Here is a 576716-nt window from a genome sequence, read left to right on the forward strand (position 1 = left end):
TTGGCTTATTCTTGCTACCAACTAATGCAGACTTAACAGTTGAAACTCAAAGCTAAAACCAAGAGTTCCCATTCTGAGTGATGTACTCTTTAAATCAATCAAGGACACACCTGGGGAACAAAACCCACCTGTCGGTCACATGTCCCTTTACTTTGGCTCACCTTAAAGATTGGGTGGTCTGCTACAAACGGTGCCATCTTCTAGATTGTTTAACACATAAATAATAAAACCTGAAATTCGGAACTCTCATCTCATATTCATCTTTTGATTTCAAACCCAAATATCTTCAGTGTACAGCAAAAACAAATGAATTGGACTTGCCGTTCTAATACTAATGGAGGGGACTGCGTTTATATTTCTTGTCACTCTCCCAAACCCCAAAATGCACCCAGTCTGTTTAAGTGTGTTAAAAAAACTAGGTAGATGGTGCTTTTTGTTGTAAAGCCTAGCACAGAGTAAATCTGGGAAAAACAAAAATCTTTATTTTACACAGCTGATTTCCATTGTAAACAAAATCTATCCAAACAGCATTACACTTTTTAACAAATGGAAGAAACTGAAACAAGAATCAACTGACCTTTAATCCTTCTTTTATTTTGTATTCAGAAAAATGCAGTAGTGTGATTTACATTCTGTGGGGTTTGTTCTCTTAATTCTAATATCTAAACTAGTGAAACACGCAGACATGTGATTATGTCAGGTCAATCACACTATATAAGGACAGATATAAACAACAGCAAACTCTCCGCCAGTTGTTTGCAAACGTAAGAACTTACACTTGATTATGAATTCTGAACATGGATTGTGTTCTGGAGGATTATCTATAGATGGGCTTGCGAAGACTGTACTTTAATTACAATACACTTGTCTGCCACCATATTGCAGCTATCTAAAGTATTTTTTCCATTTTCAGAACATATCAGGTGTGAACCCAGCCACAGGGGATGCACAAGCCAGTGTGTTTCTTTGTGCCGGGATAAATGGGGAGGGTTACTTCAGGAAATGCATCCGATGTAAAATTTTGGCAAATCAATATGTGGACAACAATACAAATTTCCATACCGGATCGGCCGAGCCCCAGGTTAACAATGACCGCCACCAATACTGTTAGCCAACAGGATGCTGGCAGAAATTGGGCTAATGTTGGCTGAAGAAGAAGGAGAAGAAGATGGGGGAGACGTGTCCAGAGGCAGGAGAAGAGGAGGAAAGTAAAGAGAGTGGAACTGAAGGTAGGAACTTTGAATACTTGGGATTAACAGTACAGAGTAATGGGGATTGTGGAAGAGAGGTGAAAAAGAGAGTGCAGGCAGGGTGGAATGGGTGGAGAAGAGTGTCAGGAGTAATTTGTGACAGACAGGTATCAGCAAGAGTGAAAGGGAAGGTCTACAGGACAGCAGTGAGATCAGCTATGTTATATGGGTTGGAGACGGTGGCACTGACCAGAAAGCAGGAGACAGAGCTGGAGGTAGCAGAGTTAAAGATGCTAAGATTTGCACTGGGTGTGATGAGGACGGATAGGATTAGAAATGAGTACATTAGAGGGTTAGCTCAAGTTGGACGGTTGGGAGACAAAGTCAGAGAAGCGAGATTGCGTTGGTTTGGACATGTGCAGAGGAGAGATGCTGGGTACAGTATATTGGGAGAAGGATGCTAAGGATAGAGCTGCCAGGGAAGAGGAAAAGAGGAAGACCTAAGCGAAGGCTTATGGATGTGGTGACATGCAGGTGATGGGTGTAACAGAACAAGATGAAGAGGACAGAAAGATATGGAAGAAGATGATCCGCTGTGGCAACCCCTGAGGGGAGCAGCCAAAAGAAGAAGAAGATCAGATGTGAATGCTAGGGGTCATTGTTGCCCCTTAAACCCAACAGACAGACACTCAGGACACCAGGTAAAAGCACCAAGAAGATATTTTAATTATTTTCTTCATTAACAGTGCCCTTCAAGCACCACAGACACAATACACAGGCAAATAACAGCAAGCTTCGTCCACCTCCACCCAACTTTGGCTCCGATGCTGGGTCTTCAGCAGTCCTATATATACTTCTTGACCTGGAAGTACTTCTGTTCTATCTCCCACGTGATTTGCCAGCACTTCCAGGTTAGACAGAGAATTCAGGTTTTTAATCACGGAAGTACTTCAGGGCTTCCATTATCCTAATCCATTAGTAATTCCGGGCTAGGTAAGAATTTATTCTCCCACCATCTTCTCCCACCTACAGCAAAATTGTGAATTTCCCCTTGGGATTAATAAAGTATCTATCTATCTATCTATCTATCTATCTATCTATCTATCTATCTATCTATCTATCTATCTATCTATCTATCTATCTATCTATCTATCTATCTATCTATCATCCCCTGGCGGCACCCATGGTACCCAGCAAGGCTGTGTTGCTGAACTCCATGTCCTATAGTGTCCTGCGGGAATCAGGGGCGCTGCTGCAGTCCAGGGAAGCTGCCATCTAGCGCTTTGGGGAAGGCAGTGTCCTTGAAAAGCTACCTTCCCCCATCTTTAGATTAAGAGCAAGATCAAAGCTTTAGTTCACAAGTATTTGCATGACAGACAGTAGCATTTTACATATACAGTAGAAGATACTGACAATTAATGACAAGTAGAGCAGATGCCAGGATGAATGGTGTATCTGGCTGGTTGTGGTGGGCCGAGCTGGACAAAACTCAGTGGCCAAGTTTTCATTCCAGTCCATGTCAGTTGATGGATAATGTATTTTGTAAACAAATCAAACTTTTTTTTATATACAGTTACTTCTGTATTGTGAACATACTGCGATTTAGGGTACTTTAGTAGCCATTTAAAAACTCACAGAAGATGAATCATGCACATCAAATATAGTACAAAAAGGGTGAACACAGCTTGTAGGTGAAATAAACATTCGAGTTTAATGTTATGTAATTAACAGTATGCATTAATGATATGACACAGGATTTCAGCAGTCATTAAAGGATTAAATGGAATAAAATAATATTTCTGTTTAGCTCAAGTTGAACACAGCTTGCTGGGAAGATGACTACGGAGTTAGTCTATTTTATAGTGTCTTTCATAATGAACACTATTACATAACAGTAGTTTAGGAGGTGTCTTTATAAAGCACATTAAATTAATCTATTTAAAAAATTCTCATTATTGTCTTAGGACCACATCGCCAGTGTCTCCCTTCTATATTCGTGTAAACGGACCCCGCGAACCTAAACGCTCCAAATTGCGTGCACAAAACCCAAGACATCCAGCAGCATACGTCACCTGACGGTGATCTCTCGCGATAGTTGACGAGCGAGAGTTGGGTGATCCTCAGAGGTTGCGTTCAGCTCTGAGTTGGAAGAGCGTAGCTGTGTTACGTTTCGCATTCAGATGACTTCACACCCAATTCCCTTGTCGTTTGAGCCGTAAGAGTCACTCGCCTGTGGGAGAGATAGATTGAAACAACGCGATGGAGCCGAAGACGAGCGGGCGGTCGCCGAGGGAAGAGGGAGAGCTGGAAGACGGCGAGATAAGTGATGATGAGAACGATGACAAGCCGCCGATTTTTTTGGACCAGAGGCCTAACCGTGGCGCCCGGGGCGGCAGTGGCTCTGGTCGCCGCGGCCAGGCCTTTAAACCTTCATCCTGGCCCCCTCACGAATACCGCATGAAAATGCCCTTCAATAGAGGGCAGCCGCTACTCCCTCTCCCCCACCTCCAGGGGGGCTACAGGCAGGACTGTGGGCCCGTTGGACCGGAAAGGCACAGTTCGGGCCCGCCATGCGAGCCCAGTCCCCGCTCGAGCTTTTGGGAGAGGAGCCACAGCGCATTGGGCCGTTTCAATCACCGAGGCAGGCCCTTCCGAGGACGCTTTAGAGGCCGGGATGACTGGGGAGATCGAGGATTAGGGAAGCCTCCCCTGGGCCGACCTCCTTTCCAGGGAGGTGGCAGCAAAAAGGAATCTCCTTCCAGAAAACGTATCCTTTTCAGACTAGCTATTCATATGCCATTTTCTTTTAGGGAGTTTTTGTTTTGATTCAGTATATTCTTACACGACGTCCAGGTGAGCGAACGCACCCTGCTGCGATCTCCATTGTTTTATTAATGGAGTTTTAACAGTGAGTCATTTTTAATGTTTCAGTACCTAGTCAAATAATACAGGAAATAATAATAATACATTTTATTTGTATAGCGCCTTTCCTGTGCTCAAGGCGTGTCATTAAAGATCTGCCAAAGACAAAGAAATGAAGTTTCGTTCGAGAAGGGATATTTTAAAATGTCTTTGTTAGTACATTAGTTGTGCCCCATGTTTGTTGTATATACTGTATGTGTGCGTGTCTGTATGTATGTAGTATAATGGCTGCAGTTACTTTATGATAGGGCCCCATTTAACACTAGACCTGATGGTTTCCAATAACCATACATCACTGCTCGTGATTTTATATAGCGCATCATAGTGAGCACTATACTGGATTTTGTGAAGGAGGGTTGCACTATATAACTTGAATAGGCAGTTTATTGGGAAACCCTAGTGTGCTGATCGCAGTTATCAATGTTAAAGGGGGATTAATATGCCAAATGTGTTAATATTATTGCATCTCAAGAAGTTAATAATACTGTTTCAGTTTTATGTTAAACATGTATCTGCAACACGCATAATATTAATATGTAAGAAAAACATTCTCAATTCTGCTTAATTTAGGAAAGGATTATTTAGGGCTGGAGTCTTTTAAGTTAGGATCCAAACCTGGACAATATACCAGATTATTAATCTCGGGGCCATGAGTGTTCACACCCATAATACATTTCTCAGGTTAATTAACCTGACATGCATGCCTTTGGAATGTAGTCATCCTGCTCTCAAAAAAGTATATTTACCAGTTAACCTCCTTTTTTTTCATAGATACATGTTGTTTTTTTTTTTTTTATTCCTAATAACTTGCTCTGACGGTGCAATGTAATAAGGAGTCCAATGGTTCATGTTCAACTTTAGGCCTCCAATTGCAAGAATGGTATAGTTATAAACATCAAGACCCTCTTTAAGTCACATTTTACACTGCTTATATTTAATCATCTGATCAGAAAATTGTACTTCTCTGGTCATCTGACAAAGGTATAGTATATGACAACTAATAATTAAAGTAGTACAGGGCTATTGTATTCTAAATAGTAGAACATTAACAATTTTAACAAATCTCTTAGCTGTTTAACACACAAAGACTTCATTTAATAAAGCAGAATTTTTTGTGGTCACTTCATGTTTATTTTTACATTCTTTGGTAGTAGCATTGTCAATATTCATTTGAGAATGTGAGGTACAGTAGTTGCTAAGGAATGGGACTATAAACCTCAAAATAAGAGGTTTATTCCACCCTCTGCCTCACCATGTGACTTGAGCAAGTCACCTAACTTGAATTTTCTGTGTAAATTTAAAAAAAAAAAAAGTTATGCAAAGGTGTACTTTGTCTTGATCTTGTATGTTGCTATGGCTAAGTAGATCTAATATGGTAGTATCCTTGTCAGTGCTTGTAGCATGAAGCATTACCTGCAGCCGATTCAGTTTGCACAGGTAGTCCAACTCCTCCAGGATGGCACATACGTACATGCCAATGAAAGAAAGTTTGCTTTGTTTTCGCGCATAGTCTCAAGACCATGGAGGAGAAAACAGGAAAACAGCCTGTTAACACGAAGAGAGCTGAGAGGGCCATAGAAGGGCATCAACCCAGCAACAGCAGGACCAGTATCTGTCTCCTTTGTGCAAGGAGGAAAAGGAAGAGCACTACCAGAGCCCTACAAATTGACCTCCAGCTGGCTACTGGTATGCATGTTTCTGACCAAACTGTCAGAATCAGACTCCATGAGGGTCCAACGTCCTCTAGTGGGACCTATGCTCACAGCCTGGCACTGTTCAGCTTGATTTAACGAGAAAGCCACAACTGGCAACACGCTCCACCGTTGGCGCCCTGTTTTCCTCACAGATGAGAGCAAGTTCACATCGAGATGTGAAAGAGTCTGGACACGCCATGGTGAACGTTGTACATCTTGCAGTATCATTCAGCATGACCTGTTTGGCAGTGGGTCTGTGATGGTCTGGGGAGACATACCTTGGAGGGTCGCACAGTCCTCCTTGAGGCAACAGGCAACAGTACCCTGACTGCTGTTAGGTACTGGGATGAAATCCTCGGAGGCACTGTCAGACCTATGCTGGTGCAGGACATTGCCCAGCCTCATGCAGTCAGAGTGTGTAGGCACTTACTGGATAACAAAAACATTGATGATCTTAACTGGCCTGCATTGCCCCCAGCTCTTCTTGTGTAACGGCCTGGCTCCAGGTTCCTCCTCTATGCTCCTGAGACTGCTTGGAGACATACTGATACTAGTAGTGACAAGGACACTAACAAAATGTTAAATTAGAAAAGAATCAGTCAGAAAGCAGTTGTCTGTGGCTACCACCTACAAAACCATTCCCTTTTTGGATTTGTCTTGCTGTTGCCTCTCCAGTGCACCCGTTGTCACTTTCATTTCCATCAAAGCGTGTGAAGTTGATTTGTAATTGCTTATGCTTCCTAACTGGACAGACTGATATCCCTGAAGCTTAATTGACTTGGTGTTAGACTGATAATAAAGTGTTCTCCAAAATTTTCTGAGCCGTATGTAACATTTAAGAATAACTGTACCCATACTTCAGCACTTGTGTGCTTTCCCTAATATTATGTAATCATGCTCTTCTGATTTATAGGTTGTTGCATGTCTTCTGAAATGAATGGTTATGCATATTAATTTAACAGTTGTACTCAGTTATAACTGTAAAGATCACTGCCAGCTTTGTGCCTTATAATTCATAGCCTTCGTTCTTGGGCCACACTTCTTGCTAAAGCTAAAGTGTTATTGTTTAAAATTTTGGTGTTAAAGTATGGGTTTAAAAAATAAATGTGCTAGATATTAAAGATTTATGTATAATAAAAGGTTTATGTATTATACTGGGTTTGCTTCCTTAACTGTTTCAGCAAAAATAAGGACATTGGTGAGGTACACAACGGTGAAAGCTGAAAATGGAATCCAAGAAACATTTGAGGACCTGCTGAGGAAATACAAGCAAATTCAGGATAAGCTGGAATGCATTAATAAGGAGGAACGAATAGCACAAGCCTCCAAGGAAGAGCTGCCACCGGCTTTGAAGGAATTGCCAGCAGCTACCCAACAGGTTTTGCCATTAGATAACCGTGTTCAAGAAAAGGAGGGGGAAGCTGCTACTGCTGGCAGCCCTCAAGAGCTCGTACCTGAAAAGCGACAAGTAAAGGCGTTTCAGGCTTTTAATCTGAAACCACTTAGACAGAAGCTTTTGACTCCTGCCGAAAGGGATGAAAGAAACAAAGCAACTATATTGGAGGAACCTTCTGAGGAGAGTCCAGCTGCTTCATCTGAGCCTTCCTGCACTGCTAAAGGTGGAAAAATATTTCCATTTATTTCAACCTTGTTTAAAGTTAGGACTGCCAAGCTGACCCACCACTGTTTATCAGATCCTTTATGTTTGACTAGCTGATAATTTTAACGTGGGCACTTTTTTTGGGTATAGATGAACTGGTAGTTGATAAGTTGTCATAGATGTCTTCATTCTACTTAAAGCATTCAAACACAATGAGATCTGGATTTTTTTTTTATAGACCAGATAAGCTCTGACATCTAGAAAGCATTTCTGTGAACAGGGCTAGAAACTTAAATAACTTATCACATTGCTAAACCATTGCTAAAAATCTTTGGGGTGAGTTTTTTTTTTAAATAGTAATATATGAGTATATATATGTTATAAAACTGGTTGTGTGTGTTTTATATAGACATGCCATATATATAAAAATGTACTTAATTTTTACACTATCAATAAGTGTGTTTTATTTTTCTTGATTGTTAATTTTTAGATTTTGGCTATTGTCAAGGTCTCATGTTTTATGTAATAAAGTAATTTATTTAAAGTAATGTTTTTAGTTTTCATTTTTAACTGTTCTTATTTTTAAGGTGAGGAAGAAAATCAGAATATTTCAGTTGCAAGCAGCAAAGACTCGGATGATATTCCCGAAAAGGTAATTGATAGTCCCTAGTGGACTAAAACAAAGCTGTTTTTAATAAGAGGAGCACATCTCTGCCTATTAACTGTGATAGGGAGCCTAATGGGTCCTGTTGCTGTTTTGTAGTGTGCATAATTAGCCTAGGGAATATTAAGAGGTTTTTTTATAAACCACAAAATCATGAATTTATCAGATACATTGCTTAGCATGTGTCTAATCCAAGGTTTTGTTTATAAAGCCAGTTTCCCTACACCCAGTTTTAGTTTTTTTTTTTTTCTCTCCTGATCAAGATTCACTGTTGGTTAAACAGTTAAGACACCTAGCAAACAGAAAGGCCTGATAAGAAAAGAGTAGAGAGGAGGAAATGTGAGGTAAAGAGGCGCTAGCACTAGATTAGACAAGAATGTCATGATTTTTGAGTGTGTTGTGAAGGACAAGTTCCTTCCTTGAACCCAATGCTTGCAGGAATAGGCTCCAGTAGTTGTCCCATGCCCCTGTTTAGAATAAGTGGGCTTGGAAAATGGATAGTGTTGTTTTAACAATACTTTTATTTTAAAAAAACTTTTTTTTATGTAGCCATCGTTTTAGATAGATAGATAGATCTCGTTATGACTCATGTCTGTGATAAAAAATAATCCTCTTCTTTGGTTCCAGTATCATACTGATTTTATAGCTTGGGTCGTCAGATTAAAAAGTTCAAGCACCCCTGAATTTGCACATTAAGATTTCCAAAACAATGTCTGATGTGGAAATTTGCCACATTATAATTAGTAATCCATTTTTTTTGTTTCATATCTTCTGCTTAAATGGAACTCTTGTTTAAACAAAGCACGACAATATAATTTCCTATGAAGGAGAAAATCCCCATGAGTTGTCCATAATGAAGAACAATTTATTTGAAAATTTTAGTTTTCATTGTTTAAGCTGTGTGGTTTGGTGTTGCACGTTATTGATTGTAGACGGTAGCCATGATTGCTAAGGTTACATTTATTTAAGGGACTTAAATAAAAATCCACTCCTTATCAGGTTAATTGGCATTATTGCAAATAAGGTCTTAGAACTGGAACTTTAATATTTATAGAGGCTATCAGAATTGTTGTTCAGTGGAGTCATGAAGCAGTAGATAGCAGTGCTGCCTCACATCTCCAGGGTTCTGTTTGAGAATCCTGTCTTACATGGCCTTTATTTTTTGTTTGCCCTTTCTAACCTGTATGTGTGGGTAGACATGCATGTTAGATTGTTTGGCTAATTTGGGTGTGTCTGTGTGTAGGGGTGTGTCATGCAGTGGAGTAGCACCCCATCTGAAGGTGGTTCTTGCCTTGCACCCAGTGTTGCCAGATAGATACGGGCTTCACTGCCCTTGAAATGGATATGAATTAGAAGGTGAATTTATGGAACATGGTAGTTTACAGATTCTAACCCATCTTGTTTTATTCTTGTCTGTGATTCTGCTTAGCACTCAAGTTCTAATTTCTGCAATAAATAAATTGGCAAAACTGATTTGGACATAGTATCAAAATATAACCAAAAGTGCATCCACAGGTCACCAAAGAGGATGACGATGAACTCTCAGAGTTGCAGCTACGTTTACTCGCCTTGCAGTCTGCCAGCAAGAAGTGGCAGCAAAAGGAACAACAAGTTTTGAAAGAGAGCAAAGAGAAGCTGACCAAATCTAGACCTGTTCAGCAAAAGAGCAAAACTGTCAGCAAAAGCACTCAGAGTAAGAAGAGCAACAGTACTGGTAAGAAGAGGAAGCCCTTGTCTTACTTTTTAATCTCTCATTGGCAGCTTTGAACCCAAATTATTGCAGACATTTTAAATATCTTAATCTGTTTATATTGTGTTTTTTTGATTGATATTTTGTTGTGTGAGTTAAGGGTATGGGTTTAAGTGAGTACTGATAGCATCTATACCCAAACCTGAAAAAGGCATCAGCCCTTTGCCGTGTCTTGTAGTTTATCACATGTTACACTAAAGTCTTTCTCAGGCCCTGAATTGTCAATCAAATGTGCACTTGCATGTCATCGAAGCATGTGGATAGTTTTCTTTTTAAATAAGGACAGTGTAGTAAAATCACAATTGCCGTTTCATTTATGAAGTTTCAGTTGACTTACCTGATTGTTTAGTAGTCCAACAGTAGTAGTTTTACTTTTTTTTTCTAAGCATCATGTGCATGTTGAGGTTCTCTTTTTCAGTAAGTAATCAAAAGTAAATTAATTAATTAAAAATTCATTTGAAACTATTGAAAATACACTCTGTGTGCTCTTTAACTGTGTTATCTCCTGACCCTGCCAAAACCTTCCCAACCACGAATACTCATTTTTATTTTGCTCTGTCAGATACTCGGCGCTACATATGACTATAATGCACATCTGTAGTGTTTACTTGATGTCTCTTCCACCTGCATTGCTTTTTCTCTGCACACTTTGTAAATAATTTTGATTGACAGATGTAACATAATTGGTTAGTGTTGCACTATAAATGCTCTAATTCTTTGTTGGAGTTAACATGCATTAAGATGGTGTGCAGCATCACCTCTTTGAACTCTGCTGAGGCTTTTGAGTTCAATTTGTTGCTGCATAAGCATGATTTAAGAATATTACTTATGAAGATGAAATTTACAAATCAAGCCCATTCTGTCTGAGTAATATACAAATAGTGTATTCTACTTTATTCATACTTCAATTAGAGTATTACAATTTTAAGAAACAGTTTTGTCTAACGCATGTCAAAATATAGTAACTCTTAGTTGTGATTTTTAGTTAGTGCAGCTTATCACTTGTACGATTTATTATCCTAAGTCATGGATACTAGAGTTGGAATGGTTCTTAAAATGTTTTGGCGACTAAAGAGCTTTAACGTTGTTTTATTGTAATGGTAGAAACAATTGATTGTTTTTTTTCTTTTAGGAAGCTTTATGTATGTTCTTCTTTTGAGCTCATTTTTAGAAGGGTTGGTTTGGTTTCAGAGACTGCTAGACATTTCTTAGCCAAGAAGTAATTGTGTCAATCTTTTTGCTGTTGAATTTTGTATGTATAAATTTACATTGTAGTAATTAAATTATACAGTTGCAGTTGAAGAATTTTAAATTTAAATGTCTATCTGTGAAGTGCATTTTTTTTGTTTGTTTTTAAGTTCTGAATTATTTGATGGAAGGAGAATATAGTTACTACCTGGCTCACAAGACAAATAGGCTAGCTATAAGATAACTATTCTGCCCACCTGTTTGATAAGCCAACAATTTACTAAATGCAGATTTTATTTGTTCTTTCATTTCTGGTAATAAATTAACTTAGGTTGTGTGTCAAAGCAAGCGCGGAGGAAGCAGCAGGTCCGCACGTGGAAACTGCAGCAGCAGAAGGAGCAAGAGAGGTGCCAGTGTGAAGCAGAGGAGAAAAGACGTACTGAAGAAGAAGAGCGTAGGAAGCGAGAAGATGAGATCAGAAAAATCAGAGATCTATCTAATCAAGATGAGCAGTACAACCGCTTCATGAAACTAGTTGGAGTGAAAAGGAGGTCTAGGAGTAAGGTCAGTAATTCCCATTTGTACTGGGCTTATATACAAGCATGTAGTGTTTGCGTATGCTTTCCTTATTTGGGCATTTGTTGGAATTTTAATGGTAAAGTCCTTTCATTTATTAAAAATTTAGTTTTTTTCTTTTAGATTTGGATAGCAACGTTGTGGTATACCCATTCTATGTACAGTATCTTGTTTCTATTTTTGTCTGTCACCTTTTGAAATTTTAGCAGTTGTGTCTGTATGTCTATATATATCTATATATATGTATGTATGTATGTATGTGTATATAATCTATTTATATATAATACCTCTTGACGGAGCTTGCTTACAATTGTGTTGTTATTCAGTAGGTGGTAAGGTTTTTTTGTGTTGCTGCAGCTTAGATGAAATTTACAGTTTCACTAATGAACCAAGTTGCAAGTCCCAAAGGCATGAGGTATTGGTAAACACCTACTGTTCATACTGTTTCCCTGGGAGATCTTTGCAGCTATTGTTCTCAACATCATTTGTTCCGTTAATGCAAAGCCAATTAATATTTTTTGAATGCACAACAGTCGGTCATAATTGCTGTAGTTTCTCAGCATTATTGACCAATTAATAATGGATGTTAGATTTTTTCTGAGGTATTCTTTATCTTCCCAGTCTTTAGATGCAGAATACAGAAAGCCTCTGAATAAACAAGGCACTGACATTTCTGGAAACCTTTACCAATATGATAACTACGATGAGGTTGCAATGGAAACTGACAGTGAAAACAATTCACCAGGTAAGTGTTATGCAGTAGTATTTGCATTTAAAACCTCTTTCTTTAATGTTTTTCATCGAGGGGGTCGTTTTAAAAATGTGTTTTTTACCTTACAGCAAGAATTAGTCTGAGTTTTCTATTCTACTGTCTTGGTCAAGTTTAAATGCTGTTCTATCACTGCTTCATTTATTTGTACGTTTAGAAAGATGAAATGAGAAGTTAAACTGTTCATTGTAGCTTTATAAGAAAATGAGACAAGCTTAAAGTAAGTCTGTCTCAAGTGCTGTATTCTTGAGCAGACACCCTTCAGTCATCAAGTCACATGTACAAAGTGGAAGAGTTTTTTTTTTTTTTTTTTTTTTAAACATTGTACTGATAGTGTGTTTGGTGGAACAAAAACAATTGGAAGTAGAAAATATAATTAGCTTCCAGATTGTCTTTATACACAATAAGTATCATTTTTGCAGAAATATTCTATTTATTCCTGTTACACATTTTATCAGTACTAGCCAACCCGCGGGGTTTCATACGCCGCATAATTATGTATTGATGGGTGAACACTTCCTGAACGACACAGTTGTCCAAATGGGGTGGGTTTGTGGATACCACTGTGAGTGAATGAAAAGATAGACCTCTGGAGAGAGCAACATATAATTGTTTGTGACTGAAAGCGGGATTGTCTGTGACAAAGAAGGCCACGCTGGTGAAAGTTACTTCATCGGTAGGGATAAGTGTCAGTACTTGTAGATTAAGGTGTAGCGAGTCTTCGTTGTTGACGCTTAATATAGCTTGTGTACTGAGATGATCCGGAGTCACAGTTGAGAAACACTTTTTTAATGTCTTTTAAGCACAGGGGAAAAAATGAACATGTGAAACATTCGTAATGTAATAAGCCACCAACAATGCTATCTACGACCCGATCTCTATAAACAGAAGTGAAAACAAAATCGAGCCCAGTGTATTCTTTAACTGCCTTGTGGCGCTGTAGTAGTGCTGCTGCTTTGCAGTAAGGAGACTGTGGAAGATTGTGGTTTCGCTTCCCGGTTCCTCCCTGTGTGGATAGCGCTTTGAATACTGAGAACACCGCTATATCAATGTAACGTAGTATTAACAGGAAATTGTCTTCGTGTAATAGTAAAAGGCAAATTATCCGCGACAAACAAACTGTTTTACACGCTGCATACCAACCCGCGGCGTAGTATACGCCGCATAATCACGCCGCTTTTTAAATGTTTTTTAAGCAGAGGGAAAAAAAATGAACATTTGCAAAATCCGTAACGCTGCTTTCAGTAAGTACAATGCACATGCGTTTAATTTGTCGGCCACTTTTTGCCAGCCGTCTTTTCTGGTTTGGGCTGCTTTTGCAGTGTTACCGCTTGTGCATATTAAATCTTGAAATCCTTCGAGTAACTAATTAACTAACTAACACCCACCCACCCACACACACAGCTTGTATGAAAGAAATGCGCCCGTACTTTCATAATTTTGTTGCAGCCTATAGTGGAGTCAGGCACAGAGAAGGTCAGCTGCTGAGAGAGCGTCTCGAATGTTGCAGGGCCTGCATCGGTGAAGCAGGTGAGACGCTAATGAAACAGAGGCACAGGGCTTATTGGTTTTTAAAGACTGCTTCCTTCATTGTGTTTTAACCTCAGTTTTAAAGGATTGTTTTAAGGATCCCATGGGATACCCCTCGCAAACTGTTTTAGACGCTGCATTCAGCAATTCACATCCGCGACAAACATGCCTCTTCTTACATGGTCCTGCTGCGTCCACCCCCGTTCTCAAAGCATTCACACTGCCTGGTCATGTGCCCGCTCGCAAGAGCAACTCACGGAGACCCGCCCACCAACTCTAAGACCATGGCGTGTAAAACAGTTTGTGATGGTGGTGCGTGCGTCATAACCGAAAACAATAATGAAAAGTCAACGTGGCTCAGAGGTGCATGTGGACTCCTAGCACAGATGAAAGCGACTTACGGGGTGGTCGGTGAGTTGTTGCATCCGGGCACGTGAGCAGGCAGTGGGAATGCCGAGAGAGTGAGGGTGGACGCGGGCCGGGGAATAAGGAGTGTTGTTGGGTGGGGAAACGTTTTCCGTGTTCCTGCAGGACCATCTAAGAAGACGCATGTTTGTCGCGGCTGCGAATTGCTGTATGTAGTGTGTAAAACAGTTTGCGATGTTGCACGCGGTCGTGCGTCGTAACCGAAATGTCAACGTGGCTCAGAGCTGCATGTGGACTGTAGCACAGATGTAAGTGCTGTCGGCCTAGAAGGGAACATAAAAAAACCTGGCTCCTACCTGGCTCGCCAAAATCTGTAGCGGTCCAGTGCCGCTAAGATTCACACTGTCAAGATGACGGTGATTTATTTATTTTTTATAGAGGATCCCAGGGACGCTCCCAGCCTTAGCCCGCCCGCAAACACTCAAAAACAGAGACAAAATACAGCACACTGGAGAATAACAACAATTAAAGAATGTAATGAAATTAAATAGTATAATTAATACCACCCCTCTACCCCTACGGCGATATTACAATAAACATATAAACACAAACGCCACACCGGATGTAATGAGAAATGATGAGAGTAAGTCCAGAGATCTGTATGTTTTAAGGGAATGAAAAACAGTCCTACTGGTAGACACTGTACGGGTGAAGACGGATGGATGGTTCAGGAGCGCTCCTTTACTTGCGGAAAAGCCGTGAATCCACAAACAGTCCTCAGCACACAGGTAGACAGACGATCCAGACCCCAACAACGAATACAATCCAGGAAACAGCGATTAAATATGGCTTAACAGAAGGCAGTTCGACAGGTAACGAAACACAAAATACAACAACAAAAAACACACTTTCTTTCCCTTGGACACCTGCCCTCCTTTTAAACCCCTCTGACCACCTTTGACCCCAACAGCCCCTGCAGGGACTGCTGGGAGATGCAGTTCTAACTCATAGTAGCACTGCTACAAGATCATTACTTCAGTGATGCTTGATGACTGTTCTTGTGAAGAAAGCTTATCTGTATTTCGGCTGCAAAATTGGTGATTAAGACAAGGAATGGGCCCCTTACATTTGCTGTGTGACATGTGCTGTCAGTCTGAGAGCCTGGCTCAGAGGCAGTTCAAAGACAATGCCGTTTGCTGTTCCGATGATATGGCGAGAACAGAAAGACCATGTGACGGACTGTTTGACTAATGTGTCTGGTTTCTCTGCCAAAAACAAGTCAATTGAATATCCTAATCTGCCTTCAGCAATGAGACCCGTGCCACATGATGACAGTCTTCCAATTCCGAAACCACCAGAGGATTGGACCTTAGACGAACCAGATGAAGAAACTGCAATGCAGGGTACTGACAGTGACATTGACCCAGATTTTGAATCGTGCTCATCAGGCGATCCACATCTGATAACAGTCAAAATTGAACGATTTGGTCAGAGATTTGGGTCTATCAAAAGCAAAAGCCGAGCTGCTGGGTTCGAGACTGCAGGAATGGTGTTTGCTGTCACCAGGTACAAAAATTTGTGTGTTTTGAGGCCGACATCATGATATAAGCAATTTTTTTGCACAAGTCGACAGTCTCTTTCTGTTGTGACATTGAAGGATTGTTCTCGGCCTTGGGTTGTGATCACATCCCGGAAAAGAGTGACGTCTCTTCATTTATTCATCAATGTCTGAAAGCTGTTCTGTTACACAATGGCAATGTTTATCCTTCAGTACCTGTTGGCTATGCAGCACACATGAAAGAAACTTATGAGAATATGGAACTGTTTCTGAAGCACGTCCAGTATAGCAGGTACAACTGGAAAATCTGTGGAGATCTTAAAGTCGTTGCTCTGTTACTAGGACTGTAGCTCGGCTATACAAAGTACTGTTGTTTCATCTGTGAATGGGACAGCCATGCCAAAGAGTCACACTATTCTTGACAGAACTGGCCACTCCGTAAAAAGTTAGTTCCAGGACAGAAAAATGTGGCACATGAATCACTTGTCAACCCGGCAAAGATATTTTTGCCTCCTCCTCACATAAAACTAATAAAGAATTTTGTGAAAGCACTGAACAAGGAAGGTGAAGGTTTTCGTTATTTAAGACAGATGTTCCCAAGAATAACTGACGCCATGATCAGAGAGGGCATTTTTGTTGGCCCCCAGATCAGACATGTTATAAGTGACAAGCAGTTTGAAGATCTGTTAGTTGGGCTGGAAAAAATTGCCTGGAAAGCCTTCAAAGACGTTGACAATTTTCTGGGCAATTACAGAGCCCCAAACTACATTCAGCTGGTAGACAAATTTTTCAAAGCATACAAGACAATGAAGTGCAACATGTCACTCAAGATTAATTTCCTCCACTCACATTTGGACTTCTTCCTCGCAAATCTCTGTGCTGTCAGTGACCAACACGGTGAAAGGTTTCACCAGGACATTGCTACGATGGAGAAACGATACCAAGGCAACTGGAATCCGTCAATGCTTGCTGACAACTGTTCGACACTGCAACGTGATGCACCAGACATTGAATACAAAAGAAAATCAGGAACAAAACACTTTTAATTCTGTTGAATTTAATAGCTTATGTGAAACATAAATGTGACTAAATACATTATTGTCAGTAAACATATAAATGTCTATTTCTCAGAGTTTCTACGTGATGCAGTAAAGCCAAGACTTATAAAAAAAAAAAAAAAAAAAAAAAAATTGTTGTGCAGTGTAATTCAATGATTGTACCATATAACCCATATTTGCTAAAAAGATTAGATTGTCATATTAATGTCGAGTATTAAAAGTGTGTATCCGGAAAAGCAAACGCAGGGGTTGACAAGCAAAGAGAGCAGGGGGGCGAAGCACCCTAGTATTTATATAATTTACAGTATATGGTATGTGCAAAATCTGATCTCTCATTCTCCCACTATATCACAATTCCGGGGAACTTTTTGACTGCCCCTCATGTGTGTGTGTGTGTGTCTTTACAGTATACAATATATAATATATATGCATTTACTTGTGTGTGTATGTGTGTGTGTGTGTGTGTGTGTATATATATATATATATATATATATATATATATATATATATATATTTCTTTATGAAATGGCTTACTCTGTCCTGTAAGGTAATCTACCATACTTTTAAAATTGCAGCATCTTCACCAGCGCACATGCACCCTGTTGACCTGCCTTACTTTCTTCAATTGTCACATTATCCTTCTGGATTTCATCAAAATAATATGGTAAGTTTTGTCAACTGTAAAATCTGTCAATGTTAATGTTCAAGTATTTCCATTAAGGTTTCAATCACCATATGGCAATAGGTGTGCTGTTACTTGTTTTAGACCAGGTAGACAGTTCCTTCTAGTTTTAGACTTTTTTTAAACCAAAAACAGTGGTTTTCAACCAGGAGAACTCAGTCAAGTTCTGCAAGATGTCAGAAAACAATTCTAAAATTGCAGCAAAATACTCAAACACTAAAAATCAAACTACATCGGGGTATCATACTTTTTAAAGTGGACTGCTCCATTGTTGTTCAAAATATATCACAGGCAATGTGCAATGACTGTCAGTTGTCCCAAAGACTCCATTTAATGTTTGTTTCCTAAATTGGATCCATATATAACTGAGAGAAAACATTTTTACACCTGTCAATTTTACGCACCTGAAGCATGTTTAGGCAATGGTTATTTAATTTCAAAAATACTTCTTTATTTTTGAGATTCCCTTTGTAAGCAATGAGGTAACAGCACACATATAAAATAATATATTTTCTGATGCTATTTGTCGTCTTCACATTTACAAACTTTGAAAGTGATTTTTTCCTTCCTTTACATATTTTTTGAGATACTGTTGTCGCTACTTGAACTGTTAATAACAATAATAGCAGAAACAGATTAAAGTTTTTCCTTGTGTATACTGCATTTCTACAAACATACAATTTACATTAAATACTGAAAATCTGTTATAGCACATTTCAAATCATTCACATAATAAGCAATATGCAAAACCTGGGTAGCAGGTTTTAGGCTCCCTGTTAGCCTAAAATTAATTACACTATCGATTTAATATGACGTTTGTTGCAGAGTGGTGCAACATTAAAAGCTACAGTGTTTAAAATTGTTAAAAATGACAAGAATTGATAATATCAGATTTAATTTATTATGCCATTCATCACTATTGATGATTTTGTTAGTGAAACAAAACAGGAAAAGAGATTTCTGTATTATACTAAAGTTTTCCATTGTGTCTGTGTTGTTCAGCCTTAACCACTCCCCTCCACACTGCTTGCCCCAATCATTACTCTTACTGCACGCATCCTTTCTCCGTTACACCCCGTGACACTCGTCAGTGCTAACTCGCCCTTCAATGCAGTCAGTTATAATGGCAAGGTAGAAAAGCAAATTTTCTATTCAAGAATGTTAACATTTTAGATTGCAATAGAAAAAGAGCATGAAGAACTGATTATGTATGTCGAAAAAAGAAAATTAACTAAAAAGAGCTGCATATAATAATCGAGAACAAAGATTTGTCCAATAAACTAAAAATTGAAAAATATCCCGAACGATATGTGAACAGAAATGCAAAAAAGCATTGTTTATAGAATGTAAGTTAGAGGATAAAGTAATTCATAATATTGTAACAAGTCTGGAAAAGAAACTGCCACCGAGGCAGTGTGTCCTAAAAAGCCATACAATTGGGGTTGCTAATAGTGCTGTAGAGAAGGGCGAACAGAGGAGCCACATCTGGCACTCTTTAATAAAGCAGCCATTGGGATTCTGAGGGGTAGGAAATTGTTAAGGAAGTTCCATAAGTTTGCAAAAAAAAAAACCAAAGGTGTAGAGGGGGTAAAAAACAGTTTGAGAGGTGTTTGACACGTGGTTATCTTTCTTACTTTTTACTATGTTTTATTATTCATTGGTATTTAAAATAGACATTTGGAGTGAAATACTTGAGTAACTGAGTTTCTCTCTATAATAACTAAGGACCAAACAATCTTCACCCCTTGCCACACATACTCTTTTTATATACCATCTCTTTAAATACAACCACCACCCTTTGAGCCAGTCAGCTGCGAGATAACGGGCGCCTAGGGGGTTGGTGAGTGAAGCAAGCGGGGGCAGAGTCCCCTAGTAGTAGTAGTAGTAAAAATTTAAAAGGCACGTTCCATAATGTTAAAATCGTCAGTTATAAAAAGTACCAATTCTAACTCTGTATACCTCTAACCTTAAAATAGTGCTGAGTGTAACGTACATGTAAAAGTGCCACATTTAAAGACCTTCTAGGATCAACCATGGTGTGCTCCTGTCGTCACATATTGTGTAGAGCTTTTACACTACCAGCACAAATAAGGATTATTAATAAGGAAGGGCATTATTTATGATGCAGTCATGACCATATTTGTATATACGAGGGCAATCCCAAAAGTAAGGTCTCCTATTTTTTTAGAAATACAAACAACCGTTTATTTTCTATAATGTTTACATCATTTTAAAGGTTAAAGACTTATTTATTTTTCTACATAATCGCCATTTCGGTCGATGTATTTTTGTAGACGCTGTGGTAGTTTTAGAATGCCCATGTCATACCAGCTCGCCACCATGTCCTTCAGGAAGTGTTGAACCTCATCTTTCACCTCTTCGTCGGAGCAGAATCGCCTTCCGGACAAATGTTCTTTCAACTTAAGGAACAGGTGGTAGTCACTGGGTGCCAAGTCCGGACTATAGGGTGGGTGGGTGATGAAGTTCCAACCGCCAATCTTTACGCATGTTTTCCTTAACCTTCGCGACTGTCTCGTCGGAAATTGACGATCTCATGCGCGAACTTCGCACTTGGCGGTAGCGTTCAACGGGAACTCCATTTTCAAGGGCTGCCAAGCCAAGATTGAGCATCCCAGCGAAGCCGCACATGCTTGTTTGGGAGTGGAGGAAGCAACAATCACAACAGTGTGGCCAACAGCTGTACGAACAGTTTCTCTACATCCCCACCGCTTTGGAGACCTTACTTTTGTGATTGCCCTCATACTTTGAAAATTAATAGAGTAGCATAAATAGACTCAAGTTATTAATTTATAATAGTACATATTGTATTTTTCCAAACTAGTAAAACATTAAAATTACAACATTTTCTGGAATTCAGGATATTCCAGTAAATTACACAATATAAAAATTTCTGAGGTCTGGTCCACATGATGATGATTTTCACACAAGTATTGTAGTTTCATTCAATGCCTAAAAAGTCCCTGTGCGATCATTCCATGACTTGTCTGTTCCTTGAAAATCCGATGAATGAAGGAGCATGGATCGTCTCTAACAAAGAGTTAAAGAACAGCACAGACTCCTTGGCATTTCCTGACAATTATAAAATTGTAAAACCAGCTTTATGTGCAATTAGTCGAAGCCGTACATTGCAAAGTCATCTTGCCGCAGCAAATATCAGACAACTGTGCAAAACATTAGCACATTTGGGTGAGTCTATGTGAAATGCATGTATCCAAAGCAGTATCAGTGACAGTAGATAATATTATTTAAAATGTCCGTTCATCATAGGTACAATAGGACAATGCTTCAATCTAATATCAATAAACTGGAAGTTTTTCGAAAGCAGTGCTAACATTCAGTGACTGCATCCTTAATGACTGTATCTAAATTTGATGCGAGCAACAGCCCACAATCAAAAAAGAAATTCAGAGATACAGACTGCAATGGGTCAGACACATATGCAAGATGGCTGATGGCAGGCTTCCACGCAGGCTGCTTAGGCAGCAATGACTATCACAGTAGAAAATTCAAAAGGCAGCACCAAAAAAGACCTGGATCAAAGAAATTGAAGCTGACCTCAAAAATTGCCGAATCAACATCATGAAGCTAAGGACCTCACACTCAACCGAGAGTAGAAGAAACTCATCATGAAAGAAATTCGGGACCCAGTGACACCCACAAGCAGCATACTGGCACTGAGGTCACCCTCGTCCAGCTATTTGCTAGAGACAGAAGAAGACGACTACCACACTCGTGCGAATAACAACACTGCAAAGCTAATGAGACTAAATATGAACATGGCCTAAATGTGGGTGTTATCAGCAAGTGCAAATTTGTCAAATGGCAACTTATTACTTACTGCCACCTGAATGGGATTGCATTATTTTCTAATCTTGAGTGATAACAGGTAGTTGAGATATAGATATATATTGAGGAAAGCTAGAGTACTACAAGTTCTTCCTTGCAAATACATGGCGTTGTCTCTCCTGAATGTTAATTCAAATAGTCTGTACATTGTATTCATCACTTTTGAGGTTTATTAGACTTGTTACATATATATGAATTATGTGCATGAGTCCTCGTGTATCCGATTTGGCTGTAATTCCCTACTTAATTGAGGGTTTCATCATTTCCCGCTTTTTCCAAAATATTACATGTATGGGTTATAGTCATTGTAAATAAACACACATTCTCCTGCCAAGTCTTCTTTTATCTATCCAGATTTTTGTGTTCAGGCCTCTCTTTGTACATATGCATGTTTTATAAATCTGAACCCAGGTCTGATATTTGAGTTTTATTTGGTTTGAAAAAATCAACAAAGTCTAAACAGTCCAGCAGGGATAGGAATTCATTTACCAACTTAAATGTGGGAATGTCAGTATATTTAAAATTATCTTCAAGAATGACAGTCTGGAAAAATGAAGTTATTTCAGTCGGATCACAAAATCCAATGTATTTTAGGTTAACAAGAAATTTTACAATGTAGCTATAAATATCACGGATGCCCACAAGCTCCTAAGCTATGTCAATGTCACTTTGACAGAAGGAGAGTTTGCTTACCGCATTGAGTTGAAAACCTTTTTAGTTATGGAGGTTTACAGTACTTTTGTAATGCCATTTAAAAAATTGAATGTTTTTATTGTGCTTTGTGTTTCACAGGTCATGCAATCAATTAGCCATGGCTACTTAGACTCCTTGACTATTTCTTCTGAAATTCCACCACCATTGCCGCCTCTTCCTCCTGATGAGCCAGAGCAACCTCCCAAACCTCCATTTGCAGATGAAGAGGAGGAAGAGGAAATGCTGCTCCGTGAAGAACTGCTCAAGTCTCTTGCTAATAAACGAGCAGTCAAACCAGAGGTATAGTTAATATAGTTATTTGCATTGTTGATCCACAGAAGTATGGTGTACAAATGTAGAATGTTTTCAAAAACTGCAACATAGTTTACTGTAAGTACAATTTTGTTATTAAATGTAATGCCTGTTTACTATGCAGACTTGATGGGTGAAAAGCTTTGGTTCACTGAATCCTCTTAAGATAGTATTCTTTAGAGGAATTTGAAGTTTATATTGCTTTCATGCTGGGGTTCAGTTGTAGTGGTTCATAATTATTTCAGATAGTCTGGTTCAGACACGGAAAGGGCACAGTAGGGGTATAAATGGTTTAATCAATATGTGTGTATGTATGTATGTATGTATGTACAGGGTAGGATTCAAAAGTAATGAGCCTTTGTTCAAAAAGACAAATTTATTGAGCAAATCGGTACAACTAATTAATAGTCTTCAAAATAGGCACCTCCTGCATCAATACACTTTTGTAGGCGGCTTTTCCATGACTCGAAGGCGTCCACGTAGGCCTGTTCCGGGATGGCTGCAAGGGCTGCCTTGACATTTGCTTGGATGTCCTCGATCGAGTCGAAGCGTTTTCCTTTCAGCGCTGATTTTAAGCACGGAAACAAGAAGAAGTCAGAAGGCGACACGTCCGGACTGGGGGACCACCGGAACGTTCACCCGGGCCAGGTAGGCGCTCACGATGAAGGCGATGTGGCTGGGTGCGTTATCGTGGTGAAGCTTCCAGCTGTCCTTGATGTCCCTTTGCTTGCGTGTGACGCTTCTTTTCAGCCTTTTCAGGACTTCCAAGTAGTAAGCAGCATTCACGGTCTGTCCTTGCGGGACAAACTCGTAGTGGATGATCCCCTTCAATCCGAAGAAGGCAATGAGCATGGTCTTCGTCTTCAACGCGTACTGTTGCTCTAACGAACTTTCCATTCCGCCGTGTAACGCACTACCGCACAGGGGTTCCCGTCAAGGCCGATCCTACCGCTCCGAAAGCTCGGAGAGGTAGGAGCTCCGTTGCGTTGTGAAGCCAACACCCACCGTCGCCGTCGCTGGTAAGTGGGGCGCGCGGCGAGGTACGTTCGCATCAGAACAAAATGAGGCTCATTACTTTTGAATCCTACCCTGTATGTAGTATGCACCGCATGATGTGTGTTCTGGCAGCATCTGACCTCATATACATTTGTGGTCCCATAGAATTGTAATACAGTTCAGAAATCCTGATCCGAGAGAACTGGATGTAATGAAAGCAACAGCTTTCTGCACACTACACATGTATAAATTAGATGCAAAGCAAATGGAGAAAGGTACATATATAACTTAAATAAATGTGTTTTGATAGTCATAATAAAAAACATTACTGTTCTTTCTATTAGGAATGTCAAATTAGCTTAATTTTAATTTGAATATTCAAACCTTTTTTTGGCTAATATTGAAACTTGCTTTAACAATTCAGGAAGTTATATGCATGTTTGTAAGTGCTTTTTTTAATACTTTATTTTTATGGCAGTGACCATCAGCAAAAAAAAAAAAAAAAAAGAATCCTAACAGTATTAGGGCAACTGTTAAATTATAAGACCCATCAAAATCAAGAGCGTCTGCACCACCGTGCAGCTGTTTTTCAACCAGGTACTCCACGAATGTAAATATCAAGGAGTGTTACTTCTTAGTTAATAATACATTTTATTTGTAAATGCCTTTTATGGGAATTGTGAACACTGTACATAAATAAGGTAAAACAAAAGTATAGAAAACCCAAACCGATAAAAATATAATAGAAAATAAATCTTCCATGAGATAAAAGTACCTAAAATCCTGCTTTAGTTTTAAAACCAGTGATTATATTTTTGTGAATTTTACAGAGCTAGGGAATTCCACAACCTAGCAGTTCTAAGAGCCCATTCAGACTTCAGTGCTCTAAATTTTGTGTGTGCATTTTTTAAACTTCTTAATGGCTTTTTGCAAGCATTTTTCAGTAATTTTTCCAGTGTTTTCAGTGTAGAGAGAAAATGAAGCAGAAAAAATATGATTGACATCTTTTCCATTTTGTTGTTGTGAAGTTATTGTTGTGTCTCCAGAATGTTTTCATGATATTTTTTCTTTTAATACTCGCAATTACAGACCTGGGGCCTCATGTATAACGCCGTGCGTAGAAATCACACTATAACATGGCGTAAGCACAAAAGTGGGATTGTGCGTACGCACAGAAAAATCCAGATGCAGGAATCTGTACGTACGCAAAATTTCACGTTCTTCCACTACATAAATCCCGATCAGCGTGAAAAGTAACGCACGTGCATGCGCCTTCTGTCCCGCCCCAACTCCTCCCAGAATTTCGCCTCTTTGAATATGCAAATCAATACAAATAGCCTTCTGAGAAAAGACAATGGGAAAAGCACAGGGGAAAATATAAGAATTTCAGCGAATACCAAGTGGAGGCAAAGGAAAAACCTACTATTTGTTGGTTTAAACAGTGGTATAATCAACAAAAGGAAGTTGATCGAGTGACAGAGTGTCGGAGAAACTCGAAGGCTCAACTTCACAAAGTCGCACAGTGCCCGAAATAAAAAAGAAATCACATATCAAAGTCGCCGTGAAAAAGCGAGTCGTAGCCCACCGTCTGAGTGTCATATGAAAGCTTATTAGGGTACAGACAAAAAAAAGGCACACAGTGGGGGAAAAAAGCACGAAATGTCAACTTTAATCTCGAAATTTCCACTTTAATCATGTAGTTTATTTTGCCATTAAAGTAGAACATCATAAACTTCATCTTAAAATCGTTTAATTTACTAGTTTCTCAAATCCCATTGTAACTAAAGTGGCATGTTAAATGCTTTGTTCTGTATTTGATCTTCTATGTGCTCTATGTGTATGAATCACTACCTGCTTTTTAAACGGGCTTTCTCTTTCTCCGACAGGACACATAATCCATTACATTCGTGATATTACAGCTCTCTGAATAATTAAAATACTGAGATGTAAACGTGATATCTTTTTCATGATGATAGGAATGAAAGCATGTTATTAAACATGGGAACACGGTGGCGCAGTGCTTGTTCATGTCTCACGCAAGAGGCTTGCTGCGCCATGCGCGACCTTCAATGAAATAATTTATCACAGCAGTACTGTCTCTTTCAAACGTACTAACCTCCAATTCCTGTCCTTACTTTTCTTTCTCCAAAAACTCAATCACCACACAATAAGCTATGTAATAGACGTGAAGCCATCTGTAAGCTTAGAACTTTGATTCTTCAAAACTTTTAAGGAACATTGAAATATCTTAGTAGTCCGTGTTTAATTATTATATCCGTCTATCTTTCCAGTGTCGCGTCAGCACCAGCAAGAATACAACGCAAGGCAGGAACAGTTACTGAACTAGCTAGCGCTGCGGCACCGTGTCCTCACATGTTTAATTGTTAACAATACAGATTATTTAAATGAAGTTAAAGTTTTATCTGTATAATATAATCAACATGTTTTGCTGCATTTCGTCCTAGAAATGAATACCGTCATCATATGTAAATACGCGCTTTATAAAGTGGCGCAGGTTGTGCAATATTATAACTGTAGTGCAAGTTTACAGTGGGGTAATTGTACTTATAAGTACAAATAGTTCTAAAAGGAGCACTTGATGGACTGATTGAGTGCGTTTAGAGTTCTTGGGATGAAACTGTTTCTAAACCGCGAAGTCCGTACAGGGACTAAAGCGTTTTGCTGTGGCTCAGGCAGCATTTGCTTCATGCTGTGTACCGATAATTCTCTTTCCGATCAGCTGCTGCTGTGATTTCCCACTCAGATACAGTGATATAAATACTCCGAGTGGTGTAGTGAGAGTAAAGTGGAAAAGGATGATCTGCTGTGGCAACCCTTAACGGGATCAGCTGAAAGAAGATGCAGTGAGAGTTACAACGCTAAAGCAGTTATGGTATTTGGAATACTATGGCTATTCCCTGGACCATTATATTGCTACAGGTTAATTACATCAGATGCATTACACTAATAAACAATATGCAGTTAATTTCAGTGTATTTATAAAGCCGCATCAGGAATGTGGATCTAAGAAAGAAAGGGTGACCACACAGGACCAGTAGCACTGCTTTGACGCTGGGTGCCGCCAGTCTGCAAAACCGGGCGGATACATTGCGTACGCCAAGGAATGAGTTACCGTGGAAATGTGCGTGGCTTTACGCCAAGTTTAGGTTTTATACATCGCGATTTGAGCGTGGAAAGGTTCGTACGCAACATTTCTGTGCGTACGCACCGTTTATACATGAGGCCCCTGAAGAGCAGGTTTTATCAGTGCTGTTGCGGCATATGTTGGGTTCATTCTGTTCTGCAGCAAAAGGAGTCAAGAGGACAGTTCTGGACTCTCTCTGAAGCAGGCAGCTTCCTGAAAAATTTCAGGATTACACCCTGTGTTGATAAGTATGTAAATAGTGATATGTGGAGAAAAAAAGTGTTTTTTCTCAATAAAAAGCATGCTGCTGTTTGTGCAGCTTGTAAGCAAGTGATCCAGCTCTCTAATGACTGCTAATGAGGGAAATGGTTTATCATGCTCAGTGATAATCAACTGAAAAGAACTGAACATATATTGTATTCATATAAATTCTGAATAATCTGAGGGGTAATTTTATGCCACCCAGTTTAGGGCCACTGGGAGCCAGTGATAAAGTCATAAGTTGTGTGGATGAATAGAAAAGACGTTTTGCCTTTGTAACCGTGAGGTTCACCGCACATACCGTAGCACTGTTCTGTTTATTATTAGTCTTAATTTATTCAGATCTTTTCTCGTTCATTTTTACACTCAAGAATATTAGTTAGGTGAACACATAATATGGCCAAATAAATCTCCATCTTACATACTTAACAACTATCCTTGAACAACTATGCATGCTTGTCACCATATTAAATGACTTTTCCACTTTGCAAGGCACTACATGTAATATTATAGTAATACTAGTGGCTTATCAAATTCAAAGAAATATAAGTTTACTTTGGCAAGTCCAAATACATGTGAAAAAGTGGTTGAAAACAACTGGAGTCTGATTTTGTGCTTTCATTTTGATTGCATTAACTTTGAGAAAGTTCAGTGCCATTCAGGCGTGCTTGGTTTGAGTGATGGTGGTGGTGTCTCATCAGAGTCTTGTGTTGTTGTTGTATGTATTGCGATGCGAGCCACTGGCCCACTTTGTTCTTGAACTGCTTCTGTACCATTAGAAGTAATTTATTGTCTGTGTTAATAAAATGTCCACAAACTATGAAACACCTGTATGTACAGTCCAACAGAAAAGCTTCTGAATAATATAAAACATCTAAAACACTAGTTACTTACTTGTTTAACACTTGATAGTGTTCATGTTTAGTTGTAGTACAAAAGTTAACAATTTTTATTCCATTTCAGAAACCGATTGTTTCTTTCTCCACTGGAATCGACATGTACTGTGATATAAACAAACATTTAAAGCATGCCCTCCCTGCAGGCATTTGTGTGGTTTCATGAAAAACCAATGTGGAATAAGATTTCAGGTAGTTTAGGAATGTTCTGGTCTATCTCTAAACTACAAAATTGCTTAGGTTTGATTGGGCACTAAACGTTTGGTCCACCACACTAAACAAAAGTAATTCTTCATTAGATGACTGCAAATTGACAGGTTATGTAATAATTTAACATGACAAACAAAGATGATAGATAGGACCAATGTCACAAAGAGCTTTTATATGTTTCTAAAAGACATTTGTTAGATGAACAATATTTAACAGACAGCCAGTGAAAAGACATAACTGCTCTATGTGTATTTTATCATGGTTTATTGTAGGTTAAAATTCTACTCGCAGGTAGACTGTAATTGCTATCTGCCAGGCAGATTGAAATGTTACAACCCTTTCAGAGAGCACTGTGAACATAGAGCAGTTGAAATTCAACTGCACAATGAGTTAAAGCTGGAGTACATTTCTGATTTGGTTGTAATTTGACTTTGTTTTGGGGTTTTATTACTGTGCTTCTATGTGGCACTGCACTTATGTGAGAACCTTGTGAATTAAGATACCTTTTTCTCAATAATTATCATTCCTTTGTTTTTCTTAATGCAGGAAACTGCTGGCAACAGTGTCCCTCCTTCCCCACCAATGACTGTTGCAACACAGATGATGCAAAGAAGCAATTTATCAGCTGTTAGCATAAACACAGTTCCTCAGTCACGTCTCTCCCATAACAAGTTTCCCAGAGGACCTGCAGCACCAAGGCAGTTGCTAATGGTAAGATATGTTGTCATGTGCTTTTAGTGTGTTGTATTGTGAATGGCGTGCTGAGCCTTTCAACTTAAGTAATTTTGTACTGAAGGTGCCAACAATTGGTACCTATTGGTTTGACAGACAGAAAGCATCAATGTCAAGCCCTCTTGCTCACAATGCACAACTTGACCCTTACCTTCCTTTCCTTTCCTTGAATTAATTTACAGCAAAACATTTCTAATCTTCTTAAAATGCACATTTAATTTTTTTCTGGGTTTGGTGTACTCAGTGATACATTTGTGTCCTAGTTAAGGTTGACTTCTTTCTTGCACATAATGCTGCTGGAATAGTTTTTGTCCCAATAACTCATAACCCTGAATTCAAAACCATCTTTCAAAATGGCAAAATAGGTTACTTTAAAAAGTCCTGTTTTGCTTTTAAATTTTGTGATTTAATCCTGAAAGATTAAACAAAATTAAAAATTACATTGAATACAAATTGGAAACTGATCAAAATGACGTAGAATATTAAACTTAATTATTGCTATTAAGCTTATTTACTACATATGTATTTGTATGTAAATTTGCATTTCATGAACATTATTTTTTTTTTTGAAAACCTTGAATTCCAGTAATCCACAACACAAATTATTGAAAACACTATCTTTTTGTATTTGTATCTATTAAGCCAATCATAGAGCATTCATTTACCACATTTGAGACGACACAATTTAACAGACATTTAGCAAATAATCAGTCCTGAGTTTGAGAGTTTGTTGTCACTTCTGAAATGTGAAGAACACAGATGTGAGGTAAAACTTTTCTCATATTTGTTCAGGTTATATGTGAGTAAAAGTGTTCAATAAATTAATTGAAATAAAGCACAGAACAGATATAAAACCTTTTTATTTGACTTGATATTTTACAGCGTGGCAATGACACTGAACTCAAAAACATAGTTCAATCCCTACCACTTGTGCACTGTATAAGCCTGAGACTCTCATTTGACTTGATTGTGATCAGTTTAACTCTTTTTAGGGCTAATTTTTTTTTTGTTTCTTTTCTCCCAGGGCTGAATATTTTAACAAAAACTAACTTTTTTTTAAAAACAGAACACAAAGCAATTGAAATCAACAAAAACTATTTACTTTTGACAAATGTTACTGTCTTGCATGTTGTATGAGCCTGCATACTCTATGATTTCACATACATATCACATACATTTTACACAGCAAAGTCCTGCAAAGTCTGATCTCACTCAAAGCAGCCAATTTCAGTCATTGCCGCATTGCACTCCTTACAATATGTGTTGCTTTGGTGCCTACTTTTCAATTGTCTGTTGCTGCACTTTCTCACATATATTGTTAGTGTGTACTGTAGAGAGACAAGTCACCCATTTGCCATCGTGCCATGCCACTGCCACCAAGTTATCCGCCCGCATAAAAACCATATTGTCACCTCTTTTCATCTTCAGCCTGTCTGGCTTCAACTGTGAAGCCATGAGTATCCTGTTCACCCTCACTGTGCCACAAGCTCCAATTCCTCTGCTCTGTAGCTCCATGAACAATTCTGGGCATGTATAAAAATTGTCCATGTACACAACATGACCCAAATGTTCATAGCCCTAAAGCAGCTACAGCACAACCTGACTTGTCAAGGGACAGTTCTCTCTTTGAAAAAAATACTTTCTTGTATATGTAATTACTTTCAGGCAGAAACCAGTGTTTGCTTCTGCCAGTAGCATATCCTTTATGCCATACTTTGTGGGCTTGTCTGGCATATATTTGCAGAAAAAAGGTGTCCCTTTTATTTTATCATAGGTTCATGCACAGACAAATCACAGCCAGTCTGATAAAATTGTTTCTATGTTGGTTCCACAATGTCAAGCAGGGGCTGAACTTTATGCATGACGTTATAGCCTGGCTCACCCCATGGGATTTGCTTCTGTTTATTACAGAAGTGAATAAAACTTTGCAGCATCACGTACCTATCATCACACTGCATAACCTGTCCAAAGCCACCAGGGGACAAAGCATGTTTGGACCAATGCTCCCTGAAGTTATATCACCAGTTCTGTCCCATCTCTATTTGTAATGCCACAGCGTGCTTCATCTCATCTTTTGTTGTTGGTTTCCACTTTGAAAAACGAGAATGCGATGCAAGCGCAGTCCGCGATTCAAAAAATTTCTCTGCCTACCTGTTTGTCTCGTCTGACAGTAGCTGAAAAGCAGCATCAGGAGAGAGCAGCCTGAAGTAGTTCAGCAGCTGGTGATCTGTCGTGTCCAACAGTAAGCCATGCCGTCTTGTGAAGTCCGGTAGCTAGTTCGTCTCCCACGGATCAATGTCTGTGTATTCCTCCCACGCGAACCTTGCCGTAGATGCATCAGCTGCGCGACTGCGCTCAGCTGGCAGCGGATCAACTGGCGCGGCATCAGCAGGTGTCCGATCAGCTGATGCCGGCTTCTCACTCTCTTGTTCGATCTCCTGATCACTGTCAATAAAATCCGATTCTGAAAAATCAGAGTCCGACTCCGCGATAATGCGCAAAACATTGTCTGCCGAGTATTTTCTTTTCTGCACTCGCTTCGCTCCCTTGTGACATGTCAATGCCATCTTGCCATTGTTTACATTTCGCAACTCACGCACACACAAGGATTAGTTGCCGAGTCAACGAGTCTAGCATTCCTCCAAGCACAGAGGGAATGCCTGCGACGTGACAGTGAGTTTTTGTCGCCATTAACAGCTGATTGTCGCCCTATATCCCTGGATGTCGACTTTTGTCGACATTTGCCCTCAACCCCTCCTGTCGACAAAAGTCGACATCCGCCCTAAAAGTAATAAAATTGCACATGTGACAGTTGTGCTGTATTCTGAACTGTAAAATGACTTTGGTAAACAGACTAGCACTGCACTTGCAATGATCTTTAGCTATGCTAGTTAAACTTAAAACTTTTTACAGGTGGGGGGCACAGTTGGAATTGTACACTGTAAATATTACAATATTAAAGAAATACTAAAACTGGTACTTATACAAAATCTGGTATACTTGTACATGACTTTGACCTCATTTTACATCACAGTCAATTGTAATTCCTTTATGTAAAATGATCTTTAGCTGGGAGACCTGACAGCTGCAATGATCTGTGAATCAGTAACTTTGATAAGAGATATTATTGCACATTATCTTGCAATAGCTTCTTTGTTAATATCAGTTATTTTCTGGTCCCTCTTTAAAGTAATGTTTTGTTACACAGCTTCCCAGACATAAAACAGTGGTTGTACAATTAAATGATTCAGATGACAGTGAATCGGATGGTGAGAACTCAAACACTAAGCAATCAGTATTTGGAGGACTGGAATCCATGATAAAAGAAGCAAGAAGGACAGTTGAAGTAGGTGTCGTTTTATTTGTCTTTCTGGGTATTATGTAATACTTCTGTAATGTGATTCAGCATCTATTTTGCTCATGCACTTGTAATCATCAGAATTAGTTAAAAGGTTGCAATCGTGTGTGTGTGTGTGTATATATATATATATATATATATATATATATATATATATATATATATATATATATATATATATATATATATATATATATATATACAGTGGTGTGAAAAACTATTTGCCCCCTTCCTGATTTCTTATTCTTTTGCATGTTTGTCACACAAAATGTTTCTGATCATCAAACACATTTAACCATTAGTCAAATATAACACAAGTAAACACAAAATGCAGTTTTTAAATGATGGTGTTTATTATTTAGGGAGAAAAAAAATCCAAACCTACATGGCCCTGTGTGAAAAAGTAATTGCCCCTTTGTTAAAAAATAACCTAACTGTGGTGTATCACACCTGAGTTCAATTTCCGTAGCCACCCCCATGCCTGATTACTGCCACACCTGTTTCAATCAAGAAATCACTTAAATAGGAGCTGCCTGACACAGAGAAGTAGACCAAAAGCACCTCAAAAGCTAGACATCATGCCAAGATCCAAAGAAATTCAGGAACAAATGAGAACAGAAGTAATTGAGATCTATCAGTCTGGTAAAGGTTATAAAGCCATTTCTAAAGCTTTGGGACTCCAGCAAACCACAGTGAGAGCCATTATCCACAAATGGCAAAAACATGGAACAGTGGTGAACCTTCCCAGGAGTGGCCGGCTGACCAAAATTACCCCAAGAGCGCAGAGACGACTCATCCGAGAGGTCACAAAAGACCCCAGGACAACGTCTAAAGAACTGCAGGCCTCACTTGCCTCAATTAAGGTCAGTGTTCACGCCTCCACCATAAGAAAGAGACTGGGCAAAAACGGCCTGCATGGCAGATTTCCAAGACGCAAACCACTGTTAAGCAAAAAGAACATTAGGGCTCGTCTCAATTTTGCTAAGAAACATCTCAATGATTGCCAAGACTTTTGGGAAAATACCTTGTGGACTGATGAGACAAAAGTTGAACTTTTTGGAAGGCAAATGTCCCATTACATCTGGCGTAAAAGGAACACAGCATTTCAGAAAAAGAACATCATACCAACAGTAAAATATGGTGGTGGTAGTGTGATGGTCTGGGGTTGTTTTGCTGCTTCAGGACCTGGAAGGCTTGCTGTGATAGATGGAACCATGAATTCTACTGTCTACCAAAAAATCCTGAAGGAGAATGTCCGGCCATCTGTTCGTCAACTCAAGCTGAAGCGATCTTGGGTGATGCAACAGAACAATGACCCAAAACACACCAGCAAATCCACCTCTGAATGGCTGAAGAAAAACAAAATGAAGACTTTGGAGTGGCCTAGTCAAAGTCCTGACCTGAATCCAATTGAGATGCTATGGCATGACCTTAAAAAGGCGGTTCATGCTAGAAAACCCTCAAATAAAGCTGAATTACAACAATTTTGCAAAGATGAGTGGGCCAAAATTCCTCCAGAGCGCTGTAAAAGACTCATTGCAAGTTATCGCAAACGCTTGATTGCAGTTATTGCTGCTAAGGGTGGCCCAACCAGTTATTAGGTTCAGGGGGCAATTACTTTTTCACACAGAGCCATGTAGGTTTGGATTTTTTTTTCTCCCTAAATAATAAAAACCACCATTTACAAACTGCATTTTGTGTTTACTTGTGTTATATTTGACTAATGGTTAAATGTGTTTGATGATCAGAAACATTTTGTGTGACAAACATGCAAAAGAATAAGAAATCAGGAAGGGGGCAAATAGTTTTTCACACCACTGTATATATATATGTGTGTATATATATATATATATATATATATATATATATATATATATATATATATATATATATATATATATATATATATAATGTGTGTGTATATATATATATATATATATATAATGTGTGTGTATATATATATATATATATATATGTGTGTGTATATATATATATATATATATATATATATATATATGTGTGTATATATATATGTGTGTGTATATATACACACATATATATATATATATATATATACACACACATATATATATATATATATATATATATATATACACACATATATATATATATATATATATATATATACATACACACATATATATATATATATATATATATATATATATATACACACATATATATATATATATATATATATATATATATATATACACACATATATATATATATATATATATATATATATATACACACATATATATATATATATATATATATATATATACACACATATATATATATATATATATATATATATACACACATATATATATATATATACATATATATATATATATACACACATATATATATATATATATATATATATATATATATACACACATATATATATACACACATATATATATATATATATATATATATATATATATATATATATATATATATATATACACACATATATATATATATATATATATATATATATATATATATATATATACACACATATGTGTATTTGTGTGTGTATGTATGTGTATATATATATGTACATGTACATGTATGTGTATGTATGTATATACAGTGGGGCAAAAAAGTATTTAATCAGCCACCAATTGTGCAAGTTCTCCCACTTAAAAAGATGAGAGAGGCCTGTAATTTTCATCATAGGTATACCTCAACTATGAGAGACAAAATGAGAAAAAAAAAATCCAGAAAATCACATTGTCTGGTTTTTGAAGAATTTATTTGCAAATTATGGTGGGAAAAAAAGTATTTGGTCAATAACAAAAGTTCATCTCAATACTTTGTTATATACCCTTTGTTGGCAATGACAGAGGTCAAACGTTCTCTGTAAGTCTTCACAAGGTTTTCACACACTGTTGCTGGTATTTTGGTCCATTCCTCCATGCAGATCTCCTCTAGAGCAGTGATGTTTTGGGGCTGTCGCTGGGCAACATGGACTTTCAACTCCCTCTAAAGATTTTCTATGGGGTTAAGATCTGGAGACTGGCTAAGCCACTCCAGGACCTTGAAATGCTTCTTACGAAGCCACTCCTTCGTTAACCGGGCGGTGTGTTTGGGACCATTGTCATGCTGAAAGACCCAGCCATGTTTCATCTTCAATGCCCTTGCTGATGAAAGGAGGTTTTCACTCAAAATCTGACGATACATGGCCCCATTCATTCTTTCCTTTACACGGATCAGTCGTCCTGGTCCCTTTGCAGAAAAACAGCCCCAAAGCAAGATGTTTCCACCCCCATGCTTTACGTAGGTATGGTGTTCTTTGGATGCAACTCAGCATTCTTTCTCCTCCAAACACGACGAGTAGAGTTTTTACCAGAAAGTTCTATTTTGGTTTCTTCTGACCATATGACATTCTCCCAATCCTCTTCTGGATCATCCAGATGCTCTCTAGCAAACTTCAGACAGGCCTCCACATGTACTGGCTTAAGCAGGGGGACACGTCTGGCACTGCAGGATTTGAGTCCCTAGCGGCGTAGTGTGTTACTGATGGTAGCCTTTATTACTTTGGTCCCAGCTCTCTGCAGGTCATTCACTAGGTCCCCCCGTGTGGTTCTGGGATTTTTGCTCACCGTTCTTGTGATCATTTTGACCCCATGGGGTGAGATCTTGCGTGGAGCCCCAGATCGAGGGAGATTATCAGTGGTCTTGTATGTCTTCCATTTTCAAATAATTGCTCCCACAGTTGATTTCTTCACACCAAGATGCTTACCTATTGCAGATTCGGTCTTCCCAGCCTGGTGCAGGTCTACAATTTTGTTTCTGGTGTCCTTTGACAGCTCTTTGGTCTTGGCCATAGTGGAGTTTGGAGTGTGACTGTTTGAGGTTATGGACAGGTGTCTTTTATATTTATAACGAGTTCAAACAGGTGCCATTAATACAGGTAACGAGTGGAGGACAGAGGAGCCTCTTACAGAACAAGTTACAGGTCTGTGAGAGCCAGAAATCTTGCTTGTTTGTAGGTGACCAAATACTTATTTTCCACCATAATTTGCAAATAAATTCTTTAAAATCAGACAATGTGATTTTCTGGATTTTTTTTTTCATTTTGTCTCTCATAGTTGAGGTATACCTATGATGAAAATTACAGGCCTCTCTCATCTTTTTAAGTGGGAGAACTTGCACAATTGGTGGCTGACTAAATAATAAATCATTAAAAACTGATGCTTTATCTCACAGTAAAACACTTATGTCATCCAATTAGCAGTGTAGTTAGTTTTACTATTTTTGCATATATTAACCCCACTATATCATTGATGAGATCAAGAGTGTGCCATTTATCAAAGAAAAGATTTTGTGAATAGAGTTGTATGTGTACTTTGGAATGTGGAAAAGAGCATTGTCAAATTTTGTATTTGAGACGTATGGAGCCTGTGTAAGCTACAGTACCACTTAGTAATTAGCAGTGATTCAGGTTGCTAAACTAGTGTTACGTTACTGATGTGATGAAAAAAGAAAAAAAATATTTTCATGTAACTTTAATACAGCTTTGTTTTTGAGAGCTGGCTGAGGAAAAATTTGATGACTGACCTATAGATTCTTCTAAATTGAGATTCTTTTTTCCCCTGAATATACATCTGTTTACAGAGAAGTAAAATAGTAGTAAACAATTAAGTCAATAATCTAAATTAGTCCTGCTGTTTTCCTTTTTGAAATGGATTTTTTAACAAGTATTAAGAAAAAGAAACCAGACTATAGTAACAGGATATAAAATATTGATTGCACACGAACATAATATCAATTAAAGGAGACCTCGCCTGGTATGTTTTGAACTGCTTTGGAATTTTTTGTTTCTTGTTTTTTGTCAAGCATTGGCAAAGTTGTCACTACCTGTAATGTATATCTTTCACAGAATAATTTTTGACACTACTTTCCTAAAGCCTTTAAATTATATGGCTCTTAAGTCATTAGAAGCGTATTTAAGTATGCTGGGCAAACATTTTTGCATTATGTGTAAGAACTTTGGGGTAAAGTGTACATATAACTTTTATGTATCAAATGTGTCTTACACCTAATGTGTCAATTTATGTACTTCTTTGTTAAAGATCATTTAATCATTTAATGGTATTTTTCAGTAGATGGTGATTGTATTTTATTCTTTTTTTTTTCTTATTTGTAGGCTTCCAAACCAAAAGCTCCTTCCAAGTCTGAGAAAGAGAACAACTCAGTCAAGACTCCGGAGATCCTGCCAGATGACAAGAAAAATGAATACAGGTTGTTGAAAGAGGAACTTGCCAGGTAACAATTATTATAGCTTGGTGAAATTCAGGCTATTTCCATGGGTTCTTAAGACGTTAATCTTAATAATAATAGAATTAGAGAAATGATAAACAGTTAAGATAGTGTTTAATCTCATGTTATTATAATGATTGATTTAAGTGAATTACATCTTTCAAAGAAAGTAATACCCATTACCCAGTTTTTGACTGTACTTTCCTTTTTGGTTTGCGTATTACTTATTTATGTACCAGCATTGTAAATTGATTCATGTGCCTGAAAAATATTTGCAGTAAAAGTATATACTTTCATAAATTATAGTAGCCAATGGTGAAATGTTTAACTTTTGGTTTGGACTTTTATCCAGACTCTAAAAATGCTATAAATGCAAATTATGGTCATAATTTATGGGTGGCTCTGAGGCTAAGGAGCTGTGCTGGTATCCAGAAGGTTGCCAGTTCAAATCCCCATCACTGCCAAAAGAGATCCTACACTGCCGGGCCCTTGACCAAGACCCTTAATCTGTAATTGCTCCAGGGGCGCTGTACAATGGCTGACCCTGCGCTCTGACCCCAAGGGGTATGCGAAAACTAACAAATTCTAATACAAGAAATTGTATAAGACGAAATAAAGAACGAACAAAAAAAAAATTTGTCTGGTCCTGATTGTGATAATTCAATACAAATACTGAAGGGTTAAAAAAAATGTATTTACAAATTAATAAATCTTATGATTTGCATAATTTCTGTGAAATAACATTTATACTAATAGTTATGTTATACTGGCAATTGTGCCTTATTTAATAATAAGCAATTGATCTTGTTTGAGAAGTCATATTTTTGAAACTTTGGACATTTCAGGGAAGTTGTAGATTTAGGCTTCTTTTCCCATTCTAAAATTTTCAACTAAGTTTGACTAGGTCTTATATTTAATCAGCGTTTTCCACAGCCTTAGGTTATAGAAGGTATGTAGCATCGTTGTAGAAAGCACCCAAGCATATATGCAGAGCTGGTTGATTGGATGCCTTTTAAAATGCCATTTTAGAAGCAATTTTTAAATCATCTCAAGAAAAATAGTCACTACTGAGAAGATTTAGCCACCAAGACTTGAGTTTTTGATTTGTGGACATAAGTGGCCTTTTTGTTGTGATTGGTACCCCGAAAAAAAAAGGTTTGGAGGTATAGTTTGGTCAGCAAAGCAAATTTGCCATTGTCATATGTCAGCTTGTCTCCTCATATAAAAGTGCACTGGAGTCTTATTATTTGCGTTTCAAATATTTAGGAAGGCAGTTCCAATACTGGTGTTATGAAAATGATGCATAGTTTCTCTGCAGTCACCACTGAAGTAAGCTCAGGTTGCAAGATGCTAATGTTAGTTATGAAAGCACCTGACCAACTGTATTCACATTTATGAATGGATATCTTTCACACTATTACTTGTGAGCTTGCAGTCAAGTGCTGCTGCTCTTATCTCCATAAATATATCCAGCATGGATCAGTTCACCCCTATTCTAGGCTGAAATGTACTATTATTGGGGCCCTCCTGAGTAAATCATTAGAGTGCTTCCTCATGGCAAGAACATTTAATGACCAATATCAGTGCAAGTATTTGCATCAGTCCTTCATCTTGCCTGAAGAAGGGGCCTGAGTTGCCTCGAAAGCTTGCATATTATAAGTTTTTTTTACATAAGGTTTTAGTTAGCCAATAAAAGGTGTCATTTTGCTTGGCTTTTCTCTACATTCATAATGGCTAACACAGTACAATACCCTAGTACTACAGATAAGTCCTAAACAAATTGGAATGAATTCCATGAAGAAGAAAGATTTAGACCATTTACTTGGGTAGACTTTGGACACAGAATTTCAGGTTCATATTTCATCTATATACTCAACTCTTAATTAGAGCTGCTTTCCTGATTTTATTCCTTGTTCAACCAGTCTTGCTCTATTTGACCTAAACTCACAGCATAGAGCTGTTGTACAGCCTTTAGCCAAAGTGCACATTTTATTGTAATGTTCCAATTTCTTAGACATTAAACTTTGGCTAAATATACAGTATTATCAAGGGTAACCAGATCAAGTATTAGTTACCCTGGGGCCTTGTCTGATTTACATAAATACTACTTTTTACATCAGATTTATTGTAAGTTAGTTTTCATTCTATTAACTTAGACAAATCTAATTGAAGTTTTTACTAATGACCTCCATTATTCTTAAAGGCTTTTCAAAGGAAATTGAAAATGGAGCACTTTGCTAATTAGCATAAAGGCAGTTACAGATTAAGGTTGTGTGTTTGATTTGTTTTAAGTTATCTTCTAAAAATAATTAAAGGAATATTTTATTTCTCAGTTGTTAATGTATGTGAAACTGATGGCTTGATGTCTTGCAAGATTGTATATTGAGCAGATGTCTTTTGAGTATCTGGTCCAGAAACTATTAGGATTTAAGTTATTTATTGTCTAATTTTATGTAACTTTCTTTTATCTTGTCCCAACTTTCAAAGTCGAGAGAAACAGCGTGTATTGAAGTCAGAACAGTCTAAAGGTAATTCATCACCTGCAAGTTCAGATGCAGAAGCAGAAATGGTTGGACGCAGAGTGGCGTTTGCTAGCAAATATGTAGCTGAAGTTCAGAGCAAGTTGGAAAAACACAGGTAAGTGTATACTTTGGATTATCTGGCAACTCAATAACTGACTAGATCTAATACATTTCTTTATATCTGTTGGATGTTTCTGCAACAGGTACAATATGTCTATTATACATAATCATTTTAAAAATTTTTCTTTTGTTTTTTGTATAATATGGTTAAAAGCTAACTTTTTTCTAGGCATCTAGCCCTGTTTGTCTTTGAGCATAATGACTGATTTAGGGCCGTATGGAATCAGTTTTATTTTTACTTGATTTGGATTTTGGGTTTTTTTTTTTTTTTACTGTAAGTAGCAACAGCTACAACAAAACCAACAATAATTTAATGGCACTTTACATTCATTTTTAATGAAACAGCACACTAGCTGAACTGAACCTTATTTTGCAGTTCCATTCATCAGGTAGGAGCCCAGATCATCCTTGATGCTGTATGCTGAAACTGCATTAGGACAGTGAGTGGCCTCCAGAATTGTAAGAGCTGTTACTAGTTTGATGCATCCTTCTGAGACGAAGGTTAACTTCACTTTTAGGGTCTAGGATAATTGATACAGCCTGAGCTGATGTGTTCTCAGCCAGAAAGAACTTTTTGTATTTGTAGAGGTGAATATGTTCAGCGAGGTACCCTACTGATTCAAACCAGCTATTCCACCTGGTGTTTCCTGCCTTGGGGGTTCTTGAAGAAGGCAGGCTTTACCCACATTACTAGTGATGCAGCCTCACTAAAGTATTTATAGTGCTGCCAGGTCTCTGCCACCAAACTGATGACATGACACAAGCAGGTTGAATGTACACTGTTGGGTATAACCCCTTTTAAATCTTCCTGGTATGCTTTCAGACAGTATGATGCATTGTTTGTAACCACTGCTAAAGTGTCATTAAGATTCAGCTGGTTGTTGTGAAGTTGCAGCACTCCATAAAGATAACATCTACCAAAATGTATTGGTCTTCAGTACCTGTAATTGTAATTATGTAAATTATTTCTAATGATTCTTAAACCTTAAATGTTTACAGATTGAAAACATGCATCATTACATCTGTAGCTTCAACTACTGCATATCTTAAAATAATTACAAAACAAAAGCAAATTAACCTGCAAGACTCTAAATCTGGGAATTAAACAGAAAAAAAGAGAGACCCACTTTTATGGGCTTGTTGCATCTGAGGAGAAGCCTGCTGTTCTGCCCAGGTTTGTAGGTGCCGAGTTTATAACGGAAGAATCAAATGTGGGCATTGCGTGCCTCGTCACCGCAAGGCAAAACATTTATTAAATCCAGAAACATCTTTGTTAATCTTTAAAAGGGAACCCATTAACAACAAGTGCCGTTCACTAATAACATTTTCCTACGGGAAAGACTGTTAATACTGGGTAAATATAATTTCCTGTACAATTAGAACTGCCTATATAAAATAATTTCCATACAGCCAAATGTTTACTCACCTATCACTATGTTGTGAACTATGCGGTCTCGGCTATCAGTGGTTTCATCAAGTACAACATAAATTTTTTTGCCACAAGTCTTTCGAAGAACGGTGCCCATATGTTGTTCAGATAAACGGGGCAAATGATTTTGATGAAGACTGCTCTTTTTCTGGCAGCGCGCTTCCTTGTTTACAATGCTTAATAAAGAAGGACGCATCTTCGTCATTTTTTCTAGCGGTATGTCTGACTCACATGGCCATAAAGTCCTCCAAAACTGGCATCTTGCATCTGTAGATTTTGTTAATTCCTCTATTACCTGAAGGGGGACACTTTTTGATCTTAATTTCTGCTTGTTTTTGAGATGGGTTTTAGATTTGATGTGGTCATTGCAAGTATCGTGTCCAGTCTGTGGTATGCTGGCAAAACTTCCAGAAAAGTTGCTGTCCAGATTTGTAAAAGTTCCTGTGATATTGTTGTGCTCTCAATTTTGCAGTTATGTTTGTGTTTTAGTTTTTTGTACATAGTTAGGGCATCTGGTACTACTTGCTTCAACATTACTGTCTTCTGCAGGTAGCTAATTAATGTGCCTTTAACAAGAAAGCATACAGGAAACGGGCACAAACAGAGACACGACTGAATTTCTATGAAGAATTGCATTTGCTTGAAAAACAAGAAGTTAGAAGTAGTATCGGAATGATATAACTACAGATTATTCTATAGTTTAATTTATTGGGAAGTTTTGTAACAGTCACCCTCTTAGTCTCTAAATTCCACACATTTCCATTTTTAAATCTAAAATCCATTTTTATGTGTTTATTCCCTGATTCTGTCGGTGTTTTCCGCATCACAGAAATCATAGGGCCCTACTAATTATAATTACAAAATCAATTCTCCACTGTAGTCTTCATCTGTTTACATAATTCTGGGTATTCTTACTCTTGGATGCCTTCTATGGAATATGGTACAAATGACGATGTACTGTGGTTACAAACAGCATGCCAATCTATCTCTAAGAATTCTTTAATTCAAGTTAATTAACATTTCAGGGATGGGAAGAAACTAAAGTGTCTAAGGAAGGTCTCTCAAGGAGAATGGGCAAATTCTTACTAGATGGTACCCTATTTAGGATTTAAATCCTGCTATGAGACAGCAGTGTCTGACCAAGCAAGCTGCCCATAATTTATCCATCCATCCATTTTCCAACCCGCTGAATCCGAACACAGGGTCACGGGGGTCTGCTGGAGCCAATCCCAGCCAACACAGGGCACAAGGCAGGGAACCAATCCTGGGCAGGGTGCCAACCCACCGCACCCATAATTTATACAAACATTTTTTTTTCTAGTTTTGTTTTAAAATTCGGCTGCATTTGGTCTGGAAATTAATAGGCATTTTGAAACGTTTGTTACTGATACTGTATAAGATTGCACAACACTTTTATTTGCATTGATGTACTTTTTTGCAACAGCCCAAAAAAAGATTTTTGGAAGCCAGATAAATCCAAAATGAAACTGTGCTGTACATTTTTATGTGATGTGTTAAATTGCAAGATAGTTAAAATCTAAATCACAAATTTTGTTCTAGTCTGGACCACCTTTTTTTATTCATGTTTTTAAAATGCTATATATGCAAATCCTAAAACCTCAAATTAAATGTCTATTGTGCTTGTTTAAATTCTAGGAATCTGTTACTAAAAGATGAATTAGTTCTTAAGAATCTGATTCAGCAGGAGCTGAAGAAAAAGGAGTCACTTAAAGTATCTGAGGCTAAATCAGCCAAGCTGAAGGAGCAATTGCTAGCAAATGAAAAGATCGTCAATGCAAATAGAATACTTTTAAAGAAGCTTCAAGAACAGGTTTGTACCATTATATACAGATCACTTCACTTTATTCTTAGTTATATGTTAAATGATGGAACAGGTCCGACGTGGGCATCACACTGTTTTGCCTTTCTTCATTCTGTGAATCAGTATACAATAACTAGCAAAATATTTTTTCTTAAAACATAAGTGATGGTTTAGAGTTTGAGATAAAATAAAGATGTTGTTAACACTAGAATTACCAGAGCCTACGAAAAAACTCGTAGATCCGTCCCACCTTAAATCGCTTCATAAATCCGTTCACACCTCTCTGCCAGCGTCCTTTGTCCTCTAAATGTGCAGATAAAGACAAGCTGCAAACAGCAGAGTATTCCATCCCCCCACCAACTTAGAACGTTCACGAACTTCTCCCAGCTCAGGCCTTGTTTGATTATCTGGGAGTGAAGTGGAGTTTTAGAGTGGAAATAATAGATCGTTATTTGGAACACATGCATTTCATGTGTGTTCCGTTTTCTACAGTAATCTGTGTTCAGCCTGTCAGTGCTCAGACCATACACTGCACACTGCATCAAATTGGTCTGCATGGCTGTCTTCCCAGAAGGAAGCCTCTTCTAAAGATGATGCACAAGAAAGCCCACAAACAGTTTGCTGAAGACAAGCAGACTAGGGACATGGATTACTGGAACCATGCCCTGTGGTCTGATGAGACCAAGATAAACTTATTTGGTTCAGATGGTGTCAAGCGTGTGTGGCGGCAACCAGTTGAGGAGTACAAAGACAAGTGTATCTTGCCTACAGTCAAGCATTGTGGTGGGAATGTCATGGTTTGGGGCTGCATGAGTGCTACCGGCACTGGGGAGCTACAGTTCATTGAGGGAACCATGAATGCCAACATGTACTGACACATACTGAAGCAAAGCATGATCCCCTCCCTTTGGAAACTGGGCCGCAGGGCAGTATTCCAACATAACGACCCCAAACACACCTCCAAGACGACCACTGCTTTGCTAAAGAAACTGAGGGTAAAGGTACTGGACTGGCCAAGCATGTCTCCAGACCTAAACCCTATTGAGCATCTGTGGGGCATCCTCAAACAGAAGGTGGAGGAGCGCAAGGTCTCTAACATCCACCAGCTCCATGATGTCGTCATGGAGGAGTGGAAGAGGATTCCAGTGGCAACCTGTGAAGCTCTAGTGAACTCCATGCCCAAGAGAGTTAAGGCAGTGCTGGAAAATAATGGTGGCCACACAAAATATTGACACTTTGGGCACAATTTGGACATTTTTCACTTAGGGGTGTACTCACTTTTGTTGCCAGCGGTTTAGACATTAATGGCTGTGTATAGAGTTATTTTGAGAGGACAGCAAATTTACACTGTTATACAAGCTGTACACTGACTACTTCACATTGTATCAAAGTGTCATATCTTTAGTGTTGTCCCATGAAAAGATATAATAAATTAATTTACAAAAATGTGAGTGAATTACTCACTTTTGTGATATACTGTAACAGTAAACTCCACACTGAAATAAACAACAAATAAACATGGTTTCTGTATAGCCACATGAGAGGAACATAACCCTACCATTCTACCAAAATTAGTAGACTAAAGAGTCGACATTTCCACATTGTTGGTCAGGCCACCCAACTTCACATCAGCTACATTACAGCATTAGAGGCAAATGAACAGCAGCAGGAGGAGGAGGAGGAGACAGAGGAACAGCTCTGAAACAGTTGGAGAATACTGCTGTGACAGTTGTGGAAACCTTCACATTTCTGGGATCTATAATCTCCCAGGACTTAAAATGGGAGTCCAGTGTAGGATCCATCATAAAAAAGGGAAAACAGTGTATGGACTTCTTGCAACAGCTGAGGAAGTTGAACTTTCCACAGCAGCTGCTGATTCAGTTCTACACAGCAGTCATTGAGTCTGTTCCCAGCTCATCCATTAACAGTTGTGGTTTGGATCAGTGGCTAAACATGATATAAACAAGCTACAACGAATAGTCAAGTCTGCCGAGAATATCGATTGTGGTAGTCTACCCACATTACAGAACCTGTATTATTTCTGAGTCATGAAATGCGATTAATATATGCCCAAATAAGCAGTTGTTATAACAGTTTTTTTCCCCACAGGCAGTCAAACTTACAAGTGCTTAATTCAGCTTAAACAGGCTGGGTGCCTCACCCCAACCCCTCCAGGTCTTACAATGCTGTTTAAATATTGTTAATACTTGTTGTTTTTTCAATGTTTATATCACCATATATATTTACTTTTTTTTAATCAGAGTTAATAGTTGAGTGAATGTCGATTATGTAACTTGTACTTTGACCATGGTTTTGGTAACTCTCTAATTCCTTGTATGCATGCCTACTTGGCCAATAAATCTGATTCTGATGATACCCCCAAAAGTACTAATACCCAAATAATCCCTAGTGGTTTGTTGTATAAAAATACCAATTCAGAAGAGTGTTCAGGCATCTTACCCGGATGCCATATTCAAAATGAAATCATGGAGAAGTAGACCATAGCTATATAGTTGAATTTTTCTTTGTGTGGTGAGGTGCAAGAGAGGCAGTTGAGAGACACAATTTTAATATAATTGAATAGGTACGATAGAGGTGGTTTACCAGGAGGGTCAGTTCTTCTCCAGAGAATACACCCAATGTCATGTCTAGTACAGATGCTCCCTCCCTACCCAACATCTGACCTGTGTTGATTTAGGGTGGCATTTTTAATAGAAGGTCTTTTGGAATTCTAGATCTTATTTGAAGTTAGTATTTTACTGTGTGGAAAGAGATGCATGGACCTGAAAAAATTAGAGGGTATCATATTTATTATAATTGTAATCAGATGAGCATTGTAAGAGATTACCGATCATGCATATCACTTGTAAGTGGCGGTAATAGTGATGAGTTTAATTTCATCAGCATAGTTTAAGTGAAAATTGAAAAGTTGAAGATACAGTAAATGTACTTTCTTGTTTCCATGTCATCCCTTTACACAGGTTTTTATGCTACCCCAGTGATATAAACATGTTATGTTATATTCAGTGTTTTGCTCATTTCTTCCTACTAGCCATTATAAAGCACTTCCACTTGAACTATAGAAATCAGAGATAGAAACTAGGTATTTATAGACAAAACGTAGCAGCTATAAAGCACTGTATTATTTTGTAGAATTGACGTTTTCTTTTTACTTTATCCTTTTCTAGATCCAAAAAGTGCAGCATAGAGTATCAGTAAAGAAAAATCATGCTGTAAAATTGGCAAAGGACCTTGCTCAGGCTAAAGCAGCAGCTGGGCAAAAGCAAGGAAAACGTAAAAATGAAATTAATTCCATTTCGGTGAGTTTCTTTTCATTTAAGCTGTACATATAGTGTTTTTATTGGTGAGACTTTACAGTAAAGTTTGCCTAAATATTTTCTCTGTTTACCACAAAATTGATGTTAGCTGTCCGTCCTGTATTTTGCAGTTACTTGCAGACTGAGAGGATCTTATGAACTTAATATAAAGTCTTCAATCCAGACAGCAGCAAAAATTGTAAAATATTCCTTTTTCTCAAGAGGAAAAAAATAATTTTAATGATTTTGTCAAAGGTTTTGTGATTTGGAGTGAGGTGCAGTCAAAGTAATGAGAAGTGTTTCAAAAGACCTGTATTTTAGCAGTACACCCCAAGTTTTTAAAGGTGTTTGGAATCAGTAAATGGCTGGAATTCAGGGCTCTACAGTTCCATTAATTTTTATGAGCACTTGCACTCCCAAGTTAAAAATTTAGGGGCACAGGTAAAATGCAGTTTTTTGTAGTACTGTAATGTGAATGCATCACAGAATATTAAATATTCTGTGCCTATGTTCAAATTATCATAAGAAACTGATTTAACAAATTAATACAATTATACAGAATTCAGAAAGAATTGCTTAACAGCTTATAGTAAGTACAGAAGAAAGGGAAGCAAGCACTAGACATACCAATGTATAGAATATTTTTCCTAGTTTATTTTCCGGGCTCTTGACAAGTTACCCAAAAGAGCAATGGCACCAAATTTTAACATAGTCATGTAAAAAAAGTAAGTACACCCAATGGAAATTTTAAATGTTTTCAACATATTTGAACAGGCAAAGAATAGATCTTTGTGGAAATGGTGCCTACAGATAAAGCTGACATATTTCAATAAAAGCACAAGGGGAATTAGCATTTTCAATCATTTATTCAACAATATCATCAATGGATGAAATGGTGTCTACTGGGGAAGGAAAGTTCACCCATAGCTTCAGAAGCTGGTATTGCAGAAATAATGTCTTGTAGGCTTTTTGCCTAACTGCCAACCAGTCTCGGATATCAACTGGATGAAATTTTTGACCACTCCTCCATGCAAAACATCTGTGAGGTTTCTTGCATGTACTGCCTATTTCAAACTGCCTAAACCAACAACATTTCAGTAGGATTCATTTTAGGACTTTGACTTGGCCTATCCATAACTCTCCCATTTTTGTTTATGAGCCATTCTTTGGTGGATTTGCTAGTGTGCTTTGGAGTGAAAACTTGGGGCTTAGTGGCAGGATTGGCACTCCAGCCACCGTTTTTAAAACAAAAAAAAAAAAAACTCGCACTGTTCCAGTGTGGTGCTGATGTGTCACCCACTGCACTTGGGGCCCAATCCAGGTAGTTTGTCATCTGGTTCATGCGGCAATGCGTTTTCCCAGCCTCTCTCTCTCTCTCTCTACGCAGATCATTATCATGTTCAAAGGTCCATTTCTGGTTCAACTTCCACTTTCTGGCAAATGGCCTGACAAGTCTTCTTTAGCACTCTGTGATATGATGCAGAAAGCTGCCCAAGCCATGAGGTGGCAAAGATTCCCAAAACCATAACATTTCCACTTCCTTGCTTCACATTTAGAATGAGGATCTCCTCCAGAAATATTGTCTTCGCTTTGCACCACACAGGTCTGTTACCGAGGCTAAACAACTTAACTTTGATTCATCTGTCCAGAGCATACTGTTCCAGAAAGTGTGGTATTTGTCTATATGTTCAGTGGCAATATATAGTCTTGCTCTAAGGGCTCATTTATACTTCACGCTCAGAATGCGTACGTGCTCGCATCATGGCCACCACGCGTTCTGAGCGTTCGTTTGATGCGTCCTCTGAGCAGGTCCTCAGAAATTAACGCGACGCGTGCGCGAGTTGCAGTACTGGCAAAAAGTCAGGGGGCGCAGTGTGCTAAAAGTTGGAATGTGACGTCAGAGTCTCTGTTTACTATCTACATGTGACAGAAAGCCGCTTTGCGGATCCTACGAGATCGGTGTGTGCGCTTCGATATTTGATGAATGGTTTGAAGTGGTGAAGCAAAATGCTGACATATAGATGTATTCGTGGTGCTTTTATATTCAAGCGTCGCATATTCCCGATCGTAATGACACGATACGTTTTAAAATTCTCACATACTGTGCCTTCTTTTTTTTCTAGGGCTTCCTCTGCTCCTGACAGCAGCGAATCACCAGCAATAGATTGTCACTCCATGCACATTAAATGTATGATATTCCAACTCTCTGCACATTTAGAATCCTTAGATTTATACTTGATATCACTTTCATGATGTAAAGCATTAAAGTATGTATATTACATTTTACAGATAAATTGGTAATTTCGTTTAAATAATGAATGATGTTAATAGGACGGAGTGGTGGCTCTGAGGCTAGGGATATGCACTGGCAATCGGATGGTTGCCGGTTTGAATCCTGTAAATGCCAAAAGGGACTCTGCTCTGTTGGGCCCTTCAGCAAGGCCCTTAACCTGCAATTGCTGAGCGCTTTGAGTAGTGAGAAAAGCACAATATAAATGCAAAGAATTATTTTTATTATAATTACACACATGGGGTGACACAGTGGCGGAGTGTTAGCGCTGCTGTCTTGCAGGGTGTCACGTCGCTGGTATTCCCTACCTGGAGTTTACACGTTTTCCTGCTTGGTTTCCTCAGTGTGCTCCAGTTTCCTTCCAAAGATATGCAGATTTGGGGATTCTGTGCCGCTAAGATGACGCTAGTGTATGTGTGTGCTTGTATTCACCTTACGATGAGCCGAGGCATCGTCCAGGTATTATTTCTCACTCGTGCCCGATGCTTGTTGGAATGGACATATCCCTGGATTTAATCAATAAACATCCTTTTTAGAGATATTGCGGTAAGGTGTCATCGGAATTTAATGGGTGTTCACAACACAGAGAAGCCGAACATGTTCTCACCGTGATAATATCTCGCACTGCCACCTGGCGGATTCCTCCAGATTTACGTAAAGTACGCACGCAAGTATAAACACTTCAACGCTTGCATAGCAGGAGCGTCCGCTGCAGCATGCGTCACATCGCGTGAAGTATAACTCTGGCCTAACACTCCTTTTGGACAGCGAAGGCTTTTTTTCTGACACACCTTAAATGCAGATCATATTTGCACAATCTCCTTCTGATTGTAGATGCATGCATTTTGGCACCAACTGTTACACGAGTTACCTGCAGATTTATTTATTTATTTATTTTTTGTAAGTTTACTTTTAGTATCCAGTGGTCAACTCTTAGGCTGAATTTGCTGGGCTGGCCAATCCTGAACAAATTGACTCATTTGAAACTTATGCCACTTGTAGATGATTTCCTTACAGTAGAAAGATTGATGCTGAGTAATTTGATGTTTTTAAATCCTTTGCCAGACTCATACCGCTTTCTTTCTGACCGCCTTACCAAGTTCTCTTGATTTTTGTCTTGATGACACCACCCCTGTCAGTAGCTAAGAAAACACCAGACCTTAGATATCTGTTGTTTAAACAAGGTACATTCCACCTGCATATTCCCCAAAAAGGTTCTAATCATTGGTACCTATTCTTGAACACCTGATTTTAATCTTATGGATTTTATGTGGTCATAAATGTAGGGTGTACTTTCTTTTCCCATGTGACAAATCTTGATTATTGTTAATTTAGATTATGAGAATAAATATACCACAACAGTTTTATGTGTAGCTTGTTCTGGCACTTTCATCTGTCACTTTTATATCACTTTTATCTGTAAGCATTGTTTGCATGAAGATCTAATATTTGCCTTTTTGAACATGTTGATGGATTGAACAATTGTCATCGGGTGTACTTATTTACATGTCTGTGTATCAGATGTCTGAAAAGCAATACTAATTCATTTGGCTCTTGAATATTGGGAACACAATGTTTTTGTACATTTACTCAAAATTAATAGACAACAATAAATTATTAATAGATTATTTACTGTGTCATAGGTACAAGCACACCCATTACAATTCCCTGTACAACAGTGATTTACTCTGTTGTTTATTGTTATTATTATTATTATTAATTTAATGGGGTGTTCTGAAATACTTGGTTAAAGAAATATGGCTCTCTGCACACTTGTTGAAATAAACATTCTAGATACAGCTTTTCTAAGCTGATTCAGATTTGGTCATTTTTGGTAGACAGTGCTTTCAGTAGAGTGCTTGATGTCATTCTGCAGTGAGGAAGCAATGCAACACTTGTTTTTTTTTTTTGTCAATGGTCTCTTTGGTTGTGACCTGTATTTGCCAGTATTTAGCGGACTGTAGATAGAGAGAGGTAGATACTTTATTAATCCCAAAGGGAAATTCATATACTCCAGCAGCACCTTACTAATACAAAAAACAATATTAAATTAAAGATTGATAATAATGCAGGTAAAAACAGACAATAACTTTATATAATGTTAACGTTTCCCCCCCCCCGGGTGGAATTGAAGAGTCGCATAGTTTGGGGGAGGAACGATCTTCTCAGTCTGTCAGTGGAGCAGGACAGTGATAGCAGTCTGTCGCTGAAGCTGCTCTTCTGTCTGGAGATGACACTGTTCAGTGGATGCAGTGGATTCTGCATAACTGATAGGAGCCTGCTGAGCGCCCGTCGCTCTGCCACAGATGTCAAACTGTCTAGCTCCATGCCAACAATAGAGCCTGCCTTCCTCACCAGTTTGTCCAGGCGTGAGGCGTCTTTCTTCTTAATGCTGCCTCCCCAGCACACCACCGCGTAGAAGAGGACGCTCGCCACAACTGTCTGATAGAACATCTGCAGCATCTTATTGCAGATGTTGAAGGATGCCAGCCTTCTAAGGAAGTATATCCCGGCTCTGTCCTTTCTTACACAGAGCATCAGTATTGGCAGTCCAGTCTAATTTATCATCCAGCTGCACTCCCAGGTATTTATAGGTTTGTACACAGTCACCTCTGATGATCATGGGGTCCATGAGGGGTCTGGGCCTCCTAAAATCCACCACCAGCTCCTTGGTTTTGCTGGTGTTCAGGTGTAGGTGGTTTGAGTCGCACCATTTAACAAAGTCATTGATTAGGTCCCTATACTCCTCCTCCTGCCCACTCCTGATGCAGCCCACGATAGCAGTGTCATCAGCGAACTTTAGCACGTGGCAGGACTCAGAGTTGTGTTGGAAGTCCAATGTATATAGGCTGAACAGGATCGGAGAAAGTACAGTCCCTTGTGGCGCTCCCGAGTTGCTGACCACAATGTCAGACGTGCAGTTCCCAAGACGCACATATTGAGGTCTGTCTTTAAGATAGTCCACGATCCATGCCACCAGGTATGAATCTACTTCCGTCTCTGTCAGCTTGTCCCTAAGGAGCAGAGGTTGGATTGTGTTGAAGGCGCTAGAGAAGTCTAGAAACATAATTCTTACAGCACCACTGCCTCTGTCCAAGTGAGAGAGGGATCGATGTAGCATGTAGATGATGGCATCCTCCGCTCCCACCTTCTCCTGATATGCAAACTGCAGAGGGTCGAGGGCGTGTTGAACCTGTGGCCTCAGGTGGTGAAGCAGCAGCCTCTCCATGGTCTTCATCACATGTGATGTCAGAGCAACAGGCCGGAAGTCATTCAGCTCACTAGGACGTGATACCTTTGGGACTGGGGTGATGCAAGATGTTTTCCAAAGCCTCGGGACTCTCCCCTGTTCCAGGCTCAGGTTGAAGATGCGCTGTAGAGGACCCCCCAGCTCCAATGCACAGACCTTCAGCAGTGGTGGCGATACTCCATCTGGACCCGCTGCTTTGCTGGCACGAAGTCTCCTTAGCTCTCTGATCACTTGCACTGTTGTAATTATGGGTGGGGATGTCTCTCCTATGCTGGTATCAGCAGAAGGATGTGTGGAGGGTGCAGTATACTCCGAGGTGAGAGTGTGTTAGGGTGGTCAAATCTGTTAAAAAAGTTGTTCATTTGGTTTGCTCTCTTCACATCTCTCTCGATGGTGGCACCCCGCTTCGAGCTGCAGCCAGTGATGATTTTCATCCCATCCCACACTTCCTTCATGCTGTTATTCTGCAACTTCTGCTCCAGCTTTCTCCTGTACTGCTCCTTCGCCGCCCTGAGCTGGACTCGGAGTTCCATCTGCACGCGCTTGAGCTCATGCTGATCACCGCCTTTAAAAGCCCTTTTCTTCTGGTTCAAAAGGCCCTTGATGTCACTTGTAATCCATGGCTTGTTGTTAGCATAGCAGCGTACAGTTCTTACTGGAACTACAATGTCCATACAGAAGTTGATGTAGTCAGTAGTGCAGTCAACAACTTCCTCAATGTTCTCACTATGTGATCCCTGCAGGATATCCCAGTAAATCAATAGTCTTATTTCCCCGGGTGTTACAGTCCACATACTGGGAGAAGGCAGGTAATGTTTTGTCCAGCGTCACATGGTTAAAGTCTCCAGCGATTAGCGCAAGCACCTCAGGGTGCTGCGTTTGTAACTTAGCAATAGCAGAATGGATGATGTCACTCGCTGTCTCCACGTCTGCCCGAGGAGGGATGTACACAATGACAATAATGACGTGTCCAAACTCTCTGGGCAAGTAATAGGGACGCAAACTTATGGCCAACAGTTCGATGTCCCTGCAGCAAGTGGAGACTTTAACGTTAACATGTCCAGAGTTACACCACCGTGTATTTACATAGAGTGCGAGTCCTCCTCCTTTGTGCTTCCCACAGGTACTTGCGTCTCTGTCTGCTCTAACTGTGCTAAACCCGGGTAGCTCCACGTTAGCATCTGGGATGGTGGTAGTTTCGCAAAAACACAACAAACTGCATTCTCTGTAGGTTCTGACATTTTTCACCAGCGCAGCCAGTTCGTCGATCTTATTTGAGATTGAGTTCACATTCCCCAGAATCACAGAAGGCACCAAAGGCTTAAAACGTCACTTTCTCGCAAGCCGCATCATTTTTAGCTTAGTGCCAGCTCTGCTGCCATGATACCGCCTTCTTACCTTGTCAGGTAAATAGGGAACCACACCGAAACTGGCATTTGTTCTCAGTGCTCGAAGTTGAGTACTTGCATAGACGAGTCTCGGCGTGTAAAAATCCATGCCCACGTTGTAAAAGTGTGTCCAGGGAACAAATCCATATAAAATAAAGTGATAGGAGTGATCAATAAATAAAAATAGGAAAATAAAAGTAGAAAGTACACATACGCATACAGTCATACATGGAGCTGCTGAAAAGGCTGCCACTCTTGGCGGCGCCGGAACTGACTGACTGTATGTTCTACGATAACCATATTTTGGTCTTCAATAAAGAGGACAGTGTGGTGATAGAAGATTGGTTGGTAGATAGATAGATAGATAGATAGATAGATAGATAGATAGATAGATACTTTATTAATCCCAAGGGGAAATTCACTTACTCCAGCAGCACCGTACTGATACAAAAAAAAAAAATTAACGATTGATAATAATGCAGGTAAAAACAGACAATAACTTTGTATAATGTTAAATGTTAACGTTTCCCCCCGAGTGGAATTGAAGAGTCGCATAGTTTGGGGGAGGAACGATCTCCTCAGTCTGTCAGTGGAGCAGGACGGTGACAGCAGTCTGTCGCTGAAGCTGCTCCTCTGTCTGGAGATGATCCTGTTCAGTAGATGCGGTGGATTGTCCATGATTGACAGGAGTCTGCTCAGCGCCCGTCTCTCTGCCACGGATGTCAAACTGTCCAGCTCCATGCCAACAATAGAGCCTGCCTTCCTCACCAGTTTGTCCAGGCGTGAGGCGTCTTTCTTCTTAATGCTGTTTAATGGTGGCATGTATTCTATAAACTCCCAAAGTAATGAATGTTTGCTACTTTTTCTAATCAAAAAGTTGATTTAATTAATGTTACGTGGTTGCTATTTCTTATCCATAATGGTTCAAAAAGGAAAAAAAATTAACCCTCGTTTACTCTTCTTTTTTTCCTTTTAAAAACAACAGAAGTCTTAATGTCCAAGAGAAAAATGAAGGCTGTGCATTTATCATCATGTAGGATCCCTCACTGGTTGCAAAATGATCAGTTTTAATGAAACAGTTTGAAACATAAGAGAACCAGTTAAACATTATTTCTCATGGCTATAAAGACCACCACACACAGTCTGACTGCTGTGCACACATTTACATGTGCAGTCAGTCAATGTTTAACTACTGTGACGCTTAACCATATGAAATGCCAAAACACTCTCTAGAGCAGTTGCAGCATCTTCTCATTTTCCTTGTCTGTAACTTTGCTACTGAGTTCTCTGCCTTAACAGTAGTTTTGTGGTTTGCAGAGTGAACATGTGTTTTCAAGACGCTAGCAACTTCTTCTTGATATGGGTGGAGGGGACTCAACTTCGTTTGATTCATTTGAGGATTTAAAAGTATGCTTTGCATGTCTGCATTTTTTTCACATGTTCTAAAATATTGCAGTACTAGAAGAATATTGGCCACTTATAGTGGTAAATCATTTTACTGCTGTCGTGTGTGGATGGTTAGTGCCTTTGGAGGATGAGTAGTTTTTATTGTGAGGATATACAATCAGTCATCAGTCACTCACGCTGGTATGTCAGTATAATTTTTGACATTGGCACACTCGAAATTTCACTCTGAAAAGCTGTGAAAGAATCACATTGTAGAGCCCTGAAGTACAATCCAAGTAAAAAGTGCTTTATGCATATATCTTAAAACTCAGTGCTTTTAAGTAAATTGGCAAATGAGGAGAAGTAAATGAACTGAGGGTTGATTTTAATCCCCTGCAATCTTTATTTATACAGCCTAATAAAGTTCTCCGGTTGGACAACTCTCTTACTGGAAGTCCAAGAAAGCAGTATTCACAGCTGATTGCCCAAGAAAAACGAAGGCTGCAGCAACTGGAACTAGAGTATGCCTTGAAAATACAGCAGCTGAAGGAGGCCCAAATGCTTCGAAACAAGGAAGTACTTGAGAATGTAACCACTGTAGTAGAGGAATCTCTCCAAGAATACCCCTCATTTCATGAACTGCCTCAGCCTTCTCTCCATGATCTTACTCAAGACAAGCTGACTCTAGACAGTGAAGAGAATGAAGTTGAAGATGAAGTATTATCTCCCTCTGTGAGGGAGAGGCGGCGTTCATTTAGGGAGTCCAGCAGCTTCACAAAACCTAACCTTAAACATCCAGAGACACCAGCAAGTAAAGACAGCTTAAACAAACCAGCCAAAAAGGCAGTGGAGGAGCCAGAGCTTTTCCTTGGTTTGAATATTGAAGATCTCCAGAAGCTTTATAAAGAAGCAGATTGTGTGAAAGAACTCTTTGAGAAGACCACAGCAATGATGCTAGGCCCTGCTAAAGGTTCTGTCTCTGGCCAGGTATGTGCCATTACTCTAAAGTGAGAAAACTACTTCTGACTGGTAGTGGTTCATTTCTTTTCACTATAAATTTGTGTCTATATAGGAGATACAAGTGGATTTGGATGCAGCATCTCAACAGGCACCTCGCAGTGAATTGAAGCCATCACCATTTGGACAATATCATAGCCCTCTTTTGGCATTTAAGTCTTACAGGTAGGTCCTACTGTGACCTAGAAAACAAAAACACTGAAGTATTTTGATATCGGATATTCCAGTAGCACAGTGCATATTTTAGGGCTCTAGGGGAATGGAAGACAAATTACATTTAAAACAGAAACCTTGTAGTACCCATTTACACAAAAGGTTGTTGGATTCTGTAAGAAACCTTAGAAAACACTATCTGGATGAGATAATGAGAGAAACTGTTTAATGTAAAAAAAAACGTGCACTGTGTGGTTTCCTCCAACTCTGAAAATTTATCTTCTGAAGAAAATTACCAATTAAAAAATCCTGTATTTTAATTTTTTTTTTTCATTTCTTGTGAATTCTAATAAAATGTAAAACATTATGAAAAGTAACTTAATCTGGAATACATTTGAATTTGGATTACTAGGTTATTGAATTATAAAGACACTTGTTTATTAAGTGATGTTTCCTGTTTTTTTTTTTTTTTTTTTTTAATCTCAGTAACCTGGTTTACAGTATTTTCTTCATTTTCTGTCTCTCCCTATTTTTCTTTAGATTCAGTCCATATTTCCGGACGAAGGAGAAGCTATATCTAAGTTCTGTTTCTTATAGCAATATAATTGAGCCAAAAAAGTGCTTTTGCAGATTTGACCTTACAGGCACATGTAATGCAGATGACTGTCAGTGGTGAGTGTTGAAGATGAGTGAACTTTGTGTTTTTTGACAGCATATTGAATATCCTATTTTATTTAAAATTTTCATGTAATATTTAAAAATCACTGTGCTAAACATGATAAAGAGGGGACAGCAAATGATGTGTTTGCGAGGGTATTTTTGTTTTTGTAAAAAAAAGAAAAAAAAAAGAAAAACAAAAAATAAATCCTTACGCTATTAAAAATAAATAACCCATTCATTGACTTAAATGTGTGCGTTTTTTGGTTGCCATGAGCTGTAAAAAGTTGTCAGCTTTTTATTTAAAACTTTTGAGTAGCATTCTACTAATAAATTAAGCTTCCCCTCTGTGTTGTGAACATTTTTAGATAAATTAATTTTTAATAGAAACAAATGAAAAATTGATTGTTCTTTTTACTGTATGTTTGGGTCATATTGTTGCAAACTTGTTAGTTTTGTTTTTCCTTTAACAGGCAGCACATGAGAGATTGCACCTTAAGTCGAAACACTTTGTTTCAAGATATCCTTTCTTATAATTTATCATTAATTGGATGTTCAGTGTCCACATCTAGAGAGGAAATCAGTATTGCAACAGGTAATTGATGGATCTATTGTGCGGATTAGTCTAACCCTTTCTGCAATAAAATGTGTTCTTTGTAAAATTATTAGGGAAGCTTTTCTTGGTTGTGGATTTGCTGATTTTGTGCAAGCATTTGTTTTAAGAAATCTTGAAATTTGAATTGTTTGGTTTCTGTAAATATGATCTTCTTGCTTTGTGCAACTATACTAACAAGAATTTAGAATTGTTTCATTGTTTTATTTTATCCTGAAAACAACTAAATATAAAAGTAGCAAAGCAATCTCTGAGTTAAAGATTCTTTTAAAACTTCAAAATTGTAATGTGCATGTGCCATTGTTATTGGGAAATAAAAGCTTTTTCAAGATAAGGTGCATTAATATGAACATTGTATTCTGCTAGGGATGAGTTTAGCTTAAATTTTGATTTCAGTTTTTATGTTCTCCATTGACAGTAACTCAAAGGTCAATCCTCTGTGAAACATTTGTGTTGTTGGTCAGGAAGGGGAATTGCTGTTTGCCCTGTGGGTACATAGCTAGCACCTCTGAAAATGCTTGTTGTCTGAGGCACTTTTTGGTTTAACTGTTATCCATAAAATCCTAGTTTTTTCCTGTGACCCTAAACCTTTAGTCAGATATTTAAAACTTACAAGAGGCTTTTAAATGTGACATTAACAAAGAAATTACTACTTTTTTTATATATATATTTTTTCCCAGAAAAATATATCGACAAGCTGTTTGGTGTAAATAAGGACAGAATGTCAACAGACCAGATGGCTGTACTACTTGTAAGCAAAGTAAATGAAAGTAAAAGCCACGGTACGTTTTGAGATGTTTCTGTGTTTTATTTTTGGTTCAGCATGGAGGCAGTAAACTGTTCTATGGCTTGGGACTAAAACTTTAAAGTAGTGGGTGGATGTCCCCAATTAGATTTTATTACTGTAGTTGGGAGTGAACAGTTAGTGCAGATGAACCTCTGAGAAAAATCAGTATAATATATACTGTATAGTATATATGTTGTTTTACTTTTTTTTTTTGTTTATAATTGTAGCACTAGGGTTGATTACATCTTGCCTGAAGAAGGGGCCTGAGTTGCCTCGAAAGCTTGCATACTGTAATCTTTTTAGTTAGCCAATAAAAGGTGTCATTTTGCTTGGCTTTTTTTATAATTTATATTATAATCAATATAATAAATTTATAATTTATATTATAATAATAATAATTATATGGTGTCTTTTCTTTCCCCCCCTCCCCCTTTGCATCTGTATTGACTTACCTTCTTGTGGACAGGGTCAGTGGCATGTACTGTGCTAGGGGTAATGGGCTGGGTCACATCTTTTCTTGTGTATATTTTAAATTCTTGTAATAGATGTGCAGATGCCTAAACAGGCATATCTGTTTATTAGGATAAGCAAATTTTGTTTGTCAAAAAATAGGACCAGAGCAGAGAGATGATTGAAACTTGACATATGCCTTAATATGTATTGGATCTTTATTAATTTTTGTAAACAATTTGATCCTTGAACAACACATTTATGAGATTCAGTATATAGCCAAAATATTATTCCTCCTGGGTGGGACTGCCACGATATTTTTGTGTCTGTGGGAAATTAATCCCATACAGCCAAAGGTGCAATAGTGACATCAGGTACTGGTGAGAAGACGTGGCTTACACTAGGCATTCAGAATTTTTGAGGTCAGAATTCTGTGCAAGCCACTCAGGTTCCTTCACACCACACTCATCAGACCATACCTTTATGGATCTGGCTTTGTGCACAGTGGCACCATCATGGTGAAACAGAAAACTGCTTTCCCTTACACTTTTGCCACAAGTTTGAAGCACACAATTATCTGAAATGTTTCTGTACAGTATACTGAACCAAGGGTTCTAGCCCAAACCCTAAAAATCAACCCCACACCATTATCTCTAATGCACCAAACTTTACAGTAGGCACTATATTGTCTGGAAGGTAGTGTTTTCCTAGCTTTCACCAAACTCTGATTCATCCATCAGACTGTTTTGAGTAATGTAGTTTGATTCACGACTCTAGAGGACTTGGTCCACTGATCCAAATTCTGCTGGCAGTGTACTTTACACCACGTCAAGCAAAGCTTTGCATTACAAGTAGTGTTCTTATGCTTGTGAGCAGCTGCTTGGTTATGGAACCTCACTTCATGAAGCTCCTGACCAGTTATTGGTCTGATATTGCTTCCAGAGGCAGTTAGGGACTCTGTTGTGAGTGATACAACAGAGGATAGGTGATTTTTACGCTATACTCTTCAGCACTCTGTGGACCTACTCTTTGAGTTTGTGTGGCCTACCACTTTTGTGACTGAGCTGTTATTGCTTCTGACTGTTTCCACTTCTCAATAATAATTACACTTGCAGTTGACTGGGGCAGGTTTATCAGAACAGAAATTTTGCATACTGATTTGTGGTAAAGTTGGTTCTTATGACATTGCCACGTTTTAAAATCATTGAGCTCTTCACTACGATCCATGCTACTGCAAAAATATGCCTTTGGAGATTGCATGGCTATTTTCTTGATTTTATACACCTATCAACAATGGGTGCAGCCAGGGCCGGTCTTAGGCCACTGCAACCTATGCGGCCGCAGTGGGCCCCGCACTTTCATAGGCCCCGCGCTAATTCTAGGTGTAAATTATTAAATTAAACCATTATAACTTATAATCATGTATAGGTCAGCGTGTTTATTCTGTTTTTATATTTTTACAGTGTTTTTTATCTATTACGTCGTTGTTTCAAGTGATTACGACAAGTAAATAAAATTGAAAAAAAATTGTAGCTGCTCGGGTGCTTTATCTCTAAACTCGTCATTTAGGGGAACTTGGGGTAAGATGAAACAGACACCGTTCTTAACCTTATGATGGCTCAGCTCAGTGAAACCAATCAAATAGGAGGAGCTATTTATGGAGATGATGTTATCGATTTTTTGGATGAATAGTTTGAAATTTACCGTGAAATTTACCGGCAGTGGTTTAAATTTTCTCTTTTCTGCCAGACGAAGATTTTTTCACCGGTGAGTAAAGCTTGTTCCTCAGAAACAAGCGTTGTATAAAATTCGAAGATCCTGTACATTGATAACCCACCCTATGTTAACAGTCAGCCATAGAATCATCGGCACGTCAACTTGTATCTTTATACAATTTGTTTTATGAATAGTCTCTCATTTCAAATGTTTAAGATAGTTTTACAAAATAAAATAATGTGATTCGTCTACCCAAACGATTGTTTCACCTTACCCGTAGTAGGGGTAAGATAAAAAAAATTTTTTTCACAAACACTTGCTCAAAACGTACCGATTCATCCCTAACCGACAAGCGCATGCATATGCAGATCATTAACAATAATTTGACTGAAAATTACTGGTAAAAAGCAAAAAATGTGGATTTGACAAGGAATGTTAAAAAGTGGTTCATCTTACCTCAAGTTCCCCTAAATTGGTAGACTTAAGGTATTTTTTAAAATTTTATTTACTCGTAATCAAATGCAAACGTGAAATAATCAAATGCAAATTGTCGTTCAAACGTTAAATCACGTAATCAAATGCAATAACGACGTAATAAATCAGTAAATACTTTATTTTGTTCATTTTTCATTTTTTTAACTGTGGCATCTGGTGAAAGAAGCTTCTCGCGCCTCAAACTAATCAAGAATTACTTGAGGTCAACAATTCACGAAGATAGATTGAACAATTTGGCAATTCTTGCTATTGAGCGTGATCTATGTAGGAAACAAAAATTTGCTGATACAGTAATCCCTCCTCCATCGCGGGGGTTGCGTTCCAGAGCCACCCGCGAAATAGGAAAATCCGCGAAGTAGAAACCATATGTTTATATGGTTATTTTTAGAATGTCATGCTTGGGTCACAGATTTGCGCAGAAACACAGGAGGTTGTAGAGAGACAGGAACGTTATTCAAACACTGCAAACAAACATTTGTCTCTTTTTCAAAAGTTTAAACTGTGCTCCATGACAAGACAGAGATGACAGTTCTGTCTCACAATTAAAAGAATGCAAACATATCTTCCTTTTCAAAGGAGTGCAAAGCAAGCAGTCAAAAAAAAAATCAATTGGGCTTTTTGGCTTTTAAGTATGCGAAGCACCGCCGGTACAAAGCTGTTGAAGGCGGCAGCTCACACCCCCTCTGTCAGGAGCAGGAAGAGAGAGAGAGAGCCACAGAAAAACAAAGTCAAAAATCAATACGTGCCCTTTGAGCTTTAAAGTATGCGAAGCACCGTGCAGCATGTCCTTCAGGAAGCAGCTGCACACAGCCCCCCTACTCACACCCCCCTACGTCAGCGCGAGAGAGAGAGAAAGTAAGCTGGGTAGCTTCTCAGCCATCTGCCAATAGCGTCCTTTGTATGAAATCAACTGGGCAAACCAACTGAGGAAGCATGTACCAGAAATTAAAAGACCCATTGTCCGCAGAAACCCGCGAAGCAGCGAAAAATCCGCGATATATATTTAAATATGCTTACATATAAAATCCGCGATGGAGTGAAGCCGCGAAAGGCGAAGCGCGATATAGTGAGGGATCACTGTATACTGTATGACTTCGCTACACGCAAGGCTCGTAAAGTAAAGTTAATTTGATCGTGATTTTGTACTTAGTAAAGAATGAATAAAATGCAAAGACGAATTTATTTTCTAATACAAAATCTTAATTTTCACTTATTATACTTATCCCTACCCCGACTGGGCCCCGCGCAATCCGTTTCGCATAGGGCCCCGCAATTGTTAGGGCCGGCCCTGGGTGCAGCTGAAACACCAAGCATTGGAAACAGAGTTATACAGGTAATCCTGCTAAAACGAAAACCCTATCAGTACTGTATATCTTCTAAATTGGAGGTTTAATTTATATAGCTTCCTATGTGTGAACCTTTCTACTTTTTAAAGTTTGTTACAACCTTGTTTTCTTTGAATGTATTCAGTAGTTTTCATTAGTAGCTAAACATGCTTTTTCCGTAAAACATACAACTCAGGAAGTAGTTCACTCATCATTTTCATGCTAGATATTCTACTTAAGTTTACAAGTTTATTTAAACAGACAAACTAGCTTTTAGTGTGGGGTCGCCTGGGTTGAACTGTAAAATATGGAAGAATAAGTCAACCTGGTTACAGAGGCAAGAACAAAGTGGTCAATTTCACATGCCAAGTTTTCTGTGCATTCAAAGCTTTTGTCATCTAATTAGCTCATACTCCACACATTTCTTGGACTTCAGTATTATCTTACATACTTCAGCTCATACATAAGCTTTAAGTATGATCTTTTGGACTGAACTGCTTAATGTCCTATACCAAAGCCATTCAATGATTCTTGATGCTTTTAAAATTATAGGATAGACTTCAGACCAGTTCAAATTTACCAGCAGTCGTATTTGTCAATTTTATTGTGATGTATTATTATCTACGTGTTTCTGCTTGAAGAAAATAGTTTATTTTAGCTTAGTAATGTTTTGGTAACTGTTTTGGATACCAGATTTTGAAGTCTGATTTGTTTTTTCAGTTCCTCCTTTTACAACTTTTAAAGAGATACGCAACTGGAGACCTAGGCAACAAAAGTCTCATGTTGATGATGGCAGCAGCAGCGATGAAGAAAGCCCAGAACTGGTTAATTATGGTAAGAGAATAGTAATCAGAACGTAGGCTGCTTAATATTGTCTGGTTTGAAACCTGTGCCTCTTTGTTTTCAGCATTGTAGTATATATAGTTTCCAAAGAACTGAAGAAACACAAAAGCTCCCCAAGACACTTAGCTGAAGAACAAGTGGAAAATCTATGTTCTAGATTCATGCTAGTAATAATAAAATTACATTCAATGTTAGAAGTAGAGTAGGTCCTGCATATGCACCTTTCTATAAAAAAACACCATTTGTTTAGTTTCTGTTTTTAAAATACAACTTGCTCATGTTTCTTGGGTTATACTTCTGACCACACACTTACACTTGGCACAGTGTAACTTTATAGCTGCTTTTCAGTCAAAAACCGTGTTACACTGTATATATGGAATGAATGCAAGTATGTTTAAGTTCACTGATTGATCGCCACCTATGAAGTGTATATTTTTTTTCGCAGTTGTCATGATTTGTCAATTAAATAAATCATTTTACTGTAAGAAACATGAAATATGTAAAGATGCCCTTTAGATTAGATTCATTTGTGGTTTTTGAAGTTTAGAAAGAATGTTATTTCAGAAAAAAAGGAAAGGGTGATTATTTGGGTTAATTTTTCATTCATCTTAGGTGCCAAGGGAAATAAGTTTTGTTAGCTCCTGGTAATCTAATTAATAAACTACAATCTTCAAACCAACCTTTCTGATTGATTCAACCTATTCTTATTCCACAGGATATATTTGGAGTCATTATTGAATCATGTTTACTTGAAGTAAAACCTATGAAGAACTAAAAGCAGTAGCATTCTATTTTTGACTCAGTAATTGTATTGTATTAAGTATGTTCTTGGTGCCGTTTAAGTGGCTTCATTTCATTTGGCATAGATCGTTGTTTGGACCGTCACTGGAAAAATAGCTCCTTGTTGGATGCATTTGTGACTCCTGATGATGTGCGATACTTCACAAGTGAAACTGATGACATTGCCAATTTGGAAGTTAGTGTCTCTGAAAGTTCAAGAGATGTTCAGCTCTGGATCAAGTTGGCATACAAATACTTGAATCAGAAAGAGAGGTATGAAATATGTTTACATGTTAATATAGTGTATTGTATGGAGTATATCGACTGTTTAAGTGGCGCCTTAATGTGGTTTTACACTCCTTGTTTCTAGCAGAGCTTAATTTGGTACAAATTCATGAATGCTTGTGTTCACATAAAACATCCAAATCTCTGAATGTGTCAGTTTCCTTATGCTTCACATATAATGGCCTTTTTTTGCACTTGATATTTGCAGATTTATTTTTCAAGTTTTGCTTTTCTTTCTTCAATTTAATATTACAGTTTTGAAAATGTTGCATCACGTATGAGGTATTCATGCACCAAAATAGCATAGTATATGTTCTGTATTACATTTTTATGGTGGGTTAGCCTACACAAATATTAATAAAAGTAGTTTGGCTGAGGATGTGTTAGGCAGTTTTGGTGGAGCAGGTAATGGGAGTCAGAGGGCATAGCTTAAGCACAGCTTTGAATATTGGAAGATAACTGAGTAATTTATATTTGAATTATACCTTTCACCAAGTTCATCTTCATAACATTTTAGAATTTTTTTAGCTAATAGAAACTGCCATCATCAAGTGCACATGGGTTTAAAAGTTAGTTCCAGTGTCCATAAAATAAGTCGCATTACAAGTTAAGTAAGGAAAAGGTGGAAGATATGCTAAATCATATTAGAAGAAACAGTCTCACCTCTGAAGATGTGAAAAACTGAGAATTTGTAAAAGAATTTTGGCAACAGCTGAAGCAGTTGTTATATACTACACCCATTATATAAAGAGGGCGATCAGGCAGACAGAAGCAACTATAGACCAAGTAAGCCTAACGTGCATCTTTATTAATGGAAGGAATTCATCAGGGAAAAGATTGAGCAAAATATGGCAAGAACAGGAGTTTTACTGAGCAGTCAAAATGGGTTCAGATGGTTGGTTTAAGTGCGACACGCATTCTTTCTCTGATGTAAAACCCTTGCTATCATCTGAGTTCACCTCTGTTGTAGCACGTCTTTATGTGAAAACAGCAGTGACAGATCAGGTGGAGCATGAACGTGACTGAGAGAATAAAACTGAATTAAAAATAAAACAAAGCTAACCTTTACAAGTACCATAAATTTACACCGGCTGTTAGACTGAAATTAAATGTATGTTTTTATTCTAAAATAATAAGAATAAAAGCAGCTCACATTTCAAAGTGCAGTCGTCCGGGATCAAACTCTTGACCTTTAGATTACCAGTCACCAATTCTCTTACCGTTATGCCACCAAAGTGGTCATACTAAAAGCGTGTCAATGTCGCACCCTAATGCGGGTTCTTTTTCTGCAGTTATATTCTTGAATAAAAGTGTATGTCTTCTGCTGTTCTTGTACCTTCTGTGAAAGTGTTTATTTGATATTTGTACTTCAGGCTTCACACACTATATGCTTCATGTCTACACTTTGTCAATTACTACTAAAACATGAAAAACGTTTGTTTTAACAATGTGTTTACATAGCTTGTTGTTGACACGGAACACACATGGAATGCATGTGGGATAATTCCTAATTATGTCCTTTGTAGGCCCAGGTCATCAAATGGGGACAAATTTTTTCAGTGCAAATACTCTTTTGGTCAGGTCACATCATAACAAAGACCCCAACATTCCCAATCCCCTAAACACTTTAGAAGTCATACTCTTTCAGTCACTCAGAAGTCAGGTCAAACCTTCAAATTTATATCCACACAAGATAAGTAATCATCAAGAATGAGTTTCTCTGAATCTGTTCTTGTGTTACTGTTCCATATGAGCAAGCTCAATCAGTTATATTTATATTTTTTTATCATGAAAAAATCCAAATTGGTTGTACCCAATCATCAGGTAGCTTACAAAAATGTCTCTGTCAAAATGTTTAATTGGTAAAGCAAATTATTTCAGTGAAGAGTGGACCAAAAATTAGATTATTTAATCTTTATCCCAGTGGGAGATGTAGATGCATACAACAGCAGGAAAATAAAGATAAAGAAGACTTGCAGAATAAATAATACATTCAGTCTATAAATAATTGTGCAGAAATTGGAAAATTAACTTAAGAGGATACATATTTAGAACATTTAGTTTGGAACATTGGGAAGAAGCATTAAATTGACTGATAGCGGTGAACAGAAAAGATCCCCAGTGGTGCTGTGTCGGCCTTTCTTTTACTGCGCCATTGTGGTGTCAAAATCATTGTAGTTTGCTGTTTATGTGAACCCCCAGGTACTTCTAGCTTTGAACCACTTTCATGTCCTTCCCCTGTATGGTGACTGGTCTCAGAGACTGTTTGGCACGCCAGAGGTCCAACATCAGCTGTTTTACCTTGCTGATGTTGAGTTGCAGGTGGCTATCCATGCACCACAAGTCTAAGTTCTCCACAAGCCTCCTGTACTACAACTTGTCTATTATTATTGCAGCCTAAGAACGAGTCAAACCTGATGAAAAACTGGTTCAGTTCTTTATCTCTGTTACAGTGCATCCGGAAAGTATTTACAGCGCATCACTTTTTCCACATAACATTTTGTTATGTTACAGCCTTATTCCAAAATGGATTAAATTCATTTTATTCCTCAGAATTCTACACACAACATCCCATAATGGCAATGTGAAAAAAGTTTACTTGAGGTTTTTGCAAATTTATTAATAAAAAAAACTGAGAAATCACATGTACATAAGTATTCACAGCCTTTGCTCGATGCACCTTTGGCAGCAATTACAGCCTCAAGTCTTTTTGAATATGATGCCACAAGCTTGGCACACCTATCCTTGGCCAGTTTCGCCCATTCCTCTTTACAGCACCTCTCAAGCTCCATCAGGTTGGATGGGAAGCGTCGGTGCACAGCCATTTTAAGATCTCTCCAGAGATGTTCAATCGGATTCAAGTCTGGGCTCTGGCTGGGCCACTCAAGGACATTCACAGAGATGTCCTGAAGCCACTCCTTTGATATCTTGGCTGTGCGCTTAGGGTCGTTGTCCTGCTGAAAGATGAACCGTCGCCCCAGTCTGAGGTCAAGAGCGCTCTGGAGCAGGTTTTCATCCAGGATGTCTCTGTACATTGCTGCAGTCATCTTTCCCTTTATCCTGACTAGTCTCCCAGTCCCTGCTGCTGAAAAACATCCCCACAGCGTGATGCCACCATGCTTCACTGTAGGGATGGTATTGACCTGGTGATGAGCGGTGCCTGGTTTCCTTCAAACTTGACGCCTGGCATTCACACCAGAGAGTTCAATCTTTGTCTCATCAGACCAGAGAATTTTCTTTCTGATGGTCTGAGAGTCCTTCAGGTGCCTTTTGGCAAACTCCAGGCGGGCTGCCATGTGCCTTTTACTAAGGAGTGGCTTCCGTCTGGCCACTCTACCATACATGCCTGATTGGTGGATTGCTGCAGAGATGGTTGTCCTTCTGGAAGGTTCCCCTCTCTCCACAGAGGACCTCTGGAGCTCTGACAGAGTGACCATCGGGTTTTTGGTCACCTCCCTGACTAAGGCCCTTCTCCCCTGATCGCTCAGTTTAGATGGCCGGCCAGCTCCAGGAAGAGTCTTGGTGGTTTCGAACTTCTTCCAGTTACGGAAGATGGAGGCCACTGTGCTCATTGGGACCTTCAAAGCTGCAGAAAGTTTTTTGTAACCTTCCCCAGATTTGTGCCTCGAGACAATCCTGTCTCGGAGGTCTACAGACAATTCCTTTGACTTCATGCTTGGTTTGTGCTCTGACATGAATCTTTCAACTGTGGGACCTTATATAGACAGGTGTGTGCCTTTCCAAATCATGTCCAATCAACTGAATTTACCACAGGTGGACTGCAATTAAGCTGCAGAAACATCTCAAGGATGATCAGTGAAACAGGATGCACCTGAGCTCAATTTTGAGCTTCATGACAATGGCTGTGAATACTTATGTACATGTGCTTTCTCACTTTTTTTATTTTTAATAAATTTGCAAAAACCAAGTAAACTTTTTTCACGTTGTCATTATGGGGTGTTGTGTGTAGAATTCTGAGGAAAAAAATGAATTTAATCCATTTTGGAATAAGGCTGTAACATAACAAAATGTGGAAAAAGTGATGCACTGTATTGCTGTTTTCCCCTACATGTTTTACAGCCTGCTTGTAGCCAGTAATAGTCCTCTTCCAATTCCACACTTTCTTTATATTGTTCCGCTGTACATGTACCTTGTGCTCTAGTTTTTCTGTAGTGGGTTTTCCCACACATAAACCCACTTCCTCAATTCTGACTGCATCTGCTTGATTACCTTCTTATCACCAGACCAGCTGCATCTCGTCAGTAGGGCTCTCTGGCCTTTTGTGATCTGATTTTTGCTGCTGGGGAAAAAGTCCACTGTCTTGTTTGGAACTGTGTTATCCACACAAAACTGGATGTAGTCTGTGATACAGTGACTGAGTCTTTAATTGTTAAAGGCATCCTACAGAGCCTCCTCAGTTTCTGTTGTTCATTCCTGCTTGAGTTTGATTGTTTATATCCAGGTATTAGCTGCACCAAATTATGGTTCGATCTTCCCAAAGGTAACAAAGAAGCAGGGTTATATGCCCCTTTAATTTTGACATATAACAAGTCTGTGGTCCCGTTTTCCCTTGTTGTACAGTTCAAAAACTGGTGAGGGAGGAGGAAAGTGAAACATTAAGTCCCCAGAAATCGAAATGAAAGTGCTGGGATGGTCAATTGTGAATTTGTCTACCATAGAATATACTGTGTCTTTTGTGATTACTATGTATGCTGGAGGGGCATAAACTGCCAGCTTAATACCATGTGAAAAGTCCCTCAGCATATAATAGTCATAAGTCCACTACGAGCAGTTAAACATTTTGATTGCACACCCATGCTTTAATGATAATGCATGCAGAAGACACCATTCTATATTCACAAAAACAGCAAGTCTTTTTCCTAGCGCTTTCGCTCCTGTTTCTGTCTGCCCCCATGATTTTAAATCCATCCAGTGCAGCTGCAGTGTCAAATGTTTTAACTTAAGCCACGTCTCCATGAAGCATATCAAACAGCTGAGTTTGTTTCCCTTTGGCTCCTGATCTGCTGTAACTTCTCTAATTGTGGAACAAGTCTCCTGCTGACTTTCCTCAGGGACTAACTTTGGCACATTGGGAGACAAAGGGCACAGGTACAGCAGTTGATGTCGTATATAAGTGAGTGCAAGATCTTCCTTACAACTTTTAGTTATCCATATTATCCCAAAAAAAAAAGACAAACAATGAAGACGAACATAGAGCTGCTGTATCAGGCAGCTTACTCATGGCAGCACCAGAAGAGAATAATCTGTGTGATGTTTGAAAAATTCAGCTGACTTGTCTGACTTTTAGTAAACGGTCATTGTCCTAAAACAGTCCAAAATGAGGTGCATAACATTTGCAATGAATCTTTCAATAAAACCTTACCATATATTGAGCATTACTGTGAGGATGAAGTATTCACCACAAGATTTCTGGAAGACAGATGTACCTCAATCAAATGAAATTCCATAGCAGATAAGGAAAGAAGCTGTTGGAAATTACCAATCAGGAAAGGATTATTTTGAAGACTCTCGGAGTCCAACAGATTCAAGGGAAATCCTTTATCTCTAAAACAGAACATTCAGAAGAGTTGTGTATCCTCCTAGAAAAGTTCAGACAGCCAAAATGACTCCAAGGGCACAGTGACAACTCATTCAAGTAGTTACCCAAAGAACTGTGACCTCAGTAGCCTCAGCTCTGAGAGTTCATGATCTCAAAATAAGAAAGCGAAGAATAAAAGTGGCAAAGATGTAACCCCTTTTGGCCAAGAAGTAACATTAAGGTCCATCTTGCATTTGCAAAGGAACTCCAAAACAATCCCCAGGCTTTGTAGAATAACATTTTCTGTGCATAGTTGAGTCAAAAGTACAACTCTTTCAACAACACAGACGCAGTTATCTGGAGTAAAGCCAGAACAGAGCTGCACAGTGAGGATGTTATACCTACAATAAAATGTTGGGGTGATAGTGTAGGAAGGCTTTGCTGCCATTATTGACGGAACCATGAATTTTGTACTTGACCAGACATGATATGAAGTTGAAATGTTTATTGTATATTAGGACAGTGATACAAAACACAAATCAGTCGACAGAAAATTGAAGCAAAATTCAAGTTTTCAGAGTGGCCTAGTCAAAGTTCCAACTTGAAAGCAAGAGATGCTGTGGCAGTACATGAAACGAGTATTTCCCAAACACAAACCTACCAGTGCGACAACAAGGCAAAGCATTTTAGAATCTGAGACTGCCACATCCTATACAGCTTCAGTGATGCACATTTTCTGATGGAAATGGTGTTGTTCAAACAGATTTTTTGGACCAATTCGTCTTTCGGACAGACGTTTTTCATAAGCATTGAAACTCTCACTCCCTTGGTATTCTAAAATAGTGAAGCCCATATTTGTCATCCAAACCCCTCCGCATTTTACTCCCACCAGTCCTGACTCTTCTGTCGTGTCCATATCTATGCACAGATACAGCAGTAATAACTGACTCAAAGTAAGAGCTACCATTGTTTGTTTCCTGCATCTTCCTTGCCCCCACAGGCTGATTTATTCACAAATGTTCTGCTGTGAAAACATTGAGAAGTAGAGCAGTAGCCAAAATGTTAGTATTCATGGTAGTTTTTGTGCATATTTGAACATCCTAAGGATGGAAATCTGTTAACACTCATATTGGATTTTGTATCACTTGAAAAACAGTCAATCAAAAAAATTGCATATGAGCAAAAAATGTGTTGACTCACTTTATAGCTGCAATATGAACAAGGGCTTGGTATTAAATTTGCATAGGCTTTGATACAAGCTGATGTTTTACTATACCTAGCAAGTCAGTTATTCACATGACTGAATTACGATTTTATAATGTCATTATTGAATTTTCTAGTACTTTAGTAATTTGTGTCTACCAATGAATTATTTTATGCATTTGATTGGCCTCTTTTATGCAATGTTTTGTCCTTTTGAATATTGTAACAGAGGTGATCAAATTGTGTCAACATTAAATTTGAATCAGAACTTGTTTAAAAAGCAGTGTTTTTCATTGTTTACGGACAAGAAATTGTAGTAGCTAAGAGGTAACTTCCTTTATTTTGTTTTCTAGTACCCCATCAGAATGCTTGGATTCTGCATTAAACACTTTGGCCCGAGCACTTGAAGACAATAGAGAAAATTGTGAAGTGTGGTGCCACTACCTCAGCTTGTTTGCCAAACGAGGTACAAAGGAAGAGGTGCAGGAAATGTGCGAGACAGCTGTGGAGTATGCCCCTGACTATAAAGTGTGGTGGAAGGTAAGCAACATCTTGATTCCCTTGCCTTCATAATACACCCCTGGGGATGTCACATTACATGACCAGACTCCTAGAAGTGTGCTGGCAAAGGTACAACTGAAAGTCTCAGGAAAAGTTGTGTAAGGTGATATAGCCTACTTGAGAATAATTGAGTGTAATATTTTATTGAAGTATCCTTTATAGACATACAAACCCCCGTAGTGATAGAGAATGCTATTAATTCCATTATGTAAAAGTACAAACCAGTTGTCACATTTTACATAGGTAACTCAGAGTCCGGAAGGGATTTACCTGATACATTGCTTTTCATTATGTTTGTCATTATTGTGCCCTTTTTCCATACATTATAATTCAATTTTTAGTTAGGAAGCAACTTTCTCAGTAGACCAGTTCAGAATTTCACATACTTTGGAGCCTTGTGGTTCAAGTGACTTGCTAAAGATATATTGCTATGACACTGTCAGAATACTGCCCTTTTATATTGAGAATTCATTAGTGAGCATTACTCATCCAGCATTGTTGTATCTAGTAGCTTTGATAGTGACCTTCAGAATCAATTTTACGCAAATAGTATAATAATGAGTGTGAACCACAATGGATGTCACTTCAAAGCAATTTTTATGCAACAAGTAAATGTTTCTGGTTTTATATTAACACATTGTGAGCAGTGGCAGGTGAAGTGGGGAACTTGGGATGACAGGAATTTTACTCTCCAAACCCTCCTCACTAATTGACTATGCCTATATGAAAGAATACCTCTGTTCTGTTTAGTGTTAATTTTATCTGTTGTTCACCAATATTTAAATCCCACTTCTAATGACTTATTCAGTTTTAAGTTGATCACATTTTTTTCTCCCTACTTATAGTTCTTAAACCTGGAATCTTCTTTTGATGGAAAGGACTATGTTTGTGGAAGGGTGCTGCAATATCTCCTTGGTACAGTAGGGGGAGACAACAAATCAGAGGTGTTGTCTTTTCAACTATTAGAGTGCCTGCTGTATCGTGTGCAGCTTAGTCTGTTCACTGGTCGACAGCTGCATGCTCTGGCTATACTACAGGTGTGTAGGTCCTTATTCCTTTTAACCTTTTATTATTTAACTTAAATAATGTGCAAATAAAATGTGCATTATTGTCAGAGGTAAAATAATTATAGCATTCTGTATGTTTTCTCTGCTAGACTGAAATATTTTATTGGCTGAAGGTTTATATTTTGATAATGTTTTTTCTTTTACAATAGTTATAACTGTGACGTCAAAGAACAAGCTTTTTATTACAATCTGCTTTATATTTGAATATTTTTATTAGGAGGTCAAATATAAATTCTGCAATTCAGCCATGTAGGAAATATCCTTTAAACTCTCCTTAATTCAGTTGAGACAATGAAAGCTACTATTGTTGGTACTGTAATAGAATTTTGTGGTGTTTGCCACAGTTACGTCCCTTCATATACATTGATTTTCAACCTCATTTGTTCAGCTCAGCAGCAGATTGGTCATAGTAGTAACCCACTGTGGTGAGGTGTGCTTTCCAGTTACACCCAGCATGCATCATGTGAAATGCTGTACAAAGACAGTTTGCTTTCTTCAGAATGTTTTATGTGAATGAAAGTGTTTGTTAATGAAAATGTCTTTATTATTTGTAACATAAAACAGTTGAAAACTAAATTTGACATTGAGCTGATATTCACACTTTATAAATTTGCTTTTACTGAAGAAATAAAACAAATGAAGCCGATAATGAAAGCAGTCGTTTGGGGTCCATTCCAAAACACTGAGGAACATGAATCGCTGTATTTCAAAGCAGACTAATGATAGAAAAGAAAGTTTTTGCTTCTTTTGAATTGGTGTTGTTTTCACATTTGCGAAAACTCTTTTTGTAGGAGTAAATTTGAATTAATTTCTAGCATGCAGTGCACATATTTAGAATTACTGCTTTGACTTGATTCAGGAACATTTATAAGCTTTTAAAGAAATGTCTGAGCAGAATTCTTAAATCTGAGCTATTGGGTAACCTAACAACCTTGTTGGTGTAAACGGTCTTGTATTGTTGGTTATATTTTTGATGTTTATTTACCCCTGCATCCTGTGCCCAGTCTTTCTGTCTTGTCCATATAAAGAGGGATTGAATAAAAATTCCCTTGAGGCTCTTTGCAGTGGTTTCTTGGCCCTTCCCATGCATTCCGATGTCACCCTTACCTGAACGGGCAATTGGCTTCCATCTGTTTAGGGTTAGCGAGACGCCATCTGGCGTCTCCTGTGCAGCTCTGTGAACACAGACGGAACGGATGAGTTTCCAACAATAACGCAAGGTCAGCGATACCCTGGAGCTGAGGAAGGGCAGAGTCGCAACATTTTAACAAGTGCTTATCTTATGTTTTCTTTTTTTTTTTTCTTAGCACACAAGGCTCTATCCCATCTGCAAGTTTGTATTTTGGTAGATACTGAATTTTTATTTTTTATAGCCTGCCAGATATTGTCAAGAATTGGCAGCTTTTTTAATGTAAACAGCAGATAGAAAATTGGAAATAGCATCGCAGTATGAATTACTTTAAAGTTTACATGTTTTGTTTTTTTTGTGTTTAACAAGTTATTCTTCAAGATGAAGTACAAAATGTACCCAATTCCAGTCAAGATCAGCCATTCAAATTTTTTTTCTTTCATTTATTAATTTTGAGCATTAACATGGGTGTGGTTTAAAGTGTTGTTGATGAGAAGTCTGTTTTTCTCCTGGAAAAAATGCTAAATGTATTTTTCTCTAATATTTTTCCTCCACACTTTATAGAAAGCTGTTTTATACTGTCTGAAAATATTATTTATCAGATCTGAAATAGAATAAAGAGCTCAGTTGTAAGATACAGTTCACCACTAAAATATTATCCACAGCATTTTGTGTTACACATATATGTATTTATCTCTTCCTCAGAATGCTTTGAAATCAACAGATGGTGAAAGAAGTATTGCTGAACACCTTCTTATCAGCGACCGCTGCTTGGCTTGGTTGTCTTACATTCACCTCATTGAGTTTGGCTGCCTGCCATATAAACTGTATGATCCAGCAAATAGCAATCCATCACGCATTGTTAACAAGGACCCTTTTTTAATTCCATGGCAATCTGCAAGAGATATCAAAACGGATCAGGATATGCTTTTTGCACTGTTTGAAGGTGAGTCTGACGAGGACCACATGATAGCTCATGTTGGGTTCAAGCAATCCATAATTTTAATCTTAGATTATGAATATGTTGATTGTTGATGAGGCTGGTCACAAATGAAGCAAGCCCTCCCTCCTTTGTGCCTAATACTTGTGAATTAAGTGCATGTACAATATTATATCAGTGATTCATTTTATTTTAATGCTTAGCAACACTGCCAGATTAAACATAGGTTTAACACTGTAAGCATTCAAGAACTTTGCAAATGTTCTGTGTAGCATGGGTGAAAGGAAGCTTACTGTTTTGAGTTTCATGACCTTGGAAGCAACCTCTTTTGAGTATTTTCTCTGGGGTTCGTGTCATTGGTTTGCCTTTACTCTGCAGCTCGATTAATGGTGGCTTAGACTAAGTGTTTTTAACAACCTCAATGTTTGCTAGATGGTGTTTGATTTTAATCAGCATACAGTGGCTACCCATGCACAACCTAAAGGAACAGTGGCAGGGTCTGTCTCCAATGTTACCTGGTGTAATAGTAGCACACTAATTAAAGTTACATTCACATATGTTTTTCAGTTTTTCAGTAATTTCAAAGTGAATCTTTGTAATAATAATAATGTCAGTTTTTAAGGGAATACTGTAGTCATGGGGGACTTTATTTACCCAAATATTAACTGACCTAACCTTGCAAATAGCAGAGTACAAGAGGAGTTTTTAGACATAATCAGTAACAGTATAGTAAAGCACTGTGGCGGGCAGAAACCTATCTAATATATGGTGCAGTGGTCACTATGGTGAAGTGACCATAATATAATACGATTCTTAGTGTTTTCATAGAACACATATGCAAATACTAAAAATTGGTAAATGTAACTTTGAAAGGGCAAATTTTGAACAGATGTGGTAAAGTCAAAAATGAATTAACTGGGATAAGCTTAAGTGTAGACACAGTTGCAGGGCAGTGGAACAGATTTAAGAACATTTTGCATATAATGCACGACAGGTACATTAGGAAATTTTAAAAAAAAACTCTTCATGGATTAATACAGCTTACTGTTAATAATAAATAATAATTCATTACATTTATATAGCGCTTTTCTCAGTACTCAAAGCGCTATCCACACAGGGAGGAACCGGGAAGCGAACCCACAACCTTCCACAGTCTCCTTACTGCAAAGCAGCAGCACTACCACTGCGCCACCTGTGAGGACATGTTCTTCTCCTTTTAATGGGAAAACAGCTATATAAGGTGTATAAGACTAATAACTATAATGCTGACATGAGCATGAGGACAACCATTAAGAAGAATATTAGGGAGGCTAAAAGGCAGTTGGAGAGAAATATTGAAGATAAAGCCAAAGATGACCCAAGGAGATTTTTTCAGTGTTTTAGTAGTAAGAGTCCAGGGGAAGGTGAAGTGTATCAGGAATAGAAAGGGGGAGTTAAAATATACAAACTATGAAATGGCAAATACAGTGATCCCTCGCTATATCGCGCTTCGCCTTTCGCGGCTTCACTCTATCGCGGATTTTATATGTAAGTATATTTAAATATATATCGCGGATTTTTTGCTGGTTCGCGGATTTCTGAGGACAATGGGTCTTTTAATTTCTGGTACATGCTTCCTCAGTTGGTTTGCCCAGTTGATTTCATACAAGGGACGCTATTGGCAGATGGCTGAGAAGCTACCCAACTTACTTTTCTCTTTCTCTCTCTTGCGCTTTCTCTGATCCTGACGTAGGGGGTGTGAGCAGGGGGCTGTTCGCACACCTAGACCATACGGACGCTCGTCTAAAAATGCTGAAAGATTATCTTCACGTTGCTACCTTCTGTGCAGCTGCTTAGTGAAGCGACATGCTGCACTGTGCTTCGCATACTTAAAAGCTCGAAGGGCACGTATTGATTTTTGCATGTTTGTTTTTCTCTGTCTCTCTCTCTCTCTCTCTCTCTCTCTCTCTCTCTCTCTCCCCCCCCCCTGCTCCTGACGGAGGGGGTGTGAGCTGCCGCCTTCAACAGCTTTGTACCGCGGTGCTTCGCATACTTAAAAGCTAAACAGCCCTATTGATTTGTTTGCTTTCTCTGTCTTTATGACAGTCTCTGCTCCTGACACACACTCCTTTGAAGAGGAAGATATGTTTGCATTCTTTTAATTGTGGGACTGAACTGTCATCTCTGTCTTGTCATGGAGCACAGTTTAAACTTTTGAAAAAGAGACAAATGTTTGTTTGCAGTGTTTGAATAACGTTCCTGTCTCTCTACAACCTCCTGTGTTTCTGCGCAAATCTGTGACCCAAGCATGACAATATAAAAATAACCATATAAACATATGGTTTCTACTTCGCGGATTTTCTTATTTCGCGGGTGGCTCTGGAACGCAACCCCCGCGATGGAGGAGGGATTACTGTACTCTAAACTTGCATCTTCTGGGCGTTTTTATGTATGAGAAAGTGGAAAACCTTTCAGCAGTAACAGGGACTACTAAGAAGTTAATGAGACATTTAAAATTGTACAGATCAAGACCAAATCAAGACCAAATAATTTATCTTTGAGTGCTTAGGGAGATAAGCGAGTCCCGCAGAGGTTAATCTTGTGGCCATGGCTATTTTTAATATACATAAATTATCTGGATACAAACAACAAACTGGATAAGTGTGCAGATGATACCAAGATTGATGAATTGGCAGGTAATCTATGATCAGCTGTTTTATAATTTTGAGTGGTCCGCTTGTTATCTTGATCAGTAAAACACATAGACGGACCCCCTTACAATGTTTTTTTTTTATCCCATTACTCTGCACTTTGATCTAGAATATTAAGATCTAGAATAACAAATGGTTATTCTAAACACTTTTTCTGCACCCAAAAAATATTCTTTAACATTTGATTTTTGCCTCATTCACACTTAAACCCGATATCCCTGACTGTTTAATGCTAAGATCTTCTAATTAAAGCAAATGAATAATGACTGTCATACTTTTGATTTTCTTTTTATTACAACCCTTTTAAAAACCCACTTTGAAGTTCCTTGTCAGTCAACATGCTGTGTCCCCATTTAGTCTCCATCTTACATGGTTGCTAGCTTGACGTATAATTCCTAAATCAAAGAAGTGTATTTAAAAATATTCAGGCCATCTATTAAAATATTGCTTCATCTATAAAGGAGGAAAAGTAGACAGATTTTGTAGCTTTTCAGGGTGAGTAAACAGGTAACCACATGCTTTTTTTCTGAATGGTGCAATATAAATGGTACGCTGCTGACCGTTGGATACCTTCTGAATAATAAAACAAGTCTGCCTGCCTCTTATCTGCTTTTACTTTGTTCTCACTACGCTGCCTGTTCTTGTTTGGCATGGAAGTACTATCCCTCATCCTTGTCACTCAAATCTGAGTGCTGCAAACGTGACCCATGCAACATTGTCATAAGCGCCTCTTGATTTTCAGACTCAAGAGTAAAGGAAAAAAAAAAAAAAATAACAATAAAATTAAGGATTTCAGCTCATTTTCATGGCTGCCTTTATGGCTCACTTACTTGAGAAGGACTTGCACTTCCAGCCATCAGTACTTGACTGAAAGCAATATGACAGTGCAGATGCTTGGGATTGTAATGGCTCTTGTATTTAAGTAACAGTTGACTAAGTACCGCTAGGAATTATTTTTTTGTCTGTTGCCATTTGTTCCTGCTGTTTTTCACCACTTCAGCCATTACCATAATAAAGAATAAAAGAAGCACATCAAATGTAAATTTAATGCCTAGAATCGTTAACCAAAGTTTGACTGTATTTAAATATTTAGTTATTTTTAATTGGAATATGCAAACTTTTTTTTTTTGTCTAATTTGATGGCACTTCAATCTGCCATGCACATTTTGGTGTGTGGGATGATTGAAATACTTTGTGAAGCTCTGAGCAAGCACTAGAAGAATGCACCATCTCTAAATAGATAACTGGTTTGTGATCTGAGCTCAGCATTCTGAAACTTTAAGGTAGAAGAGCATCATTCCAATTGCACACAGTGCTACCCAACAGGAGATGTAATACAGTTGTCCCTACATATTTACGCCTTGTATCCCTTCCCTAGTGATAATGATTGGGCTTGAGTGGGCTTCCTTTTTGAGGAGTATTTTTTTTAGGGGAATCTTTAAGTGGGAAAGATTCTCCTGCCCAGCCCGAGATGTATTAACCATGGGATGTGCTCTAACAAATGACAGTGTTTGAATTTTGTTTATCTAGGTTAGTTTTATATATGTAAAATTATGTAGGAATTAGCTCTGTAGATTCCTTTTATTTTATTGCTTTCTCTGACAATTCTGTAAAAATGTTTATTTCCCTCATCCTCTCAAACTGTGCACTTCAGGACAAAATTGGTTTCCAGGGAGCTGACAGTAGCAATTACAGTGGGTATAGAAAAGAATCACCACCTTCGAAATATTCACATTTTTTTTGCTTTAGAAAAATTATAAAAAATCAAAAACAAGACATACATACTGAGATTAATAAAGGATCCCCCCCCCCCCCCATGTCAATATTTTGTTGAACCACCTTTTGCTTTAATGACAGCCTTGAGTCTGTTGGGATACTTCTCTGTCAGCTTTGCACACCTAGATTGAGCTATTAATATTTTCCCACTGTTCTTTACAGAACTGTTCAAGTTCAGTCAAATTGGATGGTGAGCGTTGGTGAACTGCTATCTTCAAATCTTTCCACAGATTTTCAATAGGATTTAGGTCTGGGCTCTAACTGGGCAACACAAGGACATTCACTTTTTTCTCCTTCAGCCACTGTGTAGTCAATTTTGCTGTGTGCTTTGGGTCATTGTCGTGTTGAAAGATGAACATTCTGCCCATCTTCAACCTTCTGGCAGAGGGGTAGCAGGTTTTCCTCAAGAATTTGATGGTATTTTGTCCCATCCATTTTTCCTTCTACCCTAATCAGAGCCCCAGGCCATGCGGCAGAGAAACACTCCCACAACAGGATGCTGCCACCTCCATGCTTTACTGTAGGTATGGTGAGTTGTGGATGGTGAGCTACATTGGATTTCCGCCAGGTTTACTGTTTGGTATTGAGGCCAAATAGTTTGATTTTGGTCTCATCTGACCATAAGACTGTTTTCCACTTGGTATAAGAATCTTCAAGATGCATTCTGGCAAAGCTCAAACGAGCTTTAATGTGGCCTTTCTTGAGAACTGGGTTTTTCCTTGCGACCCTCCCGAACAAGCCACAATTGTGGAGCGCTTGTGAAATTGTTGTCACATGCACACAATGACCACTCTTTGCCATAAAATCCTGTAGCTTCTTCGAAGTGGCCATTGGCCTCTTGGTAGCTTCTCTTACCAGTTTCCTCCTTGCTCTTCCATCCAGTTTGGAGGGATGGCCGGATCCAGGGAGGGTCCTAGTAGTACCAAACACTTGCCACTTCTTTATTATGGACTTTACTGTGCTCCTTGGGATTGATAAAGCCTTTGAGATTTTTTTGTATCCATTTCTTGTCTTATGTCTGTCCACAACTCTAACACTTTTGAAAGTGGCTTGCCACCCATAGTCAGTTGTTTCCTGCCAGTTGCACTACCAAGCAAGGGAATGCTCCAGGAACAGCTGTTTTTATGCTTCATCACACTGATTACAATTGATCACAGGTGGAAGGACGGCAGTAACGGTGGTCTGCAATGGAAATGGTGCTTACTTACACCTGATTGAGTGTAGGAGGGGGTTGATCCTTTATTAATCTCAGTATTTCTTGTTTTTGTATTTTTTTTAATTCTTGTGAACTGTAGCTGTGATACCTTTCACATGGATGTTATAGATTACATTGAGTAAGTAAAGCTGGTTTGTATGTTTTTATTTAAGGCTGTAAAGCAAAAAAGGGGAATATTTCGAAAGGGGTGATTCTTTTCTATACCCACTGTACAAGTAACTGGGACTCTAGTCCTAGTTACCAGTGCATTGGGTAATAACCTGATGGGTGCAGTCAATCTGTAAAGTTTGTAAGGTTTTATTCACCATTGGGAGTGTCTGAAGAAAAAAAAATATTAATGAACTTTTACCAGTTTAAACTCTCTTGTCCTTTGCTTTTTGCATTTTTTAAAATTATTTATAAAAGTTCAAGAATATGTGTTGTAGTGATTGGTGCTCCTGTCTCTCAGACCTAGTATCCTGGGTTGAAATACTGCTCTGGTTTGATAGTTTTCCTCCTACATCTGCAAAAATGTGGTGGTTTCATTGATAGGTGTGTGTGCCAGTAGGCACAGTAATGGACTGGCAGTCCAACTGGGATTGAGTCCATCCCTTGCAAAATATGCTGCGGTATATCACTTTTCTCTTATATCCCCACAAATGCTTTTAAAATTTTTTTTTTTTCTTTATTGTAGACGCTGTGCATGCATGTACGGAGGAACACATTCCTGCTGGAGAGAAGACTGCTGCTTGCCTTCCAATTTACAGGAATATGATTCTCTTAAATCAGCTTTTGGATAGGTAAGTTACGTTTTTAATGTGTGAGGTTTTTGAGACATCGTCTTGCCTCTGTCTCACGCTGCTTCACCTTCTATTTTTTCCAGGTGTGAAGCTGCAATTCAGCTGTGTGAAAAGATCCTAGTTGATTGTCCTGATTCTCAAAGCCTGCTGGAAACACTTGAAAATCTTTATGTAATAAATGGTGAAGGTGATAAAGCAGCAGAGATGTGGCACACAGCTTTCCGAAATTCCCCCCACAGTGGAGCAATATTTTATTCTGCTTGCAAGTTCCTTGTATCACAGGTAAGCCACACTTCTTGTTTTGTGATACAAGCCACCATTACCCTTGTTGATTTCAGCATTCTAGCCTGGTTGTTTCCACTAGTATTCTGCCGGGCATCCTTCATTTATTTAGATGATGCTCTTATGTAAAGTGAATTCCAAATGAAATATATAATGACCTTTTTACACATTTAAGGTTAAATTAAAAAAATGTTTTCTTCTGTCACTCCCATTTTTGTTTTTTTTTTTTGGTCTTTTTCTTTAGGGAAAATCCAGTGCTGTCTCAGAACTGCTTCAAGAGTTTGTCATGGCTTTCTGTGAAAGTTCAACTGAGAACTCTGTTAATATATTAAGGTGAGATGTAGCACATTTAGAACTCTTGGCCATTGTTGGAATAGTTCCTTTAATGGTAGTTTAGTTTTGTAATAAGAATTAAAGAAGCACCCATCATCATTCAAATAAATAGTGTCAGGGATCAGGAATCCTTGTTGCACTTTGTCTCATCAGGTCATTTCTGGACTTAAAAGTACATACTGCTGCAGATGTTGTGCAATTTTTTTTTCTTGGCAGAGTGCGTTTTCTTTTATATAAACTTCTGGTTTTATTTATTCACTTGAACGGAAAGCATAGCCTGCAGCAATTGAGGATAAAAACCATCCTTGCTTGAACGAACAAAGGTACTTTGTGATGTACATGTAAATGCTGGGTATCTTGTTAACCCAAGCAGATGAGAAGTGACTTGCATCACATTTTGCGTGCACTTCAATTTAATACTTTTAAACTGCGCCAACCCAAAGGTCAAAGCATTTATTGCTTTACAGCTCTGCACAGAGGCCTCTTCAACAAAGCTGTCGTCTTCTTAAAGATAAGGTGGCAGTAAAAGCTGTTGGGCAGGGTGAATACTTCATTGTGTGATTTGGCAAGGGAGATAGTTAATAATGTACACTGTATATATACTTAGACTGTGTCAGTCCTTCAGCTTCACACCCACCAACCCCCACTAATTTACTAATTAATGAATAAAAGGGTGCCTGTTTTCCCCTCTAAGTATCCATTAAGTAAGACCAAGAAAGGCACTGCTCTGACTGTGTGTGTGGAAAAAAAAGGAAAGGTGCAATCCTCCCTTCACTTTGTCTTTAATGACAAAAAGAAACCTTCAGATAATTCTGGGCAGATGTTGGGGCTACTGGAAGATTTGATACCCTTCCTGTCATGTTTGCTGGTATTTTGCCAGTAGTGGTTCATTTTAAACTCTTGATTCCTTGCTGACTCTGAAGTTTTTAACCCTGGGGGAGGGGGAGAGCAATTTTATCAGCTACAACAGTTAGTTTGACTGTTTTATAGGTATTTTTGTGGGGTGGTTATTAATTGCTGGATTGAGGTTGTGCAAGGAAATGAATGTTAAATCCTTATGGAAGGAAAAGCTAAAGTGAAATATTCAAAGGGTGTCAAAAGAACAATCTCACTCAAGCTTTTCAGGTTCTCATGATGGCTGTTTTTTTTTTTGTTTTTTTTTTTTGTATAAAGTGTGACGCATAGTGACTTCCCTTAGTAATTTCTGTATTGCATAGTACTAACTTTATAGAGTTATCATCACATAGAGTATAAACTCTCAATCATTGACAGTGATCAAGCTGATACTGTTGCAAAACATTTTTTTTTTTTTTAGATAAGTTGAAAGTAGAAAAAATATTTCAGTCTGTACAGTTCTTTTAACTATTTCAGAGTGTGTAGTTTCTGGCTTATTTTATACGCTTCGAGACTGATTTTCCTAACTTGGCCTGGGAGAGCGTGCTCCTAGTGGTCCACATGGCTGACTATCTCTTAAGATTCCTCTACACCATGTCTTGTTAGGAATTATCAACAGTGCTTTAACTTTTGAAAATGCTGTGGAAAATCAGTCTATATCTGCACATCCTCAACATTTTTATTTTAAATTTTTATTTTTTAAACTGGCTTTGGTTTGTTTAGTATGTTGTGTCTATGGTGTCATATTTCCAATATATAGCGTTATGTTTCTGCATCAAATGGAGTAGTGACCAGCACGTTTTCTTGTACTTAATGTATAATAGTGACAAAATAAATTGAATCTTTGGGACCATTTTGTTTCTACAAGTTTCTACTTTTTATGCCTTTTTATATTTCACAGTGAAAGTGTTATGACTGCCTTATCTTAAACACATCCTTTAATGCATTTGGATACACTCTTTTGGACAGTAAAGTTTTATGAATACAAAGATGTTTGCAAAAAAATTTCTTTGGTTCAACTTAACATATGTGTTCCGGACATGCTTTCTAGAGATCTTGTTGTGTCTCATTTCATTAAATTCTCTCCTGTTTTTTGTTTAATTGCAGGTATTTTTTAAATGTGCCAGTGCAGTATAACTTCAAAGCTCCATGCATCAAAGAGCCATATAGCAGTGAGCTTCAAGCTCAGGTTCCCTACATGTGGCTTATCTACTGGTAAGTTCTGTAAGGGCATTTTTTAACCTTGTTTTGTATTGGCATCATACAGCAACTTATGAATAAACATCTAATTTTTTTGTGTGGTCATTAGTTTAGCTTAAGTTTGTCAATCGATAGTCAGTCATTTTTCAATTCAAGTGTTTGTTTAGCAGTCTTCACTGAGTGCAGTCTCAGAGCACTGTGTTGACAGGTAATTGCAGTTGATTCATTCCATGTCAAATCAACTGATTTTTCCACTAATTCCATGCATTTCGGTCTCAAAACATTCTGGAAAAATGCTGGGTGTGCCCATGTTATTCAGGAGACATCCTATAAAATTATTTTGATGTAAGATCAGTACTTTCCAAGATACAGCCAATTTTGTGAAAGAGGGGTTTCACAGCTTTATTTTTTCATCGGTTTCTCAAGACCATACCTGATGACCTACACCATTATAGTGACCTGTACCATTATAGTTATAGTATGTAAAGAAATCAAAATATTTGTTCCAGGTGACACCACTTGGTAAGAGCAGACCTTCAAATATAGGAAAAAAATATTTTGCGTCTTTGGCTTTTTCATGTTCAGGCTTTCAGAAAGCATACTTCTAACTGATATAGTCTTTTCCATGTTTAGATACTTACAAAGGGCTTTTCAAAAAGGTTTTAAACAAACAGACTGCATCAGGGTTTGACCAGCAGACCTCTCAAATGTAAAAAAAAAAAAAAAAAAAAAATCATTTTGGGTCTAATTTTCAGACCAGCTTAATGCATGGGAATGTCTTGACATTTTTAAAATTATTTTTTCTGTATCCTACATTGTCCCTTCTTTCTCAAAAAACAGTCTTAACTTTTCTTATGTAAATCTTTAATTTTTATTTTCCATTCTAATCATGGGTTAAATTCACCATTTGTCAGTAATGGTAATCATCAAGTTCTTCATCACTAACTTGGGTATAAGATTAATGGAAAACATAAATAGTCAAAGGTACATTAAGCACAACACATGAACAACAACTGCTTGATTTATCATTAAATATAACACTAATTATAATAGATAGATAGATTGATACTTTATTAATCCCAAGGGGAAATTCACATACTCCAGCAGCAGCATACTGATAAAAAACACTATTAAATTAAATAGTGATAAAAATGCAGGTAAAACGGACAATAACTTTGTATAATGTTAACATTTACCCAAACCCTGTACCAAAGGGTGGAATTGAAAAGTCGGATAGTGTGGGAGACGAACGATCTCCTCAGTCTGTCAGTGGAGCAGGACATTGACAGCAGTGAATGTTAACATCTTGGTATTGCAGAAGCAAGAATGTGACCCATTTCATTTCTGTTTCAATCGAAGTGCAGAGCATAGGGTGTCTTTGTCTTTGAGGTCAAGACGGTACTGCCTCCCACTGACTGTTGTAGGTGCATTAAGCAGTACAATGACACCGCTGTAATGGTACCCAGCAAATATTGTCTCTAGGTGGCCATTGGAATGACTTTGCAGAATAGTTTTGATGCATTAAACATATCAGGCTGTCACCAGACACTCACCAGGTACTCTTGGCCATGGAGAATCGCATTCTCTGTTCAGCAACATGAGAGGGCATCGCGATTTGATATGAAGAAAAGTTGGACATTTTTGATAACTTACTGATTGAAATCTCAGTGATTACCATTATTCATACATGGTGCATTCAACCTATGTTTAGAATGGAAAAGAAACATGAAATATTTGCATAAGAAAAGTAAGGTTTGTGTTTTGAGAAAGAAATGGACAATGAAGAATAAATGTAAAATATTTTTAAAATTATCTACACATTCCAAATGCCGTTAAGATGCTCTGAAAATGAAATACAAAATGATTTTTTGGATTTGAGCGGTGTGCTGTTCAAACCCTGATAGTTACTTTTCTGTTTGCTTTTTCCAAAAGCCTATATAGTTCTTTGATTTTTTTCCTTATTCAGATAACTGTGTTGGTTACAAATTTGTGTTTCTGAGGTCTAAAATAGCTAAAGCAAAAACTCAAATTTGGTCAGTTTTAAGGGGCTATTTTGATCATGCAGGGTCATCTGCACCAAATGTTCTACTTTTATCACGTAATATAACAATTATTGTACCAGTGCAAAGTCTGAGCCTGCTTGGTGGTTTAGTTGTTGAGCTATGGGCTGGATAAAATCAACACCCCCTTCCCCTCGGTAAACTGGGGTATTTTGTAAAGTATTGATCTTTCTTCAAAAAAAATTTACAGGGTGTCTCCTGACTAACATGGGTTCAACTCGTAATTTTTCCAGAATTTTTTTTTGAGTCCAAAGGGCAAAGGCCATTGGTTTATTTAACATGGAGTGACCCAGTTTCAAACTTTTCAAAATACTAATTACAAAATCATACAGAAACACACAGTAAAACAAAGCAGCTACAAACTGATTACCATTGATCCTCATAATGTCTGCCCATTAACACAATAGTTGAACTATGGCCAGTTGACCACATGAAAGAGGATAACAAACCCTAGTTAGTAGAATTTGGTTATAATGGACACCAGCACACAGTCACAATGCTAGAAACTTCAGCAAACTGGCTGCCCAACCATTTCTGGGGATTCTGCAATGGTCTGTTTGGGACAATCTAAAAGATACCACATTATATGACTTTTCCAGCAATTTTCAGGTTGTTGCCTTCATTTACATAGTCTTAGCAAGTGAGAGGCAGTCAGCAGAGTGCTCCCATGTAGACAATCATGTCATGTGACATGCCCATTGACTCACTGCACCTAGTCCATAAGGCCCCCTGATTAAAACAAGCAGGTCTGATTTTGACTTGAGTCATTAGGATGGGCCTTATGTGCGTGGCAGCTGACAATCAATGAACGTTCATCCAGAAGTACACTGCATTTAATGTAGTAGGAAGGAATAAGGAGCTATGGATGTTTTGGACCTCACAAACGGAAGACATTTAGTACTACTTACTAGAATACTTAGATTTTTATAGTCACTTTCTAAATTTAAATGCTGAACCTTGGAAAAAAAAAATATAAATTCTTAACGAAAGGTATGTTGTGGCCTCACTTTCAAACAGTGTCATGGCCATTGAGAAGTCATGTGACATCAGTTGTACTTAATTAAGAACATACGGAATTAGACAAACAAGTGGAGGCCTTCCTGTCTAACACCTAAGCTGTCCCAGTATCTCATCTAGATACTTCTGAAATGTTGTTAAGGTTTCTGCCTCGCATGTCTCGTAGTTTGTTCCAGATTACCCCAAAACTTTGAGTAAAGAAGTGCTTTCTGCTTTAGTTCTAAATGCCCTTCCCTTTAATTTCCCACTGAAGTCCTTGAGTATGAAATTCCCTGTTTAGTGGGAACCAACTTTCAACTTAAGTTAATAAACAAAATACAGCCAAAAAAAATTTATTTCGTCAACATGGTTATCATTACACATTCCATCATTAAAATTGCCCATCCAGAAATTTTGTGCTGTGTGTTCCTATCTGCACTATTTGTCAGAGGTTTACCTTTTTTGGTTGAACATGTGCCAAAGCAGAGCAGGAACATACACCTACTACAGTAAAGCTAAAGTTTTCATTTATTTAACAGTTTTAGTCAATTTACACTTGTCATTCATAATTTAGTTTGTTTGTTTTCACATTAATAATTGAGATTAATTGTTCAAAATTCCTCAGAGAACTTCATTCTGGGAGACTAAACCAAAATCCTGCTTTACAATAGCAAGATCATGCAAAAAAGTGTAATGTAACAGTGTCAGTCCAACCCTGAGTTTAAACAAAGGGTCACCCAATTGGAATCTAACTAATAACAAAATACCTAGTCACCTGGTTTGAAAAGTAAATGCTAAAATTTTTTTTTCCCAGCTTATGGCAATCTGTGCATGCTAGCTTTCCTGAAGCAGCAGATACATTTGAAAGAGCCTTGGGTGTTGTGATGCAGCAAGAAATAGTGCAGAAACTTTGGCTGGAGTAAGTGGAATTCTTGTTATATTTGTTTTTCTTTGTCTGTTTAGAAAGTGTGTTTTTGTTGACATACAGACCCATTCAAAGCCACTCCAGTGTTGTTTTATGTCTCCATTGTACGTGTTTCTTAATAGCTTAGGTTGGAGAGGCGGCGGCTGGATTTTCCATGAAGTTCTCCTACGTGGAGTTTGACACTTTTCTCTCGCAGTCTTTTGATAAAGCATAATGCTCCCTTTGTTCAGGAATGAAACGGGTCTGCTGTACCTCAATTTAAATTACAAGCTTGAAATGTCACTTTATTGTTATGCTTAATCCTTCCTATGCATGTCTTTTAATTTTGTGGCAAATAAGCTGTGTTTGGACTTGCTGGCCCGACATCAATTTTAACGGCTTTGTTTTCTTCTCCAGTTATCTAATTTTTACTAGCAGTAAACTTATTGGATCCAAAAACAAGACCCGAGACTTCAAAATGTTTACAGATCTACTGCATAGGTGTTTGGTGACAGTGCCCACTCGATATACTGTCCCTTTCAGTTCAGCTGAGTATTGGACCAATTTTGAGTTTCATAATAAGGTAAGCACCCTTGCATCATCATTTAAATAATTTTTTGAAACTGTAAGCCATTGGTCTAAGTAAACTGGAATGGAATAGAGAGTTTAGGTGCACTTAAGAGTTTGAACGTATGTCGCATTTAATCTTTGAAAAGTGTACATTTGTGACATGCTTCTTATGTTTCACAGGTGGTATCTTTCTATTTAAGCTGTCTTCCCCAGATGCAACATTCCAAAGCTTTGGAACGGTTCAGATACATCATGCGCACTAATGTTGAACTGGCATTAAGGTATACTAATATAACATAATGTTGTTAGACTGTGAGTCTGTGTGTAATCTTTGTATTTATTTTAGAAATGTTATACATTTTTAGGAGTGATTGATTTGCTTTATGACCCTTTTTATTTGAAAGTAAATTAAACAGATAAAATAGATAATACTTTTTGTAAGAAAGGTGGCTTTAGATTATTTCATAGTGGTGGGCAAACACAGTCTTAGAGAGCTGTTGTGGCTGCAGATTTTGTCATATCCAATTAATTAGGAAATGCCCTGAATCTTCAATTTTCACCTTTTTATGATTCTTCATTTAAAAGAGCTTAATGGTGAAAAGCTGTTTTTTTTTTTTTTTTTCACCAAATATTCCACATTTATTTTGTAAAATCATAGACCTGTACTTAATGTACGACTACTTTTATTTAATAGGCTGGTTACTTCTGAATAGGCATTAGAGTGGATGATGAGTGTCAATTAATACTTTTATTTTTTTGACCGAACCTTGTCACTTCTACTTCCTTGCTCTCAGACAGCTGAAGATGTGCACATACTGTAGATATATTTCACTTTTTAAATGGTTCTCTTATGTACTAGGAATTCTCTATATACTATTTTTTTCTGTCCTCATTTGCCCCCAGTATTTTCTAGCATCTCATAAGAGCACTGTGTTCTTTCCTTTACCCTTATACAAAGTGCCTTGTTTATATTCTCAGGATTCTGCAGTTTCAGAATCAGCATGCCTTTGCCTTACTTGTGCCTCAGCTGGCAACTGTTAGAATGAAGTGAGTTGTGATGAAGAGATTTAAGATGAGACAAGCCTCAACTTGAAAGATGTTAAATGGGAAGTCTGGACCGGCCTTTACTAATTTTACTTTGTAGTGTCTGCTTTTATTAGGGAAAAATAAAAAGGATGCAGAAATTTTGGATAGGCATATTCTGCTTGTTTACTCTCCTTTAGCACGTACCTTTTACAAAATAGTCACTTGTGTTTCCATCTGTGCACTGATGTTTGAACAGAGGACATGCTGTACTGAGTTCTCCAGGAGATTTCCAAATTTACCTCAGTTGTCACTATTGTTTATGCTGTGGAGGCATATGCAAGAATTGCGTGTGCAAGTATCAAAAGGCATTGTAATGTGTACACCTGTGATTCTGTAAATAAGGGATTTGAAAGTGTATTATTCACTATGGGACGCCAAGAAGACTGTCTGAAATGGTTACTGCCTCTCAAGGACATGGCTCATGACATTCGTTTGTGACCCATTACTAGCCTACACATTGCAGCCCTCCCACATCTCCATATGCATCCTTTGTTCTACTTTCCAGGCCACATGCATGGGTCAAGTTTTAGCTGAATCGGTTAGAAAAGACCAAGATAAATACTTACAACAAAGGTGCTAGATCATGTAAGGACAAAGTGGGATCATAAAGCATGAGACAAGTCACGTCTAAGAGCTATGAAGTACAACAATTATGAGCTCAGTACAGAGCCTTTATTATTGAGACCAATATTTTATGTTCATCATTTTATTAGGTCCCTCACAAAGTGAGAACTGAAGAGTCTCAAAAAACGAAATATTCTAAAACCAAAACATTTGACTTAATTAACATCAATAGTCTGTGCTTTTGTTTTTATAAATGTCAACAAAACCAGGCAAAAAAAAAAACAGTTGGCTATAAAGGTTTGTTTACTGTCTTAATTTATGTCCTGTTTGTCAGATTGATTTAAATAAAAACACACATCTGTTGTAGCCTCCAGGACCAAGTTTGCCCATCACCGTTATCAGTGTTTGTTAGCTATGCAAAGGCAGAAAATTTATGTGCATCTTGAGGGTACTATTTTTCCTTAGCTTTTAGATTTAAAATGTTAATTCAATTACTTTCATTATGGAGAACTAATATATTTTTCTTTCAAAAATAAAAACAAATCAGATTTTGTATAACTTTAAAGGTTAAAAAAACAAGAAACATAGGCAACTTGTGTGCAGAGTTGGAAAAGTTGTAGTTTTGCACAATTTTACATGTTTGAGTTTAAGCTAGTTTTGTTTTTATCTGGATTCATGCAGAGAAGAATCAATACTTGAATTTGTTATTGGGGAGAAAACATTTATTCTTTCGATTTAAAAAAAGTAACTGAAATTTAGTGAGTTGGGCAGTTGCAGATTTGTTTGTTTGCAGTTTTCTTGTATATAATATGATAAACAATTTTCAGACAGGACTCAATTTTCCTTTTTTGTTCATATAAATTAGCAAAAACTTGTCAGGATGGTCATCACAGTACTGTTTTTACAGAAGATAAAAATAGTGATAGCAACGTTAGCCTAACGCTACCTCAAAATACAAGCATTGCCACTGCTTCTCATTCATGACTTGAGTCGATGCTTGAATAAACAAGTCCATCAATAGCAGTTTTCCACATCATTGTTCCAGCACAACTAAAGAAGATAACTGTGGTCAGACTACATCTTTGATTTCAAACAGGGTTTGGAGGCCATTGGATGTGTTTTATTGTAGGCTCAGTAAATGGAACAGTGATAATATAATTTAAGCTGAATACTTCTTTAATTAAACTGAAAGATATTTAATTTTAGAGACCCATTTTCAAATCGATGTATTATGAATTTATTTATTAAATGTAGGTTTAGGTGTGTAAATTATAGTTTGAGCTCCAAATCAATGTTTGGTTCCTGTGTCAGTGCTGTGTGTAGCCATGAGTGAGTACAGTGTAACCTACAAGTGCCTTGATGTAAATTATTTTAGGCCGAGACCTATGAGACTGTAGCGGTCAACCCAGCAACAACTTGTTAGCAGGAGCTGCTTACTGTATGCAAGTACTGTATGTTCTCAGTTAAAGGAATGGGTCTTTGTTTTTGGACTGTTTTTTATCCAATCACAATCCTTAGACTTAACCATGGTAAACTGGTGTAACAGGAGCTCATATCTCCAGATAACACCAGTATAATGGTTATGAAGTCTTCATAAGCCACATAACAAGTACCCTGTTTAAACACAGTGTTGTTCATACAGCTGTAGCTTTGGGTAGAGGTTAGAGATCATCTTGCTGGTAAACATTATCTGACCTGAATTGAGTTTTTTTCCTTTGGTGGTGTAAGGAGCACTTTAAGGAACTCATACACTGGATAAATAGCACTTACTGGAGGAAGCAATACCCAGATGTCTTATTTGGGTTTGGTCCAACACAGAATTCACATTCACAGCAGTGATTTGGATATTGTCAAGCTGTTGTGGTCAATGTGCCTCTTTAAAGTTGCATGGAAGTGGGTGGCAGGCAGTAGAAGGCAGTAGACAAATTGGAGGTCAGAAAAGTGTGGCATTTTCCTTGCAGATGTACTGTAATTGTGTGATTGGACACTACATTGCTGCAGTGGTAGCATTTTAAGACATTTCTCTTGGAGTATGTTGTTGAAGCATGACTTAAGTCTGTGAATGAAGCTGTTGATTTACTAGTCGGTCAACATCTGCATCCATTCCCATAATCACAAGCTCTGGGTGGTGACTGAGTGATGGTTACAGTCAGGTTCCTGCACAGGGTTGTTGGGCTCATTCTCACTTGAGAGGATTTTGACCTCAGAATAAAATTCCCGCTCTTCTCTGTCAAGCCCATAAGGTGGTTTGGACATGTAGTTTGGGTGCCCCCTGGACACCTTTTTATAAAGGTGTTCAAGGCATTGCCTACTGGGAGAGCAGTAAAGGACACAACAGACTGACAATAGACACTCTGGAGGGATTAAAGCAATATCTGGATAATGCTGAAGAAGAGCTAGTGGAGTCTTCAGGGGGATAGGTATGCCTCATCAGCTTGATTTCCATATTACAAAATAGATCTAGCTGCACTAGAGAGAGTCTAGGGAAGAGCAACTAAGTTGATTCTGGAACTAAGAAATATGAGCCAGGAGGAGAATTTCAATGAATTCAATCTTTTCATTTTAAGCAAACCTAAAATTATGAAAGGAATTTGTACAGTGGATACAGGCTGTTACTTTAATAATTTTGTAACAAGATCACAGGGACACTTTTGAGACATTTTAAAGGCAGATTTCTCACAAATGTTAGGTTTTCTATTACTTGAAGAACCATAGATTAATGTGATAAATTACCAAATAGTGTGGTAATAGGGTAGAACTTTAGGGACCTTCACATCACAACTTAATGTTATTTTGGACAGTTTATGTGAATAGGAGTAACATGTTTATTCAGCTCAATGGCATGTTCTTTTCAGAATTGTTCCAATGATGCTTATTACTGTGCAGTAGCCTTGGGCACAGGTTCAGCACACAGAGCAGGACTTGCAAAGGCTTTGGTAATGTTCTTTGAGTTGAATAAATGCTAACTGGCAAGTGTGAAGTTAAATGAGAACTGACTACCCACTGCTTATGTCTATAGTGCTCTTTAGTAAGAAGTTAAGTACAATTTTGCCATTATGGATGTAGTGAGAAGTCAACCAAAATGACCCATTTTATTGGCTAACTAAAATAGATTACAATATGCAAGCTTTTGAGACAACTCAGGCCCCTTTGCCTTGCATATTGTAATCTTTTTTAGTTAGCTAATAAAAGGTGTCATTTTACTTGACTTCTCACTGCATTTATAATGGCTAACATGGCACAACATCCTAGTGCTCTTTAGTAGAAAATGTTTTTTTTAACATGGAGGCAATTTAAAATTAGTCCAGCTATCCAAATGTCTCAAACCTTGCTGGTTGTTTTGCCGGATATTCAGTGGCCAAAAAGACTATTTTCTGGTAAGTGGCTAAATGTATAAATTGGCAATGTGAAATATCTGTTGTCATCTAGGTTTCTGCACGAGGAATACACAGAGGGCAATATCCAGCACCTGAGAGTACAAGCTCGAATGTTAACCAGCAGCATCCCTACCTGTCTGACCACCTGGAAAATGTAATAAATCAGATGAGTCTTGATGCTCTTTTCTTTACCCTCCTCGAGGTCTGTCAGTGCTTTTCTGTTATAGGGCAATTGCAGACATACCTTTAATGAAGGAGGATTTGCAGTTTAAGTAGCGATGTTTAAATGGGCATTTTTATTTTTACTCTTCAGTGCCATTGCTGTTGAAAATGAGTTGAAAGGGCGGGCAGAGGTGAGTGTATTTGAAGTGGGGAAGTAAATGTACCTGAGAAAGGTGAGCTTTGTTTTCATTTTGCAACTATCATATCACTTAGCTCTATGTCTTAGTTTTTTCCCCTCTCTCTATGAGAGATTTGACTAATTAGGTAAAGTTTTCTGCATCGTCATATTTTCCATAAAACCAATAGTTACTTTTACTCTAAATATGAAGAGTAATCTTCAGGTATTGCTTTGTTTGCAATTATATTGTGTTCTAATTTAATTTATATTGTTTTATAATTTTGCTGTTTGTAATACAAATATAAGTGTTAGTAAGTAAAATTATTTTCTTTTAGGCACTTACCATTTGCAACAAACACATTTTTAGCAGTGTAACTGCGTAATACATTTGGCATAATAACAATCTATTTAATATAATAAGAATTAGTCCTATTTTCTAAAAAATGGGTTTTTAAAGTTCAGTCCTGTGGGCTGGAGGTTTTCGCCCCAATAGATTTCTTTTTTTAATTTGTCGCCTACTTTTATTAAGCAAATTATTTTCTCCAAATGTTCCAGAAGTATTTTTAAGAACTGGTTGCACAAAATTTTTACTGAAAGGTTAGATGCGTTAATTAAGTATTTTACTTTTTAGTACTTTAAAGAAAAACAATGTTCTGGATATTTAAGTCATTATTTATTAAGAATTACACCACTGGGTAACGCTGAAGTAGCTACCCTTTAGCATCCAGAGTTGCTCGCCTCTTTCCTCTGCTTGTTGCTAATTATTGGTATTTGAATATAATGAAGAAAGCAAACTCCACAGAAAAAGTGAATTAAAAAGACAATGACAAAACAGTTAAGCATGTGCAGATATTGCAGAATAATACACAAATGGCTTACCTAGGTCAGCTAGTTAATGAAATTCAAATAAAAGTAAAAATGTCTGCCAGGTTGTGAAAGTGGCAGGAATGAAAATTTGCAGAAACAGCAGGGACTGAGCTTTAGAACCGTTAATCTAACACTTCAGTAGTTTCACATTTTACTATCCAATGCCAATTCCCTTACTGCACCTTTTTCCACAAGTGATATTCATATGATCAGTCCTCAAAGTAAAGGGTACTGTCCACTGTAGAGCTAGTACACAATTTCAGGTGTTCAATGTATCATTTTATATAATTGTGTGTATATGCCGTTAATGTACATATAATACCTTGTGTGTTATCTATAATGTATGCATATCTATAATGTATGCATATATTACATAGTGTTGGTGTATATTTGTAAATTTTTCAGTTTATATATGAGTGTGCTCTGTTTGTTTGCAAAATATACATAAACGTATATTGGTTTATTATGGATATAAAACACACTAGGACTTAATGTTGAAATAACTATTAAGTCACCAAAGTGATTCCCTAAAATAGCTACAGACACTCAACATTTCGCCAGCAGTTGCCATTTCACTGTAGTGTCTGTTCCTTGCTGTGCATTTCTTTAGAAAGATTGCAGTGATTTGAGTCACACATGGACTGTTAAAGCCCTCTTGATGTTTGTGCTGCTAGCTAAAATGATTAAGATCGCAGATTTTAAGATTATCCTCAATGTTAGTTCTCCCTCTAGGGATCAAATGATGAATGCCAGTCCTCAAGTGCCATTTGTGAATAGACACATCTTGGCTTTTATTCTCTGAGCTCTTGATACTTTTAATATCCACATTGCTACAGCTGTAACTGCAACATGCCTTGAGTAATCTCAAGAGACTGGTTTTGGTCAGTACTGTTAGGAACTGAAGTTTATCATAGAGAAATGGAGGCTGCCTTAGTTTGTTTATAGCATAACTCTTTTGTCATTCTGAATGGCCAGATGTTTTAAAAAAATTAAAGTATTTTGCTATAGTATTGAGTTTTAAATATTAGTTTTTCCACAAATACTGAATCATTCTATCTTGAACATTTTAACTCCATGGACAGATAATAAAAGACGTAAGGTGATTTAGTGTCGCATGGCAGCCATCTACTGATTGAATGTAGTGGTTTGTCTTAACTGTATTTATATATGTATGAGTGTAATAGTTTTAATATTTTGTGGTAATGTGCTATTTGTTTGCAATTCTTCCTTTACACTGATCAGGTTGTAGCCCACCAAGAGTATCAAAGGGTTGTACTGTTTGTAAAGCTTTATTCCCTAGTAGGTTAGAGGTTCTTGAAGGAATGTCTAAGCCGTTGATATGCAAGTTAAGTTTCCACTGTCTAATCGTGAAATAGCTCCATTTGCTCAGTTCACCTGTAAATTTATTAATTTTTACTTTTTAACCTGCCTGTTTTGATACACTATCAAAGAGCCCCCCAAAACATCCAATTAAACAGCGGTGGGCTATACAAGAAATTGCATATAAATGACATAAATTAATTAGTATAATTTAAGAACTGCTCATGGGGAGAAAATAATTTCAATTCTTGAAAGTGAAATGCAGAATCAAAAAAAATGCATTAGCCAAGAAAGCAAGGCTCGTTACTTGGTGTGAGGCAGTGTTTCCAGAGACATGTTTTCTTTCTTTGTTCTCCAGTGATGACAGTCTTCTTTGGTCTTTGTTTTAGAAAGTGCAGAAATAGTTTTCTGCTGCTTTAGATTTTTATTCTGATTTGCCTGTTGTATGCTGACCCGCTTTTTTAAGATAATACTATTTCTCTTCAAAAAGTATTTCAGCAGGTAGAGAACTCCATCGTATATTCTTTAGCATGTGATCCCTTGAATAATTCAGTTAAATAGCTTTTCTGGTGAAACAACAAAGTAGTGTTGCTCAGCAGTGAAAACTGCAGAAAACTGTTATAATTGCAGCCTGGTCACCACCTTTGTGGTGTTTGCAAATTATCTGTGTACCTACATGTTTTTTCCTCTGGATTCTCATGGTTTTTTATCTACATAATGCTTTGGAAATATTAATTTGCCATGCCCCTTAAACCCTAAGTGACCTGGTACCAGGCCGAACAAGGGTTCAAAAACGTTTTTTTTTTAAAAAAAAAAAATCTTTTGCCGCATCATGTGGGTGAACTATGCCACACAATTGACACAAAAAATACCTGGTTTTCAAGCAATGGGTGTCAACTTCACAATCGTCATGATCATATTGTTACAGTATGTGCAGTTGACTACTAATCTGGTATGAAATCATATGTGCAGTGTTTCATATATCTCCAAAAAAATTGAAAAAACTAATTATTCTGTACAAGGAATTGCATACTATGACATACATAAATCGGCATAATATAAGAACTGTTCGTGGGGAGAAAATAAATTCTTGGAAGTGAATTGCAGAAGTAAAAAATGCATTAGCCAAGAAAGCAAGGGTCATTACTTGCTGTTAGGCAGCAATTCTATACATCAGTCAAAGGGTCTCAACCAGTGCCTTGAACCCTCGCTCTGAATGACCAAACATGAGCTACAGGCGTCACACCACTCATCTGAGTGTTTGTGTGCTCTCACATATTACTTCACAAAAACACAGCAAATACAAGTGACATATCACAGCAGGTTCTCCTGATAATAATAATAATTCTTTGCATTTATATAGCGCTTTTCTCACTACTCAAAGCGCTTAGCAATTGCAGGTTAAGGGCTTTACTCAAGAGTCCAACAGAGCAGAGTCCCTATTGGCATTTTACGGAATTCGAACCGGCAACCTTCCGATTGCTAGTGCAGATCCCTAGCATCCCAGCCACCACTCCACCTGATCAAAACAAGTCCAAGCAAGTTATTGTTCAATGCATCATTCATGAGATATCATCCAAAAGAAGAATACAAGCTGGGCAGCCATGACTGGCACCAACTACCTGGAATTTCTGGTGGGGGGGGGGGGGATTTAGCTCTGGCTCAGTACCATCTCAAATTTCATAGCGTTGGATAGCTGAGACTATTATATTTCCTACAACACATAACAAGGTTATGTTTAAACAAAAGGACCCAGCCCAGGCATGCATAATGAACTACTGTCATACCACAGAAGTCTGACTTTTCGTGTGTTTTCACATATTATTTCACAAAACAACAGCGAATATATAAAAGTGATACATCAGTGTTTACAACACTTTCTCCTGATCATTACAAATCCAAGTGCATGTTTGTATGATTTTATCGATCATGAGATATCCTCCAAAGAAGAGGAGCCGGGGAGCCATGACTGGCATCTACCACATCGCGTTTCTAGAGGGGTAGCTGTGGCTTGGTGGGTCATCCCTTTGCAAGCTTCATACCATTTTATAGCTAAGACTGAGATGTTTCCAATGATTGGCAATATGCCCATGTTTGAAAAAAATGGAGAGAGCCATAGGCGAGCATAATAAACAAAAATGTGTTATTTTATTTTTTGTGTGTGTATACATATACGATGAATGTTTGTGTGTATATGAGAAATCATTTATATTTTATATAAATATACATAAAAATATTTTATATGAATATTTTGACCATTCCCTGGTTGGAAAGCTTCTGGAGGTAGGAGGGGTGCCAAATGCTGTAACTATTTCTTTTTGTGTTTTGGAACACCTCAGAGGTGAAAACGCAGACCTGGCATTTACTTGTACACGAGCCATACTGTATCAGAAAACAAAAATTAAAAAAAAAAATCACTGAGTGCCTGTGTTTTTCACCTAGTTCAGCAGCATTTTCTAAGTAAAGGAATGTTTAAATTTGACACAAGCACAAATTCTATTACATTTGAAAAGTTATCTGTCAGGGTTTAGTGAAAAATTTAATAAAAAGGCTTTATTTGGGTGGTCTTTCCCCTCAGGCAGAAATTGCTGAAAAATTCCCCCAAGAGTGTAAGAGGAAAAGTGTCCTGCAATGGCCTAGCACCCTATGTTGGTTCTATTCTTGTGCGTGATGCTCATGGTGTTGGCTTGAGCCATCCAAATCAATATGATGTACTATAATTGGCATCATAATGGTTAACATGTGTGGCTTTGGTAAATAAAGCAGTCACTTGCTGTTTAAGAAAACACTTGCGAGATGTTTTCAGCTGCTGATTGGGTTTTCCATGGATTTCATACAACTTCATTACACAAACTTTTCTTGTTCGTAGTTGTTAGTTTTAAACATGTAGTGAAAGCTGTGATACATGCACAGGTCCCATGTCTTAGCTCTATAATCCAAATAACACAGAATAATGACAGGGGCCGTAACTACTGCAACTGAGCCTCTTACAGTTTCACTGTCAAGGTTGTTATGCCTGTGACTTGAGTAAGCTCACTGTCCCTCTTATATGTTCTTAAAGTTACATAAACGAGGTTGGCGTTAGCAAGGACATGTGGTTATAAAATGTGTGCTCCTATACCCCAGAAATTGGGAGGGTGGGGGATTGCTGTCGGCAATTGTGGGTGGAAACAGAAGAATAGCCATTAAACTGGAAAAGAGAAACCAAGACAGTGTAGACTGTGTTTTCTAGGTTTATAGAATCCTTATTGACCCATTTACCTTTTTACTTGCCGTGATCAATGACATTAAACATCTTCGGTGAGAAGTTCAGCCACGCAGCACTTAATTTCTTGCTTCTATAATCGGTCTTCTCATTATCTAACAAACTGACCAATTCAGGGTCCCACAAAGTGGATACCAACTCTAGTTTGGGCATCGTCCTATCAATGAGCACATTCATAGACATAAAAAATACCAAGATAGGTTGACTTACATTAATTGAAATCATATTATTATTTTTTTTTTTTTTTTACATAGTTGCTTTAGATGATAGCTTATAGTTTATGTATAGTACAAAGCAGCAGAGCACATTACTGATTCCTTATTTCTAGGAGCTTGCCTTGCATAATTCATTACTTTTACACATTGTAGTTCTTTTGAACAGCAGATTAGAAGATGGATGGAGGATAATCTAGAGGCCACTCCTGTTGTAATATTCCATTATAAGCAGTTAGGTTTACTTTACAGTTAGACTAGTCTGTCTCAGCTTTAAGTTATTTTATTTTTTTCCTTTTAATTGGTGCAGTGCCCCTAATCTTGTGCTTCTTTTCTTTCTTTACTATATTACAGGTCCGCCGTCTTTATCGCCAAGCTCTACAGAAGCTGCCCCTCTGTGCTTCGTTATGGAAAGATGTAAATTTTCCTTTTCACCCCTTGAGTTGTTTTTCTTTTCTTTCTTTTAACTTTGTGCTTTTCACCTTTATTGTAAAATCTGCTTCCATTTTTTTTTTTGTTTTGTTACAGCAACTCTTGTTTGAAGCTTCAGAAGGAGGTAAAACTGATAACCTGAGAAAGCTTGTTTCCAAGTGCCAAGAGGCTGGAGTCAGTCTAGACGAGCTTTTAAGTTTGAGCTCAAACAGAACGGAAGGAAAGGATCACTGACCTACGGGTACAGTTAGTCCTCTGTCCCCTCCCCAAAATATCTTAATGGCTTAAGTCAAAAAATTTTCTCCATGGAGAGAGAGAAAAAAATTCTAGTGTCTGCAAGATGCAGATGCAAGTGTCGCTCCTCCCCAGTGCAGTATTCTTTCCTGACGCCAGGGAACATTTTCTGTTCAAGACATCCAAGAGCCAAGGCTAAAGAACTCCTCCTGCTTGGCCTAAATCTGGGCACTTTTAAGAATCTTCTTACATCATGTACGTAAGTATGGTTCTTCAGAATGGCAGATCTTATTTTATTTTTATTTTTTTTTTTTTCCTCTTTATTTTTGTACTGTCGTTGAGTTTTTTACTCAAGCTTTCAAGTTTGATGCCTGTGACATCTTTCTTTTGGTGTTAATGTTTACATGTTAATAGGAGGGCTAAACAACTCGTTCTGTCTTTTACTTTGTCGTACATATATATATTTTTTGTTTTCTTCCAAGAACCATATTTTGTAAATTTTCTTTATTTCAGGATATTAATTTATATAAAAGCGGAACATCAGGTATTTTTTTGAAAGTAATCTCTGCAAATTTATTATGTCGATCGCGTTTCGGTAGAAGAAAGTCTTTCCCCGGGGTCTCTTCTGCTTATGATGAGACTCTGCCGCAGAGACTACTGGAACTTGAAAGTGCAGCAGAGTTTGCTGTTGGCTCCCCATTTTCCACATGCGGAACCTGGAGAAAGAATAAAGGGCAAGAGCTCATGTGCAATCATTTTGTGAAAACAAAAATAATTTTATCAATGTTTATATATATATTTATAAAAAATATCTATATAAACAGTTATAAAGAATATCAAAAAAGCAGTTGAACACCAACCTTCATTTGGCTGTTTTGTATGGAATACTACTTTGTAGTATTGTTATCTCAATGTGTTTATATTAAACTCTTTTCACTATTTATACCAATGACTTGCAGAGTCTTTCTTTAACCTTTCTTGACTTTGTTTTTTGTGTAATGCATTCTGTTAGCCCTGCACAAAATCTCTTGACCCCTCCATCCCAAGATCTGTGCCTGACGGGACAGACTCCTCAGCCATCTGAGGACACTCGGATAACTTAGACTCCCTGGAGGTTTAAACATTCTTATATATATTTCTCTTCTGGTTCGTCCTGCTTCCACTTCTAAACCGGTCCCGCCCACACTCAGCCAACACGCATTTCTCGATTCCTATTCGTCGTCTTCCATGTCACGCACTGTACTGGCCTGCTGACGTAATACAGCCAACAAGTACTCAAGGTGCTGCCACAACGGTAAAGTAGCTTTACCACATTTGCGGGAGCCACCTGTGTCTTTACAACAGCTTCTTACACAGCAAACATCTGAAGCTATTTCTTTAACTACTGATGTATTTTTTCCATCCATATAGCATTTAATTATGGACCTTAAGTGCTTGCTTCTGGTTCAATAAATACATTTTTGACTAATTTATACTTTTCAGCAATCAATATTTGTTGTATAGCACACTTCACGATATGTATTGTCATAAGGTCCCTTACAATACAGACAAAATGTAAAGTACATGTAGACCACAAGCTCTTTATGACAGCGTCAAACTTACTATGCTCCTGCTCTACAAGGAGCTAGGTGAAGATTAGCAGTATCTTTTCAAATAATGTATGGGAGTCTACTGGTGGGAAATGTCCTTGTGCAGCTCTGAGGCTAAGTAAGAATTGATTGGCACAATCATTTCCTTCTAGTGATTAAAAATGGAGGACTTTATAAAGGCGGCAAAGTTTTAAACATGTTGGTTGGATATGCAAGCAAAAAGTGACAAAACTGTTACACCTCCTACGATTCGACTGATTGGTGTGGGGCAGCTCCAGGACTGCATGTTAACTTGTCTGACATTCCTCCCCATTGGTCCTTCTGTTTTCTTGATGCTTATCGTCCTACACAAAACAAGCTCTGTGAGTTTATGTACTGTAAAAAACAAGAAAAAAGACAGAAAGACTTAGGGATCCATCCTGTATATTGCACACAAACAGGCAAATGAAATCAGTAACTCCAGAGAACTGTCTGGTTTAGTGTCCAAATAGGGACAAACTAGGAAGGGAAGGTGCTAGGCTTTTATAGTTGCGAGGGAGGAAGAGGAGGCTCCATGGGGTTCAAAACCTGAAGTGAGGTTAGTAGGAGGCGTGGCTAGCAAGGGAGTGCCGGACCTGGAGGAGTTTTAAGCAGGCCTGTGGTCAGATGTTCTGCAGAAGTGGAAGAAGAGAGGTTGATGCACTTCGCCAGTCCCTGCCCTTATTTTACACCCTCTGTCAAGCCCTTAGCCTGCCTTCCAAACGCACGTGTGTGACAGTAGGCAGTGCATTTACAAACATGAATAGGATGAAGATCTCATCAGTTACACCATGCAGCCAAGAACCTGGGGCTGGTGCACACCAGTGATGAAGATGTGCATTGGCTTGATTGTACTTATTTGTTCTAAGGAGAATTTGACCTTTTACAGAAGCTCTACAAATAAGAAACGGCATCGTCGACCACCTCAAGCACAAAGAAAAGCGGAGAATGCACAGCTTCCGTAAAAGGCTTATATATGAATATGGTTCACTGCAGTGTTCATTTTATGCATATGGTGTGCTAGTGCTTTACTAAAGTGCACAATTTGTGTGTAGTCATCCTTGTATATGGCATAGCCTCCAGCATCCCGAGGCCAGTTACAGATGACCATAGTCTTCCTTTACAGGTCTACCTGAGCAAATGTCTGGACTGTAAGAGGAAGCCCATGGGGTCCAATACTTGGTCAGCAGCACCACTAACTGGTTATCAATTAAATATACAGTAAAGGTCATCTTTCATTTAAATACAAGTACATTTTGGTAAATAAATGACTGACTGACACTTGTACTCTTCATGTGGCATAAAGGAGCATCAAGCTGGAAAGTTTGAAATAATATATAGCTGGATGGTTATTGTGACTCTTCATTCAACAAATAAAGTACCAAGTCTGGCATCAGTTCCTCTCAAAGTAAACAAAACTTAATTGGCAAAATACCTAAGCAGCAAGAACTAGCAGATGAGCTTCATCTTCTAGCTGTGATCATGATCAGAGTGATGCCAACTTGAGCAAACAGTGCAGTGCAGTACCTGATTTTTGTCTTGCAGACTCCTTAGCACTTCAGTCCTGATTGGAGAGTTTCATTCAAGTGTTTGTTAGCAGCAACGCAGAGGTCAGCGTCACCTAATAGATGCGGAACTCTGCAGATCTTGACTAAATGCCGTCTGGCTGTAGTTTGAAATTCCATGTGAACTCAGTTTACTAAACCTTGAGATCATATATAATAAATGGTATAAATTACATGCATTTACAATGGATGAGAAGTTCTACCACTTTTAAAATATTCAAGGCTTTGGGTTTACACTATTTGGGACTCCCCAATAGTGCACAGACTTATTAAAGGAGTTTCTTCTTCACCCAGAGCTTTGATCAAAGCAAAGACGAAGACCTTGAACTTGAGAGGACTGTGTCCACATGTCTGCTACTCTCATGTCTTCCACTAGAGGGCTTCTTGAAGAGCGCTTTAAGAGAAGGCAGTGCACTTAATGGTGGTTTCAGTTGTCTGCTCCTGCAGTATGGGTGAGTAGGCCCAAAGAAACACTTGTGGATCATCAATTAGTCTGTCAAAAAGTCTGCATTTAAGCACAGTCATCCAAAACATGGCAGACGATCATGTGTAGACTTCCCAGTGTCTACTAGTGACTGGCCACCACCCTCAGCTGCATCCTGAACAACTGTCAGGCTGTCTCCTATGACAAGTCCCCCTTCTGCTTTTGAACTGAAGACCCACAATTTATCACGTGGAATAATCTCAAACGGCAGACTGCCAGAACAATGGGTGTCATGGCACAGCTACTCCATCTGACAGACATGATTCTCCCACCATTTTAAAGGAAATTGTTCCCCTCCATGTTGTACAGTCTGCCCTAGTCTAAGTCACAAGGATGCAAATCCTGGCTTGCCAGTGGCTGAGAGGACACCAGTTAGCTTTTGGAACCCCCTGGACCTTAACGTTCAGAAGCAATACAGTCCTTTTAGGGCTCCTGTAACTAACATACAACCTGTAAGCTCCCAAGTAATTCATCTGTGATGGCTTTTCCTGGCAAATGGCTTTAATTTTCCACTTTGAGTCACGGTGTCTGCACGTGCATGTTAAACACATTCGGGCAGGTTTTGTTCCAACCCAACTTCTTAATGAGAAGTTAATTATCTCATGTGCAGCAAAGCACTCATTGCTCAAGCAACATTTTTATTCTTCATTTTAGTTGTCCTGCTTGGTCAGATTTCCCACCCATTATTTTTGTTTTTAGGAGCCGCATTCACCATCTTTAATTATTCCTCATTACCAATAAGTTCTCAATCAATCTTGTTTACAGTTAGCCCTGTGCGGATTTATTGTGAACTTTCTGGTTTAATAAAATATTTGGAAGAAAAATAAAAGTGAAGGACTGAGAATTACCCATCTGCTTCAGGCTACAAATCACTTGGATGTTAACAGAATAAAATTAAAAAAAAAAAAAAAAACTACAATAGCAGAATGACCTGACATAGCAGAGCCAAAATACTAACAAGCCATGAAATTAAGTAAGATTTGTTATTGGCAACGATCGGCTTCTAATTGAACAATCAGGTTGGAACAAAAACCTGCAGCCCTGCAGGAACAACGTTTCTCACCGCTGTCTTCAACCGTCTGGCGTCCTCACCTAGAAAAGGACAAAGGAGCCGCCTTTTCTATCTATCTATCCCTTATATAGTGCCTTTCATATCTATCTATCTTTCTGTCTGTCTATCTCTTATATAGTGCCTTTCATATCTATCTTTCTGTCTATCTCTTGTATAGTGCCTTTTCTATCTATCTTTCTGTCTATCTCTTATATAGTGCATTTCATGTCTATCTAACTATCTCTTATATAGTGCATTTCAGATCTATCTGTTATATAGTGCTTTTCCTATCTATCTATCTAGATAGATATGAAAGGTACTATCTATCTCTTATATAGTGCTTTTCCTATCTATCCCTTATATAGTGCCTTTCCTATCTATCTCTTATATAGTGCTTTATCTATCTATCTATCTATCTATCTGACAACATCTTTATTAGGTATACCAGGTTGGACCCCCTTTTTGCCTTCAGAACCGCCGTAATTTGTTTTGGCACTGATTCAACAAGGTGCCAGTAGCATTCCTGAGAGGCTTTGGTCCATATTGACCTGATAGCATCATGTAGTTGCTGTAAATTTGTCAGCTGCACATCCATGATATGAATCTCAAACCCACCACATCTCAAATTTGCTCTATTACATTGAGATCTGGTGACTGTGGAAGCCATTTGAGTCCAGTGAACTCATTGTCATGCTCAAGAAACCAGTCCGAGATGATCTGAGCTTTGTGACATGGTGCGTTATCCTGCTGGAAGTCGCCATCAGAAGATGAGTACACTGCGGTTATAAAGAGATGGACGTGGTCAGCAACAATACTCAGATAGGCTGTGACATTTAAATGATGCTCAGTTGGTACTAAGGGGCCCAAAGTGTGCCAAGAAAATATCCCCCACACCATTATACCACTACCACCACCAGTATGAACTTCTGATACAAGGCAGGATGGATCCATGCTTTCGCTCTGTAGACTCTACCATCCGAATGTCACAGCAGAAATCGAGACTCATCAGACCAGGCAACGTTTTTCCAATCTTCTATTGTCCAGTTTTGGTGAGGCCATGTTAATTGTAGCCTCGGTTGCCTGTTCCTAGCTGAGAGGTGTGTCACCTAGGGCCTCATGTATAAACGGTGCGTACGCACAGAAATGTTGCGTATGAACATTTCCACGCTCAAATCGCGATGTATAAAACCTAAACTTGGAGTAAAGCCACGCACATTTCCACGGTACCTCATACCTTGGCGTACGCTATTTCTCTGCTCGGTTTTGCAGACTGGCGGCACCCAGCGTCAAAGCAGTGCTACTGTTCCTGTGTGATCACCCTTTCTTTCTTAGATCCACATTCCTGACGCGGCTTTATAAATACACTGAAACTAACTGCATATTGTTTATTAGTGTAATGCATCTGATTGTAATTAACCTGTAGCAATATAATGGGCCATGGAATAGCCAAAGTATTCCAAATACCATAACTGCTTTAGCGTTGTTACTCTCAATGCATCTTCTTCTTCTTTCAGCTGCTCCCATTAAGGGTTGCCACAGCAGATCATCTTTTTCCATATTACTCTCACTGCACCACTCGGAGTTATCACTGTATCTGAGTGGGGAATCACACCAGTAGCTGATCGGAAAGAGAATTATCGGTATACAGCATGAAGCAGACGCTGCCTCAGCCACGGCAAAATGCTTTAGAGACTTCCCAGTACGGACTTCGCGGTTTAGAAAAAGTTTCATCCCAAGAACTCTAAACGCACTCAATCAGTCCATCAAGTGCTCCTTGTAGAACTGTTTACTTATAAGTACAATCACCTCACTGTAAACTTGCACTACAGTTATAATATTGCACAACCTGCGCCACTTTATAAAGTGCGTATTTACATATGATGACGGTATTCATTTTTAAGATGAAATGCAGCAAATTATGTTGATTATATTATATAGATAAAACTTTAACTTCATTTAAATAATCTGTATTGTTAATAATTAAACATGTGAGGACACGGTGCCACAGCACTAGCTAGTTCAGGGATTGTTCCTCCATTGCGTTGTATTCTTGCGCTGACGCGACACTGGAAAGATAGACGGGTAGAATACTTAAACATGTACTATGAAGATATTTCAATGTTCCTTAAAAATTTTGAAGAATCGGCGTTCTAAGCTTACAAATGGCTACACGTCTATTACAGAGCTGATTGTGTGGCGATTGGGTATTTGGAGAAAGAACAGTAAGGACAGGAATTGGAGGTTAGTACGTTTGAAAGAGACAGTACTGCTGTGATAAATTATGTCATTGAAGGTCGCGCATGGCGCAGCAAGCCTCTTGCGTGAGATATGAACAAGCACTGCGCCACCGTGTTCCCAAATTTAATAACATGCTTTCATTCCTATCATCATGAAAAAGATATCACGTATACATCTCAGTATTTTAATTATTCAGAGAGCTGTAATATCACGAATGTAATGGATTATGTGTCCTGTCAGAGAAAGAGAAAGCCCGTTTAAGAAGCAGGTAGTGATTCACACACAGAGCACATAAGCTTTCATATGACACTCAGACGGTGGGCTACGACTTGCCTTTTCACGGCGACTTCGATATGTGATTTCTTTTTTATTTCGGGCACTGTGCGACTTTGTGAACTTGAGCTTTCGAGTTTCTCCGACACTATGTCACTCGATCAACTTTCTTTTGTTGATTATACCACTGTTTAAACCAACAAATAGTACGTTTTTCCTTTGCCTCCACTTGGTATTCGCTGAAATTCTTATATTTTCCCCCGTGCTTTTCCCATTGTCTTTTCACAGAAGGCTATTTATATCGATTTGCATATTCAAAGAGGCGTAATTCTGGTAGGAGTTGGGGCAGGACAGAAGGCGCATGCACGTGCGTTACTTTTCACGCTGATCTGGATTTATGTAGTGGAAGAACGTGAAAGTTTGCGTACATACAGATTCCTGCATCTCGATTTTTCTATGCGTACGCACGTTACCGCTTTTGTGCTTACGCCATGTTATAGTGTGAGTTCTACTGTCTCACCCTTTTGTAGCCCATCTGCTTCAAGGTTTAACGTGTTGTGTGTTCAGAGCTGCTCTTCTTCATGCCTCGCTTGTAACGAGTGGTTATGTGAGTTACTGTTGCCTTTCTATCAGCTCGAACTACTCTGGCCATACTCCTCTGACCTCTGCCATCAACAAGGCCCAGAGAACTGCCACTCACTGGAAATGTTCTGTTTTGTGGACCATTCTCTGTAAACCCTAGAGATTGTTGTGCATGGAAATCCCAGTAGAAATACTCAGACCAGCCCATCAGGCACCGACGACCATGCCACATTCAAAGCCACTTCAATCACATTTCTTCTCCATTCTGATGCTCGGTGTGAACTTCAGTAGGTCGTCTTGACAATGTCTATGGGCCTACATGTATTGAGTTGCTGCCATGTGATTGGCTGATTACAGATTTGTGTTAACAAGCAGATGAACAGATAATAAACTGGCCAGTGTGTACAGGTATATTCATTTTTTTGGACTGAAGCATACCATGATATGGAATCAAATGTACTGTATTTAACTCAGTGTCATAGAAGAAGACAAGCCATGCATTGAAATACTTTAAGTGCGTAATCTTGGAAATGAGTAAATATGGATCAAAATATGCTTAACCTTCAATCTTGAGAAAAAACACAGAGAGTTAGTGTCCCTAGTTAAGAAATCATTCAGCCGTGTGATCAAAAAAGTGCGCATTGAAAGATGCTGCCAGTTTCTGCTAATGCTGTACTCCTTTGGAGTGGCATGGAGGCCTCTGTGCAAGTGTCCTTATTCTCAGCTCTATATTTTGTACGCTTTGGTGACTCTTGGATCAATTTGGTTTTTAAGAAAAGCAGGATCTATAATGAATGACAAATACCAACTCTTCTACATTGTTTATGTAATTGGAAAATGAGTTACAGCAAAAAACAGACTAAAACCTGCACAGGCCCCAGGGTGTCACATGCATATATTTACACATTATGAACAACACCTATAAAAATAAAACGAGCTAGGAGGTGAGCCCCTTCAGTAAACTGAGCAACTCCTACATTAGATCGAGGAGATGCGTGTCGTGTGGAAGAGCATAAGGTAAAAAATGAAACAAAAAAGATTTTTCCTTGCACACACCCAGAGCCTCACATGACTTACAGAGACATTTACACTTCAGATATGATTCTACCAATGTGTACCTTTTGCCGTTATCAAGAAGAAGTCAAGCAAAATGACCCCTTTTGATTGGCTAACTAGAAAGATTACAATATGCAGGCTTTCGAGGCAACTTCTTCATGCAGTTTATAATTTGCAATTGTAATTGATTACATCTTGCCTGAAGAAGGGGCCTGAGTTTATGGGCCTGTGCTGATACCCGTCTGTCACAAATCACTCCTGACACTCTTCTCCACTCATTCCACCCTGCCTGCACTCTCTTCTTAACCTCTCTTCCACAATCCCCGTTACTCTGTTCTATTGATCCCAAGTATTTAAACTCATCCACCTTCGCCAACTCTATTCCCTGCATCCTCACCATTCCACTGACCTCCCTTTCATTTATACACATGTATTCTGTCTTGTTCCTACTGACCTTCATTCCTCTCCTCTCTAGAGCATATCTCCACCTCTCCAGAGTCTCCTCAACTTGCTCCCTACTCTCGCTACAGATCACAATGTCATCAGCAAACATCATAGTCCACAGGGACTCCTGTCTAATCTCATCTGTCAACCTGTCCATCACAATTGCAAATAAGAAAGGGCTCAGAGCCGATCCCTGATGTAATGCCACCTCCACCTTGAATACATCTGTCACTCCTACTGCAGACCTCACCACTGTCACACTTCCCTCATACATATCCTGTACAACTCTTACGTACTTCTGTGCCACTCCCGACTTCCTCATACAATACCTCAGCTCCTCTCGAGGCACCCTGTCATATGCTTTCTCCAGGTCCACAAAGACGCAACGCATCTCTTTCTGGCCTTCTCTAAACTTATCCATCAACACCCTCAGAGCAAACACTGCATTTGTGGTGCTCTTTCTTGGCATGAAACCATACTGCTGCTCACTAATCATCACTTCACTTCTTAACCTAGCTTCCACTACTCTTTCCCATAACTTCATGCTGTGGCTCATCAATTTTATTCCCCTGTAGTTACTACAGTCCTGCACATCCCCCTTATTCTTAAATATCAGCACCAGTACACTTCTTCTCCACTCCTCAGACATCCTCTCACTTTCCAAGATTCCATTAAACAATCTGGTTAAAACCTCCACTGCCATCTTTCCTAAACACCTCCATGCTTCCACAGGTATGTCATCTGGACAAACGGCCTTTCCATTTTTCATCCTCTTCATAGCTGTCCTTACTTCCTCCTTGCTAATCCGTTGCACTTCCTGATTCACTGTCTCCACATCATCCAACCTCTTCTCTCTCTCGTTCTCTTCATTCATCAGCTTCTCAAAGTACTCTTTCCATCTGCTCAACACACTCTCCTCGCTTGTGAGTACGTTTCCATCTGTTATCCTTTATCACCCTAATCTGCTGCACATCTTTCCCAGCTCGGTCCCTCTGTCTAGCCAATCAGTACAGGTCCTTTTCTCCCTCCTTAGTGTCCAACCTCTCATATAACTCATCATTTCTCTCAAAGTCTAATCTGTCCTTCCTATGCTTGAGGCTCACCAGTGGTTTGCACCTTGTGGTAAACCCTCTGTCTTTACTTTCATGAAGTCTTCTCTTGATTGTAGACTTTGGCATTGACTCCCAGAGAGTGGTCTTGGTTTGGCTAAATGTTGTGAATTGGTTCTTCTTCACTAAGGACAGAATCCTGCGATCATCCAGCAAAGTTGTCTTCTGTGGTTTTTCAGACTTTTTGTTGTTGCTGAGCTCACCAGTGTGTTCCTTCTTTTTAAGAATGGACCAAATGGTTGATTTGACCACTCCTGGTGTTTCTGCTATCTCTCTAAAGGGTTTGTTGTGTTTGCTCAGCCTAATGATGGCCTGTTTTTATTTGCATGGACAGCTCTGTGGACCTCATATTGAGAGTTCACAGTGACCGCTTCCAAATGTAAATTCCACACTTGGAATCAACTGCAGACCTTCTACCTGCTTAACAGTAAATGAAATAATAAGGGACCTGCTGACACCTGGATATGGAACAGCTTGGCAGTCAAATGTCCAAATACTTTGGAGCCCCTGAAAATATGAGGACCATGTATAAAAATGGCAGTCATTCCCAAACAGCCCATACAATATTTTTGTTACCCCCTTTGAATTAAAACTGAAAGTCTACACTTCAATCACATCTTGATTGCTTGTTTCAGATCCATCGTGGCGGCGTACAGTGCCAAAATTATAAGAATTTTGTCACTGTCCAAATACTTATGGACCTGACCTTACAATGTTTGATGTGAAGGTATAAAAAATTGTAGTCTTTTAAAAAATGTAAGGCATTGCTGTGAGTAAAAAAAAAGTCATCAGTTAATTTCAGATTTATTATCTTGTGCTCACAGTACAATGACATTCCTATTTGCCTGCAAGACCAACAAGCACCACCACAGTGCTTCCTTGACTGGCATTCTCAATCCTGAACCAAAGTTTATGTAAGTTATAACATCACCCCCCTGGGTTCGTTTCCCGGGTCCTCCCTGCGTGGAGTTTGCATGTTCTCTCTGTGTCTGCGTGTGTTTCCACCTGGTGCTCTGGTTTCCTCCCACAGTCCAAAGACATGCAGTTTAGGCGCATTGGCAATTCTGAATTGTCCCTAGTGTTTGCTTGGTGTGTGGGTGTGTGTGTGTGTGTGTGCTGCGGTGTGCTGGCGCCCTGCCCAAGACTTGTTCCAGTCTTGCGCCCTGTGTTGGCTGGGATTGGCTCCAGCAGACCCTTGTGACACTGTAGTTAGGATATGGTGGGTTGGAAGATGACTGACTGACTGGTTGGACGGTTGGGAGACAAAGTCAGAGAGGTGAGATTGTGATGGTTTGGACATGTGCAGAGGAGAGATGCTGAGTATATTGGGAGAAGGATGCTAAGGATAGAACTGCCAGGGAAGAGGAAAAGAGGAAAGCCTAAGAGAAGGTTTATGGATGTGGTGAGAGAAGACATGCAAGTGATGGGTGTAACAGAACAAGATGGAGAGGACAGAAAGATATGGAAGAAGATGATCTGCTGTGGCAACCCCTAACAGGAGCAGCCGAAAGAAGAAGATTAATATATGTATGTATGAAAATATATTTATAAAATATAATGTAAAAATAAATATATATGTATGTATATACACACAAGAGATGTTCAAAAAGTTTCTTCACTTTTATATTTTCTTTGGAAACGGTGAAGGCGGGAGGAGTAACATCTGAGAGTGTCATACGACTGGGAAAATTGCATTGCAAAGGAAGGTGACTATGTACAAAAGTGATGCAATTTGGTTATGAATTTCTTAATAGAGGTAAAAAAAAGTGTGGAAACTTTCTGAATGTCCCTCATGCATATATATATATATATTTATATATATTGTGGCGAGGAGGGCTCATGCCTCCTCCAGAGCACGAGGGGGCAACCACCCTGGTGGCTTTGGGGACCATGGGAACAGAGCTTAGAAGCTCAACCCTATAGGGGCCCGTGGTCACCGCCAAGGGTCGTCCCAATGCCTGGAGAGCCCTGGTCCTCAGCACTTCTGCCACACCCGTAAGTGCTGGGGAGAAGAAGACCAGGGACACCCAGAGTGCTTCCGGGTGCACAGCCGGTACTTCCACCACACTGGGGAGTGCCGGTGGAAGCTAAAATCGGGAGGCACCTGGAGCACATCTGGGTGTGTATAAAAGGGGCCGCCTCCCTCCATTCGATGGCTGGAGTTGGGTGGAAGTAGACAGTCTTGGAGGAGAGGAGTGGAGGCGGATCTGAACAGGCAAAGCCATTTGGAAGAGGCCTGGACTGAGGGGTGATTCTTGCTGCGGCACTGGGGTGTGTGTGTACTTGTAAATAGTAGTTCTGTAAATAAATGTGTGTGGTGCTTTAAAAACAATGTCTACCTGTCTGTGTCCGGCCTGTTCACCACTATATATATATAATATAATATATAATATAATTAATGTAAAAAATATACAATATCATACTATACCAGACTATTATCAAATATGAAAAATATAGATTGACAGAAAATTCTGTCTTTTTACAGAAGCTCAATAAATAAGTAAATATTTTGACAAACAACAAATCCTCTCTCAAATACACACCATAAAATTTAAGTATGAAAAAATAAATATGAATATATTAAAGTCTGAAAGTACTGAAATATACATACAATTATAATGTATATAAATTCACAATTAACTATCCAAATCAAATGTTTCTAACAAAAACGTATGAAATTTAAATAAATCAATGCATGTATATATCAATATGTGGAGAAAAAAATATCTAAAATAAAGGTAAACATTAAACAAACAAGTAAATTAAATAAATTACTACTCTGTATTTTGCCTGGCATCTCCTGCTGCTGACATACAAAAATCGACTCCAACTCTACAAGGGAAAGAGGGCTTAGGAAATTAATCAATTCATGTATCATAAATAGCAGGCCGTGTTTAGTTTGTAAATAGTTTTTATTTACATTTCTAAAAAAATAAAAGAAAGCTTTGGAGTTTTGCAGATTTGAACTCCGACTTCCGTGGTCATTTCTGTTGTTACAATGACATGCTGTGGCCACAAGATGTCACACATTTCACTTTTATTATTGTAGCAAACTATTTCAGTCTTTACATTTCTTGTAATAACTGTTAGACACACATTTTGGCGTCACAACCCTGTGAGGGGTCTTTTGTATTGTAAGTTAATATATAATCATTTTTTGCTTTATTAATAAAAATTATCTGAATTGATGCAGGACAATGATGCTGTTAATAATAATTAATTATTATTATTATTTCCATTTACTGTAGATAATAATAAATAATAATAATAATAATTCATTACATTTATATAGCGCTTTTCTCAGTACTCAAAGCGCTATCCACAAAGCTCTTCAGTGAGTGGGGAGCCACTTCAGCCGTCACTATTGTGCAGCATCTGCCAGAACGCTCACCACCATTAGCTTTTAGACGGTGAAGTGGTAAGAGAGAGAGCCAACTATAGACAGGGGATGATTAGGGGGTCAGAATGACCAGGCTGTGGATGGCAATTTAGCCAGGACAGTGGGATACACCCTACTCTTTACGAAGGATCACCAGGGATCGTTTATGACCACATAGAGTCTGGACCTCGGTTTTACATCTCATCTGAAGAACGGCTCCATTTTTACAGCACATCACTGCACTGGGGCATTGGGATCCACTTTCAGACCACAGGGTAGGTACCCCTTGCTGGACTCACCAAAACCTCTTCCAGCAACAGCCCAAGCTTTTTCCTAGATGGTCTCCAACCCAAGTACTGGCCGGGCCCAAACATGCTTAGCTTCAGGTGGATGAAATGTTCTGAAGTGCATGTGGAATGACTGTATCAAATTTGTGACCCCGAACAGATTAGTAATTCTCATTCCTTCACTTCTTTTTCCTCACTTTTATTCCATAGAAACTTTATGATGAGCTCACACAGCTATAAATGATCAAGTCAGATGTAAGCTGCTGCTTCCTTTGCCATTTGCATCTTACTACTACTTTGATAAGCAACCCTGCATCATTTTTTTCTGCCTCCCTCCAAATGTTTCCCCCTTCTGGGAATGTTGTCCTTCATGTCCTCAGGTGTTCCTTGGCTTGATTCTCTTAGGGTTCCCTTTTAAGCTTCGGTTTAATGCTTGTTGGGTTTCTTAACGTTTGTCCTATCAGACTTCCATCTCCTTTTTCCTGATCTCATCCTCTATATTAAACTGTTTTGTTTGTTCCCACAAGGTAGGATGTTAAATTGTGTTTGGCCAGTGAAGCTGAAGAATTTTCCGGAGGCATCTATTGACAGATGTTTGTAATTTTTTGACTGAGATCTTTGTGTATTTGCAGGTTTGAATGGATAGTACCTTAGAATTCCAGGAGCTTCATGTAAAAAACCATACTTATATTCTGTGCTAAAAATGTGTTAATGCTTGAAAGGCAAAAACAGAGTACACACACACAAGAAAAAAATGGATTTATGAAACCGTATGCACTCCAGGTGCCATGATAAGTTCCTTTATAAATTTCAAATCAATGAAAATCTATGTATATGTGCATGTGATTTTAGCTATCCCTGTTACCGCCTGTCATCTATATCAGCGTTTCTCAACCTTTTAAGTATTTTCAACCCGAATTTTCATAACAGTTTTAATTGAGCCCCCCTAACATTTTTTTGAAACTCTAATAAAATTTATTCCTATATTTTTTGCTGCTGATACACCGCTACAAGTTTAAAATTTTCCTACGAATAGTGAAATTATGCCACATATGGCAACATTGGTGTCCCCACAGTTTGAGAATCACTGATCTATAGATTGTCACACACGTGCGCATAGGAGGCAGCTAAAGAGCTTGAGTAAGGGCAATTACGAGTATTCCACCTGGCCCTGTTGACGTCACTTCCGGGTCCAAGCCTATGAAGGAAGACACCTTGCTGGCTCCAGCCCCTATGATGTCACGTCCGGGCTTGAGCCTATGGCTGAAGACCTTCATGAGCCCAACCCCTTTGTTCTCACTTCCTGTCTTCCCCTTTAAAAGCCTCCACCTTTGCCTTATTCCCTCAGTTCTGTTTTGGACTCGGTTTTGTGCACATCAGTGCTGTATATAACATTTTGCGACTTTGCAGCCAGGATACCAGATATATACGGGTGGCTGCCCCAAACCTTGCTATGACTCTGTGTGGAGTTTCTGACAACATATAAATGGCAAACCCCTCACTGACTTATCACTAATTCTCCCACTTTCCATATAGGTGGGAAGTTTCATGTGCTCATCCTTTAAACTGTACTTACAAACGTTAAGTATGTTTGTCTAGATGCATGCTCAATAATCCAGGTAAGAAAATTCTAGAAAGTTGATTCAGTTCATCTGGACATAGTTCTTTTCCAGGGAGATATGTTTCATCAATCATCCAAGTGACTTCCTTGGTCTCAGTTGACTACAGGTTTCTCCAACATTATAAACAGTACCTTTGCATAATGACCGAAACTAGCACCATTGATTAACAATACAGCCAACAGAGAGAAGGATGCCAGACACAAATCGAGGATGTGGACAAGTGGGTGAAGAATCTGTCTGACAGACAAACTCACCGAAGCAGAGAAAAACGTCCTTGCTAAAGGGTTAAACTTTGCTGTCACACCGAAACTTATCCCGCTAGTGGAACTGATCAGAGCCACAGAGTCAGCAATCAGAAACAACAACATTGTAGATGTGGAAGCGGAGCAACTGCAGATAAAAGTTTCGGCATGTTTCAGCAATGCTAAGTACCCGGCACCCAATATCAGTATTGAGGAGAGGTAGGCTCTCATGGCACTCAGTAAGGACAACAACATCATCATCTTTCCGAAAGACAAGGAGAGGTGCAAAGTGTTGGTGAAGCAGACGGATTATCATGAGAACATTTTGTCTCTGCTTAGTGACAAAAACACTTATGAACCCCTAAAACAAGATCCAAGTAGTGGTTACAGGAAAAAGATGATAGATTGTCTCAAACAGTTAGTGCATGACAACGCTATTGACCGGACCTCATACCACAGACTATACTCAGGGGAAGCTACACCAAGTCTGTGTGGTTTACCGAAGATACATCAACACGATGCACAGTTAAGACCCATTGTCTGCCTGATTAATTTGGTTACATATAACATCTCAAAGTTCCTGGCCGCCATCCTCAACCCGTTGGTAGGCAGTTCAAAACACCATATTCAGAACACTTTGGATTTTGTGGAGAAGGTGAAAGATGTCATTATGGAAGCAAAGGAAACTATGGTCTCGTATGATGTTACATGTCTATTCACTTACGTTCCAGTTACGGAAGCAGTGGACGTGGTCCGTAAGAGATTACAGGATGACCCCACACTCAGTAAAAGGACCACTCTCAGCATTGACCAAGTGTGTCTGCTCTTGGAACCGTGTTTTCAATCCACATATTTCATATACAAAGGCCAGTACTATAGGCAGAAACATGGGTGCTCTATGAGTTCCCCAGTTTCACCTATTGTGGCCAATCTGTATATGGAAGAAGTGGAAAAGAGGGTGCTATTATCTTATCCTGGAATACCACCGAGCCATTGGTTCAGGTATGTGGACGACACCTGGGTGAAAATCAAATCTCAGGAGGTACCACAATTCACTGACCACATCAACTCAGTGGACATACACATCCAGTTCACCAGGGAGGACATGAAACTTGACAGGATTGCTTTCTTAGATTGTAAAATTTCCAACAGCAATGGGGAAAGTTAATGTGTACTGTAAACCAACGCATATGGATCAGTATTTAAGGTTTGACTCTCACCATCCACTAGAGCACAAAATAGGTGTCATCAGGACTCTACAACACAGAGCAAACACCATACACACAGACACAGCGGCCAGGGCAGCAGAAGAACATCATATCAAACAGACCCTGAGAAAATGTGGTTATCCCAGCTGGACTTTTGTCAAAGCACGGAAGACACCTAAAGAATGCTCTAAGCAATCCAGGTGAGAGGAAGGACAACTGCTGCCTAAGCGAAAATCTTTGGTGATCCCTTATGTGTCAGGAGTATCGGAACAGCTGAGACACATTTTTTCAAAACACCAGGTATCAGTGGCTTTCAAACCCCAAAACACGCTACGGCAAAAATTCGTCCACCCCAAGGACCAGATGCCCCGGTACAGACAGAGTAATATAGTTTATGCAGTTAAGTGCCAAGAGGATTGCCGTGAATTATACATTGGAGAAACTAAACAACCACTGGCGAAGCGGATGGCACAACACAGAAGAGCTACCTCGTCAGCCCAGGACTCCGCAGTCTATTTACACCTACAGGACAGTGGTCACTCTTTCAGTGATGAAGATGTGCACATCCTGGACAGGGAGGAAACGCTGATTTGAGCGAGGAGTCAAGGAGGCCATTTATGTGAAAAAGGAGCGACCATCTCTGAACCGAGGTGGGGGCCTAAGGGTACATCTTTCACCATCTTATAATGCTGTGATTGCAGCCATTCCCCAACTCTCTGTGAATGGTACTCATGGCCATTGATCAATGGACAATTTGTATATCATTGATCACACATCCCATTGTTAGTCAATGGTGCTAGTTTCGGTCATTATGCAAAGGTACTGTTTATAAGGTTGGAGAAACCTGCAGTCAACTGAGATGGCGGAAGTCACTTGGATGAGTGATGTTAACTATAATTAACTATGTCCAGATGAACTGAATCAACTTTCTAGAGTTAAGTATGTTTCATTTTGTGCCGTGCCCCGTAACAAACTTTCGAAAATAACGTCTTCTTTTATTCAGTTCTCACCATTATACTGTAAGGAACTTTTGAAACTGACATCTCCTTTTGGCGGTTTCATTCCTTATTTCCGTTAACAAAGGATTTATTTCACAGCAGAGACGCACAAGGGCCATCCCCAGTCCCCCTTCCTTTTTCCGCACGGCCACTGTCCACGCACCTACCAGGTGGTTGGCTCCCTGGCTATATACATTAATGACATCCCGCGCTCATGTGCCTGCTCACTCGCTTCCTTACTTTCCTCAGCTGTTCGTAATGCTCATTGCTCCCTTCTTTTTTACTCCACTGCTTCAAGGGTGGAAGGACTGCTCATTCTTCTTTCAGACTACCTCTAAACCTCACTCATACTGATTCCAATTCAAACGCCTCCAATTTCCAGTAACGGTCTGTTTCGCTATGACAATAAATAAGTCACAGGGCCAGACACTAAAAAAGGTCACCATTGACTTGACACAAGATTGCTTCTCACGTGGCCAACTGTACGTTGCATGCTCAAGAGTAAGCTCAGCAGACAGCGTGGTCATTTTACAGCCCGAGGGCAGAACTGCAAACGTCGTTTACAAAGAGATCCTTACATCCTAAAAATGTGCATTTCTCATACACAACATATAAAATCATAAATTAAACTCTTTACAATCATCAAATTCACTCTCAATACTAAAATAAGCCTACGACAATAACATTGACAATCATGTTACATTATTTTTAAAATGTTTCCTTTTCTTTATCGTACTACTTCTCCACTGTGAAGCACAGGTATTTTGCTTGTTAACTATATATGGCATAAAAATGCCTTTTTAGTATATTCACGTTTAAGACGTGCCCTGTCTCTTGTCATGTTAGAGAACTGGGACTCTGTGAAGTGTGGTTTACCTCTTTTGGGGAGGAAACTGGGGGAAGGTTTGGCAGGGTAAAAACAGCAAATTACTATTTATCTATTCTTTTTACCTCCACAATTGTAAGTGCCAACATAATGACAAGGTCTTTAGCCATGATACTTGGCAATAACAATATGAAATCAGTGTGAAGGTTAAATCTTGAAATGACACATTACTTTGACTTAAGATTACAAAATGTTCCCTAATGTTCAGAAGCTGTATCTCTCTGACCAAACAATGAACTTTGTAAGCGGGAATGTCAAAAACCTCAATCATGATCTAAAGAGGAAAAAGTACTCTTCCACCTCACAGGTCCAAAGGCTAAGATAGTGAGTTGGATAATGGATGGATGGATGGACTCACTTAATAAGTAAGGACCAGTTTTGATTGCAAAGAGACTGGATTGGTCATTTTTTTTCATTCTAGCTCTATATAAAGAAAACCAGAAATGTGGGAGTTTTAATACATAAAGCAGTTCCGTTTGTAGCTTCAGGCATATGTCGACCTTCAGGGCCAGATACTATCATGGTAATGGAGAATTTTATAATTCTAAAGACATTTTAATAAATATATATGCACCTAATGTGGATGATAAAGATTTTTTCAGAAATGTATTTGCCTCAATTCCTAATATGAGCATTAATAAAATAAATATTGCTGGATATTTTAAATCCACACCTGTGTTGATGTTCAGACGCAGTGACTGTAACATCTAATACCTCAAAGACACTCACAAAGTTTGTAACAGATCATAACTAATCAGAACCATGAAGATTCTTAAAACCTATTATTAAATATTAATTTCTCTCACTAATTACACAAGAATTGATTATTTACTCATCTATAATAATTTATTGCCTACTATCAAATCTTGTAAGTACAAAGCTATCCACATCTCTAATCACGCTCCTCTGATCTTGGAGCTTGAATTATTGAGCCCCACACACTTATTTTGTAACCAAATTCATTACCAAACAATTATCAATTATCATGAATACACCGGGTCTCCAAATGAGGCACTTTGCAGGAAAAGACAGGCTATGCAATTCGAAATTTAATCTCTTTGACAACAAAATAAATGGAACAGCTCATCTTTAAAATGTGACATAATTATCATGAACAGGGAGGGAAGGTTAATAAGATTTTAGCCCAGCAAATCCACAAGCAGGAAGTTCACAACACAATAACAGAAATTAGCAATGGAAAAGGAGATACAATCATTGACCACAGAAAACTTACACATTTAAGGAGTACTATAAGTCCTCACATTATACTTGGTTTAAAGAAGGAGACAATCTAAGAAGTTTCTTGACAGAATACAAATAGCTAGATACTCTTAGTGCAGAAGAACTGTCAAACCTCTGACACTCTCTGAAATACTGGATGCTATAAACTCATCTAAAGTGGGATAGTAGCTGGCCCTGTTAGCTACTCAAGTAAATTTTATTTTAAAAGAAATTCAACTAAGTTTGCTCCATTATTATTCGCAACATTAATGGAAGCTAGACACAACAAAATTTTACCTCAAACTTTTCGCCAAGCTTCAATTGCACTTGTTCCAAAGAAAAATCAAGACTTACTAGAATGTGCATTATACAAACCAATTTCACTTCTAAATAATGATGTTAATATACTCTCTAAAGTTTTAGCTAGAATGGTGGAGAAAGTGATTTCTTCTGTAATATCACAAGACCAAACTGTATTCATTATAGGCAGACACTTAACTTCAAACCTTTGGCGGCGATTTAATATAATATACTCACTCACAAAATGTAAAACACCAGAGATTCCATTATCTTTGGATGCAGAAAAACCTTTTGACAGAGTTGAATGGGACTATCTATTCACCACACTGCACAAATTCGGTTTGATCCAAATATATCTGCTTGGATAAAATTTCTTTATATCAGTCCAGAAGCCTCAGTTAATATTAACAACATGACTCAAACTACTTCAAACTAGAATGTGGTACTTGACAAGGGTGCCCTCTGTCACCATTGCTTTTTGCAATAGCCATTAAGCCATTGGCTATTCATTTTTGTTATACATCAGAGATAAAGGGGATTATGAGAGAAGGACTCGAACAGAAAATATCACTATACTCTGATGTTAGGGTACTTTATATATCAGACCCACCTAATATCTTTAACATTGGACATTAATGCATTATCAGAATTTTAAAAGGTATCTGGACTCAAGATTAATTTGAATAAAAGTGTGCTCTTTCCTGTGAACTCTCTAGCACACAATATAATGAAAAAAATCATACCAGATTTAAACAGATGCTCCACCCTTCATCTTACATTAGCAGGGAGAATCAGTATTGTCAAGATGAAATTTGGTGCATGAATCTGTCCATCACATGAATTCTTGGTTATGTTTACTATTTCTGTTGGAATTCCATAATCTCTAAGTAGTTTCCATAGGGCCTGACTACTTATACTGTCAAAAGCCTCTTTGTAGTCTCTGAATTTGATATATACTGGAGACTTCCACTCAAGAGACTGTCCCACAATTAATCGTAAGGTGGAAATCTGATCAATACATGACCGATATGGATGTGCTTGCTCATTTTAGCTGTTTGTCTATGATGTCTTGTATTCTCTTTAAAATCATTTGGTGGATTATTTAGCAGGGTATTGAAACCAAAAGAGTGCCACCATTGAAGAATCAATGAAGGCAACACTGGCACTCTCTTTTGAGCCATCCACCCTGTGATGGCAGGGAGGTTGGATGGAAACTTACACTGTTGAGATTCCAACCAACCATCTGTGTCTGGGCAGTGAAGAAAATCTCCCTCATGCAGTGGCAGTTATGGCCACTTACCCTTTGACTCTGTGTTCCTTACACAATGGCTCTCTCTATCTCAGGTGATCATGTGGACACTGCTAGCCGCACTGAGTGCCTTCCTGATGGGCCCCAATTGTCATCTTTGAGAAATTGTTTAGGGTTCATTCTCTCCTTCTCCATTTCTTGAGCCATTGTCCTTGAAACTGCAATGGTAGAATATAAACTCACAAACTACAAGATGCCGCATGTCTTGACTAGGAGTTATTCTTTCAATTCCAGTGGTATTACTTCTCCCTTCTGTATTCTTTCAGTATCTACTTTGAAGGCTTACACAGGTTATGCTTAAGCTTTATAACACACTAGTGCGGCCTCACCTGGAGTACTGTATTCAGGCTTTGTACACGGAGAGTGACCAGGCTGATTCTGTGACAGCACTCTTCTTTACTACTTTGCTACTGGTTTTAGTTGTTCTACTCCTGCTGTTATTGGCTGCTGCCTTCTTTTAACTTAAGGTCTTTTCTTAGTTTCTACAGAGAGCCATTAATTTTGTTGACATCTCCTTGTAACTAACGCTCCTTGACAAGTTGACTTTGACTTCTGTATCTATACCAGCTACAGGACTACCGTGAAGATCCTATTATGTAGAAGTAGTTTCATATCGTGAAGTCTACGAAGCAGAAGTTTTGGGTGGGTGTTTTGTTGAGAGGAAAGCTGACATTTACATCCAGTACTGAAGAATCCCAAAATTTTTGTACCGTACCATTTTAAAATGTGGGTATTTTTCTGTACTTTTACGGTATCAGTATACCATACAACCCAAGTTTGGGTAAACTGCCTCCAAATCTGAACTCATCTGTCCAGTACACCTGCTGCCATTATTCGGCACCCCAGGGCTTGTGTTTCTCTGTTTAGGTGAGTCTCTGGGGCTGTTTCCACAATGGCTTTTTGGTAGCAACTCCTCCATTAAGACCACATCTGACATGATGTTTATGGACTGTACAGGAGCGGACTTGAGTTTCAGCGGTTTCTGTCAGTTCAGAGCTGATAACTGGTCCTGGAATTTTGACAGTTTTAAAAGTATGTTAGTTTGATGGGTCTCTCATCAGCTGCCCTCATTGTCCATGCTTAACTACTGTGCTTCTGGTCCTCAGCCTTGTCTGTCTTCTTGTGCTTCTTCAGAAAAGCTTGGTCAGCCTATCCTGAAACTCCTGTCTGCTTGGGAGAGAATGTAGAGGATGATTCCCTTGTGTTGTGTTGCTCTTCTCACACTTCTTTCAGAAGGGATCCTACTTTGTTGGGCCCTTAACCTGAAAATTGCTCTAGGGGTGCTGTACAAAGAGTGACCCCGCACTCTGACCTCCCCCTTGGGCATTAAAAAAGTATATCAAATCAAATCAAACCTATTTCTTCTGTCACCAATTCCCTCCCCCTCCCCTTTACCTTTCAGTCTGGTTGCCCTTCTCCACCCATTTCTGTTGTAGTTTGGTTTCATCGACTCTTGATGTTCTCAATCCTTTGCACCTCTATGTTTAATCATGCACTGGCACAGAGACGTATAAAGTCAATGGGTTTGATCTGATATAGGTTACTCTCTTTAAGGAAATAAAAAAAAGTATCTGCAATGTTTAATTTGTTGAATGATGAACGTTCAGAAATCTCAAATGTACTCTTTTCTGCTGAGACATGAATGGCAGAAGGCAAAAAAATAAACATCTAAGGCAAAATATCTATAAAAAAATTGGGGGTGCTCAAGACTTTTTCACAGTACTGTAAGTCTATGAAGCCCCTCCTTTTTATCTATAACCCCTTAATATCCTTTGCTATGCGGATCCAATGTTTGCATTAAAGTGCCCCTGCAGGATACCAATACCTTTTGTGTGCAGTTTTCTCATATATTTTGTACCGTGCCTGTTATAAAGTGTTCTTTGACATCGATATCACTCTTCTAGCACTACACTAGATGATACTTAGATGAACTTTCTTTTGTATTAATTCTTGGCCCAGGATCTTCCTATCCTAGGAGCGCCTTGAGACGTGTCTTTAAAAGCATTGGCGCTTCTTTTTGCCAATGCCATGCGTGTTCTCCTAAATGCAGCTTTGATTTTCCTTGTTTATAGAGGAGTGCAGTACACTGGTAGAAATTTGTCAACCGGTAGAAATCTTCATACTGTATATCATTTTAACTGTGGTTGAGCACATCAGGAAGCAGCCTTTGTTATTTGTCCTTGTGAAACAATGCAACTGTGGAGATGGCAAATAAGGCAACGACGCAGCAGCTGAGGCTGCCTTCACACCCACATGATGAGCGAAATAAAGAGATGGTTAGGAAGAAAGGTGCATGTTCAATCCACACAGAGCTAAATTTCAGCGTTCACGTGCAGTTAAGTAGGGTACAGCCTACATGTCCTAAAACCGACAGTTTCAGTGCTTGAATTTAGATAAACATTGTGTATTGCAGAAAATGCATGAAATAATCATAATTGTGGGCAGTGGAATCCAATGGCAGTAGGACTACAGCTATGATTGTTTTATTAAGGTTCAAATTTGTATTTTGTGCTGTTATTGTAGCGACTCGACTTGTGAGAGGTCAGGCAGGTGAGACTGCAGTGGGGAGCTTAAGAGGAGGGGCGATGAACTGCGGCAAGTCAGACCTGACAAAGGAAAGAAGACAGCCAGGGTGGCATGAGGGCTAATGAGGACAGCTACCTCCTTTGAAGAGGAACAGCAGAATCTTTGGAGGCCTACAGCCAAAGCTGGTCAGGGTCCTGCCTTAAAGGGACAATAAACGATCCTTTCAAGGACGGACTATTAAACAGCTTGTTGTGTCTGTGTGTCAGTCCTCCTGCCACAATTCCTCAGGTTGTTACGTTATGTTTTGTATGATGTATGACGTGATCATGCAACATCACGCTTTTCTTTCTCGTCAAAACTAAAGACTGACAATTCTTGAACGAGTCAGTTCAATTAACATGATTTCCGCAGAATGCTCACGTATGCATTTCATAAACAACTGAACAAGCAAAAATAATGCAGAGATGTGCAAAATTAGGAAAATGAAGCTCTACAAACTAATGTCAATTATTCTGTGCTGCCAACAGAAAATAAGTTTATGATTTAATGCAGGCATGCAGATACTTTAGACCAGTGGTTCCCAAACTCGGTTCTGAGGACCCCCTGGGGGTTAAGCTCACTAATTAAGTGAGCTGTAGCGAGCTGAGGTCAATGAAGAAATGACAAAAGTAATTATGTTAATGCATGTTCATAAAAATTAAACAGTTATATGTGGATAATGTATTTTTTGTTTTACTTTGTGTTTATGTTCATCCTGAATTCCATTCTGCCTTTCCATTATTGACTAATTAGTGGGTTTGACGCTGAAGTAGTTGCAGCCTTCCATCATTTAGTGTTGTTCACATGGGTGTCTGTTTGCTCGTTTATAATTGTCACTATTAGGATACAATGAAGGGAGCAGACTACACAGAATAAGGAAAAAATAGAAAAAAAAAGAGTTTTTAAAGCTATAGTATTTGTAAAATGTCTTATAATGTATAAATCATACTGCTGTGCTTTTCTGAATGTAGAATAAGGGAAGAGAAAAAGAGACCAGCTAATTAAATGAGATCCAATAATAATTGTTATCACTGATTATGAATCTGGTTGGAACAAAATCCTGCAGCCACAGGGGGACCCCGGGGCCGAGTTTGGGACCACTGCTTTAGACAGTCTATGGTAATAATAAGGTAGACCTGGATTAACAATCTAGCAAAAGAAGTCCAAGGATGGGGCACCATAGAGGTTTTAGAAAAGCAGGAGGACAATTTTAAGTATAAAATAAATTTATAAATAAGCAAAAATAAGCATTATGCAGGCGATGGGTGTAACAGAACAGAACAGATCAGATGCAGAAGACAGAAAGGTTTTTACACCTTTTGATCCATGAATGTCAAAATCATGTATTCAAGGTTAAAAAATAATGGAGTGTAAGGTGTTTTGTTAGGTACAAATAATATTTCTTCATTAGAATATGAATATTTTTTTAACAAAAAACTGCCCCCACCATCACTTTCTGTAGAAAGAGGATTTTGAAAATGAAAAGGTTTGCTCTTGAGATCATTTCATTTGAGAAGTGTGTCAAGTGTGAAGTTTTCTTTAGTGGGCAGGACTGAAGGGCTTGCTTTGATAACCTCTGCCAAGGCAGCCTTCACTCCGTGTTGGTGTTCATTTTCCTTAGTTTGTCTTTATATCATTTGTCTTTAAGGCGATGTTAATGTCTTCTTGGGTTTGCTTGTTTTTGTTCAATGGGGAGCCAAAGGAATTGGGAAGAATAGTTCTTGGAATACTTATGTTGTGTCAATCTTATTTGATTTTTTTTTACTGTATACTCAATACACATATCTTTCAGAATTTCAGAATATCTTTATTGTCATTGTAGCAAATACGACGAAATTAGGTGCAGTCCCTGTGGTGTCAAAATAAAAATAAAATATAATTTTAAAAAAAAGGATAAGAAAGGATAAGAAGATTCACTCCAAGATTGTGTGTCATAAAGGGCATGTGCAGTATATGTTATTTACTGCTGGTTCAGTTCTTATTTTATTTTTTTGTTCAATAGCCAATAAAATGAGTCATTTTGCTTGACTTCTCATTGTACAATACAGATATTTTATAACTGGGTTGATTAAATCAATCCTTATGAGCATCACTGTAGAAATATCCATCCACTATTAACCTATGAAATTGGGTTAAAAGCACTGGATTTAATATGAAAAATCTATGCACAGAGACTATACTGTGATGTATACTGTAACCATGATAATTTGTAAATTATGGTGTGATATACATAATTTTAGTTACTGGGCCCCTAAACTGTGGAATGGTCTGCCTGCTACTATAAGAGATGCCTCTTCGGTCTCAGCTTTCAAATCCCGGCGGAAGACTCACGACTTCAGTTTAGCATACCCTGACTAGAGCTGCTGATTAACTGTACAGACTGCATCTCTGTTGTAAGGCATTAACACTAAAATATAAGTAATATGATAGTTATAATGTGTGACTAACACTCACCCTTCTCAGTACTCAAATGTGACACTTGATGCCACTACCCTACTGCTATGTTATTTACCTGCCTAAGGAAAAGTCATCTCTGAAGGAGGAGCGCTGGAATCATCGTGTTAGAAGGGTCCTTTCATCGGATTGGCTGGCCCAGCACTGACTCAGCCCTGGAATGGCCAATAGGGTGAGGCAGCTTGATGGCCGAGGTCTCCAGGACTCTAAACAAATCCAAATCATATTATGTGATATCATCTGCTGTTAAATTCTGCTCCGTACTTGTAAAATTTTTATTTTTATACTGTATTAAGGATTTGTTCTGTTCGGTGTATTGTGTTGTATTGTATTGACCCCCTTCTTTTTGACACCCACTGCACGCCCAACCTACATCTTTTTGAACTGCCTTTCCCAAGGTGTCTTCCATTTTTTCCCTACAAGGGTTTTTTTTGGGAGTTTTTCCTTGTCTTGTTAGAGAGTCATGGCTGCAGGTCTGTCAAGAGTCAGGGCCCATTAAAGCCCATTGCGGCACTCTTTGTGTGATTTTGGGCTATACAAAAATAAATTGTATTGTATTGTATATATACGTTTTGGCCTCTACTTTGTAGTTTTGTCTGTCCTGATATTCTTCTGTGGGTTTCACAAATTCTTAAAAGGTAAAGATTGTAAATCTCCTTTTCCTTTTCTAACTTTTGCTGCTTTTCCGGGTTGGTAACAGGAGCAAAACAAATGGGAGTTTGGGACCTTCCAGGCCCAACCCATTCTGAAGGCAGGCTCCCTCAACCACTTCCATTTGCTTTATGTTAATCATCAATTTTCAATCATTTGAGCCGCCGCTTATCTCCAGGGGGACACATCGATTAGTCAATGAATCGAGCCATGCTAAGCTCCAAGAATTCAGCTCCACTCTACAAAATGTTTTAGAAATGAAAAATTACTTAATGCTTGCCCAGCCAGTTATTTCCAGCCCATAACACTACCATGATGCAATTAATCCACTTCGCTAGTGGTTGCTACACGGTTCTAGCCTTCGATCCATCCAGATGTTGTTCCAGGTGAAAACAGGGCCCATCAATGCCATAGCTTGTGTTATTGAGCGCCTGTCATCCCATGGTAATACATCTTCCCACTGAAGATCCTTCTTCCAGAAAGTTTCCAGAGATCTACTACGTCAAACCAGGTGAGTGTCTTACAGGGTCTGATTTGAGAAATCGTGAGGAGGAAGATAATGGAAGTGGCGCTGGATCTAATACAGTTTCCCACTCCCATTTGCAAGTTTAATGATAGGAAGTTGGTGTCGAGTAACCAACCATTGAACTAAGGATCATAGCCAGGTCTCTTTGTAGCCTTGTGTCACTAAAGGAACAAAGCTATTATTTCAGAAAAAGACTTGTATATTTGATCCTTTTTTATATCTCTCTTTGTTTTATTCCATCACTGATTTCATATGGAGGAATATTTCGGACAAAATTAAATAAATAAATAAATGCGCAAATAAATTAAAGTTCTGTGAAATGTGAGCATAAATAAATAAATGTTTCATGAAATGAAGCCTTAATAAATAAATGTGCCATGAAATGAGAGCATGAATAAATAAATGTGTCACGAAATATGTTTTTTGTTGCTTATTTATTTATTTCATTTTGTCCGTAACATTCCTCCAAACCATCATGAAATACGACTTGAAATAAAACTGTCACTTTCACTCGTCAAAGTTGAGAGGGTGGGCTCTAACACACCCTCTAGTTATTGATTTGTTGAGTGTTACCTTCAGCCTAGAGTAATCGAACTATGAGCCATATGATTCTCAAGGTACCAAAGCGCATTCTTAAAGTTGTGCTTGTGAGTGTCCATGGCGAATATGACTGCTACAAAAAGTTGCCCAGAGTTGCTACGTGAAGCGGCAGTTTTAATTCAGGAAGCTCTAACCTCTTCATCCCCTCAGGAATCAGCACATGAGGTTTCAGCTGTAAGTGCCCCACTTGATAGCCGAAGACCTACCCCCACTTTGTCGAGTACTCACTCTACTCCTGTTTAAGATATACTACTGTATTTTAGGTGGCTGTGCTAATAGCGCTGTAAATTTGCAATAGTTATTTGTCTGCAAAATACAAACCTGCCTACAAGTAAACAGAAAGACCTGACGGTAGCCACATCACAAACGAAATATCAGTTGCTGAATACTGAAGAGCTATTAAATCTAACAGAAATATTTTGTGAATGTCGCACAATAGTTGAGTTGGAGCCATCATTTTATAAACATACTCGCCTCTTTATATTCACTTTGTTACAATGAGTATAATTGAACAGTGGTTATCTTAAAATGCAGTTTTCACCTACTGTCAAGTGATTTTGGTAGACTGAGAATGCAGAAATTAATTTGATGCAAAGGATGTGGAGGAAACAAAACAGGTTTATGTGCATTTTTAGGATAATAAACTTTAATATGAACAGTTGTTTTTCTTCTCACTTAACGGTATGTTATACACATATATTGTCGCAAGTGTTTGTTTTAGTACATTCAGTAACCCACAGCAGAAAGACTGTGGAAACAATTTTGAGTTAATTTTTCATGCTATTAAATAGCTTTCCGTTACTAATTTCCTATGTTGTTATGCATGTATTTTTCCTTGATTTCTCAATATGTGACTGTATTTCATTTTTTACTTTTTTCTTAATTATTTTTCTATGTTTACCAATATGTTCTATTTTCTTATATCACATTGTTTATATTTTTCATGTAATTGTATTTTTAATTTTTTATTCTATGTAATTGTTAGTCTACTACCTTTGCCTTTTTCTGCTTTTTCTACCACTTTTTATATATAAAAATTTGATTCATTTTCATTTCAGTTTGTATTCTTCATACAATTGGTTTCTGGGGGTTTTTTGTTGTTGTTTTACCTGTTTTTTCCCCCCTTTTCGTAATTAAACAACACCTTTCTTTGTTTTTTCACCACCCCCCATAATTACTGTTTAAAGTAGGTTTTAAACATTTATTTATACTCTCTCTCTCTCTCTTTCTCTAAGACCTGTGGTTCCTTGCAGTTTAGTGAGCATATTTTTTATACAGTGTTTCCTGGTATCCTGATTCAGTTTTACCCTTCTGTAGTTATTTGTAGTATGTTGCTACTTCTAGCTTTCCTAAACAATCCTCAAAACATGGTGCCCACATTCCAGAAAGGATGATTCTCCTCTACATTTAACTGGGCTTTCAGTGTTGCAGTGAAAGAAATACAGTGATGAGCACATTTATTGAACACATTCAATTTTATCTTGTTAAAAAACTATATTGCTGCATGTAAAAAATTAAATGTGTTGCTTCTTTTAATTAACAGCAGAGGTAGCACGGCTATTTGCCCCGTATGGGGGCTCAAACAACCCAAGGAGGCAATTTAGGTCTACTAGAAGGATGCCTTCTCCAAGCATAGTACATCACATAATGTACACACATAATTTTTGTTGTCTAAGTGACCAGACTTCTACCAAAACACCAAGTCAAAGCGAGCCTTGCTGCCTCTGGACTTGGAGAAAAGAGGATCTCCTTCACAGGTATGTAATATTATTAGACCACAAATAAGTAGCCCAGTTAACATAATGTAAAGTATGGAAGGAGAGAAATAATTTTGGTTTTGCAGAATAATGTCAGCAGTGTGAAAAGATCATAAATGTGAAATTACATGGTTAAGTAAAATGTGTGATATTTAATTCAAACTGGAACGTCGGTCTTCTTGCATTCTTCCATTTCTCTGCAACAATTCTCTCTCTGAAATATGTGATATCTTCGGCAGAATCCATTTCATCGGCAGTAGTAAGCATTTTTCTAATTAATTCTTGTGCTATCTCGTTTACTTCCATCTCACACACAGCCATGTTGAATTAGGCATAGCCAATCTACAGAAGTCGATTAACCAATCAATAACTAGAGGGTGTGTTAGAGCCCACCCTCTCAACTTTAACGAGTGAAAGTGACAGTTTTATTTCAAGTCGTATTTCATGATGGTTTGGAGGAATGTTACGGACAAAATGAAATAAATAAATAAGCAACAAAAAACATATTTCGTGACACATTTATTTATTTATGCTCTCATTTCATGGCAAATTTATTTATTAAGGCTTCATTTCATGATACATTTATTTATTTATGCTCACATTTCACAGAACTTTAATTTATTTGCGCATTTATTTATTTATTTAATTTTGACTGAAATATTCCTCCATAATTTCAGGTGTCTCTTGACGTGGCTGTCACAAGCTAGTTTTTATGGGGCGGCATTGCTAGCTCTACCACAACCCTACTCCTTTCGGGTCTAGGCTACGGACCAACCGTGACAAAGTTGTTAAGACAACAAGAAGAAACCAGAAACTGTCACTTTTAGCTGCTTAAATCAAAAAGCAGCAAATAAGGCTTGTGAACTGTAATTAAAGTTAAGAACAAAAAACAAAACAAAACATGAACTTATAGTTAGAAATTTGGGTTGGGAAAAAACAACCAAACAAAAGTCACACAGCCCACCAGGATTCAATCTGGGCATCTCTGCTATATAATTATGTGTGGGTCCCTTGAGTAGCAATGATGAGGACTTTGCCAGGCCCTGGTTTAGTGTTCTGTACTGAAAGGTACTATATAAAATGGCAAAGGGGCTCTTTGGATGTTCACCAACCCCTGAATGGATCTCCTCATACTAAAGATGTGCAAGAACAGCAAGGACTGTAATGAGTCAGTTCTGATTTTTTAAAGCATCTTGTTATAATAAGAAGGTTCACGTCCATCACTGACACTCAATGTGACCCGCAACAAGTCGCCTTATATAGCAGTGCTCCATCTGTTGGAATACATCATGCTGATAAAGAACCTTATGATGGAGTTTCATCTTTAAAGACGCTATATAAAATGACATAGGATACAATCATCACCGCTGTGTTAAGAATCTCTTGCTCATGTTCTTGGTTTTTTTATATTGTAGACAAGTACTACATGAATGGTAAGGGCTATAAAATGCCCAGTGTTGGTGTTCTACTGTATAATGAAAAGTGCCATATTAATATGACAAAATGTCTGTTTTAGTAGTCACTGATTCTTCAGAGGCTTTGAGTGGGTGCCTTCACCCACCCAGTGCTCATATTGTAGACACAAATAGGAATGATAAGTGTTACATAAAAAGGCAGATTAAGAGTGCAATCATATAAAGGAGAGATACTGAGGCAGATTTGAAATAATAAACTTTAAAACTGCGAAGAGAACATGTTCACACACATAAGTGTTAGTCTGTTAGCTCCCTTATAACCGGCATTTCTTATCACTACAGAACCCCCAACAGTTCAAGCAGCTTTGCAATGTGCCTAAATAAGGACTGAGGTAGGCCTCAAGTTACTGTTCCATATTGAAAGGCACTATATAAAATGATAAGATGCCTCTTTCAGTGCTTATCGACTCCTTAGTGACTCAGAGTGAATTCTTACCTCTATTACTGCTCACATTGTACACATGTATAGACAATAAAAGGTCCTGAACCCATGCTCAGTATGGAAAGGCACTATATAAAATCAGAAGTACAGGACCCTGAGCTCCAGTTGTAAACAAACATGCTTTTCATGTTAAGCCTCTTCTGCTTTGAATTAGCCCTGATTCCAAGAACGTCGCTAGCTCCAGACAGCCTGAAAGGAGAGCTAATGAGCACGCGGGTGCGCCGAGTCCCGGCACCACATAAACTGTGACAGGCGGCCCCAGAAACTTCTGACTCAAGAACTCCATTGTCTCCACTCGCATTGCGTTAACGGGCCGTTTGAAGTCGCGCATGAATTAGTGAACAATACGCAGTGGCCCTCAGCCAATCAGATTAGGATTCCTGTAGCTCGGCAACATCAAAACAAATGAGGCAAGAAGCGGGCCTGCTGACCCATCTACCCCGGGAACAGAAAACACACAAGTCAGAGTCACCTGGCATTTCAAGGATACAACGCTGGTGTTTCACTCAACTGTTTACAGAAGATCAGTGGCCTGAATGCGCCGCTGGAATTCCTCTAAATCCTTTCTGATGCGAGATGAAGGATAAGATGCTTGTCACAATTCAAGTCTGGTCTGCAGCAGGCTTGTAATCTTGAGATTTGGAAAATGGAGAGAAGTCATGAAATGCATTCCGTCATTTCTGTGATCTTATAGACTGCTCTTTGTAGCTCATACCACTTTGGAATTAAAACTAACCAGGCGATATTTACTTTATATAGTGCCACACTGGACGAGGGATCTAATAAAAAGCGCAAATTACCAAACTGATTAATATTTAGTTTGGCTGAAGCATTATAAGGCACTTATAAAGAGAACTGCCAATCAAAGTTTATTTTACGTAGCGCCGTCAGTAGTGTGCACCATCACAAGGAACTTTGTCTCCTCACTCCAGAGGTAGCCAGATATCCTATGGCTGGTGTACTGTCACAGCTGTCGCCTGGAGCTCTGCAAGGCAATGGACCACCATTAGCACCTACAATGAGAAACGCTCACCCAGGGCGCAAGTGGTGTCAAGAATGCTGGGACTTGTCTCTCCATTTCAGCCTGTCCAGTCGAATTGTTCTGACAGTTTGTGGCTTCAGGTTAGCTGACCATTAATGTTTTAATCAAAGTAGGTGGGCAGGCAGTGTGTTTGTGTGTATGGCACCCCAATAATATGAAATGGGATGGGCATCCTAATTGAGAAACCTTTGTAGCATAAAGGCAGCAAAGTGCCTACGTGAGGGGTTTCAGTTGCACTCACTCTACCCAAAAGTCTGTGTGTCTGTGGAAGTCTCACAAGTAGGCCATAGTGTAGTAAACCTGGGGTGGTAGAGAATTAAGGGGATTGCATCAGGGGTTGCAAACCTTTGGGAGGTTATTTGTAGGAACTTGTCAGGGATCCATGTATCTGAGAAGTACCCTGATGCCATATACCTGTCTGTGTTAGTTACTTTATAAAGAGAGCCTTTCACATCTATCTATCTATCTATCTATCTATCTATCTATCTATCTATCGTCATAGAAATAACGCCTGTGGAGGATGAAGTGATTTTATCAGTTACAGATGTTTAACTGGGACATAACCAACACCCCAATAACTGTACTGCTAGGGTCGTGACAAGTTGTTTCACTCGGCTTCTTACTGGACATCTTCAAGTCAATTTTTGTGTTAATGATGATGAATGTGGCCAGTATATCAGTGTCACTACTGGTAGCATGAGGTGATACCTGGACCCCACAGAGGTGGCACAGGTAGTCCAACTTCTCCAGGATGGCAGGCACATCAATACGTGCCATTGCCAGAAAGTTTGCTGTGTCTCCCAGCACAGTCTCAAGGGCATGGAGGAGATTCCAGGAGACAGACAGTTACTCTAGAAGAGCTGGACAGGGCGCCTTGTAGAAGGTCCTTAACCCATCAGCAGGACTGACCAGTATCTGCTCCTTTGGGCAAGGAGGAACAGGATGAGCACTGCCAGAGCCTACAAAATGACCTCCAGCAGGACGGCCACTGGTGTGAATGTCTCCAACCAAACAATCTGAAACTGACTTCATGAGGGTGGCCTGACGGCCTGACCTCCTCTGGTGGGTGCTGTGCTCACTGCCCGGCACCATGGAGCTCGATTGGCATTTGCCATAGAATACCAGAATTGGCAGGTCCACCACTGGCACCCTGTGCTTTTCACAGGTGAGAGCAGGTTCACCCTGAGCGCATGTGACAGACGTGAAAGGGTCTTGAGAAGCAGTGGAGAACGTTATGCTACCTGTAACATCGTTCAGCATGACCAGTTTGGTGGTGGGTCAGTGATGGTCTGGGAAGGCATATCCATGGAGGGACGCACAGACCTCTACAGGCTAGACAATGGCACCTTGACTGCCATTAGGTATCGGGATGAAATCCTTGGACCCATTGTCAGACCCTATGCTGATGTAGTTTGTCCTGGGTTCCTCCTGATGCACGACAATGCCCAGCCTCATGTGGCGAGAGTATGCAGGCAGATGAAGGAATTGATACCACTGACTGGCCCCTACGCTCGCCTGACCTCAATCCAATAGAACACCTCTGGGTGCCGCATTATGTTTCGGTCCATAAAACGCTGCCAGGTTGCACCTCAGACTGTCCCAGAGCTCAGTGATGCCCTGATCCAGATCTGGAAGGAGATTCCCCAGGACACCATCCATCATCTCATTAGAAGCATTCCACCCCAAAATTTTGTCAGGCAAGCATACAAGCATGTGGGGGCCATACGAACTACTGAGTACGATTTGGAGTTGCTGCAATGACATTTCTGCAAAATGGGTGAGCCTGCTGCATCATTTTAACACTTCGGCCCTCTGTAGGTTGATAATTTTCATTTCCATCAAACGATGTGGCATCCTAACACATTACCCAGTCCATATCAGTAGAGATATCCAGCAGGATTTTTTTCCACATTGAGATCTGATGTTTTTTTAAAGTGTTCCTTTAATTTTTTGACCAGTTTATATATATATTTATATACTGTTTGGAACCTCCACGATATTTTCATCCTGCGCTCATTCATGACCTTGCCAAACATCACGCAACATTTCTTTCCGCTTTTCTTGTTTTTCATTGTAGTTCAGGTATAGGCGGACAATGGCGCCCCCCAAAAAAGACTATAATAAATAAACTGAATAAAACAAAAAGAGCCCGAGGGTGCGTCCCTTCTCCATTTCATCGAGCCTTATCGGTGCTGTCCATGACCCTTCTAAGGCTAAGTTAACAGCCTGAGAGGTGCGCCAATGTCTTTCATTTCTTCCTTTCAGCCTCTCTTCCTATTTCAGAAGCGGAACTCCCACAAACCCCCTAAGGCACTGAAGGCGAGGTCGTTTTTCAATGTCACCCTGTGATGAAAGACCGCGGCCCCGCGACATGACGTGTTCTCCTAGTTACACTTGGTGATTTATAGTTTAGTTTCAATGGCGGACTCTCACCTGAAGCTTTGTGAATGGAGATGTGCTGAATCAACGTCCTGGTTCGGGATGAAACTCAACAATGAAAAGCAAATGCCGCCATCACTTCGTCACGCCAACTTGAACTCACGTGATTTAGCGGTTTTTCAATCACGTGCTGCGAACTCGACGCGCCAATAAAGTGAAAAAAGCGCCGGCGATCAATGAAACCTGCAGTCGGCTCGCCGTCATAATCACGCAGCAGCACGAGATCATTCATTCTTTCGTCAATTATCTGTCCATACAGTAGATCCATAACAAGAGCTGGGTGCAGAATTTGAACCCCGGAAATAGGAAGCGTGAGGTGGCAGCGCGGCTCCCTGCTCCACTTACTCAAAATTAGTTTCGGAGAAACGCGCCATTAAATGTGTTTTCTACTGAAAGCTTATGAGGCAAGACACTACAGCACGGGTGCGGGGAACAAAGCGCTCACATCCCCTGGCGGTCCACGCTTTCATCGAGGAGAGAGGGGCGAAGATCAATGGTAAGTGGCAGACAGTGAGGTGAGGCCACAGCATAAGCGTTACATAGCGCTCGTTAAAGGAGGAAGAAAACAAAGACGACATGATGATTCTTTTACATAGTACCTATACCAGAGTAGCATAGTAAAGATAACTTGGCAATCTTTTAATGTGATATATATAATTAGGAATCCTCCTGCACCATGTCTTTTTATAGTGTGGTCCTGAATGGCAAGTGAAGCCTGTGGTGCCCACTAAACAGGCATTGGGAAGTCTAATGGACAGACATTCAAAGAGACAGTCAGCAGTGTGATCTTGGGACTGCTTTAAAAGGAGCAGTGTACTGGCATGAAGCTCTGAGCTATAAGCACATTTACGGTACAGTGCAGGTGTGTGAGTGTGTGTCTGTGTGTGTGTGTGTGTGTGAGTGTCTGTGTGTGTCTGTGCGTTCGTGCGAGTGTCTGTGTGTGTGTCTCAATGTGTGTCTCTGTGTGTGCGCACATTCTGGGCCATCCAGGACTGGTTCATGCTCTTTACCCAATGCTGCCAAGATGGGGTTAAACACAATCCTGTCCTATACTAGAATTAACAGGCTTTGGAAATTAAATACTTGAATGACAGAATAAATGAACTAATCACCGAATAAAATAATGACACACTGAGAGAAAGTGAAACTCAATTAATGAATTCGTAAATGAATGACTTGCTGAGTGAGTCAATGCCTGAGTGAATGAATATGAAATTGAATACATTATTTAATACATGAATGGCAAAACAATTTAATGAATTAAGGTTTGAACATATACATTATGGGCTGAATAAATGAGTGAACAAATAAGTAACTGAATAATTCACTGGTTGACTTAATGAACAAATAAATGAATGAAGAAGTAAATAGTTAATTGAATGAGTGACCAAATGAATAAATGAATGAATAACTCACTGAAAAACAGGCTGAATGACTGACTGAGAAAAGGAAATTATTGACAAATAAAAATTGATAGATTGATTTATTGACTGGATGACTGAATGGACAAATCCATGAATGTATTAATGTATGCTGAGCTGACCAAAACTGGACAAATGAATGAATGAATAAATAGCTTATTGGCTGACTGATGAGCGGAATGAATGAATAGCAATTTACTGAATGATTGATTAATTGAATGAGTGAATGTATGAATGCCTGGCTGACCAGCTCCATGAAATAATGGACAAATGAATGAATGAATAGCTACTTTACTTAGTTAATGGATGAATGAATAAATGGATGAGTAGACAAATGAAGGAATGATTAATACAATGAATGAATAAATAAATTACTGACCTACTGAATGAATGAATGGAGGACTTACTGAATGATGGATTGGATGTCTAAACGTCAAAACAATAATAAGCAAATTAATGAGTGAATGAATGAATTTCTGGCTGACCAGATCAATGGAATAATGGACAGATGAATGAATGAGTAGCTACTTTACTGACTAAATGAATGAGGAGACAAATTGAATAATGATTAATAAAACGAGAGAGAATAAATTACTGAATTATTGAATGAATGAAGGAACAACTCACTAAATGTTGGACTGGTTAAATGATTGAATGAAAGATTACTCGATTGATTTATTCAATCAGCCTAATGAAATAATAAACAAATGGAGATGAATTGGCAAACAGCTCATTGATTGAGCGACTGAACACAAGGAGTATGAACAAATGAAAAACGATTAATGGATTGATTGATCGAGTGGATGAATGGCTGAATGAATTAATGACTGAACGCTTGGCTGATTGACCTAATGAAATCATCGACAAATGAATGCATACGCGGATCGACAGGTAGCTTACTGACTGGCTGAATGAATGAATGTTGAAATTCCCACCAGTGCGTACTGTTGACGAGTTCCCCCTGTGTCTTCCTGGGCTCCCTCCAGGTATTTCAGTTTTCTCCTACATAGAGATTGACAGAGCTGGCTCTAATTCCTCCAACTTGGATGGATGGGTGGATATAAAAAGTGCAATAAACCAGAAACCAATTAGGCATCCATCAGGCTTTTTCTTTTTGTTATTTGTTGTAAGGCCTTGGCTGACAGTCTCCCACATTTTGGGATTTTTGTCTTTTTTTCTTTACTTGCATGAGTGACTTACTGTCAAACATGTCAGCTTCAGGTAAACCAATAACATGTCTGACATCCGTGAGCGTGTTCTCCAAGCGCCTCAAGCCCAGGCAGTAATTATATACATCCTCATGTATACATTGGCGTAACACAAGCCCCTCCCAGGACAATGCCTATGGATGCTCTCTGGGTTGAGGGCTCCATTCTCTCTGAGGGCAGCATGAAAGCCGAGCTGCCAGCCTGATGGCCATACACAGCCCAGTGTGCAGCTTGCCCGTGTGGTAATGTGCTACAAGTTCTGGGCTGAGCTCCAGAAACATCCGCAACTCAATCACATGTGTGCTGCATTAAAGGACCAACATCTGCCTCCTCAAAAATACAAACACACAGATCTACAGGTCCGCTTCCTCAGAACAACACAAATAAATAACCGGCGTTGAAACATTAAACATGTCTGGCATTTGGCGTGTGTGTGGGGAGGTGATGGGTCCAGCTAGGATGAAACTCCATTTCATTTAATTTGGCTAATGGCTTGTGTGCTATTTAAGAATAAATACAACTGAGTTCAGCTAATGAGTTGCATCCTGGCCAGGATGGTTCCTGCCTTGCACCTGATGCTGCCGGGGTAGGTAGTCCAAACAGTTTGATTAAGCAGGAGCTGGATGGTTGCATAATGGTATCCATTCATTGTCTGAGCACACTTTCTCCGTTAGAAAGTGTTTGACTAGGCAGGAACCAACCTGGATGGGATGATAGAACTTAGTGAGGCTCTGAGATGTTCATACACTTAACTTGGACTAATTTACGGTCAGACTTACTCACTCTGTCACTCATCATTTCAAATAGCATCTTACACAGCAGGAACCATTGGTAGATAAAACAATGCAAAGCTGCAACCCCTAAGAGGGAGACCCGGCTGTTACTTTAGAATGAGTTCTTCCACAATAACAGTGGGACATGGTTGGAAACATTAGAAAGTGTTTCTTCACACAGAGAACCGCAGACACATGGAATAAGTTACCAAGTAATGTGGCAGACAGCAGGACTTTCGAGACCTTCAAAGCAAGAAAGGAGAAATTGGATGGATTGGATTAGTAAGCATGTTGGACTGAATAATCCACTCTCATCAAAATTAGTCAAATTGAACCACATGTCCCATCCATCCTTTATCCAACCCATTATATCCTAACCACAGGGTCATGGAGGTCTGCTGGAGCCAATCCCAGCCAACACAGGGCGCAAGGCAGGAAACAAACCCCGGGCAGGGCGCCAGCCCACCACAGGGCACGCACGTACACACACCAAACACACACTAGGGACAATTTTGGATCGCCAATGCACCTAACCTGCATGTCTTTGGACTGTGGGAGGAAACCCATGCAGACACGGGGAGAACATGCAAACTCCACGCAGGGAGGACCTGGGAAGCGAACCCAGGTCTCCTTACTTCGAGGCAGCAGTGCTACCCACTGTGCCACTGTGCCGCCGAACCACAAGTCATTCTGGGCAAAACATGCAAACAAAAAGTCATTCATCCAGGGTGCTTGGTCCCTTGAGCAAGGCCCTTAACTTGCAATTGCTCCATCCTGAGTATGAAGTTAACCTGAAAAAACTTGGTGGTTGGTGGCAGGATTGGCACTCCAGCCACTGTAAAAAAAACCTCACCCTGTTGTTCCATTCCTTTCCATTTGAACTAGTGGGGTGCTGAGGTGTCACCCATTTTGCTGTGGTGGTTCATCGTGTGGTGGGTCTGGCAACACGTTGTATCGGTGCATGCGTCCAACCTCGCCATTTCATGTAAGACAGGAACCCACCCAGAACAGGACACCAGACCAACACAGACCATACATCTAACTTCACTCAGAGTCGTCAGTTAATTTAAAATGCAGGGTAATGCGGACCACTTTGACTTTGCTGCACATACAGTATATGCCAGCCTGATGAGCATGCAGCTTACTTGTGACAGCTGAAACCACCTGCATGCCGAGTGCCCTTTGAGATTCTGTGGTAGGCTCCCTATAAAATGCAGATTTGACGATTTGTTTATATTTGGTTTTAAGACGAAAACTATATACTCTAAGATAATCCTTCTCCTGGGTTGGTCCTCTTCTTGTTCCTATTGCTGACAGGACAGGGAGCAGCTTCCATTACCTGAAATTGATAAGCAGGCTAGAAAACAGATAGGTGGACAGTTGCTTCATGCGAACTAACAGGGTGACGACTCTTCAAAGAGCCCTTGGTGACACCTCCATAAGAATTGTCGGCTCCTCTTTCATACTTGGTGATCGTAATATAAGCATGTTAGCCATTTATTTAGGAGCTAAAATAGTTATTTATCTTGTTTTTTCTGTGGAACACAGATGGAATGAGAAATAGAGAGGGACATGTCAATGTGCATGCCTGTGGCCACAAAGGGAAGGTGTTATAACCTTTAGCGTTCAGGGGCAACTGGGCAACAGACAACTCGGCAAAAGACAATTCGGCGAAAAGACAACTCGGCGACATCCTTTACCAGTTCGGTAATAGTTAGATTGAAAGAGATTTTTTAATGATATTTAAATGACAACGTAGGGTGCCGGAAAATCCACAGAATCACCTGCTTTATGAGAGTCCAAATATGTTGAGAGTAAAGATATTCCTTAAGCTGTACGCGCAGGTCACCTTTTGTATTCTAAATAACGTTTCATACGATTACAATCAATACAATTTATATAAAGGATTAGCAATTTTGGTTGCAGAAGATAATGTAAGATAGAGTTTGTTCCATCTGCAGAATAAAGTGTGTTCGTCAATTATATAAATGTATTTTCAACATTTTAAATCACATTTCATTTAAATATAATTAAAAAATCTCTTTAAACCTAATTATTACCTAATTGGTAAATGATGTCGCCAATTTGTATTTCACCAAGTTGTTTCTTTGCTGAATTGTCTTTCGCTGAGTTGTCTTTTCGCCGAGTTGTCTTTTCGCTGAGTTGTCTTTTACCGAGTTGTCTTTTCGCGGAGTTGTCTTTCATCAACTTGTCTTTTCGCCGAGTTTTCTTTTCACCGAGTTGTCTTTCACCGAGTTGTCTTTCGCCGAGTTGTCTTTCACCGAGTTGTCTTTTCGCCGAGTAGTCTTTCGCCAGCTTGTCTTTTCACTGAGTTGTCTTTCACCGAGTTCTCTTTTCGCGGAGTTGTCTTTCATCAACTTGTCTTTTCGCCGAGTTTTCTTTTCACCGAGTTGTCCTTCGCCGACTTGTCTTTTCACAGAGTTGTCTTTCGCCGACTTGTCTTTTTTCGACGGGTTGTCTTTTGCCGACTTGTCTTTTCGCCAGGTTGTCTTTCGCCGAGTTGTCTTTTCGCCGAGTTGTCTTTCGTCGACTTGTCTTTTCGCTGGGTTGTCTTTCGCCGGGTTGTCTTTCGCTGGGTTGTTTTTCGTCGAGTTGTCTTTTCGCCGAGTTGTCTTTTCGCCGAGTTCACTGTCGCCCAGTTGCCACCGAACTGTTATTTTAGGAATCATTGCTTCTCCCCTTCAAGCCCTAAGGGGATCACAAGTAGCTTAACTGTTTCAGGGCGGTCTCCCTTTGCTCTACAGCATCTCAGCATTTTCATGTTCTTTGTGTGGAGTCTCCATATTCTCCCTATGTTCATGGTGGTCTTCTCTGACATTTTGAAGATGTACAGGGTAGGATACTGATAATCTTGAAATGACACCAAGGTGTGGACGTATGGGTTTGTGGATGAATTTGGTGGTGTGATAGACTGGGGACCTGTTCAAGGCTGGCACCTGCCTTGTGTCTGATGATGCCGTGATCAGCTTCAATTTCTTGTGACCCTAAATTAAAATCAGTTGGTTCTCATAAAGGATGAATGGATTGCCATGTGAGCTATGCCATTGAAACAATATCCAGAGTGCAGCGGTGAGATGGATTTTAGGGATTAGTTATGGTGTGGTTAACAAATACTGTACAGGCCCTTCACCTTTGTCACATTTTGTTATATAAGAGCCTTATGCTAAATCATTTTCCCCCCCACATCAAGCAACACTCAATACCCTAAATTTTCACATTTATTAACGTAAAAATAAAATGGAAATATTCCATTGACACAAGTATACAGTCCTCTTAGTAGTTTGTTTGAAGCCCCTTTGCAGTGGTTCCCAGCCTGGAGTCATCTTGGATATGATGCACCTGAATTTGGGTATTGCCTGCCATTTCTTCTCTGCAGATCCTCTCAAGTTATGTCAGGTTGGATGAAGACCTTTGGTGGACAGCTATTTTCAGACCTCTTCAGAGATGTTCGATTTGGTTCATGTCTAGGCTGTGGCTTAATCACTTAAGGATATTTCCTCAGTTTCTTCTATACAGTTTGTTCTTATTGTCATTGTCCTGTGGGAAAGTGAACCTACGATCCACAGTGCTCGGCAGCAGGTTTTCATTAAGGATATCTGTGTGCTTGCTCCATTCAGCTTTCCCTCAATTCTGACTAGACTGCCAGTTCCTAACCCCAGAGTACAATGCTGCCAACGCCATGCTTCATTGTTGGAATGGTATGGTGCAGGTGATGAGCAGTTCCTGGTTTCCTTCATACATGATGATTAGAATTAAGGCCAAACTGTTCAATTTTGGTTTCATCTGATCAAAGTCTTGTTTCTCGCAGTATAAGAGTCCTTTCATGTACCCTTTTTCAAACTCCAAGCAGTCTTCTAGGTGTCCTTCAGTGAGAAGAGGCATCTGTCTGGCCACACTTCCATAAAGCCCAGATCTGCGGAGAGTTGCACTAATGGTTATTGTTTTTCCAGCTGGAGTACAGGCAGGTGAAGTGATTGCTCAGGGTCACACAGTGTCAGTAGTGAGATTTGAACACACAGCTTCAGGGTCTGAAGTCCAAAGCCTTAACCACTACGCCATCTGTTTATCACTGAGGAGGCTCATCAGGCACTTCACACATCTATAGCTGCCTGTGATAACTGACAACATTTCTCTTGCTCAGCGTCTTGAAAAGCGCAAGCTAATTGGATTCGTCTGCATCTCGGCTCTTTAAATGAAACAAAAGCTCTGCCGAAAGGATAGATTGTACAAGGATGCATGCGTGTGTAAGGACAGAGAGCTTATAGAACAGCTACTACACTGACTTTTTTGCAAAAACAGCAAAAGTAGGATCACTCCTGTATACTTGTTAGGATCTGTTTGCTTTTGAATTGTTCACCACATTCCCAGAAGGGGGCACTACTTTGACCAGTCAAATCCCAATCCTGATCGAGAGGACTAAGTTTAAAGCAGAAGAAATACAAAAATAATAAAAAAAAAGCAATACTCAGGAGAAATGCTCTTTAAAAGTCAATGAACCACTGAGGGACTCCCTTCTCACCCTGAATTTATAGGCCGGGGGCAGTCTCCTAGCAGTGATATGAGGGTGGTCCCACCTCATAGGGTTCCATCCACAAAACACAGCAAAGAGAGAACATTAGGATACATAGAATATTAACAGAAATTACATAAACATACTTCAAAGAAGATGCAAAAAAGGAAACACATGTCAGTCAGGTTAAAGGAAACATGGCACAAATATAGCAATATGAGATCACACATCTTTCTGTACCTTGCTGTGCCATTCATAGACAAAACCTGCACTCCCAAATGTTTGGACATGGTGCCATTGGCATCTGTATTGCTGCAACAAATTGCAGTTACCGAGTGCAGCAATATGCCTCACACACTAGACGGCAGTCTCCTTATTCAATCTTAAAATAAATAGTACCCATAGGAAAAATAATGCCCATGTAAGACTTGAAACTACACTGTACAATAAAGAAATTGAACATGGTGCTATTAGTTGTACAGCATCATCCAGCACCTGAGACTGTAATTTCACCATCTTGTCAGTTGATGCTAATGACAGCAAGACCACTGAAGCAATGCTGAGTCATGGCGGACCTATGGCCGTCCTTTAGGAGCTTGAGCTGCTCCTGCTACTTTCATATACTTTAGCGTTTAGTCTTCTTACAATTTTACAGAAAGTACCCCAGTGCTGTAGGTAATCGGATCTAAAGCAGTAAATAATGTTAAGTAGCCACTGGTCCTATTATGGTCACTAAACCTAAAACCTAACATAGAAATGTTCAAGGTGACGTCTTTAACTCTCTTCACCTTTGCTTCCTTCTTTCTTTATTCCCCTAACTAAGTGCCAAATGCTTTGACGTTTTCATGATCAACTGTGACAACACTCCCTGTTCAGTAAATGTTTTCAGCTATTAGATAGATAGATAGATAGATAGATAGATAGATAGATAGATAGATAGATAGATAGATAGATAGATAGATAGATAGATAGATAGATAGATAGATAGATAGATAGATAGATAGCAGCCTCACTACAAACCAAAAGTGAGAGTCCTACCTGTAACCACACGATCATTCAGGAAGTGGACCCCGGAGGCTGAGAATACTCTGAGACAATGTTTTGGAACTACAGACTGGGATATCCTGCAGGGATCACATAGTGAGAACATTGAGGAAGTTGTTGACTACACTAATGACTACATCAACTTCTGTATGGACACTGTAGTTCCAGTAAGAACAGTACACTGCTATGCTAACAACAAGCAATGGATTACAAGTGACATCAAGGGCCTTTTGAACCAGAAGAAAAGGGCTTTTAAAGACGGTGATCAGCATGAGCTCAAGCGCATGCAGAAGGAACTCCGAGTCCAGCTCAGGGCGGCGAAGGAGCAGTACAGGAGAAACCTGGAGCAGAAGTTGCAGAATAACAGCATAAAGGAAGTATGGGATGGGATGAAGATCATCACTGGCTGCAGCTCGAAGCGGGGTACCACCATCGAGAGAGACGTGAAGAGAGCAAACCAAATGAACAACTTCTTTAACAGGTTTGACCACCCTAACCCACTCTCACTCTCACCTCGGAGTACTGCACCCTCCACACATCCTTCTGCTGATACCAGCATAGGAGAGACATCCCCACCCATAATTACAACAGCGCAGGTGAGCAGAGAGCTGAGGAGACTTCGTACCAGCAAACCAGCGGGTCCAGATGGAGTATCGCCACGACTGCTGAAGGTCTGTGCATCGGAGCTGGGGGTCCTCTACAGCGCATCTTCAACCTGAGCCTGGAACAGGGGAGAGTCCCAAGGCTTTGGAAAACATCTTGCATCACCCCAGTCCCAAAGGTGAGCTGAATGACTTGCGGCCTGTTGCTCTGACATCACATGTGATGAAGACCATGGAGAGGCTGCTGCTTCACCACCTTAGGCCACAGTTTCAACACGTCCTTGACCCTCTGCAGTTTGCATATCAGGAGAAGGTGGGAGCGGAGGATGCCATCATCTATAGGCTACATCGATCCCTCTCTCACTTAGACAGAGGCAGTGGTGCTGTAAGAATTATGTTTCTAGACTTCTCTAGCGTCTTCAACACAATCCAACCTCTGCTCCTTAGGGACAAGCTGACAGAGATGGGAGTAGATTCATACCTAGTGGCATGGATCGTGGACTATCTTAAAGACAGACCTCAGTATGTGTGTCTGATTGTCCACCACACTCCAACCTCATGTCTGGCTAAAGAGTAAAGCCACTCAGCATATAACAAATGAATCTTTCTAACTGTAAATCAGGCCAAATGACAGATTTTGTTGTGTATGCCATTGCATATGCTTATTATGTGTGTCTAAAGAAAATACTTTTCACATGTGCATTTTGTCAGATGTCATTTCACTGACCTGTGCCAGGAGATGCTACTAGTTTTGGGCTCTGAAGTGGAGCTCATGAAATAAGACTAACTGTGCTTGAGTTCATCTTTTGCAATTTGCAAATCCATGGACTGATAAGGCAGCTAGAAAACCTTTTTAAGGTGTGGCGGTTGGTCAGAGCCCTTACCAGTCTTGGCTTGGACAGCTATATAGTGAAGGGACTGGGGGAGAGAGAATATTCAGGGTATTACCTCCCCCAGAGCACTAGATGGCATCCCCCCGGTGCCTCGGGCTCCTACAGGGCACCATGGGAGTTAGAGTTTGGAGCAGCCCTGTTGGGCTCAGTGGGCACCACCAGCAGGTGCTGCAGGTATTGCAGAGCCCTTTGTTGCAGCACTTTCACCACACCTGGAAGTGCTGCGGGAAGAAGGTCATGGACCACCTGGAGCACTTCCAGGTGCTCTGTAAAAGGAGTCAGCTGCCACTACTCCGGGAGAGCGATGCAAGTTACTAAGGGTTAAAAGCTGACAAGCTGTTTTTGCTATAACGGCAGGTTATTTATACAGGCGCCTGTCTTAAGACAGGGTGCAGTAAGCTGACCGAGGAAAATTTCCTCTTCAGGAACATGTCTGTTAGACACAGGAGAGATGACCTTTCCTTCTTTAGGGCCCATCTGACGCGTACACAAAACAGAGACAGTTAACCGGTTCGCACAATGTAAGATGAAATGCTTAGATAAACAATATTATGCTTTTTGATAAGTAAGGGGAAGGGGGAGGGAGAAAAAAAAAATAAAGCCGACTGAAAAGGGGAATCTGCGCTCTTCTGCCTTGCAATGCATGACTCCATCGCCTGAATCCATGTACTCACTGGTGCCTGAATACAGACTTATTTGATTAACGAATCCTGCCTTCCTCGGAGGTTTCTTCCACAGGAGCCAGAGTCGGGAGGAAGAGAGATGAAGCTTGCTCGGAGGAGTGGAGGTGGACTGAGAGAGAAAGAGAGAGAGAAAAGGGAAGAGAAGAGGAAAGAAGAAAAGTGTGCTTGAACTGTTCTGTGCAGGTGGGAAACGGGGAAAAGCGTTTCCCACAAGAGAAAAAAAAATGAAAACGCATGTGCTGAACTCGTGTGTTGTGTCTGTCAGTGTCGGTTTGGGCGGCAGGAGCGCCCTCTGCTGGCCACAGAGGCTTCACACAGAGTTGAGTACTTGCAAATGTCACTTAAAGATATAAAATACAAAGTTTTCATTGTACTTTTGTGTATACATTAGGAGGATCATCACAATGTGTATACTGTATTCCACAAGATGATCCTCTACTTTTAGACACTCTAGACAATGGCTATGTATTTCCACATAGAATTCCTTTCCTTTCAAGTAACGCACCATCAGCAAGCCCTTCTTCTTTCCTTTCCCATCTCATTTTCAACCACACTTTCCTAAAAACGTGAATTCCCAGTTGACTGTGTGCACAATCTCAAACTGAGGACAGTGGTGGGCTGTTTACTAAACACTTCACTCATCCGCTCCCCAATGAGACGTTTGTTTACCGAGGACTTGGTCCGAGTGTTTTAATTACAAGTTATGTGAAATGTGTGTTGCTGATTAATCTTACTGTCATGTTTGTAAACCTCAATTATTACTCACATTTGCTTGCTTTGCTTGGTATCGTTTTCTTTCCTCCCTCTGCCCTTGTTAAAGAAACATCTTTCTATTGCTTTTTCCTGTAGTGCTGACCGTACATTTCCCCAGGGGCTAATTACTAAAACTCATCTATTAATAGTCGAGCCTGTGATTAGCAAGTCCATTTCCCCCTTCCATGCGTCTGTTTATTTAGGCATCGGTGTAACTTCCCTGAGATGCTCGCATTCATAAAAGGAAAGACAATTTGTAACAGAACGTTGTGCAATCGGAATGGTGTCTGAAAAGAATGTTCTTGAGGCAAGTGAGGGAAGATTTTTATCAGGTGAAATTTAAAGGAGCAGCAACTACATTTCTTCTAGCAACTAAAAGTTTAACTTTGACAGATGAACACCTCCCGGAAAAACACATCCAGACATCCATCCATTCCCTTTCAAACCGACGTATCTTGAGCAGGATCATGGGACAGCTAGCACTCATTCCATCAAGCATCATGCCCACAGGAGGGCCAATCCCTGGGACAGGGTGCCATAAAAACAATTCAGTGAAAATTTGAAGTGTTCTTAGGGTGTGCAGTGTGGATGAGATGATGCAGCCCACCATCCAGTGGACCCACCACCCCCCCCACCAGCATTTCACTTGGATGCTCCCAGAGATTTCAAAAGAAGATCCAGGCCCGTGACAAATTATTTTACCAAACAAATTTAATTAAATAATTAAAATGTGGTCAGTTAACACCATCTCCATAGAAGGTGCAGAAGCAGCGTCTTTACCTCCTTCGGGAGTTGAAGAATGAAGCCTACCTCCCCCCATTCTCATCCCATTCTACAAGGGGCACCATCGAAAGCATGCTGACCAGCTGCATCACTGTCTGGTTTGGGAACTGCAGTGGCAATGACCATAAGGTCCTACAACAGATAGCGTACAGTGCAGAAAACACCATTGGGACCTCTCTGCCATCCATTAAAGACATCTTTACAAAGCATTGGAAAGGACTGCTTCCACCCCTCCCACAATCTCTTTGTTCTGCTGCCATCTAGTAGAAGATACCAAAGCATTCAAACGAGTTCTGACAGGTACTACAGAAGCTTCTAGCCCTTGTCTGTGTGAACTCTGAACTCTGAACTGACACCCAACCCTCAGATCTGCTCCTACTAGCACATTTATATGCAAAACATTTGTTAAACTTGCCACTACTGTTGCTTTTTATTATTAGCTGTCATTTATTTATTTCTTACTATCTATTTACTTACCGTTTATTTATTTATTTATCCATTTATAGTATTGTATAGTTGTTTACCTTCTTTGTACTTGTCCTGTATATATTTTGCACTGTGGTCCTGGGGAATGTTATTTCATGCCACTGTATAATATGTATAGATGGTATGGCCATAAAGCTACTTGACTTGACTTGGAAGAAAACCAACATATCAGAGAAGGGCACTTTGAGAAAAGAATGGAAAAAGCAAGGGTTAGAGTGTAAGCTAAACAGGAGTACAATACGATTACAGTGGTGCCTCATACTTCAAATTTAATTAATTTCAGGAGGCAGTCTGAACTCCGAATTGTCCAAATCAGTTTTCCCCTTTAGAAATAAGGGAAAGTGAATTAATCTGTTCCCAGACCCTAAACAATACACATTTCAATAAATTTAAACAGCAAATCACATAATTTAAGGTAAAAATAACACAATTAAATGACCTAAGTAATAAAACATGAAAACAATAAATAAAATACGTAAATACTGTATCTCTTTGCGATAAGTTCCTTTTCCACCTCAATAGTCGATACTACAACCTTCCTCTTAGGTTTCATTGCTTCCACACTCTTCTTGGATGGCATGGTTAATAGATACCACGGCCCACCTGCCAAGTTGTTTTGCCTCCATCCCTGATGGAGGATCGCAGGAATCGTGGGGTAGAGCGATCCTTTCATCGCTTCATTGCTTCACCTGTGGAATGGCCAATAGGGGAGGCAGCTTGATGGCTGAGGTCTCCAGGACTCTGAACAAATCCAAATCATATTATGTGATATCATCTACTGTTAAATTCTGGTCCGTACTTGTACATTTTTAATTTTTTATAATGTATTGAGGATTTGTTCTGTCCTGTGTATTGTATTGTATTGACCCCCTTCTTTTTGACACCCACTGCATGCCCACCTTACCTGGAAGCGGTCTCTCTCTTTGAACTGCCTTTCCCAAGGTTTCTTCCATTTTTCCCTACAAGGTTTTTTTGGGAGTTTTTCCAGGTCATCTTAGAGAGTCAAGGCTGGGGGGCTGTCAAAAGGCAGGGCCTGTTAAAGCCCATTGCAGTACTTCTTGTGTGATTTTGAGCTATATAAAAATACATTCTATTGTATTGTATTGTAGATAGAAGATATATACAGGGTGAGCTACTTTTTATAATAACAATAAATAATAATTTATTCACAAAACATACTTTGTGATTTACAGGAATTTCTCAACCTGTTCGCCGTCACGTTCAACACACAAAAACCAACGAGCAACAGTGCCATTCAAAGCCCGGACACACATTTTGCGGGGAATAGATGATACCACAGTCCGTATTCTGCCCTTCAGGTCATTGATATCACGAACTTTCCTGCTATACATGCACTCCTTCACCATACCCCATACCCAGAAATCACAGTGTGTCAAATCAGGGGAGTGTGGAGGCCATGGCAATGGTCCACCCCGACCTATCCATCGACCTGGAAAGGTGTGGTCAAGATAAAAATAGTGTTAAAAATTAGTGTTAACATAATTTTGACTCACCCTGTATACTGTATATATAACCAAACACACCAAAAATAAAGTGAAATAAACACTGAAAACACACAAACGTAATGCGAGGGATGCTTTCACAGCAAGAGTGAGAGATGACTTGGGCTCACAACAGATGACGTTTATACTCGCTGTGTAACCACCAGCCATTGTTGCATTTTTTCACTATGTGCTCAGTTTGAACACAGAAGCATCATTTGAACTCCGGATCAGAGTTCTCTTGAATTTAGCATTTGAACTCTGGAACGTTCCAAGTTAGAATTGTTTGAGGCACTGTATATGAGACCACGGCAGCAAAATGGGTGACTGACTCTAGTTCATTACTGACCACCAATAAAGGTTTATGAAAAAATAGATATTAATTATTCATAAAAATAAATACAACAAATTCTTAAAACCCCCTTGGAAAGCTACACGTACCCACTAATCACAATAATCAAGCACATAACAAATTATACAACGTGCACACATAAACCTGCAACAATGAACTATTTGAAATGTATTAGTTTAAAATGTTCTTACAGAAAGCAATCCGTTGGATGTGAAGTATCAGTAGAAATGGAGGGGAGGTCAACTAAGTGGAACTTTTCACCCTACCATTAGGTCTCTTCACGCCTAACCAGGTCAACTCCAAATATAACCAGTGCTAGTCTTGGCTTCTGCACAGCTAGGTGACACAATGAAGTCACTTGTCCCTGACACACACACAGTCTTTGCTCCTTCCTCTCCTGTACATCATGTTGTTCATTTTTCCATCGTCTTTTCTTCCCCCTTTTTGTCGGTTTATAGAGTCCTTATTTAATATATACGTTAATATATATAAGTTCATATATACAGTTTTCTTTCTTTTCCATTTTTTTCTTTTTTAGTGATTCTGGTGTGTGTTCAGACCATATTGTGTGTGTTGGGACCTGATGCAGGAGCAACAGAAGACCTCAAGATAATCTGGGGTGCCAATGAGCTCATCCTGTTTAATGAAAAGACAAAAATAAGGATGATGCCTGTTATGATGTTGTTCTACCCTATATTCGGGCTTAAACAAAATAAAGGTTATGGAAATTGCAGTCAGTCTATTGATGTCCAACTAGAAGTATGAACCTCTTGTGAGTGACTCCTCCAGAAACGGAAGAGCCGGGGCCAGATACCCTCGCTGGGCGATTCTCTGCTCTATCTATCTATCTATCTATCTATCCTTGCACATGCTAATAAACTTGGAACACATTGCCATCCTCCAGCGCCGTGATTAGTGAGTAGAACTGTCTTCCCAGGAAATTCTTGTATGAAAGGTTACTTCTGGTAAAGTGTTACGAAACTTCTAGTCAAGGCATATGTCAGGCTTACCAACCACTATTGTTGATCTCCTTGCCCAACCATTTCATTTGACATAACAGAACATTGTACTTTCCTGATGGAGCTGGTGCTGTATGAAGAGTTAACTGCTCTGGCAAATTCAGCTGCAATTTTTCACCTCTTTTTCTTTTTTCCATTCTGTCTTGGTAGCTAAAACCCCTGCGTTCTTTATTCCTCGTCGCTGCATTATACTTCTGGATGAGCATTCAGGGGGAGTATCAGACTAGGTGAAGTGAATCACTTACTCCACCGACTTCACAAGAGTATGTCTTCTAGTTGCTAAGATTATGTAAATGAAGACTATAACTGAAAATCTCTGGAAATGTCATCTAAACACATCAATAATGGTGGAACACAGAAGTAATTAAACATGTCCAAGATGGGAAGAACCTGATTGTGTGCAAAATACAGAAGTAACTACAAAAAAGAACTCAATCAAGCACTGGAGCCCAGAAGTAACAACATGTTGACTGAGAGAGAACTTGGTTATGGCTGGAGGACGGGACAATTTACATGTAGCTGAGACAGAACCTGATTGTGGACTGGAACACAGAAACAATTGACAGGAGCCAGGAAATTATAACATATTAACTAAGATAGAGCCCAGTTATGGACCAGTGCGGAGAAATAATTAATAAGGCCAGGAACTGAACTTGATTTTGAACTGGAACACAGTTCCAGTGCAAGTGTAAACACATATGTTTGATATAAAGAGTGAAGTTTATGTGAAGAAATATTAAGTAAATATGCATAGTTTGGGCCAGATCCATGGAATAGGGTTGAACCAAATTTTTGGCCACCAATTTGTGGTATTCAGCCAAATCAGGATATTTTGGTACTGTTTCTGTTGGTCTCTTGCAGTGGTTATGGTTGACAGCTCCTGATCTGTAGGAAATGAGTGATAAATCACACTGCATAACATTGCAAGTGTCTAATGCTTGTGGCCACTTTAATGATATGGAAGCCATATTGTTGTGGCTCAAGTGACAAGCACATCACATGTCAAGCAACTAATTAGCATCATAGTGACCAGACACTCTAAATGGTGGCAGTCATATAAAGAAATCTATGAAACAATAAGCTTATAAATCTTACATTCCTGAAATAAATATTAAAACAAGAAAACAGAACTCCTGACTATGATAGAACACAGACTAATTAAAGTGTATACGTTTGAGAAATAACAGAAGTAATAAGTGACCAGAACAGGCTGCCTGATGGAATGCACAAAGAAAAATAAGTTACCTCTAGATGAAGAAAAATAGTTAGAAAAACAGTAAGCAGTTTTGACCAAGGACCAACTCGCGATAACATGACTATTTAATTATACGTAGTTTGAATAATTGCAAAATGCACACAAGAAAAGAACAGGGAAATGTTTGCCATTTAGCTTCTGTCTGATTGTGTTGTGCTCCTCTGGTATGTCATGGAGGTGTTTGTGCAAGAGTTTATTACAATTTCAGTCTCATTCAGCATACAGCTATGGGACAATTAACTTTCATTTAGACAATTTAACATAATGCTTTTGCTTCCACCGTAATTCCCATAATATTTTAGCAACACATACTGGGCTGGTAACATCACTTCAAGAGAGGCCCTCCGAATCAACAAGCTAATTAAAAGGGCAGACTCAGTTATTGGACACACTCTGGAGGTCATAGTGGAGGAGAGGATTAAAACAAAACTGAGTGCCATTATAAACAATGCTGCACACACTCTTTCTGATACATTAACTCTGCCAATGAATTATTCAGCAGAACTGTATTAAAAAGTAATTAAAAGTAAGATCCAAACTGTGAACGCTGCAACCAAGCTCCTGCCTCACTGGGTCACATGTTCTGGGCTTGCACCAAATCAACATCATTTTGGACAAAAATTTTTAAGTGCCTTTCAGACAGCCTTGGGGTCACAATCCCTCCTAACCCATTAACAGCTGTGTTCGGTGTTCTTCCAGACGGACTTGAAGTGGAAAAGGACAAGCAAACGGTGATTGCATTCACTACACTTTTGGCACGCAGACTGATTTTGTTAAATTGGAAGAATCCTAACTCTCCTCTGATAAGTCAGTGGGAAACCGATGTTTTATATTATTTGAAATTGGAAAAAATCAAATTCTTAGTTAGAGGATCTGTACAAAATTTTTTCAAAACCTGGCAGGATCTGATCAATATTATTTTAGAATAAGAGAAATAACTATTACCGCATTTAATTCCCTTCTCCATCTCTTATTTACATATATATTTATTTCTCCCTTTCTTTTGTTTATTGTTGTCTTATTAAAAAGCCTAAGCAATTCTCCTTTAGCTAAGCTCTCCTTCTCAGGGGTGGGGTTTGATTTGTCTTTAATTTGTTTGGTTATAAATTGATCTGTTTGTATGGAATGATTACAATAAAATTAATAAAATAAAGATTAAAAAAAAAGTAATCACTTTATAGTCATTCTGTTGTGTGTATATTTCTTTAATTACTTTTCTATCTATCTATTTATGTATTTATTTATTTTAAGAGCCTCTGTAAAAAGTCAAATTTCCCCCAGAGGCAAAGTTCTATCTATCTATCTATCTACAGTGCATCTGGAAAGTATTCACAGCTCATCACTGTTTCCACATTTTGTTCTGTTACAGCCTTATTCCAAAATGGATTAAATTCATTTTTTTCCTCAGAATTCTACACACAACACCCCATAATGACAACATGAAAAAAGTTTATGATTTTTGCAATTTTATTGAAAATAAAACAATTGAGAAAGCACATGTACATAAGTATTCACAGCCTTTGACATGAAGCTCAAAATTGAGCTCAGGTGCCTCCTGTTTCCCCTGATCATCCTTGAGATGTTTCTGCAGCTTAATTGGAGTCCACCTGTGGTAAATTCAGTTGATTGGACATGATTTGGAAAGGCACACACCTGTCTATATAAGGTCCCACAGTTCACAGTTCATGTCGGAGCACAAACCAAGCATGAAGTCAAAGGATTTGTCTGTAGACCTCCGAGACAGGATTGTCTCGAGGCACATATCTGGGGAAAGTTACAAAAACATTTCTGCTGCTTTGTAGGTCCCAATGAGCAAAGTGGCCTCCATCATCTGTAAGTGGAAGAAGTTCGAAACCACTAGGACTCTTCCTAGAGCTGGCTGGCCATCTAAACTGAGCGATCAGGGGAGAAGGGCCTTAGTCAGGGAGGTGACCAAGAACCCGATGGTCACTCTGTCAGAGCTCCAGAGGTCCTCTGTGGAGAGAGGGGAACCTTCCAGAAGGACAACCATCTCTGCAGCAATCCACCAATCAGGCCTGTATGGTAGAGTGGCCAGATGGAAGCCACTCCTTAGTAAAAGGCACATGGCAGCCCGCCTGAAGTTTGCCAAAAGGCACCTGAAGGACTCTCAGACCATCAGAAAGAAAATTCTCTGGTCTGATGAGACCAAGATTGAACTCTTTGGTGTGAATGCCAGGCGTCACGTTTGGAGGAAACCAGGCACCGCTCATCACCAGGCCAATACCATCCCTACAGTGAAGCATGGTGGTGGCAGCATCATGCTGTGGGGATGTTTTTCAGTGGCAGGGACTGGGAGACTAGTCAGGATAAAGGGAAAGATGACTGCAGCAATGTACAGAGACATCCTGGATGAAAACCTGCTCCAGAGCGCTCTTGACCTCAGACTGGGGCGACGGTTCATCTTTCAGCAGGACAGCGACCCTCAGCACACAGCCAAGATATCAAAGGAGTGGCTTCAGGACAACTCTGTGAATGTCCTTGAGTGGCCCAGCCAGAGCCCAGACTTGAATCCGATTGAACATCTCTGGAGAGATCTTAAAATGACTGTGCACCGACGCTTCCCATCCAACCTGATGGAGCTTGAGAGGTGCTGCAGAGAGGAATGGGCGAAACTGGCCAAGGATGGGTGTGCCAAGCTTGTGGCATCATATTCAAAAAGACTTGAGGATGTAATTGCTGCCAAACATGCATCGACAAAGTATTGAGCAAAGGCTGTGAATACTTATGTACATGTGATTTGTCAGTTTTTTTATTTTTAATAAATTTGTAAAAACCTCAAGTAAACTTTTTTCATGTTGTCATTATGGGGTGTTGTGTGTAGAATTCTGAGGAAAAAAATGAATTTAATCCATTTTGGAATAAGGCTGTAACATAAGAAAATGTGGAAAAAGTGATGCACTGTGAATACTTTCCGGATGCACTCTATCTATCTATCTATCTATCTATCTATCTATCTATCTATCTATCTATCTATCTATCTGCTTGATCACTTTCTGAATTAGGTCTGAAACTACAAGAAAATGTGATGCAGGAGGAAATGAAAAATTAACACAGCCTGCCAATGTCAATCATACTGAGTTCACTTTCTACAATTCATGGAGAAAGGACTCAATCCTGGATAGACTACAGAGCTAATTATTTATGGTAAGGAACTGTAAAGCAGCTTGGTATACCTGTACCTGTGCCAACGGGTTCTTGGCAGGGGTTGAACTCTATAGACATAATAATTCCCTAGACCTCTATGGTGTAATAACAGTTTTCTATTTCAAGAGTTAAGGTTCCCTTGGAAGCTCCTGGGATGAATAGTATTATCAGGAGTCTCTGTGGAAACAGGGATGACCCAGAAATGCTCCCAGGTAGGCTGAAGTGACACCAGAGACAATCCCAGGATTCACTTCACTTCTTTAGTTGGACAAGCTTGGAGTTGGGAGAGGAACTGAGACAAAAGTTTTATCTGGCAAGGAGGAAGAGGACTGCAGTTTATTGTGGCAGAGAAAGGCTTGGAGGTAGGAAGGAGAGAAGTAATTACATGGGTAATTAATTATATATATGTTCATTGCACAACACATTACAAAATACATTTAATGATGAAATTTATTGTACAGGATATGCAATTAATGATGGTAATCAATTTTCATTCAATATTCATTTTATGCTTTGAAGAAAACATCATGAAGGTGTATTCCATTCTGACAGCCTGTGGTGGAAATTCTGCATCGCTCGACGTGACATGTCAAGTGGAATACCAGCGATTTCCTCTTCAATCCTCCTTTTTAATTCAGCAATGGCTGCAGGATGTGTGCGGTACACTTGGCTTTTAAGTTGTCCCCACAGAAAAAAATCACAAACAGTGAGATCTGGGGATCTCGGAGGCCATGGAATTTCACCGTTGCGTGACATGACGTGCCTTCCAAACAATCGTCGAATAGCTGCCATTGATTGTCGGGCAGTATGCGAAGTGGCTCCACCTGGGGGCTTCTTTTTAGGCTGAACCCGTTTCTTTGAAATTTTGCACCCATGTTGTAATCGCACGATCATGACGTCCTAACTGGTAATGACGCCAAAATTTCCTTTGCGCAGCGTTCACAATATCACCATTCTTATAAAAGGCTTTCACAGAGAACGCTCGTTGCACACCACTACACTGCTCCATTATAACTAATGGCAAGGGGTTCTAAATGAGGGCACATTGGTCCCAAACAACTGCTGACGCCCCGGAGTTGTCAACACCTACTGTAGTTCCAAAAATTCCTGTTTCCCTGCACCACCCTGTATTTTGTCATAGACTGTCATGGAAAGTGTAGTGTGGGTAGTCCCAGAGGGCCATAGTCTTTATTCTTTGTTTTTTCTTTTCTTTCTTCTTTGTTTTCGAGTTCACTTCCATTTATACCTACAGTTCAGTGGTTATTTTTTATTGTCTTGTTACTTTCCTGGATTGTGCCAGTGCCTTTCTGAATATGGGGATTGCTCCAGTGTGCCCACAGGCATGTTACCTGTTGAAGACAAATAATAGAATAAGTTTAAAAATATTTGATATCTCTTACCTTATTTAATTAATTAATCCTTGGTGTTAGTCCTTTAGTCTTTTCCTTGGTATCCTCAAGTGTCTGAACCTTTTTTGACTGGCATTCTTTCGGCCGCATGTGTTTCCGTAAAGCCTTCCTCTAAGACTCTGTCATTTCGAGGTGCCTTGTTCTGACTTCTCACCTTTGAAGGTGACTCTCAGTGTGCCTCTTACACCTTTACTCCTCCTTGTGTGTCTCCGACTCCCACTCTTCCTTCAATCACGTTATTAAAGGCAAACCGACCAATCAGATTACTCTGAGGGATTGCACATGCACACTTTTATGGACCTTAGCATTTTATTTTATCGTAGATATGCTAATAATAATTAAGACTTGGATTCTGCAATCCATTTTGTCTTTATCATAGTGCAGTGATTAAGTGTTGTTTGGTGTTATTTTGTTATGTTTTTTCCTAAACCAAGTAATTTTTCCCTTTAGTTTTAGTCATTTTATTGAGATTTGGAATTATGAGCATTTATTTTCACTTTCATTTTGTACAATTACTTTGTTTTGGAATAATTATTACAGTTTTTTTACTTTCCCATGACACCATTTTGTTTTTTCAGTCACTGCCATTTGTGCTACCATTGCTTTGAAGTGATGTCTTGTTGTTAGGGGGGCTTGCCTGGAATTTGCACTGTTCGATATCTTTTGTCCAATGCTATTTGTTGTGCTTCAGATAGCATCCAAGATTCAGGATTAAAACCAAGTAAAACCTTGTTATTTGGCTTAGTAATTTTGGGAATGGAGCTTTATGTAGCGAGGACCATTTTGCAATGGTGTGTTTTGTTTCAACAACACATTTACTTAATAAAAAGCCATTTACACACTTAATAAAAGTCTCTTTAGAAATGAAACCCACATCTTGCCACTGCAATTCAGCAGTGTTTAACATTGTTGTTCACAGTGTCACACACTTGTGATTGGGAGGCAGTTTACGGGCTCAAGTAAGTGCATGCTCTCACTGGACCAGGGGTTGGTGCTTTCCTCTAACTGTTCTCTCTGATGAACCCTCAAATTAATGATCACTTTTGGTCCTCAGAAGACAACCACAACATCACTTCTGGTTTTGGCCATCAAGATCCCGCCTTCTGCTGATGTCACTTCTGGTTCCAGAATGCCACTTTCTGTGGCGTCATTTCCCTTCCACCGACAGCCATTTTTGTTGTTTTCAGTTCTGTTTTGGACTCAAGTCTGTAAAGACCTCATTTTGTTGCCTACCTGCTCTACAATATACAGGGTGGATCCCCAAACCTTTGACGTTGCTCTTGTGTTTTATTACAACAATTATTGGCATCACAGTAAGGGCTTTGCACGTTTTCATTGTGACTCTGTGGGTTTTCTCCAGGCACTCCAGTTTCCTCCACATCCCGAGTGCATGTTAGATGAACTAGCAATTCCGGATGAGCTCTATGTGTGTGTTTGTGTGTGTGTGTCCTTCGATTCTTTCTTATCTTCCCAATTACTTATCTTGCTGTGATATCAATTTGGATTCATCAGATTGAGAAAGAGTGTTAGGGGAATTCATGTTATTTTGGCCACTGGTTCATTTTCTTGATCTTCACACCAACTGTTGAGGGCTCTTTCCATTTTAATTAGAGCTTTCACAGCATTTTCAGCACCAACAGAATATCAGTGGATTTCGTTTTCTACAGTTTGAATGCAGGAAACCGTTGGCTCTTTCACACAATATCTACAACCCATCCATCCATCCATCCATTGTCCAACCTGCTGAATCCGAACACAGGGTCACGGGGGTCTGCTGGAGCCAATCCCAGCCAACACAGGGCACAAGGCAGGGAACCAATCCTGGGCAGGGTGCCAACCCATCGCAGATATCTACAACCTCCAGATGCAAATGTACTGTATGTCCTACTTTTATCATATCCAGAAGTGAAACATTCTCTTCCAAAGTCATTACCTTCCTGGCCATTTTAGCTGAAGGCTCACTTGCACCTGAACTGGAAACACATTTAGGCCCCTTACTTAAGATGAGTCGCAGGTAGTTTTACCACAAAATGTAAAGCACTATTGAATGCATGCAGGCAGAGTATAAAATGGTAAATGAGAATAATAAGAAGAAAGCCAGAGACCAAGGAATTGGGGGGACACCTGAGCTCGTGGCTACTTTAGGCCTATTGTACTCTGTGATGTCGTGTTTTAAATAACCTACGGAGTGAGATTTGAAGGCATGTTAATCAAGTGTGCTAGTCAGAATTTCATTGCACCCAGTACAGGTGACCATAAGTCTGACCTGAACTGATTATACCACGTGACATTGTTTTGTATTGGGTGGCATGGTGGCAAAGTGGTAGCATTGCTGCCTGCTGTGGGGAGAACCCAGGATGCAAACCGTGATCTCCTTAGTGAGTGGTAGCACTGCTGCATCACAGGAAGGCGACCAGGGTTCACGTCTGTTGTCCTCCCTGTGTCTGCATAGGTTTCCTAGCTCTGTCCAATGACATGCATATTAGGTGAATCAGTGACACTAAACTGGCCCTTGCGTGCATGCAGAGGTGGGTAGAGTAGCTAAAAATTATACTCAAGTAAGAGTAGCGTTACTTCAAAATAAAATATTTCTCAAGTAGAAGTAAAAAGTAGTCCACCAAAAACTTACTCAAGTAAGAGTAAAAAAGTGCTTGGTGAAAAGACTGCTCAAGTACTGAGTAACTGTTTGATCATAATAAATGATTTATTTTTTAGAAATGTTGTAATAAGACACAAAAATATAAAATAATGGGCAAATTCTGCTATTTCCAAATAATAAAATAAAAAAATGAGTAAAAATAAATCACATCTTTACAAAATAAAGATGCACAAATAACACAAAGTTCCAAATCTCAGTTTTTCACAACAAAGCTTTTGAAGCCAACACCTACAGTAGGTAACATGCAGTGGCGGGCTGTCAGGGCCTGCAAGGACTTCTCAGCTGGACTAAAAAAATATCTGAATCACAAACTGATGTTAATTATATTTTGTCCATGAATACTTATTAAATAATTCCAAATAGTCTGTCCGCTTCCTTTCATAGCTTTTCCGATGGCTGTGCTGCTTCCAGACATGTATTTTCGTATTAAAGCATTTAACCAATCACATTTCAGCCATCATTTGTTGCCGGGCAGGGTTAAAGTCAAAGAAGTCTGCCCGGAGGCCTTCACAATCCGTTCTGCAGGCCCATCCATCCATCCATCCATCCATCCATCCATCCATCCATCCATCCATCCATCCATCCATTGTCTCCCGCTTATCCGAGGTCGGGTCGCGGGGGCAGCAGCTTGAGCAGAGATGCCCAGACTTCCCTCTCCCCGGCCACTTCTTCTAGCTCTTCCGGGAGAATCCCAAGGCGTTCCCAGGCCAGTCGAGAGACATAGTCCCTCCAGCGTGTCCTGGGTCTTCCCCGGGGCCTCCTCCCGGTTAGACGTGCCCGGAACACCTCACCAGGGAGGCGTCCAGGAGGCATCCTGATCAGATGCCCGAGCCACCTCATCTGACTCCTCTCGATGCGGAGGAGCAGCGGCTCTACTCTGAGCCCCTCCCGGATGACTGAGCTTTTCACCCTATCTTTAAGGGAAAGCCCAGACACCCTGCGGAGGAAACTCATTTCAGCCGCTTGTATTCGCGATCTCGTTCTTTCGGTCACTACCCATAGCTCATGACCATAGGTGAGGGTAGGAACATAGATCGACTGGTAAATTGAGAGCTTCGCCTTGCGGCTCAGCTCCTTTTTCACCACGACAGACCGATGCAGCGCCCGCATTACTGCGGATGCCGCACCGATCCGCCTGTCGATCTCACGCTCCATTCTTCCCTCACTCGTGAACAAGACCCCGAGATACTTGAACTCCTCCACTTGGGGCAGGATCTCGCTACCAACCCTGAGAGGGCACTCCACCCTTTTCCGGCTGAGGACCATGGTCTCGGATTTGGAGGTGCTGATTCCCATCCCAGCCGCTTCACACTCGGCTGCGAACCGATCCAGAGAGAGCTGAAGATCATGGCCTGATGAAGCAAACAGGACAACATCATCTGCAAAAAGCAGTGACCCAATCCTGAGCCCACCAAACCGGACCCTCTCAACGCCCTGGCTGCGCCTAGAAATTCTGTCCATAAAAGTTATGAACAGAATCGGTGACAAAGGGCAGCCCTGGCGGAGTCCAACTCTCACTGGAAATGGGTTCGACTTACTGCCGGCAATGCGGACCAAGCTCTGGCACCGATCGTACAGGGACTGAACAGCCCTTATCTGCAGGCCCTCTAACACAAAATAAATGTCAATTAAACTGTTGCTTCAACCAATCAGATTTTGAGTTGGTTTTACTAGGGCCCTCTAGCAGGCGTATGGCAACGTCACCGTATTCAGACCCGTTGATTGGATAGGATGGTGCAGATGGTGTAATAGAAAAATCTGAAAGAGAGCATCATGGGGCAGCTGTACACATTGGTATGTTTGGCGGTGACCATTCCCGTGTCCACTGCTTCTGTCGAGCGGACATTTTCAGCCCTAAAGTGAATTAAAACTTATGCCAGAAATACGACAGGGCAGGTTCGGCTTTCAGCATTAGCTTCGATGGCGATAGAAAGGGACTTCGTGATGGAACTGAAGCGCACGGATACTCTGTACGACAGAGTAATTGAACTGTTTTTGAGGAAAGAGAGGAGGATGGATTTTGTTTACAAATAATCCGAATTTTTGGTGAGTAAAATGTTGCGATTTTCCTAAATAATATTGCAAGTTTATGAGTTATTATTGATGTTTATTATGTGTGTCGCGGCTGTAGCTGCAGTAGAAAGGAACTTGTTCACCCCTGGTTTGACTATTCAATAAAGGCATTTATTGTGGCTACAGGAGTTATCTATCTGCAATGCAATGGCTCTTTATACTGTATTTCTGCATATTAAGATGTTTTTTATAACCATAAATTAGTTTTTGAAGGGCGGGTTGATTCAGATGGACCACTACTGAAGGCCTAGGTGTGAAATGCACGGTCCGCCACTGGTAACATGTATGTTTGAACAGTGCAAACTACATACAGTGACGAGATATTCTGTACACTGACGGTATAATTCTGCATATGCACTTTGTGGTATAGCAGGTCCATGGCTTCAAAAAAAAAATTGCACGACCGCGGGGAGTTAATGAGGTAGTTGGAGCGAGTCACACCGGCACGTGCGGGTCCGATCATTCTCATTGGCTTCCTGCGGTATGTGATTAAGGCCCACGGGGACGGGAGTGTATATATATGGGTCAGCACAAAAAAGAAGGGGGAATCAAAGAAAAGAAGAAAAGACATGAGGGTAAAAGACATAAAAGGCAGGCTTGGGAACGACGATCTGTTCTTGCAGTGAAGCTGTGACCGTTTAGCAGTGAACAGGAGCCCTGCATGACTAAAAAGTCTCTCACAGGCTGCAAGACACAGGAAGTTTGTGTGTGGTCATGTGACTTAATGGCTACGTCTGATTGGTGAAACAGTCATGCAGTAGATCCACTGGCAACTTTTCTCTTGCAAAAATATAGTTTAATGTATAAATGGAAAAAAGTAACGAGTCAAGTGTTGCCCAGTGTAGCGAAATAAGAGTAACGTTTCTTCTTCACAAATGTACTCAGGTAAAAGTAGAAAGTATGGTGCAGTAAAACTACTCTTAGAAGTACAATTGTTTTTTAAATAGTTACTCAAGTAAATGTAACTCATTACTACCCACCTCTGTGTGCATGTGAGTGTCTTTGTGTTTAGCCTGTGATGGACTGACGTCAAGTCCAATGTTTGTTCCTGCCTTGCACCCTATGCTAGATGGGATGAACTCCAGCATCCCCCTGCAACCCTGCTCAGGACTAAGTGAGTTAGAAAATGACTGACTGACTTTTCTATCGAATCAAAAAAGCCAATGCCATTGGCCACATGCATGTAATTACTAACTTCACAGCACCGAACAACACTCAGCATCATGTGTTTCTGTGTCGTGTGCTCATACAATTAAAAAAAAAAAAATTAAGACCCTTTTTAAAAATATATATTATACTATTCAATTAAGTCAGTATGGTAGAGAGAAAGAGAGCAATTGAAAGGGGTGTTTGAGTGAGTGAAAGTAATTTATAACGTTTAATGTTCCTTGTCTGTAGAAATCTAGTCAAGTTTGTAATATGATTAGGCAAATCTGTTTTAGGCTGTTATGCCAATGCAGGGTTGTGATACCCAATACAATACAATACAGTTTATTTTTGTATAGCCCAAAATCACACAAGAAGTGCCGCAATGGGTTTTAACAGGCCCTGCCTCTTGACAGCCCCCCAGCCTTGACACTCTATGAAGACAAGGAAAAACTCCCCCAAAAAACCTTGTAGGGAAAAAATAGAAGAAACCTTTTGGTGAAAGGCAGTTCAAAAAGAAACCCCTTTCCAGGTAGGTTGGACGTGCAGTGGGTGTCAAAAGAAGGGGGTCAATACAATATACAGAACAGATCAAATCCTCAATACAGTATAAAATAAAAATTTTAGAAGTACGGAGCAGAATTTAACAGTAGATGATATCACATAATAAGATTTGGATTTGTTTAGAGTCCTGGAGACCTCAGCCATCAAGCTACCTCCCCCATTTGGCCAGTGCTGGGCCAGCCAATCCGATGAAAGGACCCCTCTTTCCCATGATTCCTGTGATCCCCCATCAGGGATGACTTTACCTTAGGCAGGCAAAACAACTTGGCAGGTGGGCCGTGGCACCAAGTGCCACATTTGAGTACCAAGAAGAAAGACAGAATAGGTGAAGGTTAAAATCCAATTATAACTATCATACACAGCAAGTTTTAAATCAGCTTTTGCATAATTTGTAATCATCTTTATAGCTTTCGAAAATACCGATTACAAGCTTTCAGTGTGCTCTTTCCTGTAATAGCGAGTCCTGCAGCAGTGTTTGTTGTAAATGAGCACAGGCAACAGCGATAAGAGTTGAAGCCCCCAGAAGAGCCCACTTTTATTTGCCGCCAGACAAAATCCAAAGGTGTGGGAAAAATCGCACCTTAAGGTTTTCAGCTGATACTCTAGCAAGAAAGTTGCCTCCTTCATGCAGATGGTCCATCTTTACATATTGTTGAATCCAAAGGACGAGTTATGTGATTGCGGAGAACTGGCGTCATCAAATGTCACCCAGTGCTTTTTTCCCCCACTGAAAACTAAACTGAGTATTTGAGGCTACTGCTGTATGTGACGTTTTTCTCCCTCAGATCCCCTGTCACCCCATAGTGTCCCTCTCAAGTCAATATTCATGACTTTGTAAGAGTTGTTTAACCTGTGGCTGCAGATGCTTCCCACGGTGCATGGAATGAGGGGATTTATTTATTCACTATGGACTAAGTGGGGAGACTGATTTTATTTTTAGATATGAAACATATATTAATTAAAATAAAAAGGATACTGGTGACACTCAAATCATGATCCCTCTGACTTGCTGCCATTTGATGCTGTTCAGCATCTAGTATAGTCTGGAAGTAAGATGGCCATCATCTCCAACTATCAGTGTGAAGCATCAGAACAGTTTACTGTCATTGTGTCACGATTAACCTTATCTAGTTGGAGGGGCTGGATGCATCTTTAAGGCCTTGACATGAGCCCATTTGTGAAATTGTTTTTTTTTTAAAGTTGCCTGCAAATAGCTGAGAACTTCTTGCCAGTCCTTCTGTGAGTCAAACAGGTTGGTGTAACTTTATATATACAGATATGTAGTATATGCTCTGTATATTTGTGTACATAGAGTATATTGAAATAAAAAATCTCAGGTTAGAATCCCAGGAGAAAACCCCATTTAATATTATTGGGTTGAAGGTTCACTATAAGCACTGCCAAAGGCATGGCACTAGACTACTAAGTCTTTACCTCTGGTTATCAGATAGCTGAATGTAGGGTGTCTAACAGGATTCATTTAAGGGAGAGCGAATTGGCAGAGGTCACAGAGGTACAGTGGGTGGAGTGAGCTGGGATGGGGGACAAGGATCTTATTCATCTATGAGAACTGTGGAGGAAACAAATAGGTATGCATGTTTCTTGGCATCTTCTACAATCCTGTGTCCAGTAGGTGGCGATAGAGTTCTGTTGTGATTGGGGCATGTTACATAACCCAAATCAATACTGATATAACATAAAAGGCGATACTACCACCCCACCCAATGATAAGACAGTAAGAAATCACGCAAGAGAAATGACTTGTCAGCTTACGCTACATATCAGACAAAGGAAGCCAATGAAGAAAAACCTGGTCAAGGAGTAGGGGCCCGAGGCACAGAGTCTGTCGATGTCATCGGTGCAGTGGAAGGAATTTTCTGGAACAGATGACGGTATCTCCCATCCGTCCGTTGGCTTCAAAGGTGTGCCGGGCAATGTTCCGAGACTTTATCCTCTTTCTTCACGTGCAGGGTGAACATGTAGTTCCAAACAAGGTAACGGTGCTTAAATGAGGATACAATTCCATGCTGACAGATAGAAATAGCAGCACACAGCATCACTCGGTCTGACTGCACGCTTTCCAGTTGTTCCAATCTGTCTTATGTCATACTGCTTGGCTAGCAGTTCTATGTGGTGAGCCCCTGTGCTTAATCTGGCTATGTGTCACCTGTGCATGTGAGCAGAAAAAAGCAGATATATTTCCACAGAGCACAGTGACATATTAAACTTATGCTTACAAACCCTCTTCTGTGATTTTCTTTGCTCAGCCTTTCGAAGTACATACAGTATGAATCATCCCCACCTTAACATATACTGTATACACATGCCCTCATCTACAGTATATGCTACACCGATCCCTCTCCCACTTGGATGGAGGCAGTGGTGCTGTAAGAATTATGTTTCTGGACTTCTCTAGCACTTTCAACACCATCCAACCTCTGCTCCTTAGGGACAAGCTGACAGAGATGGGAGTAGATTCATACCTAGTGGCATGGATCGTGGACTATCTTAAAGACAGACCTCAGTATGTGCGTCTCGGGAACTGCAGGTCTGACATTGTGGTCAGCAACACAGGAGCCCCACAAGGTACTGTACTTTCTCCGGTCCTGTTCAGCCTATATACATTGGACTTCCAATACAACTCGCAGTCCTGCCACATGCAAAAGTTCACTGACGACACTGCTATCGTGGGCTGCATCAGGAGTGGGCAGGAGGAGGAGTATAGGGACCTAATCAAGGACTTTATTAAATGGTGCGACTCAAACCACCTACACCTGAACACCAGCAAAACCAAGGAGCTGGTGGTGGATTTTAGGAGGCCCAGACCCCTCATGGACCCCGTGATCATCAGAGGTGACTGTGTGCAGAGGGTGCAAACCTATAAATACCTGGGAGTGCAGCTGGATGATAAATTAGACTGGACTGCCAATACTGATGCTCTGTGTAAGAAAGGACAGAGCCGACTATACTTCCTTAGAAGGCTGGCGTCCTTCAACATCTGCAATAAGATGCTGCAGATGTTCTATCAGACGGTTGTGGGCAAGCGCCCTCTTCTACGCAGTGGTGTGCTGGGGAGGCAGCATTAAGAAGAAGGACGCCTGGTGAGGAAGGCAGGCTCTATTGTTGGCATGGAGCTGGACAGCTTGACATCCGTGGCAGAGCGACGGGCACTCAGCAGGCTCCTATAAATTATGGAGAATCCACTGCATCCACTGAACAGTATCATTTCCAGACAGAAGAGCAGCTTCAGCGACAGACTGCTGTCACTGTCCTGCTCCACTGACAGACTGAGGAGATCGTTCCTCCCCCAAACTATGCGACTCTTCAATTCCACCCGGGGGGGTAAACGTTAACATTATATAAAGTTATTGTCTGTTTTTACCTGCGTTATTAACAATCTTTAATTTAATAGTTTTTTTGTATCAGTATGCTGCTGCTGGAGTATGTGAATTTCCCCTTGGGATTAATAAAGCATCTATCTATCTATCTATCTATCTATCTATCTATCTATCTATCTATCTATCTATCTATCTATCTATCTATCTATCTATCTATCTATCTATCTATCTATCTATCTATCTATCTATCTAACTTGACCAGGTTGTGGACAAAAAGCAGTGGTGCTGCATGTGTAAGAGAGACGGTATTTTAAGTACAGATTACAGTACCTGATGGAGAACAGATCTGCGAATAAGCAGAGTGCCAAAATAATGACCCAAAACTCAATGAAAGTTCCCTCCTGAGAATGACCTGAGGAGACTGTTGAGGAAAGGCAAATGTAGTTACACATGTTAGAGAAATAGGATCTGAGCTTGACCGGAGGACAGGATCAAATATGGCAGTGCTTTCCCACTATTTCTATGTTAGCTGTGTTTGGCGCAATGCACAAGTACCATTCTCATCATATTTTAAGCACACTATGGCATCGGTCTGCGTAAATTATGGTTAAGGCCGGGTGTACACTATGGTTTTTTTTCAACGGTTATGGAACTAGCAGCTTGTGTGCCCTCGATCAATTATTTGTATTGGCAACCAATTGAAAGAAGTCATACACTATGCAATTTTCTGGGTTAATGAAAGGCTGGAGGCCACAAGTGAGATTGTGTAGTGAGACCACTAGGGGAGACTTGCAGTACCTGCAAATTTGACCCTGTGATATGGTGTGACATTTTGCTGTATCTCAGCTGACTAAATGTAGCAATGCTTGCTATGAGTATTCCCTTGATTTGCCTGAATTGTACGGCTACTGTACAATTACATCCCGTATGCTAATTTATTAAAAGTACAAAATGCACTACTACCAGGAATTCATTGCTGCTAGGCAATATTCCATAGTTTTTGTTATTTCCAGCTCCATGTTGACATCCATTATTTGTCTGTGAGGGACCCCATTCTTCTCTTGTCTTTGATGTTGTTATTTTTTCTTTGTTTGATTGCTTCCTTCCTTCAATATTTTGTACAGCAAGGACCTTGACCTTCTTCATGGCTTGCTGAATTGTGTCCGTTGTGCTGTTGGTATGTGGGAATGGGGTGTGTGATGAATCAACACTCACGTCTGGGTAATCTGGTCTGTAAAGGCTACTGTCGTAAGAGAGGAGTGCTGATAAAGACCCTCCCTACACTTTATTTAAGTTTAGTCCTCATTAAATAAGCGCTGCTGACAGACTGAAGTCTTTTTTCTCGGATGTACTGCACTGCTATCTCTCTTCACTTGCCGTCCCCTGAGCATCCTCCCACATTCTCAAAGACCATGTAAAAATGAGCTGTGCTGTCCTGAAGGAAACATATTAATGCATCTTGAGAAATGTGGAGCGATGGAGGGCTCTGCTCATGGGAATTCAAGCAGAGCATCAGCTGGGCCTGAAAAGGCTGCCTGTGTTGATGCTGTAAAGGGTATTATTCAATAAAACATTGTCTACTGTTATATGAAAAAGTTTGTGAACCCCTCTAAACCTGCATAATAATTTACTCTGCTTTCAAATAAAAGATAATAGTGGTATGTCTTTCATTTCCTAGGAACATCTGAGTACTGGGGTGTTTTCCGAACAAAGATTTTTATTGAAGCAGTATTTAGTTGTATGAAATGAAATCAAATGTGAAAAACTGGCTGTGCAAAAATGTGGGTCCCCTTGTAATTTTGCTGATTTGAATGCCTGTAACTGCTCAATGCTGATTACTTACAACACCAAATTGGTTGGCTTAGCTCGTTAAGCCTTGAACTTCATAGACAGGTGTGTCAAATCATGAGATATAAAGGTATTTAAGGTGGTCAATTGCAAGTTGTGCTTCCCTTTGACTCTCCTCTGAAGAGTGACAGCATGGGATCCTCAAAGCAACTCTCAAAAGATCTGAAAACAAAGATTGTTCAGTCTCATGATTTAGGGGAAGGCTACAAAAAGCTCTCTCAGAGGTTTAAACTGTCAGTTTCAACTGTAAGGAATGGAATCAGGAAATGGAAGGCCACAGGCACAGTTGCTGTTAAACCCAGCAGGTCTGGCAGGCCAAGTAAAATACAGAAGCGGCATATGCACAGGATTGTGAGAATGGTTACAGACAACCCACAGACCACCTCCAAAGACCTGCAAGAACATCTTGCTGCAGATGGTGTATCTGTACATCGTTCTACAATTCAGTGCAATTTGCACAAAGAACATCTGTATGGCAGGGTGATGAGAAAGATGCCCTTTCTGCACTCACGCCACAAACAGAGTTGCTTGTTGTATGCAAATGCTCATTTAGACAAGCCAGATTAATTTTGGAACAAAGTGCTTTGGACCGATGAGACAAAAATGGAGTTATTTAGTCATAAAAAAAACGCTTTGCATGTTGGAAGAACACCGCATTCCAAGAAAAACACCTGCTACCTACTGTCAAATTTGGTGGAGGTTCCATCATGCTGTGGGGCTGTGTGGTTAGTTCAGGGACTGGGGTCCTTGTTAAAGTCGAGGGTCGGATGAATTCAATTCAAAATCAACAAATTCTTCAGGATAATGTTCAAGCATCAGTCACAAAGTTGAAGTTATGCAGGGGTTGGATATATTCCAACAAGACAATGACCCAGAACACAGTTTGAAATCTACAAAGGCATTCATGGAGAGGGAGACGTACAATGTTCTGGAATGGCCGTCACAATCCCCTGACTTAAATATCATCGAAAATCTATGGGATGATTTGAAGCAGGCTGTCCATGCTCAGCAGCCATCAAATTGAACTGAACTGGAGAGATTTTGTATGGAAGAATGGTCAAAAATACCTCCATCCAGAATCCAGACACTCATCAAAGGCTATAGGAGGCGTCTAGAGGCTGTTATATTTGCAAAAGGAGGCTCAACTAAGTATTGATGTCATATCTCTGTTGGGGTGCCCAGATTTATGCACCTGTCTAATTTTGTTGTGATGCATATTGCATATTTTCTATTAATCTAATAAACTTAATGTCACTGCTGAAATACTACTGTTACCATAAGACGTCATATATTAAAAGGAAGTTGCTACTTTGAAAGCTCAGCCAATGATAAACAAAAATCCAAAGAATTAAGAGGTGTTCTCGAACTTTTTCATAGGACTGTATATAATGTTTTTATCAAGTTGCTATATAATACTGTATAAATCACTATCAGAATCAGAATTCTCTTTATTGCCAGGTACACTAATTTGTATGAGGAATTTCTCTTGATAGGTGCAACATACAAGAGCGAGAGAGGTCAGGAGCACGTGCTGATACAGCGCAGCACACCACATGACAAACCAGCCCAGGATCCCAGATTAGGACCTGAGTGCAGCCATGCAACGGGTGACACCTCAACACCACACTAGTTCAGATGTCAGAGATTTTTTATGGTGGCTGGAGTGCCAATTCTACCCTGCAGGTTAGAGGGCCTACATGCAGATTAACGTCATAACCAGGACGGAGCAATTGCAGGATTGTTCAGGGGCCCAACGGAGTGGAGTCACATTGGCGTTTAAGGGATTCGAACTGGCAACCTTCCAATTACTAGTGCAGACCCCTAACCTTAGAGCCACCACTCCGCCCCTAACATACAAGGAAAAGACAGAATACTAAAGATAAACAGAAGAAGATAAATATATAAAATGATAAAATATAAAATGATAAAATATGATGCAGCATACAAGGGCAATACAAATAATAAAGAGCTAGTAGAATTAAAATGTTCAGGCAGTCCAATGTGCTGGTATACATATACACTGAGTAGAGGAACAATGAAGGATGCTTTAAAAGTAGTACTATATAATATAATAGTAACAATTTCTATCTAAAAATGAGAAACTAAATAAAATGTAGATTTTGCTAATTTATTAATAAGAGTTATTAATAAGGGTGACACGGTGGCGCAGTGGGTAACGCTGCTGCCTTGCAGTAAGGAGACCTGGGTTCGCTTCCTGGGTCCTCCCCTCGTGGAGTTTGCATGTTCTCCCCGTGTCTGCGTTGGTGTCCTCCCACAGTCCAAAAACATGCAGGTTAGGTGGATTGGTGATTCTAAACTGTCCCTTATATGTGCTTGGTGTGTGTGTGTGCGTGTGTGTGTGCCCTGCGGTGGGTGCGCCCTGCGGTGGGTGCGCCCGGTGTTGACTGGGATTGGCTCCGGCAGACCCTCGTGACCCTGTAGTTAGGATATAGCGGGTTGGATAATGGATGGATGGATGGAGTTATTAATAAGGGTTGCTGTGGAGGATGAATACAAAATGTTGAAATAATAAAAGGTGCGACAAAGTCATTTGGCCTAGTCAAACGCAATGTAAATGGTGTTAAATAGTAAAAGGTGCTATGTAATATACAGTTGCGAAGATAAAAATAAACAGTATACTACATGGTACTCTGCTATATTCTACAGTACTATAGAAGAGTGCTATAAAATGTAATGTTGGACTTATAAATATAATTTAATAATAATTTAAGTTTTAGCAGATGTTATGAAGAGTGCTATATAAGAAAAGGTGTTAAAGCATATAAACATCTCTATATAAACAAAGTTCCATAAATGTTGTTTTTTAATACAGAGTTTGCTATGTAAAAATACAAATTTCAATAAAGGATGGTATGTACTATAAAGTTTTATTATAAAGGGAGCTATATAATAAATTTAACATTTAATATAATCACACAAACATAAAGGATGCCATCAAAGGAGATACAGAAAGTTAATTAAGATCAAGTTTGCTGGATAAAAGTCAAAGTTGTCAAAGGATGTTATTTTATAAAGGTGTACTGTAAGTCTAAGACTACATCCAACCATCCATCCATCCATTGTCCAACCCGCTGAATCCGAACACAGGGTCACGGGGGTCTGCTGGAGCCAATCCCAGCCAACACAGGGAACCAATCCCGGGCAGGGTGCCAACCCACCGCAGGACACACACAAGCACACACTAGGGCCAATTTAGAATCGCCAGTCCACCTAACCTGCATGTCTTTGGACTGTGGGAGGAAACCGGAGCGCCCGGAAGAAACCCACGCAGACACGGGGAGAACACCCAAACTCCACGCAGGGAGGACCCGAGAAGCGAACCCAGGTCTCCTAACTGCGAGGCAGCAGCGCTACCACTGCGCCACCATGCCGCCCTTCTAAGTCTACATTGCAATTCATATACTGTATAAAGATTTTATGTAAAATGAAAGGTGCAATAAAGGGCACTATATAAAAATAAAAGTTGACATAAAGGTTGCCATATAATGTAAAGGTTCATAAAACTGTGCAACTTCTCATGACCTTGCCATGCATCCTTGTTTATTTACTAAGCAAATGCATTCCTACTGTTGATGTTTGCTTTCAGGAAATTCTTTAAAATAAATAAATAAAATGAGAAATATAGAAATGATAAGGTATTATGTATTGTTAATGAATTTTTTGTTACCAGCTTCTAGTTAATGTAGTGCTCTTCAGAATCTGAGAACAGTTTTGTATACTTGAGAAGTTGGATGAAAAATGGCAAAGGTTGAAGCAATGGTCCTTACAGACATTAGTCCAAAACAGAACTGGCATGACAGACAATTCATGGTGGTTTTAAAGCCAGACAGGGGAAAATGTTGTCATCTGGACGGGAACCAGAAATGATGTAAACAGGCCTTGGACTGGAAGTTTTGTAATCGGGCCCAAGCAGAAACTCCTGTGGTTGGTTTGCAGAGGAAAAAGAGAAAGGATCAGGGCACTCTGCCACCCCCTGGCCCGGCATGGAATTATCCTCTTTAGAGCCCTTTAGCTCTCACCAACTATGTAAAAAACCTAGTATATCACAACTTTCAAATTTTTCGGCAAAATGAGAAAATGATATCGCCCCTATAATTAACGATCTCTAGATTTAATTTTTCCCAAGCTTCACGTACACAATATTGTTTTTTTTCACGAATCAACAACACCTGCCACTTAAATCATGTGACTGTAATCCGATGTTTTCATTGATGCCACAAATGCTGGTCTGCTTATGATTCCAAGGATTAATAAAATAACAATGGGAGGTCGAGCTTTTAGTTACAGGGTCCCTAAACTGTGGAATGGTCTGCCTGCTACTATAAGAGATGCCCCTTCGGTCTCAGCTTTCAAATCCCGGCTGAAGACTCACTACTTCAGTTTAGCACATCCTGACTAGAGCTGCTGATTAACTGTACAGACTGCATCTCTGTTGTTAGTCATTAGCACTAAAACATAAGTAACATGACAGTTATAATGTGTGACTAACCGTCACCTATTCTGTTTTTCTTCTCGGTGATCAAACGTGGCACTTGATGCCACGGCCCACCTGCCATGTTGTTGCCTGCCTAAGATATAGTCATCCCTGATGGAGGATCGCAGGAGTTGTCAGGTAGAGGGGTCCTTTCTTCGGATTGGCAGCACTGACTCAGCTGTGGAATGGCCAATAGGGGCAGGCAGCTTGATGGCTGAGGTCTCCAGGACTCTGAACAAATCCAAATCCTATTATGTGATATTAAGTACTGTTGAATTCTCCTCTGTACTTGTAATATTTCTATTGCACTGTTATACTGTATTGAGGATTACTTGTGTTCTGTTCTGTGTACTGTATTGTATTGTATTGACCCCCTTCTTTTGACACCCACCTACCTGGAAAGGGGTCTCTCTTTGAACTGCCTTTCCCAAGGTTTCTTCCATTTTCTCCCTACAAGGTTTTTTTTGGGTAGTTTTTCCAGGTCTTTTTAGAGAGTCAAGGCTGGGGGGCTGTCAAGAGGCAGGGCCTGTTAAAGCCCATTGCGACACTTCTTGTGTGATTTTGGGCTATACAAAAATAAATTGTATTGTATTGTATTAAATTGATAGGCAGTCTTTCCTCATTGGTCAGTGGAGTTGCTTGGTTTTTGTCTAGCAGTATGTAAAATACTGTGTACCTACAAGCTTCTTTCATCATGCTATGGCTGGAATGAAGACATTTTTGGCCATCACCACTACCTTATAACTTCAGGAAAGACCCAGTAACTCTAAAAACTAAAAAAAAATACATTTAAAAAAAATGGCAGTCACTAGGTTTTTTTCATTACAAATGAAAGCTGCCTCCCTTGTGCATGTGTGTGACAGTGTACATCTACAGTACCAGTCAAAAGTTTGGACACAACCAGAATTGATATCTTTCTAATGGCTATTACTGCTTGAAATTGCTGATTTTTTAAATTTATTATTTACATATGATTACAAACCCAGCCACAGAGAATTCACAAACCAGTGTGTTTCTTCGTGCCGGACCCAAGCCCGGATAAATGGGAAGGGTTACTTCAGGAAGGGCATCCGGTGTAAAATTTTGCCAAATCCATATGCGGACAGATGATCCGCTGTGGCAACCCCTAATGGGAGCAACCGAAAGAAGAAGAAGATTTACATATGATTACAAAGCCCCATTTTCAGCAGCTATTTCTCAGTCCCGACTTCCTCAGTTTATCCTTAATTAGTCCTGTATAAATGCTAATTGTTTATTAGAGAAACCCTTGCAATTGCATTAGCACTGCTGAACCCCATTTTTTTTTGTTTGCAGAGTGAAGTTTATCACATGTGACTTTGGCAAGAAACTGAAGATTTCATACAAAGGCGCCTATTACCCTCTTGAGAGAAGAGGGTGAACTGATCTAACAAGGATAGAAAAAGAAGAGAGAAGGCCTAGATGGGCAACTGTATAAGAGGTGAAGCACATCAGAGTGTGTAGAGTGAGAAGCAGACACTTTACAGCTCCTCGGTTGGCTTCTTCCTTAAATAATATACATCAAAGTCCCAGGTCATATGCAACAATGAAAAGATGATTCTGGGATGCTGGCCTTATAGGCAGAGCTTCCAAGGAAAAAGCCATATATGAAACTGGCAAAAGAACACAGACAGTGGATGGAAGATGATTAGAAAACCGTATTATGGTTGGGCAGCACTCCGAACCTTTCAGCAGATCTGCCGCTTCTCAAAGATTGAGAGGAGAGATTCAAGTGGTGTGTTGCTCTATCAGATGACTTAGGGCTTACATTGACTGCGGGTATGCAGGCACAGTGGGTCTTCACATGAGTGGGGAGCTGACCAGCAGTAAGAGTGAGACACAGAGAGAGGTGAAATGAACGGGAGGTAAGAACAGAGTGGGCATCGTGTGCCAGTGAATAAGCCACTAGGTAGGCAAGAGTTCAGCAACTTGAGGCACAGTTTTGTTTTACTTGATTAACTTTTACTCTCCCTGAATGTTTCCCACCCTTCAAGTTATATTTTGGATTCCTTTCTGCTGTTCGGGTAAAGAAGGTCATTGTAAGAGCAGCACCCTTCCCTAATGACAATATATTGATGTCTTTCTGTTAAAGACCATAGAATGCTGGGGTTTATTTGCCTAAGAAATTGTTGTAGACTGGAATTTGGTTTTATTGTTGTAGACTGGAATTTTGCTTTTCTTTCCTCCCTTGCCAGCTGTCTTTAGCATTCGTAAGTTACCTTTTGTATTTTTTTTACAAATTCCGACTCTTTAAATTAGTTCAAGTTTTTGGACACCTTATCGTATTTAAACTGTGGCCAGTATTATTTCTTTCAAGTAGGCACTAACACATTCACCATATTCAGCTCATTGGTTTGTCTTTTATGGGTAACACATGTCATAATCTGCTTTAGAATTGAAAATTGTCTTGCTTTATTTTCACTTTCTTTGTTTTTTCTCTTTAGGGTTTTGCAAACTGTGACATTCCTTTCTGTTATTAGTTTTCTGAAATTCTCTTTGTTGAAGGGTCCTAAAAATATTTTTCATCTTCACACAATGCCATTTGGTTTCTCATGCCACTGTGTGCAGTGTTGTTGTAACAACTTCTATGGAGGTGCTATTGGTGAATTCAGGGGTCAGGCTGCACGTATCATCCGGGTCAAGGCTATAAAGAGGAGCTCCTTGAATTTTCAAGTAACCGAGACTGAATAAGAAACCTTCCCTGATGGGTGTGCACTTCCATGTTTAATTTTCTGGTTTAATGGAATCTTTACTTTGTTCTCTAACTGAGATTTTTACTTATGAGTCTCACTTTTTGTGAAAGATAGGATGGACGTTTGGTTAGAGAATCTAGCCATGGTTGTCAGCAATGTTTCATCTTCTGGTCGCAATCTTTTCTTGCCTTTTCCTGCACATTTTTCTGCAATGTCATTTTGCCAATCCCTTTACTTTTCCGAAATTGCCAAGAGCTCAAATTGTTTGACTTTACAGAACGTATCAGATTATAAGCTTTCGATTAAGACCATGATCGAGGTGCCAACCCCATCAGATTGTCACGGTGCATGTTCTTGATGCACAACAGATGCTGCAGCTGCCCTTCTTCTTCTTTCTTTCATGTAATCGCTGTCATGCTTTTGTATGTTTCTTATGTTTATCACATGTATTCATATTTTGTTTATCTTCCTCTTCTTCTTCTTTTGGCTGCTCCCGTTAGGGGTTGCCACAACAGATCATCTTCTTCCATCTCTTCCTGTCCTCTCCCATCTTGTTCTGTTACACCCATCACCTGCATGTCTTCTCTCACCACATCCATACACCTTCTCTTAGCCCTTCCTCTTTTCCTCTTCCCTGGCAGCTCTATCCTTAGCATCCTTCTCCCAATATACCCAGCATCTCTTCTCTGCACATGTCCAAACCAACACAATCTCACCTCTCTGACTTTCTCTCCCAATCATCCAACCTGAGCTGACCCTCTAATGGCCTCATTTCTAATCCTGTCCATCCTCGTCACACCCAGTGTAAATCTTAGCATCTTTATCTCTGCCACCTCCAGCTCTGTCTCCTGCTTTCTGGTCAGTGCCACCATCTCCAACCCATATAACATAGCTGGTCCTACTCTCTCTTCTGTTCTTTTTCCCGTTTTCTGTGGTGGCGATCTGCGCCACCACCACCTTATCAAAGCACCGTGATGTCCCTCCATTGATGGATTAAAGACCAGAAGTCCAGGTGACCGTCATCATCAAGTCCTTCCATGAGAACCCTGAATGCAATCTGAGGAGGCTCAATTACAGCATATGCAAGCATATGTTAACATGACCGCAGAAAAACGGTGAAGAAAAAAAGGGAAAAGACAGCTAAAGCTTCATCCAAGCCTAGACAGACTTCAAGTCCAAGCTCAAGGTACAGCCTTTCAGAAACTGACTTGGAACAGATAGGCCGAAGCACAGATTTCCTGGGACTTGACGCTATTGTATCATCTTCAGTTGACAGTGAAATGTGGAGCGATTGTACAAGCGAATCGGGCCAGGATAGCTCGTTGATTCCAGAAGATTCATTGAAACTGAAAATGCTCTTACCTTCCACGTTGTCAACTACTCCTCACGAGCCAGAAACATTGACTTCAACTGGGCTTGCCACTTCATCCGCAGAGCACGGGGAAGACTGCAACGAGCTGTCCGAGCTGAAGGTAATGATCGCCACAATGGCCATTGCCACCACTTAAGACAGAAAGGAGCTCAAGAATGATTTAAAGAAAGATATAAAGAAAGAAATAAATGATACAACATTAAGCAGCCCTAACGGAAAGCCGAGATCAGATACAGCCTCTTGTATCCTGGCAAACTGAAAGTGGACATTCAAAGCAAGCTCTACATTTTTATCTCTATGGAGGAAGAAGAATAAGAGCTAAAAAAAACTGAAACACGATTGTGGGTCGCATTCTGTTATGGCAAGATCTTACTGGCTGTTTGATCCGCCTGCAATGTACCATAATACATCCTATTTACTTCTCTGACACTTTTTGTTTATGTTTTAATTACAATTATATGTGTGTATGTATGTATGTATGTATGTACTGTATGTGTAATTTGTTTTTTAGGAGGCTGTTTAACATCATACCGTTGGTTTATTGTATTAGGGCTTACTATGCTTATCCAGGGCTACTTTTTAACACCATTCCCTGGGTTTACTCTCTCAAGACTGTTTAAGATTATATTTTATGCTCACAGCATTTGGACTGTATTGTCAATAGATATCTCTATTTTAATCCTTATACACCACTGCTGGGGGGCTTGTTTTGTTTTGGACGTGCTCTGTCTCTAGGTATGTCAGAGGACTGGGACTTTGTGAAGTGGGGTCCAGCCTCACGTGAGGAGGCAAAATCGGGGTGGGGGTGGGAGGTGGACTGGAGGGGAGAGAAAGAGAGCAAACTATCTCTAAATTATCCTTTTAACCCTTATAATTATAAATGCCAACGTAACGTTAAGCTTCATGGTAATAACTTCTGGGAAAACTGGAAATTAAGCTGTCTTATCTTAAGTTAGACTACAAAATGACAAGAAACGTTTAGAAGCAATGTCTCCAAGACTAGACAGTTAACTTTGTGAGCTGGAATGTTAAAGGTCTGAATCACGAATTAAAGAGAAAATAGGTTTTCTCTAACTTAACAGGTCTAAATGCTAAAATAGTATTTTTACAGGAGATCCACTTATTAAGCAAAGATCAGTTACGGCTGCACAGAGACTGGACTGGCCAAATATTCAATTCCAGCTTTACAAAGAAAACTAGAGGTGTGGGAATTCTTATACATAGAACTGTCTCATTTGTAGTATCAGATGTAGGATCTGATCCTGAAGGGCAATATGTGATTGTCGTGGGTAATTTATTTAGCTGTAAAGTGATTTTGATAAATATCTACAAACCCAATAGATAGGGACTTCATCCAAAACGTATTTGCATCTTATTTACTGTATGTATTGTGTATTTAAGGTGCTCAAATCTGTTCCTTGTGTTTTGTGGGTTGAAGCCCAAGAGCCATGGCCATCATGATGTCACTACAGGGGGACTGCCCTCCACATATATTGAGGTTGTGAGGAAGCATTGTTGACTTTTGAGGAGTGCATCCTATATTTGTGAGTTTTACATTGTATTTATTATTTTTCGGATCAAGGATTAGACTATGACCTGGGGACCTGGGTTCGCTTCCCGGGTCCTCCCTGCGTGGAGTTTGCATGTTCTCCCCGTGTCTGCGTGGGTTTCCTCCGGGCGCTCCGGTTTCCTCCCACAGTCCAAAGACATGCAGGTTAGGTGGACTGGCGATTCTAAATTGGCCCTAGTGTGTGCTTGGTGTATGGGTGTGTTTGTGTGTGTCCTGCGGTGGGTTGGCACCCTGCCCAGGATTGGTTCCTGCCTTGTGCCCTGTGTTGGCTGGGATTGGCTCCAGCAGACCCCCGTGACCCTGTGTTTGGATTCAGCGGGTTGGAAACTGGATGGATGGATGGATGGATTAGACTATTTTGCATTGGATTACCCATTTAAGCAAACCCTATTTGCTTTTTTTGTCATTTTCTTAGATTATTTCTTGTATAAATAATCTATCAATAAAGATTTCTTCATTGACCTTGTCATCAAAGCCAGAAGTTGTATAACTTCCTCTCCTTTAAAAGTCATTTTTGTATTTTTGGGGCATTCAAAAGTATCCCAGTGCTCCCTTTTATGTCTCTGCAAGCCTGAAAGCCTTCCTCTTGAGTGTGGGGGTCTGACTGCTTGGGGTGAGGCTTTCTGAGCCTGACTAGTGACATCCTGGTCAGGTTTTCATTTATTTTGAGGCCTATTCATCCCTTTATCACCTTTTTATGTTTCTGCTTCACAAAACTTGCTTGTTTCCCATAAACGTTCTCCACTCAGACTGCAGGTGTTTGTTTTACTTATAAATATTGTGCAATTAAGGATGTTTCTTAAACTGCAGGATCTTGAAAATTTAATTTGTTAATTTTTCTTAAGCAGTGTTGACTGATGTGATGTTTAATGGTAAAGGTTATTTAAAACATTCATTTCCTACACTTCTGTGCTGGATTGGCACCCTGTCCAGTTATTGTTCCTGCTTTGTGCCCGATGCTTGCTGGGACAGGCATCAGCTGTCTTGTAACCCTTTCCTGGATTAGTAGATTTGGAAAATGAATGGCTGGATGGACCTACTACAGTTAACTGACAAAATGGCAGCAGGGATCATAATTAGAACTAAGAAAGGTAACAACGTGACTCCGGTCACTAAATCACTTCACTGGCTTCCATTTAAGTTTAGAGTTGATTCACAAATCCACTTGTTGGCGTGTAAACCTATACCTAGCCAAACTTAATAAGTATATTCCTATTTTCAAAATGCAGACCCTATAAAAACTCCAGTGATAAAATAAAGTGAGCATTGCTGGCAATGTATTTTGCTATGGGACACCCAAACTCTAGAAGGGTATGTTTGTCCCTTTAAGAGAAACCCAGTATGTCTGAGCAGGACTCACTAAAGCGGCTAAGGCTTTTCATAATGAGCTTTTTCTGATTGTTTTTAAATAATTGTCAAAACCCTTTGTTTGTCAGCTATTAAGTCTCTTTAAATTTTTTTCTGTTCTCAGCATCAAGTGACACTTGGTGAACTTTACTCAATCAGACCTTTGAGGTATGTCATTGTTTGTCTGCTATAGTGGAATCTGAGAATACAGACACTTAAGAATAGTATTTTAAACACATATATATATATATATATATATATATATAATCTACTCTCTATATTTAAAATCCTAAGCCTAAAAGTGCAACGATTTTATGTGACGTTTTTATGTCACGTCTTTTGCTTTTAAATGTTAGAATTGCAGGGAGAGATGCAGATCGCATGGCAGCAGCAGCAAGCCAGCAGCTGATCGAGCAAAGAGGAGGTAAAAAGAAACTGTGTGTGTGTATGTATATGTGTGTTGTGGAATAAGGGCTCCTTAGCGCTCCTTGAACCCTCAGACGACACGTCAAACACCTGATACAAGTCCAATATTTGTATTTTTTATTGTAATAATGTGCCCTAAGCACCTCCACTTCACAACACTCCAGTAATAAATCAATAATTATACACAATACCAACTTCTCTACTCCTCCCAGCAGCTCTGTGGCACTCCTTTCCAACTCCGGCTCGGGCTACTGGGGTTACCCATAGTCCCTTTATACTTCTCGACCCGGAAGTGTTTCTGTCCCTCAGTCCATGTGACTCTTAACACTTCCGGGTCAGGTGAAAACTCCTTTTCTTCAACCCGGAAGTACGTCATTGCTTCTGTCCCCTCGACTGGGAAGTACTTCCGGATTATAAGGCAAACAGAAGTCCCTGGACCTCCCTGGAGCGTCCCCTGGCGGTCCCCATGGTATCCAGCAGAGCTGTGAAGGGAAACTCTAAGGTCCATGATGCCCTGCTGGAACCCGGGGCATCTCCACGTTGCAGGGAGGGCTCCACCTGGCAGCTTGGGGGTATTGGCCGGGATAAGCTGCCGGCCATAGTCCACAGTGTGTATAGGCACACATATAATGACGTTTATATTACATATACTTATATTTATTTCTTTGGTTATTCATTGTATTTTTTTCAACTGTTCTTAGTACAATAACATTTTTATTGGCATGTCACCTAAGTACTCATGATAATAAATTTGACTTGACTATCCACTCTTGCAAACAACAAGACCCACAAAATGCGCACTCCTTTCTATCTGCTCATCTTGTTTGTAAGCGCACGAACTTCTCTGTCTTCCACCTGATGAGTTATTCCCAACATTATACTACTAACTCCGTGTCCCACTGATTTGAAAGAGCATTTTATGCAGCCTTCTGGGACTATTACTAAAGCAAACCCCAGGATCTCTGTTCAGATCCAGAAAGCCCTGTAAAACTCCTGGGACTTCTGTGATGTGCCTCCAACCCTACAAGCCCTACCACTAGGCCCGGTCTAGACAACCTTTCAGGGGCTTGGGCACAAGAGGCATGAGCCCATTCATAACGGAGTCTGGGAAACTCTAAATCCATTACATACAGTATAGTTCCCCATTGTCCATCCGTTATAATTCTGTCACCCAAACAAAACCTTTTGGGGATACTGCCATCAGTTCCTTGCAAGAACAATTTTAATCTCCATCCAAGAAAGAAACAGGTCCTGCATATGTACAGGATCTATTTTGCAGCGTACTTTCACTTAAGAGCTCAGCGTGTTACAAAATAGTTAAAATTGTAATATGAGAAAAATTTAAAACAAAACAATGTTGGAGCATACAAACAGTCATTATGCATATATGGAAGCTTTCAGTTCTCAGTCACATAAATTCTGAGAAGGTTCATTCTTTAGGCAATCAGCACTTTTATTTGGACAGAAGATATCTTCTCTCACATTGTCTTTCCTTTTATCCAAATTATGATTTATTGCTTAAGATTTTACATTGTGTTCCGACTGTTATAGTGTTTCATTTCCTGACTCGTGTATTTTGTGTTTTATTGTCATTTTGAATTATTGTGTTCACTTAAGCTCTGTTAGGTTTTTTTATTACTTGTGCACTTGTCATTTCTTGTGTTTTGTGGTTGGTACCTTAGGGGACGGGCCCACCCTGACATCACTGCTGCTGGGTCCTCCTCTATCAGAGGATCACTGAGCATCGTCCAGAGGTGGTGGTTTTTCTTGATTTAGGGTCTATTGGATTATTTTGTTTTTGGATTTCATTGTCTGCATTGTGAATTGGGACTTTTTCACCTTGGATTATCTTTTAGGCAAATCCTTTTTTTGCGCTTTTGTCTTATTTTTGCTCTTTCTTCATTTTTTTTAATCAATTCTCTATTTTTAAAGATTTGGACTGTCCTTACAAGTTAGAGTTTTAGGGTTTTGCTTTCCCTTGCAAAACATTTTTGTACTTTTACTGCATTTTGAATTTTAACCCTTTTCGGCCCTGGATTTTCTACCTTTCTACCTTTGGGGTGTCTAGGAAGTTCAAAAATGAAAAAATCAAACAAAAAAAATCACTATTACTATACAATAGCTGCCACATACTTCAATCTTCTTGATGAAATAAAATTGAAAGTGGAGCCACTTACTATGTGGCATCCATTTTCACTTCCGTGGTTCGCGGACTGCATGCCAGTCTGTCCAGTTTGCGATAATAGTAGCATGCCCAGTTCCAACAGCTGCAAACGGACCTGTGCTTTACAAAAATGGCCACATATTTATAAACCAGTAATAGGATATCAGGGCTGAAAGGGCTAAATGCCAGTTCTCCATTTTGGGCCTGCTTAGGCCGAAGCCTGTAAGTATTAGCTGGGGGGATTGGCTGTCTTAGAGTGAGGCTACATCTGGATTGCCCAGTGAGGGTCCTCACAACCCTTGTTTGTCTCCTTTATACAACATACATATTTATAAGAATAAGTTGAATTGAATTAAAATGGACTGGCACCATGACTGGGTAACGGTGGAAAGGGTTTAATCTCTCATGTCATTCATATACGTTATTGGCACTACAATGTCTTGAATAAAAGTGGATTTCAAAAACGTCCTCAGGTGTGACTGTGTAGTTGAATGTACGATTTCTGCAAAAGTCAACGCTGACCTGTTCAAGAGACAAATAATTCAGTGGCATACAAATGTCAATGCAGGCAGCAGATGTTTGGAAAACGGTTTATTACAAATGAAGTACATTTAACACTCCAACAGAAAAGCCAATCAGCAATATATTTACAAGGACGAGGAATTTACATGTCATATTTACAAGGGATAGTGCGGCCGAGACAAGAACTTGGCTAACTTCCACTAGAGACAACTTAAAATAGCAATACAGACTTTTTTTTGTACATATCTTCTCATAAATACAGCTATATTTATACATCTATTTTTTTTACAGCTCTCTAGTTCATACAAAAATATTTTTGCATTCAAATTGAGAACCCACACAGCATTTGAAATGAATTTTAAAATACATCTGAAATCAGACAAGGCAGCTTTGAAGAATTAAACTTACTGGAGGTCTCATGATATGCCAAGCTCACCCATTCGCGAAACATGTGTGAGTAATGATGACACAAAGGGATTCATAGAACCGTAACAGAGGATTTTGAGATTAAAAATCAACATAAAGAATAGAAAGAGACTGCAACATTTCATGGAGATGTACAATATGTTAAAAAAATGGCAGCAATACAAAGGAAAATGACGTTCATTAAAAGAGCAGGCGGCAATGTGAAGGGATGACTGCAGAAGCAATGCTGCCAGCATTACTCATAGATGAGACCAGGACTTCATGATAGTGTGGTCTCATAGAAATGATCGCAAAGTGCTTTACGCTAATTTGACAATTTAAGATTGAAAAAAGTAAAAAAACAAAAAGCCAGCATCATCACAAGTCACTCTACGCAGCAATAACGTTTGAACAAATACCAATAGAATTTTTGTATTTATCGTTAATCAGTCAGTCAACAGATCATCTTTTACAATGGACTTGCATCCTGCCCGGGGGCGATTCCTTCTCAGCACTTGATATTGTTGGGTTAGGCCTGAGCCATCCTGATACCGCAAACTAGGCACTGTGGGGTGTAAAGAATTAGACTCTAAAGCGTAAGGTTAACAATTCACTCTTTACAACTACCGTACTGTGTAAACACGAGCAAGTCAGTCATGTTGTAGAATTTTGGGGTTTGGTATTTTCGTTAAAGTGCCTGGAGGTGTGTTAACTACATCTGGTTGCTTGTCATCATTTCTAATTGGCTTTCCATGCTCTCTTCAGATGAGAAGAAGAGGTCACAGTTAAAATATACACAGGAAACAGGCTGTGCTCACCAAGGACGATTAGAGAATCACACATGAAGCTCTGACATGACAGCTCTACTTAGAATTGTAACTCTGAGGTAAGGAAGCTATTTCAGGTAAGGAAGACAGAAGATTTGAGGTAAGAAGAGAGACATTTCGAGGTAAGGTCTTTATGTACACTAAGCAACAAGAACACAGGGATACTGCTGGAAACTTGTTAAGGGTAAAGCTTTTCTTCACATAGAGGACCATTGATACACGGAATAAGTTATCAAGTAGACAGGGCCATCTTAACAGCATTATAGGCCCCCGGGCAAAGCAGTGCAATGGTGCCACTCAGCATGTCACAACATACATAGATTAGCATGGGGCCCCCGGGCAACTGCCCAGCATGCCCATGTGTTAAGACGGCCCTGCAAGTAAGGTGGTAGAGAGAAGGACTTTAGAGATATATAAATAAAATGTATTAATTATTATTATTACATTTAAATCTTAATGTGATATTGAAGAAATTAGGCAGACAGGACTGGAGAACCTGGTTAGGCCGAATGGCCTTTTCTGGTCACAATTGCTCTGTTCTAATGATGGAAGTGCTGAAGAGTGTTGCATGTTGATTAACACATGCAAGGAAGAAATTCACGGACCTCTGAACTAAAAAAAGGACCCTATAAGTCCATAAAGCAGTTTTCCAATTCTAATGTGTGAGATTTCAGCTTCATTCCTCACCAAGTTCTTACAAGATGCTTCATCTGCCAGTCCGAACACTGCAGAAATACTGAAGCAATTCCCAAGTCTGCACAAGGAAGAAAAGTACTAGCTAAATAAATATGATTAACAGAAATGAATGTCAGACGCCTATTTTAAAAACATAGATTTGTTAAAAAAAAAAAAAAGATGTTCAAACATGACAAGATGTCGGCTCTTTAGAAGTCACTATTAATATTTTCTCGGCTAACTGTCTCAGCATTTTCCATCATGTTAGCAATATCACATACTCCCACCCAGAGTATGCCACACATACTTAAGGGTTAATATCGACAGAGGAACAATATGAGAACGCGGACTCCTCCATGCCACAAACGTCTTTTGGTAACTTTAAGGCTGGAAGTGATGCAAGTGAACATCTTTGAATCGGTGGCTATGCTTGCAGGCATAATGGAGAATACCAACTGAAACAGGCTTGGCTCCCCTTAAATCGAGTTGTTTCCATTGCTGCTTATTTTGATTCCTGGCACAATATTTATTAGTACAGTCTATAAGCGTTCTAGGTATCAAGATCAACATATCTTTTAGGTACAGTATATAGCATATCTGTACTTACATCTTGTGATCTACACTTTGCCACCCATTCTTAACTCCAACTTTCCATTTTATTTAGAGGGCAACAGTCTTGGTTCAACCATTTTTTACCAAGAAGCAACGCTTTCAGAAAAAACATCTTATTTTATAGCACCGTCAAATACTGGTCACAGACAAGCCAACAATTCTTAGGCTGGAGTTGTCTCCAGATTTCTATGTAGAGAATGACTATGTAATTTTCTATTGCCATATACTGTATGAACATCAATGATTCATTGTGAATATGTACAATTATTAGGCATTGTTCATATACACAATATGGCTAATATGTTGTGGATCCCTAACCATCACACCTAAACGAGCTTGTTGGACACCCCATTCCAAAACCATGGTCATTAATATGGAGTTGGCCCTGCTTTGTAGCAATAACAGCCTCCACTCTTCTTTCCACAAGATTTTGGAGTGTGTGTCTGTGGGAATTTGAGTCCACAATTGGTGTTTAATAGGGTTGAGGTCATCATTCTGTGCAGGCCAACAGAGTTCCTCCATGTCTTTCTGGACCTGGCTGTGTGCACATGACACAGTCATGAATGAACAGTAAATGACCTTCAACAAAACTGTGTCCACAAATCTGCAATCAATCAATAGTCCCAAATGTATTTGATTGCTGTAGTACCCTTGACTGGAACTAAGGGGCCTAGCTAAAATCCTGAATGATAGCCCTAGACCATTATCTCTCCTTCACCAAACCTTACAGTGTGCACTACGCCGTTCTGATGGCCAGATTCATCCATTAGACTGCCAGATAGCAAAGTGTGATTCATCTCTCCAGAGAACACTACTCCAGATTCCAATGATGGTGTGCTTTACACCATTCTAGCCAAAGCTTGTCATTGCACCGCGTGATCTTAGGCTTGTGTGCAGCTGCTCAGCCATGGAAAGTGATTCCATGAAGCTCCTGATGCAGTTCTTGTGCTTCCAGAGGAAGTCTGGAACTCTGCTGTGAGTGACACAATACAGGATGTGCGATTTTTATCTGCTCTATGAGATTACGTGTTCCACCTCTTTGTGGCCTAGCTGTTGTTGTTCCTCCATACTTTCACTTTACAATAACAGCACTTACTGTTGACTAGCGGAAATTTCACATACTGACGTGTGGTAAAGGTGGCATCCTGTGACAGTGCCACATTTAAAGTCACTGAGCTCTTCAGTATGACCCATTCTACTGCCAGTGTTTGTCAATGGAGAGTGCTTGATATTATAGATATGATTGAAACACTTGAACTGAAAAATTTGGAGGGATGTCCACATAACTTTGGTTGTATAGTGTATGTAGCACACATGACTTGGGGTGAGCTGGTACTTCACCTACACTTAGTTCCTGCCTCACACCTAATACTCCATAACAAGCCATAGGACCCACTGATAATTAGCACACAAATGGATTAAATGGTGCTTCTTGGTAGAATATTTTTACTTTCTTTTCATAGTCCCTCAATGCCAACTTTATTACAAAATTGAACCTGTGCATTTACATTATGGAGAAACTTGCTTTTTGTTGATATTTCTTACACACTTTAGGAATGTGTATAGAAAAATGTATTCTTAAAATCTCTACGTATTAGAAAAGTATTATAAGCACATGAGAAAAGTAGACACTACATTTCACTAAGTAGTAAGATGTAAGAGTTAGGATTAAAAGGGCTTATGCCTACATATTTTCTTATTATTCTGTATGAGCTAGAGACCACCAGTATTTCATAAGCCAAAGGTCAGATGTGCAAGAGAGTTGGAAAGGATGGGCCTGCTCTGTCAGAGAGGGAGTGTGAACTTTCCAACTATAAATATTGGTGGCAAATGCTGAGCTAGTAGGGAGTAAGGATAGGCCTTGTCAAATAGATACGATGAACAGAGAGATGTTTGACAACCTCTCAGCTAAGAAATATCGAGGCAGGATTAGAGCAGTGAAATGAAAGGAGTCAGATGAGGATGAAAAATGGCTTGTATGATAAGAATTGTAATAAATGTAAGAGACGCCCATGACTGTAGTGAGTCTGTATGTGCATTGTACAATAAAGCCTGATTCTGCTGCCTGCCCTGAGACTCCGAGTGCCTTCATTGGGGCTAAGGGTGCCCATGCCATGCCTGCGTATACGTGTGCCAGGATTCACTTAAACATTTCCACAATGTTATTAAATGTTATTTTTGTCTAGTATGCATGTTGCTAAGGAGTAACAATTGAGGTCATGCTAGATATTTTGTCAAAGGTCAAGGCCTATAAAGGTCAGTCCATTGCACTTATGCATTATCTGAGTTTGCGGATGCAATACAAAGCATGTGTGTTTAAAAGTTTAGATTTAGTGCACTAGTGGACTAGTGCTTTTGCTTCTCAAGAGGGTTTTGATGCTAGACATTTCCATCCTTCTGGTTACAATCCCGTCAGGCTTTCTGCCCTTGCCAATTTCTGTGGTTATTTGTTCATGAGACACCATTTTCTCGTCACTATGATGCTTTGTGGTCGCTAGGCACTTGATCATATGTCATATGATCTGGGACATCATGACAACCTTGATTTAAGATCACTTGAACAGAAGAATCACAAGATACTTGCAGTCGAACAATTTAAAAGAAAAGATCTTAAACAAACAGAGTCTTGTTTCAGTTTTGTTTTGCTTACAGTGCTGGCTTGCGGTTTGGTTTTGATTGAAAGATATAACAAATCCCTGTGTAACAGACCTTAGCTATGGCTCTGACTTTCCTCCTGCCAAACCCTCAAAGGAAACATTTGCTCATCTCTGCTGTTCTCATATAAAATCCTGTCCAACTTGGCTCAGCATTCCGTACAGTTCAAACATAACAATACAGAGCTGTGTGCGCTATATTCAAGATTAAATAAAGGCAGTCCATGCTTTCCGGAATTAGAAATAGATAAATCCCTTTTGTTATTATAGTTTTCAAAAATAGAAACCATTGTTCGCTTCTTTCCTTTCACCTTTGACAAATTATCTGTGCTGTGAATAAATGATGAACAGGCCTGGAAAGTTCTAAATCTTTGGAAATAAAAAACCTCATCGAGATTACTGCTGTTACCCTTTTCACTGATAAAATGAGTGTTTGGTTCATGGCACCGGCCTCTGGGAGTGTAACATCAACATACCAAATCTGCAGTCCTTTCAATTTGAAAATTTTCATACTGCCTTTCTTGAACACAAAATATGTCAAAGTGTTCAAATTATGATTCATATCACAGGAAGCTGTGGGATCCCGGGGCCTACAGAGTACTGAATGAGATATCCAAGCTGCTAGAGAACAACAGCGTTAATGCCCTATGGGTAAATGATCCCTCAAATCATTAACATGATTTTCACAAACACCCTCAAGGAAGAGATGGAAAAGGTTACAAAGTCCATTTTTATAAAGTCTTTTTTGTACCAAGCTAACAACGCACAAGTAGGTACTGGATTCAACTGTTAGTTAATCCTGAGAGGAGAATTTGAAGAAGTTTCCAAAACAGGGTGTCGAGCAGATCCTATTTACAATAGGCTGGGATGCCACACCTCTGACTTGAGCCAGCGTTGCGGAGGGATTTCATCTGAAATGTCTGTCATCATTTTGAAATCCGCCCCCCCCACCCCTGTTCGGTCCTAACGGCAGGGAATAAAAGCCACCGCCTGTGAGTGACAGCTCTCAATAATCTGGTAGGTGGACAGGGCAGCCTTGCTTCCAGAGGTGTTGCTCAACTTGTCAGCATTCACAAAGGTCACCAGGGCTTGTGTGGAGTCACATGACTGCTTTTCCGCATCTTCAGAGTTTAGAGAGGTCATGCTGGCTTGCTTACATTTCCTTGACAGACCCGCCTGCTTTAGCAGAAGCCCAAGATCTTCCTTAAAGTGTGGGTTGAAAAGTATATAAAGTGTTGGGTTTAAGCAGGCAGGCAGAGGAACAATAACCAGAAGGATTGACTTGATTACTTCTGGACTGATAAAAGAAAGACTGAGCAAGGAGGAGAATGATAGAAAAGCCACTGGGAAATACAAGATGCAATTTGCGAAGAGTAGCCAGGCGACATGCTTGATCATGGAACAGTCCCAGAAGTTGTCCAATTCTCCCTTCTCCAGGTTACAGTACAATCTTGTGTATGTGACGGTCATTACAAAATAACACAGGGAGTTCAGCAAAACTAGAGCCACCAAGAAGCCAAGGCTGGATGGCTCCCCGAAAGGCAAAGGCAAGCAGAGTGCAGAGATGCCATACTCTCCCACGTGAAGCAATGGTAGGATCGTGATGGCCAAAGCCAGGAAGAAGCAGAACGCTGACACAAGTTTGACGTTGGTCTTGGAGTATTTGGTCTCTGAACTTTTGGAACACTTAATGGAGAGTCCCCTTTCGAGCGCAGATGTTGTCAATAGGAAAATGCATGCTTCAGAAGAAAAGACTGACAAGAACCCGGTGATCTTACAACCAATTCCACTTTCCCACCAAGCTCCATACTTGGCAAAGCTTCCAAATGTTAAGGCATCTACCACTGCCAGGATACCACTGGAAAGTCCCATTAGGCCATTCACAATAGCGAGAAGTCCTAAGAGGAACTTCGAAGGTGAAATGTAGGTGGGGGATGTGAAGATGGTTATGGCCACCAGACTGTTGCACAAGAGAGAGAGTACCACAATTGTCCATACACCTGTGCGAATTAGCCAGCTTCCAAAGAGATGATCACAAGGCCGGAATGGACCTGGAAGTAAAACAAAAAGGACGTTCTTTTAATACTTTTCAGATGAACACTTATGCCAAAGACAGACTCACTTCCGGAAAATTCTCCACAGGTAGGTTAAGCTCAAACCAGGTGAGATTCACAACCCAAAGATGGATTGTTTTTGAACTGTTTACAAGAATACAGATACAGTAGAACTTCTGGTCACAAACGTTTCCGAACACGTACAGATCGGGTTACGATCAAAAAGTTTGGCAAACTTTTGCATCTGTTCATGACCACACGCTCTGGTGGCGAACAAAAACACTTGCGGACAGTTTCCCTTCCGGTTCGTACGCGCCGATGATTTCCACACGTGTTTAGCCTCTCCCTGTATATCGTTCTCGGTCAGATTTGCATGCATTTGCTATGAACTCTTTGTGCTCTATTTCATGTGCTTTTGCATTAATTTTGCAATTAACCATTGCCTCTAAGCAAGTGAAGAGTGGTAGTGTTGGTGAGAAGAAAGGTTCAAATAAAATTGAAATCCAATTAAATAAAGAAATCATTGAAAAGTATGAGCATGGCATTCATGTTACCGATCTTGCTGCTGAGTACAAGAAGTTGGAATCTACTAGAAATCGATTTCTAAATTGAAATCTTCCTTCGCGGAGCCGGATTCTCCCTCAAAACTGTAACCTCCTCTCCACCCAGCTTCCTCCTCACTTCCTTCACTCCAGAACTCGACTCACGCAAGGCTAGTTTTCTTGGTTGTTTATAGTTAGTTTTTGTATAAATTAAGGATTTTTCAAACTTTCATTTTTTTACCCTGTGCTTGTTTACAGCGAGTGGTTCGTAAAGGTGTAGCGTGAACTCTTGCAATGTTAGTTTTCTCTGTTGTTCAAGGTTTTCTCAGTGTTATTCAATGTTTTTACATTTAGTTTACTATTACACTGTGCATTCTATGGTATAATTAACTATTTTTGTGCTTAGAAATCTTAAAAAAATATTTACATACAGTTTGTATGGGCTGGAATGGATTAATTGTATTTACATACAATCTTATGGGGAAATTATGTTCGGGTCATGACCAAATCGGGTCACGTCCAGAGTTTTGGAACGAATTACAGTTGTGACCCGAGGTTCCACTGTAGTTACTTCACTCTGTCTGTTTCTTTTTTGTCCTTTTCATTTTTACTTAACTTCTAACACTTTAATAAAATTCAGCCATTCTACTCTGTCCTGAATTAAAAATATATGATTGAAACCAAAATTACAGAACTAAAAAGTGGCATAGTCTGCATTGTTGAAAAAAGCAGTAGCCAAGGCCATGCCACTGGTGTGTGGTCCACTCTCAAAACGATCATTTCTTTATTTCTTTGCCGTGTGTACCTGGTGCGGGTGAACACTGGACGGAGTGGTGCACCTTTAAGTCCTCTTCAAAGTCCAAGAGGAAGTCATCAAGCTCAGGATAATCTTAAAAGGAAAAATAAGAAATGAAAAAATTGTTGGTGTCGGTTCCACCTCATGAAGTTTGCATCTAGTTCTGCACTTTATGTGATTTATGGTCTCAGTACTTCTAGTATGTCTCCTTAGGGTCATAAACTGAAGAGTAAAGAATTGTAATGAGCAGGTAATTACTCATTAAGCACAGAAACCAAATTTTATATTCCTACTTGTTATGAACAAATACCAAGCAAGCAACTGAGTAAATCAAAAACAAGCAAAATAAGCAAATAAATTAGTGACAAAATACGTAAGAACTCAGCTTTCTATTGGAATCGCCATTATTAAAGGGAGGAGCCGACTGAGTCGGACTGAAGTCCAACAGCAGAGGGCGCTGCAGTGCCTCGTGCTGCTGCCTAACATTTACAGGGCACAGGATTTGTGTTCTGGCAACATCTGGTCCAAATGGAGTTTGCACTGTCCCTCAATGTCTGTACAGCTTATCTCAGAGTACACCAGTTTTATCTCCACATCCCTTGGATGTTTGTATCTGTGCATGATCCCTGTGGCCCTGAGAGTAAGCAGGGTTGAAGGGAATGTTATGTAATTTATAACGAGCATACAATGCCATAGACTTGTGCTCTGTCCAGTGTTGATTCCCACCTTGCACCCAGTATTTTTAGGACTGGCCGAGTTAACCCTTAAATGTGTTTCTTTAAAGCCAAGTGTTAATTGCAAGTTCAGAGGATGGATGGATGGATGGATGGATAGAAAAAGTATTGATCTACACTACATCTAAAAATCAGCTAGGTGAGATACTGGTACAAATTTGTCAGCCATGCATGGACCAAGTTGTTTCCTTACAGAATCAAAACATATCTTACCTGGGCCAGGAAGAAGATTTGTTTCTTTTTTATTGAAATCCTCACTGCTGCTATTCTCATCTCTGTCCCATGGGTTGGAGAGCTTATTAGGTATTTCACATGACACAAAAGCACAGCACTGGAAAGCATATGGCATTTCCATGACCCTGTAAAACAAACAAGGCAACAAAATGATCCAAACGTTATGAAGGAGAAGAGAACTGTCATTAATGCCTGAAGACTTCAAAAGATGTATTGAAACATTTTGTTCCAACACTACTTCTTTAGAATTGGTGGGTCAGCAAGTAATCAACAATGGTTGGGACACTTGCAGGAATTGTCAGCATCAATGCTAAAGGCTTCATTCACTTCCATTGTTGTTCCATTGTTGTAGAAAAGCTAAAAGTTGCTAACCAAATACTTGTTCCCTGTAAAAAGGCCTTTTCCTACAACTCTGAAAATTACATTGTTTTTTCTGTTTTTAGAACTCCAAACTTTTTTTTTCGGATCTGACTTTTACGGCTTACTTTTGTATTTCAGGGTATTCAGGGGTCTTGAACTCAATAAAGACTGTTCCATGGGACTCTGCTTGTTTGTATATATATATATATATATATATATATATATATATATATATATATATATATACATATACACATATATATATACATATACATATACACATATACATATACATATATATATATACATATATACATATATATATATATATATATATATACACATAAATACATATACATATATATATATACATATACATATATATATATATATATATATATATATATATATATATATATATATATATATATATACACACACACATACATACTAGCCGTCCCCTGTGGCTTCGCCTGTGTATTAGTGAAACAGGACAGGACAGTGTGGAGGGCGCTGCCCGGCTCCCCACTCCTGACGTCACGCTCCCCCCTCCCCTCGGCCTGCAGCCTCTGTCTCAGATTAGCATGAATATATCGCTCCTGCAAGTGAACTGTGATTCTTAGTGCAATGACAGAAGTCACAAAATCAACTGGAATGTTCAAGCAAATTATAGAAAAACACGCTATTTAAATCCATTAAGTACTTCTCTCGTGAAAAGCAGACAGACATACATACAGACAGATGTTGGACTTTATTTATATAGAGATATCTTATATATAAATGTCTATGCGTGGAAGTGTGTATGTGTGTCTGTCCAGCCCAGAAGTGAGAAATGGAGTCTGGGTAAGGGCTCCACCTCCGAGGAAATAGAAACTCACTTAGCTGCTAATAACACAGGCGGGGTGAGCACGTCTGCAAAATGAAACCTCAGAAGAAAGACAAAATTACTTAGTCGCTAACATCGGAAAAACGGTATCCCTTTTACTTTTCCTCCTGAAGCTAATGCACAAGCGATGTAAGGACGTCGGCAAAACAATTCCTCCTAGGAGAGAGACGCCAAGAGTAGTTCCTTTCAATTACCTGATATCTCTACAGTTCAGTTTTTTTCTGACGATTTCAATAGTTTCTAGGACCCCGGGCTTTTTACAGCATGGGCTTACACAGCTAGTATATATACACGCACACACAATACCAGTATAATGCATAAATATATACTGTATACTGTATATATAAACTACTTATATGTACATTTTGCAGCATTCTACATATGTATTTTAAGCCTTTGGGCAAAACCTCTCTTTTAAAAATAGTCAGGTAAAGAAAGAAATGAAATGTGAAAATAGAAAAACACACTAAATAAAAAAGAATAACAAAGAAGTAATGAGACAATACCAACATTCCTATATTTGTCAATAACAGGCTCGAAGCAAGAAACAACCAAGGAAAATGCACCACAACATTGCAAAAGTCATTTACGCACCCACCCTCACTGACTAAATTAGTGTCATCAATTAACCTGACATGTATGTCTTTGGGCGTATGGGAGAAAAACTAGAGTGCCCGGACAGGAGTGAGCATTATGTGGAGAGAACATGTAAGCTCCACACAAATTGCAACTGAGTTTAGAATTTGAAGTTGGGATGTTGAACCCATGAGGTAGTAGGGTTAAGCACGATATCACTGTGTTTCTTGACAAGAAACCAGCAAACAAACATATAATGATCAGATTTTTAAACACTCACACCCTGAACTAGACTGAGACATTTTCAAAGTCAATGGGCTGATGATAAAATGATGACGAGAACAGGCCATTTGGGCCATTAAGCCTGTCTGTGCCCAGCACTGATCCTGGAGGGCTACAGGTTTTCAGTCTAACCACTTTATTAATTAGTGACCAGCTTTTACTGCTAATTAACTTAATTTAATTTTGCAACTTAAGACTCAGAGCCTTTGAATCAGGGCTGCACAATGTTGGTCCTGGAGGGCCACAGTGGTTTCATGTTTTTGTTCCGACCGAAATGCTTCATGAGAAATCATTCATATTGCTCAAGTGACATTTTTCTGCTTCATTTTAGTTGTTTCACGTGTTAAGATTCTGAAGCCTTAATTGCTTATTTTAGCCTTAAACAGTCGTATTCACTGTTTTTAATGGATCCTTAATAGCAATAAGATGCAAACGACAAAGGAACCAGCAGTTCTCCATGCAGCTTGTTTCCATTTCCACCTGTGTGGACTCACCATGCACTATTTGGTTTAATAAAGTACTCAAAAGGAAACTGAAGAAAAAGTGAAGAACTGAAACTTGTCCGTTTTAGGTTTCAAATCATTTGGATGATATAATTAGAAAGGGAAAAATATCTACAATTTAAGAATGACCTTCCACTGCAGAGTTAAAGTCCTGATTTTAAATAAGACCTGTTATTGGCAGGGATTGTTTCCTAATTAAGTCAAGATCTGAAGGCTCCTAACGTCTTGCTCTCCACAACACAACTTGCTAACTTATTCCATGTGTCTATGATTCTTTGCATGAAGAAAAAACTTTCTATTATTTATATGAAATCATTTATTAGGTTTCCAACCACAGTGTTCTTGTTGCAGAATTGATTTGAAAGTAACATCTGGGATCCACGGCACCAATTACCTTTCTGATTTTAAGCACTTCAGTCATGTCCCATTTTTATCTCCATTTGCTTAAACTGAAAATATTCAGGTTCTTCAATCATTTCTCACGTCTCATAACTCTCAGTCATTCCTGTCTGAACTTGCTGTAGCGCTGCTATGTCTGTTCTGTAATATGGAGACCAAAACTGCACCCAGCACTCCGGATGAGAGCTCACCAGTGTGCTTAATAATTTAAGGATATCGTCCTTTGACTTGTACTCCACACATCATGGGTACTATAGGTATGTAAACCTAATATTCTGTTAGCTTTCCTGATCGCTTCTGCACACTGTCTGGATGTAGATGGTGATGAGTTAGCTATGACTGCCAGATCCTTCTCATAAGGGGTACCTTTAAGTTTCAAACCTCCTAAAATTTTTACTTCCTACATGTAATACATCAATAAAGCTTTTCACGAGAGCCAAATGACTTTGTTTCACACACCCTGCACTTTAGCAGCACATTTGACAAGTAGCAGATTGTTTGAGGCCTTGTCACCTAAACTTGAGCACGTTACATCATCATTTCTACCCTCTCCACTCCTCACTGACCATTGGGTTGGTAAACTATTGATTTTTAATGCAGACTATTACAAATTATGTCCTTAAAAAAAAAGAAATTAAATTATTGTAAGAATTTGTAAGATGATGAACCATCTGGAAAATAAGAAAAAAAAATGCGATGGACATGCATGTAAAACTTAATCAAAAAATGATACTAACACAAATAAATTGACACAACAAAATTAGTAAGAACAAGGCGACTTGCATCATGAGAGCAGCAGAGATGTGTTGTACAATGTTTTACTGAAGAGCTTCTCTTATTTATCTGTTTTGCTTTTACCTCAGCTTTGGGAAGTTTTCTTTTGACAGCAGCTCCTGCAGACCCTCGTTTCCGGCTAATTTCAAGTGGGTTAACCCATGCAGTCCAGCCACAGGGAAAGTGGACAGGAGGTTAGCTGAGAGGTCACTGAAAGAAGGGAGATTAGATTGGCATCAGGTGTCTCAGAACACAGAAAAAAAAGAAAGCATAAATACACAAGTAAACAATGACAAGTACATACAGTTTAATTAAGGAAGGCAGATGGGAGAAAGCATTGGGTTCAATGGCACTCAGCTTATTCCAGGCCAGGTCACTATTAAAAAAAAACGAAAATCAGACACTTAATGGAAGAAAAATAAGGAGATACTTCAAAATTATAGCAAGGCTGTACTATTCAATCATTCAAATAATAATTTAAAAGGCAAACAATATATTGAACATGCAGTTCACTCTCAGTGCACAGTTTGCATGTTCTCCCTGTGTCCATATGGGCTTCCTCTCCCATCCCAGAGACTTGTATTTTAAGTTAAGTGGCTGATATTTGTGTGTTGGTTTGGAGTGTCAGGTGACGTTCTGCCCTTCCTGATCTTTGATCTTTCTTTCTGTGTACCAGTAATTAAATAAGTGGATTCAGGTAAGTGTGTGGATAGATGGATGGCTGGATGGATGGATGGAGCAGAGGTGTGTCTTTTAGTAGAAATGCACCAGTAGCTTTTATGTAGAATATCTTTGGGATTTCGCTAACAGTGGGGTGAGAAGCTACATATGTGGTTACAACTGCTATCTGAGCAGTATGTGACATAAACTGTTGCTTATTAGTTCAAAGCCATTTTTTAAAAGGATTTGTATCATGTATCATAATGTCATGCTCAGTAATAGCTGATTAACATGGCTACTCATAACTGATTGTTGATACTTTACCAACTAAGTCTAGTTGATGTTCTGTAGCTCTATCCATTTTCAGGTTATATACCACTGAAGAGCACTGAGTTGACCAGCTTCATGGTTTAACTAACCTCAGGTGTTACTCATCAATTTCTGTATCTAACTGCATATAAATCCCGTAACTAAAATCACCACCATTTTTACTCCTAATTTTGAAATTATAAAGCTCAGGGTGGAAGCAGACTCTTTTTTAGTCTGGTGACTTTCATAACAAGTATCTAGATATCTAGCAGGAAAATTCATCTCTGATGGAGGAGTACTGGAATCGTCAGGTAGAGGGGTCCTTTCATCAGATTGGCTGGCCCAGCAGTTACTCAGCTGTGGAATGGCCAATAGGAAGAGGCAGCTTAATGGGCGAGGCCTCCATGACTCTGAACAAATCTGAATCGTATCATGTGACAAAATCTACTCTTGCATTTTGCTCTGTACTTGTACTATTATTACTGTACTGTTGTATTATATTGAGGATTACTTGTGTTCTGTTCTGTGTATTGTATTCTATTTACCCCATTTTTTGACACCCACTGCACGCCCAGCCTACCTGGAAAGGGGTGTCTCTCTGAATTGCCTTTTCTGAGATTTCTTCCATTTTTTTTTTCCCTACAAGTGTTATTTTTGGGAGTTTTTTCTTGTCTTAGAGAGTAAAGCTGGGGGGCTTTTCAAAAAACAGGGCCCGTTAAAGCCCATTGCGGCATACCTTGTGTGATTATGGGCTATACAAAATTGTATTGTATTGTATTGTATTGTATTGTATTGTATTGTATTGTATTGTATTGTATTGTATTGTATTGTATTGTATTGTATTGTATTGTATTGTATTGTATTCCTAGCTGGGCAGGCAGTGTGGTGTAGTGGTTAAGGTGTTGGACTTCAAACCCTGAGGATACAGGTTCAAATCCCACTACTGACACTTGGTAAACCTTAACAAGTCACATGACCTGTCTGTGCTCCAACTGGAAAACCAAAAGAATTGTAATCAATTGTATCATAAATAATGTAAGTCACCCTGGATAAATGCGTCAGCCAAATATATAGAGAATTTGCTTAGCTTTTTCTTATTCCGCATGCATCATTGGAAAGTTCAGGAGCAGTTCCAGTTAAGTGAAAGACAAGACTGGGGCAGGTCCCAGCATTCTAGACCTTAATGACGGACATTGGCTTACTGAATGGATTTGTAAATTTGTAAATTCATTTTAAATTTGTTTTCTGAGCTATCGTAGTCCATTACATAATGATGCTGTTGGATCTGACCATCTCTGATACACCCATTGCTATCTGAATGTGGCACCCTTGCACGTGAAGCAGACACACCAGGATACTCACAGCGATCGAAGTGACATTAAGTGAAATGCCCCGGCTTGGATTTCTTCAATTTGGTTATGATGCAAGTCTCTAGGGAAAGAAAAAATAAAATAATCTCTTACAAAAGCGCACAGTGCAAGCCTCATTTTTTTTTTTTTTTTTACTGTGAGGAAGGAAATTTCACTTTTAAGTGCAATGCCGAACTTACATTTTCTGCAGCTTGTCACAGCCATTAAAGCTGGGCAATTCCTGTATTAGGTTGTAGGAAAGATCCCTGAAAGTGAGCAGAGAGAAGACAAGTGAGAGCAATTCAAGAAGGCATGTTGGGGCATTGTCATGTCTGAATCAGACTTAATCAGGACCACTGGGAATCGAGAAGGACAGTAACATCAGTAACTTCTCCATCAGTTAACCCAGCTGTAATGAAGAGTATAAATGCAAGGAAATAAATTAACATGGTTAAAGGACTGCACTAAATAATCTTCATTTTGCCATTCTTTCACTTTGTTGTTGTGTATTTGTAACATCTACCATTTTGTGATAATAACCTGTAGAAGAAAGAAAGAAAGAAAGAAAGAAAGAAAGAAAGAAAGAAAGAAAGAAAGAAAGAAGCAACTTGCTGGCAGTTAGTGTACAGTAGGTACTAAGAGAAAAGTGTAAAAAACCTCTGAGGCATTGCAAGTTCAGAGTTTAGAAGAAGCCATGTGTAGAAGAAGAATGTTCTCCTCAGCACTATGTGTTTCTTTGTGTTTGTAAAACTATTTTGTAACTTGCCAGTGAGAGACGCTTTGGCTTATGAATTAACCAAAAAATATGTTATTCCAGGGTTCAGGAGAAATAGTGTCCACTATGAATAAAATGTAAGCTGTTTCTTGTTTTCCTTTGCTCAGAGTGAATGTTTCAGGGACAAGGTCACAAGGCTGCAGAACTGCACATGTAGTTTATGCAAAGGCGTCTCTCCTGTGCTTAGCTTCCAAAACACAGATAATGCTTAGCTCAACAGACATATTGTTTAACTTTACTGGTTTGATAAGGATGTTCTTTCTGTCTTATTAAACATGAGATGCTGAAGTATAAAAAACCCCTCCTGGCTTTTCATCAGGGTTCAATTGAGCTTTGCGGCTATAGGTTATACTCTTTTGAATCTCTACTTACTGCGACTCCAAATAAATAAATAAACAAGAATTGAGAAAATATTATCTGTCTGCTTTTCAGTGTGCATTTTTTCGTCCACAGTTTTGGCGCCCAACGTGGGGCAGGTGACGGGCAGACGACTCCCTGGGCGGGTTCGTCCAAGTGGACCGATTTCCGGGATCGAGGACCAGCTCCGGTAAAAGTTAGGACTGGCCAACCTTGGGCGCTTTCCTGCGTGGGGAGTCGCTGACCTCCTCCTGACCGAAACGAAAAGCAACTGGACGGGATTTTTCCAGGCAGGCAGAAGGAGTCGCGGTGAGTAGATTCGGGGGATTCCCGTTGGTTTGACTGGTGTGCTGGAAGAAATAGAAGTATACGGGGGAATAATAAAAGAGAATAAAAAATAAAAAGCATGCTAAAAGAATAGAGAATTATACCGTATCGACCTAGAAGGGTTCTAGGGATTCATAGAGAGCGACGGCACAGTGTGAATGCTAGTAAGTCATCCCTTAAGAATTCGAGTAGAAAGGACCGAGTGGCACGTTCCTATATTAAGAGGAATAGGGGTGAAAGGGGCAGTTAGAGTACGTGTGAAATTTGAAGAGGGGAGGTTGATTTCCACTTGTCAACTGGTTGATTCCGGGGACGACAAGTGGAACGAGAAATAATCGGGGATTGGGTTGCTCTCTATTGAAGGCCTGCCGCTTACTATGGGAAATTGTAATGGCACGCCAGTCAAACAGGTCCCCCAGGGTCCTCAAAACCTAATGTTAGAAGGGTTATTTTCAGAGAATCACCAGGCTCCTAGTACACCGTCGGGATTGAAAGGCGGGTCCCCTAAACAGTTAATAGAGAAGCAGACTGGGTTGGATTTAAAAAGGCATGTAAGAAGTGGAATAAGCAGAGGCGTAACAACCTGCTGGCTGCTGAAGTCAAAACACAAAAAAGACAAGGAAGAATTATTGCTAGCGTTGCAGAAAATGAAGATAGAGACAGCGCCCAAGCCTGAAAGTAAAAGAAAGCAGACCGAAAAGAAAGACCCCCTATACCCCATAATCTGTCCACCCCCTCCTTACCAAAACTCCCCCGCTTCCACCTCCTGCACCCTCTTCTCCAACAACACCCCTGTTAACAGACGAACCGTCTGGAGCAGGTTTTTACGATGAACAATATCATTATGACCCATCCTCACATATTGACCCTGAGGAAGATAATTCAGATCATTCACAAGGTGCTACTGGGTTGCAATGGCAGAAATTAAAAGAGTCATCTGTCTCCCAGCGCACGAGCAGTCGGTGGACTGCAATTTGTGGAGCTGTTACAGCAGCTGGATAACATGTATGAAACAAATGCTGCAGAGTGGACACAGGTGCTCCGTCGACAGCTGAGCACCGCATGGGCAACTGTAAATCACGGTGATCATAACGGTGTCCCTTGGCGTTGGAATGAAGGTCCTTTCCTTGCCCAGTGAGAGCCTTTGAAAGGAGCCCTGGCAGAAAAATATAAAAAAGGGCACAAACTGGTCACTAATTTCAGCCGGCTCACCGATTGCAAGATCTGATGGCTAATCACTCTGGGCTAGACAATACAATCGATAGAACTCGTGCTGCAGTGCCTCCTTTCATCTCGGGACTGAGAAGTGACATTCAAAGCAAAGTCTGCACGTCCTGAAAAAAGCTGGAAGACCGCAACGTTCGAGGAAGACAAGCGTCATGCAGAGCATGCTGACAGTCAGACTAAATTAAAAGAGTCAGACACACAGACCAAACTTTTGGCTGCACAAATAAATTACTATACTGGAAGAACTGACCTGGCTAGGGGGAGAGGACGTGGAAAATTCTTTGGAGGTCGAGGGCGAGGGCACGGAAGAGGACGCGGGTTCCATTTATCAAACCCTAATAATCCTTTTGCTCAGATGCCTAACCCTTCGGAGCAGAGGAGCAGACGCCAGCGTCATATGCCTGCCGCTGCTGCGGTGAACTTGGACATTTCAGACGCAACTGCCCACACAAGCGCCTCCGTCACCCCCTCTCCCTGAGCCTAATGACATTCCTTGGTCCTAAGAAATATCAGGGACCCCAGCCACTTTTTCCAGTTTCCTTTGCTTACTCGTCATGCTGAAACTGATCTTTTATTGACTTTAATGGCAAAGAAACTGCCTTTGAAATGGACACAGGAGCCATGCGCTGAAGGAGGTTCCTGTGCAATTACAGCTCAGCATTAACAGTTTCATTATTGACTCGTTCCTTTCTGTTAAATCATTTGTGTCCTGTGAAACTGCTGGGATGGGATCTTATGACTTAATTGTCAGTCTCAATTTTCATTAACTGAACAAGGATTTTTGCTGCTCCATTCCTAAGCTCCTGTGCCAAAACTTCACACCCCAAGCCCTCTTTTACAGCCTGGACCCTGAACATCTCCCCGCACACCTTCCTTTTTGAAAGTCCTTCATTTCTTTCCCCTCATGCCTATTTTCCTCACTTACAAGTCCCGGACACCCTGCCTTGTACTGCCCAGTATTTCCCTACTGAAGTGGACACACCTTGGTTAGAATCTTTTCTTTCCTCCAGCACATGCCCTGAAACTTTGCACATTCCATGTATTTTTGTTGTCTACTAAAGCAGTTGCTTCAGTGCACCTCACATATTCACAAAGCGTTTTCTGTTTAGGAGATTCGGTTCCCCATGTTTCCTTAGCACTGTGGTCCCAAGGGAAAAATTGATTATGGAAGGATAGCACACTGAGCCACTGGTGATTTTCTCAAAATCTTCCTTCCGCCCGTACCATGTCCAGGATCCTCTGTCTCCAGAGGCAGAGGCTGGCATCGCCGCCGTACATTCTGATCTCGTGAGGCGAGGAGCGATTATTCCAATTACATACTTTCCAGTCAACTCCCCCATTTTTTCCTGTAAAAAAAAGGCTGACGGGTCCTATGACAAGTTAACTCTGCATTTTTTTTTTTTTTTTCCTAGAACACCTATTGTTCCTAATCCTTCCACTATTCTTTCCACGATGCCCCCGTCCGACCGGTACTTCTCTGTTCTTGACCTTGCTAACGCTTTCTTTTCCATTCCCGTGCACCCTGATTCTCAATCCTGGTTTGCTTTTACCTTTCAAAACCGCCGATGGACCTGGACCGTCATGCCTCAGGGATATACTGAAGCCCCTTGTGTTTATGGTTTTGGCCAGAAAAAGATAATAAATTGATACAGTATATAGATAAGAAAAAAGAAAAGAAAAATAAATAAACAACAAGTGCACATGATACTCAGAAAATTGCTATTCTTTTTAGGTGAAAATGGCCATAAAAAAGTGTCGAAGAAAACAAAGAAAAAAAAAAAAAAAACTGCAGTTACTTCAAGCTATCGTTAAATATTTAGGTCATGACATTTCTTGCGATACAAGAGCTCTCTCTAGCGGCCGTTTAACCATCATTCAAAACCTTCCAAGACCGGTCACAAAACAACAGGTTAAGTCAGCATATTTCTCTGTGGCTGCATAGCTTTTGGTGGGAATGTTTTCTTGTTGTGGAGTTGTGCTGTGTGTTTCCCGAAATGGATTATCTTTGTTTACAGTTGGCATTTGGGTCGCCACGGAAATTAGTGTTTCCTTGTTGTCGCTGACCCAGTTCCGCCTCAGACTTTTCCATGATCTGGAGGCTAGCATGTATGGCACCACGGTGAGATGAATTCCTAATTTAAAAGTAGTACCAGCTTGCGGCCTGAGAAGTTGTTTGATTGTAAGTTTTTCAGGAGGAGCACAGCCTTTACAAAATCTAGCTAACACTGCCATCTGGCTACATGCAGTGGTATAGCAGGCTGACAAGGCTCTATGTGATTAAAATAAAAAAATAAATAAATAAATAATAATAAAAATGCATTACTCTCACTGACTATATTCTCGTCCATTCACTGTGTTCGTGGACGAAAAAGGGGGGATTAATGAATGCAGTTTTAACGCAACCACATACAGACAAACAAAGTGCTCATGAGCCCCCTAACAGTAAAGGTACCTCACACCGTTCATTCTATTTTAGTAGAGGATTTAAGACCAGCGCTGGCAAACCGATCCAACATCAAAAACTTATTGAATCCCTCTTAGAAGCTATAACTAAACCATCAAAGTTAGCGATCGTTAAATGTCAAGCTCACATAGGAAAACAAGATCCTGTCAGCAAAGGAAACGAATTAGCTGATCACTTTGCTAAACAGGCTGCATATAATAACACATCAATTTCTTTATTCCAACAGAGAAATAACCAGGACCCTGATAATCAACTTGTTTCTTTACAGAGTGCAGCCACGGACAGAGAAAAAAGAAAATAGTCCAAAGAAGGGTCCCTCTCTGATGGAGTCTGGACCCATAGGCAAACTAACAAACCTTTCCTCCCAAAGGCTTCTTTCCCAGGTATGGCAAAAATCGCTCATGGTCTAGACCATGCTGGAAGGGACGCCATGATTCAGGATGTTGAAAAACACTGGGAAGCTGCAGGCTTTTCTACATATGCAGAGCAGTTCTGCAGATGCTGTGCATTATGTGAAAAGTCTAATGTAGGAAAGGGCACCCAGGTAAGTCCAGGTAAGTCCCGCCGTTACACCTAATCCAATGGGTCCGTTTGAACACCTCCAAATGGATTTCATTGAACTAACTCCGTCTAAAGGTTACCGTTATTGTCTAGTAATTGTTGATGTGTTCTCCCGATGGGTGGAAGCTTTTCCTTCTAAACACGCTGATGCTAAAACTGTAGCCTAAGCTTTAATCAAAGAAATTATTCCTAGGTGGGGCATACCACAGAAATTGCAAACTGATAATGGCACCCTCAAATCTAAATTAGCAAAAATCTGTGAGCAGACAAATTTATCCTGACCAGACACTTTGCCTCTGGCCTTAATGAGATTGAGGGCAAGAACACACCGGCAATTAGGACTGTCGCCGTTTGAAATTCTGACCGGACACCCATGCCTGTGGGCATGGTTATGCGAAATGTTAACCTGCATACTGTGGACAATGATCTTCTCTCTTGTCTTACAGGTCTCCGAGCTTCTCTGAAAGAAGTCCACGAGCAGGTTAACCAGGCCTGGAGGACTAATCTTCCATCTAAAGACACGCCGATTCCCTTAGGCACTTGGATCCTCGTCCATGACACTCGGAGGAAACATTGGCATCAGCCGAGGTGGAGAGGACCGTTCCAAGTTCTTCTATCCACACCACATGCAGTGAAAATGGAAGGATTGCCCGCCTGGATTCACGCCTCACATTGCAAGAGATGGCACCCTTGATTGCTGTGCTACTATGCTTTCTTTTCCCTTGTCTACTGCCCTGGTCACCTTGACTTTCCCGCTAGGAATCACCACATCACTGCAGGTTGATTTTTGCTCTATTATCGACTGTGGGACTGGTCGACAAGCCCAGTGGACCTGGTCTGACAAATACGTGTGTATGACGGTTTCCAGGTATTATTGGGGAAGTAACTGTGACACCTGGCAATGGGTTTTTGCTAATACTGGACCTGAGGACTGGGGTTTTCAGCCTTTTGAGGCCCAAAAGTACGGTTTGAAAAATCGATTTTCTATCATAAAAGGACATGCTTCTCATGAATGTGTCGACAACCATTGTAACCCCTTGATTATCACTTTGAAGCGCCCCTCCCTACATGACTCAGGAACCTATATATTAGGGGCATATGTATCTGGAACTGACCCTTTAGGGAGATTTCTAATTAAGATTGACAATCCTGTTACTAACACCTCTCATTCTCCTGCACACACACCTGTCTCCCCAACTTCTGGTTCAGACTTTTCTTCGGTTAAGATTATGAATATTTCCACCCTTTCATCCACCTTTTCAATTGAAACTGGCTATGGCGATCAGAACCGTTGGTTGCAGTGGGTATTATATTCAGCTAAGCAAGTAAATCAATCTGATTGCTACGCCTGTGCTACGGCCAGGCCACATTTGGCTACTGTCCCTTTCCCTCTTTCTAATACACTTTCTCTCCTCTTCCCCCCCACTCCTCAAATGACTCCCCCGATGTTCCAGTCTCATGAAGGCAATTATACCTGCTTCTCTAATAATTATAGTTCCCCCTTCCGAAGTATTGATGTTGGTCATATCCCTTCTTCCTTCTGTTCCCAGACTTTCCAGGTTAATTCCACCTCATTTAATTCTACATTATCACTTTTCCTGTTGACACAGTCCACTCCGCGTGCTGATATTTGGTGGATGTGCAGTACATTAACATTACTTGATATTCTTCCCCCTATTTGGACTGGCACATGCACATTAACCCAACTTGTTATGCCTTTCCGCCTCCTCCCTTTGAATTCTCCTCGCATGTCGTCCAGCTCTGGCCGACGTCGTTGACCCCGCTCTGCTGACCCCTCCACATTCTCTCTTCACAGCCCTGGCGTTTACTTTGCTTCCATTGGTGTCCCTCGCGGAGTCCCTGATAAATTTCAAGCGCGAGATCAAGTTGCTGCCGGATTTGAGTCTATTTTCACCCAAATTACAATAAATAAAAATGTAGATTGGATTAATTACTTATATTACAACCAACAGCGTTTCCTGAATTTTACTAAAGAGGCTGTTGAAGGGATACATGAACAGCTTGATAGAACATCCCTTATGACTTGGCAAATTCGATTAGCATTAGATATGCTCCTTGCTGAAAAGGGGGGTGTATGTGCTATGTTTGGTGATGTGTGCTGCACTTACATCCCTAATAATACGGCTGCCGATGGATCAATCACCGTGCTTTGCCAGGTTTAACTGCCCTTTCAAATAAATTAGCTACCACTTCTGGCATTTCTAGCCCCTGGGGCTGATGGCTCAGGTCAGTTTTTATTTCACTGGCCGTTGCTTTTATCATTCTGTTACTTGTGGCCTGCTGTATAGTCCCCCTAATTAGATATATTGTGTCCCAGTATTTCACTGCCTCCGTGGCCAAGGCTTATATGTTACACGAAGAATGCATGCTTCCCATTTCTTCCTCCTTTCCTTCCACTCCTTCCCCTTCTCCTACTCTCTCCCGCGTTACTCCTGTATAACCCATAAAAAAAAAAAAAAAAAAAAAAAAAAAAAAAAAAAAGGGGGGAATGTAGAAGAAGAATGTTCTCCTCAGCACTATGTGTTTCTTTGTGTTTGTAAAACTATTTTGTAACTTGCCAGTGAGAGACGCTTTGGCTTATGAATTAACCAAAAAATATGTTATTCCAGGGTTCAGGAGAAATAGTGTCCACTATGAATAAAATGTAAGCTGTTTCTTGTTTTCCTTTGCTCAGAGTGAATGTTTCAGGGACAAGGTCACAAGGCTGCAGAACTGCACATGTAGTTTATGCAAAGGCGTCTCTCCTGTGCTTAGCTTCCAAAACACAGATAATGCTTAGCTCAACAGACATATTGTTTAACTTTACTGGTTTGATAAGGATGTTCTTTCTGTCTTATTAATCATGAGATGCTGAAGTATAAAAAACCCCTCCTGGCTTTTCATCAGGGTTCAATTGAGCTTTGCGGCTATAGGTTATACTCTTTTGAATCTCTACTTACTGCGACTCCAAATAAATAAATAAACAAGAATTGAGAAAATATTATCTGTCTGCTTTTCAGTGTGCATTTTTTCGTCCACACATGTTTGACTGATAAGAAGAGCTGAGTTCTATGGTGTTACAAGCCATAGCCACCCAGAGGTTTTAGGAATGCTGTCACTTCTTTTAAGTGTTGATTCTTGGTGTTCCAATTGTGGCAGGTGGATGAAGGGTTGGGTGGGTTGATGTTAGAGGTATTCTGAGATCTGCTTGTAACTTGTCAGCTTTCATTATGTGGGCGTATGAAGATCTGTCTGTCTATCCAGCCATACCACCTGCACTTCAGAACAGGTCATCCACATGAAGCTAAGTATGTGTGGGCCTGAAAAAACTTGGGTTGCTGCTGGAAGAGGTGTGGGTAAAGCTAGTAGAGGGCGCTTACCCTCAGTTCTGAACATGGATCCCAATGCCCCAGTGCAGTGATGGGCACACTATGCTGTACAAATGGTGCTGTCCTTCAGTTGAGATGTAAAACCAAGGTCCTGACTCACTGTGGTCATCAAAGATTCCTGAGTATCCTTTGTAAAGAGCAGGGTATATCTCAATGACCAGGCTAAATTGACATCCATGGCCTAGTCATTCTGACCCCCTAATCATCCTCTGTCTCTAGTTGGTTAACTATCTCTTACCAATTAATCACGTAACAGCTAATGCACATACTGGTGCAATTATGACTGCCATTACAGGGTACCATTGCCATCTAAAATGCCCAGGTATCTACAGCAGCAGGCCATATTAAAACCGTATTCATAGAGGCGAGTGGCACAGTGTGCGAGCACTCACCAAAGGGTGTGCTTTTCTTTTGTTTTCCAAATCTCTCTATCATGTGATAGCCATATAATTGGTGTTGATAAGAAAAATAATTATATGATCAGGGACGAAGATAAACAGAACCATGGTCCATGTGTGCAGTTAAGAACAATATTTGACAACTGCAGCTTTCGTACAGTGTTCATGGCCCTCTGCTCATGTGTACCACAGTGTCATGAACTCTGCTGACAGTCCTAACAGGACTAAGTGTAGGGGATAGCATTGCAGTTGTTTATCCAGTAACTCCATTTTATACACTATAATGTGTGAATGCTTCAGCCATTGTAGCTCTTTGGACTTTTGAGAGTGTCTTTCACACACAGAAGACAGAACAACACAATAGATCTTAACATAAAATGCCAACCCCCAACAACATACCGAATAAAATTGTGAAAATGATGTCAGATAAAATGCATATCAATTAACATAATTCCAAATGCCTATAAAATTTCAGTTGATGCTGAAGTGTACATTATGTGGTACTGAGCAAAGTCCTGCATGTATGTTTCATTATAAATGACAGTATGATGACATGGTGGCTATCACTGCTGCCTCACAACATCTTAAGACCAGATTTGATTACTGCCGCAGTCCCCCTATTCGCCACATGTTGGGATTTTCTCTGGGCACTCCAGTTTCTACCCACCCTAACATGTGTGTTGGGTTCATTAGTGATGACAGAGCCATCCACTGCTCCCTAGAAAAAAACAGTGTCAAATCAAAGATCATTTCTTGTCTTGCACCTAATCTAGCTGTGATATGTCCTAGCACCTTGAAAGGGAGAAAAAGGCTTCAGAAAATTGAGAGAAAGGCCATTATGATGTCAGCAGCTCTTTGTAGTCTTTATGTTTATTTAGTTCAAGATTTTTGGAGTCCTCCTAATTCAAGTGCCAAAAAAGAAGATTAAGAATTGATATACGACAAAGTAGGACTTAGAATGCTACTCTGTTTCAACAATTAGTCTCTTTTTCAAATTCTATCTAAGCCCACGGTTTTCAAACTTTTTTAAACAAGTACCACTCCGCGAGGACCAGTAAACTGAAGTACCACTGTCAATGAATCGTTAATTTACACCCGTGTTGTTTTGAAGAAAAAGTCACTATAATGACTATAATTATGACATTAAAGTGATATTAAACTAATTAAGGAAATGGGTGCCTGCGCTAATAAAAGCCGGCTTGGAGTCTTCCACGCATTTACAGTAGTATACTTATACTATATATGATTATGTGCAACATATTGGCATTGTAGCAACATCAATTCATGGTAAATAAAGGACCACACGAGTACCACTTGGCATGACTTGAAGTACCACCAGTGGTACGCGTACCACAGTTTGAAAACCGTGGATCTAAGCTGTGTTTACCAGTTTTTAAAAATCTTTTGAGATCAGTGAGATCCTGTCAAGTGTAGAGCTCACTAATCAGCATTTTGCATTTTCATTTTTTACTTTCTCGTATACGAAGTATAGGGAAAGTATTGTAATCGTCCAAAAATTCCATTTAGAGATTTTGATGAATCGTGACATTTTAGACCTCCCTGAGTTCAAAAATACAATTTTTGGAATTATGTCTGTGTGTGTGTACATAAACACGATAACTTGAGTACGCTTTTACTTAGATCAAGCAAAATTTGACATACAAGTATTAGGGACAAAACATCGATTTCTATCAACTTTTGGGCTATTTCTGCTAACCAGTAGTGGTACCTTTTATTCATGCAGCTCCAGAATCCGATTTTTTCAACTTTACTTTTATAATAATTCAGTTCAATATATTATTAATTTGATTTGTTGTTGATGTTTTTTTAATGTACACAATATAAAAATATAATCATTGTCTTGTGGTTTACTCCTCAAATATCCATCCCTGTATATGAGTATACGAGAAGATCGAGATGAGACGACCACCCTTGATTTTTACGTGTTTTAAATCTTGCCTAAAAGAATTTTGAAATAGTTGTTAAGGTAGTATGCTTTAAAATCAATATAGTGTGATCGGTCAGTTCAAAAAAACAAAAGATTCACTGAAGTAGCTTACAGAATTTGCAAGTTGGGTAACTCTTCACACACATCTCTGGGCAGCGTTGTTATCCGAGCACCAGTCAGGGTCCTAACAAAATATAAATTAAACACTGATGTGAATGGCAAGAAAGCCTTTGGTTACCTTTGATGGTGCTTGAAATTCTTGGCAAAACTGATTAAAAAAGAAACAAACATTAAAAAATAAATCAGAGTGGACCACTTACAAACTTTCCAGGCTTTTGGTCCCCGTGAGGTCTGGGAACTCTGTGATTTCTGTAGCTCCATTAAGGGACCTGAAACAACAAAGACAAGACCCACTCACTATTTTGGAGGTGCAGTGGTGGAGCCACAAGGTCGAATTTTTAGTTGCTGAAATATTTATAGAAATAACAACAAACATTTGCAACCAATCAATCTATCAGAGGACATATAAACAATCACCCACCTATATAAACAAACAGTAAAATCATGCTTACAAGGTTCTCAGTTCAGGCAGGTGCTGAAATGCTGATTTCCCCACAAATTGGATTGGATTGTCGTAAAAAAATCTGAAAAAGAAGCACACATTTATAAAATTCAGCTGCTAAGCCTGCAGACAACAGAGAGTTGGAATGAAAGCTAATTTACCCATGAACATTTCTGTGACTGCCTAAGACAACTACAGCAGTACATCTCATTCTAATCACTAATGCATACATCACTAGCGTTTGCCCACAATTGTAAAAAACCTTAGAAGTTTCAACTATGCACTTAAGGGACCAAAAAGTCTGAAAGTGAGTGACGATTTTATGTGCCTACTGTGTCCTCTTTTTGTTTAATCTGAAGTTAAACAAGCCTATGCAGTATTTACAAAAATGAATGGGTTATTTTAAATGAATAACCCATCCAAAAATCATGTTTTTTTTTGTATGTTACATACCCCATGTAATTTCTAGTGATGAATGAAAAAAAATTTTATCTCATGTTTTTATGGAGAATGAAAATAGAACAAAATGAAAAAAATCATGTTGTACAATCCTGTGATAAGCGGTCTGTGGTGCTATGCAGATTTTAATATAAATAATCGAGTCTTGAGAGCATGTGGGCATGGATCGGGTGCAGATGGGGGCATGGCGGCACTGTTCTGGAGTTGGTTGTGGTGCTTGGCTGATCACATTCACATGCAAACCTTCACACTTGCAAGGGCCTCATCTGTGCCCGATTGGTTAAATGCATTACTGCTGGAAGGGATTCTACTCCATTGGAGCCTTGAGCAAGGCCTTTACCCTGTAATTGCTCCAGGGCACTATACAATAGCTGACCCTGTGCTCTGACCCCAAAGGGTATGTGATAACTATATTTCGTTGTACCTGTAAAATGACAACATCATTAAATCATTATTATCATTAAAGGGGATGACAAGAAGGACAAAAAGAATGATGGGCAGAACACACACATTTGTTTCTTGTGTGGTAGAACAGAGGCAGGTTGCCATGAGTTGAGCATATGACAGGTGGTCATGGCGCTGAACAGCATCAATCCAGACTCCAGGCTGGAGGGACCCATTGCTTAAGTGACTCTCCACGTAAAGTTGAGGAGGGTCAGCGGGAGCCAGAGAAGTGAGGCCTGGTGCGGCGCACTGCCAGGGGCCTCAGACAGTAGCAGGGACCTCAGCCTGGAATTCGAAGGTTGGCTATGCTTGTCAGAAGGACTTCTCCTCGTGCTGCTGCATCCGAATAGAGTAAACTAGGGAGATGTCAACATTTGGAAAGAGGCACCAAGGCCAAGAACAGGCTCCTGCCATGATTTTTCAACTTCAATTTTTATTGGACTTATTTATTATGGCTTTTTTTTTAAACCTCCACATAGTACACCTGTTTTATGGATTATTTATTTATTGATTGATTTTGTGAATTACTGCACCATCTGCAGTGAACATTGTTTTTGGATTGGATTTTAAGAAAAGCACTTATCACTTTTGCACCTACTACTTGCTGTAAGTGTGTGTCCTCCTTTTGCCCGATTCATCTCGGTTCATGACTATCGACGGTTCCTGGTTCAAGAGGCTCCCGGACCTGGAGCTGAACCCGGACCATCACAAATCTACTTGTCAAGTCATTTAGGAATATGTTCACAATGTGCAAAACTCAGGCATTTTTCTTAACATATTGGTAGGTGTAGGGTGTTGTACCCTGTTGAGCCATCATGGATGCAATGAGAAGTTAAGCAAAATGACACCTTTTATTGGCTAACTGAGCCGATAACAATATGCAAGCTTTCGTGGCAACCGAGGCCCCCTCTTCAGGCAGGTTGTAATCATCATCATCATGCTAAAATTTAGCTCTGAAAGGAAAGTAGTCCTGCCCTGTGTTGGCTGGGATTGGCTCCAGCAGACCCCCGTGACCCTGTGTTTGGATTCAGCGGGTTGGAAAATGGATGGATGGATGGATGGAAAGTAGTCCACAGAAAGAAGCCTCTTTGCACAGGGTCGCACTTTTCACTTGAAGACAGAACTTTTGACTAATGAATAGGGTGGGGAGATCAGGTATATAATCCAAAAGTGACCCCAAAGTGACTTGGGATTGTATTTATGATAGTAAGACAGCATATAAAGTTTAGGTTCAGTTGCTCCACTGATTCACTTAGTGACCTTGAGGGAGTTTCGCATGCCAGTTTTCATATCACACAAAATGTAAAAACCATTATACTTTTCTGTGCCTTGGGATGATGTTCACAACTTTATGGAAATTATGTTGTCCCCTTAACTCACAGTAACGTCAGCAGTGAATGTTAAAAGTGACTGTTGAGTTCGAAGAGTCAGTCTAGAGCTAGAAGGTAACGGAATAGGAGAGTAATAGGCTGGCGAGCATAGAAAGAAGTACCTGGGCATGGCAGATTATAGAGAAAGGAAGGACAACACAACATGGAATCAAATAGTGAAAGGAGGCAGAGATGAGGACATAGGAGTCCCAAGGCTGTGATATTGAGGAGATAGCAGATGTGACAGTGGTGGCACAATGCACCAAAACAGCTGACAGAGGGTCCAGGACCTGAACTGAAGCTGCTTCTCTGTCCATATTGGTGAGTTGCTACTATATTGTTGCATGAAAATGCTGCTCCAAGCACCAACCCTGTCTGCAGCAGTAGCTTTCATATAAAATAGAGTAACAGGTACTTCGTCGGCATTGACAGTGTTCAGCCCAGAGCATAAGAAAGTGAACCTGACCAACACAAACTCGGTAGTCCTTCCATCCATCCATTCTCCACCGCTTATTCGAAGTCGGGTTGCTGGGGCAGCAGCCTAAGCAGGAAACCCCAGCCCTCCCTCTCCCCGGCCACCTCCTCCAGCTCCTCTGGGAGGACCCCGAGGCGTTCCCAGGCCAGCGTGTCCTGGGTCTGCCCCATGGTGAGGCGTTAAGGGGGCATCCTGACCAGATGCCCAATCACTTCAACTGACTCCTCTCAATACGGAGGAGCAGCGACTCTACTCCGAGTGTCTCCCGGATAACTGAACTCCTCACCCTATCTCTAAGGGAAAGTCCAGCCACCCTTAGAGAAAACTCATTTTGGCCACTTGTATCTGCGATCTTGCTCTTTTGGTCACTACCCAAAGCTCGTGGCCATAGGTGAGGGTAGGAACGTAGATTGACTGGTAAATCGACAGCCTCGTCTATTGGCTAAGCTCTCTCTTCACCACGACAGACCATTGCAGAGCCTGCATTACTGCGGATGCAGCACCGATCCATCTGTCGATCTCCTGCTCCATTCTTCCCTCACTCGTGAACAAGACCCCGAGATACTTGAAATCTTCCACTTGAGGCAGTAATGTGTTCCCAACCCGGACAGAGCATTCCACCCTTTTCCGTCAGAGAACCATGACCTCAGATTTAGAGGTCCTTTGCTACAAAACTTGCACATGTGTATTTTATTTGATGGGTGATAGGGCAAGGAGCAAGAAAACCTGTTTGCATTACAGAGGTCCTTGCTGCAGGACGTGCGACTGGGCGGTAGATGTGGGTGGGGCTGGATGTCTGAATATTACCATAAACGACTAGGTGTTCACTGATGAACATGCAATTGGGTGAGGTCAGACGCAAGACTGTTAGTATATAAAGGGACCATGTTCACTATGGAGAGTTAAGTGCAAAGATATTAGTCACATTTAATTAAAATTTTAAACTGGAACAAGATCTTCAGCATGACTCTAGTTTGTAGTTAGTTGTTGGTTTCAATGGAAAAGTGCCATTAGGGGCACCTTTAAACTATGCCATGTTAACTTCTTTTCCCAGAAGAAGACTGTGCCATACAGTTTCTGTCTTAATATGTGTTAAACACTAGGCACGTGTGGCCAGAAGGCATTTTTTTTATTAACTCTTTTAGGGTGGATGTTGACTTTTGTCGACACAAGGGGTTGAGGGCGAATGTCAACTAAAGTTGACATTCAGGGGCAGTGGGCAAAAAACAACTGTAAATGTCGACAAAACTCAGTGTTCTGTTATAGGTAGGCCCTCTTTTCTAGTAGGACTGTTAGACTTGTTGACTTGACAGCGAATCCCTGAGCAACGTCTAGAATGGCATCAGGCGACAGAGCGAGGCAAATGTGCAAAGCGAAATACTCAGTGCATATTAGTTACTTATTTATTTTTTGCGTATTATTGCTGTATTGGATTATATTTTATTGAACTTGATGCAAGTGATCAGGACCCTGCATCAGCTGAATGATCCCGAGCAGATCATCACTGAGCCTACAGCGACATTGACCCGGAAGGACTACACAGACACAAATCTGTGAGAGGCAAGCTGGCATCTGGACTTGAACAAACAACATGGTGTGGTAGTGGAAACTACAGATTTCCAGCCACTTGACTACTTCAAGCTGTTTTTTTTTTTTCCAGAAAGTGTCTATTAGCTGATGAGACCAACAGGAATGTGATATGTATGTGATTAGTATGTGAGTCTACATACTGTAGGGGCTCATGGAACATAAAACAGAGTGACAGTTCTCTTAAATAAGAATTTTATGTTGATTCATGTGTGAAACCATTGCTTTGCATATTTTTCAGAAAACTGATTTGTTTAGAAAAAAATATTCAGCCCTGGGACAAAAGGGAAAGAAGAAATAATTAGCCCTAAAAGAGTTAAACACGCTGGTTAGGTTTCTGGTCAACTCTAAGTAGACTCACTTTGAGTGAGTGGGGATGTGTAATGCGATGGGCTAACATTCTGTCGATGGCTTCATCCTGCTTTATACCTGATGGCAGCCGGATGATACCTTTTTATTTCACACTTTAGTTCAATAATAAAAGAGATTACAAACAATTTCCTTGAAAAAAGATTTAAGGACAATAAAGTAATGGCAGTAAAATTACAACATTTGAAATGTAAACTTAAGATAACAGCATCACAAATCACTACAATGAAGTTATAATGATCTTGTACTGCATTAAACAGATATTATTTTTGGTATTTGGTATGCTGTATTAATCCCTGAGGGGAAATTATTGAGTGGTGTTATGTAACGTTACAATAAGGAAACAAGAAGATGTGGTTCAGCTGCTTTCTCCTTAACCTTGGTACTTAATAAGCCCAATTTATGCACGACGGATGTTGACTTCATAAGTGCTGTGAACTGTCTTAAACGTCTAAAAATAACCAATGAGATGCAGAAATGGCATAACATTACTGTTGTCCGATTACACTCGGGTCCTGGATTGTATTCCGTCTGGCTGATAATTCCTTGTGAGAACGAGCCAGTCTCCTGGTAGCGGATCAGTTCTTCCATCTCACAGTATGGGACGGGAGGAAAAGAAAGGTGCAACCTGGGAATTGTTCCAGGCCAGCATTTACATGCATAATTAACTTAGACAATCAGCTAAAGGAAATTAAGATAAATATTTTGTGGGTCAGCTGGATTTAATCAGACTCATTAACAATGGAACCTTCAGAATGCCAAACTTAACTTAAGTGACCCTGTCCAGGACAAAAGTTACTGAAAAAATTCTGAACATCAATCAAAATAATGAAGTCATAATTAGAATAAATGGTTGTAATATTTGTGTCTGTTTCTTAATTTGCCGTTTCCATTTGAATTTGCGCTTTGACATTTGAGACTACTCCGAGTTACCCAGCTGCGAAGGCTGCCATTTGCCAGTGAATAGTGAGTGGGGCAGTTGGATGTCTCAGGATGTTGCTTTGCACCACACCACTTCCATCTGCAATTCAATTTGGTTTAAAGGGCGTCTCCTGTTTTCAAACAAGGCTGACCACAGGTGACTCATCTGCAATGATGGTTTTGTTTTTTTGTAAAGAGGTTCTTCCACCACTCTAAGCATGCCAGTGCCTCATTAGGTCTCCAGAGAGCTTGTTTTACGGTTCCTGCAACAACTTAAATGTGGGTAAAAACTCCAAGAGTCAGCCTAATCGGTTCCAGTTGGTAGCAAGATCTCAGGTGCTGATCCGTGACTCTCCGGCTGTCTAACATACACTAGGATCCCAGTATCTTTTGACTTCCTATGACAGCTTGTATTGTGAAACGTTTCTTATTTGAAAGTATTTTAAAGTAACTATGATCCCATCTCTATATAAATAAAATCCAACGTCTGTCTGTCTGTCTATTTGTCTGTATGCCTGTCCACTTTAAACGAGAGAACTACTTAACGGATTTAGATCAGATTTTTTTCTATTATTTGTTTGAACATTTCGCTTGATTTTGCAACTTCTCTAATCGCGCTAAGTATTATAGTTCAGTTGCGGCACCGATTTATTCGTACGAATCTGAGAGACAGGCAACGGGCCAAGGGGAGGGAGGGAGCTGGTTGGGTCCTCCTCACTTACACGCCAGTCTCCGTTCGAGTCGCTCTACCTCTCGCCACGTGTTGGAGTGTTACCTGCTTCCACTTAACTAGTGACACCTGTTTGTTCAGCAGACATTATCATCTAGTGATTGTTAAAGAGTAACGTTTGACGTTTTTGAGAGAGAAATTGCAGCTATGTGTGTTTTAGAGGGTTCCTGCTCATTGGCAGAGATATCATGGCCAGAAGCTCTTCTCCCCACCCATCAGAGCTGAACACGATCAGATACAGTGGCAACGTTTCACGTCATAGCGTACCTACCTTCCATTTGGCCAGAGATACCTTGCCAACATTTTAAATTTTTGGCAAAGAGATCACAGCTAGAGATCTCACCCCAATAGCAAAACCAAAAATATTGTATATCAAGACACCCTCGGATATGAAAGCTATCAATATAAATTCTTTTTAATAGAAAATTATTACATTTTTTAAAAAAAATTTATTGATTTTTAAATTTTGCCCTGTTTCACTACTATACAAGCGGAGCCGCAGGGGAAAGCTAGTTTTTGATATGAAAACTATACAGTGTCGTTGCTGTAGAGAATTCTCCGATACTTACATGGTCACAAGCGATGGATTACCAATAAAAGCATGCTCTGGGATGGACTTGATGTTATTGCTGTGGAAGCTTCTGAAAGAGCACAGACAATGATGAGTTGTAGGGCTGCCATGAACACAACAGGCATTGCAAAGATCACAGTCGCCAAGAGTAATATGTCTACTTACAGTTCCTTCAGATTGCCAAGGGCCTTGATGCCAACTGGAAATTCATCGAGACTGTTGTAGTTCAGATCCCTGCGTAAAGGAAGCAAATTTAAACACATCACAAGAGCAACTTCAAACATTCATACGCCATTTATAAAACCCACAAAATTCAAGTTGAGGTCACTGCAGTTATTCTGGTAACTTTGGATCAAAGCAGAAACAATCATGGACAGAAGACCAGTGCATTTCAGGTCACATTCATAAACATGCCTGCTCACACTCAAATAATCGACAGTGTCCAGTTAAGCTAATCTCCATCTCTTTAGGATGTGGGAGTACTGGGAGAAAACTCACAAGGACATGGGTAGAATGGGAAAACTCCCAGTGCAGGCTCTAGAGTGTGATTTGCAACTTTTGGCAACTAACTGGAAAAATGAAATCAGTTGATGGCCAGGGACAGAGGGTGCAGGGTTCAAGTGTGTCTTCAAATATATCATTTGTAAAAATGTCTTTACTCCACTTTCAAATATTTATGTTAGTTTACATATCAAGACATAATTAATAATCATATAGTCCTCATCACCTCTTAAAACTTGATGAATCTTGCCATGGGTGCCATAAAAGACTTCACCTTACTTGTTCAAGGAGATGTGCTATGTATGTGGTGTAGCAGGAGGCACAGCTGAGCTCCACCCTGACCAGAAAGCAACTAAGTATCCATCCAGCCATGCAGTCTTTTATATAGTAAGATAATTAAAACAAATCCTGCACTTCCACAATTAACGAAATACTCATTTTCTTCACGGTTAAATACAGCTTCCTTCATAATGTTTGAGACAAAGAGACATTTTCCTTGATTTACTCCTCGGCTCCACAGTATACATTACAAATCACACAATTCAGATTTGATTTCATTTAAGGGGATTTGCATACATTTTGGACACACCATGAAGTAATGACAGCACTTTTTCTACCTGGTTTCCCCATTTCAAGACACCGTAATGTTTGGAACTCAGCAATGGCCGATCTATTAAAGTTGTCATATTTAGGACTTTGTCACATGTCCCATGCATGCGGTGATGGCTTGAAGTCTGCGATTCACGGACATCATCAGGTGCTGAGGATCTTCTCTGCCAAGCCTTTAATGAAGTCATCTTCAGCTCCTGCTTGTTTCAGGAGCTTGTCCCCTTAAGTTTTCTCTTCAGCATATGGAAGTCATGCTCAATTGGATTTAAATTGGGTTACTGGCTTGGCCATTCCAGAATTTTCCATTTTTTAGCTTTGAAAAACTCCTGTGTTGCCTCAGCTGTATGTTTGAATCATTATCTTGTTGTAGGATGAAGAGCCGTCCAGTGAGTTTGGAGGCCTTTACTGGACCTTGAGCAGATCAGATGTTTCCATACACCTCAGAATTCACTAGGTGACTGCTGTCAGCGGTTTCATCATCAGTGAAGATAAGTGTGCCAGGACCTGTGGCAGCCATACATGCCCAAGTCATAACACCCCTGACGCTACTTTTAACAGATGAGGTGGTCTGCTTTGGTTCTTGGGCTGTTCTATTTCATCTCCACACATTGCTCTTGTCATCACTCTGCTGCAGGTTCATCTTTGTCTGGTCTGACCACAAGATCTTTTCCTAGAATTCTGCATGCTCTTTTAAGTCCTTTTCCACAAACTCTAGTCTGGCCATCCTGTTTTTGTGGCTAACTAGTGGTTTACAATTACCAGTGTGGCCTCTGTGTTTCTGTTCATTAAGTTTTCTGCTGATAGTCATCTGTGACACACACACATTGACCACCTTAAGACTGTTTCTGATCGGTCAGACTTGTGTTTGGGGGTCTCCTTTAACATTGTGAGGATTCTTCTGTCAGTGAAGGTTTTCCTTGGCCTACCAGTCCCCTAGTGAATGCTGAGCTCACCATTGTGTTCTTTCTTCTTAAAGATATTCCAGACAGTTGATTTAGGTAAGTCTAAGGTCTTACTGATGTCTCAAATGGTTTTCTTCTTCTTTTTGAACCACATAATGACGTATTTGACTTTCATTGGCACAGCTCTTGTCCTCATGTTGGTAACTACAGACTTCAAAGAGCAGAAGCAAGCCGAGGTATCTTATGAAGCACAGAAACCCACCTGAGGAATCACAAACACCTGTGATGCCAAATATCTCTAATATTATTATGTCCTGAAATGGGGGGGCATATAAAGAAAGTGTTGTCATTTCTACATGGTATGACCAAAATGTGCGCAAATCTCTCTATTATAAAAAAAACATCCTGTGGGAAGGAATGACTAGGAGACGATACATGATCTTCATGTTAAGATCACAGAAGATAGTCAAAAGACCCACTAGGACCTTAAACATAAGACATTATGCCAAGAGATTGACTCAGGACCATCTCGCAATGACGTAGAACATGAAATTCTTGCAAGACACGCCCTACTTACAATCTGTCAAATAAGACAATGGGGCAGCAAAACATTCAGCCTTGTGAAGGATCATACAGATCCAGGGTCTCAGCTCATATAAAGCATGTAAGGACAATATGTTATAAATGAAATGTCGACGAATAAACGAAGAAGAAAGCAGCGCTGAGAAAAGAGACTCAAAAGTGTTGGAGAGAAAAAACAGCAAAAAAAAAAATAATCTAGGTGCAAATTCAGAAAATAAGGCAAGTAATTATCAGCCCGTAACAAGTGGAATTGAAACAAAGCACATCCAATCGGGCTCAGAATTAAAAGACATAGTAAAAGACAAAGTAGAACTTCATAAAGACGTTCACAAACATTGGCGCTGTACACATGCAGAGCAGATTATGAAAGCAGTGGAATTCGAAAGGCTCCAAAAAAAAAAAACGTATGCGCGATACAAATGTGGAGAAAGTTAAAGAATATGAAAGTAGGAAAATTAGAAAGTATAAAAAAAAAGAAAGTAAAAATCGCAGTAGCGCAAACAAACGGAAATTATTACTCGAAAAAGGGAAAATAATCACCATGGAGCAGGTGTCATTGAAAAAAAAGCAGGACAAAGCGAAGTTAGAAATAAAAGACAGAGTAGAAAACAAAGTAAAACATCATAAGAGGTTACAAAACAAAAGGGCCAAACACATGCAGAGTAGGTTAGAGATAATTCAGGATAGGTTTCTCTGTTTGGAATTTCAGCACAGACAAAGCGATCGACATCATCAGCAGTTAATAATTTTTTTTCCAAAGTAACCAATAAATGCATGTGAGGTAAAACACGTTTTTGAAATTCTCTGACTTAAACTTCAAAGCCTTACAATATTTATATACTTCTGACAAATCACCTGTGTCCATTTATTTGATCTTTACTCGCCTTTTAGTTATTTCTACGAGTAATAATTTCTCTTTTTTTGCGCTAATGCGATGTTTACTTTCTTTTTTTGACACAGTCATTTCTTTCTGCTTTCATATTCTGTATCTTGCTCTGCATGTGTTTCGCGCCTACGTTTTTTTTTGAGTCTTTTGAATTCCAGTTTTCATTATCTCTAACCTGACAAAGTCATTAAACACGTGTCTCACAGACCTCATTTAAAAGATTCAGCATATTGGGACTCGAAAGATTCCAAATAGATAGATAGATAGATAGATAGATAGATAGATAGATAGATAGATAGATAGATAGATAGATAGATAGATAGATAGATAGATAGATAGATGCTTTATTAATCCCAATGGGAAATTCACATTCTCCAGCAGCAGCATACTGATACAATAAATAATATTAAATTAAAGATTGATAATAATGCAGGTGAAAAAAAATAGACAATAACTATGTATAATGTTAAATGTTAATGTTTACCCCCCCCCCGGGTGGAATTGAAGAGTCGCATAGTTTGGGGGAGGAACGATCTCCTCAATCTGTCAGTGTAGCAGGACAGTGACAGCAGTCTGTCGCTGAAGCTGCTCCTCTGTCTGGAGATGATACTATTTAGTGGATGCAGTGGATTCTCCATAATTGATAGGAGCCTGCTGAGCGCCCTTCGCTCTGCCACAGATGTTAAACTGTCCAGCTCCATGCCAACAATAGAGCCTGCCTTCCTCACCAGTTTGTCCAGGTGTGAGGCGTCTTTCTTCTTAATGCTGCCTCCCCAGCACACCACCGCGTAGAAGAGGGCGATCGCCACAACTGTCTGATAGAACATCTGCAGCATCTTATTGCAGATGTTGATAGGACGCCAGCCTTCTAAGGAAGTATAGTCGGCTCTGTCCTTTCTTGCACAGAGCATCAGTATTGGCAGTCCAGTCTAATTTATCATCCAGCTGCACTCCCAGATATTATAGGTCTGCACCATCTGCACACAGTCACCTTTGATGATCACGGGGTCCATGAGGGGTTTAGGCCTCCTAAAATCCACCACCAGCTCCTTGGTTTTGCTGGTGTTCAGTTGTAGGTGGTTTGAGTCGCACCATTTAACAAAGTCATTGATTAGGTCCCTATACTCCTCCTCCAGCCCATTCCTGATGCAGCCCACGATAGCAGTGTCATCAGCGAACTTTTGCACGTGGCAGGACTCCGAGTTGTATTGGAAGTCCGATGTATATAGGTTGAACAGGACCGGAGAAAGTACAGTCCCTTGTGGCGCTCCTGTGTTGCTGACCACAATGTCAGATGTGCAGTTCCCAAGACGCACATACTGAGGTCTGTCTTTAAGATAGTCCACGATCCATGCCACTAGGTATGAATCAACTCCCATCTCTGTCAGCTTGTCCCTAAGGAGCAGAGGTTGGATGGTGTTGAAGGCGCTAGAGAAGTCTAGAAACATAATTCTTACAGCACCACTGCCTCTGTCTGAGTGGGAGAGGGATCGGTGTAGCATATAGATGATGGCATCCTCCACTCCCACCTTCTCCTGATATGCAAACTGCAGGGGGTCGAGGGCGTGTTGAACCTGTGGCCTAAGGTGGTGAAGCAGCAGCCTGTCCATGGTCTTCATCACATGTGATGTCAGAGCAAAGGGCCGGAAGTCATTCAGCTCACTAGGATGTGATACCTTTGGGACTGGAGTGATGCAAGATGTTTTCCAAAGCCTCAGGGACTCTCCCCTGTTCCAGGCTCAGGTTGAAGATGCGCTGTAGAGGACCCCCCAGCTCCGATGCACAGACCTTCAGCAGTCGTGGCGATACACCATCTGGACCCGCTGCTTTGCTGGCACGAAGTCTCCTCAGCTCTCTGCTCACCTGCGCTGTTGTAATTATGGGCGGGGATGTCTCTCCTATGCTTGTATCAGCAGAAGGATGTGTGGAGGGTGCAGTACTCCGAGGTGAGAGTGAGAGTGGGTTAGGGTGGTCAAACCTGTTAAAGAAGTTGTTCATTTGGTTTGCTCTCTTCACGTCTCTCTCGATGGTGGTACCTCGCTTCGAGCTGCAGCCAGTGATGATCTTCATCCCATCCCACACTTCCTTCGTGCTGTTATTCTGCAACTTCTGCTCCAGCTTTCTCCTGTACTGCTTGTTTTTATTGTTTTTACATAAGTTTTGAAATAAAAGTGAAACTAATGAAATAGCAACAATTCAAAGAAAAAAAAAACCTTAAAAGTGTGTATCCGGAAAACCAAACACGGGGGTTGGCGAGTGAAGCGAGCAGGGGGCGAAGCCCCCTAGTCCTCATAAATGAAAGTCTGCAGTGTACAATTTAATGACGTCTAAATTGTTTGACTTGTAATTTTAAACAGTGAAGCTTGTGGGTAAATCAAGGAAAAATGTGTCTTTGTCCCAAACATTATGGAGGGCACCGTCTAGGGTTTATTCCTGCTATGCTGACAGGGACAGACTCCAGCACTCCCTGTAACCCCATTTAGGACTAAGCGGGTTAGTAAAAGACAGATTATGGAGGGCACTGTATATCGTTTGGATGTGAATGTTACTGGAAACAGTGACGATAGTTTAAGAGTTTTCACTAAATGCCTTGTCATTAGATAGGGAAAACTTTATGTTAATAATACAGTCAATGAAAGAGTTAAATACTTAAAAACAACTCATAATTTCTGCTCACTATCGCCATCTTGGATACAATGGGAAAGAAATCTTTGTTACATTGAAAAGTTTAATTGATTATGCAGTACTAGGGTGTTGTACCATGTTAGCCATTATGGATGTGGTGAGAAGTTAAGCAAAATGACCCCTTTTATTGGCTAACTAGAAAGATTATAATAGACAAGCTTTCAAGGCAACTCAGGCCCCTTCTTCAGGCAGAATGCAATCATAAAGATAAAACACAACATAATTCCCATCCAAGTTTGGTTCCTGCCTTGCCCCTGATGTTTGCCAGATTGTTTTAAGCTGCTTTGAGAACGTTATGGTAGAACTGAAAAGTAGCACAATTAACAGAGGTACACTTCAAGGGAAGTTTAATTTTTACTGAGTGATGACATCTAAAAAGTCTAAAAAAGCTTTTGAACATGGTGGTCCTTGCTCCTTGCCATATTTTCCCTGTGCAGTTTTAATTTAACTTCAAACCCTGAGGTTGTGGGTTCCAAAGCCACAACTAGCATGGCCATGAGCAAGTCAAATTGGAAGAAACAGAAGAAATGCAGTCTGAAAAGGCATCAGTCAGATAAGTAAATGTACATGTAATTGAAATGCCTTCAGCTCTACACATGCATGGATCTCCTGTGCCATGTAGCTCTATGCAAATCATGAGGGCACATCTGCAGATGAAATGAATGACCCCGGTCAGTGGCTGGGCAATAGATGGACGAGGTCAGTAGGGTATAGAGAAAACCCCTCTGAGATTTGCCTAATCTGATATCTCCTGATGGGTGACTTGTGAAAAGCATGTGATCGAGACTTGACTTTGGGAGTGAAGACATTTCCGACAGTTGTACAGAAGCTGTGGCTCACACGCACGGGGCAAGCAGCCACACTCACCGTTAGCTTCGCAGGAAAAAGCTGCTGGCTAGCAGTGGCGCGAAGCAAACATGTTATGGTGCTCCCAGCTTGTTGGCATGGCAGCCAACAACACAAATAGTCAATGTGAATAAAGTCCATGAGTGAAGACAAGCCTGCTGATGATTAAGTAGGATGTGTTATGCCGGAAAGCCAATGTGGCTTTCCTGCCTGGTGTGAAATCCATGAGTGCTGAGAGATGCATTGATTGCACTTTCATACTTCCCACAGTCAGGAGCAGCACTTTCCACACGACACTTGCTTCCCTTCGCTCCCATCACCTTCTCCTTTGTGGCACTCAGAAGAGTGCTTAGCACAGTGGTATTTGGGAAGACCGTTTTGGAAGAGGGAGTTACATACATCCCATCACAAAAAAAGCTGATTGTTGTGTTGGACTAGTCATTAAAGCTAGGTCGCAGTTTAGTTGTCAGTTGGGGTTCTCTTTAATGTGAAAAAAGAACAGTTTCTGATAGGATAATCACTGTGATGGCCTTGCTAGCTAATGCACATGTAGAACTTTTCAAGGATGTGGAAAAAGACCACCCAATTAGTCATGTAAACCAAGAAAGTTCTCATTTAGCTTGCCTGGCTAAGGTGGTTGTTTTGTAAATGTTGTGTTGAGCTTACTGCGGTGGGCTGGCGCCCTGCCCGAGGTTTGTTTCCTGCCTTGCGCCCTGTGTTGGCTGGGATTGGCTCCAGCAGACCCCCATGACCCTGTAGTTAGGATATAGCGGGTTGGATAATGGATGGATGGATGTTGAGCTTAAGAGTGAGTGGGAGCTAGGCTAGCACGTCCACCTGACTTACCAGTCTGATATGTACTTTTTATTGGCTTAACTATGAGAATATCATGGAGTGATTTTTGATAAATACATACACGCTGACTGCGATGGACTGGCATGCTCTCAAGGGTTTGTTCCTGCCTTGTGCCCTATGCTAGCTGAGATAGGCTCCAGCAGACCCCCATAGCCCTGTGTTCAGGACTACATGGGTAAGAAAATGACTGACATACATGCTGAGGAAGGCATGAGTTTTAATTAACAAACTAGGGGGGTTCACCCCCTGCTCACTTCGCATGCCAACATCCCCCCCCCCCCCCCCCCCCCCCCCCCCCGTTTCTCTGCCGCTCGCATATTTGGATTTCACTTTCACCGAACGACAAATCTTTAATTTCTCGTGGATACGCCTCTTCATTGGGAAGAAACACTACTTTTCCCTGATGGCAACACAAATTAGACGATCTACAAGTCTCCGAGTTTAAATCCAAACAATATATTCGATCTCTTTTTGCTGTTCCGTTATTTCACCGAGTAATAATTTCTGTTTGTTTGCGCTAATGTGATCTTTATTATCATTTTTCTGAGACTTTCGAAGTTTAGTACTTTCATTATCTCTAACCTGCTCTGCATGTGATTTTCCCCTTGGGATTAATAAAGTATCTATCTATCTATCTATCTATCTATCTATCTATCTATCTATCTATCTATCTATCTATCTATCTATCTATCTATCTATCTATCTATCTATCTATCTATCTAATCTGTATCATGCCAATGTTTTTGTATTCTTTATGACGTTCTACTTTTGTCACCTACTCTTTGTCTTTTATTTCCGGCCCTGGGCCTGGTTAAATCTCTTGGCACAAAGTCTCGTCCTGCGGGACATGAAAGTGTCTCTCTGAAAAAGACTTGTCTCGTCCCAGGATTTTTTTTATTATAACAGAGAGATGTGAACTGTACTACACAGACTACTTCACTTACTTATGTTGCTGATCCCTTTACAATTGGTTTCATTTCTCTTTTTTTTCCAGTTGAAGTACAGGCAGATGAAGTGAATTGTTCATTTTCACAGTGTCAGTAGTGGGATTTGGACCCACAACCTCAGGTTGTTGAGGTCCAATGCCTTAACCACTACACCTACAAACAGTGAAATTGAATTCCCTGAAATAACTGATGCAGAAGCAGGGGATCGGACCCAAGACCTCACACATGCAAAGCATGCACTCTACCCTTCTACCACTGCTTGTCTGGCCTAACTCTATAATAAAACGTACGGAGAACTACTTCTGATCCAAGTATGCATCCCTGCTGCCTTGATGGAGCAATTTTTGTGATTTTTTTAAATGTTTACATTTAAATTATTATAATTTAGATATTCAGTTTTTAGCAGTTTCATGAATTGCCCCACATTTCACAAATGATTTTTTAGATGTGGTCCTGCTCATTATAAGGCAGCCATCAAGTCTCTGTGGTCTGTGTAGTCAATAAGCTTTGTACTCATTAATCAGCTTATGAATATTATTCTTAGATGTACTATTTCTGGCTATTATTATTATTATTATATTTTATTTAGTTTCTGGTGGTTGCCTATATGGGTGTGGGAGCAGGGCTCAATGCAAAAGAAGTTATGAGCTAACAGCCGCAGAAGCAGTCGAGGTAAGCAAGCAGAGGCTGGTAATGGCTGCAAGTGGCGTCACTGTCTCATTCAAATGCCACAGAGCCCAATGGCAGTGTTCTGACATGACGAGAACTGGCCACCACTGAATTAGTCTCTTCCTCACTGCAAAGTGTGCATTTCAGGGAAGTAGGTGTGCTTTAAGACAGAAGATTTAACCATAAGGGTGCATGCGTGTCCAATTGAATCAGCCAGTTGCTTACGACATTGACTGAGGAAGACATTTTGTCAGGGTAATAATCCTAATGTCAATATCAAACAAATGTAATATCGAAATAAAGGTAATTATTTGATATGGTGAATTAAATGGGGGATTTTGTTTAAGGTAGATCCTGATGTGGACTGTACACTTCTCTAATACCAGCCAAGTATAAATGGATTATTTGTATTTTTTGCTGTTGTTGTGGCATTCTTGTCATAATGGTGGTCTTACGGTGGTACTTTACTCTCCACAGTGCATTTCGCAACGGCACTAATGCTCCTAATTGGACATACTGTATACTGTACCTCATCCATAGCACATAATTATTCTTTGTCTTTTGCTCTTGTACGTCCCTGTTCTTGCACAAGCTTTGTAATTTTTTTTTTTTTTTGGTTGCAGTTGAAAATACTTTAAGTTGAATGGAACTCGTTAATTCATTTACAACATTTTTAATGCCAAACATGAGTATTTACAGCTTTAAAAAATGTTTATTTTGTTCCCCATCCTTAATTAAATGTTCAACAAAGGCTACGTAGAGAGCCGCACTTTGTTTATATCCTCACACTCAACCCTGAGAGAACTCACAACACAACCACTCAGTGCAATTTCCTTATTTTTTATTTTTGTTTCTTTTTTCATGATGTGCACGGTGATTAAAAAAATGCATATGACAGAGGTCAACTCACAAGGTTTCAAGGCTGTGGAGTCCATCAAAACATTTCTTTCCCAGGGAGTGAATCCTGTTGTTGTGAAGGTGTCTGTAAAGAAACATGAAAAGCCAAAGTGAGTAAATCTGGACTTTTCAAAAGGACGCAATGCCAAAATGAACTTTGCAGTGACAGCTGATGATAGTACAGAACAAGATGGCAAAGCTAGACACAGCAGCTCCTGGGTGCAGCAGGGCTGGGTTGCGGATGGCTTTGGATTTCTTGACTCACTTTTTTGTGCACAACTAAATAAAATTATGTGTTGAAGCATAACAAACACACTTTATAGGGAACGTTGAACACCACCACAATTGACTTACTGTGGAAAGCTGTGTCTGCTTCATCTGAACATAATGATGTTCTCCAAAAAGTTACACTTGTATCTCATCTGTCCATAGAATATTCTCCCAAAAGGCTTGGACTATAATCCAGGTGCTTTGTGGAAAGTGCCAGATTAGCTCCTCTTTGTCAGCCATTGTTTCTGTCCTACTAGTATTCAATGCAGCCCATTTCGGCCCCTGATGGTGGAGTCATGAACACTGACCTTAGCTATGGCAAGAGAAGCCTGCAGCCCTTTATTTATTTATTTATTTACTAGCTGTACCCGGCCACGCGTTGCTGTGGCTCAGTCTGGTTAAATGGAAAAGAAAGAAAAGAGAAAGCGCACGTTTCTAATATGTTTAATTTCACAATGCTTGTGGGTATACAATATTTTTTGTTGTTCCATTGTCTGTGCAGATATAGAGATTGTCTGGTTTGCCAACTGTAGAACACGCAACATATAATTGTCCATGTGAGAAGCAATCCGTGTCTAGATCTAAACCGCACAATTCTAAAGATTGGCCCTGAGCTTTGTTGATGGTGATTGCAAACGTTAATCGAATTGGGAATTGCAATCTCTTAAAAAGAAATGGCATATCCATTGGAATCATAGGAATGCGATGAATGAGGACATCTTCACCTTTGAAAGGTCCTGTCAAGATTGTTGCTTCTACGACGTTCCTCATTAATTTTTTTACTGCAAGCCGCGTGCTGTTGCAAAGCTTTGGCTGGTTGATATTTCGCAACATGACAATTGGCACGCCGATTTTCAATTGCAGTACGTGCGGTGGTATCCCTGGCAGATTGAGTGAATTCAAAAATTCTGTTGGATAATTAACCGCTTCATCTGCTTCCACAACAGTGTCGACGGACTTGTATGTGACTGCCTCGTTTTGAATGTTAGACTGAATAATATTGTTAAGTTCGTAGACGTCTTTGTTCTTGGCCGCAAGAATAGCTTGTTCACTCAGGCAATCGTGATTCTTATAATTGGTTTGAATATCGGGAAATACTTTTTCAACCAATTTTTCTTTTGACGTCACTAAATTGCAGAAGTTATGAGGCAATGAAATTCGTCCTGAGGTCAGATCAACTGGCACCTTTCCGTTCCCAATTTCCAGCAATTGATGTGAGAATATCTCAGCTGATCGATCGTTTTGCAGCTGGACACGCATATTTGTAGTTAATTTTAACGTCTTTACGTGTCGCCACAAATTAGAGTATTTCAGGCAAGCATTTATTTCGTCCGCTGGTGTCGATCGAGGAATTACAGGTAATGTTTGCCTGAAATCTCCTGCAAGCAATAGTAATACGTTCCCAAATGGTCTGCTGTTTCTACGCAAATCTTGCAATGATCGATCAAGAGCCTCGAGCGATTTTTTGTGTGCCATTGTGCATTCATCCCAAACAATAAGTTTGCATTTCTGCAATACTTTTCCCATGCCGGATGCTTTGGAAATGTTGCACGTGGGAGGATCGTAAATCGGAAACATTGAAATGGAATCGTAAAATATTTAGTATAGCGTGTGTTGCTTTTACGTCCAACAGATGACGCTGTTTTTCAAAAAAAGCATGTTTTTACCTATCACAGGTGTGACATCTATATAATATGTATATAAAAACACGCGTGTATTTGAATGCAACGCTGTGTCAAAATTTCAAAGCAATCGGTGAAGAACTTTCGGAGATTTAAGATTTTGAACAAACGAACATTTACATTTTTATTTATATAGATGGTAGGACCCTTTTGGCTAATTTGGCAGGCTGGCCATTCCTAAATTGCTTCTCTTCTATTCCATTTCAAGATTATGGCTTTCACTGTGGTTCAGTGGAGTCCAAGCACCTTACAAAGAGCTTTGTAACCTTTATGAGGCTGAGAGATAGCAGCATTGTTTTGTTCCCTTCTAGACTTCTCTTTGATTTTCCCACTATATATTTGTTATATTGTGATCATATTAGCCTGACTCTTACATTAAGGGTCCAAATAAGCGAGGTTTACAGGAACAGGGTTAGCTGAAATCAGGCCTGGCTGTGGTCAACCATTTTTCTAATTGTCCCTTTCCCTGGGTTGATTTAGCTAGGAGGCAGGGCTGTCTTAACATGTGGACACAATGGGCACTGGCCGGGGGGTCCCAGAATGTTTCTGATTCCTATGTATGTTTCTGTTTTGCTGTCATTGTTTTGCCCAGGGGGCCTATGATGTTGTTAAGATGGCCCTGCTAGGAGGCAAGTACCTTTTCACACTGTGCCAGTTTTTATTAGATAACTTGTATCACTAGATTAACAAAATAAAAATTAAAAATAAATAATATAAAAAACAACATGTGTTATTTGTTCATTCTAGTACCCTTTATGTAATACTAGCCGTCCCCCATGGCTTTGCCCACATAGAAGTGTAACAGGGCAGCAAGGAGGGCTCTCCCTGGCTCCCCACTCTTGACGTCACACTTCCAACTCCCCTCTGCCTGCAGCCTCTGTCTCTGATTAGTGCGAATATATCATTCCTGCAAGGGCCCCGCCTGCCCCCTCAGTCCACTCCATGTCTCTTGGATTTGAGCAAATAAATCGTTACCACAAGCGAACTATGATACACAGCACAATGTGAGAACTCACACAATCAACTGGAATGTTCAAGCAAATTATAGAAAAAGACCCAATCTAAATCCGTTAAGTAATTCACTCATTCATTAGCTAAGCGGAGGTAAGGTACTCCCCGAGGCAGACGCGTGAGTTAGGAGGGCACCGACCCCCTCCCTTTGGTCCACTGCGTCTCTCTCGGATTCATACAGATAAATCAGTACCACTATGATGCATAGCGCGATGAGAGAGTCGCAAAATCAATACAGGAATGTTCAAGCAAAATATAGAAAAAAAACCCGATCTAAATCCGTTAAGTAGTTCTCTCATGAAAAGCGGACAAACATGCAGACAGACAGACAGACAGACAGACATTGGATTTTATAAGTATATAGAGAGTTTCATTGGAAAGCTTAAAAATACAGTGTCAGATATTTGTAACAACAGCATAAAGACAGGACTGTACTGTCCCGGTACTCTGCCATTGTCTGCTTGTTTTTTATTTTTGCAAATACAGGATCATTTCTGATCAAATGGTACTATACTACACTTCACTGTGCTATGTAATGCTATCCTATACCATTTGGCAATGTGCCCTACTTATACTGTAAAATACTGTACTATCTGTACTATGCTATGTACCATTGCCTTCTGCAGCATCAGCAGAGAACTGCACCAAAGAGTCGGGATCTGGGTGAGAATGCCATCTTTAGCTCAAAATCAGAACAAACTCCAATAACTACAACATGTTTCCATGCTGCAACAGTAAAATGTTAAAAAACCTAACAGGAATGAATACTTTCACTTAACCTTGTCATGCACGTGCAATGGAGGACTCTCTCACCGGCTCTGGTGAGGTATGGAATCGAAATGTGCTGATGTGTGCTTTGCAAACGCTAGAGGCTGTTGAGAGTTTTTGGTCTGTTCTGTGGTGTGAGATTTAAATAAACAAATACATTTTGCTCTTAAAATCTTGGTTTTTGGTTGCCGCTAAGGAACTGTGTGGGAATTTTTAAACCTTTTTTCCCTTTAGAAGGTTTTTTTATTTATTTTTTTCGCCCACACAAGAGCAAAAGTAGTTGAGTGTTTGGAGGTGTGCTTGGAAAAGTTACTTGTACTTGTTCATATACTTGTTCTTGTTATCTGTTGTGGAGACCGGCCCGGACACAGACAGGCGGACATCGTTTGAATCACCACAACACGTTTATTTACAAATACTTATTTACACAGGTGCACACAACCCCAAAACTCCCCCAAAATTCCAGGCCTTCTTGCCAATGCCTTTTTCTCAAGTCCGCCTCCACTCCTCTCCTCCAAGACCTTGTCTTCTCCATGCCCGACTCCAGCCTTCGAACGAAGGGAGGCAGCCCCTTTTATACAAATCCGGATGTGCTCCAGGTGCCTCCCGATTAGCTTCCGCCGGCACTCCCCAGTGTGATGGAAGTACCGGCAGCGCACCCGGAAGCACTCCGGGTGTCCCTGGTCTTCTTCCCCCAGCACTTCCGGGTGTGGCAGAAGTACTGAGGGCCAGGGCTCCATAGGCATTGGGTTGCACCCTGGCGGTGACCACTGGACACTATAGGGTTGAGCTTCTAAGCTCTGTTCCCGTGGTCCCCAAAGCCACCAGGGCGGTCGCCCCAACGTGGTCTGTGGGAGGCGTAAGCACTCCTCCGGTCCTCCTGGGCATCCCGGCTGGGTACCACCCCCAGCATCCTGTGACACTGTATTTGAATTAGCATCGAGGAGGCAAGGTAGAAAGCATCAGTAACTGATATCGGCATTTGTTAGCAAATAACCACGTCGTCGTAACAGCGATTCTTTAGTTTAAAAGAAAATTAAAAGAAAAAAGAAAAAGACAAAGACAACGGCTGTGGTGCACAGGTAAGCGGCCATCGTTAAGACGTTTAAGGTAGTAAAGTTTTATTTATTTGTTTATTTTAGTTTGAACAGCACTTAGCGGTCCAGAGGTAAAACAGTTAAGCGGGCGATGGCTTAAGGGTTCATTAATACTGGGAATACAAACAGTGTGAGTGGAGAGCTTATAAGTAAGAGGCGCGCAAAGTTAGAAGAAAAGACAGAGAAAAGTAAAGTTAACCTCATAGAAAGACAAATGGCAGGCAGCTGAGAGGTAGAACAGTACAGGAGCTTAAGGGGAAAAGGTATACAATAGCCGTAGCAGATCTTAGTGTTATCATTTAAGTTAAATTATTTCATTTTAAGAAAAAAAAGGTTAAGGCAGTTTTACTAATCCCACATCAAATTTTAATGAGGCCAGTGCAATGCAAGTCCTGTTGGATGTTGGACTTTTTAGATGATGCTTTGGAAGAGCCAGTCGTTTATGAGGGCTATATCTGCAAGAGATGCCAGCTGAAGTGGAGGAGGAGTTGGCTGACCTGCGTTGTAATAGAGAATTGGCGGACTTGGTCCAGGTGTCCTTTAGAGAGATGGTGTGCACCCCCAAGGTGGCGCGGGAGGAGATTCCAGACCAGGGGCCTCATGTATAACGCTGTGCGTAGAATTCACAATATAACATGGCGTACGGACAAAAGTGGAAATGTTTGTACGCACAAAAAAATCCAGATGCATAAGTCTGTGCGAACGTCAACTTCCATGTTCTTCCGCTACATAAATCCCAGTTAGCGTGAAAAGTAACGCACGGGCACACGCCTGCTGTCCCGCCCCAACTCCTCCCAGAATTACGCTTCTTTGAATATGCAAATCAATATAAATAGCCCTTAAGCTCAGCCTTCTGTGAAAAGACAATGGGAAAAGCACGGTGGAAAACAGAAGAATTTCAGCGAATACCAAGTGGAGGCAAAGAAAAAACGTACTATTTGTTGGTTTAAACAGTGGTATGAACAACAAAAGGAAGTTGATCGAGTGACATAGAGTGTCGGACAAACTCGAAAGCTCAAGTTCACAAAGACGCACAGTGCCCAAAATAAAAAAGAAGTTGTCAGATATCAAAGTCGCCGTGATAAGGTGAGTTGTAGCTCACCGTCTGAGTGTCACATGAAAGCTTATTAGGGTACAGAGAAAAGAAAAAAAAAATAGGGACACAGTGAGAAAAAAGCTTGAAAGGCCAACTTTAATCTCGAAATTTCCACTTCAATCACGTAGTTTATTTTGTCATTAAAGTAGAACATCATAAACTTCATCTTTAAATCATTTAATTTACTAGTTTTTCTCAAATACTATTGTAACTAAAGTAGCACATTAAATGCTTTGTTTTGTATGTGTTCTATGTGCTCTATGTGTGTGAATCACTACGTGCTTCTTAAATGGACTTTCTCTTCCTCTGACAGGACACAGAATCCATTACATTTGTGATATTACAACTATCTGAATAATTAAAATACTGAGATGTATACTTGATATCATTTTCATGATGACAGGAATTAAAACATGTTATTAAACATGGGAACACAGTGACGCAGTGATAGCGCGAGGCAGGAACAATCCCTGAACTAGCTAGTGCTGCGACACCGTGTCCTCACATGTTTAATTATTAACAATACAGATTATTTAAATGACATTAACATTTTATCTGTATAATGTAATAAACATATTTTGCTGCATTTAATTTTAAGAATGATATCGTCATCATATGTAAATACGCGCTTTATAAAGTGGCTCAGGTTGTGCAATATTATAACTGTATCGCAAGTTTACAGTGAGGTAATTGTACTAATAAGTACAAACAGCTCTATATGGAGCACTTGATGGACTGATTGAGTGCGTTTATAGTTCTTGGGATGAAACTGTTTCTGAACCGCGAGGTCCGTACAGGAAAGACTCTGAAGCGTTTGTCGGAGAAGAGCAGTTCAAATAGTGAATGGCTAAGGCAGCGTGTGCTTGATTCTGTATACCGATAATTCTCTTTCCGATCAGCTGCTCCAAGTGGTGCAGTTAGAGTACTATGGAAAAAGATGATCTGCTGTGGCAACCCCTAATGGGAGCAGCTGAAAGTAGAAGATGAAGGTGCAGTGAGAGTAACAACGCTAAAGCAGCTATGGTATTTAGAATAGTTTGACCATTCTGTGGACCATTATATTGTTACAGGTTAATTACAATCAGATGCCTTAAACTAATAAACAATATGTGGTTAATTTCAGTGTATATGATAAAGCCACGTCAGGGATGTGGATCTAAAAAAGAAAAGGGAAACCACACTTGAACAAATCACTGCTTTGACGCTGGGTGCTGCCAGTTTATTAGGGAAAGAGGTCTTATTTTAGGAGTGTGTTATAGACAACCTAATTCAGACAGTAATTTCAACAAGGCAAGTTTACAGGGAGATATTATAGTCATGGGGGACTTTAATTATCCAAATATTAACTGGGATAACCTTGATGATGGAGGAGCACAAGTTTTTAGTTTTTAGAAGTAATCAGTTACTGTTTTTTAACACAACATGTTAAAGCACCAACAAGGGGTGAAGCCTGTCTGGATTTAGTATTTTGTAATAATCAGGATAGAATTGAGGGTGTAGAGGTGATTGAACCACTAGGGCAGGGGTACTCAATCACGGTCCTGGAGGTCCGTAGGGGCTGCAGGTTTTTGTTCCAACCCAATTGCTTAATAAGAAGCACTTACTGCTCAAGTAACACTTCTGCTTCACTTTGATTGTCTCGCTCATTAAGATTTTGAAACCTTAATGCTTATTTTAGTCTTAAACAGCTGTAGACTTGGTTTTTAATTGCTCCTTATTAGCAGTAACATGCAAATGACAAAACAGACCAGCATTTCTCCATTTAGCTTGTTACCATTTACACCTCTGTATTTATCGTGCACTAATTGGTTTAATTAAATATTTGGAAGGAAAGTGAAGAGAAAAAAGTGAAGAACTAAGAATCACTCATCCATTTTAGCGTTCAGATCATTCGGATGATATCCTTAGAAAGAGGAAGAAAATCCAGGATATGAGACTGACCTGACATAGCAGAGTAAAAACACTAACGAGCCATGAAATTAAATTATTGGCAAGAATTACTTTCTAATTAAGCAACCGGGTTAGAACAAAAACCTGCAGCCACTGCGGACCTCCAGGACCGTGATTGAGTACCTGCACTAGGGTCAAGTGACCATAATGTAATACAATTCTGAGTATTTTGTAAGAGTTCAGATGCAAAAATTAAAATTGTTAAGTTGAACTTTGGTAGGGCTAATTTTGAGCAGATGCGACAATGACTAAGTAGGATACACTAGGATAAGCTTTTAAGTATGCAGACAGTCAAGGGGCAGTGGAACAGGTTTAAAAATGTTTTACATGTAATGCAGGACAGATACATACCTAAATTTGGAATTAATAGGAAACAAAAAAAAACTCCACGGTGGATTAATAAAGATGTTAAAAAGAAGTTGCAAAGGAAAAAAACTGCTTTATAAGGCATATAAGACTAATGACTGCAAAGTGAATCGTAGAGCGTATGAGAACATGAGGGCAACCATTAAGAAGGATATCAGGGAGGCTAAAAGACAGTTGGAGAGGAATATAGCAGATAAGGCGAAAGACGACCCTAAGAGATTCTTTCAGTATTTTAGTAGTAAAAGAACAGTCAAGGAGGAGGTCAAGTGCATCAGGAATAGTAAAGGGAAATAAAAGATACAGACAGTGAAATAGCAGATGCTCTAAACTTACATTTTTCTGAGGTGTTTACAAGTGAGCAAGTGGATAACCTCCCAGAGGTAACAGGGACTACTAAGGAGGTACTGAGGGATTTGGAAATTGTAGAGGGAGAAGTGCTGCTCAGATTAAATAAGCTGAAATCGAACAAATCACCAGGACCAGATAATATTTACCCTCAAGTTCTTAAGGAGGCTAGTGAGTACATATATAAACCCTTGACGCATATTTTTAGGAAGTCACTGCGCACTGGAGAGATTCCGAAGGACTGGAAAATGGCAAATATCATCCCATTATATAAAAAGGGTGACAGGGCAGATCCAAGCAACTGTAGGCCAGTAAGCTTAACATGCATCACAGGAAAATTAATGGAAGGAATTATTAAGGATAAGATCGAGCAACACCTGGCAAGGACAGAAGTTATTAGGAACAGTCAGCATTGGTTCAGAACAGGGAGGTCGTGTTTTACTAACATGCTAGAATTCTATGAGGAGGCAATAAAAGGATACGATCAAAGTGGAGCTAATGATATTATTTATCTGGACTTTCAGAAAACATTTGATAAGGTGCTACATGAGAGGTTGGGCATCAAATTAAAAGAAGTGGGAGTTCAGGGTGATGTTTGTAGATGGGTGCAGAATTGGCTCAGACACAGGAAGCAGAGGGTGATGGTGTGAGGAACCTCATCAGAACTGGCCGATGTTAAGAGTGGTGTTCACAGGGGCCAGTGTTAGGGCCGCTGCTATTTTTAATATATATAAATGATTTAGATAGGAATATAAGTAACAAGCTGGTTAAGTTTGCAGATGATACCAAGATGAGTGGATTAGCAGATAATTTGGAATCCGTTATATCATTACAGAAGGACTTGGATAGCATACAGGCTTGGGCAGATTTGTGGCAGATGAAATTTAATGTCAGTAAATGTAAAGTATTACACATAGAACTCTGAGGCTAGGGATCTGCACTGGCAATCGGAATGTTGCCGATTTGAATCCCGTAAATGCCAAAAAGGGACTCTGCTCTGTTGGGCCCTTAAGCAAGGCCCTTAACCTGCAATTGCTGCACTCTTTGAGTAGTGAGAAAAGCGCTATATAAAAATGCAAAGAATTATTAAAAATGTCAGGTTTGAATACACAATTGGAGGTCTGAAAACTGAGAGTACACCTTATGAGAAGGATTTAGGAGTCATAGTGGACTCTAAGCTATCGACTTCCAGGCAGTGTTTAAAAGCCATTTAGAAGGCTAACAGAATGTCAGGTTATACAACACGATGTGTGGAGTACAAGTCCAAGGAGGTTCTGCTCAAACTTTATAACACACTGGTGAGGCCTCATCTTGAGTACTGTGTGTAGTTTTGGTCTCCAGGCTACAAAAAGGACATAGCAGCGCTAGAGAAGGTCCAGAGACAAGCGACTAGACTGATTCCAGGGCCAAAGGGGATGAATTATGAGGAAAGATTAAAAGAGCTGAGCCTTTATAGTTTAAGCAAAAGAAGATTAAGAGGTGACATGATTGAAGTGTTTAAAATTATGAAGGGAATTAGTCCAGTGGATTAGGACTGTTATTTTAAAATGAGTTCATCAAGAACATGAGGACACAATTGAAAACTTGTTAAGGGTAAATTTCGCACAAACATTAGGAAGTTTTTCTTTACACAAAGAACGCTAGATACTTGGAGTAAGCTACCAAGTAGTGTGGTAGACAGTAGGACTTTAGGGACTTTCAAAGCTCGACTTGATTGTTTTTTTGGAAGAAATAAGTGGATAGGACTGGTGAGCTTTGTTGGGCTGACTGGCCTATTCTCGTCTAGAGTGTTCTAATGTTCTAATGTAATAACCTGCCGGGGTGAGAGGGGGCGCTGTCACTTACACTTACACATTCTTTTTCCCTTACAGCATTGAGAACCTGCCCAGTGAGGGCAAGTAGCTCTGCCCCTTGTGGTCGCGCCAACATTAAATCTAGAAGGAGGTGTAACTTCTGGGTAGAGCAAGCCACAGGACAGAGCTTTCTAAAAGCCAGACCCCAAGGGGCAGGCTCTATCAAACTCCCGTTAAGGGATCTGTGCCAAGACGCACACTTTACGTTACTTTTCTTCATATTTCTTTTCTATCGTCCTTGGACGAATAAAGGAGACTACCCGGGTGGTGTACCAAAATTTCTTTGTTTTTCATTCTGTCATTGCTGCACCCGATTACAGCCTTCATTTTAATTCTGTTTAAGAGGTAAGCTAGGATAGGTTTTTGAGATAAGAAAGACACAAGTTTCGAAGTATGGTTGTTATAGTCACTGATCACAGCAATGTGTTGTGTGTTAAATAACACGTGCAAGTAAGAATTTCGCTGTACACATGACAATAAGGACCATATGAACCTTTATTTTATATGGAACTGTTCAATGGTAAAAGCCATTCCATGACACTTTACAGGCACAGAACACAGCATGGTGAAGTGATGTTGTGCCGAGGGATTTAGGGGACAGGGAATGAAGCTGCAGACTTACAGTCCAATGCCTTAGCAACTAGAACACATAAACAATTAAAAATCAGTTCTGCACTGTATTTGCATATTTCTATTGAATTATTGGACATAGGAAGGTTCTACCCATTTTGTCTTTTTTATTTTATCTCCTATGGTGATTGTTGTCATTTCTTTGTTGCATTAATTTAATTTTCACTTATATAGTAGATGTCTATCTTGTTCTCCTTGGGATTATAATGTCTTGTATTCTTGTTTGTTAGTGAAAGATTATGCATTAATAAAGATTATAAGACTGACAAATACGCCATGTCATATTACCCTACACATTTTTAATATTTTCACAAGTGTATTGTACTGAAATGGTTGCCCTTTTCATTGTTTCCCAATTCGTACTTAGCATAGACCCGCTTGTCCCCAAGGTGCTATTTTCAGTCTCATTACTAGGTGGCTGCACTCCAGCAGCAGAACTTGAATGGCGTGGAGTGAGCCCACATGAATCAGAGGTCTTATGATTGTCTAATTGCATTTCATCCTTAGCTTATCCCAGCAGCTGAGCTGGCAAAGAATCAGACATGTCCTCAGTACATTTACTTAAGGTGGCAGTGTTATAGAGAATGGTGGGCTCTGTCAATTGGGACTGCAATATTTTAATGGATGTGTTTTTGGCTGTTAACGCATGGCGTGTGGAGTAGAAAGTTAATATTGAGGCAAGCTCAACTGGCCATTGTGCCCTCTGGAGGTAATCCTGCTGAGTAGCAGCCTGATTTTGAAGGTGATAAAGTAGATTTTATGAGTTATGGAACAATGGTATTCCAGAATCGGCCAGATGGTGAATTTTGGTTAGTCTTGAATTTTCAGTACTAATTCTTATTGCTGAAAAAAGTGGGATATTATAATGTGTGATTACTTGATTTATTTTTGGAGAGAAATTTTTCAGGGGAAACTATCACAATTGTTATTTCAGCAACCATTCACTCAATGAGGGACTGAATTGATGAATTTGATGATCTTAACCTCCCTAACATTAGCCCCGAGCGTCACTCAGACAGTGAAAACAGTGTTAAAAGAATTAGTCCCGAACGTCACTTGGACAACTGTATAGACACATCTTGTGTAAGCGTTAGACTGGTGGATTACTCGGGCTGTAAAAGTGCCAACAGCATTAGTCCCGATCTTTACTTGGGCAACGGTATAGGTGTGTCTTATGTAAGTGTCAGGCCCCAGTGTTACCCAGGCAACGGTGTAGGCGCGGCTTCTCCTAGCCTCATAATGGTGTCTCGCAAGAAACATTTTTCAGCAGCCCAGCTGTTGCACGCTCTACGCTCTTGACAGTGATATCAGCAGTGATGTTGAGCAGCTTTTCATCAGCAGTGGTGACGAAGTGAATCTGTCTTCAGTCAGCGAAATTGAAACAGGCAGTAAAACAGAAAATGATTCTGATGAATCCCAAAGTGATGCTCGTGTTTGGGTTTCTGTTGACCCTGCTTCAAATAAACCAGCAGCAAGTCGCTTTGATTTTGTGGGGCAGCCAGGAATTAAAGTGAACGTTGACAGCCAAGAACCACTTAGTTACTTGAGGTTATTTCTTGATGATGACGTGATCAAATGAATTGTGATTGAGACGAACCGTTATGCTGAGCAGTGTCAGGTAAATGGCTGGACACTTAAGCAGTTTTCCTGTTCAAAGACATACCACACAAAAGAGGTATTTTGGCAGTATGTATAGCATTATAGTTATTATTATTATTAATTTCATATTATTATTATTTTTATTTGTATTATACTTTTTTATACACTTCTGACTTTGTACTTTTATGGTATTAGTATCATTATTATAATAATAAATAATAATAGTAATTGTTTGCATTTATATAGCGCTTTTCTCACTACTCAAAGTGCTCAGCAATTGCAGGTTAAGGGCCTTGCTGAAGGACCCAACAGAGCAGAGTCCCTTTTGGCATTTACGGGATTCGAACCGGCAACCTTCCGATTGCCAGTGCATATCCCTAGCCTCAGAGCCACCACTCCTGCCTTATGAATATTCATTTCATATTATTATTATTATTATTCATTATTATTTCTATCATTATACTTTTTACACTTCTGACTTTGTACTTTTATGGTATTAGCATCATCGTTATTATTATGAATATTCATTTCATATTATTATTATTATTATTATTCATTATTATTATTTGTATCATTATTATACTTGTTACACTTCTGACTTTGTACTTTTATGGTATTAGCATCATCATTATTATTATGAATATTCATTTCATAGTATTAATTATTATTATTATTTGTATCATTATTAAACTTTTTACACTTCTGACTGTACTTTTATGGTATTAGCATCATCATTATTATTATGAATATTCATTTCATATTATTAATTATTATTATTATTTGTATCATTATTAAACTTTTTACACTTCTAACTGTACTTTTATGGTATTAGCATCATCATTATTATTATAAATATTCATTTCATATTATTATTATTATTCATTATTATTATTTCTATCATTATTATACTTTTTACACTTCTGACTTTGTGTGTTTTGCATGTTTTACAGTAGAAAGATGAGATTTAATAAAATTTAATTTTTGAAGAAAATGTATAACGTTAAGGAGGTTAATGGAATCATCCATCCATTGTCTCCCGCTTATCCGAGGTCGGGTCGCGGGGGCAGCAGCTTGAGCAGAGATGCCCAGACTTCCCTATCCCCGGCCACTTCTTCTAGCTCTTCCGGGAGAATCCCAAGGCGTTCCCAGGCCAGTCGAGAGAATTAGTCCCTCCAACGTGTCTTGGGTCTTCCCTGGGGCCTCCTCCCGGTTGGACGTGCCCGGAACACCTTACCAGGGAGGCATCCTGATCAGATGCCCGAGCCACCTCATCTGACTCCTCACGATGCGGAGGAGCAGCGGCTCTACTCTGAGCCCCTCCCGGATGACTGAGCTTCTCACCCTATCTTTAAGGGAAAGCCCAGACACCCTGCGGAGGAAACTCATTTCAGCCGCTTGTATTCGCGATCTCGTTCTTTCGGTCACTACCCATAGTTCATGACCATAGGTGAGGGTAGGAACATAGATCGACTGGTAAATTGAGAGCTTCGCCTTGCGGCTCAGCTCCTTTTTCACCACGACAGACCGATGCAGCACCCGCATTACTGCGGATGCCGCACCGATCCGCCTGTCGATCTCACGCTCCATTCTTCTCTCACTCGTGAACAAGATCCCGAGATATTTGAACTCCTCCACTTGAGGCAGGATCTCGCTACCAACCCTGAGAGGGCACTCCACCCTTTTCCGGCTGAGGACCATGGTCTCGGATTTGGAGGTGCTGATTCTCATCCCAGCCGCTTCACACTCGGCTGCGAACCGATCCAGAGAGAGTTGAAGATCACGGCCTGATGAAGCAAACAGGACAACATCATCTGCAAAAAGCAGTGACCCAATCCTGAGCCCACCAAACCGGACCCCCTCAACGCCCTGGCTGCGCCTAGAAATAAATTAATTTATGAGTAATTGTGCAGTATTGTTTTGCGTTGCTTTGTTTTGTAATATATCTTATATTATGATACTATTCATTGTGAATGGTGCTTTATAAACTAAATTATACTAGTGGGATTGTAGTCATAAGAAACTGTACTTAGTATTTTTTTCCCTAAATTGAGCTAATTTGAGAAAATGTAAATAGGTGTGTTCATTTTCGAGCCATTGTTCAGTTCCTCTCTTCTCTTTGCTTTCACCTTTGCTGCTGCTTACACTGCTTGACTTAATGCCAGCAGGTAATTATTTGCTCCTAAGTCCTTACACAGTACAAGCGACACCACTCTAAATATTTCATCGGCTTTATGGAAAAAGAAATGGAGAGCGTGTACCGCATCAGCCGTCTGTTAACAGATTTCACACGCACCACGAGCGCTTTCAAAAAAACTCAAAGTCAAAGTTGCATGTGTCAGATTCAGAGTCTGACAAGCTGGAGGCTATTCAGTGGCTAAGTGGCCTAAATCTTGACACTTGAAAGGATTTGGTTTCAATCATCTTGTAGTGATCACTTAACACTTGTGGCTGAACCCGCCAGCAGCTTGGGATAACAAGTACCAGAATAGCTCCTCCTGCTCCTCCTCAGTCAGTGAGCTGTTCTTCATTTTAGATTTTGACCTTCACAGCACACAGTATAAAGACATTGATTACAAATTAAAAGTATTAGTACTCATTACAGTATCACACAATACAGGAAATATCAGGATCTGTGCTCCCTAATCGTTCATCTTATTTACCTAACTAAGTAACCATGTGGCCTGTCTGTGAATGTAAGGAGTTGATGTCTCTTCACTTGCTGGACCCTGGAGGTGATAATGACTGTCATGGCAGGCTTTCTCTGACACTTCATTTGAGCTCCTCTTGTTATGCGATTGAGGTTTCCCTCCATTTGTTGTGATTAGGCGTGTGGTGTCTTTAATTAATTTGTCTGTGGGAATTCCTGAATGGATTTTAGCAGTTTGCACATCTATTTTTTTCAACTAAAGTAATCTGATTTTGATGTTTATTTCATGCTAGCACTTGTCCTGAAAAAGTTGTACATTTTGTTGCAAGGCCATTTTGTCTCACCCCCATTCTGTCATGGTTGCATGACCTGTTGCTACAGCAGATTTTCCCACAACCATGCAAGTGTGTGCAACATGTGACATAATGGCCGCAGCAGTATAATGGTCGGCACGTGTGTTCCTAACTCATCTGAATTTAAAACAGTAGCATTTGGTGTGAGACTTTTGCAATTTAAACTCCTTCTGACAAATTAACTTGTTTTTGGTAAAAAGGTCCTTTATTCTATGTAGATCGATTTGATTTTAGGTTTTGTCAAAGTTCAAGTCCAGTTCAGAATGGAAAGAAATCCTTTATTGACACATATGTGGAGCTGCTCAGTACATGAAAATATATGACTGACTTACAGATGCTGGTAACATTTCTTAAATACACTGTCGATTACAGAAATACTTCGGTTTCACATCTCATGTCCTTCAACCAGGTTTGACTTCTTGACTACATTTTTGTCTCATTTCATGACCCTATTCACTAATAATAAGCACCATCTCATTCTGTGGTTGATACCTTCTGTTTCTTTTCTACAATTGTATAATGCTTTTTACTTCTTAAGAGTGAAGATTCGCCTTTGCACTGTTGGTTCTGTTTACTGAACAGCTTGCTGAGAACACACACATATGTCTTTCGTGATCGGGAGACATGATTGAAGTGTTTAAAATGATGAAGGGATTTAGTCCAGTGGATCAAGACTGTGATTTTGAAATGAGTTCATCAAGAACACGGGGACACAGTTGGAAAGTTGTTAAGGGTAAATTCACGCAAACATTAGGAAGTTTTTCTTTACACAAAGAACGACAGACACTTGAAATAAGCTACCAAGTAGTGTGGTAGACAGTAAAATGAGACTTGATGTTATTTTAGAAGAATTAAATGGATAGGACTGGCAGGCTTTGTTGGTTGAAAGGCCTGATCTCATCTAGATTGGTTTAATATTCTAATGTTCTGTGTAATGGGGGGTGATCCAAACCTAATTAAGCAGTTTCTTTATTTGAATGGTATTTTTCAGCATAAGGCTATCCATCCATCCATCTTTTTTCTTAACCCACTTAACCAGGGTAGGGTCACGGGGCAGCTGGAGCCTATCCCAGCAAGAAAAGCATCTGAGTTATATTTAATGTTTTCATCTCCAATTGTATTCAGCTCAAGTTTTAATATAGCTATAAAAGAACTGAGATTCTAAGATCTGGACTTCAAATCTTCAAAATGTAATTCGTCGTGCATTCATTTACATTCTTTTTTCAAAGTTGCCAAACTCGCCGAGCTGTCACTATTAAAGTAAGTATTATTGTTATTCTTGCTACCCTCTGTTGGAATGAGTGAGTTTGGAATGATGAGTAATTGACTATTCATCAATCCAACCACCTAGAAATATCTCTATATATCTATCTATATATATATTTAAAATCCAACTTCTGTCTGTCTGTCTGTATGCATGTATGTATGTTTTTATGAGAGAACTACTTATTGGATTTAGATAGTTTTTTTTTCTATAATTTGCTTGAACATTCCGGTTGATTTTGCCACTTTTCTCATCACGCTAAGCATCATAAGTTTGCTTGCGGTACTTATTTATTTGCGTGAAGCTGACAGAGAAGCTGCAGGCCAAGGGGAGGGGGATGCATGATGTCAGGAGTGGGGAGCCAGGAAGGGCCCTCCTCACTCACGCGCCAGCCTCCGTTTTAATCGCTCTACCTCTTGTCACGTGTTGCAGTGTACCTTGCCTCTGTTTAGCTAGCGATACCTGTTTGTTCAGAAGATATTATCATCTAGAGATTGTTAAGGACTAACGTTTGATATTTTTGACAGAGAGGTCACAGTTACGTGTGTTTTGGGGTGTAGCTGCTGATTGCCAGAGATATCACGGCCACGTGCTCTTCTCCCCACGTGGGGATGCTCTCCCATCAGAGCTGAAAATGATCAAATGCAGTGCCAACGTTTAATGTTGGAGCGTACCTACCTACCTTCCGCTTGGCCAGAATTACATTTTTTTAAATTGATTTTTAAAGTTTGTATCGTTTCACTACTATGTGGGCGGAGCCTCGGGGGACAGCTAGTAAAACACTAAAGGGTTGTGTCTGAAACTGCAGCTGAAATCACGGCATCTGTAAACCCTTCATACAGCACCCGCTTCATCAGGTAGCCTGTTCATAGACTGTCAAATAAAGGGGGTGAGGGCATGATACTCTGCAAATGTGAAACTGTGCTGGAAAGTCTTCAGGGAGTCATCTACAATTTCTGCAATTTCTAGAGATGTAATCTGAGCTATTCAGACAACAAAATCAGCAGCTATGATGAGAAGTCATGTAATTTAACCCTGTCACCACTTTTAAGACTTAATGATCACTCCTTACCATTTACAAGTTGGCCTTAGAATGGAGAGCACAGAATTACTTTTTAAAATTTTCTTTGAGCTCAAGGAAACTTGCATATTTAAAGGCTGCAAAATGACTAAATATCATTTGAGATGGATCACACTTTATCAATAGATTTAACTGTATATTATTGCTTGCAAAGAAAGTGTAAAAAATATTACAGAGCATGAAAGATCTACTTCTGTTGAAACTACTCATTAAATATATAATGATTTCCTTTTGTAGTCGCTGAACAGACTTTGACATGGTCTTCATTCACACTACTATGTTTTCATTTAAAACAGCCTTTCATCCACACTACCCCAGGGTTGGTAACCCCCGAAAATGGAGACATTTGAAAACACACTCCAGAGCCACATACTTCTCAAAATGTCAGCTCTGCATTGCAATGTGGGCTGGAGGAAACATGGGCTTTTGAAAACACACTCTGATTTGTTCATTCTGTGAGGGACGTCTGGTACGCCCTCACTGTGGAAGGAAAGGGGCAGACAGCATTCACAGGGCATTGTCTCCCCCGGAATGGTAGATGGAAGCTCCCCTGAGTTGAAGCAGCACCCTGGATTCCCATGGGGCATCATGAGAAGTGGAGTTCTTTGGTGCAGCCCTGTTAAGTTCCTTAGGTGCCACCAGGGGGTGCTGTGGGGAGTAGTGAGCCCTACTTCCTGGGGTTCCTGCCTTACCCGGAAGAATTTGGGGCAAGCTTTTGGGACACCGGAAGTACTTCAGAGATAACTTAAAAGGATTTGCCTGCCACTGCATAGAGAGAGAGAAAGAGAGAGAGGAACAAAGAGCAGAGACAACATATTTACAGAGTGCAGTATAATCTGTGCTTCTGTAACTGTGCATTGGTGCTGTGGGAAATGCATATGGGAAGTGTTTCACACGAATAAAACTCTTGTATTGGCAACTTGCATCCAGAGCCTGACTGTGTCAAGTGTTTGAGGAGCTGCAGCACCCCCTGCTGGCCAGAGTATTTATTACATAGCCCTTCTGTGATAGGAGTCTGCTGTTTATAATGTCTTCTTCACTGATTGGTCACTTTGCACAGAAGAAAGCCATATTCCAACATTGTAGATATAGAAGAGTTGCCTTCCATGGCGCTTGTTGTGTTGCTGACCTGTATCCATCTAAATTACATTTTACACAGTTTGAGTGCTGCATACATAAGAAAAAGGCAACTAATGTACTGGTTGCTACATTTTTACAATAAATCATGTGGCTGACAGCGTTACTGTCCTTTCAAGGATTTTTCCACCGATGTGTGTATGCCTAGTGAGGGTGAATGTTTACTTCATAAGCATTTTTGGTCGTTGCCGATTTAGATAATTTCATAAATGATGTGAAAATGCTAGTGTGGACTTAGCCATAGAGAATCATTGTTTCCTTGCAGCCAGTTGTAAGAGTCAGGACTTTGAAACAAAACATTCCTTAAAGTGATATGATGAGCCTCTGGGGTCTCTTTAGGGGAACTGTTCAGGAAAGTTTAATCAGTCTTGGATGACTTTGTGTGAATATCAATTGGTTTTCTTCTCTGGAAAACTGAGTGTAGAGGACTTGGGGGGAGATATGGGTTCATTCTAATAAATTAGGTGTGTTACTTTGTAAGATTATGAGTGTTTGTGGGTTTACAAACAGTAATATTTGTCCATCCAGAAAAAGTGCACCAGAATTTTTTTGTCTTGTGTTTTGTATACTAAGGCTGACAGGCAGATAGGCCTATTTAAGCATGGATTCTATTTGAGGTATCCAATTATAAAAAAATGCTAGTGGTTGGTCTGCTTGGCCAGCTCCTTTATCTTTGTTCTGCTCTGTTTTCAGCTCCAAATCGATTTTCAGGTTTGCCTTTATCCTTTTCTGTTCTTGTACTGTCTCTGATTTCAAACCATACTTTTTCTCTGACATCACCGCCTGTTTAATAAAAAATGTACACACACTCCTGTTAATCGTTTGAGTTCCTATAGCTCAGTCTGTGCTGTTACAAATCTATTAATTTTGTGGATTTTGAACTTCTGGTATTGTTGATTCTTGGATTTGTTATTTGTTCCTGTTTCTCATCATGGATGCTCATGCTGCTTGCTCCACTATTCTTCAGAGATGCATTCTTTGATCTGATACCCAGTCACCAGTGAATGGTGTGCCCTGGACTGAGTAAACTTTCACATCTGGTGGGAAATTTAATGTGGAGGGTTCAGTCTCACTCCAAATATAAGTCATGAATAGCTCAGGCTTTCACAGTCTTTGTTGAGTTTTGGTAATGTAGTTTAAGCCAGCTGCAATGTTAATTGATAGGTTGTCATATGTGAAACATTTGTGTGGCCAGTTCTGTTTTAAACAATTGCTAAAAAAAAGTGTAGATAAGCATTTAGATAAAAATGAGTTCAGCACAACCATCAAATGAAAAAATGAGATTTATCAAAGAGCAGTGTTCATTTAACTTTGAGGGCACATGTCTACATTTGCAAATGGCATCACTTTTCAATACTATGAAAGAACAAGGACTGATCTTTGTGAGCGCTTATTGTGTGTGAGAGCAGGGTGAATGTATTTTGATAGGAGACGGGCATCTTTTTTGGTTAAACTTGTTCACATTCATCACTTTCACACTTAGAAGCTATCATTCCTGGTAAAATACTAGGCTAAGACTCAAGTGTAAATGAAAGGTGGAGTCAGTACCCTGAAATAATGAACCTGGCTAATACTTAGCTCAAGAACGACTACAAATCCAGGGAACATTCACAGCTTTATTAAATAAAATTAATATATATACTCATCTACCACTGTATTAGGTTCACTTGCTGAACTGCTTGTTAACACAAATCTCTAATCAGCCAATCACAGCAACTCAATGCATGTAGGCCTGTAGACATTGTTAGGACGACCTGCTGAACTTCAAACCAAGCATCAGAATGGGGAAGAATCTATGCCACTAAGACTTACGGCAGTTCTGAAGGCAAAAGGGGGTCCAACCCGATACTAGCAAGGTGTACCTAATAAAGTGCTTGATGAGTATACTGTGATGCTGAGACAGGAATTCATCCAACAACCCTGAAGTTTAAATTTCCGTGCCATGTCCACTACACCACACTTGTATGTCAGAGATCATTAGCTATTGACAAAACAGTTTGTATGAAAACGAATATGAACAGAACCACAATATTTTGATTCACAAAAAACATTTACCAAACAAATGGTGGTTTGTCTACAGTGAAAGTCATGCCATTGACATAGGTGCCTAGCATATTGTAATTGGTTCAGTTAGACAATACAAGGTGTCATTTTACTTGATTTCTCACTACCATTGACATAAAAAGACAGGTATTTACAGTATTTCTTGTCTGGAAGTGTCCCCATGTATTAGTTCTGCATGCATTTTCCATTCACTTTGTATTTAAATAATACATGCTTTATTGTAATACTAAGATGTTGTACCGTGTTAGCCATTATAAATGTAGAGAAAAGCCAAGCAAAATGACACCTTTTATTGGCTAACTACAAAGATTACAATATGCAAGCTTTCGAGGCAACTCAGGCCCCTTCTTCAGGCAAGATGTACTTTGTAATTGTAATTGATTACATCTTGCAATGATTACATCTTGCCTGAAGAAGGGGCCTGAGTTGCCTCGAAAGCTTGCATATTGTAATCTTTGTAGTTAGCCAATAAAAGGTGTCATTTTGTTTGACTTCTCACTACATACATAATTTATTGTAATGTGATGTATTGTATGTAAATAATTTAACTAAAAATCTACTGAGAAACAAAAAATCACCGGACTCATTTTGTGTCCAATTTTGTTGAGCCTTCAGGCGCATGTTGTGTTTCATCTGGTAGGAGGATGCCCACTTTGCCAAATATGAGAACATATTGCAGATTGAAGGCCTGCCTGATGCTTCAGAGACAAAACTGAAACTTGAAGCCCTATGACAAATGGAGCAGGTGAAACTTCAGCTGTAGGAAGCAAAAAACAAGGACGGTTTCTAGGTAACGGTGGGGGGAGTGGTTTTAGGGGGCTTTCCATGCAGTGAGCTTTCCTGTTTAGAAAACACAGTCATGCGCACAGTGATGCACTGCAGTGTGACTTCACAGATCACATTTTTAAAAATCACACTACATGTCCTCAGTGATATAAGGCACTGACAGAGCTGAAAAATAAAAATATTCAGGTATATATGGAAGTGTGTGGAGTCTTCAGGGAGCACTATTCCTTTTTATTACCTCAACACAAATTGAAAACCTCCTAAAACTTTGTGAATTGAGAAATTGCAAGCAAAGCCAATTTTAGTGTCAGTTTTGCAAATCAAGACATCCCTGTTTTGCTCATCACTAGAAATCACTGCATACTAGATACATTTTGAAGAAAGAAAACATAAGCTCACATTAAATAAGATGATTGGGTGGTCTTTAGTAACAAGTATAGGTCGATAAACTCAAGTCCCTGAGCTGAGTGGAGGGCTCTCTTTAAATTCCTGACTTGGGAGTACTTCCAGCGCTTGAACAGCCTCCAGGAAGCACTTCCAGGTCAGGCAGGACTACAGCTGTCTTTGTATTGTCACTATCTGGTGGCTCCTACAGAACTTGACAGAGCAGGACCATGGGTCCAGAGCTCCCATGCTTCCCTGCAATCCTCCATAATGGGGCTTGCTGCCACGCAGTGTATAGGGGGATGCTCTGCCCATAGCAGACAGTCATCTATTGTGCTGTCCTTCCCAGTTCCCAAGTCCATCCAGGATGTCGCTCGGTGATTGTTAGGACGACAGCCACATTGTAGCTAATGTAACGTCCTTCCACATCGGGGTCCTAGCACAGAAAGGTGATATCATTATTCTCTTCCTGACATTCCGTTATCAATGCCTCCTGGCCAGGTAAGGGAGTGGGGTCCACACTGGCTGGTTCATCCCTCACATTACGTTCATTTAAAAGCTTTAAAAAATAAGTTGATTACAGCGTGCTGCCTGTTTTGTGCTAATCTCTGATTTAGGTGTTTCTTTAGAGACTGAGGTTCATGGTTCAAATGTAAGAATTGAGCTTGGGTTCCTGCAAAGATTCAGGAATTTTGTCATCCATTCCCCTGCTGTGATTTTAAGAGCAAATTTAAACTACAGTATCGGAATGTTTTTTAAAATAAGTTCCTTATTAAATTTTTTTAAACAGTTTGTTGGTTCTAACTTTGAAAATTGGATAGGAATTAAATGAAAATTAAGTTGTATGTATTGAGGTCCTTGAAAGAGAAAATAAAATGAAGAAGTAAAAGATTTGAAAGTGAAGGGGCAAAAGTTCCTAAATATAAAAGCCTGATTGTTCCTGATAAAGATAAAATGTCATCTGTATGTGACAAATATCCTGTCATGGTCACCACCACAAGTTGTTTGAAAGCCATAACATTCAGCAGGGGGGTCCCCCAATGTGACAGTGGAAACCTCAACATGTTGGAGCGTGAAGCGGAAAACAAAGCGTCACTCTCACAGTGCTAGCTTCTCAAAGTCATTACAGCTCATTGCACATGGCAAGGAAAAGCTGAGCAGTAGACATTTTGAATTTGTTTCTCTTAAGGGTGGATTCATAAATGGACAGACTGGCACTAAGACCAAAGTTCAGCACATTAAATCAAAGGGTGAAACAAACTTCAAGGTCACACTAAAGAAGCACTGCTTGAAGCCTTAGTATCAACCTTCTTTTCATCTTAGGAACTAGTCAAGAAGGGTCTTCCTACATTGGATTTTTCCTTTACAGTATATAAACAAAGTTCAGAGGCCAATTAACACACAATGTGAGCTTCAACTGCTATGACGCCACTCCAAAGCAGCACAGCAACAAAATGATGACAACCATGAGGAAATGAAAAACAAATTACAGCACAGCAGAAAACAAATCTTAAACCTTGTCACTTATGGGAATATTCTCTTCTGGAGAATAATTCTGATATGGAGACCGGAGAATTGCAGGCTAGTAAAGAAAGCATGAAAGAATGGAGAAATTGGCTACTAGTAACTGTTAATCATCTGGTGGATTATTCACGCATCACAAAAGTCTCTCTTATCATCAGACTGTGAAAAGATTAACTGCCAGGGAGACATTGCAGGCTCTGTTCTTCAGCCAATTTAATTTTTTAATTTCTTTCAACAGAGGTCTAGGCATACAAAGGCTGGCACGTTGTTCTTGTTAGACGCATTTTCAAAACGGTTCTTGGCAGCAGCCTTTGGAAGATTTTTATAGGAGAACCTTGTGGGCACCAGCAGTCGATATGACCTCAAATCTTTTATTTGTTCCTCTTGGTACGTATTTGTGTGTCTTATTTCAGAGGAGGTAAACTGTATTTGTGATAGATAGTACTTAACTTAATAATCATAATAATAATATATGTATATCTATTATATAATAGATAGCCCTACTTATAAACAATTTCTTGGAGACACTTTAACATCCCGAAAGACAAGGAAGTGAGACAAAAGGACAGCTGCTGTACAGGCTTTTAAATGATCGTTGCACAGTGCGACATGCAGATCACGCAGCATAGCAGCAGCAGCTTCTATACATGCTTTTAAATGATCGACGCTCAATGCGACATGCAGATCACGTAGCACGGCACAAGCAGCAGCTGGCTTAAAGGACAGCTGCTGTACAGGCTTTTAAATGATCGATGCGCAGCGTGATATGCAGAACATGCAGCTCAGTAGCAGCAGCTGCAAGCCAGCAGCTGATCTGTCTGCATCTCCTTAGCGTGCGTTCAGCCCTCTCCCTTCACAATGTGAGCACCAGAAACGCAAAGTGGTGAGTGTGAAGCACACCCCCTTGGGTTGGCTGGGGGGTGGGCGAGCAAAATGAATAGGGGGCAAAGCCCCTTAGTGTATATTCCCACTTTCCTACTTGTACTAAGAGAAAATTTAGCTTTGTACAAAAGTTCAAGAAATATTGAAACAAACAACTGCCCAAATTAAATACACATAAGAATTACAATAAAGAAGATAAACTTGTGACTTGGCTAAAGATAAGAGAGCAATCGCAATGAGGCACTATAAAGATGTATTGCTATAGGTATAAGGAAGCCGCAGGAGTGATTCTTGATGACCATTCAAAGGTAGTGGTTAAGGCTTTAGACTCACTTCAAACCCTAAGATTGTGGATTGGAATCCCACTACTGACATTTTGTGACCCTGAGCAAGTCACTTCACCTGCCTGTGCCCCAATTGGAAAAACAAAAGAAATGTAACCAATTATATTTCAAATTAAGTAAGTTACCTGATAATAATAATAATAATAATAATAATAATAATAATAATAATAATAATAATAATAATAATAATAAATATTTATATAGCACCTTTCCCATGCTCAATGAACTTAACACAGTCTTATAAAGAAACATCAGGTATATGTAACATTGGACACAGATGTTTCCTGAACAGAACATTAAAACAGATAGATACAGGATATACAAAGCATTAAATAGAATAAAAGACAATCAACCAGAATAAAATACTAAATTCAACACTAAAAGAAAGCCTAACAAATAACATCATTTGTAATATAACACACACACAAATTATCCTGAGCATCTGGATGGAGAGGAAGACTGAAAGAGGAAGCAGAATGTCAGGTTCAGTTAAAAGCCTTCTTGAACAGATGAGTTTTAAGTTATTTTTTTAAAAGAATGAATGGAGTCTGATGATCTAATTAATTTCGGGATGTCATTCCAAAGTCTGGGCGCTATACAGTTGAAGGCCCTGTCACCCACAGAGTGGTTGGTGTGGGGGACAACAAGATTGCCAGAATCAGAGGACTTTAGTGGGCGAACAGGAGCGAAGTAATGGAGAAGGTCACTAATGTAGTCCAGTGTGAGGACATTTAAAGCTTTGTAGGTTATTAATAGAATTTTATATTCAATTCTGTAAGACACTGGAAGTGACTTTGAATAAAAGTTATCTGGTTAATAAATAATTGGAAATGTAGTCTCATTCCCTCACATTAACAAACTTATAAATAACATACATGTGTTCCGAAACACACTAAATACAATCATTTTGGGACAGGAGCCAAAAGCACAGGGCATAAGGCAAAGTATCATTTCATTATTCACTCATGCACACAAATTTAGGATATAACAACGCAGGACATAACATAACACTTTCAAACCTGCTTGATCCAGTTCAGAATCGCAGTAACATTTGGTTCAAGTTTGGGAACCAGCTTTGGACAGGGTGTCAGTCCATCGCAAGGTACCTTATTGCACCCACCCATACTCACATTGAATTGTAGTCACCAGTGTAGGACACAAATTTCCATTCTGCCATGCTGAAATCTAAATCCTGGTTTAGCAAACTGTTGCCAGAAACTTACTGTCAGCTAAAAGTCTCAGTTTGCCTGAATGGGCCTCCTTTTGGAATGCAGCATCTGCAGCCTTATCTGATTGGGTGATCAATTCTAGACCATGTAAACGCCAGGGATATCTCTCTGTAAGGCGCAAAATGGACTTAAGTTCTGAACACAGGACCATAAATCCAGGACGAGTAACACTGATGGACAGAACTTTGCACCAGTGGTCAACCAAGAGGATGGGCTTATGCACACCCAAGAAGCCAATGACATGATGCCTATAAAAACCTTTGTAACACCCTAACTAACTTCTCTTCTCTCAGAATGCTACACCTTGACCTGGCCATAATTTGGCTGCCCATATCTGAAAGCAACATCCCTTTACTCAACAGAGGTGAACATGCTGGACTGAAAAGGTGGAACACTCATCTGTGTTGGAGTTTGGATGAGGTTGCCATTAGTCCAACCTTGCTGAGGGACAGCGAGGACAGGAGCAAGAGAAAGAGAGACCGTATGTAAACCATGTGTTCACCGTGCTGCTGACGGTCACTGACTCAACAACATTTGACTTAGCAGATGCAGCTTTGCTAGCATCTGAGGACACTTTGTGTAAAACCCTCGAAGAAAAGACTTCAGTACAGCCCACAATCAGAAGGTGCAACCAAACGTTAAAGAAAGAGACCTCCTGAACAAAGAAAGTGCAGTGAAAAATCCTTCTATGTCTCTGGAGAAAGCCAGCCAGGAAAGGAATCAAACCATAAGCATAATTTGATTCTGAGAGCTATTAACTGCAATTTAAAAGACAGGACAAAACAGCTAATGTACTATGGGATTGGTGTTAACTGTAACTAAAGATTATAATCTTGTGAAGGATGAGTTTTGGCTATTATAAGTTACTCACCCTAAATCCAAAAGGAAAGGACAAAGCGGCACCTCACACATGCAGAGAGAGAGAGAACTCGGTGTGGTGGTGGGGCAGAAGGGCGTGGTCCCTTAGTCATGACAAAGGCTAGCTGCTGAAAGCAAATGAACGGCTATTGCCAGAAATAGAAAATTCATAACCAGCTAGAGAAATTAATTTAATCTCATGAAATGAAAAATCAGGATTCATAAGTTGTGTGCCTTTTCCTATAAGACAGGAAAGGTCCTTCTAAGCCAAGAGATAGAACTGATAAGTTTCGTGCCTTTTTCTACAGGAGAGATAATGGTGACTGATCAGACATGTTTCTAAGCTTTCATTATTTTATGTTTTGTGTTGTTTGTGTCTTGTCTTTAAATATATCTATATGTTTGCATATATTCATCTCCTATTATCCTTATATTATAAATTTAATTAATTTGCTTATTTCAACAAGAGTGTCTGGGTTATTTGTGAAAGGAAGTCTTCGGCCATGTTTCGATTCACAACGGAGAATGTGAAAGTGTTAATGTAGATTTTTGCAGATTTAGAACTCTTGTTCAGAAATTGTACAGATCTCTTCATATTTCTGGCATCCCAGCTGGAATGTGAAACAGACATCCAGAACACCGTTTACTGTACCTGCATTAATTTGCCGTCTCCGGGTGGGTGTCTTATTGATGATTAATCATACAAAAATCTACACCAGTTATCACAACCTGCATGTCTTTGGGGGACGTGGGAGTAAAACTCAGATAGATGTGGCAAGAATGTGTGACCTCCACGCATACAGTTCTTATAAAAGCAGTGATATTAATAATACTTACAAGACCACCAAGCTTGAAAGATTAGCAAATGCCCGGTCTGGTATGTGGGTGATTTTGTTCAGGGCAAGAGTCATTGCTTGCAAGGAGGACAAGCTGCTTAATGCCTGAAGTGGCACTTCGGTCAGAGAGTTATCATCCAGCCAGAGGTGTCTCAAAGATACTAAGCCATCAAAGCAGTTTGGAGGCACACTGTGTATGTGGTTGGCATCCAGACGCCTGGAAGAATATAAAAAGAAAGAAAGAAAGACCAAGATTAGACCTGGGCAGCTTGGGTTTCTCTCTCGTAGACTGGGTTGGCAGCTGCTCACTCAATGAATATTTTTATTTTTAGCTTTGACTACTGCTGTAGTAAAAATTGTGACAAAAATAGAAGTGGGCCAATTAGTGGAATCGATTTAAAAGAAATAAGTGACCAAAAATAAAACTTTTTTAGGTGTGGCTGGCCGATTTTTGGCATGGCATGATTTCCAACATCTTTTCATATTTATGGAATGATCGTGCTGAAAAAACACACAGCACAGGACTTATTTTAATTTTTAAAATAAGTCCTCTTTTTGCAGTTTAAACCTGTGTGAAGGGATTTGAAGGTTGAAAAACTAAGTTGCCTACTAGATTCAATAATACATTTACATTCTAATAGCTAGTGGCTACAAGCCTGTTCAAGTTATTGCCATCTACAGCATGTGGCACTTGTGTGTGCTTGTGCCCCACTCAATACATAAGCAGCACCCAAATACGCAGTTGCAGTTGCAGATTTTTTAAAACATGAAAAGAAAACTAAGCTTTATATAGCTACTCTAAAAGTGAAGGCTTATGGGTCTGATGTACAAATACTAAATGCAGCATTACATCATGACAGGCACTGGGAGCCTTCTCCATGAACCCAGGTAAAAGCAATAGAACAAAAAAATACTTCATAAACAGGCTCTCAATCGTGCTTCAAAGATAGATAGATAGATAGATAGATAGATAGATAGATAGATAGATAGATAGATAGATAGATAGATAGATAGATAGATAGATAGATAGATAGAACTTTAATTATCCCCAGGGACAAATTTGGCTTTTTACAGAAGCAATTTCATAAATAAATACATAAATAGGCAGATAAAAGTAAGTAAATAAATAATAAATCCACACACACACTTTGGTCTGAACAAAGAAGAAACTAATAAGAAAGAAAACTTCTGACTTGACTGTCCCAGTCCATTGAGACATTAACCAGCTGTATACCTGTTATGTATAAAGGATCCCCCTTCACGTTTCTTGACACCCTTCTGCTGAATAATTCATTGCCTGAAAGTCCTCAGTGTTAGTGTGTCACAGAGAGGATGTGCAGCATTGTTCATAATGGCATTCAGTTTTGTTTTAATTCTCTCCTTTGCTATGACCTCCAGAGGGTCCAGAGTGTGTCCTATAACTGAGTCTGCCCTTTTAATTAGCTTGTTTTTTTGGTTGGCCTCTCTTGAATTGATGTTACTCTCCCAGAACAACAGGAGTAGAAAAATCACACTGACCATCACAGAGTTGTAGAAAATGGGAAGGATGTAACTTCCCACATTAATGGAATGCATTCTCCTAAGGTAGATGAGCCTACTCTTCCCTTCCATATATAGTTCCTCTGTGTTTTGAGACCAGTCTAACCTGTCATTGATGTGGACCCCCAAGTACTTGTAGGTGTGGACCACCTCTACATCTACTTTCTGAATAGGGACCAGGCATAAAGACATTTTGGTGTGGTGAAAGTCAATAACCAGCTCATTGGTTTTGCTGATGTTAATCCAATTCAGGAAGCTTATCCCTATTCACCTCAAATTTGCAATTGATGGCCAAAACCTTTTGGGTGACAGATAAACCGCTGGGCATTAATTGGTTATTCTCTTTGGCCAAACTAAGGCAGTGAGGTATGCACTAAATAGGCTCAATAGGAATAATATTGGCGCCAGTGGTGTAGAAAGCTTTTGAAGTTGGGGAGCAAGCTCAATATTGGGTTGCTCCTCTCATGCCTGGTGCAAAATGCACACATATTCCAATGAGCTAGCGTACATCAATAAGAGCTGTTATGACATCAGGGGAAGGTGTCTGATTTTTAGAACCTGCACAGTTTGGTGGAATTGCTTTCTCAAGTGTAAATCCTGAACGAGGGGGCCATATTACTATCGTCAGCACTGGTAAATTGTGATTGACAACTGACACTGTCACTTTCATCACTATCTGCACATTCAGGTCTCTATCTCATCATTATAGTTTTCATGAGCATTCATTGCTCTCTTTTCTCTGTTATTTGCACAGTCACTTTCATCATCATGGACGATATTTCTCTTTCCCCCTTTTCACTTTGGAGTTGTTGGTTGGCTTGAAGCAATTAAGGGTGTGTGAGGGGAATCAAAATTGGAGTAAGGAGTTCTCTTTCTTGCTGTTTTTGGCTCGTGTTTACCCATTTTCTTGCGAGATAGTATGTTGAGGAATAGCCTTGTGGTGATGTAATGTGTTTAAAAATCAACATTTTTTTGTCATGTTTGTGGGTCCCCCATTAGGAAGAGCTTAGGGGTGAATGCTGCCCTGCTGGATCCACCACTGATTGTCACATGTGCAGCGAAATTCCTACTTGCATGTGATAATCGACATGTAGCAATTCACCTCTCTCCGGCACCACGGTTAGTGAATATAACAACCTTACTATGTCACTTCTTCTTTCCTTACGAACTACACACTCATCTGTTTCCTGAACCTGTCTTTTAATATTCTGTACCCACTCTTTCCATTTCAAGTGAGCTGGAGCTGAACGAACCCTTAATGTAATATCACTCCATCACTGGGCCCACTCACACACACACACATACACACTCTCATTCTTACCAGAACTGTTTTAGAACATCACACCAAAGCAGTTTGTGCCTTTTTAAACTCCAGCAGGGCTCTTTTCATTTGAATGTTCGAATTGCCCCTACACCTTCGTCCACCAGGAAGCTCCATTTTCTCTTCAGTAAATTTTCAAAGACGACTTCAAAAGTGCAAAGAGGTAAGACTGAAGTTGATAGTGTAACCACTAGCTCTGGGCTTCATCCTGGTTAATGAGATCAGTTAAACTGTGCCAGGTCTTTATCGTTTGAGGGTGGGGTAACACTGATAAGGGGCTTTACTACTGTATGCAGCTGCAGCTATTAAAGAAAGTGTGTAAAACCCTTTGATAGTGCCGCCTGCCTTCATCAGAGTACAGTGTATGGCAAAACCCGTTATTATCTTTACAAGAGCAGACCGGCTTAGAGCTGAGGGAGCCATAGTAATGGAGAGGCAGATTCCTGCAGCAAACCGGCGCCCAAATCTGATAGATGAAACACGGTATAAAAGATGTTATCAAGGCTGAGTGATACACCTTTGCTCTTTTAATCAGTCTGTTTTGATGCACCACACAATAAATCAATGACGCAGTCTGGGTAGATCATGAAAAACGTACTACACATTTTAAAAATAGTTCATATAATGATGGTTGTTAAGCATTAAAAGACATACATGTCTACATGTTCCGAGCTACACCACAGACATTCATTAAAGTTAAAAAAAAAAACATTTTCACCATTGCTGGATTAGCTTCTTCTTTTAATAAGATATTATTGAAAATGATCACATCTCATTGTCACTTGGGATGTATTGTGTTGAGACGCCACTTGAGCGTTTCGTTTATTGATTTTTGTAATATGCATTCCATAATCAATATGGTGACTGATCAGGCATGAAGCATGTATGCCTACACAAAGTGGATGGTTGTCCTCTCCCACCAAAGTGAAAGACTTTTGGTGTGTCGTTTGTAACGTAGACACTTTCTCAACTTGGAAGCACATCAAGTTGCCCAGATTAACCTGAAAATCATGTCATTCTGTCTCTGCATAAGAGGATGGATCCATATACTTATGAAATATGATTTTACATTAAAGGAATAGACTCCTCCAAAATTATTTCAGATGGGATTAAGCTTTTGATTTAAAGACAGGATTCTTGACCAATGAGTGAGAAGAGGAGGAGGAGGATGATCTTCAATTCAAAAGCTCGGTCCCGTTTAAATGCACTCCACGTTTGTGCATGGCTCTGATTTTCCAAAGATAGTCATACAACAATTTATTAGCATAGCATATAAGCATAACACTAGACAAATGATATGTAGGCGATGCAAAACAACTACCCTGAGATTTTTTTTTATGTCATTTGCTGTTGTTAAGTATTGGCTCCTTTCCTATTTGAACCTGTCGTATTGTAAGCTTTGTGATTTCTGCTGAGGTTGAAAACATGAGATTAAAAGTTTCCTCTGCCATCGCTGCAAGCAACACAGGGTAAGAAACAAAAAACATTTAGGTGGAGTATTTCTTTAAGGTGCTATATAAAAATGTATCAGCATATTATGTCCTCAGAGTGCACATTTACGTGATGTGTGAAAAAGGATAACAGATGTTGTTGTGGTGTGAAATTTTGTATACAAGTTGATAAACATTTTGTATGTCTTTATCTGTAACTTAGACAAAGTAATGTAATATTAGTGCTTCATTGGTGAGAAGCTTCCATGTTTAAAGGACCCCTGAAACCCCCACTACCTTAGGACTCGGTCAGGTTAGTGAGGAGTTTTATGACAAGTTTGGGGGAATGAGAATAAAACCAGTTTGGTAAGTGATTCTCTGCAGGACTCTCTCAATCAACCCCCACAGGAAAGCCAGACTACCCAGCTGGCAAGCATCAGCTCAACAAATCATTTTGGGGGCAGGTGTTAGAAGTATTGTGTGTCCCCATTTGGTCTGAAGTATGGCTGTTTGGGATCGGTTTGAATCAGAGGCCATTGTGTAGCACGACGTCCTGTTGGTGTAAGCGTTTTGTATAAATTTGCTTTACTCCTCCCTTTCCCTCACACACCATCATGATGAAGGAGCATCTCACACACCATGGACAGAAAAAAAGACCACACTGAGAAGTACAACTTGGCAGCCATATTGAGACAGGCATGAGGCCTGTTCTTAAGAAAGCTGACTAAATATGATGACTTAACTAAAGACATTTGAAATACCTAACGTTCGTGTGATGCCTGAAACTACATATCAGCATTTATCAAGTTGTATGGTTGCCAATATTCAAATGTACTTTGCTTATTGTTATTATTTATGAATATTATTAATAATACATTATTTAAAGTGTAATTTAACTCCTGGTTTTTTACTCTCTATAATTGCCTGAGGTTATAGATATAGAAGGGAAGGTGGGAAGAAGTTATAAAGTGCAATACCTTAGAAACAGTCTATGGGATTTGAGGCATTCTGACAAAGGCTACACATTAAAGAATACAAAAGGGGAAAATTAAGTAATATAGAACTCCACCAAGACAAAACAGATATAATTAACTGGAAATAAGAGTGTAAAGGTCTTGTCACATAACACAGCTTTTCTAGCCATTTCAATCATAGCCTTCATTTACATAACCTTAACAAAGTGAAGACAGTCACATAATGTGACATACACAATGACTCACTCCACCTTGTCAGCAACTTCCTCTAATAAAATCAAACAGGTTGTGGGCAGGCTCTGTGCGTGAATGACAGCTGACGACCAAGAAGTGCACATCTGGAAGTACAGTGCATTTAATGCAGCGGTGAGGAATAAGGATGTTGTCAGCCTGTCTCATATTTTATGTACAATGACAGAACAGAAACAAGAAAAAAAGAGTGCAGAGACTGGGGCTGAATTCATCGTACCTGTAAACCCATTGTACTGCACAGTCTCTGTCAGACAAGACACTACTGACTGTAACAAAAAGAGGCCGGGACGTTTATGCTGGGAGGTCGGTGCTCTTTCGGTAAATTTAACATGCCCAGTGATTTTCAGTCCTTACAATTGACTTGGTTCAGCAACAAGATCAGCAACTACATTTGGCAAGTCTGACATACCTCAAGACTAGAAGGCGTCCTTTTGAATGTCTTGTGCTTGCTCTAATATGTTAGCTCGTAGAGGTGATTTTTTTCATTTTTTTCAAATAGTGCTGCAGCATATGTGGTGTGTGCGTGCACATGACTGGATTATTAATGGAATAACAAATCAATAGAAAAAGGGAAATATTGTGTCCTTCATGTATATAGTTGTGTTTCTTTGCATTCCTTAAACCAGGTTGCAGAGTGACCTCCATTGATAAACTGAAACAAAATTTCACATTTAGTTTTCTTCAAAGCATATTCTGGACTGTAGAAGGATTTAAGACTCTATGTGTAGATCTGAAAAGTCATGATTTGCATTCTCTTTGATTAGCTCTTCTTTTGCTCTCAGGATATATATCGACATAGTCCTTCCACTTTCTAATGCCGCTTGTTTCAATGAAGTGCTGCAGAGAGTCAGAATCGAAACCTATCCCAAATACTTTAATTACAGAGCAGGAGCCAAACTTGGATAGCATGCCTCAGCATTGCAACGGGCAACCCCACATACACTGTCTCTGAGGAAGAATCGCTCAGGAAGTCACTCGCTCACCCTGAGACATCGAATTACAAACAGCACTTTCTACCGCTCAGCTAAGCTGTGACGGAGCTTATAGCTCAAATTATCTATATGGGCCATTGGTTATTTCTCCCCTCCCTGAGCAAATCCCAGATTTTGGTGCCATTTGTCTTGACCGAGGAATTTGCTCAGGGTTTTGCATTTCATCTCTGTTGCTGATGTCTCAGGGAGGATTTGAAACAATAAAGGGAGGGGAATGATAACCTGAGTGAATTCCTCAGTTGAGCCACTTGCTCAATTAGAATCAATTTAATCTAATAGCTAAATGGTTGTAATTGTACCATTATACAGTATGTCATACTATTATACCAGTGGGCTTTGCCCCCGATCGTTTTGCTCACCCTCACCCTAAAGGGACACGTTATGCACCAGCCACTTCGTGTCTCTGCCTCTCGCATTGTGAAGAGGGGGGCTGAACGCACGCTAAGGAGATGCGGTTGCTCCTCTGAAACCTCCTTTTAAATGGTGATACAAGGGGAAACAAATACATTTTTTTTAACCTCCTCTTTGCTCAAGCAGTTGCTGGCTTGCTGCTGCTGTGCTGCGTGATCTGAATGTTGCGCAACGCTACGAACATTTAAAAGCCTGTACAGCAGCTGTCCTTTTGTCTTACTGTCTTGTCTCACAGGACGTTAGTGTCTCTGAGAAAATCATGTCTTGTCTCCTTCCAAGCCTTCCAAGATTTTTTTATATTAGAAAGAAATGTTTCAGAGAAGTAACATTATCTCTTATATATATTTCTCTTCTGGTTCGTCAATGCTTCCACTTCAAAACCGGTCCCGCCCACACGCAGCCAACATGGCATTTCTCGTTTCCTATTCGTCATCTTCCATGTCATGCACTATACTGGCCTGCTGAGTGTAATACATCCAACAAGTACTCAAGGTGCTGCCACAACAGTAAAATAGCTTTACCACTCTTCCGGGAGCCACCTGTGTCTTTACAACAGCTTCTTACACAGCAAACATCAGAAGCTAAAAATTATCGTGAACACATTCGAGAATACAACTCTTCTCTAGCATTTGCCTCCATGGGTACACAGATAACTCAACCTCCTGGCCATGGACCATACTGTTTTAAAATACATGGGCAAATTTATCACCAAATCTCTCCACTATACGCTAACACTTCTACCTCTCCAGGATACGGACAGTTGTATGTTTTTGACACAGCGCAAGCTACTTAAGTACACTTCAAAATAAAGAAAAATCTGCATACAGAGAAAATGTACTTCTCCAGCTAGATTCCATGCTCAGAACCATCAACCCCTTCGCTAAATCATACAAACGCATGCATGAAATCGCTCAGTCCAATCCAACAGCATCTGTACAATCGGTTTTCAAGGAAACCCCTAAGCAGGATTTACGATGATATAATGCCCTGACGTGTCACACCGATGTTGCAACGATTTTCGTCGGAGAAGATGGCGAAACGCCTGCCAAAAGGGACATTTGCATCTATCACATATGCAACTCCTGTAAACAGATTTCACCGCTCAATATGAATTGTGATCCTGTGGTTTACCCACTTTTATTACCCACTTTTATTCCCTTACAGAGACATTGGCTGGCACAAAGATTTACAACATGTTCCCGATAAAAGAACCGCCAAGCGAATAAGGCTTACTCAATGCCAATTTTACGCGTACAGATTAGCAATGAGGAATACATTTAGTATTTTGCACTCCAGTGGCAAACTATTCCAACAATACGTCGTAGATGCGTATGTTAAAATGAGGGCGCGCATCTCAACTATCTCAGATTACATCAACAAGATCTGTGCATCGAACTATCAGATGTGCTGCAAGTAAACGCTGAAAATAACAACGTTCATGTAGGCAAAATGATCATATTACCGTCCACATTTCCAGTAAGTCCAAGATACATGCAACAAAACTATCAGGATGTCATGGCTATAGTACGTAAATTCTGAAAGCCTGATTTATTTATCACTTTCACATGTAATCCTGCTTGGCCAGAAATTCTATATGTACACTGCGTCTTTCAAGAAGTATTTATTTCTTCTTCATTTCTGAATTCCTTTCTCACCGTTTTCCGTTCCTATTCTTACACCGCCGTATGCTACGGCGGGCGTGGGCTAGTTACTCAATATTTACCTAACTGCACTCCAACTTAGGGTTGCTTCCTGCCCTTGCACCTGCTGCTGCTTGTTTCTATGACTGCAAGTGGACTAACTGAGCTTGAGGATGAATAGATGAGTGGATGAATGAAAGGAAGTGTTCTTTTTAATATCACTTACTGTCAGGGGTCAATGTCTTGGTGGCATACCCTTCATTTAACTCATGGTAGTTTGTAACCGAGATTAATACAAAGTTTATTGCACAAAAAGGCAGTTCAATAAATAAATAAAATGATCAAACAGTTCAAAGGAATACAATTCAGGAAAATTCACAAAATAAGAGTCTGCATTACATTTAGCTCATCACAGGAGAGTACACACACCGGAAAACAGCAAGTTCACCAATACCAAAAGAGGCAACCCCCAACTAACATTACCTGGACTTCATCGTTAGACCAACATATGCCTTCTCCTATGCTCTAGCCGGCACTGCTTCTCTTTCCATTCCGGCACTCATGTAGACCCCCAAGGTGTCTCCCAAGTGTCAAAGTGACAAAGTGTAATGCTAGCAGTCTTCCTTCCACCGCCATCCCGACCTTATATCTTGCTTGTCGTATTCCCAGTGGGGCTCTGTACATCCCACCTCACGACCACGCAGACGTATTCCTGGTGGGGACCCGCTACCTCACACCCATTTGTTCACCTTCTCTCAGCGCTTGTAAACCTGCTAACAGACACAACTCTGTCTTTCCTTCTTCACTAATTGCAGTCTTTCAACCCCACCATCACACCCATCTTTATCCTTGTTCTTAACAAAATTGTCCTTTTTTCCAAAAGTTGATTCCCCCCTCTATACTGCGGTGACTGCTCTTAAAAATGATTCCGACCTCATTGCCCCTACCGACTCCTCCTGCTCTCAGCACACAGTAGATATTCAATTCTTCACTTCATCTGAAGCTGGTAGGGGTTCTGCACGTGCAGCAGAGTGGTGGCTCTGAGGCTAGGGATCTACACTGGCAATCAGAAGGTTGCCGGTTCGAATCCCGTAAATGCCAATTGAGACTCTGCTCTGTTGGGCCCTTGAGCAAGGCCCTTAACCAGAGATTTGAGTAGTGAGAAAAGTGCTATATAAATCCATCCATCCATCCATTTTCCAACCCGCTGAATCCAAACACAGGGTCACGGGGGTCTGCTGGAGCCAATCCCAGCCAACACAGGGCACAAGGCAGGAAACAATCCTGGGCAGGGTGCCAACCCACCGCAGGACACACACAAACACACCCGCACACCAAGCACACACTAGGGCCAATTTAGAATCGCCAATCCACCTAACCTGCATGTCTTTGGACTGTGGGAGGAAACCAGAGCACCCGGAGGAAACCCACGCAGACACGGGGAGAACATGCAAACTCCACGCAGGGCGGACCCGGGAATCGAACCCAGGTCCCCAGATCTCCCAACTGCGAGGCAGCAGCGCTACCCACTGCGCCACCGTGCCGCCCGCTATATAAATGCAAAGAGTTATTATTATTATTATCTAAAAATCACGTTGAGGTCCCGTGGCGAGCCTGGTCTCTCCACACAAATGTGTTGATGCTTGTACAAAATGTTTTAATTGTCAATTAGTCACAAGCAAGCAACAGTAGTGTAAAGATGCAGCAGCACGTACTCTAAGGTGTGGTAGAATGGCAGCACTGAGGCTAGTGCTACTGCCTCACAGCACCACGGACCGGGGCTCAGTTTGCCTGTAGCTGGCAGCTTCTGCCCTTATCAAAGTGAGTTTTCTTTGGATGGGTTAGTTTCTTGACAAACTCCAAGGACATTTGCAACTTTAAAGCTATTTAATGGTTGTAACATTCTGTCCAAGGTTGGTTCCAGGATAGGCTGCGCCTCCTTGTGACGCTGCTATTGCTTCTCGGTTAAGAGTTTATCAGCATTTTATAAGGTAGGTTTTGTTTTGTTCACTGTAAAGCAGACCATCATATAAAATTTGAGGCCGACTACTTCAATAGCACACTTCAATACACCGTTCCTCACGTACTGTACTGTAAGTCACCCCGTAATCTTAGTTATAAAAGAGTCAAGCTGAACAAAAAGCAGTTTATTTACTGTTTGTACGTGATCTATGTATGAGTATCGGTCCAATTTTAAACCACCAGCTGAGGTTTTCAAACACATCTTGTAATGTATTCTTATCAATTGTACCTGATAACACATCCAAGACAAACAGCCTTTTGTTGATTAAAGCTGCCTAACACTTGCTTTATCTGTGTTATCTCCTAGATAACTCCATTTTACTTTCCCACATGATGTTTTTATGCAGTATTTTACTCCTTCTGCTTATGTGGGGAAATCTTTATGGGTTTACTTTGAATTATTCCAAGGTATTGAACATGGAGTAGCTAAATGCGGCCAGGCTGTTTTCAGGGATTATATTGCCGTAAATTGGCAAGGAAAACTGGAAGTGGCATTGACTGGTCCTTCCCAAAATAAATCAAGATTAGGTGTACAAATAGCCATCCGAAAATACAACAAACAGGGCCCTTCTCAATTTCATACAGTGTTGATGCGTGAAGGTAAAAGTGATAAAATAGAAAGAAAGGAATAAGCAAGGTCCAAGTGTCACGGGAGCAGAGCTCAATGGTGGGATGGTCAGCTGGTTTTATGTTGTTATTGGGGACAAATTTATCTTTTATACTTTGAACCACTTTTATTATGATATCTGAGCTCAAAATGAGGGTTTTAAAAAGAGTAACTAAAATAAGAAACATGTCATAAACAAACCATGCAGCACCACCTTAATTAGCACCTCAGGGCTGAATTCGGAGTCCCTCCGCAGATTGCAGTTTGGGCTCATATGGATGTGCCACCTCAGACTTAAGACATCTTGTTGTTGCAAAGTGAATTTTACTGTTAAAGCAAGTGTTTATGACAAACAAAATGGCAATAACATTGAGTATTATTACAAAAAAATCTGCTAATATGCCCCCTTTCAAAATAAATGAAATCACAGACTGTTAAACTTACTACAGGAAAGAAGCACTTTGTCTATATGAATAAATTTGCAATCTCCGTGTTTGCTTAATGTCCATTCCTGTTGGTCCAACTTAAAAATATACACGGCATATCAAGGAAAGGGGCTTATAATGGACACAAATACTGGTGCCGACATGGGGCCTATAGTGCAACCCTCAAAAACTTTTAAAACTCCAAAACATCCTTTTTAAGTTAGTTTCTCTGTTCTGCAATAGCATGCACAATGACATTTACCATCAGTTCCCAAAACTGCATGCAAAACTGTAGGAAAATCAGCTGTTTTAGTCACTACTTCATATTATTTTGTGTTGTTATATTATAAGTGGGTTTAGAAAATGGATGGATGGGTTGATATCATAAATATCATGCAACCTGCACTTCAGAACAGGTAATCCACCTGAAGTTAAGTGTGTTCAGGCCCGGCTAGTACTTAGGTGGAATCCTATCTAGGAGAAGTGTGTTGGTCCCAATGCTCCAGTGCTGTGACAGGGACATTGTGCTATAGAATTGGTGCCTTCATTTGAATGAGATGTAAAACTGAGGTACTGACTCTGTGGGGTCATAAAAGATTCCTGGGCCTCCTTCAAAAAGAGTAGAAGGTTTCCTGATATATTGGATAAATTGCCGACCTGGTCCAGTCACTCTGACCACCTAATTATCCCCTGTCCCTGACTGGCTATCTCACTCACCCCTTCACCACCTAATAGCTAATGTGTCATGGGTATACATGGTGCAATAATGGTTGATGTTGGATCATCCAGATGAATGCCACATATTGGTGGTGTTTGAACTGGCTCCTCACTGTCTATGTGAAGCACTTTGAGTAGGTTAGAAAGCATACTGTATAAATGTTATTAATTAGTATTATTTTGTGTTGGTCTGCATCATGTTGGTAAAATGCGCAGATTGGACTTTAATTGTAGGTAAAAATAATAAATGAACTGATGACACTCCATTATTATGAGAGCAAAGCCCTACAGTTTTGAAAAGCCATGTTGTTGTACATTTGCTTAACATTTTTAAGTGTGATAGAGATAAGCCACATATTTAGAATGTGGTAGAAGTAGAATGACTGGGGACATCATTAATAACTGAAATAAAATTTTAAATTTCTTGATGGTAAACATTAAGTCAATTTTATGATGAGGCCCTTATAATTAAGTCTTTGATGCCAAGGCAATGAATGAATGAATCTACTAGCATTACCAAATGATGGCGCTGGTGATGTCTCCTGTAATAATAAAGAGACGTGCAGTCATAGCCGTGATCTCCAACTCCTCAACTACTGTAGATGGTTTCATGAATTAAATTATTCAACAAGCCATCCAGAATCTGTTTTTGAAACCACAGTAAACTACATAGCAACCACAAAAAAAAGGCTTGCCATGGGACTGCAATGTGATTTTTAGCCATGATTTTATTGAAGTGCGTATTGTGCTGTAGGTGCAGAGCCTCTACCAGTGTCAGATAAAGTGAGTAATTAAATAATTGCTGTGTGCTGGTAAGAAAAATAAAAACATGAATGCATCCATTCTCACAAGGAGTTACTACAGGTATCCAATTCAGTCTAGTCATACACAAAATGGACAAATTCTTGACTTGGGAGAACAGAGAGATTCATAGAGATGTAGTGTAAACGAGCAATGGGAAAGTAGCATTTCAGCCAGCGAAGACAAAAGGGTCAACATAGTAAAAAAAACAAGCTCTAACGCATCATACAAATATACTTGGGCAAGGCCTGCGTACTAGTATAGTGCCTTTCACATCTATCTATCTATCTATCTATCTATCTATCTATCTATCTATCTATCTATCTATCTATCTATCTATCTATCTATCTATCTATCTATCTATCTATCTATCTATCTATCTATCTATCTATCTATCTACATTATATATTGCCTTTCACATCTATCTATCTATTATATAGTGCCTTTCACATCTATCTATCTATCTATCTATCTATCTATCTATCTATCTATCTATCTATCTATCTATCTATCTATCTATCTATCTACATTATATAGTGCCTTTCACGTCTATCTATCTATCTATCTATCTATCTACATTATATAGTGCCTTTCACATCTATCTATCTATCTATCTATCTATCTATCTATCTATCTATCTATCTATCTATCTATCTATCTATCTATCTATCTATCTACATTATATAGTGCCTTTCACGTCTATCTATCTATCTATCTATCTATCTATCTATCTATCTATCTATCTATCTATCTATCTATCTATCTATCTATCTATCTATCTATCTATCTATCTACATTATATAGTGCCTTTCACGTCTATCTATCTATCTATCTATCTACATTATATAGTGCCTTTCACATCTATCTATCTATCTATCTACATTATATAGTGCCTTTCACGTCTATCTATCTATCTATCTATCTATCTATCTATCTATCTATCTATCTATCTATCTATCTATCTATCTATCTATCTATCTATCTATCTATCTATCTATCTATCTATCTATCTATCTATCTATCTATCTATCTAAGCTCCTTTCACATCGTATGTCTCTAAATAGTATTTGCAGTAATCCTCAGTAAGCATTCTGCTCTAATTTTAAGAACAGCTTCACAGCTGGCAGCACAGTCTCCTTGCCCACATTTACTCCTCTGGCTAGAGAAAGGGTGACACAATGAAAGAAGAGGGAAGACTTGTCTTCCTATGAGTCTCATTTAGAACAACCACAATCTAAAACCAAGAGTGAGAATGCAGAGTTTCAAATTTCACATTTTAAAACACGGGAGACTCTTGGGGCATAGTTTGTAGCCGAATCATTAATCAGAGCACTTGGATTTTGGAGTGACTTTGGAAGACCGGTGTGTGGCATCAGTGATGAGGCAACTCGGCATCAGTGCCTGGGAGAAACCACGTAAAAGCATTGGAGAATGAGCTAGATATGGGCTCTTGTGCGAATAATGCAAAAATCATTAAATAAAAAAAAGGACGATTGCCAATGGATCCAGTTGCAAGGTCAAACCACCCTTGACCTGTAGGTCTCAATAACCTGCCAGAATTACAAGAGCCCCTTTTATCTGTCTCTTTATAAAAGGTTGAGTGAGAGAGCCACAGGGAGCTGCCTGTCAGCCCCTAAAGGGTGTTGGACAGAGGTTGATCTTCAATTAAAGGTGTAATTTTGGACTTAAAACAGATCAGTGTAACATTCACATTTCTTAGAGTCTGAATAAACAAAAAGAAAGTAGCCATTAACTTGAACTAAACGGTATGTGTCGGTATGAGGGCTTATGACGACATGCAGCCGATTTCACAGAACTGATCCTCATTGCTCATATGGAAATGAGCAGGCCAGATGTGGCTCATTAAATAATAAAGGAAGTTGTGCTTTCTGAATTCACTGAAAATGACTTCCAGCTCCCAGTAAATAATGGGATGGCATGCCTGGATTTATTACTGGATCCTGACACTGTAAGACGTATTGGCATCATAATGCCAAACAATTATATACTTTTTTGACTATTCATGCACACACTTGTGTTACTCTAATCCAGTCCTGTCCTTCGACTTGTTTGTAAATAATTTAATGGCTGCTTTAGGCCACCACTTTGTCTATTGTGTGTAGCTGACTCTCCTTGAAGGGATTGCTGGTACAGTGCCACAGGCAGCATCTAGCCCACCTTTGGAGGTTTTACCAAAAGTGAAACATTGTAGTGAAAACAGATCTCTGTAATGTGATCTAAATTACAAATTAAAAACACAAAATAATTGCATAAGTATGTCCCTTCATTATTTAGTACATGCTCCTTTGTCAGCCATGACAGCCTTGAGTCTGTGTGTACAGGTCTCTTCTCTCTATCAGCTTTGCACATCTGGACACTTCCATTATTCCTCATACTTCATTTCAGAACTACTCCAGCTTGGTCTGGTTTGCCTGTTGATCATGAGTGAACAGCTTTTTCAAATTCTCATATGGATTGAAATCTGGACTGACATGGCCACTCCAGGACATTGACATTGTTGTTTTTAAGCCATTACTGTGTAACTTTGGCTTTACGTTTGAAGTCATTGTCTTAACAGTAGACAAATCTTCTCCCAAGACACAGGTTTCTCGCAGACAGCATCAAGTTTTCCTCCAGGATTTCCTTGTATTTTGCTGCATTCATTTTACCCTCTCAAGTCTTCCAAGTCCTACTGCAATGAAGCATCCCTACAGCATAACGTTGCCACCACCATGATTCATGGTGGGGATGGTGTGCTTTTAATAATATGTAGTGTTTGGCTTAAACCAAGCATTGATGGTCAAAACCCTCAATTTTGGTCTCATTAGACCCTAGAACCCTTTTCCAGCTAACCTTACAGTCTTCCATGTGTCTTCTACCTAGATGTCATTTGCATTTTTTCCCTTTGTCACTATCCCATAAAATTGTGAATGGCGAAGCACAGTTGCTGTCTACACACTCATTCCAATCTCGGTCACTGTAGCTTGTATCTCCTTCAGAATTCTAATAGGTGTCTGGGTGGCCTCCCTCACTAGTCATCCTCTTGCACAATCAATATCTTATTGTGGACAGCCTCCTCGGCAGATTTACAGATTCCATTTCTTCATGATTGATTTAACTGGACATTCAGTGACTTGAATATTGTCTTGTCTCCATCCCCTGACTGGTGCTTTCAATCACATTTTCTTGGAATTGCTTGGACTGTTCTTATGTGGTCATTGTGTAGGTTAGGTCACCATACTGACTCATCATAAGTTAGATCTTCAAGGTACATGGGCCTTTAGACCAAAATCAGTTGAAACCTCTGACAGGTGATCTTCATTAACCCAATGATGGACCTTCTAAAACTAATTGGTTACCCCAGTGATGATTTAGGGGTGTCATATGAAAGGGGATGTGACCAATTTCTTTGTGTTTTATATTTGTTAAGCCAAATTATATCTAATGTGATTCAACAATTCTTCTTCATCATCATTTCCCATTTCGATACGAGGTCGATGTGCTTGATCAACCTTCTCCATACCGCTCAGTCCTACACCTCCTCACCAGTCAAGCCCTTTTCCTTCAGATCTTCTTTTCTTTATCCTACTATGATTCAATGCTATATAACAATAAAATCTCCATGGGTGTGAATACTTTTTATAGGCACTGCAACAATCCTGATTCTGGGTTAGTCTGAAATTCATGAGAAAGAATTTGTAAACATTTGAATGTAAATAGTGACTTCTACTATTCATAAGCTTTTTATACATTTCTGCAGCTGCCTTCAAGGTTAGTGGAAGGAAATGAATGAGGCAGTCATTATATTGGAAGTTCCCCCCACAGTGCTTTATCTAGACGGTGCAGTTCTTGATACGTTTGCCCATTTGTACCCCAAGCTTTCTCCATCACACTTTACTGTCCAGTTCCTCAATGTCAGCAGGTCCACGCTGCAGCTGTGCCACGGTGCGTTCATTTAAGGTACATTGCAGGTCATGTCGTGATGGTGAAAGTTTCTTTAAAGCATTGTAGACTCAGTCAGGAACAGACTTGCTAAATGACTGGATAATCATTCAAAGCAGTTTGCTAAAGTGAAATGCAGTGAATAGCGTCACCTGCCCGCTGACCGTATGTGTAATGCAAGCAGATGTACGGAGAATTTATGGTACTTTCTCAAACTTTTCTGACATTTCTCATTTTATTAATTAAAGGCAGTACGGCGACTTACAGGGAGGTCTGCACATTCTTTAGTGGCATGGTAGTAATTTCCATCTGTTTTGTTGTTGATATTTGATTTATGAACATTGGTTTTTTAGCATAATAGAAGGAGCACAGCTCAGCAAATCTATGGTGCAGTGTGCTAAGTAAATGCAAAACAACTATAGTAAATCATAAACCATTGCACTGAATAAAATTGTTTATGATGGCTTTGCTGCAAACAGATAAATTATATTCTGTTCTTCATGGATCATGCACTGCAGGGTACGCCAAATAAAATAAAGGGACCTGTCACCCACACTCACAGTGATACGGGGCTAATTAAAGTAACTCATGAAGACACAGGGAGAACATGCAGCTTGACTGGACACAGAATTCATTGGATCTGTGAGGCAGCTGCTCTGTGCCATCGTGACACCTATGCAATAAATATAGTGCCCTCCATAATGTTTGGGACAAAGACACATTTTTCCTTCATTTAATCCTCTACTCCACAGTTTAAAATTACAAGTCAAACAATTCAGACGTGATTAACAGACTTTCATTTGCATACATTTGGGTTATAGCATGTAGAAATGACAGAAGAGTTCATCCACCTGAAGCTAAGCATATTCAGGTCTGGATAGTACTTGGATGGGAGACCACCTAGGAAAAGCTTGGGTTGCTGCTGGAAAAGATTTTGGTGAGGCCAGCAGAGGTCGCTTACCCTGTGTGTGGATCCCAATGCCCCAGTGCAGTGATGGGCTGTAAAAAATGGTGCCGTCCTTCGGATGAGATGTAAAACAAAGGTCCAGGTCTCTGTGGTCATGAAAGATCCCTGGGCATAAAGACCAGGGTGTATCTCAAATGTCCAGGCTAAATTGCCCTCTGTGGCCCAGTCATTCTGGCCCCCTAATCATCTAATTGGCCAGCTCTCTGTCTTACCAATTCCTCACCTAACTGCTAATGTGTGGTGAGCATCCTGGCACAAAATGGATGCCGTCAAAACATCCAGGTGGATGCTGCACATTAGTAGTGGCTGAAGTGGCTCTCCACTCACTATTAAAAGTGCTTTGAGTAATGAAAGCCGATAAGCAGACAACAACCTGTGCATGTAACAGGGTGATCGTTCATGGCATGTGTGCTTATGTAGTGGGAAAAGACATATCTCTCTATTATAAAAGAAAATCTTGAGCTGAGACGAGACTATTGTCAAGAGATTTTTTCAAGTCCTGTGCCTCCTCTCAACCATTTCAGGTAACGGCCCACGCCCACGGTCCTCTCACCTCTCATTTGTGTGAATACTTTTGTCAGACAAAGTTCCTGCGGTCTCAGCTCTTATACATTTTTATGTTTTCCTCACTTTAAGTTCCTAATAAAAGAAGACGTATTATGTCCAAATCTTATTGAAGACTTTCATCCCGAAGAGTTATCAACAGAAGAAATGAGTACACAGGCAATCCTAGCACCAAGAAACGATGAAGTCAAACGAATTAACGCGAAAATTGTCGATCGGTTACACTGTAAATTGGTTAAATGTATATCAATACACTGTACTGAAACAGATGGTGGTGATGGTGCAGAAGATGAAAACATCAACTTACAATATCCTGAATAATATGTACAACCATTAACACCGTCTGGTCTTCCACCGGCCGAATTACTGTTGAAAGAAGGATGTATCGTAATGTTATTGTGTAATTTATGTCTGAGTGATGGTCTATGCAATAGGAGAAGATTAGTTGTACTCAAAATTGTTTGAACAATTCTGACATATAAAATTTTAACAGGCGACAAGAAAGATAATGTAGTACATCTTCCACAGATAACATTAGACACCAAAGGAGATCTTGATATGCCATTCGTATTAAAATGTTTACAGTTTCCCATTAGAATAGCTTTTGCTTTGACAATTAAGAAATCACAAGAACAAACATGTGAAAAAGTTGGTTTATTTATTAGAGAGAAAGAAAAGATATTCACTCACGGGCAGTTATACGTTGCGTTGTCATGATGTAAGTCTAAACATGGAATCAAAATTCAATGCGATATTGACAAAAAGTTAATTCCAAATATTGTTTTTACTGAAGTTTTACAGTAAAAGTGTAAGTTTAAGAAGTATTTGCATGTTAATTTCAAAGCCAAACAGAATGAAAACATGTAACGCAATGAATATCTCTAACATAATATGAAACATAATTTTCTTTCAATTTATTAAATTTTACTATTTTTTAACTATGGTTAATTACTCACTGTAATGTAGAATAGTTAGGTGTATTACGCATACGTAACGTAAGTTACATATAAGTCCCATGAAAATAACAATCTGTTTAAATCGTACATCCGCATCCCCATACGTGAAGTGGCTAGTGTGTAGTGCCCTCCCAGGGGGTTGGCAAGCAAAGCGAGCAGGAGGCAAAGCCCCCTAGTCATTAAAAATTTATGAAAGTGGAGATGTGGATTTCTGCTTGAAGGTGTACATTTGATTAAACAGGGATTTAGTCTTCCTACTTTAAGATGTAAATTTCTTACAGTGGAGGTTTGATCTTCTTCCTTTAATTAAATTTTGTGTAACCTGTGGTGCCCCCCCATATCCATTTAATGGGAATGGCACTGATTGAGATGCTAAGGGACTCAATGTCTGGACCAAACAACAAATGGCCTATCAAATCATCTTCCCATTTCCCGTTTAAACAGTGATTAACTGAATGTTAAAGTTTCTTTTTACAGAGCCAAAGGAAAGAAGGTGAATAGGGAAGCAGAGTGTGGATGCTAAGTGACAAGAAGGGTAAGGGCGCTATATCTGTTGGAAAGATCTGTCTGTGCAGCTTTGAGACCGGATACCACTCTTGAGGATCAATCTACAGAAACATGATACTCACACCACCAAAGAGCCTCGTCCCCTCAACATACATCTAATCTTTAACACTCTCACATTACTTCAGACCTGATATTCCACAAAGGAGATGTCTGCCGGCTGGAGCCACGCCTGGCGAGAAATCCAAAGAAATTTAACGGCTATTGTGTAGCAAAGAAAGTTCGTTTTGTCAGAGGTTGTCTAACACACTGCCAAAAAGCTTCTCACAGTTTGAAAAATGCATCCAGGCTATTGTTCTCCACACCACAACAGATTCAGGACACAACCAAAAAAAGATAGGCTCAGGTGATCTTCATTGAAAAGCAGGAGACGAGGCATCACTGGGACTAGTGAAATGGCAGAGAGGAAATGAGCATAAAGGAATCGAGCCCACTGTGAAATGACCTCACCCGAGCACACAAACGAATCAAGTGTCACCACCTTGTCCTTAGAGACAGTGTAGCCAAATAGTTTAAAGAATACACTATAAACATTTACATTATTAGCTTGATTGTTATTTAATATCCAAAATGAATTACAAATCTCACGTGCTTTTCTAAAGGTGAGTGACGTCACAGTCGCATGGGGAGTCCGCAGTTCTAAGAGGTGCACACAACGAGCTGAGCCTCCTGGGGTCTCACTGCATTGACATTGTCATACGTGTGCTCTGGGGTTATTTTGGGTTTTGAATCACCAGGGATCACTTCCTGTTATTTATTCTTAAACTGAATAAGTATTGAGAAAGTTATTTTTAGTTCATTACTTATTTTCTTTAATCCCATGACAGCAACGGTTGGGGTCAGTTATGTCAATGGACGCGATGTATAAATGGAACTGCAGATTCATTCTAATAAGGTAATGAGGTAATTTGGTAATTTAGCAGTTGTTTTTGTTTGTTTTTAACTTTGTCTTTATTTTTTTTTAACCATCTTCTCCCCTTGTGTCTTTGGATTTTGTTTTTTTTAAATAATTTGATAAATCTGTTTCTTTTCTTAATTAGTTTAATTGGTTAATTCTTGCCTGCATAATGTTTTCATATTATTCCATGTAATAATCCTCCAAATATTAAGACCAAAAGATAAAATAATAATAACAATAATAACAGTAAAATATTTTCATGGGCAACATTACAATAAGAACTTTAAAGCAACACCAACAAAAAAAAAAACAACCAAAGTGTAGTGTAGTAGCATTGCGGTTAGGGCTGCTGCTACGCGGCTCTAGGGGGCTTTGTTCAAATTCCTGTCCTGTGCTGTGTGGGCTCGTCTTCAGATATTCTAGTTCTCCACCTACACCCCAAAGATGTATAATTTATATTAATTGGTAACTCCACGTTGAGAGTTTTATTCTGCATGACTAAAGCCCCGAAAAAAGCAAATACGTTGCTGTTCAGACTGATAGGTGAGGTGGAAGTAGTAGTTCTCTTCATCTGCCTAAAACAACACCTCATTATAAACATACAAGTTTTATACGTTTATTTTTAAAGACGAATGTATCTCAAGTTTTTGTGCTATGGGTGGGAGTTGTCAGTTCTAAGATTGCTGCTGTGTAGGATTGGGCCAAAATCTTTGAGAATATGTCTTTAACAATCCGTCTCATTCTCGCCTCCAGTTCTGGTGACCCATTTTCCATCTGCAGCACTTATCTTTTTATCCATTTGATGTCCATTACCCCTCTGCCACTAGTCACTGGACACCACTTTGAGATGGCAGTCTAACATGGGAGGCTTTCTTCCCTCAGAGCATTTACTGTCTACAACAAAGATCCCCATATGCCAAGCTGTCACATGCTTTGGAAAAGCTTGAGGAAGATGTCGAAGAATCCGTATCCTTAACAATAAAAAGCCTGTTCACCTGCCCTTTCTCGCTTTCTTAGGGGGAAACTCTGCATGTATTTTAAAAGAAAAGAAAATGCAAGAGAATGCAATCCCACCACCCTGAAAGGTAATCTGCACAGGACCGTCTTATCTCTGCTCCCGTGTTCTTTTCTGTCCTGCTTCGTTTGAATGATCAAAGCCAAGCTCGCATTGCACCCCATCCATTTCAGCCCTTTTGCTCTCCATTCCTCCTCCTTCTCGTTCTCCTCCAGCACCTTATCCTCCTGTTTGCTACCCACCTGCCTCATATGATAATTAAAAGGCTGGTCTACTGTAAGCAAAGCGATAAAATGACAAAGAAATGAGTGATATGCTGATAGCAAGGAAAAAAAAAATCTGGCAGTGAGTGGGCCACAGACTGTCAGCTCATCCATTCAACTCCTCCCTGAAAGGGCAATGTCTCCAGTTTCGCTGGCGGCATCTTACAGTAAGATACTCACAGAGACTGAAGATTGCGCAGATTGCGGAGGGCCTCGCTGGGGACCTGCCTCAGTTGATTGTTCTGGAGCATTCTGTAAAAGAAAAGAAAGAGGAAAAAAAATAAAAGGTTGAGAAAAGTGAGATGGCTGGGATGAGCTGGGGTCTGCAAATTCTGATTCAGTTTACTTCTCTGTGTATATATATATATATATAGTTGTGGAAAATTAAAAAGAAATAACCAGCAGGAATGTATTATGGCAAAGATGGAAGGCACATAATATTGTGATCACTGTAATGGTTCAGGTTAGCTCTACTCTACACTTCCATAGTTACTACCTTTTGAACCCAGAACTGTTAATAATGTACACGAGGATGACCCGGGCAAATAAGGACACACTCATTCAGCAAGGGGTTGGTGCAAAGTGTTCAATGCTTTTATTAAAAATAGAAAACAAACAAACAAAAAAGAAAAACAATGTGTTTAAAACTACAGTGCCTCTTCTTCTTCTTTCAGCTGATCCCATTTAGGGGTCACCACAGTGGATCATCCATTTCCATCTGTCCCTGTCTTTTAGGTCATTTTCTGCCACACCAACTGCCTTTAAGTCCTCCTTCACCACATCCATACACATCTCTTTGGCCTTCCTCTTTTCCTCTAACCTGGTGGTTCCATCCTCAACCTTCTTCTCCTGATGTAGCCCTCATCTTTCCTCTGCATGTACCCAAACCATCTAAGTCTAGCCTCTCTCACTTTGTCACCAAACTGTCGTACCTGTGTTGTCCCTCTAATATACTCATTCCTAATCCTGTTTACCCTTGTTACTTAGCATCTTCAATTCTGCCACTTCCAGCTCTGTTTTATCATCATGTACTACTGTCTCCAAACCATACAACATAGCTGGTCTCACGACTGGTTTATAGACCTTCCCTTTGACTTCTGCAGTTACTCTTCAATCACAAATCACTCCTGCCACTCTTCTTCGCCCAGTCCACCTTCTCTGCACTCCCTTTGTCACCTCTCTGCTACACGCTCTGTTGCTTTGGACTGTTGAATCCAAGTATTTAAATTTGTCTACCTTCATCACGTCTTCTCCTTACAGTCACACCCTTCCGCCACCAACTATCTGACTCGCACACATGTACTCCATCTTACTCCTACTGACTGTCATTTTCTTTCTCCCCAGTGTGTACCTCCACCTCTCCAGGTTTACATCAACCTACTGTCTACTCTCTCTACAGATCAAAGTGTCATCAGCAAACATCATAGTCCATGGAAACTCTGGTCTGACCTCAGCTGTCAACCTGTCCATCACCACTGCAAATAAGAATGGACTCAGAGCTGATTCTTGATGTAATCTCACTCTCACCTTGAACCAGACTGTCGTTTCTACTATGCACCTCACCATAGTCACACTGTCCTCATATGCATCCTGTACCACCATCACATACATTTCAAATTCTTTCGACTTCTTCATAGAGTACCATAACTCCTCTCTTGGCACCTGTTACACGCTTTCCCTAAATCCACAAACATGCAATGCAATTCCTTCTGACCTTCTCAGTATGCAAACATCGCATCCGTAGTACTCTTCCCTGGAATGAAACCATATTACTGCTCACAGATCATCACCTCTTATCTCATCCTAGCATCCATCATTCTTTCCAATATCTTGGTGTGGCTAATCAACTTTAAACCCCTGTAGTTATTGCAGCTCTGCACATCTCCCTTATTCTTGAAAACTAGTTCTAATAGTCTTCTCCACTCTTCAGGCATCTTCTTGCTTTTCCAGATTTTGTTAAACTCTACTGTCATCTCACCTAAACATCTTCATGCCTTTATACTGGTATATCGTCTGGGCCAACTGCTTTTCCACTTTCATACTCCCCATAGCTTCCCTTATGTCACCTTTTCTGATCCCCAGGATTTCGTGATTTACTATCTCCACTTTATCCAACCTGCACTCTCTTTCATTTTCTATATTCATAAATCCATCAAAATACTCTGTCCAGCTATTCAACGCAACACAGTGTCAATCCTTTATAAATAAATAATCCATAAAAACAGGACAGCAAGTGGACATTAAAAATGTCCAATAAATGTATTCCATGAAATTCCAGCCATATTCCAGCCGTATTCCAACCATAAATCTGGAGACTGGATTCGACATCTCTTACATCTCCATTAACTTTTTCCTCTTGCTTGGATGAGATTGAGGCCTGGATGTCCAAAAACTTCCTCAAGCTGAACAGCACCAAAACTGAAGCTTTTTTAATTGGCACCCCCATCAACTTCATTCCTCCCCAATCAACTTCAATCCTTCATTACCCTTTCCCCTTCTGTTACAAATCTGGGTGTCAAGTTAGACTCCCATCTGTCATTTGATACATATGTCCATCACTTTTGTAAAATTGCATTCCTTCATCTCCAAAACATAGCCAAATTCCGTCCCTACCTCTCCGTCTGTGATGCTGAAAAGCTGGTTCATGCCTTTGTCTCATCCAGACTGGACTATTGTAATGCACTCATCAGGATTCCCAGCAAGAGCCTTCAAAAGCTCCAACAAATTCAAAATAGTGCTACAAGAATCCTGATGAGGGTGCAGAGATATGAACACATTTCACAAATCCTTCGATCACTTCATTGGCTCCCTATCCATCTCCGCATCGAATACAAACTGTTTGTTTACTCACCAGTGTATGCATGGAAATGCTCCACAATATCTTAAGGAACTCCTTATACTACAATCCACTACAAGAAACCTCCGTTTTACAAATATCCACCGCCTTTGCCCCCCTGTGACCAAACTTCATACAATGGGTGACCGAGCCTTTGCAGCCGCTGCTCCACGGCTCTGGAATGCCCTACCAGAGAGCCTGAGAACACAGCAGATTATGGGCTGTTTTAAAAAACAGCTAAAGACTTTCCTGTTTAGGAAATCTTATTAACAAGAATATTATAATTATTGTTGTTTTATCTCTGTTTTTATCTTGCTTTGCTTTTGTTTAAACTTTTAACGTTGCACTTTGAGATTTACTGCTAATGTAAAGTGCCCCTATAAATAAAATGCATTATTAATATTATTATTATTATAAATCCCATGCAGCATCTATCCTTTACAAAATCCATGAGCTCCAGTGTCTCCTTCCTTAAAATTGATGTCTCCTCCGCTTACCCCAGACGGGACCTCAGGAGCCAGAAGGGATGTCTACAAACAGGTGCAGTTAACCCTAACACGGTTCTGGTCCCCTACCAGTCCCAGGCTCTCAGCAGGGTTTCCCACTGAGCCTTGCTCCTCCAACTCTCACTGCCACTCCTTGGCCTTACGCAAAAGCCCCACTGGAGTTATTGGAGACTCCTGCTCCCCAGAATCACTCAGCAGGAGTGATCCATGCTCTTCAAGCACCGGCCATGCTCTTCTATTGAGACCATCTTCCTGACCGCCTGCTTCCATTTCATCACACGGCTCATCCTCAATCCTGTCCCTTTCTCTCATTAGTGTCTGTTCCTTCTTTTAATTGCTTTTTTCCCCCTTTCTCTACCATACGCTCTCCCTTTATAAGGCCAATTGGGTGTGGGTGCTGTCCTCCCCCTGCTCCGAGAAGAGAATGAAGCACTTGATTGACCCGCTCAGATTTGCAAGCTCACATGTGTACCTGCACCCCCTTGGAGCTTGCATGCTTCAGGCCTCGCAATTATTTATTTAACATTGCGCTGCCCCACAGACCGCTTATCACAGTCACACCACTGCTGTCATTTGGTGAAATCCACAACATAACTGAAACAGTCGTTTGTGTTACCACATGCTGTACAGTCCTCTGTGAAATTTTCTCCATGTCCAATTTATTTGTGCAATTAATGGAGTTTGAGCTGGGTCATTTAGTAGCTCTTCACGAAGTAGCATGGTCCTTCACATTTAAGTGTGCAATGAATTAGACAGCAGTGGGTAGTGCTGCTGCCTCGTAGTAAAGAGACCTGGGTTCGCTTCCCGGGTCCTCCCTGGGTGGAGTTTGTATGTTCTCCCCGTGTCTGCATGGGTTTCCTCACACAGTCCAAAGACATGCAGGTTAGGTGCATTGGCGATTCTAAACTGTCCGTAGTGTGTGCGTGTTTGTGTGTGCCCTGTGGTGGGCTGGCGCCCGGCCTGGGGTTTGTTTCCTGCATTACGCCCTGTGTTGGCTGGGATTGGCTCCAGCAGACCCCTGTGACCCTGTAGTTAGCATATAGTGGGTTGGATAATGGATGGATGGATGCATCTGTTCTGTGTGCTGATGGAAAAATTGTCAGAATTGGCTAAAAGCAGACCCTGGGAAAAACATTAAAAGAAGAGTCAAAAATTGTTCTGACAGTCATTAACTTTGTGGGGGTACAAAAATAGATAAACAGTAACTTGCTCTCTTTCCCTTCTTCCAAACTCCAATCTTCCCCCATTTTTCCCTATCTTCCCCCATCTTGCCCACCCAAGTGAGTTTAGACCACACTTTACAGAGTCCAGGCCCCTGAGACAGGGCACACCCAAAACAGAAACAGACCGCCCAGCAGAGGTACAGTAAGGATTAAGTTGAGACATCTTATAATAGTACAGTCCAGATTCAATAAATCTAGAGTAAGACGTTAAAACAGGCAACCAAGCTGTTTTCTACAAATGGAATAGATATTATATAGTGTTTCTATACACTTTATGTTTTGATTGTTCCCCTTATGTAGTGTTACCAAAAGCAACTGGAATTAAAGTAGTTTCATACACTTATAAAGTGTATATATATATTTTTTTTGTTCTTTATTTTGCCTTATACAATTTCTTGTATTAGGAATTTGGTAGTTTTCACATACCCCTTGGGGTCAGAGCGCAGGGTCAGCCATTGTACAGCGCCCCTGGAGCAATTACAGGTTAAGGGCCTTGCTCAAGGGCCCAGCAGAGCAGTGGCCTTTATGGCAGTGACAGGGATTCGAACCGGCAACCTTTGGGATACCAGCACAGATCCTTAGCCTCAGAGCCACTACTCCGCCTATATGTATGTATAAATGTGAGTGTATAAATACATGCAATTTTTTTCTAATATTCTAAAGTGCATATAAAAGTACAAACCCCCATAAACTCTTGTGTTAAATCTACTGCCACTTTCAATTACTTAATGGTTTCAGATATCAAAGTATTTATTTGTTTGTTTAAGAAGCAAAACACATCCCAGTTGAATGACAGTAACATAGAAGGGCAAATGCAATAATATTTTCTGCAGACAATCCATGAAACTCAGCAGTGAACCTCCCACCCAAACCAACAAATTACAGAGTGGAGGAAAAGGCAGAAAAACTAAAAACCTATTCACTTTCCCCCTCGCTTCCAACAACCCTATGTAAGACTGCAATATTTAAAAATGTAGTGTGCAAACAAAAAAAAAAAAAAACAGAGGATAGGTAAGGAAAAATGAGGGGAGATGGATTTGTAAAAAAACAAGAAGGAAACCGGTGTATGAATAAAGGGTTTACTTACAGCACTTTGAGATTGAAGAGGCCAGAGAATGTTCCTGGGGGGATGTGTGTCAAGTCATTTCCTGCAAGACGCCTGGAGGGGACAAAAAATGTTAAACCTTTGTTAAAACTGTGAAACGAAGGAAGCCAAAGACGTAAGGAAGAACTAAAGAAAATTATGATAAAGCAAATAAACAGCCAGCCCACCCCCGTTCCAGCAGGCCCATCTTCTTTCTTTCTCCTGTCACTGAGTCCCATTATGCTGATAAAGTGAATGAAGTGTGCTGTAGGCAGGAAATGAAGGTGTTGACTGAAAACCTCACTGACTTGGTCTTAAATGTGACTGCAGTTTTATTACCTAAACATCGAGGAGATGCTGTGACATGCAAAGTCAAATCATTGCTTAATGCCTGAAGGAGATTTCTTATACTCAAACACATACTAAAAAGTTGATAACATTTTCAGTTACAACAACTTGGGGGATGTGTTTACAGATAAACAGGGTCGTGTTTCAGGCCAATCAATTTTCACTTTCCATTGCAACTGTCAACATTCTTTCATGTAGGATTAACTGTAATTTACATTTCACTTTTACACATATTGTCACGCTGTGACGCAAGATGACTGCATTTCTAGTGAGAAAATGCAAAAAAAAAAAAATTACCCTAGGTTCTTGTCTATAAGCCGGACTCATGTATAAGCCGGAGACCAAAAATCATACGAATTTTTAAAATAAAATCGTATCATAGATAAGCCGGACTCATGGATAAGCCGAACGTACTATAACCTATAACTAATAGAAGGGAGGGAGGTCAGTGGTCTCACTCGCACCCATTTAATTTCTTTAAGGGGGGAGAGAGTGTGAGATATTGGCATCTCTCTCACTCCCCGCATGGCGCGGTTGGAGCGGCCGGAGCGCGTTCTTTCTGCTCTGGGCGTCGCCGAGTCAACACGAGCGCGTAGCGGTCATTTAAATTGTGATTTTATATGTAAGCATATTTAAATATATATCGCGGATTTTTTGCTGGTTCGCGGATTTCTGCCGACAATGGGTCTTTTAATTTCTGGTACATGCTTCCTCAGTTGGTTTGCCCAGTTGATTTCATACAAGGGACGCTATTGGCAGATGGCTGAGAAGCTACCCAACTTACTTTTCTCTCTCTCTTGCGCTGACTATCTGTGATCCTGACGTATGGGGATTGAGCAGGGGGGCTGTTCGCACACCTAGACGATACGGACGCTCGTCTAAAAATGCTGAAAGATTATCTTCACGTTGCTATCTTTTGTAAAGCTGATTCCTGAAAAGACATGCTGCACGGTGCTTCGCATACTTAAAAGCTCGAAGGGCACGTATTGATTTTTGACTGAAAAACAAACTCTGTCTCTCTCTCTCTCTCTCTTCCTGCTCCTGACGGAGGGGGTGTGAGCTGCCGCCTTCAACAGCTTTGTGCCGCGGTGCTTCGCATACTTAAAAGCCAAACAGACATATTGATTTGTTTGCTTCACTCCTTTGAAGAGGAAGATATGTTTGCATTCTTTTAATTGTGAGACGGAACTGTCGTCTCTCTCTTGTCATGGAGCACAGTTTAAACTTTTGAAAAAGAGACAAATGTTTGTTTGCAGTGTTTGAATAACGTTCCTGTCTCTCTACAACCTCCTGTGTTTCTGCGCAAATCTGTGACCCAAACATGACAATATAAAAATAACCATATAAACATATGGTTTCTACTTCGCGGATTTTCTTATTTCGCGGGTGGCTCTGGAACGCAACCCCCGCGATGGATGTATAAGCCGGACTTATGTATAAGCCGATATTCTATTTTTTCATTTTCACAACTTTTTTCCTTAGATAAGCCGCGGCTTATAGACAAGAACTTAGGGTACACAAATATGACCTGCAGAGAAGAAAACCATGTCAGGTAAGCTCACCTGAATAAAGAAGTACTTCCAGGAGCTGCAATCTCTGCTTTGTCTCAGGGCAGGGAAGTGAGACTCACAGCAATTGCTGCCTGAAAAGACTCAATATGGGTTGTCTGCAGTCTTTCTTTTTTTATAGTCAGTATTGTGAGCCACAAGAGAGACCTGTTCATGCTTAGGGCCCACAGCACTTGCAAGGCAAGAACAAGCCCTGGACAGGATGACAGTCCATTGGACGGCCCACTCACACACATATTAATGCGTACAGAGAGTCAACTTGGAATCACCAGTCAACCTAATATGCTTGTCTTTGTGGATGCTGGACAAAGCGAGAACATTTAGCTTCCTCAAAGACAACGGCTAAGCATGGGATTCAAACCCAGGACACTGGGTCCATGTCCCAGCGCATATGAGTATATTGTAATGGCACTGACAAGTTGCATCAGTCTTGAGATGAGTCATCAACAGTATGAGTGGACATGCCATTATGCAGATGAGACCCCAGCAGCAGTGGACCCTACAAAAAAGGCAATCCTGCCACAGTTGCACTATCTCCAACTAGTACGACTAAACAAGACATCCATCTATAAAGACAATGAGCTACCTAAAAGAGAGATGTACAAGAGCAAGAATCCATTAAAGTGGTGCCAGCAAATACTGGCAGGCACTGGCACGAAGATGCAATATATTCATTTATACCACCATTACTGTTAATAATTTCCAAGTTACAAAATTCATACTTTGTTGTGCATTTATTATCATTAGGACATTTGATAACAAATCTGAGTATAAATAATGGTGCTCTTCCATACCTATGAAAATCGACCTTTATAATACCTCATTGTGTCTTTAGTCAAGTCAAATGTTTTCTTCTTGTAATGCTTGTGTGTGGTGGATGTTGTCTGTTATAAAAGTTCTATATTTCTTCAGTTTATGCAAAAATTAACTTTCCCTTTGGGACAAATAGAGTATTCAGCAGAAGTGTGTCAGGAAACGTGATGGGGGCTCCTTTATACCAACAGCAATACGCCCGCATAATGCTTCAATGGACTGGGACAGCCAAGTCTTATTAGTTTCTTTTTTGTTCAGACCAAAGTGTGTATGCATTTATTTATTATTTACTTACTTTTATCTACTTATTTATGTATTATATATTTATATATATGAAATTCAATTATTATATGTTATATGAATTATACTAGGGGGCTTTGCCCCCTGCTTGCTACGTTCTAGCCTCTTTGTGGTTCTGCAGCTTGCATACGGGAATGCGGATGTACAATTTACTAACTATTTTACATTACAGTGAGTAATTAACCATATTAAAAAATAGTAAAATGTAATAATTTGAAAGTAAATTATGTTTCATGTTGCGTTAGAGTTATTCGTTGCGTAATACGATTTCGTTCTGTTTGGCTTTGAAATTAACATGCCAAAACTTTTTAAAATTACACTTTTACTGTAAAACTTCAGTAAAAACTATTTTTTTAAATTAAATTTTCATCAATATCGCATTGAATTTTGATTCTGTGTTTGGACTTTCATTGTGATTATGCAACGTATAACTCCCTGTGATTGAATTTCATTTCTTTATATCTATTAAATAAAACGACTTTTCCAATGTTTGGCTCTGAGATTTGTAAATTGTCTTTGCAAAAGCTATTTTAACGGGAAACTGTTAACATTTTAATACGAATGGCATATCAAGATCTCCTTTGTTGTCTAATGTTATTCGCGGAAGATGTACTACATTACCTTTCTTGGATCCTTCTTTCAACAGTAATTCTTGCGGAGGAAGACCGGACGGTGTGTAACAGATCAACATTTTTGGTGTTAATTCGTTTGACTTCATCATTTCTCATTTTTACTGTTGATGAAATTCTTCAATAAGATTTGGACATAATACGTCTTCTTTAATTGGGAATTTAAAGTGAGGAAAACGTTAAAATTTATAAGAGCTGAGAGAGCAAGAACTGTGTCTGTCAAAAGCATTCACACGAATGAGAGGTGAGAGGACCGTGTGCGTGGTTCAGTATGGTTGAGAGGAGGGTGTGACTTGAAAACATTTCATGGCCAAAGTCTTGCCTCACGGGACTTGAAAAAATCTTCCAAAAAGTCTTGTCCCATCACAGGATTTTTTTATATAATAGAGAGATATGTTAAATGCTATATATTATTTTATATTACAGACCAAAGTGTGTGTGTGCATTTATTTATTTAGCTTCTTTTATCTACCTGTTTATTTATTAAAGTGCTTCTGTAAAAAGCCAAATTTCTCCATGGATCTATCTATCTATCTCTCTATCTATCTCTCTCTCCCTACTTTACTTTTCTGTATTGGATAGGTCTGAGAATTTCTTAGTTTATACTTCATGGAGTACTATGACAATTCTTTCTTTCTTTCTTTCTTTCTTTCTTTCTTTCTTTCTTTCTTTCTTTCTTTCTTTCTTTCTTTCTTTCTTTCTTTCTTTCTTTCTTTCTGAAGAGAATCACAGATTGCTCAATAGTCATTTCCAGATCATGAATATCGCAGCTGTATTTGATTGTTCTAACATATTTGTCACATGGGTGCTACAAACAGCCATCCTGAGATATGTTTAGTGTCAGAAATCAAAATCCAAAGTCTGATGAATTTTAAATAAGGAGAGAAAGCAGCTGCTGGCTCTGAGTTAGAAGGGCGGTTAATTCTTTGAAAACATTGCCTTTACCACAGGAAATGTAAAAGAGATGCTGTCTTCTGTTTCTGCAAGCTGAGTAAATTTGCTGTGCTATTTAATTATGTAATTAGTCATCTTACTATAGAGACAGCTTTTTGCAGTGTTTGACAAGAACCTCTAAAAACGGTTCCATATGGCCGAGGCGCTCTGCAGTGCTCCACACCTGCCTCACTTTATTACCACATGCTAGAAATGCCATTGCACTGATATATTCTGAGGCTATACTAGAAATATTTCTGCGACTCTCCTTTATTACTTACACAACTATATTTGCTATTTCTTGAAAAGCCACCTCCTGAAGCAATGCACATGTCACTGATCCTTATTTCCAGTATGCCGCTTAATATGCTGTTTCTGTTCGCAATCAGAGTTTCACTGTAATAAAACCAGATTGTTCTACATACCGATAAAGCAAAATTGTTTCTTTCTCTATTGAGGTTTTTGTAAAAGTCCCTATTTCATATCACATGGTTAAAAACAATCTACCAACAACTTATTTGCAACTGTTTAACATAAAATCATATTATGATAATGGCACCGTGGTCATTTTCACAAGGGCTGCGGATGCCAGATCCCTTGGGATCAAAGGCTGCCTACTGGCACTGTAGTACAGAAAGTACTGTTGCTGCCCGTCAGCTTCCAGAGTCTGCTTTTAACATTTGGTCCCTTTTTGTGTGACGTTGGCGTCCCCCACGATTGCGTGGATTTTCGACTGGCTATGCTGCTTTTCCCTCCTCAGACTAATAGACGTGTGCCTTCATTTGACTGGCATCTCTAAATGGGTGCATTGTGGGTGTTCAAGTTATATCATTAGAGGCTTAAACAAAACTAGGTTAGACTGCTGCATAAATTTTTTATCTGTTTTATTTAAGTTGTGCATTTATTTATTTTTGGTGTTTTATTCTATTTCACTATTTATCCTTTGTAATTTTCCATCCATCCATTATCCAACCCGCTATATCCTAATTACAGGGTCACTGGGGTCTGCTGGAGCCAATCCCAGCCACCACAGGGCGCAAGGCAGGAAACAAACCCCAGGCAGGGCGCCAACCCACCGCAGCCTTTGTAATTTTTTTTCTTGTAAAGCACTTTGAGCTACACTCTGTATCTTGTATGGAAATGTTCTGTAGAAATATGTTTTTTCCTGATAAAAGATAAGTTTGGTATATTAAGTCCAAGTTATTTCTTTAAAATCGAGGTATATATTAATTTCCACCTGAAAATGTGTTCTAAAGTGAAGTATTTTTTATACTTTTTTAAAAATACATAGCCCATCGTTACATTTTATAATGGAGGTAATTGGGTGATGTACAGGTTAACAGATTAGACAGGAGTCCCCGTTGACTATGATGTTTGCTGATGACATTGTGATCTGTAGCGACAGCAGGGAGCAGGTTGAGGAGACCCTGGAGAGGTGGAGATATGCTCTAGAGAGGAGAGGAATAAAGGTCAGTAGGAACAAAACAGAATACATGTGTGTAAATGAGAGGGAGGTCAGTGGAATGGTGAGGATGCAAGGAGAAGAGTTGGCGAAGGTGGAGGAGTTTAAATATTTGGGATCAACAGTACAGAGTGATGGGGATTGTGTAAGAGAGGTGAAAAAGAGAGTGCAGGCAGGGTGGAATGGGTGGAGAAGAGTGTCAGGAGTGATTTGTGACAGACGGGTATCAGCAAGAGTGAAAGGGAAGGTCTACGGGACGGTAGTGAGACCAGTTATGTTATATGGGCTTGAGATGGTGGCACTGACTAGAAAGCAGGAGACAGAGCTGGAGGAGGCAGAGTTAAAGATGTTAAGATTTGCATTGGGTGTGACGAGGATGGACAGGATTAGAAATGAGGCCATTAGAGGGTCAGCTCAAGTTGGACGGTTGGGAGACAAAGTCAGAGAGGCAAGATTGCGTTAGTTTGGACATGTGCAGAGGAGAGATGCTGGGTATATTGGGAGAAGGATGATAAGGATAGAGCTGCCAGGGAAGAAGAAAAGAGGAGGCCTAAGCGAAAGTTTATGGATGCGATGAGAGAGGACATGCAGGTGATAGGTGTAACAGAACAAGATGCAGAGGGCAGAAAGATATGGAAGAAGATGATCCGCTGTGGCAACCCCTAAGGGGAGCAGCCAGAAGAAGAAGAAGAAGAAGAGGAGGAGATGGGGTCCAAACATGAAAACAAAAGTCCTGCCAAATACATCTAAAGTAAAGGTTTTAGTTTAAGGAAACACATCTTCCACGTTTCTGAAGCATGCTTGTGACATCGAAAGTAAACTGGATGTGATACATTTTATCACATATTCTTGGTACTATTTTCTTGAGCTAAGGATACATTTTCCATTTGCTTGTTTGCTTGCAATGGCCGTCATGGGTGCTATTCTGAGATTTACCCCGCACACATCCTCAGTTCTCCAGAACTCCATAGCATCTGGCTACATATTATTCTACATTTCTCTCTGCAGTTTTGCTTCTCCAATGGTTATATTCTGTCATGGATTGTAGCAAATGATGATCTGCACAAATGTGTGGCAAGCGTCTGATACAGTGGCAGAGCAGTCAGTGTGTCCTGAAATCATTTAATTTGATTACACCTCTGATGTGATTCAAAATGTGTGCCAGCCAAGGGTGCACAAGTGTGCTCAAACAATATTTTTTTCTTATGCCATGTGTATTCAAATATTTCTTCCGAGGCAGTGCTGGCACACAAACTGAGTCACACATAGCCACGGTTACTGAATGACAGATGAGTATTCAAATCACATGATCTTAAAGGGCACCTACTTTTCTACTATTACATTTGGTGTTATTATTTTATAGAGCCTCCAGGGTAAGCGTGGCATATAATGGTGAATCATAAGAGTTTCATTGTATATTCCGCACACATAACAATAAATCTGAACTGATTATACATTTCTTATACATTTCTATTATGCATTTCTATAAAAGCCTTAGATTTTTAAAGAGCCAAGGCTACATGCACGCCAATACTAAGTTCACAGGGAAGATCAGCCCTCAGAGTTATGCACTTTTCGTGGTTTCTAAATTGTTCGCACGTAAAAAAAAAATACTGAGAAAATGAAAAGGCAGCTTATATGATAGAGCCAAACCAAATTGAAGCGCCACAAAACAATGATCAAAGTTTATAGTGCATGCTGAGAATACGGCAATAAAAGAACTGAAGACAACAGTTTTTGAGTGAGTAAACATAATTAGTAAGCTTTACTGTTTCTTCCGGATAGGTTGGTACTCAAGCCCATAATGTGATGAGGTAGCTGTGATTTATGATTTATAGCAGTTTTAAATCAACTTTTATTTGTTATTATTAGCGAAAGACTGTGCGTGATTGTAAGTGTGACATTTTTTCAGTGATTATTATCTTGTCGTCTACCTGAGGAGCGAGGAAGAAATTTACTGGTGCCGATTTTTAAGAATGAAGGGGATGTGCAGAGCTGTAGTAACTACAGGGGGATAAAATTGATGAGCCACAGCATGAAGGTATGGGAAAGAGTAGTGGAAGCTAGGTTAAGAAGTGAGGTGATGATTAGTGAGCAGCAGTATGGTTTCATGCCAAGAAAGAGCACCACTGAGGCGATGTTAACTCTGAGGGTGTTGATGGAGAAATATAGAGAAGGCCAGAAGGAGTTGCATTGTGTCTTTGTGGACCTGGAGAAAGCATATGACAGGGTGCCTCGAGAGGAGCTGTGGTATCGTATGAGGGTGTCGGGAGTGGCAGAGAAGTACGTAGGAGTTGTACAGGATATGTACGAGGGAAGTGTGACAGTGGTGAAGTCTGCGGTAGAGGTGGTAGAGTTAAAGATGTTAAGATTTGCATTGGGTGTGACAAAGATGGATAGGATTAGAAATGAGTACATTAGAGGGTCATCTCAGGTTGGACGGTTGGGAGACAAAGTCAGAGAGGTGAGATTGTGGTGGTTTGGATATGTGCAGAGGAGAGATGCTGAGTATATTGGGAAAAGGATGTTAAAGATAAAGCTGCCAGGCAAGAGGAAAAGAGGAAGGCCTAAGAGAAGGTTTATGGATGTGGTGAGAGAGGACATGCAGGTGATGGGTGTAACAGAACAAGATGCAGAGGACAGAAAGATATGGAAGAAGATGATCTGCTGTGGCAACCCCTAACGGGAGCAGCCGAAAGAAGAAGAAGAAAGTATATCTTGTTGTCTACAAAACAGAGACAGTAGTTCACACCTGGGCATCAAAATTCAATATCAATAACGTCACTTGGAGATGACTTTTTAAAGTGACACTGCACCCCTGGGGCTGAGAGATTACCATGGAGGAAGACGGTCAGAAGTGAAGCATACAGTTGGTTTCTGTTTAAAGTGGCTGAATCTCACAAAAATATTTTGCTTTTTGCTTTTTCCTCTTTCTAAAGCAAACCCTGTTTTGCAATAAGTTTGCAATCTCAACACATTGATCAATACTTGATAACAATGGACATATTTGGTACGCCATTTACATGTGAGTGTCCCGCTTTGGGCCAGCTACCTTACCAATACTAGCCCTTGCATTGTGCCTAATGTCAAAATAGATGGCAACTCTTTGGGGTCCTGAAATAGTAAATCGTGTCTGTCTGATAATATACCACAAAGAAGCATAGGCACATGGAACAAGTGCTCAAGTTGTGAGGGGAACAGCAGAGACGTTCACTTGATGTTATTTTGGGGAAATTAGATGAGAACTTGTTGGGTTGAATGGCTGTTCTTGTCACAATTGTTCTAATGAGAGCAAACAAATGGAGCCTCAGATCATAACAGATAGTCAAGGCACTGTAAATTATCATGGTCATCATCACCCACCAATAAAATGGTTGTCACAAGAATTTGCTTACCTTAATCTTGTAACATGATGGAGAAATTCCTTTCAATGAAGGCCAACTGTCATTGGGGTCTAAATTTCACAGTCGCATGCCCAAAACAATTACACTAACCAACTCAACAATTCTGTGTATCTTTTTTTTTGGTGTTAATCATACATATTGACCAACTGCCTTGGCTCAGGCAGATAGTAGTGATTTCACTGTACCTCATACTAATTTTCCTTTCCTCACATTTCAAGGTATCAGGGAAACCCGTCTGTTTATCTACAAATGTAGTCCACAGCAGCAGTCTTCACATTTCCCTGGTCTGTGAATGTTGTGAGAGTAAATGTACAAGGTTATGCTGACAGACAGCATTGGTGTCATACTAAATCAAACAAAGGGTGGTGTCACTAGTGTTGATGGCTTGTGTGCATCTGGCTCATAGTGACTTCATGATGCGCATTTTGCCAGGATGCTGTTGTCAGGCTTGGTTGTGGGGTTTTAATGGCTCATTTGTGGAGATGTTAAATGCTAACTTGAATAACAATCCACACATGGAGGGAGTTGCATTAATTTACGGTGCACTTGTATACGTGATCAGGATGCAAGAGTTCTGTCCTGGATCAACTTACACTCCGGGCTGCTTCTTAAAAGGTGGGCACATGGTTTGGGTTTGTTAGTTGGGAAGATGACTGACAGCGAAAGGACCTGCTAGGACCAAGATAGATAGCCTAGGGTGCTTGCAAACTATTGTATGAAAAAAATGAATGGATGTCAAAGGAAAAGAGCTGCAGAGAGTAGTTTCTCGGGGCTGATGAGTTGGTTAGAGTACCTTAAAAGATTATTATTATCTCTCTATTATAAAAAAAAAATCTTGGAAGTGAGACTAGGTAGATGAGACGAGATGAGGAATTTGATGTCCCACGAGAGACACTTTAACTTGACATTGTGACAGATAGGGGGCGCTATCGCTCTCTTGAACCCTCGGATCAGACGCCAGACACCAGATAAAAGTCCAATAATTGACTTTATTATAATAATAATGTGCACCAAGCACCCTCCACTCCAAAATACTCATAAACAAACAATAACAATAACCAATAATCAATCCTCCACTCCCAGACGCATTCCCACCCTTCCTCCCGACTCAGCTCACCCGTCTGGGATCTCTCACAGTCTTTTATAGTCCTTGACCCAGAAGTGCTTCTGATCCCTCAGTCCATGTGACTTCCCAGCACTTCCGGGTCAGGTGAAAACTCCTCTTCTTCATCCTGGAAGTATGTCATTCCCTCTTTCGCTGTGACTAAGACGTACTTCCGGGTTATAGGGAACATACAAGTCCTTATGCCTCCCTGCAGCGTCCTTTGGCGGTCCCCATGGTATCCATGGTAACTCCAATGTCCATAATTCCCTGCTGGAATTCGGGGCACCTCCATGCTGCAGGGATGGCTCCATCTGGTGGCCTCGGGATATTGGCCGGGATGAATGGCCGGCCATATCCCACAACATCTAACATAGCAGATGTTGGAATGCTATTGTCACACATGCTTCATGTGCTCCCAGCTCTTAAAATCAATGACAAGCAACAAGCAGACCACGCAGCTCACCAGCAGCAGCAAGCCAGCAGATGATCCGACTGCTACTCCTTAGCATGTGTTCAGTCAAACCCCGCTTCACAACGTGAGTGTCAGAGACGCGAAGTGGCAAAAGGACAGCTGCTGTACAGGCTTTTAAATGATCAACACTCAGCGCAATAAGCAGAATACGCAGCTCACCAGCAGCAGCAGCAACAAGCCAGCAGATGATCCAATCGCTTCTCCTTAGCACACGTTCAGCCGCACCCCCTTCACAACATGAGGCGTCCTGCGAGAAAGAGATTTAACCATGCCCGGGAGCCGGAAATAAAGGGCAAGTACAGAACAGTTTTTACAAAAGTTTTAAAGTAAAAGTGTAAATAATGCATATGTAACAATTCCCATGAAAAGAACAATCTCTTTAAATTGTATATCTGGTAAACCAAACCCGGAGTTGGACGAGTGAAGCAATCATGGTGGGGAGCCCCCTAGTTATTATTATTGTTATTATTACAATCCCTCCTCTCAGCCTTCTGCATTATGCTGGTTCATTTGCCAGAGGTCAACCATACCTCTCAGGCTTTGAATTTAGCTTGTTGTTCAGCTGAGGACTTGACAAAGGTTGTGCCGAGGAGTGCCATCTTCTGGATCTCTTTTGCGCTGACTCTACACACTGGACACACAGGAGTTTGTCCAGCTGCTCTTAGAATCCAGTCTTAATGGTTCCCAGTGAGCCTGTGACTACTGAAGCTACTCTTGTCCTTGTGTTCCACTTTAATGTGAAAGTCTTTATATTTGATAATCTTCTCTGCCTTTTTGCTCAGGATGGTGTTGTCATCTGGGATCACGACATCAATGAAGGTGCATGACTTGCTCTTCTATCTATCTATCTATCTATCTATCTATCTATCTATCTATCTATCTATCTATCTATCTATCTATCTATCTATCTATCTATCTATCTATCTATCTATCTATCTATCATTATTAATAATGAAAATTATATTTTTTATTATTACTGGTTTCCAGGATTGGCACTCCAGCCACTGTAAAAAACCTCTCACTGTTCCGGTGTGGTGCTGAGGTGTCACCCGCTGTACTCAGGTCTCAATCCAGCTGGTCCCTCGTGTGGTGGGTGCAGCAATGTGCTATCAGCTCATGCTCCCATCCTTCTCCTCCTCTGTGCAATATGTGTTTGGTTGAATGTAATTCTTGAATTAGTTATTGTTTAAGGTTTAAGGACGCTATGTCACTGTTTTAATTGATTCCTTACTTACTGCTGCACACGTTTACCAATTTTGCATACCATATGCTGTTCTCAATTATGAATTGTGCAGTAAAAGCACGTATTTCTGTATTAGCTTGTCTTTTGCTTCCCTCTCTTATTGTCCTGTTAGTTCTCAGTCCCAACCATATACTCTCATACCTTCAGTTAAAGAACATGGGATTTGACAAATGGATTAGAGCATCATAAAAACTTAAATGGATCCAAAAAGTAATAAAGTTAGCACATTTCAAATGTAACAGCATATTATCATGCCTAAATGGTTATATCATATGAAACAATATGGAGGAAATTCTAACAATGCAACAGAGCCCAGTGGAAATTAAACATCGCTCTGGGGTCTCATGTCTTCACACTGCGTGCTAGTAATCCATCTTAACAAACATTTAAATCATGCCTGCCTTCATTAGAAGAGGTGGAAAAACTGGCTGGACGTGACCTAGAATGTGTCATCAGGCTCACACTTAACAAAAAGGTAGACTACAGCACCTTGGAATTATGTGCACTGTGAAGTATGCTTTACCAAATGACACATTCAGCCTGTGTCACTTTAGCGACCCCGAGTTTATTGCTTCAGAAAACTGATTGCGAGTTGGTGTTCACTCTACGTGATGCTTCATCAAACTTAGGGTTAAATGATGACTGCATTTCCTTCACAAATCTGAATTCATCCAATGTGCTCAAAATCCAGAAAATGTCATTTAGCACTGAGAGGTGCTGTTTGGTACTAAAGGCCTTGATAAAATCGCCCAGATACCTGTCACCAACATCTGTACAGTGGTATCTGCACTCGCTGGCTGTGTGGCATCAGTTCCGCTAGGGACTGCAAAGCACTGCACAGTGTGCTGATGATGGCTCAGAATATCCCTGGCACAGAGCTGCCTTCTCTTTAGGACATATTGTATATAACACATGCTTCATTCATTGTCATTTTTTTGTCTGTTGCTGGTATGGTGTTACTGTTTTGAGTCAGTGGGAGACAATTTAATTGTCCTGTACGCACGTGACAATAAACTCTCAACACGAACTACAGTTATTTCTTTCATGAATCTGAGAATTTCTCTAATCTCACAAAGTAAGAAAATTAATCTGAATGATTATTTGCCCTATGGGGTAGTGCTCAATATGAAAGGTGACTTATGAAATCACAAGATCACCCAATCTGTCTTTGCCACTTATTTGGTACTTGAATCCGAGTGCAGCTATTTGCTCACACAACAGAGAAGTTAATATTGCACTGTGGGTTAGTGTGCGGCATGAAGAGCGGTTTATGAAGTTACCGGGTCACCCGATTCGCTCATGTCTCTCATCTCTCTATTATGTAAAAAAAATCTTGGGACAAGATTTGTCCAGCGACAAGATGTGATCTTTTGAAGAGAGACCGAGAGACACTTTGGAAGAGAGATCTTTTGAAGAGAGACACTTTCACATCCCGAGAGACAGGCACGGCACGTCACGTCATACTTTGTAAGCAAGTCCCGTGATACACATGCAGAGCAGGTTAGAGATAATGGAAGTAGGAAAATTCGAAAGTCTCAAAAAATGAGTGAAAAGATCACATTAGCTCAAACAAACGGAAAATATTACTTGGTGAAATAATAGAAAAGCGAAAAGAGATTGCATAGTGTTTGAGGACAAAAGGACAGGTGCTGTACAGACTTTTAAACGTTTGAATCGCCGCCCGAAATGCCGATCACGCGTAACGAAAGCAGCAGCAAGCCAGCAGCTGATCGAGCAAAGAGGAGGTAAAAAAACAACTGTTACTTGTTTCCCATTGTATCACCATTTAAGAGGGGTTCAGAGGAGCGACTGCATCACCTTGGCATGCATTCAGCCACACTCTTCACAACGGTGCATAGTGCTGGCGTGGGGGGGAAGGGGTAGGTGAGCGAAGTGTAGATCACGTGGCAAAACAGCAGCAGCAAGCCAACAGCTGATCGAGCAAAGAGGAGTAAAAAAAAAATGATTTGTATCCCATTGTGTCACTGTTTAAGCGTTGTTTTGGAGGAGCGGATGCGAGCAAAGCGAGCAGGGGGCGAAGCCCCCTAGTTTCCGATAGGAATCTCTGTACTCACACAATAGGAGAATTAATATCGGTATGTGGGGGGTTCGGGCACATTTCTAAAATCCCAAAGTCACCTGATCAATCCGTGTCGCTTGTTTCTTACATGAATCTGAGTTTGAGCCTTTGTTCACACTCTAGAAAAAGCAATATTGCACTGCTGGGTATGAAAGATTCTTTCTGAAATCGCAAGGTTGCATGATCAGTCCATGTCAGTTCAAAAGAAACTACCTGCACGATTTGGATGGCCATTAAGTCACAGATTGGGTTTACCCATGCAGGGACATCTGGGACTCGAGTTGATGACAATCCCTTAGATAAAACATAAGACCGTCAAAGGGGAGACTGGCTTAGTACAGATTGCACCGTCCAGCTAAACAAGTTAGATACTCGAGTGTCCAACTTAAGTCGTCCTGCCCTAAAAAGATGCCATGCTAGTTCCTAAACAGAGGAGGCAGATTGCAGTGTGACAGTGCTATTCCAATACCCGAGATGTAGGACTGAATCCAGAATAATACATTAAGAATCGGCCGGACAGTCGTGTGTAGTGGCTCAGGCGCTGGAGTCTGTTGTAAAGTTGCTAGTTCATCTGTGACGGTGAGCAAATCACTTAACACACATGCTCCAAACACAAAGAGCCTGTAAAGAGTTGTAATGTATCCAGACCCCATAAGTCTCCTGGGATAAAAGTGTCAGCCAGATATATATTGTCACTTTGTTTTCTACATCAGTGTGCCTCTGAGCTCACACCTCACACTGGGGTGGGATTCGGTTCCTATGTGACCCACGATGCACTGCAGTGTGAACTTCAGTATGATCAGCACCATTCACAAGCTGAAGGGCTTAGGATATTCTCTATGGATGACTGTAAAACTAGATATTGCACATTGCGGCTCGTTAATCAGTGTGCTATGTTGATTATATAATTATTATGAGATCAGAACTCAGTGACAGTTACACACATGCAATGCCTTTTGTTAGAACACAGAGAAGGCTCATTAAAAGCTCATAAATGTCTCCACCGAGTGTACATTCCTTTCGGCAGCCACTGCCACAGCGCTTTGAGCGGGTGCTCTCACACAGGCCCATGTGTTTCATTTTATGTTCACAAGAGAGCTGTTAAAGGTCAGGGAGCTGGCTCGGCCTCCAGCAGCCGGAGGCTGCCGGGGTACAATGACATACTTCAGGCCGGCGTTTGCACAGAGCCCAGCTTAAGGGAGAAACTTGCTTGTATGAAGAGGATAAAGTACGTTTTTGTACAGTTTTTTTTTTAAAAAAAAAAGCATACAAAATTAATATGGTAACATTTTGAGTCTCTGTTGTAAGTTATTAATAGCATCTGTTAATTATGTGATTAACCATAATGGGTTATAATTCAGAAAAGTAAGACTCGTCTAATATGTTATTGTCACTTTTTATAAATTTAGATCATTTTATGTCAAGTTATATTCTTGGCCTCCTGAGACAGTATAACCGAGGTGGGCACTGATGAAGGTGAGTTGGCGTTCAGGCAGTATAATGAAATATACTGAATATTCTTGAAATATGGCTGGTTTCTGTGGCTATTGCATTGTGTGCTAATGCGTTTTCATAAAGTCTTCCTTGAAGGGCACGTCTGCTTCGGTTCAGAATTCACATTCCATAAGTAGTGCTCCCCATCTTGTTTACTCACCTAATGGAATGGGCATTTTCTAAACAGTCCAGAAAAACTGAAGAGTGACCAGACGAGTACAAGAGCAGCGATCTAGCGGCGTAAGATGAAGGAAAGAAAAACTGGGTGCGCCCTCTAGTGGTGCTCTACTGAATCAGGTCAGTTCTTATTTCTCTCTCTTTCTAGTTGTGACCAGAAAGTTGCTATGTGTTTAGGCTGCCATCATGCCAGTGGCGTAGCTAGGGGGGGGCAAGGGGGGACATCTGTCCCCGGGCGCAGCATCCAGGGGGCGGCATTTTAAAATTTTCTTTCCCTTCCCCATTGCATTTTGGCAAACAGGAGGGGGCGCAAAATCTTCAGTTGTCCCCGGGCACTGAAAACCCTAGCTACGCCTCTGCATCATCCACCTCCCAAATCCAAAGGATAAGGTAAATTAGCATTTTAATATGCATTTATGCTGTATGTTGATTTATATAAATTTTTTTTGCATTAATAAGCTGATTCCTGTATTCTGTACAGCTCTAAGACAGAGTGAAGAAAAAGTGCAAACTTTCATTTGTGCTTTCTATTGTGAAGGACTTACTATTGTCTTTATTGCTTGGCTGACGTCTTTTTCCAACACATTAGTGATACAATTGGTTACATTTTTTTTGTTTTTGTAGTTGGAACACAGGCAAGTGAGGTGACTTGCTTTTGGTCATGGAGTGTCACTAGCAGGATTTGATCAGACAACCTCAGGGATTGAAGTACAAAACTTTATACTTTATTGTTCTTACATTTTGATTATTTTTGTATTTCTACAATATGCATAGTAACAAGTGATATAATTCGGCCAGTGGTGGGGGCCGAGGAGTTTATATAGTTTAAATTCCAGCCACTAGGGGGCTTCATATCAAACCTTAGCTGTGTTAGTCAGCCAAATGCCATTCAGATTGGGCCTGTAGAAGAGGTACAGCATTTTGGAAAATTCTCATTCCATCCTGAAAATTCAAACATGTGGAGGCCTTGGGAGTTGTGTCGTATGTTAGTTGACATTTTATTAAGGTTTTGTTTTCACTTTTTTCTTTTTTCCACAAGTAAATGTACCTCACTCATATGGCTTCTGTAGAAAGTACTGTCACTTGCTGAATGTTTTCTGCCTGAACAGAGAGTTATGTTACACTACGAAGCTGAATGAATTCAAAGCAGAAAATAAATAAATAAATAAATAAATAAAGTAAGTAAGTAAATAAATAAATGTGGATTCAATTGATTTCTTTTTTTTTTGTTTTTGAAACTGGGTCTTTAAGCTTAGTGGGTGGAGGTCAACTGTTTGGGCTCGGTCCCAGCAGTGTAATCATAATGTTCAGGACTTTTGTAGCTGCAGATTTTTTGGTTTTCATTAGGGTCTGCAATGCATTTTTCATTTCTTTTTGTTTTCAAACAGAATGAAAGCCAGTAATCCAAATTTAATATCCTGCATTTTATGTAAAAATCCCCACAAAAACAATCCAACCCTTTTATAAAACAAAAAAAATAAGACTCTAATTTTGTTTTATTTTTTATATGCTTTCCACAGCCTTTTTTTCTCGTCAGCCTGAACCCTGTGGTGACTGTTAAGAAGCGCAGAAGTGAGGAATCTGAGACAATCTGCTATTCTCGGCAACTGTTTTCTCCCGTGCCAAAAATGCCAGCTCTGATGGCCTTCCGCTCCGTTTTATCTGCTTCCCACAGCAAGTATGTGACATAAAAAATGGAATGTGCCTGTGTGTTCCTTGTGTTTTTGTGTGTACGTGCGTGTGCATGCATGCATAAAAGTGTATGGGAGTACATGTCGGTACATTTGTGTGTGTGTGTGTGTGTGTGTGTGTGTGTGTGCATGCGTGCATGTATGAATGTGTTTCAATACACACCATTTGTGTGTGTGCATGTTTGTAACTGTGTACATATCTGAATACACACTTCTGTGCATAAGCGTGTGTATATGTTTGTGTACATCTGTGTGTGCACACACTTACTGAATGTGTTCATATATACGACTTGCATATGCATGTGTGAACATCTCTACACGTAAAATTACACTTGTGCTTGTTTATAAATCCTTTTGCACCATTTGTGTGTGTTCTGTTAGACTCGACTTGATGTTATTTTGGAAGAATTCAGTAGCCAGGACTGGCGGCCTTTCTTGGGCAGAATGGTCTGTTCTCGTCGTGTTTTTTTTTTTTTGTCCAGCTTAACTGGATTATTTTTTTGTTTTTTCTATTCTCCTGGCCATTCAAACTTGCCGTTTTTTTTGTTACATACTGTATAATATTATGTTCTAATCTTGCTTATGTTTAATATTAACATCCTTTTATTTCATTTTGTAAAGCACTTTGAGCTACATTGTTTGTATGAAGATGTGCTATAGAAATAAATGTTGTTGGTGTTTTTGTTGTCTACATTGTTCTAATGTTACATCTAAGGTTTGTTTCTTAGCTTATACAGTATGCATTTTCCTTTTTGTTGTTTATGAATTATTATTTTTATGTATCTGTATTTAATTTTGTGTTCATATTGTTATGTTTATTTATTATTGTGCATTTACTTATTGTGTATTTGTTTTATGTTTTCATGTGTTTTGTGGATGGAACCTTAAGAGGCGGGGCCACCATGATGAGACAGATGAAGGACCGCTCTCAGCCTTTATAGGTCAGGCTGGACAGTGAGGTTCATTGTTCATTGGAATGCTAACAGTGCTTTGTAGATATTTTCCTCCGTCCTTTGAATTCGATATTTGGATTTTGATTTGGACTTGTTAGCCTTAGGTTTTTTTTTTGCTATTTTCCTGTTTTACCGTATTTTTGTTATTTTTTGTTATTTAAATCAGTGGTTCTCAACTGGCAGAGGACCCAGTTTTATAAATTTTTGGTTGCTGTTGACACTAGGCAACATTTTCCCTTGTAATATTTAAAATACAATTTACATGGATGAAATATGGTACTCTCTGTTTTTGCCTGATTCTTTCTCATCCTTACGATGTGGTACACAGTCAGGGAAGGGTCCCCCTTTAGTTTGAGTTTCATGAGTGTCATGAGGAATTCATATGAGAACAAATATTGGGGTTTGGGGTGTGATAAATGTTTGGAGAGCACAGATATAGGGGGGAGTGTTATGTATGAGGAACTCTAATGCCTGATGTGCTAGTCTAATGCTAGTCATTTCCCAGATCTGCCGCTTGTGACAAATTGTGCTGTGCTTATGGATAAACACGAATATCAATTCTGTCTTTGATATCTCTGTCTTTTGAAACCATTATCGCTGACAATTTGTAACATTTTGGTTTATTATATATGTGAGTGTGATCTTTCAGATTCATACAGAAATCCAAGAAAATTTCTTTGTTCGTGTTTTTCAGATAAATTTCGTGTAAAGTGCGATACTTTTGAATGTATGGATTTATATCCATCATTGGCTGTAGAATTTCTAACACATCCGAATGTTTAATTCTTTCGATTCTATGTTGCATTGCTTATCCGTGATCATAAATATAAACCTGACTGAATTGTGGTTTCTTTGAAATTAAACTTGTAGTAGCTTTAATTATTGCGGGACCACAGATTCTCATAGCATATGGACCTGAATCATGTAAATCTATGTTTTGAGCATTGAATGATGCCTCTTCATTGGGAAGAAACACTACTTGTCCCTGATGGCAACACCAATTAGATGATCTACAAGTCTCCGACTTAAAGTTTAAAGCTGAATAATATCTATATACTTCTGTCATATTACCTACATCCATATATTCGATCTCTTTTCACTGTTCCGTTATTTCACCCAGTAATAATTTCCAAGTTTTTTGAGACTTTCGAATTTTAGTACTTTCATAATTTCTAACCTGCTCTGCATGTGTACCGCGCCAATGTTTTTGGACTTCTTTACGACGTTCTACTTTGTCTTCTACTCTTTGTCTTTTATTTCCGCCTCCTCTTGGACCAGGAAAACATAAAAATTTATAAGAGCTGAGAGCACAAGAACTGTGTCTGACAAAAGCATTCACACGAATGAGAGGTGAGTGGACCATGGGCATGGTTAAATCTCTTGGCACAAAGTCTTGTCTCGCAGGACTTGAAATTATCTCTCAGAAAAAGTCTCTTCTCGTCCCAGAATTTTTTTATATAATTGAGAGATTTAATTATTACTGTATTATTTATTTGTATTCTTTTTTTGTATTATTATTAAAGTGTGCTTGAGTGTAGCAGTCATAACCTGCATGCCTTTTTCCATGCGAACAACTATAAACCTACTTTTGCCCACCCTGTATATGTATGTGTGCGCGCGTGTGTTTGTTTATGTGTATGGGCTTATCCCTATGTATCATTTGTGTGTGAATGTACATTCATAAAAATGCACATGCCTTTATGCATATATATATATATGTGTGTGTGTGTGTTTGAGTGTCACCATGTATACTGTGTGTGCACACGTGTGTATCTGTATACATGTATCAGTTTGTACTTTTGTGTATGTGTGCATGTAGCTTTGCATGATCATGTAGTTGCACTAACGTAGAAAAAGTAGCACAAGATGAGAATGGAACAGGAGCAGAGAAGTAATTGGAGGGCAAGTGAAGGTCATAGCCAGGAATTCATTTGATCGAGCACCAGAACTGTGAGATGAGGAAAAAGAATCAAAGAAGTAGAACAGAAAAGGACATTATTATTGTATTTAACTCCCTTCTCCATCTCTTATTTATATAGATATTTACTTCTCCCCTTCTTTTGTCTAATGTTGCCTTATTAAAAAGCTTAAAGAAATTTTCCTTTAGCTAAGCTCTCCTTCTCAGGGATGGGGTTTGATTTGTTTTCAAATTTGTTGGGTTATAAATGGATCTGTTTGTATGGAATGATTACAATGAAAATTAATAAAATAAAAATATAAAATAAAAAAAAAAAATTGAAAAAAAAAAGAAAAGGACATTATCAAAAAGTAAACAAAAGTCTTTTTTTTTTCTTTGAATTGTAAAGAGTTGGAGTGTTATCAGCAATCTTGGATAGAGATGAGTCTTAATTATTGCCCTTTAATCCCATTGCCTCTGTGATGTCACCAGCGACACAACACATAAACAAATGCCAGAGCCAGTAAACAATGGAAATGGTGGTAAAATGGTACACATAAAAACACAAAAATTGCTACATAAAGTTATAACCAGAAAACAATATCATAAGATGAATTCTTTAAATTTAAAAACCCCATCAGACTGCACAAAACCCACGAATTTGTGCAAGTGTACATTTATAAATGCATGCTTGTGTGTATATACATATATATATATATATATATATATATATATATATATATATATATATATATATATACATACATACATATATATATATGTGTACATATATGTTATATATATATATGTGTACATTTGTGTGTGAGTCTATATATGAATATTTATACGTATGCATGTGTTCGCGTGGTCACTATTTGTGAGTGCAGTTATTTGTGTGTGCACATGATTGTGCATAACCACATGTGCCACTTGTGTTGGTGTGCAGTTATATGTGCGTGTGTGTGTTTTCCCTTTGTTTCTACCACATGGAGTGTCTGCATGTGCAAGTGTGTGCCCTCTTGCCCACGTGTGCCCGGTGTAAGTGCATGTTCACACTTTTACTGGTCCCCCACAATACTCACAGCTCTTCCAAGAAGTGGAGGTTCAGCAGGGCGCTTGAGCTCAGTTGGGTGATGTTGTTCATGCTGACATCACTAGGAGAGAACAGAGACAGGGTGTTAATTGGACACACCACAACTGTGCCGTCCAGCTGTTCATTCCACAAATTGTTAACTAATACTTCCTGGGATTTAAAAAAAAAAAAAAAGCACTAGGCCCTGTTGGCAGCTCTGATGAATGACTCTTTCAAGTAAAATAATAAGCTTCCCTCAAAATCCGATGCGTTTTTCTGTTATCCCAAAGTTCACACATTGTGTAGTAAACAGAGCTGACCTTTTGGGGGGTTGGGGGGTTTAGAGTGTGTGCACGTGGACCAGTGCATGAGCAGCACAAAAGCACTTAGCCTTTGCTGAATGCTCATCTTATTGTTGCCACCGGCTTGATTCCTCCAGCGTCAGATGCTTGAATTCACTTTATGGGGTTCCATAAATGAAGGCATACAGCAATTCCTGTGCAAGTGGTTTGATCAAACTATCAGTCGAACTTTAGTTTATGTAGTGCCTTAAATCCAAAGGCTTTTACATGTAAATCCATACACAATTATTTTTCCCAGGTGTGAATGTCAAGAAAAGAGACATGCAAGGTGAACATCACACCCAAAATTGGAGCATTTTTCATATGCTTGACTGATTTACTTTATCAGGGTAAGGCACCATTAATATTAGGAAGAGGCAAGAGGAGGAGACATGTTAAACACACAAACCTAGTTGTCTGAAACATACTGAAAACCGAAACAACATTTCTAATCATTCAAACACACATCCAAGTCTAACTTAATCTCAGGCAAGCACACTCCATCTTATAAAGCATCTTCCTGCAGTGAATAACTTTGGAAGGTAACGTGCATTTTTCTTTTCGGTGTGAAAGGCTCTAAGATGAGCCTTTGGTTAATGAACTCTGAGAATAAAAGGACCACCTCCAGGGGGATAATGGAGGATGACAGGTAAGGTTTTAGGAGCCACCCAGTGTGATAGGTGGTAGGGGGAATGCCCTTTACATTACATGGCTGACTAACATGTAGTACATTGGCCAGGTCGTCTGGCACATTAAAAAAAAATGAGGCATTTTTTGCTAACTGTATTGCTGTGCAGAAGAACTGGAGTTCATGATTCGGTTGAGAGTGCCTGTATTAGTTATATAGTCTTCTAAGTTTCAGAATTTATTTATCTTTGCCTATTGATTTGGCTGTGACAACAGATAGGAAACATTCATGCTTTTGACATTTGCTCATTTTGTGGACTTACAATTCATATTACAATAAAAAAACAAACTTCGTAAGATGATCCAGGCCAAGATCCTTTGCTGGTTCACCAGTTTCCACATACTCAGGCAATTGGATTTTAGCTACGATGAAATGTCCATGCTCTGCACCAGAATTAATTTTGCCATGGATTTACATATGGAGAAAAGGAGAACAAATTAGATGATTGAAAAGTAATGTCCCTGTTTCTCTTTCATGGAGGTAGACATAGGAATACTGGGCAGGTGTTTGTGAATGGCATTGAAATTGACGTGTGTGAACTTGGAGTCTGACCACCGTAAACTTCAGAGTTCTGTCACAGTGTCATCAGGGCAGATGAAGAAGACATTCCCATGAGAGTGGGGCAGAGACGTGGAGTTTTGTGCATGAACTAGTTCATAAGAGCACGATCATTGAACAAGCTAATTTTTCTAAGAACAGTGAACTTAACGTAACATATTTGCAAGTGAAGAACTTGAACGTGAGCTAGTACAATTTTAGGTGACATTCTGGAGCTGGTTTAGGTCCAGATTAAATGTTTTGCCTTACCCTGTAATGTAGGGGTGGAGTCGAATCCGAATATGGTATTCGGATAAGCACAAATATTGGATTTTTTACAAATATTTATTTCGTACAAATGTTTTGCCATTTATTTGTATTTGGAAAAAATAATGTAAAACCCAATAGGCGCTGTCTGTGTCTGTATGCTTGTGCTTAAGTTGCACCCCTGCTGACACAAGCATGCGGTGAAGCTCTTCTTTCGCTTTTAGGAAAATGTTGGACTTCGTGAGGCCACTTTATATTTTTCCCCATTGGACATGCAAATTTTGACCGGCAGTGTAAGAGGTTAGTTCACCTACATGCTGGATCCACAGCCGCCATTTGTGTCACACAGTTGGAAATAGAGTGGTAATTTATATGTATACTTGCACCTATTTAATTTCTTTTTTGACCGGAAGGATATCAGATATAGTTACACGTGTTTGTTGCTGAGTATAACTCAATAAAGTGTATTTAAATAAAATGATAAATAAAAAAGTCTTCATAATTATTGTATTTTATTCAAGAACACTGTATTAGCCTAATATACAGTAAGGCATTTAAATTTCAATTGAATTGGGTCATTTATTCTCACTCCTTAAAAAATACAAAATGAACTGAACATGAACTAGTTCATATTGAAATGGTGAACTATGAACGTGAATTTATTCATTTTAATCTGTGTGAACTGAACTTTGAGCTAGTTCTTGTGAGGTGTGAACTTGCACAACACTGGAGGTGTGTAATTGAATTTTGCGTTAAGTTTGGAAAGAGTAATAACACTCTTGAAATACTACGGAAAGCATATGGTGATGAAATGATTAGCTGTGCTGCTGTATTTCAGTGGTTAACGCAAGGTCGGCAACACACAAGTGAACGATGAAGCACGTGAGGCCATCCACCACATTTACGGATGTCAACATTGCCAAGGCCAATGAACTGTTGCAAGAACACTGTTCAAATGTCGGCGAGGATTCCTGATTTCTAAATCTGAAATGTGATGTATGATCCTTCTATCTTCTTGCAACAGTTGGTGCAAGATGCTTTCTATAGCTGTGACAGAATGCTGAAGAATATGGCGGCCCAACTGCAGGTTCACACACATTGATATATGCCGTGTCACAAACACCTGCACAACATTCCCACATCTACCTCCCTGAATGAGTAACAAGGAGATTACTCATTCTTTACTCATTACTTTTCAAACAACCCTCATATATGTGATAATGGCAAGAATTTGTTTTATTAATTTTTTGGTCACGTGAAGCATTAAGTTTCATTGCAAATTCATTTTCACGCAAATCCTCCGCTCGTTACTATTTGGGATAGACTTGGGTCTCCTCGACTTTCAGAATGTGAGTACAGTATGTATGTGTCACGAATGGACTGAGGTTCCAACTTCTTGTCCTTCATTTTGTCCATGACCTCTCGCATCTTGGTCTATTACATAGCAGTCACATGATGAAGGGGGCTGAGGACATTAAAAGGAAAGTCTGGGAAATTACAGCTTCATGTGATCATTTTCTTTCCTGTTTTGATGACAGTCATCTCTGCTTAGAGCTCCCCTTGTTTAGCAGGTAGTGCTTTCTTTTTCTAGAATGTTGTAGTTTTGGATCTTTTGATTTTTTGTTTTCTGTATTTTTGGAGTATTGTCCAACATCTTGGTACTTTTTCAATCCTGTGTGTTTTTAATCTTTTTGCTTTCTTTTGCAATTTATTTTTGAATTTTCCCTTTTGGTTTTGTCATTATCTTTCCCTGTTATCGATCTGCTCATTGAATTTTGGATTTGGTTAAAAACTCTTTTTAATTTTTTTACAACATGTTTTAATACAGTATTTTTTTTCTCATATAGTTCTTCAGTATGATTTTGATGTATGCAGCTGCATTTTACATGGTGGTGTGCTGTGCAGCATTCCTCTGGCCTGTTATTGCTGGTCTGTACTCCTGAAAATATGTGTTATGGCGTACAGCCAGGATGCCTGTATAATGAAAGGGCTGGGGGAGAGAGTGTCTTCAGGGCTTTTTCTGCCCCAGGAGGATAGAGGGCAGCCCCCCTGGGTTGCTACAACACTGTTGGGTTCTACGGGTGCCACCAGAGGGTGCTGCAGAGCCTACACAGTCCTGCTAAATTCGGCTTCCGGAAGAAGATCACTGGACACCTAGAGCACTTCCGGGTATCCTATAAAAGGAGCCAGCCACCAATACTCATGGATCCAGATTCGGGAGGTAGAGGACAAGGCTTGTGGGAGGAGAACTGCAGGCAGACAAGTGGCAGAAGAGACAAGAGAAAATGACTGTGTTATATATTGGTGCTTTGTACTGTGTGCTGTGAAGTGGGGAGTGGGACAGAAGCATTTCCCACAGCTTAATAAAGGTGTGTTGCATGCTGGATTTGGCCTCAGTGTATGTTGTTTCCAGGATTTGGGGAGCTGTATGCCCCCTAGTGTCCACAGTGTGTAGGTGGAATCTGTCTGATGAATAGTACCATCTTGATGCATAAAAGGGCAGAACATTGTAAGACAGAGAGAGTGCAGCCATTTTGGTGTTTGTACAAAGAGAGTACTGACAGATAAAAGACTCATACAGGAAATAAGTAGTTGAGAGTGAACAAGGGTTGACAGTTCATCATATTAACCACTACAAGACACACTGCCTTCTGGAATGGAGAGCACTTTTACATGTGCAGCAACATCTTAAATCTACACAAAACTAACAATTCCTTCATACATGTTATAACCCTCTTCTTCCAGTTAAGGGTCTCAAGTGTGGTGAAGCTCATTCTGGCTACATCAGGTTCAAGACAGTAACCCTTTACGGATGGGACTTCAGACCAGATAAAGAGGTACAATCTAATGCAAATTCAAATTACAAAGAGAAGGAGATATTCAGAGACCAGAAAGACCTTGCAAAACGGCATTCCACAGCAGTATGCAGCTGCTGCCGACATTTCTCTTTAGTATGGTTCATACAGGAATGGCTAAAAATGTAAACTTGACTGAAGCAGACGGCCCGGTGGCAATTTAGCAATGGGAACAATCTGTTCAGTCGATCACTTCCTGTTCACTCGTGTGACAGAATCATGCCCACATTTTAACGATCCCAGCATGGTAAGTTCATAGCCTGGGAAATTATTTCACACATTCAGAAAATCTCCGCATGAATCATATGCAGTAAACCAGGTTACACTCTTCATAAAAAGGAAAGAAGACAATAAAATCAAACATGGGAACAAGTGCAGTGTTTTAATTTGTTACAGTTAAGTATGCATATCATAGTGGGGGCTGGTAAAGAGAAGGATTTGCTATCCAGTGTCACTGGGATATTAGATGGCATTTCACAGAGTGTTATGAAGAAATTATCCTTATTGCAACTATAGAGTTCACCACAGACTAAGTTAAGTTAGGGAAATAGACAGATTAGAAGGAAAAAGAGGACAAAGACAAAAACATTGGAGGCAGAGATAGATAGATAGATAGATAGATAGATAGATAGATAGATAGATAGATAGATAGATAGATAGATAGATAGATAGATAGATAGATAGATAGATAGATAGATAGATAGATAGATAGATAGATAGATAGATAGATAGATAGATAGATAGATACTTTATTAATCCCAATGGGAAATTCACATTCTTCAGCAGCAGCATACTGATACAATAAATAATATTAAATTAAAGAATGATCATAATGCAGGTGAAAAACAGACAATAACTATGTATAATGTTAAATGTTAACGTTTACTCCCCCAGGTGGAATTAAAGAGTCGCATAGTTTGGGGGAGGAACGATCTCCTCAATCTGTCAGTGGAGCAGGACACTGACAGCAGTCTGTCGCTGAAGCTGCTCTTCTGTCTGGAGATGATACTGTTTAGTGGATGCAGTGGATTCTCCATAATTGATAGGAGCCTGCTGAGTGCCCTTCGCTCTGCCACAGATGTTAAACTGTCCAGCTCCATGCCAACAATAGAGCTTGCCTTCCTCACTAGTTTGTCCAGGCGTGAGGCGTCTTTCCTCTTAATGCTGCCTCCCCAGCACACCACTGTGAAGAAGAGGGCGCTCGCCACAACTGTCTGATAGAACATTTGCAGCATCTTATTGCAGATGTTGAAGGACGCCAGCCTTCTAAGGTAGTATAACCGGCTCTGTCCTTTCTTGCACAGCGCATCAGTATTGGCAGTCCAGTCTAATTTATCATCCAGCTGCACTCCCAGATATTTATAGGTCTGCACCATCTGCACACAGTCACCTTTGATGATCACGGGGTCCATGAGGGGTCTGGGCCTCCTAAAATCCACCACCAGCTCCTTGGTTTTGCTGGTGTTCAGGTGTAGGTGGTTTGAGTCGCACCATTTAACAAAGTCATTGATTAGGTCCCTATACTGAGTGAGTGAAGGAGAGAGGACGAACATGAGGGAAGTAGAAAGGAAGGAAATGAAACCCAAGAAAGGGCAAGAGTAAAGGGGGACAAGAAAGATGGAGAAAATGGGAAGATGAAGAAGAAGAAGAAGAAGAATAATGAAATGGCCAGGCTGAATGAAGGAGAAACTTGTGATATAAAATAAAAATGAAATAACCAATCGTTAAAATGATGCTATAAAGCTAATTCATTGGATTTTAAGCAGAAAGTATTTGATAAAACACAGGGACTTTCTCTGGGAGATTGTCTTAGGACACTCACACACACAAACACATAATAGATCAGTTGACTGTCTGTTCTTATAGAGATGATAGAAACTCAGGTGAATGTTAGGAGGACATGGACATTCCGTTGTGATTGGCGACCCCAGCAATTTAGAGCCGAGCCTGTCTTTCTTGGTGAACACCATAGTGAGCATTGTGTAATGGTGACAGTGAAATTAGGATACAAATTTACCATAACGCAATCACAGAAACCTAGAATGGAATGAGTAAATGTCTATCCAGACACTAAGTGGACAACCCTTGTGGTGGGTGGTGGTTTAATTTGTTTTCTTTCTCTTGTTTGCTTTACTCCATCTTGAGAGATGAAGCTACCATCTTTGGTCTAACCAGTTAATGACTGCCAGTGATTGGCTGCTGATCTGTGTGGTCTGCTATGGTCACTTCAGAACATTACTGCGATGTTCAGTGGCTGCCTTTCCGGGTTGTATGCTGCAGTGGACTGTCAAGTTTTAAACATCCAACTGTCATTGTGGTGAACAAGTGAAAAACAACATCGACTATCAGAGGACAGCATGATTAGCAGTTATGAGCAATTGATAGACAGGTAGTCACTTTTGCATTACCAATAAAAAAACTGAAACTGGAAAAAATCAAATATTCACTTACAGGATCTGATCAATACTTTTATCAAATATGTCAGAATCTGATCTTTAACATTTTGGAAAAAGATTCTGTCTCGGGGAAAAGATTCCTTCCTTGATGCTTTTAAAGATTTGCTCTGGTTGTTGGCTCTCCTCTCTTTCTCTTGGGTGGGGTTGAATTTTGGTTTGTTAAGTTTGACTTGATTGTATGGAGTTTTATTTGCTTCAAATTAAAATCAATAAAAATATATAAAAAAGAACATTGAATTTGATTGGTCAATGGATATAGTATGAGGGACGTTCAAAATGTTTCTGCACTTTCTTTTTTAACTCTATTTATTAAGAATTTCAAAACCAAATGACATCACTTTTCTACATAGTCACCTTCCTTTGTGATGCAATTTTCCCAGCATTATACCAACTTTTTAATGCCCAATATTTCACCACTTTTCTATAAAGTCACCTTCCTTTGCGATGCAATTTTCCCAGAGTCGAACCAACTTTTTAATGCCCAATTACTACTCTTCCTGCCTTAACTGATTCCAACAAAAATACAAAAGTGCGGGAACTTTTTGAACATCCTTTGTATTAAGCATACAAGCTGAAGTTCACTCACATGTGATAATGAAATGCACACTTATTAACTGTTATGCCCGAACATGAACCTTTCACTTTGCTCAGTGGCTCAGCTTTGAAAGATAAGGGACCAGACCTGCTGTTCATTGCCATGGGCTTCCTTCAGATGGTGATAAATGGAAGAGCTGGCTGTCATTGTTGAGGTTTAGATCAAGGATCAATATGCCCTGTTATTGGTTTTTGGACTGTTGACTATTTAAATGAGTTGCTTGACATCTTTTTAAGTGACTTAGAGAGGCACTATTATTTTAAAGGCCACTGCTTTTGTTTTAAATGTGGCCTGCTTGCTTTTCACTTGCCTTGTTCTCTATGAACCAAGGACGCTGTGTATTTTGAGGGAACTGTAAACCTTCAAGGCCCTTAAACTTAAAGAAAACTAAGTAAACTTGCACGTTGGTGCATAAGCATATAAAAAATTTTAAATTGCATTTAATTTTATATTTTAAGGACTGTTATTGAGCACCCCTGAGTTAGAGGAACTTATACACACTACAACTACTGCATATCTAAAAATGTTAATGGTTGGTTGTCAGGTTCATTCTTTGAATGAACTGAAAATTTCCTTTTTATTCCAGGGTTCTGAAAATGCTCATTCCACTGGCAGACATTAGGCATTTATGCTTCAGCAAAAGGTGCAATAATACTTTGTACCATATTGTTCATGAATACATACTGTATCTAGCTTTGTTCCTTTTCAATGCTTGTCAATTGTAGTAACAAAGCCACACAGTAGAATGTAGCTCGACATCTCATATGTGTGAATTTAAAGGCATAGATTGTAATGTGCCTCATGTAAGTAGCACAAAGAGGAAAGCTGCAGGTGGGCATTTGAATGTAATCCACTCACTTCACACAGATGACGTTGTCCCTTCACTGCCACAATCGCTTCTCATTTCAGCAGGAATTTTAGATGGTGACATTCAGTTATTAAAGTCACAGAAGCACTCAGATGTCAGACAGCATGAGTGGACATGTGGGGATTTTGGAACATTTAGAGTAACAAGAAAAATCGAAAGAGAGGAATGGCTGCGTACCCATTGTCACTTGCAAATGACTGAATTTCCACAAATCTGTTCTCAGACATTTCTAATTAACTTGTAGGAGTACAATTTTGTAAGAATGATGCTTTTTTTATCTGCATTGTAGCAAATATTAAATAGTATTTATTATTATTAGATGTCACTGTAATGGGCTGATGCCCTGTCAAGGATTGTTCTCAGTGCTGCTATGTGTGCTTATATGTATTGTGGCAGACAGCCTTCATAAAGGAACGACTGGGAGAGAGAACAAGCACAGGGCATTATCTTTCCCAGAGCGCTAGATGGCAGACACACCCCAAACCTCCTAACCCCCACCACCCCTCCGGATGCCTCAGTTTCCCACAGGGCTTTATTGGAGTTGGAGCTTCGTCCGACTTCTGCCTCACCTGGAAGTGCTTTCGGACCTCACTAACTAGCCACTGGAAGTACTCTCTGGTGCAAGATAAAAGAAGCCTGCTGGCACTGCTCCAGGAGAAAGAGTCTGGGAGATGAGAGACGACGCTTGTTGGAGGAGGAAAGGAGGCGGAAGGAGACAGAGACAGAGATAGAGAGGAGAAGAAGACACAGTACTGAGTGCTTTATTGTTATTATTTTGCTGGTGTACTGAAGAGTTTCCCACAGCCAAATAAAAGCCTGTGTTGTACTGGAACTTTTGTCTGTGTCTGTCTGTTTCAGGTTGGGGAAGGCCACAGTATGCATGTAGGTATGCATGTGTTATACACTTTAGCTTCAAACGGATATCCCTTGTGGCCAAATATACATAATGTGCATGTTTACTGTGTAATTGGACCACATCATTTGTGTATGTATGCACTGCAGATGCTTCAGTGGCATATTATGCATTTTGTGCAGCCACTACAGTTCCAAAGTGTAAGATACTAGGGTGCCTTTAATTAGATTAGATTATATTAGATTTTTTAATTTCATGGTGAAATTCAGCTGCATACAGCAGCAGAAACTCACAGCACAGAGAATACAGTCAGTCAATCAATCAATCAATCAATTACATTACACACACAAGACAAGATTGGCAGTTTCTAATTTCCAAAGGCCATAAAGTTTTTAATTCTTAGGAGAAGGCGTGGTCATCTATTTCAGGGTATGGCTGTACTGTGATCAAGTAGACATGCAGTACCACAAATAGAGCAATTTTTAAATGACCTGCCAAATTGCAATCTTTACCGTACATGACCAGTTTATAAATAAAAGATTCAAAACACAATAAAGCCGTAAAATTGCACTTTAACAGGAAGGGCCGTTAATAGTTTAAAGAGTCAGTCATTTCAAGACTAAAATTGGTCTAAATAGGTCTTGCTCGATGCTTGTTCTTTGCTAGTCCCCATCATTTGCTTGTACAGTATATAATGAAAGTGTGATGCCACAATGATTAGTGTCATGGCCTCACTGTCCTGAGTTCAGTTACTGGCTGTGTGTAGCTGGTACATTCTCCAGCCTTTTTTGGTATTTAGTGTACCTCCTTCATTCTGCAGACATGCATGTTAGTTCAACGAGAGCTCTAAATTAGACTGCTCTTCTGTAACTGTGGATTTAGATTAGAAACGAGGTAGCTTCAAGAATGTCTTACGGGGATCGATTTAGCTGTGCACCAGGGGATAGGAGAAGGGTCATATCTTCTATAACAAACTTCTGTTTCTCCTTCTCAGGAGTGAGAAGTCCCGTCCCATTTGGAGTACTCTGATGTCGCTTTCGATCTCTCATGACTCCACCTCTTATGCCTCAGCCCCCTTAAAACAAGACGTCCCTGGAATGGTACTGTCACGTTGTCACATTGACTAGAGCAGCAAGGGAGGATGGAGATCTGACAGAGTGGCACTCGTTCTGCCTTAACCTTCAGTCTTATGTCTTCTTGCATAATTCTGAAAATTAAACAGGGTTTTCACAGCTGGCACCTCAACTCTCTTAAGTTTCTTTTGCCTCATTATATATTTTTTTTACATGTGTTATTTTTAAATAGTATTACACAGATTATATATTTTCTATTTATTAACAACTAATGTTACTTGAAACTGCATGGTCTTAGGTGCGTGTTTCTAGTTTGACATTGTATGTTTTGGCCAAGTGCTTGATGAAACTGTTAGTATAAAATAGGACAGGCCCTCCATTATACTGTACGTGTGTGAACTTGGTACAGGCCAAATCATTGATTAAATCAAGGCAGTCTAATCAATCAATCAGATGCCAGGCTAAATGGTGATTTTACCAAAAAACTTGTAACAGTGTAATTTATAAAAGCAAACCAAATTATAGTACAAATGGTGCACTTAGCGTACATGAACCCAAGGCACAGAAGGTGCTGTCTAGCCATCCATTCTTTTTCTCAGCTGGAGGTCATGAGGAGTCAGCGCCTCTCCCAGTAGTACTGGGTACAAAGTGGGTAGCAGACCTTCATGGGGTGCCTCACCACACTCTCACACACACAGACCTGACCACTTTAGAATCGCTAGTTGACCACCCTGTTTGTGTTTGAGTTTCTGGAAGCAAACCAGAGTGCCCAGACACAGACATGGGGAGGAAGGGCACATAAACTCAACACAACCATTAACCATTAAAGCCGGGCACCATGAGGCAAGAGTGTTAACTACTACACCACTTGCTGTTACCACCAATTAGTCTCTAATTTATATAGTACCTTTCATAGCAAAGTTGCTTTACGCCATGTTGAAAAACAGAAACTAAAAGTGTTCTACAAACTATTGAATCAGTCAGTCAATCAGTTTAGTCAAGTACTTTACAAAGATGTAATATCATAAGCTTACAAATAAAGTAATTTCCCTTTAACAAATATTTGATTAGGTAAATTATAAAATGAAGTCAAATTCAAATTAACAGTGAATTTACTTTCCAATTAACTTCCCAAAAGAGCCGTCGCCCTTTATATCATGGTGTGCCTCTCATGGCAAGCAGCAGAACACAATAGCAATTAAAATTACCACACAGACAGCGTGTCCTGGTCTCCAGTCGTTTGGAATGTTCTGGTATTTATTTTATGGTTTTGTTTTGTGAATTTTATTTTTGTTTATATTTCATGCGCTTTCTCTTACAGCTTATATGACCTCATTCAGTGATGGCATCATGCTGGCTGCTTAGCCGCTGGAGTGCATGCATCTGTTTTGTGACACAGTAGACAGCACATCTGTAAGAGGGAGGGTTTATAGTAACTTCTTTGGGGAGATTTACTTCAACAAATGAAGGACTTGTGAAAAAAAGGAAAGCTGCTTTTGGTTAAGTATTCAGGTTCCCAAAAACAGTGTTTGCTTCTATTTGAATAAATGAGCTGAACTTGTGTTAAAGGAACACGCCACACAAAAAAGGTCATTTTTTTTTTTATCGGTTACCCCATGTTGCTTGTAATAATGATGGAGAAAACTTTTAAAACTCCTATCTTGAGTGGAAAACAGAGATTACAAAGTTCTCGACACAATAAGCTTCACTGAACAAACAGCAAGCAATGTCAGGATCCATCCATCCATCCATCCATTATCCAACCTGCTATATCCTAACTACAGGGTCACGGGGGTCTGCTGGAGCCAATCCCAGCCAACACAGGGCGCAATGCAGGAAGCAAAGCCCGGGCTGGGCGCCAGCCCACCGCAGCAATGTCAAGATCTCCATGAAAAAAAAAACTCAAATTACTCAGATATCACAATGTCCAAAATGCGTAATTTTTTTTGTTTTCGAAAATATTGGTAAATTAACAACTTCCTGGAAATCTTCTCAAGATAGGCTGCAGAGTTGGACTCAAATGAGATTGAGCTTTACAATGGAAGACCTGCCTCTCTCCAGGTTTAATATATTAAATTTTGAGCCAACATTATGTACTTTATCTATTTCATTGTGATTTTCTTTGAATATCTGAATTTGTGTAAACCGCTCTAATTCAGGGCACTCATAAGAAATGTAATGATTGACTTATGAGGTACGTGTACAATAACAAACTCGAATAGTTGCATCAAATATTTGAAATGCTAAAGTGTATGCTTCAATTTAAATATTTAATGTCTAAATATTGTCAATTGTAATGGTAAAAAATCAAAAATAACCTTGCATTTGTAATCACTAATCTTAATATAGTCTAAAATGATACCCCATATGCTTATGTTTTAAATTTTTCATTTTTAACCTTCTGGGAATGGCAGACCACTGGTAAAGAATCAAATATATCAAAAGATTATCATATTCATGCAGCAACCTCGAAAAAGCATAAAATGACACTCCACATGCCTATATTCCTGCTCCACATTTTTTTTTCAAAGTTTTGTGAAAATGAGTAACTTTAACTCCTCGTATCCCATTAGAGGGTGAATCCCTGGGCTCAGTTGATGTGGTATGCACAACTTCAAGTCCCTGTGACCATTTCTGCTGAAGACACCTATTGGTTTACACTTTATCATAAGGGTGTAATTTCCTCCACAACATATGGTCCAAAAATGGTGTGAAAATTAGGGTTTTTTAGGTTTAGATAATAATAATAATAATAATAATAATAATAATAATAATAATTAGGAACATATGCTGATAGCATACCACCTGGACAGGACGTACCATCTGGATTGGGACCCGAGTGTAGCGGGTGACACCTCTGCTGGTTTTTACATAATAATAATAATACATTTTATTTATATAATGCCTTTCCCGTGCTCAAGGCGCTTGGCCATACATAGGGAAAGCCCAAAAAAGCCTGACATCTTGCAAAAACTAGATAACAAAATGAGTCAAGCAATATATCATTTGTGGGAGTTTTCTCGTACCAGCGAGCCAGGAGGTGCCAGATAATAAATATTTAAGTAATAGCTCTTTACATTTATAGAGAGCTTTTTTCACTACTCAAAGCCAACTCCATGCAGAGAGGACTCAGGATGCGAATGCACGTTCTCCTTACTGCAAGACAGCAGCACTACCTCTGCACCACTAGTTTGCACTTTGACTTCAAAGTGTTCATACTGTAAGCGTTCACAATTAATTAATCGGTATTAGCTCTTAAGCAGAGAGCAACTGCATTTGTATTGTGTGCCAAAGCAATAAACACTTAAAAGTGCAAAGATGCCATGATGACAGCTTGGTATTTCAGCCATATAGTACAAAACTAGTAAAGTATACAGTATGTACAATGAAGCTGCTGATGTAAATTTCCATCAGTGCCATTTGTGTAAAAGATGATGACCAAGAGCTTTCTAACAGAGTAAATATATTCAATACCTGTGCTAAAATGCGTTGTATAGTATTCACCGGTTTGTTACACTACTTACAGCACTTTTGCTTGGGAGAAATATAAGAAAAAAAAATTTAAGCAATTAACATTGTGGGCTGCAAGGTGGCACAATGAATGGTGCTGCCACTTCATGGATTCAGATCTCTGTGTAACGTTTGCATTTTTCTCTGTGTCTGTGTGGGTTTTCCTCCACATGTTTTGATTTCTTTCCACATTCCCAAGGATGTGTAAGTTAGATTAACTGGCAACTTCATATCGGTCAATGTGTAATTGTCTGTGTGTGATTGGACCTTGTGGCTGACTGGTGCCCTGTCCATAGCTGTTTCCTGTTTTAAACTTTGGCTGCACTAGTTTAAACTATAAGCATGGTCAGTAGCCTGTTAGTAAGCCCATTATAGACATAGATAGAGGCTTACTTAAGGACTGCAACATCATGAAGTCAGATTGAGAAAGCTGGAAGACAAACCTTGACTGGTAGATTTTGCAGTAAAACAAGGATATTAGTATTTAAACCTTGAGTGTAAAGATGCCAAAGCCACTTAGAATGCATGAAGAAAATTTAAAATAGAGAGGCTCTCAGATGAGATTTAGGGTCATTTTTAGACACCGATTATACCAGCAAAACACATGCACAATGTTCAGACTGTGGTGATGACAGTTTCACCTCCTATGATGCAGACATGTACAGTACAAAAAGGGAGAGAGAGAAAGTGTAACCTGCATAATGCATCTTGTTTTTGTATTTGGCCAATCATACGCACCATACTGGTACAATAGAACTACACCCTTCAGGTTATACAACGCAAAACCACAGTAGCTGCAATGGTGGCTGTCAGGACACTTGGTCTAAATGCTGGTGCACAGAGCCCCCAGTAGGTAAAATCGTAGGCGCTTCCTTATCACGTTGTTTACAAAATAATCCAAAATCCACACTTTGAAGCAGATATCTGCCTTTTTTTTCGGTTACTTTAATTACATAAACAGGCCCACTGCCATAAATCCTAGTGTTGGGAGTGACACACCTTCACAAGCCATACCACACAGGCAATTCCTTTTCCATTATTGTTTTAAGCACATGCTTCAGCTTGACTACAGACTGACATCAACTATATGCCAAGACAAATCTGTAAAGAAAAAACTCTTTGATTTTCCTATTTGGGGGGCTGGAGGGCCTGCTTGAGAATCCCCAAGGAAACTGAACTGATTGTTGGTTCCATCCTTTACTTAGATTTAGATGGACACCCTGTATGTCTGCTTGACAGGATTTTCTTCTTGCAGCCAAGAAATTGTTCACCAAAATAATGGACACATCATCACACCTCTTCAATAATTAATAATACATTTTATTTATTTAGTGCCTTTCCCATGCTCAAGTCGGTTGCTAAGGTCTATGTTACTATTTACAGTGGATCATAAAGGTAAATTTTTTTCAGCACTATTTATTTTTATTATCTGTCAAACATGTGAGTTTTGTGAGTGTCTTACTTGAGGCAGTTTTATCTGTGCACTGCAGGGGCATTTCAGAGAGGGTTATACCATATGCAATTACAACTTCATTTCCACTTCCTAGGACATCAGAAATTCCATCAGAAGACGTCCACTCATACCAGACACTACTGTTTCCACAATAAAAGAAGACAACAACAGGAAGTCATTGTTAGTTAACCAAGAGCTGCACCGAGGGTGCACACAACCGACAGAACAGTGCTATTATTTGCCTGACACACTGCGCCTTCACACCACCAAACGAAACACTTCAATTGAATGGGATTTTTTTCTGGCTGGGAACACTTTTTTATGCATTTTTGCGATCTTTTCTACAACTCATTGGGGTCACTGAAGTTTAATCCAGTAAAAAAAAAAAAAGACATGCAAGGCAAGAATCCACCCTCAAATGGAAGAACGATCAATAGCCAGTCCAACTTAAATGCAATTTCATAGACACAATCCCAATTTTGTAATAACAGATGACCAGAGTGCTGATTTTCAGAAAGCAACCAACATGAACACAGGAAGATCATGTCTGCTCTGTGCAGTAGGGGCTTCAGACATGACTGAAAGACATTCAGTTGGAGTGGGTTATCAGTGTTACCCACTTTGCTACTGCACCATTCTCTGTATAGTTGATTAATGTAAATGAACCTATGAGTCAATTATCCATCCATCCATCCAATATCCAACCCGCTATATCCTAACTACAGGGTCATGGGGGTCTGCTGGATCCAATCCCAGCCAACACAGGGCGCAAGGTAGGAAACAAACCCTGGGAAGGGCACCAGCCCACCGCAGGGCGCTGAGTCAATTATTAGGTTGTTATTAGGTACTACACAGTTTACAGTTACATATAACAACCAGAATAAAGCAGCAAAAAAGATTCATGTGCATTACTCAAATACAGGGGAGCCATTCATTAAATGGAGTCTTTACAAAACCACATTTTCAAGTTTTACAACAATACATTGCCCATAGGCCTGAGGTTCTCCAGATACTGGAAAAATGATTTACATAAATGTTAATACTACTACTACTACTACTACTACTAATAATAATAATACAAGTCCCCCATAGTTAATCACTATGTTTGCCTTGACATCCTTGCCCCAAATCTTCAAACACATACAGTACATCCTACATGATGCTTATTTTTAAAGGCTTACTTTATATAGTACAGGTTGAGGCAGTTCAATAGATTGTTAAATTGCGTTAAATGTTTATAGTATATATTTGTTTTTGTCCTGTACATTATTATTTACTGCTGTTGCATATTAAGGTATTATAAAGTCAATTATTAACATCAGTGAGTGTGCCCTGACTAAGTGGGTTAGAATATAGAAAAATGTGTTAATTTGTTATTGGTAGTTAGAATAGTTAAAACAAAAAAAGTAATACATTTAATGCAGTCAGTTTTAGTTAGAGCTTTATGCATTAAAAGGTATCTGAGACTCACAAAAAATATTGTCAAGATAATTGTTAGGCCAGTGTGGACTTAAAGTAAGGACTCTAATGTTATGGGGACACAGCACTTGCTAATTCATCATAATATGTTAAAGGTAGAATGCATGTAGTAATTATATATAATTATTAATAAATATAACACAATACAGTATAGTTTTGTCAGGTTTGTTCATATAATTGTCAGGTTTATTGATTGACTAGTTTAGAGGTAGATTTTGGGCATACAACACTTCCTAATTCACCATCATGATACCTTAAATTTAGAATAGATTCAGTCATTATTTATAATTATCAAAATATATTAAAGAAAATACTTTCACACAATACAAAAAATGTTTACAGTTTTGGTTTTAGTTAACGATACCACAATTTTCATAGGAAATCATGGATTGTCTTGATAGAGCAGCCTAGAAATGAACTGAAGGCTTAAGTGCAGTGTACTTCAAGCAATGATTTATATACAAAACATTCACATGTCTTATTTACTTTATAACACTATTTCCCTGTAACATGAGCATTGATTTAATCACATTTGTGTCCTTCGTGGCTTGTTTTTGATTAGCCCCACTAAAGCGTTCAGAGTTTCTCTGCTTGTCGACACTCTTTAGTTAGGGCAACATGGGACCTGAGGTGCTGATGCTGCTGTGCTGGGTTATAAACGGCATTTTTTGGCGACGGCTGAAGTTCAACATCTGTCTCTGTGGTTAACGCAAGAACAAGGCTAGACCCAAGATCACTAAAATGTGGCGATTTCTAGACTGCGGTACATCAGGGTGTCATTAAGTTGCTACGACGCAGTCTAAATCATTAAAGTACAGCCTAGTGGTTTACTTTCAGAAAGCCACAATCAAATCAGACATTACCCCCAGAACACTCCGGGAGTGTAGTATTGAAGTCATTACATTTTGCTGCTTTTTATAGCTTGTCCCCTTCTCCACAACATCATCTCTTGGTTTGGGGTCTCAAGGAACTGAGGCACACAGAATAAAGTGTACAATGCAGTGTGCTACTCTGTAGGGGGTACCAGCACAGTAAAGCCACACTCAAACCCAATCAGTCGTTTATTTGCACATAGACAGCTCTGAGCCATTAGCCCACCTAACTGAATATCTCTGACCTAACTCACCAACTCTGTAGACAAGCAACTGAGCAAGTGTAGCAGCACGGCACAGCCATACAAATCCCTTTTTAATAAGAGAAATGTGTTCAAGGAAATATGAAGCTGTGCTGTTTCACAATTTGAAGAGCACAGTCACATCAGGCTGAATGTGGTCCATCCAACTCTGTCCAAAACGATTTGTCACAGAGGCTGAACTGGAGTCAGATGAGGCCTACAAGTGGACACACTTTATTAAAACAACAATGGGATGATGCATAAATTGGCAGAGTCTTTGTCAGTCTAGCTGTGAGTCTAGTCTTAAGCACCCCCACTCTGTGCCCTTGCTCATCTTATTCAATACGCTTGCCTCAAACTGGGTGTGCATTCCACATGAATTTACCTGCAATATGAAGTGTCAGCATCCTATAGCCATTGGCAGTTCTGAGGGGGTCTCACCTCCTTAGGGGGCTACCTTGGCTACCTTGGGATGATTTTCAAAATGGTCTGTGTGATGCTTTACAAAAATCTCTTCTGTAAAAAAATAAAGCCTCATCAGAAGCATTGCAATTTATAGCAATGAACACTAAATTCTGATAATAAAGTGCAAAAAGAAAACGAGTTGTACAGAACCACTACTTTTTATAGTGACTTTTCTGCATGCAGTGCCGTAATGACCAGAAGAAAAATGAAAAATTTGTGTAAAGACTTTCCTTTGTGCACACAAATAACAGCAGAGACATAATTATGTGTACTTTCTACAGTATATATGGTATTATAGAAAAGAAGGGCTTGTAATAACTTTAACACCAGCCCAAATGAGGAGGGCGCTCCCGTCTGGCAGATGCATTAGGGAGAACATTCAAGAAAATCTACCTAAAGATGGAGGCTGCAAAGCCAAATTAACATTCTATGTGAATAGTACATGGCTGTGCTGTTAGAGTTAGTAAGGTCTTTTATAGTTCAGTTAATCAGCAATCAAATCATAAATGAACTTGCAAAATGGGTTCTTCTGCATATACATTTGTCTTGTCTGTTTTTGGATATTATTTTCAATATTTGTATCACATGATCACCACTTTTTTTTGGTGGTGTCGTCCTTAATTTAAAAATGTATATTCTGTTCTAATCTGTAGGAGAGATGGGAAATATAAATTTGCTAGTGGGAAATGTCTTGGGAATGTCCTTAAAAGTGGTAGCTCCACATGGGACATCAGTAGATAAAAATGCATCAGAGAATCATTGACTTGTGATGTAACATTTACCTTTCACCCCTTCCACTAATCAGTCAGAAATTACATTTTTGTGGGTGAACTCTATTTGAGGCAATTAATTACATGATAAATACACTTATTCATTTGCCTTTAACTAAATAATATATTTAATTTAATATATATATTATATATATATATATATATATCCATCCATTATCCAACCCGCTGAATCCGAACACAGGGTCACGGGGGTCTGCTGGAGCCAATCCCAGCCAACACAGGGCACAAGGCAGGAACCAATCCCGGGCAGGGTGCCAACCCACCGCAGTATATATATATATACAGTATATATTAATAGTACTAGGGTGTTGTACTATGTTAGCCATTATGAATGTAGAGAAAAGCCAAGCAAAATATGACTCCTTTTATTGTAATCTTTTTAGTTAGCCAATAAAAGGTGTCATTTTGCTTGGCTTTTCTGTATATATATTAAAAAAGCCAGGGTCCTAGAAACTATTGAAACCGTCAGAAAATAAACTGAAATATAAAGATGTCAGGTAATTGAAAGAAACTACTCTAGGCATCTCTCTCCTAGGAGGATTCGATTTGCTGACATGCTCGCATCACTTGTGCAAAATGTAAAATAGATACCTGTTTGCTGACGTTAGCGGCTAAGCGAGTTGTCTGTTTCCTCGGAGGTGGAGCCTTTACCCAGACTCCATCTCTCACTTCCGGGCACAGACAGACACACACACTTCCATGCGTAGACGTTTATTTATATATATATATATATATATATATATATACTAGGGGGTTCCCCCCCGCTTGCTTTGCTCGCCAGCCACTTCGCGTCTCTGCCGCTGGTGTTGTGAAGAGGGGAGCTGAACGCACCCCAAAGGAGATTCGTTGCATCTCTGAAACCCCCTCTTAAACGGTGATACAATGGGAAACAAATAGTTTTTTTTTTTTTTTTACCTCCTCTTTGCTCGATCAGCTGCTGGCTTGCTGCTGCTGCCATGCTGAATGATGTGCATCTATATATATCTATATATATACAGGGCGGGCCATAAGTTTCCATACATAGGAAAATAAACTTTTTTATGAAAAAACATTTTCATTTATATAATATTCTCTACATGACTGCCATTGTTTTGAAAACACATTTCAATACATGTCCGCCACTGCTGATGAACACGTATTAGCACAGCTGGAATTATGCCTGTAATGGCATTGGTGATACGTTCCCTAAGATGATTTATGTATCGTATCTTTTCCTGATACACCATGGCCTTCAAATGCCCCCAAAGATAAAAATCAAGTGGGTCATCAGTATGATTTCAATTCGTTGCACTTTATTCAAATCCATTTTTTAGGGTATTTGAAATATAAAAAATAAAATGTTAAATAACGATATGTATGGAAACTTATGACCCACCCTGTATATACAGTATACATATATATATATATATATATATATATGTATATATATAATACAGTTGGCAGATACTTTATCACACATCTATGAGCTGCTTCTTGCAACTGAGAGGATGTGTCAGATGTTTGCCAAATGGCCGACCAACCACCTAAATAATCAGATTGTGATTCAGAACCTCATATATATGAGGGTAAATCAAAAAGTAAATGCAATTTAAAGTTATGTAGGATCTGCAAAGGATAAAAGTCGACGAAATACAACATGATCATGATGGATTATAGGTGGTTTGAATACACATAATGTAGTTGAAACCAAAGTCAAATGAACATGGACGCTCCGCTGCAGGCATGCACCATTGTTGAACAATGCACCGTTATGAGATTTCTTTGGGTAGAGGGAGTGAAACCTGCTAACAAAAGATGTTTACTCAGTACAGAAGTGAAAGTTTCATGTCTGAACGAAAAGTTTACAAATGGGCAGGAAAGCTTAAAGTGGGGAGAGCAAGTGTAACTCAGTTTGGGTGACCATCAGCATCCTTTACATGGGCCCACTTCAACATGGTAAATGCATTCATCAGACAAGACAGACAGATTACGTTGTCTGCTGTTGCTGCACATTTCAATATCAGCTATGGACCTGCACGTCCCATAGTGCGTGATGACTTGGAGTACTGTACAGTTTGTGCAAGATGTATATCCAAATAGCTTACTGATCTGCACAAACCAACACCCTTTAATGAATTTCAACAGGTTTCACTCCCTTCGGCCAAAGAAATCTCACTACAGTGTGTTGTTCAATAGTGAAATCCCACAGTGGAGCGTCCATGAGCATTTGACCTTGGCTTCAACTAGACTAACAGCAGAGCTGTGTTCAAGTTGCTCATAAGCAATTGCAAATGCGTTGTATAATGTCGGTTGCATGCTGTCCATTGCAGTTACAATGTAATTTTCAAATTGCCTTTACTTTTTGATTTACCCTTGTAATGTAATAAAATCAGATTGTGATTCAGACTTTTTAAAAAAAGAATGTAATACACTGATCTTCAACCTGCCAAACAAGTGAATCCAGCCACCGTGGCGCAGCATTAAAGGCTTCGAACCAAACCCATAAGGGGATGCAAAGGTGACGAGCCCCAGTTAGGGCCCCAGTTAGTGTGCACTTTGTATTAATTGGGCGGAGTGGTGGCTCTGAGGCTAAGGATCTGCGCTGGTATCCAGAAGGTTGCCGGTTTGAATCCCCGTCACTGCCAAAAGAGATCCTACTCTGCTGGGTCCTTGAGCAAGACCCTTAACCTGTAATTGCTCCAGGGGCGCTGTACAATGGCTGACCCTGCGCTCTGACCCCAACGGGTATGTGAAAACTAACAAATTCCTAATACAAGAAATTGTATAAGGCGAAATAAAGAACAAAAAAAAAAAAAAAAAAAAAAACATATCTATGAGCTGCTTCTCGCAACTGAGAGGATGCAACAGAGGTTTGCAGACCAACCACAAGAGTTACCTGGTGGGTAACCATCCAGAATAATCAGACTGTGATCAGACCTATGAATTTAACCCTTCGAAATAAGCGAACCAGCCACTGTGGCCAACGTCTGAGATTCGATTCCAACTCGTAAGGGGATGCAAAGGTGCGCTCACCTGATAAGCCTCAGTAAGGTTGAAACGCGTGTCGTATGCTCTTTGTATCGTTTAGCAGATCTGTATCACATATCTATGAGCTGCTTCCTGCAACTGAGAGGACATGGCGGATGTCTGCCGACTGGCCAACCAACCACATGCGTTACCTGGTAGGTGAGCACCTAATAATCAGACTTAAAAAAAAAAAAAAATAAAAAAAAAAAGAATATATAGATAATAGTACTATCTAGAAATTCCAAGAAAGAAAACACTCGCAGCAGCTCTTGATGGCGAATAAGTTATAACAGACATCATTGATTGCCTGTTGAATTTCAGTCCTTAGACAGAAGAGTTTTGCTGAACATTACAGATGACCTCATTCTGGTGTTTTGCTGGAGTAATCAAAATTAAAAAGCAGGATTTGTTGAATAAACAACATAACATTCAAATAACAATAAAAATACAATAGTTAAAAAAATAATCATAAAAAATGTTCCCTGGATATCACCATTTGCTGTAGATGCGGCTCTTTAAAATGTGTTTGCATAGTTGTTGATTCAGTTTTCTTCTCTGATTTCACCTCCCCGCTGTCAAGTGGCTAAATCCGCAGTGGGGGCCAAGGGATTTCTAAGAGGCCAATTAGCCGTTCAACCTTCCCTTTGGTCTGTCTACGCTTGCCTCTTTGTGCAGGTGCTCTTGCTTGATGCTGTTTGCTGGCAAATATAGTATTATGAAGCACATATTTCTATTAATCTGTCTGCTCCACACAATAAAAAGTGAGCAACAGGGCAATAAATATATTTTATTTCTTTCATGACCATTGTGGCAATCACAGGAGATGCAGCAAGCTCTCGGAATTTCCTTTGAAGCTTCAGTTATTTAATTTATATATTTATTTTGCTTTATTTCGTTATCATTACAACCAGGTGCCACCTGCTTTCTTGCATTGCTATGTGATAACTCTCACAGTGCTACACATTAAAAATGCTTTGTTGTCTGCCTTTGTTTTTAACAAACAATGTATACTTGTCTTAGGAGCCCAAGGTGCTATATAAAAACATTGTCATGTAATGCTTCATTTGTGATTCAATTTTGGATCAGCTTCAGAAGAGCTTGCTGTGAAAAATACTCTAAAGAGGTGGGGAGCACAGTTGCAGCATCACAGGAACTCTGTGCACTGTCCTGGGTACCCTTCAGTCTGCTAGGCTAACCAGGCTGCCAAGGTGGCTTTGGGCATGCAGCCCCACTCTAGAAGACATAATGTATCACGACTGGTGAGTCAGGCAGGAGGAAGGAGAACCAGGGTTTTTAGAAAAGATTTGAAAGCTGAGGGAGAGGAGTGGTTTACTGCTATTTATTGGTCGGCAGATGCATAAATGCGGTGGGAAATGGATGCACGTTTTGCACTGTTAGGCCAAAGGTACAGGCAGGATTTTGTTTCCATTGGTTTATTTTGTACCTCTGTCCTCTTTTTCCCCTTTCTCTAGTATTTATAAAGCTCACTTTTTCATTACTTTGGCATCCTTGGACTTGATTCTGTGGTCAGGGAATGGCTTGTGGGTGCACCGCACTTATCTGCTGGGTTTTGTTAATTTTTTCAGGGCATGTACCATTTATTTATCCATCCTCTTTCAAGACCCGCTTGATCCAAACACCCCTATCTACCCGCTGTTACCTAGCAAAAAGGATATGCACACTTCTGATTTTTTTCTCACTATTTATCTAAATTACAGAGGGACAAATATGAAATTAATGCACCAGACAGGAATTAAATGTCTTTCTTCTAGTGTGAATGGGACAAATCTTGCTGGAAGTGAAATACAACATATTTTGTTATTTATTTATTTATTTGTTAAGAAAAACATTGAATTTCGCTGTGAATTATTTTGCCCATCACGATTTTTTAGTTGTTGAATACACTTCTGGAAAAACTCAGGTAGACAAAACAAAGGAAAGTGGACAAATTGTGTTTGGGGATGTCTGAAACAAGTAACTTTATTTAAAACTTAAAGTCAGAGTTTTGGTCCCATCACAATAATTACTAATGTATAAATTCCTATATATATGTTCACATATTTTTCCTATTCTACATCAAGTCAACGGTGAATATTGAACATACACTTCTAAATGTTGTCAAACAAGTGATCCAGTAGGTGTAAAATTCCCTATTAAAATGAATTAAATTCATTATTAAATAATTTTAAATGTGGGTAGTCCAAGATTAAATGAAGCAATCTTATCACTATTTTGTTACAGTCAGGATTTTCTCCGTGGCTTGTTTTTCTTTGTTGTTTTGAATATTATTTTCTATATATATATTTTATGTTTGTAATTATGCACTGTGTCACACACAAGCAAATAGGAGGGAACTGTATGGACCAAGTGAGGGTAATTCCACGCCAGGTCAGGGGGTGGCAGGGTGTGCTAACCTTTCTTCTGTTGTCTCTGCAGACAAAAAATGGCAAAAAGTGCCTGATCCAACACTTCATTTCCGGCACCTACAAGCATGTCACTTCCGGCCCAGGTGCCCAGAAGCATGTCACTTCCGGTGGCAACCCCAAAAGCACATCACTTCTGGGTTCACTACGCCACTTCCTGTCTGGAAATTTAAAACCGTCATCTTTTCCAACCATCCTCAGTTCAGTTACGGACTCCAATACATGCACATCAGTGCTACTTTCAAACCCTTTTTACAGCCAGGGAAATTATACTGGTGGCTGCACCAAACCTTTTTTGAGTGTGTCAAGTCTAATTCTTTCACAACTGTTACTTTTAAATTTGCCTCCATTCATTGTTAATTCTGGGTGCAGCATGGGTGTCATAGTGGGAAGGAAAAAGGGTAATGGTTACCCAGGGCCCACTGATGAATGGGGACTCCAAGCCTGGAATGAAAAGTTTATTTTCGAGAGGAAGGGGCCCACAGAGACTACATATGTACAGGGCCCAGGGTTCTGTGCCACACCCCGGGATGAAGCCCCAGGAGGCGGGCCCACCCTAATGTCACTGCTGCTGGATCCTCCTTCTGGCATTATAAGTAGCGCAGAGGAAAGGAGACAGCAGCGATGCATTAAAGACTGAAGTAGATTATAGTAGGTATTGGTTTTCTGTGGATCAACTGACGTTTATTACTTATGCTCTGTTTTTTTTTTTTTGCTAATTAATGATGTATTGGGACTTGGCTGCCTTGGATTGCCTTTTTTAAGGTTCATTCTTATTACGCTTTTGAGCATTTTTGCTCTGTTTTCAATGTTTGTTTATTTTTTAAATGATAAGGACTGAGAAGTGAACATAGTAAGAAACAAGTAGGCACTGAAAATCAAACTAATCTGCCATCAAAATGAATTTGCTAACCAAAACTTTAAGCCCTATAGCATAAAATATTTTCTTTAATCAGAAAGACAATGATCAAATGTTCAATTTGCATTTCAACAGGGGTCTTCGATAGTGACAGAACTCCAGGGGTGTCCTTTATTCTGTCACTGTGATGACATAACATGCATTGCATTGGGAAACTCTGAGAATGATCACCCAGGAAGCACCTGCTGCCTTTGCTCTAAAATGATGGCATCTGTAACAAAGCAAAGATGATGATGTGGCCTAATGGCAAATATTTACAACTTCTTCAGTTTGTCATTAAAACCAAAAACTAATGCTAAATTCAGAATCTTTGGGTTCTGCACACCCTAAACAGATGTAAAAAAATCATTAAGAAAAGCTTACAAAAATTAAGGAAAGCCACAGAGCACAGCACTATGCATTTCCAGTAAGTTTAAATCACTCAGTTTATAAAGTTTATAGTCTGGGATTGTTTTTCAAGCCAGAGTTTTCACAGCCTTATGTCCCTTTTTGAACTGTCAAAACCAGCTATCTATTTTGGGACCTGCTAGGCCAGAAGCCAGCAGGTAGTTGTCAGGGGAGTGCAGGTCTGAAGTGAGTCTCTTCTGGGTTGGTCTGTGAAGGTTCTGGCCTGCCTTTTGTGGAGCTCTTAGGAGGTCTCACAACCATTAGCTGTGTTTCAATCTCCATTTCACACCACTTTTTAGTCAATTTCGCCGGCCAAGCACATAATGCAGTAGGTTGCACACAAAATACTGTGGGTACAGAGGATGTACCATGCCTTCTTTGTGGGTGCATCAGTACCAAATTAAATTGAAAATCATACACTGATAAAGGTGAGCTGAGACCAGAGTTTTTAGAGACCAGCATTGACATGGAGTCAATATTCATATTGCATTCTGAGATTAATTTTAGGGGCAAAACGTCAGGGTCTCTGCCCGGTTTCAGTGCCCTCTGGTGGCCAAAGCACCTCTTAAGATTCTCTTGTGTTCAGGATCCATTATCCTGGGTTTTCCCACTGTTTGTTGTGAGAAGTGGGATCACAATGGCTTCTCATCAGCCACTGAGCTGGTGTTGTACCACTCCTTGTGACCTCCTCTCTATTTCTGTTGTACTTTCAGAATTTACTTGGAAGGCACTTAAAACATGCTAGTACAGACACTGTGTCTGTCGATGGCTTCTCCTCACATCGCTCTGAGGTAATTTTCTTATATGTCACCTTTGTGAGAAGCCTTCTCACCACGTATAACTCTGCAAGTGCTCACCAGACAAGCCTTTTTTATAATTGATTAGTTAAAAGAATTCCTTGTCCCCAACAAGCAATGTCCCCATTTTGAATAAAGTGCAGAATTGGTGAATAAAGTGCAGAACTGGTGCAGAAGCTCCATGGTTGAGGTGTAAATGTTAGCAGCACCACTTGGTTTTACTCATTTTGTACTTGGCAGGCAAAATATCCTAAAAATATTTGCAATGGAATGAAACAGAAAGTATTCTTAACTTCTTAAATAAAGTATCGAATGGCTTTGTATAGCTGGACAAAGCCAGGGATTGGTGATAGTGGACTTAAAAAAAAAAAAAAAGGCACTGTCCTTTCGCAGTAATGATGCATACATGTTTCATTTGACTAAAGTGCACACATTTGTCAGTTTGATCTTAAAATGCCAGTGAAAGAGAAACCGGCAGACTCTTTCTTTGATAGCATTCAACCATTCTTTTGTGCCACTCAGACTTTAAGGCACCAAACCCCAAGGAAGCAGACGATATTGATATTTATCAGTTGGGCTTTACTTTGGAAAAGGTCTCCTTTTGTTCGACAGTGAGGATGATTATGAGGGAAGTTCTGTCTTTTTCGGCTTAGCAGCGGCAGCTGTGAAGCTGATGATTTTTGTTTGGATGGAGTAGGGGCTGGGAGTGTGGGGAGGTAATGCTCTTATTACCATTTTTAATGCAGCGGCGTTTTACGTCTTGATGACACCTAAGCTACTGAATCAATACGAAATTAACCCAACGGTAATGGCCTTCAATTTAGCTTTACGTTGCACTTGATTAAATTTCTCCCAGACTCAAATTGTTAGATAATTTCCTTTATGAAGTTCAGAGCAATGACTGTGAGGAAATGTCCTTCTTGGGCCTATCAAATAACTTGCTTACTTCATGACTCATTTTGTTATTTAATGCTGTCGGCTTGATCAAATGGAGGAGCCTGGCCACCAAAAAGTAGAGTTCAAAAAGATATAAATCTTCCATTTTTATTTTTGACTATTTGCAAGAAAGCGTGCAGTCAGAAAAAAAAAACTTAATGAACAGAGTGGAGGAAAGCTTAAAACTCAGCTAAAGAAACATTCGCCCTGTCTACCAAAACACAATGTCAGATGCAATTAGTGAGCTGACTCAAGCCATATTTAAATCACAGCCATTACAATTACGATTGCTATGGTTCACCGGCACTTCCTGCTTATGTAACCTCAAGCATGTCGCTGTCATAATTAGGTAATTTACAGTCTCGACAGTATGAGATAGTACTTGTACCGAGAAGCAGCATTCTTTACAAATTCAGACAGGACCGATACAGTAAAAAGACAAAGTTCAAAGAATGAATTTGCGTTGGTTGAATTCAACGAACCTATCAATCAGTTATCCATTATATTTTTAACGTCGATGGACAACATAAAACTGCTGGCTCATTCCCCACCACAGACTGACAGTAGGGCTACACACTGACACTGTTTGTTAGACTACAACACAAAGTTCTGATTTTAGCCACTGAGTACACACCTCATCAGTGATGAGCTAAAGAACAGAAAATAACACCAAAAAATATTAAAAGAACCAGAAAAAGAGACAAAAGAAAAAAAAGATGGGATTATAACCGGGATTTCCATGGCCTGATGTCAAAACCAAAATGTGAAGTTGAAGTCAAAGAAATGGAGACTGAAGATCTATAATCAGGAACTCTCTAAACAAAGGCTTGTGTTTTCTCCACAAATCCTGAATGAGGAAGAGACAGCAGCGCTGACCTTTTAACCCATCGCATAGATGGCGTCATGCACTATGTATACTGACAAGGTGAGACAGTATATTATTTTTAAATGAAAAGGACTGGGAACATAGTTAGAACCAATCTGAGGTCATTTATGGAAAGTCAAATTGATATGTCATTAATACAAATCATTAACCACCACTCAATGACCTATAACAGAAAGTATTCTCTTTAATTGAATAGACAATTTGTTTGCTAAACTGGGGTGATCTGTCAATCTCAGTTAGGGGAACAGAATCCCACAGGTGACCCTTAATTCTGTTGTCATGATCACGTAACAAGCATTGCACACAAGTATTCAGGAAAAACCTGATGCCTTTGCTATCAAATGATAGCGCATGTAACAAAACACAAACAGCATTACTGTATAACAGTAAATGTTTACAGCATCTTCAATTTGTAATGAAATCAAAAACTAATGCTAAATCTGTGGGTCCCAAACGCCCTTAATAGATGTTTACTTTGTAAAAATACAAGGAGGAAACCTCACTACAAATTACGAAAAACCACAGATCATAACACTACGCACTTCCAGTACGTTTCCCAGGCAAATAGTACACAATAACCACAAGACCAGAAGAACCATGAAACCCAAGATGGCACTGTAGATAATGCAAAATACTTTGAACTACTTTCAATAAATTTTAAATTAAGAAGAATTTCAATACTTGAATATTACATGCTTCGCTCCCCTAAATGGCTACATGATGTCAAAACAAATCATAACTAAAATCCAACAAAAAATGAAACAGCACCAATTCATAAGAGGGTAGCTACAGTAGTTGGCAAGATCTGAGTTTCAGGGAGGAATAACTGAGCTTCTGAAAAGCAGTTCACTGAGAACGATAGGAGTAGTTGGCAGGATCTTAGATTTTGAGTAAAAAAGTTAACATTTTTAGGACCAAAGAGGATTGAATTAGAAATACGGTTTGAGATTGATAACTCTGAAGAGGATCAAGACAACAGCAATCCAAAACCTAAGGCCTTAAATACAGAACAATTAGAAAATATAACAAATTGGAAACGTAACAGAAATTTGGAGTTTAGTATTAAACTTATTCTTTGCAGGTTACTATATTTCACTTTGATAAATCCCTTACTGATTACTAATATGAAGAAATCTACTAATCTTTAACCCCCACTGTCCTAAAGTATTTGTTAATGCAGTCCCGGTTCCTCCCTGTGTGGATAGCGCTTTGAGTACTGAGAAAAGCGCTATATAAATGTAATGAATTATTATGAATTATTATTATTATTTATTCCACCTAATTATTCTAATTGTTATATATTTTTCCTGTAAAGCTTCTAAGATCAGTATCCATTACAAATGTGTCCATATATATTTTTATACAGTAGAAGGAGTGTGGATTGAATGACTTGCTCAGCATCACACCACGAGTCAAAGGTGGGGACCGACCCAAAAACCTGGCGATATTGAGAAAAAGCTAACATTTTTAGGACCAAAGAGGATTGAATTAGAAATATGGTTTGAGATTGATAACTCTGAAAAGGATCCAGACAACAGTAATCCAAAACCTAAGGCCTTAAATACAGAACAATTAAAAAAGATTACCTTGTCAGATAGGATGTGATGGTGGAACCCGTTCTAATCAAAATGGTCCTAATATAATAATTAAGGTCCAAAGTGAAATATTTCAGCTTTTGTAAGGATGCTATTTAATGAGGAACCAGAATGGAGAAGGACCCAGATTCACCAACTGAGTGATGTTATTTTTATACCACTGGAATTTTTTTTTAATCATTCAAGAACAAACCATTCATTCATTCATCAAGATGAACAGGCATGCTGTATGATGCTCATGACTGAAAGTTTTAAAAAGGTTTAGGCACCATAGCCACCTTTTTTAATATACTACAACTATCCATCCATCCATTATCCATCCATCCATCCATTATCCAACCCGCTGAATCCAAACACAGGGTCACGGCGGTCTGCTGGAGCCAATCCCAGCCAACACAGGGCACAAGGCAGGAACCAATCCCGGGCAGGGTGCCAACCCACCGCAGCATCCATTATCCAACCCGCTATATCCTAACTACAGGGTCACGGGGGTCTGCTGGAGCCAATCCCAGCCAACACAGAGCACAATGCAGGAAACAAACCCCGGGCAGGGTGCCAGCCCACCGCAGGGCACACACACCAAGCACACACTAGGGACAATTTAGGATCACCAATGCACCTAACCTGCATGTCTTTGGACTGTGGGAGGAAACCGGAGCACCCGGAGGAAACTCACGCAGACATGGGGAGAACATGCAAACTCCACGCAGGGAGGACCCGGGAAGCAAACCCAAGTCTCCTAACTGTGAGGCAGCAGCACTACCACTGCGCATATTTTTAAAAAAACTAAGCTTATTTAATATTGCTACAAATCATGACTGTGTATCAGAGTTAGCATCACATTTTGGGTTTGCAAAAATGAATGTATGTCAAATTTCAAAACATAACGTCTTCATCCATCCCTTCTTCTGTGATTGAATCCACCTAAACTACCACCGTCAAGAGGAAGGCAAAAATCAAAACTAGATACAAAAGATTCTAGAAAGTTGATTCAGTTCATCTGGACATAGTTCTTTTCCAGGGAGATACGTTACATCACTCATCCAAGTGACTTCCGCCGTCTCAGTTGACTGCAGGTTTCTCCAACCTTATAAACAGTACCTTTGCATAATGACCGAAACTAGCACCATTGACTAACAACGGGCCATATGATCAATGATATGGAAATTGTCCATTAATCAATGGCCATGAGTACCATTCACAGAGAGTTGGGGACTGGCTGCAATCACAGCATTGTAAGACGGTGAAAGATGTTCCCTTAGGCCCCCTCCTCGGTTCAGAGATGGTCGCTCCTTTTTCACGTAAATGACCTCCTTGACTCCTTGGTCAAACCAGCGTTTCCTCCCTGTCGAGGATGTGCACATCTTCATCACTGAAAGAGTGACCACTGTCCTGTAGGTGTAAATAGACTGCGGAGTCCTGGCCTGACGAGGTAGCTCTTCTGTATTGTGCCATCTGCTTTGCCAGTGGTTACTTGGTTTCTCCAATGTATAATTCACGGCAATCCTCTTGGCACTTAACTGCATAAACTATATTACTCTGTCTGTGCTGGGGCACCCGGTCCTTGGGGTTGACCAATTTTTGCTGTAGCGTGTTTTGGGGTTTGAAAGCCACCGAGAACCATTGAAAAAAATGCGTCTCAGTTGTTCCGATACTCCTGATACATAAGGGATCACCAAAGGTTTTCGCTTAGGCAGCGGTTGTCCTTCCTCTCTCCTGGATTGCTTAGAGCATTCTTTAGGTGTCTTCTCTGCTTTGACAAAAGTCCAGCTGGGATAACCACATTTTCTCAGGGCCTTTCTGATATGATGTTCTTCTGCTGCCCTGGCTACTGTGTCTGTGGCTATGGTGTTTGCTCTGTGTTGTAGAGTCCTGATGACACCTATTTTGTGCTCTAGTGGATGGTGAGAGTCAAACCTTAAATGCTGATACAGTCAACTGAGACTGAGGAAGTCACTTGGATGAGTGATGTAACGTATCTCCCTGGAAAAGAACTATGTCCAGGTGAACTAAATCAACTTTCTAGAATTTCCTTACTTGGATTATTGAGCATGCATCGAGACTTAGATACAAAAGAGCTTGTTCTAAAAAAAAGATAAAATTAATAGAAGAAAATAAGTAAAAACAAGAAAATGAGCCAAACTGAGCATGAATAACGTTTGTGATGAGTGGGCACAAGACAAACAACTTGGGTCACTTTTATGTCAACTTTCAAAGGATTTGCCTACGCGCTTTTCTTGCCAAGTTTCAGCTATTGATTATTGGGAGGAGGGCCTTTGTGCTGTTCCTCCATGGTAAAGTTTTGGTGGGGCCGATTTCCTGAATTGCTTCTTCGTTCATTACTGGAAAATGTGGCAGACATAGGCATGTGGAAAGTGAAAGTTGTGCACCCTCACACGCACCTCGAAAAGTTCATACAACAGATTTGATTTTGTTTCTTCACTTTTTAATTTTTAAGAAGGTGGCTTTAATTTCATTCATTTTTATTTCAGTTAATGAGATTCTTTTTTAGTCATGTTCATTACAGTTTTCATTAACAATCATCACCTTGATCCCCATAGTAGTCAGGAGCATGCCAGCTCAATGTCATGATATTCACATGAATCGTTTGTTATTTTATGATTAATTGAAAGCACAACATATTGGTTTATTATTATTATTACTTTAGATCAGACCTGCATCCAAGACTACTTGCAAAATGAAAGTGCAGTACAATTGCTTGAATACTTTTTTCCTCCATTGCAGCAAAGCTATACTGCTTAGGGTCAAAGAGACTAGAAATGACCCCAAATGAAAGTCATGACTTTTTTTTATCTTTATTTTACATTATACAATTTCTTTTATTAGGAATTTGTTAGTTTTCACATTCTCCTTGGGGTCAGAGTGCTGAGTCAGCCATTGTACAGCACCCCTGGAGCCATTGCAGGTTAAGGGGCTTACTCAAGGGCCCAACAGAGTAGGATCCATTTTGGAAGTAATGAGGATTCGAAGTGGCAACCTACTGGATACTGGTAGAGATCCTTAGCCTCAGATTCACCACTCCGATTCCTGACATTTAGGAAATATAACAAATTGGTAACTTAACAGAAATTTGGATTTTATTAAGCTTACTCTTTGATAAAATCCCTTACTGATCACTAATACGAAGAGATCAACTAATCCCTAACCCCCACTGTCCTAACGTATTGGTCAATGCAGTTCATTCCACCTAATTATTTTAATTGTTATATATTTTCCCTGTAAAGCTTCCAAGATCAGTATCCATTACAAATGTACCCATATATATTTTTATACAGTTGAAGGAATGTACATTGAATGACTTGCTCAGCATCACACCACGAGTCAAAGGTCGGGACTGACCCAAAAACCTGGTGATTTAAACTTCAGTGCCTTAGCTGCTACTCCACACTATCTGACTGCAGGCTCAATCTGCTGTTAACTTCTTCTGGACCAAGTCCTGGCTCTAAAATCTGTACTAACCCCTACTCTCTCTTCTGTTTCCTTTTCCGGTGTCCTTTTGGTGGTGGCTTGCTCCACCACCATCTACTCAAAGTACCATGATGTTCCAACAATGATGGATGGATTAAAAGCCAGAAGTCTGTATGACCATCAGCATCAAGTGACTCCATGAGGTCCCTAACTACAAAGAGGACTATTTCATTTATGTTAGGCAGAATGCCCAGAGGGGACTGGGCGGTCTCGTGGCCTGGAACCCCTAAAGATTTTATTTTTTTCTCTAGCCTTCTGGAGTTTTTTTTTGTTTTTTCTGTCTACCCTGGCCATCGGACCTTACTCCTTTTCTATGTTAACTAATGTTGTCTTATTTTAATTTCTTATTTTGCCCTCTTCTACGCGGTGGTGTGCTGGGGAGGCAGCATTAAGAAGAAAGACGCCTCACGCCTGGACAAACTGGTGAGGAAGGAAGGCTCTATTGTTGGCATGGAGCTGGACAGTTTAACATCTGTGGCAGAGTGAAAGGCGCTCAGCAGGCTCCTATCAATAATGGAGAATCCACTGAATCCACTAAACAGTGTCATCTCCAGACAGAAGAGCAGCTTCAACGACAGACTGCTGTCACTGTCCTGCTCCACTGACAGATTGAGGAGATCGTTCCTCCCCCAAACTATGCGACTCTTCAATTCCACCCGGGGGGGTAAACATTAACATTTAACATTATACAAGTTATTGTCTGTTTTTCACCTGCATTATTATCAATCGTTAATTTAATATTATTTATTGTATCAGTATGCTGCTGCTGGAGAATGTGAATTTCCCATTGGGATTAATAAAGTATCTATCTATCTATCTATCTATCTATCTATCTATCTATCTATCTATCTATCTATCTATCTATCTATCTATCTATCTATCTATCTATCTATCTATCTATCTATCTATCTATCTATCTATCTATCTATCTATCTATCTTTTCTTCATTATGTAAAGCACTTTGAGCTACTTTTTGTATGTGCTATATAAATAAATGTTGTTGTTGTTGTTTTGTATTGAATAAAATGTCCAACTCCTTCTCTGAAACATATCAGCAATGTAAAAGAAATGACTATTTCAGATATCCTCTGTCAGCAGTGTCAAAACAAATATTGAATCTTGCCGATTACTCTAATCTTCTAATTGGTTATTTGGAAATGCACAATTTTTTTTTGCCTAAAAATAATAACCTGCAAACAACTCTATTCCTTCTTTTTGGGCTGGCAAACACTTGAACATACAGTAGCAGAGGCCTTAATTTTGAATTTCACTCCTGGAGCTTTATTATATAATATAGAAAAGGTTTCTAGAATCTGTCCATACTCATTTTATTTGCATGTGGGATTTGTCATATTTTGATCACTTCATTGTTATTAGGCATGAAGTCTCTGTAAAAAAGACCAGGACATGAAATCGTATGCAAAATTCATAATGAAGGACAGACAAAGTTCAGAAGTAGCGTTATATCTCAGCCAGGGCTCCCTCCCTCCCAGTTGGGGTTCAAATTCATGTGTTATGCCTCTTTGGTTCATTTTTGATTCTGTTATATATGTTGATCATTCTTTGTTTTTGATTTTGTCTATGTATGTAAGCAGGCTTTGTTACATTCCACGGAGGACCACCTACCAATCACCATCAGGGACTACTCTCTGTCACATAAATCCTTAGGGTCCTCCCCAGTTCTTGGTGGTTCATTTTGAATTTGCTTTGGAGTTTTGGTGACTTATTGCATTTCTGCTGTGCTTATTTTGATTCAATGGACATGTTTGATATGTCTTTTGACCACTCTTTGGATTCTTGATTTGAGGCTTTGTTTGCTTTGGTTGCCATATTGTTTTAGGAAACTTCACTTTGCGTTTCTGTGCTCTACAGAGCTTCATTCTTGTTAAAAAAGCACTTTTGTGAGAATAAACCTTTAATTTTATAAAGAATCAACATGGCTCTTTTTGTATCTAGCTGGAGTTTTTGTCAGGATTTTCCCCTCTAGTCTGTGTTTTTGAAAAGTGGTTTTGGGACTTAAGAGCTTTGGAACTCAGAGCACATCAAAACTTCAGACAACAAAAACCAAAGGGAATGACAAAAATCATGAGCTGAGCACAAAAATAAGTTCATAACAATAATCAAAACCAGACGCTAGAGCCCACTTTAAGTAAAGCTAAAACCACCAATAGAGATTTGCATGAAACAAAGTGAATTCCACCAGGGAATATAGAAGGAATTGCTGCCATATTTATATGCTGTCAAACAAAAATACACTCAGCCATTTCAGGAAGCTCCTGGAGTGGAGGTTTTGTGCTGATGTTGCTTCAGGGGCAGTTTGGAACTCTGTTGTGAGTGAAGCACCAGAGGACAGTCGATTTTTACACTTTCTTCTGTACTCAGTGGCCACGGTTTATGAATTTGTGTGGTGTACCACTGAATGGCTGAGCTATTGTTGTTCCTACAAGCTTCCACTTCACAATAACAGCACATTAAAACATTAGAAGATTAGAACAATCTGCACAAGAACAGGCCATTCAGCCCAACTGTGTCCTCATGTTCTTGATGAACTTATTTTAAAATCACAGTCTCGATCCAATGGACTAATTCACTTCATAATTTTAACCACTTCAGTCAGGTCACCTCTTAATCTTCTTTTACTTAAACTGTAAAGGCTCAGCTTTTTTAATCTTTCCTCATAACTCATTCCAAGTAGCCCTGGAATCGGCCTAGTCGCTCTTCTCTGGACCTTTTCTACCGCTGCTCTGTCTTTTTTGTACCCTGGAGATCACAACTGCACCCAGTACTCCAGATGAGGCCTCACCAATGTGTTACAAAGTTTCAGCAGAACCTCCTTGGATTTGAACTCCACACATCAGTGCGCTATATCACCTGACATTCTGTTAGCCTTCTTAATGGCTTCCTATCACTGGAAGTTGATAGTGTCAAGTCCACCATGACTCCTACATCCTTCTTGTAAGGTGCAGATGTAGCAGAGCAGAAATTTCACATACTGACAGTATGGCGGTATCCTATGACGGTGCCAGGTTTAAATTCAATGATCTCTTAAGTGCAACCCACTTTACCGACAGTGTTTGTCAGTGGATGACTATGTGTACCATTTAACAATGAAACACCTGAACTCAATCATTTGAAGGGTTGCCACATATTTTGGGCTATATAGATATAGGTTGATCAGCTGGTCCTCCAAAAACACAGAGAAGACCACCAGGTAAAGAGTTAAAAGCTCAAAGTGCCCGAGAGCCTGTCTATCTGAGGAACGAACCCTGAACACACCTCTAGGGTGGCCACTGGAAGTTCAGTAATCTCAAACCCAGCAAGAAGTGCAAGATATCCCTGTCAGTGACACTTCTTCTGTTAACACCCTTAGCTGGGGCTGTAATATGGAACAGGTACTACTCAGGGTCAATTTGTTGTTGGACCCCAAAGGGGTGGAAACTCTCTGATAGGCTGCTCAGAGCACAAGAGAAGAAAGCATGTACTGTATGTGGAGGCTATATAAAGATGCAGACCTTTTACAGTAAGTGCTAAAATGCTCTAAAATAAACCTAACCAGCACGGCTGGGTTTCATTCCACTGCTGTCATGCATTTTGGTTGATGGACTGTCTGTCCCCTGTGAGTTACAATGGACAGATCTGTTTGCCAGGCTCTCTTTCCTTCCCACCTTCCTAAAGACTATGTGACAAATTTAAATTTAGTCCCTTTTATTTCATTAATAAATTCTTCATCTATCATTTGGCCATTATCCAGTCCATTGTTGTGGATGCCCAGATTACTGAATATAAAATTTCTTATTTGAGTCTGCCAAAAAGTTTGCAATGAGACACACAAACACATCCACACTCAAAGACAAACACGCGCAACCCCCTTTACAGTAACAGTGGATTTCTTTGAAAGAATGTTAAATCCTGCATTACGTACTGTAAAGAAGTTTATTGAGACAGCAGCCGAGAACACATAACGTCCTCTGTGGCAACATACTGGGGTCTCATATATGATTAGAAAAATGTTATCATTTATGCTTCAGTGGAAAAATTCTCTGAGCTATGATTGGACGCAGTTTAGGAGAATGACCACTACTAAATGCCCTTGGAATGCCTGCCACATTTTTGCTGTTCTTTTTTTAACCAGGCGGCTTAGCCACTATTGGTTTTACAAGCGGGTGAGGTTGGTGGTGGGGTGTGCATGTCGAGTAAGGTGAGTGTCCATACTTACCAGAATGGAATAATGATAAAAAGAAAGTGAGAAAAAAATGAGAAAGCGAAACATAGAGTACAATTAATTAAATCAGTTCAATGGAAATACAGCACCACCTTCTTTGGTGCACTTATAGAAGAAAAGAGCATGAAGGCGATAAACCAGTCACTTGTGCAGCTGTCAAAAGAAGCAGCTGGCTGGGTGAGGATGCAGATCAAGGGCATCGCTGAAAAGGGCAGACGGGCAAACACTCGGCACCGCATAACTAAAGCTTCGAATTTTGGCTCCTGAGTTAAGCAATCAAGCAAACAATTTGTTTTATAAAGTGTCTTTGGCACCTTTTGTACCTATTTTTGTTGTGATCCGATCTGATTTCTTCTACATCTCTTTGATGGTCAGTGCGATTTTCTACGCTATGGCGTGCTGGACTGGTAACATCACTTCAAGAGCAGCCCACTGAATCAACAAGCTAATTAAAAGGGCAGGCTCAGTTATGGGACACACTGTGGACAACATGGAGGTTGTAGTGAAGCAGAACATTAAAAACAGAACCGAGTGCCACTATGAGCAATGCAGCACACCATCTTTGTGACACACTAACACTAAGCACTTTCAGCCAATGAATCATTCAGCAGAAGTGTGTCAAGAAACACAAGGGGGGCTCCTTCATTCCAACAGCAATACGTCTGCATAATGAACACCTCACTGGGACAGCCAAGTCAGACTTTTCTTTCTGTTTTAGTCATTCTGGTGTGTGTTCGGACCATAGTGTGGGTGTATATGTATTTATTTATCAATCAGTTTATGTATTTATTTATCTAAAGAGCTTCTGTAAATGACAAATCTCCTACTGGGGACAAATAAAGTTCTATCTATCTATGATTCTCTGATGTGAAGTATGTGTACTTAATAATAATATTAACAATAATAATAAAAATAATAAGAAGAATAGCTTTAATTTTAAAATCAGTTTACATTAGGAGGTGGTCAGAATTTTGGAACACCCTCATTTAACCTAAAGATGAATGTAAATGTATTGTAATTGAAACCAACCATGTAAGCAAAGCTGATTTCAGTTTTGATATCAGATTTTTATCTGGACGTGATGTGGATGTCATAAATTCTTTAATGTGAGGCATAAATGTATAGTGTGGCATAGTGGTGGGCAATGTGGCATAGTGGTTAACAATATGGACTTCAAACCCTGAGGTTGTGGGTTCGGATCTTGCTACTGACACTGTGTGACCCTGAGCATGTCACTTTACCTATCTGCACTCCAACTAGAAAAATGAAACAAATGCATCCACTTGTTCTGAATTGCCTTGGATACAAGCATAGGTCAAATGAGTAAATGTATGTAATCTGGCTAAAGAATACCTGGGTGTAAAGACCACTATTGAAAGCAGCTTTACATTTACAATTAAAAAATTAAAAAAAAAAAAATAATTCAGCAATGTTAGCACCGAAAGGTGAAGTGACTTACTCCAGTGAATCATAAGGGTAGTGCTGAAATATCCCACATTACAACTCTATCACCACCAGGGGGCTACAAAGAGTGACAGACTCTAGGTGACAGTGTAAGGTTTGGCACTTTCTGAGCTGTCACTGCCTCAGGGTTCCTTCTCAATTCTGCACATCTATCAGGTACCTCTTTGACAGACAGTGCCCCCTTCTGGTTTCATATTAATTTTTCTACTGCATGTACAGAAAGCAATGGGAAAACCACCTCCATATTAGTAGGGCTGTTTCTTCTTCTAGCTTTCTTAATAAACGTGAAGATTTATGGAAGTAGTTTTTCTGTGTAGGAATTATGTATAAACAATTGGATACCAAACCCAATGAAAAAATATAGCCAGAGCGAATATTGTAAGAGCTTGTCTCTTATTACAATGTTCATACCTTGTAATTACACAGTAATTACACAGCATTACGCAGTAATTACTGCCATAACTATAGCTTAACTAACCATCATCACTCTGTATGTACTGTGTGACTTTAGAAACAGGATGGCTACTTATTAGACATGAGACACATTTTTTTTATATCAAAATCTGTAATACTAAATACTGCCAATATGAAACATGTCCTTGTGTCGTGCATGACATTAGCACATGATGAAAGTGAAATGTAAAAGAAAATGTCTTTCGTCAAAAGATGGGAACTTGATTGAAAAACTCTAATTAAAGTATGACATGAAAAACTGCACTTCGGTGGTACCATTATTCGCTATCTGTACAAGTGATTTGGACATGATGTGAAAATGGGGTTGGACTGCAGGTTAAGTGTTTGTACACAGTGATAATCTTTGGACAAGTTTGGTGAATCACAACATTATTTCATAAATTCAACAGGACGTCTGCAGGTTTGTTTTAAAATTGAACTCTACCAGGATTGCTAGTGTTCTCATGTATTAATGTCTAATAATAAGAGTCATTAAACATGACATTTCTTTTATGAAAATTTCATATCGTGAGAAATATTATACCTGGAAGCCTGACTCACAAGACAGTATGAATTGCATCATGGGATGAGTGTAGCGTCACATACTTATCACATCTATGGTACTTTGCTTATATTACTCCTTACCTGATTGCATGCTTATGTACACCATTACAAATGTTTGACAGTAGGTAATGAGGTCTAGTTATACTGCAGTAAAGAAGGATTTTTGTGAGTAATTACAATGTAATTACACAGTAATAAGATATACAATATAAAGTGCTTCCAGTCAGGTCTTTCTATTTTGAAGCCTTTCTCAAGGAGTGTTTGAGAGAAATATTGTGGAATTGATTCAACATTTCTGCAAGTGGACCCCCTAGTAGAGTAAAGTCATGATTCAATGCATAGGACGGGGGTAACAGTGGCAAAATTGGTGCCACCCTGCTCAACAATAGTTCAACCTAAATGAAAACCGACAACCCATGAGCTGAAGGGCTACAAGCGGTAGGTACACTATTTTGTTATTTTCACGTTGCACACTCTTTGTTCAATTGCCAAATGTGATGGCAGTTCTTTTGTTTGCATACAGTTTGAAGGGTTCAGTTTACAGCTAATGGAAATCTATCTGAATTTAAGAAATCTTCTGGTGACCAATGGGTATCACAGGAGTTTTAAATTCGGAACAGCATCAGCATGGTAAAACCTGCAGTAAATCTTTTTACTAAACAGTGAGTCTGTCATGAACTGACTCTTGCTTTGAGTTTATTTACAGCTTTTGTCTGTTCTTAAAAAAGTTTTCAAGCACCATTTTGAGGGTTTTAGCGACCAATGATTGCAAGAGTTATGTTTATTTATTGCTTTGTTTAAACAGTTAAGAAAGACAAAGAGAAAGAGTGTTGTTTTTAAAGTGCTCAAACAATGAATGCACTTGTTAAGCCTGTTAAACATCCTAAGAATTTACTTAAGCACTGGCACAACAAGCTACTGGGCAGTGGAACCTGTCACGAGAGGTATAAAAACACATTGCTTGCATCCACATCACCAGAGTTATTCAAATTAAAAACTCTCAAGAATTTTTCTTTTTGTTGTATTGCATTGTTTTGCCTTGTTATTTCATGATGGGTATTTTAGTGGTAATAATACTAGCAGTGACCCCTGTTACCCAAGATATAGTGTGTTCAAGATTATTATTATTATTATTATTCCAAAGGCTTGTGTGTTCGGTCACCTGGCAATGTTGTGCTGGTCCTGTATTAAACAGTATGGAAGTGTGTGTTCTTGTATGCGAGTTAGCCCTGCGATGGAGTTACACACCACTAATGGCAGATTTCCTTCTCATGCTAGATGTTGCAGCACCCTAAACTCACAACTGGTGTTCGACAGCATGTAGATGAATGATAAAAATGTGTCAGCAGATATGCATTCCACGGACGCAGTCTCCAATCTCAGCTCTTTGCAGCGTAAACCCCAATGGAGAGCAACACCCTGCCCGCTTACAGTTTGAATCCTCGGAGTGTACCACTGCATTCAAATCCTGGGATTCAGCTGAATCCCATGCTGCTACATGAATGAAGTCCCATGGGACTTAGAGGGATATTCCCAGCTAACATTTCACAACAGGTCCAGATGTTCTGCTCTCTCTCCCCTTCTCTCCTCTGCCTCCCGGGAGTAGAGTGGGCTGGAAAGCCATCCCACGTTGAAGTGAAGAGCGCACTTTTTTACCATTCCGTCCACCACAATGTGTTTCTGTTCATTTATTTAAAACGAGACACGCAGCACACGGCTGCCGCTAACTACGAGTTGCAGTTTATAACCACCAAAATGACAGGCTATTTGGATTTTGAGAGAAAAATTCTACTTTCCCCTGTAGATTCCTGTCCAGACGCATAATTGGAGTGAAGGAAGAAAAACAAGCCGAAGTCTTAAGGCATAAAAGCATTGGGTTAGGTTTCTGTAACCCAATCATCAATATCGACACAGCTGGCAATGTCTTTGAAGCGTATTTGCATTTGAAAGGCACTATATAAAATAAAATGAACTGAATTTGCAGTTGGGTTGGTGGCTGACATTTTTGTTGGCTTCTTAGATAACTGTCTGTAAAGAGCATAAGGACTGAACTAATACTAAAACTTTGCTTTGTTTATTTTATAACACAAACATATAATCTCAGTTGCCTGGACAGTTTGATGAAGTCAGCAGCATGCAGAATATGCACAGTTTGAAACGGCATATGTGCAAAACAGAAACCACCTCTGTGCTACTGTCACCCGCTTCACACTGCATACACACTAATCTAAGTGGCTAATGAACGTTTTAATAAAAGACTAAGAACAGCAGCCTTTAGAAAACACAAATAAATCACTTGAAAGGATCAAGTCAAGCAAAACGCAATCAGATGTCTCCAGCTGACAACAAGTAACCCCAAACCACTGACTCAAAGTGCACCTTTTTGAAATTAATTAAGCAATCATACGTGAACATGTACAACACATGAATCATTTGAACAATCTAGATAAGATTATGCCATTCAGCTAAACAAAGCTCACCAGTCCTATCCACTTAATTCTTCTAAAATAACATCAAATCAAAGTCCCTAAAGTCTTACTGTCTACCACACTACTTGGTAGCTTATTCCAAGTGTCTATTGTTCTTTGTGTAAAGAAAAACTTCCTAATGTTTGTGTGAAATTTACCCTTAACAAGTTTCTAACTCTGTCCCTGTGTTCTGGATGAACTCACAGTCTTGATCCACTGGACTAATTCCCTTCATAATTTTAAACACTTCAATCATGTCACCTCTTAATTTTCTTTTTCTTAAATTGTAATGGCTCAGATCTTTTAATCTTTCTTCATAATTCATCCCCTGTGGCCCTGGAATCAGCCTAGTCGCTCTTCTCTGGACCTTTTCTAACGCTGCTATGTCCTTTTTGTAGCCTGGAGACCAAAACTGCACCCAGTACTCCAGATGAGGCCTCACCAGTATGTTATAAAGCTTCAGCAGAACCTCCTGGGACTTGTACTCCACACATCAGGGCGCTATATAACCTGACATTCTCTTAGTCTTCTTAATGGCTTCTGAACACCGTCTGGAAGTCGACAGCTTAGAGTCCACTATGACTCCTAAATCCTTCTCATAAGGTGTACTCTCGACTTTCTGACCTCCCATTGTGTATTCAAACCTAACAATTTTACTTCCTGTGTGTAATACTTTTCATTTACTGACATTAAATTTCACCTGCCACAAATCTGCCCAAGCCTGTATACTGTCCAGGTCCCTCTGTAATGAATCAGAAGATGCTCACACTCAATACTCAAAGGTGAAAAGTAGACTTAAAGCTTTATTTGTGCAAAGAAAATGAAAGCAGGGCACTAGAAAGAGCAAAAGGAGGGGAAGGGTTGAAAGAATCGATGGGAAACGACTGTGAAGAACAGAGGCCTCTATTGATCTACAAGCCGCTATTGTTGACCGTATCCTAAATCATGGCCTGTCAAGAAGTGAGACTGGCCTAAGGGTGTAGCCTAATGTGCCAGGCAATAATACGGACATTCATGAATGAGAATCAGTAAGGCACCACACTGCAAATGTATGCAAATACTGACAGATGTCATTGCAGACAAACCATCTTCTTAAATATTCATACTGTTAGCATATCGACAATTGAGTGGGTGTTGAATTGCCACCACATTGGAATGAATCAGTTCTACAGAGAATCAGATCTGTTATAGAAGAGGTGACAAGGTTAAGGACCTGAAGTATCTGTCAGTATGTACAGGTAAGTGTGATGATGCAGGTTCTGCTCCACGCTCCCATCTTGCTTCCTGGAGCTGTTGAATCCGACACCATTGGTAATATCACCGATGAGCTTCCAATTGAAAAACTCTTTAAAAAAACAACAAGGTTAAATGTATGGCATGAAGCAGTCTCTTTAAAATATCCAAAGCATGGTGCCTTCTTTCTACCTTTTCTACCTGACGGCTCCCCTGCCTCTACCATCGGGCTTCGCAACAGGAACGTCGCCTACCTGCAGGTGCAGTTGCCTTCCACTCTGGTCCAGTAGCCCTCCGATCCCTGGCTACGTCGGGCTCCAATCCGGACGGAGACTTGGGTTATTTCCCATGCGGCCAAGGCGCTCACGCTCGGGCTAAACCAGCCCAAAGCCTCCTCAACTCCTACTGCCTTTCGACGGCCAGTCGTCATCGTCACTGGTCACTCCAGCTCCTTGATCGCTCAGCTGGATCAACCGCTTCCTTCAGCCCCGCCAAACACTCATCTGCAGGGGCTCACCTCCCAGCTGCCTGCCTTCTCTCAATCGAGCCTGCTCTCGCTCGCTTGCTCTTCTTCCCTCTCGCTCACACTGGCTCTCTCTCCTCACTGCTTCTTCCCTCCTTCTTCCATGCAACCTTCGTCTCTTTCTCTTTCTTTCCTTTTCTCATTTTTTCATTCTCCCCCGCTAGCCGCCTCGCGCTTTTTATTATGGGGACGTGGATTAGCTGTGGCAATCAGCAGCTCCCGGGAACAATTACGGATGTGGACGACTCCTCACCTGTGCACTTAAGTGAGAACCGTCCGCATCACGAATTCCCCGAGAACCGCTCGGCCACACACACCACGCCCCCGCCCTAATTTATAATTATAAAAAGAAGGACTGATAATAATTTTATTTATTTAAAAAAAATGGGCCTTTTGACATGAGCTGTGGACCTGCTATACCACAGTAGGTTGTCGCCATTGTAATGAAGGTTTTACAAACGAGAACCATATTCCTTTTGATACACTCTTCCATTTTACCTTCCTCTGGTAATTACAGTATTGTGATATAGAAGAGAATGAAGCTGGAGTACAAAGCTTCATCAAACTACATAAATTCATCTAGGTTGATGAAGCTGGCTTTAATATGTCTTAGACAAGGAGGCATGGGAGGAATTTTATAGCGCAGAGGATAACAGTCCATTTACAAGGCCACAAAGGCACATACATTATGGTATGTGGCCATATGAGTCACTGGTGTTCTGGAATGCATCCCAGCGACTGGGTCATGTCGCATGCCACATCTTATCACATTCCTTGGTGGGCTTTACAGACTGCTGCAGGATGCCATGATCAATGGCTCCACACTATGCTGTCATATGGGATGAGTGATCTTTTCATTTTTTACTGCATGTATGAATTATATGGAGTTTTGCAGTGAGAATGAGGAGTTTTGCTTAACGTGTTTCTGTTAGGCAGGATGTGTCCATTGTTTTGGAGAATGTGGCTACTGTGTTGGCCCATGTGGATGAGCAACATTTCACAATTTTTTTCTACATATTAGGACATTTGACAAAGCAGAAAGAATCAACTTCATATGCAAAGAAACCTTCCCAGAATGAAATGGTGCTTTGCCAAGCAATGGAGATGCAAGGAACCACACAGTCCAGTAAAAACTCGTATTTCAAAGAACCTGTGATATGGTTAATTAGGCTAATTAAAGTGCCCATTAAAGAAGCAGGATTTTTAAGAGCATACATTACTGTGCTCCTGTTTCCTTCCTTACCTTCCACTGGTCCATGCCAGGATATTGACACAAATGCAAGCGAGTGTGCAGAAGTGCCGGACATCCAAACGTGTCCTGCCTTTCACTTAATGCTGTTTGCCTACTGTGAGCGTACACTGGATAAATTGGATAAAAACAAATAGAATAAAATGCATAATATGAAATAATTATTACATATAATAATTATTATATGTAATAATAAAAATCATACAATAAATAAATAAAAATAATAAAATAAATAAATAAAAATACAATAAAAATCACATATATTGAATAATTGCTCAAGGCTCCAGAATCCTAGCCAGAGTGGACCTTGAACAATGTATGCATTGTTTGTTCTTAGGGCATTCAGTTTTTTCTCTATTGTTTCAAAGAACCTGTGATGGTTTAATTCGCAATAGGAGAGCTTTGGACTGGATTGGATCCTCAAACCGTCATAGACACATGAAATAAGCTACCAAGTAGTGTGGTAGACAGTAGAACTGGAGGAGCCCTCAAAACTACACTTGATGTTTTTAGAGGAATTAAGTGGATAGGACTGGCGAGCTTTGTTGGACTCAATGGTCTGTTCTCATCCAGACTTTCCTAATCTTCTTCCCTGATTGGCTCCATCCTGAATTAGAATAAGCTTGATGATGGATGATTGTCCATAGTCCTGAAATTCAGTATGTTCAAAATGGCAGCGTTATTAGCATTGTCTTCATCTTTAAATTAAACTTTTTTTAAAGCAAGTTACATAAGTAGTCACTAACTTGCTTGTTCATGGGATGGAGTCGGAGAAGCTGGAGCCTAACTCGGCAGGTACCAGGGGTCAGGCAGGAACAATCCCTGGACAGGGTATCACCCCATCTCTGGATGAACACACACACACACTCCAAGGGGCCATTTTAGCATCGCACATCGTCATTTCCATTCCTTAGATTTTACAACAAAGCTTTTACACGGTTTGAAGGAGGTTACAGGCCCCTCATTTTTATTTCTGCACTGTATACAATAAAATCGTACTTAATCCGTTCATTTTTACCAAGTAATAATAATTTTAACTGACTTTGTTGATAAATGGGCGGTGTTGAAAGTTTTACAGTTAACAGTATTTATGCTGTCAGTAGCGAGTTCAAAGCTTCCGCCCACATGCAACGCTGGAATGAAATACAAAAACAATTGCAAATCAGTAAGATGTCATGTTCATTGAAAGCTTAAATCCCCCAAACCAGATAAGTGTGCGGTGTATATACTTTACTCTTGGCAGGACTGATCTTTTTTTCCTCCGTCTTGTTATTTTTTAGGGACAGCTGAAGCCCTTCTGTCATTTTTCTCCCCTTTGCAGAAGCCCAAACGCTTTTAAAATATTTTGCTTTCAACTGGGAGCGGAGATTAAGAGGATGTGCTAATGACTGTTTCCATGAGAGCCTGCACAACACAAGCAGCCCCGGGGCCACAAAGTGAATGGAGAAGAAGGAATCTAAACAGAGTATCTCTTCGTATCATTAGGCAGGAACAGTCATTAGACTAAGAGCACCCCCAACCCACTTCACGCTGCAATTAAGCGAGCCCAGCCGTCAAGCGCAGGAAAAGGCTCAAGTGTCTTAATAGCAGCACTCCCTGGGCACTTTGCTCTTTTCTCAACACCGCGCCGATCACAACCACGTGGAGAGGCTCAGCGAATGAGCGATCCAAGGGCAGGGCAACTGTGGCTCAGGCCGATACCGGGAACGGCAGCGTGAACCAAAGTGAAAGTCAAGTCATTTTCAGAACTGCTTGATCCACAGCATAGACGTGGAGTTTAGGCCTAGCTCGGCCAGCACCAGGCGTGAGGCAGGAAGAAACCCTAGACAGGGCGCCAGAGTCCATCGCCGCTAAATTAAAAGTCAAAAACAAAAGAAACGCCGCCCAGCTAATAATCTGGAAGTCCTTTGCTTACTCTGTGCAACATTAAAATACGTCGAACAAATGTGACTGGCACAAGAAAATGTGTGCTGGCACAAACTGTTTACAAAAAAGTGTAAGTATATTCTTTAATGGAACAAAAGTTTAACATATTTTTAGATGGGTACATACAGTGCAGCCATTCATACTTTTCAGTCATACAGGCAGCAATATACAGTGGTGTGAAAAACTATTTGCCCCCTTCCTGATTTCTTATTCTTTTGCACGTTTGTCACACAAAATGTTTCTGATCATCAAACACATTTAGCCATTAGTCAAATATAACACAAGTAAACACAAAATGCAGTTTGTAAATGGTGGTTTTTATTATTTAGGGAGAAAAAAAAAATCCAAACCTACATGGCCCTGTGTGAAAAAGTAATTGCCCCCTGAACCTAATAACTGGTTGGGCCACCCTTAGCAGCAATAACTGCAATCAAGCGTTTGCGATAACTTGCAATGAGTCTTTCACAGCGCTCTGGAGGAATTTTGGCCCACTCATCTTTGCAAAATTGTTGTAATTCAGCTTTATTTGAGGGTTTTCTAGCATGAACCGCCTTTTTAAGGTCATGCCATAGCATCTCAATTGGATTCAGGTCAGGACTTTGACTAGGCCACTCCAAAGTCTTCATTTTGTTTTTCTTCAGCCATTCAGAGGTGGATTTGCTGGTGTGTTTTGGGTCATTGTCCTGTTGCAGCACCCAAGATCGCTTCAGCTTGAGTTGACGAACAGATGGCCGGACATTCTCCTTCAGGATTTTTTGGTAGACAGTAGAATTCATGGTTCCATCTATCACAGCAAGCCTTCCAGGTCCTGAAGCAGCAAAACAAGCCCAGACCATCACACTACCACCACCATATTTTACTGTTGGTATGATGTTCTTTTTCTGAAATGCTGTGTTCCTTTTACGCCAGATGTAACGGGACATTTGCCTTCCAAAAAGTTCAACTTTTGACTCATCAGTCCACAAGGTATTTTCCCAAAAGTCTTGGCAATCATTGAGATGTTTCTTAGCAAAATTGAGACGAGCCCTAATGTTCTTTTTGCTTAACAGTGGTTTGCGTCTTGGAAATCTGCCATGCAGGCCTTTTTGCCCAGTCTCTTTCTTATGGTGGAGTCGTGAACACTGACCTTAATTGAGGCAAGTGAGGCCTGCAGTTCTTTAGACGTTGTCCTGGGGTCTTTTGTGACCTCTCGGATGAGTCGTCTCTGTGCTCTTGGGGTAATTTTGGTCGGCCGGCCACTCCTGGGAAGGTTCACCACTGTTCCATGTTTTTGCCATTTGTGGATAATGGCTCTCACTGTGGTTCGCTGGAGTCCCAAAGCTTTAGAAATGGCTTTATAACCTTTACCAGACTGATAGATCTCAATTACTTCTGTTCTCATTTGTTCCTGAATTTCTTTGGATCTTGGCATGATGTCTAGCTTTTGAGGTGCTTTTGGTCTACTTCTCTGTGTCAGGCAGCTCCTATTTAAGTGATTTCTTGATTGAAACAGGTGTGGCAGTAATCAGGCCTGGGGGTGGCTACGGAAATTGAACTCAGGTGTGATACACCACAGTTAGGTTATTTTTTAACAAGGGGGCAATTACTTTTTCACACAGGGCCATGTAGGTTTGGATTTTTTTTCTCCCTAAATAATAAAAACCATCATTTAAAAACTGCATTTTGTGTTTACTTGTGTTATATTTGACTAATGGTTAAATGTGTTTGATGATCAGAAACATTTTGTGTGACAAACATGCAAAAGAATAAGAAATCAGGAAGGGGGCAAATAGTTTTTCACACCACTGTATTACAAATACTATGAAGGGCACGTTCTTTAAAGGAAATAATGTTAAAGACACAACTTTTCGACTGTATAGCCTTCATCCGATGTGCAACTGATGTGCAGGTAAAATAAATCGGTGCGAAAGGAGGGAACAAAACAGTGCAGATGAAAGAAAAAATAACAAAAATAAAAGCTGCCATTAGAGGACAACTACATACTGAGCAATCCTGAAGCCACTTTTAGGATTTCTCCCTGTAATTCTGATTCTGAATTTGGTGGTAAAATTTAAGTTCTTGTTCTTCTTATTATTATTATTGTTGCTGATATTATTAGGTACATAAACTTCACATTAGATAGATAGATAGATAGATAGATAGATAGATAGATAGATAGATAGATCTACATCCTTCTCATACAAGAACTACAAGAAAACAACTTCTGACTTGAATAAAGACAAGAGAGCAGACACTATGATGCATTATAAAGGTCTATTTTCACAGGTATGGAAGGAGCCGCAGTAGTTTTTTGACTGTTGGAATATTTTTACCTAAAAAGTCTTTAGTGGTAGTGTATCATACAATTCCTCCATAATTATATAATTGTACCTCCAGCTGAATGCTCATTGGTTCTCAACTCTTGCACCTAAAGAGCCTCCCCATCCAACGAAAGAGAAAATCACACCAGTTTGATTTTATCTTAGCCAGCCACAAACTAGTTGGTCACTGTTGTTGAGTATGTCACATTATAAGATTGACTTTAGGGGAACATGCAACTGACTGCCTCTGACTGGCTAAGATTATGTGAATGAATGGAAATTGCTGGAAAAGTCGTCTAATGTGACATAGCCTTAGACAGCCCAGCACAACAGTTGATTTTCCATATGTGAAATTTACTTCCATTAGGTGTCACTGTGTCCAAGGCTTTATTTGAAAGATACAACTGCGCACTAGTATGACTATAAGCTAAACTGTGGTTTGAAGAAACCTGGGGGGCCATCTACCTGTTACTTTGAGATGTGGCCAGTGGCTCAATTACCCCTGAATGACAGAACCTTTTAGTTTGACTTCCTCACTTTTCTGTGAAATATCATGACTTTTTTCCACTTTGATCATGCTTCACAGGTTCCTTTAAATCCTAGGCAGCTTATCCTATGCTAGTTTGTCTTAGTCTAAGAAAAGGTGGCATCAGACCAGGATGTCTGATTTGAGTGTCTGGGTTTGGGCAATCATGGAAATGACATAAGACACCACCCCTGATATTTATTGCCTGTTTTTTCCTCTTGTTTTTCCCTCGGCCCATACGGGCACATCAAAGCGGCATCAGTTTTTCACTGTGCCCCCAAAGCCTAAACCGGTCTAACAGCTCAGAGATGGATACACACACAAAGATATGAGCTCATTCTCCACTTCAGTCTTGCTGAAGGCCTGCGGGATACACTGGGACCTGAACATTATAATTACAAGCGGGCAATTTCTCCCTTTTAATTTTCTGTTGAATATCAGTTTCCTAACCAGCAAGCCCTCAACGTGAAAGATGCATGCAGAAACTTGTTGGTTGAAAAACAAAGTGTGTTTAAAATACCCTGTTTATGAATTGGTGGGCCTGCTAGTCCCATAACAGGCCTGTGTCTAAATGTCCCTGACTGCTGTGTCGCTTGTACCAAATCTTGCTTATAATCTGAACATTGCAGTTGTGCTCAAAGTTAGGCCAAATCGTCCATCCCATGTCATACCATCTTCTAAGTCCACTTTATCCAAAGAAGGGTAGTGGGGGGCTGGAACCTATCCCGACAAGGAAAGGGTGCAAGGCAGGAACAACCTCAGGGCGGAGTGCCAGTCCATTACAGAGAGAATACATACACGCAGATCACACACATATGCACACACACATACACACACACACACCCACATGTGGGCCAATTTAGCATTGCCAATCCCCCAAATTTTGGAAAGTGGGAGCCCTTTCACTTTCTACACACTTTAGTGCACAGCAGATTTCATTTTCAAAAGATATATGTGAACTTTTTGCCCATTAATCTACATTCAGTATCCCATAATGACAAAGAAAGGCATTTCAGAAAGGTCTGCAAATTTATTAAAAACCAAAAATTTAAATATGTTATTTTTTATAAGTATTCAGACCCTTTGCTGTGTAACTCCAAATGGTGGTCATGGTTTTCACAATATAAAATAAATGACTGTGGCTATGTGTAAATTTGGGTGGACTTAAACCTTAGTTGCTGCTCTGTTCTCATATTTACTAACTACAGGTTGTCACTATGATTATTATTATTATTATCTTGTTGTATCTTGTATTATTATTATTATACATGCAAACATACATACTGTACATGATTTTCTTACACTTGCTTATTTCAGTTTAGGGTTATGGAGCCTTACCACATTCTTCTTCTTCTTATTGTTTATCTATATCCAGTATTGGGTCGCAAGGTGCCAAAGCATATTCTGGCAAGAAATCAACATTGGATGGTGTGCCTGTCTATTACACATCTTTCACACATCCACTCTCATTCACTAATATTATTATTATTATTAATAACACAGGTATGTCCAGTTCAGGGGTTAATTGGTATGTTTACAACAGGGCACCATACCCTACCCTGGCAGAATTGGTTACAACAACAACAATAATAATAATAATACATTTAATTTATATAGCAGCTTTCTATGCTCAAAGAACTTAGGTAAAAACTTTATTAATACCAAAGGAAATTGCTGAAGATTCTACGTAAAATCATTGGGCTGCCTGTTCAATCCCTAGGCACGACTTCCTGTGTGACCCAGAGCCAGTCTCTTAACCTGCAGAAATATAAAAGCTATGACACTGTAAATAGAAGTGTTCAATTTAAATTTGTATATATCACCTTAGAAGAATTTAATTGACCCTAAGAAGAAATGCAGATTATGGCACTGATGATAGGACTTCTCACATTCTAAACAAAGTGCTGGGTTAAAACTTAGGACACCTCAGCAGCCACTGGCAAATTGCCCTGATAAACATCCATCCATCCATCCATCCATTATCCAACCCGCTATATTATAACACAGGGTCACAGGGGTCTGCTAGAGCCAATCCCAGCCAACACGGTGCGCAAGGCAGGAAGAAATCCCGGGCAGGGCACCAGCCCACCACAGCCCTGACAAACAAATTACATATTATTATTATTATTGTTATTGTTAATGTCATTATTATTATTATGAGTGAGGAGAGGTTGTATTGTATAATATGTACACATGATGAACTCACTGATATCTTTTGTCCATTTCATGCACTGGTGGATGTCATCTGCTTTGGTGGTCGAGGGCTTGGGGCCCTCAAAACAGCCATAGCAGTCTGGGTCTGGTGGTCTGGTCCATCACTCTTTGGTGTGGCCATTGCCATTGATATACTTGCTTTCGCCATCAGTAGCCAAGGGAGATTGTAGCTCATTTTTCAAATGTGGGCCTCACAAATGTTGTTATTTTTATCCTGGGTGATGACCGAGCCATCATTTTTAATATTTAATATCTTTGACAGAGCAGGTAGTGATCTACCTTTAGTCTGGCTCCTTCCCATCAATATTCCTGTCATGGGTGGGCCCACTGGCATTACTCTAAGCCCCCACAAAGTGGTAGACCTTAGAGGAGTTATTATTATTATTATAGTTCAGCTATATCCATTTCGGATTCATAAGGAGCCTGTGTATATTCTGCTACACTAGACTCTACCTAACCTAAAATGTCAGAGGAAAACCCATAAAGGCAGGAGATAAAAAATGCAAACTCAACGCAGTGGACCAGGAATTGAACCCTCCTGTGATAACTACACCACCTTATAATAACAGCGATAAGAAATCCTCTGTAAGAACAATAGTCTAATTTAGCCTATGTAAATGTCTAAAAAGTTTTAAAACATGATTTAATTTGCTGATAAAGAAACACCAACTGTAAGTTAAATTGAATGAATTGAAATCTTTCCCATGACCCTGAACTGAATGAAGTGTTTGAGAATATGGTTATGTTATGTTATGTTTTGAACTGAACTGTTTCTGCTCGGGTGGTCAGTGGGGCCCCCTAGTGCTTAACATGGGTTTGGGTTTAACCTTCTCTGACTGAATCTGAATTAGTGCCCTCAATTGCAGAGCTCAGGGTTTCATTATAAGGGAAGCAGGTGCTCTGTGTGTATCAGGCGCTTTGGGATGGCCAGAACCGTGACGAGTGCCTTGTATACTGCAGGATTGCTACTACAGTCCGTATTACTGGGTGAGTCTAAAAGTGTCTCCTCACCTGTGTGTATTCACATTGTTAGAATTTGAATAACATTTGAATAGTTTATGCATTAAAAGGCATTGAGAGTTTATTAAATATGGAAAGGCATGATCTAAAACAAAATCTTTGCTCACAATTAAATGTTTTACATTCTTGATTTAAAACTAATCAAGGACTAGTAGGAAAAGATGCTAGGGACAACACTGGGGCTTTATTATACAAAGGGAATAAATCCAAAACCTTAAATTTCCACATTTTAAGGGGGGGCGCTTTTTCATTTGAAGTAGAGTATTTCTAAGTGATAATGTGAAACTTGTTGCCTGGTGATGAGCCTTACATGAGTGCCATTCTTGGAGCTGTATGGCCATTTGATGGAGATATCGTCCAGTTCCTTAGCTAGCGACCTTCTCTGTCTGCCTCATCATACTAATGTGAGGACTTTACTTTTTTCCTCTGGTTTGCTGTACAGAGGCTCGGCCAATAAAGTGTTAATCATCTTTTGAGTAGTGATTGAAGCTGAGGCCTCTATACTGCCTGGACTTCAGCCAGACATTTTATTGTTTTCTTTGTATTCCATGGGATAGTCAGGATGGTGTTGGCCATGCCATTCATCCTCCATAACCGTTGGCAAACTGCTTCTCCGTTCACTCTCACCTTATCTTAGCTTTCTTTGATGTTTACAGTTGCTGTTATCTATAAACCAGAAGATTGTCTCACCTTGTGCTATAATGATCTATAAAACCCTTACTCTGAAACTGTTCGGCATGAATGGCGCTATATATAAACAGAGGCTCTGTTTGATGGACATGTGGTTTCTTCCTTAAAGGCTCAATTCCTGGATCATCCATTCTTATTGAAAAATCTTCACTTTCATAGAGACTTTACCAAGCTTCTGATGGAGATCTTGCATTTTTATTTCTGATCAAGAGGCCAGGATGCAAAGACATCTTTTGGAATCCCATGTGGTATCACCATTTAAAGGAAAGAGTATGGATAAGAGTTAATTTGCTGTAAATACAGACAAGCGGATGGACTTGTGCTCAGCAGTTGGGTAGGTTGACAGCTCAGTGCATACTATACACGACAAGGGTATTAATGGGTACTGGACACCCGTCAACAGTGTACTCCTTTGGAAACTCTGGCATGTCCAGTCAGGGTTGTGGTGTACTCACAATGTTGTGCCCATCAAGGGTTCAGGGTTCAGTTTTGAGGTTAAGCAAATCAATTATTAGATGTTGCCAAGGTCATTACAAGAAGTAGGGTCATTAATCTCAGAGCTAAAGAAATCATATCGTTAAACAAAACCAAATGTTGCCATCAGAATTCCACACAAAACAGTGTGCTCAAGAGTCTCTCACTTGACCATTAGTGTTTAGACATTAGATGAACCACGTGGGGATCTTTTATAAGGCTGCAACTGCATTACAGATTGTGTGGCACGTGCATCAAGGGCAGAGCAACCCAGAAACAGCATAATGAAAATACGCATAAAAGAGCGATGCCCAATGACGTCATCTTCACAATGACAAAATATGGACAGTTAAACAAAAGTAGAAGCTTTTGTACACACAAGGCAGAGGTCTTTTATACACAAAACATGAAAGGAATTCTGAACTGATTAGGGGTCAGTTCACAAATGTCTAAGAATAAATAGATTAACTCAAATTAGGCAAACCCTTTGCCAGAGAGGCCAGTGGTATTTAATTAGAAAATTCCTTGTATACCTTAGTAAACATGTCTATGTTTTTTTTGTGTTTATTTGGTTACTTGTGTATGTTTTTCCTAAAAGTTAAAGTGGCAACACTGGTCGTCATTCACTCTCTGAGAACGTCGCTCCCCCTTGCAGTGCTCACAAATTCAATTTAAATGGACTGGTAAGGTCGATTTTAAATGGTGCTTGTAACAGAAAGGAGCTTTATAAGATATTGTTGGTCCTTTTTGTTGGATGTGACTCCATAACAGATTGTTATGTAACTGAACATATACAAAATTAAAAAAGTAGGCCTTTTGTCATCATCAGGCGCCAATTTGCAGGCAGACTGCTGTGTTTGTGTGAAAGCAAGAAATGAAGGAGAAAGGCGTCCTCGCAAGCCACACCATTAGTAAAAAAAAAAAAAAAAAAAAAAAACAACTTGGCAGGCAGGCCGAGTAAAACGCACATGGACAAGCGCTTGATCTCTTTCGGAAACAGTTTTGGCATTCACTCCAGCAGAGGTTCCAACAGAGGGGTAAGTAGGACAAACAATTAGGGGTGTGAAATAAAATGATCAAAGATCAGACGCAACATGCAAAAAAGGGCACTGCGCCAACCCAGCAGACAGCACGCAGACAAGGTAGTGGCGGGGAGTATGTGTGTGTGTGAAAAGGCGTGCTACATCTGGCAAATTCTGCCCTCAGAAGAATCCACTTTATAGCGCTGAATAACTCAATTAAAAAATACATAAGTAATCTGTGGTGGAGACTGAAAAAAGAAAAAAAAAAGGTGTCAGTCAGTGGATTGCCTCCAGTTAATATGTAACAAATGAGTCTGTGCAGCAGTGCTAAATTGCATGGCACTTAAGAGATCTGGTTACCTGGGCAAAGGTGAGCCCATATTATTTATACAGAGAGCAAGGAATGCTGAAATGCATTCTGTCAACCCCCCCCCCCCCCCCCCCTTTTTGGGATGTGATAACATTGTAGCCCTGATTATGGGATGGCAGTGGAACCACAAATAAAGACACAAGTGTTTTAGTAAACAGTACAGGGGAAGCAGAAGCATCCAGCACCTGCCTGCCATACCTGGGAGACAGCAGAACTACAAGAGCATGATGACAATGCGGGCTCACTGTCTGCCTGAACCTTTGCTCTGTCGCACAGTTTGAGACTCCATTCACTAGCCTCCTTATTTATTAAAGGGATTATAATATTCAAAAAAATAAGGTGACATCCTTAAAGCCGGTTAATTCAATTCAGAGATGTTGACCTTGGCTCTTGTTCATCACATGTCCAATTATAATTGATAATAAAGTTACAAAGAAATGAAGTCACCACTATTACAAAAGGGACACTTACATTTAAATGGTCAATTGGATACCATACTATATTTGTGAATTCTATCTATCTATCTATCTATCTATCTATCTATCTATCTATCTATCTATCTATCTATCTATCTATCTATCTATCTATCTATCTATCTATCTATCTATCTATCTATCTATCTATCTATCTATCTATCTATCTATCTATCTATCTATCTATCTATCTATCTATCATCATTTTGTTTGACTTCCCATTACATCCATAATGGCTAACATGGTACATCACCCTAGTACTTTAAGATGTCAAAGAAATAGTTACAAAGAAGAAAAGTAAAATAAAATTAGATAGGAATAATAATGAATAAACTACATGCAAAAAATAAATAAAGCAATAATAAAATCTTATACACTGTATAAACGTCTACACGTGAAAATGTTGGTATCTGTTTGTTTGGCCCAGAAGTGCGAGGCTACAGCATGAAGCTCAGAGAGCCGGCAAGGCGGCCCCAAATTAACGAGTTGGAAGAAGAAAAAAGTACGTGGCTACAGCATGAAGCTGAAAGAAAGAGACTCCATTGCCAAAGTGAAATCGATGAGGAAAGAGAAACAAGAGAAACTCACTTAGCTGCTGAAACAATTGATATGTTTTAAACTGCTTACCAGAGTAAATTATATCAGAAATGTTAAACTGGCTAGGAAAAGCATGTAAGGGACAACTCTATCTATCTATCTATCTATCTATCTATCTATCTATCTATCTATCTATCTATCTATCTATCTATCTATCTATCTATCTATCTATCTATCTATCTATCTATCTATCTATCTATCTATCTATCTATCTATCTATCTATCTATCGTCATTTTGTTTGACTTCCCATTACATCCATAATGGCTAACATGGTACAACACCCTAGTACTATAAGATGTCAAAGAAATAGTTACAAAGAAGAAAAGTAAAATAAAAATAGATAGGAATAATAAAGAATAAACAACATACAAAAAATTAAATAAAACAATAATAAAATCTTATATATAAACATCTACGCATGAAAGTATGTGTGTCTGTCTGTCCAGCCTGGAAGTGCAAGGCTACAGCATGAAGCTCAAGGAGCCAGCAAGGTGGCCCCAAGTTAACAAGTCGGAATAAGAAAGAAGTGCAAGGCCATAGAAGAAGCTGAAAGAAAGAGAGACTCCGTCGCCAAAGTGAAACCGCAGAACGCAGACAAATGCGAGAGAAACTTGCTTAGCCACTGATAGACAAGGATGACGAGCACATCCACAAAATGAAATCACCGACTCTGCATTTCAATTTTTTCTCTGCTGATTTCAATAGTTTGTAGGAGCCCAGGCTTTTACAGCACGGACTTACACAGCTAGTATATATATAATTAACAGAGAGCTAGAGTCCATATATATAGAAATGTCTCTAAAAATGATAAGATTAGACAGCTAAGAGGACAGAAAAAGTTTAAAAACCATTTAAAAATCTGCAGTGGTATCAGTTAACATTTCATCATGGTCAATATGTGCTGGTTGTATAATCATGGGCACTGATCCCGTGATTTCTAGACCACTAGGGGGCTAATGGGTGGAGTGGTAGCTCTGAGGCTAGGGATCTGAGCCGATTGGAAGGTTTGAATCCCGTAAACGCCACAAGTAATTGTACTCCATTGGGCCCCTGAGCAAGCCGCCCTTAACCTGCAATTGCTCCGTCCTGGGTATGATGTGAATCTTCATCCAGCCCTGCAAGTAGGTCCTCCAACTTACAGGGATAATTTGGGGTTGGTGGCAGGCTTGGCACTCCAGCTACCATACCTGGACTGGGTTTCCCAATCCAGGTGGTTCGTCATGTGGTGGGTGTGGCAATGCGCTATCAGTGCATGCTCTCAACCTCTCCAAGGGTCTACGCCGCCATCTACCAGACAAGGCCGATCCCATGTCAAAACCCTCTCTGTCTGGACCAAATACAGCATTAATTCAGATCTTTTGTGACTGTGCATTATAGTCTTCCTTTGAGTGGACCTTTCCCTATCTTTGTGAAAGCAACTGTACAAAGTAAAGACGACTGAATGGTTATTATCTCGCATTGCTTTGTGTTGTGTTCTTGCGAGTTGTGTAAAGTATCTTGTGATTATCCTTCCACCTGCTGGTGCATTCCAGGACAACTATTGATTCTTATCTTGAACTGTAAAAGCGCTGTCTAAATTAAAGGTTATTTGTTATATTCTGCTGGTTTGTAGTAGTAGGATGTTGTACCATGTTAGCCATTAAGAATGTAGTGAAAAGTCAAGCAAAATGGCCTCTTTTATTGGCTAACTGAACAGATTACAACATGCAAGCTTTCGAGGCGACTCAGGCCCCTTCTTCAGGCAACTTGCAATCCTGCTGGTTTGTAAAGCGTTTGTGAAACCTTTGCTTAATTGACGGCTGAAATAAACTCAGCTTAGATAACCCAGACCGCTTCCCTTTAGTTCTATTGCTTCTCATGAGGCAACACATTCCATTTGCTTACATTTAAAGGGGTTATTCACAGATGCCCAAGTTGGCACATGAAACTGATTGGCCCTTCACAAGGCTGCCTCATGTAAAAATAAAAAAGTAATGAAGACTTGTAAATCTATCGTGATGACGATAATGGTGACAATTTTAAATTATTTCAAACAAAGTTGTCTTATCCATCCATCTATTACATAACGTCAAATTCAGGCTTGCAGTGAGCTAGTGCCAGTTTTAATAGCATTAAGCACAAGACTGGAACCCCAAACAGGACATCAGTGCACTGCAGGGCACACTCACATGCAGACACATACTCATATACAGTGGGTCAGTTTACATTAACTAGCACACAGTGAACTGTGGGGCAAGCCATGCCAACCATTCTATGAGTGCTGCCTCTCAGAGTCCCAAAATCTTTACTGGTGCCATGTTCTGCTTTGTGGAAAAAGACTCTGGACTTGATAAGATGGTTAAGAAAGAGTACATGGATTAGTTATTGTGTGGCATCATAGCTATAGACATGTAGCTGTTAAGTGGACTGCTGACCCAAAGTCAATCCCTGTTTAGCATGAGCGTGAGTGTACCCTGTAATTATATGATGCCACTGTACAGGTTTCATTCCTGCCATGAAAACTTGCATTGATCTAAACAGATTACAAAATGGATATTAGAGAAGATGATGGTTCTTGTCATCTGTTCTTGATAGCTTTCTTCTCTTTGTATTAAGTGCTTTCAATAATGGATTATTTATATAAGATGGAAACACTCACGGCCTCATCCGCTCAGCATTCACTCTACAATCCCTCCCGATTTTTCCAAAAATGAAGCCAAGATCTAAAGAGAAGGATCACGCCCAACTCCTCGACTTATTAGAGCAGATCATCTGTCTTTACTTTGAAACGACATCTGAAAGCCCCAAGGCGACTTAATCCTGCACCGCCAACATTAAAGCATTAATAGAAATCTCTGTTATTAAATGATTGCTGTTCTTTATTCTTTTGCGTAAATCCACTTTTTTTTTATCATAAGCAGGCTTTGGCGAACATCACATCCTCCGTTATGTTTTATTATCCTTGTGCAGGAGTGAATGAAACAAAACAGCCAACTGACGTAAGCTGTGCTGCCCATCAAGGGTGGCTAGCCCACCTTATGTATGTAGGGGGGAGGTCTGTTCACGCTGGGGCTCAAAAGGTTGGCAGCTCTTTGTGTCCTAGTCCTTCTGAGTGACTCATGAAAGGGTAGCATTTTTTCAACTGTTGTAGATTAAATTAGGAAGTAAATTATTTGATTGATTAATTGATTGATCGATTGATGTGGCCACATGTAACTGCAAGGTGAATCCTGTGGATAAAGTGGCTTACTGGTGGACAGGCTATGGTTACCCTTGATCCTAAAGAAGATTACGCAGATAGGACAGAATCCTGACTGATTAATTGATTAATTCATTCATTTATTGATAAATTAAGCAGATCAATATTCAAATCAGGAGGAACTGCACACGGAAATAGACTGGTACATTTCCTGCCCATCTCAGTTCATGTCCATTTGGTGGGAATATGTTTGCTTAGCTTGGCTTTGACCTGTTGACTGTCTGGCTGATGAACCGTTTCACATTCTTGAATGGGCTTGTTGTTGTCATTTTAAAGACTCCCCACAACAACAACATTTATTTCTATAGCACATTTTCATACACAGGATGTAGCTCAAAGAGCTGTAAAAAATGTCAAACGTTTTTGCTGAGGGAGTGGAAGCACGTCTGTTGCAAAGACATAATGTCTCAATTTTGTGAGGATGATCGTGCAAATCCATCTGTGATCACCACGTTGCTGTTTCTATTCTCTGTCTTTCATCTGCTAGCCATCCCACCCTCCCTGCCACCATGCAGTCATCCCCAATTGAAGAGCCCTGGTATTTGCTCAAAACAGCTGTGCATGGCAAAAGTATTTTAAATACAACATGCTTGGGATTCTTTGGAAAAGTAAAAGAATTCACAAGAGACAAATCATACGTTGGGTGCAGGAAAATTAGCACCCTGATACAGACGGGCATTAAGGCACCAAGTCTACTTTTATGACTGGAGACAGGAAGGTGGGATTCTTAGCATGAAACAAACTCCTCTCCCACTTCTGTGAAAATGTGATTACAAACTGGTGTAGGCAGTATCAATCGAAATCTTCCACATTCTGTAAATCAAACCTGAACAATCTCCTCAAAGCTTGTGCTGGAAGTGTTTTTCGGGCCTGTCATTGCTCCTGTGGAGTGTGCATGTTCTGTGGCTCTTCCACTACATACAGGTGACATGAGTGCTGAGTTAGTTGGCCAGTCTACGTGAGCTAGTGAGTCCGGCGATAAACAGGCTCCTTATGCAGGTTTAAGTTCTTGAACTTAAACTGTAGTGTGGGTCTGTTGTGGGAAGTTTGCTCAATAAACAGATCATTATCTGATGTGTGACAGCAGTCTAAAAAGAATTCATCCATTTTAGTACCTTGCTTATCCAGGGTTGGTTCTTGACTATGAAGTGGATGAGCAAGTTAATAAAATGGATGAATTCTTTTTAGACTGCTGTCACACATCAGATGATGATCCGTTAATTGAACAAATCTCCAACAGACCTACACTGCAAGTTCTCATTCATAGCGAATACATTCTATCCAGATGCATTACAGTATTTTATTGGTGAACCTGCAGATCAATTGATTTCCTTAGAGTCACACAGGGCTCAACCTGTGACCTACAGATTATGTGTAGCAGCTTTCATAGACTTAGACACTCAAGGTGCTTTGCATGTATGATACAAGGCATTCCATACTTCCATAGTTAGAGCACTTGAGGTCTAATCATGTTTAAAGCACCTTGCACTTCACAGTACACCTCTTTAACCACTGGGGCAGACACTGAATGGCAGATGGGACAAGCTGCATTTATTGACAATTCCACCAACAAGACGTTTATGGTCTTTGTAGACTGGTAGAAAAATGACAAGCCCTGCTAAGGGGCATGCAGTAATGGGTCGTATTGGTGAGCAAGAAATTGCCAGGTGAGCACCTCCTTTATTAAAAGTGATAATAAAGTGTAGAGCAGTAGAGAGCAACATGACACCCAGGGGAGGAGGAGAAGGAAGAGGAAGAGGAAGAGGAAGAACAAGAACAAGAACAAGAACAAAAAGAACAATAATAAGAATAGGAATAATAATAATAATAATAATAATAAGAAGAAGAAGAACAAGAAGTAGAACAAGAACAAGAAGAACAATAAAATGAAGAATATGCACAGGAAGAACAAGAAGAAGAACAAGAAGAAGAACAACAAGCTGAACAAGAATAAGAACAAGAACAAGACAAAAAGAAGAAGAACAACAACAACAAGAAAATCTTGTGCTAAAGTTTCCAAGCTAGCATGGTTCTTCCTGGAAGTAGGGAGACAGGGAATCGAAGGAATGAGAACATTTGACGCTTTCACTCAGATGTGTGTGTTGACCTTCATATTTTTTATTTGTTACCAGTTATTGTGGCCAGGGAAGAGTTACTGTTTAATAAACTGCAATTGATTAAATATGACTTACACTCAACAATGGACCAGGAAGTGTCCATTCATGAGATCCTGCCTATGGAATGGGAGTGCATGAGTTCGGAGAGTTTTGCGAATGTTATTAATGACTTCAGAAGTACAAAAGAGTTGGATTCTGTAGAAATGAGTTAAACAGTTAAATAGGACCGGCTATTTACTAGATTTTATTTACATGATGTTTAAAGAATGTTTTGTTGCATTTGTTTTGTGGTGTGACAAATTATGTGTGGGTAATGTTTTGCATTTGGCTTGAAACCGAAAAAAAAATGAATGGCAATGTCTTGCATTTGGGTCGAAGTGCCTCAAAGTACACATTGACAATGCAGTCACTGTTTTGTAAAATGGTAGTGAGGCTGAGGTGGGGCCCATTAGGACAGTTCTGTTTATAAATAATGGCACCCCCCCCACCTGGAAATGTTCCAACATTGTTATTGCTACTAGTAGTTTTAACTAGTTACATTAGTATTTATTAGTAGCAGAAGTCCTACATATAATAGATATTGAACGTTTATGTAAACAAAAAATTGATTACTATTGTGTAGTTACTTTTATCCATCCATCCATTTTCCATACCTGCAAATCCCAGGGTAGTGCGGATTGGGCTCTAGCCCATCACAGTGACTGCTGCATTTTACATTTTATTACAGTTATTTTTTTGGAGGTACGTTGTTTCCCATTATATCAAAAGATTTTCAAACACAGAAATCAGGGAACAGAAGACAAATGAACTTCTATTGAACTGTGGCCTTCTCTTGTGTGAACTGGCCATAGCTCAACAATTCATTTATGGACAGATACTGCTGGGCTCCATTTATGTTCATGTTTGTTGAACCACTTTGTTTCAAATTACTTCATAGAATTGCTACATAGGACTGTTTTGCGAAACGGACCCTAGAATTTATTTTGCTGGCAATTACGTAAACAGAGAAACAGAAAACTCACTTAAGAGTTTTTAGGTTTTTTTTGGGTGAAAAACAAGGATGATTACTCCCTACAGACTTATTCTCACTTCCATATGTAACCGCTTTCTTTTATGCATCTGCATAAAGCATGTAATCCATATCACATTGCCACACCAGTAGAATCAATTCTATTTGTGCCACACTGAAAAGAATTGTTTTTTTTTTTGGAGTGGAGAGCCAGGAATGTTGCCTCCTAATGCCTTGTTCAAACGTCTGTGTTTACCTGTGTCCTTTTTCAACAGCTGCATAAAGTACGTAATGCACAGCACTCTGGTAAAATGATTCGTATCAATGCCTCTCATTCATATCACCACAGGGGAGTGCAGTGCGTTTTTTTTTAAATGTGATATGCTATGACGTCACCATAGACATTTTACTATTAGGATTTTGGATTAGCTCCAGTAACTGGACCAGTAGCTAGTTCGCGTTACCTAAGATTATACACCAAACTGCACAGAATACAGATGAACATTCTCTTAAAATGGTGTCAGAAGGGTGCAGCAAGAAGACAAAGCTGTAAAGTTACTGGATTTATTTTTCCAAACCTGTGTGGGTAATTTGAATTCAATTCCTTTCTTGGTTACATTGATTCAGCAGAAGGGATCCTCATCTTTCACTCTGATGCGTGGGTTTATTTTCCGCATGAAGACACACTAAAACATATTAGCGTGAACACTACGATTTATTCCCTACTGATAAACTCAGTACAGGAAAAGCTGTTATTATCATCCACATTCCGCTAAAATTGTGTGAATCGCTTCACTCATCATAAGTGAGGAATCGGCCTTGGACAGGGCGCCAGAATAACAGATAAAAAACTCAGTCGTGCACTGTCAGTCATTCAGATGAGGCAACGTTTGGAATGTTTTTGATTTTTTTTTTAGTTGTAGTAGTAGTGGGAGTGCTTCTAGTATTAGTAGTAGAAGAAGTAATAAAAAAAATCAATTATTGATCAACAAATCATGTTATTTTCTAACCTGCTTATTCCACACCATGGTCATGAGGGGTACTGGAGCCGATCACAGCTAGCACAGGGCACAAAGCAGGAATAAACCCTGACAAAGGTGCCAGCCTATCACAGGGCGTACACACACACACATTAGGGTCAATTTAGAATCACCAATTCAACTAACATGCATGTCTTTGGATACTGGAAGAAACCCACACAGATAAGAGGTGACCATGCAAACACCATGCAGGGAGAACCTGGGACTTGAACGTTCACTTCCCATACTGCAAGGCAGCAGCGCCCCCATGCTTGATGTTTTTTTGGAAGAAACTTGATATTTCTTTAGAAGAAATAAGTAATAAAAATAATAATAATTCTTTGCATTTATATAGCACTTTTCTCACTACTCAAAGTGCTTAGCAATTGCAGGTTAAGGGCCTTGCTCAAGGGCCCAACAGAGCAGAGTAGATAGGACTGGCAAGCTTTGTTGGGCTGAATGGCCTGTTCTCGTCTAGATTGTTCTAATGTTTTAATGCTACCCAAGCAAATATGTATTTCTCATTATTATTATTATTATTATTATTATTATTATTATTATTTAGTTTTGGTAATATTCAACATATTATTGTTGTTTTTATAGTTATTCCATTCATTGACTAATTTACAAAGTATTTCTTTTCATTTCAAGGTGGTGCAGGGTCTTTGCACAAGGCCACAACAGAGGAGCCAACCCTCACAGAGTCCACCAGACAGTCATACCAGGCCAATAATACCAATAGTAATTTATAATTACAGAAATAATATTGTAAATAGAAAAAAAAAATCAATGCAATTTTAACAAAACTTGTCAAGTTTTCCTGCCATGCTGTAGAAATTATTTTTAGATAGCAACAGTATGAAATCTTCACTTTTCTGACGTGTTGTTTGAGTCTGTGCTCTATAACCACATGTATTGATTTGATTGCTTCATTTTATCTTTGTTACAATTATTGTCTTGGTGGCATGTTGTTTCCCACCATAGGTAACAGATTTTTAAATGTAAAGACGTGTTGAGCTACAGCCTCCTCTGTTGTCAACTGGCCATAGCTGAACAAGTAATGCATGGACAGATATTGCTGGGTTCCTTTTATGTTAATTTGTTTCAAACTACTTTGTTTTGCTGTCTGTTTAAACAAATCTTAATGTGTACACTTTATATTTTTAGTAATTTGTAAAGTGTGTATTGGTTTCTGTATGTGAACTTGTCATAGCACTCTGCTCTTCACTCAGGGAAGAACGCTGTAAAGATTAGGTGGGTTAGTGATGCATTATTGTCCCTAGTGTGTGCGTGTGTGGGTGTGTATTCACCCTGAGTTGGTGCCTGCTCAGTGATTGTTGCTTCCTTGTGCCCGATGCTTGCTGGGTTAGGCTCCGGCCACCCCGTGACCCTGCTCTGAATAAGCAGGTTTGGAAGATGGATGGATGAAACTAAATTGAACAAAAACACATGGGTTTGAAGCTCAGATGGCCCCCGGGAAGTTTTTGTGCAGCCAGATGAAGGAAAAACAAACAGTAAGTCTACACTGAGTCTTAATATGCAGGAAAACATTTACATCCTAACTGCCTTGTGGAAATCAATCAGTCATCCTTGATTTTATATGACACCTTTCACAGAAAGCAAAATTGAATAGTACTTCAAAAAGCAAACATTGAATTAGTAATTTTTTATGTGCAGTGATGAAAAACATTTTACATTTGAACCACTAAGAAAAATAATAGTAGAACCAAACGAGTGTTTTATTTTTGCCCAAAATCCCCATGAGCACTAATACACTTGCTCTAATCCCCATAAAGCTTTTCTGTGCTACTTAAATAAAATGTTTCGTCTTGCTTGTAAAACCAGTCTTCTGTAGCTGATCTGACGTCTTCATCATTGGCTTAGCAGCCCTCAGATGTGGTTGACACACAGGGCCAGGGTGGGTGTGGCATCCCTTTGAATCCTCAGTTTCGCAGAGCAGCCTTTGCAAGCCGTAAGTGAGGAGTCGACGTGAAGCACAAGGGGGATGGTCGACAGCTTTGCTCACCACTTTTCTTTGACAGGCCGCTGGAAGCCCCACATCGATCAGGTATGTTGGCCTTTGGAAGCACATAATCAATATGGAGTACACCCTTGAGATAATAAGAACTTGCGTGTGTGATCTTCCTGAAATTCTCTTGAATCTCAAACATCTTTGATGTTGTAGTAAACACTCTTCCATTGTTTCGTTTGTTTTTGGTCTCTGGATCATAGTAAAGTTTCTAGGTTATGAACCATTCCTTAAAGTTCTCCCAATCTGAATTCGTTCGATTCAGATTTTCCTGTAAACAACAGATGTGATGACACTTTATTTTGGAGTCAACATTCTGGGCACCCATTACACACAGACCTTGCTCGTGTTTAATTGTTCATGATGAATGGATTCCACTGACCCATAACTAATCCCCATTGTGTCTGTTATCTCGCCGTTTGATTCTCCTTTGTGGTTTGATTCACTGGCAACGTCAGAGGTGAAGGCCGGTCACACCTTGCGTCATCTTTGAGAGACTGACTGGCACATGAAAGAGGACTGGTCTCGTAACACGTTGAACAGGTGAGAATGAATTTCTAAAGGTACATATTTTTCTAGTGTTACAAATTCAATGACTAGCATGATATGTGTTTTTAGTAAGGAGTTCATCTTGGGCCCTTAACAATATGAGCAGTATAGAATATCCCCTTCGATTCAGGGTCAAAGCTCTCCGATATCCTCCACATGCAGTAAACTGTCACGAGTGCTTTACTAAACCATCAAATAGCAAGTTTTTATTCATATAGTCAGTCCACCTTTATGTGTTGCCATTCAGGGTAAAGGATTTTTCCTTTCCAAATACTAATTTGAACCTTTAAGAGCAGCCAAAAGAAGAAAAAGAAGATGCTGACTTACATGGAAATGTTATTCTTGTTTGATTTAATAAAGGTATATTTGGTGCCCTCAATAGCAAAAACTATCAGAAGTGTTTCATTATTATTTCCCGATGCCTTTACCCAAGGTGACTTACAACATCTGTGGTACACTTGGTTCCATTTCTTTTGTGTTCCCAATTGGCACACAGGCAGGTGAAGTGATTTGCTCAGAGCCACCTAGTGTCAGAAGTGGGATTATAAAGTCCAAAGCCTTCATCACTATGCAGCACTGCCTGCATGATATATTTTATTATAAAACATTTCCTGAATGCAGTCAATTTATAATTTATATAGCAACTTTCACAGAGACCATTATCACAAGTTGTATAAAGACAAATAAAAAAGGTTATTCAAAAATTTAAACAAAAGAAAAATGCTAAATCTGTGATATTCTGACTTGCATCTCTGAGTGTGAGGAACTGAACAAATCCTATCAGAAAACAAAAAGCCTACTTTAGCTGTGTGGAGAAAATGAAATCTGAGACTGCAGCTCCATAAATGCTGCTCATCAAGCAACCTGCATGCAACTCAACTCTCATTCTCTCTGCTCTTCCACTTTCAGGGTGTATTAACGTTTAAACATTATCAGAATCTGGCTGGCTCAAAAAGGTTCTGGATTGGCATCCTTCTAAGTGGACCAACATGAGGACAAAAAACTGTCACATAACACGTTGGGACTCCAATGTTTTAAAGGATGACAATTCATTGGCAAAATGAAGTTTCCTGAAGGCTTTTACATTTCTGGACTGGCAGATTTTTTTTTTTTTTGTGTTTCTCTAGAGACACAGCTCACTTTGGCAGTACACAACAGTGAATGTGTTACTAGTGAATGTGAAAATGGAATGTGCGCTCCTGACTAATGATGGAATTCACTTATTATAAATTGATGAATGCACTGGAGGTGTTTCAAAAGGTGCAAGTAAATGCATACCAAGCTCAATTGACAAAGGAGAACTGAAAGTTAAGGTGTGATTCATTGTTAAAATGTTTGTGAAAAAGACGAGAATTGCAGAATTCCATTCTTTTAGATTATGTGAAAATATTTGGGGTAAAAGTAGTTGTGTGGCACTGTAATAATGTTGTCATAGTTGTTATTTGTGATATTCTATGTACTTCTTTGATACTGTTCATGGATTTTTGAATTGCTTAGTAGGAGTACAGAAGGGCTGCAGCCGTCACTTAAAATGGATATAAACAATAGGATGACATATGCTGACTTATGGGAGCAGCCGAAAGAAGAAGATGCTGACTTATATGGAAATGTTATTCTTGTTAGATAAAACATGTTGAAAATATGTCTGTTCTGCATGCCAGGTATTGAATTATTTTAATTTATTGTTATTTGATTTAATAAAGGTCATTTTAGTCTATCTATCTTTTTTCTTCTTTTGGCTGCTCCCGTTAGGGGTTGCCACAGCGGATCATCTTCTTCCATATCTTTCTGTCCTCTGCATCTTGTTCTGTCACACCCATCACCTTCATGTCCTCTCTCACCACATCCATAAACCTTCTCTCAAGCCTTCCTCTTTTTCTTTTGCCTGGCAGCTCTACCTTTAACATCCTTTTCCCATTATACCCAGCATCTCTCCTCTGAACTTGTCCAAACCAGCACAATCTATCTATCTATTTATCTATCTATTGTAATCGACAACACTCATGGACTGGGGACTCATATCAAGGCTGTTTGCTCCCACATCCGCTAGATGGCAGCATCTCTGGGCTTTGGTACCCATTCAGACACCCACAGGAATGCTGAGAACTGTAGTGCAGTGGGGTGGCCCTGTTGAGGTCCGTGGGTGATGGCAGGGGTTGCTGCAGGAAGTTACACTCCCTACTTTATGGAACTGCTGTATGACCTGAAAGTGTGTCCAATGGGCAATGCCCTGGCACCAGAAGAACTCCTGAGTTCTTCAATAAATGGAACTTCACTGCTTTATCCAGGTGAGTTGGAGCTGGGAGAGGAGACAGGCAACACTCATCTGAGAGGAGTAGTGGAGAGAACAATGAAGAAGAGAGAAGTATACTGCTGGGCGAAGGTTTTGTCTAATAAACAATTGAATTTTTAACCTGGGACTGTGTTTGTGTGTTTGAATTTGGGCTTTGGTACTCTGTGGCATCCCTGTTGGTCACAATATCTATCTATCTATCTATCTATCTATCTATCTATCTATCTATCTATCTATCTATCTATCTATCTATCTATCTATCTATCTATCTATCTATCTATCTATCTATCTATCTATCTATCTATCTATCTATCTATCTATCTATCTATCTATCTATCTATCATGTGTGTACTATGTGTACTTAATAATAATAATAAGAAAAATAGCTTTAACTCTACCATCAATTTACAGGCAGAAAGACAAATCATGATAATAATGGGTGCAAGGTTAAGCAACCCTTAAAAATACATGACATGTAAAAGTATGTGTTATCCACAGCCTACAATTATTATTATTATTATATTATTATTGTGTGTGGATCAAACTTATTTAAAAGATCATAACAAGTTACAGCCATGTCTTGCAATTGTAGTACAGACAAGACAAATGACTGGCACAGGCTTAGCTCTAGTGGGTCATTTAGCTGGCTAAGCCCCTTCAGTGTCATGTCAAGCCCCATCCCCCACCCACGTTATCAGATATTCTGTTACTTGTTGGATTTTTGGGACTATATCACACTTTGCCTCACTAGTATTTCCCTCTTTAGAATTTTGGTCCAGAGCCGGGACTGGACTTGCTCACGGTGACTTAGGGAGTCAAGCAGGAACTGAACCTGACAACATTAAGGATTATAATCCAATGCCTTAAAGCACTAGGAGGCCATGCTGCCATCTTCAAAAGATTTAGCTGAGTTCAGCATTTGAATTTTCCAGCATTAAATACTAAGTCAGTGTGACCATAGCAATTAATACCCTTACATAAGTAAACAAAGAAGTACATTAACTAAATGGTATTCAAAGCTAATTAAATCAAATCTGTGAGTATTATTAATACAGTGTGTGGAGGGAAGCTTGGGAGTGACAGCTAATCAGTTGCAATGGTAAGCATGTGGACTGTTGGAGGAAAAAGAGAAAACTTCGCAAGACCCTCTGGCCCAGTCAGATTAACCCACAATGGTCCAGTTCAACAAACCGCAGACAGAAGAAAGAGCCTGAAGTAGCCACAAAGAAACAAAAAGACCCCACTGCTTGGGTGACCTGTGCCATCTGAACTTTGCCCTCCAGATTGGGTCTCTCAGAGATATTGATTCTTCAAAACAAGCTAAGACGTGCTATGTTAAATAGAAGTTAATTCGTTCTTTTTCTTTTCTTCTCTTGTTCATTTTTTAATAATGTTCCTGGTTATTTGGTTGGAGATTTTACTTTACTCTATAAAAGCCTTACTATAAAACAAACGTTTTTGAATTGATCGACTGCTTTAACAATTTTATTCTGTTGTAAAGTCTTGTTGCTTTATTAAAATGCAGTAAGTTAGAGTTATACACATGTAGCACATGCGATGGACTGGCGCCCAGTGCTTGATGGGTTCGGCTCCAGCTTCCCTGACACTCTGCTTAGGATAAAATGGGTTGGGAAAATGGATGGATGGATATACATACACTATGTAGTGTATTGAGAATGACAACTAAAAAAAACTATATTAATACTTTTTATTTATATAGTGTTAATGTAACATTGATTATATATAATAATAATATAATAATAATTAATAATAATAATAATAATACAGTACATTTTATTTATATAGCGCCTTTCCCATGCTCAAGGTGAACGGCAGGGTATACAGTATATAGCATTGTCCTAAACCAGATAAATAAATAGAGAAGAGTAAGATAGTGAATTCAGAGAAAAGCCCAACAGACAACATAATTGATGGTCTAGCACACACACACAAACATACATACATCATTGATTAAATGAGTAAATAATTAAACAATTATACATTATTTAGGTATTTTCCTTTTTGCTAATTAGGCAGGGTGGAGACACAGCGGGTAACATTCTTCAGCTTCACTTTTCCTGCCACACTCTTTCGATTCCAGCTCTGTGGTGCTGTCCAGTTTGCGTGTTCTCCGTGTGTCTCTGCACACTGAATTGTCTCCAGGTAATATGTTTTTCTTGCACACCAAACGACACTCATGTCAAGTTCACTCTAAGTCGGCGGGTTTGTATGTTTTGTGTGTTGTCCTATCTGAGGCTCAGTCTAACCAAAAGAGATTTTGACTACTCATAACCCTGTTGTCAAAAGAAAATAAATAGATGCATATTTCCTGATTTCTCCATAATGCACTTTGTATGAATTCTCTCAGTGAAAGCTGCTGCTGTTTTAATTGTATTGTTGTCATATGATATTTCTACTATTAATTACCTGTTAGAGAATTGTGCTGTTTAGGTTCACAATGGACAGAAGAGGTGCTATGTGCTGTACTATATTTTTTTTAGGTTAAATAATGATTTATTTATTTTCATAGTTCCTTAATAGGTTAGGCGGCATGGTGGCGCTGCTGTAAGGAGACCTGGGTTCGGTCCTCCCTGCGTGGAGTTTGCATGTTCTCCCCGTGTCTGCGTGGGTTTCCTCCTGGTGCTTCAGTTTCCTCCCACAGTCCAAAGACATGCAGGTTAGGTGGATTGGCGATCCTAAATTGTCCCTGGTGTGTGTGCTTGGTGTGTGTGTGTCGTGCCCTGCGGTGGGCTGGCGCCCTGCCCGGGGTTTGTTTCTGCCCGGGGTTTGTTCCTGCCTTGCGCCCTGTGCTGGCTGGGATTGGCTCCAGCAGACCCCCGTGACCCTGTGTTAGGATATAGCGGGTTGTACAATAACTGATGATGACTTAATAGGTTACTTTTGGCATGTTTTACAGCATTAACAATGAAATATGCTAAGTAAATTCAAAGATCTCTTAATTATGTTTTATATTTTACCTGCTATTATAGATCACTGTCCAGAGTGCGTTGAATTAATATTAACTACAAAAGGTGCCATACAGTGCATTCTAAAGCACTCAATGAAGATTACTTTCTCATTTTTTTATATTTTAAAGCCATTAATTATTAGGTGTTCACTAAGACATTTCCATCTATTCAATCATCATTGAATCTGCACAAACCAATTAGAGCATCAGGTTCAAGGAGTGAATGTGACGCAGTGCTAGTCCATTACAGAGGACACTCATGTTGCAGTACACTCTCCACCAGAGCAGATACATGTGCTAGTTCACCTTACATGCATCTCTAAGTTGTTGTTGAAGGAAGCCCAAGTGTCGACAGCTAAACAAATGAATATACAGAGGGAAGGCCTCCACACAGGCAGTAAGCAAGAGTAAATTCAAATACGGCAATAGGACAAATTTAATAATGAGAATAATAACAATAATTAACATACATTGCACAAAAACCTATAGACATCTATATCTCTCTATATATAAAATCCAATGTCTGTCTGTATGTCTGTCCACTTTTCACAAAAGAACTACTTAACGAATTTAGATTGGGTTTTTTGCTTGAACATGCCAGTTGATTTTGCGACCTTTCTCATCGCACTATGTATCATAGTTCACTTGAGGTGCCAATTTATTTGCGTTAATCTGAGAGAGATGCAGCGGGCCAAGGGTAGGAGGGCAGGGCCCTCCTCACTGATGCATCAGCCTCGGGGAGTATGTTTCTTCCACTTCGCTATTGAACGAGAGAACTACTTAACATGTTGAAATTGGGTTTTTTGCTAGAATATTCCGGTTGATTTTGCAACTTCTCTCATCATGCTAAGTATTATATTTCAGTTGCAGCAACGATTTATTCACATGAATCTAATACAGAGGCTGTGGGCCAAGGGGAGGGGGAGGCGTGACCTCAGGAGTAGGGAGCCAGATGGGGTCCTCCTCACTCACGCGCCAGTCTCCATTTGAGTCGCTCTACCTCACGCCACATGTTGGAGTGTGCCTTGCCTCCGCTTAGCTAGTGATACCTGTTTGTTCAGCAGACTTTATCATCTAGAGATTGTTAAAGAGTAACGTTTGATGTTTTGAGAGAGATATTGGAGCTACGTGTGCTTTAGAGGTTAGCTGCTCACGGCCACATGCTCTTCTCCCCACGCGGGTGACGCTCTCCTGTCAGAGCTGAACATGATCAAATACAGTGGCAATGTTTGACGTTGGAGCGTACCTACCTTCTGCTTGAACAGAATTACAGTTTATTTTAATTTTTTTTATTGATTTTTTAAGTTTTATCCTGTTTCACTACTACATGGCGGCAGCTGCAGGGGTCAGCTAGTTACATATAAATCAATACACATGCATAAAACTACAGAAATCAGCCATTTTGAATGCATGTCACATAATGAGGAAATCCCCTAAAACATACACACATAATCACACAGTATATAAAACTGTCCTGTGTCTCGGCCGAAGCCTGGAATAGGTAGAGGTAACGGGACTATCCCAGAATATATTATGAATAACTAGGGGGCTTTGCCCCCTGCTCACTTCACTTGCCCACCCCCTAAAGGGGCGCACTTTGCACCAGCCTCTTCATGTCTCTGCCACTCGAGTTGTGAAGTGGGGTATGCTGAACGCACACTAAGGGAATGCGGACGGATCAGCTGCTGGCTTGCTGCTGCTGAGCTGCATGTTCTGCTTGTCGTGTCAATCAATTAAAATCCTGTACAGCACCTGTCCTTTTGTCTCACTGCCTGGTTTTGCGGGATGTTAAAGTGTCTTCCAAGAAGATCACATCTTGACCCAAGATGTTTTTATTATAATAGAGAGATAATAATCATCATCATCTGCAATGGACTGGCACCCTGTCCAGTGTTTATTCCTGTTCAGGACTAAGCGAGTTTGAAAGTGAGATGACATCATCATTGTCATCATAATTTTTACATAAAATATATCAATAGAAGCAAGCCCACTTAACCAAATTCATGATTGTAGGTGGCCTAGAGTCTGTCCTGGCATCCTGGCGGCATCACGCTTAAGGTGGGAAACATCCGTGATCAATTTTCTCACCATCATCAATCCACCTAGCACATCTTTGGGAATATTAAAGGAAAGGCCTTGTTGTGTAGATATAGAGAGAACATGCAACCTCCGCACAGACAACTGGACACTGAGTCTCTGAGACAGCAGTGCTAACCTCTGTACTACTGTACTGTACTGGATAGTTTAATTATTTTTCATAGTAGTCAAAGTAACAGTAATAGTAATATTTACCAGGATGGTGGTGTAGCAGTTAGTGCTGCAATTTCAGCAAACTGAGTAAAGAAAAATGTCAATGTGATCGCTTTTGCATGTAATTTGTGTGTTGTGGCTGAATCTGCTTGGGGCTTTAATAAGAATAATTAAGATCTCCTTCCACATTTCAAAAATGTGTATTTTAGATATTTTGTTTGCCAATTTAAAACTGAACAAGTGTAAGGGTGAGTGTGAGTAGACCCTGTAATGGCCCGATTCCTGCCACATGCCTATTGCTGCTAGGATAGGCTTTGGCATCCTGTATCCCTGAAGTAGAATAAGCAGGCTTGAGCGGGATACATTAATGGTGACTATAAAGTGTCTGGGAGTGAGAGGCAATGAGTAAATGTGTGCGTGTGTGTGCGAGCGCCTGGTAATAGGCATGCATTCTATTCCAGTCTGGTTCCTGCGTTGCAGCCATTGCTGCTGGGGTGGGCTACTGCTCCCTTCAACTCTGTGCTGGACTGAGTGTGTTAAAATGAGGTTCTGGTGAGGCCATCAGAGGGTACTTACCCTGTGGTCTTTGTTTGAATCTCTATGCCGCCCAGTGCAGTGATTGGGACATCATACTGTAGAAAATGATGCCACCCTTTGGTTGAGGTCTGGTCATCCCTGGTTATCTTCTGAGATGAGTAGGTTGTTTCCTGAAGTCCTGGCTAAATTTCCCATCAAATGTGGTCAACCTGGCCCCTTAATCATTTCCTATCCTTATTGGCTAACTGTCTGTCACCCCTTCACCATCTAACAGCTAATGTGTAGTGAGCCTACTAGCACAGGAATGGCCAGCATGATATCCTCCAGGTGGATGGTATACATTGGTGGTGGTTGAAATGGCTACCCACTGTCTATGTAAAGTTCTTTGAGCAACAAGAAAAGCACTATATAAATGTTGTGGTCTCCAGGGGCACTGCAGCTCCCCAAACTTAAAAGCTTGGACACAATGTTGCAATGAAAACAGAAGGATTTTACTGTGTGAAACTCTTCTCACAGGCGTTTCCCATACCACCACCACAACTCTGATTCTCTCTATTTCTCTCTGTATCTCTCCTCCTCCAGGCAAACTTTGTCTTCCTCCTCCCGACTCTGGCTCCTTGTGTTGAGGTGGGCAGCTCCTTTTATGTAACACCCAGGAGCACTTCAGGTATCCTGAAACTGTGGCTTGGAAGCACCTCTGGGTGAAGTTGGAGTCTAAAAAAAGAAGGGTTCGCTATTCCCGTCAGCGTCCCCTGGCAACATCCATGGAACCCAACAGGACTGTTCCAAAGAATGTGGGAATCTGAAATGGTGCTGTAACCCAGGGGGGCTGCCATCTGGTGTGCTGGGGAAGACAATGCCCAGAACAACTTGTCTTCCCCTGCCCTTCCATTATACTGGTATCCCAAGCTGGGTAAGGATACTGGTGCAACCCCGGCTAGGGTGCCATTTCCAGCGTAATACCTCACACATTATACGTATTATTAATAAATTAATGGATGGAAGGGTGGAAATTATGAGCAAATCATTAAGATGATTGTTTCCTTGGTAAAGCACTGCATGCTTTTAATTTGCTAGATATCTTTTTTTTTTCTTTTTTTTTTTTAATGCTGTTGATGCTTCTGAATCCGTTTTTGTGTTGTAAGCGGACTGTGAAATGCACTGTTTTAAATAATGAATTGCAACAATGAAATGAATGACTAAAATACGGGAAAAAAGAAGCTGCGTTTGAAGCAGGGCTTAGGGTTCAATGCGTGGTCGGTGAGTTTTGTAAGTCCCACTTTCAGCCAACGTGTCTATGCCATTTTGTGTCACTATAATGAAGCCCCCTTAACAAGGTGAACAAGGAAAGCAGCTTGCCTTGAAAACAAATCTTTTAATTTCCTTTTTGTTGCCGATGTTTCAAGATAAAGCCTCCCATTCAGCTTTTTGCAACACCTTCTGAGAGGAGCTTGTAACGGCTTTCTTTATAAGGGGGTCACGGCTGAGCCCCTCCCTGCGACCCTTTCCCATATTTAAACTCCATTAGTACCCAGCCTATTGACAGGCTACCTGTGAGCGCTGAGGCTTTTCTTCTTCTTCTTCTTCTTCTATTTTTTTTTCTTGCAACAGTTGTATTCCGTTCTCATGGCTTCAGAACAAAAGAAGATTGGCACATTCTGTTGCCTTCAAGGGCTTTGTAAACTAAGAAAGCTGGGCTTTGCCGTCTTTTTTTCTTTCTTTTTTTCCAGTGGCCACGCGCATTCACAATTCTTGCATCTGAAGCGACCAGCGAAAGACTGCCGGGAATGGAAAAAAAAAAAAAAACGGGGGGCTTACCGCCGAGATCTTTCAAAGTTCCTCCCTGGCTATTGTTGCTGGATTTCCCTTGAAATCCCCTTCAATGGCCCACTGAAGCCTTTTGAAAGATTAAATGACGTTTGTCAGCCAGCGGTAAATCCTCACAACTGTTTCAGTAAATAGCCTCAGCTCGGAGCATCGGTGTGTCCCATTAATCTCTACGTAAGCCCCCCCCCCCCCCCCCCCCTCTCTTTTTCTTTTTTGTTGAAGACCGCACATAATGGTCGGATTAAAAGAACTATTGAGCGTGCAAAATTTTCGCCTTCACCTTGTGTACACAGCCATTTCAGCAGTGGTACTCACGGCTGCTGTTATTTCAGCTCTGATGTTTGCATGTTGAACTGGACAAGTCGCTGCAGCGCCACCTGAACCTGGCCGCCTCCTTGTTTGTATTGAGCTCCACTTTTTTATGATTTATTCATAGGTGCAAAATGTGATTTCATTAGAAAATGTATTGAGTAAATGGAGACATCTCAAAGCGCAGGATAAAAAGATATTTGAACTTGTAGCAGTGCGCTTTTGAGGAAATTCAAGGTAGGAGCAGTCAGCTCTTTGCCTTCAGTATTCCCATAATGGGCCAACCAAGGGTTATACAGTGAACCCTCACCCAGAAGCTGGCAGGCGACATTGGCCTACTGTTATATCGTTATGAAGACAGGTAGGCTACATATCATTTCCAGGACCACAAAGCAGGAGATCAGCATCATCAGGTCAAAGAGCTTAACCCCATTAGCCATACAAGATACTGAACACTACACCTACCTTGATAGCATTGCAAGCAAGACAGGAAGGACAGAAAAACATGCACTGTCCAAAATCATGAGACCACACTAAAGCTTCACTGCTCTGTAATCCATACGGTCAAATAAGAACCACAGCTACCACACTAAACTAAGAGTGTTCAACACCAATTTGGGCTGCTTTATAGTAAGTGAGCATGGAGATGGACCAACTACCTGGACCATAAGCTGCAAACCCTTATCAACACCTGTCTTCACCATAGTATACTCATCTGGTGGCCTGAATGGATCACAAACTAGGAGATCTGGCAGCAGTTCATCACAGGTACCATTTCAGGACACAAGTTTAAGACTGATTGGTCACACTCCTCTTAGTTTACAGCAATACTTGTGATATCTGGGACTGAAATCCTCAAGGAAAACAAAAGAGAGAAAGACCAGGACTGACATGGAGAAAGACCCTAGAGCCAGAGATGAAGACCATCAGGATGTCTTAAGAAGAGATCAAACACTAAGCCCAAGATACAGAATGATGAAGACTTAGTAGTATAGTCCTATGCTATGGTTGGAGCGGAAAGGATTGAATGAATTCCTCCATGAATGAAAACCCTGAAGTCACTAGACGCACTAGTGGACAGACAGGAAATTGGATAGTGAATCAGTAAAGAAATTATAGCGATGGGTAAAGATAAAGCACCATTTTAGCAATCTTCACATAACTGCAAGGAGCAGGAGGACACAGGATCAAGCATCCCAACAAAATTAGATACAATTCTTGGCCAAACCCTACCACCTATAATTCTGCCAAACGTGGCTATAAAATGAGACCTCTAAGAAAGGAAAGTAAATTGATTGCTACAGTGCGTGATACTGGACTCTTGTTTGGTGTCTAAGGTGGTGGAATTCTTGGGGAAGATCAACATCATCATCATCATCATCAAAAGAGGGTGACCTCAGTTATAAGCACAATCTCTTTGATCATCATGAGTCCACGTATTAGCCTGGTGCTAAACTCAAAGGCAGTTGAATGACAATCCAAATGAACAAATTGTAAATAGATATCTAAAAGATTAACTAGGATATGGTGATTGCAAGGTAACGGGCGATGGAGGAGGGCTGGCAGCCACAACCTTCTGTGTACAGTAGTGAGATTTTCCTTTGGAGAAAATACAGTAATGTGCACAGTGGTGAGTCTTTGTATGGAAAATATTCAGAGTGTCACATTTTTCAAAAACGTACCGCATTCCTCCACAAAAAGAGACAAAACTAGAATTTATTTTACCAGTGTGGCATGGATTATATGCTTTATACAGCTACAGATAACAACCCAAGTAAACATGGAAGTGTAAATGAGGCTTTAAGGAGCAGTGTTACTTATTTTTCACGCAAAATGAAATTTTAAACTCCTAAAAAACTCTTTATACAGGTCAAATCTCATTATAGTGAACACTGAAGTAACAAAATCTTCAGAATTACGAAAACTTTTTGTTGGACTGAACAAACATTCATACAATATCATGTTTAACGAATTTTGGTTTAATGAAATGTAAATTTCAGGATAACCAACTGATTTTCAACCAAAAATGGCCACCGCCACATATACACTTTTGCCAAGTCTCTGGAACACTGCAACAAGCTGTTTTTCTTCTTAGACCAAATGAAAAAGACTATTGTGAAATTTCCGGTCTCGGGCAGTCATGGCGAGAGTATAGATGTGACATCGTGCATATAGCCGAATTCTGAGTCAGTGCCCCACTGATCATCCACATGGGTAGTTTTGTCCTGTATATTGGTGTGTGATAATAAAATACTGTTTGAGTTTCACCACGCTTCTCAAAGATTTTCTTGCGATGAACAAAAAAAGTGAGAAAGACAATCAGTTTAGGCTGAAAGTAAAATTAACATTCGTGGAAAAAGCTGATTCTGGAATGAGGAAAAATGATGTTGCGAAAGCATTTGGAATCACATCTTCAACACTGCCAACGATTTTGAAGGATCAAAAAAAAAAAAAAAGTACACAATATTTTTATAAAAATATGTGATGTAAAAAATCCGATCATCAATGCTGCTAAAAAATACCGTGCAGTCAAAAATTACTTCATTTATTTTTGGAAAAAAACAGATTTCTGTATTTCTATTAAAAAACACTTACATCTAATAACTAATTTTCAAATAAAATATTTTTTGCAGTTTAAGAAGTTTTTATATATTTTCTCCATATTTGTTATAACAAAATTTCAGTATAACAAAATATTTTTATGGGCCCATGAATTTCGTTACTACGAGATTTGACCTGTAGTTGAATTTCGCATTTTGCAGTTGTGAAATCGCTCTGTGAAAAAGATTTTTGTGTCAGTTTCACAAAACTATTTGCAAACTGAAACGTGCCTGCTTTGCTCATCTGTAGTTCCAATGGAATTTAAGGTTCCTCCTTTTATCTCTGACATCTCTGATTCATTTTACGATAGCTTCATATAGGCAGGATATCATAATGAGAAAATAATAAATTTACAGAAAGTAATTTGCAGATATTTAAAAATCAGTTGGACATATCATAAAATGCATTAAAGATTTGAAATGTTGAAATGCTTCCAAGTTTGTTTTTATGATATCTGGAAATGTATTTCTGGTATCCTGAAAATAAAGCATTGGAAGCATTTTTAAATGAGATATCTAACAAGAGAATGCTTAGTTGTGTATTTTGAATATCTATTTGATAGTTTGAGATTCCGCTAAATGTTAATTTGGCTTACAAAAAGTTGACTAAAAACGTTCAGTTTAAGTTATGAATAAGAAGTCCGTTAACTGATAGGGTGAGAAGCATACCATGGCCTACGTAGCTGAGCACCCTTCCATCTGCCAGGACAGTGGTGTTTAGTAAAGGATACGTGAGTAGTGAAGATGGTCAAATGAAGCCCTCATCATCACCACCATCTTCACCCATATGACTTGTGGCAGTAGACACATACAGGTCTTGATCTCAGGGAGAGAGTTCTGGTGGTCCTATAATGTGGTGGGGGTCATTTTTCCAGCACATCTGTAATGCATCATTCCTCCAAAAGACAAGATTAATGATGATCAGCACATCATTATTCTCAACTGATGGTCTGTATCCCACAATTCAGCATTTCTTTCTCTCTTTCCAAATGTGTTATCCTTTTATGAATGCCACACCACACATGCACTTGGGCATAAAATGGTTTAGTACAGTCTCCATGCGTCAAGTACCTTTCAATCGCCAGAGCTGCTGACATCTTTGGGATGTGAGAAGAAGCTGAAGTACCCAGAGGAAAACCACATGCAGTTCCCTGGAACTGAACTCAGGTTTCCTGGGTTTGAGCAGGGCTGTCTGAACGCATGGGCACGCTGGGCACTTGCCCGGGACCCCCACAGTCATATTTCCCATGCTACTCTATGTATGTTACGACTTGCTGTCAATAAATAAATACTATACTAAAAGATAAATATTTGTTATTCTGTTACAAGTGGACATTGGCATTCGCCTCTGATTTAGTACAACAGTCACCTCTACAACCGCATGTGCACGTATGTCTACGGATCTCACTCACTACATAATGTAAAAGCGTATAAGTTAACATCACTTCAACTCAATTTTCTGCAAAGAAATTTCGCAAATGTTTGTGTTGAACATTTGATGAATCTTCTTCTATAATACGCTACCGTGGCTGTCCATTTGTCTGTCCAGGATTTTAAAATCACCTGTAGCTCACAAACCGTTTGACCTATTGAACTGAAATTTGGTACACATATACTTCTTGCCTCTACTGTCTGCTTTCGGAGTGATGATTTTTATTACTCTTGTTATTTTTATTTTATTTTATTGTAGAATCAACTCTTGGCAGCAGGGCGGCTGAGTGGCACATGTGTACAGGCGCCTTTCTCATTCCTACCACCTTCGCCATCACTTCCCCTATCTCTTCATATCTTAAATCTTTCTTGAGGCAGATTGAACACTTAATTTTTCACTTAAGCTGGCACTTAAGAAAAACATACTAAGTAATTGCAACACAAAAACTGACTTAATCAGTTTTAACGTGAAAAGATGCCGACGGACGAAGAGAAGAAGTGGGCCACTAGGGTGGAGAAAAGAAGAGCTGCTCAGGAAGCAGCAAGCGCATTAACCTCTGAGCAAATGAATGGTAAACGTACAGAGAAAGAGGAGGAAAACTAAGTCAAGTGTATTCACTTTCAGTCTGCCATTACTGGTAATAAATGATTCATAGTAATTTCATACTGTGCTATCTCCATCTGTATGGTTTACTAATTGAGTTTCATTTAAACGTTGAGATGTTTGTGTTTTTCAAGCTCATGTTATATTGTTCAAACATTTGGGTTCATTAATCTTTAACATACAGCATGTTTTTTAATGTTTAACCACTGATTTTGTTGGAAGTACCAATACAATAAATTTATGTTTAATTTTATCAACCATTCACATTTTTATTCCTGTGAGTGGTTATGTAGGTAAGGGCCCCAGTACACTGCTTTGCTAGGGGGTCTACAATGCTGTTAACACGGCCCTGGGGTTGAGATAAGTAACATTGACCACTATTCTACACTGAGCTGAAGCCATCAGACTGTAATGTGATCAATTTGTAGTGGACGGTGAGATGAGAGGCACTGCTGTTGGAAAACCAATGATCTTTAAAGAGTGGAACATGCAGTGCATCTTGAAGAATGAGAAGCTTATTTTCCACCCTTAGGTGACCAGCTTTTTATTTGCTTGTTATATGTGGATGTTTTTTCCAACAAGAACACAAGGACACAGTTGGAAACTTGTTAAAGGCAGATTTTGAACAAATGTTACAAAGTTTTTCTTCCTTCAGAGAACCATAGACACATGGAATAAATTACCAAGCAATGGGGTAGACAGCGGTGGTAGCACTGCTGCTTCACAGTAAGAAGATCACATCCTGGGTCTTCCCTGCATGCAGTTTGTATGTTCTGCGGGGGTTTCCTCCTACAGTCCAAAGACATTTAGGTGAAGTGGACAGATGACCCTAAACTGGCTCTGGGTTGTGTGTTTGTGTGACTTCACCCTGGTGATCTGTCAAGTTCCTGCCTTGCATTCCTATGCTTGCTGGGATAGGCTTATGGAGAGATACGCAGGCTTAGGAAATGGTGTAGTATGTGGTAGACAGGAGGACTTCAGGGACCTTCAAAACTAGACTTGATGTCATTTTAGAGGAATTAAATGAAGAGAATTGGCAAACCTTAAGAGCAGATTGGCTTGTACTCATCTCAGTTGTTCTAATGTTGTAGCAAACAGACATTGCAACCAGCATCATACCATCAAATTTCGGTTGTGCTTATAAAAGAAACCTGTGCTGCTTATGGTGTTTTCAGGGCCAGTATTATCAATGAAAGGAGCCCTGATAATCTCATCACCATTTGTAAATTTGATTTATCTTAAATTATAGAGGCCAGTAGGGGGCATCTCTAATCCTAAACTGCAAACACCACTACACAACACACAAGTTCCAGGTTCATAAAGACTTTTTTTGTGTCAAATATCTTTTCACAGAATTTTCATCTACCACTACAATCTCCTTTGCCTTTCCTCCTCCTACCTTCCTCAAGGCAAGCATTTTCCTCCTCCTCTTCTCCTGACTCTTGTTGACCAGGGTGAGGCGGAATGACTTCTTTTATGTCATTCCTGGGGGTATTTCTATTTCCACCACATTGGTTGAGAAACTGGATGGCAATTTGGTTCCCACCATATGCGAAAATACAACAAGAAAGTCACTGGATGAGCCCAATGAAAAGCACTACAGAAAAAAAAGCCCCCCAAAGGTCACAGGTTCAGGAACCACAAGTGATTCCTCATGCACCTCACTGTACGGACACAGATCCAGAAACACAGGGACAACACTTGATATTATAGGTGCTATATACATTTATGGAGGAGTGCCTAGGTGCTGAAATTCACACATTTTACAGAACAGTTGACCAAATGTGCTGAGCAAGAGACAGAGGCGGCCTTACGGGTGTGCAGGCCTAGGGCTGACCAACCCCACGTGGGGCCGGTTACGTCAAACGCTGTCACCGGTATGTGTGGACTGTATAAACCTGCGCATGAATTTAATACAAATAATGTTAACATACACTGGATTTTCTCATTACAGTATTCAGCTAAATTTTTGCAAGATATCACGTGGACTTTAATAGATTATATCATTATATTTTGATAAACAGTGCACCACGATCTCTTCTACTCATGGCGTCGACAGCGATATGGCTAAACCAGTAATAAAACGTTGTTGCACGCTCCATTACCAAACACTTCCCTGCACTGTTTCAACTAGGCCTACTGTAGCAAACTGAACCAAAGACTCGACTAAGAAACGATGGTAGGCTCTCCGGGCACGAACGAGTCAAAAGCGACAAGCCATCAGTTGTTCCCAGGTCAAAACAGCAAGTAATGGGCTATACCTATTTTAGGAAGGGATTATACTGGCGACCTGTTGTGTATTTGTATGTTCAATAACAAGTTAAATTTATATTGATGTTGATTGACATTCCTGTTGTTGATGATTTCCAGTAGAATGTTACTGGGTGGGATTTTAGAAGGAAAAAGGAAGTTCTTTAAAAAAGGTATTTTGTCTGTTACTCGGAGAACCGAAGGAGAAAACAGACATGATTTTACAGTTATTAGAAGCTACAGTTAAGAATCATTTGTCAAAGTCTGTGTGTCGTCAATCGATTTTATATGATCCTTTTTGGGCGATAAAGGTGGACTACGGCAGTGGTTCTCAAACTGTGGGATGGGCCCCCCTAGGGGGGCGCAAAGTAACAAAAATGGGGCCGCGAAGATATGAAAAAAAGAAAACAAGAATCGAAAATATGAAAAATACATCTATTGAAACCAAAACAATTTAACTTAAACTACATTCTGATACTAGAAAAATAAATATAGAGATAGATAAATGTCAATAAAAGTTAAGTAGGTATAATAAAATATGCATCTATGATATATCATTAATTAAAAAAGAACAAATTGGTATTAGTGGGCTCCTTTCAAAAAAACGTTAGGGGGGCGCGATTAAAACTGTTATGAAAACTCAGGTCACAAATACTTAAAGGTTGAGAAATGCTGGACTATGGAATGTTTTCAAAGATGGATATTTTGACGGAATTTGACCTTGAAGAGGGATTTTAAAAGGGTTCCTCTTAGAAGCATCTAAAATGTATATTTACTGGAGAATATAACTTGACAAATCGGCTCGAACGGGACACACGGACCTCAAAAGCACGGCCCCCTTAGACACAGGGCCTGGGGCGGTTGCCCCACTTGCCACTCCCAAAAGTTGCTCTTGGCAAGAGAAAACCAACCAAATGGTTCAGTGAAGCTCCTGAGTCAACCTCATGGTGAAAACCCGCAGATAAAACACTTGAAAAGCCCTTCAGTTGCATTTTCTCTAAATGTCTCAATCAGACTTCACCAGCCTAAACGGTGCAGAAAGGCCAGCTCCATAATGACCGATTCGGGATGGCTAGCATGTAATTACAGGACTGGTGAAGTCATCTAAGCTGCCAGTCACTGGTGACATGCAGATCTCTATATGGTCTGAAAAATCCCAGCATGCTTCAAATTATATATGATTATATTACCAACAGCTAACTTTACATTTTCAGCTGCCCAAAGCCTTCTTTCAGAGGTACAAATATAGCGCCCCCTAAAAAAAAAAAAGACACACACACACATACAAAGCTATTATTTTTTCAATCAACTGCAAAAATAAATCACCTCCCTTGGACGGCTGCGGACCGAAGCTTGGAGTTGTGGTCTGTAATGAGCAGCCTTTCAAGGCATACTTGCAATTTGCAAGTGCAGGAAGGCAAGGCGAGGAAATCCGCCATAATTGTCCTTGGGCTGAAGTGCTGCATCACCCACATAAACAACACCAAAAAACAGAGGCTTGTAATTTGTGCTGTTTTGTACTGCGTATGTTTGTGCTCTGTTAAGAACCTTGGGAAAGACACTATATGTGTATACAAATTTTAAAAAGGGATGTCAGAATTAAGGCATGCATGACAAAGGGGTAGTGTAGGAGTGCTTGGTTATGGTGGACTGTTCATGTGTCATTTATGCTGGTCCAAATGGAGCACATGGTTTCCAGAGGTGCTTTTAACTGTTTATTTGGACTTCTTTTTTGCATTATTATTATTATTATTATTATTACTGTTCAAATTAATTGGAATCCAACTGGGCACAGGATAGTGATTAGCCCTCAACAGAGTGCCAGTCTAGTCCATGACACAGGCATGAACATAATAATGCTCACACATATTGGGATATTTAGAGCCCCCGCTTTAACAAGACCCCCATAATGTTACTCACATATATTGGGGCAATTAGAGCCCTCCTTTAAAATCCCTCCATAATAATGCTCCAACATACTGGGGCAATTAGAGTCCCCTTTAAACAACATCCCCATAACATCGCTATCACATGATGGTGCAATTAGAGCCCCCCTATAACACCCCCCCCCCCCATAAAAATGCTCGCACATACTGCGGCAATTAGAGCCCCCCTTTAACAACCCTGCCATAACAATGTTCGCACATACTGGGGCAGTTAGAGCTGCCCTTTAAAAACACCCCCATAACAATGCACACACATACTGGGGCAATTAGAGACCCTCATTAACAACCTCCCCTAACAACACTTGCAAATACTGGGGTAATCAGAGCCCCCCTTAACACCCCCCATAACAATGCTTGCAAATACTGGGGCAATCAGAGCCCCCCTTAACACCCCCCATAACAATGCTTGCAAATACTGGGGCAATTAGAGCCCCCCTTTAACAACCCCCCAACAACACTCTAAATACTGGGGCAATTAGAGGCCCCCCACCCCATTTATGATGTGGCAAGAAAAACAGAGTACGGCACGTGCACAGACCAGGACCTGTCCCATTAAGCCCACCCAACTTTGCGAGCCACTCACTCAATGACTAGGTGGAGACGGCCAGGACTCCCTGCTTCTGTCTAACAGCATAGGCAGTGTGGCCCCCTAGTGGCTAAAGTGTTGAACTGTAAGTCAAAATGGCAGGTGTTCAAACCCCAGCAGTAACTCCATTTATTATCCAGAGTTTGTCCTTTAGCTTTCCTTTCCTCATCATCGTCTTACTGCACACTCAGGCCATTACTTTGCAGTCCTTATTTTTACTCTAAAGTTAAGGCTTTGGTTTTAAAAATGGATATATGGTTAGGAGTTCTGCTTATGGAATGAATATTGTTATCATTACTAGTCAATCCATTAAATGAACTTGACTATCCTATCTCATGCTACGGCACTGCCATTGCTTTGGACTCACACCATGAAGAATCTCAGTGCAAAGATCTGCACTGTGGTGAACTGAAACCAGGATGATGGAGCCACATATTCACACTCTTCCACACCAAATCCATTTAGGGAACATGAATGCTATTTATTGATCTATTTATTTTTAAGTTTATACCATACTTCAGAAAAAGGAATTTTGAAAGAACAGCTTGAGCAATATAATAAGCTGCAACCCCTACAAGGGTACAAGATCCCATTATGACTGTGCAAAGCCATTTGTCTTGAATGAATATCTACTATTTCCTTGGGAAATCCACTAAAGTTGGTTACACACTGAGACCTTCTGATTGCTCTTCTTTTTTATTTCTCACTCTGTTTTACACCCATTACACTCCTTCATCTCCTGCAGTCTCTGAAGAGGCACAAAATGAGAGCCTGCTGATCATAGAAGGTGGGCTGGGTGGAGGAGTTGAGTTTCACGATCGACCAGCACCTCTGAAAACGGAGTACAAGGGGTGCCATTAACGAACGTTTATCAAACAACCATGAAAAGAAATCGTCTTCTCTGTCCTGTCAAATGTTTCACTCGTATGAAGTTAATATTTAGCCCTTTTTGCTGAAAACAGTTTTTTAAATGGTTGACCACAAATATCTGTAATCTAATTAAAATAAGGAGGTGTAGGGGAGGTTCACTGCTGAGAAAATGTGCGGCCTTCTGATTGTCTTAGAAGTCTTGCCAGAAGCATCAGACTGGAAAGTCAGAGCTGGGAATTCCTGATAGGCTCACACAAGCCATCTACTTTCTGGACCCTCGTCTCTCATTATTGTGACTGCTTTGGGCACAAACCCACCCTGGATGGGACACAGTCCAATCAGTCACTCAACGCTTATTTGTTAGAGTGCCTTTTAGGTACAGTAATATCACCAGGTGTCTCGATAGATAGATAGATAGATAGATAGATAGATAGATAGATAGATAGATAGATAGATAGATAGATAGATAGATAGATAGATAGATAGATAGATTTTTTAAATTTTAATATAAACTTTATTTTGCACAATAATAGAAGACATGAACACATCAATACAAATAACAATTTCTCAAGAAAAATAACAATGACATTACTCGTCCACTCCTCCCCAGTCCACGCCTTCTACCCCACACATTAAGTCAAGTTCACAAGTCTGTAGTAAGTATTCAGAAACAATCCTTCTAACATTTAACATAACAATCACACACCAGCTCTTCTCCATTATTCCAAATTGATTTTTAGTTGCCCCTCCTCAGTGGAGCACAGCACCCCCTTCACTCCCCACACTTTTTCAAATTCTTCAATATTACACATTGTTTTATAATACGTAAAATTCCAGCTTAATTCTCGAAATAAAACAAAATTTGAAAATAAAAAGTACATCATCTGGTTACGTACCACTCTGTTTATTGTTACGGCTTTTTAAAATGGCTAACTTTGCTTGCCCAAGTAAATAATTTAAAAGTTGAAGTTTTGATTTTGATGTTTTGTTATATTTCATGCCCCAAATAAATCTTCGATCATCAAAAGAAACAGTAAATTTTTCACATATTTTCTGAAAGTACATAAACAGAGCTTGCAGTCTCATACAATATAAGAATAAATGATAAACAGTTTCTTTCTCTCCACAGAAGGCACATTTAACGCTCACATCACTCTGAAGTTTATTTAGGAACACATTTGTTGCAATGACCCCGTGTACGATTCTCCATTGTAAATCACCTGCTCTCTTATTATTAGGAGGTTTATAAAATTCTCTCCATGCTGAGCTGACCTCTGCTTTTACATTTAATTTTTCAGTCCAGGTTGTCATGATGGTTTTTTTTAGATTTGAAAAATGGAAAACTTTGATACAGTATACATACATATCTTTCTTATTTAAAGATTGAAAAAATTCCTTTTCCTGTTTGTCAAGCCTTTAAATCAAGTCCTCCCTCACACCATTCATGTCCAATTGGGTTCCACCTCCAGATCAGAAAGGAGCCCTCCTCCTCCGTCTTTGGATGCACTAAGGTCGAGTTCCCTTGATTTTCTCTTAGCCGGATGAAGTCTTTTGCCATAAAGGATAATAAATAATTGACAGTTCTTATTGATCGAATGCCCAGCCTTGAAGCCAACACAGTGGCATCTTAAAAGCTCTTGTTGTCCTCCTCCAATAACTGAGAAAAAAACCCACAATGCCACTTTGATCAAAGTCTTTACATACCTAATTTTAAAAAAGCAGTGGACATGTGAATAAAGAATTAAAAATGAGGGGTTCATTGAAAAGCGAAGGGGATTTGGATGGCACTCTCTGAAGAAAGGAGCTCCAAGTAAGTAAAACTCCCTTGTAAAATTTGGGTAACTGAGTGAGATCAAAATTGCTCAAGTCCATTAGCAATAACTGCACATCAAAACCCAAATTTTCAATCATATGGACAAATGAAAGAGCTATTCTTTTCCAAATTAGGGGTTCTAAAGAGAAAAAAAGGCGCTGTAAAACTAGCAATCTGAAACTAGCCGCTTTACAGCAGACATCAATCAGCCCTTGTCCTCCTTCCTCCACCAGTAAACAGATGAGTCCTTTCTTGAGCCAGTGCACACCATTCCAAAAAAGTCAACTAATAATTTTTGTATAGCGTGTAAGAGTCCTGATGGCGGGTCAACACAGCATGGAGGCAATGAGATTGTTAATAACGAGAACTCTTCCTCTAAAAGAGAGCTTAGGTGCAATCCACTGCCATTTCCTTAACCGTAAGTCAATCCGTTGTAAAAAGCCCTCCCAGTTGTCCTTTTCAGTGTCCTCACCACTCAGCACAACCCCGAGGTAACAGAAAGCTTTCCTATTCCAGCCCAGCCCTAATGGTAAGACTGGCGGAGGATGATGTGCCTAGTCCCATGATAAATATGCATTCCCCTTCTCCCAGTTAACTTTTGCAGAAGATGCTCCTTCAAAAAGTGCTAAACATTTACACACAGTAGAGATGTCTTCATCAGTATTCACAAACACCACAACGTCATCTGCATAGGCCAGAAATTTAAAAGTTAGATTTTTACACAACGGAATTGTGAATCCCTGCAGGTGTTTCTCAAGCTGTCTAAGAAAAGGTTCAATGGAGATGACGTATAACATTCCCGACAAAGGACACCTCTGACAAATCCCCCTGGTCACAGCGAATGGCTGGCTTAACACTCCAATGATTTTCAACACTCCAAACACGTTGGAATACAACAATTTGATGTACTTTACAAAAGGTAAACCAAAACTAAACGTTCTTAAAGTTGTGAACAAATATTTGTGGTCAACCCAATCAAAAGCCTTTTCTTGATCTAAAGATAGAGCACCAAGATTGACATTGAAAGCTTTTGATGCAGAAATGATATCCCTCAGCACAAATATGTTGTCGTGAATTTGTCTGTCCGTACGCAGTAGGACTGGTAGGGGTTGATGATGCTGCCCATCACTTTTCTCAGCCTCATCGTTAAACCCCTACGAGATGATTTTATAGTCAGTGCAGAGTAAGCTCATGGGCCGCCAGTTCTTCAGAAGGCAGAGGTTGCCTTTCTTAGGTAGCAAAGTGATGACAGCTGACCGGAGGCTCCCCTGTTTGAAAACTGTCCTGTACCACCTCAAAGAAGTCCATGCCTAATACAGCCCAGAGCTGTTTATAAAATTCAACTGGTAAGCCGCCAATTCCCGGCATCTTCCCAGTATTTAGACTGTCGAGTGTAACCGTGGGTTCTTGAAAAGTGAGGTCGCTGTCCAGAAACTCCACTGAATCATCAGAAATGTGAGGCAGTCCTATGAACAAAGTGGCTGAAGAAGAGAAACTGAGCAGCTCCTTTGAAAACAAAGTCTCATAAAATGACACAGCAAAGTCCCGAATGTCCTCAGGCGATCTCTGCTCTTCTCCAGTATCTTTTTGGAGAACATGAATAACTTTACCTTGGGTCTCCTTTTTCTCCAAAGCAAAGAAAAATTTTGTTGGTGCATCAGGATGGTTAAGTTGTTGAAAGCGAGAACGTATTAAAGCTCCGTGAACTCGAAGTTCCAATAAATCCTGAAGTGTTGTTTTCTTTGTGCTCAGGATGTGCAGCAGATCCTCAGAGTAGCCATGTAACAGAGTCTGATGTATCTCAGTGATCTCCTCCTCGAGTTTCTTCATTTTTAAAATGGAGGCCTTGGTGACATGGTCAGTGTATTGTTGACAGAATTGTCGAATCTGCACCTTGGACACATCCCACCACTGTCTCAGGGATCCAAACTGCAGCTTGGTGGAACTCCACTGCTTCCAAAAGAAATTAAAACATTCCACAAAGTGACTGTCTTGAAGGAGAGTGGTGTTGAAATGCCAGTGAGATTTATATTTTTGCAGAGATGGTAGGAGGAAGGTAGCAAAAACCAGAGAGTGATCGGAAAAAGCAACAGGAGTGATAAGAGTGTTAGTTAATAAATTGAGGTGCCATTTTGGACTGTAAAAGCGATATAAACGGGCCATCGAGAGGTGCCCTTTGCTCCTTTTGAGCCACGTAAACTGTTTGTCAGCTGGAAAGTGAGAGCGCCACACATCGACCAAGTCGTAGGCCTCGACGATTTCCTTGAGTATCCTGGCTTACCCCAAGTGCGGCTCGGCCCCATTTCTATCCATAACCCAGTCCTCTGTACAATTCAAATCCCCCCCACAGCACGACGATCTCATTATTAGTAAATTCATTCAAAACCACCCTTAATAATTCAAAAAAATCCACCCTGGCAGTGCTGCTATAGGGGGCATAAGCGTTAATAAAAACAAATGAGTGGGGGCCATCCTCTGCATGCACAACTAACAGTCTGCCAGCCATAACCTCAGTCACCTTTGTGATTTTTAACAAGGTGGTTTTACTTAACAGCACCGCCACCTCCGTGCTCACACTGGTGCCATGACTGAAAAAGCCTGTCCTTCCCCAGTCCTGCACCCAGGCAGCCTGACTCTTCGGATCTGAGCGGGTCTCTTGTAGGAAACCCACATCTAAGTGCTTTTGTCGTAAAAAAACATTTACATTCGACAACCATTTACATTCAGGGTACCCACATGTAACTCAGCCATAGTTACACCACAAAAGAAACAAAACATACACCAGAAAACCAAGAGATTCACTTGCTTGACTGCAGCATCCATCAGCACTTATTTTGAAGAATCTTACACACTCTGCTCATTACATTTTTTAACCTGGTGGTCTCCTTTTGGTCCAACCCTGAATTAGCTGCATTGCGCTTTATATTTTTTGCTGAACTCTAAAAGAGATCAAGGTCCAGAAAATAGTCTTGCACTTGAACACCCCTCTTTCCTTCTAAATATTCCAAAAACTTCCTGATGCTCTTTGTGCTGTATCCCCCTTTAGGCTCCAAACCAAACACTGAGAAGGTGTTGCCAGAAATGTCAGAGTCATTCTCTCCTTCACCCTCCACACATTCACCACTATCTGCAATATCTCTCTTTTTAACTGACACAATTTGTTTTTTGGACAGATTGTCCGACAATAAAATCTTCTTTGTGCCCGTGGTGGACTCCACTGCTTCTTTTCCTAGTGGTTATTTGTGATGTCTCCTTACACCCATTCGACTCCACACTCACACCCATCATGTCTGCCTCACTCACTGCTGCTCTCTTTGCAACTTTCACTTCCTTTTTGCTGCTGCTGCTGCGTGCGTTTTGTTTAGTGCCCAGGCCCAACTCAAGATTGCTCTCATTAATATCAACATTGGGCATGTCTGAGTTTGTCTCATTATTGGTGGGCAGTGTTGCACCACTTGGAGACGGATCATCTTCTGCTCTATCATTACAGCTCTCTTCATCCCAAAGCAGGGTGACATTCTAATCACTGCAGACCTCTGCAGCCTGACCAGTGGGGGCCTCCTCAGTCTCAGCTGTGCACCCTCTTTTTAAGGACGGAGGATCCTGGGCTCTGGGACACTGGGCTCATCTACAGGTGTATCACCAGCCTCAGCCAGCACACCTTCATTATTGTTGTCATGCTCATTTTTAGAGTCTATTACAGCATTTCCTTCGTCAGCAGGCTCCATTTGCCTTGAGCAAGGCCCTTAACCTGCAATTGCTGAGCACTTTGAGTAGTGAGAAAAGCGCTATATAAATGCAAAGAATTATTATTAATTATTATTTGCTCCTCAGTTTCCTTCTCATCTAATTCACTCTCACTATCAGTCAGCTCATCTTCTTCAGACTCCTCCTCCTCCTCCTCCTCTTCAGTCTCTGGCTCACTCTCTCTACTTTCTTCAACACTTAAATAAACATTCTCTCTTTTACAGTCAATCGCTTTATGGCCTGCGCTACCATAATTGAAACATTTAATCGATTCAGAACTCACAAATACCACATAATCAACACCCTCCACTTGGAACTTTAAGGCCACGTTAAGTTCATCATTCGCATTATTTAAAATCATATAAAGCTGAGGCTTAAAAGACACAACATGCTTTAAATCAGGGGATCTGCAGCCCAGTGGAATCATACTAATTGGAGACATCACTTCACCATATCTAAGCAGTTCTATCTGCAAGATTCCATTACTTAAGAAAGGAGGTACATTAGAAATAATAACCTTACGAGCAGGAGTCGACTGTGGCAACACCAAGATCAGAGTGCCATTAATCACAACACTCAGATTGACCAATCGAGGCACCAGCACTTCATCGTCCAGGAAAATCGCCACAGCTTTATTCATATGTGATGCCGACTACACATTCTCATGCCCCATATTGAAATACTCACAACATGCACCAGCCCATAAACATAGAATTACTAGACGCCTCATGACCAGCCGCATCGTATGTCAACGTCGCCGCCATATTGCGAGTGGCACTGCTGTGGAGTGAAGTAATGGATAAGATGCCTCACGCATGTGCTGCTTAGGACTGTAAAAACCACTGTACGCTCTAAACCAGATCCCGGGGGATTACATTTCATAGGTAAAGCTGAACAATTGTTTTGGTTATATTTGGCCATTAGAAAATCCTGTTTTATAATCTTAACTTTAGCTACGCCAGGCTAAGCTAGCAAAGCTATGCATTTATGTGTTCAAGTGAGCCTCCAAACAACGTTTTGGCTAAACATATTTAGTCACTAACTATGTAGATTGTTGTTAGCTGTTAACATTTCTCAAGATTTTGAGAAAGCTGTCCTGTGATGTGTGCTGTACTAGTTTGGTAACAGATGCTGTACCGGCATCATATGATCAAAGCTACCACTTGCTCACATTAAAAAAACAAAAGAAGTTTGATGATTCCTTCTGAGGGTACAGTCAAGGTGGTCAAAGTAAGCGTGTTATCCGACATTATTTAATAATTTGCATTATTAGTGTATAAATGGATATAAATAATTGCATTTAAACGATTTTCCAAAATCTGTTGTATGTAAATGATACTGTTTTAAACGTTATTGTTTTTTCATCAGAAAACTTCCACGTTTACCTGTATTAGTTTAAATGGCACTTTTGCCACTCGCAATATGGCGTACGCGCTGCCGTATCGTGTCGACTGGGCAACACAGTGAATGCGGCGTCTATCTATATATGTCTATGCACCAGCCGTCGATGACCGAAACCACAGACACGTCCACCCCAGACCACACCAATCGAGAGAAACAGACAGACAGACAGACAGGAAAGGCACTATATGATAGATAGATGAGAAAGGCACTATACAACAGTTAATAATAGTGATTATAATAATAGAACAGTTTAATTAGCATCTTTCAATATAATAATATAACAACTTGTCTATGCCTAAAGCACTTAGACTGAAACCTTATTAATTCCAAAGGAAATTGCTGAAGATTCTATGCAAAATCATTGGGCTGCCAATTCAATCCCCAGGCTCGACTTCCCGTGATGACCCAGAGCCTATCTCTTAACCTGAACCTTATATGGAAGTTATGACACTGTAGATGGAAATTAGCCATTTAAGTCTGTAAATACCACCTTAGAAGAATTTAGAGAATATTCACCACTTTTTAAATTTGTGGTTTTTAGCGAGCCCTCACCTGCCAGTGTGTTTTATACTGTAGGTAGATTAGTTAGTTTTCAGCGCCAATTAGGTGATTTTCACTCTGAATTATACTTTGTAAAATTACATTATTTGGCTGCTGGTTCAAGCCGCACATAATTGAGTCCTTGCCATTACTCCTACTGCAGAAATACAGAACTGCCTGCATTAGAAATGGAAAGTGCTGCATGTACGGCACCATATGAAATCACAAAGCTAAAGATTCCATCCTCAAGTTTAACTCACTTATTCATTTCGAGCACTTGCCAGAGGTCACACTGTAGAAATATGAAAACCCCGGCACTGCACCCGCTACTTCTACCCTCCTGGGATTCCTAATTCTGTGTACTCATTCAAATGTTTAGCTCCCACAGGCTTTGGCAAAATAAATCCGGCTGCTTCTTTCCCGATCACCCTCATGAAAATGACGTGGCCGCTTCTTCTCCGAGGCTTTGAAGAAAGTTCTGCTTAATTAAAGTGAGGCGCGCTGCGGCTCCCATCACACAGGAGAGCTGCACTTTCTTTATTTTTCCCCCTTTTTACTAAAGTTTGGCACTTTTTTTTCCAGATGTCCAGTTCTCTTGAAAACCCCTGCACTTTGATGCGCTAAAGAGTCCTCTTAGTAATTTCTTTTTCTTAACCATTCTTCTTTCTTTTTTATACTCTTTTTTTGGGGAGGGGGACTTGAAAGCTTGTGGTTGCTAATTACTCTTGTCCAGCCTATAGGAAAATTAGTTTATCTTCCACATCAAAGCAAACGAGGCAGAGCATGGCTGATTAGAATGCAACAGTAAAATCGCCATACTTTCTATTCAGGCTCCCCTCTTTCTGTAAGAAACGGGCCCTGTGTCAAATATGTAGGTATTTCCCACGGCCAAGCGAGACGTTGTTTCAAACAGACGATGTAGCGCGGACAATGCTTCTTATAGAGACACCAAAGTTCTTTAGTTCAGCCATTGTGTAACAAAAAGACTGGTAACCTCTCAGCTAACATTTGATGAAACATCTAGATTTACATATTTCCCTAATTGCATTTTTTTCAATGCGAGTAAGTTTTATCTGACCAAAGTTAAATGCCTTCTTTATTCTGTTACCAAGGGCCAAATGGGCCGAGGTGCAGCAAGCAGATGAATGATGCTGTAAATAGTGAAGGAAAGAAAGAAAGACAGGAAAAAAAGAGAGAGGGAAAAAAAGAACGTGTAGAGCCCAATTTATTCTGATCTCAGACAGGCGCGTTTAAACACTTAGCGGAGGCGACAGGGACAGGGTCAGCGAGCGCACAAATTTGTCACTTTTGTTGAGCGGCTTTTAAAGTGGGAGCGCTTCGTAGCGTCGGCTCGGCACAACAAGGCCAGTTACAAATGCCAGGAAGGCACAAAAGGCAAATGCTTGCCTTATTATGATTTTTGTACGAGCTGAAGCGTGCGAGCCTGCCCGAAAACTCCAGCACGCGTACACACGCAGCGAAGGCACGGCGGCGAGTCCCGTTACATTGGGTTTGGGGGTTAGAGAGCCCACCGTCTTTAAGTTTAGTTCGACGGCGTTGATTTCGCGCACGGAGGACTGGAATTCAGGAAGAAAAAAAAATTATTTGTAAAACGGGAGCGTGAGAATGAGAATATGGACAAGGGGAGAATTAGGAAGAACGGTTTGCAAAGTAAAGAAAAAGGATAGCTTGCCTTTTTGCAATTGTGTTATGAATGGAAAAAAAATAAAGCGTTTTTAAGAGTTTACTACTGGAGTAGATTGTGGGTGCTGCTACGATAATCAGAAGTGGCCAGATCAACACATTAAACTGCACAGTCATTCCAGATCAATAAGTTAATCAATAACAAAGTAAACACCTTTACAGCTCACATTCTGTATGACAAGACACTTTCATTCATTCAGATCCCAGAACCTTCTCCTTCAGGAACCAACACTGGATGGAACATTAGATTATGTTTTGCTAGCTTGAACTCTCATCTTGCTCAGCTGCTGGTCATTATGCCTCAGATCCTTATCTGACAACAACAAGTGGAAGGCAGGAGCTAATCCTGGATGGGACACACTTTCCTACTGGGCCAATTGGATGGAAAGTGCCAGAAAACTGGATGAAATTCACTGGAGCACAAAAAGAATGTGCAAACTCTACACAGATTGTGGAGCTAACATGTAATACAGTATATGAAACCAAGGGAACCGATCTCAACGCTGTAGTAAATCACACTCTTAAAAATAAAGGGGGCCAACGTGGTTCTTAAGAGTGATGCCATTTTTGGTTCCCTAAAGAACGATTCACGTGAAAGTTCCAGGAAGAGTCTTTATTTATTTAGACCTGCAACAAAAATGGTCAACAATAGACGAAACAGATATGTGAAATACCAATGGGTCCTGACTTTACCAGGACTCTCGCTGCATACAAATACACAGACTCGGGTTTGGGTTTTCTTGATCTGATTGTATCTTGCTAGGCAGCCTGCCACACACTTGATCATGGAAAAGGTGTTATATAAATTCAATTCTTATTTTTACTATTTATTATTGAAAGTAAAGGTGCCAGAGAAGTTCTTCAGAGCGATGCCAGAGGAACCATTTTTGGTTCCTGCAGACCAATCCTTGTTAATGTTCCAGAAAGACCCTTTATTTGACTTACAGGATACAAGTAGTAAATGACCATGAATAGATGGTAACAGATTTGTGAAATATAAATAAGTCATACATACTGTAACACATTCTAACTCTTGATTTTCTTAATTTGTTAGTGTCCTGCTAGGCAGCCTACTAAACTTTAAAAATTTCTTTTCATTTTTTGTTTTAACCTATGATAAAACTTTTCAAAACACACACACACACACACAAAAAAAAAACAACCCACCATTAAATGGTGTGATAGTTCTACAACGAAGCATTATCCATCCATCCATCAATTTTCCAACCCGCTGAATCTGAACACAGGGTCATGGGGGTCTGCTGGAGCCAATCCCAGCCAACAAAGGGCGCAAGGCAGGAACCAATCCCGGCAGGGCGCCAACCCACCGCAGTAAAATGTCATTAAAGAACCATTATTTTTAAGAGTGTATACATTAAAGATTACCATTTTCTCCACATATTCCAAACCTTTTCAAGGTCCAAAGAACCAATTTCACACGCAAAGAACTTCACAGAATAAAATGGTTCTTTTTTAAACAAAGGTTCAACGAGTCACCACACAAACCGGTTAAGTGCTATAAAAGAAGAAGTGTTTTTAAGAGAGCAGGCCTGGTAGTGTGGTGTAGATTTTTAAAGGCTTTGGACTTCAAACTCTGAGGCCGTTGGTTCAAATCCCGTTACTGACACTGTGTGACCCTGAGCAAGTCACTTGACCAACTGTAAAAACAAAGGAAATTGAACCAATTGTGTCATAGATGTTGTAAGTCGCTTTGGATAAAGGCGTCACCCATGTGTCATTTTCTCTAAGGTGTTGGTCACAATGTCACTGATCATGTTTGCTATACAACATTAGAACAATTGTGACAAGTACAAGCCATTCTGCCCAACAAGTTCACCAATTCCATTCTTTTAACATCAAGTCTAGTTTTGAAGGCCCCTGAAGTCTACCACATACCATACCATTTTCTAACCCACGCAAGATCGCAAGGAGGGGTTTGCAGGCTATCCCAACTAGTATAGGGCACAAAGAAGAAACAAACCCTGGACAGGGTGCCAGCCCATCACAGTGTGAACACAAACTGGGGCCGATTTAGAATCGCCAATTCACTTAACATGCATGTCTTTAAACAATGGGAAGATGCCCACACAGACAGGGGAGAACATGCAAACTCCATGGAGGATGCGAACCCGAGTCTCCTGACTGCTGCGCTACCACTGTGCCATGCCAGCCACAGAGGGGTTTACACAGCAGTAGACCCTTGCCTCGTTTCCGACTGTCACATGTTCACCTTTATTTACAGTATATTGTTGGTGGTGGTGCGTGCAAAACCGAATGACCTGCACTTTCCAATACCCCATGGCTCGTATTTTTTTTTTTTGGAATGAATGAATGACTTGTCGTCCCACTTTGACCCTGTAGCCTTAACGGTAAAACAGCAAGCATTTGTTCACATCATCTAAATCTTGACCACATCCCAAACGCCTGGGCGTTAAATCTCAAATGCAAGGGCTGGCAGTCTGCGCAATTTAAAGCTCATTAAAAGTTGCCCACTGGTCGCTCCTCGGTGAACTTTCTTGAAACGCCCCTCTAGAGCCCATCATAACGGGGAACAGAACGTCGCCTTGGCCCGCGCCCTCTCCTCAAGTGCCGCGCCGCGTTCCAAGACGTAAGTTTACATTTATAAAAATGTGCAAGTCATTTCCTCTCGGTATGAATACTAATTGAGTCTTTCTCCCCTACAGCTAGTCCGGGACGTCTGGCTCAGCGCTTGCCTGACTCATGTAACTTTTTTTTTTAATTTCTCTCAGTGCAATTTGGACTTAAACGAAGGGACGTTGCCGATGTCCGTGTGTCGCGCTGAAGGGCAGCTCACTCGCAGAAGTGAATTTGAAGCTAGTTTGTGTCTGCTATTCTTATTTACACTCAATTATGACAAATTACCAGTAAATCTTACATTTAGATCTTTTTTAAAGGCCGCACCGTGCAGCTGCCCATTTGGAAATGAAAGGTTGCCTTCTTTCACTCGAGCGAGGGACACAAAACGGCTATTGAGCGCGGCTTTTATTGCGCCTGCCAATGCCCAGCTGACTTTTAACAAACCAATCGAGTGGAATCACAATGAAGCTGCAACATTTCATGCCGGCGCTGTTCTTTCTCGTTAGAGCAAAGCTGTTAATTAGGAGTCGGAGAATGCGGTCCTGCCAAGTCGCTTTTCACTAATTATGCATTGCCCGTTTCAGCGCCAGAAAGAGAATAAACCCCGGAACAAAACTCTTGTTTGTCACACCAGTGTTTAGCGGGCCGGCTTTATGTCTTTTAAATCTCTCTGATCTTTAAAAAAAAATAAATAAATAAAAGACAAGAGTAATGTGTGACAGATCTTTTTGAAGGCGCTTTTCCAATATTAGTTTTTCTGACTGACTTTTAAAGATCGATATGCCTAATAAGGCTGTACCCCGTATGACATCGTTGGAAAACTTCTTCCCCAGCTCCTTTTTTTTTTCTTTTCCCACTATTGTTTCTGTTTTTCTTCAACTGTTTAAAATGAACAGTTTCAATGGCGTAATCTAATACCGCACAGGACGAAGGCTACGCAACAAGAAAGAAAAATACAGCTTCAGAATTTTTTTTTTTTCACATAGAAAGGTGAAACACTACACACATAAGGGAGGGAGAAAGAGAAAAGCGAGGCTCTATACAACATTAATGGTCCACATAAAAAAGCTTTATCTAATAGCCCTAAGCCAATCAGAGGGAAAGAGAAGAAAAATGGGCCACAGCTCCACAAAGTAGCAGCATGAAAGCAGTACCTTTAATCTCCGGTCAAACTTAAAAGCGCTAAATAAAGTCATGAAGTTCAGACCGCTGGGAATTAGTGAAGCTCCCTGGCATTCCCAGCAAGTGTTTCTTTTTTTTTTTCTTTTTTTTTTTCCTCCTCCAGCTGGATGTACAAATCATTCGAAGATCCATTAATCCTGCCAAAGGAAGGGAGAAAGAAACGGATTGTTGATTTAAGGCTAATGAACTAAACCGACTTCTAAGACAACCTGCCGAGGTCTTCAAACTGTAAAACAAACGCAATCAGAGCCTTCAGTCATTTGGGGGGCCCTCAAAAGTAAACAGCGCTAAAGCATCTGCCGGGCCAGACAGGACAGGAGGTGGCAGTCACCTGTTGCGCCGCGCCTAATCGGGTCAATCCGCTCGCGACCACTCCTGACAAGTCGCCGGAAAAGTGTCGCCACAGTCCGTACGTCAAGTTCTGGCAGCAAGAAAACTGGAGCTTTAAACGGGAAAAGAGTAGATAGGCGAAGGCGAAGTTAGGTACTTTTGGTTTGCCCGGATAAAAGGCAGAAACGAGAGGACAATTATTATTCATTCAATATGGAATCCCTCCCGAGTGAAGTCGTACCCCCGTAATGTGGACCAAAAAGAAGCGTTACCGTATGTTATATACGGTAAAATTAGTGTTAAATTAACCCTTCATTGTTATTAGTATATATATGGAGCTGAACCACTGCAATCGTGCACTTAAAAGTGTTAACACTATTTCATTGCGAATCTTCCTGGACTCGTGGTAGAATCGCAGCCCATCCCAACAGCAAACGCACAAGGAAGGAACAAACTCGCGACGGAACACCAACGTTATAAATTGTCTGTCTATGCGTCTGTTTATTGTATCTGCGTTACACTTTCTGGAGAGGAGAAGCATATAAGGCAAGATGACACGGGGTAAGACTACTCTGAGGTGGTCGACAAACGGGTATTGTCCATCTATCCATCCTCCTAACTCTCTAATAAAAGGCAGAGTCGCGTGGCAGCCGCAGCCTATCCGAGAAATCATAGGGCGCAAGGCAGGAACAATACCTGGAAAGGGCGCCAGACCATGGACGGCAAACACACACCCGCACACACACACACACACACGTACACTTTTTTCATCGAAGTCTGATCCTGCACTATTAAAAATCCTAGTTCTTTAATGGCATTTTATGGTTCTTTAAGGGGTTTAGTAGTTCATTGCTTGACAAAGAATCATTTCATTCTGAGACGGGTTCTTTGTATATAAAGCTGATTCTTTGTGCAGTGAAAAACTTTCTAATAAGTAGAAAAAAATGAAATCTAGGATACCTAAGAGGACACCAAAAGATTAAGAAAACCTGGACTTAGTCTGCGTAGTCCTTTTAAAATCATCATCCATTTGGTATCTCACAAATCCGTTACCGTCTGTTCCTGCATTCATGGTGTCCGCTACTTACTGTGTCTTTATAAATAAAAGTTCATTCTGGAACATTCATGTGGATGGGTCTTTTGGGAACAACTCTGGCGCCTTTATTTTTAAGAATGTGGGGACTTCAGATATTTGAGTACAGGGTGAATCTACAGCATCTCCTCAGCATTGTACAGTAATTATTTCCACAAGGAGTGGATTTTACGTCCCCAGGTTTGATCAAGTCCCCACCTTATTGGTGTGCATTCTGGTCAAAAGACCCCAATTTAATAGAATAATGAGAACACACTGTAGCCAATTTAGCAGTGACAATTCAGCTAATAAGTATTTTTGTGGATTGTGGGAGAAAACTGGAGCACCTTGAGGAAACCTTTACAAACACTGGCAGAACATGTAGACTCCACAAAGGGTGCATCCAGAATGTGAACTCCAGTCTTCTTAAACTGCGAGGCAGCAGTGCCACCATGCCACCCACCATATTATATTATATTATAGCAAATTCCAAAGTGTTAAACTGACACAATTCATTCACTGTGTCTGCATTTGTTGTTTGGGTAATCTCTGGTTTTGCCTGTTCGGTTGATTGTCAGTTCCAGGTTGCCCTAAGCCAGGTTGGCTCTGCCAAGAAGTGATGCCCTGACTAAGCTGATTTCCTGCCTTTTGCCCAGTGCTGCTGGGATAGGCTCCAAGAGCACCTGTATTGAATTAAGCAGGTTTGCTTCTACTGTAAGATCAGTAGTGTTAATTAGCCCTTCACCATTATATAATTTTAATGATCAAAAGCAGAGTGGCATGGTAGTTAACACTGCTGGATCCTAGACTAACTTAAATGAAGGTTCTAGTGTGGTTCTTTGGAGCGATGCCATAGGGGGAATCATTTTTGATTCACAAAAGAACCATCCACATGTTTGTTCCAGAAAGAACCAATTTATTTACTGTAGATCCGTAACAAGTTCCATAAAAACCATGAATAGCTAGATTTGTGAAACACGAACAGATTCCTAATTTTAAAAGGACACTTGCTGCATACAATCACACTGGCTGAGTTCAGGTTTTCTTGACCTGCCTGTATCATAGTTGACCTACTACACATTAACCATTTGTGTTTAGTCCACATATTAGGAACCTTTTCAAAGCCCAAAGAACCAGCTTCATATGCAAAAAACCCTTCGCAGAATTAAACGGGTCTTTGACAAGCAGTGGTCCTACCTCACCACCCAGTAAAATGCCATCACAGAGCCAGTATTTTCAAGGGCGTAGCATCGACTGCATGACATACACATGTTCTCCGCAAGTCCACAGTGGCTTTATTTGAGTACACCTGTCGCTTCATTATACCTCAGACTTGTGTCTGCAGTTAACGTCCAACTGCACAGGAGTGCGCTCAGGAGTGGGCTCTGCGATGTAACGGTGATTTGTTCAAGGCAAGTTTCTTTCCACGAATTAAAAGGTTAAAAAAAATGACTAGATGTGTTTATTTTCAGGATGTTGTAAAAGAAATGTATGAGATAGAGCGCCACAAGAGGGCGCATACTGGACGAGAAAGCGTCTAGGACTCCTGCATACACACAGGGCAAGAGCTACAAAAATTACATTGAGTAGCTTTGGGAAGGATAGGAAGCTATGTTACAATGATAAAATATCGCGATGTATAATAAGAAGCTTGCCCTTTCCCGAATATTTTAAATTCATTTTTTTCTTTTTAAAGTACATATTTTAAAGTTAATGTAAAAGAAAATAGACTTAATCAAACAATAATAATAATAACAATACACTTTTATGCACGACAGTTTTTCCACTTTTATTCACTTTTCCCCATAACGTGTTAATTTCTCCCTTGAACAACAAGGAACACCAATAATCAGTAATCGATTTTATGTGCTGTATTGGAAAATGATCCGTTAAACTTAGGCAGCGCCAGTCTGCTCAGCGTTTTCTAAGACGTGACAGAGTTATGGGTGCGCTGGCTTACTTTAATCATTCCGATCTGCTACACAGAGCTCACTAATGGCACTTAGCATGGCTACGCAGGTATGCAGTGTGGATATCAGCAAGCTAAAAGCACGACGCGGACCCGTCAGTCCTTAATGAAGCAAGTGCTCCTGGTCTCATTTACAGAACCGTTCTTTTAGTTATCTATTAAAGAAATGGAGTGCTCAAAATGACTGTACTCAGCTATGAGCTGCAAAGAAGTTTGCGGATCTGTCTGCCTGTGAGATTGACAAATGGATTACCAGAAGCATGAATATATTATAGTCTGTCTATTTCATATGGTGCCTTTTCATATCTATCTATCTATCTATCTATCTATCTATCTATCTATCTATCTATCTATCTATCTATCTATCTATCTATCTATCTATCTATCTATCTAAATCTTTCAGTTCAGGTACAATTATGAAACAAGTATTAAATCCTTTACTCATTCTGTAAGCCATTCAATTTATGCAGTTCAGAACAGCAGATTAGATAGATAGATATGAAAATAATAATAATAATAATAATAATAATAATAATAATAATAATAATAATAATAATAATAATAATAATAATAATAATAATAATAATATAACAACTTGTCCATGCCTAAAGCACTTAGACTGAAACCTTATTAATTTCAAAGGAAATTGCTGAAGATTCTATGCAAAATTGTTGGGATGCCAGTTCAATCCCCAGGCTTGAATTCCTGTGTGACCCAAACCAAGTCTCTTATCCTGTAGAAATATGAAAGCTATGGCATTGTAAATGAAAAGTTCCTATGTAAGGCTGTATATACCACCTTAGAAGAATTTGGTTGATTCCTTACAACAATTTAAATTTGTGATTTTCAGTGACTCACCTTACCACCCAGGGCTCACATTGTTTTGTACCACATGTGAAAAAGTGCCATTAGCTAGTATTCAGTATCAATGAGCCGAGGTTCACTTGAGATAGATATGAAAGGGCACTATATGAGATAGACAGACAGATAGAAATGAACGGTTACTTCATGAGATAGATAGACAGATAGAAATGAACAGTTACTTTGATAGATTGTCTATTTGTCTATCTATCTGATAGATAGACAGATAGATATAAAAAGGCACTATATGAGATAGATAAACTGCTATCACCTGCTGCTTTCCTTTGTTACATTTGGGAGCAGCAGATGAATACAAAGTGACCTGCAGTAATCTGCTGTCAATGATCCAATCCAAACTTTTAGTGTGATGCTAGTTTTTAAATCTTCTATCACGTTCATTTCTTAAGTGCTGCTCATTGAAAACATTTTTTTTTTTGTGACTTTGCGTCTCAAGACAACAATAAAAGCTTTAAGATGACGCTCAGTTCAGATAACACCTGCTGCCCTGGCACTGCCCAGAAGTAAAGCAGCTTTAGTCGTATAATTACATACTTCAGATCCAGGAATTTACACAGCTTTGATTTTCACTGACGTATGCCTTCTATATTTCAAAGCCAGCGTACAAAAAAGTTATTATGCTCACTGGTGGAAATTGTGCTGGATGTGTATTAAAGGGTTTACTGAAAACAAGTGTGGGAAAAAAAGTGAAATGGCAGGCAGTGCTGAAGTCTTGGGCTGCCAGTGAAGGCGCACGTTCTGTCCATTACCAAGTGTCTGCCTGTTCAGAGCCGGGCCTGTGCAGTTTTGTTTCTTCAAAAGGTGAATGCTTCACCGCTGTGCAATATTATCGGCATCAAAAGGATCAAACGTGAAGCGCACAAAGTGTGGAAGCGGCCATCACAGCTGGCACCCCCTGTTCTCACTTCTGTGCGTGCACGCGTTCTCTGCTAGAGGCTCCTTGACTTGGGAAGGCCAATTGTCCTGCCTTCTGCATATAATGAAGGACATTGTGCATTGCCTGGACCCCTGATCCCTTTTTATATTGTCCAAGCACAGAGCCGTATGGTTTGCCTGTCAATCTGTCTGTCATGTGAACCGGAGAGATTGTGCTGAAAACAGCAATTAGCATATTAATTTTATTATTTCTCTTTCTTATGTAAAGTCCCCTTATGAATAAATGTCTGCCATTGATTCACAACAGTAGTCTTATATTTATATTGCTGTGAGGAGCAATATGAAGGAATTCCAGGGACACACAAAGGAATCTGACCATATGGCGACTTCCTCTCCTTTTGCATAAAGGCACAGAGAGAAATTTCTTTTTTTTTTTTTTTTTTAATAACATACTTCATCCTTGATTCTTTACAACATTCAGAACGGCATAATTCTATTGAATATCATTAAAATAAATTTGGAAAGTGGGGCACTTTTAGTAAGAAACAATATTAATGTAAAAACCACACAGCTTTCATCGACACTGTGCTTCCACTAAAATGAACTGCACAAAAGCATCTGTGTTTTACATTGTGACTTTGTCTAGTGAACCCCGTCTCAAATTTAGAGCTTACAGTCCAGTCGCTTATGTGTAGTTTGTACACTGTGAGGAAAGGCAGGATACATGCATTGCTCAGTCATGACGATCACCTTCATCTGATGTTGTGCCCCTCTATAGTGAAAATGCATTATCAATCCAGGGCTATTGTGCAACCTTTCACACTCACTTTTTAACAGTCTGACTTCATGCAAGTTCAGCCCCTTACTCAGGGTCACCTCGTCTGTCAGAGCCACTGAACCACTGGCCATAGAGTTGAAAGGCCTGTGCCTTACCAGTTTGCCAGTGCCGAAAGGCACTATATAAATAAGATGTATTATTATTATTATTATTATTATTACTTACAGCACCAAGATATTCTCCCCTGATGAGGCCTTCTTTATCTAAAGTGCGACACTAGTGTGGATACATACTTTATTTTCACTTTGAACAAATTAACAAAGTAAATAAAATAAGAGAAGGTCTGCTTTAAAGTAAGACTTGGAATGACAGAGGGAGTTGGTATACTTCTTCATGAAGGATATCATCCAAAATTGAACTTGTTAATGTTATTACTACATGATGTCTGATGTGCCCACATAACAGCATTTTAAATCAATTTGTGTACAGCATTATTTTATTATGTGACTAATTCAATATATACGTTACTGTCTTCATATAAATGCATGCACTGAATTGAAGTTTACTGCCAACCAACATAGTTGGTAGGAATTTCTATTGTTGTTACATAAATACTTATAAGAAAAGTAAACACTGTTATTGACACCATATTATATATATATATATATATATCTCCATCCATTTTCCAACCCGCTGAATCCGAACACAGGGTCACGGGGGTCTGTTTGAGCCAATCCCAGCCAACACAGTGCACAAGGCAGGAACCAATCCCGGGCAGGGTGCCAACCCACCGCAGGACATATATATATATATATGTGTAAGAGAAGGTCTGTGATATGGTTTGCATATTTGCAGCTGAAATGATTACAGTCCATTAATGTTACTTTTTTGATAATGATAGAAAAATAAATAATCAAACTACACTGATGTAAAGGAGTTACAAGGAGGAGTTTGGATGGATTGATGACCTGGCAGGACTGAAGTTAGCATAAGAGACCGACAGTGCCAGGGCAATATGTCACCCCCCAAGTATGGCATTGCTCCAAGATTGGACTCCTGCAGAGCTGTATGAGAAATTTATTTGGAGAGGAAGGCCGTGTCTGGGACTTCTCTAGGGGGCAACCACCATGCCCTAAATTATGTGACCCCGAAGTGCTCCTGAGGTACTGGCAGTACTCCCCAGTCTCTCCTCCTCTGTCCTCTGAGCTTTTCTTTGGAAAGAAAATAATGGCGGTTTGTGAAGGTGATTGTAAAACTAAAGAGTGCTATTAAATTAGAGGCTTGGTCTCAGTAGACCTGGTCTGAACACTTGTGTTCTGGCCTTGGAGTGCAAGGCTGCTAATGTGCTGTAATGCCATAAATTATGTGAGAGGTCTGGGGGTCTCCGTGTATGTCAATATTTCTCACACTATATACTTTACAATTTCTTCACCATATACTTTCTGCATACAGGTATTGTGGGCACCTCTCATTGTCATACTGACTCAAAGCAAAGACTGCCAAGAATTTATTTTTCATTAAAGAGGGATGAGCACAGGGAGAATATCACAGTTCATCAATACTATAAGCAGATAACCAAACCCTGTTCCCTTTCTGGCTCATTCTATAGAGCTTCAAGCCCCTGTCCATTCACTGTATATTGGAGTGTGTCTACTTTTGCCCACTAACACAAAATACAGAAGCACAGAGATGGCCCACCACGTTAATCACACTTCACTCTGTCCACACTTTCACCCTGTCAGTCTCAGGGCTTTGCACAAACTCATCTTCTGACCCCAAGCTCTCTAGACCATTGGGGGTTACTTCAATAGTTATTAGTGTATGGAGCCTTCTCCCTGTTCCATAGGTCTATGGAGGGCAGCATTGGTGTCTAAAATAGGTTAGTTTTGCCAAAAGTAGTCATAATTCTTTAAGTGTGGTGGAGTCAGAGGCCAATAGAGGGAACTGAAATCCATTTTTTTTGGTTGCATCCAAACCTGAATGAATTATCAAGAAAAACAAAGCACATATAGAGGAGGGTGCATTAATATGCATACTTTTATATACACATTGCTTCTCTGATGAGACCACCTAAAACTGTCTACACAGGGGGGATAACAGTTCTAGATTGAACCAATAATTGTTAGCATAACTTGCCTTCCCCTACCACCAAGGTAAAGAAGGTGTATGGGACCCTTACCCAAAATCATGTTTCCATAACCTTGGCCTGATAACCAGAAGTTATCATGGTGCAGCTAGACAGGGCAAATGGAGCCTGACAAGAAGAATGGAGGCAAAAAAGAACAAAAGAAGGATGGAGGGGGAAATTAATTGAATGTGTGGTAAACGGGTCAGCTGCTCCCACATTCTGAGCCCTCAATCTCACCCGGTGAGAGCACTGCTGCACATTTTGGAAAGATTTGTCTGAAAATGGGTGTTATTTCATACAGTGGTTGTGAAAGTGATTATTATTATTGTTGCTGTTGTTATTTTTTTGTAGGGGGTGGTGGCATCTAATAGCATATCCTTGTAATATTTATGCCCCTCCAACCTATTCAATATGTCTGCCCTTAGTTATTGCACCCTTAGCATTCCTACTGACACCTGTGGGCTTCAAGCTGTGTGTTGTTTTCTAGGTGTTTCCTTATTATTATGGATGAATTCTGCCTTCCCTGTTTACAAAATGTCCCTTAATTTGATTGCACTCCATCATGTTTATGGGTGTGGCTGGTATGGGGAGCTGCTCTGTTACAACATTCACTATAAATTATTTCATGTGTGGGCAGGTTGTCTTTGCTCAGGCAAAACTTGATCCACAGCACAACCCTACTGGGATGCAATCTTGGACCCAAAATCCACGTGTATTGAAGAAAAAAAACATCTCAATCAGTTGAGCAAAAGTTGATGTCCTCCTGCTCCACCACCTAGTCACTCTTCATGTGTCTTCTTCAAAATGAGGCCATTTCACCTGAGCTATGCTTCAAATGTGTATAAGTACATAAGTTCATTTGCTGCATATGTAGAGGGCATCCAATACATTCTCACTTCTGTCCATTTTTCTGAACCTTCTTTTCAGTACAGGTTTATGAAAAATGCTAAGTCTACCACAAGCGCATTGGGCACATCAGGAACTCAATGCTTTAGCAGTCAAGGAGGAATAGCATTACAATCTAGAAGGCAGCCAGTGCATGCAGGAACAGGATTTAAGAAAGGCATCCGATATATATATAGCACCCTTCACACCAACTACTGCTACAAAACATTCTATCAATCCGTAAAGATCGGCATAGCATACTATAAGGACACCCAAAATAAGAACATCAGAAATCTGACAAACGAGAGGAGACCATTCTGTCCATCAAGCCTGTTTCTTTAGCTAATAGCTAAGTACTCCCAATGTCTCACCAAGATTCTTCCTAAAGATTGTCAAGGTTTCAGCTTCAATTACACATCTTGGTAGTTTATTCCAGAGTCCAACAACTCATTACAAAAATAAGTGCTTCCAGGCCCCTTTATAAATACACCAAATATATAATAAATACTTCAGCAGTCTTTGTATTGTGCATTTCACACTGAGTAGGACCAAAAAGTGTCTCACCAATCAAATAAAAACATGCCACACAATAGAAGGACACCAATGAAGAATAAACCATAAAATGTTACTTTATGTAATGCGTTTCAGAGTGAATAATATCAAAAAGCACTTTACCTGTCAATGTAAAAAAGTAACTCATAGAAATAATTCACAATAAAATGAATAAAATAAAAACTCTCCAAGTAACTTTCATAAAGAGTACTCTTGTAAAGAGCTTTACTGAGCAATTACACATATTAAAGGAATGAACAAAAAGAAAAAGTCCATCAGTTGTATATACCACGACTTTGAATGTGATTACTGTCAAGAGCAACTGGAATAACCCATAAAAAATATATCTCACTGTTTAAGTGGGTCAAGCATATTACACAATACAAATTAATAAAGCAAAGACTTTCAATCTTTAATTGATATATTACATGTCATAATGAGTACTCTTGTAAAGTGGTTTATAAAACAATCAAGAATATAAAAAGGATTAAACTAAAACAAAGAGTCCATCAGTTGTTTGTATTATGACTTTGAATGTTATTACTATCAAAAGGCACCTCAGCAATTAATGAAAAATTGTGTCTCATTGTTAAAGACAGTCAATAATATTAGACAATAAAATACACATAAAACAAAGACACTCATGCTTTGATGTAGTGCCTTTTATATTAACTTTTGCTATTGGCACTCCTTGCATTGAACAGCTTGTTAATCAAAGAACATATCAAATGTCACAACAGTCAATAATAATAAACCATAATAAAAATTCAACATCAGTCTCTATAGTATATAGTGCCTTTCATTGTTAATTACTGCAAAAGACAATAACCCGTGAATAAAAAGCAATTGTAAATATCACGCAATAAAAAGAAAAAAAAGAATATTCCTGTTTCACGGATTTAAAATCCAGTTTGACTTTATCGGTGTGGCGTTTGCATGTCCTCCTCGTGTGTCAGTGGGCTTTTGTGCATTTTTTTGCCACATTGACGGGGGCTCTCGTGATATAGTGGGCGTTTATGCAGATTTCCTCCCACTTTTCGCGCGGAGTCTCGTGTGTCATTAGGCTTCTGTGTAGTTTTTTCCCCGCGTTCACGCGGTCCCTTGTGTGTGTGAGTGTGTGTGTGCAAGAGTGGGCCCTGAGTAGGACTGCTGGACAGCCTCATGCCCGCGCACCATATGCCCCGCCCCCTTAAAGTAGCTGTATAGAATGAATGAAGTGTTACGCACACACGCACTCACACTCACTGGCATGTCTCACGTTTGACGTGTCTCCAGGGCTTTTCGATCATTAATCTGGACAAACACGAGCAAGACGCGGGTTAGGATATTTATACTGTAAATATAAAAACTTGTCCGGGAGTAGTGCGCGCATACAAATCCATCAATTTATTTTAAGAGCCCGCCAAGATCTCTGGGAGCCGAAACTCGTCCTCATGGCATTTGAAGCAAGGCATAAAGCCTTCCTCGCCAGTGTCAAAGATTTTTCTTTACTTGCTTATTATTAATGCGCACATCATAGGAAGGGGGAAAACAACTCATTTTAAGCAAGCGAATGCCCTTTGCACGATTTTAAACTTCGACATCGTCCGACAGTGGCGCCTACACGTGTGGTGTGCGCTGCATCTTGAAATGAAAAGTTGAACGTTGGCTCGAGTCTGACGAGATCTTTCCCTAATCCATTATGAAGTTAATCCGCTCTCGCTCGTTATTTCTTTGTATATTTTTGAATTTATAAATGTGCTTTTAATATATCTGACAAAAAAAATGAACTGAGGTATAGTGGAAACTCTGCTCTCAACTTGCGTGTGAGTTGAAAAGTAAGAAACACTCTGACTTAGCAGAGCGCCTTCACGCTAAAACAACACTGGGAAATAAGCCTCTCAAAAAGTTTCCAAAGCCCTCTGCTTAAAGCCTCAGTGTTTACAAAAAGACCGAGAACTGGCAATTATTTTTGGATACAGTTATCTTAATGCATGAAATGCAGTGTATCAGCCAGCTGTGGCCGAGTGCCCGAACCACGTTACTGCATGGTTTGTGGCATATTTTGGACAGGATGCTCCAAAAACAGCCAGCCCATAATGCGGAACACGTGCGGAGCCGCAGAGTGTAATGTGTTTAGCGCAAACTGCCTGGGCACATACTGGTACGACTCTTGTGCAAAGAGCAATGAGTTGGTGGGCTCGGTGCTTCCAAGCTTCCCGACGAGCCCACATTTAGACGATGCTGGCTAAAATATTGTCACCCTCGCACTAGCGAGGAGCAAGTGCCAAGATTAGCTTCCACACAAGCTGCTATTTCTATTTTGGTCAGCTGCTAAATTTCAAGGTACCCTGTAGAATTTCTGTTGACTATAATAATAATAATAACGACAATGATAATGAATACACTGCTTAGTCCGTTATGGTGCAGATTGCGTAACATTTCACACAAATGAAGAGAATAAACGTGCCAGTGCAGTTAAAAGCACACTTTTCTATGCCACACGATTGCAATCAGATGCTCTTTAAAGCTGCCGTTAATTAAACGAGCCTATTGCCGGTTAGGTAAAGTCGAGAGAGATACGAAGCGTCCTATTTGGAATATGCAGTTACTCTCAGGGAATGTGCATTTTTTAAAATCTAATATATAAGACTGTGTTTTTTTTCGGTGTTTACAAACACTTCTTAAGATCGGAACTCAGTTAAGAGCTGTGCACTTTAACTTCTTTTATATAAACTTTTAAACTGATTATTTACTTGGCAATGCAGTTTGCGTGGACTGTGTCTTTGCTACTTTTTGTGTGCGACGCATTCTTGTCATCTAAAATGGTTAAGACCATTCGCAGAGTCAAATCTTATCAGACATGCACACACAAATTCGGACTTCTTTGCAGCTTGGTGACATGGCGGCACACACACCGACACATACACACACACACACACAAGTCATTAGTTAGGACAAGAGTTTCGCTTGCTTAAGGAGCCATGTCCTCCGCGTCCATGGTGGTGAAAACTAAAGCGTTTATTCAACTATTAAACTCCTGCACGAACAGAGTGTTTGCAGTTAAAATAAAACAACAAAGTCGCCAATAATCAATGCATGAAGCTGCTCAAAGTCCAGACACCATAATGACCAGAAGTTGTTAACAAAACACCCAGCTGTTAAGATCCGAGGTGCGTTCAGGCTGCACGCAGATGTGAACATCGACAGGAGCTCTCGAGCACACGCACACATAGAAACACACACATGGACACGCGGGATGACTTACAGGTAGGACGTGAAGACGCTCAAGTTGGCGGGCAGCGTTGTGAGCCCCAGGTCCGAGCAGTCCACCCGCAAGCGCATACCATCTTCTTCGCACTGGCATCGCGGTGGGCAGTCTCGATGCTGCTGGGCTCTCACCGCGGCCACTAGCCGCAAGAGGACCAGTAGGCTCGTCAAAAACAACGCTGGGACAGGATGCCCCATCTGCGGCGATTAAGATGGTTGATGTGCAACAGACGATTTCAGAACTCGTGGCGCTGAGAACTCCTGTCCTCCTGTTTCTGAGTTTCCTCTAGACTTTAGTGCTCATTCCCGGTCGGGACGAAGCAGTGGGCGCTAGAGCAGCTGGGACTCCGCGTGTGTGTAACATTCCAGCGCTCACTGCTTTTTAAACACTCTTGTCCGCATACCGCGCTCAGTGACGTCACGCCGTGCCATTCAAAAAGCTCGTCGAGGGTGACGCGAGGAGAAGCGAGGCGAGGCAAACAAGCCAGCCGGCGAGCAACACGCGCAGCTCCAGAGGCACTTGGCGGCCCTCTCGGTTTACCTGCTGCTGTGTTCCCACAGGCAGCTGGGACCGGCTTGTCTGGAAGTGGAGCTAATCCCAGTAACTGTTTGCATCTGTTCCGAAAGAGAGTAAATAAACAAATAGAAAAACCAAACAAAGTAATAAGCGAAGCGAGTTTGAACATGGAGTGCACGGGGGATAGATAGACAGGTAGATGTGAAAGCAACTATACAAAAGATAGATTAATAGATAATAAACAGTTATATACGAAAAGTAATAGATAGATAGATCATATTGGTGCGCATTATTTAAAAAACTGGAGATGATCTGAGTAGCTGAGCATATGTGTTAATATTCGTCATAAATAATCTCGTATTACAGTTTGTATCGTGCTGCTTTGAATTGCACTTTTGGTGAATTTTTTACAGATTCTTTTGATGGCAGTCACTGTGGATGGCGATGCATAAAATTAAAAGTGATTGATTCCCTACAGTTCCAGAGAAAGACGTCGGCCTTGTCATCAAGGTGTCTAAACACTTCATGTTCTTAAAGGTCGCTGTATAACTAAAGGTCTTCAGGTCTTACCAAGCAAGCGGACGACGAGAATCGCTGTTTTCGGTGAAGCCCGGTAATACTGATATTTTGTGCAGCAGCACATGTTAATTTATGAGTGTTTCTCAAAAACCCTTAGTAAATGAAGTAGCATGTTCAATTCATACTGGTTTATGCTTTAGACTTTAAATCCTAAGGTTGTGGGTTTAAATCCCACTACAAGCAAGTCATGTCACCTGCCTGTGCTTCAAATAGAAAAATAAACGAAATATAACCGATCTCAAATGTTGTAAGTCTATTATAATTAAGGCATGTTGGTTAAGAAGTGTTAGCAGACTCCTGTTCAATGAATTTCTATCAACCTGATGGTGCATGTAGCTGTAAGATTTTATAATCTAGGAATTGTAACTCACTTGTATTTTGTTCTGAGCTCTTAACTTATGGTGATCAATCTTGTGCCCTTGTTTTGTAACACTTGTTCACAAACAGTTCACCTCTTTTTTAAGTTGCTTTGGATAAAACTGTCTTCTAAGCAAATGTAAAAACTAAATGTATATGCTCCTCCATGTCCTCATGAAGAGCTAAATGCTTCAGGAACTTATTAAGTCTTGCACCAAAATAGCGACAGACTGGTCGCCAGTATGATCACATTAAATTTATGCCGTGAGTATTCTCTTTAATTTATAGTTGTATTATCTATTGACTTAATGATATATTTCATCCATCTACCAATTTTGCAAACTGCTTATCCAGAGAAGGGCTGAGAGTCCTGAAACCTAGCCTAACAAGTATCATTTGCAAGGCAGAAACAAAGCTTGTGTTGGGTGGCAACACACAGATACACCAGTTGCCAATTGTATCACCCAACCATCTAATGATCCATCCTTCCATCCATCTTCCTCACCCTCTTATCCACGGCAGAGTTGACAGGGAAACTGCAGCCGATTCTGGCAAGCACTGGGCAGAAGGCAGGAAAAATCCCTGGATGGAGCAGCAGTCTATTGTAGGGTTAATAAACATGCACACAATAGGGCCAATTTAACATTGATGATAAAATACAGAAGTGCAGCTGAAGGATCATATTACATATATAAATTATTAAGCTTCTTTCAATAATTTCAGTTACACTTTAATACAGCCATAATATGTCTATGTTGTTAAAAATATTGAAGAGTGTGTGGTGTAAGGTTTCAGCTAACTTTATAGTATCTTTGCAGAGAGGCAGTACCTCTGTATTGGAGCACTTTGAGTAGTGAGAAAAGCACTACATAAATATAAAGAATTATTATAATTATTGTTGGTATTATTATTATTATTGTTAATGAAGAAAACATTCTCAGTAAAATATCCATTAAGTTTTGTGTCTTCATCTCTGACCACCAACTTTTACTTATTAGTTCAGGTAAATCAGTATTTTGCACCAGTTCATATTTGCACCCTCCTGGACTCGACTCTCCCCTGCCATGATGGGAGTGAGCTTTGAACATTCATGTGATTTGTAATCCCAGACTTTTCACGGATATCAAATGTCAAAGTGACTACTGGTTCTAAAATGGCACTTTACTGGGTTGTGTGGTAGAACTATTGCTTAACAAATAGACCCATTAAATTCTGTGAAAGGCTCTTTGCATATGAAAGTGGTCCTTTGGGCTTTAAGTGGGTTTTTGTTTGGATAAGACATTCATCTTTAAATTATAGGATAGTGACAGATGAAGAAAACCTGAACTTGGCCTGTGTTCTTGTATGCGGCAAGAGTCCTTTAAAATCAGGAACCCACTGCTATTCAACAAATCTGTTATCTATTCATGTTAATTTATGGAACCTGTTACGGATCTCAGGAAACAAAGGCACTTCTGGAATGTTCATGTGGATGCTTCTTTTGGGAACCAGAAATGGTTCCCCACCATGGCATCACTTTGATTCACCACTCTGGCACCTTTGTTTTTAAGAGTGTAGGAATATTATTTAAACTTTACAAATTTTTTAAAATGTAGTGGTACCACTCCTGCCTTGCAATAAGGTGCCCGACCCAGGTTTATGTCCCAGGTCTTTCCTTTGTGGATCTTGTATGGTCTTCTTGTGTCTGCGTGGATTTTCTCTGGGTGCTCCCACTCTCCGAAGACATGCAGGTTAGGTGAATTGGCGACACTTAGTTGGCCCAGGTGTGTGTGTGTGTGTGTGTGTGTGTGTGTGTGTGTGTGTGCGTGTGTGTGTGTGTGTGTGTGTGTGTATGTGTATATGTTCGCCCTGCAATGGCCTGGCACCCTGTCCTGGGTTTGTTCCTAACTTGTGCCCTATTCTAGCTATTCCAGCCAACCCACCTCCACTGCAACTCTGGACTGGATTAAGCAGGTTAGAAAATGAAAATAAAACATAACACCTCTTTTTTTTCTTTTTGTATTCAGGGGCGAGTCTTCCACAAACGATTTGTCTCAAAGATTAACATGAAAATGTGTGTACTGTAAGTAGCATATGAGCTTATTTTTCATGTGTGTCCTGAAAGCCTGTCTCTGTCAGTACCTGATCTGCACTGGCTGCCCAATCACTTAAACAGACATTTATCGAGCGAGTAGGAAGACATACTTTGCTAACACTTCCCCTCATGTTGCCTAAAATAGGGCATCACAAGTAGACTGAAAACAATCGATTGACAGCACCTTTGGTATAGTGATGTTAGTCCTACGATGAAACGAAATAAATTCGTGAAAGGTAATATGACATATACATGCCGAATATATTTAATAGCCAATTAAGCCAAAGTGTAAGTCGAAAAGAAATGACAACTGAGTCGTTCACTGAGGGAAGTGGCAGTGATATTAAGAAAAGGAAGCACAAGTTCTCTCTTCACTGTTATACATGTGGACACCACATGGACAGTCTGGAGGCAGTTTGTCCATTATTTGTGTATGTACAGTATTCATTTATAGAATCTGTTATTTCCCTTCAATTTGAAAATGAACTTGAGAAAATAAATTCCAAAATATGCACAGGTGTATTTCTGCAGTATGGAATATTTTGAATACACAATGGGCGGTCGGAAAATCGAGAGTATACCTTATGAGAAGGATTTAGGAGTCATGATGGACTTTAAGGTATTGCCTTCCTGACAGTGTTCAGAAGCCATTAAGAAGGCTAACAGAATGTCAGGTTATGTGGCAAGGTGTGTGGAGTACAAGTCCAAGGAGGTTCTGCTCAAACTTTATAACACACTGGTGAGGCCTCATCTTGAGTACTGTGTGCAGTTTTGGTCTCCTGGCTACAAAAAGGACACAGCAACACTGGAAAAGCTCCAGAGAAGAGCGACTAGGCTGATTCCAGGGCTACAGGGGGAGAATTATGAGGAAAGATTAAAAGAGCTGAGCCTTTACAGTTTAAGCAAAAGAAGATTAAGAGGTGACATGATTGAAGTGTTTAAAATGATGAAGGGAATTAGTCCAATGGATCGAGACTGTGATTTTAAAATGAGTTCATCAAGAACACCAGGACACCGTTGGAAACTTGTTAAGGGTAAATTTCGCACAAACATTAGAAAGTTTTTCTTTACACAGAGAACCATAGACACTTGGAATAAGCTACCAAGTAGTCTGGTAGCCAGTAAGACTTTAGGGACTTTCAAAACTCGACTTGATGTTATTTTAGAAGAAATAAGTAGATAGGACTGGCGAGCTTTGTTGGGCTGAATGGCTTGTTCTCGTCTAGAGTTTTCTACTGTTCTAATTTCAATGTAATGCACATTATGAAATGCAAACCTATGAACAAAACAATAGTGATGTAAAAATGACCATGATGATGACCTGCCATTAAATTCTCTATTAAGTAACCACAGGAACTTTGACATTTCCATCCCTTGGTCATCTTCTTTATTAGGATATGCCTGATCTAAATGCAAAGTGCATCAGCACTGCGCACACAACACTCACTGGTTAAAATCTGATGCCACCCTCTGACTTATCGAGACAACTATGTCTGCTCTTCTATACACAGATATTCCATTTAGCAGGTTGCAAGTTCATGATATGCTGTGGCTGCCATTGGAGGTCAGTAAACAGGTTAGCACGGCTCCACTCTCAGCCAGCAGCCATTAACCATGCCCCTTAATTTTTTCTTGTCTCCTGTCACGCTGCCGAATTGGCCCAGATGAAAACATTGTAACTCATATGCTGCATACATTCTAATGGAATTCTGACTGCTTCAAAATTGCATTCCTAACAATAAAGGTGCCAGAGTGGTGCAATAGGGAAGCCATTTTTGGATGCCAATAAACACATCTGTATGAAGGATCTGGAAAGAACATTTATCTATACATATATCTGTAACAGGTACCATTAAGAACCATGAGCAGGAGATAAGTTATTGGTGAAATACCAATGGGGTCCTGATTTAAACAGACTCTTGCTACATACAATCACAAAGGTTCAGTTCAGTTTTTCTCATTCTGCTTGGTCGCCTACTATACATTAACAATTTCTGTTTTTAATCCACAATTAAGGAAAAATTTTCAAAGCTCAACTGCCCAATTTCATAGCAAAGAACCCTTTCCTGAATGAAATGCTTACCTGTGAAGCAAGAGTTCTACAGAGAACCACATGACCCAGTAAAGTGCTAATTAGGAACCGTGCTTGATCATTAAGAGTGTACATCACAGCATGAGATGGTGTGTGGCCCATTGACCCATATTTTCCCAGTGTTTGCCAGTTCTAAGATGTTTATTTCTTCCAACATCTTTAAAGACCAGCTGTTATGTATTATATCATTTAATACAGGCTTTACAAATTAGATTAGATTAAATAAAAAACTAAGACAAATTTGCACATCAGCACATAAAGCTTTCATGCCATAGACCACTGGGCCTAAACCAAAAATACTTAAATAAAAATTTTGCTTTTTAGAGTGAAGATCTTTAAGTAACCCAGCCACAGGAGATGCACAAACCAGTGTGTTTCTTTGTGCCCAAGCCCGGATAAATGGAGAGGGTTACATCAGGAAGGGCATCCGGTGTAAAATTTTGCCAAATCAATATGCAGACAACAATACAAATTTCCATACCGGATCAGTTGAGCCGACCGCCACCAGTACTGTTAGTCAACAGGGTGCTGGCGGAAATTGAGCTACTGTTGGCCAAAGAAGAAGAAGGAGAAGAAGAAGGGGGAGACATGTCCGGAGGCAGGAGGAGAAGAGGAAAGTAAAGAGAGTGGAACTGAGGGTAAGAACTTTGATTGTGGGCAGTATGACTGGTAAGGGGAGAGAGTTAGCCAATATGATGGAGAGAAGGAAGGTTGATATATTGTGTGTGCAAGAGACTAAATGGAAGGGGAGTAAGGCCAGGTGGATTGGATGTGGATTCAAATTGTTCTATCATGGTGTAGATAGGAGGAGAAATGGAGTAGGGGTTATTCTGAAGGAACAGTATGTCAAGAGTGTTTTGGAGGTGAAAAGAGTGTCAGACAGAGTGATGATTATGAAGCTGGAAATTGGAGGTGTGATGACGAATGTTGTTAGTGCATATGCCCTGCAAGTTGGGTGTGCAATGGATGAGAAAGAAGATTTTTGCAGTGAGTTGGATGAAGGGATGAACAGTGTACCCAAGAGACAGAAAGTGGTGATTGGAGCGGATTTCAATGGACATGTTGGTGAAGGGAACAGAGGAGACGAGGAGGTGATGGGTAGGTATGGTGTCAAGGAGAGGAATGAAGAAGGTCAGAGGATAGTGGATTTTGCCAAAAGGATGGAAATAGCTGTGGTGAATATGTATTTTAAGAAGAGGGAGGAACATAGGGTGACGTACAAGAGTGGAGGAAGATGCACACAGGTAGATTACATCCTATGCAGAAGAGTCAATCTGAAGGAGATTGAAGACTGCAAAGTGGTGGCAGGGGAAAGTGTAGTTAAGCAGCATAGGATAGTGGTCTGTAGGATGACGTTGGAGATCAAAAAGAGGAAGAGAGTGAGGGCAGAGCCAAGGATCAAATGGTGAAAGTTGAAAAAGGAAGACTCCAAGGCTGAGTTTAGGGAGGAGGTGTGACAGGCACTGGGTGGCAGTGAGGAGTTACCAGACAGCTGGTAACTCCTCACAGCAGATGTTGCAAGGGTGACAGCAAGAAGGGTGCTTGGCGTGACATCTGGAAAGAGGAAGGAGGAAAACGAAACCTGATGGGAATGAGGAAATACAGGAGAGTATACAGAGGAAGAGGATGGCAAAGAAAAAGTGGGACAGTCAGAGAGATGCAGAAACTAGACAATAGTACAAAGAGATAAGGCACAAGGTGAAGAGAGAGGTGGCAAAGGCTAAAGAAAAGGCGTATGATGAGTTCTATGAGAGGTTGTACACTAAGGAGGGAGAAAAGGACCTGTACCGATTGGCTAGACAGAGGGACCAAGCTGGGAAAGATGTGCAGCAAGTTAGGGTGATAAAGGATAAAGATGGAAATGTACTCACAAGCGAGGAGAGTGTGTTGAGCAGATGGAAAGAGTACTTTGAGAGGCTGATGAATGAAGAGAACGAGAGAGAGAAGAAGTTGGATGATGTGGAGATATTGAATCAGAAAGTGCAACGGATTAGCAAGGAGGAAGTAAGGACAGCTTTGAAGAGGATGAAAAATGGAAAGGCCATTGGTCCAGATGACATACCTATGGAAGCATGGAGGTGTTTAGGAGAGATGGCAGTGGTGTTTTTAACCAGATTGTTTAATGGAATCTTGGAAAGTGGGAGGATGCCTGAGGAGTGGAGAAGAAGTGTACTGGTGCCAATATTTAAGAATAAGGGGGATGTGCAGGACTGCAGTAACTACAGGGGAATAAAATTGATGAGCCACCGCATGAAGTTATGGGAAAGAGTAGTGGAAGCTAGGTTAAGAAGTGAGGTGATGATTAGTGAGCAGCAGTATGGTTTCATGCCAAGAAAGAGCACCACAGATGTAATGTTTGCTCTGAGGATGTTGATGGAGAAGTTTAGAGAAAGGCCAGAAGGAGCTGCATTGCATCTTTGTGGACCTGGAGAAAGCATATGACAGGGTGCCTCGAGAGGAGCTATGGTATTGTATGAGGAAGTCGGGAGTGGCAGAGAAGTACATAAGAGTTGTACAGGATATGTATGAGGGAAGTGTGACAGTGGTGAGGTCTGCGGTAGGAGTGACGTATGCATTCAATGTGGAGGTGGGATTACATCAGGAATCAGCTCTGAGCCCTTTCTTATTTGCAATGGTGATGGACAGGTTGACAGACGAGATTAGACAGGAGTCCTCATGGACTATGATGTTTGCTGATGACATTGTGATCTGTAGCAATAGTAGGGAGCAGGTTGAGGAGACCCTGGGGAGGTGGAGATATGCTCTAGAGAGGAGAGGAATGAAGGTTAGTAGAAACAAGACAGAATACATGTGTGTAAATGAGAGGGAGGTCAGTGGAATGGTGACGAGTTGGCAAAGGTGTATGAGTTTAAATACTTGGGATCAACAGTACATAGGAATGGGGATTGTGGAAGAGAGGTGAAGAGAGTGCAGGCAGGGTGAAATTGGTGGAGAAGAGTGTCAGGAGTAATTTGTGACAGACGGGTATCAGCAAGAGTGAAAGTGAAGGTCTACAGGACTGTAGTGAGACCAGCTATGTTATATGGGTTGGAGACGGTGGCACTGACCAGAAAACAGGAGACAGAGCTGGAGGTGGCAGAGTTAAAGATGCTAAGATTTGCATTGGGTGTTACGAGGATGAACAGGATTATAAATTAGTACATTAGAGGGTCAGCTCAAGTTGGATGGTTGAGAGACAAAGTCAGAGAGCCGAGATTGTGTTGTTTTGGACATGTACAGAGGAGAGATGCTGGGTATATGGGAGAAGGATGCTAAGGATAGAGCTGCCAGGGAAGAGGAAAAGAGGAAGGCCTAAATGAAGGTTTATGGATGTGGTGAGAGAGGACATGCAGGTGATGGGTGTAACAGAACAAAATGCAGAGAACAGAAAGATATGGAAGAAGATGATCCGCTGTGGCAACCCCTAATGGGAGCAGCCGAAAGAAGACGAAGAAGAAGAGTGAAGATCTTTAAGTCCAGGGAGATTGAGTAATATGTTTTGGGTCCTAACAATCAGACAGTTTGTAGCATAATCAAGTGTATTCAATTTTCAAGATTTTCCCTGCATTCTTTACATATACAATGTAACTCAGTCCATCCATCCATCCATCCATCCATCCATCCATCCATCCATCCACCCACCATCCATCCATCCATCCATCCATCCATCCATCCATCCATCCATCCATCCATCTGTTAAGTCCTGGATACCATAAGATTTAAAAAAGAATGATAGATATACTGTATATCATATGCACATATGCACTGTATATATATGATAGACAGGAAGTTCCACAGGAAGCTCGTCAGGAGGCACCTGGAGTACGTCCGTGTGGACTTAAAAGGGGCCGCCTCCCTCCATTCATCAGCTGGAGTCGGGTGGAAGAGGACGAAGCTCGGAGGAGAAGAGTGGAGGCAGTGAAGAAAGGACTTATGAGAGGCCCAGACTTGAGGGTGTGTGGTGCACCGGGTTGTGTGCACTTGTGTAAATATGTATAATACACGTGTTGTGGTGTTTGAACCATCGGTGTCTACCTGTCTGTGTCGAGGCTGGTCTCCACAACACACACACATATATATATATATATCCATCCATCCATTATCCAACCCGCTGAATCCGAACACAGGGTCACGGGGGTCTGCTAGAGCCAATCCCAGCCAACACAGGGCACAAGGATATATATCTTTAGATATAAAATCCAACAGTTGTCTGTCTGTCTGTCCATATATCTGTCCACTTTCATGAGAGAACTCCTTTTTTCTATAGTTTGCTTCAACATTTCGGTTGATTTTGTGACTTCTCTCATCGCACTTAGAATCATAGTTCGCTTGCAGGAGCGATATATTTGTGCTGATCTGAGACAGATGTTGTGGGTGGAGGAGTAGGGGAAGTGTGACTTCAAGATTGGGGATTCGGTCTACCTCTGCGTTTTGGAGTGTAACTTACCTCCACTTAGCTAGCAATACCTGTTTGTTTATTGATTTTGTTTGAACTGTATCACTACTACGCGGGACACCGGGCGGGGTCCTCCTCACTCAGGCGCCAGCCTCCGTTCAAATCGCAATACCTCTGGCCACGTTTTGGAGTGTACCTTGCCTCCGCTTAGCTAGCGATACCTTTTTGTTTATTGATTTTTAAAGTTTGTCCTGTTTCACTACTACACGGGCATAATATATAAATTGTGTTGTGCAAAAAGTCATAGACACCTTGTGTTTTTTATTATAAATTTTGCCTTAGATATTTATTTTTGTCTTCTGCATGTATGTCAACAGAAAGCAGCAAATATCAGATGTCCAAATATTCATTTCCAAAATATTAGACAATACAGAGAAATGTCTAAATTGTATTAAAGGAACAAATTTCTTAATTAATCAGACACTTTTCAGAGCAAAACTTGATGTCTTTGTAGGTTTCTAGCCCAGTGCACAATTGAACAGAGGTGCTAAGGATCAATGCCCTCAAAAGTGGATAGAGCCAAATAGGAACAGAACGGCTGGAGAAGAACTGAGTAATGGACAGCTGGGCTTAAAGGTGACACTTGAACTTTCACATCTTCAATTCAAGAGTGAGCATAGCACACAGAAACAATACACAAGGTGGTCATCCTTCAAGGTCTTTCCCAAGCAGTCAGGATTTTCAAAATGTGACGTCTATGCTCTTCTCAAGATGCAGAAGGAAGAGTGCAATGGTTGAAGACCAGAAGTGCAGACAAAAGATCATTTAACTGATGTTCATTCTAAACTGGGACATGTCCAGCACTCCTATCAGGTTCGAAATGACATAAACAGCTGGAACCCTAGTACACTTGACCACAGTCAACACATGTCATGGCAGAAGTTCTATTCATGGAAATATTGTTGGCAAAAATCCATTGTGGAAACATAGACAAGAAACTCAGCAAGACATGCCTTTGCCCAACGATGCAAGCTCTGGAGGGAGTTTGCGCATAGAAGACATGGAATGTGATACGTGGATGGCCCAGAACTTTGAAAAAGACTTAGTTCCAGTTGGTACACTTTATTAAATTAACAGAGTTGGAGAAAAAAACAATTTTTGGATGAGAAGGTGTAATTGTTCTGAATGAGAATATAGTCACAGCACTTTAGATGGATTCAGCTGTGCTACGTTAGCGCTCTGTGGTCAAATTGCAATGGATTTCCTGTTTGTGGCAGAGTTATAGTACAGCGATCTCATGTCCTGACTATTGAGGTGGGACTTCTTTTTGCCTGGGAACATGAGTGCACATGATAGTAGATCGTCTGTGAAACCCTCTTTTCCAACTCTCCAGTGCCCTTTTTAAACTGGTACTTGAAACACACATATTCTACATGTAGAACACATCTGTGTTTCAAACTGAGCTACATGAGTACCAAAATTCTGCAATATGTTAAATAATTCAGCACAAAGCATAAAATATTGAAATAAATGAACCACATATGGATCTTTGCCATCATCAGGACTGACTGTCCAAGTTCCTGCTCCTTTCTGATACCTGGGGTGTCTCACTCGCTTCTCCAGAGTGTTTCCTGTGGTCTCATCATTGTTCTGGTCTCCTCACTTCTCTGTGAATTCTTGCCTAATCTCATCCCATATGCAGACTCTATGTCTACCTGAAGCTCCAAAATAGATGTGGAAGCCCATGCCATGTGTCTGGAGGCTCCTTTCAGATTTGGACTCTATCAGGTAAATAAAGAGGAACAAACAAAACCTGGAGGAATCTACCATTTTATTTGTGTTTGTGGAAAAAACTGCAAACATTACAGCTAAAATGTGGATGTGGATGTTAACGTGAGCAGATCAATCTGGAGGAAGCCTGTGCGATTAGCTGGAGAGTTTTCATAAACAAGCAAGGCAATTAAAAGTTTATATGCATTGAAAGTTTAAGACTAGTTTCTTCTGCTCTCATTCTCAGTAACCCGGAAACTTTTGAAAGGGGAGTCCTCCTTAAAGTTTAAAGTATCCTGCTCTCCATTGTATCTTCCATGTTGGAATGCAGCTACAGGCCATTCTGACTCCCCCCTTTCCTGTCTCTGCATTAAGGACAACTCGTGGCCTTGTCCATTCCCAACTGATGCTTGTCAGTTTAGCTCAGATTACACTCGAATGCAGAATTTCAAAACTTGCTCTGTCAAGGAGTCTCCATTGTTACCATACTCCTGGTAATTGTCATTTTCAGCTATTATTCTGCAGCTGTGCTTTTTTTTTCACCCAAATTATATAAGAATAAAAGCAGAAGGTGTAAAATGTTTATTCTAAAAACATAATGAATGAAAGCTGTTGTCAAGACTGGCATGAAGGTCAGTGTCACCAATTTCAGCATCAAGGATAAATGGTGGGTCACTCTTGACTGCACACGTTTTTCTTTCTTTTTTTGCATCTGGTAATGATTACATGAGAATTATGCTGTAAATATTCCAGTAAAGTTCATTGTGTTCATTATTCTGGTCTGCTGAATGTCGATCATTTTAACAGAATCTGGATTCTGCCATTCTTGTATCCAAGTACCTGCTGTGTTTCTGGAAAGGTTTCTCTGGAGGGCTAGGAGAGGGGAATCTCATCCATCGGTTATATTTATTTGTATAAAAGCAAACTTGTTCCCTAAAAGTGTGTCATTTGAATTTATCATTTCATTGGTTCATTAGTCTTTCTGTCTGTCAGTCACTTGAAAGAAGACCATTTACAGTGGCACTCCAAAATGTGCTCAGGTGCATCCTGTTTGCTTTAATCTTCCTTGATTTTTGTCTTGAACTTGATTGGAGTCCACCTATAGCAAACTGAACACCCTTGTGTACATAAGGTCCAACAATTCACACTACATGTCAGGACAAAAACCAAGCCATGAAGTCTGAGGAAATGTCTAAAGACCTACATGATCAAATTGTGGTGAGACAAAGATCAAGACAAGCATATCACACCATTTCTAAAGCTTTGAGTGCTCCCAGGGGCACTATGAAATGGAAGACGTTTGGAGCCACCAGGACTCTTCTTAGAGTTGGCCGTTCAGCCAAACTGAGTAACCAGGCAAGAAGGGTCTTGGTCAGGAAGGTGACCAAGAACTCAATGGTCATTCTAAGAGAACTTTAGAAGTTCTATGCTGACATGGATGAATCGGTTGGAAGGATGACCATCTAGGCAGCATTCCATCAGTCAGGCGTTTATAGTAAAGTGGCTAAATGAAAGCCATTCTTGAGTGAAAGGCATTATGACAACCCATTTGATATTTGCCCAATGTCATTTAAAGATACTTTGGCCTGATGAAACAAAAATGGAACTTTCTGCTCTGAACTCCAAACCAGAATGTCTAGCAAAATCCAGGCACTGCTCAGCACCTGCCTAGTACTATCAATGCAGTGAACCATGGTGGTGGCACCAACATCATCTAGGGGTGCTTCTTAGCAGCAGGGACAAGGAGACTGGTCAGAACTGAGGGAAGGATGAATGCAGCCTACAAATGAGAGGTCCTTGAAGAAAACCACCTCCAGAGTGCAGGCATCTTCAGACTAAGAGGAAGGTTCATCTTTCAGCAAGACAATGACGGAAGCATGCAACCAAGACAACTGGAAAGGCATCATGACAAGCCTCAGAATGTCCTTGAGTGGACAGCCAAAGCTCAGACTTAAACCCCATAGAATATCTGTGGGGTGACCTGAAAATGACAGTTAATAGACACTTCCTATCCAGTCTAACAGAGCTTGAGAGGATCTGCCATGAAGCATGGGATAAACTGACCAAATCCAGATGACTCAAACCTGCAAGGGCTGTCAAAAGGGCTTCTACAAAGTTCTTAGTTAAGGGACTGAATACTTACAGTAGCATAGTAAGAGATTTTAATTTTTGATTTTTAAATACATTTAGAAACATTTCTGAAAATGTGTTTGCACTTTGTTATTATGGGTCACTGAGTGTAGGGCAAAAATGACAAATGTATCAGTTTCAAATGATGTGTACAACATGATAAAATGTGCAGAAAGCAAAGGGGTCTGAATACTTTCTGAATCCACAGTATTTTGTCTTTTCAACTTGCAATAAGTTTAGACCACTTTGTATAGCTCTGTTTTCACTCTTGCAATTAAAAAGTCTTATTCTGTCGATCAATGTCAAAAAAAGCCAAAATAAATCCACTGTTGTTCAATGTTGAAAAACAAAAAATATATGAAAACATCCAGTGGGTTGAAGGCTTCTTCTAGGCTCTGTATGTAGCTGGTGGGCTATTAGGACCCTGAGGGGCTGCCTGAGGCTTTATGACTGACCACCTTATTTAAATAGCAGGCCCTCCCACCTATTCCCAGGTAGCCCACTCTGAACTGCAGCGGCTTCTTCTTCTTCTTCTTCTTTTCTTCTTCTTCTTCTTCTTTTTGCTGCTCCCGTTAGGGATCACCACAGTGGATCATCTTCTCCATCTCTTTCTGTCCTCTGCATCTTGTTCTTTTACACCCATCACCTGCATGTCCTCTCTCACCACATCCATAAACCTCCTCTTAGGCCTTCCTCTTTTCCTCTCCCCTGGCAGCTTATCCTTAACATCCTTCTCACCAATTTACCCAGCATCTCTCATCTGCACATGTCCAAACCAATTGTTGTCTTCTTCTTCTTATTATCCTATAAATTATTGTTGTCTTCCTCATGTGATTATTTGGAAGACCATATTTTATTTATTTTTCAGTTTTATGTCATCTGAGACAAAGGTATGTAATGAGGTTTTATTTGTTTTAATTATTATCTTAAGTATATTCAGGAGATGGAAATGTTAATTTATTGTTCCATCAAGCGCATATGCATTTAATGGAGAGTCAGCCTGTTTTTTAAGCAGTAGCTGGGAGCTGTGGAGGTGTGGCTTGGAATTGACTTGAACACACAGTTGTAGATACATTTCAGCTACTCATATATATTGTACTTTTTAAATAGTTTTGATCCTTGTTTTTCTTCCATCCATCCATCCAGCCATTGTCTCCCGCTTATCCGAGGTCGGGTCGCGGGGGGCAGCAGCTTGAGCAGAGATGCCCAGACTTCCCTCTCCCCAGCCACTTCTTCTAGCTCTTCCGGGAGAATCCCAATGCGTTCCCAGGCCAGTCGAGAGACATAGTCCCTCCAGCGTGTCCTGGGTCTTCCCGGGGCCTCCTCCCGGTTGGACGTGCCCGGAACACCTCACCAGGGAGGCGTCCAGGAGGCATCCTGATCAGATGCCCGAGCCACCTCATCTGACTCCTCTCGATGCGGAGGAGCAGCGGCTCTACTCTGAGCCCCTCCCGGATGACTGAGCTTCTCACCCTATCTTTAAGGGAAAGCCCAGACACCCTGCGGAGGAAACTCATTTCAGCCGCTTGTATTCGCGATCTCGTTCTTTCGGTCACTACCCATAGCTCATGACCATAGGTGAGGGTAGAACATAGATCGACTGGTAAATTGAGAGCTTCGCCTTGCGGCTCAGCTCCTTTTTCACCACTACAGACCGATGCAATGCCCGCATTACTGCGGATGCCGCACCGATCCGCCTGTCGATCTCACGCTCCATTCTTCCCTCACTCGTGAACAAGACCCCGAGATACTTGAACTCCTCCACTTGGGGCAGGATCTCGCTACCAACCCTGAGAGGGCACTCCACCCTTTTCCGGCTGAGGACCATGGTCTCGGATTTGGAGGTGCTGATTCTCATCCCAGCCGCTTCACACTCGGCTGCGAACCGATCCAGAGAGAGCTGAAGATCACGGCCTGATGAAGCAAACAGGACAACATGATCTGCAAAAAGCAGTGACCCAATCCTGAGCCCACCAAACCGGACCCCCTCAACACCCTGGCTGCGCCTAGAAATTCTGTCCATAAAAGTTATGAACAGAATTGGTGACAAAGGGCAGCCTGGCGGAGTCCAACTCTCACTGGAAACGGGTTCGACTTACTGCCAGGCAATGCGGACCAAGCTCTGGCACCGATCGTACAGGGACTGAACAGCCCTTATCAGGGGGGGCCGGTACCCCATACTCTCGGAGTACCCCCACAGGATTCCCCGAGGGACACGGTCGAATGCCTTTTCTAAGTCCACAAAACACATGTAGACTGGTTGGGCAAACTCCCATGCACCCTCCAGGACCCTGCTAAGGGTATAGAGCTGGTCCACTGTTCCGCGACCAGGACGAAAACCACACTGTTCCTCCTGAATCCGAGGCTCAACTATCCGACGGACCCTCCTCTCCAGGACCCCTGAATAGACTTTTCCAGGGAGGCTGAGGAGTGTGATCCCTCTGTAGTTTGGAACACACCCTCCAATCCCCTTCTTAAAGAGGGGGACCACCACCCCGGTCTGCCAATCCAGAGGCACTGTCCCCTGATGTCCATGCGATGTTGCAGAGGCCGTGTCAGCCAAGACAAGTCTGTCACCTTATCGTGGTGGAGGGGTTTGCGTGTCCCAATGATCCTAGGAGCTCTGTTGTCCGGGGCTTTATGCCCCTGGTAGGGCCACCCAAGGCAAAACTGGTCCTAGGTGAGGGATGAGACAAAGAGCGGTTAAACAAACCTCCTATGAAGAAAAAAACAATTTTGGACGGCGTTTTCCCTTGCCCGGACGCGGGTCACCGGGGCTCCACTCTGGAGCCAGGCCTGGAGGTGGGGCTCGATGGCGAGCACCTGGTGGCCGGGCCTGCACCCATGGGGCTCGGCCGGGCTCAGCCCGAAGAGGCAACGTGGGTCCCCCCTTCTCATGGGCTCACCACCTATGGGAGGGGGCCAAGGAGGTCGGGTGCAGTGTGAGTTGGGTGGTGGCCGAAGGCGGGGACCTTGGCGGTCCGATCCTCGGCTACAGAAACTGGCTCTTGGGACGTGGTAATGTCACCTCTCGGAAGGGGAAGGAGCCTGAGCTAGTGCGCGAAGTTGAGAGGTTCCGGCTAGATATTGTCGGACTCACCTCGACGCACAGCTTGGACTCTGGAATCAATCTCCTTGAGAGGGGCTGGACTCTCTACCACTCTGGAGTTGCCCCCGTGAGAGGCGCCGAGCAGGTGTGGGTATACTTATTGCCCCCCAACTTGGGAGCCTGTACATTGGGGGTTTACCCCGGTGGACAAGAGGGTAGCCCCTCCCTTCGCCTTTGGGTGGGGGGGACGGGTCCTAACTGTTGTTTTGTGCGTATGCACCGAACAACAGTTCGGAGTACCCACCCTTTTTGGAGTCCCTGGAGGGGGTGCTAGAGGGGCATACCTTCTGGGGACTCCCTCGTTCTGCTTGGGAGACTTCAAATGCTCACGTGGGCAATGACCAGTGAGACCTGGAAGGGCGTGATGGGAGGAATGGCCCCCCCCGATCTGAACCGAGCGGTGTTTTGTTATTTGACTTCTGTGCTCGCCACGGATTGTCCATAACGAACGCATGTTCAAGCATAGGGGTGTTCATATGTGCACTTGGCACCAGGACACCCTAGACATCAGTTCGATGATCGACTTTGTGGTCGTGTCGTCGGACTTGCGGCCCACATGTCTTGGACACTCGGGTGAAGAGAGGGGCGGAGCTGTCAACTGATCACCACCTGGTGGTGAGTTGGCTTTCGATGGTGGGGGAGGATGCCGGTCAGGCGTGGGTAGGCCCAAACGTGTTGTTAGGGTCTGCTGGGAACGTCTGGCAGAGCCCCCTGTCAGAAGTAGCTTCAACTCCCACTCTCCGGCAGAACTTCGACCACATCCCAAGGGAGGTGGGGGACATTGAGTCCGAATGGGCCATGTTCCGTGCCTCTATTGTTGAGGCAGCTGACCGGAGCCTGTGGCCGTAAGGTGGTCGGTGCCTGTCGTAGCGGCAATCCCCGAACCCGCTGGTGGACACCGGCGGGTGAAGGATGCCGTCAAGCTGAAGAAGGAGTCCTACAGGGACCTTTTGTCCTGTGGGACCCCCGGAGGCAGCTGATAGGTACCGGCAGGCCAAGCGGAATGCGGCTTTGGTGGTTGCTGAGGCAAAAACTCGGGCGTGGGAGGAGTTTGGGGGAGGCCATGGAGAATGACTTTCGGACGGCTTCGAGGAGATTCAGGTCCACCATCCGGCGTCTCAGGAAGGGGAAGCAGTGCAGTGTCAACACTGTATATGGTGGGGATGGTGCGCTGCTGACCTCGACTCGGGACGTTGTGGGTCGGTGGGGGAAATACTTCGAAGACCTCCTCAATCCCATTTTTTTTTGTCCACTATTTGATTTGCACACATTTGTTTGCATAATATTTGTTTAGTTTGGTTTTACACCTTTTTGATTTCTTTATTCACACTGCAGTATTCTGGGCACTTTTATTAGATGTTGAAAGATGTTTTCAATTGTATATTATGGCTAGTGTTGAAATTCAGCTTTTTTTTAGCTCTTTATGTAATAAATTCATTTTTTAAAATCTGTTTTTTCAATAGAATAACTTATATGGGGAAAATATATTTGATTTAGTGGTAAATTAGGGTTTGTGGAGGCTCCCGATCTCATTTATGGGACTGTGGCTGTTGCATAGTCCCTTATGCATGCACACCCACACACACAGAGCGTATATGATATAAATATCCACTCTAATAAAATGATAAGTGTCCAGTAGCTGTGTGTCTTTCATTCCAACAGATGACGCATCACAAATGTTTACACTGCTTTTACAAAATCCATACCACATGGAATATAACATAGACATACAACAACAATGACATTTATTTCTATAGCACGTTTTCATACAAATGGTGTAGCTCAAAGTGCTTTACAAGACGGAGAAAGAGAAAAGAAAAAATATAAAAATTAGGTAATACTAATTAACAAAGAAAAAAGTAAGGTCTGATGGCAAGGGAGGACAGAAACAACAAAAAAAAAAAACAAACTCCAGGGCTGGAGCAAAAAATAAAATCTGCAGGGGTTCCAAGGCCATGAGACCAACCCCCTCTGGGCATTCTACTTAACATAAATGATCTCAGTCAGTCTTCGTGGTTTTCAGGCTTCACATTGAAGAGTTAGACAGTGACGGTCATGTGGACCTCTGGCCTTCAATCCATCAATGTAGGGACTGCATGGTGCCTTGAAAAGGTGGTGGGGGCGCAGGTCAGCACCACGGAAAAAACAGAGAAAGGACAGCAGAGGAAGTAGGGATTAGTATGGTGTACTGCAAACGTTAACACTGAAGTCTACATCGAATGTTTACATTTCAAAATGTTTGAAATGTGTAGCACAGCTAGTAAATATAATAAACAATAGGGGCTCCCCTCAAAGCATTGTGTTCTCTAAATGTGCCAGAGGGATAAATTATTGTATACAGGTTGAATAAAGGATTCAAAACAATTAAAGTGTTCAGGGTGTTTATTATCAAAGAAATGAATAAAAGGAAGGGTTTAAAAGGAAGGAATACTATGTAACAAATTAAGTAAACAGAAAATCAGTCCTTACTAATGGGCTTGCACCCCGAAACCATTTACCCCACCTTGTCTCCCTCATGACTTTGCACCATTTACTCCACCTTGTCTCCCTCATGATTTTGCACCATTTACCCCACCCTTGTCTCGCTCACGACTTTGCCTCCCTGTCTTCCTCCTGCCCCCAAATCACCTTGTTATCCCACTCCTCACTGGCCTTTGGAAGGCTTTATATCCCCTTCAGGAGCCACTTCCAGAGCCATCGCTAGCAAAATGTTGGAGACAGGAATGATCCCAGAAAGTGAAGATACGGTCTTCCCAGAGCTCAGTTCAGTGTTACAGGGCCATCAGAGCAGAAACAAACAGGTGTCACTTGGCCACTGGGGCCACCTACACACCCCCTGGCACATTTCAAAGTCACCAGTTAACATCCTTGGGAATATGGCAGGTAAACTCATAGGGAGAGGGCGTAAGGTCCAGAGAGACGACCACCAGACCGTGGGGTATGAGCTCAGGACATCTGATCTGCCACATAACCAACACTGCTTAGTGGGACATTAATACTAGTGGTGGCTTACCTCAGCACTGCCTGGTTTGTAAGTAATCTTGAAATTGTCATTAAAATCTCATTAGGACTCAACAGTGCAACTGGACAAAAATAAAGTTCACTGCTTATTATTTTTAATCTAAAAACATTGAAACAATGTAACAATTTACAGAATGAATTTACACTTGTCTTAAAAATCCATCTATCCATCCCTTATCCAACCCGTTATATCCTAACACACAGGGTCACGGGGGTCCTGCTGGAGCCAATCCCAGCCAACACAGGGCGCAAGGCAGGAAAAAAAACACCGGGCAGGGCGCCAGCCCACAGCAGAGCGTTCACACATTAAGGACAATTTAGAATCGCCAATGCACCTAACCTGCAAGGTCTTTGGACTGTGGGAGGAAACCCAAGCAGACACGGGGAGAACATGCAAACTCCATGCAGGGAGGAACCGGGAAGTGAACTTGAGTCTCCTAACTGCGAGGCAGCAGAGCTACCCACTGTGCCACTGCACCACCGTGCCGCCCCTGTCTTAAAAATCCTCAATTTAATTTTAACATTTTAAATTTATAACATAAAATTCTTGTTTCCTCCTACAGTCCCAAGGACATGCAGGTTAGGTGCATTCGCGATCCTAATTGTCCCTAGTGTGCGCTTGGTGTGTATGTGCCCTGTGGTGGGCTGGCACCCTGCCTGGGGTTTTGTTTCCTGCCTTGTGCCCTGTGTTGGCTGGGATTGGCTCCAGCAGACCCTTGTGACCCTGTGTTAGGATATAGTGGGTTGGATAATGGATGGATGGATGGATGGATGGATAAAATTCTTTTTTTTAAGGAGATGGCACTGATTACTGTTTTTCTACTGTTTATTTATGGTTTATTTGTTATTTACTGTTTTTGTTTCATTGTTTGTCTTAGTGGTTTGTTTTAGTAGTTTGGTCTATCGGACAATTAAGGTCTCCTGGTTTAATTAAACTTTAATAGTTTTATTAATAAATTATTAATTAATACAACTTTCAAAAGTTTTTAATTGATCACATGTTTAGTTTGAATATTTATTGTATGGGGGATATTTGATTAGCCCGGGTGATACTAGAAGTGGCCTTGGGGTTACCCCCAAACCACTCCACCTGGCAGCCTGGTGTTGTGGGTCACACTAGCTTTAAGTGTATTATTTGTGGCATTTGAGGTGGTTTGTGAAATTTTTCACATTGTTTTCTTTTATTTACTTTTAATTACTCACTCAGCTTGTGACGGTGGTGCAGTGGCAGCACTGCTGCCTCACATCCTGGGTCCTCCCTGCATGGAGTCTGCATGTTCTCCTCCCACTGTCCAAAGACATGCAGGTTAGGTAGACTGATGATACTAAGCTGGCCCTAGTTTGTGCGGTTGTGGTGGTTGTGTGTGTTCGCCCTGTGATGGACTGGCACCCTGTCCAGGGTTTGTTTCTGCCTTGCACCCTGTGGTGGCTGGGATAGGCTGTAGCACCCACAAGGACCCTGTTCTGGCCTAAGCGGGTCAGAAAATGGCTGACTGACTGAAGCCTGTGCTTGTCGGGTGGTGTCTGGACTAGTTAATTATCCTAATAACCCTGGCTAATCAGACCACTAAGGTTATAGTTATTGACTATACTTCTTTTTGTTCTTTATTTCACCTTATACAATTTCTTGTATTAGGAATTTGTTAGTTTTCACATACCCCTTGGGGTCAGAGCACAGGGTCAGCCATTGTACAGCGCCCCTGGAGCCACTGCAGGATAAGGGCCTTGCTCAAAGGGCCCAGCAGAGTAGGAACTCATTTGGCAGAATTCAAACCGGCAACCTTCTGGATACCAGAGCAGACCCTAAGCCTCAGAGCCATGACTCTGCCAAACTCTTATTAGGAGTTAAAATGTTTAGTTTTTATTAGAGATGGTGATTGTTTTACTAAACCCAGTAATTAGAGGACCTGTATTAAATGATCTTAAATGATTAAGACCTGTGTGGGCAGAGAGTCTGATTTTTCCAACTCGATGCCGTAATGCCCCTTCGGCAGGCTACATTAGCACTGAAAAGACACATAATTAAATAAATTAACATGAATTATTAATGGAAAAAATCCTAATTATAAAGTTGGTTAGAGCAAAAGCCTTATGCCATTGCAGCCCTCCAGAACTCAGAGTTTGAGACTCCCCAAATCCAGATGCTTTTTGACCTGGAGCAACTCAGTGCCTACCATTATCTAGCAGATGGTTAAAAGAAAAATGGTAACTTAGGATTCAAAATTTGAAGTAGGTTCCATTAGAAGTTTCGATTGACTACTGTTGAATAAAGTGGCTGGAATGAAAACCTGCAGGTGCTACAGTCCACCAGGAACTGCGTTTAAGACCCTCCAGTGACCCTGTGGATTAAGATAACATAAAATCGATGGTTTGAAGTCCAAGGGTTATTGTGTCAGTGCTGTCACATGTACAGAGCCCAGTGAAATTCTTACCTGCGTGTGTTAACTAGGTTGGATCCTTCTAGTGAGGAGCCATGTAATGTCTGTTAATTCTCAAAGCACGGGGTGCATGTCTGAAGAGTAACAGGGGAGAAAGAGAGTGCATTACAGCCAACAAGGTAATTTTGTTTTATTCGTTTACGGACTCCACTCTGAACTATAATTACTGGTTTCAACCAAAGATAAATCAATAGGAAGCTGAAATAAAAGATCTGTAAACTCCAATAAGCTCTCAAGCTCTCTTATGAGTTGCGTTACAGAAACACCATGCAGTGCCCCAAACTGCTCTTAACTACAGGAGCACTGCAGCTCTTTTATTTCCCTAGAACCCATAATTACAAGTCAGTCAGCTACATAGGCGTTGAAAAGAAAATAACGAATGATGACAGATTTCAGATTAAGTGAGAACAAAAAATAAAACAGAAAAAAATCACCATGTATTTCTAGGAGGCTTAATTGATATCAGTCTGTCACTGGATGCATTCTGATGATCAAGATTATCTGAACGACTATAAATTAAACATCTGAGGAGCTTTATAAGGTGTTTCCTCTAATTTTACTGTGCAAGAATTGCGTTGCCAGAGGCTTTTGGAAGCTGAATTGTGGCGACAGTTTAGAGAGAGCCGGAGCTCCAACAGTTATTACTTGGTGCCTTATTATTTGAGATGTAGTTTTTGACTACCACTTCTAAAACAACTGATTTTCGTATACGGAAGCACTCTAAACCTGTTTTTAGGGAAAACCACTTTACAACCCTCCACTGAATTATATTTCTTCAAGATATTCAGACATCATGATCAGTATTTGAACAGAAGCCATCCACCAATGCAGTGTTTTCCAAGTAACCTACTCAGTGAGGGTTTCTGGAGGTTGTGCCCACTGAGTATGAGGCAGGCCAGTCAATCGCAAGGCACACCCCCGTGTACCCCAGTACTCACTCTGACAGGACCTGTTTTCCAGTGGATGTCTTGAGCAGGAAAGCCATGCTTTTTTTCTGTTTTTTTGTAGTCTTATTTTGAATTATTTATTATGTTTTACTCTTTCCTGTGGATGAGTTGGGGGAGAGCAGACGGAATTCGGAGCACTGCTCTTAAATTTAGGTTGGGGGCTAGTAAAGGATTCAATTGTGGATTTCTTTTGGTTTAATTTTCTTCATAAGACAAAGGATCTGAATATCTTCTCGTGCGCGCATATCAAGTTTCTAATTTGTAATATGCATATTGCTATTACGTGTGATTCACATGTAAGCCTTTTTAAAATCTTTTGCATACTTAACATCCGATCAGATTGTACTTACTGTTTCATTGTGTTTTTTAATGGTTTGTCATTTTTAACAATAAACAACTTGTGATATTAATTGATATCTTCACTTAGACATCTCCCTGGCCCCATAGTAAGCTCTTCTGGGAGCCGCAGTGTCACTATAAAATGGATTTAGGGGGTGCTACATGGTCTTGTCTCACAACTGTGAAAATTTAAGGCTACCCAAATTGATTTATCTGATATCCTCTGATGAAGAAAACTCCACTGTAATTATGTGGTTGGACTTAAGTGCAGCATTTGACACCATCGACCATTCTATTTTGCTAGACAGGCTAGAAAATGTTGTTGGGCTTACAGGCACCATGCTCGCTTGGTTTAGTTCTTATTTATCAAATCGATTCCAATATGTACAGAAATGTGCTGACAGTACTCCATCATTATACACAGAAGTTCAATATGGTGTCCCGCAGGGCTCAGTACTGGGACCTTTACTGTTTTCACTTTACATGCTTCCACTGGGATCTATCATTAGGAAACATAATGTTAATTTTCACTCATATGCAGATGACACCCAGTTATACCTTTCATTTAAATCAGATGAAGTTTCTCCGATGTTGTCTTTAATTAGTTGTGTTAGCGAATTAAAGGAGTGGATGAATGAGAACTACTTGTCTTTAAATACAGATAAAACAGAGATGTTAATTGTTGGAGGGAATGATGCTGATCATAACAATATTTTGTCATCATTTAACTCAGTTGGAATCCCAATTAATTTTACTGAATCAGCCCGCAATCTAGGAGTTATCTTTGACTCTAGTACACTGTCGGGCAATCGGTGCGCGCGCAGTGGAATTTTCTAGGGGCGCCGAGAAAACTTTTGTAAAATATTTAAAATTGCTAGTGTTTTTGAACTTTTGGAAGCTCTGTATCTCTGTGAGCAAGGTTTTTCAACACTTACGGAAATGAAGTCTAAGAAACGCGAGAGACTTCAAATGATCGACAAGGAAATGCACGTCTGTCTTTCGAAAATTGATCCTCACATCAATCTCATATGTGCTGAAAAACAATCTCAACATTCACATTAATTAAATTTAAGATTTATCCTTTGATTCCTTTATTAATAAAATGTCTTTCAAACTTGTAAAATTAACTGTTTTTATTGGCGATTGTCCATAGATTGTGTTGTCATGACTTTATTTATGGGCAGTCCCTCAGGTGTGCCGCGAAAGAAAATTTTTGGACTTAGTGCACCGCAACTCGAAAAAGGTTGCCTTTCGCTGCTCTAGCATGTCATTTAAAGCGCATATTACAAAGTTGTCCAAAACATGCTTCTTCCATCTTAAAAATGTTAGGAAATTAAGGCGCTTTCTAAATAAACAGGATTCTGAGAAATTAATTCATGCATTTAAAGACACAAGGAATAATACACAAAATTCATGGTCCTGAAAACCATGAGGCAGCAGCACAAGTTAGTGCACATCAATCAATGCTGAGAATTTCTTTTTTTATTTAAGCAATCCTGATTTTCCATTCTATTTTGGTGTCATACAGGCATAACAAAAAGGATACCATAAACAGAATAAAATGAATCTCATTTTGACTCTCAGTGCAAGGTAGCTTACGATTAGATAGATAGATAGATAGATAGATAGATAGATAGATAGATAGATAGATAGATAGATAGATAGATAGATAGATAGATAGATAGATAGATAGATAGATAGATAGATAGATATGTAACGTTTGCCAAGAAGAGACATGAAAACAAGCTTTCTATTTTTTTAACACAGCATGCACCAACAGAATCCATCATGGGAGCCTGCCAAATTAGTATAATTCTTACTATTACAGTTGCCATCTTTGAACTAGCAAAATCTGTAAAATGTGAACATGACAAAGAGGCTGCTATGGTAGCACAAACAGCAATAAATAATGTAGAAAAATACACTGCAGCAACATAAAGTGATTTAAATACAACAGCCAGATATAAAGGAAAATGGCATGAGATTTATTTTTAAACTATATTTCAAGATCATGGGACTTCACCTAGAATACTGTGTTTAGTTTTGTTCTTCATATTACATACAAAAGACATAGCAGCACTAGAGAAAGTCTAGAAGAGAGCAGCTAGGTCTATCAAGGTCTGATCTGTGAGAAGAAAATGAGGGAGCTGAACCTTTTCGGTTTAATCAAATGGAGAGTTGACATGCCTGGGGTGTTTAAAATTATGAATGGGTATTAGTAAAGCGGATCCAAACTGTTATTTTAAAACGAGTTAAACAAGAACACTGGGAACATGGTTGGAAATGTAAGGGTAAATTTCATACAAAAATTTAAATTTCTTCATGCAGAGATTCATAGATGCGTAGAATTAGTTATCAAGTAGTGTTGTCGAGACTGGAATTTTAGGTACCTGTAAAACTTGATGTTAATTTGGATAGATTAATGTAGGTGAACTGTTGTTCTCATTTAGAGACAATATATGGGCTTAATTACAATTTAATACTTGCAAAAATGGTAAACCATAAGCTGGGGCTATGTGTGTTGTAGCAGACATATGTTACAGATATACTGTAGTGAGAAGTCAAGTAAAATGACCCCTTTTATTGGCTACCTAAAATGATTACAATGTGCAAGCTTTTGAGGCAGCTCAGGCCCCTTCTTCAGGCAAGATGTAATCAATTACAATTACAAATTACACACTGCCTGAAGAAGGTGCCTGAGTTGCCTCGAAAGCTTGAATATTATAATCTTTTTAGTTAGCCAATAAAAGGTGTCATTTTGCTTGACTTTTCAGTACATTCATAATGGCTAACGCGGTACAACACCCTAGTACTACAGATATACTGTAAAATTGATGTATAGTAGCGTAATAATGAGAAACAACCACAAGATGGCAGCAAACCACTAAAAGAACAAGAGTTTATTGGCTGCTTTAGAGTTTGGACAGTCACCTTGTAGTTAATTCAAAGTTCTTTATTAAATTATATATTGGGTCTTCAGTTTTCCACAATACACACCCTGGACTTTGTGGTAGGTAAGTGTTTTTAATATAACTTCACTCACTTATCATTACTGATTTCTAATCCAATATTGATCTCCATAAATGGTTCCAAAGAAGATCAGGAGGCTATCAGACAACTCATGGACAAAACACAGAAGTAGATCAAAGCCAAAATGTTAAAAGAATAAATCAAAGTTAAAGCACTAACCAAGCTCATTGTCAAAAAGCAAGTACAACTCGAAAATTCACAAGGGGCTTTTATGTTAAGTGACTAAAAACAGCTAAACAGCAGAAAACTATAGAGACACCAGGAAAAAACAGTACTCACAATAGAAAGTCACTCTCCAAAAGTCAAAGAACCCCTAAAGCTCCTACTCCTTGTTGTGATTGGAGTCTCAAATGAACTACAGAATGGTGCGAATCCTTCTAATGAGCCACCACAGCAGGCTAGAATCCCTGTTGGCTAATCCACCCTAATATAACCAGTCCCCAATATCCTAAATGTCCTCCAATGAATTTCAAAGACAACCTCAGGCCTCTTTCCACTCAATATATAATCAAGTGGTGGTCTCAGTACTGGGGACATCATGGTGTTCCTGCCTGTTAGGGAACCAACCACAAAGAACATGGAATACAAGCACAATTAAAGAGACAGTACACAAAGCTTTCTAAATGAAATAAAAATAACAATAAATCATACATAGTGACTGTGTAAAACATAAAGAGAGCAAAATTAACAGAACTGACTTGTACAGATACAAAGTACTGTATATATTTTGTACACTAAATGAAAGAAAAGACATAGAATGTGAATGTATATATAAGTCAGCGAAGAAACATAACAATCACTGAATTATATAGGATGAGGGTGGTTCTTCAATAGTGATATCAGGGTGGTCCTGCTACTTGGGGTGCTACCGATAAAATACAAGAAACATAGGAGAACTACACAAAATACATAATAAATGATAAACATATTAAACAATATTCACAAAACGTGTAGAATTAATGAAAACACATAATGATAATACATCAGAAATAACAAAAAGGACGAAAGAAATAAAAATGACCAGGAAGCACACACTGGCTGGCAGCATCAGGCTCAAAGTGGCACCAGCTCTTGAATGGGGTCTCAGTTAATTAGAGAGCCCACCACTCATAAGGTTAAATGTGGCCAATTAACATTAATGTATTTCCTTCGAGATGCTGAAAAAACCCACATAGATGGGGCAACCTTCAAGCTCAACCAAAGGGAGAAGGCTGGCTTGACCACCATACCCTTTCGATTCTTGTGCAAAGTGGTGATTTATAGATTATGATGCAGGTTTCAGATGAAAGTTATCTTTACCTAAGTGATTGTTCAGTTAGGAAAATCTACCACAAGAAAGATGAAAGAAGGTTACTACAAACTTTAATGTGGGAATGCAGAAGAAAAAGATGGCTGAAGCTGCAAGGTGAATGAATGTAAACCATTTTATGTTGCAAAATGAGAACAAAGATGGATTGGAAAACCCTTACCACCAAGCATGTATTTGACGTCCTTTGAGCTGAAGCCCAACAAGTAAGTTTTATCTTTGTTCTTTTCAACTGTGAATTATTCAAATTGTTTTTTTTAATAATTTGCATTATGAAAAAATAGACCTATTCCTACTGGAGAGAAGAAGACATAGTTCTTGCCTGTAATGTTTTAGTTATGCACCCTCTAAAACAGAGAGACTTAAAGGTAGTCATGTTTATAGGGAGAAAACATCAGAACATTAGAACAATCGACACAAGAACAGGCCATTCAGCCCAACAAAACTCAGCAGTGATATCCATTTAATTCTTCCAAAATAACATCAAGTCGAGTTTTGAAAGTCCCTAAAGTCTTATTGTCTACCACACTACTTGGCTGTGTCTATGGTTCTCTGTGTGAAAAAAAACTTCCTAATGTTTGTGTGAAATTTACCCTGAACACGTTTCCAACTGTGTTCCTGTGTTCCTGATGAACTCATTTTAAAATAACAGTCTCTATCCACTGTACTGATTCCCTTCATAATTTTAAACACTTCAATCATGTCACCTCTTAATCTTCTTTTGTTTAAACAGTAAAGGCTCAGCCCTTTCAATCTTTCCTCATAATTCATCCCCTTTGCCCTGGAATCAGCCTAGTCGCTCTTCTCTGGACCTTTCTAATGCTGCTTTGTCCTTTTTGTAGCCTGGAGACCAAAACTGCACAGAGAACTCCAGATGAGGCCTCACCAGTGTGTTATAAAGGTTGAGCAGAACCTCCTGTGACTTGTACTCCACACATCAGGGCGCTATATAACCTGACATTGTGTTAGCTTTCTTAATAGCCTCTGAACACTGTCGGGAAGTCAATAGTGCTGAGTCCACTATGACTCCTAACTCCTTCTCATAAGCTGTACTTTTGATTTTCAGACCTCCCATTGTGTATTCAAACCTAACATTTTTACTTCCTATGTGTAATACTTTACATTTACTGACATTAAATTTCATCTGCCACAAATTGCCCAAGCCTGTATGCTATCCAAGTCCTTCTGTAATGATATAATGGATTCCAAATTATCTGCTGATCCACCTATCTTGGTATCATCTGCAAACTTAACCAGTTTGTTACTTTTATTTCTGTCTAAATCATTTATATATATTAAAACAGCAGCAGCCCTATCACTGACCCCTGTGAACACCACTCTTAACATCAGCCAATTCTGATGAGGGTCTCCTCACACCAACACCCTCTGCTTTCTGTGTCTGTGCCGAATCTGCACCCATCTACACACATCACCCTGAACTCCCACTTCTTTTGTGGTATCTTATCAAATACTTTCTGAAAGTCCAGATTAACAATATCATCTGCTCCACTTTGATCGTATCCTTTTGTTGCTTCCTCATAGAATTCCAGCATGTTAGTAAAACACGACCTCCCTCTTTTGAATTCATGGTGACTGTTCAGAAAAACTCCTGTATTTTCATTCTGCTGCTCAATCTTATCCTTAGTAATTCCTTCCATTAATTTTCCTGTGATGCATGTTAAATTTACTGATCATACTTTGTTTTTTCTGTGCCACCATTTTGTTTTTTGTGAGTGCTACCATTTTGAGTTATCTTTTGTTGTTAACAACAATCCCGGTTTCCGCCATGTAACTACCAGAAATCATGGCACATGATGTCATCATCTACATTATAAAAGTCAATTTGGTGAACTTCCAGGTTGTCCGAGATTGTGGACAAATACAAGCCTTTTTATAAGTTTTGCTTTTGATTTTAAGATTCTAGAAATGTCTGTAAAGTGTTTTGACTTTGGCTTTTGGTTCACTAATTAAAGATCTCCAGGGACTGACCTTTTGACAGTTGATGGTTTTGTTTTAATTTCTCTGCCCTTGTGGTCTGGTGTTTCCTCAATTTTGGCAGAAAAGTAATTAATTTAAATTTAGCTTTTGCCTGTTTTTAATGTTAAAATTGAACTAAACTGATACTTGTTGTAATGGACAAATAATTGAATTGAACAGCAAAAGATTCAAGTTGCTTAATGAGAAAAAAATAAAAGGAAAGTAGAAAAAGAGGAGAGGAATCCTGATTTACTTTTAAACCAAAACCCAATTGTAAATCACTATTTAAAGTCAAAACCAATGCAAACATAAACCCTAATAACACTTTGATTAAATTGTTACTCTTTGTGAAGCCTTTGGGACATCTTCTTGAGCACACAAGGACAATGTCACTTGCCGCATAGTGGTCATCCCATTTGATGATCAAGGGGTTTCCTTGCTATTAACAATATGGTGGTTTCCATTAAAAATAATGCAGAATAAAAACAGGTGACCCAATGTCATAATAATAATCAGGAATATTTATAGCTCTTATAACAATATTTCAAAAATATTACCACAAAATGTAATAAGTTCCTTCTAGCTCTAGCATATTATTCATTGTAGCAAAGACTCAATGTCACAGAAATAATCAGAAATATTTATAGCTCTATCAACAATATTTCAAAAAAATGATCACAATATTGAATATGTTCCTTCTAGTATGTTATTCATTTTAACATAACCATTCTTTGTGTTTTTGTAGTTTTGATTTGACATTGTGACCATTCTGTGCATTTGCAATTCATTAGCATTACCAGTTTGTGTGTCTGGTCGCTATGATGCTGTGTGATTGCTAGGCATGTGATGCACACGCTATGTAATCTGGCAGCCATTACAGAGAAGATGGCTACTCACACTGTGCTGCTTCAGAACTTGAAGCAAATAAAGAAGTAACTTTGGAAAAGTCGAGAAAACTAACAATTTAGGGAAAGAATTCTAGACTTGGTGTATTTCTGACTTTGATTCTGTGTATCGACCTTAGCAAATGTCTTTGACAACTCTTTATACAAGTCAATAGGATACACCATACACCATTTTCAAACACGACAGTCACCATCATGTGACTAAATAACAGTAAAAAATAAAAGAACCAAATGTTAACATTAATAACATAATTGTGACTGGAGGCATATTTTGGTCTCATGAAGGCCCCTGACAGACAGACTGCAACTAATGGGTTAATGGGTGAGTAACATAATTTATTCTTCTACTTTTGATAGATGGATGATTAAAATTTTTACTTCTGATATGCCACAACAATGTATAACTTTCGAGTTGACTTCAGCTCATGTTAAACCAGTCAAGTGTAAGATGTATTACTCACTCCATTTTGAGCTCCATTGACTTCAGAAGAAACCTAACAGGCCATGTGGAGAAACACGCTTAAGGATAATGAACGCATTTAATGTGTGAGACGACTCCTACATGAGAAAATGGGCATGTTTTTCTGCAATAGCAAGCATGGCAAAATGTATGATTCAATTAGACATTCTTGTATTCCTAGTGCTTTTTGTAACAGGTTGGCTAAGGGCACTGTGTGGATAGTCAAGAAATGCAAGAGCTCCGGCATTACTAAACTACTGACAGAGGCTGAAGGCCGGCACAGCTCAGTACTCGTCCATGTTTGTTTTTTTGAATGTGTTAGATTGTGGCAGTCTGGCCTTTTTTAGGGCCTTAAATAGACAGTATGATAACAAATTCTTGCTTATTTTGTAATCTATTAAGGAAGAAGATCAAAGCTTGACAAGTGGGTTAGACTCCATTTCCCCAAAGTCATGTTTTGCTTTAAAGCAGGGGTGTCCAACTCCGGTCCTGGTGGGCCGCAGTGGCTGCAGGTTTTCATTCTAACCATCTTCTTAATTAATGAGCCGGTTTTCTGCTGATGAACTTGTTTTGCCTTAGTTTTAATTGACGTGACTCTGACCCCTTAGTTTTTTCTTTTTCCTTAATGAGCGGCCAAACAATAATGAGACACAAAACAAGCCTCCACATGACCAGCTCACCTGAAAATAAAGAAAGGTGAAGGTCTCGGTCATGTTGGTCTGCTCAGGTCAGCAAAACATTTTCACAGTGGTCTTAGAAGAAATATAAAATCAACAGCCTGCTGTGACAGAATGAGAGCAGTCGGGTAGACACACGTTGATCCAACAACAACAAGCCATTGAATTAAATAACGGGCTTAATTAACAGCAAGAATCAGCTTCTCATTAAGAGAGTGTTTGGAGTGAAATTGGTTTGAAATCCCAGTTTAGCTGGTCATCTGTTGGCTAGTTTCACGTCTTAATTTTGTTTGGCTGCCATTTAATGAAGAAACAAATCAATTCAGAGGACTGAATCCTTAAAAACAGGGCTATTAATTTGAAGGGAAAAGGAGTTAATTAGCAGTGAAGTGTTTGTTTTTTTTAGATTTAGCACCTTTTAAAATGCCCTACATTTTAAAAATCTGTAACACAATTGCTGCTATAAAACTTTAAAAAAAAGAGCCCAAGCAAATTGTATAACTGTGTAACTTGCTCAGGTGTATTCAGTCCTGGTGAATTGACCTTATTTTATGTAGCGCCTTTTAATAGTGAACACCATCTCAAGAAGCTTCACATGTAGACCTATTATCTATATATATAATTCACTAAGCCGGCGACAAGTAGCCACCCATGGAAAGCACGCAAGACAGCCACGCCCACCAACTCTAAGACCATTGGATACGACGACAACTCGCAGAGCTACGCCCACCAACTCGGTCGCGACGCCTCGGAAAACACGCTGTCATTTATGTTCGTTTAAACTACAGTCCACATGCACCTCTGAGCCGCATTGACTTTTCGGTTACGACGCACGACCGCGTGCACCATCGCAAACTGTTTTACATGCTGCATACAGCAATTCGCATCCGCGACAAACATGCGTCTTCTTAGATGGTCCTGCAGGAACACGGAAGGCGTTTCCCCGCCCACTCCTTTTTCCCCAGCCCGCGTCCACCCTCCTCTCTAGGCATTCACACTGCCTGCCATGTGCCTGGATGTTACAATTCACCAACCACCCCATAAGTCGCTTTCGTCTGTGCTAGGAGTTCACATGCACCTCTGAGCCACGTTGACTTTTCATTATTCTTTTCGGCTACGACACCCGACCGCGTCCACCATCGAAAACCATGGGAAAGAAACAACGAAGCCCCGCCCAGAAACTCTACCCCTCCTCCCACGTGATAGGGAACGCACCTTAGAGCACTGCCAGCCAACTCGAACAGCTCATCAAACACATACTCACTCGCTTTGGTCTGTGCTGCGGTCCAAATCCAGCTGTGAACCACGTTGACTGTTCATTTGCCTTCCATTGCCACCACTTCAAATGTTTTTCATGGAAACAACACTTCTTTCAATGTTATTCAGATTCCTGCATCAGGTAACTGCACGCGCGCTACACTGAATGGATCAACGTGTGTCTACCCGGCACAGAGAGGCGTGGGTAAGCCGTTGAACCCCATTCGTGCTGGGAACCGGGGCTTGCAATTGTTCCCCACGAAGTAAGTGCGGGTCATACGCTCGCACTGATTACATCCCTGCCCTTTGTACACCCCCCCCCCCACTACTACCATGGTCAGGTGACTTGGTGGATTATATATAGAAAAGCAGCCAGAACCGCAAAGAACAATGAAAAGTCTACGTGGCGCAGAGGTGCATTTGGACTGTACCAGAGACAAAAACGAATGGGGCGCTGCTTGGAAAATGAACAGTCAACGTGACTCACAGGTGCATATAGATTGTGCAAAGACGAAAACGACTCAGGTGACGAGTTGGGGGTGGGCACATGAGCAGCAGGTAGTGCATACTGAACGAGAAATCAGCACACTAGCCTGATGGAGGGGGCGGAATGGGCGTCCTTCCCCTCTCCTCCCGTTCCGCCCTCCGCGCCCGACCTGGAGGAGAAGGCGCAACGGCGGTCCTCCAGTTTTCAGTCACGGACAATATGTTTGTTCGTACCGTGCATTGTTACAATGTTACTTTTCTTGGTGGTTTATTAAATTACGGATTTTTCAAATGTTAATTTTTTCCCTGTGCTTCAAAATCATTAAAAAAGCGGCCTGATTATGCGCCGTATGCTATGCCGCGGGTTGGCTAGTACAACATATTACATTTTTACAGTTACTTACCAGACAGATTGTATGTATGTTGAAAAATGAATATACGTACATTTATAGTACAGTAGCTGTGTAAGCCTGTGCTGTAAAAGCCTGGGCTCCTAGAAACTATTGAAATCATCAGAAAGAAAATTGAAATGCAGAGTCAGTGATTTTGTTTTGTGGATGTGCTCGCCCCCCTTGTCTATCGGTGGCTGAGCGAGTTTCTCTCTTGTTTCTCTTTCCTCAATGGTTTCACTTTAGCAATGGAGTCGCTTTCTTTCAGCTTCATGCTGTAGCCTCGTACTTCTTTCTTCTTCCAACTTGTTAACAAGGGGTCTCCTTGACGGCTCTTTCAGCTTCATGCAGGCCAGACAGACAGACAGACACACTTCCACGCGTATAAGTTCATATATAAGATATAGTGCCTTTCACTAGAGATACTGTAGTGTCACAAGGAGCTCTACATATACAGTGTTATAGTCCAGTTAATTATGTAAATGATTTTAAAGCTGGAGTGAAAGCAGACTATGTAACCCTACATAGGGCTATAGTGAGGATCAGGGCTTTATGTTATATAACATGTTTCAATGGTGGAAACCATATTCAATAGCACTATATACTGTAATAAGAGTCAGGAACAAGCATAAATGTTTGGGGATTTTGTACCCCGTAAACAGACATGGAGTTTGTGATGATGCAGGCCCTGCTCCATGCGCCCTCTTCTCTTCTGGGAGACTCTCTCTCTCTTCATCCAGCTGGCTCGTTCTCTCTCTTCCCCAATGCTGCTCTTGCTCTCTGCTGTTTCTCTCTCTTCTTTCGTGTCTTCTTTTCCGTCTCTTTTCCCACTTTCTGTGCTGGCCCGTACTTATACAGCTCTTTTGGCACAGCATCTCATTCATGCACTGCAGGAAGGCAATGAAGCTATTGAGAAAGATCACACCTTCATGTGCAGGTGCAACTCGCCTCAATTACCTTGTCAACTCCCCTCAGCTGCACGAGCGCACCCACAGAGACTGACATGTAGGGTTGCCACCCGTCCTTTAAAATACGGAATCGTCCCGTATTTGAGAATGAAATTGCGCGTCCCGTTTTGAATCAATACGGGATGGGTTTTGTCCCGTATTTTTTTTATCATTTTTTTTAAAGCAGCGTCTCATGCAAATCATCCCACACGCATTTTATGAAGATGCCTCCTTTCCGACTTTTGATTGGGTAATACGGGATGTGGCCCCCGCTGCAGTATGCGTCCCTTATTTTTTTGTATTAAAAGTGGTAACCGTACTGACATGGCCAATGGATTATTTAAAACCCAGCCATTCTTTTGGAGCCGTAGACCCGCTACACCACAGAGTTCAAAGCAGAACTGATACATGAAAGTAAGATAGCAGATAAATATATACTAGAGACAGGAGGAGGAGGGAGCTTGTGGAGCCGGAACCGGAAGTGATGTCATCAGAAGGAGGGAGCTTAAGTGGTGGAAATGATGTCATTAGGAGGAGGGTTCTGTTGAGGGTCTGCAGAAGGAAAAAGAGGAGAGAGTATTACTGAACAGCGCCACCCTTTGACTCGACTGAGAAACATTATTTTCAAGCCTGTAAACTGTCTTCTAAGTGCACGTGTGTCAATTCATAGCAATAGCCCAGTTATTTCTCATATATTTGGAGTCTAGGGAAGTTAGCAGTGAGAATCAAATCTGTGACCTTATATAGTGCCTTTCAGTAGTTTGGAGTTTCTCCTTGGGAATCAATTAAGTATATCTAATTCAATTTAATCTGATTTAATCTAGTTAACACCATATTAAGAAGACCTACATGTAGTGCAGTTATTCACATACATGTTTTAAAGATGAAGCACACAAGTATTATGTGACCTCCCTTGTTTTATATAGTTCCTTTCAATCTCATCTCAAAGAGTCCTAGATGCACAGAGATATAGTTTATGCAGGTTTTGTGGCTTTCTCAGTTTGTCAGTGTTGAGCACTAATTTTTTAATTAAGAGCCTTCCTTTCAATAGTGAACAGTATAATTGTTTCATTCATTTAATGAAGTCTGAGCAGGTGAAGTGACTTGATCAGTGTTGCACAATGAGTCAGAGGCGGTGGATTGAACAGGCATCCTTGAGACATAATTTTCACACCCTTAGCTACTAAAGAAAATTGAAAAATAAGAAATTGTTTTACTCCAATTAATAGCTTTGGAAGAGAACGGGATGTGCAACTGTTCACAGCCAAATGGCAAAGGATAAAGTGGGAGGCCGATGCTCTTCAGAGGGGTATAAATAGAAGCCTGCAGAGTGCCAGGATGGGCGAGAAGAAAGCTGGAGGTCCTTATAGAGTCGCACTGTGAACAGGTGTGGGAGCTTGGAGCGCCTGGGTACCATTCTTTCTAAAGGGCATCGACGAAAGCAACAGCACTGCCGTCCCATCAAAAGCAGCGTGAGCGTCATTAACTGTACAAAAGAAGTGCACATCAAAGGCCCCTCTTTAAAAGATTTATCCCACTGCCACAAGACTTTGGGAATTGTCTTATTGTTCCATTGTTCTCTGTCTTTGCATTTTTACAGGAATCCTGCTCTCTGGCTTTGATGTGTCTAACCAGTTTTGGTCTCAGCAGTGAGTGTCTGTTCAACATTGTTGAAGAAGTGAGAAATGCTTCATCTCGTAGACAATGACAGGAGAGGCTGAGTGGTGAAATCTCTCATACAGCTGGGATGTGCACAGTTATGGCTGAAGAATTAGACTTGAGGACACAAGGGTGCTGATTCATCTTGCTGTGTTCCTTCACCTGCCTTTGCTTCAAATGCTAAAAAAAATGTGGAGCTATACAATATATTTGTATCTGAACATGCCTTATGTTTGAGATACGCATCTATAGAAAGAGATTATAAACAGTATGTATACACTCACTGAACACATTATTATGAACAACTGTACACCTGCTTATCCATGTAATTATCTAACCAGCAATTATGTGGGAGCACTGCAATGCATACAGTCATGCAGGTACAGGTCAGGAGCTTCAGTTTAAGTTCACATCAAAAACCAGAATATGGAAAAATTGTGATCTCGATAATTTGCCTATGGCATGATTGCCGGTGCCAGACGGGCTCCTTTGAGTTTTTCTGTAACCGCTAATCTCCTGCTCTTTTCATATATAGCAGTCTCTAGAATTAACTGAGAATGGTGCATAAAACAAAAAAAAACATTCAGTGAGAGAGAGTCCTGTAGATGGAAACGCCTTTTTGATGAGAAAGGTCAGAGGAGAATGGCCAGATTAGTTTGAGTTGACAGTGTCACACATGTGCGATTGGGAGGCAGCTAAAGGGCCTGAATAATAGTAGTACCATGCCAGATCAGGGGGTGGCGAGCTGCACTGCACTTCTCTCTCAATCCTCTACAGACCATTCTTGGGAAATCCCGCTCTGTCCCGGTGCCATTGATGATGTCACTTCTGGTCCTGAAGACATCACTCCCGGGTCAGGCACTAATGATGATGGCACTTCCGGTCCTGACAACATCACTTCCGGTCCCAGTCCAGATAACGTCACTTCCTTAAAGCTGCCATATTCTCACACTCAAATCGGTTCTGTTTTGGACCTGTCAACATCTCAACAAAATTACCCATTTGCAGTTAGGGCACAATATAAGGGTGGCTGCCCATAAACCTTTTTCAATGTCTTTGGGATGTTATTGTGACAGCAGAAGGCTCCAGTAACTCGGGCAGCCACTCTGTACAACTGTGGTGAGCAGAAAAGCATCTCAGAATGCACAACACATCGAACCTTGAGGTGGAGTTGCTTAAACAGCAGAAGACCATGTTGGGTTCCACTCCAGTCAACTGAGGGTGCAGTGGACAGGGCCTCACCAAAACTGGACAGCTGAAAAGTCAAAGTACATAGCCTGGTCTGATGAATCTTATTTTCTGTGGAGGCGCACAGGTGATAGAGACAGAATTTGGTGTCAACAATATGAATCCATGCACCTGACCTGCCTCATGTTGACAGTCCGGGAGACTGGTGGTAATGTAATGGATGGGAAATGTTTTCTTGGCACGCTTTGAGCTTGTTAGTACCAATCAATCACAGGACATTTTAACAAGCCGGCCACAGCCAGTCAGGATGGGCCTTCACTGCTCCCCCACTCTGTCACTCAGCACAGGAGCACCACAAGGCTGTGTGCCGAGCCCTTTCCTTTACTCTCTGTATACATACGCCTGCATACCAGACCACAACACCAATGGCATTACTGCATTTACAGACAATACGACAATAGTGGGGCTGATCACTGATGAAGACAAGTCTGCCTACAGGGAGGAAGTACGTAGACTGACAGACTGGTGCTTAGAGAACAACGTGATACTTAACACCAACTAAAGAACTGATCATTGATCTCAGGGAGAAGCAGGATGGCCACTGACCATGTATATAAACATTGACTGAGGGGACAGAGTCTCTAGTTTTAGGTTCTTGGGTACCCAAAAATCAGAAGATCTCACATGGACAACAAACACGAAGTTACTGGGTTAAAATGCACAACAGCGACTTTACTTCCTGAGAAATCTTACAAAGGTTGATTTGTCACAAAAGCTTCTGGTGTCATTCTGTCTTTGTTCCATTGAGAGTGTCCTGGCTCATGGGACACTCGTGTGGTACGCACCAGCTTAGCAGATGACAAAAAGGCTCAGTAGAGAATCATAAAAACAGCAGAGAAAATTACTAACACACCTTTGACTATTTTGGAAGACATCTACACCTCTTGATATCTGCAGAAAACATCCAGCATCATAAAGGACTTGAATCACTGAGCACATGAACTGTTTGAGTGTCCACCTCAGGGAAGAGATACAGGGCAATTACAGCGGGGACCGCAAGAACTATCTATCTATCTATCTATCTATCTATCTATCTATCTATCTATCTATCTATCTATCTATCTATCTATCTATCTATCTATCTATCTATCTATCTATCTATCTATCTATCTGTCTATCTATCTATCTATCTATCTATCTATCTATCTATCTATCTATCTACTTCATCACCATAAGACAAGTAAAGAAGACACTTCTTGCATCTTTCTGATGTGCTGTGGGTTGTCACTAGCAGTGGGAGAAGTTTTAATGCTGAAATTTTCTGAAAACCAGAAACTAAATTTTAGACGCCAATTGAGTTCCTAATCCCAAGCAGGCACTATATCAGATTACACAATATAAGATTCAGTCTCTGCTCCTGAGAGTAGTATGGTGGGGCAGTGGTAAGTGCTACCACCTCAGAGACCTAGCATTGTGTGTATGAATGCCACATGTAGTCATTGTCTGTGTACAGTTTGCATATTCTCACCATGTCTGTGATAGATTTTCTCTTGGTTCTCTAGTTTTCTTCTGACATCTTCAAAAATGAGCAGGTTGTGTTAACTGATGAGTCTCAATTGTCTCTATGTGTAAATGCAGGGTTGATTCTTGCCTTGATCCCAGTGCTACCAGGATAGGTATCAGCACACTGAAACTCTGAATTGGATTGGGCAGATGTGAAAATGTCATGGTCGCTGCCTCTGAGCCATGGTTTGACTTCCACTAGTCACTTAAGGTGCAAGAGCACAGGATTTAGTGATGAGGCTTGAATATATGACTTGTACAGTTTCTGAAACTCTTCATCTATGAATGTTTTATATCTGCTATAGGGTGGAGTGGTGGCTCCTAGGGTTCGGATCCACGCTGCTAGCTTGAAGGTTGCCAATTCAAATCCCATTACTGCCAGAAGGGATCCTACTCTGTTAGGCCCTTGAACAAGGTCCTTAACCTGAAAATTGTTCCAGGGGCGCTGTATGATGACTGACCCTGCACTCTGACCTCCAAAGGTCATGCAAAAAAAAAATTTCCCTCAGGGATTAATAGAGTAGATTAAATAAAACAGTAAAAAATAACTTCATAACTATTTATTTCTACATTTGCACTAGAAGACGGTGTTGGGACCTTTTGCTTTGCTTTTTGACTTAGTTTTTTGGGTGTTTTGGATTTTGTTAATTGTTTTCCTCTCTTCCCATATTTCTGAATACAGCTTTGCTTTGTCCTGCCTTTGGCAATCTAGCTGGCATAGAGTAAACTGAAAGGCACTTCCAAAAAGGCTACAGAGTTGCAATCACCTTGGCAGGTTCTTTTGTTTGCACATTTGCTTCGGGTCTTAGTTTTGCTTGCTGGTCTGCTTGATAGCTTTTTGACTTTTGGGCAATTTGGTATCCTTGTGTATCATCATATTTAATTTTTTTGTGGCAAAACAATGCTGTGCCTTTGGATTGTGAATGATTGTAGGGTTAGGGCAATAGAGAACACTTAATAATAATCCATACAAGCAGACTTACAAGCTGAGGTCAGTTCAGTGTCACCATTCTGTTCTTCATTCTACTCATTCTTTTACAGGATGATTGCACTTGCTTGCATTTCTTCTCTTTCCCATAAACACATGATCTGTATGTAACAATTTCTCCTACAGGAAGGGGTATCTCCCCATACTTTTGCTTGTTTGTGATATTCGGTTTTAAATCACACAGGTGTCATGATGTATGATTTGGACTCTTTGGAAATCATGATGTTCAATTTGTGTATTCATTTAACTAATTTGTCTTCTTAGTGTGTATATGCATTTATGGTGACATCATCACTGTGCCTTTGTAGAATAGATTTGGATCACAGGAACCACCTTTCTACTCATGTTTTTCATGGCTGTAGACATGTCGATTGTTACAGTAGTACTCACTGCTGGTCACAAGGTTGGCAAAATAAGTGTTGTGCAATAGCACAATGTCAAGGAAGAGTGAACAGGCCCCACAATAACCCAAAAACCCTAATCAGGACTTCACCAGTCTACCCAGAAGCAGGCCTCACCTCAGGCCGCCTGGCGACAAACTCAAAAGTCAGGCTGTGTAGGCTTAAAATTGTGAGTCAAAAAAATTTAAACACTCAAAATGCACTATACTGCCCACCTGACTTAGAGATTAATGCAAAATAACATTTTAAAAATTTTAAGTATATATTAAACAAAAGAAGAACATAATGGCAAAATACAGCATTAAGGGTTTGCCTGAAAAGGCAACCCAAGGTTATCACTAGTCTAATCTGTGATCCAGAAAATTAGAAACTGAACACAAAGCACAAAATCCACCCTAAACCAGATAAATAAAGAGGAGTACTTACATAATAATCTTCAGTACTTAAAACTAAGTGCCGCTGTGAAGGACCATCTCCTCATCCTGAATATAAAGGCTGACGGAGGTCCTTAAAGCAGTGACTTTATGGTGGCCACACCCATTGGTTTTCCACCCACTAAACACAAAGAATTCAGTTAAGAGGCACAAAACATAGCTACAAAACAATATTTAAATAAAACTATAACATGTGAATAAAATTACAGAATAACAATAGGCGGAGTGGTGGCTCTGTCGCTAAGGATCTGCACTGCTATTTGGAAGGTTGCCAGTTCGAATGCCCTGAATGCCAGAAGGGATCCTACTCCATTGGGCCCTTGAGTAAAGCCCTAAACCTTAAAATTGCTCCAGGGGCTGATCCTGTGCTCTGACCCCCAAGGGTCACACGAAAAGACAACTTACCCAAAGTATATCCATCCATCCATTTTCCAACCCGCTGAATCTGAATACAGGGTTACGGGGGTCTGCTGGAGCCAATCCCAGCAAACACAAGAACCAATCCCAGGCAGGGTAACCAACCCACCGCAGGACACACACAAACACACCCACACACCAAACACACACTAGGGCCAATTTAGAATCACCAATGCACCTAACCTGCATGTCTTTGGACTGTGGGAGGAAATCGGAGTGCTCGGAGGAAACCCACGCAGACATGGGGAGAACATGCAAACTCCACGCAGGCAGGACCTGGGAAATGAACCTGGGTCTCCTAACTGCGAGGCAGCAGCGCTACCACTGCGCCACCCCAAAGTATATCAAAAAAATAAAAATCAAATGAAAAAGTATAACACAAAATCAAAAGAAATGAGAATAAATGGGACAACTTAAGCCTGACTAAAACATAAAAGCAATTGCTATGTAAGATGGTGCCAAGCTACAACTAGGCTTTCGGTAGGTCTAAAGTCTCTTGCTTGAACAATTAGCATTTGGACTAAGACTTTTAAGATTTGGTAGGAACCTTTCACAACATTGTTCTTGAGTTTTTAGTTTTGATGACTGTTTATTATTTTCAGTTCTCAATCTGTCCACATTTTCAAATCATATTTTTCATCTCCTATTCTAATAAATAAATTTTCTTCTTTGGACACCTTGAACTTTTTAAAGGTGTTTCACAATAACACAGTATCCTAACCCCATGGAAAAATGTGTTTTAGAAGGCTGTTGGAGATTTTTCCGGAAGGATTACCATCACGGCAGGTAAAGAGACCCTCTTGGTCTGAATGCAGTGTGTCAGCTGGCCACTGCTATATTGATGATAAAATCGTCTGCAAATTCTTACAGTTAAAGTACAAAATAAAAAGCCGGTGGAGAGGTTTTAATCCAGAAACTCAGACTTTTACATTGTGATTTTTTAAATATGAAGATCCACAAGCTCATTGTTCTTATGTTGTAAAATTAAAGCAGCACAAACTTTAAAAGGGGGTTTCACTTTGGATTTGTCCCTTTAATGTTGTTTGGAAGATGATATTAAAATTTGGGAATACTTCATACTTTGGCTATACCAGCAGACCTCCTTCACTTGTTGGTCTCAATTCTCTTAGGAAATCTTTGGGGCAGAACACCCTGGAGAATAGAAAGGGTGGGTAGGAGGTGGACCCACAGGGATTTCAAATTATAGAAGAAGAGACTAGATGATGTGTCTGTAGTATTACCTTAATGTGCAACACCAATGTAGTGTCAAGGCTGTTGACATTTGCTTGCATGAAGCCATCTATATTAGATGTTTTTCCACATTTGGAACATTTGCAAGTTAAGTGGCAGGTGCGTTGCCGTGGTGATTAGTGACACAGATTAAATTTGGATTATTTTAGATTTACTCACTTACCAGATGCATTTATCCAAAGTGACTTACAGAAGAGGTCAACACAGTAAACATCAGTCTGGGGAACTATTTAGGAAGGAGTACTACAGGACAAGGATACAAAAAATACAAAAACCATCACAAGTGAAGAGTTAAACATCAAACAGAACAACACAAGGCTAGTTACTCTTATCTTAGCTACTGAGAACCTCGCATCAAAAGCATTACCAGTGTGGTTGTTCGAGTGAGAGAAGGTCATGAGAAGTGGAGAATTTCTGGGGTGCCAACACGGCCTTCCCCATTTACTTGCAGTCAATAAACCAAAAACAATACCTGATGCTGTAAACAAATCAACAAAAGAAATTGCCATGCAACTGGGTAGCTGCTTATTAAATCGGCTTGCCATTGGGTCGTCAGATTGCAGTTCCTTCTTTCAGGTTGTCTCCCTGATAAGTGACGCCTTTTTCTGGGCAGTCGTCCTTTTGAAGTCCTGGAACCAGAAGGGGTGGAATCAGCTGCCCTCACTGGGTGGTTTGTTGGCACTGTGGAGGAAGAAAATGACATGATAGTTTATGACAATGCCCCCTCTCAGCCCAGGATGGTATGGGAAGACCTTCTCAGGTGCGCATGTGTGACACCAACTAGAAAAAGTGATCAAGTGTGTCTTCAAACACTTCTAATTAACGCATCTTGATTCTTATTTTACATAGTGATTCCACTAATCTCCTTAAACTCCATAAAAAGCATTTTTCCTCAGTTTCCTGCATCCAGGTAAACAGAAAAACACCTGTGATACATCATAAGGCCTAACAAGTGACAAAGAATTGGATGACGGGTTGGATTGTGACAAGCTTGACTGCAGTAGAGAAACGCTGTCAGGCTCGATGTCTGTGTGATTCAATGTGCGCACTTGGCTGCTTATTTGTCCCGATTACCCACAGCTAATTGGCCACAATAAATGCACAAGGAGCAGCAGTGACCCCCACATAAACGCTAACATGCCGCTAATTAGTGAGTTGATGTGACATCGATGGTCGTTCACAAGACGCTGCACGCTTACTCATACTTTGCTGTGATTCATCGTGAGCCCACATCCTTCCTTCTGGTTCATTAGACGAGTCAAATGTAAGAGACGAGGATCATTAACTTCAGTTTGACGTCCAAGTTGTTCTTTTACTTTCCACAGAGGATTTCAAAGTGAAGTTTCCACAATGCAGTTCAGAGCCTTGGTCAGCTCGAGCTGCTCCCTTTACAAAAATATACTTAGTGTTTTATCTAAAGCATATAAGATGGGAAAAGAGACTGTACAACAGAAAATTTACCTAAATAAAGTAAGGCTGATTGTTTACTTTCAATACACTTCTATTCTTTTGATCTATTGAAAACTTCACAGGACATGAACATTTAGAGTTTCACAGACTTCCAAATTCAAAATAATTATCAATAATAATATCTGGCCCAGCTTACTAGATAGAATAGGCTGTTCACTTGATCACTTTAACACCCTTCTTCTTTTTCTTTCGGCTGCTCCCGTTAGGGGTTGCCACAGCGGATCATCTTCTTCCATATATTTCTGTCCTCTGTATCTTCTTCTGTTACACCCATCACCTGCATGTCCTCTCTCACCACATCCATAAACCTTCTCTTAGGCCTTCCTCTTTTTCTTTTGCCTGGCAGCTCTATTCTTAGCATCCTTCTCCCAATATACCCAGCATCTCTCCTCTGCACATGTCCAAACCAATGCAATCTCGCCTCTCTGACTTTGTCTCCCAACTGTCCAACTTGAGCTGACCCACTAATGTCCTCATTTCTAATCCTATCCATCCTTGTCTTACCCAATGCAAATTTTAGCATCTTTAACACTGCTACCTCCAGCTCTGTCTCCTGCTTTCTGGTCAGTGCCACCGTCTCCAACCCATATAACATAGCTGGTCTCACTACTGTCCTGTAGACCTTCCCTTTCACTGTTGCTGATATCCGTCTGTCACAAATCACTCCTGACACTCTTCTCCACCCATTCCACCTTGCCTCCACTCTCTTTTTCAACTCTCGTCCACAATTCCCATTACACTGTACTGTTGATCCCAAGTATTTAAACTCATTCACCTTCGCCAACTCCTTGAATACTCACCATTCCACTGATCTCCCTCTCATTTACACACATGTATTCTGTCTTGTTCTTACTGACCTTCATTCCTCTCCTCTCTAGAGCATATCTCCACCTCTCCAGGGTCTACTCAACCTGTTCCCTACTATCACTACAGATCACAATATCAACAGCAAACACTGTAGTCCATGGGGACTCCTGTCTAATCTCGTCAGTCAACCTGTCCATCACCATTGCAAATAAGAAAGGGCTCACAGCTGATCCCTGATGTAATCCCACCTCCACCTTGAATGCATCCGTCACTCCTACCGCAGACCTCACCACGGTCACACCTCCCTCGTACATATCCTTTACAACTCTTACATACTTCTCTGCCACTCCTGACTTCCTCATACAATACCACAGCTCCTCTTGAGGCACCCTGTCATATGCTTTCTACAGATCCACAAAGGCGCAATGCAACTCCTTCTGGCTTTCTCTATACTTCTCCATCAACACCCTCAGACCAAACATTGCATCTTTCTTGGCATGAAACCATACTGCTGCTCACTAATCATCACCTCACTTCTTAACCTAGCTTCCACTACTCTTTCTCTTAACATCATGCTATGGCTCATCAATTTTATCCCTCTGTAGTCCTGCACATCCCCCTTATTCTTAAATATCGGCACCAGAACACTTCTTCTCCACTCCTCAGGCATCCTCTCACTTTCCAAGATTCCATTAAACAATCTGGTTAAAAACACCACTGCCATCTCTCCTAAACACCTGCATGCATCCATAGGTATGTCATCTGGACCAATGGCCTTTCCATTTTTCATCCTCTTCATAGCTGTCCTTACTTCCTCCTTGCTAATCCATTGCACTTTCTGATTCAATATCTCCACATCATCCATCCTCTTCTCTTTCTCGTTCTCTTCATTCATCAGCCTCTCAAAGTACTCTTTCCATCTGCTCAACACACTCTCCTCGCTTGTGAGTTCGTTTCCATCTTTATCCTTTATCACCCTAACCTGCTGCACATCTTTCCCAGCTTGGTCCCTCTGTCTAGCCAAACGGTACAGGTCCTTTTCTCCCTCCTTAGTGTCCAACCTCTCATACAACTCATCATACGCCTTTTCTTTAGCCTTCGCCACCTCTCTCTTCACCTTGTGCCTTATCTCCTTGTATTCTTGTCTACTTTCTGTATCTCTCTGACTATCCCACTTCTTCTTTGCCTTCCTCTTCCTCTGTATACTCTCCTGTACCTCCCCATTCCACCACCCGGTTTCCTTTTCTTGCTGTCACCCTTACTACATCTGCTGTAGTTTCCCAACTGTCTGGTAATTCTTCACTGCCACCCAGAGCCTGTCTCACCTTCTCCCTAAAGTCAACCTTGCAGTCTTCCTTTTTCAACTTCCACCATTTGATCCTTGGCTCTGCCCTCACTCTCTTCCTCTTCTTGATCTCCAATGTCATCCTACAGACCACCATCCTATGCTGCTTAACTACACTTTCCCCTGCCACCACTTTGCAGTCTTCAGTCTCCTTTAAATCGACTCTTCTGCACAGGATGTAATCTACCTGTGTGCATCTTCCTCCACTCTTGTACATAACCCTATGTTCCTCCCTCTTCTTAAAATACATATTCACCACAGCCATATCCATCCTTTTGGCAAAATCCACTATCCTCTGACCTTCTTCATTCCTCTCCTTGACACCATGCCTACCCATCACCTCATCAACTGAACACCAGCAAAACCAAGGAGCTGGTGGTGGATTTTAGGAGGCCCAGACCCCTCATAGCCCCCGTGATCATCAAAGGTGACTGTGTGCAGATGGTTCAGACCTATAAATATCTGGGAGTGCAGCTGGATGATAAATTAGACTGGACTGCCAATACTGATGCGCTGTGCAAGAAAGGACAGAGCCGACTATACTTCCTTAGAAGGCTGGCGTCCTTCAACATCTGCAATAAGATGCTGCAGATGTTCTATCAGACAGTTGTGGCGAGCGCCCTCTTCTACGCGGTGGTGTACTGGGGAGGCAGCATTAAGAGGAAAGACACCTCATGCCTGGACAAACTGGTGAGGAAGGCAGGCTCTATTGTTGGCATGGAGCTGGACAGTTTAACATCTATGGCAGAGCGAAGGGCGCTCAGCAGGCTCCTATCAATTATGGAGAATCCACTGCATCCACTAAACAGTGTCATCTCCAGACAGAAGTGCAGCTTCAGTGACAGACTGCTGTCACTGTCCTGCTCCACTGACAGATTGAGGAGATCGTTCCTCCCCCAAACTATGCGACTCTTCAATTCCACCCGGGGGGGTAAACGTTAACATTTAACATTATACAAAGTTATTGTCTGTTTTTCACCTGCATTATTATCTTTCTTTAATTTAATATTATTTATTGTATCAGTATGCTGCTGCTGCCTGAGAATGTGAATTTCCCATTGGGATTAATAAAGTATCTATCTATCTATCTATCTATCTATCTATCTATCTATCTATCTATCTATCTATCTATCTATCTATCTATCTATCTATCTATCTATCTATCTATCTATCTATCTATCTATCTATCTATCTATCTATCTGTCTCCTCTGTTCCCTTTCTGTCCCTTGGGTACACTGTTCCTCACTTCATCCAACTCACTCCAAAAATCTTCCTTCTCATCCATTGCACACCCAACTTATGGGGCTTATGCACTAACAACATTCATTATCACACCTCATACCTCTGTCTGACACTCACCTCCAAAATACTCTTGACATACTGTTCCTTCAGAATAACTCCTACTCCATTTCTCCTCCTATCTACACCATGATAGAACAATTTGAATCCACCTCCAATCCACCTGGCCTTACTCCCCTTACATTTAGTCTCTTGCACGCATAATATATCAACCTTCCTTCTCTCCATCATATCTGCTAACTCTCTCCCCTTACCAGTCATACTGCCAACATTCAAAGTTCCTACCCGCAGTTCCACTCTCTTTACCTTCTTCCTCTCATTCTGCCTCTGGACACGTCTTCCCCGTCTTCTTCTCCTTCTTCTTCTACTTCAGCCAACAGTAGCCCAATTTCCACCACTACAACATCCTTGTGATGTTTTAACTGTTATTGAAAGGACATTCACCTAAATTCTCCTTCAGACTCGAACCCACTAAATTCTGAAGGCCATCTGTCCCCCAATATCTAGATAACTTCTAGGACTTAAGTGGAGTAACATCTAGAATCAGAGGTGTCTGAACAGAGTTCCTGGGTCCCTCAATGGCCACTGCTTACATTTCACCCTTGAGTCTTAGTCTTCATCTCCATGTTTAGGAACTTAGAATCACAGGGTGGAGATTCCCAAGGCTTCCATCTTGGGACTCATTGGTGCTGTCTGAGAGTTTGAATAGCACTCTAAGATGGATAAAGGTGTAGTGAAGTCCAGCTTTTGGGGGGTGATGAAGTCTCAAACAGATTTGTATAGTGATTGTGCTCCACATGTTTTAAAAATGAGGGAGGGGTGCAATTAGGCCAACACCTAAACACACCACCCAATATTAAACAAACATACCAAGAAATATATAAATAATCTATATATATAATTCACTAAGCCAGAAGACAAGTAGCCGACCATGGAAAGCACGCCGGAAGGGGCGTGGATTCACTAAGCCGCCAACAAGTAAGACACCCATGGCGCACGCAGGAAGGAGCCACGCCCACCAACTCTAAGACCATTGGATGCGATGACAACTCGCAGAGCCACGCCCACCAACTCAGATGCGACGACACAGAAAAAATGGCGTCATTTATATTCGTCTGTCGTAGAGGCCACATGTACCTCCAAGCCACGTTGACTGTTCATAGAGGCATGTTTCTCGCGGAGGTGAATTGCCATATGCAGCGTGAAAAACGGTTTGCGAGGGGTATCCCATGGGATCCTTAAAACAATCCTTTACAACTGAGGTTAAAACACAATGAAGTAAGCTATCTTGGTTGGCTTTTACATAAAGTTCAGATTTGTTCAAATGTTCCTTTTTTTCCCCCTGTGCTTAAAACTCATTAAAAAAAAAGTGTTTATACAACTGCTGCAATGTTAGAGAGAGAGGGCTCGCCTGCTTCTGAGAGATGGAGGGGGAGGGGGCTCCCGTGCTGCTGAGAGAGAGAGAGGTGGGGGGGGGGGGGGGGTCTGGGGAGGCTCACGTGCTGCTGAGAGAGAGAGAGAGAGAGAGAGAGAGAGAGAGAGAGCCTGCTCATGCAGGGAGCCTGGGTTTTTTCCCCCTGTGCTTAAAACTCATTTTGAAAAAAAGTGTTTATACAACTGCTGCAATGTTAGAGAGGGGGAGGGAGCTCGCATGCTGCTGAGAGAGAGCCTGTGCGTGCATCTGAGCAAAGACAATTTCCTGTTAGATTTGCCTTTGCAATGACAATTAATAAGGCACAGGGCCAAACTTTCAAAAAGATGTGAATGTATCTGCCAAAACCAGTTTTCAGTCACGGACAGTTGTATGTTGCTCTCTCCAGAGTTCCATCTTTTCATTCACTTACTGGTTTGCCTGGAGGAACACGTGCAGCGAGCGAGAGAGAGCGAGCGACACACACACGCATACAGGTGCGCGAGAGGGAGAGCGCTGGACGCATAATAATAATAATACTTCATTACATTGATATACCGGTGTTTTCAGTATTCAAAGCGCTATCCACACAGGGAGAAACCGGGAAGCGAACCCAAAATCTTCCACAGTCTCCTTACTGCAAAACAGCAGCACCACCATTGCGCTACAAGGCAGTTAAAGAATCGATTTTGTTTTCACTTCTGTTTACAGCGATCGGATCGTAGCGTGCATTGTTGCAATGTTACTTTTCTTGGTGGCTTATTACATTACGGATGTTTCACATGTTAATTTTTTTCCCTGTGCTTAAAAGACATTAAAAAAGTGTTTCTCAACTGTGACTCCGGAACAACTCAGTACGCAAGCTATATTAAGTGTCAAACAACGAAGACTCGCTACACCTTAATGAACAAGTGCTGAAACTTATCCCTACCGACGAAGTAACTTTCACCAGTGTGGCCTCCATCGTCACAGACGATCCCGCTTTCAGTCACGGACAATTGTATGTTGCTCTCTCCAGAGGTCCATCTTTTCATTCACTTACAGCGGTATCCACAAACCCACCCCATTTGGACAACTGTGTCGTTCAGCAAGTGTTCACCCATCAATACAGTTACGCCGCGGGTTGGCTAGTTGGAATATATTACACACCACAAATATATACCACTATATACAGACACAACAAAAAAATAAGGCTAAACATATAAAATGTATACTTCCGTTTTACTCCCCCAGACAGTCTGAAATGTCTTCACTGAAAGGCACTCTGTTATGAAGGAGTTCAAATTATTTGTAGGTTTCTTAGCATCTTTCTATGACTTCTTACACTCATTGTGGTGGAGTCTGATTGTGTATGTAATGTTATTTTTTTGGTCAGAAGTCTTCTCTTGCTTTTGTTAATTTATGTATTTTATCCATTCTGGCATTTTGGCTTCTTGTCACTAGGACAGCATCCCACGTTGTTAGGGGAGTGTCCTCAGAGGTTATGACCTTTGGTTAATGACACGACATGTTTAAAAGGTCATGGAAATGAACAAGTTAGTGACTACAAAAACCACTTTGTCAAACATCCATATACTTTTCATATCTCTTTTTTGAAAGTTTTTTTAGTTTGGATTTGTGTGTGTGTTTTTGTCTCTCGTTTTGGCTTCAGTGATAGTTCGGTAGGATCTCTGGCCTCAACTCTCTATTTAGCTTTTTCACTGTGACATTCCTCCAAGTTACTTTCAAAATATTTTTTCTACTCTCTTGCCCATAACACCAAAAGTGCAATGAACAGTTGATCTGGTTTAAAAAAAATGTGATGAATGGTCTATCGTTAAAAACACAACCCTATCACCAGTATCCAGAAGTTTTTTACAGTCTTCTGAAGCCCACCTCTTTCTTGAAGTGCATTGAAGACAGGTATGGTGAAAATACTCAAAGCTGTCCCTGTTCCTGATCTCAGGGAAAATTCTATTTGACTGTATTATGCAGTTTTAAAAATTTTCCTGTTGCTGCTGAAGATGGTTAAGTGAATAGAAAAGTCAAACGTCCTGCCAGATCCTCCTCTTGGGTTTCTTATATTTACAGTGCATTAAAAGAAGCACAAACTACGATTCTCACAAGCCCCTCTACATCTGTGCAAACCCAATTTAAATGCTGTGTCCCATTTACCTTGGATGTCGGAGCTGGGAATGACGTCACACTAAAAGAGATCGTGTTCTGGTAAAACATTCAGAAAATCAATATGAATGAATGCAGGAAAAACTTTATTGTTCTTGCTCTATTGGAATAAATAGCAGTTGATAACAACACAATATACAGACTAGGCTGATTCCAGGGCTACAGGGGACGAATTTTGAAGAAAGATTTAAAACAGCTGAGCCGTTTCAGTTTAATCAAAAGAAGATTAAGAGGAGAACTGATTGGACTCCATATTACAAAAAGACTGCAGTGCTTTAAAGAATACAGAGAAGAGCAACAAGGTGCCTTCCAGACCTGAGATGTCTGAGCTATGAGGAAATTGACAGATTTGAGTCTTTGCAATTTAAAAAACACATGACATGATTGAAGTGTTTAAAATGAATAATGCAAGTAGCACTGTTGATCCCGACAGGTACCTTCATGATGTGCTGTTTTTCATCTCTTGGCAGAATATGTGGAAGGCAGTAATCTTACGTAGGCCCCTCAGGTAACTGCAGCACTTAGGTCCGCAGCTCCTGAGAGTCCTATTTGAGGATAAAGCCTTGCTCCTCCTAATTTATAACACAACAGAGAGTAAGAAATAAAGAAAAGTTAAAAATAACCCCACAAAATTAAATGTGATAATTCACTATTTTAACACTTTTGGGAAGTTTTGATGTTTCTGGGGACTTTTCTCACATTGTTTATTTTTTTTATCATTCATCCCCCCCAACACCATGTTGGGTGTATAAATGTAGTAGCTTCAGCATTGTTTCTTTTGTGGTTCTTGTTGTTTCTGGATTAAAAGGTTAACCCTCCCCTCATCTTAAGGTACTGTTATTGGATTCTCCTTGGACTCATTTGCTTAAGGTTTTTGCATTTTAGGAAAATTTGCTTGTTGATCAAATCCATTAATAAATTGTTAAACATTCAAGGAGAGTAATTTTGTTTTAGTGTACCTTTATGGATTGTCCATCTCTCTTTTTGTTAGAACTTGAAAAGCTTTAGCCTTCATTTTTGAGTCTGGGCAGTCATGAAGCCTGCCTGTTGAGTTTGGTGGCCAGGCACCCTATGGTGAAGCTTAGCCTAGTGAAATCATGTGGGTAATGGACACTTCTTAGCGTGAATTGGCTGACTAGTCAGGGATCTCACAGTCATGAAGCCCGCCTGATGACTTTGGTGGCCAGGCACTCTATGGTGAGGTTTAGTCTAGTGTGGACACTAGATGCCACTGTTGCCCCTTAAACCCAACAGACACACAGGACACAGGGTTAAAGCACCAAGAAGTATTTTTATTTTCTTCCCTTCTTGTACAGTGTCCTCCAAACACACCAGCCATGGATAAACAGACACAAAACACGAATCTTCTCACTCATTCTCTCTCTCTCTCTCTCTCAATTTCCTCCTCCACACCTCCCAGCCATTGTTGTTCACCTCCACCCAACACTGGCTTATCTGCTGGGCCTTCAGCAGTCCTTTATATAGTTCTTGACCCAGAAGTATTTCTGTTCTTCCTCCCACGTGACTTGTCAGCACTCTGGGTCAGATGATGAATTCAAGTTTCTGATTAGTGCAGAAGTACTTCGGGGTTTCCATCCTTGTGATCCACTAGTACTTCCGGGCTAGGTGAGGACTTCATCTCCCACCATCTTCCCACAACATCCCCTGGCAGCACCCATGGTATCCAGCAGGGCTGTGTTGCCGAACTACATGTCCCATAGTGCCTTGCCGGAATCCAGGGCACCAATGTAGTCCTTGGAAGCTGCCATCTAGCGTCTTGGGGGAGGCAGTGCCCTGGAAAAGCTGCCTTCCCCAATCCTTCCATTTCAGGGGCATCCCATCCAGGTTGAGTTGCCGGCCGTTTCTTACACTAGTAAAATCATGTGGGTGATGGACACTTCTCAGTGTGAACTGGCTGACTGGTAAGGGATCTCGCAGTCATTCTTGAACCATGTAAGACCATCACGGGATAAGATACATAAAATGCTACCCAGAAACATCTAAAATCTTTACAGTCAGGGTAAGCAAGCCAAGATTATAAGGCAATATGCAGTGTTGTATACCATTGATTGTACACATGTTGTAATAAAGGCACCATCACAAAATTAATTTACTTTGTAAACAGAAAGCATTTTCATTCTACTTATATACTACTAATATGTGATGCTCAAATGTGTCTGACTAATGTTGTTTTGAGGTGGCCCGACTCAACCCAGGATTCCTTCCCTAGTAGTAGTGTGAGAAGCAGACTTCAGGGTCAGGCTGTGTATGATGGTTGGCTTCTTAGTAAATAATCTTAATTGATTGCTATTAAATGTAGTACATTAAAAACAACTTACATTGTCCTTGTTTCAGGTGATAGTGGGTGCACCACAAAAGAGGAGGTATAATGAAAGGCACTCCCACTCAAGATCGATGATGGGAGAGAACATTGATTCATTTAAAGGTACAGTAGATGGAAATGTTTAAAGTCATCAGGTGGCACACTGCTCTACAGCCCCACAAAGGTTTGCCACATTGCAATGATCTGTGCACAACAGAGCACAGAAACATGGAGTGCCTCAGGACATCAACACAATTGCATTTCAGAGATGTTTGGATGTTATATGTTGAATGTTAATTCACTTGTATATATTGCAACATTCGCATTTACTTGAAAATATGATTTTATTTTTGTACAAGTTCAAAAAGAATGTTTCCGATATCTCACAGTGCGGAGCAGACAGCCTGCATTAATTCTTTCTGTGTACTGGTGGAGGTCTGGGCACTGCATGAGGCCACCTTGCTATTGCTCTCTCATCTCACCTGCTATCACAAACTTCCACGCTTGGATACATTTGTGAATTCTGCAGAGACATTATAAAAAAAAAAAGTTATATGGTTCTCCATTTCAATCAGTAATACCTCAAGGTCACATTTACTTAAGCTTCATTTTCTGTTTTCTCCTTTAGTTTGTAGCAAAGATGTAATTTCTTCTTCTTCTTCTAGGCAGTTTTTACACTCTGGGGTTCATTACTGCCTAAAGACATTACTCTGGGACATGGCCAAATTTACATGGTGATTAGATCATAAATATTAAAGAAGGTTTTTTTTATGCCATACAAGTTATAGGAGGAGAATGGGCATCCCATCCAGGAAGGAGGATGGTTTCTTACCCAGACAGGAGGGCAGAGTTGAACGACAGATGGAGTGTCTTGTGGGATGAGAAAATAACTTTGCGTCCAGCCCGCATGATATAATGGATGAACAGAGAAAAGCAGAGGATTTGGAGTGGTTCTATTCCCACACACCAGGTGACAGTGGTCATCGTATGAGAAACCAGCTGGGACACTGGTTGTCCTCCTACAATTGACAGGTGCTGACCAGGGGCCTCATGTATAAATGGTGCGTACACACAAAAATGTCGCATACTCCCGTTTTCACACTTACATCGCGATGTATAAAACCTAAACTTGGCGTAAAGCCATGCACATTTTCTTGGCAGTTAAATGCTTGGCATACGTAAGTTCTCCACTCGGTTTTTCAAACTGGCAGCACCCAGCGTCAACGCAGTGCTTTTGTTCAAGTGTGGTTTCCCTTTCATTTTTAGATGCACATCCCTGATGCAGCTTTATCATATACACTGAAATTAGCCGCATATTTTTTATTAGTTTAAGGCATCTGATTGTAATTAACCTGTAACAAAATAATGGTCCACGGAATGGCCAAACTATTCCAAATACCATAGCTGCTTTAGCATTGTTCCTTTCAATGCACCACTCGGACTATTTTATCCCACTGTATCTGAGTGTGGAATCACAGCTCTACAGCAGCTGATCGGAAACAGAATTATTGGTATACAGCCTCAAGCACTTGCTATGCGCACTGTCTATTGAACTGGTCTCATACGGCAAAAGCTTCAGAGCCTTTCTTATAGAGACATCATGGTTCAGAAACAGTTTCATCCCAAGAACTATAAACACACTCAATCAGTCCATCAAGGGCTCCTTGTAGAAATGTTTGTACTTATTAGTACAATCACCTCACTGTAAACTTGCGATACAGTTATAATATTGCACATCCTGAACCACTTTACAGTATAAAGCGTGTATTTACATATGATGATGATATCATTTTTAAGATGAAATGCAGCAAAATATGTTTATTACATTATACAGATAAAATGTTAACATCATTTAAATAATCTATAGTGTTAATAATTAAACATGTGAGGACACGGTGTCGCAGTGCTAGCTAGTTCAGAGATTGTTACTGCCTCGCGCTGTATTCTTGCTGGGGCTGGTGTGACACTGGAAGAATAGATGGATGTAATAATTAAACATGTACTACGAAGATATTTCAATGTTCCTTAAAAGTTTTGAAGAATCGGCATTCTAAGCTTACAGATGGCTTAACATTTATTACAGAGCTGATTATGTGGCGATTGGTTACTTGAAGAAAGAAAAGGAAGGACAGGAATTGGAGCTTAGCATGTTTGAAAGAGACAGTGCTGCTGCAATAAATTATTTCATCTAAGGTCACGTACGGCACAGCAAGCATCTTGCGTGAGACATGAATAATCTCTACACAGGGTGCCAGCTCGTCACTATCACTGTGCCACCGTGTTCCCATGTTTAATAACATGCTTTAACTCCTATCATCATGAAAATGATATCAAGTATACATCTCAGTATTTTAATTATTCAGAGAGCTGTAATATCATGAATGTAATGGATTCTGTGTCCAGTCGGAGGAAGAGAAAGCCCAGAAGCATGTAGTGATTCACACACATAGAGCACATAGAAAAACACATACAAAATAAAGCATTTAACGTGCTACTTTAGTTACAATGAGATATGAGAAACTAATAAGCGATTTAAAGATGAAGTTTATGATGTTCTTCTTTAATGACAAAATAAACTACATGATTAAAGGGGAAATTTCAAGATTAAAGTTGATATTTTGAGCTTTTTTCTCACTGTCTCCCTATTTTTTTTTCTCTGTACCCTAATAAGCTTTCATATGTCACTCAGACAGTGGGCTACAACTCACCTTATCACTGCGACTTTGATGTCTGACAACTTCTTTTTTATTTCGGGCACTGTGCGACTTTGTGAACTTGAGCTTTGGAGTTTCTCCGACACTCTATGTCACTCGATCAACTTCCTTTTGTTGTTTATACCACTGTTTAAACCAACAAATAGTACGTTTTTCCTTGCCTCCACTTGGCATTCGCTGAAATTCTTTTATTTTCCCCCATCCTTTTGCCATTGTCTTTTCACAGAACGCTGAGCTTAAGGGCTATTTATATTGATTTGCATATTCAAAAAGGTGTAGTTCTGGGAGGAGTTTGGGTGGGGCAGAAGGTGCATGCACGTGCGTTACTTTTCACACTGACCGGGATTAAGAACGTGGAAGTTGGCGAACGCACAGATTTATGCATCTGGATTTTGTTGTGCGTACGCACATTTCTGCTTTTGTCCTTACGCCACTTTTTAGTGTAAATTCTACGCACGGCATTATGCATGTAGCCCCAGAAGTGGTTAAATGCATGTGCACAAGTGCGTAATTTTAAGTTGTTTTGCAACTTATAAATGAACTTGGTAAGGCTGTGGTAATGTGCCTTACTGGCATTACCTGTGATTAAATAAAACTAGTTAAGTGTCCTCTGCATGGTGTTAAGAGAGGCATTTGTTTGAGAAACAAAAAGGTTAAAAAAGTATAAAGAAAGGAAAATTGCCTTTTTCCTTTTTATATAATGCAGACAGACGTCTTCACTGACCATATTAGCACCTTTTGGGGAGTGTCGCGGTGGGTCTCGTGTAGACTGGAGAGACAGCCTTGCCATCAACTGGCCGGAATGGCATTGTTGGTCCTCCACTCCTGCGTGTGCCTCCCACGACCTTATAACTAAAGGAGTAAAAGAAAGGGTGTAGCGCCTTAATATTTGTTTACCGTGGTTTAGAAAAGGGATCCCATGTCTGTAGTTGTCTGGGCAGTAGCTCAGGGAAGGACGTAAAAATGGAAAGTGCTTACTTTCACTTAAGGCAGAAGCGCAGTTTGCGTCTCAAAAGCCGGCACAGCTATGCGCAAGCGCGCCAGCTGCTTGAACTTAAGTATTATAGTATTTTTGCAGGGCAGGAAACGCCACTTCTAGCAGACGCGTTCTCGTCATTGCGTGCTTGCAGAGGGATGACGTAGGACAGTTTAATTGGTCAGCGCGAGGGCGCTGAATACAAAAGGGAATCATGGCCTCTAGAGGCTGGTTCTTTCTGACTAGATCTTCTTAGAGAAAGGTACTTGGTAGAACAGCATTTTGAATTTACCAAGCATTACGGCTTGTGCCTTGCTTATTGTAAATATTTTTTTTTCTTATATATACTATATATATTTGGATAAATATCTCTGGATTAACTTTGGTGGAGGTATTTATTGGGTTGTGGTTATTGGTGCACTGTTTATTTTTGTATATATACATTTTCTGTATTTTGAATATTTTTGTTTTGGTGAATCCTGTATACACTGTTTGAAGGAGCAGCTTCTTGACTTGGAGCACTGTGGAGGAAGACAGCTTCATTATGGTTCGTGTATATATGGTTTTCACTAGTTTGTATGCAGTATTCTTTTTCATTTGGGACTTTCAGTCAAAACTATAAATACTTTATATAGTCGCTATTTTTGGGCTCCATTTAATTACTGTTTTTGTGTGTCCTTTGTGGTATTGGACTGTGTATTAATATATAAATTCCGCAGGACATTATTTTTGTTTTCTTTAAGTGCACCTGTAAATAAAACCTCACATTATTTTTCAAAACCCCCAACCCTTTTTGTGTCCGTGTCTCCCTGTCTTACACCATCATCCTGGTCATGCTCGGTCTCACATACTAGACACCTAGAGTGTAGGCTGGTGGTCCTAATTCCCACTACACGGGGTGTCACAAAGGCATGTGCTGTACAAAGGGTTTTATAAATCCACTAGCTACAGCGCCTGTTGCAGACAAGTAACAGAATAATTAAAAAGCAATTACTGTTTCTTGCCCTATGTGTACCTTCAGCACCTTTCCTCTGTATTCATGTACATGTGAAAGCCTCTTCACCAGCACTCTCTCTCTTGAGCGCGTTTCCATAAAACCTGCTTCTCATACTCTAATTATTTGGGAGGCACCTTTCTCACCTCCTGTCTGGTTTTCTATTTGCCACCTTTGAAGACGACTCTCTCAGTGTGGCTCGTACACTTTTACTCCTCCACGTGCGTCTCGCCTTCCCACTTCCTCTTTTGACGCAGCACCAAAGCCAAACTGACCAATTACACCAAAGCCAAACTCACCAATCAGATTTCTCTGAGGGACTGGCCACACAGACCTTGGCCTTTTATTATGTGGTAGATAAGCCATTTTTGCCTTTTGACCGTAATCTAAATTTTGGAATGGCAACCTACACAAGATTTTGTACATGAGGCCCCTTATCTGGATTATGTATTTTTTTAAGGCCTCATCACCCTTTTTGCCATTTTGTACTTTCACAACAGGAGGCATGCAACAAGCCTTGAATTCTTTAAAAAAAATTAAAATAAGTAACAGTAAGTGGTAAAGAACTAAGTTATTGTTGCAACTTTTTTTTTTTGCATGTTAGAGTTTTGGCTTTGTCAATCAGTTAAGGTGACTTCTTTTGATTTTTTTTTGTTTCTAGACAACAATTCTGCCAGCTCCTTTTTGATGGTTTCATCTTATTGTAATATTTCAGAAGTTATTTCAGGAATGCATATTTTTGCCAGGGAATCATATCAGCAAACAGGACAACAGTAAGAGATTGTGTAAAAAAGAATAATTTAAAATATACCCCTAAAATTGTAAGGCACTGAGGCACTCCTGACAACCACAATGCAAAATTGGAAAGCATGTTGGAGGGATAGAGTGTTAGTGGTTAAAAGGAGAAGCAATGGGTAAGGAGGCAAAAAGTAAGGGCAGTCAGGGCAGTTAAATGGTCTTTGGGGTTATGGGGTTGTAGGAGAGAAATCATAAGAATGATGATCATGGAGCAAGCAGTTGAATGGATAGGGGATCAAATGCTGAAATTTAATTTAAAGCATTCATGTGCTAGTGTAGTCAAAAGAGTGGTAGTTAACATTAGTCAGAAGGTCAAAATGGTGTTGGGATGGAAAGAGGTTAAGGATGGTAAGCCATGAATGAAAGAGTACTGAGGTGTGATCAAGGAGGCTGTGATGGTCTGAAAGTCAATGAAGGGCTAAAAGAGTCTGACATATCAAAGCATTGTTTAGGTAAACAGGTGGAGGTTAATTTTATTGGGGCTGTTGTTGAAATGGTTTTGATAATTGTAGCGGTAAAAGGCTTTTGTTGGTCATTAGGCCTCAAGGACTGAAAGGAGTGTGTTTCAATGTCCCAAACAAAATTTGATTGATTAAGGGCATTTGGGTCTGATGAAGTTTAACAAATTAAAGAGGTGGAGGAGAATCAATCGCCAAATAGGTGTCAAGGATAGCCCATGTAGCAGGCGTGTCAGAAGAGAAGGTCAATAGTGAGAAATGTGGAACGTTTTTGATGACTGGGGTATGAGCGAGTGCTTTGAAGAGCACTGTACAAAAATTAATTGAATTGAAGAAGTCAAGGGGAAGCCTTTTGTGATCATCTGGCTTGCATGGAAGTAGCTCAAGTGTGATCTCACATGTTTATATGGAGATGCTTCCAGTGGTCCAGCTGAGTTATCCCTAGCAGGAGCCGGATTATTTATCAAGTTGTGCAGAACAATTAGGAGGCACAAGACAATCATCATGTTATGCTTTGTGAAAGGCAGACAATGACTAAAAAGTGCTCATCCCTCCATGTCAGTTCAGCTCTTATGAACTCTGAGGTAGTGATGGGGCCACCCATTTATAACAAATGCTGTCGTTCAGATGTGAGAAATTCCATTTTAAGGCTTTACAGAGACTGGTCTTCTGATTCCTAAGTAACTATCAATTTGCTTCTCTGTAACATATATTTTACATGTTGCTTTCCAACATGAGGAATGAATGTAAAATTTTTCTAACTTAGCATTGTTTCTTTCCTTATGCACAATGCTCTCAAGACAGGTATGTGCTTCCTATGACACTCAGGTCAGGTTGGGGAGCATGCACTGCTACAGCACGTTGCCACACCCACCACATAATGAAACATGGATCCTGATTGGCAACCCCCCAGGCAGACACGCGGTCCAGTTCCATCATTCGGAAATGTCCTCTATCTGCTGCAGCCTGGTGTTACGTGGGCGTCCCCTTAATAATAATAATAATAATAATACATTTTATTTATATAGCACCTTTCCCATGCTCAAGGCACTTACAGAATATAATAAAGAATGGCAGTGTATACAGTATATAGCATTGTACAAACCAGATAAATAAATAAAGAAGATTAAGACAGTGAATTCTGGAAAAAAAAAAACAGACAACATAATTGATGGTCTCGCGCACACACACAGGTTACATGAGCATCTTGACAGAGAAGTAAACTGAGAGAAGAAGGGTAATAAAGTCAAGTAGAGCTAAAAGCCTTCCTGAACAGATGAATTTTGAGTTGTTTTTAAAAAGAATTCATGGAGTCAGCTGACCTGATTAATTTCGGTAGGTCATTCCAGAGTCTGGGCGCTATACAGCTGAAGGCCCTGTCACCCATGGAGTGTAGATTAGTGTGGGGTACAACAAGATTACCAGAATCAGAGGACCTTAGTGGGCGGGCAGGCACATAGTGATGGAGAAGGTCACTGATGTAGTTTGGCGTGAGGTTATTTAAGGCTTTGTAGGTTATTAGTAGGATTTTATATTCGATTCTGTAAGACACAGGGAGCCAGTGAAGACGGAGCAGGATGGGTGTGATGTGCTCGCTGCTGCTGGTTCGAGTAAGGACTCTTGCAGCTGAGTTTTGAATAAGCTGGAGCTGTGATATAAGATTAGAAGGGGCACCTGCCAGTAGGGAATTACAATAATCGATGCGGGATGTGATAAAAGCATGGACAAGTTTCTCAGCATTAGAGAAGGAGAGGAAGGAGCGAACACGGGATATGTTACGGAGGTGAAAGTAAGAAAGTTTCTTAATGTGATTTATGTGGGCAGAATAAGAGAGGGAGGAATCAAAAATGACACCAAGATTCTTTGCAGTAGAGGCAGGTCTGATGAGATCACCACCAAGATAGACTGGGAAGGAGCTCATTTTATTAAGTTGCATTTTAGTCCCAATTTGCAGGAGTTCAGTTTTATTGCAATTTAATTTTAAAGAGTTCTGCTCCATCCAGGTTTTAATTTCACTAAGGCAGGTTGTGAGCTGAGAAAGCTCTGATGAAGTTCCACTTTTAACATTGAAGTAGAGTTGAGTATCATCTGCATAAAAATGATAATCCAATCCATAACTATGGATAATATGGCCAAGGGGAAGCACGTAAATACAGAAAAGCAGAGGACCGAGGACAGAGCCTTGAGGGACTCCTTGTGTGACTGGCGCTGAGCTGTATCTGCTGTTGCCAAGACTAAGAAACTCTTGCTTATCAGTCAGATAGGACTTGAACCACTGGAGGGCAGTGCCAGAGATACCCAGCATGTTCTCCATTCTGGACAGTAGGATGTCATGTCTGACAGTGTCAAATGATGCACTGAGGTCTAACAGAATTAATATGCTGGTTTGTCCAGAGTCTGCTGCCATAAGCAAATCATTGGTTACCCGTAGCAGAGCAGTTTCACAGCTGTGCCGCGCCCTGAAACCAGACTGAAAGGGTTCCATCAAATTATTAGAGGTTAGGTAATTGGTGAGTTGGGAAGCTACAACACGCTCAAGAACTTTTGACAGGAAAGGTAAGTGGGAAATAGGCCGGAAATTGTTAAGATCGTCAGCATCAAGACCAGACTTTTTTAACATTGGGGTTACAGAAGCAATTTTAAAAGTGAGTGGCACAGAGCCAGTGTCAAGGGATGAGGGAGTAGCTATGCTGTAGCTGCCCATAGGAAGGCTGTTTGCATTATGAAGGGGATGAGGGAAAGCCTTCGGGAGCCCCATCCCCGGAAGAGACGAAACCGTTGGTGAGCCAGTGGGGTCAGGCCCATTGGGGATCAGAACTGGTGTGGTGCTGAGGTGTCGCAGCACTCAGGTCCCAAATTTTAAACGGACCATCTGGGTAGGCGCATTGTCTCTCCATCATGAGGATCTATGACCCTGAAGTGGATTAAGTGGGTTTGAGAATGTTCTCTCTGTCTCTCTCTCTCTTACTCTCTCTCTCTCTTAAGATAGATAGATAGATAGATAGATAGATAGATAGATAGATAGATAGATAGATAGATAGATAGATAGATAGATAGATAGATAGATAGATAGATAGATAGATAGTATATAATATGAACTTTAATGAAAAACAATATTTTTCTTATAAAAGTCATTAATGGGTGTTCCTAGCAGTCTGACTTGGTACAACCATTGAGGCCAGTCCACAATAATGTCTCTGATTCTTGCATCCCGCTATCTAGCAGGATCAAACTCAATGGACAGATCTGATTAATTGGTACTTTTAAATTGGCCCCTGTGTGCCTATGAGCATGACCAAGGGAGTGAATGGACTCTGCAGTGGACTGTGTTTTTTCTAAGGCCCAGTGCTACCAGGATAGCCTCTGCCCTCCCTGTGATCCTTAATTGTTTTAGACGCATTTGAGAAGTTTATGTTGTGTTACTTTCCCAGTAAGATAACTGAATCTGAAGAGTGTCATGCATGCTACTTGTGATGTATCAACCATCACAGAATTGTGGAACAGAACAGTAACTGCAGCCACTGACATAATGTTGATTATATCTGGAGAGCTTTGTCAAGTGGTGACAGCATGTGCAGTTTTGGCAAAATGTGGTCGCTCTTTGATGGCTCAGGATTCCCGCCAGACCCATTGGCCAAACTAAATGTCCAACCAGGTATTTGGATTTCTATGGATACTATCCATCCATTATCCAACCCGCTATATCCTAACTACAGGGTCACAGGGGTCTGCTGGAGCCAATCCCAGCCAACACAGGGCGCAGGAAACAAACCCTGGGCAGGGCACCAGCCCACCGCAGGACACACACACACTCCCACACACTAAGGACAATTTAGAATCGCCAATGCAACTAACCTGCATGTCTTTGGACTGTGGGAGGAAACCCACACAGACACGGGGAGAACGTGCAAACTCCACGCAGGGAGGACCTGGGAAGCGAACCCGGGTCTCCTAACTGTGAGGCAGCAGCGCTACCCACTGCGCCACCGTGCTGCCCTCTATGGATACTAGTCAATATGAATTTTCAATATAAAAATGTTTGAACCCAGGTGTTGGTTCCATGAACAATTTTAATTAAGCAACGATGTTAAAAGAATTTAAATTTGACGAATGCCAATGATGCTGATGTGCTAATCAATTCAGTCAAATAGACTGAAGAGATGATTTGTTACGAGAGGTCTGTGCAAATGTGACCAGCTGAATCAACATCAAAGAATAGACATTTTTATCAGACACCGATTGAGAGTTAACTGAGCACAGCATTTATCTGAGACCAGCAAAACAGAAATGAAATCTACCAAAAAAACACGGAAGGCTTTGAATGACAATGATTCTGGTATAATATAAAACCAAATTAATCAGATATTATACTAATTAAACTCTACAGCCCATATTAATAATATACTGAACACCTGAATCGACCATCACCAAGGCAATAGAGACATGACAAAGCACGGAGATGAAAGTTGGAACTCACCCCACTTGGATCTCCCTCTGTAAAGATGACATAAAAATGTCTTCCATCACTTTTCTCCCACTGGTTATTTGCATGTGTTGCCACTTCTGTGGTGTTCTTCCACTGCAAGAACAAATTGAGAGGCAGAATACTTTCCAGTCTTGTCTGTAATTAAAATAGTGGAGGTTTGATTTGAGCCTTTTTCTATTTAACATGCTCTATTTTTTTCTCTAAAATGATAGATGTTGTCTGCTTTGTAATTAGTAGCAATCCCATTATCAACTTTGGACATGCACATAAGCTCACACCTAAGGTAACGTTACCACTGAATCCCTCTATCTAATTTGGGCTTGAAATGTAGTCCTGCTTGCTAGAAAAAGGGAGTTAACCTAACAAAACTGCCTCTTTAATTCTTGCTTGATTTTTTGACTGAGTATCAATCTGCATATCCAAATGTTAATCGTTATGGAAAGTCTCCTGTTGTAATCTTGTTTAGTTTTTTGTGAAGGCCAGCCCTACCTTACACAGCAAGGACTTTTTGTGGCATGGCTCATAACAGATCTCAAAATAACTAATTCCTTTGGCCAATCTTCTACTCTAAACTTTTAATTTGTCTTGTGAAGTGCAGATTAATGGAAGGTGCTGTGAAAGGCATTACATATAATCAGGTGTGAAAAAATTGGACACAAAAATAAAAAGGTTGGGAATCCAGAAAGATAACCCTGTTTTATTTACAAATCATTTCGAAAAAGGAAAAAAAGTGGATAAAATGCTCACTGGCCATGATGTGTCTAGGTATGAGATTGGTCTCCTTCTGTTGACTACTTCCTGGTGGCACTCCCTTTTATGCAGTTGATGACAGAAGGGGAGGAGATGGAGGCGGGGCAAAAGGGGAGGAGTTTGCAGTTTCTTCCTTTCTCTGGTCGGAATGTGGAAACTATTAGAGGCTGTGCAACAGCCTCTTCCATCACCTCCTTCTCCTTGGAGCACACACAAATCAGTCCATGTAAGAGACTTAGGTGTTTAGCAAAGGATAATTTGTGACTTAAAATGGGCCTTTTTTAATCACCTTTCTGTTGTAATTATTTCATTCATTTAACAAAGGGCTGTGTGAGGGGAGGTTCTGTGAATGGTGCTGTATACCATTTTAAATTATTTGGAACATCCATCAATGTTTTAACCCACTTTTCCTAGGCAGAATCATAAAGAAGCTGGAGCCAATCCTAGCAATCATGAAACACAAAGCAAGAAAAATCCCTGGGCAGGGTGCCAGTCCATCACAGCACACACACACTGATCGCCGCCAAGTTAGTAACACCAGTTAACCTAATTTGAATGTCTTTGCAAGATGAGAGGAAATCGGAGCACTTGGAGGAAACTTAAACAGTCAAGGGAAGATCATGCAAACTTCCAACACAGGGAGGATCTGGAATGTGAACCCTGGTCTCCTTCTTGTGAGGCAGTAGTGCTACTACTGTGCCGCCACCATGCCAGCCTATCTAGAACATAATACTCTATATTTTTTTCAAAAATGTCACTTCTTTTGTTATTCTTCAATTGCAATCTCTTTATTTGTTTTGTGGGGAGCCATGTGAAAGTGTGCCTTCTGAAAGGTGCTATATAAATTAAACCTGCCTTGACTTTTTTATTGTAATTTCCATTCTACACTCTTACTTAAATCTTGAATTTTCACTGCAGTGAATTAGTAATTTGAGTGCATTTATCATTTAGATGCTGAAGAAAAGCTATAGCAACCTACTGAAGCAAAGGGTCTTTCCTTTCAGACAAGTTCATATTATAAATAAATAAGGAAAGAAGGCTTTAGCATCTCTGAGTAATGCATTACATGGCAACTGGAGTTCTCTTAATAGTCCGCGGTGAGTCACACTGCCATTTCTAATTGCACTCACGTCAAGTTCACACGTTTCTGGATGTGAAATAATTTAATAAACCGATTTCATGCTGCGTTCTTATTTGTTGTTTCAGCGTTTTAGTGATCTGTTCCTGCATGGATTTGGGACAAGTGGCCACCTCTGTGGTAATACTGTGATTTTTAAAGTTTTATCCAGCCTGGGATAAATCCCCTAGTCATAATGCCAAAGTAAATCCAAAAATATTAAAATTGGTTTCATTTTAGAAAACAAAACAGGGGGTTTGAGACAATGGAGAAGGCAAATCATCCAAAGAAGACATACTGTATAGGACCACTGATCCTTATTAGGACAATAAGTCAAGTAGAATGACCAGCCAAAGGTCCCAATCAGATGCCATCTTTCCCTGTGTCCTTGTGTCACTCCATTCTCCTCCTGACTCTTGGCTGATTGATACATGGGGCAAAGCAAGTCATTATGGAAAGACAAGCAAGGAAAGAAGCTAACAAATGTAGAGTGAGATATATTGTAGATGGTTAAATGGACGGAAAGATAGTCAGACAGGCATATTGGTGGAAGGTCTCACAGACAGACAGTGACAGATTGGAGGATAAACAAGCAAGTAAGACACAGAGAGAGGCAGAAGAATGGAGTACCACAAGATAGGCACAACTGGACAAGAAAACAGACACATGACTGACAGAACTATGGACTGATCCAAAAGATCCAGAGGAGTTTAAGAGCCAGTGAATGAAGAGAGACCTACTTGTAGATGCAAGGACACACAGACCAACGGACATACTGTAAGAGGCAGATGAAAGGATCAACAGAAGTATATGAATGAGATGGAAGGACAGCTTAGCCATTTGCAAAACAAACAACCCCGATGGACAGAATGGTCTCCTCTAATCTGTTCTTATGACAGTTTATTTATCTTTACACCTGTCTGTCTCGAGTTTTAGATGTGCTGAATTTGGCCGGGCTTTGTGTTCTTTTATTATTCCTGTTTTCTCCAAGTTGCCCACCTTTGCGACTCACCCAGTGAAACTGTTATGTGCTTTCTTTCCTGTTAAAGCGTGGATTATCAGATCAGCCCATCCTTTCAAAAAGCCGCTTGTCTGAGAAATTGCTTTTCAATGGAGGGAGTTGTCGCTCAAGCAGCTCACCGTGCATTCCTGGACCCGGCTGCTTCTCGGATTGCTAATTTGCTTTCAGTGAAAGTCTCGCATCTCTGCCGCCTTCTCTTTATATGTGTGTACCTTAGTAAATCCTCTCAATTAGTCGGCCTTTATCACCTCTGCTATGCCTGCGCGGTTTCCTGTTAGAATACCTGGCCTGACTTCTGGTTACAAATTGATGCCGTCTGCTGCCGACCATGAAATCGTTAAGTGCTGCACTGCTTTTCTGTGCCCGCAGTGAATAACATCTGAGCAGCCCAGCAAGTAATGAGCCCAAAAGCAAGGATAGAGTGACATGAAACTTGGGAAGCTATCGCTCCATGGGGACTTCTTTCAGTCTTTACACTCAAGCTGGATATAAAGACACCTTAATCACTGCAGAATTCCAGTCTTGACAGCTCATCCGTTAGCCGGAAATTTTTAATAAAAGTTAATTACCACCTTTAATGTGGCAAAGTATGAGTAAGTGTAGGTGTGCCCTGTGGTTCTCAATGGTGTGAATATAGTTACCTGCAACTTATGTGCTTGAATCAAATTAGACTAAAAGATCTGGACAGATGTTTATGTACAGTGGCATGATGGGTAGCAGTGCCTCTTCACCTTACCTGGTTTCCAGCTCAATTCCTGTGATTTTCCATTTTCCCTCCATGCTTGTGTTGGTTGTCTACCACTGTGTGCCCAGTAGTGGACTGCTGTAGTGTACTGAGTTGGCACTGCCTTTGGATCACTGCTGCCAGAATCCCAAAATGGATTACCTGTGGAGAGAAAGGCCAAATCGTTCCATCTTTTATTTACTAGCTATCCAAATTCAGAAATAATACTTTACGAAAATTGCTTAAAAATATTGTGGTCAAGTAAGGTATTGCAGGTCCAACAGATTAATGTTGGGGTACTAACATATAATTTAGTCAACATATAACAAAAAGGGCCACCATGTGCGGCAATACAAATAACAAAAGAAAAAAGCCAAAATAGAAAAGTTGTTAGGATAGAATAACAAGATTCCTTTTGGGTTCTCAGGTTATTGGAAGTTTCATCCTATGGTGCAGTCTGTTCACAACTGACCACCTCCTTCTGGTAGCTTTTGGCTTTATAGGCATGAAACTGGAATTGGTGGAGTCAATTACTCTCATTGGCCACCTTCTCACTACTGTGGAGTTAAGAAAAGAGGAGAAAGGTTAGCGAAAACACCTCCTCTTAACCTCAGGTGGTAGCACCTGCTTCAGATGAGCCCAGATGGTGATCTATAGATGCGCATGTGTGACGGTATATTAGTAATAAAGACATACAAAAAATGTGCACAATCCAGTGGCACAGGAGCCAGACAGCCATTACTCCAACTAGAGCTGCTGCATGAATAAAATAATAGGGAATGCTATCTGTAGGAGCCTGATCAACTGATTTGTCGAATGTGCTCATTTCAGACTCTTAAACCCTCTCAACTCTTGTGACTCTTAGTTTTGGAGCTGCTAAGGACACACATAGTGTGCCAGAAGATTATTGTAAGCAGAGCAGAAAATGAGCTGAAGGTCAAAGTCAGGATGAAGATCAGAACTTATAAAATGATACCAAAGAGCAAAGATGAGCATGATGATCAGGAACAGACCTGAAGGCAAAGCTAATTCACGAATCCTAACACTGGGACCTACCTGGTAAAGCAGCTAACTATCACTTAAGTCTTTTTATGTTGCTTGGAATATCCACCAAGAGATACTGACCATGCTGCATGCTTCCATTTTTATAACAGAAGTAATATTACTGATCCCTGGATTCCCGTGAGAATGAGACACCATTTTGTATTTCAGTGTTTTAGGATGTTGGCCACTATGCGGTGAGTGTTTCAGCAGTGTTGGCACCATACTGTTTATGGTTTCTGTGCCTGTTGATGATTATTTCACCTGGAGGTTGTGTGACATGTGGAGTTATTGTTCCCTACCTATATAATTCTAGAAGGAGAAGTACTGCTCAGATTAAATAGTCAGAAATCTAACAAATCACCAGGGGCCTCATGTATAAACGGTGCGTACGCACAGAAATGTTGCGTACGAATGTTTCCACGCTCAAATCGCGATGTATAAAACCTAAACTTGGCGTAAAGCCACGCACATTTCCACGGTAACTCATACCTTGGCGTACGCAATTTCTCTGCTCGGTTTTGCAGACTGGCAGCACCCAGCATCAAAGCAGTGCTACTGTTCCTGTGTGGTTACTCTTTCTTAGATCCACATCCACGGCGGCGACTTTATCAAATACAATGAAATTAACCGCATATCGTTCATAAATTTAATGCATCTGATTGTAATTAACCTGTAACAATATAATGGTCCACAGAATGGTCAAACTACTGTTCCTGTGTGCTCATCCTTTCTTTCTTAGCTCCACGTTCCTGACGCGGCTTAATAAATACACTGAAATTAACTACATATTGTTTATTAGTGTAATGCATCTGATTGTAATTAACCTGTAGCAATATAATGGGCCAGGGAATAGCCATAGTATTCCAAATACCATAACTGCTTTAGCGTTGTTACGCTCACTGCATCTTGTTCTTCTTTTTGCTGCTCCCGTTAAGGGTTGCCACTGCGGATCATCTTTTTCCATATTACTCTCACTGCACCACTCAGAGTATTTATATCACTGTATCCGAGTGGGGAATCACAGCAGCAGCTGATTGGAAAGAGAATTATCGGTATATAGTTTCAAGTACACATTACCTCAACCACGGCAAAAAGCGTCAAAGCCTTTCTTGTACGGACCTCTCGTTTCAGAAACAGTTTCATCCCAAGAACTATAAACGCACTCAATCAGTCCATCAAGTGCTCCTTGTAGAACTGTTTGGACTTATAAGTACAATCACCTCACTGTAAACTTACACTACAATTATAATATTGCACAACCTGCGCTACTTTATAAAGCGCGTATGATGACGATATCATTTTTAAGATGAAATGCAGCAAAATATGTTGCTTATAGTATACAGATAAAACTTTAACTTCATTTAAATAATCTGTATTGTTAATAATTAAACATGTGAGGACACGATGCCGCAGCGCTAGCTAGTTCACGGATAGCTCCTGCCTTGCGCTGTGTTATTGCTGGTGCTGACGCGACACTGGAAGGATAGACGGAGAGAATAATTAAACATGTACTACAAAGATATTTCAATATTCCTTAAAAGTTTTGAAGAATCGGCGTTCTAGATGGCTTCACGTCTATTACAGAGCTGATTGTGTGGCGATTGGGTATTTGGAGAAAGAAAAGTAAGGACAGGAATTGGAGGTTAGTACGTTTGAAAGAGACAGTACTTCTGTAATAAATTATTTCATCGAAGGTCGCAGATGGCGCAGCAAGCCTCTTGCGTGAGATATGAACAATCACTGCGCCACCGTGTTCCCATGTTTAATAACATGCTTTCATTCCTATCATCATGAAAATGATATCACATATACATCTCAGTATTTTAATTATTCAGAGAGCTGTAATATCTCGAATGTAATGCATTCTGTGTCCTGTCGGAGAAAGAGAAAGAACGGAAGCACGTAGTGATTCACACACATAGAGCACATAGAAGATCAAACACAGAACAAAGTATTTAACATGCTACTTGAGAAACTAGTAAAATAAATGATTTTAAGATGAAGTTTTTGATGTTCTACTTTAATGGCAAAATAAACTACGTGATTAAAGTGGAAATTTCGAGATTAAAGTTGACATTTCGTGCTTTTTTCCCACTGTGTGCCTATGTTTTTTGTTTGTACCCTAATACGCTTTCATATGACACTCAGACGGTGGGCTACGAGTCGCCTTTTCACGGCGACTTTGATATGTGATTTCTTTTTTATTTCGGGCACTGTGCGACTTTGTGAATTTGATCTTTCGAGTTTTTCCGACACTCTGTCACTCGATCAACTTTCTTTTGTTGATTATACCACTGTTTAAACCAACAAATAGTACGTTTTTCCTTTGCCTCCACTTGGTATTCACTGAAATTCTTATATTTTCCCCTGTGCTTTTCCCATTGTCTTTTCACAGAAGGCTATTTATATTGATTTGCATATTCAAAGAGGCGTAATTCTGGGAGGAGTTGGGGCGGGACAGAAGGCGCGTGCACGTGCGTTACTTTTCACGCTGATCGGGATTTATGTAGTGGAAGAACGTGAAAGTATGCGTGCGCACAGATTCCTGCATCTGGATTTTTCTGTGCGTACGCACAATCCCGCTTTTGTGCTTACGCCATGTTATAGTGTGAGTTCTACGCACGGCGTTATACATGAGGCCCCAGGACCAGATAATATTTATCCTCAAGTTTTTAAGGAGGTTAATGAATGCAGATATAAACCCTTAACACATATTTTTAAGAAGTCACTGAGATCTGAGGAAATCCTAAGGACTGGAAAAGAGCAAATATTATCCCCTTATATGAAAATGGTGACCGGGCAGATCCAAGCAACTATAGGCCAGTAAGCTTAACATGCATCACAGGAGAATTAATGGAAGGAATTATTAAGGATAAGATTGAGCAACACATGGCAAGCACAGGAGGTTTACTGGAGAGAAAACATGGGTTCAGACGAGGAAGGTCGTGTTTTACTAATATGCTGGAATTCTATGAGGAAGAAACAACACAGGGTACACAGTTGAAAATCTCTTCAGTGCAGATTTCACACATATATTTTATTTACTCAGAGAACCATAGAAATAAATTACTCTTAGACAGTTGGACTTTACTTATCATCAAAAATTGACTTGATTATATTTTGGATGAATTAGGTGGATAGGATTGGCAAACTTTGTTGGACTGAACAGTCTGTTCTTGTCGCTAATTTTTAATGTTCTAAGATAGCAACGTGTCTATCCGAACTTCTGGATTAATGATAATCAAAGGGTGTATTGCCATTTAAACTTTAACTAGTTTTACCATCAACAATTCTAGTTAGTCTATTGAGCTTTGATGATTTGGTTCCATTGTTTTTTCTGGTTTTGACCACAGCCCTTTTTCAGACTTTGTTTAACTTTTTTTCACCTAGAACATGCGTTTTCTCAGCAAACCATCTCAAGAACAGGAAGGGCTGACATCATTTTGATACAACCAGTGGGGAAGCATCGGAGTGATATAAAGCTAAATGTGTAGCTAATGAAAACTGCCCACTTGAACCGTCTGGTTCATATTGTTTTTTCTAGTTAAATTTTGAAAAACAAAATTTTTTTTCCCATAACACCATGACTGATGACAGCTAAATGATTGTCTTCATCAGTAACTCATACTGAAGAGTCTCGTGACAAAAGCAGACACAACCCCTTGGCATGTCTAAGTTTTCCGGTGGTGGAAGCCACACATCTTGCTTTCCTGCAGCAGAGCAATTCTTCCTCAGTGGCCATTGCTGCATGTTTTCCACATGTACACCGCCAATCTCCACTTGTCTGTTACATTTCTCTACCTTGCAATTGAAAATGTTGCTCATTCTGTCTCTCCAGTTATTCTCTCTTCTATTTGCTTTCCTCTCCCATCTGTAAGAGCTCCTCATCAGCATATTCTGGCTCATACAAAAACGGGTCAGCGATTATGCAAATTTTATCCTCAACTTATTACTGATTTAAAATGATAGCTTATTTTTCCACATCCCTAAAGAAAATGTACCCATAAGGAATCAATTCTCCAAATAAAAAGCAGCTAAAAGAAACCAGACCCCTGGGGGGCTGAAAGGTTACCGCAGAAGATACAATCAGCAAGATAAGGTTCAGAACTGGTGTTCTTTTAAAATGGCTGAATTTCACAAATAGCTCATTTTTTTATTTCTTTTTAAATTGACATGGACACATTATTTTACAACATGTGTGCATTTTCAAGAAATTGGTTATTATCCAATAACATTTTGCTTTGTCTTTTTATGTTTGGACTCATGTACTCTTAAGCCCTTTTGTAAGCTACAAGAATTTTTAAAATGTATAAAAAAATGCCTTATTATAGAATGCAATTTAATGTGTAAAATTAATATATACAATCATTTTGAAGAAAATAACTTTGACTTGAAATAGATAGATAGATAGATAGATAGATAGATAGATAGATAGATAGATAGATAGATAGATAGATAGATAGATAGATAGATAGATAGATAGATAGATAGATAGATAGATAGATAGATACTTTATTAATCCCAAGGGGAAATTCACATACTCCAGCAGCAGCATACTGATAAAGAACAATATTAAATTAAAGAGTGATAACAATGGAGGTATACAGACAGACAATAACTTTGAATAATGTTAATGTGTACCAAGGGTGGAATTGAAGAGTCCCATAGTGTGGGGGAGGAATGATCACCTCAGTCTGTCAGTGGAGCAGGACATTGACAGCAGTCTGTCGCTGAAGCTGCTCCTCTGTTATGATGATACAGTTCAGTGGATGCAGTGGATTCTCCATGATTGACAGGAGCCTGCTTAGTGCCCGTCGCTCTGCCATGGATGTCAAACTGTCCAGCTCCGTGCCTACAATAGAGCCTGCCTTCCTCACCAGTTTGTCCAGGCGTGAGGCGTCTTTCTTCTTAATGCTGCCTCCCCAGCACACCACCGCGTAGAAGAAGGCACTCGCCACAACCGTCTGATAGAACATCTGCAGCATCTTATTGCAGATGTTGAAGGACGCCAGCCTTCTAAGGAAGTATAGTTGGGTATGTCCTTTCTTACACAAAGCATCAGTATTGGCAGTCCAGTCCAATTTATCATCCAGCTGCACTCCCAGGTATTTATAGGTCTGCACCCTCTGCACACAGTCACCTCTGATGATCACAGGTTCCATGAGGGACCTGGTCCTCCCAAAATCCACCACCAGCTCCTTGGTTTTGCTGGTGTTCAGGTGTAGGTGGTTTGAGTTGCACCATTTAACAAAGTCCTTGATTAGGTTCCTATACTCATCCTCCTGCCCACACTTGATGCAGCCCACGATAGCAGTGTCGTCAGCGAACTTTTGCATTTGGCAGGAAGTCCGTTGTATATAGGCTGAACAGGACCGGAAAAAGTACAGTCCCCTGCGGCGCTCCTGTGATGCTGACCACAATGTCAGACCTGCAGTTTCCGAGACTCACATACTGAGGTCTTTCTTTAAGATAGTCCACAATCCATGCCACCAAGTATGAATCTACTCCCATCTCTGTCAGCTTGTCCCTAAGGAGCAGAGTTTGGATGGTGTTGAAGGTGCTAGCGAAGTCCAGAAGCATAATTCTTACAGCACCACTACCTCTGTCCAAGTGGGAGAGGGATCGGTGTAGCATGTAGATGATGGCATCCTGCGCTCCCACCTTCTCCTGGTATGCGAACTGCAGAGGGTCGAAGGCGTGGCGGACCTGTGGCCTCAGATGATGAAGCAGCAGCCATTCCATGGTTTTCATCACATGTGACGTCAAAACGACAGGCCGGAAGTCATTCAGCTCACTAGGATGTGATTCCTTTGGGACTGGGGTGATGCACGATGTTTTCCAAAGCCTCGGGACTCTCCTGAAATGACCAAACTTATACTTTAAATCTGTTATGCAAATCTTTTTTTAAGATTATTACTTTGTTACTTTCTTCAGTCTTGTCATGGTGGACTGACTGTGCACATGACAGGCTCCCTCAAGCTTGTTATAATAAAGGGCATCCATCTTGATGACATTTATAATGGTGATTTTATACTTGTCTGAATTTAAAGAGCATTTCTTGACAAACCACTACAAAAAAAATTTAACTCCATTCAGACAGTGAAAACTTTCACCTTAAAATTCAAAAATTAATTTAGGTGACTGACCAATTCCCTAGATTTAACATTCCCAATCAATGCCGTGAATATTTCCTTTTATCTAATATCCCATATCCATCCATCCATTATACAACCTGCTATATCCTAACTACAGGGAAACGGATAAAATTAAATAATGCAATATATATATATTTGAGGTGAAAAGGTGAAGAGGTAATAACATCAAGAGAATACGCTGATTACACACACTGTATGACACAAACACAAGACTGGGGCTGTCCAGTAGCACTGCTAACCACCATGGTCAAGTTGCTGGTTGGCAAGAGGGCTCACTTACCTCACATTACAGAGGACCATTCATCCCTAAATGTGTCATGAAAAGCCAGTGCATGCCGTAGCCTGGAAAATCAGGGATTTCTAACCATGCTTCCAAAGATACCTTCACACCTCCATGTGGAACATTGGGTCTTTAAAAATATCACTTTTGGAATGTTCTAAAACCATAAGCTTTACATGATTGATATGGGATATGGTTTAATTAAGATGTACCTTGGCCAAATAGTGGATGATCTGTTGTCTGTGTAGTACCAGGAAGGCTGACTATGAGTGGCCTTTCTATTGGTGACAGACGGACTCCGGTGGATAATCTTGGGTCTTTAAACCTTTCACCGCCAAAAGGACAAAGTGCGAAAACCAGTATACCTGTGACTTTTTACTGGGAAATCACATGTTATATTTGATCTCTGCTTCAACATGTGCCTGGTGAATATTAGCCATATAAAAACACTAATCCTGGCCTGTTACTTCATGCATGAGGAGCCTTAAAGCGTCCCTTATTGATTGAGCTTTAGTTCCAAGAGATCACCTAAGGACACTTGCACTGCTCGTCTGACATGAGCTCATTTCACCCAAGCCACCATGTCCTTGAGTGATCTCCTTAAAAAAGAAGCTTTGCTGAGATGTTTAAGGGGCCGTATTGACGCTTCTCATTCCACTGACAAATGTTATCCAAAATGACTTCCAAATATCATGTGCTTGAAAGCAAAAATGAGTCATTTCTTTGCAAGGAAGCTTCGGTACTTTGTATAGTGCCTTTCATGGTCGAGACTACCTTTTGCATACGTTTTAATATTAGTAGTAAAATTGACTTGAATTGTACAAAGTTAAATTAAATTCCTACTTATATGCCCAACCAATGAACAGCCTGTTGCCCCTCCCAGTTGCCATGAGGAACAGGAATACTGTATATCTTTTGAGGTAAATTTAGTATGTAAGCCTCAACAGTTGACCCTTTATGCAGCATATTTGAAGTATATCTAACTGCTTTAGAAACATTTTAAAATGTGTCAGGGTACAGATTTTGGTTTAAGCACATTAAATATGCTCTATTGAGAGTTTCTTCCCTTGTGAGTCACTTTAAACTGTGCAATATGTTAACCTGTGATCTTTTGGCTTTATATAGAGCCTTTCTGTAGTTTTACAGGTACAGTACACCATAATTTGATATAGTAAACTATGACTTGTCAAGTAATTTGCTCAGTGTAAGGTAATTATTATACCTTTATAGTGTCATTATTGTTAAGTGTACAGTGAAATCAACAACTGGACCAGTAATCCGGTGATTGTTATACCGTGACTTTACTTGTTGACCAAACGGCCAATTTGCTTCAAAGGTGGAGTCCAAGGACCTCCAAAATTCAATACTGTGAGCCCTAGTAGGTGGAGTGTCCTTATCAGTGTTTTGAGAAACCAGACCACCCTGGACCACTGACAAAGTCTCAGCCTAAAAACTAGATCAGGCCAGAACATAAGAATATAAGAAATTTGATAGGTGGCCATTCAGTCCATCAAGCCCTTTTATGTAGCTAACAACTAAGATGTCTCAATATCTGCTTGAATGTCATATCTTGGTAGTTTGTTCCAGAGTCCCACGAGTCTTTATGTAAAGAAGTGCCTTCTGGCTTCAGTCCTAAATGCACTTTCCCATAATTTCCACTGATGTCTTCAGGCACGTGATCCACCCTTAAGCTGAAAGAACGTTGCTGGATCTACTTTATCAATGCTTTTGAGGATTTTAAAGACCTGGATGAGGTCTCCATGCAGTCTCCTCTGCTTGAGATTGAACAGATTTAATTCTCTGAGTCTGTCACAAAAGGACATGTCCTGAAGTACTGGGATGCACTTGGTTGCTCTTCACTTGTAATGTGGTGATCAGAGCTGTACACAATACTCGAGATGTGGTCGCACTAGTGCATTAAATACTTTGAGCATAACTTCCCTTGACTTAAATTCAACAGCTTTTATGATATAACCTAACATTTTATCTGCCTTTTTAAAATATTAAAAAAGATTTCCTCAGTATTGGCCATTCAAATCATTATTGTATACTGAACCTGTGGCTGTGTGATTTGATATAGCACCTTCCCAAAGCGGGCGGCAGTGTTAGTGCTTCTGCCTCGCAGTTAGGAGACCCAGGTTCGTTTCCTGGGTCCTCCCTGCATGGAGTTTGCATGTTCTCCTCCTGTCTGCATGGGTTTCCTCAAGGTGCTCCAGTTTCCTACCACAGTCCAAAGACATGCAGGTTAGGTGCATTGGCATCCTAAATTGTCCCTAATGTGTGCTTGGTGTGTGGGTGTGTGTGAGCTCTGTGGTGGGCTGGCACCCTGCCTATGGATTTGTTCCTGCCTTGCGCCCTGTGTTGGCTGGGATTGGCCTGTGTTAGGATATAGCGGGTTGGAAGATAACTGACTGACCTTTCCAAAGGGGACCACCTGTACTGCACTGTACTTGTAAAGCACTCTGAGTTGGTGGCCACTAATTTAATGTTGAAGTTCCTAGTAGATTACCAGCAGAGATTAAGCCTATGATCTTATGACTTTTATGTAAAGTGCCTGTAAAACGTTCCCCCCCTGGTAAATTTTCAAATTTTATTTTTATAAGACTATAGTGGATTGAACTGGTCTTTTTTGACACTGATCAATGGAAAAGGACACTTTAATGTCAAAGTTAAAACAGATCTCAGCAAGATGGTGTAAATTAATTACAAATATAAAACACAAAGTAACAGTATCCATGCCCTTAACTACAACACCCATTAACCATCACTATTGTGGCTATTTGTTTTTCAATTTCCACCACTAGTTCAATGGAGATCACCTACCTGGGGTTTCATTTGATTATAGTCTAAATGCACCTGATTGTATGTGGAAGGTCCAACTGGTAGTGGTAACCTACAAAATGAAGACAAAAGAACACTCTAATGGGATTGTAAAGAACAATCAGTCAAGGAATGGAAACAAGAAAATATGCAAATAAAATACAATTTATACAATACAATTTATTTTTGAATAGCCCAAAATCACACAAGAAGTGCCGCAATGGGCTTTAACAGGCCCTGCTTCTTGACAGCCCCCCAGCCTTGACTCTCTAAGAAGACAAGGAAAAACTCCCAAAAAAACCCTTGAAAAAATGGAAGAAACCTTGGGAAAGGCAGTTCAAAAAGAGACCCCTTTCCAGGTAGGTTGGGCGTGCAGTGGGTTTCAAAAAGAAGGGAGTCAATACAATACACAGAACAGAACAAATCCTCAATACAGTATAAAAATAAAAATTTTACAAGTACGGACCAAAATTTAACATTAGATGATATCACATAATATGATTTGGATTTGTTTAGAGTCCTGGAGACCTCAGGCATCAAGCCGCCTCCCCCATTTGGCCATTCCACGGCTGAAACAGCGCTGGGCCAGCCAATCCGATGAAAGGACCCCTCTTTCCCACGATTCCTGCGATCCTCCATCAGAGATGACTTTACCTTAGGCAGGCAAAACAACTTGGCGGGTGGTCCGTGTCAACAAGTGCCATGTTTGAGTACCGAGAAGAGAAACAGAATAGGTGAGGGTTAGTAACAAATTATAACTATCATGTTACTTATGTTTTAGTGCTAATGACTAACAACAGAGATTCAGTCTGTACAGTTAATCAGCAGCTCTAGTCAGGATATGCTAAACTGAAGTAGTGAGTCTTCAGCCAGGATTTCAAAGCTGAGACCGATGGCTCATCTCTTATAGTAGCTGGCAGACCACTCCACAGTTTAGAGGCCCTGTAACTAAAAGCTCGACCTTCCACTGTTATTTTATTAATCCTTGGAATCATAAGCAGACCAGCATCTTGAGATCTTAATGTGTGCTCAGGTTTGTATGTCATGATAAGTTCAGACAAGTAAGCCGGACCTCTGCCATTTAATGCTTTATATGTTAAAAGGAGGATTTTGAAATCTGCCCTAAACTTAACCGGGAGCCAGTGTAAGGATTTAAGAACTGGAGTTATGTGTTCATATTTTCTTGTTCTTGTAATAATTCTTGCAGCAGCATTTTGGATTAACTGGAGGCTGTATAGAGAATGGTTTGAACATCCAGTGAACACTGCATTGCAGTAGTCAATCCTACTAGAGATAAATACATGAATTAATTTCTCAGAATCCTGTTTATTTAGAAAGCACCTTAATTTCCCAACATTTTTAAGATGGAAGAAGCATGATTTGGACAACTTTGTAATACGCACTTTAAATGACATGCTAGAGTCAAAGATAACTCCTAGATTGCGGGCTGATTCAGTAAAATTAATTGGGATTCCAATTGAGTTAAATGAAGACAAAATATTGTTGGGCGTCATTCCCTCCAACAATTAACATCTCTGTTTTATCCGTGTTTAAAGACAAGTAGTTAATACAACTAATTAAAGACAACATTGGAGACAGTTCATTTGATCTAAATGAAAGGTTTAACTGGGTGTCATCTGCATACGAGTGAAAATTAACATTATGTTTCCTAATGAGAGATCCCAGTGGAAGCATGTAAAGTGAAAACAGTAAAGGTCCCAGTACTGAGCCCTGTGGGATACCATATCTCACTTCTGTGTATAATGATGGAGTACATTTATGTACATATTGGAATCGATTTGATAAACAAGAACTAAACTAAGCAAGCACGGTGCCTGTAAGCCCCACATCATTTTCTAGCCTGTGCAGTAAAATAGAATGGTCAATGGTGTCAAATGCTGCACTTAAGTCTAACAAATCACTGAACGTTCAATTAAATCAATCGTGAAGAAATGGAAAGAGTATGGCATCCACAACAACCAAGTAATCATATAAGAAGAAGGCTAGTGAGGGAGGCCACCAAAGAAACCTATAACAATTTCTGAAGGAGATGCAATCTACAGTTAATAAGACTGGGGAAATGTGTAGACAACAACTGTTGTCCAGGTTCTTCACTAGTTGCAGCTTTATGAGAGAGTGGCAAAGAGAACAAACGCATGTGGCATCTCTTTAAAGCACATGGGAGACTCTGACGTAACATGGAAGAAACCCTGTACAAGACGGCAGTCCATCACTGGTCAAACACACACAGACACAGCAAAAACTAAGGACAATTTAGAACCGCAAATTCACATGAACATGGCATTAATGATAAAGACTAAACCTACTGCATGACCTTCAGATATTAATGTAGTGCCTTTACATAGTGTCCAACATCCCATGATGCTTTACAAATGTAGTGTACTTGTTTACAAATTTTTATTATCCAGACCCAGGCGACTGAAATTACCTACTTAAGGTGACCAGTGAAGCAAAATGTTAGTATCTAGGTCAGGTTTTATATATGAGGCTCCTGGTATCCTGGCACTGCCAGGTCTGTAAAGTTATGCAATGAATGGAGTAAAATGTGTACCAAATTTTTAAAAATGCCTTGAATGGATAAAAAGGATGATACAAAAAAGGTTACTATAGACAACCACTGGTGATGGGAACATCAGGCAATTGGGAAAGTGGAGCTCAAGAGTAGGATCTGCTACATAGAGAAGAAGGAGTTCATAAAATAATAATACATTAATGCATTTATTTACAGTATCTCATTAACCTGCTCATTCCAATACAGGGCCAATTGGTAGAGCCATCCTCGTAGCATCAGGAACAAAATAGGAACTTGCTCTTACAGGTAAAATACATTTAAATGAATAACAATTCAAGTCATTGTCATTTTGTCCTGTTTATGTCCCCTCTTGCACTGTAGCCCTCCAGCATTTCTGTGTAGTCATCAAAGGATTAATACAAAGTTGCCCCTCCCTGTGGTTTCGCCAGCCTGAACATCTCCCACAGCTCATTTCTGCAGTTGGCATTTACACTGTGAAATTACAAATTTGGCAGACACAGCACTCACCTGCCGAGACAAATTAGCTTACCTAAATTACTGGTGATGGAAAAAGCAGGTGACAAAGACAGACAAACTTACAGTTGGATAAGTAGATACATGGAATTAACTCACAAGTAGCACAAGGGCACCTCTTTTCATTAAGAAAAATCAAAGAGAGACTGATGGGTGGAGTCAATAGGTCAAACAGTGCTTAGTGGGCTGGACCTTAATTAACCAAAGGGGTGTAGTGGGTGGGGCTAAAGAAATCAAAAGGAAATGGGATGGGCAGAACTCAAAAGCTTCAAAATAAGTCTGGTTGACAAATCTTAATAAGTTTAAGTGATTTTGTTAGGTATGCTATTGTTATTGCACATTACTTTTCTTTTATTTTGATATTATATTACATAATTTTGAAATTTTAGTAGGCAGCACTATTTTGTTGTCTTCTGCTGTCATGACAGTTATCAGTCATGTTGTACTGCTCCTTGAGACCCTTTTCCCACCCCGAAGTGGCATGATTATAAAATGTGCTACCAATCCCTAGAGAAGCAGCAAAAAGACATAAAAAATGAATAAACAAAGCACCAATGACCAACACTATGTTCCTACTAGACACACAACAAATACAGAGCAAATCAACAGAAGAAAAATGAATAAGTGGAAATAAAATTAGTATTAAGATACACACAACAAATAAATCAGCTATTTACAAAATACCTGCACTGCAGTGCACTCTCCACACTCATGCATTACAATGCAAAACACTCCACTGCACAAATAACAATTATCATGAAGGATTAACAGAGAATGAGAAAAAAACAAAGTCCTTAAATTTTCCATCAGTATAATTAATGTTTCCTTAATGCCTTTGATTATGAGAGGTTATGACGAGCCATACCTCAGTCCAGGGAAACATCTATCACCCACAGCCTCCTCATACAGGTATATCAAGCCCTCTCTCAAATTCACCACAAAAGGTAAAAAGGATCCTTTATGTTGTCAAGTCCTCTTGCCTTCTATAAAATGAACCTGGGTTCACCTGATGTCTTCTGTAGGCAGGGTATTTTTTTTCGCTGATATACCATTGTTCCAATATGCCATTGCTCCTTGCCTCTCCTCTCTTTGCTATTGCACCTTCACCTTTTTAGGTATAGTCAGCCACATCCCTTTAAGCTTTTATTGGCCCTCCAAATCAGGTGGTCCTTCCCAGGTAGTCCATAGGTTTCCAATACCTATTCAGATTCTTTACTAATTACAGCAATAATGAAAAGGTACAACCAGATGATGAAACTAAACACACTTGACAACTATTACAATGGGATGTGTTGTATTGTCTTGTTCCAATCCAGGATTCCTTCCCGGGAAGGGGTCAAAGTCTTATTTTATATCCTTTTAGTTCATTTTTGGGCCATGTACTTATGTTAATGTTGTTTTTTTTTGTTTATTATGTGATTTATTCTTTTTAATTTGGATCTAGTCTATAAGCTCCTTGTATTATGTTCCATGACTTTTTAGGGTGGTGCACCAAGAGGTGGGGCCACCTACAAATCACCACCAGGAACTGCACCCTATAAATCCAGTGTTCCTGGTGATTTATTTCAAACATGCTGGGGAGTTGATGAGTTTATTTGTGCTTCTTTCATTTGTTGGATTTCTGGATTTTTGGACCTTCTACTCTGTATTTTTACCTGTTTTTGGTCTCTGTTCACCTTGGATTGTCTTCTTGTTACAGGCAGTTCCATTTTACCTTGGTGTTCCACAGAGCTTCATTGAGATGGGAATACTTCTTTGTGAATATTATTTAGTGAAAATTCTGTGGTGGGTTTGATGGTGACATTCCCTTCTAGTGGTGCATTATTAGAAGTGCCTTTGAAACTTATTGGGACTTTCATGCTTTTTCCCAGTCCATGATATGTACCATAAGGTTTACCTATAAAAGATGGTGGCATGCTTCAGCTTGTTTCTAAGTATATGAATACATTCCTAACATATGGATCCTGTTTATTAAGCTATGTTTCTATGCTATTTTTTTGTGTGTATTTTTGGTTACTTTTTTTGTCTTTAGTTTTTGAAACTCATTTTGCTTTTGGTAGCAATACTGTACTGATTGGAAAGGTGGTCCATAAAAATTTTATGAGTGATGTGGCACTGGTCGAAAACTGCAAGTCAGAAATAAAGACTACAAAAGCCAAATGGCTAACCAAAAAATCAAAGTCAATAGGTCAAAACTAGTTTCTGTTGCCAGAACTCACAAAAAAAGAATTGCAAAATTGCTATTTAAAACACTTTGACATAATCTAGGAAGGCATACAGTTACCTTTATACCATTGTGCCGTCCATCATGGATGGGAAAGATTGCAATGACATCGAAAACACCATAATACTTCTCGCAGCCAAACAAAATGACAATGAAAATGGAAGTAAATAATTATAAGCTTTTCATGGAAAATAAGGTGGACCATTACGTACCTTGCATCCAAAAATCACAAGAAAGAAGTCCCAATTAATTTTCTCCCAAGCAGGTGTCTCACATGTGCGAACAGAAGGCAGCTAAAGGGCTTGAGTAAATGTAATACCACATCAGACCAGGGGGAGGCAGGATGTGCTGACTGTCTTTCTCAGTTCTTTGCAGACCATCCCTGAGAAATTCTACCAGGTTCCGGCACCTTGGATGACGTCACTTCCAGTTCTGGCCCTGATGACGTCACTTCCTCTACGGGCCTTTAAAGCCGCCAGATTACCTCCAGTCTGGCAGTTCTGTTTTAGAGTCAGTCTTGTGAACATCTCTGTTCAATTATTTGTAACTTTTGCAGCCAGGATATAATATATGGGCGGCTGCCCTAAACCTTTATGATGTCTGGAGTGAATTACTTGTCACACAGGAAAGGCACAAAAATTAATAATGTCATTCTTAACAAAGACTTTTTGATCTACTGGTAACGAACCTCTTCCTGTCTTTAACTAGTCATTTTTGGAAGCCCTCCTTTTCATCTCTTGGGCAGTTTTTGATCTGTCCATTTCAGAACAATAGCCTTCTTCATTGCCATGCATTTTACTTTTTTGTCTTGGATGTTTAAGTCAAAAGAACCACTAACTGATGATTCAGAATAATCACATCAAAGCCTGATTGACAAGCAGAACAAAACAAAGATAACATGATGGACAAACTCAATATATCAGCGAAACCTGACAAGTGGAACTCAGTAAAATCAAATGAAGCCTGATGGGTTTAGCTCATTGCTTTGAAGAAAGCCTAGTGGTTGGGGCTAAGTGTATGCAGGGAGTGTGAGGGACCAAACTCACTGAATCCAAGTGAATGTGTTGGGTGGGACTTAAGCAATCAAAGAGCACCTCATGGGCGGAGCTCCACAAATTGACACCTTGTATTCAAATCAGTGCATGAAGTGAAAACAAATTATTGCTGGTGCTCTGTTTTTGTTGGCTCCTTATTCCACCTCAGTCTAAATGCAATTTAAATTTAACACAGTTTCGTAATAAAGCGGGGTGGTGATCTTCATTGGAGTTTTGAGTGCATTGTTATTTATATATTTCTATGAACAGATAGGGGGAGGTTGTTGTGGGATTCCCCTTTAGGTTTCAAGCACACTGATAGAATCACATTATACCACCTTGGGGATTTCAAACATGATAAGAGAATGGGGCAGAGTGTGTGTGTAGGGGGGGGGGCTACAATCTGTATGGTACCATTTATTCACCGTTCTCAACCATTGAAATGGAAAACTGCAGCTGTGCTGTACTGGCACGTAGCGACCCACTTCAAGCACTGATTCAAATAGACCAATCACATTGTGCTTAGTTAGTGCTGCTGTTTGCCTAACAGCTAATTTCCAGTCCCCCTTGGATAGATAGATAGATAGATAGATAGATAGATAGATAGATAGATAGATAGATAGATAGATAGATAGATAGATAGATAGATAGATAGATAGATAGATAGATAGATAGATAGATAGTCTGCAGTAACCCTAATTTCAAAAGCTGATTGCTCTGCTTATAAAAAGGTAATGTGATCATTTGAAGTGATTTGATTTTGATGTGATATACTTTATTAATGGATATACACAAATCAAAGCTAATACTGTTAATAATGCTATGAGGTGTTGAAAGCAGCCCGGATACAGACAGGCAGACACCGATGGTTTACACCCAAGCACACGTTTATTCATATTTCTATTTACAAGTGTATCGCACACAACCCAGTGGCCCTGCATCAATCACCCTCAGTTCAGGCCTTTCACAACAATCCTTTCTCTCTTTAATGCCTCCACTTCTCTCCTCCGAGCTACGTCCACTTCCACCCGACACCAGCTCTCGAATGGGGGTAGGCGGCCCCCCACTCGGATGTGCTCCAGGTGCCTCCCGATGAACTTCCGCCGGCACTTCCTGGTGTGGTGGATTGAGATCATTTATGTTAGGCAGAATGCCTAGAGGGGGCTGGGTGGTCTTGTGGCCTCAGAACCCCTGCAGATTTTGTTTTGTTTTTTTCTGTCCTCCCTGGCCATTGGACCTTACTTTTATTCTATGTTAATTAGTATTGCCTAATTTTATTTTTTAATATATTTTGTCTTTTTTCTTTCTTCATCATGCAAAGCACTTTGAGCTACATCATTTGTATGAAAATGTGCTATAGAAATAAAAGTTGTTGTCAGACTTATCATCACAAGGACTGAAGTGGAGCTGGACTGTGGATTGCTGTAAGTGCCTGTACTGTTAGTGGAAATTTTTCTGTTATTTTTTTCCTGTTATTAGCTATTTTTTTTCCCAAGCAGGGCCACAGGCTGAGCACCAAAGTTGCCCTGATGGTAGGTCAGGCCATGAAGGCCATGTTACAGTCTTCTCTGTTCAACCTCTTAGACTTTACCTATTTCTTTGAATATAATAAGACTAACTAAAATGCTTATTGTTAAAAATGCCTTTTAAAACCAATAAATTAGATGTGATTTGCGGTTATTTTCTAACCAGTAACGGTGCACTGCATGATAACATGCAGTGAATACACTTGACAACAATTTTCAGACTCTTTCTCTGTACGTTTAGCATTCATTTGCTCAGAGGTTGATGCGCTTGCTGCTTCCTAAGCAACTCTTCTTTTCTCCACCCTAGTGGTCCACTTCTTCTCTTCTAACGTCGGCATCTTTACGCGTTAAAAATGATCAAGTCAGTGTTTGTGTTGCAATTACTTAGTAGGTTTTCCTTAATTTTTCACTTAACCTGGCATTTAAGTCTTCAATCTGCCTCAAGAATGATTTAAGATATGAAGAGGAAGGGGAAGTGATGGCAAAGGTGGTAGGGATGAGAACGGTGCCCATACACATGTGCTGGCCGCTGCTGAGAGTTGATTCTAAAATAAAATAAAATAAAAAAAGGAATAACCTTGGAGGTCAATCATCACCCCGAAGTGGACAGTAGATGTCATGTAGTATATGTGTACCAAATTTCAGGTCAATAGGTCAAATGATTTGCGAGCTACATGTGATTTAAAGTCCTAGACAGAAAAACGGACAGCCACAGTAGTGTATTATATAAGAAGATATTACTATTTAATATCAACCAAATATAGTGTTTACCTCTATTCCTTATTGGTTTCTATGAGTGCCCCTAATTTTGTGGTTCACAAAAATGTAACATCCCAACCCCACCGCTACTAAATTTTCTGTGGACACCCAGGGGTGTCATTAGTCTTCCCTGGAGGGCCATATAGTTAATAATTGTATTATTACTTATTATTTGGCTGACACCTTTATCCAAGGCAACTCACAACTTTTGAAATACAATTGGTTACATTTCCCTTGTTGTTTTTCTAAATGGAGTCCTGGCAGGTGAAGTGACTTGCTCATGGTCACACATGCGTCAGTAGCGGTAGTAGCTGTAGGTTTTGTTTCAACCCCATTTATTAATGAGAAATCCGTTACTGTTGTTGAAAAGCCACATTTTCATTCTTCATTTTAGTTGTCCCGCCTGTTAGGATTCCTCACCCTTAACTGCATGTTTTAGTCTTAAGTCGCCGCTTTTACTGTTTTCGGTGGCTTCTTATTAGAAATAGGGTGCAAATGACGTTCTTCATCCAGCTTGTGTATCTTTTCACCTGTGAACTATCTGGTTTAATAAAACGTTTGGAAGGAAACTGACCAGAAACTAGTACATGACGGAGAATTCCTCAATTCGCTTCAGGCTACAAATCATCTAGACCAGGGGTGGGCAAATTCATTCCTGGAGGGCCGCAGTGGCTGCAGGTTTTTGTTCCAACCCAATTGCTTAATAAGAAGCTCTTATTGCTCAAGTAACACTTCTGCTTCATTTTAGTTATCTCCCTCGTTAAGATTTTGAACCCTTTTTGCTTATTTAAGTCTTAAACAGCTGCATTCTCGGTTTTTAATTGCTCTTTATTAGCAACAAGATGCAAATGACAAAAGAAACCAGCAGTTATCCATTTTGCTTGTTACCCTTTACACCTGTGGGTATTTATCGTGTACTATTTGGTTTAATTAAATACTTGGAACGAAAGAGAAGAGAAAAAAGTGAAGGATTGAGAATTACCCATCCGTTTTACACTTCAAAGTATTTGGATGATATCCTTAGAATGGAAAAAAAAAATCTAGGATATGAGAATGACTTGACATAGCAGAGTTAAAGCACTAACAAGCCATGAAATGTAATTATTGGCAAGGATTATTTTCTAATTAAGCAACTGGGTTGGAACAAAAACCCGCAGCCACTGCGGCCCTCCAGGAATGACTTTGCCCACCCCTGATTTAGATGATATCAGTACGAACAATAAAAGAATGGGCCAACACGGCAGAATGAAAACACTAACAAGTCATAAAATTTAATAATTTGCAGCAGCTTCATTGGTTTCTAGTTAAGTTCTGCATTCAATTCAAAATTCTCCTAATAACTTTTAAGGCTATCCACAACCTCACCCCTCCATATCTGTCTGACCTCCTCCATGTTGCCATTCCCTCCCACACCCTTAGATCCTCTTCCTCCATCCACTTGACTGTCCCCTTCGTCCATCTTACCACTATGCTCCCCAGCTCTGGAACTCACTGCCATCTGAGCTTAGAAATATTAAATCATTTTCACTTTTCAAATCTAAACTTAAAACTAATTTGTTTAAGACTGCTTTTTCTCTTTGATTACAATTGCTCTGTCTGATTTTAATTTTTGTATTTTAGTTTTGTTTATAATCTGTGTTTTATCTATTGTTTCGTGTCCTTGAGTGTTTAAAAAGGCGCCTACAAATACATAAAATGTATTATTAGGGGCAAGAATTGCTTTCTAATTAAGTAACCAGGTTGGACCAAAATCCAACAACGCTATAGTCCTCCAGGAATGACTTTGAACTAAATCTACAGTATGTCTTTATTATTCTATGTCTTTGTTATTATTATTCTAGTCTTCTAGTCTTTTACAGTCTAGTCTAGTTATTATTTTAGTCTTTATTATTCTATATAGCGCCTTTCAAATTTGCTGTTGTCACACACTTGCGCATGGGGGACAGTTTACATGCTCAAATATTGTTATTTGCCAGCCAGACTGGGGGTTGGCACTCTCACCTGATTCACTCTCCTCTTATACCTCCCACTGCATCCCAGCCAAAGACCCTGACTCATATTGACATAATGGCATAATTTTCGCTACCCAGAATTCCCCTTCCTTCTACATCAGTTCCTGTTCCGGCTGTCCTGACTCCACCTATTTCTCCTACCCGCTATATTTATAAGCAGTCTCACTGTGTTATGTCAGTTCATTTGTGATCTCTGCTTTGTAAAACTTTCTTTGCTCAGCTGTTTTTTTTCCTAGTATGCGGGCATTGATCTAGAGGACGCTAGCCATGGCACCTTAAATATTTGGTCATGCTTTTCACTGAAATGAACTTGCAAGGCGCTGTTAGCTAAAGGAATGGATTTCTTGAGGTAGCCTGTGACAAGTGGAAATTTACAGCCGCTTCAGCACTCGAGTCTGTCCGCGCCCCTGACGAGATAAAGCCTGGCCAAATAGTTTCCTGAAGACACGGCGGGGTGTCGAGTGTCAGCTACCTGCACTGACGGACTTTTCTCTTTGCTTTTCGCAGGTCTCTTTATCATGAAACGCCGTTCTCTCGCGGCCGATAACGCAGGTGACAATGGCTCCTTTATGTGAAGGGCTGTCTTGGCGCAAACGCTGACACGACTCAGACAGTTTGACAGGAAGTTAGTTAAAAATCAAACTGCAGATCAAACGGGACTCGGCTAAACAAACGGATCAAAGGTGTGCGTGTGCTTTTATGGCACACATTCTTGGAGGCGCTGCGAATAAATGACCTCATGTCTTGATGAAAGAGCCCGTGGAAACTGCCATCGCGGGCCGGGAGGCAGAGGACAAATTCGGGATGGAAACGTGCGATCGCTGCACCCTTGGATTGTCAGTCTTTTCTTGTTGATGAAATGCAAGGCAGGACGGGGTGCAAGATTTATGAGGGGTGGGCTGAGTGTGATTGAGATTGGGGCTCAGTCGTCCCCTAAAACCCATCGCTATTCTATTCAAAAGGACAGAAGATGGGAGTGAAGGAAGTAAGAACAGAGAGAAAGAAAGAGAAAACCCTCTGACATGTCCTCCTGGTGACGGGTTAGAGGGCAGGCCTGTCACCATGAAGTACACAGGACACCACTCACCAGGCATAAAGAAAAGGAACAGGCATGTGTTGCATGTATTTGTCTGTGCCTTTGTTTATGTGTCTGTTTAGTGTGCTTATTGGTTCAGTTAGGAGTTCATCTGTAGAGTTGTTCTTTTATTTGAACATTTGTTTATATGCTAACTGTGACTGCCACCTAAGATAAGATGAAATCTAAATAATTAACGTAGACCTCAGAGTTAACGTTTACACGAAATGTGCATATCCCTGTTGTATGCCATTTTGTATTGTGAAAAGCAGTGTTGTATCTCAGAATGGATGAATAGTAACTTTCTCAAATTAAATAAAGAAAAAACCGAAATCTTAGTGATTGGCAATAATGGATACAATGATGCTATTAGAAATAAACTGGATGCATTAGGATTAAAAGTCAAATCGGAGGTAAAAAGCTTAGGGGTAACCGTTGATTGTAATCTGAATTTTAAATCGCATATTAATAAGATCACTAGGACAGCATTTTTTCACCTAAGAAACATAGCAAAAGTTAGACCTCTTATATCATCGAAAGATGCAGAGAAATTAGTTCATGCGTTTGTCTTTAGTCGGCTAGATTACTGTAATGCACTCCTTTCAGGACTACCCAAAAAAGACATCAATCGTTTGCAACTAGTGCAGAATGCAGCTGCTAGAATCCTTACCAGGAAAAGAAAATCCGAACACATTTCTCCAGTTTTGATGTCACTACACTGGTTACCTGTGTCATTCAGAATTGACTTTAAAATTCTGCTTATGGTTTATAAAGCTTTAAATAATCTCGCCCCGGCTTATATATCGGAATGTCTGACACCTTATATTCCAAATCGTAACCTCAGATCCTCAACTGAGTGTCTCCTTAGAATTCCAAGAGCAAAACTTAAAAGAAGTGGTGAGGCGGCCTTCTGCTGTTATGCACCTAAAATCTGGAATAGCCTGCCAGTAGGAATTCGCCAGGCTAATACAGTGGAGCACTTTAAAAAACTACTGAAAACACATTATTTTAACATGGCCTTCTCATAACTTCACTGTAATTTAATCCTGATACTCTGTATATCCAATTCATTATAATAACTATTCATTCAAAATCTGTACTAACCCCTACTCTCTCTTCTGTTTCCTTTTCCGGTGTCCTGTTGGTGGTGGCGTGCGCCACCACCATCTACCCAAAGCACCATGATGTTCCAACAATGATGGATGGATTAAAAGCCAGAAGTCTGTATAACCATCAGCATCAAGTGACTCCGTGAGAACCCTAACTACAAAGAGGACTATTTCATTTATGTTAGGTAGAATGCCCAAAGGGGACTGGGCGGTCTCGTGGCCTGGAACCCCTACAGATTTTATTTTTTTCTCCAGCCTTCTGGAGTTTTTTTTTGTTTTTTCTGTCCACCCTGGCCATCGGACCTTACTCCTTTCTATGTTAATTAATGTTTTATTTTAATTTCTTATTTTGTCTTTTATTTTTCTTCTCTTCATTATGTAAAGCACTTTGAGCTACTTTTTGTATAAAAATGTGCTATATAAATAAATGTTGTTGTTGTTGTTAATGTTTGAGATGCACCATCTGTTGAAATTAAAAATGCAATGCATTTAATCAGTAAAAATGTTTGTGATGCTCCTTCTTTTGGAGTGACAGAGACACAGCAACTGGGTGGACACACAGACACATCCTTTTAAGGTGAATTGGTGTGTGTGTTTTTGCCTTATTTACTTATTGTGGCATAATAGTTTCAGCTTTGGGCTTCAAACCTTGAGTTTGTGGGTTCAAATCCTGCCACTGACATAGTGAGACCATAAGCAACTCACTTCACCTTCCTGTGGTCTACATGACAACAATAAATGGAATTTACAGACTGTAGCTCAATTTAGTAAGTCACCTTGAATAAGAGTATCAGCAAAAGAGTAAGTATAATAATAATAATAATATATTTGTTTGTTTATGTACAGTAATTGGCATCCTATTCAAGTTTGTGTTAAGTGTTGCTGTTCACTTTCATTTTGTATGAAAGATAGAAAAGGCATTGTATACATTAGAGCATGTCAGACAGACATGAACACTTAGAGGACACCTTCACGGCTCAGACAAGGTAAGCAGTACCACTCCACACCAAGAGAGGGGGGAGTTTGTAAATTCTCTCTTTTCCTCCACAGTTTCAACGATCGGGGGGAAGCAGACTGATGTCACTTCTTTATATCCCACAAAGCTCTGCCACCTTCCCAGATATCCACTGTATCACAGGGCCAAAGACTGGAAGTGGTCATTCACTTCTGGACCCACAACTGAGGGAGATGAATCTTCTGCTCAGAGTGTTGTTACTGACAGTACCTGGTTGTGGTGGTGGCCATTTTTGACTTGAGTCTTATTTTCTTCTTTTCATTTTTCACTGTTAAAAAAAAATCACCCCAACTCTTTATCCATGTCTCATTTGTTATTCTTGCAATAGATAGATAGATAGATAGATAGATAGATAGATAGATAGATAGATAGATAGATAGATAGATAGATAGATAGATAGATAGATAGATAGATAGATAGTCATGAAGGGCACTACATCAGATAGATAGGCAGATGAACCTTAAAATTCCACATATTGGATAGATTGATGTTATAGGCATTACATAAAATAGGGTAAGAGACATTCGTGAAGGGCACTACGTCAGTTGGATAGATGGATGCAAAAGTGTACTTTATTTGATGGATAGATGGATAAAGACATAGCCATGAAGAGCACGCTAAGTGATATACGTAGTGTGATAAACCCAGGGTGTCAGTGAGCCCCAAACCCCAACATGATCACAAAAACACAGTCCTTTATCAAAAATAAACAAAGGTTTTATTTAAATACCTCAAAACGTATTACCAATACGCACAAAACACTGGTCTTTTTCTCTCCACAATATGTTCTCTCACCACCGCACTGCCCTCCTCCAGTCAAGTCTTGCCTCTCTACCACCCAGCTCTGACTCTCCTGAATAAGGGAGTGCGGTCCCTTTTATTACAGACTCGGGAGTACTTCTGGTGCCAGGGTAATTGCCCGATGGAATTACTTCCGGGTCACACAGAAGTCCATTATTTGAGTAGGGAACTACATTACCCGGCATGCCCTGCTGGCTTCCCACTGGGTGGGGATATCCGGGACTGCTGCCTTCTAGTGTGCTGGGGGAATAACAGTTCCCCAGTGATCTCTCTGCTTCTATAGGGGTTGTCTGTCCATTTCTTCCTTCCAGGTCTGCTTCCTTTCCTGGCCGGGATGTCTGTCCAGCCCGTGTGGCATCTACAATAGTTTATACATGGACATGAAATCACACTATATTATGTAGATAGATAGGGAAGACATTCTATTAGGTAGACATAAAAATACACTATATTGGATGAATAGACGTCAAACGCATTATATAAGGTAGATGAACTTGAAAATAATAGATAGATAGATAGATAGATAGATAGATAGATAGATAGATAGATAGATAGATAGATAGATAGATAGATAGATAGATAGATAGATAGATAGATAGATAGGACATCATATTAGACATGGAGTGGATAAGAAAGGGCGCTATACTAGATAGATTAGATAGACAAACAGACAGATAGGAATATTAACACAATTAATTTCAGCTTCATGGCTGGATTCACTGAGTCACGCCTGCAAGTCCAGTCTCGCAAAAATATCGTGAAGTAAACTAGCATAACAAACATGCAGAGCCAGAAGATGTCTGCTTCAGTGAGACGGTGTTGTTCTCTTTGGTGAATGACTCATGCAAAGTTTAAACAGCAAGTTAAACAATTATTTGGTTAAATAGGCATTGAGTCTCGTCAATTGTGCGCTACTGCAGGACCTGTGAGTCACCAATTTGTGGTCAAGTTGTCAGAATGCAACAAGCGCTGTGGCTATCTGACCTGCTTGTGTGTGAGATGTGGCTTTGGGAATGTCTGGTGCTACAGGTCTGTATTAAAACATTAAACATTACATATTAAAAAAAAGTTAAATATAGAATAAGTGATGCAGCAATAAGAATAAGAACATAAGAGAAACATGTTGCTGAATTCATGAGATAACATCTCTAATCATCTTGACACTGTCCTACCCTCATTATTATTATTATTATTATTATTATTATTATTACTGTATTTTGCCGGTGGCTGCTGTGGTGTCCATGCCCTGACTACTGATCTGAGGTTTAACCCAGCACTTTATGAAGAATGTGAGAGGTCAGTGCGATCTTCTCTACTTCTGTACTTTTTGAGCTGTGTAATGTCCTGGCAACTCATGCAGATTCTTTTCAAATCCTTTCTTGATGGTACCAAGAGATTTGACCATCACAGGCACAACTCTAATCTACGTGCCCCATATCTCTCTCACCAGATCTTTATATTTACTTTACTTTTCAGCTTCCTAGAGTAAGATAAAAGTGTCATCTGGGATGCTATGCTGATTATCAGGCACTGCTTCTCCTTCTGGATATGGTCCACTATATCAGGTAAGTTAGTTGAAATGGTATGATTGGTTTGCACTGCCATATCTTTACATGATGGTAGTGTCTCCAGAATTGACAACAGCCTCTACCATGTGATGGTGCCATTTCTCAGGCATTATTCCATCTAGTGCACTACAGATCAACCAGTGCAGATAACTGGTAACCTTGTTGTACTGGTCTATGTATTCAATAGAAGTCAGCATTGTGCATCCAGTGAAGATATGCTGATCATCTCCTCATCCTTCCCGCACATTTTGCACTTGCTCTCAACCTGCTGCTTCAAGATGTTCCATTGGTGGAACTTGGTGTTGATTTCCTGGTCATGAGCAACAATGAGAAGGTTTTCAGTTGTGGACCACTAGGGGGCGTACCGCTCACCTAACCCTGACACAGACAGTCTTTCCCAATAGCACACCTTTATTTAAGTGGGGAAATGTTTTTTTTTTGTTCCCCACTACACAGCACAGTACAAAGCACCAAAGATATACTACACAGTCCTTCCTTTTTCCTCTCTCTTTCTCTCTGTCTCTGTTTTCACCCCTTCTTCCACAAGCTTTGTCCTCCATCTCTTGACTCTAGCACCCTGACTGGTGGTGAGGTAGCTTCTTTTATAGTGAACCTGGAAGTGATCCAGGTGTTTCTCTACCTTCTTTCGGCTGCACTTCCAAGTGTGGCGGAAATGGTGCCACAAAGGGCTCAGCTGTGCATCCAGCACCTCCTGGTGACACCCACGAAGTCCAACAGGGCTGCTCCAATCTACAACTCCCGACATGTCCTGTGGGGGGCGGGGATGGGGAGGGGTTGCCCTCTAGTGTCTTGGGGAAGATGGTGACTCCAACATGGCCTCTCCCTTGGTCCAACCACCCAGCTGGTGTCTCAACCGGGAAGCCATCCTTTCTTGAGGCTGGGACCGTTCATCCATGTTTCCCTTGCACTTTTGTTCTGTCAAGGATATGGAAGCTTTGGCCATGCAATGGCTTTTTTTCAGCACCTCGATCTTCTCAGTTTCAGTGATGTTCCTGAGTCTTGGAATCATTGCAGATTGGATGACAAGTTGTGCTGGCAAGTACTTGCTCTTGATTTAGTTTGCCATATCTTACTCTGCTGGCCTCATGAGTCATCACAAGGTTATCTCTGGCAAACCTGATGTAATCACTCAACCCAAATATGGCATGGTTTAATGCAGAAATTAGTTTGATTAGTCCACAGCTACCATTCTATATCTTGATGTATTATCACTCAACATCTGCTTCTGAATGGTGAAGTCCATGCATGGTCAGGAGCTTCCTGATTTTTGCATCCATCCTCTTAATCTTAGATTTCTTGTAATGAATAATCTCAAAAATATACATGGGGTCTGGAATCATCACGGTGTTGATCTCTGAGATCTTGCTCTTCGAGTTAAGTTCAGACATGAGGACCAGGCAAAGTAATTGATAGTATCCCTTTGTTATCTTCTTCTTCATCTTGTGTGTGTTGATTACCATCATTTTTTCAATCCAGTGCTCGTGCACAAGCATTTCTGTACATTTTTGACATTTACAGCATCAACAAGTTAAATGACTTGCTCAAGGAGGTCAACTGGTGAGGTTGAGGTGGTGGTTAAACTGGGAACTTTAAAATGGACTAACATATAATGGCCCAACCACAGGGATAAGAGAAGTGTTACTTACAATAAGAACTGATCGCTTTGCACAGCACTTCACAGTTATGCTCTGAAGGAGCAATACAAAATGAAGGCCGGTTTGCAATCCCTGGGATGTTGATGGGCTCATAGAAGGGGCAAGTAGCATGTCCCAGTTCCCAGAAAGTGACCCATATGTGTGTGAGGCAGAGTAACCTACACTAAACAGGGGATTTGGAAGTCAATCTGATGGGATACCAAGGGTGTAGTAGAAATCAAACATATTCATTAAAGAAAGATACATATCCTCTACCAGGACAAGTCTGATAAAACCTATTAGAGTCAGTAATCAGGCAGGAGAAAGCTTGTCCATCTGCGTCATTTGCCATGCTGAAGAGGGAGCACCCATCACAGCAGTCTGTTACAGAATGAATAAAAAATACAGGTAGAGGGTTATATGTATAGACAAATTAATCTGTATAACAGTGTTGAATTAATGCTTACATATCATACTCTGGTGAATGACATGAGGTGCTTTAGTACAGAGCACAACCAGCCCAAAATCAAAGTCTTTTCTCCATTTTATCCTTGTTCTATAACATCTCTTAAATTCAGCTCTTATTCTGTTATGAAAACTGTATGCATCCCAACTAGAAAATCTTACTAGGTGCATGAAAGATCATTACATCAGCCAGTTCCTTGAACCATCTCACTGGAACATTCTGCTTGTTTACTTCACCATTTCAGCAGTCTCTTCGTGACAGCATTAGATGAACAAATGCTAACATATTTTACTGTGCACTGCAATTCAAAATACTTAATTACTGTTACCTCTAAATTATTTTCTCACAGGGCCAAGCAGCTCAGCACTGTGAATAGCCTTACCCTCACTGTCCTAACAAGCCTCACAGATGACAACACTTCATGGCCACAAAAGGACATTTGGTCCCTTATTGCTCAATTGTCCCATAGAGTGCAAACACTAGGTGTTGTCTATTGCCTCTGGGTCTTCAGGACTCATGAATAAGTCATGGTCAATGGCAGTGGCCTATAGATAGAGCTCTAGTTTTGTTCCCCTGTTACACTTAGACGTTTAATTCTGAGTGAGGATTCACTGTGGGCAGGACCTGCAGTGATCCCAGTGCCGGTTTAAGGCTTCCTTGGGCGCGAATATTTGGGAATTGTTGGGAAGAACAGTAGGTAAAGCAAGCATTTGCTGCTTGAAGGTGTCATACACGTGTGTATGGGAGACAACTTCATGGCTCATTTACTGGTAATTGCAGTCTGATCCAGTCAGTGGCGCTCTGCAGAATGGACGATTGACAGACTTTCCACCTCTGACGTCTCTCCCATCTTCTGTCCTCCTAAACCCTCCTCTTCCACTCCATCATCTTGGAAAGCATCTCTGTCGCCATCTTGCAGTCTGTCAAAAGAGACTCCCATCTGAAGGAGATGTATCTGCATTTTGGTGTGTTTTTGTTTTCCATTGCTATCTCATTTATACAGGGATCACCCCAACCATTTATCATCTCTCTTGTGGTTTATTACAGAGAACAGTAAGGGAACGCAGACAAGTGGGCAAGTCTCCACACCAACAGTCATAGACAACAGAGTTAGAAAGGCCCAAGGGTTTATTGTAGTCATGCACCCTGGATCACTTATTCATTTTTATTAATTAGCTTCTTGTAGGTGTTACTTTGGTATCAGTCAGGATTTCGGAACAACTTAAGGGCACCTGCTATCCTCCCAAACAAATTTTCATATTCATTAATATAAAAGGCACTACATTCATTCAATTTTACAATCAATAGCAGTTTATCAGTTGACAGACATGATAAAAAATAATTCAACAATCCCAAAAAGCTTTGAAGGCACTATATAAAACTTGACTTTTAAAGTGCTAACTAAAGATGATGCTGAATAAAAATGGAAATCTTTGTAGTGCTCTTATAACTGCATTTATTGCAAAAAATAGACTGGCTGCCTTTTAAAATCACTTTTTGAGAGTACTTACTGCAAAAGTTACTAGAAATAAATAAAATAGGTTGTTTATAACCTGCTTATTATGAAATTGTTATATGTAATAAAAAATGTAAACTTTGTATTGGACTTATGATTGTACTTACCGTGAAAATAAAAACTGCCTGTTAAAATCACTTTCTGAGATTGCATACTATAAAAGGCACTATATAAATTAGATTATCTGATTTGCAAATTGCTTATTATAAAAAATAACATTCATATAACAAAAATGAAGAGGTTCGTAATGCACGTTGTGGCCTGCAGGAGGTGCACCAGCCACCCAAACCCAGCACGGACAGACACCAGTGGGGAAGTGCTTCTCTTTCGTTCCCCACAGCAGTCCAGTACAGTACAGTACAGCACACAGCACTCTCTTTGCCTTCTTCTTGGCTTTCTCTCTTTCTTTCTCTCTTGGTCGCCTCCACTTCTCTTCCAGCAAGCGTCGTCCTCTCCCAGCTGTCTCCTTTTAAGCTGCACCCAGAACCACTCCAGGTAGCCCATTAGCATGTTCCGGATGTACTCGCAGGTGTGATGGAAACCCATTGTAATAGGGCCCTGCAGCCTCCGACAGGGCTGCAGTGAACTCCAATTCCCAGCATGCCCTGCGGGAATCAGTAGTGCCACAGCAACCCAGGGGGAAGGGCTGCCCTCTAGCATTCCAAGGGGAGATAATGCCATGAACATGCTCTCTTTCCCTGGTCCTTCCATCAAGTTGGCGTCCTGTCTGGGCAGTCTGCGACAATGTATAATTACACTTATTGCAAAATAAAAACTGAAAAGCACTATATGAAATGTTATTTGGTTTGTGACCTGCTCATTATATGTTAAATATAAGAAAAAATGACAGCTGTGTCATGCACTTATAATTATACAATTGGCTTTAACAGGCCCTGTCTTTTGTCATCCCCCCAGCCTTGATTCTCTAAGAAGACAAGGAAAAACTCCCATAGAAAACCCTATTAGGGAAAAAATGGAAGAAACCTTGGGAAAGGCAGTTCAAAAAAAGACCCCTTTCCTGGTAGGTTGGGTGTGCAGTGGATGTCAAAAGGAAGTTGGTCAATACAATACAATACACAGAACAGAACACAAGTAATCCTCAATATAACAGTACAATAGAAATAATACAAGTACAGAGCAGAATTCAACAGTAGTTGATATCACATAATAGGATTTGGATTTGTTCAGAGTCCTGGAGACCTCAGCCATCAAGCTGCCTGCCCCTATTGGCCATTCCACAGCTGAATCAGTACAGGGCCAGCGAATCTGATGAAAGAGACCCCTTTAACCTGACGATTCCTGCGATCCTCCATCATGACTTTACTTTATGCAGGCAGAACAACTTGGCAGTTGGGCAGTGGCACCAAGTGCCACATTTGAGTACCAAGAAGAGAAACAGAATAGGTGAGGGTTAGTCACACATTATAACTATCACTAGGGGGCTTCGCCCCCTGCTCGCTTCGCTCGCCAACCCCTGGTGTTGGGTAACCCGAAATACATTAATGTATGTATGAGATATATTGGAGTGTAAAGGTGTAGATGACGAACAAAGGAAGTAAAGAACCCATAGCATGGCACAATAGAAAGATTTATTGGAATATTTCTTTATACACAACATTTGTAGTAAAGATGGTGTGTTGTCCTTGAATGAGTTTTCCTTGGTATGGAGTATCTATAACTTTAACTTTAATGTCAGATGAACGCCGAACTCTTGAGAAGGCTTTGGGATTGTGTTCTGTGGAGCAATGAAACAGAACTTGAACTTTTCGGGCCTATGTCTGGAGGAGAAAGAATGAAGCATACACTGAAAAGAACACCCTACCTACAGTAAAACATGGCAGTGGCTCGGTGATGCTCTGGAGTTGCTTTGGATCTTCTGGCCCAGCAAACCTGCAGCGTGTGGAGGGTAAGATGGCTTCAATCAAGTATCAAGAAATCATGCCATATGTGAAGAAGCTGAAGCTTGGGCATCTCTGGACTTTCCAACAGGACAATGATCCCAAAGTCTACTAAGGCTTGGTTTAAGAAAAAGGCATGGAAGATTCTAGTGTGGCTGTCACAGTCGCCTGACTTGAACACCATAGAAAATCTCTGGTGGGATTTAAAAAGGTAGGATGCAGCACACAAACCCAAAGATATCATTGAGTTGGAGGCCATTGATTATGAGTATTGGGCTAAGATTACTTAGGAGTGCTGTCAGAATCTGGTGTCTGAATATCATCACATTTGCAGCAGGTCCTAACAGCAAAAGGGTGCTCTACTAAGTACTAAAGATGGATCACAATAAAAAATGTGCGTGTGTGTGGGGGGGATTGTTTGTGGGTGCTTTATATTGTAAAAATAGAGAAGGGCTTTGGAAGATAGAGGGTTGAAGATAAATAGGAAGAAGAAGACAGAATATCTGAGGTTTAATGATAAGGATTTAGAAGTTAGACTGGAGAGCTATTGAAAAGAATGGATTCATTTAAATATCTAGCATCAGTGGTAGCCCGGGATTGAATTAAGGTGAGTGTTAAAAGTCATGTGTTTAAGAGAGTGATAAGACCAGCAATGGTGTATGGAGCTGAGAAATGTGTGGTAAAGGGAGCACAGTAGGAGAAGAAGTTACATGTGACAGAAATGAGAACGTTGAGATGGATGAGTGGAGCTACAAAAGAAAGGACAGAATAAGAAATGAGACAATCAAAAGTACAACAAAATTAGGAGAAATGTCTAAGAAAGTAGAGGAAAGTAGGGTGAAGTGGTATGGACATGTGATGAGGAGAGACAATGAATATTTTCTGGGCAAAAGAATGATGGGAGGTGGATGAGTAAAGTGGAACTGGATGGATAAAATAAAAGATCTGAAGAAAAAGGGCTTGACTGGTGAGAAGGTGCAGGATCGAGCTGTTTGGAGAAGGTTGCTCAAGCACATCAAACTCACTTAGAAGTGGGAAAAGGTGAAGAAAAAGAAGAAGGTGCTATATAGGGAACAAACAAAGGTCTATATAATCCAGGTGGTTTGTTGTGTGGTGGGTGCGGCAATGTTTTATCAGCGTATGCTCCCAACCCATCTGTCTTTATGTCTATAGTTAGCTTGCTAGCTAAAGGCTGATCTCTTTTCAAGCATTCATTTTATGAAAGCCCCATCCATCTATTTTGTGACAAGCTTATCCATTTCAGGGTTACCACAAGGAATGGTGCTACATAAAATAAATATTGGTGCAATTTGTTGGTATGCTCAACGTGCCTCACATCAGACATCTTGTCAAGTTCAGCCCCTCCGTCTGACTCTTCAGCCTTCAACGCTTTCCTGTGCCGATTTCCTGTAATTTCACCTGCTAATAGTCAGTCCAGTGTCAGAGTAACGCTTGTGCTTGGCACCTTTGGTTAATGGAGTGCCTTGAACTGGTAGAACACTTGATTAGTATTCAAGGTTTGGACACTACATTCTGTTCATTGTTTCAAATGCTAAATATATTTAGAGTACTGTATTGATTTATATTTATGCGACGCCAAACGCATATCTGTTGTCTGTGGGCCAAACGTTGGAAGCTTTGCTTTGAGCGGTATTATTTGACTTGGTAGTTAGTAATGCATTTGTTCTATTTCATCTTCTTCTCGTTTTTAATATTCTGCTGCTTTTCCAATTGTTGACTAGGCTGTGTCGGCCCAGGGTTGGTTCCTGCCTTTCGCACTAGGATGCCGGGATACTCATTAGCTTCCTTGAGACCGCGTTGGACTGAACGCGTGTGAATGTGACGATCGAGGTGAGACCCTTCAGCTGTTGCGTTGTTGCGTGGAGCACTCGCATTATTTTGGGTTCTTTTTCATGTTCCTGTCAGGCGGTCACCCCTACGAAAAGCTCCTGTCAATGCCGAGAGTTTGGAGATGTGTGCACTGAAGAACACGGACATCTGCAGAAGCTCCTGAGAGCGGTCGGTGTTTTCTCTCTTATCGTCACACTTCTACGGATGTCTTAGAACTTGCTGCCATCTGCTGGACATGTGTCAGAATGCAGAGGTATGTTTCTAAACTCATGTGGGCAAACTACAATGTATTCTTTTCTTTACTCCTTTTACTTATTCCTGATTTCGACACACTTTTCTAAATCAGACAAGTACAAGTTACTTATTAAAAAGACAAAAGGACACAAAATTTGATTCAATATTAAACTTTAGTGTGCTGAGTTATTGCATGAAAACCGTTCGCATCTATTATGCTCACTGTATTTAAATGTTGAATATGTATTTAATGCTATTTGTTAAAATCTGCCATTCAGGGGAAAATATTAGGTAGCTAGCTTTCAAATTACCCTAAAAAATAGTAATCACTGAACAAAAATAGATTAAACTGCAATCCAAAGCCAAAAAGTTGGAGAACCACCAGAGTAGTGGTTTCCGCTTGGTGGAAGTCATCGTATTTGAGCAAAGTGGAGATTTAGTCGCTCAGACTGCCTTATCTGTCATGATCTTACAGATGCATTGCTTTAACAACAGTCAAACAACTGATGGACCTCCTTGCTCCATCACTACCCCTAACCACAATGTTAGGGCATATGGGGAGTTACTCTAAAGCAGCCATCATGGAGCAGTGACGTTTTCTTAACTTTAACATCGAATCCATTACTTCTCGCTGATTAATGTTACACCTATACCAACCCCTTCTGCTCTGTCTCATGCAATTTTCCTCCATCACTTTGAAGAACACCCTATTAAATCCAGCTTGTCAGTCCCTTCATTCCAGGTCACGTCCTGTAACACACCATCAGTGCTGTAAGTTTATGTGATTGTCAAGGGACGACGGGGTGAATCCGTGACTATGAAACACAAATATACCAGTGCTGGATTGAATGATAGCATTTTTCCTAAAAACACATTATTTACCATTTAATAAAAAAACTAAGGTCTGTGTGTGTGTCCAATTCCTCTGAGAATTTTGATTGGTCAGTATAGGTGATGCGATCGAAAGAGGAAGTGTGAGTCTGAGACACAATCAGAGCAGTAAAGCCATAGGAGGAATGATGAAAGAATGATGGGATGCATATAAGCAGACAGCAGGTGAACAAGGTGCCTTGAAATGACAGAGTCTGTGAAGCAGGCTTAAAGGAGGTGCTCAAGAGAGGTCCAGACACATGAGAGTGTGAGAAAAATCAGTGACAATACATGTATCACAGAACTCTGGACCTTATTCATAAGCAGTCTCTATGTGCCCCTTCCTCTCGGAAACAAACTTCATTCCAGGCTTTAAGGCCCCCCCCCCCCCCCCCCCCAATCAGTGGACCCTGGGTAATCATTACCCTACTCCCCCCCCCCCCCCCCCACTATGACACCCATGCATGTAGGGCAATAAATATGAAGCATTTTTACATTTGTTCAATTACCTGTTTTTGACAAGTATTGTTCACTCTTAAAAATAACGATTCTTTACTGGGTGGTAAACTGTAAAAAAATAGCTGTTCATTTTACAGCATAAAACTGTTCAGTAGTGAAGGCAAACAAATGTGAAATGTAAAATGGTAAAGCACTGTTTCAGTAACACAGAAGCTCAAAAAATTAAAGGAACACTTTTAAATCAGAGTACAGCATCAAGTCACTGACACTTCTGGGCTATTGATCTGGTCAGTTAAGTAGCAGAGGGGCTTCTTCATCAGTTTCAGCTGCTTTGGCGCAATAGAGGGGCAAAATGAGATGACCCCCAAAACAGGAACGAATGGTTTAACAGGTGGAGACCACTGACATTTTTCCCTCCTCATCTGTTTTTTCACTCGTTTTGCATTTGGCTATGGTCAGTGTCACTACTGGTAGCATGAGGTACAGGTAGTCCAACTTCTCCAGGATGGCACATCAATATGTGCCATTGCAAGAAGGTTTGCTGTGTCTCCCAGCACAGTCTCTAGGGCATGGAGGAGATTCCAGGAGACAACCAATTACTCTTGGAGAGCTGGACAGGGCCCCTCATAGAAGGTCCTGTCAGCAGGACCCACCGGTATCTGCTCCTTTGGGCAAGGAGGAACAGGATGAACACTGCCAGAGCCTACAAAATGACCACCAGCAGGCTGGCCACTGGTGTGGCTGTCTCTGACCAAACAATCAAAAACAGACTTCATGAAGGTGGCCTGAGGGCCCAATGTCCTCTAGTGGGCCCTGTGCTCACTGCCCAGCATTGTGTAGCTCGATTGGCATTTGCCATAGAATACCATAATTGGCAGGTCCACCACTGGCACCCTGTGCTTTTCACAGATGAGAGCAGGTTCACCTTGAGCACATGTGACAGATGTGAAAGGGTCTTGAGAAGCCGTGGAGAACGTTATGCTGCCTGTAACATCATTCAGCATGACCAGTTTGGTGGGTCAGTGATGGTCTGGGGAGGCATATCCATGGAGGGACACACAGACCTCTACAGCCTAGACAATGGCACCTTGACCACCATTAGGTATCGGGATCCAATCCTTGGACCCATTGTCAGACCCTATGCTGGTGCAGTGAGTCCTGGGTTCGTCTTGGTGCACAACAATGTCAAGCCTGTGGTGAGAGTATGCATGCAGTTCCTCGAGGATGAAGGAGTTGATACCATTGACTGGCCCCCACGCTCACTCGCCTGACTTCAATCCAATAGAACACCTCTGGGTGTCGCATTATGTTTCAGTCTATCTGACGCCGCCAGGTTGCACCTCAGACTGTCCAGGAGCTCCGTGATGCCCTGGTCCAGATCTGGGAGGAGATCCCCCGGGACACCGATGTTGTCAGGCATGCATACAAGCACATGGGAGCCATACAAACTACTGGGCATGATTAGGAGTTGTTGCAATGACATTTCGGCAAAATGGACTTGCCTGCCGCATCATTTTAACACTTTGATTTTCACGGTGCCTTTGAATTCAGCCCTCTGTAGGTTGATAATGTATTTTCACTCCCATCAAACGATGTGGCATTGTTTCATTCCTAACACATTACCCAGTCCATATCAGTAGAGATATTCAGCAGGATTATTTTTCCCTTTGAGATCTGACGTGTTTTCAAAGTGTTCCTTTAATTTTTTGTTTTTGTACAGTGTACGGTTCCTTGTAGAACTACAGTATTCCTTGACAAAGCGCCATTTGATTCTGCGAAAGGTTCTCTGCATATGAAGTTGGTTCTTTGTGCTTTGAAAAACTTTTTTATATGTAGAAAAAACTGGAAATCTTGAATATATGGTGGGCTACCAAGAACATTAACAGGTTAAGAAAACCAGAATTTAGTCTGTGTTTCTGTACGTATGCAGGAAGAGTCCTTTTCAAATCATGACTCAATGGTATTTCACAAAGTTGTTATCATTTATTCACAGTTATTTAGTGCATGAAGCCTGTTATGGATCTAAATAAATAAAAGTTCTTTCCAGAACCTTCATGAAGATGTGTCTTTTGAGAATTAAAAAATGGTTCTGTTATGGCCTCGCTCTGAAGAACCAATTTGGTACCTTTATCTTTAAGAGTGTGGCTAATAAAATAAATGTGGTGATTGCAACCCAGCAAAATCACCAGTAACAATAGTGTTAATGTAACTATTAAAGGATTAGTTCTCGAAAGAGTGCTTCCATATACAGACAGTGCACTTTACGTGTTAATTTAACACTGACAATTTTGCTGTGAATGTGGAATTTACGCTGGAATTAAAAGGCTGTCGGCTATAGGTGATCCACCATACCTAAAAAGTATTAGTTTGTAAATGGCGTTTCACTGCACTCGTCAACAAAAAATAAATAAGTAAATAAATAAATAAATAATGCAACAGTTTGCATTAAGCATTTTGAGCTTATGTCAACTTCAGTTTAATTAAGTAGATTCAACACACTTCCATAAGTTGAATTAGCTTTTCTTTTATATTTAAAACTGTTTTAAATTGTCATGAACTTAAAAATTAGCAGTCATTTTTTGAAGTTTGTGATGCAAAAAAATGTAAGCTCTTTCAAAGTACTCCTTTTTCAATACATTAAAGGATTATGAGCTTCATCTGTTCCTCCCAGGAAACAAACTCTGGTCTCCTCATTGCGAGGCAGCAATGCAGCACTACCAACACCATACTGTGCCATCTCTTTATGTGTCATCCATCCATCCATCCATTTTCCAACCCGCTGAATCTGAACACAGGGTCACGGGGGTCTGCTGGAGCCAATCCCAGCCAACACAGGGCACAAGGCAGGAACCAATCCTGGGCAGGGTGCCAACCCACCGCAGGACACACACAAACACACCCACACACCAAGCACACACTAGGGCCAATTTAGAATCACCAATCCACCTAACCTGCATGTCTTTGTGTAGTTAGTAAATATAACTTGGGATTCAAGCTGACAAAATTTTACACATTTATGTTGTTCCGGATAGTTTTATCTCATTATTTGTTAACATTATCAATTAAATTATGACTCCAACATAAACTGATTATCCGTTATACAAAGCCTGTATAAAGACATCACTTTGATCAGACGATTTGGTTTGTAAATAATGTCCTACTCACTCTAAGAGACAGTTTCTGCACTCCAGACAGTGTTGTTCAGCTAATTTGCCATGAACTTGTGCAGACATGGTGAGTGGGTGGGGACTTACACACGCCATTTCCAAGTGAAGGCGGAGACATGTCACGTCTGCCAATCAGACTTGATTAAGTTACCCCAAGGCCATTTAGTTTTTCATCAGTTAATTCATAAAGTGGAATTCATGCAACTTACAATAGTAAGTCAAAAAAATCACTACTATTATTGGGTCAGCATAACGTATTAAATGATTTTTTTAACTGAGAAAGTTTAAGAAAATCATTAAATTAGTATTGGGTCAGAATGATGTATTAAATGATGTTTATAATTTAGAAATTGTCCATCCATCCATCCATTATCCAACCCGCTATATCCTAACTACAGGGTCACGGGGGTCTGCTGGAGCCAATCCCACCCAACACGGGGTGCAAGGCAGGAAACAAACCCCGGGCAGGGCGCCACCCCACTGCAGATTTAGAAATTGTAAATTTTAATTTTTATGTTGCAACCATGCATGCTAAATTATTTTTTAAAGTGTGGCTTGTGTTGTTCCTTTTAGAACATTTGAAGAAATTTTTTTCTGTGATGGTCTCTTTGCATTAGAAACTGCTTCTTCAGGCTTTCAAAAGATTTCTGATGTGATGTTAAAATATTAAATGTCCAGTTGGTGGTAAGTATATTTAACACAAGCTTTTATTGAATGCTACCACCTACAAACATATACAGCCAGAAGAGAACACGCATGTTTCCATACCAAGCAACATCACCCTTTCAGTGGTAAATATCACTTCTATGGCCTAATATATGGACAAAATAAAAATGTTTAATGTATAGTAGGCTGCTAGCAGGACACTAATAGATCAGGAAAACCTGAACTAAGCCTGCGTTATTGTACACAGTGTATCAGCACACGAAAAAAGGTTTGGGGCAGCCACCAGTATATTGTCCCTGGCTGCAAAAGGGTAAGGAGAATAGCAATGATGTGCTCTGGTTGAGTTCCAAAGCTGAACTGATCTGGTGAGAAAAGATGGCGGCTTTATAAGCAAAAGCGGAAGTGATGTCAATGTGGGCATTGGAACCGGAAGTGTAGTCAGTCTAACTATTGGAATCAGAAGTGATGTCAGACTAGGTGGCAGAGCTGGAAGTGACATTGAATCAGGCAGGTTTTCCCATATTTGACCTGCAGAAATAACAGAGGTAGGTTCAGAGCACCCTGCCACCCCCTGGCCTGGCTGGTAATTACCTCCACTTGGTCCACTCCGCTCCCTCCTAATTGCACGTGTGGGACAACAGTTAAAGTCCTTTTAAAATCATAAACCCATTTATATTTTAAAAATCTGTTATCATCTATGCATGACTGTTTACGCATCCTGTTACAAATTTAAATAAATAAAGGGTCTTTAATGAACCAAAAATGGTACTATCCATGGCATTGCTCTGAAGAACAACTTTTGATTCCAATGGGTGCCTTTCTTTTTTTAAACAATCTATTTGACTTTGGCAATGTGGTCTTCTGTCCAAAACACCCACTTTATCCTAATCAAAGTTTTAGGGGCATTAAGTTTATCCAATTAGCATCAGGTGCAAGACACGAACCCCAGCCAGGTTAAGTGCCAGCCCATTGTGGGCAAAATTACACACACACCACACTCACACTTTGTGCTTGATATGAAATCATGAATACGTGCCTGTAACAGATGCAAAAATCCATTAGATTTACTCTGTTAGATTGTGGACATTGATTCCACATGGATTGCATGCTTTTACATTGCTACAGTGCCCTACCCATGCATTGTTTCATTGCATAAATATTAAATTAGTTCTATATAATTTATTCAAGTCAAATATACATCTTGATAAAAATAATTCCAAAATGAATTAGTTATGCTATTTTAGCGTTACAGCATTGCTTTCATCTCCTCTTTCTGATTATGTTAATCTTGCACATTACAGTCATTACTTTGCCTCATTCTTTTCATTTGGTTTTAATGGTTTGTGTTAGTGAAAATGCCCCCAGCTTTTCATTTAAATGTTAAGATTCAAAGCTTCATTCCAGATTTCCACCAGTGAGCTAGTACTCTTGGAGAGATGACCCTGCTTTCACACAGGCCAACGTTTGTTAAGCCCAGTCCTCGAGGTCCACTGCCCTGCAGTTTGATGGGTTCTCTTCAGATGTGTTAGGCCAGGCAATACAATGCCCTCCTCTGCCACCTTCATCCAGGCACTCTGTGGTTGTTTCTTTCATTCCAGGTTGGGTTTCTTTTTGACTTGATCCCAATATAATAAGTTCAGATATTAAAATATTAAATTGAAGCCATGTGAACCGCCTTAATTCATTCAAACTGTGATTGGTTTCTTGCAGTGAGAAGTAAGCCAGTTCTTCACATGTCCATTTTATTATTCAGTTTCTCTTTTCCTTCAACTCAGTTTTTGCAATTCATTCATCTCATATTCTGAAAACATCTCTTCCCTTCTTGGTAAAGCACTTTATAATGATATAGTTGATACAATGTGTTATCAAATAAAGATCCGGCAATTAGTTGATTAACAGGGAACACTGGAGGAACTCTGGCTGTCAGGGCACAAAGTTCAAAGATGATAAGAACTGAAAGGGTCAGAAGCAGTGCGCAATCAGCACAGGGTCATCTTTAGGTGGGCAGTGTTTCCTGAAAGCATCGTAATGCTAAGAACATCTGTAAACTTCATCAAAAGATAATTTAAGAGTTTATCTCAAATCCCATCATAACTAAGGTAGCACTTTGAATCCTTTGCAATCCTCGTGCTCCTCGACCCAGTCGAGTGCTTCTTGAACAGCTTCTGTTCTCATCAATCACAGCCACAGGCAACAGTCGCCACACAGAATACGTTAAATTTAAATTATGACAGTACTGTGAAAGTCTGCAATACAAACATTTATATTGAGATTATAGTGTAGATGCTGAGAGGTGCAGGCAGGTCCATAAACAAGACTGACAGTAGTGAGACCTGCAAATGAGGTGAGTGCTCTTCAGAGAACCTTGGGGAAGATGAAGGAAGGTGGGCAAAGTCGGAACAAAGCGGAAGTCTGTGTGTGGAAGTAGCAGCCTTCTTCTGAGGGAGTCAGGGTGTGAGAGATGTATCAACCTTCACAGCCACGACACCATACATCACCGCAAGTCTACGCCAGAAGTTTCAGAACAGAAATGACATCACCGCATGGCTAGACCAGCAGTTGGATAATAAACGTTTACGGGTTGTCTCAAATCAAATTGATTAACACGCTAACCACAGCAAACCCTAACCTAACCATACTAACCCCTAACCTTAGCTTCTGTCCTGTAACTGCTGGTCTGGAACTGTTGGCTGCGGTGATGTATGGCGTTTTGGCTCTGCAGTTGGATATTATTGGGTCATGAAGGAGAGACTCAGCAGTCACACCATTTGCTATGATGGAACGGTTAGTTTACCAGGCATTTCCTGTTACCTAAATGTCAGGAAGGTTTAGCCATTACTTGCAGTTATTGTCTTTTTTTATCTCAAATAAAAAAAAAGTCTGTTTGTGTTAATTCAAAGTTGCCATGTGCATGTGAGTGTCATTACTGCCATCCTGGTGGTCACTACAACTTTATTTTCGCGATGAAAAAATAAATAAAGCATTCATATTTCAAAGAAAAATTCTTACATTAATTTAATTAACTTTGACTATTAATAATTACAGCAGCAACTTGTAGTTTTGAAGAATTAGTGTTATAAGGTTGCAATTCGCTTTACTCTCACAGAGACGTTTTCTGTATTGCAATCGGTTATATGGATTTAGCAGTGTGTATATATATAGTCACAAAGCGGCATAAACGATGATCAAATGCAACGTCGGTTACTGGCAGAAATGGAACTTCCATTGAAAAGGCCATGGAAATTGCACTGGCTATGGAATTGAACATGCCTTTGCGTTACAACAGCGTCTGCAGATTGTAAGTACTGGAGACCAAGGTTATTATAGTTTTGCCTTTTTATATTTTTTCTGACCTTACTTGGAAATCCAGTTTAGTTTTAGTTTTCCTTCATCGTGTATTTTTAGTTTTAGTTTAGTTTTTATTTCACAAAGACATTTCAATTTTATTTATATATATATATATATATATTAGTTTCAGTTTTAGTAATTATGGCATGGAGCTCCTAAGGAGTTAGTTCTGTGTCACAATCAGACAGAACTATACACTTAACAGATTTGGATATGAGTTTAATGTTAGTGGAACCTTACTACACTACATGGTTTACTATCTGGTTTTGTTTTTTGTCTGATAAAAACAAGCAGAATCAAAATGAGATACTGAATATGAACAATTTTACACAATTTTATAATTTTTTTAAAATACTTTCTCATGAAAATCACAGGGGCTTAGGAAGAACAGGGCTCTTAGACTTGAATCAGTGTGCAGACCCCACCTAACTGTTTTGAGGGAAACAAAGAACAACAAGCATGTAGTGTGAAGGTTAGGGGCAGTGAGTCTTGAATAGCCCAACATAAAGAACAGTAAACCCATAATGAGCACGGCAAGAGCAGGTAATAAGAGTACGACAGAAACAGCACCTGAGATTAAGAACAATATATACATTATCTAAACCTGTTTATCCAGAGCAGGATTGCAGGAACCTGGAGCCGTCACCAGCAGGTTTGGATGGAAGGCAGGAAAAATCCCTGGTATGCAATATGTATGATATGGCTGATGTTAAGAAAAAAGAGAATATATATATAATATCATGATATTTCAACTATCTATTTTGAGAGAGAGAGGAAAACATTGAAAAAAGGAGACAACTATTTTAAAATATAATTCTGCTAATGGATTACTTTCACAATATCAGGTATTTAGAGTTGTGAATATGAACTAAAAAAAGATAAATTGTATGTTTAATTTTTCATCACTTGTCAGACTCTCTACCTTTGTTTGTATCGCTTCATTGTTAAACGATGTTTTTAAAGCAAAAATGATTGGTTAGCAACAATATGCTGATTTTGTATGATGACCTAGTCAGTCTCTCAATCAGTGACGTTTTATTTTCAAAAATCGGGAGTGGTCTCCCTTCGACTTTCTTGTAGATAGATAGATAGATAGATAGATAGATAGATAGATAGATAGATAGATAGATAGATAGATAGATAGATAGATCCTTTATTAATCCCAATATGAGAAAGTAAAAACGATTTCTCCTGTGCGAAGTGGCAGGTGAATTGCTGTCAACAAAAAGCAGTCACCTGAGAAATAAACTGAAACGCTACTCACTCGTGATTTTTCTGTCCATACGGTAAAGTTTTTGTTGACCAGCACATTCTGATTTCAGCCGTTGTACAGTGTCCATTTTAGAACATCCTCCTCCCTCCGACAAAAACAAGCGCAAAGAAAGGCGGCACGCAAATCACTTTCTATCTCTCACACTTTACGCACCCGCCCTCAGCTCGCTCTTTCTCCGCAAACGCTGTATGAATAGCCGCCCTCCATCACCAGCCACCGTTCACTGGATGAAAATGTGCGGGGACGGCTCGTGGTGGATGACGTCCAGTTTTAGAGTTAAAACTTACAAGGATTAAAGACTAAAGGCAAGAATATTCATTCAAACACGAAAACTAAAATATTTTAGTAAATTATTTTATTTCAGTTAGTCTTTCCAGCTACTTTAATAGTTTCGCTTAGTTTTAGTTTTTCATTTCCATCCATCCATTATCCAACCCGCTATATCCTAACTACAGGGTTACGGGGGTCTGCTGGAGCCAATCCCAGCCAACACAGGGCGCAAGGCAGGAAACAAACCCCGGGCAGGGCGCCAGCCCACTGCAGGTTTTTCATTTCAGTTTTGCTAATTATTTTATTTCAGTTCACGAAAATGTTTTTTTAATAATAGTTTTAGTTTTGATTTTAGTTTTCGTTAACTATAATAACTTTGCTGGAGACATTAAAGTGTATAAACTCCACGCATCTCAGACCAAGGAGAAGGATAGTGTTTCCTGTTTTCGTTACGGGGGCAAGCACAATAGGGTTTAGTGCCGTTTCATAACTGCAGTATGCAATTGGTGTCACAAGAGGGGGCACTTAGCGAGGAAAAGTTTAACTAGAGCAGGGGTGGGCAAATTCATTCCTGGAGGGCCGCAGTGGCTGCGGGTTTTTGTTCCAACCCAGTTGCTTAATTAGAAAACAATCCTTGCCAATAATTACATTTCATGGCTTGTTAGTGCTTTCACTCTGCTATGTCAAGTCAGTCTCATATCCTAGATTTTTTTTTTCCATTCTAAGGATATCATCCAAATACTTTGAAGTGTAAAACGGATGGGTAATTCTCAATCCTTCACTTTTTTCTCTTCTCTTTCGTTCCAAGTATTTAATTAAACCAAATAGTGCACAATAAATACACACAGGTGTAAAGGGTAACAAGCAAAATGGATAACTGCTGGTTTCTTTTGTCATTTGCATCTTATTGATAATAAGGAGCAATTAAAAACCAAGAATGCAGCTGTTTAAGACTTAAATAAGCAAAAAGGGTTCAAAATCTTAATGATGAAGATAACTAAAATGAAGCAGAAGAATTTCTAGAGCAATAAGTGCTTCTTATTAAGCAATTGGGTTGGAACAATAACCTGCAGCCACTGTGGCCCTCCAGGAATGAATTTGCCCACCCCTGAACTAGAGCACAACACAAAGACAAACTAAAAAATAAGTTGACAAGAAAGGATAATACAGCTAATTTTCTGGAAGATGAAAAGAATGGAAGTGAGGATGAAAAGGCATTCACACTGTACCAAGTAACAAGCAACATGAGCATCGGTCACCATACTGAGTGAAGAGGCGAGCAGACGACTGGGAGCTGTCGAACTGCAGGAAACTGGTGTGTCATTACAGACATATACTGGAGATATGGTTCCTGTGTTAGGCAGACTATGGGCTCAAGTTAAATAGATAGATAGATAGATAGATAGATACTTTATTAATCCCCAAGGGGAGATTCACATACTCCAGCAGCAGCATACTGATAAAAAAACAATATTAAATTAAAGAGTGATAAAAATGCAGGTAAAAACAGACAATAACTTTGTATAATGTTAACGTTTACCCAAAGGGGTGGAATTGAAGAGTCGCATAGTGTGGGGGAGGAACGATCTCCTCAGTCTGTCAGTGGAGCAGGACAGTAACAGTAGTCTGTCGCTGAAGCTGCTCCTCTGTCTGGAGATGATACTGTTTAGTGGATGCAGAGGATTCTCCATTATTGACAGGAGTCTGCTCAGCACCCATCGCTCTGCCACGGATGTCAAACTGTCCAGCTCTGTGCCTACAATAGAGCCTGCCTTCCTCACCAGTTTGTCCAAGCTTGAGGCGTCCTTCTTTTTTATGCTGCCTCCCCAGCACACCACTGCGTAGAAGAGGGCGCTCGCCACAACCGTCTGATAGAACATCTGCAGCATCTTATTGCACATGTTAAAGGACGCCAGCCTTCTAAGGAACTATAGTCGGCTCTGTCCTTTCTTGCACAGAGCATCAGTATTGGCAGTCCAGTCCAATTTATCATCCAGCTGCACTCCCAGGTATTTATAGGTCTGCACACAGTCATCTCTGATGATCACGGGGTCCATGAGGGGCCTGGGCCTCCTAAAATCCACCACCAGCTCCTTGGTTTTGCTGGTGTTCAGGTGTTGGTGGTTTGAGTCGCACCATTTAACAAAGTCCTTGATTAGGTTCCTATACTCCTCCTCCTGCCCACTCCTGATGCAGCCCATGATAGCAGTATCGTCAGCAAACTTTTGCACGTGGCAGGACTCCGAGTTGTATTGGAAGTCCGATGTAAATAGGCTGAACAGGACCGGAGAAAGTACAGTCCCCTGCGGTGCTCCTGTGCTGCAGACCACAATGTCAGACCTGGGACTATCATCTCTTCTGCCAAACTTAAGGAAGTCGAATGAGGAGGTTATTGACGCAGTGCAAGAATGGGTCAACATGCAGTCAAAAGACTTCTACTCTTCTGGGATTAAGAAGCTTCCGGACCACTGGAACAAGTGCATTGCAGTGGCAGGTCACTACATAAAAATAGTGTGTAAGTCGTTTCATTGTATTCAATAAATAAAGTGAAAGTCATAAATTTCCATTTGTACCTGAACACCTGTCTTTGACCAGCCATGTGGCTAGTTGATCGATAATTTGATAAACAAATATTCCACATTTTGACTCCATGTGAATTTAATAAATAACAATGCTCTATTAACGGCAGGGTTGAACTGGTGGCAGCGACCATGAGAATACATACTGTATGTTGTTTTGGCATCTCCACTGGAAGGAAAAGAACAAAAAATTCAAATCATTTTAAATGTTCCTTTTCCGTTCCCTTTTCTCCACTAGATGGCGCACAAATCCCAACAAACTTTCATCTATCCTTGAAACGCTTTGGAGGGGATGAATTGACTAGAAAGAGCAGTTAAAGCTGTTACTTCACGCAAGAGTGGCATTTTAGTTTGGCAAGTGGGGTGACCACCCCAGGTCCCACACCTAAGTGGGCCCCGCTTTTGAGGTCCACGTGTCCCATTCGAGTCAAGTGTGAAATAAAGTGCCTTGGCACAAAACAAAGGTTTGGGCCAACCACCCGTGTACTTGACCTTAGCTGCAAAATAAGCAAAATATTCAGCACAATAATGTACAGAACGGAGTCCAAAACAGAACTGATCAACAGACGAAGGGAGTGGGGTTTTATAGGGAGGTTTGTGGAAGTGATGTCGTCCTCAGGGCCTGGAAAGGAAGTGATGTCGTCCTCGGGGCTGGCACAGGAAGTGACATTCTCAGAGCTGTGGTGGAAGTGATGTCTTCGTATTCAGGTGGAATTTCCCGTGTCTGGTCTGTGAGGACAAAATAAAAGGATGGAATTCCCATCTTTTGGTTCCTGTGGCTGGCTCCCATGTGCACGTGTGTGACACAAGTTATATTCTCCAGTATATATATTTGAGATGCTTCTAAGAGGAACCCCATTTAAAATCTCTCTTCAAGGTCAAATTTCGTAGGCTACATGTACGTCTTTCAAAAGATTCCATAGTCCACCTTCATCGGCCAAAAAGGGTCATCAGTATAATCCTTTCTGAAAATAGGTATAGCTCATTAGTCTCTGGGTTGGCTTCTCCTATCTATAGAAAAAGACACTGCATTCAGATTAGACTACGAAGATGTTATCAACGACTTTTCCATTTGGAATGGAAGAAAAGTAGATTTTCGTCTCTGAACCTGGAAACCGGTAAGAGGTTTCATGATGATACATCTACGTTAATTTCACACTTCCTGTCGAAACACTGAAACTCACATTTTATTTGAAGGCCAGAAACATGTCTGAATATTAATGCACAAAAACATGATAACCGACTGACTTGACATGAACGTGTGTTATGACTACAACATCCTGCATATCGAGGCTCAGAGTATACTTGCAATTTGGGCACTTTTCTAGAAGAGGCCGTGCTAATTTCCGCATGACACCGCATCACATTTTAATAATAATAATAATAATAAATTTTATTTATATTGCACATTTTGCACTTTTGTGGTGTCATGAATTATGAATTGCACTTTTTAGATAGATTATATTGTTATATTTTGATAAATTCTGCGTGTTATCTTGCAAAAATGTGTGCGCAGGTTTATACAGTGTACACATTCCGCTAATAGTGTTTGACGTCCCGCGTGGGGTTGGTCAGCCCTAGGCCCTGCACACCCCTAGGGCCACCTCTGACTTCATGGAGCCACCATTAATTGTTCAAAACCTGTGGCTGGACATTATCAGTGTGAAGCCCACACGTTCTCCCCATATCTCAGTGGGTTTTTTCCTGGGCACGATTTTTTTTTCTTCAACATCTCCTAGAAAGGTGTATGTAAGATTAATTGCTAGTTTCAGATTAGTGAGTGCGAGTGAACAGACCTTGCAATGGAGTGGAGCCCAGTCCAGGCCTGATTCTTGCCTTGTAATGGGCTGCAGTGCCCATAGTCCCCCTTGACTCGACATTTGATTAATCTTCTATGTGACTGGTTTGTTTGCTTTTGTAACAGAGGTGAAGTTTCAAATTCTGTATGGAATTTCTGTATTTGTGTCCAAATAAGTTGTTCTGCTGTATCTCAAAGATGTGCATGTTATGCCAGCTGGCAAATCTAAACTGGTTCTAAGTGATAGAGTGTTTGTGTGGGCGTCTTGAGATAAACGGACACTTGGTCAGTTGGCTTGGCTCCTGCGTTCCATACACTGCTGAAGAAGAGAAGGTCTAGTATTAGAATAAACAGGGCTGATGAATGATAATAACAGGCAATAGAGTGGCACACTGAAATGTCACCTCATAGTCTGTGGACCTGCTTTCAATTCCTAGCCCAATGACAGTAAATGTGGAGTTAACACAGTTTCACTTTGTTCACGTTGGTTTTCTACTAGTATTCTGTTTATCTCTTACATCCCAACCCCATGTGTGTTAGTGTAGAGCTGAGAAGGATGGAACTTGAAATAGCAAAAAAGGACACAACCTGAATAGGATGTCTTTTCCTGACAGGCATATGCTAAGCCACATGATAAGCACATAGTGGGCCACTACATGTAGACTGCAGAGCCTCTTGGGAGATGTAGTTTTTACAGCAGCCTCTCTGGTGTGGGTGAAATGGAATGGCTTCCAGCAAGGCAGGAATGGCATTGGATGTACCTCTGGATGTGGCCGACAAGTGCCTCCACCTCCTCAGTGAGTCAGACAAGCTTGGAGGAGAGCAGTGGCTAAAGTTTGCCTGATGAGGAGAAGGAGGAAGAGGAAAAGAAAAACTGAGAGGTGGAAGGAATCACATTCTTTTTGGTAGCTGGTTATTCAGGCTATAACCTTTATTATTTTGTATCCATTTAATTGTCTTGATTTCCTTTGCTTTCACCGTTCCTTGTACTGCAATAAGATTAGGTTTCCAAGCAGCAACTGGACTGGATTGTTCTGGTTTGGTATCTTACTGGGTTCTCAGAGTGCCCCCATTTTGCCACAGCAAATACAGTATATACAGTATATAATAGTATGACTTTCTCAAACACAGGTCACTGGCTGCTAGGGTCATTTCTCAGCATAGGCCTTGGACACCGTCTAGTGATCAGGGTGCATTACTACAGCCCCATGTAGAGATTCTTATTTTTATTTTGCTCAGAGTAGTGAGAAGTCAAGCAAAATGGCCCCTTTTATTGGCTAACTAAAAAGATTATTATATGCAAGCTTTCGAGGCAACGCAGGCCCCTTCTTCAGGAAGTGTATAATTTGTAATTGCAATTGATTACGTCTTACCTGAAGAAGGGGCCTGCGTTGCCTCGAAAGCTTGCATATAATAATCTTTTTAGTTAGCCAATAAAAGGGGCCATTTTGCTTGACTTCTCACTATACATTGGTGTATGTACCATATATTTTTAAAGTTCAATTAAATATATATAACTGAATTAGTCAATGATAATTGTGATAGCTCTCATTCTGGAGCCTGGGAAGTCTGGGCTGACCTGCTTGACCTACTGCGACTATGACCCAGGAAAGGCAGTTTTGGAAGATGAGATGACAGGAGATGTTTTAGGTTTGTCTGGGCCTAAAAACATAACTCTGTAATGTGCAGTTTTGAAGTCCTGTGTGCACTTCTGGTCACCATCCTCCAAAAACTATACAGATCTTGTGCAGGAAAAGACAATTTGCAACCAAAGGGGCTGCATAACCTGTCGGGCTCAGGGAATTCAACTTCTCTGGTCTTGAACAGAGAAGGCAGCATGGGGATCTAATCCAGGTCTTCTCAAAGCCTTGTAGATAAGTTCTTCAAGCACAGTCCTTACTATGGCTAACAGAAAAATGTTCAGAAAAATGTGTCCTCACTTGAACACAAAGAAATGCTTATGTTGTGCGCCTCAGAAGTGCCTACACCATCTGCACTATGCACAGCACAATATATTGCCCAGAAACAACCCTGGGCAAAGCAAACATTATTTATTTATTTTTTATTTTTATTTTTTTAAACCGTACAGACCTACGAACACTCCAACTCAAAGTGAATGTCCAATTATATTTTTTATATTATTTTTCGCACACTAACAATGTTTGGTCTTAACGTCTGATGGCCTACGTGGTTCAATAAAATCACAAACAACAACAACAATGGTGATGATGCCAATAATAATTATCCTTAAACTGTAACATAGAAGAGACAGAAATACAATTAAATGATCAAAACGGCAACAGGACTGTAGCTCTTGAGTGAATTGCTAAAAGCTGATTTAATCCAAACTATGATCGTCTCACAAATGGAGATACATTAAAACGTATTAAAACTTAGCAAATATCATCCTCTGTTGCTCACCACCATTTGTGTGATTCACTCTGGGCATGCTAAATCAGTTGTGCGCTTTTGTGGAGAGGTAGATTGCATTATTTGTGTAGACGAGCATACAGTCAATAGGAATTGTGGGTAGAGATTCCTATTTAAAGATAACCATTATATTCTCAGCTTCACTGTCATTATGTTGTCTTCAGTTTATTATATTAATTTAAATGATATGTATATGCTACAGTCATGTCTTAGTTAAAATATATATATATATATCTATGTGTGTGTGTGTGTGTGTGTGTGTGTGAGAGTGTGTGCATAGAATGTCACCACTTTTAGCTGGTAGATTAGATACATAACTTTAATCATCTGTTTCTACTTTCAGCAATAACTTACCTGTTTTTCTCTTAATGTTCTTTAGGGAAACGTTAAAAGCGATAAATCTTCTTCTTCTTCATTCAGCTGCTCCCATTAGGGGTTGCCACAGCGGATCATCTTCTTCCATATCTTTCTGTCCTCTGCATCTTCTTCTGTCACACCCATCACCTGCATGTCCTCTCTCACCACATCCATAAACCTTCTCTTAGGCCTTCCTCTTTTCCTCTTACCTGGCAGCTCTATCTTTAATATCCTTCTCCCAATATACCCAGCATCTCTCCTCTGCACATGTCCAAACCAATACAATCTTGCCAACATTAAATGTTAAAAGTAATAAATAAACACTACTAATACAACCCAATTACTACTTCTTTTCTGAAATGGCACCTTTCAAGAGTGTATTTTTTACGGCACATGTTGCTATAACTTGACATTCTCAAATTGTGAATTTGAGGTCCTAAATAATTCGCTGTCCTTAAGTCCTGTCTGCAGGTCTCCTTGCACAGGTCTGGCAGTGATGATTCCTCTCAATGCGAAGGGAGTGGTGATGCACCATTTACAACTTCTCCTAGGGCAGCAAAAATCCTAGAACTGGCTCTGCTGGTAGCTACAATAATAATAATAATAATAATAATAATAATAATGCATTTTATTTATATAGCACTCTTCCCATGCTCAAGGCACTTCACAGTCTCTTATAGAAACAGCAGGTATATGTAACATTGGATACAAATGCTTCCTGAATATAACACTAAAACAAATAGATACAGGATACACAAAAGCATTAAATAGAATTAAAGACAATAAACCAGAGTAAAATATTAAATTCAGTACAAAAAGAAAAGCCTGTCATGACAGCACTGAGTGAATGGCAAGAAGCATCCTAGATGGGGTGCAGTTCCTAGTCACAGAGACAATTTAGATTTAAAAATTAATTTAACAACACTTCTTTGAGAATGTGAGAGGTAATCTCACTAAAAGGTGGGGTGGGGGGGTTGATGTTTAAATTACACATACAGTAGACAATGACAAGGTGAGGAGTTTATACCAAAATGCTGCATCACCAGCAGCAGCATTATTAACAGCTACCCTTCTGTTAACCGAATGTTTATGTGTGTGTGTGTGTTTGTGGGTGTGTCAGCATCGGTCTCACAGCAATGGGCATGACACACCAAGCACTCCTGAACAGATCACAGGTCAGTCCCAATTCACACCCTCGCTATTTCAGTTTAGAGTCACTAATTAACTTAACACATAAACGTCTTTGGGATATGGCAGGGAAAACAAACGGATACTCCCACAGATATGTGATATCATTTCTTTCCATAAAGCAGAGTGTCTTGTAACAATTTGCTAATGACTTTTGTGAGCCATTCCAGTCTTTGAAGTGGAGGGATTTGTCATGAGGAACCTGGAGGGCCGGATTTAGAGAAGATGAGGCCCTATGCTGGAATATTTGGCAAGTGCTAACAAGACTAAGGCTGTGTAAACACTGAACTTGGCAAGAAGGTCACCAAGACGTGTAACAAACCTGGGGTTGTTCAATTAGAATGGTAAAAATATGCAGATAAAACAGTGATGCTTTTAAAGCCATAAGAGAACTTATGGCATATTTATTTATGGTATATTTAAACAGGAAACAAACACTTTTATAAACCCCTTAGTCTTGTTAACACTTGCCAAATATTCCAGCATAGGGCCTTATCTTGTCTAAATCCTATAATGAATCTCATCAGAAATGGCTTAGAAGAATTTTTAGCTACATTTTTTCAGTCCAGTAGTAAATCTGAGGCAATGCATTTAAGACTGAAGATATGAAGCATGTTTTGAATTGGAGGGCAAAATCAAACCTGTATTATTGTAAATTTCTGGAATTGCAGACAAAGAGCACTGCTCAAGCCATATAATGATATAATAAGTTCAGATAACAGCATGGATCGATCCTAAATTGACAAATTGGTTAAAACATAATCTGGCAGCCACCACATCTCCTCAGGGTGGAAGCTTTTCACTCGTGATCTCCTTTCAGGAGGCATATGAAACATGCCAGACACTTTTCACTGGGACTACAAAGACACATGAAGTGAAACAATGCAGTGCCTAGTGCTTCTGCCTCATAGATCCAGTGTCCATCACTGAGTCATTTATCCATGTGGAACTTTTTAAAATTCTCCCTGTCTTTACATACTCTAGTTGCCCTGCCACACTCTCAAAGACATGCAGGTAAGCTTAAATGTCTACTCTACATTTTCCCCGTGTATGTGTAGATGTGTTCATGAATTGACCCCTCAATGTGCTGGCACCTGCCCTGCATTGCACCCTAGTGCTGCTGGGAGAGGCTCTAGATGTGCACAGTTCTGTATCGGACCAAGCAGGCTTGGGAATGTCATGTCATATCAAATGAGATTTACATAAGGACAGAGGAAGCAACCAGACATCTTGGCAATGTCATGTGTACTCTGAAACACTGCAGTCTCAGTCTCAACTCTTTTATCTCTTTTGTTTGACTATTTTGGGAATGTCTCGTGTGAATGTTAAAGACTTAGGAAATTAACAGTATGTCGGCAGAAGTGTGGATGAGGAATACTATTAAATTCTTGGGATAGCTAACCTCGTAAAGTTACAGTGGCTATGAAGTAACCTCAAGTGAGCACTTTACTTGCATGCACACCACTTATGAACACACGGGTTAAGAGGTTCAGTGTTAAATTGTAAAAGGGAATGTTTTCTATGTTTGAATATGATAAAAACCATCAAACATTCCCAGCCCAATGTGAATTTACTGTGTCTGGAATTTTTCTCAGGTGCACTAGGTTTCTTTCTGAGCCTGTGAATGTTAATTTAATTGGAAATTGTATTGGCTCTGCATGTGGACATTTGCCTTGTGTTGGATTGGCACACCATCCATGGTTGGCTCCTTCCTTATGCCAAGTGCTTTAAGGAATGAAAGCGAATAAAACTCTGATACTGTACTTCTGGACTTGTGAGCCACTTTGAGACAGTGTCCATTATTGGAAAATGTGTTCCATAAAATGAGCGTTATTTGGAATTTGAGGCCCTGCATTGGACAAAAAAGGGTACAGTTATTTAGAGGACAGATAGATGGACTGCCTAAAGAGAGATCAGTGGGTTAATTGAAAATATAATTGGAAAACCTCTTTTAATTTGTCCTGAAAATGAAATGATGCACATACACCTCAGACCTTAAATATAACAGCAGGTCATTGCAGAAATTCTCAGATGATTCTGCACTTATGGGGAGTATTGATAAAGGAGGAGTCCGGTGGAGGACTTTGTTTCTTGGTGCAAAAAGAATTGTCGGCAACTTAACATAAGCAAAACCAAGGAATTGTTATTGACTTTCACCGCACCAAAGAACCTCATAGGAGTGGATGTAAGGGCAGTCCTCTCCTATAAGTACTTGAGGGTCCATGTTAATGAATGACAGGTTGAACTGGTCTCAGAAACACAGAGGAACTATATAAGGAAAGGACAGAGGAGGCTCTTCTTCTTTAGGAGACTGCTCTCAATTTATGTGAGAAGTGACATCCCTCACATCTTCTATCACTCTCTGATGTGAGATTTTCTACGCTGTGGTGTGCTGGGCTGGTATCATCACCTCAAGAGAGGCCCACCGAATAAATAAGCCAATTAAAAGGTCTATCTATCTATCTATCTATCTATCTATCTATCTATCTATCTATCTATCTATCTATCTATCTATCTATCTATCTATCTATCTATCTATCTATCTATCTATCTATCTATCTATCTATCTGTCTGTCTGTCTGTCTGTCTGTCTGTCTGTCTGTCTGTCTGTCTGTCTGTCTGTCTGTCTGTCTGTCTGTCTATCTATCTATCTATCTATCTATCTATCTATCTATCTATCTATTTGTCATACTGCATTAAAGAACAATGTTAGTAAAAAGACATGTGTCTGGGATATGGTGAACATACAACTGGATGACCAGACATTTTGATAAATGTGACACAAGTAACGTGAGTTTTTTCCATGGACTTTTTGATAATTTTACTCTTGTCCCATGTTGGTGACCATTGACTTACATTGTATCAGAAACTTTTCCCCTCCGTTCTGCATGGAAACTTGAGACTAAATATTTTTCTTGGTCGTCACTACATGGGGTAAGTAACATATAAGAAAAATATAATTTTTGGGTCATGCCTTTCTTTAAATATATATCTACCCAATATAGTGTCTTCTCATTAGGCAAATAAAATGTTTCAGGGATAAAGCATTCTTGTTTGAGTTCAGAAACTAGTCATGGTCTGTCTGGTCATCGTACCCCTGCTATGATGATCAACATGAGGCGGACCAACATCAGAGTGACCAGGGAATGATGGGAACAAAAGGGACTGGAAGATTTGTGGCAGGTGAAATTTAATTTAAGTAAACGTAAAGTATTACACGTAGAAAGTAAAAATATTAATTTAAAACTAATGGGGACAGGGCTTTGCCAGCTGCTACACCTCGTCTGTGGAATTCTTTACCTCATTACATTATGGGGTCACCTTCAGCTGAACTCTTTAAAATGAGATTGAAGATGCATTTCTATCCTCTAGCTTTCTGTGATCTTCAGTGATATACAGTAAATATTGTGATAAACAAAAGAACAGAGACACAGAGTAAGTATTGGGGAACCTCCCAGTATACTGGCTGTAGGGTCCAGTTCAGCAAAAGGTCAAAATAAATCAAACATTTGACAAAAATAAAAGTTCTCTAAGCTATTTATGGATTTCATAGTGGAAGTACAATTAACGGAGAAGAAGTGAAACCAGTAACGGGGTGTTGTAGAATGCAGTGGCCGGAGATGATGTCAGAAGTCGAGGGACGGAGCTGAAGTCATTGGGAGGAGACCGGAAGTGAGGTAATTCCACGGAGCCGGAATAGAAGTCTTCTGTATTGTCTGGATGGAGGTGGATATTGGAGCATTATGTCCGGCAGGAGAGTTTTATTTGGGTGTCTTTCTGTAGATGAAAGGAGAGAAAAACATTAGTGCCTCGTTCCAGTTCCCCATCTCTTGTTCTTTCACGTGCCTTATGACTGTCCCCTGTCACGTGTGTGTGACAATATACATAGTATATATGTATTGTGATAGATAAGGGTTGCTGTTGCTCCGTTGAACCCACCACACAGACGTCCTTGACACACTTGTAAAAGCACAGAAGAATAATCTTTAATATTCTTCAATAAAGTGCCCAAAGCACCGCACCTTCCACAATTCTTAATAAACAATTACAATAACTACAACAATCCAATCCTCCAACTCCCAGCAGCTCCATCTCACTCCCACCCAACTCCGGCTCAATCTGCTGGGGTTTCCCAGAGTCCTTTTAAAGTCTCTGACCTGGAAGTATTTCTTCTCCGGGTCACCAACCAATCTTCTTTTATTACTTATTCCGGAAGTACTGCGGGTTTCCGTCCTCATGACCCTGAAGCACTTCCAGGTTGATGTCCTGGTAATATCCCCCTGGTTCTTAGTGAGCTCCCCCTGGCGGCACCCACGGCACCCAACAGGGCTGAGGATACGGACTCCATGTCCCATGCTGCCCTGTGGGCATCCGAGGAGCCATTTCTATCCAGGGGAGCTGCCAACTAGTGTTCCAGGGGATGTAGTGTCCTGCCAAGTCTGCTTCTCTCAGTTGAGGGATGTCCTGGCTGGACTGGAATGCCGGCCGTCCCTCACAGTATATATATATGTACAGTGCATCCGGAAAGTATTCACAGCGCATCACTTTTTCCAAATTCCAAAATGGATTCATTTCATTTTATTCCTCAGAATTCTACACACAACACCCCAGAATGACAACGTGAAAAATGTTTACTTGAGATTTTTGCAAATTTATTAAAAATAAAAAAATTGAGAAAGCACATGTACATAAGTATTCACAGCCTTTGCCATGAAGCTTGAAATTGAGCTCAGGTGCATCCTGTTTCCCCTGATCATCCTTGAGATGTTTCTTCAGCTTAATTGGAGTCCACCTGTGGTAAATTCAGTTGATTGGACATGATTTGGAAAGGCACACACCTGTCTATATAAGGTCCCACAGTTGACAGTTCATGTCAGAGCACAAACCAAGCATGAAGTCAAAGGAATTGTCTGTAGACCTCCGAGACAGGATTGTCTCGAGGCACAAATCTGGGGAAGGTTACAGAAAAATTTCTGCTGCTTTGAAGGTCCCAATGAGCACAGTGGCCTCCATCATCCGTAAGTGGAAGAAGCTTGAAACCTCCAGGACTCTTCCTAGAGCTGGCCGGCCTTCTAAACTGAGCAATCGGGGGAGAAGGGCCTTAGTCAAGGAGGTGACTAAGAACCCGATGGTCACTCTGTCAGAGCTCCAGAGGTCCTCTGTGGAGAGAGGAGAACCTTCATGAAGGACAACCATCTCTGCAGCAATCCACCAATCAGGCCTGTATGGTAGAGTGGCCAGACGGAAGCCACTCCTTAGTAAAAGGCACATGGCAGCCCGCCTGGAGTTTGCCAAAAGGCACCTGAAGGACTCTCAGACCATGAGAAACAAAATTCTCTGGTCTGATGAGACAAAGATTGAACTCTTTGGTGTGAATGCCAGGCATCACGTTTGGAGGAAACCTGGCACCATCCCTACAGTGAAGCATGGTGGTGGCAGCATCATGCTGTGGGGATGTTTTTCAGCGGCAGGAACTGGGAGACTAGTCAGGATAAAGGGAAAGATGACTGCAGCAATGTACAGAGACATCCTGGATGAAAACCTGCTCCAGAGCGCTCTTGACCTCAGACTGGGGCGACGGTTCATCTTTCAGCAGGACAATGACCCTAAGCACACAGCCAAGATATCAAAGGAGTGGCTTCAGGACAACTCTGTGAATGTTGAATGAATTTAATCCATTTTGGAATAAGGCTGTAACATAACAAAATAAGGAAAAACTGATGCACTGTGAATACTTTCCGGATGCACTGCATATATATATATATATATATATATATATATATATATATATATATATATATATATATATATATATATATATATATATATATATATATATATATATTTTTTTTTTTCCATTTCACTTATAGATTACTTAAACACTGGATACTGTGATATAGAACATTAGATTTGGAAGGAAATGAAAGGCATGTAATCCTTATGTTTGGTGATGAAGCAGAGATTTGTCCAAAGGGTGTCCAAGGTTGAGGACACAGCATCATAGATGAAAAAGCTGCAACTGATGGATGGATGGAAAGAAAGAAAGAAAGAAAGAAAGAAAGAAAGAAAGAAAGAAAGAAAGAAAGAAAGAAAGAAAGAAAGAAAGAAAGAAAGAAAGAAAGAAAGAAAGAAAGAAAGAAAGAAAAAGAAATGTAGTGACCACTGATTGTACCACTAATTGCCCTTTGCACTTCTTGGACCACTTTGCTGGTCTTCAGATATAAATGCACAGAGCCTTTGTTGTGTCAGTGAACTGGCAGAAGTATGTAAAAAAAACAAAACAAAACAAAACAAAGAAAAAAGCAAAATGAAACCAAAGCCCAATATGACAGACATTAATCATGGTCGAGAGAACAAGAGGGTCAAAACCAAAAGTACATGTGAGAAAACAGCACAATAATGAAGATGAAATATTTCAGAGGTTTGGCATCTGCACATTAGATAAGGATTTGTCCTTTTATCCCATCGGGTTGATTGATTATGCATGATTCCCAACCTCAGAGGCCACACCCCTAGTAACACTGGGAGCAGACCTAACGATGGAAATTAACACTGGAGGCCTTTGAGGGCCCAAAATCATCCCAACTCATGATAACCTTCTGCTCCTTGAAAAAGTTGTGTATTTAACAGAGGAGCAGATTAATTCAATTGTAAATTGCCATGCACAGAGAAATACCACAGAAAAAAACAAGAATGTGTAAGAAATACGAGGTTATATAATGTGAAAAAATGTGATTGTAAAAATACTTTTTTATACAGTACATGCAATAAATACAGTACAATTCAATAAATGTTGGTTTCTTATACATCATCCCTACAACTTCACAGCAATCCTTCATTGCATGTTGTGGTCCCTCCCCTCCATTCACCCCGTCCACTTCCAGTTCAGCCCCACCCTCCAAACACTGAGTACCTGTAAATGCTAAGACATAATTCAGAACCTCTGTTAGTCAATCAACTGAAATCAGAAGAGTAAAACAGAGATGTGTATTGTTAAATTAATTGTCATTTTATTTCATATTCTACAATTAACAATGTACAACATCAGACAACATTGCTAAAGGCAGATGACTCTGGAGTATAAGCAGACATAAAAATGTGGTTTTGGCTGACAAGTCAAAGAGGAATTAGGAAGGGGCCCAACATCATAAACAGAGAAATGTGAACTTCTAGAAATGGAGGGCTTGGCTCAAATAACTGAGACCATAGCGCCGTGATGCTTATCTGAACTTGTTTCAGAGAGCCACAGATAAGCTGTGTACAGATACAGTGGGTCGATAAGAGAGCAACAGCAGCAGCAGCAACAGAATGGAGTTCAGCAAACATTACAGTGACCCAGTTCTTCTTTTTACCTTTTTTCTATAATTAATGACACCAGACATATGGAGGTCTTGTTCGTTTTGGGCAGAGGCAGAAATAACTTTCAAACCGCAGCATTTTCTGACCATGACAGGATTTCAGGGAGTGCCTTCTGGAAACAGTATGTGTGTGTTCTGATATATGAGGCTTGTGTGCACAGATGGGTGTGGATAGGTGAACGGAAGCAGAAGAAGGATAAAAGCAGCTTACAACAGACGGTTGCAGTTTTTTTTTCTCTAGTAATTGAGATCTGTATGACGGAGGCAAGATCCACGATGTAAGTTTGAGATTAATGAAAATAAATTGTGATTTTGAGTCACCACTGCTGTAGGAGGGTCCTGAACTTTGCACTGATTGCCAAATACTGAACAGCACAAACGTCATTAATGGATGACCCATCACTCCATTCTTTAAATTTGCTTGTTTTATTGCCAGATAATGGGGTGCCAGTGTCTCAGCAGCACTGGGCACAATGCACGAAAGACATCAGAAAGTCATACCAATCTATAGTGTATCAGAAAACTAAACTAAAACCATGGTATAAATTCATTCATTCATTCATTCATTCATTCATTCATTCATTCATTCATTCATTCATTTTCCACCGCTTATCCAAAGCTGGGTCACAGGGACAGCAATCTTAACAGTGAGGTCCATACATCCCTTACCCCCCAGGCACACTTGCTAACTCATATTGGTGGAGACTAAGGCATTCCCAGGCCATCTGAGAGATATAATCCTCCCAGCGAGCCCTGGGTCTTCTCTGGGGTCTCCTCCCAACTGCTTATGCCTGTAAAACCTGCACAGGAAGGAGTCTGAGAGGCATCTGTATCAGATACCCAAACCATCTCAATTGTCTCCCCTTAATGCAGAGGGTCAGCGACTCTACTCCGAGTCTCTCCTGAGTGTCTTCGCTTCTCACCCTACCTCTAAAGGAGACCTCAGCCACCCTACTGAGGAAGCTCATTTTGGCTGCTTGCACCCACAATTTCATTCCTTTGGTCATAACCCAAAGCTCATGACCATAAGTGAGGGTAGGGATGGAGATCGACTGGTAAGAGCTTTGCTTTGTGACTCAGCTCCTTCTTCACCACCGCAGATTAGTATAGTGACTGCATAACTGTGCTTCCCCACCTCAATCCATCTGTCAACCTCACCATCCCATTTCCCATCACTTGTGAACAAGACCTAGATGTACTTAAACTCCTCCACTTAAGGCAGTAACTCACCTCCAATTCGGAGAGGACAGTCCACCTTGTTCCTACTAAGGACCATGGCCTTTAGATTTGGAGGTACCGATCCTCATCCCTGCCATGTCACACTCAGTCACAAACTGTCCTAATAAATGTTAGAGTTCACAGCCCGATGAAGCCAACAGGACCACGTCATCTGGAAAAAGCAGTGACGCAATTCTAGGGTCACCGAACTGGAACCCCTGCCCTCCTCAGCTGCGCTTTGATATCCTGTCCATGAATATCACAAACAAGACAGGAGACAAAGCAAAGCCCTGGTGGAGTCTCACACCCACTGAAAATGGTGCTGATGTCTTTCCGAGTATGTGGACGCAGCTCTCACTATGATTATAGGAACCGAATAGTCCTTTTTAGGGGGTCCAGAACCCCATACTCTCCCAGCACCCCCCACAGAATCCCTAGAGGAACACAATCATATGCCTTCTGTAAGTCCACAAAACACATGTAGACTGATTGGGTGCACCCCCATGTCCCCTCCAGAATCTTGGTCCACCATTCCACGGCTTGGACGGAATCCACGTTGCCCCTCCTGAATCTGAGATTCTGTGGCTGGGGGGAGTGTCTTTTCTAGTACCCTGGCATAGGCTTTTGCAGGGAGGCTGAGGAGCGTGATCCCCTGATAGTTGGGCCACCCCCTCCTGCCCCCCTTTTTGATAAAAACACTGTGGTGGTGGTGTTCTTATAGACTTTTTGTTGAGTGTTGTCCCTGCTAGTCACCAGGTCAGGTCCAAATGAGATGCCACCCTCTGGGACATCTCCCTTTTATACAGACTGGGCTTCCCTGGCTCCACTGCCCTCAATGGGCATTTTCTTAATGCTATGAGGGAAAAAGGAGACAAGACTGTTAGCAACAGTGCCCCCTTTGCCCTGGAGTGGTACAACATAACTCTGGTGAGTTCAGAAGAGTGTGCATGTGTGACATAGATCAGATATTATGGTCTGTCCACACCACCATATATGTTAATCATTGGTGGCCAGTCTGTTTTCAGCTCATTAGCAGCGTCCACTTACTTAGGTGTCTCTTAGTCACATGCTTACCCCACGTTCTTTGTTTTGTTTTGTTTATGACCTTTACTCTTGTATTATATTCATGTTTCTGCCTAATCATTATTTTCCCATTTCATGGCCTGGGCCCAGCCCTCTCCATTTCACATCCTCACACAAAGAGGCTGGCCACCAACTATGGACCTCTGAATCAGAAAGCCACGTGAGCAAAAGGGAACTCCCCTGCAATCATCTGGGCGAGTAGCACTCTGACTTCTAGATTGCAACTATGCGGGAATTATTATGCATTACCACTGCCCCTCGCCACAAGAGAGATTCCAAACAAGCCCCCAGACGTCACTGAGTTTTATATTACACTTCAATGTCTCCCTTCATCTGTTTGTCCACTTGGTGCACCTCACTAAAATGGCTCAGACATTGTGTCGACTTTCAACTACAGTGCCTATAAAAAGTGTTCACCTCCTTGGAAGTTTTCACATTTTATTATTATATAATATTGAATTATAGTGAATTTAATTTGGAGTTTTAGTCACTTATCAACAGAAAAAGATTCTTTAATGATGAAATGAAAGCAGATATCTGAAATGTGGTCTCATACAATTAATCTATTCTAATGGGCAGGACCCCAAGTTATGATGTATCACTGTCTTAATAATGGAGCAATCCAAATGAAATAAAGATCACATATTCCTTGATAAATGTACAAACGAGTGAGGCATTGTGGTCTTTTTGACTTACCTGTGAATGAACTGAATGACCATTAGAGCAGTGAAGGTTATTTCCAGAAAGATGGGGCACTTGTCAGCTCACAGCATGGCACCAAATGAATTCTCTTTTTGCAATCGGGTCACCACCTTGTTCCCCAGACCTCTCCAGATTGCTTCCTTTGTGGAGCTCTGAAAGGAAAAGTGTACAAGAACAAGCCTCATACACTGGAACAATAACAAAACAGTGAACAGAAAATTGCCAATATGGAGTGCCGTGTTGATCTGTGTTTGCAAGAAGAAGGCGACCATTTCCAACAACGAATGCGAATGGATCATTTGCGCATCTATCAAGGTGTGCACTTTATTTATTTTGTTTCTATCACTTCATTGTTACATGAGTAATGCATTATAACTCAGGGCCCTGCCCATTAGAATCTCCCTGTACAACACAAAATAATTGATCTCATAAGAATTCAACCCTTCATGTCGGTATTTAGTAAATTCATGTTTGACAGCCATAACAGCCTGTGACTATGTGTCTCTTTCTTTCAGCTTTGTATAGCTGCACCCTGCTATTTTTCCTCATTTGTCTTAGCAGCACTGCTCAGGCTCGAGGGTCGTGAGTGAACGGCCTTTTTCAAATCCAAACACAAATTCAAAATTGGATTGAGATCTGGACTCTGACTTTGGCCACTCCAGAGCATTAACATTGTTCTTTGGAAACCATTCCTGTGTGGCTTTGGCTTTGTGCTTGGGGTTGTTATCTTGTTAGAAGACAAATTGTGTCTCAAACTGCAAGTTTCTTGCAGAACGCAGAAGGTTTTCCTCCAGGATTTCCCTGAATTTTACCGAATTCATTTGACTCTCATGAGCCTTCCAGGGCTTGCAACATGACACTACGACCACCATACTTCATGTTGGGGATATTACATTTTTGATAATTTGCAGTGTTTGGCTTACACCAAGTATATGGTTTAGCCTGATGACCAAGAACCTCAGACCACAGAACCTTCTTGCAGCTGACTTCTAAAACCTCAGATCACAGAACTTACTTCCAGCTGACTTCAAAGTGTCCTATGTGCCTTCTGATAAACCCTAGCTGAGATGTTGTGTGTGTTTTCTCTCATTGCCACAGTCCCATAAAGTTGTGGCTGGTGAAGCACTCGGTCAACAGTTGTTGTGTGCACACTCTCCCCAATATGGGTCACTGTTACTTGTAACTCTTTGAGAATTTTGATAGGTCTCTTTGTGTCTTGATGGCTTCTCTCACTAGTCTTGCATTATCATATGGTTATTTATTTATTTATTTATTTATTTATTTATTTATTTATACTGACTCACTACATACTGGACCTTCAGAATATAGAAGTGTTTTCTCATTAGGCATTTCAACTCTTAGCGACATTTTTAATGATGCTGGCTCCATATTCCAGTCTCTGAGGTTCCAGTTTGAAATCCCTTTCTCATTTTTTCTTTTACTTGTAACTAAGCTCTGTTCTCAAAACTTGCAATGTTTCCCTATCTTCCAGTCTTCTCTCCCATCCTCCTCACAATTTCTCTATTTCCCTATCCTCTCCCTCAAAACCTTTGGCATTTATATATGCCTGTCTATGCAGGGACTCATATTGACCTTTACTAATCTACCTCCCCTCGACACCCCCACGTTCTTGGAAATCTATTTTTAGTTGTATTTTATTATCATCCCAGAACCCCAATCTTTAAAGCATTCAGTTTAGAATTGTTCATTGCACTCCCTGAAAGCGTTTTGCCATGGGTCTGTTAGTTGATAACTGTTTTCATTTTTGCTGGCCAAATATCTCAGAGTTTTTTTGCATATATTTTGTGAGTGCCCCCGACTTTTGGGAGTGTCCACAAACATTTAGCCATATAGTGTTTATATAATGCATAGAGCTGTATTCACTTTTCTGCTTACCAGTGTCAAAAAAGCCAAATTATACCCACTGTAATTCAATGTTATGTAAGAAGAAAATAGGAAAACTTCCAAGGAAATTAATTCTTTTTTATGTTTCTTTTTAGTTTTCTTTGCTATTATTTGTCTTTGCAGTTTTTTTTGTGAATGAAATTTTACTCTTAACACTAACAGAGTTTGAAAATCTGGCTCCAGATGTGAGCTTGCTGTGGCCTACCATCTGCCTAAAGATATCTATAAAAACACCAGAAGTCTTTCAAATGTGAGGGGACCTTTCATTCATCAGCCTTCTCTTTTTAGTTAATAGCTCTGTTACTTTTTATCTCATCTGGATACTTACAAGATTCAGCAGTGGGTCCCAGATTCACACTACCCTTTATGTGAAGAAGCTCTTTCTGTACCCATTGTAACCACAAGGGGACACCACTGAGCCCCATACCAAAGACACAATGTCACCCAACACAACTTTGGGTTGAAATTAAGGGGTTTTATTTTTTACCAACACATTCCAACTAAGTACCAACCAAAATCAACACAGGGATGTGACAATCAATTTCTTCTCTCCTTCTATCCTTTAAGTGAGTGTTACCTCCCAACTCTGTCTACCCAAGGTGAGGCCAAGGGTTTCTTTCAGACTTGACCCAGGACTGCTTTGTGTGTCACAGCATAGGTCATCTGAAGCACTTCTGGGCTGTGTGAAAACCAGTAGAGTCCTCCTCCGGTAGTGCTTTCTGGTGGCACCCTGGGACCCCAACAGGGCCGTGTTTCCAAACTCCAATTTCCTGCAGGTCTCCTAACTGGGTTCAGCTTAGAGGAACACTGCCACGTAGAGGAATGAACTGCTCCTAGCATCCTCATTTGCCTACTCCATCCAATTTCCTTCTCTCACAATTGGGATGTAGATTGTCAAGGGTTAGGGTTAGGGTTAAGGCTCCACTCCTGCCATCCTCCCATTATGGCCTCCTGACCGGGCAAAAATCATCCTCCATCCCAGCCAATATACCTGTCTTTCCTCCATGACACTTAAGCATCACAGAATTACTCCTAGGAATTACATTATCAGTTCGACTAGGATAAGAATTTACCCTATACTAACTTCCAGCATGCAGCAGGAGTTCACGACTGAGCATAAATGGTGTCACAGTTTTACTGCACCCCTTGCCGTAAATTGGCACTCATGATGACAGTTTAGTAGTTTTCTAATACTAAGGCTAAGGCTTTACATTGAGTGCCTTTGGTGATATTGCATGTGAACATACATCTTAAAAAGGAAAACTACACATTATACACTCCAGTTTCACTCACATACACACACATTAGGTGCAAAATAATGTTAATAATAAATAAGTTAATTAATTTAGTAATAAAGTGCTTCTGCAATTATTGAGCAATAGTTAATTAGTAGTAGTCAGCATATCACCCTGAAAATAAGAAGGGCTGGATGGATGATTCACAGTGAAATGTCACACAAGTATGCAGAGCTCACATGAAATTTTGGGGAAATGTACCTCAGTCAAACTGATCTCTTTCTACGAGTTCATCATTATCCAGTGTTTCCAAAACATTCCATTTTTCCCAGAATGTGTGTGTCAGACTCTGCCTGAAAGCCATCTTCTGGCAGCTCCCAGCAAGTTAAGTCCGCTCACATGCTCTCCTAAATCCTAATGAGTAGTAGGCCTATCCTAACTGGATCAAAACTGCGCCCCTCTGAAAATTTTGAGCCAGGTAGGACTGTTTTCCTACTCTCAGGAGGAGGAGGAGGTTAGGAGCAGGCGCTGATATAGCACGTTGCCGCACCCACCACAGGACAAACCAACTCAGGATCCCAGATTAGGACCTGAGTACAGCCATACAACGGATGACACCTCAGCACCACACAAGTTTAGATGGAATGGAACTAGTGGGAGGTTTTTAATGGTGATGGGAGTGCCAATTCTGCCACCAACCCCCAGGTTTTGTCCCTGCAGGTTGGAGGGCCTACATGAAGGGCTGGATGCAGATTAACGTCATACCCAGGATGAAGCAATTGCAGGTTAAGGGCCTTGCTCTCAGATGCTTGATAAATGCAAGCACTGATTTCTGTTTTCAATGCATTTCTCCTTATTTTCCACTTGGTGTCCTCAACTACATCTGCCTAAAGCCGTATTGAGAAGTAAGGACTGTGCTTGAAGAACTTATCTACAAGGCTTGGAGAAGTTTAAAGACCTGGATTAGATCCCCATGCTGGCTTCTTTGTTCAAGACCAGTGAAGTTGAATTCCCTGAGCCTGACAGGTTATGCAGCCCCTTTGGTTGCAAGTTGTCTTTTCCTGCACAAGATCTGTATAGTTTTTGGAGGATGGTGACCAGAAGTGCACACAGGACTTCAAAACTGCACATTGCAGAATTATATTTTTAGGCCCAGACAAACCCAAAACATCTCCTGTCATCTCATCTTCCAAAACTACCTTTCTTGGTGAGGGTCACAGTGGCAGTAGGCTGAGCAGGTCAGCCCAGATTTCCCAGTCCCCAGATTAAGAGCTATCACAATTGTCTTGACTAATTCAGTTATATTGATTTAATTGAACTTTAAAAATCAATAAATCATTAGAATACTACGAATTTACGGTACATATACCAATGTGTAATGAGAAGTCAAGCAAAATAACACCTTTTATTGGCTAACTAGATTACAATATGCAAGCTTTCGAGGCAACTGAAGAAGAGGCCTGAGTTGCCTCAAAAGTTATCATATTATAATCATTTTAGTTAGCCAATAAAAGGGGTCATTTTGCTTGACTTCACGTTACATCTATAATGGCTAACATGGTAACACCGTATTACTACATACACCACTGTAGAAATGGAGACAGCCCATTGTAAATAGAAGAAGGTCTTGTTGGTTTGGTACAGAAGTTATTCAGTGAAACTCTCAATGGTGACATTTTGGGGATCATCTTCGGATTTGCTCAGGTGAGCAAGGCCAAGTCCAGCAAGAGGATCAATTGGAGAGAGCCCACCTTGAAAAGAAGATGCCATCATAGTCCGAAACACAATTTGGGTAGAGAGGAAGAGGAGAAAACCAACATTTGCCTTAGCATGACTGACTAAAATGGCTATACTCTGCACTCTGAGTCCACTGACCTGAGTTCACATCCAGCAATTCTGAGTTAGGGCGCACAATCTAGAGATCACTGCCCAAGCAAATGTCTCACTGGCGATATTTGAGAGTTCATTTGGAGCTATGAAAGTTCTGAACTGCTAGTAGAAGTCCAACCATTTTTTCTTCTATTATTTTAAATGATTTGTTCTCTGTTTTGCCAGTAAAAGCCACATCCTCTTAGTGAAAATGCCTCAAGTGATTAGCAGAGATGTTGTTTTTCAAATCCCTGTAAATAAAAGCAGGAGCTGTTTTCTTGACCTTAATGTTAGGACACGAAAAATCACTTAGAATAAATGGATTAGAGCTAATAATGTTAGCAAAGCCAGAGACAAGATTCAATTAGACATACAGTGTGCTGTTAATCAACTTCATAAGACTGCTGAGTGCAACATGAGAAGAGAAGAGAAGAGGAGAGAAGACAAGAGAAGAGGAGAGGAGACAAGAGAAGAGAAGAGAAGAGAAGAGAAGAGAAGAGAAGAGGAGAGGAGAGGAGAGGAGAGGAGACGTCTGTAAAGCTCAATTAAGAAAGAAATGAATTTCCAGAAGATGGGCCGCTCCATACTTATAGTTAATTAAGCCTCACCATGTGCTGAGCAGGATTCTCTAATCTCTTTAAAATTGCTTTAATTTCTTAAAAAATATATTATCCCATATCTCTCTTTGCTGTTTAGAGACATTTTAAGGATTTAATTGTCCTTTATATTATATATTATCTTTCAGTGTTATTGGTATCATAGAACATTTATCTATTTGAATGTCAATTTTTTGGAAAAAAAAAAAGTAAAGTGAAGCACCAGTGATGTTGCTGATGTTTAACACAACACAGCATGTCCTGATGTCCGTCATCCGCAAACGCCCAACCACAGTCTGACTGGTCTACTTTTTACCTTAGCCTCTTTACTTTTTATAGCATCTTTAAGTCATTCCAACCGACTTAGAGTTCAATTAATTCCATTTTCCTCCATGGTGTCACTGCTCAAGGTTAAACAGGGAGTTGGTCAGGGTGATGCTCAGCGGCCACCCTTGTACTTTACTGTTCAATGCATTATTTATTGTTAAATCTGATTATATAAAATAAAGTGTATGACTGATCATGTGAGTTGTACTGCACTATTAAATTGTGCATTTTGCAAAGTGACATGGGATGGCAAAGTACAAAAATATTAATCAGTGTCCTGTCTTGCTGAAGATCAGACACAGTCCTTTCCAAGAAATGGGTTTCCTCTCACACGTCCATCTTTAAAGATCTCTGCTTCAGATTGTAGAAATCACGCATTGGCAGCAGTAATACCACCTACACTTCAGTAATCATTGGTGCAGGAACAATTTTTTGGTAAGGGATACTGCCAACTACAAAGACCATACAGTGTCAGAAAAACGACCAACAGACATCGTAAACGTTTGGGGCAGCCACCCGTATAATTTGCCCTGGCTGCAAAAGGTTGAAGTTTTAACAGAGTTATTCACAATACTGAGTCCAAAACAGAACTGAATAGGTGGAGGTAAGATGGCAGTGGAAATAATGTAATGCTGCTGGAACCGGAAATGACATCTTCGAGACCAGAAGTGACATTATCATAAGTTCCAGAACTGGAAGTGATGTCATCACAAGCACCAGGACCAGAAGTGACATCTTCAGAGGTGCCGGAACCCGGCAGGATTTCCCGAGAATGGTCTGCAAGGAACTGAGAGAGACAGTCAGCACACTCCGCCACCCCCTGGTCTAGTGTAGAATTACAATTACTGAAGCCCTTTAGCTGCCTCCTACTCACACGTGTGTGACAACAGTATGTATACATGATCAACATAGGCCTACATATAGTCCATGGATGAGGACAGGAGTTTTCCTGTCAGACCCTACTGCAGTAGCTCCCACCATGAGTCCCAATGGTATATTACATCACAGGTCATCTGAGAAAGCAAATCATTCATCATTCCCACAGAAAAATGTTTACTGCTCAAAGATTGGTCGTTGATGGCTCATGAGATTTAACAAAGATTCTCATTTATATTTCATTTACTAATCAACATTGTTGCATTTGTTTCTCCTAAAATTTCTTACTAGAAATATTGCAGCTTTTTGCAGATGATGTTGTCCTGTTTGCTTCATCAGGCCGTGATCTTCAGCTCTCTCTGGATCGGTTCGCAGCTGAGTGTGAAGCGGCAGGGATGGGAATCAGCACCTCCAAATCCAAGACCATGGTCCTCAGCCGGAAAAGGGTGGAGAGCCCTCTCAGGGTTGGGAGCGAGATCCTGCCTCAAGTGGAGGAGTTCAAGTATCTTGGGGTCTTGTTCACGAGTGAGGGAAGAATGGAGCGTGAGATCGACAGGCGGATTGGTGCGGCGTCCGCAGTGATGCGGGCTCTGCATCGGTCTGTCGTGGTGAAAAAGGAGCTGAGCCATAAGGCAAAGCTCTCAATTTACCGGTCGATCTATGTTCCTACCCTCACCTATGGTCATGAGCTATGGGTAGTGACTGAAAGAACGAGATCGCGAATACAAGCGGCCGAAATGAGTTTCCTCCGCAGGGTGTCTGGGCTTTCCCTTAAAGATAGGGTGAGAAGCTCAGTCATCCAGGAGGGGCTCAGAGTTAAGCCGCTGCTCCTCCACATCAAGAGGAGTCAGATGAGGTGGCTCGGGCATCTGATCAGGATGCCTCCTGGACGCCTCCCTGGTGAGGTGTTACGGGCACATCCAACCGGAATGAGGCCCCGGGGAAGACCCAGGACACGCTGGAGGGACTATGTCTCCCGGCTGGCCTGGGAACGCCTCGGGATTCTCCCGGAAGTGCTAGAAGAAGTGGCCGGGGAGAGGGAAGTCTGGGCATCTCTGCTCAAGCTGCTGCCCCCGGGACCCGACCTCGGATAAGCGGAAGAGGATGGATGGATGGATAAAAAGTAGACATGAGATTCAACTGAGGTAAAAGGAGTCAAAATTGAGGCATGCTAGGGTTTGTGAGAACTCTTGCTAGACTTGATCTTACTTTTTGTTTACTTGGATGACGTCTTTATCCAGAGCGACTTATAACATTTGAGATGCGATTGGTTAAATTTCTTCTGTTTTTCCCAGTTGGAGCACAGGCAGGTGTGGTGACTTGCTTGTGGTCACACAGTGTTAGTAGCCAGATTTGAAACTGCAACCTCAGGGTTAGATCTGAAACTGCTATGCTGCACTACAAATCTCTAGTTACATGGTGTTAGCAGTGGGATTTAAACACATAACCTCAGGGCTTGAAGTCAAAAGTCTTAACCACTGAGTCATATTGTTTGGCTTATCTTTCAGAGTGATCATGATCTACTTGGAGCACAGCAATTTAAATAGGAGCAACTAACAATATTATTCAGAAGGTAGAACTACAGTTTCATGATTATAGTAAAGTATTTTATTACCACAAACAACACGATCACATGAAGGCAGTCCCGAGTTCAAATAATAGATAGTTTATTCAACCAAATTCCTCCACAAAGTAGCACAAGCACAGGTTTTTTTTCCCTCTCCCTACATTCCTCTCTCCTCTCACCACTGCACTGCCCTCCTCCAGTCGAGTGTTGCTCCGCATCCTCCTTTATTGAGGACCCGGGAGTACTTCCGGTGCCAGGGCCACTACCCGATTGGAAATACTTCTGGGTCATATGGAAGTCCCATGAATTGGGGAGCATAATTCCCTGCAGCACCCCCTTGTGGCACCCAAGGACCCCAGCAGGTTTGTACTGCCGGACTACAACTCCTGGCATTCCCTGCTGGTTCACGATTGGGCGCTGATATGGAGGGCTGCTGCCATCTAGTGCCTGGGGCTGGAATAAACAGTCTTTCACTGTTCTTCCCTTTTCTCCCATCCAGGGAAGGGACTGGAACTACGTCTGGCTGGGATGTCCATCCTTCTCTTTGGGCAGCCTTGTCTGGGTGTGACTTCCTTCCTTTTCTTGGCTGGATGCTTTTCTGTGTGCTCAAGGCCTCCCGCCTCCAGACTTCCTGCCAGGATCCTGCCGTATGGTTCCTACACCATTCATTACTAATCATACAATGCAAGTACTGTTAAATTACAAAAAATCAGGACATTGCTCAGAATGCAACATCAATACACCTGATGAATCAAAGCAGGAACGTTATTTGTACAGTTTTAGGCACAGAAATATAATCCTAACGTAGATGCAAAAATAATGAAGCTCGAAAAGTGACAAGCATTTTAGGATGCCTGAACTGCTTGGGATTAATCATTATATAATGCTAAAGGGCCTCAACCTAAAAATGAGAAGCAGGGACCATAACAGACTTTTTCTGGGGGGTGATTGTGTTTCAAATGTTAACAGTTAAAATAAAAAACACATAACATTAAAAAAATTCATATGTTTGAAATGGTGTTTTGTCAGATTTGTCTACTTGTAAAGGTTTCCCCTTGTATAGCCCTGTCTGCTTATTACTGCCAAAAAAATGAATGCATTAGAACAAATGAATGTGCTAAGGTTTATATATCTAATTGGCAAATTGATTACTGTTATACAGTAAAAGTATAGTGAAAGAAGATTAATATGCCATCACACACTCAAGCCTAGGGGACCATCTCCCTGCCACTGATGAGGCAGGCAAGACAGGGAAGAATGATAAGGGAACATCAGCAGTTCCCCTTTTCCTTTTTAGAGTGGAGGAGTTGAGACTGGTGGAACAATTTTCCTGGGGCACTTGGTGCCACTGCTTTACTGCCAAGTTGCTTACTTGCCTATGGAAAAGCCATCTCTGATAAAGGAGCACTGGAATCATGGGGTAGAAGGGTAAGTTTAAGTTTAAGTTTAAGTTTAAGTTTACGTCCCTACTACTTGCCCAGAGAGTTTGGACATGTCATTGTTGTCATCGTGTATATCCCTCCTCGGGTGGACGAGGAGTCAGATAGTGACATCATCCATTCTGCTGTTGCTAAGTTACAAACGCAGCACCCTGAGGCACTTGTGCTAATCGCTGGAGACTTTAACCATGTGACGCTGGACAAAACATAACCTGCATTCTCCCAGTATGTGGACTGTAACACCCGGGGAAGTAAGACTATTGATTTACTGTATGCAAACGTTAAAGACGCATACAGCGCCACCCCACTGCCTGCGCTTGGGAAAGCAGATCATAACCTGGTTCTGCTTCAGCCTCACTATAAACCAAAAGTGAGAGTCCTACCTGTAACCACACGATCATTCAGGAAGTGGACCCCGGAGGCTGAGAATACTCTGAGAGAATTTTTTGGAACTACAGACTGGGATATCCTGCAGGGATCTCATAATGAGAACATTGAGGAAGTTGTTGACTGCACTACTGACTACATCAACTTCTGTATGGACACTGTAGTTCCAGTAAGAACTGTACGCTGCTATGCTAACAACAAGCCATGGATTACAAGTGACATCAAGGGCCTTTTGAACCAGAAGAAAAGGGCTTTTAAAGACGGTGATCAGCATGAGCTCAAGCGCGTGCAGAAGGAACTCCGAGTCCAGCTCAGGGCGGTGAAGGAGCAGTACAGGAGAAAGCTGGAGCAGAAGTTGCAGAATAACAACATGAAGGAAGTGTGGGATGGATTGAAGATCATCACTGGCTGCAGCTCGAAGCGGGGTACCACCATTGAGAGAGACGTGAAGAGAGCAAACCAAATGAACAACTTCTTTAACAGGTTTGACCACCCTAACCCACTCTCACTCTCACCTCGGAGTATTGCACCCTCCACACATCCTTCTGCTGATACCAGCATAGGAAAGACATCCCCACCCATAATTACAACAGCGCAAGTGAGCAGAGAGCTGAGGAGACTTCGTGCCAGCAAAGCAGCGGGTCCAGATGGAGTATCGCCACGACTGCTGAAGGTCTGTGCATCGGAGCTGGGGGACCCTCTACAGCGCATCTTCAACCTGAGCCTGGAACAGGGGAGAGTCCCGAGGCTTTGGAAAACATCTTGTATCACCCCAATCCCAAAGGTATCACGTCCTAGTGAGCTGAATGACTTTCGGCCTGTTGCTCTGACATCAAATGTGATGAAGACCATGGAGAGGCTGCTGCTTCACCACCTTAGGCCACAGGTTCAACACGCCCTTGACCCTCTGCAGTTTGCATATCAGGAGAAGGTGGGAGCAGAGGATGCCATCATCTATATGCTACACCGATCCCTCTCTCACTTGGACAGAGGTAGTGGTGCTGTAAGAATTATGTTTCTAGACTTCTCTAGCGCCTTCAACACAATCCAACCTCTGCTCCTTAGGGACAAACTGACAGAGATTGAATTAGATTCATACCTAGTGGCATGGATCGTGGACTATCTTAAAGACAGACCTCAGTATGTGCGTCTTGGGAACTGCACGTCTGACATTGTGGTCAGCAACACAGGAGCGCCATCGGGGACTGTACTTTCTCCGGTCCTGTTCAGCCTATATACATCGGACTTCCAATACAACTCGGAGTCCTGCCATGTGCAAAAGTTTGCTGATGACACTGCTATTGTGGGCTGCATCAGGAATGGGCTGGAGGAGGAGTATAGGGACCTAATCAATGACTTTGTTAAATGGTGCGACTCAAACCACGTACACCTGAACACCAGCAAAACCAAAGAGCTGGTGGTGGATTTTAGGAGGCCCAGACCCCTCATAGACCCAGTGATCATCAAAGGTGACTGTGTGCAGATGGTGCAGACCTATAAATATCTGGGAGTGCAGCTGGATGATAAATTAGACTGGACTGTCAATACTGATGCGCTGTGCAAGAAAGGACAGAGCCGGTTATACTACCTTAGAAGGCTGGCGTCCTTCAACATCTGCAATAAGATGCTGCAGATGTTCTATCAGACAGTTGTGGCGAGTGCCCTCTTCTACGCAGTGGTGTGCTGGGGAAGCAGCATTAAGAGGAAAGACGCCTCACGTCTGGACAAACTGGTGAGGAAGGCAGGCTCTATTGTAGGCACAAAGCTGGACAGTTTGACATCTGTGGCAGAGCAATGGGTGCTGAGCAGGCTCCTGTCAATCATGGAGAATCTACTGCATCCACTGAACAGTATCATCTCCAGACAGAAGAGCAGTTTCAGCGACAGACTGCTGCCACTGCCCTGCTCCACTGACAGATGAAGAAGATCGTTCCTCTCCCACACTATGCGACTCTTCAATTCCACCCAGGGGGGTAAACGTTAATATTATAGAAAGTTATTGTCTGTCTGTATACCTGCATTGTTATCACTCTTTAATTTAATATTAATATTTATCAGTATGCTGCAGCTGGAGTATGTGAATTTCCCATTGGGATTAATAAAGTATCTATCTATCTATCTATCTATCTATCTATCTATCTATCTATCTATCTATCTATCTATCTATCTATCTATCTATCTATCTATCTATCTATCTATCTATCTATCTATCTATCTATCTATCTATCTATCTATCTATCTATCTATCTATCTATCTATCTATCTGTCTGTCAAAAAACAGTTCATGTTAAAGCCAATCAAAGCTTTCCTTGTGTGATTTTGAGCAATACAAGAAATAGATAGTTGCTCTTCTTGTTGTATCTGATGTCACTTATGGCCAGTTGCTAGAAAGTCTGCCCTTACTGGTCCCCTAAGGATTTAAGCAAACCCCAAATCCAGAAGTTGGTGATCATTTGGAAACCAACTTCTTCAGAGGTCAGAATTAAGAAGCAGATTTATTTATGGGACACACAGCCCAATATCTTTTCTTTTACAAAGTTTGAGTAGTATTCGGGAGCAGTAAAACAGGTTCGGTAACATATTGGGCTCAATCCTTCTAATGACTATTTCTTGTTTCTTCCACAATGGGTAGCATGAATAATAACAATTCACAGCATCAAATGCTCTTAAATAAAATTTTGCAATGTGTACTTTAATCATATCTGAATTGTTTGAATTGTAAATCAAGGAAACGTGTGTGTTTGTCCCAAACATTATGACATGTAGTGTAGGTATATAGGGTCATTATTGTCATATCTTCTTCATCCTCTTTCAGCTGCTCCCGTTAGGGGTTGCCACAGCAGATCATCTGTTTCCATATCTTCCTGTCCTCTACATTTTGCTCTGTTACACCATCACCTGCATGTCCTCTCTCACCACATCCATAAACCTTCTCTTAGGCCTTCCTCTTTTCCTCTTACCTGGCAGCTCTATCTTTAACATCCTTTCCCCAATATACCCAGCATCTCTCCTCTGCACATGTACAAACCAATGCAATCTCGCCTCTCTGACTTTGTCTCCCAACCGTCCAACTTGAGATGTCCCTCTAATGGCCTCATTTCTAATCCTATCTATCCTCGTCACACCCAGTGCAAATCTTAACATCTTTAACTCTGCCACCTCCAGCTCTGTCTCCTGCTTTCTGGTCAGTGCCACCGTCTCCAACCCATATAACATAGCTGGTCTCACTACCGTCCTGTAGACCTTCCCTTTCACTGTTGCTGATACCCATCTGTCACAAATCACTCCTGACAGTCTTCTCCACCCATTCCACCCTGCCTGCACTCTCTTTTTCACCTCTCTTCCACAATCCCCATTACTCTGTACTGTTGATCCCAAGTATTTAAACTCATCCACCTTCGCCAACTCTACTCCCTTCATCCTCACCATTCCACTGACCTCCCTCTCATTTACACACATGTATTCTGTTTTGTTCCTACTGACCTTCATTCCTCTTCTCTCTAGCAGCATATCTCTACCTCTCCTGGAGTCTCCTCAACCTGCTCCCTGCTATCACTACAGATCACAATGTCATCAGCAAACATCATAGTACACGGGGACTCCTGTCTAATCTTGGCAACAAAAGTCTTACTTGCATATCTGGAAAAGAGTATGGTGACAAAATTAGATGCCATCATGAAAAATCCCCTCCATCCCCTTCAGGAGGTGATCCTTTGGAATACTTTTAGCCATAGGCTCATTCCACAGCAGTAACACGTCTCTTCTGCCCTCTGCTATCAGGCACTTCAATGCTTCCTCCTGATGTACTTTTTAAGTTCATTTTGAAATACATGTCAATATACATTTATTTTTATTGATTTATTGATTGATTGGCAGCATTATCTGTCCTGTTAGTCAGTATTCTTGTTTTTATGTTTATGCTGCTGTATGCATCTGAATTTTCCCTTGCTATTGATAAAGTTACTCTAATTTAACCTAAAGTAAATGCATCACATTTTTATGATTACTTGAGTATAACAACCTTATCACAAAATGTTTGTATTTTTCTAGTTTATTGCTTTGAGAACTTTGTTTTTTTGTGTTTGTCAGTGTTTTTAATGCTTTAATCCTGGCTTCTATCTATGTTTATGTATTGGGGTTTTCCAGTGTGTCTTATCCTGTTATACCCTTTAAAATAGTTTTGAAATGCTTTGAGCATGAGCAAGGCATTACTTGACTAAAGAAACTGAAATTTTTAAAATGATGTGTTAGGGAGCAGCAAGCAGAAAGAATTGACAGCAAGCCAGTCAGTGGCTCTTTATACCAGTCTAGCATCATGTCTGGAACTAAAAACAAATCAGTGGAATAGTGGAGAAAACGTAATGGAAGCTCATCAATCTGGACAAGGCTATCAAGCCATTTGAAAAATAATTAGGACTCCACAAGTCCACTGTGAAGGGCATTGAAAACAATGGTAACCTAGGAAGTGGACAAGCTCCTAAAATGTTATGAAGCAGATTAATAAAAGAGATAAATCTTAATCCTTAAATAACAACCACATGTCTATAACCTACCTCTAGTGTAGCGGTGCATGTATCAAGAAGAAATAAATACGTCAAAGTGGTTCTTCAGAGTGATACCATAAGGCAAGGTTGTTGAACTCTGATCATGAAAGGCCACAGTGCCTGCTGGTTTTTTATTCCACCCACTTTCTTAATTAGTGACCAGTTTTGCTGTTAATTGACTTATTTTGCCTTCATTTTAATTGACTTCTGTTTTATTTTAAGATGAAGAACCCTTGATTGCTCCATGTTTTCTGAATTAGCTGCCAAACAGTAATGAGATACAAAAACAAGACAACACGTGGCACAAGAGTTTAAATGCTGGAGTTGCCTTCTTGAAGTAATACCTGCTTCTCTGGTCTTTTCAGACTGGGATCAGTGCTTGGCTTGGCAGATTGGATCTCAGCTTTCAGCTCCTCAAACAGGGAGCAGCTCATCTGTTTTCTGGTTGCAGAGAGAGAGAGAGAGAGTTTTTTTTCAGAGATTTCCAGTCATTTTTGGAGAGTGTGCTCAGGAGTGACCCTGGCCAGAGCACTCTAGGGAATCCAGTAAGAGTTCTCTTGAGAACTACCTGAGACAGCCAGAGAGAGCCCCAAATTCCCCAGATGTAATGATTGTGACTAGTTTGTGAAGAAAAGTGGAACCTTTCCTAATTAGATTAAAGTCACTTCCAGTTATAAAATCAGTATCTCCTCATAAGCGAGTTCTGCTCTCCAACAGAGTTGTCATTCATTGATTTACAGCTCTTAGTCCTGGCTTGAGCACATTGTATGACTTCTGATTCAAGAAGTCTACAGATGGGCCGCTAGAAAGATGTCAGTTCAACTCTGAATTATACTTTTGTTATCAGATGAAGTCCAGATAGATCCTGGTGCAAGCTGGAATTCAGTCTCTTAGTTTGGAATGCAAGTGAGTGAAGGCACAGCAGGATGTCTGTTCAATCTGCTGCCTTACAGGCCTGGTGTGCCACTAAAGCCTACCACAATTGGTAATGCCCACTTTGTCCTATAGATGCTGGTTCAATTCCTGTGTATGTCTACCTGTGAGACACTCAGCAGATTACATAAACTCTTTGTAGCGACAAGCAGCAGCAGAAGAGAAGAACAAGCAGCAGTGTCACTAACCAATCCATGTCATCTGCCCAATTTGTGCACAGGACTTTAACACATGCGTACTCTCACTCACACCCCATAGGAAAATTTAACTGCTCAAAGCTTGATCTTTGATGGCTTTTGAGTCTTAAATGAGATTTTTCATTTATTTCTCATTTAAGAATCGACTTTGCCAAAGATATTTCTCCTAACATTCCCTAGGAGAAATAGTTTTAAACAAAAAGGACACGCAAGATACAACTGAGGTTAAAGGTGTCAAAACTGAGAATTTGGTTTGAAAAGCATGGTATATCTTGTGAGGTCTCTTTCTAATATTGCTGTAATCTCATTCAAGACTTCATATTGTTTACTTATTATTGACCTGATGCCTTTATCCAGGGTGACTTGCAACATCTGAGATATGATTGGTTCCATTTCTTTTGTTTTTCCAATTGGAGCACAGACAGGTGAAGTGACTTGTTTATAGTTGCATGGTGTCAGAAATGGGATTTAAACACACATCACCTCAGGGCTGAAGTCCGAAGACTTCAACATGACTAAGATTTAATTGGAGCTCAGAAATATAAATTAGACCAACTACGGTAATAATGTTATTCTGAAGCAAGGACTACATTTTTGTAATCATAGTAAACTACAAACAACTGTCCATACATTTCACCATATATTATTGAGCATGTAATGCAAATACTTTCAAATTGTTAAAAAAAATTGTCAAGTGTGGAATATGACCCGGACACAGACAGGCAGACACGTTTAAATCACCCCACACACAGTTATTCAGGGTCTCCATGTTATACAAATGCACTACTCACAAGCCCCAATACCCCTCAGTCCAGGCCCACACAATGCCTTCTCTGTCTGTCTGTCTGTCTGTCTGTCTGTCTGTCTGTCTGTCTGTCTGTCTGTCTGTCTGTCTGTCTGTCTCTTCAGACCGCCTCCTTCTCTCCTCCAGAACCTTGTCCTTCTTCCACCCGACTCAAGTCCCCCGTTAAATAAGCACCTGGATGTGCTCCAGGTGTGTTCCCGGCAATCTCCCACCGACACGCCCCAGTGTGGCGGAAGTGCCGGCTGTCTCCCCGGAAGCACTCCGGGTGTCCCTGTTCCTCTTCCCCCCAGCACTTCCTGGTGTGGCGGGTCCTTCAGGTATTGGGGTCCCCCTGGTGGTGACCACGGGCCCCTACGGGGTCGAGCTTCCCAGCTCTGTACCCGTGTTCCCCAGGGCGGTCACCCCCTCGAGGTCTGGAGGAGGCACAAGCCCTCCTCCCATCTTCTCGGGCATCCCGGCTGGGTACCACCCCCATCCGGGTACCACACAAGGCACTGCTTGGAAGATCTGAGCCCCTTGTGTGACTTTGCTGAGACCTTTAACGAAACTCAAGAGGAGACATGTGAGACGACTGTGGAGAAAAATCTGAGAAGCATGAGGCAAAAGGACTTGTCTCTATTTGATTTATTTCTGATCTTATTGTTGTCTAGGAATAACCAAAAAGATATTAAGGAGATCACTTTTTTGATTTTTCATGCCTGTGGGACTTTAATGTACTGCATGATTTGTTTCACGCATTTGCACGTGTGCAATGACAGTGTTTCTGCCATATCTGAACAGTGCATGCAGTTAAAGAAAATAACTTCTCACACATTTACTCTTCCATTTGAATTCTACAGTACGGCCTGCTCTGAGCTGTGAATATGAATATACAATTTGCAGTTTTTTCATTTGAGAGGTACATTACCTTAACATAATTCAAATATTATGAAAATATTTTATACATTGTGTCTTCACTGTTGGATTTAACATGCTCAACGTCAGTGCTCCTCAATAGTTTTCTTAATGCTTTTGCTTAATCATTTTTGCTTTGCTTAGTTGCCACTCTTTGCTCCTTTTTCTTTATACAGACAAGCAGGTGATTATCTTTTACATATGAAACTGCAGTTTTCATATAAGAAGAGATGACAAAATAAAATAGAGGGTTATATTATGAACAAAAATGCAGAGATACATTCAAGACTTTCTATGTGTCTGCACAGCCTTTTCATATTTCCAGTCCCATTTCCATTTGAGCTGTTGATGCTCTTCACATCTATTGACAAACTGTTTACAATTAGCTTTAGATACTTTACAAAGATTTACAATTTTAACAGTTATTGTTTGTAAAACTGACATTTGTCTCAACGCATACTATGTTTACACAACTTTACTTCACCTACTAGAATTAGAAACTGCTTTGTTTAAGGAAAAAAATTCAAACTTTCTGTTGTCTGGCACTGTGATGGCCGTATCCTGTTCCACTGTACACTGCAAGTGACTTGTTAAAGTTATCTAAAAGCTGTAAAAATAAATATGTCCTCTTGTAAAAAAAAAGATAAAATTAAAACAATGGCAACATGTTCAGTCAATGATTAATATCATTGAACAGAGTACAGTGAAATTCTTCCTTGTGTGTCTAATCAACATAAAACATAACACTGACACCGTCTTTTATGTATTATTCCGCTCCCTTTGCTGCAAATTAAGTGGTTTCTATTGACTCATTTTGATACAGTATCTTAAATGTGACATTTTCATTTTTATAACCTAACAAAAAAGGAAATACACTTTGCATGGTTTTATTAAATTAATAAATGTCAGGTTTAAAATCAGCAAAAGTGAACAATGTCTGAACAATGTTACTCAACAATATTTAACAGGGGGAGTCAAATGACCAGAAAAATGATTAAGCATACAGATGTACACATTTTAAACAATTTTAACTATAATACAAATATAATGAAAATGTCCAACAATGGGGCTTATGGTCGAGTAAGGAACTGCAAGGTACCACAGAAAAATGTTGGGATGCCAACCCTGTCGTCCCCATTTAATTACAGTGTGACATAAAAGAAAAAGTAAAGAAAATGGGCCACAATGTGCGTCAGTACAAGAAGGTTTGCTCAAAAACAAGAAAGATGTCAGGTTTGATTATGCCTGGAAGGAAACTGTGTCCTGTGGTGTGTTCAGTACAACAGTGACTGCCTCCTTCTGGCAACTGTGGGATTTATAGGCAGAGGACAGAAAGTGGGCAGAGTTAGTTGCCCTCACTGGGCGTCTTCTTTGTGTTGCAGAGGGAACACAAGAAGAGAAGGTTAGTACCAATGGCCCCTCTCAACCCAAGGTGGTAGTACATACCTCACATGAGCTCGGAGGATTACCCACAAACGCACATGTGTAACAGGCTCTATTAAAACGATGTTAGCCTGAAGCTAAAAAAAGATATTTTTATACTTTTGCCAAGGCATTCTAGAAAAATGTAACCTAGATTTTGAACACATCAAAAACTGAATTATTGAACTTGTCTTTATGAATAGTGTGGACACTGGCCCGGATTCAGACAGGCGGACACCGATGGCTCAAACACCAACACACGTTTATTGTACATTCTATTTACAGTGAACAGCACACAACCCCAAAACTCCCCCAAAGTCCAGGTGTCTACCAAAATGCCTCTCTCTCTTCAGGCCGCCTGCTTTTCTCTCTTCCCAATCTCCGCTCCTGACTCAAGCCAACGAATGGAGGGAGGCGGCCCCTTTTATAATCACCCGGACGTGCTCCAGGTGCCTCCTGATTAACCTCCACTGGCACTCCCCAGTGTGGTGGAAGTACTGGCCGCGCACCCAGAAGCACTTCGGGTGTCCCTGGTCGTCTTCCCCCCAGGGCTCTCCAGGCTCTCCTATAGGGTTGAGCTTCCAAGCTCAGTTCCTGTGGTCCCCAAAGCCACCAGGGCGGTCACCCCCTCGTTGTCTGGAGGAGGCATAATCCCTCCTCCGGTCCTTCCGGGCATCCCGGCTGGGTGCCACCCCCAGCCGCTTGCCACAATAGCTAGCTGTTCCCTGCGGCTCCGCCAGCGTAGTAGTGAAACAGGACAAACTTTAAAAATCAATATACAACAAACAGGTATCACTAGCTAAGTGCAGGCAAGGTCCGCTCCAAAACGTGGCGAGAGATAGAGTGACTTGATTGGAGGCTGGCGCGTGAGTGAGGAGGGCCTCACGTGGCTCCCCACTCCTGATGTCACGCTTCTGTCTCGGAGTACCGCGAATATATCGCTCCTGCAAGCGACCTATGATTCTTAGTGAGATGAGAGAAGTCGCAAAATCAAATCAAATCTCTCTTTTCTCCTGAAGCGGACAGACATACATACAGACAGACAGACATTGAATTTTATATATATAGATAGGTAAAATAGTATTATCAATTTTATAATATTTAGATTCAGAGTTATTATTATGTAATATACCACAAAACTCTTGTTGTATTTAACATTTTTCCCTAATTAGTTCTTCAAATTTGTCCATAAATGTCAACGTTGACACACTTGTGTAGCTCAAACTCCTTCAAAATAAAAAAACAAGAAAGAAATAACAGGTACAAAAGTAAATAACAGGCAAAGGGAAACATTAACAGACATATCATATAGTAAGTTGGCCATGGTGGACAGGAAAACAAAAAGTGTAGCTGGCAATGATCCTGGATAAAATAAACCTTTAGAGGTTCCAAGGCCAAAGACTGCCAGACCCTGCTAGAAACTGTAAGAAATATAAATGTCAGAGAATTAGTCTGATTACAAATCAGTTTGAGGAGGATCTTGTGAACGTTTGTTCTCTCCAACATCACAGGCATTTGCAGAGGGACTTGACAAGGTGGCAGTGGCACAGCGCACCACCACAAACAACTGGAAAAAGAAAACTGAGAAAAACAGAGGTACTGCTTAGTGCAGATCTTACAATTATGTGCGGTACTATTCATAATCTATTACAACTGACGTAAGAAATTTACAAAAGCCAAATTAAAGTGGATTTGTAAGAGTTTGTCCTACTGGCGACACATGCCTGATTTTTGTTATCTAAGAAAAGAAAGCTACCTCACTAGTTGTATTGTGACGTGTGAGTCCTTGTCTTGAACCCCAAAATATGAGGCTGAGTCTCAGTACTTTAGCAAAACCGGCTTTATTCAGCTTGAAACAGGAACAGCACAGTTACTTATTGTAGCGTGATCTACCTCTCTTCTATACACAGACACAGCAATCAGACAAGTCAGTGGCCAAGTAATCCTGTTCCATGCATTTATAGTGTTCCTTGCATCACCCATCAATGACAGGCACTTATAACGTGACCGTGATCAGCTTGGATTTGCTTTTGTGGTGAGCCACTGCAGCTCTGGGAACCCACGATTGCCCTGGCAATGGAGATGCTGTCTTCCACAGACATGGCGATCGCGCTTTGGGACACTCTTCAGCGTGTCGTCCCATTGGGGGGAGTCTCAAAAGAGTTTAGAAACCTTACAATATGTATAGTCTCACACATGTGATTGGAAAAAACCCAAGGGCTTATTTGACTGTAATTCCACCCACAAGCAAGGCTTAGAGACAAAAACAAGATAAAGACTTGGGGCATTTGGAGGTGACGCCCCTTAAGAAAATGCCAGACTGGAAGGGGCAGAGCCAAGGGACCTGCCAATCATCTGATCTGCATGAGAGAATGGTATTACAAAACAGAGCCAACCATCAACTTCGGCACTTGGTGATGCACTTGTGTGATTTTATATACTGTATATACTATACAACCCCTGATAGGGGTTGAAAGCTCAGGAATAAAACTATTTTATGATACGTGATTCGTTTTTTCTCCCATCGTGGATCTCCAACTGCAAATATGCAAACCGTATCACAGACCTTCTCTTCCATATATATATATATCCATCCATCCATCCATCCATTTTCCAACCCGCTGAATCCGAACACAGGGTCACGGGGGTCTGCAGGAGCCAATCCCAGCCAACACAGGGCACAAGGCAGGGAACCAATCCTGGGCAGGGTGCCAACCCACCGCAGATATATATATATATATATATATATATATAATTACAGTATATACACACATACACACATATATATAAGATGTTTGCAAAGTTAAAATTGCGGGGCAACTTAAATTGAATGGATTTCATTGTCGTGAGGCCTTCTGCAGCTAAACAAATGCAAGTAATAAGCTCATGTAGGCTTATGAAGGGGAAAGTAATTTGGCATGCATGGACTTTCAAGTGAAATTAATTTCAAGAATGGAAAAAATGGTGTTGCTTAACTAGTATGTTTACGTGTAATTCTTGTATATACAAGTAATTTTTTTTCTTCAAAATCTGTTTTTGAAAGGGTACATTTTAAATTACACTATCTTAAACTGGACGCAATGTGGTATAAAAACATATACTTGTGCCAAATTTCTGTACTGATTTAGCATTTGGGGTTGATGTCTGCGATGAAAAGTCACTATATGAAATGCAGGAATGACCGTGAGTTGAGTCATCTCATTGGATTGTATCACAAAAAGAAAAAAAAGCAGAAATTTTAGCTGATCTTTTCCCTCAGGGGTCAAAAAATCCTTTGCTGTGTACCCGTTCTTGTACTCGCTGCACATTGCCACTGAGGTGTTTCGCCATGCCATTCTGAGTGCCCCCTTTACCCTTGACTTTTCATTTCCAGTCAGTATTACCTGCAGCTACATTATGAAGGCTTTGAGCTTGACATTTTACAGCTGTTCCAGTACATTAACTTTTCATGTGAGCCTTTGAACATGAGATAAGGTGGGGGGTGAGGGTGGGGTGGGCAAGTACTCGTATATCCTTTTAGCCTTGGTTTCTGGGTTATGCCAGACTTGTTTACCTTGTTGAATATTAATTTCCTCCTGTTGACTTCCATTTGAAAACCATAATGCCTGTACTTGGGATTTATGTTGTCGGGCAGGAGAAAATGCATAGTGGCCACAATGTAGCAACCTAATTGCATTTTGACTCTAACAGACTGACTGCTCGAAGAAAAACAAACCCAGATGTTGTTTAGCGTTGTTAATTGGCCTGGAGAAATGTGCTGGCCTCTGTTTACTTTAACAGGTAACAGAGAGATCCTCCCATGATACAAAGACATGCAGGTTAGGTGGATTAGCCCATGTGTGTGTGTGTGTTCATCCTGCTATGGGCCGGCAAGTCCAGAGATTGTTTCTGCCTTGCTCTCTGTGCTTGCTGGGATAGGCTTCCGCTTCCCCTGACTCTGCTCAGGATAAAGTACATTTGGAAAATGGATGCACGGATAGCTGAGAGTTGGAAGAGGAATCTTCCACTCATTCATAGCCTTAGGTCAGTGCTAATCGAAGGGGTGTATTAGAATGCTAACATCCATCTATCCATCCATTGTCCAACCCACTGAATCCGAACACAGGGTCACAGGGGTCTGCTGGAGCCAATCCCAGCCAACACAGGGCACAAGGCAGAAACCAATCCCGGGCAGGGTACCAACCCAGGTCTCCTAACTGCGAGGCAGCAGCGCTACCACTGTGCCACCGTGCCGCAGAATGCTAACAATGTATTGTATTAATGACATCAGTTCAGACTACTTTAAACTAGAACGTGGTACCAGACAAGAATGTCCCTTGTCATCACTGCTATTTGCAATCGCCATTGAGCCCCTGTGAATTCACTGTCAAAATGCTATGGAGATAAAGGAGATTATCAGAGAAGGCCTGGAACAGAAAGTTTCTCTATATGCAGATGATATGGTACTGTATATATCAGACCCACAAAGTACTGTGCCTGCAGTCCTAACAGCACTAACAGAATTTTCAAAAATTTCTGGTCTCAGAATTAATTTGAATAAAAGTGTGCCCTTCCCAGTGAATTCTCAAGCATACAATATTAGATTGGACACCTTCCCTTTAATCATTGCAGATCAGTTTAAATACCTAGGGGTAAACATCACAAATAGACATAAAGCTCTTTATCTCTATGGAAAAAATTAAGCAAGACTTGCATAGATGGTCAACCCTTCATCTCACTTTAGCTGGAAGAATTAACATTGTAAAGATGAATATCCTTCCTAAGCTTCTCTTTTCATTTCAAAACATTCCAATATACATCAATAGATAATTTATTAAGAAATTAGACCATAACCTCATTTATTTGGAATTCAAAACGTCCACGTATCTAAAGGGCGACCCTACAAAGACCTAAGGCGGAAGGTGGCATGGCTCTGCCTAACTTTCAATTTTATTACTGGGTAGCAAACATAAAAACTATAAAAACCTGGACACAAATAGATGAACATACACAGGCTTGGTCTGGAATAGAAATAAAATCCTGCAGTACTTCTTTATATTCCTTGCTTTGTACCCCAATAAATGCAAGTTATCACCAATATACTAACAACCCAATTGTGCTTCACTCACTCAGAATATGGAACCGATGCAGGAAGCATTTTAAGATGGAGAATCTTTTATCTGTGGAACCTCTGCATGAGAACCACCTTTTTCCACCCTCTCAAACATATGCAGTTTTTAATACCTGGAAAACATTTGGGATTAAATCACTTAGAGATCTGTACATAGATGACGTTTTTGCATCCTACGAACAATTACACTCCAAATTTAACTTTCCAGCAACACATTTCTTTCACTACCTTCAAATTAGAAACTTTGTTAAATAGAACCAGCCCAATTTTCCTCACCTCCCACCTACCTCTATGCCGGAAAAAATATTGATCAGTCTTGAGGACTCAGACAGCATTTCTGTAATATATACAGTAATCCCTCACTTATCGTGGGAGATAGGTTCCAAGGCCGACCGCGATAACTGAATTTCCGCGAAGTAGGGACACCATATTTATTTAATTATTTAACGTGTATTTGGACGTTTTTAAACCCTCCCTGTATTGTTTACAACCCACCCTTTACTCTATTAATAACAGGGACAACTGCTAAGCAATATGAAATCGGTAGATAAGTTTACACTTACTGTATAGCGAAGTACACGTAGCTATATATGACGTGATGATGGTGATGAATATGCTGCGCAGTAAATATGATGACGATGAAGGTGATGATGACTTTTACTGCGCAGCCGATGACTGTATTTAACGTCTCTTCAGACGGCGGTGCCATTTCCTGAGGCACCTCCTCCACGGTTTCCGAAGGTGTATCCGTAGTAGTAGTAGTAGTAGTAGTAGGAACTGGCTGTTTTTTGCGAGGCTGCAAAAACATTGTGATTGGCAGTTGCTGCCGCTGCTTCTTTTTCCGGTCGAAGAGCAGCTTGTAGGCAGTCATGACGTCGTCGACCTTGTTGCAAAGATTCCTAAAGCAGATTCCATCCAGACTACTGCCTTATCACGTCCACTTGCATCTCGTTTTTCGCCCTGGTTAAAGGACACTGCGGCCGTAGATCTTATATGCTTTTCCTCCTTTTTAAATAAAAAGAATCGTGGACTTATTGATGCTGTAATGGTGTCCTGCAGCGGTGTAGCTGTTCCCTTCCTTCAACATATCCAAGACTTTTACCTTTTCTGCAATCATTTGCATCTTCTGTTGGCGCTTGGACACGGCCCCTGAAGCAGGAGCACGTTAATGCTGAATGAGTGAGATGAGACTTCCTGGTTAATGCAGTACTCCGTTGCTGAGCCAATCAGCAGCACACAGGAACTTAACTGCGTGCTCTGATTGGGTAGCTTCTCAGCCATCCACCAATAGCATCTCTTGTATGAAATCAACTGGGCAAACCAACTGAGGAAGCAAGTACCAGAAGTAAAAAGACCCATTGTCCGCAGAAACCCGCGAAGCAGCGAAAAATCTGCGTTATATATTTAGATATGCTTACATATAAAATCCGCAAAGTCGTGAATCCGCGAAAAGTGAACCGCGAAGTAGCGAGGGATTACTGTAAAACTATTTTACAGTCCCTCCCTTTCAAATATCCAAGAGGACAGTGGGAAAAGGATCTCTCACTCAGTATCTTAGAAAAGGAGTGGAAAGCAGCAATGCACAGAATTCACTTGAGCTTCATATGCTCAAAGCATGCAATTATTCAACTTTAAATTTTATATCGAGCAAATCTGTCTCGTTTAAAATTGTCCAAAATGTTTCCAGGGCAAGATCCAACCTGTGAACGTTGCAATCAAGTTCCAGTCTCACTGGGTCACATGTTCTGG

The 576716-nt window shown here is 40.2% G+C and overlaps 2 protein-coding genes and 1 pseudogene across 3 annotated transcripts; 2 read left to right on the forward strand and 1 right to left on the reverse strand.

Annotated features, from left to right (window-relative positions):
* Positions 1 to 3298: 3298 nt before the first annotated feature.
* Positions 3299 to 100742, forward strand: LOC114664456 (zinc finger C3H1 domain-containing protein-like). 2 transcript variants are annotated; one of them, XM_028818551.2, is made up of 35 exons: positions 3299 to 3957; positions 6988 to 7425; positions 7994 to 8058; positions 9586 to 9784; positions 11340 to 11572; positions 12206 to 12329; positions 17441 to 17529; positions 22207 to 22407; positions 28474 to 28638; positions 31868 to 32005; positions 37206 to 37324; positions 39806 to 39955; positions 43046 to 43220; positions 46400 to 46531; positions 55257 to 55829; positions 55915 to 56024; positions 56553 to 56684; positions 57143 to 57264; positions 57963 to 58064; positions 62776 to 62889; positions 63765 to 63951; positions 71059 to 71245; positions 72112 to 72303; positions 74168 to 74408; positions 80758 to 80863; positions 80947 to 81145; positions 81390 to 81478; positions 83480 to 83587; positions 87443 to 87547; positions 87950 to 88115; positions 88283 to 88383; positions 93182 to 93283; positions 93443 to 93482; positions 99488 to 99550; positions 99662 to 100742. In XM_028818551.2, exons 1-35 carry the CDS (start codon positions 3450 to 3452, stop codon positions 99797 to 99799), a joined length of 5913 nt encoding a protein of 1970 aa, XP_028674384.1. In that variant the 5' UTR covers positions 3299 to 3449; the 3' UTR covers positions 99800 to 100742. The 2 variants fall into 2 exon arrangements, with proteins under 2 accessions (XP_028674384.1, XP_051789391.1); XM_051933431.1 differs by having other exon boundaries at positions 99488 to 100742.
* Positions 100743 to 111036: 10294 nt separating this feature from the next.
* Positions 111037 to 177832, forward strand: LOC127529124 (uncharacterized; annotated as a pseudogene).
* Positions 177833 to 183779: 5947 nt separating this feature from the next.
* Positions 183780 to 420390, reverse strand: LOC114664462 (leucine-rich repeat-containing G-protein coupled receptor 5-like). Its single transcript, XM_028818566.2, has 18 exons — positions 420024 to 420390; positions 306326 to 306397; positions 284678 to 284749; positions 279206 to 279277; positions 256727 to 256942; positions 228683 to 228754; positions 218456 to 218524; positions 218289 to 218360; positions 211375 to 211446; positions 211123 to 211191; positions 210915 to 210986; positions 199557 to 199622; positions 199370 to 199438; positions 197343 to 197414; positions 197123 to 197248; positions 193238 to 193383; positions 192300 to 192383; positions 183780 to 190949 (listed from the first exon to the last, which is right to left on the reverse strand). The coding sequence occupies exons 1-18, from the start codon at positions 420221 to 420223 to the stop codon at positions 189862 to 189864; spliced, it is 2709 nt and encodes a 902-aa protein (XP_028674399.2). The 5' UTR covers positions 420224 to 420390; the 3' UTR covers positions 183780 to 189861.
* Between the last annotated feature and the right edge of the window lie 156326 nt (positions 420391 to 576716).

The sequence above is a fragment of the Erpetoichthys calabaricus genome, chromosome 1 (assembly GCF_900747795.2).
Source record: "Erpetoichthys calabaricus chromosome 1, fErpCal1.3, whole genome shotgun sequence".
Lineage (NCBI taxonomy): Eukaryota > Metazoa > Chordata > Cladistia > Polypteriformes > Polypteridae > Erpetoichthys > Erpetoichthys calabaricus.

Bases quoted from the DNA above. Each gene is read 5' to 3' on its own strand.
- LOC114664456 (XM_051933431.1), top strand. From the start codon at position 3,450: ATGGAGCCGAAGACGAGCGGGCGGTCGCCGAGGGAAGAGGGAGAGCTG. The intron at 8,059-9,585 runs GTAATTGATAGT...GTGCATCCACAG, and splicing joins CGGATGATATTCCCGAAAAG to GTCACCAAAGAGGATGACGA. The intron at 9,785-11,339 runs GTAAGAAGAGGA...AAATTAACTTAG, and splicing joins TAAGAAGAGCAACAGTACTG to GTTGTGTGTCAAAGCAAGCG.
- LOC114664462 (XM_028818566.2), bottom strand. From the start codon at position 420,223: ATGGGGCATCCTGTCCCAGCGTTGTTTTTGACGAGCCTACTGGTCCTC. The intron at 211,447-218,288 runs GTAAGTATCGGA...CTTCTTTTTCAG, and splicing joins AATCCATCGCTTGTGACCAT to ATTTTTTTACGACAATCCAA. The intron at 192,384-193,237 runs GTAAGATATGTT...TTTCCTTTTAAG, and splicing joins AAATCTTCTTCCTGGCCCAG to ATTATCCTGAGCTTGATGAC.